This window comes from Pan troglodytes, chromosome 10 (assembly GCF_028858775.2).
Source record: "Pan troglodytes isolate AG18354 chromosome 10, NHGRI_mPanTro3-v2.0_pri, whole genome shotgun sequence".
NCBI classification, from domain to species: Eukaryota; Metazoa; Chordata; class Mammalia; order Primates; family Hominidae; genus Pan; species Pan troglodytes.
In genome coordinates, this window is record NC_072408.2 from 12,692,570 (window position 1) to 13,121,855 (window position 429,286).

A 429,286-nucleotide genomic window follows, 5' to 3' on the forward strand; every position below is an offset into this window, starting at 1 on the left:
AGACTGTGTTCTCACTTCTTATAACAGAGGGAAGCGCCCCTCTGCCCAGCCGGGCCCCATCCCCTGGAAGGGCAGGGTGGGACTTGCTTCCGCCTGTTCTGTGGACAGTCTCTGTGCATGTGGGATTACTAGAAGAACTTTCAGTCTCCAGGAGCTCCAAGGCCTGCACTTCCCAGAGCCTTCTCGTCAGGCACAAATAAACAGTTGTTAATGTCTTCCTGGGCTTATGTGCTTGAGGCCGTCACAACCAGGAGCTCTGAAACTGGCACAGGCCGGGGTGCAGACACCCAAGGCCTCCAGGCTGACAGCTGCATGGAGTCATTTTCAATTAGAGAATGACTTGGAAAAGAAAAAAAATCCAGCATCAAAGCCTATCCTGAAGCCTGCCTGCCCAAGGCCTGAGGACTCCCAGGTGGAGCCAGGACCCTGTCACTCTTCTGCTTGCAAGGAAAGCAGCCCACACTATGCCCAGCCGGGAAGGGGGCGGGGGTGGCTTGTAGAATCCTGCCCCTGGTGCAGGCTCTGTCTGCTTCTAGACAGGAGAAGAAAGCAAAGGTGCCTTTGTAGGCCAGCTGTCTTGGGGAGAGAGGCTCACTTTCTGCAAGCCCTGGTGCTCCCCAGAGAGGCCACAGCCCAGAGGAGTGAGCTAGAAATTTAGAATTATACAGAATTGAATGTGAGCACTGGCCTTGCTACATGCTGGCAGTATGACCTTAAGGCACAGACATAGGGATGGTGCAGTGCCTTAGGGCCAGAAACAACAGGCACCATTAACCAGGGCCGGGACTAGGATGGGACAAAGGAGGCGCTTGCTTCGGGTGTACAATTTAAGGAAACTTCAAAAAACTCAGCAATCAGATAAATTATATTTTAAGGCAATATTTTTTTAAGTTAAAATTTATGTTAAAAAAATCCATGATGAAGAAAATATCAAAATTTTAAATAAAAACAGGCTCCAACAATACCGTGCCAAGCCATACTGGAGTCTGAGGCAAAAGGAAAAACTGTGCTTCCCTATATATGTGTATTTGTGCATTTTTAATGGTTACTATTTTCCCAGAACATTAAATGAGTTTTAAAAATATTGAGAAGTGTCTAAAACTCGCAACATTATTTTAAATTTAAATATTTTATGCATATCAAATCCAGAATGTATTATAATTTTACTTTCCTGGCTTAAAATGGAAGCAAACTCATCGATACTATTTTCAAAACCTGCTTACTTACTTACGCCATTTTCAGTTGAAAGAATTGCCATGTTCAACAATTTCTGCTGACCAAGTGACTACCTTAAATAATTGTTAATTAACTTTAGCTCGCTAAAACTTCAGCTCGCTAAAACTTCTTTCCCTGGACAGCACTGTAACTAGTATTGTTTAAAAAAAGAATTCTCAAGGCCATGTCCAAGTTTAGATAAGACTACACTAAGCAAAATTCCTGAATCTGTTTTAGAGATTCAAATCTAATGCTGATTTTGTATTGTAATTTATTGATATTACATGTTAAAACTATTTCAGATGAAATTTCAATAGGACTTAAATTGTCAGAATATTTAAGAGTCCAATCAATGACTGATTTTTGTAAATAAGATCTATTCATGAAAACTTTTCTGCAGTTTTCTAATTTTTCTACACTTAAAAATTCAAAATCTGAAGATATTTAAATTTTGCATGTGTATTTCAAATGTGAACTTGAGACATTTAAAATTTTGATTTCTATTTGATCTAAGCTGGTTTCATTGTAATTGATACTCTTAGCCATGAATCATATATTTCCAGTTTCCTTACTTTTTTAAAATTTATTTCCAAATTTAGGAAGCATGTTTATATCTCATGCTAAAGTTTTACTTTCATCCAGCATGTCAAGTTATTTATTCTCATTTGTTATAACTCACAACTTTCACTTGAAAAAAGTTGATCAAAGTAGATTTTGAAAGTATTGTTGACGAATTTGCTTCCATTAAAGTGAGGAAAATAAAATTATAACACATTCGGTTTGAGATAAAATGAAATATCTAAGCTTAAAATAATGTTGTGAGTTTTGAGACATCTACTTCCCAGATTTTCAATATTTGTTCAACTAGTTCTGGGGGAAAAAACAACCATTATACAAACATGTATGCAGGGGCACTGAGTTTTCCGGTGACCTCAGGCTCCAATATGGGCCTGCAGCACACTGTGGTTCCCAGCGGGAGGAGAGAGGTGTTTACTGGAATTGCAGACACAGCAGGGAGTGTGGAGGGGGCTCACTGGCTGAGACCGCTGCAGGGAGAGAAAGAGCTGGGGGAGCATCCTGACCTCGCTTTCCTCCCTCCCTCACATCTCCTGCTGGCATTCTGCATGGGCTGGACCAATTGCATGCCAGCGGGCACTGGGGCCTGTTTGTGTGGTCCAAATGGGTCAGCCGGCAGCACCGAGCAGATGGAGAAGGGTGGAGAGTAGATCTGGGGCAGCAAACGGAAATTCTATGGGACACTCTTGGTCTTTGTGGATCGACTCAAAAACAGAAGGTGATAATAACTACCTTGCAAAGTTTTCCTAAGAGGGAAATAGGGCAATATATGTAAATTGCCTCAAATCTCCTAAACCAGGGCTTGTATTACAGCTGAACAAGAGTAAGCAACAGCTGCTGGTGGTAGAGGGAGAGTGAGGGGGAAGGTGGGATGGGACACCTGATGTGGTATCCCTTGCTCCTCAATCAGCCTGAGGCCACAGGGCACCACCTGGGCAAGACTGACCCCAGCAGGACCAGCTCTGCCTTCAGTGAAACAGAGTGGTGGGATGGAAGGCACTTTCATTTCCTGAGCAAGCCTCAGTTTCCTAAGAGTCTGATAGTGATAGAATGATGCCTATCTTGCAGGATTTTGAGGACTAAGAGAGATAATGTACGTTAAAGTACTTTGTAAACTATGAAACATGTGAATGTTGTACTTGGGGTGGGAGGGCTCGTGCTCATTTCATCTTCAAAACAGAAAACCACACTAAAGCTGTGGGGACATACTGTCTTCTTTACTATGAAATCAGAGGCAGAAAATATTTTCCTTACTTTAGGAGGCCATGTGTATTGTCCTTGTTTGACAGACTACTGAGTGTGCAGAAGTAAGGAATTAAGAGATTCTAATATCAACTCTGCCCCTGTTTCGCTGAGATACTTTAAATCTGGGTGCTCCTTTTGTCTCTCAACTTCTCCGGATTAAAAACATGGACTGTGATATTCAGTAGAGTGCTTTGTGCCTTGCAGAAGATAAAGAGAGTCGTCTTGACAGCTTAAGACTTTGTCGGCCTGTGTGACCTGGTACAGAAGGAACGTGCATTCCACGGCAGAGTTCAAAACTATGGAAGAATGCAGACACATCTAGAAAGTTTCAAAAGTTGGAATGGAACATGGAATTATTTTCCATGGCCTCTTCTCCTGGGGCAAAATTAGCTGGAAAGATCGCATACTTAGACCCCAGTGGCAGAGCCCAGCACCAAGCCCCCTGGGCGGAATCAGAGGAAAGATGAAACTGCATGGCCACCCACCGTTTACAGAGGAAAGATGGGACTTACAATTGCTACATGATCTCAGAGCCCAGCCCTGATGGCCACAAGCACACCTGTGCACAGGAGTAATCTGACCAGCTGAGGGCAGATGCTTTGCAGGACAACAGAAGTGGGATCATGGGGACCTCTCTGTGGGTTTACCTGGTCCTGTTGTGCTTGACCCCGGCCCTGAGTCAGTCACCACTCCCCATGGCCTTCATGCCTTACCTGGACAGTGAGAGGATCAGATGAGCAAAGAGGTTCCACAGTCTGAGTGCTCGGGAGAATGACCTGGGAGTCTTTTAAAAATTCAGTTTCCTTGGCTTCTTATCCTGAAAATTCAGTCAGTAGACAAGGAGCACAACCCAGGAATCTGTATTTGTCACAATCAGCTGTAGTGATTTTGATGAGCCCAGGTGTTCTCTAGGGTCCTACCAGCCTGGCACTCGGGCACCCTCTTGCTCCATGGGTGAAAGCTCGAGAGATAATAGAGAGATAATCGGCTGGAACAGAATTTCAGTGGAAGGGTGGGGAGGGAGGCAGAGCTTCTCAGGCACAGGGATGTGCAGCTGGGAGAGGTGCAATGACCGAAACTTTTTTACCTATTCTCTGAGTCCTTGTTGGTTTTTATTACTAACGTCATATGAGATTGTTACATTGTCTTGGCTGTGCCTGTGTGTCACATATTATGCTTTCTCACCTAACCCCAGTAAAATCCCACCTTCATTGATCAAAACAGGTTGCTATCATATGGACGCTCAAATATTTTTATGCACCTTCTCAGTCTGCAGAGAATTCCACTGCAAACAGCTTATAAGGTCCATGTGTTTGGCTGTAGGTTCTTCCTCAAACTGGCTGCTTCGTAGACAAGCAGGTGCCTCGGGGACTGTGTCTTCACATAAGTCATGGTCTGTTTTCCATGGGGAGGCTGCAAGAGCTAGGGGGACAGAGGTGACAATGCAGAAGATGGAACAAAGTAACAGCACAATGGGAGCGTGCAGAGGCCCGGGGATAGGTCTGGGTGTTAGGAGGACAACCTGGCCCTACTGGGTAAGTCAGGAGGCTGCGGTCTTAAGGGGATGGGACTGAGACTGCAGAGACTGGCCCTGCAGAGGTATCAGGAGGCCTGAGGCACACATTAGTTGGGCTCCATCCTGAAGACAGATTGGGGGACAGGGCTTCCAGGCAGCAGGCAGTGATAAGTGGCATTGCCCCAGCCCATGACTGGACACCAAGATCTAGTCCCGCACATAAGGGCTGCTGTACCCCAGGCTCTATGTCTGGGCTTTCTGGAGAGGGAGGCCAGTGAGAGGAGCTCCCCTTAGCCAGTCCTACCTCATGAGATGACTGTGCTGCGCTGTTTTATCTTTTACAGCACTCTGAAGGACTGCGTTCCCCATTGCATGAGGGAAGAAACTGAGGGTGGAGAGGCTCCAGGACAGAGCAGGATGGTGCTGGTGTTGAACTCTGAGACGACGTGACTACAATGCCTGTGCCCTTTGCTGGGAGGCTAATCAGAACCCAGGAATGGGAGGCTGGGTGGAAACCCGGCCAGGGTGCGTCCCCCACGGCAGGCTGGAGTTGCTGATGGGAGGAGAGGACTCCATGGCAGGTGTGGGTCTCCTCAGCCTTCCAGGCCTTGGGTGGTGTTGGTTACACTAAGACTGGGGGATTGGGGTAAGGGGCCACAGCCAATGCTGATTCTCGATCTCTCTCCAGTGGGATGTGTGCTGCATCCCCAGGCTTGGTGGGGAGACCTGGGTGCAGGAAGTCCAGACAGTGGTGAAGCCAGCAGGGCAACACATGTGTCCAACCTCCTCCAACTACAGGTGAGAAAATACCACCCAGGACCTGACTGAGACCCCATCCGGCATCAGTCCACGTGAACCCAGTGTCTGCAGGGAAATTTTACAGTCAAAACCTGTGCAGTCTGCTATGAACCAAGGAATAAGGAGGCTGCTGGAAAAGCCATCATTTTGCTGGACTATTGATGTTGGTGAGAGTTGATCACAGTTTGAAAGGTGCAGAAGGCCATGCCTGGCAAAGAGACAGATGGGAGACCTCTCTGGTTGGGGCGAGAATGCTGTGCTGTGTGGGATGGCTCAGGGGTGGAGGTAGCGAGCCTGTGCTTGAGCGGGGCCAACCGCGAGTCAAATCCTGGGCTGCCGCGTGTCGAGTGCGGCGGCCATGGGTCCATCCATGACTTCTCTGAGTCCCTAGTCCCCTACCCGTAAAAATGGAAGCAATAACGCAGACTTCTTAGGTCGTTTTTTTGAGACGTGAGATAGACCACATGTGTAAGGCATTCAGCGCAGTGCTTGACTTGTGTAGGGCTCCCAAAGCTGAGCTATAATTGGGTAATTGCTGATGCTGCTCAGATTCCAAGGTGAAAGGAGAAGAGACACAGGGATGCTGAGGGGGAGTTGAGGAGAGGTTGCTGCACAGTCCAAGAGGACCATAAACAACATCACAGAGGAGGCACACGAGGGCTGCCTCACACTCAGCAGAAAGGCCAGAGTGAGGGCGTGCAGCTGGCTCGCAGAGGTGGGCTTTCAAATCCCAGAGGAATGGGCTGACTGCACTGCCCGGGCTGTGGTTGCTCCACACTGAGGACTTGGGATACCCACCTGCCTCAGCTTCTTGGATGATCTCCAGAATGCCAGGCAGCCAGACGTGAGGTCATGTATTTACTGTAGGGAGCTGTGCAGCTGGGTGAGGGGAGGGGGCTACCAGGCAGAGGCTCTGCCTGCCTCAAAGTGCTCCAGAGGGGCTGGGTGGGCCCCAAAGTGTTCAGAGGGACTTGATCAGAGGCCCTCAAGCAAAGCATGCCTTAGGTGTAGGGTCAGGGGAAAGGGCCCAGCCTCTCTGCCCTCCCATCTCCAGCCCTGCTTCCATCTCATGGGCCTGGGCCACGTGGCCCCTCCCAAATCAAGCTCCTGAGCGAGGTGGATGTTGGTGCAGACACAACCGACCGGTCTGCCATGCATGTGTGAGAACACAGGCTGCTCCAGCGGCCTTGCAGTCACCCACCCAGCACCTCAGGCAATGGAAACCCCCCAGGAAATGGCCTCGTGTGGGAAGGAGGGCACGCCCCCAACCCTGGACACAACCTCCAGGGTTGAGAGGAGAGGCGGGACCAGGGAAAGGCTGCCCCAGCAGATTAGGCTTTGAGACAAGGTAAATGAAGTCAGGGTCACAGAAGGGCTTCTAACCCAACCCTCTCACTTCACACGTGGGGAAACTGGCCCAGAGAGGGCAAGTAAACAAACAGCGTAAGGAGTTTGTGGTTGTGGAAGGTTGTGAAATGGCCCCTCAAAAGATATTCCCGTTCTAATACCTGGAACTTGTCAGTGTTACCTTACATGAGGGGAAAACAGGAGTCTTTGGCAATGTGAGCAGATGAAGAATCTCCTGATGGGAAGATTATCCTGGGGTATCTAGGTGGGCTGTAAATACAGTCACATGCATCATTATAATCAGACGGCAGAGAGATCTGAAAACACACAGAGGAGGCCCCAGTGTGGAGACCAGTAGAGAGAGGCTTGAGAACACGGGCCTTGAACATCAGAGTTGGTGTGGCCATAAGCCACCGGACCCTGGAAGAGGTGCATAACAGATTCTCCCCGCCAGCCCCTGAGTGAGTGCAGCTCTGCCAACTCTTGATGTTGGCCCAGGGAAACTGTTTTCAGACTTCTGGCCCCCACAACTGCGAGAGAATAAATTACGTTGTTTTAAGCTACTAAGGTTCCAGTAATTTATTACGGCAGCCACAGGAAACTAATACAGTGTTTTCCCTGGGCCCGGCCTGGCCTTGGAGCTGTGTCGTCCTATAGGTACCCTGGACCCATAAGAGGGAGGGATGGCAGGGGCAGAGAAGGCAGGGACTCCATTTTCCATCACAAGCTGTCTCCACCAGCCTCGCTGAGGGATGGTGATGGAGATGTACCATGTCCTCACTTCCATTGCCTGAGGTGCTGGGTGTGATGTGGAGAAGACATAAGAAACTAACGGCAAACGTGCTCATTCTGTCCTGCGTGTGCAGCGAGACAGCCGGCAAGCCCAGGATGCAGGCCGGGCCCTAAACCCCAGCTTCCGGCTGTTAACTGGGCCTTTCGTGTTGTCGAAACACAGTTGAGGGTATTTACAGTGGATGTGGCTACTGTGTGGCACATAGTATTGAGAGCATCACATTCAGCATCTCGCTGTGGCCCGAAGGGGAGCTCCTGGGATTGATTAGGAAAGAGCCATTTGGAGAAGACGTTGTTAAAACTGTTTGGTTTTTCCTGCCCGCCGGCTGAGAAGGTCCTGGAGGAGTCCTGCTTCTGCTGACAGGGTAGGGTCCTGGGCCAGAGAACTGGCTAGAACTCAAGACAATAAGGCAGGAGTCAGTCAGCCTCAGGATATCTGAAAGCATGGTGATGTCAGTTCAGAAGACAGGAAATCAAACCTGCCTCAGTGGCCTGCCAGCTGTGTGGCCGTGGGCAAGGTGCTCCGCCTCCTGGAGGTGGGCACAGTGAGATGGAAAAGTGGACGTGAAAGGGCTTTTGTCAGCTGTGCAGGTCCAGACCGCCATGTGAGCGTGCGGGTTTTCCTCCCCAGCTTCTACTCCACCCTGGTCAGGTCTGCCCATGGAGGGTGAGAGAGCTAGGACAGGAAGGTACTCACGGCTGTCCCTCTCATGACTGTCAAACGGTGCCAATGTTATCCTAGGGCGCACACACACATTTTCAAGGAATTGGGGTGGGGGGGATGGCCTTGTCCCTTGAGAACTATCAGTCTAGCAGGGGACACTAAACACATATGCAGGAAATGACCTTATTAGAAAGCAACACACTGAAAAGTGCCAAGTGACACAGCTCGGACTGAACATGGAAATGCTCGAAGCCCACACAACTGGAGCGCAGGAGCAGGCTAGACCGAGTCAGAGGACACTCGACACTCTCCTGAAGTCTGACCCCGTGAACGTCAAGGCCCAGGCCCAGGCCTGTGTGTGAGCCAGGGCAGGAGAGTCGGATGTGGTGTCTGGGAGAAGACTCTCTTAACCAGCTTAGGGTGAAAAGCGGGAAGGGCATCTCTCTTCTAGTTACTAGGGTGGAAAGGAAAAGGGAAGTTCTGGGTTGGTGACACTGTGGTCCTCTGAGCAGGCGAGAGCCCAGCACTAAAATACGACAGTCATTCGGCTGGGAGGACCCGGCTGAACTTAGCACTGGGTAGGTGGGGTAGAGTAGGCCAGGGCCTTGGCAAGGAGGAGCCATGCTGCCCTGGAGCACATCTCTGGTGGGGCAGAGCCCAGCATCAGCTCTGGCCACTGTGGACAGAGGCCCATCCCCAGATGTGAGTCCTTGATCAACCCCGGGGTTCCGCCTTCTAGGGCTCACATAGCCAAGGGGAGCCCCAGCCTCACAGAAGCCACAGCAACTAGGCAGAAACCACAGGACTGGCCCACGTGGCCAGGCGGCCTCAGAGCCGTGGCCTGCTGTTGTTGGGGACAAGGGCGTGAACATTAAAGATAGAAGCCACAGTAACTCATACTCCTCAGATTGCGGTAAACTGTGTTTGTGCATAAGGCTGTTACGGTTTTATTCTTTTCCTCTTTGTCTCCTTCATTCTTGGTCACCAGTTCTCTTACCCAGCCCTGATGTGTTTGGTATAAAGCTTTGAATGGGAACATACTTTAAAAATACATTTTAAATGGTGTGTGTGTGTGTGTGTGTGTGTGTGTGTGTGTGTGTGTGTGACAGAGAGAGATCTACATAAATGACATTGTGCTATGGACTTTCTGGGTTTTTTTCCTTTTTCAAAAAACTTACCTTATGTTTTAAAGACTTGCTTGTGATGCTGTATGACCCTCTAAGTCTCAGTTTTGACTGCAGCTGCCTGGTGTTCTGTGGTCCACATGCCTCCTTTTGTCTTACCATACCCGTGGGGATATGTGCCTCGTCTGCACCCAATTTCTTGTTCGCATCCCCTGGTGACCAGGGCTTCGGTCCTCAGGTCAAAGCATCCTTAGTTGAGCTCAACTTTCCCAGGCTTATCTCCAGGACACCTGCACCAGCCTATATTCTGCCAGCAGGGCATGAAGCTTTCTGTTTCCCTGGTCCTTACCAACTGCCAACAATCTGACAGATGCAAAGTTTGGGTTGTTGTGATAGTTACCAGTGTGGGTTCAAGTCTTCACTCCATCACTCAGCAGCTATGTGACCACATAAAAGCAGATAAGCCACATCTATATGCCTCAGTGTTTGCATCTATAAAATGGAGATACTAATATAATTACCATAGGGGGTGGTCGTGAGGATCTAACAAATTAATGAAAAGTATTCAGTAATTACTACTACTAGTAGTAGTACAGGTAGTACTTCCTATTGCTACTACTAACATTATCAGTTTTAATGAGGTTTACCACCCCTTCATACACCTGTTAGCCATTGGGTTTTCTCTATGGTGAATTGCCTAGTCATACCCTTTTCTCATTATTCCATTGGGTTGCCATGTTTTTGCTGCTGATTTGCAGGTGTTTGTTGAACATTCTAGACACTAATCCCTTGCTTATTTTTGGTTCTTGCAAACATCTCTCAATCCGTTCCTGGTTTGTTAACTTTGACAGTGCTAACTTTTGTTGAACAAAAATTCTGATAATGTTAAATCTGTCTTTTTTTATTTTCTTGTGCTTTGTATTTTTGGAGTATTGTTTAATAAATCTCTTTCCATGACAAAGTTACAAATATATTGTCTATTTCTGTTGTTAATATTATGATTCTACTTTTCATAAATAAAGCATTAGTCTATCAAAAGTTAACATTTAGTTTTGGTCAGGCAGGTATATAATTTAATTTTTCTCAATATATTTCTTTTTATCTTCATGATTTTGTAGTGATTGATACATGTGAATTAATGTAAGGAATATATAATACAAATATAATTAGTTTTTTTGTCACTCAATTCTATTGCACTGGTCTCATTACCTATCACACTGATTTTGTTACTACACTACTATGGATTTGTAGAACTTTCATATTTTCCTATTGAGTAAGATGACCTGTCCTAATTGGTTTTGCTTTTACAAAATTTAACTAGCTGTTTTGGGATCTTTATTATTTGATACACATTTTGGAATAAATGTGTCATGTTCCTTAAAAAATCCATATGAAATTTAAATTGAAATTGCAATGAATTTATAGATTATGTTTGGGAGAGCTGGCATCTTTACAATGTTAGGTTGTACATTCATGAGCAAAATACATTTCTTCGTTTACTTTTCTTTTTTACTTAATTGAATTTTAACATATCTACCTGAGGATCTTATACATCTTTTTAAAAAAGGCTTATCCTAGTTCTTATTGTTATTTTGGTTGTGTCTCACTAATTTCTATATGTTTCTAATTGGATTTTTGCGGAAATAATATAATCTACTGCTTTTTATTAATTGAGCTTCTATCTGTAAGAGTTGGTGAACCCTCTTGTTAGTGCCAACAGTGTGACTGATGATTCTATTGGTTTCTCTATGTGGTTGATTCTACCACCTGCCAGTAGTGTAGTTTTTGTCTCTTCTCTTTCTATTGTTGTTTCTCATACTTTTTTGTTGTTGTTTTATTGCATGGGCCAGTAATTTCAGTACATGTTAAAGAGTAGCAATGACAAGCATTCCTTATGCTGAGCCTCGGCTTAAACAAAATGTGTCTAAAGTTTCTCTCTTGGGAATGTTTATTGTAGAATTTTGGTATTACTCTTAAAGTAAAGAGATTTCTATTACTAGTTTTTTGTGAGAACTATTACTATTTTTACTATTACTCTAAAAAGTTGTTGAAATTTATTTAATTATTTTTCTGCATCTATCAAAGATAATCATATTATTTTATTCTCCTTTAGTCCATTAATTTTGTGAATTACTTTGAAAAAATTTTTATATTGTTAATCTTTCCTGGAAATAACCACTTTAATCATGATTTTAAAAAAATAGAGAGTTGGATTCAGCTAACAAATATGTTTTGTGATAGGGAGTAATCATATATGTGTTCAAAAGTGAAATAAGTCGTTTGAACTATCATTTGCTGACTTTGGAATCAGGGTTATAGTAACCTCATAAAAAGTTGGGCAGCTTTCTCTCCTCTTTTTCCTGGAACAACTTGCATAAGATAGATATTTATATATTGTTTGAAGTTTAATAGCTCTCTCTTCTATAAAACTTTCTGAGTTTTGGGCTTTGTTGAAATGTGTGAATTTGGGGGAGCATTTAATATTTCAATTTTTAAAATAAATGGCTGGGCAAAAGCAGGTGGATTGCTTGAGTCTAGGAGTTCCAGACCAACCTGGCTACATTGCAAAACCCCATCTCTACGAAAAATACAAAAAGTTAGACAGGCGTGGTGGCATGCATCTGCAGTCCCAACTACTCGGGAGACTGAGGTTGGACCTGAGCCTAGGAGGTTCAAGCTGCAGTGAACTGTGATAGTGCCACCACACTGCAGCCTGTGCAACAGAGTGAGACCCTGTCTCAATAATTTTTTTTAAAATTATGACTTATTTATTTAACTTTTCTTCTGCCAGTTTTGCTTTATTTATCAGGATTTTATTAATCATACCTAAGTTTTGAAATGTTTTTCTATAATAATCTATGATAGTCTTATTTAAAAAAAAAAAAAAACCCTGTTGGGTCTTTGTTTTTTTATTTTTCATTCATTTTATATTTTTTCATTTGTGTATTTTCTTCTTTTCTTAAAATCTGAATGCCTTGCCAGAGACTTATCAGAAATATAAACTTTTTCACAAAACCAACTTTGGGTTTTGTTTGTTTTCCACTTTTCTTAGTTCTTCATTTTGATGATTTCTAAACTCATTTTTATTTTCTCATTCCTTCTAAGTTATTTGGGTTCACTCAACCTCTCTTCTTCTAACTTCTTAAGCTAAAAGTTTAGATCATTTGTTTTTGTTCTTTCTTACTTAGTGATAAATATACTTAAAGCTATAAATTTCTCTCAGAGAAATGATTTCGTTGTGTCCCACAAGTTTTGACATGCGGTGCTTTTATTTTGTTCAAGTCCAAGTATTTCATATTTTTCCCTGTGATTTCCGCTTTAACCAAAGGATTATTCATTTGTATGCTTTTTAGTTTCCAGGCATATGGGATTTTCCTAAAGCTATCCTTTTGTTATCGACGTCTAATTTTATAGCATTATGGCCAGAGAGTATAGTCTACGAGGTGATGTTGACTCTTTGGAATTTATTGAGCCTCCTTTGTCACCCAAGTTCAATGTTGACTTTTGTGAATGTTCCATGTTTTCTTTAAAAAAATATGCATTCTGTATTTATTAGGTGTGAAATATATTTGTATTAGTTCAAGCTTACTAATTGTGTAATTCAAACCTACCATTTGTTTTCTTTTTGTTGGTTTAATTGATTAGTTTCACAGAGAAATATGTTAAAATTACCAACTATAATAAATGATGTATCTGCTTATTCCTATAGTTATGGAATTAGTCCATTTTCATACTGCTATGAAGGAATGCCTGAGACTGGGTAATTTATAATGAAAAAGAGGTTTAATGGACTCACAGTTCCACATGGCTGGGGAGGCCTCACAATCATCGTGGAAGGTGAAGGAGGAGCAAAGGCACACCTTACATGATGGCAGACAAGAGAATGTATGCAGGGGAACAACCCTTTATAAAACTATCAGATCTTATGAGACTTATTCACTATCATGGGGGCAGTATGGGACAAACCCACCCCCATGATTCAATGACCTCCCACCAGGTCCCTCCCACAACACATGGGGATTATGGGAGCTATAATTCAAGATGAGATTTGGGTGGGGACACAAGGAAACCATATCAGTTATGTCTCAGTTTTTAAATTTATATACTTCAAGGCTTTATTATTAGGTGCATATATATTAGGGGCCATTGTGTTATCTGTAGTACCAGATACTATTTTACTGATATATAGTACCTTTCTTTGTTTCTTTTGATAATGTTTACCTCAAAATCCATTTTGTCTGATAAAACTGACACCCTTGCTATGTTTTTGGTACATATTTGTTTGACATATATTTTTCATACATTTTTATATATTGAGTACATAAAAAGGTATTTCTAACATAACGAGGGTATAAAAATAAAAAAAATACTCACAAAGCCACTACTAAGCTCAAGTAGTAGAACATTAGCTCCCTGTGTGCTTCTCCCTGATCCCATCACTCTCCCTCAGCTTTCAAAGATAACCTCAATTTTTATCTATCATTTCTTCACTTTTCTTTATGGCTTTCATATATTCATATATTCCTACACAGTAAATCATTCTATTTTTTTATGCTTTTGAACTTTGTATAAATAAAAAAAAACTATCTTTCTGTGACTTCCTTGTTTTGTTAATATTATTTCAATGACTTGCTTATGTTTATGTGTACAATAGTAGTTCATTAATTTTCACTTCTAGATACTATTTCATAATCACAATATGATTTATATATAATATATACATATAAAGTAACTATCACAATTTATTTATCTGCTTTTCTGTTGGTTTTTAGTTTTGGTATTTTGGTGTTGTTGTCTTTGCTATTTCAGCATTGATGCCATGAATATTTTTGTCTGTCTCTCCTAATGTACATGTGCAAGAGTTCTTCTACCATGGTTGGGATTTGTTGGACGGACTAAGGTTTGGACTGTAATTGCTGGGTATGCAATTCCTCAAAGGTAAGAACAACCTCAAAATACCATTTGAGTATCCCTTATCCTAAATTCCTGGGACCAAAAGCATTTTGGATTTTGGAATTTTCTTTTTTATTTTCAGAACATTTACATTATTACAATTTTAGAATTGAGCATCCCAATCCTAAAATCTGAAATCCAAAATGCTCCAATGAACATTTCCTTTGAGTGTCATGTCAGCACTCAGAAAGTTTCAGATTTTGGAACATTTTGAATTTTGAATTCTCAAATTAGAATTAGGGATGCTCAACATATAGTATAAGCATTACAATTTCTTACTCCATGTATTTTGACCTACCTTTCCTAAATTGTTTTTGTCTCTCTATGCTTCATTTTGGAAAACTTTTTGAACCTGCTTTGAGTCACTAATTCTCTCTTCAGCTGTCTAATTTACTGTTTTATCCATCTCCTGAGTTTTAATTTTAATTGTTATATTTTTCTGTTTCTAAAAGTTATATTTGATTCACTTTTGAAATCTAGTTGGCCTCCTTTATAATCTTTGGTCTTGATAATTTTTTAAAGTCAGATTTTCATTTATTTAAGCCCAGCAAATTTTTCTTTATAGGCTTCACATGATGATTCCAATATCTAAAGCATTTTCAGGTGTGATTTTGATTTTTTTCCCTGAGGCTGGAGATTAATAAAGAGAGAAACAGTAGTTTGCTGTGTGAGATTATTCCAAAGAAAAGAGCCCATTTCTTGAATGGAATTCCAGCCAGAGGGTGGAGGGGCTAATCCTAGGAACTAGGTTTGAGAAGAAGGTAAAAGGCCCCGACCTAGCCCTTTCTGTCCCTTTCTCTTTCTTTATGGTATCTACATTGAAAAACACAAAATGGGAAAGCCATTTATCTCTCAGGCCACTGAGCCATGGCTCTCTGATCCTCTGAGAAATAGCCCTTGGAGCCTGAGAATGCTCCCTGATTGACTCTTTACTGAAAAACTCAAAAATAAATGAAACTCCTAGAGCCTGGGATTAATCTTATTTTTTGTTTGCAGAGTCACATGTGGAAGAAGTATGTCATTTTCATGCTGGCTGTATCTTGCCAGTACTCTTAGAGTTCTGCTAGAGAAATATCACATTCCCCACCTCTGCTAGCCACGTAGCAAAAAGAACCAGGGGTGGGAGAAATGGAAGATGTCTTAGGAAGAGCCAATTCTAAATGAGAATTGTGAGCAAAGTTTATTTAATGCGTATCCAACAGCCATTTCTCCTTTGACCCTCCTAAAAGAACCTGACATTGTTCAGCTATCCACTTTCAGAGGGCTTATTCTTCAGGGGAGACCACGGTTGTTTCTTCATTCTTGACAAGAGATGCAAGATTCTTCCTTTGGACATTGTCATTTCTGGATGGGATGCCTGGAAAGACTGCAGCCAACTTCTGACCACAAGAGGAATCAGCCTGAAGAAACAGCCAGCCCATGGAAGAAATCAGAGTCAGGAGAATCACAAGGAGAGGGACCAGGGTCCCCACAAACCAAGCTGGCTCTGCCTGCAGCTTCCCATGTCAGAAAATAAACCCCCTTATTGTTTAAAACTCTTGAGTCAGGGTTTTCTGTGACTTGTAACCAAAACATCCTGATTCAGAGGTAGGAAAGAACACTTTAAAATCAGCCATAGAATGGAAGAGAACTAAGAGACAGGTTAACCCGCAGACTTTCCACATCAGGAAACTGAGACTGGCTCCATTGCTAATTCCTGTCACCACAGTTAATACTGGATTTGACCTTATGACTGGTTTGGCCAATGGAAACCGATGTAAACATTTGGCCATTGTCAGCTGAAGTGATACATGCTGCCACTGAGCAGGAACTGGAAGAATGAGTGTGTGCTTTCAGAACTGCCTTTTACCCTCTTCTACTAGAAAGAGGTGATTCCATCAACCTGGTTCAGAAATGTAAACTGATATAGAGGAGAACTGCAGGCTTCCTACTCTGTGAATGGCATGTATTGTGGGTAAGAAATAAACCTTTATACATGTAAGATACTGAGATTTTGGGGACAGAGTGTTGTTACTGAAGCAAAATCCAGCGAAAGCTGATCTATACATTAAAGTTAATTAATAGGTCAATGAATTATTTTTTTTTGAACTAGTCTGAATTGAATTCTGTCATTTGCAGCTACAAGGTTGTCATTAACATACTCTCTTATGTTGTTCTCTTTTCATTTGTTTACATTTTGCATTCCCCTCCAGAGTTTGAGCAGAGACATCATCTTGCTCATCATTGCATCTCCAGGGCCAAGGATGGTGTGAGCTCCTTACATGTCTGTGTTTTTATCACTTGTTCCCTGCCTGTATAGTGAAGCCATTCGAGATGGAAGTAGGTGAGGGATCTTTCTGGCCTTCCATAACTCCACATTACAGGTATTCATGATCAACTCTGAACATTCCACTCTGCCATTTTTGTCTCTTATCTCCACTGACCCAATCTATCTGATCGAAATGAAAAAAAAAAAAAAAAAAAAAAAAAACAGGAATGATGGCTTCTCAAGTGGCTTCAGGTTGAGCAGTTCTGTCAATGTGGCCAGAGAAGTAGGGGTGAAGAGGGACGAGACAGATATTAGCAAAGCTTTCTGGGCTCTTCTGAAGCACCCATCTCTTTATATAGGGACCTAACAATTGACCAGTTTTCTACTGAGGGTGCCATATTTTGTTTTTCTAAGTGGAGTGAAGTTCTTGGATCTAAAAAGAAGCTCAGCCCTTCTGTGAGTAACAGATGGGGAAAGATGAGCAAGTTCACGGGGATAATCGGTGCCAGTGTGGTCCTGGTGAATGGATGATGATAGCACTGGAGAGATAGGCCCAGGGAGAAGGAGTCCACTGGCCCAGCCAGGCACTTGGGGAAGGAGCCAGTGACGTCACTGCAGTCTGGGGACACTAGGGCACAATGGGCAGCAGAGTTATCCTCCAGGTCTGCTGACACCAGGCAACCTAGTCTGTGGCAGGAAGAAAGGATCAAAGTTTGACATGGAGGAGAGTGTTCCTGAAATTAGATTCATGGTTTGTTTCTGGGTCTAAACACAAGCATATCCACGTGTGTGTAGAGCATAAACGTGTACACACACACACACACACACACACTCAGCACAGCAAACATCTACCTGTCTTCTCTGAGATGGTTTAGAAAACGGTTTTGAGCCATCGATCACTCTGGCAGTCTGTTGAAGTCCGTAGACCCTTCTCAGTATGTTTTTAAAATATGTGGAATATATTCACACACACAGGACTAAAAATGAAACCAATGACATTAAAATACTGTTGTCAATATGACAGCAAAGTATGATTTTAAAAAACCTATTCAGTAATGCATTAGATAACAAGATACTGCAATGCTTCTCTACAATTTCATTATTTCAAAGTAATGATGAGTATGGATGATACTTTGAAATATCAGCAACAATTAGAATATGATATAGAACTATCTCCAAATTCTACTGCTAACAAAGACACCAGTGCCACAAATCATAATGTGATTTGTTGCCTATATTCAAATTAGAAGCATATACTATAAGTTAAAGATCAGTAAAAATAAGGTTTTTTTTTTATATTCGAATTTTTGGGCCCTCTGAATTCTATTCTAAGGTGCCCAGGGATCACCAATTTTGGATAAGAAATCTGGGTTTAGAGATAATCCACCTGAATTTTTTTTCATATATTCTTGGGGACACATCCTGCCCTATTAGTTCATACCTGAAAGACCCAGTTTCTCCGAGTTCTACTCAAGGAGGCAAGCTGTTACCTGATTTGTTGCTCTGGCCCGTTGTGCCAGGGAACCAGACCAGGCTTTGAATATGCATGATTTGGGTTAACGCTTGTCACTACTCCCAGTGCATCACAGAAGGCCTGGTGGCACAGATGGGGTCTGCTCTGTGCCCTCCAACTCGGCAGGCCTGGGATCCATCCCAGCAGGAGCAATGGCACCAATCCCTACCACTACCCCCATCTCCAGCCCTTGCCTAACTCTATGTCCCCCACCTACTCTTGAGTCCTTGAAGCCATATGTCCATCTGAGGGCCACCAAACGCCTGCAGGGATGAGAGAAGATGTGGGCGAGGAATCAGTACTTATTTTGCACCTAATATGTACTGGGCATTGTGACAAGCACTTTGTGTACATGGTTGCCACAACCCTGTGGCATGAGTGATAGTACCCCATCTTGCAGATGAGAACACACAGGCCATGGTGAAGTATGTTGCATATGGTGAATCCCAGGCCATGGTGAAATATGTTGCATATGGTGAGTCCCAGGCCATGTATGGGATTGCAACATACCATGTATGTTGCATACGGTTAATGGAGCCCAGATTTCCCAACATAATGCACAAATTCCCAAAAGTGAGAGCACACCGGCGCTGTGAAACAGCTCATTCCACCTTTGGGTAGCTCTGGCTCTCCAAATACCCTTATTTATTCTGAGCTGTAGCTTTAGGAGAGGGATGGCTGGTACTAATGATTAGCTTTAATTAATGACAGAGTGCTCATTAATGTATAATTCATCCAATAATGTGTGTGAGTATTTATTAGGTGTAGGCACAGGAGATGCAGAAGAGAAAAGCAAAGCCCTTTTCCCCTTGAAATTCACATGCCAATGGGGAAAGACAGGGAACAAAAAATAAGCAAGTAAATAAATAGTATGCCAGATTGTTGGTAGACCTCTGGAGAACAATGCCCATAAGGAAGATAACAGTGTTGGGGTTGGTCTAGTGGCCACTATGGGCTTTTCTGAGGGAGGTGAAACTTGAGCAGAGATCTGCAGAGGTGAGGGATAAGCCTAATGGGAGAGGAGCCTCCCACACAGAGGGACACCTGTCAAATGACAGTATGGAAGCCACCGGGGCAGGAGTGAGCACACAAGGAGGAAGCTGGTAGCAAGGCTGGTGTCCAGCCACGGTGCACCTATGGGGGAATACTGACCATTGCACAACTGACAAACTTCCACACTGGCTGGAAAATAGCCACTCTTCTGAGCTCTCACATGCCACACCAGCCCTTCCTCCAAAAAGCTTAGACTCCTCATATCCCGCAGCTATAGGATGTGATGTTGTGAAATATATATTTGGTCTTCATCCCATTTCCTGACATACCACTCCTAACATCCTTGGAATCTCCAAAGTGATTTCTTTTTTAATACTAATGAGTTGACTGAGGGCTGGCAGCTCCTGGGTAGCTTCAGGTTGAGGCTGATCACAGGAAAGACCAAGGTAGGACTAGAAGTTTGAGACTTTCAGCCCCACTCTTCAACCTTCAGGAAGGGGAGAGGGGCTGAAGGTTAAGTTGACCACCAATGGCCAGTGGTTTAGTCAACCATGTCTACATATTGAAACCTCCATAAAAAAATAAATAAATAAGGAATGGCTTCCGGGAACTTCCAGATGGTTGACTTCTGTGGAAGGTGGAGTCCTGGAAGGTGGTGTCCAGGAAGGGCATGGAAGCTCTGTGCCACTTCCCCATCCTCATCCTATGCATCTTTTCATCTGCATCCTTTATAATATCCTTTTTCTTCTTCTTCTTCTTTTTTTTTTTTTTTTTTTTTTTTTTTGAGATAGAGTTTTGCTCTTGGCGTCCAGGCTGGAGTGCAGTGGCACGATCTTAGCTCACTGGAACCTCTGCCTCTTGGATTCAAGTGATTCTCCTGCCTCAGCCTCCCAGGTAGCTGGGCTTACAGGTGCCCGCCACCATACCCTGCTAATTTTTGTATTTTTAATACAGATGGGGTTTCACCACGTTGGCCAGGCTGGTCTTGAACTCCTGACCTCAGGTAATCCGCCCGCCTTGGCCTCCCAAAGTGCTGGGATTACAGGTGTGAACCATAGCTCCTGGCCTGTAACATACTTTATAATAAACTGGTAAATGCGTTTCCCTGAGTTCTGTTAGCCGTCCTAGAAAATTAATCCAACCCAAAGAGGGGGCAGGAATCCCAACTTGAAACTGTAGGTCAGAAGTTCAGGACAGAGGTCTGGGACTTGTGACGTGTCTGAAAAGGAGACAGCCATGGGGACTAAGCCCTCACACTTGAAAAACCCATACATATTTGGTCACAGAAGTCTTTTGTGTTGATTGTTGTGATGTGAGAACAGAGGGAAAATGGTTTGTGTTGTTTCCAGGCTCCCCTATGGTAATGCCTGGCAGAGTTAGAGTGCTTCAGAACCCTCCTCAAGACCTGTAGTGGCTACCGGTTTTGAACTGGTCAGTGCCCCGGCCATACCATTTTGTGCTGTTTAGCATTTTGAATATCACCCAAAGTCAGAGAGGGAGCTTGGATCCAGATCGGTTGGTAAGGTGTGGGGAAAAGAAAGAGAGATCAGACTGTTAATACGTCTATGTAGAAAGAAGTAGACACAAGAGACTCCATTTTGTTCTGTACTAAGAAAAATTCCTCTGCCTTGAGATGCTGTTAATATGTAACCTTACCCCCAACCCTGTGCTCGTGGAAACACGTGCTGTGTCGACTCAAGGTTTAATGGATTTAGGGCTATGCAGGGTGTGCTTTGTTAAACAAATGCTTGAAGGCAGCATGCTCCTTAAAAGTCATCACCACTCCCTAATCTCAAGTACCCAGGGATACAAAACACTGCTGAAGGCCGCAAGGACCTCTGCCTAGGAAAGCCAGGTATTGTCCAAGGTTTCTCCCCATGTGATAGTCTGAAATATGGCCTTGTGGAAAGGGAAAGACCTGACCATTCCCCAGCCTGACACCCGTAAAGGGTCTGTGCTGAGGAGGACTGGTAAAAGAGGAAGGAACGGCTCTTTGCAGTTGAGACAAGAGGAAGGCATCCATCTCCTGCTCGTCCCTGGGCAATGGAATGTCTCGGTATAAAACCCGATTGTATATTCCATCTACTGAGATAGGAGAAAACCACCTTAGGGCTGGAAGTGAGACATGCTGGCGGCAATACTGCTCTTTAATGCACCGAGATGTTTATGTATGTGCACATCAAAGCACGGCACCTTTTTCTTAACCTTGTTTATGACACAGAGACATTTGTTCACATGTTTTCCTGCTGACCCTCTCCCCACTATTACCCTATTGTCCTGCCACATCCCCCTCTCTGAGATGGTAGAGATAATGATCAATAAATACTGAAGGAACTCAGAAACCGGTGGGTCCTCCATATGCTGAGCGCCGGTCCCCTGGGCCCACTTTTCTTTCTCTATACTTTGTCTCTGTGTCTTTTTCTTTTCTCAGTCTCTGGTCTCACCCGATGAGAAATGCCCACAGGGCAGACCTCCACACAGGCTGTGGAGGGGCAGAGGCTCCACACAGCCTCCAGCTTGGGGGCTTCCATGTCACATGGCCACCCTGGCTGCCAGGAGGAGAATGCAGAGAATGGTCTGTAAGGGAGCAAGGACTGAAGCAGGGAGGCCAGGCAGTGGCCGTAACAGTCCCGCAGAGATAGCGAGGGCTTAGGCGGGGTACCACTGGTAAAAAATAAATTAATTAATTAAATAAAATAAAAAATAAAAAGTCAAATTCTAGATATTTTTTGAAAATAGAGCTGACAGTATTTGCTGAACACAAAAATGCAGAGTATAACGAAAGAGAGGAGGTAAGGATGATGCAAAAGGTTTTGATGTGAGCAGCTGAAAGGGTGGAGTTTCCATCAACAAGCATGGGGAAAACAGTGGGTGGCCTTTCTAGCTTTGTCTGGCATTTGGGCGAAAGACTGGCCCTTGGACTGAGAAAGGCATTACAGGGTTGAGACAATTAAAGGTTTTTGAACTAAGTAATTGGAAATCAGAGTGGCCATTAACTGTGATAGGAATCCTGGGGGAGAAGTTTGGTTTGGGACATATTAAATTTGAGATCAAAAGTAGATATTCATAGAATGTCCAGTAGACAGGTTTCAAATCTGGAGTTTGTGTTTAAAACCCTGAAACTGGATGAGAAATAATGGAGTAAAGGTAGGGAGAGAAAAGATCCAAGGAATAAGCTGTGGGGCAAATTAGGAAAACCTGGGAAAGGAGATAGAGCAGGAACAATCAGTGAGGAAGAAGAACCAAGAGAGAGAGATGCTGTGGTGGCCAGATGAAGAAAGTGTATCAGGAAGGCAGAAAGGGCAACCAGCTGTCCCACATGCCATGTCGCTGGTTATCCACTCAGACAGTGGCCTGCAACCTCGACAAGAGCTGTTTAGGGGAAGTAGTGGGGATACATGTCTGATGGGTAAGAGTTCAAGAGAACATAGGAGAAAAATTCTTCGCAGTGCAGACAATTACAATTTAAAACTCTGTGGGTGAATTTTACTGTAAAGAGGAGCAGGTAAATGGGGTAATAATTAGAGGAAGAAGGTTTTCTACATTTTTTCTTTTAATATGGGAGATATTAGAGCTTCTTTGTATGCTGATGGTGAAAGGAGCCGGGCACATTCCTCAGCCCCGAGCTCAAAACAAACAAGCCCAGTACAAACACATCCCATCCTCCCATCCCACCACATATCGCCATATATCTCTCAAACTTCCTGAGCCCAGTACAAACACCACCAGGAAAGTCTCCGGTAAGGGGACAGCCGTTCAAAGTTTTACTGAAAGAGCGGGAACCAAAAGAATTCCTTTGTTCCCCTGTAACTTTCAGGCTATAAAAAGCAAACACTCGCATTGTTCAGGGCCCTCTTGTATGCTGTGGAATGGAGGGACCAGGTTCGAACTTGTAGTAAAGATCCTTGCCGCTTGGCTTTGACTCTGGACTCTGGTGGTCTTCTTTGGGGAACTAACGGTCTGGACATAACAATGGGAATGATCCAAGAGCCAGAGGAACCTAGTGATGCAAGAGAAGCGAGGTGGCTGCCTCCCAGAGAAGAGGGATGTGCAATCTGGTGTTGGGGAGGGTCCCAGATGGGACCATGGAGAGGACAGAAGGGCAGGCTGTGCAAGCTCAGGGGCAGAGAGGCTGGAGGATTGGGGGCCAGAGAGGGGAGAGGTTGTTCACTAATGGCTCCCACTCCTTCAGTGAAAGAGAATTGGGGTGAAGGAGGAGGTGCTAAGGGTTTGAAGGGAGAAGAAAGATAATGAAACTTTTACTCAGTAGAGTGAATAGGCTAGGGAAACACACTGGGCCTAGGAAAGAGACACTTCCAACCCGAATTTCCAGGATCCATGGAGCATGGGAAAGGAAAAAAGCTGCCAAAGAACGGAATGGGATGGAGGTGGTGGAAAAGGGAAAAAAACAGAAAGAGGACTGAAGGTTTTAGGGACTGTAGATTTCATCCATTGCACAGTTGGCCAGAGGCTGTTGCATGGGCAACATGAAAGTGTAGGCTTCGGAATCAGGTACAGACAGGAAAAAGGACAGGCTACACTACTTACTACCTTCAGCAAGACACTGAACAACCTCGATTTCTTCATCTGTAAAATGAAAACCATAAAGCTTACTTCATGGCATTGTTATTAGGATTAAATGAAATCATGAACAGTTGACCCTTGAACAACATTGAATTGCGCAGATCCACTTATTTTGTTCTGCATCTGTCACCCCTGAGACAGCAAGACTAACTCCTCCTCTTTCTCCTCCTTCTCAGCCTACTCAACTTGAAGATGACAAGGATGAGGGACTTTATGCTGACCCGCTTCCACTTAATGAATAGTAAATATATTTTCCTTGTGATTTTCTTAATAGCATTTTCTTTTTCTCCAGTTTATTTCATGGTAAAATACAGTATACAATACATATACAAAATATATGTTAACTTTTTTATCACTATTGACTTTTTAAAGTTTTAATTTTTTTATTTCAATAGTTTTTGGGGAACAAGTGGTGTTCGGTTGCATGGAAAATTTCTTTAGGTGTGATTTCTGAGATTTCGGTGTACCTGTCACCTGAGCAATGTACACTGTATCCAATGTGTAGTTTATCCCTCAGCTGGCTCCCACCTTTTTCCATGAGTCCCCAAAATCCATTATATCATTATGACTTTGCATCCTCATAGTTTAGCTCCCACTCATAAATGAGACCATATGATGTTTGGTTTTCCATTCCTGAGTTACTTCACTTAGAATCATGGTCTCCAACTCCATCCAGGTTGCTGCAAATGACATTATTTCATTCCTTTTTATGGCTGAGTAGTATTCCACGGTATACATAATATATACCACATTTTCTTTATCCACTTGTTGGTTGATGGGCATTTAAGCTGGTTGCATAGTTTTTCAGTTGTGAATTGAGCTGCTATAAACATGCATGTGCATGTGTCTTTTTCATATAATGACTTCTTTTCCTCTGGGTGGATGCCCAGGAGTGGGATTGTTGGGTCATTCTACTTTTGGTTATTTAAGGAATTTCCATACTGTTTTCCATACTTATTGTACTAGTTTACATTTCCACCAGCAGTGAAAAGTGTTCTGTTTCCTTTTCACCGCATCTGCACCAACATCTGTTATTTTTTTATTTTTTAATGATAGCCATTATTGCTGAAGTAAGGTGATATCTCATTGTGGTTTTAATTTGCATTTTCCTGATAATTAGGGATGTTGAACAATATGCTTGTTGGCCATTTGCATATCTTCTTTTGAGAAATATCCATTCATGTCCTTTGCCCACTTTTTGATGGGATTATTCATTTTTTCTTGCTGATTTGTTTGAGTTCCTTGTAGATTCTGGATATTAGTCTTGTGTCAGATGCATAGTTTGTGAATATTTTCTCCCACTCTCTGGGGTGTCTGTTTACTCTGCTGATTATTTCTTTTGCTGTGCAGAAGCTTTTTAGTTTAATTAGGTCCCATCTGTTTGTCTTTGTTTTTATTGCATTTGCTTTTGGGTTCTTGGCCATGAACTCTTTGCCTAAATCGATGTCTAGAAGAGTATTTCCAATGTTATCTTCTAGAATTTTTATGACTTCAGGTCTTAGATTTAAGTCTTTGATGTATCTTGAGTTGATTTTTGTGTAAGGTAAGAGATGAGGATCCAGCTTCATACTTCTACATGTGGCTTGCCAATTATCCCAACACCATTTGTTGAATAGGGTTGTCCTTTCCCCACTTTATGTTTTTGTTTACTTTGTTGAAGATCAGTTGGCTGTACAGATTTGGCTTTATTTCTGGGTTCTCTATTCTGTTTCATTGGTCCACATGCCTATTTTTCTACCAGTACCATGCTGTTTTGGTAACTATGGCCTTGTAGTATAGTTTGAAGTTGGGTAATGTGATGCCTCTAGATTTGTTATTTTTGCTTAGTCTCACTTTGGTTATGTTGGCTCTTTTTTGGTTCCATTTTAGGATTGTTTTTTCTAATTTTGTGAAGAATGATGATAATAGTATTTTGATGGAAATTGCATTGATTTTAGCGATCACTTTTGACAGTACGGTCATTTTCACAATACTGATTTTACCCGTTCCTGAGCATGAGATGTGTTTCCATTTGTTTGTGTCATCTATGATTTCTTTCAGCAGTGTTTCATAGTTTTCCTTGTAGAGATATTTCACCTCCTTTGTTAAGTATATTCTTAAGTATTAAGTATTTTATTTTATTTTATTTGCAACTTTTGGAAATGGGTTGAGTTCTTAATTTGATTCTCAGCTTAGTTGCTGTTGGTGTATGGCAGTACTACTGATTTGTATATATTGATTTTGTATCCTGAAACTACCGAATTTATTTATCAGATCTAGAAGCTTTTTGGATGTCTTTAGGGTTTTCTAGGTTTATGATCATATCACCGGCAAATAACAACAGTTTGATTTCCTTTTAACCTATTTGTATGCCCATTATTTCTTTCTCTTGTCTGATTGCTCTGTCTAGGACTTCCAGTACAATGTTGAATAGAGGTGGTGAAAGTGGGCATTGTTGTCTTGTTCCAGTTCTCTGGGGGAATTCTTTCAACTTTTTCACTTTCAGTATAATGTTGGCTGTGGGTTTGTTATAAATGGCTTTTATTACCTTGAGGTATGTCCCTTCTATGCCGATTGTGCTGAGAATTTTAATCATAAAAGGATGCTGGATTTTGCCAAGTGCTTTTTCTGCATCTGTTGAGATAATCATACGATTTTTGTTTTTAATTCTATTTATGTAATGTATCATATTTTTTGACTCACATATGTTAAACCATCCCTGCATCCCTTGTATGAAACCCACTTGATCATGGGGTATTATCTTTTTGATTTGCTGTTGGATTCAGTTAGCTAGTATTTTGTTAAGGATTTTTGCATCTATGTTAATCACGAATATTGGTCTGTAGTTTTCTTTTTTTGTTATGTCCTTTCCTGGTTTTTGTATTAGGGTGATACTGGCTTCATAGACTGATTTAGGGAGGATTCCCTCTTTCTCTATCTTTTGAAATAGTTTCAGTAAGATTGGTACCAGTTCTTCTTTGAATGTGTCAATAGAATTTAGCTGTGAATCCACCTGGTCCTGAACTTTTTTTTCTTTTGGTGATTTTTAAATTACTGTTTTAATCTCGTTGCTTGTTATTGGTCTGTTCAGAGTTTCTATTTCTTCTTATTTAATCTAGGCAGGCTGTATATGTCCAGGAATTTCTCCATCTCCTCTCAATTTTCTAGTTTGTGTGCATAAAGGTGTTCATATTAGCCTGAATGATCTTTGTATTTTTGTGGTATTGAGTGTAATATCTCCTGCTTCATTTCTAATTGAGCTTATTTTGATCTCGCTTCCTTTCTTGGTTAATCTTGCTAATGGTCTATGAATTTTGTTTAACTTTTCAAGGAACCAGCTTTTTCTTTCATTTATCTTTTGTATTTTGTTTGTTTGTTTGTTTCTATTTCATTTAGTTCTTTTCTGATCTTTGTTATTTCTTTTCTTCTGCTGGGTTTGTGTTTGGTTTGTTCTTGTTTCTATAGTTCCTTTGAGGTGTGACCTTGATTGTCTGTTTTTGCTCTTTCAGACTTTTTTATGTAGGGATTAAATGCTGTGAACTTTCATCTTAGTACCACTTTTGTTGTTTCCCAGAGGTTTTGGTAAGTTGTGTCACTGTTGTTACTCAGTTCAAAGAATTTTTTAATTTCCATCTTGATTTTATCTTTGACCCAAAGATCATTCAGGAGCAGATTATTTAATTTCCATGTATTTGTATAGTTTTGAAAGCTCCTTTTGGAGTTAACTTCTAGTTTTATTCCATTGTGGTCTGACAGGGCACTTGATATAATTTTGAAGGAATCAGAAAAGTAATTCTGGTAATATGACAAAACAAGCTTCTGTAACACTCCCAGAAGAACACATTAGCTCCCCATCAATGGACCCAAATCAAGAAGAAATCTCTGAATTGCCAGATAAAGAATTCAGAAGGTTAATTATTAAGCTACTCAAGTAGATACCAGAGAAAGGTGAAAAACAACTTAAAGAAATTTAAAAAACAATACAGGATATTGTTTAAAAAATTCTCCAGAGAAATAGGTAACACAAAGAAAAAACAATCACAACTTCTGGAAATGAAAGACACACTTAGAAAAATACAAAATGCACTGGAAAGTGTCAACAATAGACTAGAACAAATAGAAGAAAGAACTGCAGAGCTCAAAGACAGGGCTTTTGAATTAACCCAATCAGACAAAGACGAAGAAAAAAGATTTTAAAAAATGAACCAAGTTTCCAAGAAATTTGAGATTATATTAAACAGCCAAACCTAAGAATAATTGGTGTTCCTGAGGAAGAAGAGAAGTCTAAAAGTTTGGAAAACTTATTTGGGGGAATAATTGAGGAAAACATCCCTGGCATCACTAGAGATCTAGACATCTGAATACAAGAAGCTCAAAGAACATCTGGGAAATTTATTGCAAAAATAATCATATCCTAGGCCCACAGTCATCAGATTATCAAAAGCCAAGGTGAAGGAAAGAATCTCAAGAGCTGTGAGGCAAGAGCATTACCTATTACTTGATAGGTAGCAAAACTATTTCAAGTAATATTACCAGAATTACTATACAGGAAAGAGCTGTGAGGCAAGAGCATCAGGTAACCTATATAGGAAAACCTATCAGATTAATAGCAGATTTCTCATCAGAAATTCTACAAGCCAGAAGGGATTGGGGTTCTATCTTTAGCCCCCTCAAACAAAATAATTGCCAGCCAAGAATTTTGTATTCAGCAAAACTAAGCTTCATAAATGAAGGAGAGATAAAGTCTTTTTCAGACAAACAAATGCTGAGAGAATTCACCACAACCAAGCCAGCACTAAGAGAAATGATAAGAATTTGAAATCTTGAAACAAAACTTTGAAATACACCAAAACACAACCTTATTAAAACATCTCACAGGGCTATAAAGCAATAACACAATGAAAAAAACCTAAGATATTCAGGCAACAAGTAGCATGATGAATAAAACAGTACTTCGCATCTCAATAACAACACTGAATATAAATGGCCTAAATGCTCACTTAAGAGATACAGAATGGCAGAATGGATAAATATCCCAACCAAGTATTTGCTGTCTTCAAGAGACTCACCTAACACATAAAGACTCACATAGACTTAAGGTAAAAGGGTAGAAAGAGATATTCCATGCAAATGGAAACCAAAAGTGAGCAGGAGTAGCTATTTTGGTAACAGAAAAAACAGACTTTAAAGCAACAACAGTTAAAAAAAGACAAAGAGTGGCATCATACAATGATAAAAGGATCAGTCCAACAGGAAAATATCACAATCATAAGTATATATGCACCTAATAACAGAGCTCTCAAATTTATAAAACAATTATTACTAGACCTAAGAAATGAGATAGATGGCAACACAATAATATTGGGGGACTTAAATACTCTACTGACAGCACTAGACAGAAAGTAAGCAAAGAAAAAACAATGGACTTAATCTGTACCCTAAAAAAAATGGCTTAACAGATATTTACAGAACATTCTACCCAACAACCTCAGAATATACATTCTTTTCATCAGCACATGGAACATTACCCAAGATAGACTATATGATTGGCCACATAACAGGTCTCAGTAAATTTAAGAAAACTGAAATTATATCAAGTACCCTGTTAATCAACTTTTTATGTTATGGGTAAGGCTTCTGGTCAACAGTAGGCTGTTAGTTAAGTTTCAGGGAAGTCCAAAGTGATACACAGATTTTCAGGTCTGCAGGGGGTTGACACCCCTAACTCCCATGTCATTCAAGGGTCAGCTATATATAAAAGTCCTTGACATAGTGAGCTCACAGCACAAGAGCCGTGCATCTACCTGAAGCCTCACAAGCCAAGCCTGGAGTGCCTCTGAGACTCTGAGCATGGCATCAGCACTTGGTGTGACCTGCCTCTTCCTGGATTAGCAGGCTCACCTCCCACTAGCATTTCTGTCTCACTTACCCTCAAGTTCAAGCTCGGCCTCTTCCTCCTGTATTTAAAGGCCCAGGAGAAGTAGAAGGAAGGGGGCAGAGACTATTGCTTGCCTCTGCAAAATCTATCTTCCTCTTTCCTTCACCAATAGACCCCTCCTTTTTAAGGTGATGGGGCAATGTGTCCAGCAAAGAAAACTACTGTTCCCAGACTTCCTTTTAGAGAGGAGTGGCTGTGTCACTAAGTCCTGGACAATAATATGTAGATAGAAGTTATCAGTGGGGCTTCCAGAAAATTCCTTTAGAAAGGAGTCTAACTCAGCAGGCAGTCTCCTGTTTTACTCTCCACTTCCTCCTTACTTTTCCCTGGAATGAAGGGATGACTGGAGCAGAGGCTACCAGGCAGCCCTGATGTGGCCTTGAGGAGAGGAGCCAGCACCAGTACTACTGCTTGATCCCTGCCACAGGAGCTGTGTTTGTTTCAGCTGCCTTCCAGCCATGCCCCTACCCACACAGTGAGAAGTACCCCCTTCTAAACCACTTTGCATATACCCAGGACCCCAGGATTTCCTGACTGTATGTCTCCAAGCCCATTTGCAAGGCTGTGTCGTCTTCCCTGGGTCTGTCTCCCCAGTATGGACCATGTCTTCAGTGTGTGCACTCCTAAGTCCTAAGAGATACCCTGGGAAGATAGCCAGGGAAGACTTCTCTAAGAAAGCAATATTTGAGCAGAGAACCAAATAAAGCACAGGAACAAGCAATGTGAGGATCTCAGCAAAAGAGCCTTGAGCACAGAGGCCTTACGTGCAGGAGACTGGCATGGCTGAGGAAGCCATGGGGCCTGCCCATCTGGGGTGCTGGCACTGCAGGGCTCATCTCAGATCCCACCCCTCCTTCTTCCCACCCAAGCCAGCCCACACCCCTAGAGCTACTTCACAGTGGTCATGGAATTCCACTTCCTAAAAACAATTTTGAATCAAATAAATTCCGAATGTAAGTTCTAAATATTAGTCTTTTGCCCTCCTGAAATATTTCAAGTATTTTGAACACTGTTCCCACCCCTGCCAAGGTTATCATGATACTGACTGGAGGCTGGGGCAAGTTCGTGTCGAAAGGCTGGTCTGTTTTATCTGTTCCAGTTGCCATTCTCTCTTACTCAGAACATGGTTTCCTTTCATCTCAGACTAATTTCTTCCAGGCCCTGAGCTCATTTGCCCATTTAGTCTCTGTCATACCAGTCTTGGATGAGTTTGATATGGTTCCTGGCCTGGAGGCAGGAAGATGAGTGAGGTAACCTCCAGAGAAATCCACAAGCCACTGGAATCATCGGTGTCTCTGAGTCATGCCACCACCAACCGGGCCAGAGTTTGGCATATTTCAGCATCTTGGGGTCCTTTCTTGGCGGGAGGGAGAGAAGGGGTGGAAATGAATTAAGTGTAGTCAGGGGAAATGCTGTAAGTGCTGTCCTCCCACTCCTGGAAACAATTTATTGCATGGAAAAGATAGCAGGTGTTCATTAAAGTGGGCTTCTCAGCATGTAAATCCATGATGTAGTGTTGAGAAAACATAAGTTGCCATCAGTGCAGATGTATCTTAGCCACTTGGTAGCCCTTGGAAAAGACCCCAATTGTCTCCCAGTAAATTCACTGGAACATAATAAAGGCAGAGGATCTCTAGGGCTCTGAGGCTGTAATTAATACATTTCCACAGGATTACATTACAAATGATAATTACTAGCATTTGCGGAGGTGGGATGGGGAAGTGGGGGGACATGATCAACTGGAGACACACAAAGTTTTGTCTTCACTCTAGTCTTATCAGGAAATCTGGAAGGTCCAAAATTTTTTGATAAGATTTCCACCGAGAAGCCAAGTTGACAGACGCCAAAGATTTTCCCATCTTGGATCTAATTTATGTTCTGGAATCAAAGCACAGGTAGGCAGCTACCCCACTTGTTTCCTTTGGAATGAACTCAGGCACATTTCTCCTGGGTGTGTTTATGTTGACCACCTGCAGTGACTTAAAAGCCTTAAGCCAAGACGGGGCAACTCTTCAGGGTGGGGTGGGCAGGGCAGAGCGCAAGTGGGAATTGATGGGACTTCCAGGATTAGGTATCCAAGAATTGGTAGCTTTGTGTGTGGAGATATTTTAACATTTTGCACTTGGTGCACCTAAACTCCTAGCAATTAAAGGATCCAGAGCCCACCTGCTGTGATAAGCATCACTCCTTTATCTACTTCCAGGATCACAGGGAGGATGAGTGGGCCTCCAGGGAGGAGCTGGGATGGTCTAGGGGCACACTTGGAGAACTTGTGGGGTAACAGCCATTTATAATCTAATACCAAAGTATTTCCATATTCTTAGTCCCTGGTGTGGTCCTGCTGTTATGTGTCAACCAAATGTCAACTTTCAATCTCTCTGATGTAGCAAGGAAGAGAGATGCATTGAGCCTGGGAAGAGGAGAGCACTGTTGCTTTCTGACAAAAGCCTCATCATGGACCCACCTCCTAAATACTCCACGGCAACTCCAGCCCTACGTTTCCTCTTCCCTCCCTCCCTCCTTTCCTGCCTTCCTTTCTTGCAGCAACCAATCTTTACTGAACATAAACCATGTGACTGTGTTCCAGGCACGGTATCAGGCTTCAGATTCTAATGATAATGAATGTATGCCCACTTCCCTTAAGGGAAGTCATGCAGATGAGTGGGCTGTGTGTACCTTTCCATTGAGTGGGAGCTCTGCTCTGAAGCTGCCAGTGCCCAGGCAAAGCAGCAGGGGGTTGGTGGAAGAAGCTTGAAGAGCAGGGAATGTGTGAGAAGGCTGTGTCCGAGTCTGTGAAATATGGTATAAAGGAAAGAGCCAGCTATTCACTGTGTGGCCGGGAAGTGAGCAGCCTTGAGTGGGGAACCACAGGTCAGTGTAAAACCATGGGTTGCGACCTGGCAGCAAACCAGAGACAAGCACTCCAGATGCAGTGAAGGCACAGGGAGGGAAGAGGAGGTGACAGCAAAGGGTTTATGCAATTAAATAGTGGAAAATAGGGCAGGAAGAAAATTGGTAGCAGACTGGCATTGAGGAAATGGCATGGCCTGTGAGACAGACCGAGGTTTCACTTCTGACTCTTGAATGTATTAGCTACCTGCCTGTGGGTGAGTTAGAGAATGTCTTAGAGCACCACCTTTTCCATCCATAAAATTGAGTTAATGTTTAATGTATGGGTGTTGCAGGGATTAGAAATAATGAATATGATGTGCCTGCTATAAAACTGGTCCCAGTGAATTGGTCCCTATCTACCTTCCTCACTCTCACTCCACAGCCCTTCCAACCCCAGACCCACACTTGCTACGGAGTTCCCCCTCACAGAATGAAGGAGGTGATGGGGGAGAAGTTTATTGAGGGAGTTGGTGGAGCCCCAAGCCTGTGCCACATGGGCATGACCACAGCAGATCTGAAGTCTCCCTCCAGTCCTAAGGAGCACCAGGGAATGGCATGCCCAGGGATAGGAGATGAGGCTGGCATAAGATTGTGGATGGAGCCCCGGGCATGAAGCTGAGGGAAGGGCACAGAGCTCAGCCGAGTGGGGATGGTACAGATGCAGAGGGAGGCCAAGCCAGGGGTGGGAACCCCATGAAAGCTGGGCACTGGGGAAGGCTCAGCGGCAGGACCCACAGCCGGTTTGGAGTGGCACTGCTCCTGCTGGAACAACAGGGATTGTGTACTCAAAGGGCCTAGCTAGATATTCAGCAAAGTAGTGTAACCTCTGTTGTTTTAGTGAACTTAGTGAATTGATAACCCTGTTGTCAGTTACCTGACACACTCAGTATAGTCTCTGATCTCTCTCCCTAGTTTAACTGTCCTGTTTTTGTTTATTTTTAGTTTAGAGATGGGGTCTCGCTACACTGCCCAGGCTGGAGTACATGGCAATTCACAGGTGTGACCATTGTGCTTTACAGCCTTGAACTCCTGGGCTCAAGTGATCCCCCACCTCAGCCTCCCATGTAGCTGTATTTTGCTTATTTTAATAGCAACTTCAAAATTTATTATAATAGCAACTTCAAATCTCTTTTGAAAGTGGGTAATCTATAAAAAACCAGTATCTTCTGTTCTTAAAAATCTCTTTAACAACAAGATATGCTTTTATCTGATCCTTTGCTTTCAGAACCACATCCCAGCCCCTTCCTATCCCACTAAACAGGGGCAGAGAAATGCCTACATAATATCTACCCAAATATAAATTCTTATTTGAGTTGGTGCTTTTTAAGGTGCATCTGATTCTTCATTTCCACCTTTACTAGGAATGGATTTGACACTACAGACCCTCACTGATCAGTGGAAGACACTTGTAGGGAAGTAAAGACACCCTTCCTCACTCACCAAGTCTCTACAGGTGCTTGGGCATTTTCTGACTAAGTGATCCTGGAATATAACTGCACCTGTGTGGCATCTGATATTATGGGTTAGATGTGTGCCCCTTCCAAATCTCATGTTGAAATGTGACCTCCAATGTTGGAGGTGGGGCCAGGTGGGATGTGTCTGGATTATCACGGCAGATCCCTCATGAATGGCTTGGTGCCATCCTCACAATAATGAGTGAGTTCTCGCTCTGACTTTACACAAGATCTGATTGTTTAAAAGATGTGGCACATCCTCCCTCTCTCTCTCTTGCACTCTCCCTTGCCATGTGATACCTACTCCCCCTTCACCTTCCTCCACGATTGGAAGCTTCCTGAGGACCTCACCCGAAGCAGATGCCAGCACCACATTTCCTGTACAGCTTGCAGAACCATGAGCCAAAATTCACCTCTTTTCTCTATAAATTACTCAGTCTCGGGTATTTCTTTATAGCAATGCAAAAGCAGACTAATATATTATCTCTAACAAGTGGTGTGTCTAGAGTCACCCTCTTGGTTTCTAGATGTGTCATGAAGCTATAGAGGGATCATCCAAAAATCAGTGGAAAAGCCAATTTTCTTCTGAGGGATTTCAGTCTTGATGATGAAGCATTTCAATACAGAAGTTACCCTCTCCCACAATAAACTCTCTTTTCTTTGGTCGATATTTATAAGGAGCCACTTAAGGAAACCACAAAAACCGTGAAAAATTAGTTTAAATTAATTTTCTGAAAATCATGGTCTAGTGGCTGAAATTTATACTTAAGCACCACTCGATATGTTTTTAATGAAGTCAGTGCAATGTTTTTAAGAAACCACTACATATTTATTCGACGTCAAAGCAGGACATTTGTTTTAAAAGCCAAGGCATGTTAACAGAAGTTAGGGGGAAAAGACAATAATTATTTAGTGAATCCTGGGCAGTGGCATTGCGTTTGAGGTCTTCCTCAATAGTTGACTCATCTGGAAACCCAGTCCTGAAATAGAGTTTAGCAAACATAGTGATGGCAAGAATACTAACCAGGCAGTGTTGTGTCCTAAGCAGAGATGGTTCCCGCACACAAATATTCCACTTCCTGGCACATACGCCCACCTCTTGGTCTGGCGTCACCTGGATTTTGAGTTCATCATTGGCTACAGTAGTCTCTACCAATGGATCTTATACTAGACATAAACTTATTTTGGTCATTGATGATAATGTTTGTCTTCTTCTATTTGCATGTGTTCATTACAGTACCTCCCTGATATTGATATAGTGCTCTATGGCTTACCAAAGACAACCGTGAGAAGGAGGCAGGGAAGGGATTTCCATCCTCCAGATGGGGAAAGCAGCTCAGAGAAGTTATGGCATTTACCTCAATGGAGAGCAGGGACTAGGACCCAAGTTTGGCTCTGAAACAGAGAGCATTTTCCACTAGAATATGCTCCTTCATCACCATATGAAAACCTGTTGCCATACTTCACCCAAACAGGGACAGCTTTAGAAATATGCCTTTCCCTTTTCTCCAGTGAGGGTCAGGAGCAGACTCTGGGCTGCAGCAGGGTGCAGTTTGACTTCTGGCTCTGGTGTTCACTGGCTTTGGGTTCTTGAGCAGAGGCAGAGTTTCTCTGAGCCTCCGTTTCCCCTCTCCTCCCACCCCATACACCATCTCTGCCCAGTCAGATGAGAGACTCTAGGTTCAGTGAGGGCTGATATTTACATAAATGTGGGATAATACATCACTCAGAGGGGAGAGAGAGTGGGATCTTCTGTAGCTTAAGATGGGCAATTTCTTAGATTCATCTTGGTTTGGAGAGCTGCTTGCTGGGAAGGAACTAGAGTGATTCTCCTGGACACTGTGAGATACCCTACTCCTAATCCAAAATCAGTCTTTATCAGAGTGGATCCACCATAGAGGGGATGTCTCCACATGGAAGAGGAGTTTAGGCTAGTGAACTTGGCTTAATACAAAGAACTGGGAGTTCCTGGGGAAGAGCTGAATTTGGCATGGTATGTGGTGAGGCCAAGACCCTCCAGGATCTCATCTTTGTGGCACGATAGGGACAACCTTGGAGCCCGAGTGTGGCTCATGACTTCATTGTGATTAGAAATCTATTCATCAAGATGGGACCTAATTAAACTAAAAAGCTTCTGCACAGCCAAAGAAATAATCAGCAGAGTAAACAGACAACCCACAAAGTGGGAGATAATATTCACAATCTATGCATCTGACAAAAGGTGAATATCCAGAATCTACAAGGACTCAAACAAAGCAGCAAGAAAAAAATAATAATCCCATCAAAAAGTGGGCAAAGTACATGAACAGACAATTCTCAAAGGCATACAAATGTCAAGAAACATATGAAAAAAATGTTCAACATCATTAATTACCAGGAAAATACAAATTAAAACCACAATGAGATACCACCTTACTCCTGCAAGAATGGCCATAATTGAAAAATCAAAAAATAATAGATGTTGGCATTGATGTGGTGGAAAGGGAATGCTTTTACACCACTGGTGGGAATGTAAACTAGTACAACCACTATGGAAAACAGTATGAAGATTCCTTAAAGAACTAAAAGTAGATCTAACATATGATCCAGCACTCCCACTCCTGGGTATCCACACAGAGGAAAAGAAGTCATTATATGAAAAAGATACTTGTACACACATGTTTACAGCACAATTCACAATTGCAAAAATACGGAACCAGCCTAAATGCCCATCAACTAACAAGTGGAAAAAGAAAATGTGGTATATATACACCATGGAATACTACTCAGCCATAAAAAGGAATGAAATAATGGCATTCATAGCAACTTGGATGGAACTGGAGATCATTATTCTAAGTGAAGTAACTCAGGAATGGAAAACCAAACATTGTGTGTTCTCACTCTTAAGTAGGAGCTAAGCTATGAGCACGCAAAGGCATCAGAATGATACGATGGACTTTGGGGACTCAGGGGGAAGGGTGGCAGGGTAAGGGATAAAAGACTACACACTGGGTGCAGTGTACACTGCTTGGGTGACAGGTGCACCAGAATCTCAGAAATCACCACTAAAGAACTTATCCATGTAACCAAAAAAAAAAGAAAGAGAGAGAGAGGGAGGGAGGGAGGGAGAGAGAGAGAGAAAGAAGAAAGAAAGAAAGAAAGAAAGAAAGAAAGAAAGAAAGAAAGAAAAAGAAGGAAGAAAGAAAGAAAAGAAAGAAGGAAGAAAGAAAAGAAAGAAAGAAAGAAAGAAAGAAAGGGAAAGGAAAGGGAAGGAAAGGAAAGGAAAGGAAAGGAGAGAAAGAAAGAAAGAAAGAAAGAAAGAAAGAAAGAAAGAAAGAAAGAAAGAAAGAAAGAAAGAAAGAAAATAAACCTGTTCATCAAGAGCAGCAATGTGGAGAGGGCAAGTGTCCCCACATGTGCCACATGGAGCATTTGCCAAAGAGGACTGAAGACTCTTCTGCTATTTCTTTAGGGGAGTCTGTGAAAACCTGCTCTGAATGAAGTACGCTCTGGGGAATTTGGATGAATCTAGGGCAGGAGACCTCAAGAGGGAAATGTGCATGACCTCTTGACCTAGCTTTGTTAAAAACCATGTGGGCATGCATGTGATTAATGGGGGAAAGAGGGACTTTAATCCAAGTTGGTGGTGTGGATCACACTAGGTAAGTGTAAAATGAGCAATACAAACTGTTCACAGGAGCTTATGAAGGCTGAACATGGAGATGAGTGGGGAGTTCTTAGCACAGAAAGTGGCTCCTAGTAGGTGGCATGGTGGTGGTATTACTTTTATCACACCCTGTCCACTGGCATTTCTCCTTAGGCCTCCAGCAGAGAGCGCAGGGGTGGCATGTGCAGTCCAAGGTGGGCAGCATCATATTCATAAGCCCAGGCTGGAGTCTAAACCCCAGAGTGGAAGTCCTTGTAGCTGTGTGACTTGGGTAAGTTGCTTAACCCCTCCAGGCTTCAGTTCAGTGACTATTAAAACAGAGTTAATGATGACGGGTAAATTTACAGTGAAGCTAGTATAGTTTTGACTTCAAGGTGCCTTTCAAGGGTGCCCAGTACTCTAAGGATATATGGATAGTGGAGGGGAAACAACTTTCTTAGAGCTTATATAGGGAAAAAAAGAAAACTTGATAGACATTTTCCCAAATTTGACAGTAAGATTCACATGAAATTACCAATAATCAGGTGTGGAACTGAAAGAAAATTTTCTAAGTTGGTATTTTCTATCAGAAATACAAAGCAAATGTTGATCAAACTTGCTGGAAGAAAAATTGAATTATCTTTTCTTCTCCTTATTGAAAATATTCTTATGAAAAAGCAATCAAAGAGCATGCAGCCAAGGATGTGGAGGGGAAAGCATTGAAATATTATAAACATATGTGTCAGTTCATAAAAAGTGAAGTTATTTGTGTTTTCTGATGACATGTGTGATATTAGCCTGAAATTTATATTTTGTTGTGATTTCGATTTTCATGCTAAATAAATACAATTGCACCTAATTCTATTTTATAATCGTGGGTGCTTTTTTTTAACAGTCTCTAAAATTATAGGATCTTCTATCCCCACAAAACCAGGATCTGCCCACTTTAATGATGCCACCTGCTTTTGACATAATGTACATGGAAAAGTGCTGTACTTCTGCTGTCCACATACGTGGAGAAGAACTTTACAGGGGTATCTGGAAGGAGACTGGGGACACTGAGAAGAAAGATAAAATCAAGGAAGGAAAAAAGAATCAAAAGAGACAAGTGGATCTAGAGAAGCCTGGAGTTGGCAAATGAGAAAGCCACGTCTGAAGGTGACAGGACAGGGAACGAGAAGAGTTTCCTAGAGAAGAAGGAATGAGGCCCGTTGAAAAGGGATAGGGAGGCCTATGTTAGGGTCTCATCTGTTTCTCAACTAGCAGCCTCACCCAGACCAAGCAAATGTGGTTCTTGATAGAAGCTGACACATACTCTGAAGAATTTGATGCAGGCCAACCAGAGTCCATCATGCTGGGAGAAAACTAGGAGCAGGTTATGATGTGGGATCCATGTCAAAACATTGCCTCTTTCCTTTAGGGCCTGTGGCTTCATTCCCCTAATTAGAGAGGACATCCTGGCTTGGAAGCCTCAGTCCTCCACTCCTCTCTCTGTTAGGCCGACAGGAAGTGAGAGAAAAGAGGGGCAATAAAACACGAAGGTTCCTGAACTCATGTGCAGAGCTGTCTTTTTGAATTCCCATCTGGCTTTTGCCTTGTACTTCCTTTCTGGAGATAAAGCTGTATAAGCCTTGGGAAGGTGGAAGAGTTAAGTGGGTTCCACCGGGTCAGGATGCAATTCCTGAGAATGACTTCCAGCCTGGTTCGGAAGGGATCTGTCCCTGGGAACACTACCATTTGCTGCTGTGGAGGAGAACAGGAAAGAAGAGGTTGGGGGCAGCAGGCTCACCAGATGTGCAAATAGGGCTGCCTTCTTTTTATTATGATGAGGATTACTATAGTTTCTGGGGAACAATAGGTGCTGTTTGGTTCCATGGATGATTTTTAGGTGTGATTTCTGAGGTTTTGGTGCACCAGTCACCTGGGCAGTATACACGGCACCTAATGGGTAGTCTTTTAACCCTCCCTCACCCTTTCCACCAAGGCCCTAGAGTTCATTATCTCATTCTTATGCCTTTGCATCCTCATAGCTTAGCTCCCGCTTATAAGTGAGAACATACGATGTTTGGTTTTCCATTCCTGAGTTACTTCACTTAGAATCATGGTCTCCAACTCCATCCAGGTTGCTGAAAATGCCATTATTTCATTCCTTTTTATGGCTGAGTAGTATTCCATAGTACAAATATACCACATTTTCTTTATCCACTTGTTGGTTGATGGGCGTTTGGGTTCCAGATTTTTCCAATTGCGAATTGTGCTGCTATAAACATGTGTGTACAAGTGCCTTTTTAATATAATGACTTCTTTACCTCTGGGTCGATACCCAGTAGTGGGATTGCTGGATTGAATGGTAGATATTTTAGTTCTTTTTATTTAAGGCGGAGTCCTGCTCTGTCGCCCACGCTGGAGAGCAATGGCACGATCTCAGCTCACTGCAACTACCACCTCCTGGGCTCAAGCTCCTCAAGTAGCCTCAGCCTCCCAAGTAGATGGGATTACAGGCGTGGTGACGCCCAGCTAATTTTTATTTTTTAATTTTTATTTATTTATTTATTTGAGACAGAGTCTCGCTCTGTCGCCCAGGCTGGAGTGCAGTGGCGCGATCTCGGCTCACTGCAAGCTCCGCCTCCTTGGTTCATGCCATTCTCCTGCCTCGGCCTCCCTAGTAGCTGGGACTACAGGCGCCCGCCACCAAGCCCGGCTAATTTTGCTTTTGTATTTTTACTAGAGACGGGGTTTCACCGTGTTAGCCAGGATGGTCTCAGTCTCCCGACCTGGTGATCAACCCACCTGGCCTCCCAAAGTGCTGGGATTACAGGCGTGAGCCACCACGCCCAGCCTACTTCTAGCTCTTTAAGGAATCCCTGTAACTGTTTTCCACAGTGGTTGCACTAGTTTACATTTCCACCAGCAGTGTAAAAGTATTCCCTTTTCACCACATCCACGGCAACATCTTTTTTTTTAAATTTTTTAATTGTGACTGCCTTCTGAGGAAACGTCGGCGGCGCTTTCCAGACCTTCCTGGCTGAGCCGGAAGTGGCGGGTTCTGCTCTCTGGCGCCCTCTGCTGTAGCAGAGCGGATCAGATACTGCCATAGGCAGGGCAAGGCTGAAAATCACGGTCAATGATTACCCCCACTTATTTGGATTGGGATACCTGAGACACAATTGCCCAGGGCCTGAGTTGCAGAAGACGGTGGCAGTGTGGAAGGTAAGACTGAGTCATCGACAGTGATCCACACTCTTCACTTCGGCCATACTGTAGAGAACCTGTTGGATTGTACTTGACAGAACAGGAATGAATGTTAGAGCTTATCCAGCCTAGCCTCCTGATTCACTAGCCAAGGAATGTGTGTTGGAAAATAGACACTGCAGGTAAAGATAAGGGCATCATCGGCAAAGGAAGTGCAGGTGAGGAGGGCTATGGGTGGCTAGCCCTACTCTCTTCCAGAGGAACCGTGAGAGTTTCGTATGAGTAAGAGCTCAGATGCTGCTTGAAAAACATAGTGGGGAGGATAGATTGATTCAGGGGAAGGGGACAGAGAAAAGAGTAACACTGGGAGGAGTGTGCTTCTGAAGTATAGGGGAATGGGACAAGGACATCACATGTTGAGAAAGAAGATGATGGGCTGAAGATTAAAAACTGGAGAACGAAGCTAAAACTGGAGTGTTTTCCCAAAGCAACCAAAACAGTCAGAATAGATATGCTGAGATCCGTTCCTGTACTGGAAGAATACTTTTCAGAGATGAAAAGTAAGTAACTGTGCAGACCAAATATGATCATTACATTTTAGGCACATTAAATAAAAGAAACTCACATGGAGACACATCCCAGTGAAATTTTTGAGTTACAAGAATAAATTTCAAAACCCTGCTAGCACCAAAGCAATAGGGGAAAAAGGCTTACAAAGGCATATCAATCAGGCTTCTTCTAGAGGCTGTTCCTATGAAACCCTAGAAGAGTGTGGATTAATCGCCATAGCCACAATATTTTGAAAGGAAGAATGGTGATCTGAGAATGGTAAATCCAGCCAAGTCATTGTTCCAACATAAAAGCAATTTCAGAGATGTATATGCTCAGAGAATATACCACCCAAATACCCCGTGTCTTAGGTCAGTTTCTCTGGAAAGCAGAGTCTAAGACCTGCAGACCTTGCGTGCTAGAGATTCCTGGGGCATCTGCTTAGTGAGGGAAGCAGAATTAGGCAGAGGGAGAAGTCGAACTGCAATATGTTGCAACAGAGGCCTCAGCCAATCCCACAGAAAGCTCTGGAGCTGGAGTAGCATTTAGAGTTAGAATCAAGGCAAGGTGGGCCTTACCCCCCTGCAGTGATGAGTCACTGGATGTGGGCTGCCCCAGAGTGGGACAGTGACCATGGCCTGGGCAGTTCCCTTACAGCTGAGGCAATTCCAGAGTGACCCACCTGTGACCATCACCAGCTGAGGAATGAACACCTAAGTCCTGAGGGACTTTGGTGGCAACTTTGACACGACCTTGTTAATTTTTTTTCAACCTGAAGGTGTACTCAGGTGAACTAAGGGACGGATATGACAATATAAAAAGAGCAAAGAGTTTTCCTAATTCATTTTTAACCACAAACCCTGCATGGCTATATATTTCAAATAAGCTATGGGGCAAAGATTCATCCCTTGGTTTCCCATCTCATTCTTTTCCTTGCTCCAGGAAATGCTTTCCACAGCCTGCTGGAATTGTTGTAGAAAAAAAAAACGGGTTCTTGTCACATGCCCGGGATAATTTAGGCACATGGACACATTGTAGGGTGAGTAGGGCAGGGTTTATTGGGTGAAAAGGAAAGAATCTCTCAGCAAAGTGAGAGGAGTTCCTGTTAACAGACCCCCATCTCACAGACTGAATCCCAGGTCACCACCCAGGCACTGGAGAGGCTAGGCTCCTCCCCTCTGCAAACTGCTCAAACTTCCGGAGTCTCTACCCCCTCCTCCCAGTGCAGGCTAGTGGAAGATTCTCCGGGGACCGTCCCCCTTATCTTCCTCCTGCATCTATCAGAATGTCCTACCACAATTTATGACCACTCAGAAGAGCAACTGGCACATTCCCTTTCTATTTTTCTTAACAATGACTAATCTACCTGCAAGGTTAGAATATTGTGCTGGGAGGATTAGCAAAACAAAAGAATCCTACTTCTCTTACTGAAAAGCAAAATTAGGCCATTTCATTGAGCAGAGATGTAGTGGCAATTTTCTCCATCTTTAAAAGCTTTCTTGAGGATAGAATAATTCCATCATCACAAGTGGGATGTAGTAGACCCTTTGGATCTGGAAGGGCTGTGAAGGAGAGCACGTGAAGGAACGTCTCATCTCTTACTTTATACTATTCTTTTGCACAAAGAGCACATAAAGAAAATAGCCTTAAGATTATTTATCTGAATCAACCATCAAGTTGATTTCATTTATTTTTGTTTTTCATAAGAAAAGAATGGCGAAACCACTCAGTGACAGACAACCCTTCATAACAGCGTCTACCTGGGGCTGGTAGATGTCTCTGTTAACAAAGTCTAGAAGTTAGTGTGTGTGGAGTGATTGCAATTGTACATGAAAATAAGTGAATGGGAAAAAAGACTGATTGCAAATTAGTTCTTGGAGGTAAAAATTCAGGTAATTTAAACTTTTTACTTGACATTTTATTTCTTGCATTTTCTAAGTCTTCTTCAATGAGCATGGATCACTTTTATAATTAAACCAAATAAATGCTATTACAAATCAATGAATGTTATTGTACATATACCATAGGATCACAATTAAACTGAATTATTAACTACTATTATTTCTAGAAAGGAGGAATTGGATAATGAGCAATTTCTTTTTCTTTCTTCAGTGTTTCAGATTTTTGCTCACAATTTTTTTTTTTTTTGCATGTCACAATGGAATAAAAAATTTTCATTATTTCCTTAAAGAGCTCAGGGAAGGAGTCTTCATTGTTTGCTTTATTTTTAAATTGAAAGTGCACCTACCATGTCTTCATCCAGGTTAGCAAGTCTGTTGGAAAGTTCTCTTTACTTAGCCTAAACCCCTACCGCTGCTGGGGTAAAAGCAAGCATATCTGGTGGTCTGGCTAGTAACATGAGTGCTACTGAGACTTTGGGCCTGGGGATGGGGGCAAATTATAAAATTCCTATATTCCTTCTAGTGGAAAAGGGGAAGAAAGTTGAATCCCTCCCGAGCATAAATCTGTCTATGGTCTGTGATACAGTGAAGTACACATTTGGACTTCATCCTTGTTTCTTGACATATAACTCCTAAAATCAGTGGAATCCCAAAGTGAAGTGTCATTTCGTATGCTAATGAGTTGATGGCTGGCAGACCCTGGGTAGCTTCAGGATGGGGCTGGTCACCAGAAAGACTGAGGCAGCATTAGAGGGTTGAGACTTTCAGTCCCACCCCCAACATGTGGAGAGGGGAGAGGGGCTGTAGGTTAAGTTGTTCAAGGACGGCCAGTGATTTAACCAATCCTGCCTACTGATGAAGCTTCCATAAAAACCAGAAATGACTGGGTTCCACAGCTGCCAGATAGCTGAACACTTGGAGGTTCCTGGAGGTGGCAGCCAGAGAGCCTGTACCCTCACTCCCAGCACGCTTACCTTGCTCTTCTTTTTCCTTTTGCACAGCAGCGATCACCTTCTGACCCACTGTGTACTAATAGTTTGCTCTCACTGTTGCTCTGCCTCTCTGACCCACACACAGAGCATAAGCTCCTGAGGGTAGGCGGGAATCTATGTTCTGTGGGGTGATGTATCCAAAGCGCCTCACGGAGGCTGACAGATAGTAGAAGCTCAGTACATACTTTTTTTTTTTTTTTTTTTTTTTGAGACAGTCTCACTCTGTCCCCTAGGCTGGAGTGCAGTGGAGCGATCTCGGCTCACTGCAAGCTCCACCTCCTGGGCTCACGCCATTCTCCTGCCTCAGCCTCCCCAGTAGCTGCGACTACAGGCACCCGCCACCACGCCTGGCTAATTTTTTGTATTTTTAGTAGAGACGGGGTTTCACTGTGTTAGCCAGGATGGTCTCGATCTCTTGACCTCGTGATCCACCCGCCTCGGCCTCCCAAAGTGCTGGGATTACAGGCGCCCGGCCTGAGGGATTACTGCGCCCGGCCTCAGTACACACTTTTGAATGAATCTATGTTTATTGGAATAAAAGGACTGATGAGACACATGTAGTGAAAAAAGTTGAAAAGACAGCACATATAGCATGAAAGGAAAATAAAAACTCAGGACCCCAAAGTAATCTGCCAAAAGGAAAAAATGAAGCTGAAAGCTGAGTCATGCAAGAAACTGCCTTTCCTTTTGCTCCTAAGCAGACAGCTACACAGAAAAGTCTAGATAGCTCCACAGGAAGCTACTCTATGTTCACCTTATCTTACGTAAAATGCCGATTTACTGAGCACCAGAAAAACACAAAATCGGCTGTTCTCCTACCTGCTCTTTTTCTCTTGTAACATGTGGATTCAGTAACGAGATCACACCCTCCCTCTTACCCACCCCCAGCCCACTTTTTACCTTTAAATATTGAAGCCCTCAACATCATCTTCAGAAAAAGGCACAGACCACAGACCTTCTGTGATTCTGTATTCTTTCCTTCTGGGGATGTCCTTCACCTTGGCAAAATAAACTTCCAAATTGATTGAGACTTGTCTCAGATACTTTTCTGCTTTAAAATAGCATAACTGTGGTTAAAAGAAATTAGATGTGTGTGAGGGGGGAATGAGAGTCTCCAAGACCCAGCAAGTGCCAATGCCAATTATAGATTTGGAGATTGTGGGTGATTTTATTTGCTTCATTGTTTGTTGGACTATCTGAACATTTCTTGGTACGCAAGCTTAACCTTTATGATGATACAAAAATGTTTCTTTTAATTTAAAAAAGAGGAAGAAAAACAAGTGGGTCCTGAACCAGCCATGAGCAGCCAGTGGGCCTGGAGATAGCACGGTTGGAGCCAAGTGGGTGTCTTGGCGGTGGAGGCAGCCCTCAACCTTGACCATGGACTGTCACTGCTTCCTGCAAATGTCAACACCACCCACACTGGCCGTCATCCCTGGGGATTGCTTCCTTTGATAGGCCTGGAATCTCCGTGTCATCAATGCTGCTTGCAATAACAACTTCCTCCCACTGGTCACCGCACTCTCCCCAAATCAGGTAAAGCCTATTGTCAAATGATGCAGTGTTCCATACTGCTGTAGTTTGAACCTCAGCTCAAGTGGTAAGTTTGCATATTAAGATGTGAGAGGCCGGATACGGTGGCTCACACCTGTAATCCCAGCACTTTGGGAGGCCAAGGCGGTCAGATCACCCGAGGTCAGGAGTTCGAGACCAGCCTGACTAACATGGAGAAACCCCGTCTCTACTAAAAATACAAAATTAACCAGGCATGGTGGCGCATGCCTGTAATCCCAGCTACTCAGGAGGCTGAGGCAGGAGAATCGCTTGAACCTGGGAGGCGGAGGTTGTGGTGAGCCGAGATTGCACCGTTGTGCTCCAGCCTGGGCAAGAAGAGTGAAACTCCGTCTTAAAAAAAAAAAATCTGAGGAAATTAAAACTGGTTGTAAGATTTCCTGTACAGGAGTGGCCTGGTACACATTAGCCTACTGCTCTCACTAAGAGCTGTATCTATGTCCTATTAGTCCCACAAAAGAAGAAGCCGCTTTCCTGAGCGAGGGTTGGCAGTCAGTGCAATTCTGCATGTTCCTAGGAGGAAATCAGAAACGTGGTGGGCAGCACTGGTGACCAGCCAGCACCTACAGGCCCGCACATTGCCAGGTGTGCTCAGACAGCAGAACCATAGCTGTCATTTTTCCTCTGGAGTACCATCCCCCCTGCAGCTTCCACTCAGGCATTTCGTTGGACTCTAGTCCCGCTGACCTGCAAGGAACCAGGATGAAGTGATTGTGCAACAGATTTCTGGGCAGCAGGTGGGCCTGAGGTGTATGAACGGCAATGATGAGTGATGTTTGGCCCGTGCTTCCAACTTTACATCATGATCTCAGCACAGCACTCTGGGAAGCTGCTACCAATTGATTATGTTAGTATTGCAAGATGTAACCTCTTCACCATCGGGGTTTGTCATTAATTTGTATTTAGAATGGTAAACCCCTTACCTCCTGTGCCTTCACACTTCCTGTCTACTTGTCTTACCTAATATTTCTCCACGGCACTTATTACTATCCAAAACACTGTACATTTAGCTTATCGTCTGTCTTTCCCCAGGATGTAAGCTTCATGAGGCAGGGATTTTGTCTCCTTTATCTTCTGCTCTATCTCCAGTCTGAGAACAATGCCTGGCACATAGTAGAAGCTCAATAAATAGGAAAGGAAAGGAGAGGAGAGGAGAGGAGAGGAGAGGAGAGGAGACGAGAGGAGGTGAGAGGAGAGGAGAGGAAAAGAAAGGAAAGGAGAGAGAGACAAGGCACCAAAGACAACAGATGCATCTTTATAAAGAATGTGTCCATTTAATTTATTATTTTAAATCTGAACTTTCATAAAATGATGGTTATCTGCATTTAGCTCCAAACGTTTTTGTGACGTGAAGTGGAGACAAGCCCAGGTTTGGACCTTTGCACCTTACTATCAGGTCCAGCGGCTGCACCATTCAGCCCTGTAACTTAATTTGCATCTGCTGAGACTGTGGCAGCCCCACTGCAAGTGACTCAGTTTTCTTGTAGTGATAGTAGGTAGGGGATGCTGTGCTCCTGACTGCATTTCTCTTACAGCTGGCCAAAGTCAGAAATGATGGTGAAGTACAAGAGGGTGCCCCAGGGTACATGGGAATGCTCGCGGTGCCTGAGACTCTGGGGTGCAGAGACCCCAGTGGGGTTCCAATCCCTCAAAAGGATGCAGCTTAAAAGGGGACCTAAAAGAAACTTAAGCTTGAAGTTTCTGAGATGTAGCATCATTTCTCTTCCTTCCTACACTCATTCTGTCAGGCTCTTTCTTTTTACACACTACCCCCTCTTCAAGACCCCATCAAGCCAGGCCCCTGCAGACAGACAGCACGCCATGTGGGTGTAGGAACATGCTTACGTGCATGTGCGTGTCTCTGCTGCCGTGCCCTCCTCTGCTGCAGGCTGAACTGCTCACACATTGGTGTGCTGAGAGCCTGACGATATCATGCTGCCCAGCTGGCTTTGGCCTGAAGGTGCTGAGCCAGCTGCCCGGCTCCTGCTTCGATCCCCGCCTCCTGGGCTCCTCAGGGCCGGCTCATCCATCAGCTTGAGCTTCTCATGCTCCTCTTTCAGGAAGAAATCCACTAATAAGCTCTTCTCTTTCTTGATCTGGTCGCTGATGTCCGTGGGGATGTCTGGAATCATCCAGTCCACGAGGACGCTCAGGAACATCACGAGGTTCTGCAAAAAGCCAAGGAGAGAGGGGCTGAGTTGGAGAGGCCCGGCCTGGGGAGGTGGCAGCCCTGGAGCAGAATGCCTCCGTGTCAATCCTGGCTTTGCAACTTACCAGCCCAGTGATCGCAACCAGTGAGCATAACTCTACCTTGGTGTCCTCACCCATAAAATGGAGCGGAAATACTGCCTACCCTGGAGTGGTTGTCAGGATGAAACGGGTTCATACATGTGGAGCATCTGCCGCAGTGCCCGGCACAGAGCAGGACTCCGTCAGTAGTAGTTACTGCTTCTCCCCTTCCCCAGGACTTGTGCCCCCACACCATCCTCAGAGCGTTCCCATGTGTCCAGTTCTTGCTTCTTGGCCTCTAAGCCTCCAGGCCCTCCCTGCTTTAGAAAATGGAAAGTGGCTTTCTAGCAAGTGGCCACAAAGCCCAGTGGCTTCTCCTGGGCTGTCACTGTGCCACTTGTTCCTCTCCTCCCTCCATCTGGCTCTCTCTATCCTCTACACTAGAGACGGACTTGAGGTTTTTGCCTTGACTTCGGGCCTTCACTGACCCAACCCACTGCTGACATTCACCTTATACCGGTCTCAGTCACGGCAGCCACCTCGGCTAACCCTGCCTGTCTGGGAACCCCTGCATCCAGCTTGCCCCGATTGGGTCTAGGCTTTGGCACACACTTGCAGTGGTCTTCCTCCTGGCTGCTAAGCCACATCCCTTTGCTGGTGCACACAGTAGCTAGGACTACCTTTTCCCCAGAGCACTTACTGTCTCAATGAATGAATATAGGACAACAATGCCTGGCATGGCTCAGTGAATGCATCTGATTCCCATCCATTTCCCCAGGCCACACTTCACCCAGCTTTACCCAACACACTCCTCCCATTGTGATACTCTTCCCTGGCTGCCAGTTGCACGCTCACATGCCTTTTCCCCTCTGAGACTGGGACTGAGCCCTTGAACCCTACATGTTCCTAGGGGTTCAGGGGAAGACACTGGGGACCAACTGCTGCTTCCAGAGGCTCCTAGGCATCTTGGGTGCTTGGGAGCTGCTTCACCAAGTCACACACTCTTCCTCTGAATCCACTCCTTCCTGTGTGAGTGAAATGTGACATGTGACATATGGGAAAGTGAGGAGACTCCTGGGGGTGGGGCAGCAGGGGATGTCTGAGCGATCATTCAAACATATCGCCTCCATCTCTCCAGAGGAAGAATGGCTGTCTTCTTTAGGTGAAAGACTAGCCGATGGGCTTCTCCACTTTCTGGGCTGGGGTCTGGGGGCAGGATACTTTAGAGCCCCCCAGAGATCTGCCTTCGGGGAATACAAAAGCCTGAGGGAGCCAAAGAGAAAAGGGTCTGGGCTCGTTCTCCAGCCCTGCTTGAAGACCGGGGGCACCCAGAGTGGGAATTGGGGGCCCTCGAGCTCAGAGAATCTCAGCGATGCAATTGGAGCTGTGGCTATTGTCCCAGATAGGAATCACTGGGCTCGAGTTTACTATTCATTCAGGGATGGCTCGATGGCTCTGGGGGCCCTTCTCACCAGATGTCTCAGTGGCTAAAACAACACTAACAAAGGAGGGAGCCCAGAGTGCAAGAAGAAAGGTTCCAAACCTGAGCTCTTTCATGGCTGCAGAGATGAGATGGGGCTGTTTGTCTGCCCCAGGCTGGGACTCTGGTTTCAATGGCCCTTTTCCTTTCTTTGCCTTAGGTTTAAACAGGAATCTGTCTCCACCCTGCAACTTATTCCACATCTGTCTTGTAACCTTACACTGTGTTTCATCCTCTGTCTGCAAAGTCCACCCATTAAAGAAAGCCCTCTCAAGAGTCCTCCTGCTTCAACCAGGAAAGGAGCCCTCACTTCTGCCTGCCACACATGAAGCTTTCTTATGTCACAGAGTACCACAGGAACCTGGAGGTAGGTGCAAGCAACGAGTGCAGTGTCCTTACTCCTGCAGCCCGGATTCGAATGGGCTATTCCCTGTCCCAGCAACTCACCTGGAAGATTATGACAAAAGCCAGACGGGCAGACAGAATAAACCAGTACTGTTTCGAAAACTCATAAGGGTTCGGGGCCCATGGCGGCTCTCGGTAATCCTTAAACCTGCCCAAAGAGAAATGTGGTGTTAAGATCGGGAGCGCATGGAGAAAAGGGTGGTCATTCTCTGGGTGAAACCTCGAGGGCTGGCTGGAGCATCAGGCATGCATGCCCTTGGCATTGACTTGAGAAGCAGGGGGAAGTGGGGGGAATCTATGGCCTAACCAACAAATTTCCAAAAAGGACTAAAGTCCAAGAAAGCCAATGTCAGCCTACAAATGTCCTAAAAAGACGTTTCTACTACCCTCTCCAATAGCTCCCAAAGCTTACTTTGGTGTCAGGCATCAACTCCCAAAGGAGCCCAGGGCATCTGAGGGTAGTCCAGGCCAGTGGGTCCACCTGGGCCTCCCACTAGCCTGTGGCTTCTGTGTGGGTAGGGGAGACCCAGACACCCTGAATGGTGCTCTGCAGTCGGGGGGGTTGGGGAAGATGCAGACACCAGCAGGCAGTCTTGGGCTTCTTCCCCTTCCAGATGCTTCAGGACTACGGCCACTAGAGGGTCTGGCCTTGCTTCATGGCTGCATTCTTGAACCAAAAAGAAGGCCGATCCAGACCAAGCTGGAGGCTGAGTGAATTTGGGATGGGAGGGTCATTAAGCATCACAGTTGATCAGTATTCTGTTTTGCTAATCATCTTCCTGATCTGTCTGCATGGTTTAAACTACAAAATGTTAACGCCTGACGTGAGCTCATGCCTCTTTCTCAGACCCATAGAGAAGCCTTGGGTTTTCCCTCACCCTTGCCTTTTCACCCCCATCCCAGAATGATTCATCTGAAAACTAGCTCATTTTCTCAGACTCACATTTTTCTAAGTCTGGAAAAATGACAAGGGGCTGGTACCAGAACTATGACCCTTCCTGGAACAGTTTTCTCCATGGAATTCAACAAGTCTTTGCTCATCCTGGGCCAGAGAAAGAGGTGGGTGGTGTCAGGCCACCAAGCAATGATAGTGGCTGCCAAGGAAGGCAGGTAGGGACTCTGCCCTGGTCAATCCCTGAGCAAAGGGTTTTTCTGGAAGGTTTCACATTTCATCTTCACGACAACATCCTCAGGCAGGCATTGTTACCCCAGCATAACACAGGAGGAAACTGAGGCTTGGAGAAGTTGAAGTGTGTGGCCAGAGTCTCGTGACCAGTAAAGGTGGAGTCAGGGTAGGAATGCGAGTCTGGCTGAATCTGGGCTTTCTTCCCATTATCACAGGGCATCTTACCAGTGGCCGCAGTTTAGGGGACATTCACAAGTAGGTGCTCTTTGGTCCCTTCTCCTGCCATAAATGAATTAGCTGCCCTAAAAGGTCCATGCAAAAGCTAGTTTGTTTTCCATTGTCCAAAGAGAGATGAGAGAAGAAGAGAAGAGAAAAAGAGGAAGAGAAAAAGAGACGCACACACAAAGATAGAAAAGGGCGCAGTGATAGAATCAGCAACAGAAAGACACAACTGAGAGGTGGACACTGGGGACTCGACTAGGGCTTGGCAGGAGGCCAGGAGCTACCCTCTCCCTGCCCGACTCCCCCTCTCCCAACAGCTGATCACAGCTGCCGCAAGCTTGGTTTGACATCCGGATGAAAAGCAAAGCTAACTGCAGCCCAGCAGAGCACCACGGGATTCATCATAACCGTCCTCAGCTGAGGACAGAAACATGGCCAGCTCCAGATTATCCTTGCTGATGGCAGAGAGGGAGAGCGTGGCTAAATGAATAAGAACATCTTGGGGTGGGAAAAACCTCAGACTCACCTATCCTCCCGTCGCCCCCAGACAGGACGCCATGGCAACAGCAATTTATCTCACTCTTCTAGAGACCTCCAGAGAAGGGTGCCACACACACATACACACACGCACATGTGTGCACACACGCACACTCCTTACCATGGGGAAATCCTTCCCCGGGTTCAGCCCAATCCCTACTGCTACAATGAAAGTCCATTTCTCTTGTTCTCTAGCTGCATCTCTGCAGGAACAGCTGCTCACTGACCTCGGTATGCGAGCCACTGCTCACCCCTCTTTTTTCCAGTCTGAAAAGAATCCATAAATAATCTAATTCTGGTTCCACCTCTGCTATTAACTCACCCCAGCTTTTGGAAATGTCACTTTGTCCTCCCTCAGTGTCTAAAACATGTTTTAAGTTTAACAAGCATATCCATCTAATTGAGGATCTGCAGAAAGACTAACACAGAGATCTGTTCAGAAAACTCTACTTGAAAATAGCTCGATGCAGATAGGCTAAGTGTGGCTCTGTTAGGAACTGATGGTAGGCCATGCCACAGAAAAGAACAGTGAGCAATTTAATATTCATCTGTTCACATTTCTTTCCAAAGCTAACTTTATAAAAACTATGACCTGCAGTGAGAAATACATTTTACATTCATGCACATACACAGACTGCAATAAAAATTACACAAAACATACTTTGCTGTGTGCAATGCACTAGAATGACTAGTATTTTCCTATTCTACTCTATCTGATCCTAACCCACCCTATGCTTTTTTTTTTTTTTGAGATGGAGTCTCGCTCTGTCGCCCAGGCTGGAGTGCAGGAACGTGATCTCGGCTCACTGCAAGCTCCGCCTCCCAGGTTCACGCCATTCTCCTGCCTCAGCCTCAGTCCCTCAGCTGGGACTACAGGCGCCCGCCTCCACACCCGGCTAATTTTTTGTATTTTTAGTAGAGACGTGGTTTCACTGTGTTAGCCAAGATGGTCTCGATCTCCTGACCTCCTGATCCGCCCGTGCTGGCCAACCCACCCTATTCTTTAAAATGCCGATCATGACCCACTAAAGTGATTTCATAATTCACTAATGAACCATGACTCATAGTTTGAAAAACCTTGATTCTCCTAAGCCCCTACCACCAGGTAAATGACTCGTTGTTTACATTCCAATGTAAGTTCAGATTTCACAATTGTTTTTAAATTTTACCCTAAGAAGTTGGGCTTATCAAATGTTTCACTGAGTAACTTAGAAGACACTAATTAAACAAAGAGATAATCAGCTTTAAGAATAGAAGTGTTCACCAAAGAGAGTGGCTAATCAACCGAATTATTTCCACCACTGTGATGCTGCGTGTTTTGTTTCTAAACCCAGTGCTTAGCACTGGCGACAGTTCGTGCTTTGGAGGTAGCAGGTGAGGGGTTGAAAGCCCTGTCCAGCACTGTCGTTCTCTGTCCTCTTGCAAGTTACCTAACCTTCTGATGCCCAGCTTTCTCATCTATAAAGTGGGCCTGAACTTTCCATCAAAGAGTTGTTCTGAAGACGGAGGATCAACGCCGAGTGCTCCGCACACTATCTGGCCCATCAGAGGAACCCAATAAATAGCAACTATTCTTTCTCTTTTTACTGGAGGTTACTTATGGAATACACCTTTTCTGTTAAAAGAGGACAGAGCATGTAGACCACGGCTTCCAGTTCCTCCTAGCTTTCCAGAAGGATTTTTGAACATGCAAGCACTAAATGCTGCAAGTTTTAGTGCAAATCAGGAGTCAGCCAAGGGCACAGCCACACAGGGCTTCTCTCAGGACCTCTGTCCAGGTAAATAGCATGAAATGGGCAAGTGCTGGCTGGTGGGTGGAGGCCGCCAGACAGCTCCACAACAGACCCGTTCCCATGGCTTGGGGAGTTCGGGCCTCCTAAAGTCCCACTGAGTTCCCCAGCACTGGGTGAGCCCCCACAACTGGTCAGCCTCCTGCAGCTGCCAGCCGTGGCCCCCAAAGAGAAGCAGAGTTTCATCCCCAGCATATTATTTTAGGGATGTTCCTGGATCTCACCCTCACCCCTCCAGTCCTCCTTCATTTTCCTTGAGGCTTAAATAACATAAATTTTGAGAGTTCCCCTGAATTTTCTAATAAGGAGAGACTTCCAATAATGAGACAACTAGCCTGTCTAAAAAGCTAGTCTGCACCTGGAGCGGCTACGCCAGTTACTACCTGTAAGAGACCGAGGAAGTCATTCCCCATTTCCGAACCTAGGTCCCTGATCTACAGAGTGGAACTCCCAAAATGTGTATCCCAGCGCTGAGCATAGAGGAGCTGTCTCAATCCCAGCCAGGAGTGAATAATAGATGTGTGTGCATGTGTGTCTGCTTGTGTGTATACCTTGCATTTTAAAGGAAGACACTGTGAGAATTAAATAAGACAATCTAGGTGAATATGATTTCCGGAGCTTTTGCAGAAAATGAACACAACAGTTTCTTCTGGGATAGAACAGCTGGGGTGGGGGCTGAGAAGTGACCCTTTTCTTCTTATATACATACACTATATGTGTCTATGAAGTTAATTACTTTTATAATTAAAAAGTTCAAAATGGTAAAAGATGAATGTAATTAATGGCAATACACAGTTGATTCAAGTACATTTTTATAGTAAGCTTTCCTGAGCAAAATTATAGTGTTAATTTGAACAGACTCATATAATAAATGAAACTGATACAGAAATCAACATTATGTTTTAGCTTTAAAATTATGTTAATATTTTATCTAGATTGTTCTAACTGTGAAAAATCACATTGATTGAATTGAGTTTGTACATGACTTAAAAAGATTTCCATTAACTCAAAATATATTTCATTATAAAACAAACCCATGAAACAATACCTTAAAAGTCCTACAAGTTAATACTATGTTAATGCATAGAAAAATGCCTAGAAAACATTCACCCGTAAGTATCACCCTATTACTGTTGGAAGGATGCCTGGGGTTGGGCAGGGGTTAGGGTGGAGGCAAAACAGAGGTGGAGTGGTTACCTGTAATGTTTAGAATTTTTGTAGAACTAGATTAATAAATGACATGTCATTAAACCTGAAGTTTAAAAAAAAGAAAAGAAAAGAATCTTTGAAGATTTTTTATTCCAAAGTCCCCATTTTTACAGATGAAAAAACTGAGGTACAGAGAGGAGAGAGACTCAGGGCTCAGATGTCCTCATCCTGTCCTCACTTGCAGGGTGACTAGTGACAGTGACATCTGCCACAATTCATCACAACACAAAATCACTGTGGGCAGGGACAGTGCTGAAGTCAACGATCAGTAACAGCTTTTTAATGAGCTTTTGTTATGTAATGAATCAGCTAGTAAATGCATTTCTCAACTCCAAATAGTGGCATGTAAAAAACATTTTAGTAGCCCCAGTGGAAATTAATGTCATGTTAATGCTGAACACAACTACATACAATATTTTCATACCATCTGAGCTACTTAAAACTGCCTCCTGGAATTGGCCCTTAACAAAGGAAAACAGTACAGGCAATTAGGAACTAATGAGTAGCATGTCAATCCAGTGGTTGATAAGAATCAGGAAAGGTGGCACCCAGAAAAGCTAACAGCCTCTGGTTTCGGTGGGAAGCAGATGGGAGGCAGCCACGGGCTGGAAGGGAGCACCCCTCTTCAAAGACTTTTCTCAGGATACGGGGTGTGCAAGCCCTTAGGACCTGCAGGAAAACCTGGCAGAAGCCATCACAGAAGCTGCTGCTGGATGCTCAACAAACACCTCCAAGCAGACCCGCTGGGTTGACAATGCCCAGGTAGGCTCTTCGAGCTCTGAGACGAGATATCTCTGCTCCCTTCCAGCTGAGCTGGGAAGTCAAGCCCACATCCGTCCTCCAGGACGTGGCGGCCCTTCGACCCTGTCAAATGCTGCTAATCATGCCTGCAGATTGATGTCACGGGACTGTTTACGGAGCAGCCCTGCCAGAGCAGTCAGATGACAGAGGCAAGCATCGCTCCAAAATGCTGGGAATGCATCTCAAACGGGCAGCCGGAGACTTGTCCTAACTTTTATTGCTATTTTTAAGATACCTCTATCCCTGGCGAGGCTGGGTTGGAGCCGGAGACCTCAGTTTTATTTGACCACATTTATCTCCAGAGGTCACTGAAAGCTAAGAATAAGAAGGGTCAACAAGTTCCCAACGCTATTTGCCAGAAAATCATGGCAAACCTTGTTTCCCACCACGGAAGCAGTTTTAACTGGCTCTAGGACTAGCTGAAGAGTTATCTCTGTTTCTCAAAATACTTCTCTATCATAGTCCCTTCTCCTCCTCCTCCCCTCTCTCTTTCTTCTCTCTCTCTCTCTTCCATGTACACATATATGTATACGGAATTATCTCAAGAATCTCAATTCCTGACTTAGAAAGACATCCATAGAGGTTATGCCTCTGCTTTCTAAATCTCCAGAGAATTGAGTGACCCAGACAAGTTCACACAGCAGGCAGTGGATAGGACTCACATGAGGCAGAGATTTCCATCAACAACCCTTATCAATCTAGGAAACGCAGCCCCCAGAGCACACCTATTTGACATATTATGTCTAGATCACATGCTGACCCTATTTTCTGAACATCTACCTACATTTCACAGTAGGGCATCTCTTTGTGTTAAACATAACCCTCAGTGTAACCCAATGGTCTTCACACTGTAGGCAGAGACGTAACACCAATAAAAAGCTTGATCTCATCACTGCCCTCTGAAACCCCTACAGTGGTACCCTGTGGCCCTAAGAGAGACTCCACGCACCTCAACAGGACCAGCATCCTCTCCTTAATACGGAGTTTGCTTTTTTCTTTCAGCCTCCTCTCTAATAGCTTACCCCTCTCACCTGAGCCTGTCTCCCTGGAATACAGTGTTCTCTCGGAACCTCCATCACCACCTGACACAGCCCTTGCTGCCCCATGACCTACCACCCTCCCCACCCCACTTACCAGCCAGGCTGACGTGGCCACATGAGTGAGGAGTTTCAATGTGATCGTCTCCATGGCCATTCTTATACTGTTCATTCTTCAGGTTTCATCTCCCTTGAAACATCCCCTAAACACTTAAGTCTGTGTTAGGTGCAGGGCCTCCCTCCTTAGGGATCCCTTAGCTCTCTGCTGTTGCCCTATTGTCAATCATTAAAGCTGTATTTTAATTTTAATTCCTTGTTTACTTATTGTCTGCTCCATCTAGAGCTCTTGAGGGATGCACTATGTCTCGCTCCCTATTATACAACCAATGCCAAGCCTTTAGTAGGGTCTCAAAAATATTTGCCTAATGAATCTAATCCTCACTGGTACTGAGAGAGGAAGGAAAAATGATGGATGCTTCAAAGTCACTTCAGCTTGATCTTGGGATGATTTATTTTCTGCAAATAAATTTTCTTGGCAGAAATATAGAATGAAAGTGCACTTTCTATGCATGTGCCCACTGATAATTCTGCCACTCAGTGTCAGATTTTTTTCTAAAACGGGCCACAAACAAGCCATGATCTTATATACTTGCATGGGAATAATGGGGAGACGACTATCAGAGCCTTATAGCTGGCCGGAAAATCCAGTGACTCTGAAGGCAGATACAAGAAAGCTCAATCTGATCCACACATATTCACAATACCTGGTGTCCTGGGCACTGGTTGTTTTGGCTGAGTAGCACCCATTTGCCTTATTTCTCACCACAGTTCCTGGCAATCATACGGAACTTAAAAACACAGTCAACATTGACTGCAGTGGAGCTGGGAGGTGGGCAGAGACTGGATTTGGGCAGACTGGATTGAATGAAAACTTGCCTAAGATTAGATCTACCTTCAACTTCCCATAGGGACCATTAAAATTCCTATTGATTTAAGCCTGTTTCACCAGTGATATACCTGAAAAGCATATTCATAGGTGTTAGTGGAAAATCCGATGGTCAAGGGCAAGATCAGAGACCCTTGTGCTCTATGAGGACAAGTGCTTCTAGAGCAACTAAAGAAACAGACGATGTGAGCCTGGCTTTCCCACACGACAAGTCACACTGGTGCTGCCTCCCATTGGACATGGAGGTGGAGACCTGCGCTCTTAGAGAGATGTGAGCTTTAGACCCTGCTTTGAGAAGACCTAGATACTACTGGAAAGGCCTCGAGCTGGTCCAGACCCTCTGCACTGTGGAACTATGTCGTTGGGGTCTGCAGACCCAAGTCCAGCACCATGGACAGACAGTCTAGCATGCCAGCCATGCAGAAGGGCCCCCAGGCAGTGCATGGCCTGGCAGCAAATCTGCCTGCAATGTGATTTTAGTATGAGAGTCAGACTCTTCATAGGCCCAGATGTGAAAAATCCTGAAACATTCAGGCTAATATAAATTGACACTTATGAGTAAATTTATTCATCCATTCTCGGGTCTGGTTCCTCATTTTTTATCTTTTCTTGGTTGACGACAGTGGAACCCTGATGTTGTTGTTCCTGGAACTGGAATACCCTTCTATTTAAACCGTAGATTGGTACAGTTGTTTAACTCAGCCACCCAGGTTGGGAAAACCAATTGGTGTTCTCTCGTTCATGGTCTCAGACCACAAATCTGAACCTACGTGGCTGTCTTACGAAAGGCTGGCCTTGGGCACCAAGCATGACAGACATGCCCAGGGTCATCACTGCTGCCAACACAACTGAAAACACAGCTTTTACATAAAATATTATTGGGGATGGTCTAAGAAAGCCCTATGTTGGTCCCACAATACCTTCTCTTAGGTTTTTGTTATTGGTGTAATTAACTATTCTGATTTATATATATGAGGTAGGATCTTTGGTCAAGTGCTTTATTGGGACTATCTTTTAACCAGGGTACAAATGGGTTGAATAAATTATTCCCCTCTGCTCTTATTCTCTTCATTTGCCCTTCTTGGGTAAATAGTGGAGAGTTTTCCATTTCTTGGCTTCAGTGACCCCAGTGCTGATGGCCTTCAATCAGGACTCTAAGTTGGACGTCTCCAGAAGTCCAGCTTAGTGTGTCAAGGAGTTGGGTGAAAATGGCCCCTTGGATTTCTTAACATCGTTTTAAATGTAACATGATTGAAATCAAATTCATCATATGTAGCATAAAATTAGACTCTCTCAGCGTATTCCCTCTCCCTATCAATGTAACCACATCCCAGTCCTCTGACTTCAGTCCAAGCTTTGGAGATAATCCTAGCTCAGCCACTCTCCTATGTCTACTGTCACCAATTCTGCAATATTTCATGTGAAATAGCTCATCTTCTCCTCTCCTCTTAATTCCTCCCGCCACCCTGGTTTATGCCCAGCACAGTTCATGTCTAAATGATGCAGCAGCCCAGCTGCGCTCCCTGGGTCCTACCAACTCTAGCCCATTGTCCTCACTGAGAACAGATCAATTTCTCTAAACCTTCCCTTTATCCTATCATTCTCTGACACTAAAAAAGTCCAGTGTCTTCCTATTGCATCACATTCTAATTCCCGTCAGATTTCAGGACTTTCCGTTATGTACTTTATCCCATCTCTTCAAATTCAACAACCTTTTGGCTTATGCTGTTGTAGGAGTTTCTACATTTACTGTATTTCCTTTATTAATCCCTTTACTGTGTCTCCTTGCTAACCATATCACCTAGCCCCAAGTCTTTATCCAACAGCCCACATTTGTCCCCACCCCATGACTTTGCCCATGACGACTCCCCACCTAGAATGCTTTTCTTTTCTCTCTTACAACACCTAGCTGCCCCTCCAGGAGGCCCACCCTTTCCATTCTAGTCCCTCAAGTAATCTCCCTCTCCTCTGAGCACCCACAATGCTCATGGTCCATACATAAGCTCACCAAATAACCTGCTATTTCCTATCTGTTCTGCTTATTTTCTTCTCAACCAGACCACAGCCCCCTTGATGGTGAGGACAAGGCTCTTTGTCTGCTCCATAGTGTCTAGAAAAAGGCAGTCCATAAATATTTTTTGAGTCATTGAAACTGATTTATAACAATTGATTTATAACAACTGCAGAGAGAGCAGGAGACAGAGGGAAAGGAGAATGATGTACAGCCGTGTGTTGCTTAATGATGGGGATATGTTCTGAGACATGCATCATTAGGTGACTTTGCAAACATCACAGAACGTGCTTATACAAATCTAGATGCTATATAGCCTACATCACACCTAGGCTATAAGGTATAGTCTATTGCTCCCAGGCTACAAACTTGTACGGCATATTACTGTACTGAATGCTGTAGGCAGTAATATAGTGGTAAGTATTTGTGTACCTAAATATATCTAAATACAGAAGATGTATGGTAAAAATATGGTATTATAATCTTACGGGACAATCGCCATATATGTGGTCTGCTGTTGTCCAAAATATCATCATGTTGTGCAGGGTTGTAATTCTAGGTCATCCCCATAATTATTTGGATCTATTGCCTCTGGTCCTCTGCTGCCCTCCTCCTGAAGATTACTTTACCTGCAGAACTGAACCTCCTGGTCAAACTGTGAGTTTTCTGGCTGCGTCCCCTCCTTCAGCTGGCTGACGTTGAAAAAGGAGAGGGTGTGGTTGACAAAGCCGTGCAGAGTCCCATTGTGACTGTAGGAGTACTGGTACACCAGGCGGGGGATAAAGTCGGAGGTGATCGCAATGACAAAAGCCTGAGGGACAGAACCATAAGCACTGAGTAGCCAGGATTGATGCTAAAAAGGACTGTCCACTCTTAGGCTCCCCATCAGAAGGAGCTGCTCTGACTGATACAGAAGCTCATGCAGCATGATCAGGTCCCTGAGCTCATGCAGCTGAGTCACATGCCTTTTCCATCTTTGATGTGTATAAGTATAATAAGTCCACCAGGCAGTGGCTGTCAAAAGAGCACACGTCAACCACTGCAGCAAAGGATGCTAAGTCAATTTGGACCATTTGGTGCTGGAAGGATTAAACCACTTCTGAGATATCTAACATTGCTGTTGAGCAAGCCAAAACAGGGTGCACGCTTTCCTGAAAAAAATTACCTATAGTGATGAGGGTACTACGTAAGTGTAATGGGCAAGGAAATGGAATGCCCATGTACATCTGCCCCTGAGTAGTACCAGAAAGCCAGAAATACCAAGAATATGATTCCACAGTTTGCTTAATTTGACCATTATCTCTCAACACTTTTTAGCATGTCATGTAATAGAAGTTATTCTTGTATCCATTTTACTTAAGAAAATGGAGACACAGTGGAGAAAGAAACAGGTCCTGCTAGGTGGAGCCACACACACCCAACACAGCATCTGGCATGTCTAAGTGCTCTATAAATGTCCATGGAGCAAACCAAATGACAAATGAATGATTGCGTATTTGAACACGGGGGTACTTTCTGCAAAGAAAGTCTTAAATCTTTTTGGCAGGTGTTTATACTGCATCCTGCACCAACAATTAAAGCCCTTTACCAAAATGTAGTTCAGATATTGTTCTCTAAATGTGTATGTGAATGTGAATGGCCAGAACCATATTTGAGAGTGAATAACATCATAATCATAGCTACAACTTACTGGGCACTTGTTATATGTACTTTCATCATGCCATTTAATTTCCCAAATGATCTTATTTGGTGGGTACTATTATTATCTCCCATTTGATAGATAAGTAAACAAGTCTTAAAGAGGCCAGGGAAGTAAGACTGCACGTCATTTCGTACTGTAGATGGAAAGTGATTAATACTCAGGGCCTCTGTTCTAACAGACACAACTTCAAAGTAGCGGACTGATCTGTTTTCCAAATTGCACCTTATTTCTAAGCCTCGAGATGTGCACTTCCTACATCACAACATTCAAAATGCAGTGGGCTGATTTGCTCTGCCTCACCTCACACCTTCCAGCCATTTTATGTGATCTGGGTAGGAAATCAGGTCAGAGTCAAATCACTGTTTGCCTCCCAAGGGAAAAGGGCTGTGGCTTTCTTTGTGTGCACTGAGCTGGCTGATATGTTCCTGGGAGGTGGGACAGGAGGCCCTTCCTGGCCACTGTCCATATAGAATACAGCAGAAAAGGAGCTGGCTGGGGCCCAGCAGGATTTCCTCTGCAGTGTAGACATGTCTGGCAAGGGAGTTAAGGAGGTCACCACAGGTGGGACCCTTCTTCTATGTCCTATCTTAACCTACGCAGTGCCAGAGTCCACGGGGCTAATTAAGATTTTGCACTGACAACCTGGAGGAACGGTAATTAGGGATTGTAGCCTGGGCAATGCTCCAGGTATTGTTTAACTCAGGAGGAGAATAAGAAAGGAAAGAGATGAATAGATATGTGGAATTCTTTCCGCATTATTCTTGGCTCCGAGGAAAGATCTGATTTTGACCGTCAGGGCCAAGGTATGCATTCTGATGGATAATTACCTTTCTTTCTCTTTGTGAAATTAAAAATAAACCTACACAGCCTCAGCTACAGCATGATGAGTTACAAGGCATTTGTGAGCTGTTAACCAGAGCACTGTCACCAATAAAGCTACAAATGGAAAAGGCTGGGAGGTGCAAGGGCTGGCTTCCCACTTTGAAGACCTCAGCTTCTCTGGAAGTCCTTCCCAGAGAGCGAGTGTGTCATGAATGTAAGTACTTACGTTGCTGATAACAGAGAACTTGCCAATTCCAGAGAGGATGTCAAACCAGATTCCTACGAGACAGAAAAGACAGCGTCTGGCTCACTCCCACCCTCGGCCCAGTGATGACAACGCTGAAGCTCCAGGTGATGTTTTGCAGGTGAACTATGGAGCAGCTTTGCTGGGCCCCCCAGAATGGGCTTGTCTGGAAAGGCTTAGGTAGCCCCCCCATCTGGAAGCTCAGATCACAAGTGGGGGGTGGATAATGCGGTCTCAGAAGGCGTCCCTGCACTTCAGGATATGAGGATGAGGGACCCAAAGGGAAGAGGGGCTTTCCCAGCCCTCTTGATTCCTGGTGTGGTGTGACTGTGGCCAGAGGGGACAGAATGGCAGAAGGATGGGCCTGGTGGGACCTCTAAGTGGGGCACATACCGATATCTTTGGTTCTTACAGCATCCGGCCGTCTCAGCTCTGTAACAAACTTCTTTGCATCGAGCCGCACTTCAATGACATTGTTGAGGAGGGCAAACACAGGTGCCAGGGGAAAGGAGGCCACGAAGAGGGTGACGAAACCAAATTGGATGACTGCGAGAGAGAACAGCATGAGGGCTTCAGCAGGAACAAGCAGGACTCAGGTCCCTTCTGGCTTGCAGCTACGGCCCCTTGTCCTTTCTTCCTTGGGTATCTTTCCCATATGGGATAATTTTTAGTCTCCCTTTTCCTCCTGTGTCACATACACGGTATTTCTTTCTAAGCACCTGCAGGCCTGTTGGTCAATGCCATCACTTGGGAGCAAAGCTCTGGATTAGGCATGGTGGGGAGATACAAGAAAAAAAAGTCTTAATTCCTTCCTTCACCCTTTACCACCAGTCACTAATCCTACTGATCTAACTCAGGGTTTGGTAAACTTTTTTAGTAAAAGGCCAGATCATAATAAACATTTTTGGATTTGCAGGCCATATGGTTTTGTCACAACGACTCAACTCTGCCATTATACAGTAAAAACAGCTATAGACAGCACATCAACAAGTGAGCTTGGCTGAGTTCCAATAAAACTTTATTTACAAAAGCAATATATAAAGTGACTAGGTTTGGCCCACGGGCCACAGTTTGCCTTCCCTTGAAATAGCTTTAAAAACCACCTCCCAAATTTGGACTCTTCTTTCCATGTCTACAGTCACTGCCTTTGTTTAGAAAGTTTATTCATCCATCACGCATTTATGGAGAGCATTTATAAATGTCAGGCCCTGTACCAAGTATTTAAGAAGGCAAAGGTCTGTTCTCGCCTGCAAGAAGCTGGGTTTGAAAGGGGAGAGTTAAATGTAGGCAAACATGCGCAACAAGGTTTTATGTGTGCCAAGAGAGAATACAGAATGTACTAGCGATAGAGAAGGCCCAAATGGAGAGGAACGTACATTGTTCAGGGCAGGGACTGAATGGGTCTCCATGCGGAGTCCCTGAGCACAGTCTGGAAAGATGGGCATGCAGTTTTCTTGAGGATTAAGTCAAAGAGACCTTCTAAGCTATGGAAGCAGTGTGAGCAAAAGCATGGTGGCACAGCCCATGCCCATGAGACAGCTGGAAAGAGTCCAGCCCTACCTGGACCATTGCAACAGCCTCCTGACGGGGTTTCTTGTCACCATTCTCCCAGGATGCTAGAGTCTATCCAGCACACAGCCCCTCTCACCTGATTCTGTTATCTACCTGCTTATAAAAATTCCTGTTGGCTCCACTCTGTTCACTGAATATAATCCAAATTCCCTACCGCTGCATACAGGTGCTTTATAATCTGCCTCCAATCTGCCTCCCTAGCTTCATCTCCCAGCATCTCCCCAGCAACGACCATGGTCCTGCCTTCTCACCCTCCTAATTGTCCCCTGCCACATTAGTTCCTTCCACTCATTTGTGCACAAGCATACACTCTGGCTGGCAAGGTTCTATGCATCCCTGAGATCACTCAAATGCCACCTCCTTGGTGAAGCCCCATCCCTCCTCCTCTGGACCCCACCACCCTGTGTTCAGGCTTCTGTTGCAGCCATCACTGTGGCTTCTGTGATTGAGTTGCTCACACATCTTTATTTCCCACTGAGAAGGCAAGGCCTCCGTCCCTTCTAGGGGTTCAGTACATATTTGCTGATGGAAACACAACCCAGAGTCCAGGAAAGTTACAATGTAGTAGGACTCCCCTACATACTAAGGGCAAATTATTAAACTTTTCTGTGCTTCAGGTACTTCGACTGTAAATTGAAGATAATAGTAATACCCACCTAATAGGGTTCCCAGAAGGGTAAATGATATTACATACAAAATATGTACAATGTACATACAATGTACAATATGTACAATGTTGGATACATAATATCTGTTTAATAAATGGTATCTATTATGTGTAATTTTATTCTTATTGGAATAAATATCAACATGTACAGATGACTGCAATGTGTACTGTATACTTATATGCTAAACAGACACAAACTTAAGGTTTAAGCACTGAATGAGAGAGACCCGACTTCTAGACCTGGATATGCTTCTAACTAGAGGTATGATTTTGGCCAAGCCTGTTTGTTTCAATGGGCATCAGCAACCTCATTGATAAATTGAAGGGACCGGTTTAAATTGCCTCCAACTCTGATTTGCTGTGATGCTATGGTTCGCATTGTCTTAGACAAGCTTCGTGAGTCTAGAATATTCAAATGAAGAATGAAAAAACTGACACAAATGGGAAAAAAAATCTGTTTCTACAGAGGGATAAGAGCAACCACAATAGAAGTTTCAGGAAAGGGAACAGGCATGGAACTTTCCCCAGCCCAACTGCTTTTGATTTGGCAGTTTGCTCAGCCCACAGTTGTGGGTCACTGCTCTTGCTGATTCAACCCTGTCCACTGCCATTGTCCTTGGTGCCCATTAGGTTCCCGCAGGCCCTAGGAGGCCGGCAGGTGCTGGTCGGTAGCAAGACACCTGCACCGAAATACACAGATTTGTCAAGGTTGGGACCTTAGAGTGATACCTGACTAGCTGGCTGGCCAACAAGGATTGGAGGGTGGTGGAGAAATCCCCAAAAACAAGCTCTGGAAGCCAGTTCAAAATGCAGGATCTCTCTCATCTTTTAAATAAAGCTTTGCTGAGGAATTCACTTTGGAGTCAGGAATGGGGATAAGGCCAGGGGGGTGTGGGGATGAATGGAATTAACAAGGAAATGAAAACAGATGTTAGACTAGCATTCTAAAACCTATAAAATGCATGTCTGTGTTTAAGTATATGGATGGATGTATATTTATGGAGTTATAAGCTGGTCTTCTTGATTCTAATGAGCTCAGTTCAGCAGGGCAAATGTTCTTATCATGAGTGACTTCCTCCAGCAGAAATGTGCAAACTCCCCAGAGCCTCCGCAAGGGTTTGGCAAGGAGACTGATGGGGAGGGAGAAGGGCGGTTTACTTCTGAGGGATTGCAAATGTACACAGCATGCCCTCACCACATTCGTGCACATGGTACTCTGAAATCTAACTTCCTTCCAGGGTTATAGGGAAAATGGGACTCTCCACTTCCTCTTCTCTCTTCATATGAACTCCAGAGGCAGACATGAATGCTGTCTTCTAGGGCTTCCCTGCTGGTTTGCTTCTTTACCTTCACAAACTCTCCAGACATGGACTCTCTGGTGTCCCTCTTCTGTCAACACAAACATCTTCCAGTGCTGGCTTGATGCTCTCTAATAGCTCCTGTTAATTACCCCAGTCCCATAACAAAATGTCCCTTCTCCTTCCCCTCGCCATGTAAGTCTCTATGTTCAGCACTGGGTGGCCTCAAGAGACTGGGCTCAGCAATGCTGGACCTGAAGTGACAAGATCCTCCTGTCCCCTCCTCTGGTGTTACTCCACGGTATCCTGGGCCAAGAACAGGCCCTCTCTGCAGACGTCCCATTGCTGCAGATGTCACCTGCTCAGACTGGGTAACCTGAGCATTGCCAGGATTCAACCCAAAGAGGCAGAAACAAATAGGAAGTTTTGTTTTATTTGGGGGAGAATAAAACATAAAACCATAACTCTCTAGCATGTAAATTCCACATCCAAGACTCGCTCTTTTCAGTCAAAGGTCTAAAATGCTGGGAGTCCTTCTGGGCTCACTTCAGAGGATACAATGATACCGGCTTTTGCCAACACCAAGATTTGTTTCTAAAAGCAGCAAGCCTCCATCAGAATAAGAGCAACACCGGAAATCCTCCATGCGCTGCATAATAGAAGCCAGCTCGGCCTGACCAATAACAGATTAAGCCTGGCCAAGCCAATTAGGGAGGAAACTTTGAGTTGATTTTCAACCAAATCTTTATAAAGCCTGCTGTAAAACGCTCCAGTAATGCAGAGCTCAAAGGCTGGAAACTCCTCCCTGCAAACCCCATTGGTTTTCTCTTCTCACCCTTCAGCAGCCAAGGATCTTCTAGAATAACCATCAGCCCTACACTGCCTGAAGCTGGAGACGTTTCTGCATCAGTGATTTCCTGAGTTTAGGTTAAAATAACAAGGAAGAGTGGGTTAAACTAACCAAGACAACATTCAACAAGGACGTTTCAAGACAATCTGTTTAGAGAACACAAACAGTATAGTAGATAAAATAGAATGGACTTGCCAGGATTGGTGGAGAGGATTTTGATGGAATACAATTCTGATTTTTTACTCATTTATTTAAAATTTTTCAGTGAACATATCCAGACCCATTTCCTCCCCACCCATGTTCTGTGCTAAGGGCAAATATTTAGCAAATATGTTGGAGATCAATTCCACCTGCCTTCCAACCATTCCAAGACCATTTGTACTTCCCCAAACTCACCATGATTTCTACATTTCTGAGCCTTGGTACATGCCACTACTGTCTGTAATTTTCCTTCTCTTCTGGTCGGCTGAGTAGGATGCTATTCATCTCTCAGGCTCAACTCAAACTTCGCCTTCTGTATGAAGACTCCCCTCCACCTCCATTTCCCACCAGCACTGCAGGTGGAACTGGGTGCCTTGGGCATCTCTCATCCTCACTCCCATAATGCCTTGACATGCCTCTCTCTTTATTTGACCTGCTCCGTAGATGGAAAGCCCCTTGAGACCAGGGGCCTTATTTGATTCTTTTCCAAGTCTTCACTCACCATCTTTTGTGGTGCCTATCACATAGCAGATGCTCAAAGATCATCTGTTTCATAAATCTGACCTTATTTTCACCAGTTGTGAAACACACACACACATACAAGGTCAAAAATGAAAATGTGTGACCTGAGAGCACTGCACTTGCTGATGGTGAAAAGAGAGGTAAACATGAAGTACGAACACCTCTACATCGCAATTCTCATTGCTGCAATCGGCACAGAAGACTTTGAAGAAAGTTGTAGTAAAAACAGTTGGTTAGGAGAGTCCAATTCTAATGAAAATGATTATAGCTTTAAAAAAAAATGCTTTCTATTGTTTAATAAAAGCAACACAGTCTGCTTAAAGAAGTTGAATATTGGGGCCTTAAGAATTCTCCTTTTTGAGTGTTGGCAAAGCAGGACTACCAGATCGGTTGTAAATATCAGAGGTGGAGGAGACACTGAAGTGACTTCAGAGCCAGAGGGGAGTGCAGAATATCATCATGGTGAACAAAGATGGCATTCCCATCAAGAGCACCATGGTCAACCTCACCACCACAGAGTGCGCCAGCTTCATGCACAGCTTCATCCTGAAGGCATGGAGCACCATGCATGAAAATGACCCCCAGAATGATCTCACCTTCCTTCGAATTTGCTCCAAGTAAAATGGAATTATGGTTGCACCAGATAAAGACTATTTCCTGATTGTGATTCAGAATCCAAACGAATAAGCCATTCTCTTGGCTCCCTGTGTCATTCCTTAATTTAATGAACACCCCCCTGCCGCAAGAATATTAATCTCGATCATGTCAACAGACTGGCACATGGCAGTTGCCTTAGAGCCCACTCGAACCAATCCAGTGACCATGTGAGGGCTGGCGGCTCTGCCTACCCCGCCAAACGGACTCCTGTGTGCACCAACCTTCCCCAGAGCTCCGGGAGGGCCCTTTCTCCTCACTAACAGGTTTTGGAGCAAGAGCTTGTGAGAAACCCACACCCAGCTTCCTTCTGACATTCAGTTCACTTTGTGGCCCTTGGAGAAGGCTGTTTTTCTTTAATTAAAAATAACTGAAAGGCTTAAAAAAAGAATCCTCCTTCTTGTGAGCCATTAATGAGCAGTGCAAGGGAATCATGGAAGGACACACTGGTATGAGCTTGTTTTCTCACTCAGGAGGCAGTAAGTGAAAGATTCCGCTAGAAACAGCCCATTAATACATACTTATGTAAGAGCACAGCAGGGGAAGGTCATCACTGTTTATTTCATCAGCCCATATTTTAAGGCTGTGCCCAGGGATCCCCTTTTCCCAAGAGCAAGGGAAGCCAACTATGCTTTGGGCTGACAACGTCTGGCATAAAAAGAATTGCAAGTGTTGATTGTACACATAAATAGGAAAAGACAGTGAGAAGAAAAGGCACGAGCTATTTTAGAGCCTCAGCATGGGCCTCCATTGCTTAGAAAAATGGTGAAGCCTTGACAGAAACATAAGAGAGTTCTCAACGTCCATCACTCACCATCCACTCACTCATGCATTCATTCAGCAAGCATTTACTGAGCACATTCTATATACTGGAGACCATGTGCATTGCTAAATACGAAGATGAGCAGATTACTGTGGCATCCTTCCAAGGCCTCAGAATATGCTGTGGGGAAGATGGACATGGAAACAATCCTTGACAGCCTCACGTGGTGAGAACAAAATGCCAGCATTAACAGTGCTGTAGAGTGCTGGGCAGAGGTAACTGACTGTCACCAGCAGACCCATGGAGGCTTTGCACCATTCATCACTGGGCTCCACGTGAAGAACAAGTAGAAGACGCATAAGAAAATTTGCTATATGGTTGGTAGTTAAGGTCGTTCCTGCAAATTCACTGATCCAAATTCACAAAAAACTACTTAGGAAATAAGGACAATATGTGGAATTCCTTTTCAGTCTGCATGGAGTCACCTGGGGGTTTACACAATGGATCGGGCCTGATTCAAAAAGCCTGGGAAGTCATAACAGGAAGGGACAGGCTTGAAGTCACAGCTTAGGTATTAAGAGTTTACTGCATGCAAAGCAATGCAATGCTGGGACAGATCAGCAAGGCACATTTGGCTCTGAGTTTTCTTCATTTCTGTGTTTAAAGGAGACTCAGTCCCTGGTTTTTCTCCAGTCCCACATCAAAGCTAGGGAGACTTGAGTTGGCAAGATCTACTGATTCACTTCCTGGAGGACAGACTGGTGAACTTCCAGTAAATATTTACTGAAAGAACAAATGAATGGTCTGGCTTTCTCCCTCTTGTTTACATTATCCACCTGCAAGATGGGAGTGTGAAGGACAATTATTCATTCATCCTTCCTCCCATCCCTCCATCCTCTCATTTGGACTGTGGTAATGTAGTGCGTGAGTTTGAAGGGCAATGAAACCAGTCATGATTGGAATGAAGTTCCCAAGCAACAAATGATTACTGAGGACCTTTCTTTGCTTTATTCTTTCTCCTCTACCTCTTCCCAAAAGGTTTGTGCAAAAGTGAACAAAATGAAAATAAAATTAGGTTTATAGGATTTTAGAAAAAGGAAATAAGGAGCACAGAAAAGAGGACAAAACAAGTAAGAAAACTCGGGGAACCACAATGCAGCTATGTTTGAGCAGTAACGTTTACTCTGAGCTTCCCGGTTGTTAGAGCAAGAAGAGAAATGGGGCAGCAGTACAGTTCTTCATCAGTTTTAAACTAAAAGACTGCCTTCCCTCCATTCCTTCCTTCCCTCCTCAAGCACTGACTAGGCATCTTCTGCATCCCAGAAGCCTTTTGTGGTACGCTGAGGGCTGTGGTATCCAGATACACTTTTGCCTTTTTTCTTAAAGGCATGGGGATGCAGTCTAGGGCAGATAACACCAAGCAATCTACGCCTCAGCAGCAAAAGGACAGAAATGACCTGGGACTCAACCTACTTCTCAGAAATGCTGAAGCCAGCCCCTCGATGCTGCCTCAATTGTATTTAAACACCATTTGGAGAAGATGGCAGGAGCCTCATTATCCAGTGGAATGACTCAGCGTGTGTAAACAGGATGGCCCAGGGAAAGGAATTTCCTGGTTCTTTGAGCCATTGGCTTGTAGCACACACACACTTGCAGTTCTTTGTGACAGAATATGTGGGCCTCAGTGCTGATGGTTTCTCAGGTATTCTAGAAAATCTGATCACTTACATCCAGCCTTTGTTGGAAATTTGGAAATTACCCATTGCAGTCTTTACCATCCATGACCAAAGAATATCAGAGTTGAAAAGAATGTGGTGTCACCTAAGTTATCCCTCCATCTGAAGCTCAGGCCATTCTGCTCCTTTAATAAGTGGCCACTTTCACCTGATCATTGCCAGGCAGGGAACTCAGTACCAGAGCCCGTCATTTTCATTGTTTTTGATTCTCTGTCTCCGTTTTAAGTCACCAGGACTCTGGAGTATTTGCTATAAAGCATTATCATAGCAGTAGTTGTCTAATATATGGGGTAGTTTTCCTGAACTATCCAGATAATTGTATAAGTTCATCAATTTATGCTGCTATAGGAGACCAGCTCTATGGATGACAGCATTCCCTAATTACTAGCACTTCAAAATAAGGAGACTTTGCACTGCAAGGGGTGGTGTAGGTTGTCCCAACTAAATCAATACCACAAGGATGTCTGGAGAGTTTTCATGAAAGGTAACGTCTGCAGAGTCCAACTGACAGCCCGTCCCCACACCCACCCGGCCCAAAAGGTCCTCACTACAGGATCATTTCTTTCATTCTTCCTTCTTAAGAAAACATTTATAGAGCACTTACTGTATGCCAGGCCTTGTGGTGAAGTGCTGTGAATCAATAAGACACAAATCTCACCCTCAAGAAGCTTCCATCACAATTTAGTGAGTATCATGACCCTGGGCCATTGGTCTTCAGGTGAGAAGAACTGACAATCACATCATTTATTTATCTGAATGAAACGGTGATAAAACTTTACCAAGAGATTCTTTCGGGACTTGTCACTAAACTCTTCCGGGATTAAACTTGGGCCTACATCTTTCTGCTCAGGAGGAAAAGTCAAATGGCTGCAAGTGTCCAGAGAACTTAAGCTTGCAGCTCTTAAAGCAAATGAAGAATTTCCTCTCATCAGGCCCTGAGGAAAACCCCACGACAGGGCTGTGAGGGGCCTGTGGCAATGGAGCTTTGAAGCCCCATTTTGGGGTAGGGGACAGTGATGATTAATGTCATGGCCAACTCTTGGGCCAGTTTTCTTTCATCCCCTCCGAGATGGGGGAGTGGGAGACGATTCCTAAAGTCCTTCTTAGTAAGCCCTTCAGGAAAAGGTTTGATATTGGAGATTCCCTCGAAAGCCGGCTGCTACCCTCCCAGGCTTCTCCAGCTTAATCCCTCCCTCTCAGGTTTCCCTTTGTCTGGAGCCAGCCCATCCCCACACCCACCGGCCTGAGGAGGCTCCCCACCCCCACGCACCTCCTCAGGCTGATCCCAGCCTCCCTTCACCTCGCGGCCCCTCCCCCAAGCCTGCTGGGCCCCAGCCCAGGTTCCAGTTCAATTTAGAAAAATGTAAATATAATACATCTCCCCCTGCTGCCTCCCTCCGTTGATGACCTGCCCCACCATTCCTACTGACAGGCCCAGAGTGGGCTCAGCGCACTTCCTGTCTGCATGGGTGGTCCTGGGGATCTCAGGGAAAGAGGCTGACAGCTGAGAGCTGGGCCGGGGATCACCATGTCAAGCACACCAGAGGCGGGGGGCAGCTTTGGTTTCATTGCTCTCATTTTTGTTCAAAGTCCAAGACATGGGCCCTTCTGGAATTGGGGAGGTCTAGCCAGTTGGGAAGGAAGGAAGAAACCTCACTTCATTCCATCCTTCCACAGAAGCCCAAGTTCCTATAGGTCTTGAAGAAAGTCTCCCATGGAATGGTCTGGAAAGGGGCTCTAGCCTCAATTCCACTAGTGAGTCATCTGGGTGACCTTAGGCAACTCACATTACCCTGGGCCTCTTGGTTTTGAGGTGCATTGTTCAACTAGGACGTATGAACTATCATGTCATCACTGGAAGGCACCCTGAAGGTCAGCTGGTCTCGTGGTCTGAAACTTATTATTCCTGTCAAGACACTCAATGAAAAATGATGACCTGCACTTCCATTTGTGTATGCTGAAATGTCCCTTCCTCAAAAAACATCTAGAAATCTAAGACAGTGAGGGTGGCACTGACTCTGTTTTACCTTGTATTTCTAAAACATTGGCAGTAGTGCATTACTTGTGATACATTGCACAACTGGTTTTGACCACAGACCAGTGGGTTGCATCACTGCAGGGAAAAACTCATTCTCTGGTCTAATTCCCTATAATTTCCAGGAAAAAAGGGAAGCCAGGGAAATTATACGACGCCATGCCCTAGGCCACACTGCTAGATAGAAGCAGAGCTGCATTTTCACCCGAGTCTCACCTGACACCCTGGGAACATGGGAAGGAGAGACGCTCACTCTGCCTACAATGATCATCTAAAGATAAAAGAGGCAGCAGATGTGAAGGGGCTTTTACTTCAAAGACAAGGGTGCAGAGAAATCAGAAGTAATGATAAGGTGACTACCACCAAGTCTTAGTTATCCATGGAGATGGCAGAAACTATTGCCCCCAACGAAGTTTTGATATCTGCTGTGGACTTCAGTCTTCTCTCCCACCAAGCTAGTTCCCAGAGCTGCTGCTATCTTTGAACTGCATGGGTGGGTTCACATTACACCTTCTCTTATTTCCCTGGCTTACTCGCTAGAAAGGAGTGCCTAATAGGCCTGGGATGGGGGAGGGGAGGAGGCAGAGGAAGAAAAGGGGTGGCAGGAGAGGGAGACAGGGAAGGAGGAAGAGGAGAAAGAGAAATAAGGATATCCACCTCTCTTGATAATCCACTCACTGGATTATCAGCCCATAAATAAATGAGAATTGACCACGGCTCAGCATCACTAGAAAGTGAGATTCCGTTAGCCTAGGTAAGAGAAAGCTGAAGACATAAATGATACACTCATTTATTCAGTTACCCCCCTTTACAGGCTTACCCAATATGTTTTTAGTGACTATGCCCTGGGGGGGGTGCTGGGCAAGGCCCTGCAATTTGAAGAATCGGCCCTTGGGAAATTAATTACCAAAGGCATCTCTATTTTAGGAGACAGCTTGTCTGAAATCCTGTGGGGCAGGGGGAAGGGGGAGGTGGTAAGGAGCAGGTGGCGCGAGAGCTGGCTTTGGATGCACGCATGAGAAGGCGCAGGCAAGCCCAGGGCCGGGAGAGCACTCAGGACAGGCAGGGCAGGAGGGAGCTGTAGGGTGCGGAGGATTCACTTTCCTGGACCACAGGACATGGAGAAGGACCTAGGATTAAATAAAGGAGAAGGACGCTCTGGGAGGGCCTCGCTAGGAGCACGGGAACCCTGATGGTTTTTGGACACCGGAGGGATACGACCAACACTACACCTCGGAAGGAATAAATGAGGCAGTGGCGAGACGGTGGTGGCTGCAAGTGGCTGTGTTGAGGATGTAGTTAAAAAAAAAGAAAAAGAAAAAGCACCAGGGAGGAGGCAGAGCAGACACAGCAGATTCCTAAGATACCCTATAGCAAGCTTGTCCAACCCCTGGCCCATGGGCCACATACGGCCCAGGACAGCTTTGAATGTGGCTCAACACAGATTCGTAAACTTTCTTAAAACATTATGAGATTTTTTTTTGCTCATCAGCTATCATTAGTGTTACTATATTTTATGTGTGGCCCAAGACACTTCTTCTTCCAATGTGGCCCAGGGAAGCCAGAAGATTGGACACCCCAGCTCTAGAGGAAAGATTGTCGACACAGCAAGCCCACTGGATGGGAGGCACATGGAGACGGAACAGAGAATGAGCAGTGATGTTAGATTTCTCAGCCAGGGGCCTGGAGGATGGTGGGGCCATTAACGTGGCACAGAACTCAGAAAACAGTCAAGGGTATGAAGCCTGCAAGCAGAAAGGCTTAGAAATGTTTCCCCGAAATGGATTCTGGTCTGGGCCCTTCCCTGCCTTGTTTGAAGTCTCGAGACAAGCCTGGGGCAGTAAGCGGGAGAAGAGCCTCCTGCATCCAGTTCAGAGTTTGCTTGGCCTCAGTAGGTGGTTTCTAAAACCCAAAGACAAGGCCAAAAGAATGAGGAGAGCAGGCGATCTTCGAGCACACCTCTCTGCTGGTCAACCGGAAGCAGCAAAGACCTAGCCTCTGCAGCAAGCATCACTAGGCAAACTATTTTCTAGAACAGTAGGTTCTTTCTTACAACTGTGTGCCCATATGGGGGCCAATGGAATTTCCCCTTTGTCCTGGGAAGGTCTGCTGAAAAATCAACTCACAATAAGGCAGATTAACAAGAGAAAAAACTAGCGGCCGGGCGTGGTGGCTCACACCTGTAATCCCAGCACTTTGGGAGGCCAAGTCGGGCAGATCACCTGAGGTCAGGAGTTCGAGACCTGGTCATGGTGAAACCCCGTCTCTACTAAAAATACAAAAAATTAGCAGGGCGTGATGGGAATGCCTATAATCACAACTACTCGGAAGGCTGAGGCAGGAGAATCGCTTGAACCTGGGAGGCAGAGGTTGCAGTGAGCCAAGATTGCGCCACTGCACTCCAGCCTGGGCAACAAGAGCGAAACTGTCTCAAAACAAAACAAAAACTACCAATTTGTTACTGCTATGCACATGGGGAAAATCACAGAGTGATTGCCCAGTATCACAATGTAGTACAGGTGCTTACATACCCTGCTTCTTAGGGGAAAGGGTGTGGGAAGTGCGGATGATTTTAGGGGAATAGTAAGTGATTTCAGAGGAATTTCATGGGCTTAAAGAACATGCAATGGTTTGGGGCAAAGTCTATTGAATCTGCAGAGCAGACAATGATTTGTAACAAAAGTCTGTCCAGGTTTGTTGACCGACTTTAGTCTTCTTTCCTGCAATGTGGGTTCAGTTCATGAAAACTCAGGGAAGGGATTGGAAGTAATTGTTCTTTTCTTTAGTAGGTCCAGACTTTTAGGCAGCTAAGGGAAATTCAGCCTGCATGTTGAGAGAGGTAGAGGATTGAGAGAAGGGTGGGAGAGATTGTTCTCCTTGGTAGGTCTGAATGGTCCTTACATACATAGGGGAAAAATCTCCTTTAGCACTGTTCATCTCTAGGATCTTTAAATCAAAATACTTACTATGCCAGGGAGTCATACTTTGGGGTGAAGTTCCCTGAGCTCCTTCACACATCTCTCTCTCACACCAGACCCTGAAACTCTGGAGGGAACAGGCATGTCTGTTGTCTCTGCGTCCCCAGTGCCTGGCAGCAGTGCAGACACCACAGCGCTGCCCCGGGGGAGGGTAGGAGGGGAGTCACTGCAGAGGCAGGGATGTGGCCTTGGAGTTGAGGTCAGAGCCAAGTCTGAAAGAGATCATCTCACCCTGTCCACTAACACTAATGACTTGACCCCTTAGGGAAAGGGATAAATTAAAATCAGAGGTGACTTTTCTTTGAGGGAAACTCTGATAATAAACATGGTTCACTTTGGTCTTAGGAGACTAAAATTATTGCACATTAAAAATTACACAAATAGGTCCATAGTAAAGAAGGTGGCCCACAGCTCATGGGATCAAGAGAAGCGGGACTTCTATTTCTCTACCAATGAAGGAAAAGGACTTATGAGGCCATTCATTTAATAATTATTTCATTGAGTTATCAGGTTCTAGTACCCATGCTGAGTGTTGTGACTAGAGAGGAATAAGACATTGTCCCTGTCCCCAAAGCACTCACATGTTTGAAAGGGTGCAGGTACAGGAGAAGAGGGGAAGAGAAAAACTGAGGATGGGAGAATGAGAAAATGGTGCCAAGGGCAAATGTGTCTGAGCCTGCAACACTCAGCAAGCAGTCACGGGTAGGCGACATGGCATAGGCAAATTGGACGTGAGAGTGTGAGATAACCAGATACACACACGCAGGCCCGCAAGAAGATGCAAAACAAGAGCCAGCTTGGGATGACCTCATCTGCTACACTGGGCGTGTGAACTTTATCTGAAAAGAAGTCTGTAGCGTTGAAGGATTTTAAGTAGAAAAATGAATATAATCTGGCTTGCATCTTTTAAAAGCCGTTCTAAAAAGCAAGAAGGAAAGGTAGAAGGAGTGAAAAAGAAGCAGGGAGTCAACTTAGGATGCATTTCCAGTAATTCCAAGGAGAAATGGTGAGGGTTCAAATAAGAATCCAAAATTCTCAGTAGAGGCAAAGTCAGCGAGGTAAGTATCCACAAATAGAAACTCTCCCCAGTTAGGGTTCATGCAAAGTCAGAAAGTAGTCATGGAGGTTAAGAGTCCACAGGCGTTCCTCCTGAACCCAGAAGCTCAGACTTGCCATTTCAGGAGACAACTTGAAAGCGGCCACAAGAGCTTTAACATCTGGTCTCCGAGAGGAACCTGCCCTATGCATTTCCTTGACATGGTGATTTCTACAGGCCTTGGTGCACACTTCCAGAGAGGAGGAGAGGCTGGGGGTCTCTGCCTTTCAAAATAATTATCTGGCTTTTACTCCAAATGAATGAATAAGTAAACATGCAATCATGGATGCACTTCCCTTTCTGTGAGGGTTTGACAGGATATAAGCTCATGACCAAGAAAAATAAGATCTGCTCTCATGACTGTGTGAATGAATGACAGAAGAAATTCATCTCATCACCCACAGTAATAGCCCAAGGGCCTCAAAACTGTGGTTGCATTTAAGAAGCTGGGGGAAGGCTGTAAGGGAGATAATTGAATTCCTGAGGCAGGATTATAATAGCGATTATTTTTTGGATGACTAGAGGAACAAAAGCTTGTGGGTTTTAGATAAACAGATGACAAAAAGAGCCCATCTGAGAGTCCAGACTTGTCAATAGAGCCCTGAGGGCTTAGAGTTTACTGAAAGGACAAACATCTTGGAGTGTTTAGAGCTCAGGCTTCTGATTCTTAGGTATGCCTTGGGGTCTGGTACCCTCATTCTTTAATAATTAGGGCACAGCCTACACTCACAGTACAGGAAGAACCTCCAGAGATCACCGTATTCAGGAGCTTCAAACTGTTTTCAGTCAAAAACTTTCTAGATTTGAGAGAAACTGAACTCTGGACAATAACAACGGTGGCCAATGTTCATTGACAGTCTACATGTGGAAGCACTCTACTTGCATCAACTGATTCCCAGAATAGTCCTATGAGGTAGGTGCTATTATCATCAAACCTACTTTTCAGATGGGAGAATTGGACCTGGCTGACTTTAAGCCTCAAAACCAGAGTCATGTAGCTAGCATGCAGCAGGGTTAGGTTTGAAAGCCCAGTGGTTCAACGGCAGTACCACCCCTAACCACACTTAGCTGCTCGATGAACTTTAATGAGGGTTATTCTGCAGCTCAGTCTTTGTACTTGAGAAAAAGTATGTCCTTAAAGGATTAAGAGGATAGTCCAGAGATAAAAGAGATGAACGAAACCTAATCCAGAAAACATTGTCCTCACACTTAATAAAATATGAAATAAAATAGCCATGTCTCTAAAACACATCTCTTAAGATTGAAAGTCATAGCAAAATAGACTAAAGAATTATATGAGCCAATCCAGCTTGAAAAACCCCTGTATGATTCCTCTTCCAGATAAGATTGCATCAATATCAACTGAATTGTTGACTCAATCAATATCAGGAACAACCTGAATTGCTCAAGAGACTGTCCTGGTCTCCAGACTTGCTCCTCCCTCCAGGTGCTTAATAAATGTTTGACGAATGAATTGATAAATGAATTCTTGCACCTGTGTTTTCTCTTTTCCTCCTGAGCCTTACTATCCCTCCTCTGCACTTGCTGCCCAATTTCCCAAGCAAAGAGTATACAGTCACCACATTGGCCAAGATTTTACAACTACTTCATATGGTCTGATGTGAAATGCAAACCTGTCTGGTCTTCAGGGTTTTCCACTAATCCCAGGTCTGTATCTGAACCTTCCATACCTCAAAACTACCATTTGCTTTTCCTTGTCAACAGGTACTCGTGGCCGGGTGTGGTGGCTCATGCCTGTAATCCTAGCAATTTCAGAGGCCAAGGCGGGAGGATTGCTTGAGTTCTGGAGTTAGAGACCAGCCTGGGCAACACAGTGAAACCTCACAGCTACAAAAAAATCAAACAAATTAGCTGGGTTTGGCGGTGCATGCCTGTAGTGCCAGTTACTAGGGAGGCTGAGGTGAGAGGGTCACTTGAGCCTGGGAGGTCCAGGCTGCAGTGACCCATGATGGTGCCACTGCACTCCAGCCTGGGTGATGTAGCAAGACCCTGTGTCAAAACAAAACAACAACAACAACAACAACAACAGTTACTCATGGCCAGGAGACTCGCTGCACTTGCCAGTCCTGTTCCTTGGAATGCTCTTCTCTGTTCTTATCATCCATATGTAGATCTCCAGAATCAGAAGAGATCTTGGGATTACTAAATCAACCTCCCACCTACAGCTGGAAACCTCTTCAGAACATCCGTAGTTCACCATCAATTAAGCCCTGCTTTGAAAATGTAAATCCTTTACTTGTCTTGTAAAGTTATTATTATAGAGTTAACTCTGTCAAGAAACCTTTTCTCATTAATTAGTGCATGCATGCATTCATTCATTCCCTCATCTTTGTGTATCAGACATACCGAGTGTTTGAGTTTTGTTTTTGTTTTTTTTAGAGATGGGGTGTCACTCTGTCACTTAGGCTGGAGTGTGCAGTGGCACAATCATAGCTCACTGCAGCCTCAGACTCCTGGGCTCAAGCAATCCTCCCACCTCAGCCTCCCAAGTAGCTAGGACTATAGGTGTACAACACTACACTCTACTTTTTTTTTTCTTTTCTTTTCTTTTTCCTTTTTGTAGAGACAGGGTCTCATTATGTTGCTCAGGCTCATCTTGAGCTCCTGGCCTCAAGCAATCCTCCTGTCTCAGCCTCCCAAAGTGCTGGGTTTATAAGCATGAGCCACTGCACCTGGCCTGGAGTGTCTGTTATATGCCAGGAAATGTGCTAGACTCTGGAGGCTGTGAAGATGAATAAGCCATGGTCCCTACCTACTGCTCTTTAGAGTCATCCCTTGACTGGGTCTGTTGAAGAACATATATGTAAGCAATACTACCATAATTCAGTAAGATGCCATCAGCGTGTGTACCAAACACAATACTAGGACAGAAACAAGTGATGATTTCTCTCAAGAGGAACTGGGGCTTGACCTGGGAAGACTTCCTAGAGGAAGCACCGTGTAAAACTAAGCTAAGGATGAGTCTAGAATATTCAGGTCAACAACGTGGAATGGAGTGGCGTAGGGGGCTGGGAATCCCAAGCTTCCTATACACTGATAATTCTTTCATATCACATGACTTCAGGACTCAGGATATTAAGTGATTTATACTCACTGAAAGGGTATTATCATATATTGCCCATGCCTGGGTGAATTGTTCTTATTCTTTCAGAAAGCAATTTGGTAAAATGAATCAAGAACCATAGAATGACCATACCTAATCACACCTATGTGAATCTATCTGGGTGAAATAATAATATAAACAAAAGATTATATGCACAAAGATAGTGCTTATAAACCCAGCACTTTGGGAGGCCGAGGCAGGAGGATTGCTTGAGGCCAGGAGCTCAAGATCAGCCTGAGCAACAAAGATAGAGGATTAAAATAGGGAGAATTGTTAAATAAGCCTTCACTGGAAGATAGGCAAGTGAACTATGGCATGCTTATTAAAGGGATTATTACACAGCTATTCATTTTGAATGTTATGTGATAACTTAAAATATTTATCCATATAATGGGAAATAAAAAATAAATGTGAGTATGATCAAAATTTTATTTTTAAATTCATGTACATACAAAAAGGGTCTAAGAAACAGCACCAAAATGGTTTAAAAAAATTAAAAGGTTGGATTTGGGAGACATGTTCTCTTCTGTTTTCAAGATTCCAGGTATAAGATTGTTTTATTCATTTTAAGGTGTGGGGTTTGGGGTTTGTTTTTCTTTCTGGTTTTTCAGTCTATGGTCTGAATCTCACTCTCTACAATCTTGGTGTGAATTCCTACCCAAAGTCACCAAGTAAATCTTCTAGTTCTTTACTTTTTTTTTCATTCTTCTCATTTCTTGGTAAGCACCCAAGTTGAAACACATAATAACATGGTAGATGTGTATTCAGTGGCATAGCCCTGACAAAGTAGAGTATGTTTCCCTAACTCTGCCTTCCTCAGGCTTCAAGACCATTAAGAGGAATAACACTGGACACTTAATACACAGCTTTTGTATGTGTTAGGCCCTCTTCTAAGCACTGTATTAGCACTAAGCACTAAGACCCTCTTCTATTCACAGATACTAATTCATTCACTACTCCTGACAATCCTATGATATTATTATCTTTTTTTAATAGGCAAGCAAATCGAGACACATAGGAGTCTTGATAAGGGCAAGTGGATAACTTACACAGGGTTACCCAGCTAGTTGGTCAAAAGCTGGGATTTGAGCCCAGGAAGTATGGTTCAAGGGTCTCTGCTCCTCTTTGTTGTATTTTAATGTTTTATTTCTCTTTTTTTAACTTTTAAGTTTAGGGGTGCAAGTGCATGTTTGTCACACAGGTAAACTTGTGTCATGGGGGTTTGTTGTACAGATTATTTCATCACCCAGGTATTAAGCCTAGTACCCATTAGTTCTTTTTCCTGATCCTCTCCCTCTTCTCATCCCCACCCTCTGATGGGCCCCAGTGTGTGTTGTTCCTCTCTGTGTGTCCATGTGTTCTCATGGTTTAGCTCCCACTTATAAGTGAAAACATCCAGTATTTGGTTTTCTGTTCCTGCATTAGTATGCTAAAGATAATGGCCTCCATCTCCATCCATGTTCCTTCAAAGAACATGAACTCATTCTTTTTCATGGCTGCATGGTAGTCCACAGTGTACTATGTTTTCTTTACCCAGCCTATCATTGATGAGCATTAAGGTGGAATGTATTCTTTGCTATTATGAACACGTCTATATACATAAACTAGAAAACTTTGGGGTCTCTGCTCTAATCACTCAAAAGAGGAAGCTTTGAAATAGCTGAACAGACAAGGTTGACAAGCATGTGAAACCCACACAGCTAATTGGTGGCGGCGGAAGTGGGACCACTGGCGTCAGAGGGTGGAGGCAGACAAACAGATCTCAGGGGTTCCTAATGTAGGCCCTTCCCCAAATGGAAGTCCCAATCTCTGGCAGCACTTTCTTTCATTCTGGGTGAGAGAATGGCAGATGCAGAATGGCGTCTGAAATATGAGCAATATCCTTTGTGTAAATACAGCATCAGAGAGGGATTAGAGGTAGCTCTTAGCCAAACATGAAAGGCATAAAGGGGCTACACGTTTCCTTAAACCAGGTTTTGATATTTTCTTTACATGTTGTTTCTGAAGCAGACTTAATGATTGTTTGTTCTCTGGTGAGTTGTTTCAGATTACAAAGTTGAGGCTTTCCCTAGAATTGTAGACATCCCAGGGCTAGGACAATATTTCCATGGCCGTCTGATCTAGACCCTGCCCATTACTCCACTGCTAACAAACACATGCAATTTCCTATAACAGAATAGGAGGAATGCCCATTAGAAATGATGAGTGAGGTATCCTGTGCACAAAAAGGTACTGATGGCCCTCTGCTACAAGTGACTAGGTGAAGGGAGCAGGAGTCATATGCAAACACAGTGATAGGTGCAATGATACTAAGCACTGAATTAAACATTGAGTGATTTTTTTGATGGATCTTATTGATGGTTCCCCATTGAGTAAATGTTTAGAATGTTTAGACATTATAGCTAAGATCTTTATTTATTTATTTTTGAGACAGACTCTCACTCTGTTGGCCAGGCTGGAGTAGAGTGACACAATCTCAGCTCAGTGCAAGCTGCGTCTCCCAGGCTCAAGCAATTCTCGTGCCTCAGCCTCCCAAGTAGCTGGGATTACAGGTGCCTGCCACCATTCCTGGCTAATTTTTGTATTTTTAGTAGAGATGGAGTTTCACCATGTTGGCCAGACTGATCTCAAACTCCTGACCTCAGGTGATCCACCTGCCTCTGCTTCCCAAAGTGCTGGGATGACAGGCATGAGCCACTGCACTCGTCTTATACCTAAGCTCTTGATCTTTGGTATCCTATGCTTTTAATTCATTAGCCCCAAGTCTTGGAAAGAGACTTCTCAAACATCCATCCCAATAGAAGATCAGGATTATAGTCAAGTAGCCAACAGTGCAAAGGCAGCTGGCCTAAGTTGGGACCCTTCTCATAATAAAGAACTCATGGCTTCCAAGCCACATCTAAAATGATTGTGTTCCATCAGCCTGTACTACGTGTGCTCCTGCCTTCAAGCCTTATCGAAAACAACTAGAGGCTCTGCAACTAGAAATACACCTCTCACTCCCTACCGAAATAGACCCAACTTTTTGTTAAAAAGCTTTCATCTTATCCAGCCTTATCTGATCAAAGTAGGGGATGCTCTTATATATTCTCCAAGTCAAAATGTAGATATCCTTGACCCAAGTGTCATCGGATACTTTCCATGAAGGAAGACTTTCATGGAAACTATATTCTTAAATTTCAGATTGTACTATTTCCCTTTCAGCTTTATCAATAATAGAAACCATGGAAAGGGGCCTGAGAGATCAAACTTTAGTTTATAGATGAGGAGAGGAATCACAAGGAAAAGAGAACATCATCCTAGAATTTTCCACCAAACTGTTGACTAAGCTGCTCCAGGTTCTCCTCCCAGGTCTCTTTCTGCCCCATTCTTCTCAACTTTCATGTGGCACTGAAGGGAACACTGAATAGCCATGAAGCTCATGAAGAAGCAGAGGCTGTCCCAGTCATTTTCCCCAATCCCCTACCTTCCCCCTTCAACCCCACAGACCCCTTGTCTGAACCTGCCCCCAGTGGAAGGCAGGACCATGGGTTCTCACTCATTTCCATGTACTCCGGAGTCAGTCCTGTGTATGGTTCCAAGCTGTAGTCTAGGTCCCACTGCTCTGGATGTTTCGAATGGGCAGAATCAGTTTCTCCAGCTTCGGTCTCATCTTTCAGCTTTCGAAATAGTTTCTTTAGCTTCCTGGAAAAGAAATGGATTAAGTTACAAAAAGCCTCTGGAGAACAGGGTTGGTTTTGCAGACAGAAAAAAGAAAAAGAACACAAAAGTTTTGACACTAAAGCCATCTCTGATCCAAAAACAAGTAGAGATAGAGAGACACTAAAGAGACTACTTTTCTCCTAAAGGCAACCTGAGGAAGTCCTTTATCAAGATCGTGCAGACTCCCTCCACAAAGGATGAGGTTTCTTCAAACCCCAAAAAACTTTTGAATTCTTCCTGCTGTCTGACAAGCAACAAGAGAGTTGGCCCTTCCTGCCAATGCTGAGACGGCACCAGTCCTATTGTCCAACAGGTGATCTATCCACCCTCTTCATGGGGGAACACAGGGCTGTTCTCCTCCTAGGTGAAACATTTTTCAGGTCTCAATAACATTAATAGCATCATCTTTCCATTAAAACCAAGCTAAACATTGCCCACCACTACTATGGACTGAATGATGTCTGCTGAAATTCATTTGTTGAAGCTCTAATCCCCAATGTGACTGTATTGGGAGATATGACTTTTAGGAGGTAATTTAGATTAAATGAGGTCAAAAAGGTGGAGTCCTAATTCAATAGGATTGGTGGCTTTATGAGTAGAGGAAGAGAGAAAGGGATATCTCAAGACCATCTGAGGACACAGAGAAAAGGCAGCTACCTGTAAGAAGAGCCCTCATCAGAAATTCAACCCTTTTCGACTTTGATCTTGAACCTTTCAGCCTCTAGAACTATGAGAAAATAAATTTCTGTCAGTTAAGCCTATGGCATTTTGTTACAGCAGCCTGAGCAGACTAAGACAACTACATTCAGGACTTTTTTGGTCTAGAATGATAATAATGGCCCAATTTCTCAGGGTTGAAATAAGAATTAAGTGAAACAATGTTTATACAGTCCTTAGCACAATATCTGGACACAGTAAGCATTGAATAGATGATACCTATTATTATTTTTAATACCGAATGCTAAAATACACCTTAGGGTGGAGTTATTTCATACTTCCCATTGATGCACAATGTACAGGGAATGGAATTGCAGTTTTTGCAATTACTTTTTAATGGCAAAAACTGCAATTACTTTAAGCAGCAACCTAATAGTTGGGAGACAGTAAAATGGTAAGAATCAAAGACTTGAAGTGTTTAAACGGGATTTTGAAGTCCATGCTTCATCTGGATGTAGGAACCTCCCCATGTCCCCCAACATTCTTCACCCAAGACCACCCAACCCCTGTGTAGATATTTCCAGAGGAGCACTTCTGGTATGATTAGGCATCCCATCCTTGTTTGAAAGTGCCTCTAACAGCTAATGAAAATCTAATAGTTCAAAATAATGTTTTGATCAGTTTCTGGTCTAATATTCCTATTTCCTATCAAGAGGATGTAGTATAGTGGATAAAAGTCTCATCTTTGGTGTCAGAAATTGTATAAAACCAGATTTCACAAATCACCAACTATATGTCCATGGGCAAGTTATTACAACTCTATAAGCTTTAGTTTTCTTATCTTTAAAATGGAGAAATAAATATTAACTTACCCATAGGGTGAGTTAAAAGACATAATCTATACAGCATGCTTCATTTAGGGCTTGATACATGTTAAGAGCATGTACCAAGATACATGCTGTGATAGACATTTATCAAGATAAATAAAGATAGACAAATATATCATTGTTCCTATTATCATCTTTATCACAGAAGGACTTAAAGAGTGAGCTGAAATTCTTTAGAATTTCATAAGAAAAATTTCATAGTAAAAAGTTTCTAAGAAAAAAGTAAGCAATAATTCTGTGATAATAAAAAATTGAAAAAAAAACTAGATGGAGCCTACAGATTCTGAAGCTAAATATGTGAGCTGGTTGTGATCCTGCCTGTGAGTCAGAACAGAAGGAGAGGATGCAGGAAAAATCAAAGAGAGAGAGAAGAAAAGAAGAAAGGAAAGTGAGGGAAGTCTAGAACCAGAACTCAAAGTGAGACTTCTCCTCCATGAACAGTAATCAGATGACGTGTTCAAATCTTTAGTAAAAAATTAGTGGTTTTGATTATACATAGAAAATTGAATATAAACATATATTTATCCACTTCTGAAATGCCACTAAAATACCAATGAATGAATTTTAAAAAGTATAAAACCACAAATTAATGAAAATAGTCATGAATATAGTAGTGTGTGAGGAATGTTGATGAATATCTTGGAAGATGGACAGTGTACGAGGGAGTCAGCAAAGCTGTGTGACTGGTATCAACTGTTCACAGTGGAAGATGGTAGAGAGAAACAAGCCAACTCATGCTGTAAATCTCAGAAAGGCTCAGGAGTTGGAGGCACCAGGTATCCCCAAGGCAGGGGGTGGTGACTGGTCAAAGCTCTGCTTAAGGAACAGTAGACGCCAATGTCTCTGTACGCATGTTGCCTAGGTGACTAGCACTTCCTAATACCAACAGGAGCAAGAAGTTTATTCTGAAGAGAAAAATGAGCCAGGAAAAATCTAGATCCGAAATGAATTCAATAAAATGACAGAAAGATTAAAATCAATACTATCTCTCGGAAAAAAAGTAGAACAGACATAGAAATGGGCAATAGGAAAGAAAACATTAAAAAATTAATTGATCTAGGAACTCTTTTTTTTTTTTGAGACAAGAGTCTTGCTGCATAGCCCAGGATGGGGTGCAGTGGTGTGATTTCGGCTCACTTCAACCTCTGTCTCCCAGGCTCAAGCTATCATCCCACCTCAGCCTCCCAAGTAGCTAGGTCTACAGGCATGCACCACCAGGCCCAGCTAATATTTTTTGTATTTTTAGTAAAGACAGGGTTTCACCATATTGCCCATGCTGGTCTTAAACTCCTGGGCTCAGGTGATCCACCCACTTAGGCCTCCCAAAGTACAAGGATTACAAGCATGAACCACCACACCCGGCCTGAAACTCCAACACTTAATCAGAAAGAGAAGACAGAGACAATGGTGGGGAAGAAAGTGCAAAAGAAATAAAAGAAAATGTCCCAGAGGTGAAGGACATGCATTTTCTGATTGGAAGGACCCACTCAGCATAATGGTGAAAAAAAAGCCTCCAGCAAAACATATCGTCATGAGATTTCAGAACTTTAGGAATGATGGAAAGGATTCTAAAAGCTTCCAGATCCAGAGAAACAAACATAGATCCTCTACAAATAATTGGGAATCAAAAATAGGTTACAATTCTCCAGATCAGCCCTTGACACTAGAAGACTCTGCAGAAATGTATTTACATTCAGAAGGCAAATAATTTTCAGCATAGACTCCTATACCCAGCCAAAGTATAGACGAAAGTCAAAGACAGACTAAAGACACTTTTAAGTATGCAAGGTTTCAAAAAAATGAACTTTCTATGCATGCATCCATTCTCATGAAGCTCCTGGAGGATGAATTTCACCAACCAAGGATATAAAGCAAGGAAGAAAACATACAGAATCCAGCAAACAGAAACCCCACAAAAGAAAGAAGGTATTGAAGCAACTCAGCTTGATAGCTCTATAGAAGGTTTAGCAAATGAGCAGTTCTGGTTTGCCCGGGAGAACAGAGGATTCCTAAAAATCATCTCCAGGAAAAAAAAATGTGACTAATAAGACATGTGATGTGTTTGATGAAATAATCTCACTGGCAATGGGGACATTTAAACAAAAGTGACCAATAACGACCAATAAAACAAGACTGACCAATATAAGAGTGTTATAAAGGGAGAAGTTTAGTGATTATGAGAACATAAAATAGAGTCCTAACCTGGCCTAAGGCAGCGAAGTTCTCTTTGAGGAAGAGATGTGTAAACTAACTTAATTTATTAAATAAATAATTTACTCTTATTATTTAAGACTAAATAATGAAAGATGGTAGAAGAAGAAAGAGAAAGGTGGAGAGAGTGTGAGGGGCAAAGAGGTTATTCTAGGCAGGGAGAGTTATTTATGCAACAGCCTAAGGCAAATGTGAAAATGGCTCATAGAAAGGACTGAAGGGAATTCAAAATGCTTGCAGCATAGAGTACAATCAAGAAAATCATGAGGCCGGGCGCAGTGGCTCATGCCTGTAATTCCAGCACTTTGGGAAGCCGAGGCGGGCAGATCACGAGGTCAGGAGATCAAGACCATCCTGGCTAACACGGTGAAACCCCGCCTCTACTAAAAATACAAAAAATTAGCAGGGCACGGTGGTGGGCGCCTGTAGTCCTAGCTACTCGGGAGGCTGAGGCAGGAGAATGGCGTGAACCTGGGAGGCAGAGGTTGCAGTGAGCTGAGATAGCGCCACTGCAGTCCGTCCTGGGTGCAAGAGCGAGATTCCATCTCAAAAAAAAAAAAAAAAGAAAATGATGAAAGGTAAGTCTTGAAAGGTAGTGTAGGCTCATGGCATCAAAGACCTTGTACACCATATTATGCAGTGGTTCAGGCGAGAGATTATGGTAGCAGAGTCTGGGGTGATAGCAACGGACATGAAGGGAAGTAGATATATTTGAGACATGCATAAGAGGTAGAATTAAAAAGTGGATGGTGGATCGTACACAGAACGGAAGGACAATGAGGAATCAGCGATGATTCTCATGGTCTTAGGGCATGTGTGTGGTTGGTGGTGCCGATGGCTACGATAGAGAATACAACGTAAGAGGCAGTTTTGATGAGGATAAGGAGGAGGAGGAGGAGGAGGAGGAGGAGGAGGAGGAGTTGTTCTTGCCATGTCTAAGTGGGGAAACCCACAAGACAACTAAGTAGAGATGTCCAGTAGGCAACTGCATATCTGTGCCTAGAGCCCTGGAACAATCTGGGACTGATGGAGACCTGAGAATCATCGTGGAAAGAGCGGCGGAAGCCCTAGGAATGAGCAATGCCAACTATGGATAGAGCGTGTGTCAGAAAAGTTATGGGATGGGATAGAGGGAAAGGAGCCTTCAAAGGACAAAGAAGGAGAGTCATGGGAACAGAAGGCAACTGTAAGACTGTGTGGCAAAGGCAAGGGAAGACACAGGGGCTATGGGAGGGGCTTTGTGGTCAAAGTCCCATCCAGTGTGGGTAGGTCAAAACAAATGCAGGGGAAAATATCCACAAATAGTCCTGTGAATTTATCATTCCCAGATTTCCTCCTGGATATCCCAGTGACCATTAAAAAAATAATAATAAAGAAAGTCCCTCCAGAGCAGAATTTAACAGGAATCCTGGAAGTTGTATAACATACAGATGGGCTTTTGGAAACCTTCAGATTACGATTCCGACCGTATGATGCACTCACTCATTAAAATAACTCCTTTGATGTTACCCCCCTTGCTTTTCTTTTTTTTTTTTTTTATTTGCTATTTTTCCGTCCCTTTTTAATGACAAGTCTCAGAAACTCTTTCCGGAAGGCTCAGAGCATTCCCTCTGCCTGTGCCCCACAGGGTCACCCCAGGACCATGGTGAGTGTCCATCACACCTTGGGCCTCCCTGCAGCAGGAATCTGGGCCCTAGACAGGTCCCTACAGACGTGGCTCCACAGATCTTTAGCCTCATTAAATAAAGAAGGCAGAACCTAGCCCTAAATGACCAAAGATGAGGAACACATCCATTTCTAAGCTATGTATTCCTATTCCTTTTCCTGATACCTGACAAGGTTCAAATTTGTTCCTTAAACTTCTGATTTATGGCCAGATTCCACTGTATTTGAGGAGAACACAGACCTCCCTCCCGTGTTGGCTTTAAAGAGAGCCTGTTTTATGTCTGGAAATATAACATTTATCACATTTACAAAAAGAAAGCAGAAAGTTTATGAAATCTTACTAGCTGTGTCCAGGGGTACATTTAACAGCTATTTTTGGATATGATCTGGAGCTTTTAGTCAGAATAGAGATGGCGAGACATTTTGACCGTGGCAGTATTGATCTGTCTATCTGCTCTGTCTGTCTCAAAGCATGCCCAGGAAACAATGTGGCACATGAAAAAGGTGGCATTTACCCTTTCACCAAAAACCCACCTCTCCGAATGAGAAGAGCCCATTTCCAATTTTGCTTCGATGTGGACCGGAGCTAAATTTGAGATGGAATTATAGCAAAGAGTTGGGCTGTGGTGTGGCATGTGTTTCGGGGGCACTATGCAGTCTGGATCCAAAGTCTATTTTGCATGAACATATATGGGAAAGGCAAGGTGCAGGGAGGGGAGGAGGGAAATTCCCATCCATGGATTCAGATAATAAATACCACAAGATCAGATTCAGCCACGCTGCTCGCCATGTATGAAGTAATCTCAGAAGGAGATGCGTATGAACATCATCCTGGGGCCCAAAATGTTTAAAACCATCCGATCCTCTCTGGGAAGCATCGGCCACAACTGTGTCAGGCCCCAAGAGCCTGGGGTTGTGTGAGTGGGGACCATTCAAAGCCAGATCACGCAACCAAGTTTTATCTATTATCATGGCATTAGTCACAGAGCTGCCTTTCAAGTGCTCGGTGACCCCATTTTACTGCCTCCCTTTGAAGCATTTTGTTTCCCATCTCCAGGGTCTCTAAGCCAGGCCTAGCAATGATGGGGGCGGCTGCTGCCTGATGGAAGATGCCTGGACAGAGAGTGGGGCTTCCACAGTGGTCCTGTCTGGGGCACCTGCCAGAAGTAGAGGTGGCAGTTCATGTGATCCTTTGGAAGATCCTGCACTTGGCCTTGCATCTCATTAGAGGCCCTTGGGAAGGAGTTATTTAGTTATTTCCTTTGCTGCTCTTGTTCAGTCTCTCTCATTACCATCAGGAAAAAAAATCTTTGGCTTGCTACTGGTATGCCTTTGACAACTGCCAGGGCTTGCACTCTCATTTTTTACAAAGAGAAGGCAGATCTTAGTCAGAAAGCCTTGGAGAGGAAATAATGTCATTGATTGTTTAATAATAATGGTTTGTTTTTGTTGTATTTCTTGTCACATCATTTCCTATTTATGGAAACTGATGGTGTTAGTTTTCCAATTTCAGAAATGTGAGGATTTTAATTAAAAAGCAAGTTGGTTTGGAGGAAACTAATATGCAAATAGTTGTTTGCATAGGTAATGGGGGGAAATTTAAAAGTTGATTAAAAAATGACTGAAGAGTGGGAAGCAATGTTCTAATTCAAGAAGCCTGCTAGATTGTAAGATTCTCAAGGCCATCAAAATTATGTTATTTTTTTCAATACACATACATGCACACACACACATGCATGTTTGTGCACACGCACATACAGAATCTAATGAGAATGTTGCACCCTCAGAGAAAGAGATAAATTATAGCTGACTACCTGGCCTACTAATAAGGGTCAATTAGATACTCTTAAACATTTAAAAATTTTCTTTGGAAGAATCTTAGAAAATTGCTTTTAGAAGTAAAGGATCAACTAAAGATGATAAATCTTTTAATTGTAAATTCTTATTACATTTTTATTCCCATTCTTATCCAGCACAATCACCCATCTAACCCCCCAGACTTGCCTCTATTTAAAAAAAAAAAAACAAATCTGGCCTTTAAAATGAATATGTACCTCCCTTGGGGAAAGAATTCCATGTAGGCTCTGAAGGTACATAAGAGCTGTACTGCCCACTAAAAGCCACTGAGCCAGGAACAGAAGAGAAAACGACTGTCCCTGAGTTGTTCTCTCCGGTTTCACTCCCTGGAGTCCCAACACTTTCAAAGCATCACCGTTAAACACAAAAGCTTATGCCACACAGTAAAATGTTGGCCACCTGGAAACCCCAAGAATGGTTCTTTTTTCCTCCGATGTCCACATTTTATGTTTTCTGGATAGCTAAGCATTTATCCAAGCTGGTTTTTAGTTTAGTTTTGTTTTAACGTAAAAACCTTTTTTTTAAAAAGTTAGATGGAAATATTTCTAGAATAACTTTGCCAAGGTCACACAGTGAGTATATTGTAAAGCCTGGATTTAAACCCAGATCTGGTAGGCCAGGGATCCCCAATCCCTGGGCCACAGACCAGTACCCGTCCTTGGTCTGTTAAGAACCGGGCCACACAGCAGCAGGTGAGCAGCAGGTGAGTGAGTGAAGCTTCATCTGTATCTATAGCCACTCTCCATCCTCATTAACACCTGAGCTCTGCCTCTTGTCAGACCGGTGGCGGCATCAGATTCTCACAGGAGCGTGAACCCTACGTGAACTGTGCATGCGAGGGATCTAGGTTGTGTGCTCCTTATGAGAACCTAATGCCTGATGATCTGTTACTGTCTCCCGTCACCCCCAGATGGGACTGTCTAGTTGCAGAAAAATAAGCTCAGGTCTCCCACTGATTCTACATTATGGTAAGTTGTAAAATTATTTCATTATATATTGCAATTTAATAATAATAGAAATAAAGTGTACAATAAATGTAATGCAGTTGAATCATCCCAAAATCACACCCCACTCCCCCGGTCCACGGAAAAACTGTCTTCCAGGAAACCTGTCCCCTGTGCCAAAAAGACTGGGGACCACTGTGTTAGGCCACCAAATCTTTGCCCTACAGATGTGTTGAAAACTACTGGGTCTAATTTTTATAATTTACATGACTCCTTCCTCACTGGCAGGCTCAATCATCATTTCTCTTCTGACTATGAAAGACTTTCTTTTTCTTGTTTATGTTTCATCTGTGTCATCCATGCCAGGTACTTCAACTCTGAGTTGAAGGGGTCTGATTTATTGAGAGTGGAAGATCCAGTAATCATAATCATAGTGATCTCGTATGACCAAACTCAAAATACAACCTTTATAATTGTACAAATTATAAAGAACTTTGGGGATAAAAGATCCTAGGATTTGGCAAAAGAATTTTTGTTCTACATCCTTGAATTTAACTACATAATTATGTTGTACACATTCTCTGGCAGAGTAGAAATTGAAAGGAAACATCTTTTGAAAGAGGGGTGGCTTGTATTTGGAATCAGCAGTGACCAGCTTTGCTCATTCGAGAGAAATTCATAGGGTGTTAGAGCTTGAAGACACCTTACATATGATTTTAATGCCACCATATTCATCAAGAGATGAGGACAGTTAGACTCTGAGAAGCAGCTTGCCCATGGCTTTATAAGTTACTGTGCAATTGCCATTGTTTAAAGGGTGGCATATTCTAAAACATACAAAGTATTAAGCACACACCAGTCATAAACAAGAAAATTTAGCCTTCAAGGCATACGCCATGTGCTATTTTCACCTGTTATGGGGTGGATGGAGTTGAGGGGTGGAGACATGCCAACGTGTTGTCCAAACACATGCCCGAGTTCTTGCCTCTCTTGTATTCTACAAAAGCCTTCTGGGTCCAGAGAGAATGGGCTAAGCTGTAGATCAGATGACCAGGGATGAAAAAATGGGCATTCCATGCCCACAAGCTGTAAATAATTCTACTCACAGCAAAATAACAATGTACTGGGAAGGCTGGTGTTTTTCCCAGATGTTTAATTAGGATGAAGACTTTTCTTTATAGCAGTTGTGGAGGAGCTGGCCTCATGGTTTCAAAGGGGCCAGATGTGGCTTTGGTACCATCTGTATATTCTCTGGTTGTTTTTCCATAACAAATGATGTCTCTCTAAGATGGTAAGCTCCTAGAGAACAAGTGTCATCTGCCTGGAACAAGAACAAGCATCATCTAGCTTTGCTTGACTTTATCACTGACTGACTTTCTGTCAGAAAGCAGGGAACGGGGGGCGCAGCTTCAAAGGCTGAATTTCTCAAGGTTGCTGACTTCCTGACTGATGACTAGAGGCTGGCTTAGGCAGGGAGGTGGAGTGAGGCAACCAGACACCAATGATCCCGCCAATCCTCCCCAAAGAAAATACATGCCCAAGTGCCCTCTGAGGTTGTCCCAGTACAAGGTCAGAAAAGCACCCTGCATGCTTAGATGACCCAGTGTTAGAAGGGAATGTTGTGGATTCTCATTCCTTGAAGCAGGGCTCTCATTAAAAATGATATTCTTTCCAGGTAAATTAAACTGTCTCCTTTATAACTTTAGCTCTACAAATATATTTTTGAGGAAGACCAAAAGGGAGCCTTCTCTGAGGACCAAGGGAGCAGGTGGCTGCAGTATAATTTTACATGGAATGGGGGATTGGGATATACATCCTTTAGTGGTTCCATTCAGCCCAAGCAACCTAGGACTCCACAATCTTTCGATAGATTTAGGGAGATTCTGGGCTTTTGCCCTTACCAGGTCCCTGACACACCCCAAGACCCTGGTCAAAGAACTGCCAGCTCATTGGGCCTTACCTTCTCTACCTGTAGCACCAACTGGGTCATAGGTGTTTGTGATAAACCAGAATTAGTCTATTGCTTGTTTAGAAAATGTATATATATATGTTTTATACATATAAACATTTGTATATAAATTTATATCCATATGAAATATAGATATATTTTATAAAATGTATACATACATTTATGTATAAATATATGCATTTATATATTTTTATAAGTATATTTATTTATAATATACTTATATTATAAATAAATATAAATATATTATATATAAATATTTATGTTATATATAATATAAATATACATATTTATATTATATTTTATTTTTTAAGTATATATTACACATACTTATATAAATATATTTATATATATAAATTTATATTACTTATATAAATACTTATATAAATATATACTTATATATTTATATATAAATATATATACATTTTATAAAATATATCTATATTTCATATAGATATAAATTTATATACAAATTTTTATATGTATAAAACATATTTTATATGTTTTATAAAATATATATAAAACAAATTATATTTATATTTATAAATATATTTATATTTATATATGTTTATATTTATATTTATAAATATATTTATATTTATATATGTATATATTTATATTTATAAATATATTTATATTTATATATGTATATATTTATATATAAATCTCTGACCAGGGTCTTGGGGCATGTCAGGAACCTGGCAAGGGCAAATACATGTATGTGTACACATATATACATATATATATATATGAAAATAAATAACATGGAAAAGGCCCAGCCTATCATGTTCATGGCCCAGCTGGCCCAGCCCATCAGAGTTGTCCATACACACACACACACACATACACACACACACACACACACACACCCCTAAGGGAAATTATTTCTATAAAGAAAATGATGGCAGTCCATCTTGTAACATATGATGGTGGCAGTCTTCTTTCAAGACACAGACACATCCTGGAACAAACTTCTCTGCTTTTTTTTTTTTTTTTTGAGACAGAGTCTTGCTCTGTTGCCAGGCTGGAGTGCAGTGGCATGGTCTCTGCTCATTGCACCCTCCACCTCCAGGGTTCAAGCAATTCTCCTGCCTCAGCCTCCCGAGTAGCTGGGACTACAGGCGCACACAACCACACCCGGCGAATTTTGTATTTTTTAAGAGAGATGGGGTGTCACCATATTGGCCAGGCTGGTCTCAAATTCCCGACCTCGTGATCCACCCACCTCGGCCTCCCAAAGTGCTGGGATTACAGGGGTGAGCCACCGCACCTGGCCAGAAACCTCTCTGCTTTTGAAGACTTCTTTGACTGCTCCCAAACTCCTGACCTTTACTTATTCTGAATTCTGAATTCATACATAGAATATGCGGTCATATGCAGTCTATTTTGTCTCCCAGACTAAAAAGTTAAGCTCTGAGAAGACAAGGGCCGTTTCATCTACATTTTTCTTTTACTGTCTTAGCCATATGAGCCATGAGATAGAGGCAGTGGTGTCCCCTGCAAGTCCCCCTGCAGTGTAAACAGTGTTATTCCTGGTTATGTAGCTCAGGGCCTACTCTCTGGCCTTTAAAGAATACAGTATTCTCTGTCAGCCACTTTATTCTGAAACAAATGCCTTTGTTGCTTAAAGTAGCCACCCTGAATTCCAACTGCTGCAGCTAAGAACCCTGGGCAAACATGAGGAAACATATTTGGAAAGAAAGTGATTTTAAAAGGTTCATTATTGGAGGACTTCTCGAAACAATTAATGTATCTCTAAGAGGATGAAAAGTGTGTCACAGAATCTTATGGGTCCTGTCTGACGATTACACCCATCCCAGAATGGTCATCTTTAAAGTGATTTTCGAAGAACCCTGGGCCTGGAACAAGCTGTCCATCCTATCCTCCTAAGCAGAACTGGCCCAGCCTCTCAGTTACCCCTGGGCATCTCTGTCATTCCCTAGCTCTCTGATGCTGGGCTGCCTAAAAGCATCCCCTGAAACAGATTCTTCTTCAAAACCACAAGGCAATAGGAAGGAAAAGCAGAGGGGGTTACATTTTTCTTTGACCTGTAAGCATATTTTAACTTGCTCCATCCTTCTTTCTTTTAGGTCCAGTATAAAGTGAGTCCGTGTTTATTTTCATGACTATCTAAACGCAAAACCTGATTGAAAGAAGTCCTATGACATTTTCATAAAACCCTGGGAAGCATAGGGGGGAATCCAGATGATAATAACTCATTCACCAACTATTCCACCCTCCCCTCCTAAGATTATGTATTCCACATTTTCTTCTTAGAGATTGTCCTAAATGATTCCATTACATTTCAATAATTCACATTCATCTATCCACCATACTGAACATCTCTTTTACTCACTCACTGAGAGGACAAATAGCATTAAGATATTATGCACTCCGGGGGCCAAGACATCTGACTCCTGGCTCTGCTACTTACTAGTTATGTGTACTTAAGCAAAGGGTAAATCCTTCTGAGCCTCCAACATCTCAAATCAGATTGGCAAGCAAAGTTTGCCCCATGGGGAAAGTTATTGGCAAACTGACAGAGAATTAAATCACCAAGCTGTCTAAGAAGAGGAAAGGCCATAGAAAACCTGCTGAAAGGCTGGCACTTCTGGGCTAACCCCTGGCAGCAAGGAGAGAGGTTAGAGGAGTTCATTACATACGGGACTCCAATCTCAAAGATGTTGTTCTGGATCAACTGCTTCCCCAACATGATGATGCTGAGCTGAATGCAGAGCTCCATGAGACAGCCCCCTGGAGCACACTGCAGGGAGAAGATAAGGAAAGGACCGGTTAGAACAAAGGGGAGCTCTGAGAAGCAGGGGCAGGAATGAAGCCATGCTGTGCTGGAGATAAGAATGGGGCTGGGTTGGGGTGCCAGGCATGAAACACCAGTGGCTGTACTTGCCTCTTCCATGCGGTAACCGTCGAATACATAGACGTAGCTTCCAGGCCTGCCCACAAACCTGAAATCAAACAGTGTGGGAAGAGTTAGGGGAAGAGAAAGCATGCAGGGTGGCTCGAGGACATGTCTTCTGAGGGGAATACCACCACCACTGTCCTCTTCGAAAGCACTGGTCAGGGCGAGTGCTAGATCACTCAGGGATAGGAGTGCACACCGTTATCAACAAGTAATCCCCTATAACACCTGGGGTTCACTTCTTAACCAAGTCAAATGTCAGAGGATAGGAATAAGCTGGGCAGAGGATGAAGCTGGGCCTGGTGTGTGTGCGTGTATGTGTGTGTATGTGAGCCTAAACACCATGCAGTTTGGATCATCTCTAAGTGCACTGTCGTCACACCTTCTTCCCTAGCTGGTGTCAAGAACACAGCTCTGGTTGCAACTCCTTAGTAAGAGTTTCTGATTCCCAGGAAAGCGAGGGTGAGATGGACTAAAGTTGAGAATAGAGATTCCTGGGGTCAGAAAAGAAAAATCTTGACTTCTTGCTGAACATATTCAAAGGAATAAAAGAAGCTTGTCTCATTCCTCTTCTAAGTAGAGTCTATTTTATTGGGGGATAATAAGACTGTGCAGGTCAGGGAAGCAAAATGGTAAAAGCCCACCATGGAACCAGACGGACAATCAGAATAATCCTACTTACTTGCAGGGTCATCCCTGTGTTCACCTGTTGAAATCCTACTCATCCATTTAAGGCTCAGTGTAAGGCTCAGTGTAAGCCTTTCCTCTGCTGAAGTCTTCTTGTTGTCTCCGTTTATAACTGTTCCCCCAACACTTTCTTTATACCTCTTATTAGATCACTTACTGGATATAATCACTTACTGGAGATGATAGTGTGCTCTTGCTAAGGCTATCTCTTCTAGTATAGCACAGTTCATCTAAGGGTCAGGATCCTTTTTTCTTGCCTAAAACGTCATATGCATGTAATTTGCTACTGCCACTAAATTGACATTGAAAGCACCAATGAAGTGCATACTTCTTAATATGGACAGTCTCTCTGCTTCCATAATTTCATGACAGCCAAGGGGAGAGGTCCTGAGAAGGGGGCTGTGGTTTGGATGACAAACACCTCTGTAAGAAATTATCAAGTGTGGATGATGACAGCTCATGCTATTGGTGCCTGCTTAATGAGCTTTTAGTTCTAGGGAAGCTTTCCTGATGTTGTTGGTTGACGCCTATTGGGAAATTTCCTTGTAAGTAGCCAACTAGCTTCATCATAAAAAATATTTATCAAAGTGATTTTACATCCAGACTGACTGTAAAATAAAGAATTTCACTGGCCTTTGTCCCCGGTTCCTGCATGAACATCTAGATCCTTGGAATTTCCCTCCATAGGAGTGTCTTTGTTATTCCTAGCAGACCCCTAGGACTATACCTAAATTTAGGCTAATGAGATTACTCAGGATGGGGGCAGGCCATGCCAGAAAGATCAACCATGTTGGTTGAGGCTCTGAGTCATGTGATACTAGCCCAATCTCAGGGCAAGGGAAGGGCATTGGAGATCGAGTTCACTCACATGGCAAATAATTCCATCAATCACAAATGACTGATAGAATCACAATCCAGTGTGCCAGGAGGGTGACACATCCTGAGGACATGGAAGCTTCATGATTAAGAACCTCCTAAACCTGGCTCTATATGTCTCTTCCATTTGCTGATTTGGATTTACATCCCTCTACTACTATAAAACTTCAGTTGTAAGTATAGCACATTTCTGAGTTCTGTGAGTCATTCTAGTGAATTATTGAATCTGATGGAGTAATGAGAGCTCTGGAATTACAGCCAGTGGGTCATAACTGCCGGTGGCCTGAGAATCCCAGAGCTTGCCACTGGTGTCTGAAATGAGGGAAGTCTTGTGAGGGGCTGTGCCCTTAACCTATGAAATCTGTATTAACTACAGGTAGTTGGCATCAGAATTGCATTACAAGATCCAGGAGCCACTGGCTAGACATGAAATTCCCTCCTGCCTCATCCTCAAAGTTGAGAGACACAAATTCTTTCAAAACTCTCTCTTCAGGGACCACAGCCAAATCCCTGTAAAGTGCCAGGGTCATCAGAGTCTGAAGATGCTAATTCAAAATGATTGCCTGCTAACATTCCTTCTCCATGGGAAGGCAGGTGAAAGTGGGGCGGAGAAGGGGCTGACGCTGAGTGGACAATGGGGACAGGCTGACCCTATTGTCCTGACAGTAGAGAATCCAGTCTTAGTGGCAAATTGCCTTTCTACACATGACACCATTATACTCACCTCCCCTTGAAAAAGGCCACATAGAAGATGGGGGAGTAGGCATTGACAAACTTGAGCAAGAAAGCTTTGAGGATCAGGCGCTCTTCAAAAGTCTGTTCTGTTTTCGGAACCTCTGTAAGAGAAGAGCGAGGCTGATGAGATTGGGGTGAGATTTCTCACCTCTCCAGAGTTTTGACGTAGACATGAGCTACTATCTCTCAGCTGACTCCTTCACAGCAAAAATCACGAGACCCATCTCTCCGGCACATTAGAACTGAAGTCATCTGGGAGGCCCCAGGTGGTCTGTCAGGTAATACGAAGTTACAGAAGGATAAAAAATATAGGATCACTGTCTTTCTCCGTCCACCTTCCTCCTCTTGTCTACTCAAGCAGTGGTTTCACACCGCCCTCCTCAAAGAGGGCCATGAGCATGCAGAGTTTGCAACCACCCCCTTTTCTGCACCAAGGGGAATTCAGTTTTCACCTGTGTCATTTCCACTTCCATGAGATTTTACTTGAACCAAGGTCCCTGGTCAAAAAGCTTATTAGCCACTGAACTAGAGTTACAAGGGTACCATGACTTGATTCCTCTTTCTCTCCTTCATTTTTAGCAGAAACAATGCTGAATGAATTTGAGCATTAATTTGGACGAATGCAGGAAAGCATTCATCTGCGTGTCCTGTGGGGAACCTAAGACATTTCCCAGTCATACACTCAAATGATGAAGGCTTGTTATAGACAAGATGAGGGAAACAAACAGCTTGAGCCTAAGGTTTGACTCGTAGGTCACGGGCCCAGAGTGTTCTATCAGGTCCAAGCAGAGGAGTCAGCTGGCATTCCCAGAAGGACTCAGAGACACTGAGCAGAAACCTCAGAGGTGCCTTCAGAAGACTAGAGACACAGGAACCAGTGGACAATGGTTCAGGACACTTCCGAGGGACTCCACAGACCATGACAAATGGCATGGCAAGGACAAGAGGTGACAGGGTGATCTTAGTCCATTTGGGATGCTATAACAAGCTACCATAAACTGAGTGTTCAAGAAAACCTGGCATTTACTTCTCACATTCTGGAGGTTTGCAAGTCTGAGATCAAGGTAGATTTGGTGTCTGGTGAGGGCCTGTCTTTTGGCTCATAGACAGCACCTTCTCACTGTCCTCTCACGGTCAAGGGGAAAGGCATCTCTCTCAGGCCTCTTACATAGGACTCTTTCCCATGTATGTATGCTCTGCCCTCATGACCTCATCACCTCCCATACACCACACCTCCTAATACCATCACCTTGGCAGTTAGAATTTCAACATAGGAATTTTGGGGAACACAAATATTAGGCTTATAGCACAGGGCCACAGTCTTCAGAGGTAGAAGAAAAGCACTCATACTACATCATATGGACCAAGAAGCACAGCCTGAAAGTGGGCTGAGCACAGATACATGACGACAAGGCCATGCCAGCTGAGGAGTTCTGCGTCCAGATGAGACTAGTGTATGGGCCCCCTAACTTGCCTGCTCCACAAATTCATATATAGCTTTTGTAGGAATCGCTGAAGAAATGGACACAAAACCTTGTTTCTTCCGTGGAATACCCTTCCCTCACCCATCTCCTTATGCAGAAATCCTTTACATCCTTTAATATCCAGGTGAGTTACTACCACACTCTCTAGATCAGACTGTACAACACTCTCCAGATCACACAGTACCGCATCCTCCAGACCACACAGTACCACAATCTCCAATTCACACCATACCAAACTCTCCAGATCACACAGTGCCACACTCTCCAGATCACACCATAACACACTCTCCAGATCACACAGTACCACATCCTCCAGGCCACACAGTACCACACTCTCCAATTCACATCATACCAAACTCCCCAAATCACACAGTGCCACACTCTCCAGATCACACCATAGCACACTCTCCAGATCACAGTATACCACCTTCTCCAGATTACACCGTACCGCACTCTCCAGATCACACTGTACCACATTCTCAAGACCACACTGTACCACACTATCCAGACCACAGTGTACCAACCTCTCCAGATTACACCATACTGCACTCTCCAGATCACACTGTACCACACCCTCAAGATCACACTGTACCATACTCTCCAATTCACACCATACCAAACTCTCCAGATCACAGTGTACCACCCTCTCCAGATTACATTGTACCACACTCTCCAGATTACACTGTATCACAACCTCAAGATCACACCATACCACACCTTCTGGATCACAGTGTGCCACACTCTCCAGATCACACTGTACCACACCCTCAAGATCACAATGTACCACACTCTCCAATTCACACCATACCAAACTCTCCAGATCACAGTGTACCACCCTCTCCAGATTACGTCATACTGCACTCTCCAGATAACACTGTATCACAATCTCAAGATCACACTGTACCACACTCTCCGGATCACAGTGTGCCACACTCTCCAGATCACACAGTGCCACGCTTTCTTTCCAGAAGCATTACTACATGCCTTCAGCAGGTAGTTATTTTTTTGTTTTCTTCCGTTATGCTTTATATGTCCCTGTGTTAACTACCCACACCCACGCCCTTTGAAAATTGACAATAGTCATTATCACTGATTCCTCAGTCCATGTGTTTGGATTCTCCCTAAGGCAAGGATTTAGGAGGAAGTGGTTTATTTGAGAGGGGCTCCCAGAAAGCTTTGTGAAGGAGTAGGATGGTGAGAATGAGGAAAGTGGAAACCTAAGATAAATGTGCTCATGAACAGGTTAATGCTGCATCAACTGGGGTTCAGTCCCACTGGAGACCTCCTAAGAAACTGTGTGAAGCACACCTCCAAATTTGCACACTGAAAGGGGAGACCAAACAGGAGCCCCTCCTTGCCTGAAGGTCACCTTTGGGGCTAACTCCCTGGCTCTTCCAGCCTGTCCTATGCACAGGTGAACCTGCTCCCACAATCAGAGGACGCCCATAGACAGAGAGTGGCAGGAAGCCATTGGTGCAAAGAGGAACCATCTGAAGGTCACCTCCAGGGTGGGCCAATGGGAGGTGGGTGCTGCACAAAAGCGTCTGCTCCCATCCTCTGTGTATGACAGAAGGCATCATACGTAGGTGTGCACTGTCATTATCTCACTTAATCCTCACCTCCCTGGGTGAGCGAGGTATTACATTTCACTTCTGTAGATGAAGGGAATTGAGGCCCAGAGAGGTTACAGCCTTGCTGGAGATCACACAGCAGATAAGTGACAGATGTAAGATGTGAACCCAGATCTGCCTGCCTCAAAAAAACTAGTTTTTAACAACACCACTTTTTGCAATCAGAATGTCTGACCCATTATTGTTTTCATCAAACACTCTCTTTCACCTCCCCACCTTCCACTCCCAGTGTAACCTGATGCGCCTAAGAAATATTTGTACTTGGCAGGTCACATTCATCAAGCACCAGCTGTGTGTCAGGTGCCAGGCCAAAATGAATGAAGTTTTCCCCTTCCTTCAAGGAGCTTCACTGAGCAAGGTCTCTGTGGAGAGGCTTTTGCTCACTGCCAAGTCTCTCCCAGATTGACCTGTCAGCAGCAGAGTATCATCTCCCGTCTCATGGCAGAAAGAGTCTTAGGGAAAGGCTGCATTGCCATGTTCCAGTTTCCCACACAGCACAGTGAGCCCTTAATTCACTGCCAATCCTACAACACTGTCTTGAATATTAGGAGATGATGCCACTGGCAGTGATGACTGCTCTTACTGGTGCATTACCAACAACCCTCTCACACTGCACAACTGCATGTGTAAAGATGGCCCTTTAGAGGAAGATCAAAGCATGTAGGCCTCCCCTGAGTCTTGGAGAGCCTCTAATGTGTCCAAGGCTTGAAGACCACCAATGTAGGGGTCTCTGTGTGGGGACTAAGCTGCCAGAGAAACCTCAATGGGATTGAGAACTGTAGTGAATAGGATTACTTTGCCGAGCATCTTCAACTGCATAATGCATTGTTTAGGAAATACCGTATTTGGTAAAAATGTTGTAAAAGATTTAATAGAAATATAGGTAGACACGTACAGATTTTAATATTAAAAATTCATCTATAGCAAGGGTTACTGCAGGAAGAATAACGCCGGAGGACAAGAGCACACCCCCAAGAGTCCTACTTGTGTGAGACCTCCCCAGGCTCCTGGGTGAGATAGGGAGGCAGAGATTGGCCAGGGGCTCATCACACACATTCCCTCCTCCTGGATACACAGCTAGATGGGGGCAATATGAAGGAGCTGTGGCCAGACAGACATGTGTGGAGGTGGCGTATGCTGCTTCCAAGCCTGGGCCTCAATTTTTCCTGTGAGGTCCTCTGCTCTCTCTATCTTTCTTCCCTCATCTCCTGTGGAAAATGTCAATAGTACCACTGGAAAGAGGAAGCCCAGATTCCTGAATTGCCATGTGGAAGGCTGTCCTCCAAACGTCTGGCTTAACTACAATAGGAGCAAGAACTAAATGTTGGAGGTTTACAACATTTCTCCTGAATGTGCTCCAACATTTAGACGTGCTGAAACTGAACTACTGCAGCTGGCGAGGGAAACTGGGACAGGCAGGTCCTGAGGTACCACTTGTAACTTTCCTAAATGAAGAGAAAGACTTGCCCCAACTCAAGGCCTCGTAAAGTATGGACAGTGTTTCTGAGCAGGCCCAGAGGTCACTGAGGGTGGCTAGGGCCAAAGTCCAAGGCCTATATGCCTGTTGAACCAGTGGTCAGTTGTAGGTGAGGAGAAATGTGTTTGAGAGAAACAGTGTTTGAGTGTGACACTCTAATACCGTCTAGTATAAATCACTGGGAATTGATGCCAACATTATCCAAACAGCACATCCTCCAAAACTGAGCAAGTTAAACAACATTTTGGAGTTCTAAGAAAGACCTGCAGTAATTCAGAGAGGAAATTTCTAAGCTGTAGATACAGTAGTAAAACAGTATTAGTGGAGAATGGCAGCAGAGCCAGGGGACCAACAGCATCTGTCATAGTCCAAGCTTGATCAGAGACCTATTAAAGAGACAGGCAGGGGTAAGACCCTAGGACCCACAGCCCTGGGAAGGCACTTGAGAGTGGGAAAGCTAAGCGATTCTTTGGCGCTACTTTGCAAAGAGCATTGCCCACTAGGGAATCTGGAGACAGCAGCGTAATTCTACAGGGGTTGAGTTGGAATTCTACAGGGGTTGAACTGGAATTCTACGGGAGTTGAATTGGAATTCTATAGCAGGAGTTGAATTGGAATTCTATAGCAGGAGTTGAATTGGAATTCTATAGCAGGAGTTGAATTGGAATTCTACAGGAGTTGAACTAGAATTCTATAGGAGTAGGAAAAGCCTTCCGTGATATTCCTCTGCTGGTGGAAAGCTTTGTGGTTTTCTCCTTCCGGTCCTGCCTGGGTGGGTATGGCCCCCCGAGATAAAAGACCTGGGTGATCCTGCACTGCTTCACCAAATAATCATCTGGATAATGATCTGTGCTCAGCATTTACAGCTAGCACTGCCGCTTCTGTCATTTCTTCTACAGTTACGTATGTTAGCAAATGCCCCATAAGATCTTTAGCTTCTTAGGCCTTTCCCCTCTCTGCCACCAAGAGGCCAGGTCCTCCCTGCCTGATTTGTGCGTATCAGGTCCTCACCTGCCTGAACGTGCCACATCCCCATCTTCGGCCTGATTCTCATTCCCCTTAACTACAGGAGACAATTCTGAGGCCCAGTGGAAGTGTCTGCCATTGAAAGGTCACTTTCGGTTTCGAGATCTCATCACTCTGCACCCTCATGTGACTCTGAACCCTCGCGCTCGCCACACTCCCACTCTTGCCCCACCCCCACTCTTGCCCCACCCCCGCATACAGTTTGGAGGGCTTTTCTCCATAAGCAAAGTCCCAGAGAGACATCTTCCAGGCAGACCCCAGCTATTGCCAGATGTGCTCTACTATGAACATGCATTGAATAAATGAATGAGTGAATGAATGACAGGAAAAATGTGTTTGGAAGAATGAAAAAAAATTTTGTCCCATATTAAAAATTCCCCGTCGTATTCCAAGGAGGACAAATTCTAAGGAGGGACTCTTTTTCTGAGCAGATGACAGGTGTAACCATATGACAGGAGCAGCCAGAAGACTCAAACTCACCGACCTAACATAAGAGGCGGGGGTGCTGGAGTTGGAGGCAGGACCCGGAAGGGTGAGGGCCAGTGCGATGGGAGGGGAAGGGCAGAGAGGAAATGGACTGACAGGTGCGGGGAGGGCCCGCTGGGAATTTTCATTAAGTGCTGCTGTGAGGTTTGCAGTGTGACCTCTTCGTGTGCCTCTCCGCAGAATCTTCAATCATGATTCCTTGAAATTGTTCTGGATTCACTCTTGGGGGACTGCTGAAGGACTGGGTTCTACTTCAAGATGAGCATGGGGAAGGAGCAGAGACTGATCTGGGTAACCAACGAGAGAGATTAGGGAAACAGGCAGACACCGTGGAAGGCAGAGGAGGAGAAGAGGAAGAAGAAAGAGAAGGGAAGGGGGAAAAAGAAGGAGGGAGAGGGAGGAGGGATGAAAGGAAAGGGAAGGAAGAAAGGGAGAACTTTTCAATACGATGTTTTTTCTTTTTCTTTTTCTTTTTCTTTTTTTCAATAGGAATTTGAGCCTCTGTCCAGTGTGCCTGAGGCATCCAATTTAACAATAACACAATCACATCTCATCTCTTTTAAATATTTTGGGGGCAAGAAAATTTAAGCCCATGTCACCTAAAAAAATAAGTAATCAGATCTGAGGGTCCGAAAATTTGGAAAACATATCTTGAAAACATATCTAGAAGGTGATCGGGATGAGATGTGGAGTGGCATATGTCTTTAATTTTATTTTATCATCCCCTTTGAACTGTGTGTCCTCAGATCTCCCAGTCCCTACAGCAATTCCCTCCAAGTTCCCTGCAAAGAGGATCTAGTCATTTCAGAGGCCTTTCCTCCAACTGGAAATGAGTGATTCCCTTCCTCCATACTGATAAATCATAGGCCTGGCTATTATTTATGAGTTTTATTTCTAAAAAACAGCCTGTGCCTGTGCTTTAGGGCCATAAGCCACCATAAATAAGGAGCATTTCCAATAAACGATCCAAATCCATGTGACAGGCCACAAAATCAGCTCGGCGCCCCAGCTTGGAGCAGCTCTGAGTCACAGTGTGTGCTTGGCCGAGACTTCTGGGAAAGGGGCCTCAGGGAAGCACCTCCCAGTGAGGGAACAAATGAAGGTCTGAGGCAAGGAGGGATGCCACAGCCTGGAGTGCCACTTTGACTTTTGGATCTCTCTCACAAGCCAACACAGAGGGCCTCACCTGCCTAGGACAGAGACTACATGGCTGAAGAAATGGAGCAAGTGGGCAGGTGCAGTGGCTCATCCCAGCACTTTGGGAGGCTGAGAAGGGCAGATCACTTGAGGCCAAGAGTTTGAGACCAGCCTGGCAAACATGGCAAAACTCTGTCTCTACTACAAATACAAAAATTAGCTGGGCGTGGTGGTGTGCAGCTATAATCCCAGCTACTCGGGAGGCTGAGGCATGAAAATCGCTTGAACTCAGGAGGCAGAGGTTGCAGTGAGCTGAGATCGTGCCACTGCACTCCAGCCTGGACAACGATGCTAGGCTCTGTCTCAAAAAAAAAAAAAAAGAAAAGAAAAGAAAAGAAAAGAAAGGAAGGAAAGAAATGAAGAAATGGAATGGAGCAAGTGTTTCCAGAGGCCAGGTGGGGTGGGGTGACATCTGAAGTTCAGGAAGGGCTGTCTGCATCTCAGGCCACTAGGCAGGATTCCTCATAAGACAGACTTCTGGAGGGGTCTGAATCTCAACCCCATGAAAAAATGGTCCAGCCTTGTGCTTTGAACAACTCCAAATACAGTACCTTTAGATTGCATGGCTATGGGGATACGATGGAGGGGAATCTAATGGAGAGAGGGTGAGGAGACAGGCAACTCTCTATTATTCACGTGCCCCCAACATAGCACCTCCGCCGGGAAGCACCCCAGGTTGATTAGAGGCCATCTGAAAGTTTCACCTGCTTCCAAACTGTGGAGCAGGATCCCAACAAAGAGGGCAGACTCCACTTCCCGCCAGAAAGGACAATCGGGAATTTCTGTGCAGAGCCATTCCCACCATCAGCCCTTTTCTTTTACGTGCTAATCCTCTGCTGCATCGTGTCATGAAAAAATATGAGTGCAAATGACCCAGCTGTAAACTGCCTTGGAAAACAATTAGTATGAAAGCCCAGCTTCATCCCAGGGGGCCAGCTCAGGACTGAAAGTCCCCAGAGCTCCATCCTAATCCTATGGAAACAGCACGGCCAGGAGAGGACGCCAGCTGTAGGCTCTGAATCTTGGAAAAGCAGCTCCTCCTGACTGGTGTCTTCGACAGCCCAGCCGGTAAATGCATAACGATGGCAGCAAAAAAGAACAAGAAGATGCCCAAGCAAAAGTGCCTGCTCTTCCCCTTACCTCTCCCTAAGGCAGGCCACGCCTTTGCAAACAGCAATGTTTGCTGACAGCACAACCGTCTGGGCTACCCTGCATTTGGGAATGGGGGGCGGGTGGAGGGACTGTCTGGGTACCTGGTGTCATGCTGTTGCCTTGGTAGTGCCATGGGTAGGGTGGAAATCACCCTAGGAGAAGCCAGCCAGCTGGGTAACGAGGCAGCCAGCGCATGACCTGAGGGAGCTGAAAGCCCCTGAACTGGGGATCTAGAGGTTGTGCCTGAGATACTCCTGCGGCCCAGAGAGCTTCCTAGCACAGGGGACCTATCCCTCAGAGTCAGGAAGGTAACTCTTGCCCCTATGCAAAGGAGCATGAGACCTACTGTGCTGGCTAGCAGCCTAGGCCAGGGTGACAGCACCCCCAGCACATCTCCTTTTAAGAAAAAAGGGACCTAAACAGGAAGGGAGCACTGGAGAGAGAGAGAGAGAGAGAAACAGACAGACAGACAGACAGACAGACAGACAGACAGACAGACAGAGGCGTATTCTGTTACGGGCCAATCATGATAATCCTCCTATATCCAGCACCTACTATGTGCCAAGCACCATACAAGCACTTGACAACTTCCCTAAGATTTTTCTCCCTGTGGCAAGGACAGGAGTGAGGAGAGAGCAGGAAGGTGTGTCCTGTCCCTGATCACAGACACCCCCAACACCCCTGGGTCATCTGGCAAATGCACACACTGGTCTAGAACCTGAGGGAGGAGGCATACGGTCAGTCCATTCTCAGCCCACCCCTCATGTCTTCCCAGAGGAAAACAACCCACAGGAAATTCTCCTGCCTTTCCCACCATTATCTTTTCTCATTCGACAAATATCTATGGAGGATGATCATGTGCCTGGCGCTGGGCCCCAGCTGTGCAGTGGTGGACAATCCAATCAGCTCCCGCCGTGTGGAGCTTCCAGTCTAGAAGGGTGAGGGCGACAACTGCAACCGTTTTAGAGAGCGGTGAGTGTTGAAGGAATATGTAGTGAAATGAGAAGCAGAAGGAAAGGGCGATGGGAAGGCTGTTTTGGTCACAGTGGTCAGGAAAGGCCTCTGAGGAGGTGACCTCTAAGCTGAGACCTGCAGGGTAAGGAGGAACCAGCCCCAGGGGCTGGGGAGAGCTCCAGGGGGACGCATCAGCCTGGGCAAAGTCTTGATGCAGAGCCCCAAGGCTGTGCAAGGAACTGGCCAGTCCACACAACCGGAGCATCCTGAGCCTGGTGGAAGTACTGGGAGGGGGAATTGGAGAGGAAGGCCAGAGAGTAAATGTGTGGCTCTGTGAGCCACAGGAAGTACAATGGGAAGCTGTTGTAGATTTCTGAACAGGGGAAGGATGTGACGAAATTAAATTTTTAAAAAATCACAAAAAGTGAATGGTGTTGGGAGGAGTGCGGCAGGGAGACAGAAGTGGAAGCAGACAGACAAATTGTGAGTGTGTTGTTGTCCAGGCACAAACCAGTCAATATGAGGATGAAACTTGTGAAAAGTGGTCAGATCTGGGATACGTTTGAAGGTAGAAAGAACAATACTTACCAGCAGACTGGATCCTAGGGGTGAGAGAGAGAGAGAGCTCCAGGGAATGAGAGTGCCAGGGAGAGAGAGAAAGAGAGAGCCAGGATAGCACTTGGACTTTGAAGTGAGCATTTGGGTGGCTGCTGGTGCCATCTCCTGAGATGGGAAGAATCGGTGAAAGGCACCAGGTTTGGAGGAAAAATTAAGTGCTCAAAGTTGGACACATTAAATTCTTGGCCCCTGTGCTTCTCCTTGGCCCCTGTGATTCTGTTCCCCAAAATCCAAAACCCCCAAACCCCAGCTCATAACCCAAGGCCATTAGAATATTGTATGAACCGAGAATCATCCTTCGAAGTACCCAGCCAGCCTGGAGGAGTCAGCACCTCAAGCAAATCCAAGCCTCAACGTCAAGGTTGGATTGGGTGATTTCCCAGGTCCTTCCTGCTTCTGGTCTTCTGTGTTCTACAATATGATTCACGAGGCTTTGACGGAAGACTAGAGGGGGACTCTGGGCTGGAAGTCAGAAGACCTTTCTGTCTAAGAGTCCCCAGATAAGGGAATTTATCTTTCTGAGCCTCAGTGTCCTAATTCATAAAATGGTACCTTCCTTCAACATTTATTGGGAAATACAGCATGGAAAGCACCAAGCATGGTGTAAGGGCTCAAAGATTTGCTCTTATTATGATGGCACAGCAAGGCACTGCAGAGATTTGCACATTTGTTTCCACTTCCTTAGTAAAAGAAGTGTTAGCAAGTTAGCTAAAAATCCCCTACAGAGCCCTCTTAGAAGGTTGGGGAGTGCATTTTGGCATCACTTGGGGTGGTGAGGTCCCTAGGAATCTCGCTGAGGGCCAGGGAGGTGAAATAGGCAATCACAGGATCTGTTGCGTTTTGAAGATTGAAGGTGGCAAGCTGTGTGCTCCCAGGGTGAGTTCCCAGGGAGAGCAGGGGCCCTTGCTATGGGTCAGGGTGTCGGATGGCATCCTGGAGATGCGGGTGGAGGTAACATATGTGTCCTAGAAACAGGAAACCCTGACAGCTGCAGCCCCTAGACTGAGGCCAGCCTAAAGGAGAAGACTGTCCTCCCTGGAAGAGCCCATGCTGTCCAGGCCTGGAGTACGGAGGGGCCACCTCAGCCACAGTCCAGCCTCTCCCATCAGAGGGGTGGGGCCAGTGTCCAGCAGCAATGTTCCGTAGGAGTGAGACCCAAGGAGCGAAGGGCAGGTTCTACCCAGGCATCTCCATGTTTAACTTCGGATGTTGGCCTGACCCCTCTACCACTGAGGATTGCAGCAGGAAACAATTCCCCTTGGATGGTTCAAAGGAAGCAACTCTAATGAAGCCCTTACTCACAGCAGTGAAGAGACGAGGAGAGGAAATGGCATGGCTGATGCCCAGGAAGAACCAAGAGGGAGAATTCATCCTGCAAGAGCTGCAGTTATGAAGAGATGAATTTTCTCCAGAGATGTGGGAGCATCAGGGAGAAGCAGAGGAAAACACCCCAATTCCCTAGTGAGGTAGAGAGGGGATGTGGGGAGAAAAGGTGCAAACAAAGGAGGAGCACCACAGCCCTTCCTTCTCTTCTGGATGCTTTAGTCCTGGGCTCCTAGAAAATCCAAAGAGAAAGACAGGAAGATATTGGACTTCTTGCTAACAGGAGAGATGAGTGCTGCAAGGACTTCGTAGGGAAATGAGAGATGTGTTCATGGTCACAGCTCATGACTGGGAAGGAATTCTTACCAGTTATACTGTGTTCTAAACAGTAGAATTACTGACCATAGGCTTATATAACTGGTAGGGGTGCTCCACATACTTGGGCTATAACCGTACTCACATTGTTTTATTAGTAGTCACAGCCTCCTGCCATCCTCTCTGTTTCCCAGACAACATTTAGAATAATTTAAGCCAACATCATGGAGGGGGCCCCCCAACAAGCATAGAATCCCCCCTGGCCACACCCTGGGAGGTTCTTTCTCCCCTACTGCCTGAGGCCACCCAGAGAGCCGGGAGCCCCAGAGAGCCAGAATCCTGGTGCAAAGCAGGAACAGAATACAAGCCAGCAGACCCAACTTTCAGGCCAGATTGCAAATGACCAGCACTGTGGTGTCCCCGCAGAGAGGCATAGGCCCCATTCCCCTCTGCAGCCCACGCCGGCCAGGCCCACCCATGTCCTGTGCTGGACTCTGCCCCTGATCAGGCTCCGCTGCAGAGAGCAGACCCCCCATCCCAGAGCACTGCATCCAATAAAGCCAACACTTTCACCCCGTGCTCCAAAAACAAACACTGTTCACATTTAGAAGACTAGATTCATATATGCTCAAAATATTCTTCTTTAAAGAATGTTTGGTGCCCTGGCAGCCATTTGTATCTGTGACACTGATTTTTCCGCCGTCCTTTTCCTTTCCTCCTGCTCTTCTCTCCTCAGTAATAATATATTGCCTTTTGCTAGAGTAGCTTAGAATTGGAGGAAAAGTTTAGACTCAAGACTTCCTGGTAGGGGCCAGGCACACTGGCTCACACCAGTAGTCCCAGCATTTTGGGAGGCTGAGGCAGGAGAATCACTTGAGCTCAGGAGTTCAAGACCAGCCTGGGAAACAAAATGAGATCCCCTTCTCCACAAAAAGTTAAAAAAAAAAATTAGCCAGGTGCCGTGGCACACACCAGTAGTCCCAGCTACTCAGGAGGCTGAGGTGGGAGGATCCCTTGAGCTCAGGAGTTCAAGGCTGTTGTGAGTTATGATCATGCCGCTGCACCCCAGTCAGGGCAACAGAGTGAGACCCTGTCTATTTTTAAAAAAAGAGAGAGAGATTCCTGGTGGCCTTTCAAATTTAAAAAAAAATTCTTTCTTTGTTAAAACTTATAAAGCTCGCAGGACCCCAAAGCCTGTGGAGCTCCTCTCTCTCTGTGCATGTGGGACAGGCGGCTGCACTCACAGCTTGCCTCCCTGCTGTCCTCCCTGCCTGGGGCATCTGACCCACACGGTTGTCCCCATCCCCAGAAATACTCGACCTCTTGTCATTCACATATGTGAGTGCACTGCATTCTAAATCTTCTGGAACCTTTGTGGTGTTTCCTGTTGCTCTCCCAATAAATTTAAACTTTTCTGGGGAACAAGGACAGCTACATATTAAAAGGCACTAGAGTGTCATGGTTTTAGCAAGGACAATGAGGCCAGACTCACCACTTATCAGTTCCATGACCTTGGGCCTCTGATTTTCTTCTCTGTGTCTTCAGTCTTCCTGTCTCTAAATGGGAGTATTAAGATTACCTACCCTCCTGGGGCTGTTTTAAGGATTAAACATACTGATATATGTAAAGTGCTTAGAACAGTGTTTGGTACAGGGTAAGCAGTGTGTGTGTGTGCGCGCGCGCGCACGCACGCGTGCGTGCACATGTGCATGCATGCATGTGTACAAGTGTGTGCGTGTGTGAGATATAGGGTAAGCAGGGTGTGCATCAATGCACACTCATGCACACTACCAACTGTATGCTTCGGTCAAGTTTCTAAACCTCTTCAGCCTTTTCATAAGTAAAATGAAAGAAATGACCCATTCCCAGTGTTACTGTCATAATGTGGGGCAAAGTATGCAAACCAGTGTTGGTATGAGGTGGGCCCTCAATGGAACTCATGGCCTTTCCCCATCCCTCCTTTCACTCCCATCCCTGGCCCCGCTTCAGGAGCATCTGGGGCAGTGACACTCAGGAGTGGGGTGTCAGTAATGTCTAAGCACCTCCCAAGCACAGCCATTTTCATAAAAACCTTGACTTGACTAATACTCTTTTTTCAAGCAACTACAATGAGCCCAACTCTGTGACTTGGAGAGGTTGGACGGCGAGGGAGGGATGAAGTGCACCGCCCCGTACACCAGCCAGCATTCTGCAAAGAGTTTTGAAAGAAAAGACAAGAAGGAAAAGGAGGCAGCAAGCCAACAGCATTTTGAGTATTCAGCCTAGAAGCCTGCCATCAGCCGTGCCTCCTCCATACTGCCTCCTATTTGAAGAATTCTCCAAAGCTAGAGTAGAGACAGGCCGCCTTTCCAGGCCAAGCCTGACCATTGCCTATGTTGGTTATGCTAAGATCCTATAGTTTTCCTGCTCCCAGATGTATGGCTCAAAGGCACAATACCCCACTGGGTCCTGACCTGAGGAGGAAGCACACCTTGCACCAGTCAGCTCCATTGCTCTTTCTTCTTGCCTCCTGCCTTATCCTCCTACCATGCTGCAGCCCTGTCCTGTTTGCTGTATGTCCAGAGGCCCAGTGACCTCCCCAGATTTTGCCTGCTTCCTCCCCTAGGACCCGGACCCTTTCTCTACAGCCACCACCTGTATCCCCTCCTGGAGTGAATGGATCACTGGGGACTAAGAGACTTTGTCCCACCCATCCACTGGAATCCTACCCCCGCAGCACTCAAACTCCAATACTGATGCTTGCTGACACTGGCAACACACTCTGTATACTGTGTCTTGGCCAGCCAGGCTCCCTCTAGGACACAGCTCCAAATGCATTCCCTAGAAAGCCCCCTTCCCACCACCCCAGGGTTCAGCTCAGTCCTGCCTCACCAGTGCTGCGTTGCCTCCAGATTCCAGCATGCCTTGCATCTACGCTCCTGAGTATTGTTATGGCAGCCAGGGGGACAATCACTGTTTTTATCCGCCGCTGCTGCTAGCGGTAGATATCATTCTCAAGAAAATTAACAAATCTTGCCTTCTGTGATATATATTTGCAGCAAGAATGGACCTCAGATAGGCCTGACACCTCAGCCTCTTGAGGGATGCTCCCAGGAAACTGGTCTTCCATTACTCAGCCCTGTGGGAAACACTTGGGGACTTATTGGGGTTATTGACACCAGCTGTTTGCACCTGTTGAGCAAAGCGTATACTCACAGCCTCCTCAACTATCAAGAGATCTGGGGCAGGAAGCCAAGCGGGTGTTAAACCCAGCGTGAGAATGGCAAAGGAAGTCTTAAGCCTGGCAGACTTCTCATTCCATTAGGTGGCATTATCCATAGCTTTATGTCCCCATGGAGCCTGGGGGAACCCTGTAACCGTATCTCTGCCTGTGGGGATACTGCTGGGACCTACTTTGTGGGACCATCTCTGTTAGTGTGGGTATTCTTTGCCATTAAGGAAACTTCAAGTCTCCTGATACTCTTGGTGCCTCTTTCAGTCACTATCCCATTGTGTCAGCTTTGCACTGGCTTTATTCATCTCAATAAGATCACATCCTTCTGTAGGCAGACAGAGTTGAAATAAGGAATACATAAATGCTCACTGTAGCCTCTACTGTGACTTAAAAGATACCTAGCCTATGGGCATTCCTTGAAAAATGTCTTTTTACATGCATGAATGAAGAGAGAGACGTATTTCACCAATAACTGCATTGACAAAAATGTGCTAAGATCTGCCATGGGCCAGGCACTGCGCAGGAAATAAAAATAAATGAAAGACAGGGTCACTGTTCTCAAGAGCCTTGCAGCCTGGTTGGGAGCAAGTGACAGAGACTTTTCCTGCTTACAGAATGACCATGTACTTTAACATATTTTCCAAGTTCTTCATAATTAGGCCGATTCTAGCCAGTGATCTGTGAGCAGATGGGATGAATGACGACTTGGAGGCTGAAGCATTTAACAGCCCCAGTCAACTCTCCAACTGTCTTCCCCTGACATAGTGTCCACGGCAGCCCCCATCAGTCTGGGTCCCTGAGCAATTGTGTGCAGCAGAGACCCCCGCCTGATCGCACTAGATATGTGGGCTGAGCAAGAACACAGATGACTTTATGTGATGCAACCAAGATATTGAGATGAATTTATTACCCCAGCAGAGCCTAGTCTATTCTAACACTGGGAACACACATATATGTGTGATGCGGTAAGATCAGACAGTACCTGATCGGCATCCAATGAATAGTGTGGATAAGAGTCTCCAAGCTTAGCCTTGGTCTGCAGGCTTTGCCTTTACTGTTCCATCTTCCTAAGAGTTCTCCTTCTAGATCTTTTTGTGGGTTGCTCCCTCCTGCCATCCGGGTCTCAGCTATAAAGCTACCACCTTGAAACACCTTTCCTGACCAACTCCCCCAGAGTGCACAGCCCCAGACCACTGTCTGTCTCATCACACCTTCCTCAGATTCTGTGGAATGGCCCTGCTTGCTGTCCATCTTTCTCTGGTCACAGTGAAAGCAAAATGAGAGCAGGGACCTTGTCGCTTGTCTTTGCTGTGTTTCCAGAACTGTGCCTGGCACGGAGCAAGCACTCCATCAACAGCTGATGGATGAACCCAGAAACAGAGGGTGTGTGCCAGGGGAGTCTGGAAGTGGGAGGATGACCACTGACAGCCGAGAGGCCAGAAGAGGATTTACAAAGGAGAAGCCCTTTGAAGGAGGGTCACCGAGGTCGTTTTGGCAGTCACAGCAGCATGAGCAAGGCCGGGGTGGGACAACACAGGGAGGCTAGGGTGACCATGAGCTGAGTGGGTCAGTTGGGGTGGAGGAGCACACTGGGAAGAAAGTAGCTGAGAGCTTGAAATGCTAACTATAGGTACTCTAGGACCAAGGGAAGCTGTCTGAGGGTGCTGACTGGGAGCAATGTCCCCAAACCCACTGTTCGGGAAAGGTTGGCTGGATGGGGATTTCCAAGCTAGAGGCCCATTGAAAGAGGCTGAGGACAATGGCACAGGCATTAGGCTGTGAAAACCATCCAGACAGAGGGGAGGACCAGAGGACAGGAGGAATATGAAGAAGGAAGGATCAGGAAATCTTTGTCCAAAAAACTTCCCCGATACCCACTGCCACACAGCTCAGGGAACAGAAGGAGCCAAGTCTAGAGCTCAAAGCTTCTTTCCACTGGATTCTCAAATTCAGCAGTCCCTCTCTGAGCTCTCTGGGGTACCCAGTATAAGGTAGACAAGAGCAATGCCCCAGAACAATGCTCACTGGGGTTCCTGATGGAGACCCAACACACCACTTCAGTACAGATGGTGAGAAACTGACATCAAAGTCACACAAAAGAGATTCACATTTTAGAGGTAGAATCTGAGTCTGAACCTTAGTAAAGTTAGCATGTAACACTTCCCTTGCTGGCCATGCAGTTTTTGTGAAGATGAAATGGAGTTACAAATTTTATTTTAAGTTTAAAAATACTTTATGAGTATCACTCTCAGAGAGAACAAAATGTACTTGTTAGGATTTTATCTCCTTTCCAGGGCACAGACTTTCTTATGGAGTCCTGGACATTGATCTAACAGCCCAGGGTAGCCGCTTTGGTCTGGGCAAGGAGGGTGTGCCAGTAGAAACAGTGAACATAGCTTCATGATGTGAAAGCTCTGTTACAGCCCATTTTATTTATGGCTTCAAACAGAAGAGTTAAGTCCCCGCCTTGCATATGGGAAGTATTCACTAAATACTTATTAATGAGTTTTCTATTGTTGCCAACTCTATTTGTCTTTCATCTTTATCACTATCTACAGCAATGCAAGAAAAGTGAGACAATGTGACACAAATGAACAGGAAGAAGAAAGGTCTACATCACCATTGACTTTCTGTCCCTCTTTTCCCTACTTCCTGCCCACACACTCAGCAATACCCTTTACATTGGATCTCCTACCTCTCCCTATTCTGTCACATCCTATTTCCCTGCTAAGTAATTTTGCAGACAGCTCCCGTCATGCCACGCTCTTAAGAAAAATCTTCAGTGGTGCTAGATCAGGACCACATGGAGCGGGTAGGGGACATTTATTTCTACTCCTGGTGTTTCCTCCATGCGGTGGGAGTGTAATTAGTTGTAATGGCTCAGCTTGTCTTCCCCCAGCTCAACCATTTCTCCTCTTGGGTGAGAGAAGGAGGAGTAGCTTATCTTATTGTTAAGTCTAGAAGAGGACGCTGGCATTCCTTGCCTAGCCTCTTTTTCTGCCCTTCCTTGGAGGGGAGCAAAGGGCCTGCAGGAAGCAGGTGTTCTTCTATGCCTCTCCAAGTTCTAAGTTCACAGGGCTGGCCCATCCGCCGCTGCCTGCCATGGAGAGAGAATGTCTATTTGGCTCTCTTCCTAAGCTACTACCTCCCATGTAGCCGTTCTCAGTTTTACAGCTGATATTTTGGCTTTGTCTACTCTTGCCTTGATCTAATTTCTCAGCTGGTTCAGTAATCAGGCCAGGAAGATGGTACTGTTTATGGCTGAATGCCCCTGGGAACTCCAGCAAACACTTTTCCATTGTCTATGAAAAAAATCGGAGTCCTCAGCCTGGCATTTTAGATTTTCCATCAAAAAGCAAAACAAAACAAAAAAAAACACGTTCTGGTCAACTCCGTCGGCCCAGTTTCCCACTCCATCTTGCCCTGGATGTGCCCTGGACGTAGAGCCCTGGCACCGGGCTCCCCTGGCATCCTGCTCACACTTCATGCTTTCTTTCTCCCGTACGCTGAGCTCAGCTCCTGTTCCACTGGTGTTTAGCTTGACCAAGACTCTCCCAACCACCCAAGTGGCTCATTTGCCACTTTCCTGCATGCCTTTCCTGACCCCAGGGATCTGATCACTCCCTTCAGTGCTGTGTTTCCCGCTTGGTTTCCTTTGCCAGGAATCTTCCTCTCCTCCTGCCCATCCCCTCCTCCCTATATGCATGCCTGTCTGACTCTCACTTATCTCTGGGCTCTCCAGTCAAATGCCTCTCCCTCCAAAGCCTCCTGAGTCCCCAGGAGTGTTGGATGTTCTTCCAAAGTGCTTCCATAGAATCCTGTCTATCATTAAATATGCTGAATTAAAATTCTCTGCTTATTTTTCTCAAGATGCTTATGAAGAAACACAGATAACATTCACAAATATGCACATGCCTGGAAAGAGCAGAGCTGCCCCTGAGGATGGTAAGCTGCCGATAGCAACACAGAAGTCAAAGCAAAGTGCTCACCATGGGTAGTGTTACAGTAGAGGCCAAGCAAGGGAAAGGCACAGACAGAGCAACTTTCCGGAATTCTCCAGTCATTAGGAGAAGGCTCTTGATGAGGTGGTTATCCTATCAAGGGTCCGTGAATTAAAGGCATCATATGTACTATGAATGCAATCTCCGTATGAGGTTAACAAGAAGCTGGGGCTCCTCGTTACTAGGGTCAGAGAGGGAAATCCCTACATTCAGAGAGGGAAGGGATGAATCCAGGCCACCCAGAATAAATACAATGGGACAGGGTCTTGACTGTCAGCTTCCCCCATCCAATAAGCATGAATGCCAAATGCCAAGATGTGGTGCTCGGGCAACAGCGGCTTGCAGCTCAAATGACACATCTGAATATTGAGGCCATTGCATTTTTCTCACTGGCTTGAAGCTTGGGAAGTCTGATATGCCTCTTTGAAGTCTACTCAGTGCCTGGGGAATGTGTGGATTTTCTGGGGCCTCTGACAATATGGGGATAGATAAGACCAATAAGACCCTCTTGGGCTCAAGTGTCAAAAGGCTTTCCTCAACTTTATAGATGCTGCTGGGAAAATGAGAGCTAAAGCTCTGTAATTTTTAACAGGAAGTCTTGAGTCTGCCTTGCTTCCCAGGTTAGGCTAAAAAGAACAGACACCACGGTTTACCCTTAGGGGATAGTGAGTGCCCTGTCACATGAGGCAATCAACACAGGCCAGAGGATTTGATCAAGAACATTACAGGAAGGATTCCTGCCTTTAGAGAAAGCCCTTTGACAGCCCTACAAATACACATACGTTGCACTTCCCCATTCCTCTAATTAAAATGCACTGTACAAAGCATCCTGTCCCTGTCCCATTTTTTTTATTTTATCACCAAAAGCCTTGCACGCATTGACTTAAAAAGGGCCTAGGACAGCCAGAAGTCTCGGTGACACAGTACCAATTTTGGTGAGCCACTTGGCCACAGCGCCGTAGATCTCGTCCAGGATGAGGATGACCACGAGGTTGATGATGACTGCTGTTGCTGTCACTGTCACGCGGACACTGGAGCGTGTAGCCTTATTGAGAGACAGAGCGGCTGCAGTTGTTATTCGATACACTATCACCCCAAAGACGATTGAGAATGTCAGGGCAATCTGTTTGGGAAAACAGAGAGAAGTACACATCAGCAGGCAATTACCGAGCACCTACTATTTGCTCTGCCAACAGTACCATTTGCTGTTATCAGATATTATTAATCTGGAATCTTTTGTTGGGTAACAAGGGATTCCAGATATTATTAGTCTGGAATATTTGGGTGGGTAACAAATTTTTAGGCAGAGTTCTGAGTGGAGGTGCATTTTCCAGGGGAGAATGTCTTAATTTTTGTCAGATTCCAAATGATTTATCACACACACACACACACACAATAAGGATGAACATGCTGGACCCTGTGGAGTGTTCAACACACATGACGCAATTTCTTTCATTAGGGAGCTTTTGATCTTCTAAAGAGATAACATGAACTCCTTTTAAATAAACCATAGTAAATAATGCCCAAGAATGTATTAAGTGCTAAATGAAGAGTATAATTGCTGAAGGAACTCCAAGTACACGGGAGAAAGTAAATTTGAGTGGTCAGGGAATAGTTTGTGGAGACAGTGGGATTTAAAATGGAGTTTTCATGAGAAGAAATAGAAAGCCATTGAAGGTACCTGAGCTGAGAAGGGATGAGTTACAGCTTGATAAGTAGAGGCAAGAAGGTTGCTCAAAGGAGAAAAGAGGGAATACATCAGGAGTGAGATTTTAGGAATCTCAGTCCTCAAGATGAACAAAATATCACTGTAAGATTTCTCTACTAGGTGACTTGAAATGGAGGACTCAGATTCCTCATTTGATAGAGAAATGTCTAGCTGCTGTGCTCCAAAAGGAGGGTTATAGCCACGTGACCTCTAAGGGTTCCCCCCATTTCCTCTCTCTAGAACCTAAGAATAAGAAGGGACTCTCTTAGACCTAGATCTGCCCAACAGCCCTTCTTCCTTCTTCTGTCCCCACATCCCCTCCTGTCCCCATCGCAACCAAGGAAGGATCATTTCCAGGAAGCACAAGGATGCTATGAGAAGCAAGTACCCTGAGTAAGCCTCTTAGAGGGGATAGAAGAAGGAGAGACAACTGCCAGGTGCATGCCCCACTCAGAGCAAATTCTAATTTGCTTCAGTCAAGTCAAGACTTCTTCAAGAAAGAAGACTTCCTTCTTAGGACTCTTTCTGTAAAGGAAGCTGTTCAGGTCCTATTTCCTCTGCAGGACAGAGAATGGGCACTGGCTATGAAGGACTAAATAGAAAACGTGGGGAGAGAAAACGGCAGGTGGAAGGCTCCCTGAAAAAATAAGCTGTGCTGGACTACACACACACACACACACACACACACACACACACACGCACGGGGAGGGAGGCAGGAAGGAGGGGGTAAGAGGAGGGGAGGAGAGGCACAGGAGGAAAGGGGAGGGGAAGTGGGGGCCTCTGGCTTGGGCAGTGCTTTGCAAGCAGTGTGAATGACACTCCAGTGGCTTGCTAATGGGTGGCAGATGTGTCCAGGTATGGATGTTTTCAGACCTCTGGGGGGTACCTGGGGTGTGCTGGTGGCAGACTCAGCTCTTTATCCTGGTGGGCTTCAAAAAATACCAGTAATTGCCCTATGGGCCGTGTTGTGAAAAAGAAGCCCTTGGTAAGGAAGGGAGAAAGGTGGCATTCTCTGGGTAGAGGAAGGCTGTGTGTGTTTGGGTGTGTGTGGGTGTGGGGAGAGGAGAGGTTAGATGGGAAAAACACTCTGTGTGAGGCCCCTCTTCTGCTGCAGGGTGGGGGTGGGGAGCGGCAGAAACACCAGCCTCCAGGACTAAGTAGGGACTACTACCGTGTAACTGGGAAAACCTGGACATGACATCACCCCTCTCCGACAATGTAGACATTTTCATTTCCCATTCCTCTGGGATTGTCACTGCCAGATAGTAAGGGCCTAGAAAATGTGGTGTGAGATTCTTTTCCCCAAAAATCACTTTTGCAGTGAAGACCAGTGATGAAAGTATTGATGAGGCTGGGGAGGTGAGGGTATTGAGGAGTGAGTGAATGTGTGTGTGTGTGTGTACGTGTGTGTGTATTTGGGGTTGGGATTGGGAGACGGACTAGGGGAAAAAAAACAATGGCAAAAACATCCTTTGTTTAGGGTCTTGTGGGAGGGACATGAAGGAAGACGTGGGGAGATCAGCTTCTGTTCTTCTCTAAGAGGCCCAGCTGCTAAACTAGAGAAGGAAGAACACTCTTTGCTACTCAAAATGTGGTCCAAGGACCAGCTGCATCAGCTGGAAGCTTGATTGAAATGCGGAATCTCAAGCACAACTCCAGACCTACTGACCTGGAACCTGCATTTTAACAGAATTCTTTTTCAAATTCAAGGAGCACTGTTCTACTTGTCTAGAAAAGCCCTCTTTCCCACCCTCCCTTCCTCCCTAGCCCCACCCCTGGCACACCTCATTTCAGCTCTCTGGTTCTTTGCAGGTTTACCTTCTCTGGTCTTAATTTCCTATCCCACTATAGAAATCAAGCTCTGAACCTCTCGTTTGGTGTTTCCCAGAGCATCTCAAGATTCACAGAGCTTTCGAGCTGCAGGAACTTGCAGAGCACCAACCCAGTCACGTGACCATTTTGGAGCTGAAGAAACGGGCATGGAAAAGTGATGCGATTTGCTGAAGTCCACAAGGTGTGGACTACAATGCTACTCTTCTGGATCATGGTAGAAATTTTAAAATCTTAGCATTTAGGAATCACCTATGTACAGTCTTTAGTCTCATACATAAGGAAACTGAAGCCCAAGAGGCAACAATGTGATTGATCCAAGGTCTGGAGGGTATATGGTAGAGCTGAGATGTTAATGGTGATAACATCATCAATACCAGCTGAACCATTTGTGCCTTCTAGATGTCTTTATTCAATGCATATCTTCACTAGCACTGTTTCTTTTTCTTTTTTTTTTTTTTTTTTGAGACGGAGTCTCACTCCGTCACCCAGGTTGGAGTGCAGTGGTGCGATCTGGGCTCACTGCAAGCTCCACCTCCTGGGTTCACGCCATTCTCCTGCCTCAGCCTCCCAAGTAGCTGGGGCTACAGGCACCCGCCACCACTCCTGGCTAATTTTTTGTATTTTTAGTAGAGACGGGGTTTCATCATGTTAGCCAGGATGGTCTCGATCTCCTGACCTCAAGATCTGCCCGCCTTGGCCTCCCAGCACTGATTCTTATAACTACCATGCAAGATATGCCTTTAATAGGTGAGATTTAATGATGATTTAGGATTTGAACCCTGCTCCATGGTTCCAAAGTCTACAATCCCATCCTGACATTAGAACCCAGGTTTTCCAGCACTACATCTAGTACTATTTCCACCACTTGTGGTTACATTATTGATTTTCTTTTTCTTTTTCTTTTTTTGTTTGAGATAGAGTTTCACTCTTGTTGCCCAGGCTGGAGTGCAATGGTGCGATCTCAGCTCACCGCAACCTCTGCCTCCCTGGTTCAAGCAATTCTCCTGCTTCAGCCTCCCAAGTAGCTGGAATTACAGGCATGCGCCACCACGCCTGGCTACTTTTGTATTTTTAGTAGAGATGGGGTTTCTCCATGTTGGTCAGGCTGGTCTCCAACTCTCGACCTCAGGTGATCCGCCCGCCTCAGCCTCCCAAAGTGCTGGGATTACAGGCGTGAGCCACCATGGCCGGCCCACATTATTGATTTTCTTTATTAAGTTCAATACGTATTTTCTGGCCGCTTATTGTGCGACCCACTGCACTGGGTATATTCCATGTTTGTGGTCAATCTCTTCCAACTAGGTCAAAAGGAGGTTTGTCTTTTACCACATTCTGTGCCTTAAGCCACTTCACAGCAGCGCCTCCCGTAGAACTGGTTTGGTAAAGATTCGCTGGTCAGCAGCTCTAGGGGATCTGGCTGCCCGGCACATGGTCATTTTATTATGGTTCCTGTTGTTTTTGGTGTTTTAATATCATAAGTTTACTTCTGGGACATAAACAAAATGCAACATAAGCCAGGCTACAGAGTCCAGAGTCCTACTTGATGCCAAGAGAGAGACAGGTAAGAGAGGGGACCTCTTCGCCACTCTCCAGAACTTGCATTCTGAAGCAAAGTTGAGAAAATCATTGCACACATAGAACAAAGATGATCCTAGTAGCAGCTGGATGGAGTCACAGGCCTCCGTTCACGAGCTTCTGGTATGCTGTTAGCAGAGAGCAGGGGGATTAGTCAGAGAAAACTCCACAGAAAAAAGTTTTGGGACAGTTTCCTATGGGAAAGACTTAGAGGAAAGAATAAGAAGGAAGAACTTTCCAGAAAAGGGAAGAGGGGCAAGTAGCAATGCACAAGGCACAAGTAACCTCTGCTGATCCCCAGCATGGCACACGATAGTAGCTCAAGTATAAATATACAGGCACGCGCACACACTAGCAACTTCATCATCGACATAGTACGCTGCCTATGACATCCACCTAGTTTATTTACCCATTCAGTCATTCATAAAATGTGTCTTAAGCTCCTCCTTGTGCCAGTCTCAGTTCTAGGTTCCAGTGGAAAAAGGAAACAGAAATCACTACCCTCACAGAGTGGATCTTCTAGTGGGAAAACATAGACAATAAACTAATAAATAGGTAAAATAAGTAGTACCTTCAGCACGAGAAATACCGTGGAGACAAAGAAGGCAAACAGGGTAAAGGGATCGGTTGCAATTTAAAATAGGGTGGTTGGGGAAGAGATAGGTGAGAAAGTGACCTTTTACCAAATACCTAAAGGAAGGATTTAAGGGAAGGGTGTTTCAGGCAGGCAGTGGCTGACACTGAGTGAGCAATGGGACAGGAGGAGTGGGAGATGGGCAGGCAGCCAACAGGGGACCCTGTAGTGTGAGGATGTGGGCTTCCACACCTCAGGAGATGGGAAGCCATCAGAGAGTTCTGAGCAGAGGAGTGATGTGAGTTGGTTTAGGTTTTAAAAGTTAGCATGCTGATGATCTGTCAGGGGCAGTGTGCAAATACGGAGATCAGTGAAGGGGCTATGACGAGAATCCAGGCTGTGGAGGAGGATTTCTGATGGTGGACTCCCAATATCCAAGTGTAAGAAAATGAGTATCTGAGGCACAGGAGGAAAGCTCAGGCACCTAGCTCTAGAGGAGGGACATCGCCTCTGACAATCCCCCCCTTACAAGAAGAAAACAGGAGGGCCCATTCAAAAAGGAAACTTTAGCTGAACACACAGGATTGGCGGAGAGGAAATTCGTCATTGTCCATGCTGGTTTCTAACACAAGGAGGCAGATGAAATAGCACTGGGGCATTTCTTTGCTCTCATCACCCCATGAAAAGCATTCCCAACTGACTCGGTAGATTGGCATGCCTGAAACCTTCCTAATGCCCATGGTCCTGGCATCTTCTGCCTAGGTTCAAGCACAGGGGTGAAGACAGGAATGAGATGAGAGATACAGTAGGTGTCTTTGGCTTACCCTAACTTTATCACAGAAAATTACTTACTTCTAAGCACCACCCTGACCCCTTCATCTCATGCTCCACACCTTGTTCTAGGGTAACGCTAAGTCCTTTTTCTTTAGAAAACATCAGAGTGAACAGGCAACCTACAGAATGGGAGGAAATTTTTGCAATCTACCCATCTGACAAAGGGCTAATATCCTGAATCTACAAAGAACTTAAACAAATTTACAAGAAAAAAACAACCCCATCGAAAAGGGCGCAAAGGATATGAACAGACACTTCTCAAAAGAAGACATTTATGCAGCCAACAGACACATGAAAAAATGCTCATCATCACTGGTCATCAGAGAAATGCAAATCAAAACCACAATGAGATACCATCCCACACCAGTTAGAATGGCGATCATTAAAAGTCAGGAAACAACAGATGCTGGAGAGGATGTGGAGAAATAGGAACACTTTTACACTGTTGGTGGGAGCGTAAACTAGTTCAACCATTGTGAAGACAGTGTGGCGATTCCTCAAGGATCTAGAACTAGAAATACCATTTGACCTAGTGATCCCACTACGGGGTACATACCCAAAGGATTATAAATCAATCTACTATAAAGACACATGCACACATATGTTTATTGCAGCACTATTCACAACAGCAAAGACTTGGAACCAACCCAAATGTCCATCAGTGATAGACTGGATTAAGAAAATGTGGCACATATACACCATAGAATACTATGCAGCCATAAAAAAGGATGAGTTCATGTTCTTTGCAGGGACATGGATGCAGCTGGAAACCATCATTCTGAGCAAACTATCACAAGGGCAGAAAACCAAACACCACATGTTCTCACTCATAGGTGGGAATTGAACAATGAGAACACTTGGACACAGGGTGAGGAACATCACACATTGGGGCCTGTTGGGGGGTGGGGGGCAGGGGGAGGGATAGCATTAGGAGAAATACCTAATGTAAATGACAAGTTAATGGGTGCAGCAAAGCAACATGGCGCATGTATACCTAGGTAGCAAACCTGCACGTTGTGCACATGTACCCTAGAACTTAATGCATAACAAAATATTAAAAATTAAAAAATAAAGAAAACTGGGCTTTTTTTTTAAGTGGGAAAAAGAAATGGGGACAAGTTAGTGCCAAATAAGGATTTTAAAAAATCAAATAGGCAGGAAACAATATAATGTATTGTCCAATCTGGAATACTTTTGAGAGTAAAGAAGAAGTGCTATTAATAATTCCCCCTGGTCTGGAAGCTTAAGCCTGGACGAGCTTGAGCACCTGACTGTGAAGGGTGATGTGTAAAGGGGGCTCCCCCCATTCCCACCACTCTGCTCCCAGCTCCTGCCCACATGGTTCAGTTCCTGGAACTTGCTGGTGGCAGTTGTGGTACCCCAGGCATAGTGAGATTCTCAATTAGTTATTGGTTCTGATACAGAATCTTACATTTATATCAAGATTTGGAGTTGGGTGGGGTTGGGAAAGGGAAGATTTTACAAAGGAGAGATAATTATGTATTGTTTGTGAACAATCAAAATATTCCCACTTTCCAGTCTAGCTTCAGGAGGTATCAATGGAATTTTAAAAAAAGAAAAAACTTAGAACTTTGGCAAGATGACCCACCATTGACCCAGTTTTTAGTATTTGTTGAATGGTGGTCCAGTGATCTATTTGTTGTTGATGATGATGATGATGACAATGATGATGATACAGATTTTTCTCTCAGGCAGCAGACAAGCTCCTAGTTTCAGTCCTCTCCTTGCCTGACTTATCAGTGGCATCTGATACAATTGATTGTCCTGCCCCTTTGAAATACTTTCTTGACTTCTGGGACTCTCTATTCTCCCCTATCCCTTTTCAATTCTCTTTTCTGTCTCCTCCTCATGCTCCCAAACTTCAGCATAGCAGTGTCCTGGGACTTGGTCCTTGGACATTTTCTCTATCTACTCTCATTCCCTTGGTGATCTCATGCAATCTTATAGCTTTAAATGCCTTCTATAATGATTAGGTCTCCAGCCTGGACGTCTTCCCTGAACTCTAGACTCATATGCATCAGGAGGGCAACTGAGTTAAGGAATAACTGGCAGATTTTGGGCTGCTCAGGATAAAAGCCTTAGAGTCATTCTTGACTTCTTTTCAGTTTTGTACCACATGATCAAATTCTTTCAGTCCACCTTCAAAATAGAACTAGCATCTGAACGCTCTTCAATCTCACCCTGCCCAGGCCACCGCACTTCTTGCATTATCACAACAGATTCCTACTTGATGTCCCTCTTCCCACCCTTGCCTTTCTACCAGCATTTTCTCACCCCAGCAGCCAGAATGATCCTTTTGAAATGTATGTCAGGTCATGTCACTCCTTGCAAGACCTCCTATTAGGTGTTCTCATCTCACATAGAATTAGCCCATGTCCTTACTGTGGTCTCCAGGGCCCTACCTACAGGGCTCCTCATTACTTCTCTCACTGTGTCCCCCTGTGCACTCCCCGCTGCAGAGTGCTCAGCTCCAGCCACACTGTGGCTCTTTCCTGCTGTCCCTCCTGATGCCAGGCATTGCTCCCCTTGGGCTTCTTTTCTTGCTGTTTCTTCTGCCCAGAATGTTCCCCCTAGAATATCCATGTGGCTGGCTCCTTCACCTCCTAGAGATCCTTGATAAAATGTCATCTTAATGAGAACTTACCTGACCAACCTATTTAATATATGTATTTTGTGTCTTTTTAAATTTTATTGTGAACATGCAGAAAAATCCATTTTACACACACACACACACACACACAATGAATAAAACAAACACCAATATAGCCCAGACCAGCACTGCCAGCAGCTCTGAATTCCCTTCTCCCCCGTACACATACATGATCTCCCATCCCTGCTGCTCCTTTGGATCCAACCACTGTGCAGAATTTTATGATAATCATTCTCTTGCTCATTTGATAGTTTTAACACAGAGGTATGCATCCTTAAACAATATAGTTGAGTATTGTCTCTGAACTCTCTATGAGTAGAATCAAACTGTATATATTCTTTCGTCTTGTTTTTTTCACCCTTGATGTTATACATAGCTATTAGTTTGCTCATTTTCATGACTGTGTAGTATTTAATTGTATGAATATGCCTCAATTTATGTATCCATTCTGGTGATGACAGGCATTTGGACTGTTTCCAGGTTGAGTTATTATAAGCAGGGCTTCCATGGAAGTTGTTGTACATGTATTTTGCTGCTCATGTACACAAGTTTTTCTAAGACAGATATCCAGGAGTAGAATTTCTGGGCCCCAGGATATATGTACTTTCAGTTTCACTAGATAATGCCAAACTATATCCAAAGTGTTTTTGTTTTTTCAACTTATACTCCCTATAGTAGAGTTTAAGATGCTCTTTTGATCTATATCTTTTCCAACACTTGTTACTGACAGACTTTTGGGCATATATGGTATCTCATTGTGGTTTAAATTAGAATTTCCAGGATTACTAATGAGATTGGGTACCATTTTATAGGCTCATTGGCCATTTGGATTGCCTCTTTTGTGAAGTACATATTCATCTTTTTCCTATTTTGTACTGAATTACTGTTTTCCATGTTTTTTAATTCTTTATATATGTTAAGAAAAATTCTTTGAGAGTTATAGTTGTTGCAAATATATTATCCCATTCTGATAATTTGTCTTCTCACAGAGTTTATTAGGTATTTTATGAACTTAAATTCTTAATTCTAATATAGTCAAATTTACCAGCATTTTATTATGGTTGTGCTTTTTGTATCTTGCTCAAGAAATTCTTCCCTACCCCAAGGTCATGAAAATATTTTTTTCTTATATATTTAAAAACTCGATTGTTTTGCCTTTCACAGTCCCTCTTTAAAATACACCTAAAATTGATGTTTTTGAGTGGTGTGAATAAGGCCCAGTTTTATTTTCTTCTGTATGGACACCCAGCTGTCCCAGAAGCACTTACTGAGAAGTTCATTCTTTTCCCCACTTATATGCAGTGCCACTTGCATTAATCTGGTTCTTGGTTTTCTATTTTGTTCCATTGGTCTCATCATCTCTTCTCACAAGAATGTAACATTATCTTACTTATTGTAGTTTTATAATTAGAGTAACATATCCATCCTTCAAGAGTTTCTTGACTATTCTTAGCCTTTGTGCTTCCACATAAATCTTAAAATCAGTTTATCGACTGGACAATCTAAAGACCTTAGAACATTATTGTTCTATTTATTGTCCACCCAACTTACATAGTATTGTTGCATATATTTTAGTTCTATCTTTTCTAACCTCATGAGAATTGGCATTATTATTTTCACAGTCAAGGTTCATATAGGTTTTCTCACATATTTACCACTTTAAAAGTTCTTCATTCCTTTCTAAAACCATGGTCTTCCATATGGGATCACATCCAAGGTACATTCTTAGAATTTCTTTTAATGAGAGATTCGGTTGATAGCAAACTCTCAGTTTCTATTTGTCTGTAAATATCTTTATTTTATCCTTATCACTACATGATATTTTTCTTGGGCATAGAATTCTTAGTTAGAAATTGTTTTGTTTTCAGCACGTGAAGAGGGCATTTCATTGTATTCTGACTTCCAATGTGCTATAAAATATCAGTTGTAAGTCCAGGTGTCTTTCCATTGAAGGTAATTTGCCTTTGGATTTAAGGCTGCTTTTGAGACTTTTCTTGTGCCTTATATACTCTATAATTTCACTATGATGCATCTAGATGCAGATTTATTTTTACTTTTTCTGCCTGGGTTTCACTAGGATTCTTCAATCTATGGATTGGTGTACTGCATCAAATTAGGAAACCACCAGTCCTTATATCTCCCTCATTACCTGTTCTCTTTCAACCTGTTTTCCATATTGCCAATCTTTTTTATCGCTATGCTGTATTACGGATAATTTATTCCAGCCTGTATTGCAGTTTACAAATTCTCTCTTCAGCTTTGTCTAATTTGTTGTTAAGTCTATCCATGGTTGAGGCAGGAGAATCGCTTGAACCCGGGGGGCGGAGGTTGCAGTGAGCCAAGATTGTACCACTGCACTCCAGCCTGGGTGACAGAATCAGACTCCGTCTCAAGAAAAAAAAAATCTATCCATGGTCGTGTGTGTGTGAATATGTGTGTGTGTGTGTGTGTACACATATATATACACATATATACATGGCATATAAAAATCATATATATAACAATAATATTTTTGTTAATTTCTATATATATTTATTTCTAGCAGATAGAGGTTTATTGGTTAGTTTTCATTATCTGCTAGATAATTTTCAAAATAGTTTCTTATTCTTTGTGTATATTTTTAAGGTTGCTGTTTTAACCTGTGACTGATATTTTCAATATCTCTGGTCTTTGCTGTCTGTTCCCACTGGTTCTTTCATATGGTGCTTCAACTTCTTGAGTAATTAGTTGTTTTTGACTGTGTTCTCTTTATTGCCCTTGAAAAATTCTTTTGGGTGATTTTTTGAGGCCTGGCATAAATATGCTTCCCTACAGAGAGAGGTTGTATTTGCTTCTGCTGAGCACCTGGGAGCCCTACTAGTGTTAGGTTAAGTTCACAACCTGAGGTTCCCTGATCCTCTTATGTGGTGACCCAGGATAGAAAGCCACAGTAGGGATTGCCCCTGGCCACTTCTTAAGCACAGGATTTTGTTTCCCCTTTTCTCCCTTTTCTGCTTAGATCCATAACAAGTTTTTTCTGTAGTCTCATAAGTGGGAAAGGGTGTGTATAGTTCAGTTTCATCTTTACTCTGAACATAGCCCTTTGGAGTTCTGATTTAATTTGGTGAGGACATCCTGTTACAATCCCCATTTGGGGCCATCCATCAACCCTAATTTCTATCCTCCTTGCTCCCATAAAACCACCAAAACCAAAGCCTAGGTTTGCTGAGATGGGAAAATGTTCTCAAGGTAAAAGCAGCTCTAGTGCCCAGGTATTTGTTTCTTTGGTTCCCATTTTCCTTTAGATTTTACCCTGGTATTACTTCCTATCCTGTCAGCCCTTCGAGGCTTTGAGAAGATTGAAAAATACATTTATCCAATTTTTTAAAATAAATTTTAGCAAAATGGGATGTTACAAATATCCTAACCTACTACTACTGGAGATAGAAGTCTATTTTACCTATTTTTTATTATTTATTTACTCATTTATTGTCTGCAAATTTTTTAAGAGAGGGATTATTTTGTTTTGTTTTCTGCTGTATCCCCAGTGTCTAAGCATGGTGTCAAGCACATCGTTTGACTCATTAAATATTGAATGAATGAATAAACTCTTTAACAATAATATGCATATTGGGGGGGCTTTGAAGTGCTAAATTAAACTTCATATCATTGCAGCTTAACACACGGCAACTCACCACATCCTCTTGAATAAATTCCACATGCCTTGCACTTGTTAAGCAATGAGAAGAAAACAAATTTAGACTTCTAAACTTTGGCAAGGCACCCATCAACTCTGTACTTCATCTGAAAAATGAGGAGTTGAATTGATGATATCTAAGTTTCCTTCACCTTTTAAATTTCTGAGACGAAAACACAATTCCTGTAGTTAACGGTCATGATGGCAAAAATAACGGTAGTGGTAACCTCAGGCCAGAGTCAGAGTTACAACAGTTTCCAGACCAATTTTTGGAATAAGTGATCCCTCTTCCACCCTGCAACTAATGTGTAGGCCTACTTAGAAATGCTCTGAGCTGTGAGTACACACACTCCTTTGTAAAGCAGAACCTCCAATCTTGAATACTGTAAGGAAGATTTCCATAAAGAGATATGGGGTATTAGTAACCCTAACTTAGTCCTCTGATTTTTGCCTTCCCCAAGGTCCTCTAGCTTCAGATACTGTGGTCTTGCCCATGCTGGCAACGAAGAATGAACTGCTACCACTTTATTGATCTAACTCAAATACGAATCACAGGGTTTTCCCTGAGCTTTCCCTGACACAGCTGAGACCGTCTGGGTCTTGCAAAAGGGCTGTACCAAACTCTAAGGCAAAGCGCAAGGAAATAAACCCAGCAACTATAGGAAAGCTGAAGAATCACACTTACCGAGCCCAAGCTGGCTATCTCCTGTGGCTTCCAGACTCTGGTCTATCCACAAACGTCAGAGAGAGCCACCCCACAGCCCAAACAGGCTGCTGCAATTGCAGCCATCTTACCTGATTCCTTCTCCAAGTTTTTGGTCTGTCTCCAAGCAGAAGCACCATCTCGCAACCCACTCCCTGGAAGTTCCAACTTCTAGCATGGGTGGTCAATGGCCTCACTATCAGACAAGATCCTGCCCCTCTACACAGGACTGTGGCTTCCCCTTTACCAGCCTCTCATTATTTCCACAGTAGAATATAATATCCACAGTAGTCACATAACAGCATCTACATGCATGCAGTCACAGGCAAGTGGTCCCTCAAGGAAATTACCATGAATAAGATGGAGGCAAAGTTCATCAGGTAACCTGGGAAACGATCCTTCCAGGTCAGTTTATCTTCATCATCCTGGGGAGAAACAGGAGAGTAGAGACAATCAGGAGGCACAAATAACAGATATTAATTTGCTCTCATTTGCATATATTTGCATGTGATTGATCATTATCACTCTATATAGATATATTTCTAGTCACTGATGCCTTACTCTCCATATCAACAACAGCCCTCCTAATTTTGTAATTTCTAGATAAGTTGGCATAGCCTGGAAAAACTACAGTGAAAAAACAAGATTTGATTTCAGCCTCACACTGGGCTGAATTTCTAGTTCAACCACTTATCAGCTGTGTGATCCTAGATATGTCTCTTATTAACATTTCTGACATTTATTTTTTCATCTGTAAATTGGGCACGGTAGTGATATCTGCCCTGCCTACTACACAGGACAGTTTTCTTTGTTTTGTTTGAGTGAGAACCATGTGAATATAGTAAAGCAGTGGACAAATGACAGATACGACCCAACCACAGGGCAGCATCCTATAAATAGATTATCTGCTAAATAAAATACCAACCACTGATCTCAGAGCCTAATCGTTGTGCAAATTACCCACAATTTTGTTCCTCAAAGAGGCTACATGTAGTATTATGTGCTCCCCCTCGTCACAAATCCAAACATTTTGAGGCACAGGTTAAGCTGATCCATTCAATCAACTTGGCTGAGAATCCTACCCTTTTCCCCTTGGACTGGGTCCAGTTCACCCAGGCCATTATCCTGCGACAATCGTTATCAGTAACCAGAGTCCTCCTTCAGCGTGCTCTGAGGACCGTCATTTGGTGGGGGACAGGGGAGGGGCTGCCAACAGCTATGAATGGTAAACAGCTCTGCTAATTAAACCGCTCTGCTGTATAAATTTAGTTCAGGCACTTGATTTCTCTGAGCTGCAGTTCTATAAAATTAGAATTGATACAGCTGTCCTGCCTACTACACAAGGTAGCTGGGAAGACCATCTGAAGCCGTGTTTGGGAAGGTGCCGAGAATATGGCAGAGCACTCCCTGCCAGTAAGGCAAGAATCCAGGAGTACTTCTGCAAGGTGTCTGAATGGGGCTCAGCGGTGAGCGCTCCAGGGCCCCTGCTCTCTCTCCTCTCCCCTCCTCACCACTGATACTCAGAACACACCTGATTTGGTGCTAGCAACAGTGCCATCTAGCCTTTGAAAGCTTGTACTGTAAGTGAAGGACGTTCTTATACTAAAAGATTTCTTTCTAAAAATCCCTCTGGGGCCCACTGTGCATTGATCTTGGTGCCAGGCACAGTGGGAGACAGAAGAAAATTGACATGATCACTACTCCTGGGGAGCTCACAGGCTAAGGAAACAGAGATGACACCCACACACCGAAAGGTTTAAGAATCCCTGGTCAGTTTGGGAGTGAGGGTTATCTTGGGAGCGAGCCTGAAGGGAGCTGAGAAGAGGAAAATTCTCAGTGCATGCCTGGAACTGAGCGATGGGTCGAGTTGGCTTACTAAATTGTGGTAGAAATGAGTGTTACAGCCGAATTCACTTAGTAATTAGCACTTGCATTTACAGATTATGTAAACAAGCAATAGATTCAGGTTTGCACAGACTTAGTGATAGAATCCGGTTGCTAGACTCTTAGCCCAACAGGCTTTCCATCACACAGTGAGAACAAGGTAACTACATCTTGTGGCCATCCTGAAGAAATAGGAACATATGAACCTATTTCTGATGGGATTGGAACAAGACTCATTCATATTCTTCCAAATAAGGCCAAACATCAAGAGGGAGTAGAGCTTCTTTCATTTTCCTTCAGTATTAATTCTTAGTTTCACTCACACACTAACGTTTTCCTTAAGGGTATTTTTTTGGGGGGTGGGGATGGAGTTTCACTCTGTTGCCCAGGCTAGAGTGCAGTGGTATGATCTTGGCTCACTGCAACCTCCGCCTCCCAGGTTCGAGTGATTCTCCTGTCTCAGCCTCCCAACTAGCTGGGACTACAGGCACATGCCACGATGCCCCCAGCTAAGTTTGTGCATGTGTGCGTGTGTGTGTGTGTGTGTGTGTGTGTGTGTATTTTTTTAGTAAAGACGGGGTTTCACCATATTAGCCAGGATGGTCTCGATCTCCTGACCTCGTGATCTGATCCGCCTGCCTTGGCCTCCCAAAATGATGGGATTACAGGTGTGAGCCACTGCACCCAGCCACCTAAGGGTATTTTTAAATGATTTTTCTTTAAGCTGTTGACAAGGAAAACTGAGGATGGGCTGACGAATGATAACACTCAATAGGGATTCTGAAATTTGAGGGGCCAGGGAGGGACTTTTCCTGAGCCCCCCTAGAGTCTTGGTTCAGTCCTACTCAACAGACACAGTCTGAACAGTGCCAATGGGCCAGGCTCTGTGCTAGATACTGAGGACACGCTGAGGAGAAGGTTCAGCTCTGCCCAGGAGGAGCTCAGAGACCACCAAGGAAACAAGGAAAAACACTTCTAAGCTAAACCTGATTAGGAAGGTGGCATTACTATTTTGCATAAAAACGAGACATAACTAAAAAGCAACCAAATTAAATGTCCTCTCAAAGCAACTTAAAGAAAAAATGCTCATTTTGATATAACATTCTAGTGGATGTTGAAAAATCACCCCTTCTCATGTTTACATTGGTGATCTCTTTTTTCTGGAAGTCACAGCTCCCAGCACACACACAGTGCTCATGCATTCAGACACTCCCAACATAAGAAGCCAAGAGAAACACAAAGATTGCACCACTGTCTTCCAAGCTCCCAAAGTCACTAGTAAAGATGACAGTGAGTAAAGTAGTCTTTACTTATAACAATCTGGCTCTAATAATAGAAGCCAATTAAAACTCTCCGTTCACGGATACATTAACAATACGAAGACTTGCAGCAAAATATCCTTAACTTAAATATACTCTGCTTAAAAATCCTATAGCCAGCATATAAGACAGTACAAAGAGAAGTAGGCTTGGAACCAGGACATCCAAGTTCTGAACTCTTGGCTCTGGTACTTCTTAGGTGAGTGACCTTGGGAAATTCCCAGATCATCAGCTTCCTTATCTGTAAAATAATTTATGTGCCCTATCTGTAAAATATAGTTAGATCTATCACACCAAATTGCCATGCATTTAAAATTACCCAACCTATGAAGCAGGTCAAGAGAGTGCAGGCACACAGAGGTATGAGAACTCTTAGCACCTCTCTCTCCTTTTAAAATGGAAATAACACTTGTCCCACCTAAGTGGCCCAGGTATTGTGGGATCACATGAGTGCATGCATATGAGAGAGCTTTGTAAACTGGAAGCCTCATAAAAGTAAGGTCTAACCAGCTTCATGAATATATCAAAAGCAGGTGACTATAAAGCACTTAGCTAATGCAATCATTGTTAAGACAGGAGCCTAGCTGTCCTCTGTGCTAGCTTCTTTGTCTCAGCTCTTTGTGTCTATGTCCCTTGATGATGGCTCCCATTCTGAGCCTCCAGACAGCAAGTAGCACAGTAATAAAACCACATAAGTGCCCTTTTGGCAAGCTAAACATTTGGAAATGAAATCACTGAAAAGGCAATAGGTGAGAGTGCTATTTAAACAAATCCCTTGAAGAATAATTTTGTAAAGTGGCAGTCATCCTTGAGTTGTTTTCTTCTTTTCTTTTTTTTTTTTCTCTTTTTCTTTTTTTAGAGACAAAGTCTCACTCTGCCACCCAGGCTGGAGTGCAGTTGCACAATCATAGCTCACTGCAACCTCGAACTCCTGGGCTCAAGTGATCCTCCTGCCTCAGCCTCCAGATTAGCTGAAATTACAGGCATAGGACACCACAGCTGGCTTCATTTTTAATTAAGATATAATTTACACACAGTAAATTTCACCTTCATTAGTGTTTACTTCTGTAAGTTTTGATAAATATATAGTCATATAACCACGACCACAATCAAGACATAGAACAATACCATCACTTCCCATTATTCTCCCATGTCCCTTTGTAGTCTATCACCTCCCCCAATCCCCAGAACCTGACAAGATCTGTTTTATGCCCCTCTCGTTTTATCTTTTCCAAAATGTCATATAAGTGGATTCATAGAGTATGCAGGCTGTTGAGTCTGGCTTCTCTGACTTAGCATAGTGCATTTGAAATTCATGTTGTCCATGTGGTTGCATGTCTTGGTAGTTTGTTTGTTTTTATTGCTGAATAATATTCCACTCTGTGGATGTACCACAGTTCATTTATCCTTTCACTATCTGAGGGATGTTTGAATTGTTTCCAGTTTTTGGCAATTATGAATAAAGCCATTGTAAAAGTGGCTGTGCACTGTTTTTGGTGTGAACATAGGTTTTCATTTCCCTTGGATAATTACCAAGAAATGGAATTACCAAGTCATAGGGTAAGTATACGTTTGACTTTATAAGAAACTGCCAGACAATTTCCCAAAGTGGGTGTACCATTTTGAATTTCCATTAATAAGATATGGTATTTCCTTCCTCTATTTTCTTTCTTTTATTAAATAAATTTTTAATTTAGAATAGTTTTAGACTTACAGAAAAGCTTCAAAGGAGTTCCCATATACCCTGCACCCAGTTTCCCCTATTACATTAGTTAAGTACATTTTTCACAACCAATGAACCGATATTGTACAGTATTATTAAAGTTCATACTTTATCCATATTTTCTTATAAATATAACATAAAATCTAATATTACTTAAATTTAATAATGTACCATTTATATTAGTTTTTACCTAATATCCATTTCCTGTTCCAAGGTCCCCTCCAAGAAAACACCTTATATTTAGTCGTCATGCCCCCTTAGACTCCTCGAAGCTGTGATAGTTTCTCAGACTTTTCTTGGTGGTGGTGACTTTGTTAGTTTTGAGGTGTACTGGTCAAGTATTTTGTAGAATGTCCCTCAACACAGGCTTGTCTGAAGTTTTTCCCATGATTAGACTGAAGTTATGCATTTGGGGGAGGAAGACCACAGAGGGAAGGGGCCATTTTCATCACATCATATCAAGGGTACAGGCTAGAATATGACTGATCACTGATGATGTCAACCTTGATCTCCTGGTGGAGATCATATCTGTCAGATTTTTCTATTGCAAAGTTTCTTTTTTTCTCCTTTCCATACTTTACTCTTCAGAAGAAAGTCACAAAGTGCCCACATTTAAGGTGTGGGAATTACACTCCACCTCTCTGAAGGGGCAGTATCTACAGATTCTCCTAGGTTTTTAATCCAGATTTTTATATTTTGAATTTGCTTAAAGCAGGACTGTAAAGAAGAGATACTCAGTCATACCAATGTGAAACCGGTGCAGTTTACTCCCAACCCTAAAAAGAGAATGAAGACGATAAATGCCAAGTGGCCAGGACTGAAGTGGAACTGGGTTTGGGCTTCAAAAGAAGCAGGCTGTGGTCCTCATTCTTTGGGAAGCCCACAACGGACAGGAAGCCAAACCTTGCCATCGTCACTGGCCACTTCATTATCATCATCTGCCTCAACCCTCCAGATAATAACAAGAGGGCCAGGAATAGGTCAGACTGGCTTCTATCAAAATGTTCATACATTGACCCTATGTTCTGGCAAATATTTTGGGGGCAGTGGCAAAGAGAAGAGAAATACAATGGATTTGGAAATACAGGATGTGGGCTTCATTCCGTCTCCACCTCTTTATAAGCTGAGCAACCTAGGGCATATTGTTCAAATTATCTGTGTCCTCAAATCAGCATCTCTAATGGGGTCTAATGGGACAACTGGTAACTTTCCTTACTGAGCACTCAATGAGTATACCACATATGTGACAGTACTTGGAAAATTATAAGTTCTGTATAATTGTGAGTTGTATTACTCTTGTTTCTATACAGGAGGCATACATTGAACATCAAATATGTACCAAGCATCATGCTAGCACCAGGCACTAGGCATACATAGAAGAACAGCTCAAATTCTTGGCCCTAGGTAGTAGCAGAAACCGAGAAAGATGAACGCAAATTATGACATGATGTGACATACAAAGTGTCATGGAAACATAGAGGAGGGAGTGACTTCCAGCCCAGAGGATTAAGGAGAGACTTCAATGACTAGGAGACATTTCAACTGTGATTAAAGAATGATTAGAGTTTCCCGGGATGAAAAGGGGGATGAGGGTATTCCAGAGAAAGCACCATATGCAAAAGCATGGAGATACCATAACACAGAGTACGATCAAATGGCTCCGTGTAATGAGAAGTTAGTATTATATACAGCAGCAGGGTTTTAGGTAGATAAGGTTAACTCAGATTCCTGACTATCTGGTAATCTACAGTGCATCTTTCATTATGACATGAAGGATCAAAAATCAGAACAGAATGAGACTTCTAACTAGCAGATAGCAAGTCATCTGATGGTAGGCTGGCAGGGGTCATAGAGGACAAATAATCCAGTCCCTTACTGATCAGATCAGTCCTGAAGTACAGGAGGAGAGGTGACACACCCATGGCTAGTGAGTGACTTCATTCCAGGCAACACCAGAACAGGGCCTCTGATATTTCTGTTCAGTTGTTTAGAAGGCTGTTGCTAACTGGTTCCTTTATAAGGAATGGTTGCTTCTAGATTTTTAATTCTAAATAATATTCAGGGGCCTTTAAAACATGAATTATGTTTTAATGCCATAGTAGTTGATTTATTCTGATGGTGGAAAATATTGAAGCAATTGCTTACTTGCATCAGTTCTGTGTACTGTCTGAGGAGCGGAGCTGAGGTGCTGTCTGCCTATCATTTCCAAGCCTTTACTCTTCTGTCTATGAGAGCCTCTCCTTTGGGGGGCACACCATTCAGCCATAAGGACTTGTACTTTGTGATTATCATCTGCATCACTATCTTCCCCAATCCTGCCATCATCACAAGCAACTGAGATCCAGAAACTGACTTGCTCTTCAATGTCCTAATGTCAACCCTACTTCACTTTGGCCAGCAGCTCCTCACCACAGTCCAAGTAATGTTGATATTTGGAACTCTTCACTTCCTATTCTTCCACTACTCTTAGTCTCTTATTTACAGTCTGGCCCATCACTCCAGTCACACTAAACATCACACACATGCTTCTGTGCCTGAGTTCTTCCAACAGAGCCACATAACAGTGCCTCATATTGAATCACAGCAGCCATCCCACTTCTCAATAAGATAAGGGATCCTGAGTGCCACTTAAAAAATTACACAACTGCATGGATTGATGTCACTATGCAGTCACAACTGGCAACATCAGGTGGGCCCCGTTGCTGCCCGGCCATACTTTTCTCATTCTCCTATACACCCATCGGTTGTGTCCAAATTGCCCCTCTCTCTATGCAAGTCCCCTATTCTTCTATCCCTTTTCTCCCACTCATTACATAACCTCACTTTTTTATTGGGAAAAAAAAACTCAAGATCATCATGTGAGAATCTCAACGTCTCCTTTTGCCACCTACAATTTTATCTTCGTTTTTTCACATCTGGCCTTGCTGTCTCATTTGGAGAGATGTCCCTCCCTCTTGTTGACTGCCAGTCTTTCCGCCTTTCCTTTGAATCTCAGCCTCTCCTCTAGGACTTTGTTCTCCTTTACCTTAAAACTGTTTTCAGACTTTTGCAGGTACCTTAAAAATCACCCGCAGGACTTGTTAAAACAGATTTCTGGGCTCCATTCCCAAAGATTCTAATTCAGTGGCTCTGGAATGGGGCCTGAGAATTTGCATTTTTAATAAGTTTTCAGGTACAGTGAGTGCTGCTGCTGCTGTATTGCTGCTAGTCAGGGAACTGTATTAACTCTCTTAAACCATTTCCTTCTGCTGGGTATGGCCACCCAGCCTGCAGACGCACCAAAGAATAAGAGCCACCATTTTAAAATTGTTTGCAATGTGACTGACAATTGGCTATGTGCCTTTGACATATCCCATTTAATTACTGCAATAACTCGTGAGGTGTGATTATTATTCCCATTCTATAGCCGTAGGACCTGAAGGTTCCAGAAGGTTATGGAACTCGTTCACAAGTGAATAAGTGGCAGCTCTGGAATCCAATGTGTGTGAGTCCAGTGCCTTCCTTGTACTCCACAGACTCTCATGTCGTGCAATGCTCTGTCATCTAAAAAATACATGGACCATGAAGTAGCCAAAATATTGGAAGGAGTAAGAAGAGAATAGTGTGACCAAAACTCAGGAAGGGACATAGAGGCACAGCTCTTCTTGACAGAGAGATCAAGTAAGTTAAGAGCAGCAAGGCGTCCATTAGAATTTGCCATTAAGATCATCTGCAACCTTTGTGAGGAAATTTCAAGGGAATAGTGGGAGTAAAACCAACACTGCAGATGATGAGGAAGTGGATGGAAGGTGAGGGGAGAGCAGCTATAGTTTGCTTTCTTAAGAAGTTAGAGGGAACACAGGGTTGCAGTGAGTTTAATACCAGCACTTCCCCATACTCTTTTCCTAGCTAAAAGTGACCACCCACCTGTTGAGGACCCTCAAATTCTTATCACCAGCCCAGATCTCTCTGTTAAGCTCCAAACTCATTTGTCCAACTGTCTAGTGAGCATCTTCAGTGGAATGTCCTAAGCTCAAATGTCACAAAAAGAATGGATCATCTTGTTCCTTAAACCTTCTTTTTTATCCTAACTCAACCACGTGAACTGAACCATGACCCTTTGAGCGGGCAACACCTGAAACAGAGGCATTCCCTTGGGTTATTTCCTCCCACACACTCACATTTGATCAGCCCCAGGTGTCATGGGGTCTACTTCTTAAACCTTCTCCTGATCTTCCTCTCCTGTCCATTCGTACTTCTGATGGCTTAGTTCAGGCCCTGCACAGCTGACTCATTCCCCACCCACTGTACCTATTGATTTTCTTGTCTTTCCTCTTCATGAACTGTCAGTTCCAGGAGAGCAGAGGCCATATAGCTGGTGTCTAAGCATAGTGTCAGATACATAGTGCAAGCTCTTTAATTGTTTGTTCAACCAGTGTGTCTCCTATCAGGTGCTATCAGGACCTCAGTTCTGAAAACAATCTTGGTAGCATTTAACCAGCCTCACTTAGATCCCTCTCTATGTAAGGAGGCATGCAGGGCATGGCCTAGACACTATTAGAATTCACTGAGGCCAGTGGCAGGTAGAAATAAAATGGACAGTTTCTCATCCCTGTCTTCTTGGACACTTTGTCTGCCTTGATTTCCCAGGACAGGGGACCCAGACATTGCAGCAGGCCGAGGTCATCTACGGATTGGGAGGTGACTGAAGCCAAACGCCTGTGGTCAAAGACACCACAGGGAACTGTGGATGGAGAGGGTTGGCAGGGCCAGGACACGGTTTCTGAGGGAAGTCACTTGGGGGAGCCTCTTTCCATGAATGACTTCAGTAAACCAGGGCAGCTTAAATTGCATGACAGATAGGAGCTGGTCCCAGACAAAAGGACTCATGGCAGAGTGGGATTTAGAGATTGACTTGATGGGGGGTGGAGGTGGCAGTGGAAGGCTAAAGCCCAGGTTCAACTATGTCTGAGAAAGAGTCAAATAGCAGTAGTTTGTTCCAAAGTCCTCATCAAGAACACAAGCTCCTAAAGTTGATCAAGCACAACTTATGAGATTCCCGTGCTGGGTGCCTCCATGACACACTGTGATTTGATATGGCTGGCTTGAGGAGACATGAATATGTGGAGCGCTTAGGGGAGGGAAGGCTGAGAAACAGCGAAACTCCAGAAAGAGAGGAAAAATGTGAAGAAGTGCAATATACTTTTCCATTTTTTTTTTGTTATGCTTTTTTGAAATAGGATCTTGCTCTGTCACCCAGGTTGGAGTGCAGTATGCTTTTCCATTTGAGGGCCCTTGGGACATTGTCAGAGATGAGAATCAAGGAAAACCCAGGTGCTCCTGGGCTCAGGGAGGAGGTACAAGTGGCCATCTGGTCTCACATGGCTGAAGGTCTCTGGTTAATGAGCTTTATGCATTTTTATGAGCCAGCCCACTGTGTGCATCAGTTGCCCTGAGTGTGGGGGATTCCCCAGTGCAATTTCAGGTGGAGATTAATAATTCTGGCAGCCAATGCTATAAATTTAGCCTCTCACAGAATGGCACATGTTCAAGGGCAGAGAGGGGACTCTGACTGCTTTCACAAAATAAATGCAAGCCATACACTGAGAGGAGTTATGCTGTGATCTCCTGGCTTGTGACTTCAGGCCACCTTAGCCCTCCACATATATGTGGACTGAAACAAAGGAGAAAGAGATAGTGAGGTTCAGGGCCAGCAATCTGTGAAATGGGACCATAAAGTTACATTTGAGAAAAAATATTATTTGCTCATTTGTCTTTCTCTCCCTCTCCTCATCCCCCTTTTCTTCTTCCTTGCTGGAGCTGGGCATCTCACCATGTCCTGGGAATACTGCAGTATGGTCTAGCCTGGAGGTGGCTGCCTGGGTTCAATTCCCAGCTTGCACGCTAATTGAACGTGTGACTTCAGGCATGTTACCAAATTCTCTATACCTCCACTTCCTCACCCATAACAAAGAGATTGAAAATAGTGCCAACAGTATGAGATTGCTGCTATGGAGATGAAATGAAGTAATGCATGGAATATACATAGAACTGTCCCTGGCACATAGTTAAAACCCAATACTTGTTGCCTATCATCATCATCATCAACAACATCATCATCGTCATTGTTATCATCATCATAATCATACCATCAAAATTAACATAATCATCATCATCATTATCATATCATCACTATCATCATCACCATCAATATCATCGTATCAAAATCAATATATCATCATCAACATCAATATCATCGTATCAAAATCAATATAATCATCAACATCAATATTATCATTGTCATCAATATCATCATCATCATCATTATCATCATTAAATCATCATCAACATCAATATTATCATTGTCATCAATATCATCATCATCATCATCAACATCATTATCATCATTAAATCATCATCAGCATCAATATTATCATTGTCATCAATATCATCATCAACATCATCATTAAATCATCATCAGCATCAATATTATCCTTGTCATCAATATCATCATCATCATCAACATCATTATCATCATTAAAATCATCATCAGCATCAGCATCATCATCATCATCATTGCTTTATCCACCAGGGACCCTGTGGCCCCAACTGATAAGGAAACCCAGTTAATTATGGGCAATGTTTTCTACAGCACAAACCCAGGGGCTGCTCTTCTTATCCCAAAATCTCACAACTGCCTTGTGTGAACTCATTCCACCACCTGGTCCCACTGTCCCCTCAGACCCAAGCTGCTCGATGCTCTCTCTCTCTGCTGGGTGAGCTTTCAAGGCCTCTCACAAACAGCACCTACTATAGCAGCAGAGGTTCCCCCACCAACTTCATCATCTTCTTTCTCTCTTTAGGTCTCCCTCTTAAAATACTTCCTCCTCCAGGAAGCCTTCATGGCCTGACCAGAGGAGTAAGGCCAGTATTTGAATGCATATCTTTCCTTTCACTGAGCATTAGCCTCCCATAGCTCCTGTCACCATAATGTCAGCCTGCAAAATGGTCTTGCTCCCCACAGCCCAAGCACACCCAGCCTCTCTGGAGCTGAGCCTCCAGGTCCCACCCCTCAGCCCCGTGGACTCACCTATGACTGACCCTCGAAGCCTTCCAGCAGTAGAGAAAGACTTCAGGGACAGGGCCTCAGTCTAGGAGGGAATCTTGGCAAAAGGGCATAAGGCAGTCATGTGGCACAGCACCTAAGTCTGCAGGCATGCCTAAAGCCCAGGACAGAACGCAGTGTAATTTGTGGCTAAAATGGAAAACATTCTTTCTTCCTCCCACTGCTTGGTTTTCCTAGCAGACACAGAAAAACACTCTGGCTCCCCCTCTCCCCTCCTGGGGTCCAGCTCACTTGCTCTGCTCTTTCTGGCTCCCCAGAGAGCTTGCAGCTCCACTTTCTTTTTCTCAGCTCGCTGCCTCGTCCTCCCTGGGTTCCAGTACTGGGCTGAGCTTCTCTGTGGTCATTCCCTAAATCCCAGCTGTTCTGCTGTGTGCCCTGCCTGGATTGGGATTGGAGACGCCTCTCCCCAGTCACTCTCAAGGGAGGCCCTTTTATTTTGTGATAGTGGTACAATGAGTCTTTGATGGGTTGCTCCTAATGAGGTGGGAAGGCCTGGGGCAAGCAAGTCGTCATCCCTCTCTGAGCCTTCTTGTCTGCAAAATAGAGAGGCCAGCCTAAAGCTATCAGCAACCTCCATTAGTACTGCAGAAGGTCCCTGACTTAATGATGGTTCGACTTACAATTTTTCGACTTTACAACAGGTTTATCAGGCCATTAAATGCATTTTCTACTTTTAATATTTCTGACTTATGACAGGTTTATCCACCATAACCCCACTGTAAGTCAAGGAGCATCCTGACATATGAATCCTTGATATACAGCTTTTTCTATACCATCATACGAACATCTTAAGCCAAATGACTATGAACTTTGAATACATCTAAACCCTGTGCTGTGGCCTCCAATGCTTACCATGATCCGGGCTTTGACTCCTCTCCAACTTCATCTCTTGCCATGCAATCTTTTGTGTACTCCATCTCAGCCACACTGGCTTCCTTCCTGTTCTTAGAACACGCCAAGCCGGCTTCCGTAGCAAAACCTTAGCATGACTCCTCTCCTCGCTCTCCACCCAGCTCCTCCCTCAGCTCAGCCTTCAATTCTCAATTCCAGCATCACTCCCACAATGAGAACTTTCCCACGCCCCTTGTCCATCCCTGGTCCATGTTATTCTCTACCACAGCACTTATTGCTATCCAAAGTGATCTTGTTTATTTATTCATCTCCTAACTGACTTTTTAAGGAAAACATCAGCTCCATAAAAGCAAGGAACTCCAAATCTCATTCAACATGGATCCAGCACTTGGGTCACGCTGATCACAGAATTCATTTGCATGGATGACTCAGAGAGTGGATATCAGTTTGGAAACAATAGCCGGGCTCATTTTGGTGGTGCTCCATGCTCATAATATTGGGAATGAGTATTCAGTCGCTGTGTTGGTCAAATCTAGTTTTGCATAGGAAGAACCCCACAAAGCAATTTTGTGCCACTGCTTCAGGTGACACACCAGTGCCAATCTCTCATGGATCTGAGGAAAACCGAAGGAAAAATGCAAAAGGTTCATAGCAACCTCTCAACAGTTTGAGAAAAATAGTCAATTGCGTGGCCCACAGACTTGAAGAGCAGCTTTTCTCATATGCATTGCAGCAAGGAGTGTTAAGTGACACCCAGCTATGATCTGATCTACCCTCCTGCCTCTAGCGAGCAGGCCATGAGCCTCCTGTGCTCATCACAAAGACGTCTACAACGGCCATCCTGCAGCCACACTCAGCTCCTCTGCCTAGTGCTTCCTGTCCCTTTGGGTCACATAGAATTTCTTAGTCTGAACTCCAGGCCTGCAGCTTAATTTGGGTCCTTTTCTTTATGTTCTAGCCCACAGACTGGAGAACGGAACCTTAGAGCATTTGTTTAAAGTTCTTGATGAAATCTCTTATTCTTATTTTCTTCAGGCTCAATACTCCTAGTTCCTACCATTAGTTTTCCTACTACATAAACATGGAAGGGAATCAGAATCCTTTGTTCCTGTCTGTATCAACTCCCTTCTGTGCCTTGATGGAGCTCTAAGGGGTGCCTACAGCTTACTGTGCTGGGGGTGGGTGGGGACTTGAAACACAGGCCTTCAGCCCAGGAGGATGGGAAGAGGAGAGCTGGGGCTTGGCACACAGTGACGCTCAGGCCATGGGGAAGACAGGCCACCACTGTGACAGGCAGAGGCTGGGATGGGACATGAGGGCGATGCCACTGGGTCCCACTTTAGCTAATCCATGGAATCACATGGGGGGCTTTTAAAAATACCCCGATTCCTGGCCCTTCCCTAGATCTGCCAACTCAGAACCTGGGGGAGGGCCAGGAATCTGTTTTTGAAAATGCTTCACGGGCAATGCTGGGAAATGCTGTTTTTTAACTACCTCTCCCTCGCTGTTTTTGCTCCAGGGCCTGTACTCCTGTGGCTTGTTCCTCTGTGAACAGATTCTCTGAGAGGAGCTCACAGGGTGGAAACAAGCTTGGAGACAATTCCCTCATGCATGGTGTCAACACAGGATCCGCCATGTCAGCTGTCAGGCAGCCCCGCCAACTCGCCAACTGGCTCCCATGGCGCCCCTCCCTTCTCCCCCACCCTCAAGCTGATTACAGGGCTGGGGCAGATACTGATGACACTCAGTCCAGGGATGAACTTCAGACCCACCGCACTCTCGCAGTTGTTCAGGGAGTAAGAAGGGCAAGAACTGAAGGTGGGCGTGCCACCAGGCCTGCAGCCAAAGCTTGTTTTGATTTTCAAAGCATCTGCTTGACACACCAGAGAAGACCTAGACCTATGCAGCTACCTTGCATTTTGTGAATTTATTGGGTTTTAAAATTCCTCACTACACACAAAGCACTTTAACAAGTACCTTAGATCCTACAACTTAAGAGATGGTTGGTGTCCTCCATTCAAAGCAGAGGTGCCAGGCTTCTTAATGTGGAAAAAAAAATGACATTTTGAAATGTGTTGGTAATTTTTATTTAAAGATTGTGCCCTTTGAAATCAATTTCACATGCACAATAATGAGTCTTGCCAACAGCCATGTGCTCTGGTCAGAAAAGTAAAGAAACATTGTTCATTGTTTTGTTAGCAACATCAATCAGTTCTAGCCTCCACCTATGGACAGTCATCGCTCTTATGCCAGGATGCAGACAACATACATCTAAAATAGTGTTTGTTTTTTAACTAGGATGGCAGAAGAAACCATTTTCAGGAACTTGCAACAATAATAAACTGGCCAAAAAAAGACGCTGCAATTGGCCCTCATCATGGTATTTGATAACACTGAACTCCCCTAGCACGCAATGTTTGTTGGTTTGGTTTCAAATTTTGTTAACTAACAGAGAATGGTGGTTAGTTCTTCTTCTTTATTAAAATCAAGGGGCCAGAATAAATGGGATAGGACCCCAAAAAAGGCAAGTTGGGTAGGACATGGGGAAGCACTTCCTAGACCTTCTCCAAACCTGGGAACACCCTGAGAGACAAGTTGTCCATTATGTTTCAGGGGAACAGAATCATTTCCAAAGCTGGGCCCTGACACTTCCTGCAGACACACTCAGAGCCACTATAACACATACTGCTCAGTAACCAGTTCTGAAATGAGTAAGTGAAATGACCCGTTAAGAAGGATTCCTCCTTCCTGCGTGTCCTGCAGGCGAGGAGAGACCATGCCCCACACATGCCTGCCTCTTCTCTGGGCCCAGTGCTCTCCGTGTCCAGGAGTCTGCCCTGTCTTGCTAGGCTGAAGGCATCCTGGACAGAGTCACAGCTCAGTGGCAGAAGCAAGTCTGTGTCCTTGGCACGAGGGGCTTCAGCTGGGCATGGGCCTCAACTTAACAAGCCTTGGTGCAGAGAGGAAAAGCGGAGCCAAACAGAGGAAGAAAATTCCATTAAGCGGAGGAAATGAAGCAGGGAATGGTTACACTGTGGGTGAATGAGCAGGTAGAGTCTCTTTCCTCCTTTCTCACTCTCACCCACAGGGCCCAGGACTAGGCCCTGTGTGCAGGGGACTGCTGAATACAGCAGTATGTGCAGGTCTTAGCATTGGAGAGCAGACTGAATGAACTCCACACATCCAACTAAGACTCAGCTCCTGCACATGATCACCCACTCACCATCCCATGTGGCAAGGAAGGGAATACCTGAGACCCAGGCCCAGGTCCCTGAAATGCTGAAATGCTCAGCCCATACCCTGAAATGCTGATGGCAGGAACCTCTGCACTGCTATGGCTCCCAGAACTCATCTCATCCCACTCTAGACACCAGCCCCGTCATCAGCCCCCTCCAACTCCCTAGTGAGTGCTGAGTTCAGAGGAATTTGTTCTGACCCTCAAGAGGGGTTAAGATACACTGATAGGCTGGTTGGGTCAGGCCTCTCAGATGTCACTGGTGCAGTGGCCCTACCTGCCTAGACAATTGAGAAGAATCATTTTACAATGATTTTATAAGCATTCATGGTGTTGTGGGGACTGGGCTATGACCTTTGTGGTCCAGGATGCTTAGTGTTCTAACAGAGATAGACGGGCTATGAAACAGTTACAGTGCAGTGGAGTAGTTGTGATATAGCCATGGCCAGGATATTATGGAAGCATGGTGGAAGAGCTTCTAACTTTTCTGTCTTTGGAAAAGATTCAGGAAAATTCATACATGAGTGCTTACATATACTTATGCACATATGTGCGCACGCATGCATGTGCATACACACAAACTCATGCTTGGTGGTCTGGGTATGTGTTAGAACAATGACCCTATCTAGCTAAGGTAGTGGGCCAAGATTAATCATTCCATCCATCTATCTACCCATCCTTCCATCCATCCACCCACCCATCTACCTATCCATCCAGGCATCCATCATTCTATCCATCTATCCACCCACCCATCTAACTATCCATCCAGGCATCCATCCATCCATCCATCCATTCATATACCCATCTATCCATCCATCCATACATGCATCCATCCATTTCTTATATGCTTACTATGTTACAGGCTCTTTTAAGGATTCTTTACTTATCTGATTTCATTTATTCCTCTCAAAAACTTTATGAGATATGAATTATTAGTCTCATCTTATACATAAGAAAATTAAGACCCAAGAAGTTTGGTTGCTTGACCAGGGTTACACTAGTACACTAGTAAACAGCTGACCCAGGCTTCTCATCCAGATCTGAATAATTCCAATCGTATGTTCTTTTAATCTCTTCTGAATTCCCCATACTGTGTTCAGAGGAATTTGTTTCAATCCTCAAGCGGGGTTCTGTTCTCCCCCATACTGAAAAACAGAAAACTGGATTTTCCAGGTACTAACAGATATTCAATACGCATAGCCTCTCTCTCTCTTTTAGGGAATTTAATGGGCAAATTCATAGTAAAGGCTTGGAGAAGTCCTGTACTATTTTCAGTTTAATCCAGCTTTCACTGATTATGATCATCATTATTTGATCATGAAACTTTTTGGTGGCAAAATACCCAATTCCTTGACATTGGAAGAGTTCCTTTACCCCCTCATCTGACCTAAGACCAGAACAAGGACTTCTGTCCCTAAGCAAGGTCTTTTTTTTTTCAGGCAGCAAATAATGATTTGACCTTAAGCCAACCAATAACCCAACCCCTTGCATCTCCGTGACATTCTTCTTCCACATGCCCTTCAGCTCCGTTTCTTCCCTGAACTGCGGGATGTCTCTGCAAAGCACAGAGGGTGCAGGGGCTACTGGACCTCCAAGAAGTGATGGATTTGGTCTCCAAGTTGACCCCTTAAGAGATGGCTGCTGCCCTCTGTGGGTCTCATCACTGCAGTCTTCTCATCCTATCTCCTGGCTCTGAGTCTCAAATGTTTACTGGCCCATGGCAAGGACCCATTCCCATGGTATTCATGCCATCTATCTCCGACTCCACTGCTGGGTGGCAGGACAATGGCTTTGCGTCTGTGCTTCATCCCGCAGACCCCAGCTTCTGCCTCAGGGAGGAATCCATCTGTACTTATTTCTCTAGATTCTTTTCCTCCCTCTTGTAGTTCTTTCTAAAAATAGAGACAGACTGGCATAACCAACCAGCAATGAGCACTCCTGTGCCCGGAGGGATGTTATTTGTTGCCCCAGAAAGAGAAACTGCTTCTCTCCACCTGGAGCCAGGACCCAGGAGCCAATGGTGACACAGTAGTGCCTTCATCTGAGCGAGCCTCTCCACTCTGCAGCCTGCCCCACATTCCAGTCCCTGGTCCCACTCTGGTCCCACCCCACCCCCACCCCCACCCCCACCCAGGGAGTCAACACATCATCTCTTTGCACTCCAGGCCCTGACTCACTGCATGGTTGGGGAGTGACGGCCAGGGAATCCACAGCCTCAGCTGATCCAGCCAGGCTTCCTACTCTGCACCACAGGGTACAGAGCCACCCCCCTGTGCCACTGGCTGGGGGATTTTTTTCCAATGAGCTCAAATCATAACAAATGATTAACGCACAGAAGTGGCTGGAGTTGGCCTCCAGAACACGCACAAGGCAACTCTTTCCTTAGTGAACAAAATGCACAGCTTAATGTAAGAGCTTGCCCTCTCCTTGGTCTCATCATCATCACCCAACTGCAGGCCCTGGACAAAGGGTAACCAGGGCTCTCTGGAATCCTGGACATGCCAGGTCAGAATTTGTGGATGATGTGTTAGGTTTTGATTGTCTTCTGATACAGAAACAGAGTAGTGAAGGTTGAGGCTGAGAAAGAGAAGAGAAACCTACCTCACTGAAAAGAGTGGGCAACCTGGAAAAAGCTACCAGGACAATGAATACATAACAGAAATGAAGAGAGTCTTTCTCTCTTTCCCACCCATCTTTGTTCATCATGCAGTAGAGAAACATTGATGGTAGGGAAGGAGTGAAGACAGAAGGGAAGGAACGAGAGCCTCAACTTCTGCTCTTCCCAAAGGGGCCACCCTTGTGTCCTCTTCTTTCACCCCTTATTCATTTGGGCAGGTATCCCAGGACTGCCCGAGTCAGGGTTCACCATCACCACTGGTTGACAAGCACTCATGAAATGCACAGCCACCTGAGCTCTGCCATTATTTATCTGCTGTGTGACGTTTCATGACCCAGAAGGAAAAAAAAATTGTTTAAGCTCCTCGTTACCAAATTTTACCTTGAAAAAATAAAACAGTTTTCAGAACTATGCTCATTACTTAGTCCACCCCTTTTTTCCCCTGGTCTCCAAAAGTTGGCCATTTAGATGTTCTCAGATGAAGACTCTTTGGTGGCTGTGGGGCAAAGAATTAACCTCAACCAAAGAGCGCCTTTGCAGCAGCTGGCCCCCCCACCCACCCCAGCTTCTGGGAAGTGATCTCCATATAATGCCCTGCCTGATGGGAGTGTCTTTGTTTGCCTTGGGGCTTTGGCCATTGGACAATCTTCTAACGAGATCTATGAAGGGGGTTTTGAGCCACATTGTATCAGGTCTACCCCCAGAAGGGCTAGTGACTGAAGGTCAACCATGCAGGTGGAATGTGCTCAAGCCTCAGTAAAAACTCTGGACACAAGGCTTGCATGAGTGTCCCTGGCTGGCAATACTCTGAACTTACTGTCACATGCCGATGCTGAGAAAGAAACACTGTCCTGGCTTGATGGAAGGAGGACACCCGGAAGCTCTGCTGTTTGCTGCTTTCTGGGACCCCACCCTATGCATTTCTTCCCTTGGTTGAAGAAGGGACCTGCATCCCTTCCCTGTAATAAACCATAACCTTAAGTACAACAGACTTTAGTGAGTTCTATGAGTCCTTCTAACAAATTATCGGGACCCTTGAATTTGCAATTGCTGTCAGAAGTGTAGATCAAGTTCCCACACTTCACAGTTGGTTAGCTCTTTACAGTTGGCCTAAAATTTCAGTGTTAATATTGATTAATAGATAAGCAGATGGCACCTCTCCTGGTGTGGTCATTTTTAATCTGGTACATTGACCTAATGAAGACTCCTAGTTCATGAAAAGATTAAACCTAGTAGTCAGCTTCTAGGATTGTATAAGCGTGAGTACAAATTGCCATGGTTCCAGGGTCACAACTTTTGGAAGTATTGATAGCTCTTTTTAAAAAATGTTTATTTTTATTTCAAGTTCCAGGGTACATGTGGAGGACGTGCAGGTTTGTTACATAGGTAAACGTGTGCCATGGTATTTTGCTGCACCTATCAACCCATCACCTAGGTATTAAGCCCAGCATCCATTAGATATTTTGCCTAATGCTCTCCCTACCCCCTTCCAACTCCCAACAGGCCCCAGTGTGTGTTGCTCCCCTCCCTGTGTCCATGTGTTCTCATTTGTTCAGCTCCCACTTATAAGTGAGAACATGCGGTGTTTGGGTTTTCCATTCCTGGATTAGTTTGCTGAGGACAATGACTTCCAGCTCCATCCATGTCCCTGCAAAGAACATGAATCCATTCCTTTCTATGGCTGCATAGTATTCCATGGTATATATGTACCACATTATCTTTATCCACTCTATCATTGATGGACATTTGGGTTGATTCCATGTGTTTGCTATTGTGAATAGTGCTACAATGAACATACATGTGCATGTATCTTTGTAATAGAATGATTTATATTCCTTCGGGTATATACTCAGTAATGTGATTGCTGGGTCAAATGGTATTTCTGGTTCTAGATCTTTAAGGAATTTCTACACTATCTTCCACAATAGTTTAACTAATTGACATTCCCACCAATAGTGTAAAGCGTTCCTGTTTCTCTGCAACCTCACCAGCATCTGTTGTTTTTTGACTTTTTAATGGTAGTTATTCTGACTGGTGTAAGATAGCATCTCATTGTGGTTTTTGATTTGCATTTCTCTAATGATCAGTGATGTTGAGCTTTTATTCATATGTTTGTTGGCTGCACGAATGTCTTCTTTTGAGAAGTGTCCATTCCTGTCCTTTCCCCACTTTTTAATGTTTTTTTTTTTCTTATAAACTTGCTTAAGCTCCTTGCAGATTCTGGATATTAAACCTTTATTAGATGGATAAATTGCAAAAATTTTCTCCCACTCTGTAGGCTGCCTGCTCACTCTGCAATAGTTTCTTATCATGTGCAGAAGCTCTTTGGTTTAATTAGATCATGTTTGTCAATTTTCGCTTTTGTTGAAATTGCTGTTAGCAATTTTGTCATGAAATCTTTGCCCGTGCCTATGTCCTGAACGGTATTGCCTAGATTTTCTTCTACGGTTTTATAGTTTTGGGTTTTACATTTAACTATTTGATCCATCTTGAATTACTTTTGGTATAAGGTGTAAGAAAGGGGCCCAGTTTCAATTTTCTGCATACGGCTAGCCAGATCTCCCAGCACCATTTATTAAATAGGGAATCCTTTCCCCATTGCTTGTTTTTGCCAGATTTCTCGAAGATCAGATGGTTGTAGACGTATGGTCTTATTTCTGAGTTCTCTATCCTGTTCCATTGGTCTGTGTGCCTTTTTTTGTACCAGCACCATGGTGTTTTGGTTACTGTAGCCTTGTAGTACAGTTTGAAGTTGGGTAGCGTGATGCCTCCAGCTTTGCTCTTTTTGCTTAGGATTGTCTTGGTTATACAAGCTCTTTTTTTAGTACCATATGAATTTTAAAATAGTTTCTTCTAATTCTGTGAAGAATTTCAATGGTAGCTTAATGAGAATAGCATTGAGTCTACAAATTACTGTGGGCCATTTTCACAATATTTATTCTTCCTATCCATGAGAATGGAATGTTTTTCCATTTGTTTGTGTCCTCTCTTATTCCCTTGAGCAATGGTTTGTGGTTCTCCTTGAAGAGGTCCTTCACTTCCCTTTGTTAGCTGTATTCCTAGGTATTTTATTCTCTTTGTAGCAATCGTGAATGGGAGTTCATTCATGATTTGGCTTTCTGCTTGTCTGTTGTTGGTGTATAGGAATGTTTGTGACTTTTGCACATTGATTGTGTATCCTGAGACTTTGCTGAAGTTGCTTATCAGCTTAAGAAGTTTTGGGGCTGAGATGATGGGGTTTTCTAGATATAGAAGCATGTCATCTGCAAAGACAATTCAATTTCCTCTCTTCCTATTTGAATATCTTTGTTTATTTCTCTTACCTGACTGTCCTAGCCAGAACTTCCAATACTATGTTGAATAGGAGTGGTGAGAGAGGGCATCCTTGCCTTGTGTTGGTTTTCAAGGGGAATGCTTCCAGCTTTTGCCCATTCAGGATGATATTGGCTGTGGGTTTGTCATAAATGGCTGGAAGTATTGGTAATTCTTAATGAAGACAGAAGCTAAGAGTTAAACAACCTTCCTCCATGCACCCTCAGTACTTGGTTCATGCTGTTGCCATTACGCTCATCACTCTCCACTCTATGTCATGTGACTCAGTGCATATGACTGTGAGCTCCCTGAGAGAAGTGATCTTACTCACCTTTCACTCTGACAATCAGAGAAGAAAGTAACTCACTAAGTGTCTGATGAATTGCTGATCCTTCGCAGACATAAGCAGTTGTGTCCATGAATACATGGTTATTACAACCCCATAAACAGGTTCTCTTTAAACTGTGAGCCCACATAAAACTTTACAAGTCTCCTGTTCCTCTCTAAGAAGATATTCAAAAGGAAAAATCAACACAGAGGCAGCAGAGCATACTGCCAAGAGCACACGTGTGGGATTTGGAAACCATGGTTCTAGGATAGCACCATATTCCTATGTGGCTGCATGATCTTAGGCAAGTCACTTGACCTGAGACTAGGTCATCTCATCCATAAGGCAGTGAGAAATATTGTACCCTCTGGCCATGTTACAGTAGGTAATAATTATAAAGCATGTACTATTAAATAGTTCAGATTCCACAAACATTTTCTAAGCATCTGCTATGTGTTAGATACTCTGGAGGGCACTTCCATGCCACTGTTCCATGCCATGAAGTCCTCATATTCTGGCATTGAGGGGTAATAATGGGAAGGGGCTGGGAGTGGGAATAGAGATGACACAAAACTGGGAGCTGACAATTACTGAAGTTGGATGAAAGAAAGTGAAGTTTCACTACATTGTTTTCCCTATTATTTCATGTTTTTGAAATGTTCCACATGTATTAATTTTTTAAATTTATTTATTTTAGAGATGGGGTCTCACTCTATTGCCCAGGCTGGAGTACAGTGGCACAATCATAGCTCACTGCAGCCTTGAACTTTTGGAGCCAGTTAATCCTCCCACCACAGCCTCCCAAGTAGTTGGGACTAGAGGCTTGTACCACCATTCCTGGCTAATTTTTTAAAAAAAATTTTATAGAGATGAGGTCTCTTTATGTTGCCCACGTTGATCTCGAACTCCTGGTCTCAAGTGATCCTCCTGCTTCAGCCTCCCAGAGCGCTGGGATTACAGGTGTGAGCCACCACACCTGGCCAAAATATGTATTTTAAACAATCCTCTCAACAATTACGTGAGGTGGGTCTCCATGGTCTCACTTTACCCATGGAAAACCAAGGCTCAAAGCGACAGAAGCCTGAGGTTTCCACAGAATGTTAGAGGCAGAGTCGTGTCTAGAGCCCAGGTTCCCTGCCTCCGTGCAACTTCACACTTCCCACCTCCCTAGATTGTGATGCATGGCTGGCATCTTCCCTCTCAGAAGCACACTTGCCCTCAGAAAGGGGCTCCTCAAGGTAGAGGTTTGTGTCTACAAGAGGTAGACCACTGTAAGCAATGAGGGGAACAGCTCCCCACCTTCCTTTCCAGTGCTGGGACCTCTTTCTACACTCAGTATGAAAAATTCAAGAAATATAGGGGTTCCTCAAAGTCACTATCATCATCTGTGGACATCTGCTGAGTCCCCAAAGCACTGGGCAGGCATTGCTGAAGCATGCAAAGGTATACATAACACACAGGGCTTCCCACAGCAACCTCCTCCAACCCATTCACAATAAATATTTTAAAGTGTATTAGCAAACTCTGCCGAGACAAAAAGCTCATTGCAACAGTCTTTGTCCTCCAAAGGAATTGCTCTACAGTAGAAAGAAAGAGAGGTTTTCTCATCTCTTCTGCAAAGGAAGGAACTGTGTGTGGGGGGGGGGGGCAGGGGGGAGTGGCGTGTGTGTGTGTGTGTGTGTGTGTGTGTGTGTGTGTGTGTGTGCGCGCGCGCGCATCTCAGGGCAGAGGGGGCAGGTTGAGCTGAGCACAGAGAGAACTACATTTTTCTAAAGCCACCCTAGGGACATGCCCATCTGCAGCTCTGGGGCTGGCTGCAGCTTGCATTTGTTTGGAAGTTCAACCCTGGGATGTATACAATTTTCCCCAAATAACCCCTTGGAGGGAAAAATAACACAGTGCAAATGACAATACTCGAAAGCCTAGAGATATACTCAGCCATTTTCTTTATGATGACCATATTTTGCCAAAGTCTGTGTCCTGGAAGTCTCTCCCCATCCATTAATGCAGTCACCCAATGGATTGCTTTCCCTTCCCATGTGTTAACCTTTCCTTGAGCTCTTGCAGCAACACATTGCTTGGCCAAACCAGAATACACCAGGGAGCTTGGAAGATATTGCCCAGTCACCTCTGCAACCTCAGAAACTCCCTCTGGTGCCTGTGGTGTCACATGCCACATCCACATAGCATTGCACATGGTGATCCCTAGGTTCTCGCTGAGGACTGGAAGGGACAGCCTAAAGGTTTCATCCAAGTTTCCACCTTAAGCTCTATCTCGGTCTGCAGGTCAACTGACTCTTCAAGCCTCCATTCCCCACCACACCAATTCCCCACAGCACTGCCAAGGTTTTTCACAGAGCCAAGAGATAATCAGCAGAGCAAAAGCTAAACCCAAAGCCATGCTCCCTACCCTCCAATCCAGGAAATGTAAAAATATATCAACTTTAAGGCCCTGGAAAAAAAGTCAAAACCAAGCTCTATAATTGTGGTCTGTTTACAAGGCATGCTGAGTTGTCGGTGCATTCTCAGAGAGGCTGTTCATGTCTCATGGAGCCGGGGAACTATGTTAATGGTAACAGAAGTCTTCATGTTCTGCAGTCTGTGCCCTTCTGAACACTCTTGGTTTGAAAAGCAAAGTCCTTAGGTTGGAGAATCAAATTCACAAATGTCTCCTTCAGTTCACTTTCCTTCAGTTGAGTTTGGACCCAGAGTGTGGACCCATGGAGGTCAGCTACCTGGTTTAAGGGAGTCAGCTCGTGTGTGTGTGTGTGCACATGCGTGTGTGTGCACATGCATGTGTGTGTGCACATGTGTGTATGTCTCTGTGTGTATGCACACATATTTTCACAAATAAGAAAGTAGACAAAGCAGAAGAGATCCAATACAGTGAAAAATCTCTGCCCAGTGACCTGGCACTGAGGAATATCATACACCCCAGGCAAGAGTCTAGAAATGAACAATTTAAGGATAGTTTGGGAGCACTTAGTAAAAAAATTAATGATTAGGAAGAGCCAACATCAGTATAATAGAACAGGTAATGCCAACATGACTTTCTTTTTGTTTGGAAGTTCTACATAGTCTTATGTCTGGATTTTAGGAGGCCCTTCCCACGAATTACATTTTTAAATAGGTAATGTATTCCTACAGTTCAACAAAACCCAATATATCCATGGGGAGGAATCTTCCTCCCATCTACGTCTCCATCTGCCCAGGTCTCACTCCTACCTCTCCACTCCCCATAGGTAACCATGATTATTAATTTCTTGAATAAGCTTATGGATGTCATTGTGAACATGGAAGCAAATACAAATGTGTGTGCATGTTTATTCTTATTTTCTCCCTTTTTTATGCAAAAGGGGCACACTGAACCCCTTGCTCAGCAAGGCTTTTGTGGAGGGCTCATGCTAGTTTTGTGGACAAGAAATGGGGACTAGATGACACCATGCAGTAGCAGGCATGTGGCTAGCTCAGTGCAGAACCAGAAGTGGAATCTAGCCTGCTGACTTTTTGTCCTATGTCCTTCCCACTTGTCTCCTGGGTCTGTGTTTGCCCACACAAGGGAGTACTTAAGAAGCATTGGCAGGCTTCTGGGAAGCAGTTTGTCCTTGTAAGTGGTTTAAAATCTCCCCTTGGCAATCTTGCATATAGCACTCATTTGCTTGGTAAACCTTTATTCTCATAGATCATGGAAAGGTAAACTTTGAGCCCTTTGCTCTTTAAGTGAATAAAATGGCCTAACTGTACTAAAGCTTTATCCCAGTGCTTGGTTCATAGTAGCCACTTCATAAAATAAACATTAGTTGAATCTGAATGATCACCACATTCCAATTTAATGGTACTTGGATTAAAGAGATTCATCCTAAAGAGACAGGGAATTGGATCATTTCAGAACCAGTCCCGTGATGGTTTACTTTGGTAGCACAGCCCTTCTCAAGCCAGTGGTCACTTCCTATTCTCCTGCCAGAGAAGCAGAAACAACAGCTTCCTTTGTATTCAGTATTGATTTGGGGGATCGCATGGGTCCTTATGACTACCTGCTGGCAATATTCAGTCCAGCCCATGGACAAAGCTGAGATGGAAGAGCAGGGAGTCAAGGGAGGTCAAGAGACAGGGCAAGGCTTGGGGAAGGAGTGAGAAGTCCTCTTCCAGGACCAACTTTCCCACTCCTCTTCTGGTTCTCTGAGACCACCCTCCTCCCCTTTTCATCTCTGAGGCATCCTTACCAACCAGCAGTTCCTCTGCTCTAACATCAGCTTGATCTTTAAGGCTTGCCTCAGTCACATGCAAAAGAGGGTGATCCCATAGAGAAAAAAATATTTAGCTAAGATTCCAAAAGTGAGGGCAAATCCCTGGGAATTTGCTGTTTTTGAAGTAGACTATTACCACTCTCCACTATAGGTAATTTTAAGTTTGCAGTAGCTAATGGGCAAAGGAAAGAAGAGTAAAATAAAATTGTCATGGGATGGTAACTTCCTACATTAACCTGCAAGGTATCCACCTTTTCCAGGCCACCAGAGAATCTAAGTTCAAGTCCCCAAACAGGGAACTGGGCTCTCATCCTAATTCTTCCTTAAGGAGCCAACACAGTCATTACCTCCACATAAACATGTCAACTCTCCCCACGCACAACCATGAGAAATCTCTCCAGCCATCCAGAATGGAAGGAACTAACAGCTTTTGGCAAGCAGCACGGTCTCACATACAGAAAGTGGCTGGCACGTGGCTTGCACTCAGGTCACAGCCTTCTATCGGCTGTCGTGGCCACCTCTTCCTAGAAGCTCTCCCCAGGAAAAGCACAGAATTCTGCTGGGTCACAGAGCCCCTCAGGTGTCAGTTCCAGCCACTCCCAACACACTTCAGGTGGGCCACCTTGACTGCAGTGGTTATGATTGCTGGGTTTGAATCCTGTCTCTGTCACTTGATTCTGGATCATTATTTCAATTCTCTAAGCCTCAGTTTCCACATCTGTAAAACGCTGTCCCCTGGGGAAGTTGTGAAGAGTAGAGGAAATTATCCTTGCAAAATGCTTAGCAGAGTATTGGTAGGTTGTTAGTGCTGAGTAAATAGTACTTATTTTATCATCATCATTACGGCTCTTAGGAACCCAGAGCCTGTGAGGTGGGAGGCAGTACTGCAGCTTGAAAGCTAAGGGATGGGCAGTCGAGTTGCCCAAGGTCACTCTGCAGCCTTACTGGAATGAAAGCTCCATAGAATAGGGGGGTTGTCTGTTGTGTTCCCCAAACCTACAACAGTTCCTGACCCTCCATCAATACAAGCTGAATGAATGAATAGATGGATGGATGAATGAATGTAACTGAGAAGATGGAACTTGAGCCTAGGTCAGTGTGACTCCATGGTCAGATGCTACACTCTTCCTGCTCCGTTTCCACAGACACACACACATATACACACATATCCTATTTGTCCTTGTAAAACCAGCATCTTCCAAGAGTTTTCTGCCAGCTGCAGCTCATCATACCCATCTCTTCCCATCGTGCTTCCATGATACACACAGTCTCTGCCACACAATATAACAATTTATTAGACCTCAAACTCTCTGGGGGCAGAGACCACTTCTCAGCCACTGGACTTCTTAGTCTCAGTCTCAGCTTAAATCAGGCTCTTAAGAAGCACTTTCTGGTTGGCTGGCTTCTTTTGGGGGAAAGGTAGCCAATTGTCACCTCCTCCAGCCCCTCGTATTTCCAAACCCTAGCCTTTCTTATAGGAAAGAGGAAGGGAACTCAACTTTACGCTTGACATTTTTCGCTGAGGAGCCACACTTGTCCTTAGCCTCGTAACCCATTCCCTCGCCTTGCTGTCGTCAGTTCTCAGATCTGCCCTAAGGTTGGGATATAGGATAACTCTGTCCTGACAGACAGGAGATGTGCTTCCAAGACCCAGCTCTGTCATTATTTGCTATAGGAATGTTCTCCTTCTGGGATTCAGTTTTTTCATCTGTAAAATAAAGATCTCAATGATCTGTGCATTCTCATCTGCTGTGGCCATGTGTGCAACTCATGTGCTTGCCCCAGTCTCAGGGCCACGGAGAGTGGGACACATGTACTTCCAGTTGTACGGCCCTTCTGAGACTGGGAGGCCTGTCTTGGTCCCACCCTAGCCTCCTCCTTCCATGAGTTTCCACACTTATTTCTCTCCAGGCCTCTCCTGGACACAGGGCTCTGGACTCGGAGCCACATCACATCTTCCAGGCTGACAATTCTGGGCACCACTTTGTTCCCCTTCCTCATCTGGGTTTCTGCTCCTCACCAGGGATGAGATATGCTGACCTTCCCAGTCACAGGATCAAGAGCAGACAAAGTTGCAGCAAAAGTCACTGATGGCCTCTCCTGGAGGGGAAGATGTTCTCTGGGCACTCAGATACCAAAGCAAGAAATATGCGTTTAGAAAGGCGTCAAGCCACAGAAACAAGATCTCATGGACATATGGAGAGAAATGAAAAGAACACTCAGCCATGGCTTAGATAAAAGGCAAACATGCTGGGCAGTCACTTGAACAGGCAGGGGATGAACAACAAAAAGATGCCCCTCTGTTTGGTTTTAGAAGCATCGTGCCAAAACGCCAGGCTAAGTATGGCTCCCTGTTCACAATAATTATTGAGTAGAAAACTCAGGTCACAAAATGTACAGTACATCTCGTTTTATTTACACCCACAAGCACACACATGCATGCAAGGATTAGGAGAAACTACACCAAAATGTTAACGGTGGTCAAATTCAGAATAATTGTTCTTTGCTTTTTTTCTAAAGAACTTATGTGAGTTTCCATTTTTTTTTCCTGCAGTAAACAAAGATTATTTTGTAAAGAGAAAAAATATAGTAACTTGTTTTTAAATGCCCCTCATCCTAAGTTTTTGAAAGTAGAATACTAAAAATAAAAGGTTTGTCTCTTTACAACTGTACTGTAAAGATGACATACAATCAAAAAGAAGGAAACAGGCTGGGCCCGGTGGCTCATTCCTATAATCCCAGCACTTTGGGAGGCTGAGCCAGGCAGATCACCTGAGGTCAGGATTTCAAGACCAGCCTGGCCAACATGGTGAAACCCTGTCTCTACTAAAAGTACAAAAATTAACCAGGCGTGGTGGTGCACACCTGTAATCCCAGCTACTTGGGAGGCTGAGACAGGAGAATCACTTGAACCTGGCAGGTGGAGGTTGCAGTAAGCCAAGATCACATCACTGCACTCCAGCCTGGGTGACAGAGTAAGACTCTGTCTTAAAAAATAAAAAAAATAAAGAAGAAGGAAACATAGGAGCTTCAGGCATAAGAGAAGAGATGGGGGTCTCAGGATTGGGGGGGAGAATGATGCAGAAAAAGGAAGAGGCTCCATGATTCACATCTGGAACAGTGGGGTGGTGCTGGGGAGGCCTTTGGCACCCATGGGGAAGGAGAAGGTAGCATGAAGGATAAATTGCTGCCACAAACAGGAAACGCAAACCATTATGTCCCCAAAGGCAACAGTGTCAAGCCACTTACTATTTCAGAATATAAGCAAGAAATTATTCTGTCCCTAAAATCTAGAGACCCAAAAAGGTAAAGTGGTGTTACCATCCATGTGGAGCTGATGTCCTCCTTCAAGGAAAAAGAAAGTTCACAGCACCCAAATCCCCTCTCTATCCCTATTCTTCTCCCATCTTAGGAAGAAACAAACTTGCAGAAAGGGGAGCAACAGATGTTCTGATTCCGCTGAGACCCCTGGGTAAGTGCCTCTGATGAGTTGGGAAACTTCTCTATGCTGTTCTCCACTCTGAGGAGCAGAGGTCATGAGAATCCCACCCACCTCCATCCCTGACCATACCACTGCACCACCCATGCCTACTGGAGGTCAAGCATTGGGAGAGAGGAAGGCTCAGCTACCATACCCAAAGGAAATGACTACCAGTGAGGATTTACACCTTTCAAAAGGTGCTTCATTCCTGGGAAAGAGAAAAGAAGCATTTGTCCCAGCTTTTCTTCAATGGAAAATAGGGCCCTCTTCCCTGCCATTCCCACTTCCAGCATGGGGGCAATTTCCCTAGATGGCTTCCCTTCTCCCATAGGCCACATCCTCTTAGCATCTTTGAAAGGGACGAGCAGCAGAGTGGCATTTCAATGAATGGAAGGTTGTGAAAACAAACCTGCAGTTTGGACAAGATAAGCAGGAGGGAAGATCAGAGAGGTAGGGAAGAAATGTACCCAGGGAAGAGTGAGAATGAGGGCACCCAGCTTCCCACCCTTAAGCCATCAAACCCCTCAGGTCTGATGTGGACCAAGCTCGCTTCTTTGTGAGAAGCACTACTTTTCAGTCCTGATTCAGAGGTAGTGGTCGCTAGATAATTGATGCTGGCAGATTTTTACATGTAGGTTCCTGGGGTGGCCTTAAAGATGTCCTGACGCTGATTGAGAAAGACTTAGTTTGGAACATGGGCTGCATACGCTTGATGGCTATATCTCTACCCTCCACCAGATGTGACAGCATCATTTACATTAGGAATTCTGAAGGGCTGTCCAACCAGAGATCTGGACAAGTGCCTGGACACTGGCTCCAAGCCTGCCCACACTTGAGCCGAGATCCTCAGGACGCCAACTGGGTGGCAGGGGTATCTCCAGGCTCTGGGTTAGGAAGCCAAATTCTCGGCCTTCTCTTTGCCAGAGGAAAGATGGACACATTTGGGGCCACAGTTTTTATGTAAAAAGATATATAAAGGCAAAGATTGGGGACTGAGTTCAAAATTTTCCAAGGGATTTACTGGAACGCATTTCTGAGGGGGGACTGAATGCCATCTTCTGTGCTACGTGGAATTAGAAGGACTTGCAATTGGTGAAGTAAACATATCTAAAGAGTATTGATTAATGAAATGATGAAAGAAAATCCTTGACTTTCTTTCTCCTTCTCCTGCCACTCTCTTTCACCTTCTCCTGATCAACATTTTTTATCAGTGATTTGGATAAAGAAAAATCCAGCTTAAAATTTGCAGATATCACTAGGTTGGAAAGCAGATAAAAACACTGCTTGGTAGTAGGTATATCCGTGAAGATCTCAGGTGCCTAGCAAGGTTGGCTGAACTTAACAAGGGACATTTGAACTGGTCAACTGTAAGGATCTACATTTAGGTTCAGAAAAGCATGCAAGTGGGTATCGCTCACGTCAATGGCAGCTCAGGTGGACAAGCATTCAGGGAGCCAGTTGAATCTGAACTCGGCATAAGCCAAAAGTGTGATACGACCTCTAAAACTCAGACAGCATTGACATATGTGTAACATTTGGAGCAAATTAAGTAAGAGTCCTTCCTTACACTTTGTACAAAAATTAACTCAAGATGGATTAAATACTTAAATGTAAAATCCCAAACTATAAAAACCCTAAAAGAAAATCTAGGCAATACAATTCAGAGCACAGACACAAACAAAGATTTCATGATGAAAATGTCAAGAGCAATCGCAACAAAGGCAAAAATTGACAAATAAGATCTAATTAAGCTAAAGAGCTTCTGCACAGCAAAAGAAACTATCATCAGAGTGAATAGATGACCCGCAGAATGGGAGAAAATTTTTGCAACCTATCCATCTGACAAAGGTCTAATATCCAGAATCTACAAGGAACTTCAGCAAATTTACAAGAAGAAAACAAACAACCCCATTAAAAAGTGGGCAGAGGACATAAACAGACACTTCTCAAAAGAAGACATACATGCAGCCAACAAATATACAAAAAAAGCTCAGTATCACTGATCATTATAAAAATGCAAATCAAAAACCACAATGAGATACCATCACATGCCCGTCAGAATGGCTATCATTAAACAGTCAAAAAACAACAGATGTTGGTGAGGTTAGGAAGAAATAGGAATGCTTTACACTTTTGATGGGAATGTAAATTAGTTCAACCGTTGTGGAAGACAGCGTGGCGATTCCTCAAAGACCTAGAACCAGAAATACCATTTGACCCAGCAATCCCATTATGGGATGTATAACGCAAGGAATATAAATCATTCTATTATAAAGACACATGCACACATATATTCATTGCAGCACTATTCACAACAGCAAAGACATGGAATTAACCTAAATGCCCATCAATGATAGACTAGATAAAGAAAATGTGGTACAGATATGCCATAGAACACTATGCAGCCATAAAAAGGAATGAGATCATGTCCTTTGCATGGACATGGATGGAGTTGGAAGCCATTATTCTCGGCAAACTAACACAGAAACAGAAACCAAACACCGCATGTTCTCACTTATAAGTGGAAGCTGAATGATGAGAACACATGGACACATTGGGGGAACAACACACACTGGGGCCTGTTGGTGGTGGTTATGGTGGGAGGAAGAGCATCAGGAAGAATAGCTAATGGATGCTGGGCTTCATTCCTAGCTGATGGGATGATCTGTGCAGCAAACCACCATGACACACTTTTACCTGTGTAACAAACCTGTATATTCTGCACATGTGCCCCAGAACTTAAAATAAAAGTTAATGAAAAGAAAAAGAATCCACCTGCACCCACTTTTGGAGTTTCTATCTGGGACCTACAATTAAGAGGGATATTGAAAAAAAGGAAAGAGGGGCCAGACTAGGAGAGGGTCTGGAAACATTGTTAAGTAAGGAACGGCTAAAATAAATGCAAGTGCTTTGGTAGGAATGGAAGATACTCAAGCAAGGCAGAACGGCTGCCTTCAAACATCTGAAGAACGGCCCTGTGGAGCTGGCTCTGCCTCCTCTGTGTGGGCTCAGAGAGCTGCCTTAGGAGTCGTGGAAATTGTGGGCTCCCTGATCAAAAGGGGGAACAAGCTGCATTATAAAGTAGTGAATTCGACATCCCTAGAAGTATTCAAACAGACACTAAATGAGCACCTGCCAGAAATATGTAGAAACATTACTGAAAGCCCCTAAATTGTCCCTTCCAACTGGGACTCTATAAATTCAGGGTCATGCAATGATGAAAGAAACGATCCCAGGGAACAATAAGAATCAGATAGGGGATAAGTGGCAGCTAGGCACCTGCTGGAATTCTGGTCAGAGGTGGATTAATGGGAGGTGACTCATAGGTGGTCTTAGGCTATAGGAGGGAGACAAGGTTAATCTTTTATAAGAACCAGCCTCTGCATGACAGACCTGCTCTACAGGGAAGAGCAGAAGAGTTCCTCTGCCCCAAGCTCAAGGCGAGACAAAAGCAGAATAAAGGGGAACATGGGTACTAGTTCCAGGCCCTGGTAATAGCAGTGTCCTCTCTCCTCCCGACATTGGTTCCTGCCACACAACCTGCACACAGGGATTTGCACAGAGCACTGCCTTCTGCTCCTTGTGGGGAGGTGATTGCTAAGCAGGAAAGAGACTCCAGGTAAACCCAGAGCAACAGGCAGCATTTCAGGTGAAAGTCTGGGCTGAAAACAGCTTGCCAGCCATCTGATTTCAAGGAAGTCACTTCCGCTATGTGGTCTCAGTGTTATCTTCTGTAAAGTGAAGGCAGGATTGGTGAAATGTAAGGTTGGTCCCTCTACCACTCACATTTTTTATGAGTCATGAATTTCACTTTTGTCTCAGTGACATCAAGGTCACTGGACAGAAGATTTGGGGAAGGGCAGAGTGCCCAAGGTGCAGTCAGTATCCCACCAGGATGAGGCCAAAGCAGAGTGTCCCAGGAGACAAGGTCCTTAAGGAGTTTTTGGAGTTGGGGCCAGGCGTGGAGGAGACTTGACGGCTGAGAAATCCTGACCCCATTCATTTTCCCACTCACATCCCTGGGAATAATGCTAAAAGTGCAAGTCGCATTAAAAGTTAATGAACAAATGCCCTACTGTTCTCTGGGTCACTTCCACCCTGGAGGAAATGTACTCTCTTCCTCTAACCTTTTCCTTCCTTATTCAGTTTCATATCCTCTTCTTATTCCCTGGAGTCCATCACTACTTATAGACCCCTGTGGTTGTTTTTTGAGTCAACAAGCTATTAAGCTCTTACATCTTTTCCTTGAAGGCCCTACTTTTCTCTCATTACCCTATTTGACCCACAAATCTATATTTCCCTTTCACTAGGCTCCCAAGAAAGCAGACGGTCTCTTGGAAGTTCCTTTCATGGGTCCAGAGGATAAGAACAGATTCTGCTGGAAAACAGAGGGGTGGAAGGGATAATTGGGGAAAATTATGGAAAAAAGAGGTCCATTTCTTTCCCTTTCAACTTACTTTAAAAATGGTACCAGTTTCTTCTCTTTAATCAAGTTTCCCTTTAGCCAAGGAAGAAGGAAAAAAATGAATGCATAGAGATCCATGTAGATCAGTGGCTCTTGAATTCTTTATTCTAAGATCTGTTTCTCTCATTCTATGCTTCCTATCCCACAGTTTGGCATTCCTAAATTTTCCCAACTCCTATATTTATCAAAAACAAAAAGTAGGCCAAGAATTCTGGTCTTTTGAGATTTTAAGAGATAAATGAGCATTTCTACTAGATTGAATTATAGACTCTTGATGAGTTATAAACTATATTCTCTGATCTATCTATCTCTCTCTTTCTCTTTCTCTCTCTCTCTCTCTCTGTCTGTCTCTCTCTCCTACTCCTCCACCCCAGCTCTCTCAGGCTGGAGGGCTAGGCAAAGGGTGGGGAATATGGGAGGTCAGTGGTGACACTGGGGCTGGAGGCCTGGGTAGTAATGGGTCTGAGATAAAAAGAACTGTGCTTATGGCAGTCAAGGGTTCGGGCTGGAGGCAAGGCTAAGAGCTCCTGCAGTTCATGCTGTTCAGTTTCAATGTCCTGGGAACTTTCTGCCCCCCAGCTCAGGTCATGTCCTGCAAGCCAAGAAATACCACGTTAGGCATTGGAAGAGCCCTGTATGTGAAGACAGTTAAGCTCAGAAACAAGTGACAGAGAAGAACTCAGCCATCTCTTTCCCTATGTGTTAAGGATTTTTTGAGCTGCTGCTACATGTCTACCGCCATGCCAACTAAAGTGAGAAATGAAGGGATAAACTGTGGATCTGAACCTTTAAGGAGCTAACCATCTAGCAGATATCTTTGAGCATTCAAAACAGACGCTCATCTGGGTGGAATGGGTAAAGTTTGATCGTATTTGGAAGCAGACGGAAGGACAAGATGATGCTGAGTTGTTCTTTTCCACACTCAAGAGAAAGCACAGAGGAGTGGTGGTGACCATGAGTACTGAGGACCGTGGACCCCTTGAGTACTGGGGACTGTGATGATGTCACCAAAACCCCCAAGCCTGCCTCTTCTCTGCCACACCCTTGACCCAGTAGAGACTGTATACTGTGCACTCTGTGTACCCTGTGCACTCTGAAGTAGATGCCAATCCTGGATTGTAAGACATCCTACCTCCAGCTCTGCCCCCTATTATCATCATAAGTCTTCCATCTCCTTCTCTCTATTTAACTCCACAATTAAAGGTAGAAAATAAGAGCTCAGGTAAGAGCCTAAATTATCTTATTTTAGGGAAAAAGAAAAATCAAGAAAGAGGAAAAAGATTGACGTGTCTCTCTCCCACCATCAAAAGCAGGGATGAAGTGGCAGAGGTCTTTAGGAGATTCAAAAATATCAAGGAAATGCAATGTACACCCTTTGATACACAAAAAGCCCCCAAGGAACTTTAATCCAAATGAAGAGACAAGGCTTAGACAAGTGAGTTAAAAAACAGACAAGCAAACAACAGATTTAAATAGGCAAATCAGACCTTGGAGGAGGGCCATGGAGTCATCTCTGTGTTGGCCACATACACCGTATTTTTCTGAACAGCATCAACTTTCACATCCAGTCTCATGCCACATCACATGTCCATGTCCTAATTTTCAGTTCAGAAAACAGAGTCGCCATACCGTTTACTTATTTTAATTTTTTTAAGAAATCTTAGAGGAAACCTGGTGCTGAAACCATGGTAGACTACAGAGTCACCAAAAAGTCAAACAGATGATCGGTGTAAGAGAACTTTAGAGGAGGGAGGAGAGAGAACTCAGTGAGGACAGGGCAGGGTAGGGAGGGCTTCCTGGAGGAGGCAGGGCAGGGCTTGAAGGATGGAGCAGTGAGCACACTGGGCTGACCAGGTAGCCTGGCTCTTCCAAGGCTCAGCCTCCAAGCTGTCTTGTCTCCCCTCCTACTTTCATCTCTCTCTTGAGTCTACTCCATTTGGGTCCTTCCTGGGTAGCACAGTGTCCCAACATCTATAATTCACCATGGCAGATGTGTGCAGGGACAGGAGGGAGTGCAGGGGTGACTGTAATCCACTTCCCTCCCTACCACCACTGCAGTCACAGGCAAGGCATAGGCAGGCCAAGTATATGCCCTGGGACCCTTCATGCCAGGTGTCCCTCCCACACCTCCACCAAGCCCTGGGGCTCCTCTGCTCGCCATGTGGCACCAAGATCTGTCAGCAAGCAGCCCCACCAGAAATGCCAGCTGCTCTCTGGTTTTTCACAGCCTGGGTCACAGTTAACACCAGGACTGCTGCTCCTCAGAGGGATAGGGATCAGGGCTCCAGTTAAAAAATATTCATTGAGTCCCTGCCATGGGCTTGACACAGGCAATCTACTAATGAGCAGGAGAAGGTCTCTGCCATGGAGAAGTTGATCATGCAGTGGGGGAAACAGATGAGTACAAGAAGTCAGTGCATGGACCTTGGACACTCTGCGGGGAGCTGCCCTTCTCTGGGGGCAGTGGGAGGACAAGTGGTCTTGGCTGAAAGTGAGCGGCTGTCCATCTAGAAATGTCAGTCCTCCACAGAGTACAACTTCTTCTCAGCAACTCTACTTGTCTTTGAGCAAGGCTTCAAAGTCTTGCTCAAAAACATCACTTCACCTAGGAAACCCACCCCAACTAGCCATATTCCACTCTAAACCTCTGAGCATATGGGACACGGCATGCCACACCCCTCTGCAGATGTTGCTGGTGCCTCTTTCCTATGTGCTATATTGACTCCCATTCTGATCATGACTCCCTTGAGAATGCAGCCCATATTGTTTACTTGTTTTCATGTTTCCTATAGAGATCCCAGAGAGAAGGTGGTGCTAAAACAGTGGTTCACAGCACAGGTGTTGGAGTCACGGGTCCTGGGTGCAAATTCTGGCTCTACTGCTTATTAGCCTGGGAGACTCAAGCACATGACCTGTTTTGGTGAGCTGCTGTTTTTCCTCTATGCAATGTATGTCATTAACCTACTGTAATGACCTAATGTAGGTAAATGGTCTAGTTCCTAGGCACATAGTAGGTTCTCAAGAAGTCAGAGTTCTTTTTGTTCCAGACACAGCAGAGACTCATGTGACCCAGCAACATCCTATGCCCACCTTGGCTCAGGTATGAGGCACGAGTCCTGTCCACTCCTGGGCTGGTGAGTGGCAGGAAAGGCCAAGAAAGCTCCAAGTATTTGCTCAGCCACTTGGAGAAGGGCCTGGTCCTCAGGTCATCAGGCTCAATGGGCTGTCTCTGAACCTGGCCATTCTCAGAGGACTGGGGAAGAGTGCTAGGGAAGTGGGGGCTTACAGGGTAGCAATAAGACTCTTGGCATGGCCCCAGGGGTCTCCACGAGTCTCCATGGTGGGGAAGGATGGGAGGGGCAAGGTCCCAAGACAGCTTGGCCCTCCCAGTCAGATCAAGTCCTTTCCTTCACTCCCAGCACTGCCCTCACCATGCCACCTCTGCCCAACTGGAACAGAGAAGAGAAGCCACAGGAAGAGCCTGGGGCTGGGCACAGTGGCTCAGGCCTGTAATCCCAACATTTGGGAGGCAGAGGCTGGTAGATCAGTTGAGCCCAGGAGTTTAAGACCAGCCTGGGCAACATGGCGAAATGCTGCCTCTACAAAAAATACAAAAAGTAGCTGGGCATGGTGGTGCATGCCACCCACAGTCCAGCTATGTGGGGAGCTGAGTCACTTGAGTCTAGGAGGTTGAGGCTGCAATGAGCTGTGATCATGCCACTGCACTCCAGTCTGGGCAACAAAGTGAGACCCTGTCTCAACAACAACAACAAAACAAAACAAAAAACACAAAACCGGGACGACTGCCTGTCGACTGCCTGGCTCGTCCAACAGAATGGTGACATAGGCTTCTCCTGCCTGCCTGGCTTCTGGAAATAGCTGCTCTGCCCACAGAGGGCTGGCCATTTCCCCAGTCCTACAGCTGGAGCAGCACTCCCCTCAAGGGCAGAAGAGAGCATTCTCTTAAAACCAGCTGGCTGCTTCCCATCCTGAAAAGGATCAGCTTTGGTATCAGGCAGCAGAGACAAGCCAGCCCCCAGGCAAGGGGGATAACCTCCACCTAGCAAGCAGGTGGGAAACTCCCCCAGGAGCAAGTCCCGGGTAGCTCTCGAGAACAGTAAAGTCCCCTTCCCCTCCCCACTCTCTCCACTTCCCTCTGCACCCCCACGACATGAAAAGCATACTTGTGCTCTTACAGGCTGTCAGCCAAACCTGTCAACCCTGCAGGACCACTACCCACATCATCAGCATCTTTCTTAAAACCCTATTTTCTGTGGTGCTAACTAGATACCATGGACAGGAATTTCCAGAGCTCCCCTTAGATGAACCTCAGTGTATAAAATTCCTATATTCCTCTTTCCCTCCCAAATATTTATTAAGCACATACTATGTGCTGGGTTAATAGGGAGACAAAGATAAAGCAGACTCAATTCCTTCCCTCAATGAGGGGAAACAGACTCCTACTGTTAAGGAGTGCCACAAACCATAGTTGGCTGTCACTCATCATAAAATAGAGGTACATTTAAGGACCACAGAAGCACACAGGGGAGCGATTAATCCCACTGAAAGTGTGGGGACATGTTAAGAGAAGGCTGGGGGGGCCTTTACTCTAGAGGCCACCATCCCCTCCATGGGCCCCTCTGGGAAGCGGGCATGTGGCACCAAAGCAGGCAGCAAGCGCCCACCCAAGGACACCATCTGCGCTGACGTTCACAGGCTGGATCACAGCAGTGGTGGGAGCCGTGCTGTCCTGAGGACTCGCAACACCAGTTCCATCAATGCCCTTAGTTCCTTCCTCACACAGACAATGGAAACGCTATGAGCCCACCTTGTCACTTAAGCCTCAAGTGCATCCACCAAGTCCCACTTGGTGCTTCTGGAAACCTGGGTGGGTTTTGCAAAACAGACTTGACAGCAAAGGTGAAAGATCCCAGCCCTAGCAGAGGACATATGGGTGTGCATGCACACACCCTAATCTGGATGGGGGGAAAGGGTGACAGACACCCCCTGGATGAAAGAGAAAGAGGGATGCCATCTAGGAAATACAGAAAATCATTTTAACCAACTGAGTTAAGCACTTGGCACATCTTGGACTGAGAATAGTTGAGGAACAGTGTTTTAACCAACTGAGTTAAGCTAGGTTACCAAATGATCAGACAAGGCGCTGCCTCCACTTATTAGAATTACACACATTTCCTGTTCTACTCTCTTGAGTTATTTTCCACCAGCCCCACAACTCCATAAGGATTGCACTGTTCACCACCTCGTCCTGTGCCTGGTGAGAAAAGTAAGTAAATACAAATGAACGCCCTGCAGTTCTTTCACCCCATTGCATACAGGACAAAACGAAGTGAAAGTGAGTGCAACTCCACACTGAGAAGACCTCCCTAAAGGGAGGATTCTTGAAACCCTGGATATACTTCCAATGAAGCATGTGCAATTTCCTTGCTTAAGAAACTCTATGGATAGAGTTGGCATCCATCAGTCTGGGCTGGTCAGGTGGGGTCCTGATGGAGGCTTGGGGACACCCAGTCCCTCTTGCACGTTATGGATGCTTTGGCTCTAGGCCAGATGCTAGCAGCGTGCAAGGTGTCCTCTGCATGAGGCCCTGTTTCCAAGAACTTGGAGTGCTGCACAAATACCCAACATCTGTGCATTTCCACAACACCTTTCTCCAAGGAATTCAACATGCTTACAGACATGATCTCATTCACCCTCTCATTCCCTCTGAGGCAGGGAGGGGACCAGCATGATTACTTCTGTTCCGTATGTGGGGGAACAAGGCCCAGAGATGGAAAGAAAGTTTCTCAAGGTTACACAGCAAATACAGGACTGCCAAAACAACAACAACAACAACACCAGGAGGTCAGGTCCAATGTCCCACACTGGTTCCCTCTCCTGACTTTGCCTTGACCTTGTGTTGAGATTTAAAAGCATTAAAGAGAGGTATATATTATAAGGACTGCTGAATTAGCATCATGAACATCCTGTAAAATCTGACAAGACCATTGAAAAATTGTATTAATCATCACCCCACACTCTCTTCTTCTTACAGGTTCCTAGTTCAGTCTTTAGGACCTTGTGGGGGGAACAGAAACAAAGAATAAAATGAAACCTACAAACAACAACTGTGATGGAAAATATGCCAAAACTATACTCCAAATCGGGACCTGAGCAGTGGGGCTGAGCTCACCCATTCTCTTGGGGAATGGGGATGGCTTTGGAATGTGCAGTGCTTTGGGAAATTAGCAAAGGGAAGGAAGCCTGGCCTGAACTGGAGACCGGGAGGCAAAGGCTGGCTGAGTGCTACAAGAGGCCGAAGCAAGGACAACCCATCACCAGCAGGACTGGTCACCCCTCTCTACTCTAATCAGAGGGCTTTCTTAATTAATCCAAAGCCCCAGCTATAACCCTCACAAAGGATTTTCTTCCAGTCAATCCTTAAAGCCCCAGCTGTCTCCAAACAAAGGTTTGACTCTTGTACTCCCTTATGAGGGAGGCTTAAAATATTGACTAATCCTATCTGCATCTACTCAAATCCTTGGGAACCTAGACATAATGAGCTGAGACCCAAAAGGTGAAAATCTCAATTAGACATGCTGCTTTATCTAAACCTAGAAACAATGGTACACAGTTTAATCCAAATTTGCCTATTACTCTGCAAACAGGTCAAAATGTAATAGGGCCTGGGCAGCATCCAGTTCATCCAAGTCTAGGGTGCCTCTAACTCAGGCCTTCCTGTTCCTTCACTTTGTTAAAGACAAAACTCTGACCCATGGGAGTATCCTTTTTTTTTTTTTTTTTGGTCGGAGCTTCTCAAGTGCCAAGGAAGACTCTATGTCTCCTACCTAACACAGGAGGGTCAGCACACCTGCCTCCTATGTCCTTTTCCTGCTGTCGTGCACAAGAAGTGCAAGTCTTATGATCTCACTAGGTGTGAAATGGAGAGGCGTGGAGGAATGAGGGAAGAGAAGGTGAAAGCCACAGGATGTATTGATTAGGAAGATAACTAATTATTAATTAAGAAGGTAACTAGTGATCACTAGAGAGACCATTTTCAGGAGATTTGGGGAAAAAAACAAATTGTGAGGTTACTAAAGAAGCCAAAGGAATGTAAGGAAACCAAAGTGGGAATTTCAAGAAGAATGGTCTTGAGAAAAGGGAGAGGTTGGTACCAAAGGCAAGGGAACTTGAGGCAGGTACATATCTGAGGGAGAGTTTAATCAGAAGGGCAGAATCTTTGACCTAATTTTGGTTAGAGAACAGGAGATACGAGGAGTTAGAGATCATCAATGCAAAAGAAAAGAGATCATTTTAGAGTAAAAGCCCAGGAGTAGACAAGGAGAGATGAGGTTGTTAGCACAGAGACAGGCTTTTTATGGGAGGCATAAATTGGCTTCATTTCAGTGCCTTCTTGGTGAAATCTAGGATCTGCTGTTCTAAATGTGGGCCTGGCCTCTCAGCTCCTCCTAGATGTGCCATCCAGGCCAGGTTTCCTGGTTCATTGATGGTAACTTGGTGAACGAGATCCTGCTTCCAAGCTCTCACTGATACTGGCTCACCGCTGTGACGGGCTCTATCTTTCCTTCCAAACTCACCTAGGATCTCTGCATTTGGTGTGCTTTTCTTCCATCCCAGCATAACACACAAGTAGGTGGACACAGACTCCTGTAGGGGAAGCCTACAGCACTGGATAGGCTTAAGAAGTGACATCTGCCCTGCCACAGTCTTTGATCTTCCTTGTGGCTCAGCTTAAGATGTGGCCTTACTGAGTCCCCAGCCAAGTGTCTGGCACATAGTAAGCACTCAAGAAATAGTTGTATTTGACTTCCCTTCTTTGAGTCTTCTAATGGGAAAGGATGTTTCCCAAAGCAAGGCGGATAAAATGTTTCTTATGCAAGATGCTGACATAGGACAAACTCCTATAGTGACTGCCCCATGTGGGCAGTGTGAGAGCAGCAGTGACATGTGTAAGTCTCAGACCACTTGCAGAAACTGGCTCTCCACAGACCCTGTACAAGCAGGCACAGCAGGGCAAAGTCAATTCTACAGTGATTCAAGCAGATTTTGGTGCTGAGAAACAGTTGACTGGCTTGAGTTAATGATGAAGTCACTCCCTAATACAGGCATTCTCAACCAAGCTTATGGGATTGAAGGCGGACACCAACACACTACAGGGAAAGTGGCAAAGGTCTCAAAAAAAACCTCAGAATCCAGTCCCAAAGTCAGCACCAAAACATCTGGCTTTGAAATTTCCCTCCTCTGAGCCTCAATATTTTCTCACTCTGGATTCCCCTGAAGAAACATACTCTTAAGAAAACAAAGCCAAATAAGATTGGGTGCCCTGACAGCTGCTACTGACTTTGGATCTTCAGGAGGAAATGAGGCAACCAAAGCTCTTGGCCAGCTTCACGTTAACACAACTTGGCCAGCTATGGATTCCTGAAAGTCAGCATCCTCAGCACAGCAAATGCCTCCTTTGCTCTGGGCCTGGGCTCTTCTGATTCCAGCTAAGGCATCAGCCAAGTCACCCTGGGGCAAGAGTTCCAAAGAGTGATTGTCCAAGGCTTCCCAGGGGCACCTTAAGCATCCCAAGTATCACCTCGTAATGCGGCATGGGTTGGCAAGAACACATAGGCTGGGAGTGGAGGGTGGGTGCAGCTTATGACTCTTCCCTTGAGAAAGACAGTCTCTCGCTCTAGGTCTCAGCTAACTCCTAAGCTCAGGAAGAATCACCTCCTTTCATCACATTTAGAATGTCACCCCCATCCTGAGCATAAAAATGAACACCAACAAAAACAGAAATCTAATAAAAATCAAAAATTACACCTAAAATAATTTTTCAATTTCAGATTGTCAGTCATCAGGCATTTATTGAACACCTACTAAGTGCTATGCACTGACACATACAGGGAGCATATGACAATGACAAGTCCAACAGAGCCCCCATCTCACAGGAGCTTACATATTAAAATGGAGAGATGGCTGGCAAAGAAATAAGCAAATAAGGCCAGGTGCGGTGGCTCACGCCTGTAATCCCAGCACTTTGGGAGGCTGAGGCAGGCGGATCACGAGGTCAGGAGCTCGAGACCAGCCTGACCAACGTGGTGAAACCTCGTCTCTACTAAAAATACAAAAATTAGCCAGGCGTGGTGGCACATGCCCGTAATCCCAGCTACTCAGGAGGCTGAGGCATGAGAATCACTTGAACTTGGGAGACGGAGGTTGCAGTGAGCCGAGATCGCACCATTGCACTCCAGCCTGGGCAACAGAGCAAGACTGCATCCCAAAAAAAAAAAAAAAAAAAAGAAGAAGAAGAAAAAGAAAAAAAGAAATAAGCAAATGAAAAAGACCATTGCAGGTCCTGGTAGGTGGAATAAAGCAAATTCCACAGATGAAGGCAGGAAGACAGATCACTGCATCCAGGGCTGAGATGGTGATGAGGAGAGGGCAGAGTGAGGAGCAGGTAGCCAAAGCCATCATTGAGTAAGAGCCTTCCAGAAGAAGGAAGAGCCAGTCAAAGACCCTGGGGTGGATATGCACTGGTGTGTGTGAGGAACAGAAAGAAGAGTGAATGCAGGCCAGGCACAGTGGCTCACACCTATAATTCTGGCATTTTGGGAGGCCGTGACAGGCAGATCCCTTGAGCCCAGGAGTTCAAGACCAGCCTGGGCAACATGGCAAAACCCTGTCTCTACTAAAAATACAAAATTAGCCAGGCATGGTGGTGCATGCCTGTAATTTCAGCTACTTGGGAGGCTGAGGCAGGAGAATCCCTTGAACCCAGGAGCAGAGCCTGCGGTGGGCTGAGATCATGTGCCACTGCACTCCAGCCTGGGTGACAGAGCGAGACTATCTTAAAAAAGAAAAGTGAATGTAGTTCAAGAGTGGTGAATAAGGCGAAGCATGGAAGGAAAGAAAGATAGAAGCCAGATCCTGTGAGGCCTGGTGGGCTATAACGGGGAAAGTCTCCGGTGGGTTTTATGTGGGCGAGTGATGTGATCTGATTTACAGTTCAGAAAGCTCACTTCAGCTAACGTATGGAGACTAGACTCTAAGGGAATGAGGCTCCAGATACAGCAGGCAGGCGGATGATGCAATACCCCTGGCAAGAACTGCTGGGGATCTGGACTAGGTTTGCAGTATGAACAGAGTGAAAGATGTTCAGAGCAAGGATAGATTTTAGTAGTAGAGTCAAAGGCACTTACCAGTGGATTAACTATGGGGTTTGAGGGAACATAGAGAATCTAGGATGACTCCTACGTTTTTGTCCTCCTCATTTTCTTTATGTAAGATATTCAAGGAAGATCTATGTTTAAGCTGGAGATTTGGATGAACTTAAGTAAGATACTTAAGTTCTTTAAGCCACTGACTTCTTCGTTGGTTGATGTCAGGATGTTAGTGAATGTTAAATTCAAGAATATGTATATACTCCTGAATTTGTTGCCACAAATTCTTGGCTTCACCTAAGCCCTTCCCCTATGGCCAAGGGCTTAAAGATCCTACATCCAGGTCTTGTCTTAGGCCATATTCAGGCTCGGAAAATGGCAAGAATCTAAGTTCAGGTCCTGGCGGCAGTTCACAGTGCTCAAGTGTGGGCTGCCATGTACCTGCCATGCAGTTTTCCTGTGAAACCCCTGCATCAAGAAACAGCCTGATTTTGTAGTGAGATGTCAGTAGCCTAGGTGGTCTGGAGGTGTGATGGCACGAAGCTGTCCCCTGCGCCCCGTAGTAGGGCCTGAAGTTCATGAGGCAGACAGTGTGAGGGAATGCTTCCGCCAGGCAAAGGAAAAGAGAGACTGAGAACAAAGAAGATTGAAAACTATTGTTTCCGAGGGCCAATCACCTTGTTGTAAAAATCCTTGTTTATTAACAATAATGGGAGACGTTAATAACTCCCTTCATCCTGAGACATGTTCCTCGCATGACCCCCTGGGACTCCACTTTTTGTTGGTTTTCTTCTTATCTCACTGGCCACTTCTGCTCAGTTACTTCGGTGCATCCATCATCATCCCATCTCTAAACTTCAAACAGACATAGGGTTCATTTAGGGACATCTCCCTTCTTTATCTGCATCTACCCACTGGGTGAGCTGACAAGGTCTCATGGCTGAAAAATCATCTAAATGTCAGTGACTCTCCAGATAAGAGATTCCCTTGAATGTTGCACGTTTCTACGTGGATATGCAGCAGCTGTCACAAATGTCACATGTTCACAAGTAAATACCTGATGTCTTCCCTCACTGATATTCTTCAAGTTCATATCAAAATCTTGGCATCATCCTTGACCTCTTTCTTTCATGCCTCACACTCACTCCATGAACAAATATTGAATGATTTGCCTTTGAAACATAGTCAGCACCTGAACCTGTCTCACCATCTCCGTGGCTCCTACCCTAGTTTGCGCCACTGTCACCTCCCCTTGGACCACTGCAACTGCCTCCACTGGCTCCCCACTCTGTCCCCGCCCCCACAGTCTAGTCTCCACTAAGCAGCCAGAGTGAGCATTCAGAAATGTTAGACTCATCCTGCGGTCTTCTGCTCAGAGCCCTGGTGACTTCCCATCTCATTCGGAGTCAATCCAAAGTCCTCAAAATATCCAGAGACCCCCTTCAATACCCTGGCCCAGACCCTCTCCTTCCTTCTTCTCCAGCCACTGCCTCTCTCAAGGCTGGTCCAGCCACACTGACCTCTTTGCTGTTCCTTGCACGAGTTTGCTCTACATCAGGACCTTTGCATTTGCTGCTTCCTCTGCCCGGATTCCTTTCCCCTCACTGCCACATGACCAGCTCCTCCACTTGCATCTGGGTTTGCTCAGCTGCCATGTGCCAGAGAGACCATTCCCGGAGCAGCCCTACCAGCCTCTTCACTTTCTACTGCTTCACTCTGCTTTGTTTTCCTTCATGGTACATATTGCTAGTGAACATATTATCTGGTATTTATCTATTCATTTGTGGTCTGTATCTTCTTACTAGACTGCAAACCCCTTGAGGGCAGGGATTTGTTTTCAATGCTGCAGCCCCAGAGTTTGTGCCTGCAACAGAGTGAGGCCTCCATCAACATAGCAAAACTAGAAGGTGGCCAATCTGGGACTTGAACCAGCTCTGTTTGATTCCCAAACTCTCCACCATAAAAAAATGTGCACCACCAACCTGCGCCAGTCCCCAAAGCTTCGAGGATCTCTGCTTCAGTTCCTTAGCAGAAGGGTTTACCGGAGACAGAGAGAGAGAGAGAGAGAGAGAGAGAATAAAACAGACACAAATAGGGACAGAAGGAGAAAGCTAGAGGAGAGAGAAGGAGAAAGCCACAGGAGAGAGAGAGTGTCAGATACAGGCAGCCAACATGGGTCCTCTTTGGGGAAGGATGAGCAGTTCAGACCCACTAGCGAGTGGTGAGCCAGGCCTCCTAAGACCCACGCTAGGATCACCAGCTCCCGAGTGTCCCCACAAAGAGTTTACAGAGAAGCAAGTTTCAAGGAACCAGATTTTTCCTTCATATGCCACTAACTAGTGAACAAATCCCTTCCCCCTCTCGGCCTCAGTTTCCCCATGTATAAAATGAAGAGGGTAGCCTGAGTATAGTTCTAAAATCTGGCTATTCATCAGAATATCGATTTCAAAATTTTGCCCCTGGAAAGAATTTAATTCTGGAAGTTTGCAGTGGAGCAAAGGAATAGGTTTCTGGTTTTCTTTGTTTTGTTTGTTTGTTTGTTTGTTTGTTTTTTAACTAGCATTAATTTTCATGTGGGAGGCAGCATCGGTGGCAGGGCTGAGAGCATGGCCCTGGGTCAGAGATGGCCTGAATTCAGTGCTGATGATGCCACTTACCGTTTGTGAGCCCTTAGTCCCTAACCTCTCTGTGGTCCAGTTTCCTCATTAGAGAAACAGGGATAGTAACTAACTCTGTCAAGACCTGGTATGAAGATGAAGTGAGTTGGCACTTGTAAAACCACTCAGAACCGTGTCTGGTGCATACTTAAGTGCTACATAAGTGTCTGCTGAATAGTTCCTCAAGCCACTAGTTTGCTGCTGGCTGTGGACAACTTTCAACAGATTTTTCTGATATTCCATGATTCTCTGCCCTACTGCTCCCTAGAAGAAAAAGGAAATGGTCCTCATTAAATTTTTGTGTTAGAGTAGAGAGCACTCCAAGCACCACTCCTGACTCAATACCGAATTGGCCTCAGCAGGAATTAGGCCCTTTTAACTACGACTTTGAACAACATGCCAGATCAGGCAGGGTTATTTGACATTGATATGGAATCACTGACTCGCCAAGTTGAAAAGAATCTTAAGATCATTGGTCAGCATTCTTTTCAAGTACACATGGAACTTAAAAAAAAAAAAAAAAAAAAAAAAAAAAAAAAAAAAGCACATTCCAGGTCACAAAGCAAATCTCAAAAGTACCAAAAAAATCAACATCATACATGCCACATTCTCCAGACAAAATGCAAGTAAATTAGAAATAGCCAAGATACAAACCTATCCACCCCTACATCAATAGAAATGCAAAACACACTTCTAAATAACTCATAGAGGGCTGGGCCCAGTGGCTCACGCCTGCAATCCCAGCACTTTGGGAGGCTGAGGCAGGCAGATCACCTGAGGTCAGGAGTTCAAAACCAGGCTGGCCTACATGGCAAAACCCCGTCTCTACTAAAAATACAAAAATTAGTTGGGCCTGGTGGCGCGTGCCTGTAACCCCAGCTACTTGGGAGGCTGAGGTAGGAGAATCGCTTGAACCTGGGAGGCGGAGGTTTTGTTGAGCCGAGATCTCACCATTGCACTTCAGCCTGGGTGACAGAGCAAGACTCCATCTCTAATAAATAAATTAATTAATTAATAAAATAACCCATAGAATAAAGAATTCATAATTGAATTTTTAAGATATGAGGGCAGGCTTTTTGACTATTTTGCTCACTGATGAATCCACAGAACCTAAAACAGTGCCTGGCACATAAATATGTGTTGAGTTACAGGGGGAAAAAATAGTAAATGAAAAAACTAAATGATAAAAAGTTTACATGCTTTTTTTTTAGTGTCTGCAAATTAATGAGTTAAACATCCAACAACAAAGAACAACAGAGTTCAGTCCAAAGAAAGAAAAAGGAAGGACATAATAAATAGAAGACCCTGAATGAAGGAAATAGAAGACAAACAATAGGAAGAATGAACAAAACCAAACACTGGCTTCTTGAAAAGACTGACAAAAGAGAGAAAATAGATAAATGTCTAACGCATTGATCAGACCTTTAAAAAGAAACACAAACAACATTTAAAATCACAAAGGCAACATAACTGCAGATGCAGCAAAGATGTAGCAATTCTTCGAAAGACAATTCTATGAAAAATTTCATACCAATAACTTGAAAATACATAAATAGGAAAATATAACAATATGGAATCAAGAAGAAAATGAAAACATGAATATAACAAAACCACTAAAAAAAAGCCTGAAATTAAAAATCTGCTCACAAAACCCAGAAGTTGGCACACGTTTTTTTAAATGAGTTTTATCAAACTCTCAAGAAACACATAATCCTGCCTTTCTATAATGTATTCCAGAGAACAGAAAAAGAAGGAGCACTCCAAACTCATACTGTGTGGCTTGTACAATCTTGGCCCTGAAACCAGACACAAAATGCAAGAAAGAAAAACTCTAGCTCAACATCACTAATAAAGAGAGATGCAAAAATCCTAAATGAAATATAAGCATACCAAACATAGCAATATATTAAAATAAGTACATAATGACCAAGTTGGCTTCTGTCAGGAGTACATGGAAAGTTTAAGATTTGCATTAGTGAAGTTCAGTACCTTTGCAGGTTAAAGGAGAAAAGCTACATGATTATTTAAATTGATGCAGAAAAAGCATTTCATAGTTTAGTTTAATTTAAATTATGCTAGCAAAATAGGAACAGATGGAAACTTTCTGTAATCTGATAAATGGTATCAACAGAAAAACTATAGGAAATATCCTATGTACCAGTAAAATACTAAAAGCAGTCCATTTAAAAACAGGAATAAAATAAAGATACCTAGCACCTACATTTTTATTCAACACTGTACTAAAGCCACTGGTCATACAGTAGAACTAGAAAAGGAAACAAAATGTAAGAACTGAAAAGGAGCTGGGCATGGTGGCTCACGCCTGTAATCCCAGCACTCTGGGAGGCCGAGGCGGGCAGATCACAAGGTCAGGAGATCAAGACCATCCTGGCCAACATGGTGAAACCCTGTCTCTACTGAAAATACAAAAAATTAGCCGGGCGTGGTGGTGGGAGTCTGTAGTCCCAGCTACTCAGGAGGCTGAAGCAGGAGAATGGCATGAACCCAGGAGGCGGAACTTGCAGTGAGCCGAGATCGCACCACTGCACTCCAGCCTGGGCGACAGAGCGAGACTCAGTCTCAAAAAAAAATAAATAAATAAAATTAAAAAATTAAAAAAAATAGAGGTTCCAAGATGGCTGAATAGGAACAGCTCCAGTCTACAGCTCCCAGCATGAGCGATGCAGAAGATGGATGATTTCTGCATTTCCAACTGAGGTACTGGGTTCATCTCACTGGGGCTTGTCAGAGAGTGGGTGCAGGACAGTGGGTGCAGCCCACCAAGCATGAGCCGAAGCAGGGCGAGGCATCCCATCACCCAGGAAACGCAAGGGGTCAGGGAATTCCCTTTCCTAGCCAAGGGAAGCTGTGACAGACAGCACCTGGAAAATCGGGTCACTCTCACCCTAATACTGAGCTTTATCCAACGGTCCTAGCAAACGGCACACCAGATTATATCCTGCACCTGGCTCGGAGGGTCCCACGCCCATGGAGCCTCGCTCATTGCTAGCACAGCAGTCTGAGATTGAACTGCAAGGTGGCAGCAAGGCTGGGGGAGGGGCCCCCGCCATTGCTGAGGCTTAAGTAGGTAAACAAAGCAGCCAGGAAGCTCAAACTGGGTGGAGCTCACCACAGCTCAAGGAGGCCTGCCTGCCTCTGTAGACTCCACCTCTGGGGGCAGGGCATAGAGGCAGCAGAAACTTCTGCAGACTTAAATGTCCCTGTCTGACAGCTTTGAAGAGAGTAGTGGTTCTCCCAACACAGAGTTTGAGATCTGAGAACAGACAGACTGCCTCCTCAAGTGGGTCCCGGACTCCCGACTAGCCTAACTGGGAGGCACCTCCCAGTAGGGGCCGACTGACACCTCACATGGCTGGGTGCCCCTCTAAGATGAAGCTTCCAGAGGAACGATCAGGCAGCAACATTTGCTATTCTGCAATATTCGCTGTTCTGCAGGCTCCGCTGGTGATACCCAGGCAAACAGGGTCTGGAGTGGACTTCCAGCAAAGTCTAACAGACCTGCAGCTGAGGGTTCTGACTGTTAGAAGGAAAACTAACAAACAGAAAGGACATCCACACCAAAACCCCATCTGTACGTCACCATCATCAAAGAACAAAGGTAGATAAAACCACAAAGATGAGGAGAAATCAGACCAGAAAAGCTGAAAATTCTAAAAATCAGAGTGCCTCTTCTCCTCCAAAGGAACACAGCTCCTTGCCAGCAATGGAAAAAAGCTGGATGGAGAATGACTTTGACGAGTTGAGAGAAGAAGGCTTCAGACAATCAAATTTCTCCGAGCTAAAGGAGGATGTTCGAACCCATCGCAAAGAAGCTAAAAACCTTGAAAAAAGACTAGACGAATGGCTAACTAGAATAACCAGTGTAGAGAAGTCTTTAAATGACCTGATGGAGCGGAAAACCATGGCACGAGAACTATGTGACACATGCATAAGCTTCAGTAGCTGATTCGATCAACTGGAAGACAGGGTATCAGTGATTGAAGATCAAATGAATGAAATGAAGCGAGAAGAGAAGTTTAGAGAAAAAAGAGTAAAAAGAAACAAAGCTTCCAAGAAATATGGGACTATGTGAAAAGACCAAATCTACAACTGATTGATGTACCTGAAAGTGACAGGGAGAATGGAACCAAGTTGGAAAACGCTCTTCAGGATATTATCCAGGAGAACTTCCCCAACCTAGCAAGGCAAGCCAACACTCAAATTCAGGAAATACAGAGAATGCCACAAAGATACTCCTCGAGAAGAGCAACTCCAAGACACATAATTGTCAGATTCACCAAAGTTGAAGTGAAGGAAAAAATGTTAAGGACAACCAGAGAGAAAGGTCAGGTTACCCACAAAGGGAAGCCCATCAGACTAACAGCAGATCTCTCAGCAGAAACTCTACAAGCCAGGAGAGAGTGGGGGCCAATATTCAACATTCTTAAAGCAAAGAATTTTCAACCCAGAATTTCATATCCAGCCAAACTAAGCTTCATAAGGGAAGGAGACATAAAATCCTTTACAAACAAGCAAATGCTGAGAGATTTTGTCACCACCAGGCCTGCCTTACAAGAGCTCCTGAAGGAAGCACTAAACATGGAAAGGAACAACCGGTACCAGCCACTGCAAAGACATGCCAAATTGTAAAGACCATAGATGCTAGGAAGAAACTGCATCAACTAACGAGCAAAATAACCAGCTAACATCATAATGACAGGATCAAATTCACACATAACATATTAACCTTAAATGTAAATGGGCTAAATGCTCCAGTTAAAAGACACAGACTGGCAAATTGGATAAAGAATCAAGACCCATCAGTGTGCTGTATTCAGGAGACCCATCTCACATGCAGAGACACACCTAGGCTCAAAATAAAGGGATGGAGGAAGATCTACCAAGCAAATGGAAAACAAAAAAAAAGCAGGGGTTGCAATCCTAGTCTCTGATAAAACAGACTTTAAACCAACAAAGATCAAAGAAGGCCATTATATAATGGTAAAGGGATCAATTCAACAAGAAGAGTTAACTATCCTAAATATATATGCACCCAATACAGGAGCACTCAGATTCATAAAGCAAGTCCTTAAAGACCTACAAAAAGACTTAGACTCCCACACAGTCATAATGGGAGACTTTAACACCTCACTGTCAACATTAGACAGATCAATGAGACAAAAGTTAACAAGGATATCCAGGAATTGAACTCAGCTCTGCACCAAGCGGACCTAATAGACATCTACAGAACTCTCCACCCCAAATCAACAGAATATACATTCTTCTCAGCACCACATTGTACTTATTCCAAAACTGACCACATAGTTGGAAGTAAAGCACTCCTCAACAAATGTAAAAGAACAGAAATTATAACAAACTGTCTCTCAGACCACAGTGCAATCAAACTAGAACTCAGGATTAAGAAATTCACTCAAAACTGCTCAACTACATGGAAACTGAACAACCTGCTCCTGAATGACTACTGGGTACAAAACGAAATGAAGGCAGAAATAAAGATGTTCTTTGAAACCAATGAGAACAAAGACACAACATACCAGAATCTCTGGGACACATTTAAAGCAGTATGTAAAGGGAAATTTATAGCACTAAATGCCCACAAGAGAAAGCAGGAAAGATCTAAAATCAATACCCTAACATCACAATTAAAAGAACTAGAGAAGCAAGAGCAAACAAATTCAAAAGCTAGCAGAAGGCCAGAAATAACTAAGATCAGAGCAGAACTGAAGGAGAGAGAGACACAAAGAAACCTTCAAAAAGCAATGAATCCAGGAGCTGGTTTTTGAAAAGATCAACAAAATTGATAGACCACTAGCAAGACTAATAAAGAAGAAAGGAGAGAAGAACCAAATAGAAGCAATAAAAAATGATAAAGGGGTTATCAGACTGCTGGCCTCAAGTGATCCACCCACTCAACCCCACAAAGTGCCTGTAACCACTGCACGAGGACTCCTCACGTCTGTTTGATCCTTACCTGACTTACTTGGGAACCATCTTCCTTCTAGTTTGAATCCCTAATTATAGATATTTCCTGTGACTTTATCTTTGCTCCTCTTTTTTCTTCCCTATATAATCTCTCACTGGAAGAGCACAGCCACTCCCATGGCTCCAATTGCCTTTCAGATGCTCCCAAATCCATCCGTCCAACACTGATGTAGCATTAAACCAACTGCTTACAGGGTAAATCCTCTAGGATTCTAGTCATTTTCTTTTTTTTTTTTGAGACAGAGTCTCACTCTGTCGCCCGGGCAGGGTGACCAGGAACTAGTCACTCAAGCTCTCTGTTAATTTCCTCATCTCTGAAAAGCGGGGTCTATAGATATCATTTCCAAGCTGTTTCTAAATTTCTATGAATTCATGAATTATTGACTCTTCCTGACATTAGCTATTTGTCCAGGATATCACTATTATTCTAGGTTTATCTTTGACTTATTTCTATTTTTGTGTGCTGATTCCTAATCTGATGCCAAATTTTGCCATTTTTCTTATTGAAATGTCTCTCAAATTTACCCCGTTTTATCCATTTCCTTGGTTTTCCCTTAGTCCTGGACCTAATAAGTTTAGACTTAGATTACTTGAAAGGTGTCCAGACAGGTTTTCCTGCTTCCTGTCCCCTCCTTCATTCAAGTCCTCTGACACACCACTTCTAGATTATTCATGAAAATATAATAAAAATTGTCACATCCACTTAAGAGCATTCTTATTTAATTCTATGTTATCTACTAAAGCAATTCCAGTATTTCTGGCTAGTTTAAGACCCTCCATGACTCCATGTGACTGATCTCTCCAGCTTTCTCACCACTCCTTAGCACTTAAACTGCATTGAAACGGGTGTCATTGAAGTCACATGTACCTAAACTCCAGCTTCTAAGCCTTTATTCATGCTAATTCCTCAAACTAAAATGGTCTCTTCCACTTTTTTCCCAAAGATGCACATTTTTCAAGGACCAACTAAAATTCCACCTATTTAGAGCTTTCTCTAGCATCTCAAGTCTCTGTTAAACTTTCTTCTCACCCAAATACAACAGCAGCTAAAACTCGATTATGGATAATTGATTATTGCTTCTTAATTTTTCAAAGCATTGTTTGCTTTAATTTCCAACCGAATTAAAATATTCCTAAAGACAGAAAAAAATAAAAAATAAAACAATAATAGAATTGGAGGTTAAAGAATGTGATTTTTATAATGTAAATTCTGTGAAACATGTTCAGAACTTCTGGCTTGTTGTATGGTCAACTTTCATAAATGTTCCCTCATAGGGGAGATTTCAGCACAACACATTCAGTAATTGATAATGTAAGAAGACAAAAAATCAGCAGGTATACAGAAGATGTGAAACCACAATTAGCAAACTTGATCTAAAAAACCAATAACACTACACTGACTGCTGCAGAATGCATATCAAGCTCATGTTTTACAAGTAAATTCCATTAAAAAAAGTCAAAAGAATATCAATTTGATTCAACATATGATACCACAGCCATAGTAAAAACAAGCCACAGACTGGGAGAAAATATTTGCCATTCATACGATTAACAATGGATAATATCCATAATATATAAAGAGCTCCTATAAACCAATAAGCAAATGATGCAACAGCAAAATGAGCAAAAGAGAACAACAACTCACATGGCCAACAAACATGGAGAAAATGCTCATTCTTACTGGCAACCCAAAAAATGCAAAAAAAAAAAAGACCATCATACTGAAAACAATGAAATTGATCTCTTCTGCACTCTATACACAAAAATAAATTCCAAGTAGTTCCAAGATTCATGTGGAAAAGCAATCTTCCAATATTTTAGGAAAATAATAGAATAGCTTTATGATCTTGCTGGATAGAGAGACATTTCTTAAGACACAAAAACATACAAATCGAAGAGAAAAGATCAGTACATTTGACTGCATTTAAGTTAAAATGAAATATCACTTCATAATCATCAATTGACAAAAAATTAAAATCTACTATCAGCAAGAACTGGTAGGGATATAGAATAAGAAGAATTTTCAGACAGTGCTGATGGGGGTATAAATTTGCTCAACTATTTTAGAGAATAATTTGATTATATCCTGTAAATGTGTGTGTACTCCATGAGTAATTCCATTCCTAGAGAAATTCTAACATAGACGCCTCCAAAACACATATGTAAGAGGATTCATAACTGCATCCCTGGTAATAGAAAATAAGGAATCAACCTCAATGCCCTTAAACAGGAAACTGGGTAAATAAATGATGGCATATTAATCCATGGAATATGGTAATTCAGTTGAGATGAATGCAGGAGGCCTACATATATCAAAGTGGATACATCTAAGAAACAACGTTAAGAAAAACAGCAAAATACTAAATAATATGTATAGTATAATACAATTTAGATGAAGTTTACAAACACGCAAAAATATCATACAGTATTTAGTGTATGTATGCATAATATAAGTACAAAAATATGAAAATGGTAAACACAAAGTTAAGAGCAGTGGTAACGTCAAGGAAGGGAAGGAACAGGGTGAGAAAGTAAGGGGCGCCCACATGCTTCAATTATATTTGTAACGGCATTTTTCTTTATAAATGATCTGAAGCTAATAGGATAAAATGTATTTTATGGGCAAAGCTGTGTCATGGTTCCATGAGTATTCATTAGCATTTTTATTTTTTTTTTTTTTTGAGACAGGGTCTCACTCTACTGTCACCCAGGCTGGAGTGCAGTGGCACAATCATGGCTCACTGCAGCCTCTAACTCCTAGGCCCTGGGCTCAAGTGATCCTCCCAACTCAGCCTCCCGAGTAGCTGGGACTACAGGTGTGCACCACAACACCTGGCTAGTTTTTTAAATTTTTTTGTAGAGACAGGGTCTCCTTATGTTGCCCAGGCTGGTCTCAAAATCCCAGGCTCAGGCCATCAGCCCCTCAACCTCCCAAAATGCTGGGATTACAGGTGTGAGCCACCGTGCCTGGCAGCTTATTCTTTAGACTTTTCTGTGTATACAAAATATTTCCCAACTTAAAAAAAAATAGTATCAGTTTCCTCTAACCATCCAATGCAGAAATTCCTCACTTAATGTTTCTGACAATATCCATTCACCTGTGTGACAAATAGTGGTCTATTTGATCATTTCCAGAATTGGGGAGCTCACTACAATAGAAGATTACTTATTCAGAATGTCCAGGATCTGATCTGAAAAGGATGAGTGCTATTTTTGAGGTTTTTCACGCTTAGATCAAAAGAACAGAAAGATTGGGTGTGGGGGTGGGGAAGAGGGACTCTTCAGCATGTAATACATTTGTAGAATTGCAATTAAATATTTCAAAGCCTTAGCTACTTGACAAAATGGAGAAATGTATGGGACCCCTCATGACTCCTGCATTATGAAGGCTGCCATAATATCTATTAGAATCTGCATCCACCTCGCCCATGTGGCTTCTGCAGCATCACCAACCAGTCATTCACAGCTCAACAGGTCACATACCCACCATGCGCCCTGGTGAGAGCAACTCGTTCTTTACTTTTTATAATAGCATAGCTTTTAAATGGGTGGGCATAAAAGAATGCTGTTTTGGCCGGGCGCGGTGGCTCACGCCTGTAATCCCAGCACTTTGGGAGGCCGAGGCGGGCGGATCACGAGGTCAGGAGATCGAGACCATCCTGGCTAACACGGTGCAAACCCCGTCTCTACTAAAAATACAAAAAATTAGCCAGGCGTGATGGCGGGCGCCTGTAGTCCCAGCTACTCGGGAGGCTGAGGCAGGAGAATGGCGTGAACCCGGGAGGCGGAGCTTGCAGTGAGCCGAGATCGCGCCACTGCACTCCAGCCTGGGCGACAGAGCGAGACTCCGTCTCAAAAAAAAAAAAAAAAAAAAAAAAAAAGAATGCTGTTTTTATAACAATCCTGTCGTTGGAAGCTTCTGGTATTCTCAAAATCCTGGGGAGATGGCGGGGGGAGGGGGAAAACAGCCTTTTACTGAACTTTGTAATGCAGCAATTCTGTTGGTGGGCAGATTTGACAGTTAAAACAGTTCTTCCCCAAAGAATCTGAAATCTGTCTTCCCTGAAGGCATTTGGACCTGATTCTGCCCTTGGAAGTACCCACCGTGAGCTTCTTTAGCAAGAGTAAGTGCCTGGTGTGTGTGTGTGTGTGTGTGTGTGTGTGTGTGTGTGTGTGTGTGTATCCAAAACACAGACATCCTATACATATTTCCAATTGTGCCCCATATTTTCTAAGCTTTCTGATGAAATGTTTTAATTTCTGAGTCTGCCAAGATTCAGATATGAAGGAACTGCATGCAAAGAAATCACAGATTATAACAAGAATTATTTGAAAAATACATAGACCTTAAGGTGGTTATATTTTTAAAAACATAACCTACTTTAAGTAATTAAAACTGATATATCAATTGTCTGTCTCTTCTGGGAAAATTGTACCTTAGGGTCAGAAACATAATTTCACTAACAGATTGTACATTATTACGGTTTATCTATATAGTTGGAATCCAACAAGGTTTCACTGAAAAAAATTATGACACTTTATTTTCTTAAGAGCTGGTAATTTATGAAGACCGCTTAGTCAGCATATAGGATATGTTTTATGGGGAATGGAGATTCCATGATAACATTGTCTTTTAGGGGGTTTATGCTGGGTGTTAGCTATGTGGGTAGTTAACTTATAAACAATTATAGATCTAATAGAGAGCAAATCAAACATTGCTCATCTGCTCACGGCAAGAGAGGAGAAAAAAGAAGAAAAAATTGAAAGAGAAAGAAGAAAAAAGGAGAGCAGAAAGAAAAGGGGGGAAGAGCATGAATGCTATCCACTTTAAACAAACAGCAAAGATACAAGGGCAGCAGACTTCTGTCCATGGGCTCCCAGGCCAAGAATCACAGGTACACTTCCCCTCGTCACCCACCAGGATCACGTGAATCTATCCACACACAGGGAAGGCCAGGCTGCACCCTCTGCCAGATGTACTCATCCATAGGAGCTGGTCCTCCATAGGGAATGCAATACAAGGTCACCTCTGGGTACCTCAATGCATGCACTATTACATCTCCTTAATCCACGTCTAATACTATACAAACAACTATGAATTCTTACAAACCCCAACACTATTGCTTTTGGCCACTCTGTGGCTTCCTAACTAGATATTAATGGAGTTCTCCAAAACCTATCATAACTGTTGGTTTTGCCTCTTAAATCCTGATGTTTTTGCTTCTCTAGTCCAGCCTTCAGCAGACAAGGTCTGTATTTAATTTATGACAATCTCCTCTGCCCAGCTTCAAACCTGCCTCAGACTGTTCCAACTCCCTTCTTTCTACCCATTTAAGATCACAAGCTCCTGTGGTTCTTTCCAAAAGCCAAATGCTGCCAGGTCGACAAGGTTCACAAAGCCCTGTGGCTTGGGAATGAGGAAGAGTCTTTGACCTTGCTTAAGGGTTCAAGCTCTTTCTAGGTTGACATGGTGCCCTTCTGGGGGAGATTCGGGATGCCATGGAAAGACGGGTGGCCGAGGGTCAGAGAAAGTGCATTGTACACTGCCTTTGCAACTGCCTGGCCTGTTATATGACCCTGGCAATATTCTTTAACCTAACTTCCCGCTTCACAAAGCAATTTCATGCACATTACCTTATTTTCTCCTCGCAAAACCTCCACCAACAGAACAAATACAATCACTTCTGTTTCTGTATAAAACTCTGAAGTAGCTGTCCATCTCGCTCAGACTAAAATCCAAAGTTCTGACGGAGGCTGATGAGGCCCTACATGACCCTGTCTCCAGCTGCCTCTCAGATCTCATCCCCTCCCCACTCCCTTTTGCTCTTTCCCATCCTGTCACACTGGACTCCTGACTGCTCCTCTAACACATCAGGAATATACCTGCCCCGGGGCCTTTGCACTTGCTATCTCTCTGTCTGTGCACTCTTTCCTTAGATATGCATACTTTGTGATGCTGTCTGCTCAAACATGCCCTTATCAGAGAGCTCTTCCCTGTCCACCTTACTAAAAAGTATTGCCTTTCCCTCCAGCCACTGCCCCATTTCTCTGTCCCCTTACTTTGCTTCATCTTTCCTCAGAGTACTTATCACATCCTGATACATTATGTATTCATTTCTTTATCTCTGTCACTGTCTGTCCTCCTGCCACTGGAATATAAGCTCCTTGAGAATAGGCACTTGGCTTTGCTCACTGCTATAACCCCATGGTCTAGAGCAGCATCTGGTACATCGTAAATACTCAACAAATAGTTGTGACATTTGAGTTAGTGGTATTACCTCCTAAGTTATATGTGAGTAAATTGGGAGTCATGGAGGTTAAATAACTTTCCCAAGGACATAGAGCTACTAATTCACAGCCAATGTTCATGCTTCTCACTGAAACTTGTAAGACCGGGATTCTACTCCCAACTTCTGCACTTGCCAGCCAGGTGACCTTGGGACAATGACATCACTCTGAATCTTGAATTGTATTTAACAATATATGACATGGTTTGTCTCTGTGTCCCCACCCAAATCTCATTCGAATTGTAATCCCCACATGTCGAGGGAGGGACCTGGTGGAAGGTGATTGAATCATGGGGACGGTTTCCCCCATGTTGTTCTCATGACAGTGAGGAGTTCTCATGAGATTTGATAATTGAAAATTGACAGTCTCCCCTGCGCTCTCTCTCTTTCTCTCCTGCCGCCATATAAGATGTGCTTTGCCTCCCTTTCACCTTCTGCCATGATTGTAAGTTTCCTGAGGCCTCCCCAGCCATGTGGAACTGAGCCAACTAAATCTCTTTCCTTTATAAACTACTCAGTTTCGGGCAGTTCTTTATAGCAGTGTGAAAACAAACTAATACAATATAGCTTTTCAAATGTGCACAGCTTTACAATTTACATAATTCCTTTAGGTCTATATCATGTCTGTTCTTTATAGTCATTACCACTCGGTGAGTTAGGTAGGATGGGTCCATAGTATCCTTTATAGAGAGGAGAAGTTCAGAGGACTCAAGGTGGTGCATTTAGAAAGCATCAGAAGCAAGTTTTCTGACCCAATTCAGGACTCTGAAGTCCTCTCCAGATCTAATGTGTTCCCAGCTTTCCCCACCCCCAGAGGATACCCAATCAACTTTCTAGAACATCAATCCAATTCTCCAAATTAAACATACCTTCCGAGTTTATCTTTGAAACATTTCCAACATTTGAAGCCGGCTCAGCTTTCCCCTGGTCTCTCCTTCCTCTGAACAGATGGTGTATGTGGAATTTGCACCAGTCTATCTGACGCTGGTAAACTGTCTTGTGTTCATTTTTTCTAAATGATATGTTCTAAACAATATTTGTTGACAGACAAGACATCCCAATATTGTCCACTCCCATGTGTCCAGTGCCATCTGAATGCCAAATTTCTATTTCTGGCCCAGACTTCTCTTCTGAGCTCTGGACCCAACTGCCTAAATGACTTCTCCACATGGATATTTTATAAACACCTGGATTCAACACATCCAAAATTGAACTCATTATCTTTCCCCCAGGCTGCTTCTTTTCCAGTCTTCCCACGCCTTAGTAAATAAAATCACTACCTACCAGTTGTTCCAACTAGACACCTACACGTGGTTCTTTTCCCTTCACCAAACCCAGTGAATGCTCTCCTGAGTAATCTTCAGTCGTATCTACAGCTCCTTCTTATCCTAGAAGACACTGTCATCATCTGCTGATGGACTCCCCACTAATGTCTCTGAATATGGTGTTATATCCCCCAACACTCTCCACAGAACATTTTACAATGCAAATCTGATTATGTAGTGCCCCTGTTGCTAAAATCCTCCAGTAACTTCCCACTGGCCTTAAGAAAAAGGTCAAATTCTTAGTCAGGGCTACCAAGCTCTGCATCTCTGCATGATCTAGCTCCTCTTTGACCTTCAACCTCATCTGGAGGAACTCTCCCAACACTTCCTTCTACCATGAAGGCATTCTCTCACCTCCTCCACCTGCTAAATGCACTCTCTGTTAAGAGTGACACAGCAAAGTGGTTCAGGGAATGTGCCTCAAAGTGGAGCTGCCTTGGTGCCAAGCCAGGCTCTACCACCTAACGCCCTGTGACCTTAGAGCCATTGTTTAATCGATTTCCTTATCTGCAAGATAGGGATAATAAAGGCACCTACTCATAAGCCCCATGTTATAAAGATTAAAACTGCTTCAAACAGGGCCCAGCACTTGGTAAGACATGCAGCATATGCTAGGTCCTCTCAAATCCTCTCTTCTGCCTTGCCAGCTCCTACTAAGTCTTAGTTAAATGTCAGTTCATCAGCACAGCCTTCCTCAACCCTTTAGACTAGCCTAGCTTCTCCTGTTACACAGGCCCACACCATTTGTGTCACTGAATAAAATGATGATACAAATAATTACTTCCTTGTTTAATGCCAGTCTTTCCCATGGACTGTAAGCTTCATGAAGGTGAAAACATATCTGTCTTATTCACTTTCGCATCCACGGCTGCTAGCACAGTGGCTGGCACATAGTAGGTGCTCAATAAGCACTTTTAAAATACATTATTCAATAAAACATCACCTGAGACCATTTGCAAATTCCCTTCAGGTTCACTTTTCTAAAAGCCGCCCCTTATGTACTATACCGAGTACATGATCAACTAAATGTGCTGTCCCACAGAGCTCGATAGTTGTTCCCCTCTATCCAGTTTCCTCCCTCATGGTGTTAGAGCTCCTGGTTTTAACAGGGTCCATAGCTTTCCAGAAGAAAAACTATACTCTCCACTATACTCTCCAACCTTTCTTCCTGTTAGGAGTGGCCATTGCCTAAGTTCTGGGCTATGGAACACGAGATGTGCAAATTCCAGATCATGCCTTTGAGAGGAAGGAGTGTGCCCTCCCCTTCAATGATCTCCCTTCTCCTCAGTGTATTTTTTCCCAAAATATTTCTAGCTCAACTCCTTCTAAGTACTTAAACCTCATCTCTACTACAATCAGAAAGAAATCAAATCCTGGACTGGACTCAGGTTCCATTTGCCCCTGGGCTTGGTGCCAACCAGAGGCCTTCCAGGTAAGCCATGGGGAGCAGGAATCTTCCTCCTTGGCATCCTCGCCCCTTAGGCTTCCCCAGCTCTTTATGTTACCATACCCAGCTCTGTGTTCATTCTCAGTCTGGTCAATCCCTTTGAGAGTCTATTCATATTTTCTACAAGCGACACTTTTAGGACAAATGAGTGTGTCCATTAGCCTCACTCCTGCTCTCCTCTCCTTACCTTCTCCTCATCAGCTGTTCTGTAAGGACAGAGCATCTTAGGCCAGAAGGTCTTGGGGTCATAGATGAAACTGCAAGAGGAAATGGATAGGCGCTGGGAGATGGCCCAGGGATCCAGGACAGTGGTGGGAAATAGAAAAAATACAAAATGAAAGTGAAAATGAAGTGAGAGGGCAGGGCCTTGAACACGCTTTGGGTGAGTGAGCTGAGTTAGGTAGTTGGAGTTGAGGATTCAACAGGAGAGGAGAAATGCTAGCCAGGAGGCTGGTGAGTGAAGAAAAGTGTTAAGAAGCGATGAGATTAGTGTAATTACAAGTTATTCCTGCAGATGGGAAGACCCCTGTGAAAGCCCAAGAATGTAGAGACTTTGCTTCCAGAAAGCTGGGCCAATTGGTAAGAGGTGATTGCTGTGGAGAGAGGGGACAGGTCCTGGCTGCTGCAAGAGCAGCTCAGAGACACTAATGGTGTATTCAGATCTACAAAGAGAAAGAGGCCTGAGGCCTGACACTCAGGTCTCCCTCTTGTCAGTGATGCAGGGCAGAGATGACCAAGAACACTTAAGCCTCTTGTAAATAGTTTACCAAGCACTGAGAATTAGTTTGCATCCCCCACCCCCACATTTCCAAAAGAATATTTGATTTAATAGATTGTTTCATATAAACAGGCTTGTTAATGTCAGTTGGGATGGGGAGACCTCAAAGAATGGAGGCAGTGGTTAAACAGGAGCTGGAAGTCTCTTGCCAAATGCTTTTCACATTTGCCTTCTGTAAACAAAGATGAAAACCCTCTGAGTAATGTAAACTTCATGTTCCAAAGTACGATGAGATCTTCAAAGGACGGCTTTATTTATCCAGGCCTATGGATAAGGAAATAGCACACAGTAAGGCCACATGAATCATTTGGAGACTGACTGGTACATGGGAGTTCTGACTTCTAGGGAAAATGCTAACCGCAAGTAGAGAGAGAGAATCAAGAAGTTGGGAGTCATGTTCTTATCAATTCTGTTTAAAGAAAAAAAATAAACGGAGGCTGATAGAGTATGAATGATTGTCTCATCCAAATCTCATTTTGAAATTGATCCCTAGGCCAGGCGCAGTGGCTCACGCCTGTAATCCCAGCACTTTGGGAGGCCGAGGCAGGCGGATCACGAGGTCAGGAGATTGAGACCATCCTGGCTAACACGGTGAAACCCCGTCTCTACTAAAAATACAAAAAATTAGCCGGGCATGGTGGCACGTGCCTGTAGTCCCAGCTACTCAGGAGGCTGAGGCAGGAGAATGGCATGAACCTGGGAGGCAGAGCTTGCAGTGAGTGGAGATCGCGCCACTGTACTCCAGCCTGGGCGACAGAGCGAGACTCTGTCTCAAAAAAAAAAAAAAAAAATTGATCCCTAATGTTGGAGGTAGAGCCTGGTGGGAGGTGTATAAGTCATAGGGGCGGATCCCTCAGGAATGTCTTGGTGCCATTCTCATGGTGATCAGCGAGTTCTCACTCTATTAGTTCATGTGAGAGCTGGTTAAAGAGACTGGGACCTCCCTCTGCCCTCTCTTGCTTCCTCTCTTGCCATGTAACATGCCCGCTCCCCCTTCACCTTCCACCATGAAAGCTTCCTGAGGCCTCCCCAGCGGCCAAGCAGACGCTGGTGCCATGCTTGTACAGCCTGCAGAACCATAAGCCACATGAATCTCTTTTCTTTATAAATTACCCGGTCTCAGATATTCCTGTATGGCAATGCAAAACTAATTCATACAGAGGCCCAGAGAATAAAAATTGCAGGTCTCATATATGTAAGACGCTTTAATTTACTGACCAGTTCCCCAAGACCTGCTCCTCTTTTTGAAATCCAAGCTCTCATTTGAAATATGGGGAATCTAGACAGTGCCTGTACATGCTCAAAAATGTGAAACTGCTTCCTTTCAGCCACTTGGGAACTTTAAAAATAATGTGCACGCAATCATCACACATTAGACAATACAGACTAGAATGTAGATTAACGAGTCTGGGTTCCTCCCCATGATTTGTAATATTTGTAATATTTGTAATATTCCAAGGCCCTCCTTTGGATATTCCTTGAAATCAATTAGCCTAAAAATGTACTTCTGAAGCAAACTGCAGAAACAGACTTCTTGACTGAACAGGCTTTTCAGAGGTCATGGTGTCCAAATCCTACCTCCAAGCACACGTATATCAGCCCAAGTTAATGATAAGGACCTACTAACGGCCCTTAGGTAGTTATTTCTTACATTTAACCAAAATGTTGTGCCGAGCTGCAGTGAGGCCCTGTGCTAGAAGCCAAAGAAACAAGGTCAAACAGAAGCTCTCAAAGATAGTTCATCTTGAAGGAAAGATAGGAGTATCAATTAATGCTTTAAAACATCTATAGTAAAATTTCTCCTAAAAGGAATATACAGGTTGCTACAGGGTAGTAAGCAGTTGAATTGTGCTCCACCCCCTAAATGATAGGCCCGGGTTCTAACCCCAGGAACCTGTGAATACGACCTGACTTGGAAAAAAAAAAAAGTCTTTGCAAATGTAACCAAGTTAAGGATCTCAAGATGAGATCATCATGGATTTAGGGTAGGCCCTGAATCTACTTCCCAGTGTCCTTGTAAGTGACAGAGGGGAGAAGAGACAGATACAGGAGAGAGCCATGTAAAGATGGAAGCAGCGATTGGAGTGGTTTAGCCACAATTTAAGAAATGCCTGGAGCCACCAAGGGCTGGAAGAGGCAAAGATGGATTCTCTCCTAGAGACTTCAGAGGGAACGTGGGCCTGATGACACCTTGACCTTGGATTTCTGGCCTCCAGAACTATGAGAGAATGAACTTGTGTTGTTTTAAGCCCTCCCGTTGGCAGTCACTTGTTGCAGCAGCCATGGGAGATGAATACAAGACCCAAGAGCTAAGCCTGCCCAGAGAGTGAGAGATGACCTCCCAGAGCAGATGTCATTAGCCCTAAGTTTTCTAGGACAAGAAGGAGTGTGCTGGATAGAGAGAGGGAAAGCAGATTCCAAGCAAAGAGGCTTCTGCATGTGCACAGCCACCAACGCATGACACACCAAGAGACGCTCAGAGAGCTGCCAGGAGCTGGGAAATGTTCGGCAGAAGAGGCTCATGTCAGGGAGTGGGAGGTGAAGTTGGAGAGGTGGGCCACATAGGGCCTTGTGGGTAAAGCCAAGAAATTTGAAAATAATCCCCTAAACTCTGGAGAGCATGAGAGGATTTTAATCAAGGGAGTCACATAATCAGATCTGCATTCTGGATGGATACCTCTGACACAGTGTGGAGAATGGACTGGAAGGGAGCCTGACAAAGGTGAAGAGACCAGTTAGGGGGTCACTGAAGTAGGCCAGGCAAGTGGTGATGAGGCCCTGAACTCAGGAGATGAGCAGGAAGGGGTAAATACCAGAGATGGTGAGTGGTTCAACCCTGCCATGGGACTCGTCGGGTATGGCAAGTAAGAGGAAAGGAGCAATTCAAAACAGCTCCAAAGTTTCTGGTGTAGACAACTGGGTTGTTCAAAAGTGGTGTCATTTAACAAGAATGAACCACATGCATTTATTCTTGTTTTACTTCTTTAACATTATTTTTACTTCACATATACAGATATGAGGTAAACTTTAGTGTTTAAAGTTCTCTGTGGGTCTCAAAGTTCTTTAAACATTCCCTTCCAGAAAGTAGAGGGCTAAGTGATGGTTCCTGTTTGGAGGAACTTTGGCAGGTGGCTAAGGGCAATGCTAAATACCCCCTACCCTGGGTGCCAACATTGTCATCGGCATTGTGACAACACAGGAATTAAATAGCCAAGAGGGGTCAGTGTAAAAAGAGAAAGTTTATAGACCTTCCTGGAAGAAACCTGGACGATGACACACGGTGGGCTCTGGGGAACTGGGAACTCCTGGCTTGTTTATAGAACTGTTGTTACCAAGACTCAAACTGGCAGTCCAACCACCTTCCAGATTTCAAGTTGCCAGACCTTTCTGCTGAATCCAAAACAAGGGAAACTCAGTTAATCTTGAATCCTCTGTCTACCCAATAGGCTGAAAGGACTGAGGGGAACGAGTGTTCCCATCTCCACCCTTCCCCTCAGGACTCAGATGGCCCAAAGATGTAACCTCATTTTTCTGGTGATCCACCTCAGGCCCTCCCTCTATCTGCCAGGTCTCCACTTCTGCCAGAGAAAGGAGACAGAAGGAGAGATGTTAAAACTGGAAGAAACAAAATCAAGTATCGGGATCTGGCCCAAAGCCTGTGACTCTGAGTAACTTCCCCGCTTCTCCTAGGCCTGCCTATATTCTCTTACACTGCCAATTGTCTAAAGTTCTGGCCCATTCTTTTCACTTTCCTACAAGTAGATTATGTGCCACTCTACCGGATCACTCCAGAGTTAACTTTGTCTGGCAAAGGCTTGAAGGACACAGAATCATTTTAGCCAAATTCACATTAGACCCCAATCGCTGCTTATGTGTCCGAGTCTCTGAGCCTAAAGGAAGGTCAAGGAGGAAACTCAGATGGAATGCGTTCCCCTTCCTATCCTCCAAACATGGATTAAATTAGAACAGAGAAAGCAGGGAGACTGGTCCCAGCATCTCTAGCTGGAACTAAGGCCATGGCAGGTTATACACCAAGCACAAGAAACACCAGCCAAGCACCACGACTGACAAGCTGGGTGCCACTGCCACCTTTGTTTCCTGCCTGTGTCTCCAGAGAGCTAGAAATAGCATGGAACACTCCAGTTATGGGATAAAGGCTAAAAAATACACACAACTGGGTTTCAATATGGTGCTGGCTGTGGTCCATAGTTATTGCTATTGTTGTAATAGTAGTTATTGCTGTTCCTTCTGCTCCTCTTTCTCCTCCTATTCTTTCTCTTTATTCTTCTCCTCCTCCTTCTTCTTCCTCCTCTTCTTCCCTTTTAATAAGATCTACTTATTTTAGACATGATTAAGAATTTACATTTTCAGAATTTCAAAGGTGCCCAGTTTGGATTCACAACATGCAATAGTTAAGAATGTGAAGAGCCACTATCCTCAACTACATACAACTGGGAAAGCAGGTAAGGAAAAGCATAAAACACATTCCAAATTCAAAGAGCCCTATCAGATTTGTTTGGGGGTTTATGCTGCATTTTCATGATTCAACAAAAGGGTGTGAAGGCACACCCTAGGTTCTGTGGGGAGATAAAGTGACTATCGATGGGAGTTCACTGTCAAATGAAGAATGGTACTAAAGTAAAGAACACCATATTAAAGCATTTATTAAGTGCTCTTCTGTGGATTAATAATATTTTCCATAGGTCAACACTGTTTGTGTGTACATGTTGTAAAGTTGAAAAAAAAAATCGGCATCCAAACAATAAGAAAAATGTTCCCCTTCTCGGAATTCAGACTGACCCTACTTGTCCTCTAAATTGTTTCCAGAAGTTAAAGTCACTGAAGGGAGTTTCATACATTTTTTGGTCAATCATTTACCAACCAGGACACATTTCTTCTTGGAGCTAAAGCCATAAAGCCACAGCTCATCATTTGTCCCATTGACTCCCCTGCCAAAACCTGGCCTTAGTCCAACTGATAAAATACCTTCATTGAAGAGCTCTTGATCCATCCATTGCCCCAGAATTCTCTTTCTCCATTAGTGATGGGGTCAGAAGATGTGGACAGTTCCAGGATTTGATACAAGTGACCCACCCATTCCCAGGATGAGATAAATTTCTCCCTGGCCAGAATTGGACCCCAACATCTAAGATGATGACCCATCTATGCTCCAGGACATCTGTTCTCTCAGTGACACATGCAAGAAGAGCAACAGCCTCCTGCTCTCCAGGAAAGGCAACTGTCAATGGGAGAGCTCTTGGACATGGATTAAGTGACCTGACCCAACGTCACTCGTGATTAAGCGGTGACAAAAAGGCAATTCTATGAAAGCTGCCCCTCTATGCTGGTGATGTGTTGAGGGTCATATCTGTGTAATTCCTGCAGACAGCACAAAAGCATGGGCAAAGAGGAACCCAGAAACCGAATAAAGATCTTGAGCTTCTGGTAATCTATCCTCCTGATATAATGCTCCTGAAATAGCCCAGAATTCAGGAGAAAAACATAAGCACAAGTGTGTTCGTGACATGTTTAACCATTGGGTAAGGACTAATAAATCCACATGATAAAATATTGGGCAACTATTGAAATAATATTAATAAACCATATTTAATAAGATTGACAACTTCCTATGTTCTGAGACTAATTTTTAAAATCATGACACAAAATTAAGTATTCAACAATATTACAATTTACATTAAAAAAGGGTTATAGTGGTCTGCCTAGGAGATGAAATAATAGCTGATTTACTTTTCTTCTTTATTCTTTACTTCCCTTCTTAGGTTTTCCACACTTAGCACATATTATTTTTATACTCCAAAAAATAAAAGCTATTTAATTTGACTAAGCCATGGTCTAGGGGGCAGGTGATAAACTCCTTGAAGGAGGATGTGCTGAGCCAGAAGGTGGCCAGATCCCAGAGTTATTGTGTTAATCATTGACCCCTTCCTCACACTCAAGCACTGGAGGTGGGAGGCTGCAGTGTGGCCCCTGGCTCTTTCCATCCTGCAGTCCAGTCTCTCTGGTTGTCAGCACGCTGTTTCATGACTCACTACAGGCTGCTGGGTCGGTCACTTCCCTTAAAATAACCCAGCTGGCAAAGAGCACACAGTGGTGCTAGGAGGATTAATTCATTCATGTTTATAGACAAGCATGCTGAGATTCTTGGATGGGAGTCTTTCCATGCTAAGAAGTGCAAGTATTCAGCTGAGTACATTTCCAGGGCAAATTTCCTGCCACAAATTCTCTAAACTCAGTGCAGATGCCCAAATTCAGGAGAAAATTTATGTAAGCTGGCTGATAGACCATGCACCATTATAATAAAAATGAATTGGATGTCAAATGTCTACAGGCAACTGAACACTACCATGTCTAGCCTTCCTGGAGAATCATGAAGCTGTATCCAACAGGCCCAGAGGTGGACAAACTCTGGGCCATTGATGGGCAGAAGAATTTCTTGGCCCTGGTTGGGCAGTAACTCTTCCAAGCTTATGTAAAATATCTCCCACCACAGTTGCATAAATGGCCCAAAGGTGCTGTGGAAATCAATACAGGCCCACGGCCCTAGACCAAGCATAAATGAAACCATGATGCAGAAAAGCATGAATGTGGCATCAGAATGCTGGAAAAACCTGAGAAGTATTTTTTAGGAAAAGCATCAGCATCAGCTCCCAGATGCGGAATTGACTTTGGACAATCTGTGGATAAAGAATGACTGGTAAAGCAAACCATCCCACTGCAAAGGCCAGCATTCAGCTCAGGCTGTGCTGCAGCCAGCTTCTGACAGGGAGAAACAACAGGCATGAAGAGTATGTGGGAACTGTGCAGAGGCCCAGCACAGAGCAAGCCCTTGGATCGCTCTTCCTTCCCACACCTCCTACCAGTTGGAGGACAAGCTGGGGACAAGCTGGTGCACGTTTGTCAGAGAAAATGGAATGCCCAAATTGACCCAGAGGGTATGGAATTGCATAGCAGAGGTTCTCTTCTAATCGTACCTCAGGGATTTCCCCTGAAAGCCAAGGTAACAGAAATAAGGAAGACCCCAAGGGAGTTGGTTTTGGACATCTTGTCTCAGAGGTTTGATCTAAAGAGATTAGAGATGTAGAAGCCTAGTTAAATTACAGATCACCTCCCTCCCTGCAACACCCTGATCCGGTTCCCCAAACTTGAAGGCTCTGTAAGATACGTAAGTAACTTAACATCCTGAGCTTACCCTTCCCATGAAAGCACCCACTCCTCTTGCCTCCAGAGTTAGCACCTCCACTGACCCCATTTTCAGTGTGTATTTCACCTTGTACTCCAGATCTGGCCTGGATGGAATGACAGCGCATCATTCTCATTGTAGGCAGGAGCCTAGGAATATTAAATACATCCATTGATCTGATCTTGGATGTTCAAAAAAACAAAAGTGGAAATACAGATCCTGTGTTCTTGGGGAATATTATGGATTAAGTTGGCTCCCAAATGGAGCCAACTCTAAAGAAGTAACCCAGGGAACTGTTGACTTACATCAGCTTTCCTCTGGACTTTGTTCCCAATTATTCATGACAATCTCACTTGGGCTGCCCCATCTGAAAGAAGAGGGGACCACATGGGCAGGCTTCTTTCTTTCCGGTAAGGTTGGGAGAATCAGTAAGGAAACCACTAAACACATGGAAGTCCGGGATGGGGGAGCTGAATGTTAGCACAGATTCAGATTGCTATTTCTTGTCATCTTGGCATTTGGGTTTATGGAATAAATAAAAAGCCAACATGTCTAAATGGCAATAGCTTGAGAGGGAAAGAACACAAATGTGCTCCAGGTTCTGAAACATATTCTTCAGAATGTAAGGACATGTCCCTCACTGAAACAGAGCAAAAACATCAAACGTTAGCAAGCCTAAGTAAGGGGGAAACCGCCAAAGGGCATCTTTTAGATGTGGTGCCTCCTCAAAGACCCCATATGATCAAGGCAGGAAGTTTATGGTCCTTCTGCTGCTGAACAGAAGTGCCCAAGGCACAGGAACAGCCCCTGGGATACTTCAGAACAGGGGTGAACAAGGGTTTGGAGCATGTTCCCCATTCTATCATCTGTCACTTCCCAAAAACGTAGTTCACCCAATGTCCATAGAAATTCCTGGAGTCTGCTTTGGAGATGACAAAGCCAACAGTCGTGTAGTAGAAAGAACAAAGGAGGTGGGGGGAGGAAAGCACATGTTTATGCGAGGTAAAGGATTAAAATTAGTGCCAATCATTTTCCTGTTTACCCCCACATCTGCCATTTCCTGGTCTAATACATAATGTAAGCAGAGTGGATCTCTGAAGGGACACTTCTCAGAATCCCTTGCCAACTGGCTTCCGGCTAGATTCAGTCAATGGAAGGTACTGGTGCCAGATTGGCAGGTAGATAGATGGAAGGGGAACCCAGAGCTTCCCTCTCCTCTCTCTATCTGCTTCATGCAGTGGCTGTAACTCTTCATACTTCCATTACTTGCTGGACTGCCCTTCCCTTGGCGGCCCCAATTTCCACCGTGCAGTTTCCTGCATGGTTCCAGTTCCCACTAGAGGACCTGGCACTGGGCCACCTCCTACTGATGGGAGGTACCCCAGCTTCCTGCTGATGCTGTCTCTGGGTTGCTTGCCCACCCTTATTTAGCTTGTCAGCCCTTCTGACACCTTCCTAGCTAGCTCCGTATATTAAATTCCCTCCACTGAACTCCAGGATTGCTGATTGTCTGACTAGATCTTAACTCATGCACTTTAGGACTTAGAAGACCCTGATACCGTTAGTGTCTGCTCCAAATTCCCTCAAGGCTTACCAGGATAATTTTGAGTCCAACTTCCAACTGCCAGCGCCTTCACTTCTTTGCCTAAAGGTTTCTTTTTGGTGGCCTAAGCCTTCTCTTCCCATGTGCACGTTCAAGGCAGACTAGAAGTGCAGGAGAATTAAGACACACACACTCACACACTCACAGTTGGAGCTGCCCATAACAGTGACTGACAGGACCTCACATAAACTCAGCTCTCTCACTGTTCTGGCTTGAATATGTGAGTCCCTGAAGAATTCATATGTTGGAACTTAAACCCCAAGGTGATGGTGTTAAGAGACAGGGTCTTTAAGAAGTGCTTAAGTCCTGAGGAGCTCTGCCCTCATGAATGGATTCATTATCTGAAAAAAGAAGGAAGCACTCTAGTGTCCTTTTGCTGTTCGGTCTTCTGCCATGTGAGAACGCAGCAACAAGGCACCATCTTGGAAGCAGACAGCAGCCCTTACCAAATATTGAATCTGCCAGTGTCTTGATCTTAGCCTTCCCAGCCTCCAGAGCTGCGAGAAATAAGTTTCTGTTGTCTAGAAATTACCCAGTCTAAGGTATTTCACTGTAGCAGCAGAAACCAACTGAGACACTCACCCCTCATGCAATACCACTCTAAAGTGCACGTTCTAAATCAGCTCCCAGAATTCCCAGGAGAACTAAGCTCCGGTTGAGTTGTCCACGGTGGTAACCTGATTGACCAAGCACCCCTTCTGGGCTGCCTTCCCTTGTCTCTCTCACTTGCTCACTCCACTACTGGAGAGTCTACCTCCCCCAGAATTTTGCACTTGAATCACTGGCTCAGGGTCTGCATCTGGGAGAATCCAAAGTAAGGACATTTTTTTTTTCATGCTAGTTCTTTATTCTTTATGAAAGTTAAAGTAATGCTTGGAAATAATGTGGGGTCCGCTCAGTGACAGGACTGCAACGATTTGGACAGTAAGCCCCTTCTCACCAGCTAGAGCATGGCTGAGCAGGCTGTGGTGGTGGATGGAGAAGGAGGTTTTTGCAACCTCTAGCTGGGCAATGATTGTCAGAAGCGCACAGTCTCAAAGCCTCTGTGTCTCCATCCACAAAAGGGCAATCCCGTCAGTTTTCTTTGAAAGCTCCTTTTGACCATCATATCAAAAGAATGGCAGGGAGCCAGAACACATTTTGACCCTGGAGGAATTTTTTACACCAGCACTTTTGAGTTTCTGGCACATTAAGGGAGAAAGAGCAAGGGAACCTGGAGGGCATGTGTGTGTTTCCAGTGAATTCTAAGGAAGTGAAATAACGACCTTGGCCCAGACAGCAAAAGACAAATTTAATTTACGTGCTTCTGGCCATATATGGAAAAATCATTTAAACTAAAAAAAGAAAAGTCCAAACTACAAGTCAATTGTGCCTAACATCACACATCCCAGTGGTATGTGCTGCCCTCTCCTAGCAACTACGCTATTCCAGCATTCCCAATCATTGCACATATTTGGGTCTTGTGTTTTCCAAGAAGCCATGAGGGTCTGGTCTGAAATACCATCCTGAATCTGCCCAGCCTTAGCTCCGAGGCTGGATCCACAGCTTCTCCTCCCCCACTGCACTCTCATTTCACAGGCTGCCCTGTCTCTCTCTAGCTCTGCTTCCATAACCCAGGCCTCAGGGCTCTCCTTATTTGTAACTTCTTAATTGAGACCCTGGCCAGTAGAAATGTATACAGTGAGCAGAGGAGAAGGTCTTATTTTAGCCAGAACTCCTGATGCTAAGAATCAACTCTCAGTTGAAGTGGGCCAGGCCCCCCATCTGATGGCCTGGGCCACCCGAGGAGTCTACTTGGGATGCGTAATTCACAGGCTCCGTGCAGGGAGATGTTTATGGACGCACTCTACACATCTCTGGCATCCTTCTCCCTGAAGCCCGAACCACGCTGGAGATTGTAAGTAAAGCAACGTCCCCTGGATTAGAAGTTGTCGGGTTTATTTTTAAATACCAAGGATTTACAAGGGCGCCCATGATGAGAAACCCTCAGTGCCCTCCTACCATGCACACTCACGTGAATACACACGTGTGCACAAACATGCAGAGACGGCAATAAGAGAGAGAGAATATACACACTGGGGCAGATGCACTGTAAGGCCCAAGAGAGAAGTCCGTGGGAGGCCCAAAGAGCAAGTGTGGAGGAAGCCAGCCCACCTGGCACTTTCCTAGCCCACAGTTTCCACAGGCTGTTGCCATCCCCAAATAAATTCCTGCAACTTTAAAACTCACTATTTATCTTTTTAAGCTTTCTGCTCTTGGCTGTCTGCTTTACTCTTAAATCTGTGTTGAACATAAAAGTTTTTTTGGTTTTTGGTTTTGGGTTTTGTTTTTTGTTTTTTTTTTTTTTGTTTTTTTTTAAGAGGCAGAGACTTGCTTTGTCACCCAGGTTTCAGTGCAGTGGCACAATCACAGCTAACTGCTGCCTCTAACTCCTGGGCTCAAGCCATCCTCCTGCCTCAGGCTCCCGAGTAGCTGGAACTACAGGCCCATGCCACCATGCATAGCTATATTTTTAAATTATTTTGTAGAGGCATGGTCTTACTACATTGCCCACGCTGGTCTCAAACTCCTGAGCTCAAGCAGTCTGCCCGCCTCAGCCTCCCAAAGTGCTGGGATTACAGGCGTGAGCCACTGCGCCCAACTTAGGAAGTTCGTTATGCAGCTGTTCCCAAACTTTCTTGGTTCACAGTACCCTTAAGGTCCCAGCAACTTTTATGCAATGCTCTTAGGCTAAAAGAAATACTTAACAGTTCCATGTGTTAAGTAGTTAAGTCCAAATAACTTAATAAATATTTATGTCCTAACAAATTAATAGCCATTGGGGAAAATATGCATAAATTGAAATAAACAATAATAATTTATTTCATTCTCAAACCTAATTACTAGCTAACAGGATGTGTGCACCTGTTAGACAACTTCCAACTTTTCTAATCTTGGTATCAGATTGAACAGCAACACTCATGCTTCCTGTTCCACAATGATTTTGTGCAGTTCTCACTGGCAGCAACCACAGAAAAGTCAGCTTCACTAAAACATGATGACATTAAAAAACAAAGTACTGGCCGGGCACGGGGGCTCACGCCTGTAATCCCAGCACTTTGGGAGGCTGAGACGGGTGGATCACGAGGTCAGGAGATTGAGACCATCCTGGCTAACACAGTGAAACCCCGTCTCTATTAAAAATACAAAAAAATTAGCCGGGCGCAGTGGCGGGCGCCTGTAGTCCCAGCTACTCAGGAGGCTGAGGCAGGAGAATGGCGTGAACCTGGGAGGCAGAACTTGCAGTGAGCTGAGATCGCGCCACTACACTCCAGCCTGGGCAACAGAGCGAGACTCTGTCTCAAAAAAAATAAATAAATAAAAAATAAAAACAGTACTATAGAACATTGACACTGCTGAGGTAATACTGTGCGGCGGCGTATGGATGTCAAGCATTGCTGGGCTTCCCTAAGAAATGTTTAGTAATTCCATGTCACTTCTGTGAGTTTCCTATGGCACCCTGGGGTGTCTCGGGTTATTGGGAACCATGATCTGATGAAATCATTTGTCCATGACTTTCGTATGTGTGTGTGTGTGCACGCGTAAATAAACCCACAACCAGAGCCCAGAACAAATATGAATTTATACGTGAATAAAAATGCATGAGAAAAGACCTGGAAGGGCACAAACCAAACTGCTAGCTCCGGCTACTTTTAAGGAGACAACATTGGGAGGAAAAGAGGTAGGTCCAGGGAGGCGTTTGTCAGAATTTTTCTGAAGATGCTTTCATGTATAACTTGTGTAATTATGAACAACAACAACGACAACAACAAACAACCTTGCCATGTAAGAGAGTGCTAACTTCTGTTTAGAAAGGGTCAGTCCCAAACTCCAGCACACTGTGGGTACACTGTGGATGAGCGCTTCTGGCTCACTCACTGAAATTCCTTACGGCATTTTTTTCAAGAGCCTTTCTTCCTTTCTCATTTCCCAAGGCAGCAATTCTCTGGAGGTGGTAGTCAATCAGAATCACCAGTAGCCATTCCCTAACTGCCTCCGCTACCACCTCCCCAGAGTCCAGCTGCTCACAGTCCACTCACATCGCGGTGTGATGTGGTGGCCGTGAAGGCTGGCTCTCCCTTTGGTGGTTTGGAGCTGCTGCTTGGAGGCTGCTAGGCAAGGACTGTATTTCCCTGCCTTCGGCTCATCCAGGTGGAGCCTTGTGGCTGGTTTCCGCCAATGAGGGGAAGGGAGGCAGGATCCAGTTCTAAATTGAAGTCCTAAAGTACCCCTAAGGAGATCCACATCCTAGACTGCCCACATCTCTACCCATACATTTCCTTGCTACATGCATTTCTCTTCTCCTACTCACCCATTTCTCTTGGCTGGGGTGCCCCAGGGAGTGACTGGGGATGTGACTGGGACGAGAGGTGAAAAAGGAGGCCACTCCATGAGAAATTACAGAGAAGGGGCAGGGCGGGTTGGGGGGGGGCAGGTAGAGAAAGAAAGAGAGAGAGAGGAGCCAGAGACAGAAACCATGCACTGTCAAAAATAAAAAATTAAAGCAAAAGTTTAAAAAATAGTACATAAAATTGTCAGGGGGCAGCCTTCAGCAACAATTCCACTTTTGTGACACAGGATCCAGGGAGCTACATGTCCCCTGAAATGAAGTGACTTGTTTCATTGTCCTTATTACCAAATATGAGAAGGCCAAGGGCAGTGTGCACAGATCCTCTGAAGCACAGGACTGCAGAGCTGAACCAACCCGCAGCTTCTCAGCCCTTATCAGACCGGCTCAGGGACTGGTCTGAGAGCACAGGGGCTTGACTCCCCAACCGCCCTTCAGCTTGGGACAGAACCCAGGCCATTTTCTGCCAATTCTTCCTCAGCTCATGCAGGCGTACAGGAGAGAACAAAGGTCCCAGGTGTCCTAATTCAGCCCTTAATAGCCAGAGTCCATGAAATGCCCATATAATAAGGATGCTTAGAGCCCTTAACCACCAGGCCATAAACAGATTTCAGAAACATAACCAGGCTCACATCTCATCTCAGCTTCTCTTTTACTACAAGAATCTCTGGCAAAATAAGGCTCTTTCTGTGCCTCAGTGTTTCCCTTTGCCAACGAGAAACCCTAAGAAGAGGCTGCGATAATTATTTTGATTCTTTATGTTTTTGACCCTCAAGTGGTTATTCGGTCATTTAGTGCCTCAAAAGAGGGCACGAGGGAACTTCATCTACTCAAAGAACTGATAAACCACCCGAAGCCTGCGTGGAAAGCCTGGACCATGTCTCCCTGGGCCCAGAGTAAGAGGCAAGAGGGACCCTCATCCCCTGCTCACTGGGACTCCCTTCTCCACCCACGCGCATGCTCCAACAATGTCCCAGCTTCCTGTTGCTGTTGTCCCAGCCTCCGCAAAGGCCCAACAATTATGCATAATTTATTCCACGTGTTTGTTTATTGTGCGTGCCAGAGGCGTCTGTCGTAAATGTTTCAGTGCTTTAACTTTAGATGAGTTTTCTTTTGAAATAATTGTCCCCAGGGTGATGAACTGAGCAGTAAATTAACACCCCTCTATCCACGGCCTCCTCTAGGCTCCTGTCCCCTTCTAGCTGCAGTGCTCAACATAAAACATTCATTAAATGAGCATTGCAGGTGGCTCAGGTAGGGATGGGGGCCCCGGGGCCTGCGCACTGGCTAAATCAATATGTAGGTGACAAGTTCCATGAAGAATCTCCCAGGACTAGTTAAATAGGATTCTGTTTTAAAGTCCTTTCAGTGATATGTTTCATAGAAGTATGAAACCTACATTTGCCATTAGCCCCCCATCTCTACTTGTTCATGTTCTTTGCATCTTGACACAAAAATATATCTTTGCTCCTCTTTGAAGCTTTCTGTTATCTGAGCCCATCTGTGTCACTCCAATGACACCATCACTCAGACATGGTCCCTCTCCTTGTCTCCCTCACACACACACACACACACACACAGTAACACAATCTCACACCACTGGCACACTCACCCATCCACACACATACATACTAACACAATCTCACACATGCTCATGCCACTGACTCACTCTCACACACCCGCTCAAACACTCTCAACAGTTCAGGGATGGTCTGAAAAACTGACCATTGGTGTATTTATTCATTATGTCAGGGGTGAGCATTCCTGTGCTTCTTGTCAAATTTTTATTTCTCTTCCCCGATAGCCTCTCCAACCTCCAACCAAGGACCCCACTTGTAAATGATTTGTGGCTATGTGTTCTAAAGTTACATCAACTTATTGCCTGGACTTTCGTGCCAGCGCTTTGCCAGTTGCTTTCAGATAGATTCTGCTGTTCCTTTCCTCTGCTCTGTGCTGACCCCAAAAACTATATTTCCTTGAATAACTCATCAACTGACTTTTGGTTAGGTCTGGCCAATGGGAAGTAATGATGGGAGCCTGGGGGGCAGAAAAGGGAAATCCAGGGTATTTTTCCTTTACTTCTTCTATCTGCTTCAGATGGCATCTCCTCTGGGATTCCAGCTCCCACTGGGTGGTCCTGGCTCCTGGGCTCTGGTAAGGCCAGCTCTGCTCCTGTCCTTGCAGCCCTAAGGTGGTGCCCACTTCCTGCCATGCTAATCTCTCTACTGCCTCACTGTCCTGCTTGCCTCAACATCCCTTCTTCTAACACCTTTAGAATTAGCTCTTCGTATTGTCTCTGCTGACCCACGTAGAATGAGTTTTGTCTTCTTACTGTACTCTAATAGAAAGTTTATTGGAAGCAAAGGAGGCATGAGCTGAGAAAGTGCTGAGTGAAAGGTTACAGGGATGAGAGGCAAAGAATAGCACTGCTCCTCAACCTGCCAGCTCCAGCACCTTGCCATCTGCACTCAACTTAGAGCTTTACCATCTTGTAGGAACAGAGAGAATTGGTGACCTGCAGGGAAACTTAAGAAAACCTCCAAACGTGTCCAGGATACAGCAGTCTAGAAAAGATTCAAACTGATTTAGGAAAAAAAAAAAAAAATCCACACTATTCTTTTATTAAAAGTTCCAGACTCAGTATTCTTTCTTGAAAACACAATCTATACCTATATTTATATTCCTGAATTTTCCCTACTGTCTGTTGAACCTCTAGCAGTAAACTGAGCTAATTCTCCCCACTGTTGTCCTCAGTGGAAATAGAGCATCACCCCACTAAAATTTACACAAAACCACTAATGTGGGGTAGCGAATTTGTCTCTCACCCATCTTTCCAGTGAATACCACAGTCCTTTCTGCCTTTAGTTTAGGAAAGAAGAATCAAACATGACTTTTTAGGAGTGTTTGAGGATCTATTGAAGGAAAACTTTCAGCAGACACAGGAGCAAGAGGTTAAAAGCATTGCTTTTGAGTCAGACTGCCTGGCCTCGACTCTGGCTCTGCCATGTATTATCATTGATCAACTTATGTTCCCCTATAGACCTCAGTCTTCTCATCTGTGAGTTGGGGATCATAATGGAAATAATAAAGGAAATAATACCTGTAAAGCTTTGCACATTACATACAATAAGCACTCCATAAATGTTACTTCTAATTTTATCATTATTAACATCCTCCTATGCCCACATCCTTGAAAATCAATAAGAGAAGGTATAAGAGCTAAGTTACTACCATATAAATAAATAAGAGACAGTCCAATCCCCCAAACCAATGGGTTGATGACCAACATCATCTCTGCACATCAGCAAAGACTGACTCTCAGAACTGGAGAGGCTGTGTAATCTAATCTACCTGCATGACAGCTAAGGTGGAAGAGACCCAGAAGGCTCAGCTGCCTGGTAATGGTACCATAACTCCTACCCCGGGGTCCTTATATATGGTTATCACTTCATTACAGTACAGAGCATTTCATTACAGATCAGTGTCATGTACATGAGATGTGAATTGTTTTCAGGGAAGCTGATACAGTTTGGATATTTGTTCCCACCCAAATCTCATGTTGAATTGTAATCCTCGGTGCTGGAGGTGGAGACTGGCGGGAGGTGTTTGGATCATGGGGGTGGATCCCTCATGGCTTGGTGCTGTCTTTGCAAAAGTGAGTGAGTTCCCGTGAGATCTGGTCATTTAAAAGTGTGTGGCACCACCTCCCCTATAACTCACTCCTTTTTCTCTCTCCTGCTTTCAGTATGTGACGTGCCTGCTCCCCCTTCGCCTTCCACAATGATTATAAACTTCCTGAGGCCTCCTTAGAAGTCAAGAAGATACCAGCACCATGCCTTTTCTAAACCCTACAGAACCTTGAGCCAATTAAACCTCTCTTTTTTAATAAATTACTCAGTCTCGGGTATTTATAGCAATGCAAGAATGGCCTTAGAGGGAAACCTTATAGAGAGAGTTTTAAACAAACCAAAAAAAAAAAAAAAAAAGCAATGGCCTACAGCTAACATGAGACTTACAGTGACTTAATGGTGAAAAACTAAATTTTTTTCTCCTATGGTCAAAAACAAAGCAAGGAAGTCCATTCTCACCACTTCCTTTTTTTTTTTGAGACGGAGTCTCACTCTGTCACCCAGGCTGGAGTGCAGTGGCGCAGTCTCGGCTCACTGCCAGCTCTGCCTCCCAGGTTCATGTCATTCTCCTGCCTCAGCCTCCCCAGTAGCTGGGACTACAGGTGCTTGCCACCACGCCCGGCTACTTTTTTCTTTTTTTTTTTTCGAGACAGAGTCTTGCTCTGTCCCTCAGGCTGGAGTGCAGTCCCACAATCTCGGCTCACTGCAAGCTCTGCCTCCCAGGTTCACGCCATTCTCCTGCCTCAGCCTCCCAAACAGCTGGGACTACAGGCGCCCGCCACCATGCCCAGCTAATTTTTTGTATTTTTAGTAGAGATGGGGTTTCACCATGTTAGCCAGGATGGTCTCCATCTCTTGACCTCATGATCCGCCCACCTCAGCCTCTCAAAGTGCTGGGATTACAGGTTTGAGCCACCGCACCCGGCCTCACCACTTCTATTCAGCATTGTACAGGAGATTCCAATCAGGGCAATTAGGAAATGGGTGGAGCGAGCAGGGATAAAATATATCCAGATTGGAAAAAAGAAGTAAAACTATCACTATTCACAGATAACATGATCTCACAAATAGAAAATCCTAAGGAATCCATTAAAAATTATTAGAACTAATAAATGAGTTCAGAAAAGTTATGGGATACCAGATCAATATAGAAAAATCAATTATATTTCTATATACTGGCAGTGAACAGTCCAAAAATAAAATCAAGAAAACTATATTTTCAATAGCATCAAAAAAATAAAATAATTATCAATAAATTTAACAAAATATGTACAAGACTTGTACACTGAAAACTATAAAACATTGTTGAAAAAATAAAAGGTCTACATAAATAGAAAGATATACCACATTCATAGAAGACTTACTATTGCTAAGATGGCAATTCTTCCAAAATTAGTCTATAGATTCAACTCAATCCCTAGCAAAATCCCAGCTTGCTTTCTTATAGACATTGACAAGCTAGTCATGAAGTTCATATGGAAATGCAAAACACCCAGAATGGTCAAAACAATTTTGAAAAAAAAGTACAAAGTCAGAGGACTCATACCCCCAAATTCAAAACTTACTATATAGGCACAGCAATCAAGATAGGGTGGTACTACATAAGAATAGATGTATAGATCAATGGAATCTAATTGATGTCCAGAAATAAACTCTTACATTTATGGTCAATTGACTTTTGATAAGGGTGTCAAGATAATTCAGTGAGGAAACAGTCTGTTCAACAAATGTTGCTGGGACAACTGAATATCTACATGCAGAAAAATACATTTGAATACCCTCCTTAAATCATACACAAAAATTAACTCAAAATGGATCATAGGCCTAACTGCAAGTGTTAAAACTATAAAATTCTTAGAAGAAAAATTAGAAATATCTTAATGACATTGGATTAGGCAATGGTTTCTTAGATATAACACAAAAGCATAAGTAACAAAATTAGATAAATTGAACTATTTCAAAATTCAAAATTTCAATAAAGTGAAAAGACAATCTACAGAATTAAAGAAACTATTTCTACATCATATTATTTGATAAGACTGGTAATCCAAATATATAAAGAATTTCTTATATCCCAAATATATAAAGAACTTCATATATTCCAAATATAAAAATAACTCTTACAACCTGATAACCAAAAGCCAATTAACCCAATATTTTTAAGAGGCAAAGGATTTGAATAGATATTTTTCCAAAGAAGACATGCAAATGACCATTAATGATCACTAATGAAGTTCACATCATTAATCATTAGGGAAATGCAAGTTAAAACTACAATGAAATATCACTTCACACCACTGGGATGGATAAAATGTAAAAAACAGATACTAAGTGTTGGTGAGGATGTGGAGATACTGGAAACCTCATAAATAGCTGGTTGGAATGTAAAACAATATAGCCACTTTGGAAAAATAGCATGGCAGTTCTTTAAAATGTTAAACATAGAGTTACCATATGACCCAGCAATTCTACTCCTACGTATATACCCAAGAAAAATGAAAGCATACGGCAAAAAAAAAAAAAAACTTGTACCCAAATGTCCATTGCAGCATTATTCCTAATAGCCCAAAAGTAGGGACCACCCAAATGTCCATCAACTGCATCGATAAATAAAATGAAGCAGATCCACAATATAGAATATTATTTGGCAATATAAAAGAACGAAGTACTGATATATGCTACAATATGAATGAATCCTAAAAAAATGTTGCGAAGTGAAAGAAGCTAAGGACCGCATATTCTATAATACCATTTACGTGAAAGTCCAGAATAGGCAAATCTATAGAGACAGAAAGTAGATTAGTTGTTACCCATGGCTTGGCAACTATTGGGTACAGGGTTTCTTTTTCGGATAATTAAAATGTTTTAAATATAAATTGTGTAGATAATTGCACAAATCTGTGAATATGCTAAAAACCATTGAATTGTGCACTTTAAATGGGTGAATTTTAGTGTATAAAATTAAATCTCAATAAACATGTTTAAAAAGTAAACGGACTTGGTATCTTTAAAATTAAAAAGAAAAAAGAAAAGCAAACAGGCCTTGGGGATCAGGCAGAGCTGGGTTTGATTACCAGCTTCTCCACAGCTAGCTACGTGGTCTTAAGCAAATTCGTGCACCACTCTGGGCCTCAGTAAATGGTAGCTTTTTACCATTCAACAGGAAGGAAAGTAAGGAGAGGTGAGGATATGCAGCATCAGGATTACAGTGAAGGCAGAACCAAGGTGATCTTCTGGGCTGAGACAAGCACATCCAAGACCACCAGCTAGAATTTGATTCTTTAGTCCCTGTCTATTCCTCAGAAGCAGGTGCCTTTCCTAAACATTCCACATGCAATGGTGCCCCTGCAGCAATGCTATGCGGTGGGTATTGACTACAACTCTTCCTGCAGACAAGAGCAGCATCCATCTTTATCTCCCACCTATGGCTGGATTTGGCAAGAACAGAAGCATTAACAATGTTAAAGAAACTGAGGAAACACAAGAAGGATCCTGACAATCAAATTCTAGACCATTTTTATCTTACACTACTCATTTGAGAAGGTCATTTCCCCCCAGTGCCCATAAGGCATTAGATGCTTTGAGCTTTGCATTCTCAACAGTGTAATGAAAATAGATGTTGAATGCTAAAACATAAACATATGTATCATTCATAATGCATTCAGATGTTTTTTAATTATTCATGGTTCCTGAAAGTTATTTGGCCAATCATGCATATATACCCAAGCAATGCTTATATTAGAACCACAGCCTCAGTGTACACAATTCCAGTTCCTTGGCATTCCCGTCTATGGAATTAAAATTCAATGAGTCAGTGGTCAATAAAAGTTACATGTGATTTCCATAAAATTATCCATTGTATATTGCTATGGGGTGGAGAAAGAAGTTTGCACGGCGTTGCCGAAGCTGACAGAACACAGAGTGCTTGCTTTCTGCTGAGGGTGGCGGTGATGATTAGTCTTTCCTAAGAATGAATTCATTATTTCCCTGAATAATTGGTGGTCTTGGACTTGGTCTTCGTCTAGGAAAAAAAATAACTCTGAGGGCCACCCCCTCTGTTCTGTTTAAGTTCTGTTTTCTTAAAAAAAAAAAAAAAAATGCCAGCACTTTGGGCTCGAAAACACCACATTCTTCTGTTTTGATGCTTGCATAAATTTGCATGTTAACATGAATGGTTCCAACTTAAAGAATGTGAAATGAAATGAAATTTGAATTCAAATCCAAGATGGAGAAAAGACATATCTAAAAGCAACAGATTTTCAATCTAGTGGATTTTTTTTTTTCAAGAACCAGATTAAGAAAGACATAAACTCTCCTCTCTCTCTCTCTCTCCCCACCCCTCCTCGCTTTCAAAGACGGGTGGCACACAGAGACAGGTATCCCAAAGAGCATCCCCATGTCCCCCCAACATACATACTCTGAGTTTTTTTACGAACCACAGCACAAATTCTGAAGCTCTGTTTTAATGACTGCATGCCACCATGAAACTGAGAGACATGACTCAGAGGACATGGTCACCATCATGTTTCCACGTTTGGAGGTCCACCAAGATAAAATGAAATGTAAGGAACATTGCACGAGTAGCTTGAGCAAATATAGGCATGTATTTGCCACTGCAGGCCCTAAGAGCCATTTCTTGTTCTATCCTTTGATTTTCCCATTGCAGTTGAAGGCTGTATGGCATAGCGGTTAGAGGCACAGACTAATAGACCTGCAGTGGAATCCCAGATCCACCTACCATTTACTGGCTGTGTGACGTCTGGCAAATGACTTCATCTGTGGACATAACTTTTTTCATGAGCCTTCATTTACATAGCAATAGTACCAGCCTCACAGACTTATTGTGAGATAACGTAATACACTTAGAACAGTGTCTAACATAGAGCAAGCGTTCAATAAGGATTAGCCGTGGTGGTGGTTGGTCTGGTGGGGTATTGAATGTTATTATTATTCAATATTTAGATGATGGTAGGAATCAGGCCTGAAACTGTTTCTCCTCTAACCTGCCCTCCCATTTTGACCAGACAGCACCGCTATCTGGAAAGAGAGGTCAAGTCATAGCGAAAGCCCATTGCCCATAATCTCTGGCTGCAGGACAATGCGAGATGTCATGCTCTCATCTCATCCCGCCCCACATCAACCCCTTCTCAAGCCCAGTCTCCCTTCACTAAGGCGTGCCAAACAAAATGACAACAGGATCTCAACAAGTAAAGAGGACCGTGAGCAGCAAGCCCAGCTTCATACCTCATCGCCACACTCCGTCGTGTTTGTTTCCAATTTCTGGACAGCAGACTTGTTGCTCTCCTTTAGCATTTTCTCTCGAACTTTGGTTTCATACTCAGGCCTGGAATGTTCCTAAACCAAAGAGCAGTGAGTGGTTAGTAAACAAAAGGAAGAATGACCTTGGCCTTAGGGTTATAACCAGACACATGTACATTAACGTCAGCGTTTAGGATTGGATGCTATTGGATATGAACTGCCCCACCACACACAATCACAAGGCATCTAGACATCACATCCTAACATAAGAACACAACGTGAGGAAGAGACAAGGGACACACAACACTCGTCATCACACTGAAAACCAAACCTGGGCACGTTCCTGGGGATAGCGCCGGTGTTGAGAAAAGAGAGAGGAAATGTTAACTGGATGGTTGATACGAAGAGGGGCCCAGTGCTTTGCAGAGCAGTTTCACCAGAGGCAGAGGGATATCCCCGGTCATCCCACCAACTATCGTCAGACCTCAAACTTTAACTTTCAACAAGCCAACTCCCAGCTGGAGAAACAGATGTGCCCCACAGCTGGGAGTGAGGGCAACAACAAAACTCCTTCCCTGCTCCATTATTCTCTGAGCTAAAATGGCGACCAATAAACATCAAAGTCAAGGGTGGCCATAGGGAATCTTAAAACTCACTTGCCTGGACCTGTTTCCTGTGCAGCCTCGGCGAGTAACTCATTGGCAAGTACAGCAATGCTCAAGAGACCTCACTGGGCCATTCAGCAACACAAACCTGAGTTGTGAGTCACCAGGCATGGGAAAGAGCACCTAACTAATCCAGAGGACCACGGTCAAATCAGTGCAGATGCCGGGGTAGGAAAATGCATAACTCACTTCAAAGAAAATTTAACTGTGTACACCTGGCCTCATTGGCGGGTCTTCCTTACGGTTTCCAGCTCAAGAACAAACATCTACAGGTGTGAGGACTTCATGTTCCTGCATCGTTTATCGATAACTACTGGGCAGGGATTCAGGTACTGGCTCACGATGGGCTCTGCCATTCAGGGAACACACATGTCCTTATCCCTGTCCATATGTCAGAGATTCCAAAGGTCAATGGGCCAGGCTCTTGACCTGTCTCTGGCTTTCCCAAGACACGCCATGATGCAGGAGAGGACAGACCATGTAAGTGACTAACAAGCATAACTAAAACAACTGCAGGCGGTGCCATTCTATCCTCACCCATTCTCCGAGGGGACGTCAGTCCCACCCCTTCCAGGAGGACTTCTCCAACTGTTGCAACATACCTACCAGGTGGGGTCTCCTCCCTCTCTGAATTCCGAAACTTTTATAGCTTATACCACACACTGTAGATCTTCATTACGTATTTTTCTTTTATTTTTTCCTCGCTGTTTTGCATGTGAGAGTCTTCTTATTGTAACATAAAGATCAGCTACCTGCTCTGTATTATTCTATGTTTTGCACAGTACTTGGCACCATGCAGAACACACAGAAATCTCTGAATGCTTGTAAAGTGCACTTGATTTTGTCTCTCGCCTTCATCCGTTCTCCAACACAGCATTTCCTAATGTGTGTGCCAAGAGAATTTCAGCTAAAAAAGGATTCCAAGGTCTAAAAGACTGGAAAACACTAGAACGTATCGACTTTCTGAGAGTCACAATGAGCACATTAAAAACTCTGAAAAGTACTACTGTCAAGAAGCTTGCTTAATTTTCCTAAGCACATCATTTCCCGCAGAGCAACTTTTGCCTGTAACAATTAATAACCTGCAGGAATACTTGGAGAAGTATGGTTTGAGGTTCTCCCCCATGGCCTCTGAAATTTGGTTGCTTTTCTTCTACGTTATTCCAATGGGAGATTTTAATTAAAAACTTAGCAGTATCTTTCAGTGAGTTCCAGAACATGGGTTCTACATCTCTTCAAGCCAGAGGAGCCTCTCCCCTTTCAGACCCTGCACAGGGGCTAAGGGAGGCACCCCTAGCTGACCAACAGGATGTTTCTGATTATCTCTGGCTTTCCAGGACATGATGTGGCAGCACACAGAGGAGTTTGCTTGAATCCCTCTAGGTGTGGCTGTGGCTCACCTCCCCCCACGCTGGGCCCCAGCTCAAAGCTCCCTCATCTTTTTTTTCTTTTTCTTTTTTTTTTTTTTTTGAGACAGAGTCTCACTCTGTCGCCCAGGCTGGAGTGCTGTGGCATGATCTCGGCTCACTGCAACCTCTGCCTTCCAGGCTCAAGCAATTCTCCTGCCTCAGCCTCCGGAGTAGCTGGGACTGCAGGCACATGCCACCAGGCCCAGCTGATTTTTTTGTACTTTTAGTAGAGATGGGGTTTCACCATGTTGACCAAGCTGGTCTTGAACTCCTAACCTCAGGTGATCCACCCGCCTCGGCCTCCCAAAGTGCTGGGATTACAGGCGTGAACCACTGCACCCGGCCATAACCCTTAACTTTTTAAAGCAAGCCTAGCTTCCTGAGCACTCAGACAGGAATCCGAAACTCAAAGAAGAGACAGGCTGCGCTGCACTCAGCTGAAGCAGGCCTGACAAGGACCTCCCTGTTTGCAGCCAAGCAAGTGGGGTGAGGTTATGGAATCCCTCAAATTGGACAACTGAGCTCCTGGCCAGAGCAGAATCCAGCCCCTGGGAGGGCTGCTTTGACACACCCAGCCACGGGCAGATCAGCCTGATACTCCTGATGTTCCCCAAATACAACAGCACTGGATGGGTTATCTGATGCTGAGTCATCACAGATCATCACCCCTCCCATCGAGACTCTGGGAACTGTTTCCACGTGGTCAGTCTCCCCAGGAGCCAGCTGGGAGGAAGAACCCAAGCCTGCTCAGGACCACATTTGTCTGATGTAAAGAGGTAAGTCCAGAGATACATCCAACAAATGTCTTCAACCAGGAGTCATCAAGCACCTGCTATACTCTGAGCTCTTTCCAGGCACTGAGGCTATACTGCCAGTCCTAGACACAAGATCCCTCCTTCCCTGCAACTTATCTCCAAGTAGAGAAAAGGTACAGTGAGTAAACCAGCACACGAATGAGAAACTAGCAGATGAGGATAACAATAGCAGAAGAAATAAAGCAGAATGGCTGCTTCAGATTGGGGAGTTGGGGGAGGCCAATCTGAAGACGGCAATGTTTTCACTGAGACACAAAAGCCGAGAAGACAGGCCTTGCAGAGTCTGGGGGAAAAGCAGTCTGTGCAACAGGAATAACCAGGGCAAAGGCTGGAATGAGCTCGAGACAGAATGAAGGCCTGGGTAGCTGGAAGGTCTAAGCAAGGAGGAGAATGACACAAGCTGAGGTTAGAAAGGTAGGCAGAGGATTTGGTTTCCTGTGAAACCAGAAAGAAGTCACTGAGGATATCTAAGCTTTGATGTGATACACGAGGGGTGGGAGAGAGATGGGTGGGCAGGATATCTGTGTTCAGATAAGGCCACACTCTCTAAGAGGCCCAGGGTATTCCTGATGTGACAGAAGGTAATGGGCAAGAGTGACCCAGTGAGCTGAAGATTATCCCATTTTAGAGTATAAAACTCTGGAGGTCTGACAGATCTCCCTGCAAAAAGGACAAACAGGATCAGAGGAGTCCTTCAATAAGTCCCGTGATGATGTCCACAGGGACCCCCACAGGCAGACCTGCACTGGCCCAGGGGGGTGGGCCGTTGGGCTTGGTTGCTTCTTTCCTTCCCCACCCTCATAAGAAAGCAGTCTCCAGTCTTCTTCTGGCTTCTCTCTGGTTTCCAAGCCGGACTTAAGCCCTACTGCTTGTTCTACCCCTCCTGGGGTGACCCACCTGCTGGAGGCACCCAGGTGGGAGGACTAGAGGGTGCACAAGCTTTGGTGTATGTCAGTTGGCACCCTCCTTTCCCCTGGGAAGCAAGTGTTTCCTAGTGGATACCATGGGGAAGAAAGAAGTCTTAAGGTTATAGAAAGCTAGACTCGCAAGCATTCCTGATACTGGGAGGTGTCTGGTTAAAATAGAAAAAACTTCTAACCATGGCTTTCAAGGACCCCTGCCTCCCTCCCTCCAATGCCCAAGTAACATCTGCCTTCCACTCACTCCTCGTTTTGAATGTGGGTTAAATGCTTCATATAAGTCCTAGGACCCTTGTTCAAGTCATTCGTACCTTGTTATCCTGATCTTCATGCTTTCCCATGGCCTGGGAGATACAGATTAGCAATCAGGACCCTCCCTGACCCGGTCACCAGACTATACTTTGTCCTTGTCACCACTGCATACTGAGCCCTGTCCCCTGAAGCCAACTTGGCTTTCAAGATATCTTGTTGTTGCCTCGCTTTCCCAGGTCAAGGCTGCTGCTGTTTCTTTCTCGTGGGCGCCCCTTCTTCCCTTTGCTGCCCATTAAAAGCCAACCAGTCTTCAAAACCCTGATTTTTTAAGAATTTCCTCTCTACATTAGCCAGAGCAATTTCTCTCACACACTCTCCACTCTATTCTAAATATTTATAGACCAAAGAGCACCCTGCTGGATGCAGCCCTTTGGAGATCAGACACTACGCCTGAGATAATTCCATATTCCATACAAAAACCTAGTATGTAATAGATGCTTAATGGCCATGTTCAGAATTGAACTGAAATTGATGTGTGCTAATCCAAACTAGAAATGCATTAAAGGAAAAGTTGAGGCTGGCCTGTGCACATGTGCGGCACGCCAGTCACGTTACAGAACCAACCAGCCTTGCAGCAACCTCACACAGAGATCCCATCCGGAATGTCTCCTTAGGCCCTGGGTAAACCCAGTCTTGGCCAGGCCCGTCTCAGCCAGCACATGAGCTCCTCAAATCATGTACCTCCCAGGAAGTTACCATGGCTCATTGGGTTAAACAGATAAACAGGAAACCTGGCTACAGAAAGAAAAATGGATTATAATCTCACTCCTGCCAGGGACTTGTTACAGAGATTTCAAGGGTATTGAGTTATAACTGAGGCTTTTCTGATGGAGAGACTATGTTTACACTTGCTCTCTAACAGCAAGACGTGAGGGCTTCCTCAACTCTACTTAGCAGGCACACTTAACTTGTCTCTGGCCCCACACAGGCTTGGAGGCCAAAATGCATCTTCTTCTCTTTTTTGGAAACATTCTACAGCATTAGTGGAGTAGGCACTCTACCCTACCCACCTCCCCCAGCCTCCCTCTCTCTCTGTCTCTCTCATATATATGAGACATATTTCAGCTAAATCAAATGGGACCAATAATACAAACATTTCCCCACTAGATCACCCGCATTCAAACTTCTAGTGTTCTTTCTATTGGAAGGACCAGTTTGGGAACTTTCCTGCAAGAAATGAAACTGTCTTTATTATTCTCTGTTGCTTATCTTCCTAAATAATTTGAATCCTCTCTGAAGGCAGAATGCATATGTATATTCTCTCTTTCACCACAGAGTTCATGATAGTATTAGCCTCAGGGTATATGCGAAATACCTAGGACTAGAGTAGAGTGGGTACCCAATATATGGTAATGCAATGGGGTGGAGTGGGATGGGGATGCAATTAAGTGAGAACCCATGGGAGGTGGAGAAAGGCTGTATCATTACATCTCTCCTTCCAGCACTTTCAGGCAGCACACCCTGCACTGGTAGATTCCATTCCATGCTGCTGCCCTGCGGGTCCTGCCACTCTTCTGCCCACCTGCTCAAAGGCAAGTAGACTACTTAGAGCATTAAGGAGAAGAAATGGTGACATGCCACAGATGTGGGGACATACAGGCTTAGGAAGAGACTAAATTAGGGATTCCACTTCTTTCTCATAAAATGTCAGGGCCACAAGGCCCCAGGTCCCTAGTCCAAGGCAATCACTGTAGGAGAGTAATGAGCAGGCTTGTGTTCCATGCAGCCACCTTACTGCTGTGGCCAGTCCTTGCAAGTGGGTACTCAGGCAACTGAAAGTGCCTCCTGGCCCTTCTAGACGGCCCTCAGCCCCTCACCCACGATATCCACACTATTGAGAGTCCCTGCTTGACATCCCATCCATGGTGGCACCCGGTGTCAGGAGGCCTTGAAGGTTTTAATGGTCAGAACAGAGGGGCTTGCTGAGCTTGGAAGTGAAAGAAGAGGGGAGGAGGGCTGAGTGGCAGTGGGGTTGCTTTTGGAGGAGCAGGAATTATGGTGGGAATAGATCATGGGAGCAAGCACGACACACTGCCCATCATCGGCTCACCAGCATCGAGAATGGGGGGCTAGTCCTCAGAAGAGCTATAAGGGAAGGCTGATTTATTTGCATTATTTAAAGATCATCTGTCCAGAACACTGCTCTAGAAGAACCTATCCTTTCCCTTAGCTCACGCCTCCCCAACTCCCCAGTTTCACACACAGTGCACTGGCTTATACCACAGAGGTTTAGCATTTCTTTCTTCATTCACAGACATCAAAGACAACCAGCACCTGACACCCTGCCTCTCCTTTGGCCCTCAGGAGGCCCCCAGGGCATTCTGACATATCCCTGATTCTCTGGCTTTATGATCTCAAGATTACCTCTTGCCTCTTGTTCTTGCATCTTCTGCCACCTCTTTCCCCAGAGGAGGGCACTGGGACATCTGCCCAAACATCAGGCTCAATGCCCTCCAGCTCAAGGGAAGAGGGGGTACTTGAACTCTTGGCCTCAGAGTAGGTCAACCATGGCCCAAGTCCATGGAGCCAAGCTACCCAGGCAGCCACTGTGAGACCCAGCCAGTGACAGCAAACATACATGGTTATCTCACTCAAGAGAGTCCATTTCCAGGGTCAAAACAAAGCAAAAGCCCACAGAAGTATGTGAGAAATACGTGAGAGAACTCACTTCTTCCTCTTCTATGCCAGTCAGGTCCCAAAAGTAGCCCAGTCGCATCTGTAGCCTCTTCCAGTTTTCCAGGAACATGGTAGCTTAAAAAGAACAACAACAACAAAAACCTTGATTGTTTTTGAAGAGTGGATTCTGTACCCTTTGGGCTCACCAGTGGAGGTGGGGGATAAGCTATTTTAAATTTAGGAGCTCTCTTTAATGCATTTAGCCTCTTTTTCCCACTTCTAGGTGAAACTGCTAGAAATACTCCACATCCTTGAGAGCCAATAGATATGTTACACACACACACACACACACACACACACACACACACGCTCCTTTCTCCACTTCTAAGTTATGAGAGAAGGGTAAACACTGATCTGGAGAAGTAAAGTAAGGATGGCGGGATGAAGAAAATAAAAAGGGAGGGGTCTGCAGGATTTTTTGACAAGCCTCATCTTGCCTACGCATACATTCTTTCTTCCTTCACCTTCATCAGCACTGTCACTTTTTCCCTACATTTCTTTCTTTCTGTCCCCAGCACCACTTGCCTCATTTGGGCCCTAATCATCTCATTCTGAGGTTACATAACAGTCTCCTAACAGTTCTACCTGACTCCAGACTTTCAGCCTTCCAACCCATCCTGCATGTAGCTGATAGAATAATCTCTGTAAAGTAGTATGCATTCATTCTTCCATTTGCTTAGCAAATAGTTGTAGAATGCCTGCCACACCTACACATCCATCAGTTTGCCTGCCCCACCCACGGCCCTTTGAAGGACCAGCACGCCTTTCTCAGCATGCTCTAGGAAGAACCTGATACCCCCGCGAGCACAACCCTACAGCCATGGTTTGTTATACCAGGGCTGAACATCTGATCCAGGGCCTGCTGATAGAGCACTCAGATTCCCTCCTTTGAAAATTGAAACCAAAAGACACAAAGAGGAGCAGGGATGGGAGAGACCACGCAGCACCTGAAAGGAGGGAAGGCCTTCGTTTCCCACAGCATCTCTAGCTCCAGTTCCCAAGAGGCCTGGTTATATTTCATTTCCTACACCCAGGAGCTTGTCTCTTGCTTTCTTAAAATAAATCTCTTGTTATTTGAGTAAGTTTGAGTGAATTTCTAATCCTGCAAAAGCACCAGTCCCAACTAAGGTATCTGCAATGTACAAAACACCATTCTAGGCATTGTCAGGGAGATTGGGTGAACTTCATGTGGATTTTTCTTCTCAAGTTGTTTACAATCTGTGAGAAGGGATTGTGAACAACTACAATACAAGACATAAAGTGATCAGGGCCTTAAGAATGACACAGATGAAAAAGCTGTGGGCCTGCAAAGAGAAGTGCTACCTGCCAGAGGAGGCATCCGAGCTGATTTTTGAAGGACAATGGCATTTGGGCACTGAAGGAGTGGGCAGAGGAAGGGTGCCAACACTACCTGCCTACATGTTCAATGGCTCCTTACAGTCTAAGTTCTTCTCTCTGGATTCCAGGACTATGTATGTCAAGCCTGAACTATCTATCTGAATCGCTCATCCTGCCATTTGACAACATACATCCCATGCCCGCATTACAGCTGGGTCATCCCCTCACCGTCATCTCCATACTCGACTTGCGCACGTTGTCCCTCTCTCCTGTGCTATCCTCCAGCTTCTACCCTCATCCTATCCTGAGCCAGCTCAAGTCCCCCTCTTCCATAACATCAGTCCCCATGGCACCCTGTCCTCCTCACTCCTACTGCCCTATGTTCATGGCACCCTGGAAAGGGAGGGACATGACATTCCCTGAGGCCATCCCTACAGATCCACCCCACCTCTAGCAGGAGCCTGAGCACACTTCACTACATGCCATGCCTGACTATTGGCCGACACTTCATGTTTGTGATGTAATAACAGGACTGTAAACTTTTCCTGGCTCTTAGCTGCCTATGTCTACCTCGGTCACAACACAGAACTAAGAATATCAAACACCTATGCACTGGTTGAATACACAGTTACTTAAAGCTGCATTTGTTTTACTTGCAGCTACATTATGGTGCACTGATTTGCATGTTTTCATCTGACATGACATTTTGCATACACTGATTTGCATGTTTTTCTCCCTTGGATTTGAGGCCTTTCTCGAGTGTGTGTATTCCCTCCTAACACTGGCTTTGGCCTGGGGATACTAAGAATGGTAGTAAGTCCCTCCTCTTCCTACTGCTCCTTCCTTGGTTCCCGAGGAGGGCTGTGCACACAACAGTGCCCAGAGTGCTGACCGACTGGTGTCTCCATGAAGGGAGGAAGTCAGACTGCAGGAATGATGAGAGGGGCAAAAGAGTCATGGATAGATGAGTCGTGAGGGCAAGGGAGGACCACCATACTGATGGAGAGCAGCTCCCAGTTCTGGGTGCACATCTATGCCAGGCACTATGCTACATGCTCTGCATGCACACTCAATCACATGTCACAAGAGCACTGTGGGGTAGGTATTATTTCGCTCAATTTACAGATGAGGACAACGATGCCCAAAGATTAAGTAATCTGCCCAAGGTAACAGGGCACCTTGGTCAAGAGTGTTGACTTTAGTGACACAGAGCTAGGTTCACATTTACCTGCTACGGGATCCCTAGCTGGTAAGGAGCAGAACTGAGACACACATTAGGTCTGCCTAGGTCAGTGTCCTTAACCTCTATTCGGAAAAGAGTTCTGAAACCCTGTCTCTTTCCTTCCCTTTTCAGTAGGACTTCACTCTCTTTCCCAACATACCCTGGAGTTTGAAGTCAGACCCACAGGGGAGCCAACAGACTTGGGTCCTGCTGACTAGTATCCCCCAAGACCTCCTGACTCCACACCGCCCCTTCCACTGCCACCAGCAGCCCAAGTCTCTCTCTATGTACAGCCATTTCTTCCCAGCCTTATTCCCAACAGACCTGGGCCCTGACCCAGGCCCACCCAGCACAGCACCACTAATCATAATAATCATGGTAATGAGAGGCATTACTATTATTTTTAATTGTAATTTGTAGACAATCTTGCCTAAAGGTTCTTGGCTGCTGTAACTGAATACACAATCACATAAAGCACAGCAAGACTGTCAAAAAACAAAACCAAATCCTACCCTATGCCAGGAAGTTCTGGCGCAATCTCACCCCTGGGTACTTTCCCTGCACTGTGATGTGAAAGGAAGACAGTGGGTCCAGGGGTGGGGTAGGAAATGACTGAGGATCTCGTAAGGGGTGGGAGGTAGCTGTTCATTACAGCTATCGAGGGAAGAGAAGAGGCAGTTGTTGAAACTTGAAACTAGGAAGTACAATTGAAAACCAAGTTTCTCTACAACAGGGGATTATGTGTCCCAAGAAAGTTCTTGAAAGATTATAGACCTGGAGTTATTAGGTTTCAGCAACTCAATGGTGGTAATATCTGCAAGACAAATTATGGGCATTAGAGTTGTAATATAGCAAAAAATGAATATGTATTCTGGGTTCCAAATCAGCTCAGGTGGATCTTGGGGTAATTCCACGATGCTCCTGTTTGATAAGGAGACACAGAGCTGCCAGTGACTTCCCAGGCAACAAGCCCCAACTTCAGTGTGTTCTACCGACCCTGCCTGTGAATAGTCCCAGGAGTCTATGGTCACAATTCCATTTCCTCCTGCTCCCTGCTCCAGCTCTCAATGGGCTGAACACTGCCCGTGTGCTCCCGGGACGCAGCTGCTCTCCCTGATAATAGAGAATAGAGTGTGCCCTGGAAATTTTTATTGGTGGCCTAGCAATATGGGAATCTTTCCAGTCAAGTTCTGCCTCCACCCAATTGAAGGTCCCCACAGGGAATGGAGGAAGGTTGTGTTCTAGTTCTCCTAAGAACCACCGAGAACAGGCCTCTCCCTCTCCTCCTTCTCCTCATACGCTCAGGGACGTGTGACTCAGGGCCCATCCTGGCATATCCTCCGGGCCCCATGGAGTCAGTGATAAATCAAACAGCCTCTGCAGCAGGACTGTGGTCCTGCCGGTCTGTGATCCAATGTGCAAACCAAGGGCCTGCACATTCGGTGATGAGTAAAGGAGCAGGCGGCTACTCAGATGGCCTGACACAGGTTGACTTGGTCCCTTTTCTAATACTCATGGGTGTGTCTTCTTAGAAATGCTCAGTTACCATGGGGTGGTTATCCCACGTTATTCCAGTTTGTGAGAATAGGAATATGTGTGTGTGTGTGTGTGTGTGTGTGTGTGTATCTGTGTGTATCTGTGTGTGTTTACAGTCAGATACCTATAGCTCAGAACAAGTTTATTACTCCATACTCTGGGAGGAAGGGAGGAGGAGAAAAATGAAGGAATTATTTTTTCCTCCACAAATCCCTTTGGTGGGAATACTGAAAGCATTACTCTGGCATTAAATATTAAATTAAACAGTGCAGGGACAGTACAGTCTACACTCATGATGCCCTAACAATCGCACTGAACAGGAGTCAGGAGACCAAATCTCAGCCCACCTTTCCCATGAGCTAACTCTGTGACCACGGCAGTCACTCCACCATTCTAAGTATTGTGCTGCACGATATCTACAATCTCACCTAAGTCAGTGCACCTGCAGGAGTCTTACGGGTGTGCTAGGAGTTTTCAAAACAGGCATTGGTTCAAATTCTGAATAAATCACACATGGGGCTAGTACATGGTTAGCATGATTACATCTGAGAGAAAACAGATAAAGACATGAAGGATATTCCTGTTTCCATTCACACATATGAGTAAAGAAAAGAAAGGTGTCATCCTTAAAATACTTCTTGTGATGGGAAGAAAAAATGTGAAAGTAAGTAACCTGAAGGGGATGAGCTTTACAGCTTGGTCACTGTGCCCATGTAAAGGAATCACCCATATAAGCAAGCCTGGTGATGGCCACATACCCCACAGAGCCATGAAGATAGAGAAGAAGACGGTGGCAGGGTTGTCAAACAGGTGGCTGGCCTGCGCGGTCCCACAGGCTGAGCTGAGGTTCCAGTAATCACAGGACTTGTCACACAGGGGACACATGGTGAAGGCATTCTGCTGGTCACACATCTCTCTGCTGCAATAGATGGAGGTTGTTGGGTCAGGTGGAGCTCAAGCATGGTCCACTCCAAGAAAAATACATCCCCCAAATAGCTCCCATTTCCAAATCTATGGTTGAGTTTTTCAACTCCATAAGTAAGGAATGTTAAAGAAGTTAGCATTGGATTCTTCACCTGGAGAGTCTTACTTATACTTTGTTCAAAAACAACAATGAAAAGATGGGGTATGGAGCTCCCTGTCACTACAAGTGTCCTGGAAAGTTAGTGAGATCTGTCAGAGACATTGAGCATTAAATGATGCCTCATAAAGTCCCTTCAGAACATCTGGGGTCCATGAGGTTGGTGGAATGGGATGCATCCACAGTTGTGAATAAATCACAGCCTGAAGCTGGATTTCATCATCCATTCTTCAGTCTAGGCTGTTTTTGTAAAGCCTACTGGCTGTCTCACAAACAGGTGATACTGGTCCCAAGTAGAAACAAACACGAGTGTGTGGCTAGACCTGTGCATGCTCTCACCTCTAGAAGGAGAAGTTCTACATGGGGAAGAACGGAGTAGATCTGGGTGGAAAGCCCTTTTCTAAGGGCATGAGCTGGAGAGCCACTTGTAGAATGGAGATTAATAACCTCAACCTACTAAGAATTATTATAACCATGAAATAAGATTAGGGAGAATGAAAGAGCAAGGCAAATTCTTCCAAGATCTAGATTCTTTGATACTTGGAGCATGAACCAAATAATCTCTAATGGCCTGTATTCCAACCTATTCTTAGTGTATTTCCATTTAACGGACTGAGGAATATATTTGAAATTCCATTCATTCGTTAGCTGACTAGCTGTATCCAACAGATTTAGGCTCATATGAATGCTTGGAAATAAGAACCAAAGAATCAGCCCTGACTGACTTTCCCAATAACCCTCTATACCATACACTGATAGGAAAAATGAATGAACTCATCCCTCTGTTGTGTAATATTCTCCCAGGGAGATGGGAGGATGGTTAAGCTCATGGTTCAGGGGGAAAGGGTGGAGAACTTAAGATTTCACGAAAGCAAAGCACTGGCTGTTCTTACAGGGCAGCTGGAGACAATGATGGGGAGGCAGGGGATCCAGCACTGAGAACCACAGCTGTTTCCAACAGAAAGAAGCAGCAGAGGGCGCTAGAGAGCATGGCTCACAAGTGGGAGCCACTGCTAGGGAGAGCAAGCTGGTGCCCTGTGTGCTAAAGCCAGTGCTCAGAGGAAACCTCCAAAGCCAAAGGATGCCTGGGTCTCTTTCCCCCTTCATTAAGAAGTTGAAGGGTGGCAGATTTATTGAGGGCTGCCACTTGCTGTCAAGCCCCAGTTTCTAGGCTTCTGTTTTTAATGAGCTACTAAGTCCACAGGAGGGAAAGGCCTCCTGTGTGAGAGAATGGAAATTGTCGGTCCCTGAGGATAAACCCCAGTTCCTCCACTGACTCGCTGGCAAAGGTCAATAAAAATGACTCATCCACGTCGAAACTATTAAATAGTCATATCTAAATAATACATTCAGCTGTGCTAGTTTCACCTGGGCATGTTCTGCTGGGTGACTAGAGAACCCAGTTTATGTCTTCTGGGTCAGACCTGTGTTTGCTATGTATATAGAGAAGGAATTGCTATTTTCAGAGAGGAAAGTACCCCCTTAAAAAACAGATTTACACAGAAAATCACTTGTCTGTATAAATTCTAGTAAAAGACTTTCGCTTTTAAGTCACGTCCAAGAACATATGAGTTCCTCAATGCTGCTCTTCAAGTATATGTCTTAGGGACTTCATTTAACTCAGCGGTTTTTTCTTTTAAGCATGCACTGAGGAGAGACAGAAACCTAGTCAACTGAATCCTAGTTGGAACTAGTCAATGCTAAAAGGTCAGGAATGAAAAACGTATTAGCAGCCAAGCAGGTGCAAAGCACTTTGAAACCTAAGTGCTGTGTAAATTGCTGGTCTTTAAATTAGAGTGCAGGCAACTATCCATCATTTGTACAAGATGGCAGCCACCATGGTATGGATTCTCCTCAAATCATTTAAATGTGAAGTCAGAATGCTTTATATATGTATTGGGGGGTTTTTGATGTAATCAATTTTAACAGAATTCTACAGGAATTCTGGCTAAGAATGACATCGAAATGACTTTGTATTTTGTGAGAGAGGCTGCCTCTAGACAAGCTGAAAGATGAGGGAAGCCTGCCCAGAATGGAAATCAGGTCTAGGGTATTCACTAAGCTGCACAATACACAGGTTTCTAGTGAGAAGTAACTGTGGCTATAAATCCAATGCTGTATTCCTTTGATTTATTATTTTCTCCAGAAAGCCTAAGAAGCTTGATAAACGGCTTGACAGTCCATTGAACCAAGACCCTAAAGTGAGCAATGTTCTTCGGGGTAAATCACTGCTCATGGATTAGGTGATTCAGAGCCCTGTTAGCACAACGGGAGAAGGTACAAAGAGGCAATCATTCAGGAAATTCAGACTAAACAGCTGCTATTAAGGTCTCAGACCTAAAGTAACCAATCTTTTTTCAATATGGTTTAGATTAATCAGCTTTTTAAAAAATGTCCTAGTGTTCTCTGTTCATGTAAGTGCTTAACAAATGAAATCAATCCCTTGGTGAGTAGAGACAGGGAAGTTCTATAGAGGTATCATGCACGCATGGAAGTATTACTTACAGGCTTATGCTTATATCTCACATATCAAAGTTAAATTACTGGGAATAAAAGGTATCATTTAAAGCTCCACCTCATCAATGTCAGTTTTCTGGTTTTGATGTTGTGCCGTAGTTACCTAAGACGAAACCACAGGAGGAAACTAGAAGAAGTGCACGCTGGGCCCCTCTGTACTATCTTTGCAAGTTCCTGTGCTGTAAATCTAAAATTTTTCCAAATAAAAAGGTTTTAAAAAGTGAGAGAGAGTAAATTTCAGGCTTGATGACAAAATTAGCAACCTCTAAAATAATCCCAGGAATACTGTAAGTTTTTAATCACAGTTATGAGTGGCTGATAGACACAAACCCTTAGAGTATGCATTTCTTTAGATTCAATATTGGTTTTTAGAGAATATCCCTTTGTTTATAAGGAGTGGCATTTTCTGAGTTTCCATCAGACCCACAGAAGTTGGACTTCTGATGAATTTACAATTATGTTTAAAAAACAGTTCCTCTGTTTTTAAAGAAATCTATTAAAATGTTTACTTTTTTCTAGTATTTACACCTTCCTGACTTGCCAGGCCCCACCCTGAGTCTGAAAAAACAACATCCAAAACTTCAATTTTGTAGTAATTTTAAACGTTTTTGACTGTGACCTACAGTTAAAACAATCTGTTACATCAGATTTCAGTATGCAAATACATACCTTCACTCTCACAAACACACTTATAAAACTGAAACAAAATCTAATGAAGCAACACTTACCCATCCGTCTTATAATGAATACTAATATTTATTGCATTCTAGCTTATCTTACCCCATCTTGTTTTAGTCCACTTGAAAGCCCATTAAATTGATTCCACAACCCACCAGTGGTTGTTGTCATATCCACAGTTGTAGAACACCATCCACTCTGACAGGCAATGTGACACATCCGCGGTAACGACTGCACTTTACACTTGAATATCCCTGCACATGCAAGAATGTGTGTGAATGTGGCTGTGTGCGTCTGTGTGCAGACATCTATCTGCACGTGCATGAGTGTGTGTGAATGTGGCTGTGTGCATGTGTGTGCAGACATCTATCTGCACGTGCATGAGAGTGTGTAAATGTGGGCTGTGTGCGTCTGTGTGTAGACATCTATCTGCAAGTGCCTGAGTGTGTGTGAATGTGGCTGCGTGCATCTGTGTGCAGACATCTATCTGCACGTGCATGAGTATGTGTGAATGTGGGCTGTGTGTGTCTGTGTGTAGACATCTATCTGCAAGTGCATGAGTGTGTGTGAATGTGGGTGTGTGCGTCTGTGTGTAGACATCTGTGTGCGCGTGCATGAGTGTGTGTGAACGTGGGGTGTGTGCATCTGTGCGTAGACGTCTATCATTGCAGCATGTGCAGACCACGTCCTTTCCAGCTGTAGTGGTTGCTGCCACGTGTATTACCATGTGGGGACCCGGGGCACAAGTTCTAAATCCTGATATAAACCAGCCCACTGGTGCCCCACCCACTGCACTGGCAAGGTATGGGGTTTTCCACCCTTGGTCAACCTGAGGCCAGATGTCTAGGGATCACAACTGGCAAGGGAAACCCAAAAGCCATGTTTTCTTAGAACACACCCAGGTAAGCCCACGTGAAGCTACTGAGTTGTGAAGGAGGATATGAGCCCTCCGGAAAACTTCTCTGCTTATTAGAAAAAGCAAAGACTTTGGAACAGGAGGCAACAGAGTTCAACTCCCAGCACTGACAACTATTAGTTGTTGATATTGGACAATTTATGTGACCTCATGTAGCATCAGTTTCTCAATCTCTGTTCAGTGGAAATAATAATGCCTGTTTATGGCGTGTATAACATTGATCTCTTACAGGATCAAATAAACTAGTTTATAACAATCGCCTAGCATTATGCCCCCCAGAAGGTAGATAGTTTATAAGTATTAGCTCTTCCCTCATGCCTCATGCTAGATGCACTGGGGAAAACACAGCCCTAATAACCCATCTCCTGTGATAAAGGTCCCAGAACTCCCAATCAAGAGCACTTGCCCTCGGCCTCCCTCCCTCTCCCCCTTCCTTTTTCCCTTCACCCTCCAAAAAAAAAAAAAAAAAAACTTGACAATTGATACTAGAGTTTTATACCAAAAAATCCAAACTCTTGTCTCTTACACCAAGTGATTTAGCTTTATTCTAGATATTGACAATATAATCTTCAGTTGATTTGATTTGCAAACCATTTGCATAGATTGACATTGATTTAGTTTTATTCTAGATATTGACAACATCATCTCCAGGTGATCTGATTTGTGAGACCATTTCTATAGAGTATGCACCAGTAGGCAGGAAGCAGGTGAACCAGGAAGCAGGTTTCTGCCCACTGATGCACGCATACCCTTCCTAAAATGCAGTTTTTGGTTTTTTCTTCAGAATGGCCACTACTTTCCCCATTACCACCCCCAACTCAAATGATCCGCCCAGTGTCCTCATCCACCTGCCTATGGAGGGAACATCAAGTTGGTACAAAGCTATCCTGCCCCTAGCCACAATGAATTGGTCCGGGGCCTCCACCTAAGTCAAACGGAGTCATAGTACTTTTTCACTTGAGACCAATCGAGTATAAAGCTCTAAGGTGTAACACCCATGAGCTACTAGCAGCAATGTTTAATCCAAATGGAGAAAATATGTAGTGTAACCAACAAATGCTAGAAAGAGTCAGAGGCAGGAGATAAATGGAGTCCCTATTCCAGTGCTCCTTGAATGCTTATAATAAATTTTCTTTTTCACTTAATCTAGTTCAAGCTGCATTTCTATCACTTGCATCCAAAAGAATATTAAAACACACTAACCATGCTTCAGTTTGCAAAGACAATTCTGAAGATGGCAAGAGTGTTTAAATTCTAAATATTAGCTAAGTGTCTCTTTTGTTCCTTGTACTTTATTTCCACATATTTTGATTTATTCAACAATTATTTATTAATCTTCTGCTATGTTCCAGACACAGTCTCCTTTAATCCTTACAACACTATGACTTAGGCGTCGCGATTACCATTTTACAGCCAAGAATACTAAGCTTCAGGGAGTAAACTGTCCAGTCACACGGCTAATATATAACATTGTCAGTCTAAGTGCTTCTTTCCTTTTCCTTTTTTTTTTTTTTTCAGAGGGGTCTTGCTCTTTCGCCCAGGCTAGAGTGCAGTGGCACAATCAATCACAGCTCACTGCAAGCTCAAGCTCCTGGGCTCAAGCAGTTCTCCTGCCTCAGCCTCCCAATTAGCTGGGACTACAGGTACATGCCACCAAACCAAGCCCAGCTAAATTTTTTTTTTTTAGAGATGAGGTCTCACTGTGTTGCCCAGGCTGGTCTCAAATTCCTGGGCTCCAACAATACTCCCTCCTTGGCCTCCCAAAGCACTGGGATTACAGGTGTGAGCCACCATACTCATCCCATATTTCCTTTGTGGGTTCTCTCTTCCTCATAAAAACTAGCTTTGATTCTATCTCTTGGCACTCCAAGAGTCCCGCCTTGGGGCTATTCCTCCCTGCAGTTTCTGACTTCCTGAAACAGAGGCTGTGCCTTCCTCAGCATTAGAGCTGCTTGCTTTCTCAGCTTGCTTTATTCTAGCATCATCTGACCACAGAGATGTGATTTCTACTCAGTGTCACTCCCCACACCTTGCCTTGGGTCTTATGGGAAACCAGAGGAAAAAGAAGTGATGAAGTGGAGAGAGAGAGGAAAAAAGTATTTCTCTGGCATGATTTTTCTTACCAGGAATTATCTGCCTGCCCACATCAGACACATCCCCCTGCCCTGGAGAAGAGCTTGACTAGAAGAGGAAGTAGGCCTCGCCTAGCATGGCTCTGAAGCCATTCCCAGAATCTGTAGCTCCTAGATCTGTCTCTGGAGGAAAGCTACATGTGTCATAGCGAAGGAGAATGATAGGTGAGGGCTTTGGAAAGAGGCATGTGAAATGTACTTGTACTGGGATGAAACTCCAAATTATTAACATATGGCAACTGAGCCCTTTTCTTTAAAACTGATTTACCTGGGAATATCTTCTTCAATTGTTGCACATCCATAAAGAAACACAATCACTCCAATTACAGAAGATGGGATGAGGAATGATGTATATAATCCCAGCCAGGCAAAATACAGTCCAATTTTTTCTCCAAAATACTTTCTGGAAAAGAAAGAAAAGAAAATGAAACACATATTAAGAACATCATATACTTTCCTTATTTCTGTTTGTTCTATGCCTAAGTGTGGGTCAACATAGATATTCATTCCTCTTGTGACGAAAACAAAGGGATGGAGGTTGCACGGGGAAGGGGAGGCTTCAGTACAAAGAATCAACAACTGAGCTTTTCTGGAATGACGTGCATTCCATTGGAATCACATTCACACACCTGTCTTGGCTGTTCATGTGAAATAGATAGCCAAGAGAAAGAATCCAGCCCCAACAGCAAACTAAAAATATGCCACACATTTTGGCACCTTTACCAAACATGAATAACACATCATCATTTCATAAGTGCCATAGCACTCAACCCATAAGAAAACACACCTTTTTGGAACTAGCTTATTTAAACAAAACACACAGATCATATATTTGGGCATGTATACTTGGGTATGCAAACCAACATACACACACTTATTGAAAAACGACTAGAAGAAATCCAATAAAATATTAGTAATGGTTTCTTTGGATGATGGGCTTATGGGTGGTTTTTATTTCTTTATTTTTAAGCCACTTTACTGAGGTATGTTGGCATACAAAGAGCTGTACGTGTTGAACATATACAACTTCATGAGTTTGCAGATAAGTATACACCCATGAGAACATCACCAATCACTCCATAAAGTTATCCAGTACCTGCAAGTTTCCTTTTGCTCTCACCCTTGTTTTGTTTAATTAAAAAATTCTTTTCTCTTGTGTTAAGAGCAATTAATGTGAGATCTACCCTGTTAGCAGATTTTTAAGTATACAATACAGTATCGTTAACTATAGGCTCTATATTAGACAGTAGATCTCCGGGCATATATGCATTGTGTAACTGAAATTTTGTACCTTTTGACCAATATCTCCTCATTTTCCCCTCTCTGCAGCCCCTGTTAACCACGATTCTATTCTTTGGATCTATGAGTTTGACGGTTTTAGATTCCTCATAGAGGTGGGATCATGCTGTATTTGTGCTTCTGTGCCTGGCTTATTTCACTTAGCATAACGTCCTCCAGGTCCATCCATGTTGCAGCAAATGGCAGGATTTCCTTATTTTTAAGGCTGAATAATATCCATTGTGTGTCCACATTTTCTTTATCCATCCATCTGTCAATGGACGCTTGGGTGGCTTATACCTTCTGGCAATTGTGAATAATGCTGCTATGAATATAGGAGTGCAGATATCTCCTCAGGATGTTGACTTTAATTCCTTAAGATATACATCCAAAAGGGAGACTGTTGAATCAAATGGTAATTATATTTTAATTTTTTGAGGAACCTCTCATACTGTTTTCCACAGTGGCTGCATTGCCACCAACAGTGAACAAGGGTTCCCTTTTCTCCACATCTGCACCAACACTTTTTATCTTTTGTTGTTGGACAATAGCATTCTAATAAGTGTGAAGTGATATCTCATTGTGGTTTTGATTTGCATTTCCTTGATGAATTGTGACATTAAACACTTTCTCCTATACCTGTTGGTCATTTGTATGTCTTCTTTGGTGAAATGTCTATTTAGGTCCTTTACTTAATTTTTTTATCAGGCTATTTGGTTTTTTGTGTGTTTCTTTGTTTTGCCACTGAATTGTAGAAGTTCCTTATACATGTTGGATATTAATCCCTTACCAGATATATGGTTTGCAAATATTTTCTCCCATTCTGCATATTGACTTTCACTCTGTTGATTGTTTCCTTTGCTGTGTAGAAGCATTTTAGTTTGATATATTCCCATTTGTCTATTTTTGCTTTTGTTGCTTGTGCTTTCTGTGCCATATCTAAGAAATAATTGCCAAGTCCAATGTGTAGAAGCTTTTTTTCCCTGTTTTCTTTTAAGAGTTCTATTGTTTCAGGTTTTACATTTAAGTCTTTAATCCATTTTAAGTTGGGTTTTTGTATGGTATAAAATAAGGGCCCAACTTCATTCTTATGCATGTGGATATCCAGTTTTCCCAATATCATTTATTGAAGAGTAAGTAGTATGAACAGTTTAACAATATTGATTCTTCAGCTCCATGAACACAAGGTATACTTTGTAAACCAAAACTTATTCTGAGACAGGTCTCAATCAATTTAGAAGTTTATTTTGCTAAGGTTAAGGACATGCCTGGAAGAAAAAAACACAGAGTCGCAGAAACAGTCTGTGGTCTGTGCCTTCCTCCAAAGATGAATTTAAGGGTTTCAATATTCATCGGTGCCTTTCTCCAAAGATGAATTTAAGGGCTTCAATATTTAAAGGGGAAATATTGGGCTACTGGGTTGGAGGGGAAAGAGGGAGGGTATGGTATGGTCATCCACATGTTGCAGGAGAAAATGAGCAGGTAGCAGAATAGTCAATTAAGTATTCATCTTGTGCTCAGCAAATCGGCACTTAATATAAGGTGAACATAGAGCAGCTGCCTGTGGAGATATTTAGCCTTTTATCTGTAGCTATCTGCTTAGGAACAAAAGGGAGGGCAGCTTCTTGCATCACTCAGCTTTCAGCTTAATTTTTTCATTTTGGCAGAGTGAATTGGGGTCCCAAGTTTTTATTTTCCTTTCACACCTTCCTTTTATTTATATCCTCTTTAATTTCTTTTATCAACGTTTTATAGTTTTCAATGTGCAAATCTTTCACCCTCTTGGTTTAACTTATTCCTACGTATTTTATTCTTTTTGGTGCTATTGTGAATGGTACTTTTTTTCTTAGTTTTCTTTTTAGATAGGTTGTTAGTGTACAGAAATGAAAATGATTTTTGCATGTTGATTTAGTATCCTGCAACTATACTGAATTTATTATTTCTAAAAGTTTTTTTGGTAGAGTCTTTAGGGTTTTCTGCATATAAGATCATGTCATCTGGAAACTAAGGCAATTTTACTTCTTCCTTTCCAATTTGATAGCTTTTATTTCTTTTTCTTGACTAATTGCTCTTGCTAGAAATACTACGTTGAATGTGAGAGGTAAGAATGGGCATTTTTGCCTTATTCCAGATCTTAGAAAAAAAACTTTTTTTACTACTGAATATGATGTTAGCTGTGAGATTTTTGTGAATGACTTCTATTGTGTTGATGTTAGTTCCTTCTATTCCTAATTCATTGACAGTCATGTTCCTTCCATTCCTAACTTGTTGAGATGTAAGTTCTTTCTATTTTTAATTTGTTGAGAATTTTAAATCGTGAAACAGTGCTGACTTTTGTCCATTTTTTTCTCCATCTATTGAGATGTTCATGTGATTTTTATCTTCATTTATTGATTTGCATATGTTGAACCATTCTTGTATCCCAAGAAAAAAAAACCCTTCTTGATCATGGTGTCTGATCCTTTTAAAGTGCTGCTGAGTTTGATTTACTATTTTGTTGAATAGTTTTGCATCTACGTTCATCAGGGATGTTGACCTATAGTTCTCTTCTTGTAGTGTCTCTGTCTGGATTTGGTATCAGGGTGGTGCTTGCCTCAGGAAGAATTTGTAAGTCTCTCTTCTTTTCCTGTTTTTTGGAAGACTTTAAGAAGTATTGGTATTAATTTTTCTTTGAATGTTTGGAAGGATTCATCCATGAAACTATCTGTTCCTGGGCTTTTCTTTGCTGGGAGTTTTGTTTTGTTTCATTTTGTTTGTTTGTTTTCAATTATTGCTTGAATCTACTTATTTGTCATTGGTCTGTACAGGCTTCCTATTTATCCTTGATTCAATCTTGTTGATTATATGTTTCTAAGCATTTATCCATTTATTCTAGATTGTCCAATTTGTTGGTGTATAATTGTTCATAATTCCTTTTTATTTCTGTAACATCAGGTGCAAAGTCTCATCCTTCATTTCTAATTTTATTTATTTGCAACTTCTTTCCTTTTCATTAGTCTAACTAAGGATTCGTCAACAAACTCTTAGCTTCATCAATTTTTTGTTTTTCTGTTTTCATATCCTGTCTTATATTTATTTATCCCCTAATCTATATTATTTCTTCCCTCCTGCTAATTTTGGGCTTAGTTTTTTCTTCTTTTGTAGTTACTTGAGATGTAAAATTAATTATTTGAGATCTTTCTTCTTCTTAAATGTAGCCATTTACCACTATAAACTTCCTTTTAGTATTGCTTTTGCTGCCTCTCATAAGTTTTAATATGTTGTGCTTTCATTTTCATTTGTCTTGAGATATTTTCTAATTTCCTTTTTTGATTTATTCTTTGACCTAGATATAGTACTCTTGGTTGGCAGGTTTTTAAAATTTCAGTACTTTGAATATATCATCCTACTCTCTCCTCACCTGCAAGGTTTCTGCTGAGAAGTCCACTAGTAGCCTTATAATGGTTCCCTTGTTTGTGATAAGTCACTTTTTTCTTGTTGCTTTCAAAATTCTCTACTTGACTTTTGAGAATTCAATTTTTTTCTTTTTTATATTTATTTATTTATTTTTATTTATTTATTTAATTTATTTATTTATATTTTTATTATACTTTAAGTTCTAGGGTACATGTGCACAACGTGCAGGTTTGTTACATATGTATACATGTGCCATGTTGGTGTGCTGCACCCATTAACTCGTTATTTACATTAGGTATATGTCTTAATGCTATCCCTCCCCCCTCTCCCCACCCCACAACAGGCCCTGGTGTGTGATGTTCCCCTTCCTGTGTTCATGTGTTCTCATTGTTCAATTCCCACCTATGAGTGAGAATATGCGGTGTTTGGTTTTTTGTCCTTGTGATAGGTTGCTGAGAATGATGGTTTCCAGCTTCATCCATGTTACAAAGGACATGAACTCATCATTTTGTATGGCTGCATAGTATTCCATGGCGTATATGTGCCACATTTTCTTAATCCAGTCCATCAAATTCAATTTTAAGGTGACTCAGTGTTAACCTCTTTGGGTTCAATGTACTTGGGTACATTGAGACTTCATGAATTTGGATTTTCATTTCTCTTCCTAGATTTGGAAAGCTTTTAGCAATTATTCCCTTAGTAAGCTTTCTTCCTCTTTTTCTTTCTTTAGTCTCCTTCTGAGTCTCCAAGAATGCATATATTGGTTCACTCTATGGTGTCCCATAAGATCTTAGGCTTTCTTCACTTTTCAACCTTTCTGTTTTTTCTGTTCTTCCAACTGGATAATTTCAAATGACTTGTCTTTAAGTACAATGATTCTTTCTTCTGCTTGACCAAGTATGCTACTGAAGTTCTGTATTAAGTTTTTTAGTTCAGTCATTGTATTCTTCAGTTCTAGGATTTCACTTTGGCTCTTTTTTATTATTTCTATATGTTTATTGAACTTCTGATTTTGTTGACATGTTATACTCCTAATTGTGTTTAGTTGTCTGTTCTCTTGCAGCTCATTTAAGACAATTATTTTGAGTTCTTTGTCAAGCAGATTATGGATATCAATTTATTTAGGGTAAGTTACTGGAGTCTTTTTCAGCTCCTAATAAGGTAGTATCGAGAATTCCTGATTCTTTGTGATCCTTGTAGCCTTAGAGTGGTGTCTGTGTATTTGAGAAGTAGTCACCTCTTCCAGTTCTTACTGACTGCTTTCATCAGGCAAAGACCTTCATCAGTCATGCTGGTCAGAGATTATGGGTGGATCAGCTGCCAGAGTAAGCAGGCAGTGCCTGTGGGCAGACTTAAGCTGGGTGGGGTCCAAGGGTGGATCTGCTGCCATGGTCCATGGGTGGGCCTGTTGCCAGAGTCTGTGGGTGGGCTGGCCTGCTGCTGGGTATGTGGGCAGGTGGGCCTGCTTCCAAGGTCCACTAGAGGACTGGGCTGCTGCGCCACAGACAGAGATTCTGTTGGGATCTGCATGAGAGTAGGGCTGCATTTGGTTTCCATGAGCAGTCAAGTTTGCTGATGGGTCCACGGGCAGATGAGCAGGGCTGCCCCTGGGTCTGTGGGAAAGTGGGTGGATCAGTCACCAAGTCCCCTGCTCTGTGGAAGTGGTCATGCCATTGGGGACATGGGAAGCCAGCTTCCTGTAGGGTCTGTATATGGGCAGAGTTCCTTATGAGCAGCGAACAGGCAGAGCTGTCACTAGGTGTTCAAGTGAGCAAGGCTGCTTCCAGGCCCATGGCTGGTGGTTCTGCTGCCAGAAAGCATGAGCCTGCATTCTCAGTGAAGTTTTTCTAGGTCTTGAGCTCCACCAGGGTTCTGCAACCTCTTACCTAAAAACCAGAGCTCTCATAAAGGTCTATTTTGTATATAGATGGTTGCTAAACAGGTGTTTCAGTAGAAGGGTGAGGCCTGGGGACTTTCTATTTTGCCATCTTGCTGATGTCACTGTATTTCTTTATTTCTATCTTTCTGCACTTAAAATTTTTCTACTTTGTTAATAAATTACTTTTAGAATGAAAAGTGATTTCTTGTAAAAAGAAAATTTACCAACTCATATATTTTTATTACAAGTTTATAAAGTTTGTAAATTACCAGTTAAGCCTCTAAAATACAATTTCCCCTTAGATAAATATTGACTATGGATGCCTGATGAGAAAAATACAATCTACCAAGGAGCAATATATTTAATTTCCCAAAAGCCTGTGACGTAAAACACAAGAGGGAAATGAGAGCTCTGTCCACACATTGATAGAAGAACTAAAGGGTAAGAAGAACAGTGAATAGAATCTATTTACCCACCACCACAGGTTCTGCTTCCACTTATGATGCAGACAATTGCAAGAGAATATAGTTCCCAGCCTAACAACAAGAGAAATCTGGATAATCCGTGAAATTATAACTTTGCTTGAGCTCATCAGAGAGCTGAAGTTGTAAGGTAACCAGGAGAACTGAATTTTTTTTAAATGCCAAGTCCGTCCAAGGAAAACTGGGATATGTGAATAGTTTTACATTTGACAGAGAATGGGAGGATGCGATAGTCCCCGTAAAAGTAAGAAGAAATAGCTAAAATTTTAAAAATTCAGAAAGATGAGTATAAGTTAGCATGACAGAGTGTAATAACTGGGAGCTTCAAACACAAGAGCAGTTTGCCCTCATGCACAAGGTCATTTCCATAGACCTCATAAGGAAGATAATGGGTAAGGTAAGAGACCAAAGAGAGTCAGTCCCCTTAAGTTGCACACAGGTATGAAAAACCATGCACTTCCTGGAATCTTCTCTTATTCAAATCGAAAGCCTTAAACGGAAGAAGGGACCTGACCCAAGGACCTAGGCAAAGACCCACTGCTTCTGAAGCCTGAGATGGGTTGCACATACAGCCGATGGTACTTGGTGGAAAGGGTGGAAACTCTCCTAGGCCCGAGATTCTGCAAAATTACAAATTAGAAGTCTGTTACTGCTGAGGAAGGGCAGGAAACTGTCTCCCACCCAAGAATCTGTACCAGTAAAGGACAGAGTTTAATTGTGAGGGGCAGAGGGAGGACATGAATTCTAAGAAACCGTCATTTCTGAGGCTTGAGTGCACAGAACCTGCCTAAGACTGAGACAGGCATGAGAACAAAACTGCCCTATTTCCCTCCACAGCCCCACTTATAGTAAATAAGTGATAAGCTCCATTTATCACTGAGCAACAAATATCAACAGCCTGATTCTAGGGGAGCGGGAGGGGCATGGAGAAATACCCCATTGTGGCACAGGCATGCAGGGACTGCTGAAATCTGAGAGTGGAAAAGAAACAATGAGGACAATTCAGCACTCCAGGGCTCACACAAAGCATAAGGTAATAGCGTACTATCACTGAAGGAATGTGAAGTTTGTAGTGCAGTGCACTGAAGGTGACTCTTGCAACAACAAAACCTCACTCAACCAGATTGACTCAACTCTCCTCACTACTGACCTGATGGAATGGAAGAGGCATGTAGGCATAATACTACTTACCTCAGTTTCCACTGTCATTTTATACACAATGTATGGCATTCAATAAACAAATAAAATAAAATAAAATCCCGTTGTCAGGAAATAAGGCAATCAATGAAGCTAAGCTTGATTCAGATGTCAGAATGATGCAATAGGGATTTTTAAATAACTCTAATTAATAGATTAAAGCAGAATCTACTACAAAAGATGTATCAAAAGAAAATACAAAGGGAAAAAAGAGTGAGGAAAAACAAATCTAGCATTCGAGAGCTGCAGGACAATATCAAAGGATCTATCACACATGTAATTAGAGTTCCAAAAGGATAAAAGAAAGAACAGAGAAGAATATTTAAATATGTTATGGCTAAGAATTTTCCAAAAGTTACAAAAAAAAAAACAAAACAACAAAACACAAATCAACAATGTTCAGAGAACCCATGAAGAATAAATACAAAAACGAAAATGAAACCCCACATACTTAGATACATCATAGTCAAATTTCCGAAAACCAAAGATTGAAAGAGAAAAATTTTAATTAAGCTTGTGGGGGAAGGAAATCAGATACAACAGAAGATCAAAGTCATTATATAGGACTTATAACCAATTTCTTGGCAGAAACTATGCAAGCCAAAAGTTAATAAAGTGACACCTTAGAGCAGGGGTCCCCAACCCCCAGACCGCAGACTGCTACCTGTCCGTGTCCAGTTAGGAAGCAGGCCACACAGCAGGAGGTGAGCAGCAGGGTGAACCATCATTACCGCCTGAGCTCTGCCTCCTATCAGATCAGCAGCAGCATTAGATTCTCAAAGGAGCATGAACCCCATCGTGAACTGCGCATGGGAGGGATCTAGGATGCACACTCCTTATGAGAATCTAATGCCTGATGATCTGAGGTAGAACAATTTCATCCCAAAACCATTCTCCCACTGTCCCCAGCCTGTGGAAAAATTATCTTCCACGAAACTGATCCCTGGTGCCAAAAAGGTTGCGGACTGCTGCCTTAAAGTATGGAAAGAAAAAAAACTATTAACTTAGAGTACTATATATAAATTAAATATCTTTCAAAAATGAAGGCAAAACAATGTCTATTTTAGGGAGTAAAAGCCAAGAGAATTTATTACCAGCAAATGTGAACTGTAAGAAATGTTAAAGAAAGATCTTGGGCAAAAGGAATATAATCTCAGTAGAAATCTGGATCTACACAATGAAATAGAGAGTACCGGAAATGGTGAAAACAATGACAAGTAAGACATTTTTGCTATTAATTCCTTTAAAAGGCAATTCACTACCTAAAGTAGGCTTTCTCAATCACCATTTCTGAAACACCATCACCATTATTTCTGCATTTCTTTCTGCATTTTAAATTTTTCTACTTTGTTAATAAATCACTTTTAAAATTAAAATCGATTTCTTTTGAAAACAAAATTTACCAATTCATTATATTTTTTATTCCAAGTTTATAAAGTTTGTAAATTACCAGTTAAGCCTCTAAAAAGCAATTTCCCCTTAGATAATATTAATTATGGATGTCTGAGGAGAAAAATGCAATCTACCAAGGAGCAATATATTTCATTACTCAAAAGCCTGTGACATAAAACACAAGAGGGAAATGAGAGCTCTGTCCACACCTTAATGGAAGGACTAAAGAGTAAGAACAGCGAATAGAATCTTATTTCAACTTTTATATTTTAAAAAGAAATTTTTTTAGAGAGCTCTCATCCTAAACAGCTGTCCTAATGGTACCTATGGTAAGATCGAATTGAAAAGAGGACACAGAAGAGTGTAACTGTTAGCTTTTAGGGGTTTCCTTAAAAAAGATGTAAAGAATAGAAATTAGAACAAAAGCCAAATTACACATCCACTATAATTCCTCCTTCTCCACCTACTTCTAACCTCCCTTTATCTCCAATTCCCTGTCCCTGGCCCTCCAGAAGGTCTTCTGGATATCTGGGCCCCTAGCTTAAACCCCTCTCCTCAAAATCTGGTCCCATCCCCTCAACAGATGCCTTTAACACCTAAAACTCCTCCAACTTTCCCAGAAAATCCTTTAAACGTTCAACTGCTCGCTTTAACTTCCCTGCAAGATTTACAAAAAGCACTCTTGCCTGATCTCCAGGCATACAGGTTACTTGTGTAAAAGTTGACAGCCAGGAAATAAGTCGAACACGGATTCAGGGGACTTGCAGCCTGGCAGGCTCTGCTCTACCTTATAACTCCTCTTACTTCCGCGGGGCTCTGTAGTAAAACTTCATCAGCTCCAGGACGTCCCAAATTTTGGACCCCCACAGAAAAAAAAAAAAAAAAAAAAATTCCGTAGACTGTCCTACACTTAAAGAGAAAAAAAGCTTTAAAAGTTACCCCAGATCTCTAATAAGCAAATACTCATCCAAAACTCCTTCTTAGAGAAAACCTACATTTTCTTCCAGTCCCTTGGAATTGTAAATCTTACTACATCTCTGAAATGTAAATATCTAAGGAGTTAACTAAAACAATGTCTACACCCACCTGAGACTAAAAAAAAAGAAGAAAGGGGGAAGAGGCTCTTTATTTTAAAAATCAACTGCTATAAAAAGTCCTATACCCCAAATTTAGTCCACATCCCCCATAAGATTACTTAGCAAGGGCAAATGGCAATTTTTAATGTATTCTCCACAGATATCGGTAAAAAAAATTTGGCCATCTAAGCAGGTAACCTTAACTTATCCCATGTGCAAAAACATAATTTGGATCCAACTGCCCTTTTATAAACTAGTGAGCTTTATATTATTGTACCTGTCTTATCGTTAAAATTTTTAAATGAAAGCTATAAGATTTATTTGTGTCTGTCTATATGTTCACATATGTTTATCCATGTGTACATCTATGTTTACATGGTATAAAACTCCTTTTAAAAAGTTATTTTAAAGTTAGGCATAGCGATACATCAGTACTCATATAAACCAAATACTCCTAAAATTGCTAGAACTATAGAAACTAACCCAAATGTTTTTCAAGTTTACATGACTTGTGTGCTCTTTGGTAAATAAGATTACTTTAACATTGTTAGATTAATGAAAACAGCTCTGTCTTCTGAGTTAGCAGCAAACAAAACAAAACAAAAATATGTATTTAACTTCAGAGTTCTTGCTTTGGCAATAATTGTCTCACATGTATGTGCTGCAAAAATAGTTAACAGGAAAATAATTTGAGATAATGACTAGCTTTGATGTTTTATGAAATTTTCATGAGTAATCCAAGCATAATTGTTAAGAACAAGTAAATTAAATAGATGTAAGTAGAATAAAATTGTATAACTGTATTTTTAAATAAGAATTTTGTTTTATGATATGTTTACTTTAGATGTTTCTCAAATCTCTTTGGTAACTACATTCTTAGGGTGTTGCTAAGTTAAATTAAATGATGGATATTCATTGCATATCTAGATCATTTCCAAGTGAAGTAAAATACTGAAACATTAATCGCTGAACATAAGGTTTAACTTTACCTACTTTTGGCTTCTTATTACAAAGGAACTAAAATACCTCGGTCTGTTAGTAAATATTTCCTGTTTGACATTGAAAAATTGTTCTAAGAGGAAGCATATATTTCTAGAAATTATGAAAAGTGTATTTATAAAATGTTACATAACAATTTGAAACTGTTTACCTCTTAGGTTTTCACTAGAAAATAAGGTTACTAAGAGTTAAAATTTCTAACTAAGTATATAAAATGATAAGAGAAACAACACTATATGCAAATATAAAAGGAAAGTAAGATGTTAAATGGTATGAGCATGTGGAGTTTTTTGTTAAAGAAGAGTAATTTTGTCTAGTTTAGAGATTACTTAAAGGTTGTTTCAGAATGAAGGAAGAAAGGATATAGATAAAACTTAATGATGATAGAAAGGTGGGAAGAGATAGAAAGTGAAAGAAAATCTTATGCTCAAACTGACTATAATTGAATGAATTTATTATAAAGGTATTAAAATGAGCCTTAATATCAAAAGTATACTGAAACAAAACTAGAATTTGATCTTCTCCTTTAAACTGTCAAGACTTTCTTGGAGTATTGATAAGAGATAGCGAAAATTTTTTCTTCGCCTTTTAAGTTAAACAAAAACTTGTGTCTTACCAAAATAATTTATTGTGCTTCATATTGTCTTTTATTAGGTCTTTAATTAATTAAGAAAACTGAGTCTTTTCAATATGAAAAGAGCTAAGGTTTTTCATACAACTATGTCAATTTCTGCATTTGCCTTGAAGTCTTTTAATTGTCACTCTGGTTAAATGAATGATATAGTAACTTTTGATACTATTTACTCAAGTGTTTTAAACTTTTGTTATATTGACAAACATTTTCTAAAATCAAATTCAAAATTAAATATTTTTGACCTTGAACCAACTTTGGGACATCCCACAGGGACCAAGAACTCTCAAAAGATCTATAAAAAATAACTATTAAAATAGGCTTATTTAATACGTTAAATTACATGGAAAGTACTGTCAAATAAGAAATGATGTTTAACCTTCTTTGAATTATGTGAGCATATTAACATGTGTTCCAGAAATTGTATGAAATTCCTAAAAATATTATATGTCTTCGCATAATGCTATTAGTCATAATTTTGGTTATTATATTAAAATGGTATATACTATAGAAATAAGCAAATTTTCTTATCAATCATGCCTTGCTTTTCTCTTCTTAATTTGTCTCCTGTTACCTGATCTGTCTCAACTACAAATGTATGAGGGTTGAGGAAAAATTGTATTTCCCCCCAACACTAATAATTAGTACCAGAAAGAGTCTGGAAACAATCCCTAAATATTTGGAAATTAAACAACATCCTTCTAAATAACCTATGGATCAAAGAAGAAATCACAAAGAAAATCAGAAAATATTTTCAATTCAGCGAAAATAACAAAACAGCATATCAAGATTTGTAGGATACTGTTAAAGCTATGCGTAGAGAGATATTTGTAGTATTAAAAAACAAGAAAGTTTTGAAACAGTAATCAAAGTTTGTACTTTAGGGAAGAGGTGAAAATTCAACCCAAAGCAAGCAGAAAGAAAGAAATAATAAAGATTAGAGCATAAATCAATGAAATTAATAGAAAAAAGTCAATGAAACTAAAAACTGGTTGTTTGAAAGGATCAGTAAAACTAATCAAGAAAATAAAAGATAAGATAGAAATTTCCAGTACTGGGAATGAAAGAAGGGACATCAGTACAGTTCTTGTTTATTCATTATGATGTGCTAATGCTAGTTATCTTTTCATGGGCTCATCTTATGTTCTCCACTATTCCACATTATCTAACTCTGGAAGAGGAAAAATGATGCGAAAAGGTAGGAGAGACATAAGAGGTAACAAACACAAACTTCCCTAATGCTTTCATCTTGATCATCTTGCTTAACCTCACTTCTAATTCTCACAACATCTTTTCGAGATGAGAAAACTGAAGATCCCTGGTCAAATCGACTTGTCCAAAGTCACACAGCTAGTACGTGGCAGAGCAACAATTTTATCTTTTCATCTGACCCTTCCATGTCAATACAGTAATAGCAGCAATAGTAACTGAGGTGTATTGAGGACTAATTGCCAAGCTGTGTTCTAAGGAAATTGCAAATATTCTCTTACTTCTTAGTTCTCACAGCCCTACAAGGTAGTATGCTATTATCCTTAAATTACAGATGAGGAAACTGATGTACAAAAACATTCACTAACCCAAGGTTGCACAGCTGGTAAGATGCAGAGAGGAGATTCAAATCCAACAAGTCTCATGAGATTCCAGCTTTCAACCTCCACATTATAATGAATTCCAGGAAGGATTTAGAGAAGAAAAGAAAATGGTTGGGCATGAGACATGCCCATGGCAAATTTGTTAATTGGACAGGACTACACATGGCTACCCATCCATTACCAACACCACCACTGCCATCACCATTCACCCCCAGTCCCGCCCTCCCCTGTTCTCCTGCTTTTTTCCAACTCTGAAGCTGTACCACCACAGCATCTCATCTGAGGCATTCAATCGTTCAGAGACAGATTTCCCTAATGGCACTCTCTCCACTCACACAATTTACAAAATTCTCCCTTTGCCTCTTAGGCCTGTGCTTAAGGAGCCCATATGATAAATTAAAGCTTACTGGAGTACTTAGTCACTTCTTTCAGGAAAACATTTACATTTACAGAGATACAATGCCTCATCCCTTAAAGGAAGGAGTAGGATATTGTGAGAGACTCTTCTAACTATCCATATAAACAGTTGACTATTCTGTCTACCCATAAAAATGCTATCAGCCAGAGAGGCAGTCCAGGAACCTGAGCACAGAGTCTAGAGACCTGGAAAAGGAAGGAAGAAAGGGCAGAATGCATTAAAGTAAGAATGCAAGAAACAAAGAAAGAAAAAGAATTATACTATTTAAGAGAAACAGCAGCAAGGTTAAAAATTCCGATGCCCACAGGAACCAGGCAGATAACAAAATGATTGAAGCCGACCAGGCATAACCAACTGTACATAGCATCTCTCGATTGGAAAGCTAAAACCCAGGTACCCGGGAACAGTAACTACTCAGCTCCAGCAGTCCGGGGTGACTTGTGGGAAAATGAGACCAGCGTTGCCACATCCTACAATTTGCTAAGAAAAGTTAGAAATCTTTACTTCTAATTTTTAAACATTAGCAACTAATTCAATTGAAAAAAAAAATTGTATAACTGGATATTGTCTATGAGATATTAACCGGTATTGGTATCTTTTGTGGTATAACAGAGATCACAGAACACAAGCTCTGGTGTGGGAAAACCTGGGCATGAATCTTGCCTCTGCTGTTTCCTAACTTTGGAAAGTCTCTCCTCAAGTTCTCTCAGCTTTATTTTTCCCATTTAAAACCACGTTAATGTGAAAATTGAATGAGCAAGGTATACAAGGACACAATAAGCAATAATAAGTGTTCACTTCTGGTTATCTCATTCTGAAAATCCATGAAAATGGAACTTTTGTTTATCAAACACCACTGTTGTGAGTGACAAAAACAGGCCACATAATGGGAACAGATATTTGCATACATATATCCAATAAGGGATTTGTACCCAGAATACATAAAGAACTTCTACATGTTGCTAAGAAATAGATAATCCAGTAGAAAAATGAACAGAAGACTAGAATACTTCAAGAAAAACAACATCCAAGTAATAAATAAATAGCCAAAGTGCTCAACTCCCTTAATCATCAGGGAAATACAAATTAAACCATAATGCAGTATCTCTACACACCCATCAAAGTGGCAAAAATGAAAAAAGATGGAAAATGCCAAGCATTGGCCAAAATGTGGAGAAACCAGAACTCCCACATAGTTCTGGCAAGCTATAAACAGGCACAGGTATTTTGGAAAAACTGCTTGTGGCATCTGCTAGAGCTGAGCATAGGTATCCGGTATGACCCAGCAAGTCTACTCCCAAGTCTATGCCCAACAGAAACACACGTATGTGCACCAAAAGACACATACAGGGAGGTTCAGAGCAACACTACTTATAACAGCCCCAACTGGAAGCTGCCCAAGTGATTATAAGCAATAAAATGGATAAATGCATTTTGGTATAGTCACCCAATGGAATATTATATAGCAATGAGAATGAACAAACTACAACTACACATGACCACACAAGTGAATCCCACAAATATAATGTTGAAAATGGAAGCCAGATACCAGAGTATATATGTATTGTATTCTTCTATTTATATTAAGTTCAAAAATAAAATAATTCTTGCGTTAGAAGTTGGATCATGGCCAACCCTAGGGAGGCATTAATGGAGAGCATGGGGACTGGAGTTTCCTGGGGTGCTGATAATGTTTTTCCTTCATCTGAGTATTGGTTGCATGGAAGATGCAGGAAGCTGTATATTTATGGCACGCACACCTTTCTATCTGTATATTATACTTTGGTTTTAAAAGTTTTAAAAGAGGCAGCATAGTCACATAATATGCACACCAGCAGATTCCCTGCAGGTCATCTTGTTTGTCCCTCTGCTCTCAGGCCAGACTACATTCAGTTCAGGTCAAGCATATGTAACACTCTGGCTCAGTCGGAGACTAACCTGCGAGGTGAGTTCTCATCTGAAGGAAGCACAGGAGGCCAAGCTAACAAAAGACAAGGCTTCCAAAAAACAAGGCAGTAAGCCTTGAAAAGCAAGGCTGGCATTCGGCAGCACAGCCCAAGGCAGGATGGAGGCCTAACAATGGCTGCACAATTCTCAGGAGATCAGAGGAGCAGAGTTGAGCAGGAGATGATTACCATGGAGCAGGCTGCCAACAAGGCGTGTACCTGGAGAGTCAGCCCTGTCAGCTGGAGGGCTAATTTCTGCTCTCAACTCTGCCAAGCTGACTACTGGCCCTGCTCCTTCCTCCCTGGACTTAGAGAAAGATGTCAGGCTTTCCTGGTCCCTCAGGAGACAGATGAAAGGCAAAAAAATGTGGGTGTTCTTAGTAGTGTCATGGGCAGGTGCAGGGATGCCAGAGAGAAAGTTCTGAGGCTTTAATTAAAGCTCACAGTGCTTGCTTCTCTGGAAGACAGCCTGGAAAATCCCAATGACAGAAGAAGCCAGGCAAGACAGCAAAAGTCTCTCCTTGGTGAACCTAAGAGACAGGGCCAACATGGTTTCTGCATGCAAAATCACAAATGTTCCTGTCCTCCACCCTCAACCTCCAAGATACTATAAATGGACTATGGTGAATAAGGAGTGAGTATTGGAGAGAAAGAGAGGAAATGAAACATTTATTCAGCACCTATATGTGCCAAGTGTTAAGCGAAATGCTTTATACACAGTATCTCATCTAATGCTTCCCAAACTTTCTAAGGCACGTTAAAAGTTAGAATTAGGATTGGATTCAGATGGTGAAACAGTTGATGGTATCTCAGTCTTTAAAAACAAACTCTTTGGGATAAATATTCCATGAATTCAAGACTTGAGCTATTTGTCAGCATGGGCCCTTCCCCCCCCCATCTGCTTTATAAGGTAGCAGCTAGGTGCAGGTGGAACTGAAATTTTATCCTTCTGATGGAAAAGTGGAGGGCCTCTCTGGCCCACAGGCTGTGGCTGGGAATTTTCTTGTCTAGACCCTGGAGGCTAAGCTTGTCTCTGCTGCTCTGAAGCTGAGCTGGGGTGTCCCTTCCTTGTTCCACCCCAGCCCCTTCCAGTCCACTTGTTCATGAGAACCTCAGGATCCTCCAGACGCCATATATGGACTGTAGGGGGTGCAGCTACTATGTCATGTCTATGTACCGAGATGTGTCCCTCACCCTTCCTGATCTACTATCTGGGCAGTGCCAAGGCACCCTAACATCGTGCCAGACACTAGGCTTTTCTAAAGGACCTGTAATTTTCTAAGGGTGTTCTCTTGCAAACACTGTGCCCTAGGATTCACCCCAAAATATCTTTGTTCCTACCTCCCCTTGCTTCCAAACCCATTCTCACAGCCGCATGGTTTCACCCCAAGGGCAAGAATAATCAGTCCTCAACCCTCCCCTTCTCTTCCTCTCCTTCTAAGGATCCTCCCTCATTGGAAAGGCTTGTTCTCCCTTCCTGGCTGGTGGGAATTTCCCCAGGTCATGTTCCCGCCACCCCACTCCCAGGGAGTGTTTGTCTTCTCTTCCTTTCCCTAGGGGCAAAAGGAAAAAAAAGCAGAAGGGCTGTTGGAAAAGAAGAGAGTCTATATCAAAAGGGATTTCAAAATTTTTGTGAGCAGAGATATTTCATATTCATTAAACAATGCCACTAGTCAGTCTCCTTTCTCAAGACCCACAATTCAGGAATCATGGCCCTTCTCTCCAGTGAGCACAGACGTGCACGGAAGACTCACAGCCACAGCCCCTCAGACCTGGGCCCCTCTCCTCAGCCCTCTACTACCAGCTCTTGCCTTCTCATCACCAGCCTGGCCACCGAGGGACTGACCCAAGCCTGTACGGTAGGTCTCCTGACTGGCTGTGGAACAACAGCAGCTGGATTGTCACCACTCTGCCAAAACCAACAGCAGGACCCTGGCTGTCTGCCCCTGAGCTGGGTACGGGCCAGCAGACACAGTAGCCACTCCTCAGATCAACAGTGGGCTGAGGAGTTCTTAAGAACTGGAGAATTCTTGAGAACTCACAAGGGCTCTGAGTTCATGATCCTCCCAGGAAGGCCAAGAAAAGGCCTCTTGCTAAAAAGCACATTTTGCTGCTATGGAGCTAGTTCAGAAAGTACAGTAACAAGAGGGCTGGGCTCGGGATGGCAGCGCTGTGGAAGCTGAGCTTAGCTTATGTCCTGACAGCTGGAAACAACACAGCAAATGGGATGAGAACTGCTCAGAAATTCCAGAAAGGCAGAGGAAGAAAACACACCATTTGCAAGGAGAGGACCCTAGATTTACGACACTCTCCTGTGCTGTGCCACTTTTAAGAAGAGGTTCCCTCTCTCCAACCAATGCTCTCTTTAAGAAGGTTTCCAAATAAAGAGCCATCGTATGGAGCAAGGGAAGCTGCAGAGCCAGGCTGATGGGGTACAGGTGGGACCAGGAACCAGGACTGGCTGGCCTGGCGTGGCCTGTCACTGGCTCTGCAAGCAGCAGATGCATTCAGAGGAGCAAACAGGCCCAAAGACCAAGAAAGAGAGCCAGGGGCCAGACGAGCAAACACTGAGTTCAGGATGAACCAGAGAAATGAGGTGCAAGTGACACTTAGGTAAGTAAGTAAGGCATACAAGAGATGAGAGCTAGGAAAGTAAATTACAGCAAGAAAAACAAAGCAGGCAGAAACCGAGTCACAGCATTGGCAGAATCCTCATCTGAATCCAAGAGAAACGGTAAAGGCAAGTCCTGATTCCAGGTCTCCCTACCTACCTGTACATTCCTATCAGTGGGTGGTGGATGGACCTCCATTAACAGCCACACCTCCCCATCCAGAAGGAGAGGAAGATCTCAGAGTAAAATAAAATCGCTCCATTTCTGCGTGCACCCTTCATTCTAGGTACTCTGCTGAATGTTTTGCACGCATGATCCCTTAGGATCCTCACAAGAATCTAAGTGGATACAGGTGTTTGCAAACAAATGGCTTGTGAAGGGTCCTTTCCCTGGGTATTATACACAGCCCCACCTAAGGGCAGAAAGCGTGGAGAGCAGTGTGGTCTATGTTTCAGCCTCCACTAACCCCTCGGCTGGGCACCTATGGGCAATGTACAAAATTCACAAGCCTGTGTGGCAGCCCGAGAAGGAGAGATACTGTCTACATTTAATAGATGAGAGAATGGAAGCTTAAAGGTGAAACACATCTTGCCCAAGTTGACAAAGCCCTTAGGTTGCAGACCCAATATTCAAACTCTAATCTGTTGAGGGAGAAAAGCCCCTGCTCTTAACTACTAGGCCACATGACAGAAGCAGAGAGAAATGCCTTACAGGAGTTCATAGCACTGGAAATAGATTCCCAACGACCCTAAAATAGCCAAGAAACCCCATTTGCCAGTTATATGATTTGCCCCAGTTCATGGGATGGAACCACAGAAAAGCAAAGTGAATCATATTCTTCCAGCTCATTGGTTTCCAATCTCATGAACCCACCAGTCTACTTGACGTTTCCCCATGAGTGGCTAACAAGGGTCCCAAGGTTAACAAGATCAAAGTGGAACTCTTGGTTTCCTTGTTGCACTGGAACAATTCCTCTTCTCCCCAGTCTTTCATATTTCAGCATACAGAACCACATCTAGTTGCTCAGGACAAAAACATGGAAGTAATCATCTTTGGCTTTTTTAAAAAATCAAATTCCACTTCCAATTCATCAGTAAATCCTATAGACGCTACTTTCAAAAATACACCAAATCCAACCATGTGTCACCATCTCCACCACCAATACCCTGGCCAAACACGGTCCCTGCAAAGACCTCCCTGCTTCTACCCTTGCCCCATGCAATCTTTTCACTACACTTCTGTCAGATTCTTTCTTCCTCTGCTCAGGATGATTTTCTGACTTTATATCACATGTAGAAGAAAACTCAAAATACTTTTCAGGATCTACAAGGTCCTGTTGCATCTGGCCCCTCTTTGGCTCTGCTCCAGCTACATGAGGCACCTTACCATTCCTCAGACACACCACACCTGCTCCCACTTCCATGCCTCTGCCATGGTTGTGCCCTCTTCTCATGCTCACTCCCCTACCTCCTCCATCTGCTCCAATGTCACCTCCTCAGAGAGGCCTTCTGTGATCACCCCATCCCAAATGGCCCCAACCTCTCTTCCTGCTTCGTCTTTCCTCATGACAATGATCACTACCTAACACTGCTTTCTAAATTTGTGTTTTTGTCCCTCTCCACTGCTAGAATGTAAGCTCCATGAGAGCAGAGACTTGTTCTGCCCTGTTCACTGTTGTATTCTTAGTGCCTAGAATGTGCTTGGTGCATAGCAGTGGCTTAATAAGCATTTGTTCAATGGATGACTAAATCCTCATCAAAACCCCATAAGGTGGGTTATAAAGCCTATCCCTGTTCTGTGCATGAGGCAAGCGCAGCTCAGAGAGATTGAGTAAATTATGTAAGGTCACACAGCTAATGAGAAGAATTCAGACTCAAAGCTACCTAATTTCAACCTATGCTTACCCATGACATGTGTCTTTTAAGTAATAGTGTAGATGATAATGTAGATTTAAGCCTCCCAGCTTAAAAAGTGTTATCATTTATTTTCTATTTTATAAAAAAATGGAAGATAACCCTAAGGTTCATCTAAAACAGAATTCTCGGCTGGGCGCCGTGGCTTATGCCTGTAATCCCAGCACTTTGGGAGGCCAAGGCAGGTGCATCACTTGAGGTCAAGATTTCAAGACCAGCCTGGCCATCAAGATGAAACCTCCTCTCTACTAAAAATACAAAAATTAGCTGGGCATGGTGGTGGGTGCCTGTAATCCCAGCTACTCGGGAGGCTGAGGCAGGAGAATGGCTTGAACCTGGGAGGCAGAGGTTGCAGTGAGCTGAGATTGCACCACGGCACTCCAGAGCAAGATTCTGTCTCAAAATAAAAAATAAAAATAAAACAGAATTCTTCATTGAATGGTTTATAAAACCTTGTGACCTCCAAAAGGGGATTCACAACAGAAAAGACAGCGATGGTATCTGTTCCAGTTTTTATTTGTTAAAAAGCAATAAAAGAAATTATTTAAACATCATCTGTTCATTAATAAACAGCATGAGAGCTTCCAAGTACATGTCAAACAGTGATTAGAGACACATGTTCATGCCCCAGCTAGCCCTGCAATCGTCTGTAGCCTGGTGGTTTGGGTTTCATTGTTTTTATTCTCATTATTGAATATTGCTTTACTTTTTACCCACAATAGATTTTTTAATAAAGAGGAAAACATAAAGAACACTGATGGTGAAAAATATCATATTAATGCAGAGCAAAAAAAAAAATGACATGAAAGAAATCAATAAATTTTTCCTCTAGATGATGTTCACACAGATCCATAAACTGCATACAACTGATCAAAAGTATCATATGACAGAGAAAGAATTCCATTATGAAAACCCAATGTTAAAAGGGAAGGGAGTTATTACATCAATTACATCCGACTGGCTTTTCATTATTGGTAAAGATTGTCTCCACCTACCAAGTGTAATCTACACAGAAGTCCTTGCCGTAGTCGCCTAAATCTTCTCTTTCAGCTTATCTTTTGGGAATAAAAGATAATTATTAGATTAAAAACCAGTTAAATGTTTAACTCAAGGGGCAAACATATCAAATTTCATGTGAAAATAGTAGATTTTGTCTAATTTGACGCTGTAATATGATGATAAATTTTAATCTAAGTTTTTATATACATCATTACCCAAACCAAAGATGATATACTCTGCTATTTAAAAATGTATTTGTTGGAACATCTTGTTTTTTTCTTACATAATTTAATGTGATAGCATAAACAGCATGTGCCACACTTGTCAAAAAAGAAAAGGATAGACTCGCCTTTATGTATAGTGAATATTATAAAAGACTGTATGCAAGTGAACTTTACAGTACAATATCCCCTAATATATAGATCTAAATTAAAATATTTTTGCTGAAAATCATTTCTTCATCATATACCACATAATATGGATGTTAATAGCCACTCCCAAGGGAGTCCAGGGGATTAAACACGTGCTGTCAAGAAAGGGGTTTGTGTGGAGCTGCTGACCCATTCTCTGCCTTGCTCCACCTGGCCTGTGCCCCAGGAGGCTGATGTCTGTGGACTGCAACAACCAGGCTCCCTGGCTAATAGCAGGCATGAGCAGGAGTCAGCGGATGGGAGAGTAAAGAGAGTGGGGTGTTGATTTCCCCAGTTCCCTGGCTATGAAGTCCTGCCTTGGCAGTGGGTGCCACAGCTTCTATCAGAGCTTTTCTCCCATGCACCAGCTCCGGCTACAGCCCTCTCTGGGTTCTGTAGTCACTCCTTCTCTTGTCCCTTCCTGCCAGAGGTGTCAACAGCCCTCCCATTGTTGCTTCCCCATTTTTTGTTGATTTCCTGTAGTCCTCAATTACCCATTTGAGCATGTCACCTCTTCCTTGCCAAGTCTCTAAATAATCCAAGATTCTAAAGTCTAAAAAGGGGTCAGGGGAGTTAGAAACTACTTGTCTGTTATAATTGTTTCATTTTATGGATTGGGGAACTCAGCCTAAGGGAGATTACAAGACTTGTCCAAAATCACCACCAACAGCAAGGCAGAGCCGCAATTAGAAACTGGATCTTAGATCAGAAGATTTATATGAGTTAATTAAGTGCTTGAAACAGCACTTGCCACATGGAAATACTCAGAAATGTTAGCTACCATCATCATCATCTTTATCATCGTGCTAATTCCTAACTCAGTTATGGATTAGAAAAGGGGAAATGGATCAAAAATTCACAATCTTTCTAGCTTAAGAATTCAAAAAGTAATCCTATTTGGTAGATGGAGAGAAACCAAAGCCCAGAAAGGTTCTCTCCAAGGCTGAGCCACCGCCCCCTACAGCAGGAATGAGAAAGAGGCACCAAGGCTCACAACTTGGTGAGTGAGCATGGGATGCCTTCTAACCCCTCACATTCCCTTGGTCAGGTGCCTTGTTCAGTGAACAACCTGCACAACTGTCATACAATGGCCCTGTTTCAGGTCCCCCAGCAAGTTAGTGTCACTGTTAAATGAAAATGACCTTATCTCATTGAGTTGCTGTGAATATTCACGAAGACAGCATATGCAAAGTGCTTTAAAAACTCCAAAGCAGAGGATTCCAAGATGAATTACTGTGGCCTTCTTGCTCCACATCCTTCCAAACTGAAAAGCAGCCAGAGACTAGAATGAGAAGAGCTTGAAGAATTCTTTGACTTTGCTATTCCATAATGTGTGGGCATGGCAGAAAAAATAATAATAATAAACCTTTTCCACCTTATGACAAAAAGTTGTTCTTGGGCAGGATGCAGTGGCTCACACCTATAATCCCAGCACTTTGGGAGGGCAAGGTGGGCGGATTGCTTGAGCCCAGGAGTTTGAAACCAGCCTAGGGAAAATTGCAAAACCCCATGTCTACAAAAAAAAAAAAATCCATAAAAATTAGCCAGGTGTGGTGGCACGCACCTGTAGTCCCAGCTACTCAGAGGCTGAGGTGGGAGGATGCCTTGAGCCTGAGATGGGGAGGTTGCAGTGAGTCGAGATCACACCACCACACTCCAGCCTGGGAAACAGTGTGAGACCATCTCAAAAATAAAAAAGTTTTTCTTCAGTGTTTTCAAGGGGAAAGAAAGAAGAGCACTAGGATGTGTAACAATTGTGCTAAGGAAAGAGTTATATTTTATGTGAAAAGTTTGATGAAGAAATGCCTTGGTACAAAGCACATCCTTTGCTAAAAGCTCACGGGCAATGTTGGTGTTAATGTTTCCGAAGGATACCTGATGCCTTGTTGGAACCTCTAGGAGAGCTGCGTCAGGACCCAGCCCTCCCAGGGACAGGGCTGCTCTTCACGGAGACAGGCTGTGCCCATCCTGAACTTCCAAAGCCCAGGTCCTGCCCCCAGGTTCATCCATGTGAAATTTCAACTGAGCCCTCATTCGTACTTCTTTCAAATTCAAGGTGCATTTCTCACCTTAGAAATAACCCTGTCAGTTCTGCACCTAGGCATTGCATCTCTTCTTGATGACTTTCTTTTAACCAAAATTTGTCGCCCTTTCCTCCACCAAGCAAGGAAAAAGAACATTTATTGAGCACCTACACTGTTTTTTACATACGTAGATGGTTTAATCCCTACTCTATGAGTCAGAAATTATTCCCCCAATTTGCAGATCAGGAAAACCATTTTCAAAGAAGCTAAATCCCTTGCCCAAGGTCACACATGCAGTCAGCTACACATCTGGGTTTCCAACTCGAGTCTATTTTGAGAGCCTCTGATCTATTCCATTGCCCTACTTTTTGCCAATTCCAAACTTTTTCTTTCCACTGCTAATTTCACCTCCCTTTTCTACCACTAGAATATTATTAATGGATAAGAGAATAGAAATAATTACATGCACACACAGAGAGAGAGAGAGAGAGAGAGAGAAATTCTACAAAACAGGAACAATCTCCATTGTCTCATCTTGACCCAAAAGGTCACATATGCCCGTATGAGTCATGTTAAAAATTATACAAGAATAAAGATGAAACACTTCCCAATGATTTTTCTGAATATCAAGATGCATCCTCCTGAACACCATCAATCCTTCTTTTTTTTTTTTTTTTTTTTTTTTTTTTGAGATGGAGTCTCGCTCTGTCGCCCAGGCTGGAGTGCAGTGGCGCAATCTTGGCTCACTGCAAGCTCCGCCTCCCAGGTTCACGTCATTCTCCTGCCTCAGCCTCCTGAGTAGCTGGGACTACAGGCGTCTGCCACCATGCCCAGCTAATTTTTTGTATTTTTAATAGAGACAGGGTTTCACCATGTTAGCCAGGATGGTCTCGATCTTCTGACCTCGTGATCTGCCCGCCTCGGCCTCCCAAAGTGCATCAATCTTTTATTTAGATGTGTGTCAGAACAATTTTCTCCTTCTAATCTCTCCATGATAGACCTCTTTTGCCTCTGAGACTGTGTACTGGTACAGAAACCCTTCTTACCTGAAGTCTTGCCCAGAACCAACTACAGTTTTTGCTGTGCTGACAGTAAAGGGCAGTAGTAAACAGAGGAGTGTGGGTTGAACACTGACACAAAAGCAGCTCTAAAAGCTGTCAATACCAACACCAGCTAAAACCCATCCTCACGTATCATGATTGAGGGTGAAGATCTAGGCCTGCCAAGGCTATTTACATGAGAGTTAATGAAAAAAGTCCACTCTCTATCTCCAAACCAATCAGTCCTTCCTCAGACCACACATCAATAATGAGCACTGTTGGCAAACATATGTCCCCATACCTCACCTGTCTCATTCTAGGACTTACTTCTGATGCATGGTACCACTCTTTTATCACTGCTATCCACAGTACTGACTTTGTGCACACCCTATCACATGCAATCTTCCCAAACACTCTTTGTAAAAGAAAGTGAAGGTCACAGGTGTTCGACGACTGACTCAGAGCCAAGCAGCTGTGGTAGGTGAATATGGAGACTTACACCAGGTCTTTGGCTACCATTGCCTGCTCTCTTGTTATGTAACTGGTTGTGTCTTGTCTACTTGGCTTCATTGAAAGTACCTCAAGGACTTATACATCTTTTTATTCCCACACAGGCATTGTACAAGGCCCTGTCCTTTCCAAGCACTTGACAAATCCCTATTGAATGTATGAACAAATGAATGTGTGACATGAGCATCTTCCACGTGTCAAGTAATGGCAAGTGGAAGAATGCATCAGCTGATGTGCATGAGAGACATTTAGGAAGAAAGCCATTCAGGGACGGTACCAGTTTCTGTCACCAGAATCCTGGTTACCCGGAAGAATCTAAATGTGAGTAACCTTTGCCTGGACTCGGCCATGAGCTTTCTCTTAGCATATTTTAACGTAAGGACTAGAGAATGAGAAGCTCCTTTGATCTTAGATACAGTCTGGGTCTCACTGACTTCTTCTCATTGGAATCTACATGTAGAATTTCAGCAGAACTTGAGGGTTAAGTCCGTGGTCACACACTTTCTCAACCTTGGCCTGACTCTGGAGGTGTCTGGGGGCAGAACAATGCCATAACCTGGAGGACAACTCCAAAGTTCGAGGAGAGGAGCCTCTACATTTGACAGACTCCAAAGAACTCAGCTTCTAGATCTTAGGGAAGGGTCACGAACCCTCCACTTAAACCTACCTGAAGTTCTTTCAGAACCTGGGACATATGACAGTGTATGTGCAAATACACAAAGAATAAATATTGAGGGGCAAGAAAATCAATGAGCTTAAAAATAATTAAATGTGGAAACTGATATGAGCCTGAGCTTGGAGGAAATTTAAAAGCCACTTTTTAACAGACAAGAAGTTTACAGGGTCCAGTTAGCTGTAGGTGAGGCACCAGCTTTAACCAAGAGTTGTCAGCATTACAGATGACAAGAAGAAATGATATTTAGCTCAGATAGTGAGGTCATAGGGCGGCAAAAAGCAGTATGCCTCATTGAGCTCTGCAGAGAAGTAAAGATTCAAGCATTTGTCCTTCACCTCATGTTGATGATACAGAGAAAGAGACAAGGTCATTGGGAGCAAAGGCTGCAAAAAATCAGGAGAAGAAAGAAGAGTAGTGTCCTCATGTGAACTTGGTCCTTTCAAAGCCTGGCAAGTGGCAGCATGAACTGAGGGGACCAAAAGGCCAATGTGGGGCTTGTAAACATGGTTCCTGAGACATCCAAAGGCTCTTTCCCAGCAATGCTTTCTTATTATTTCAGGGCAACTGCATCACAAACATATGGATTTGATTCCACCTCCCCACCCCCATCTTCCTCTCCTTATGCCAGAAAAACACATACAGATTTTTAAATGAAAAGGAAAAAAACAAAAGAACGGCCAGGGACCAAAATGCATAGTATGGTTTTCAGAGAGCTTGGAACATGCTAGGAAAATCACTGTAGCTGGTCAACAAATCCAAATGGCAGCAGCACCCAGCCCTGTCATGAACGTTCACAGCCAGAAAAGTGACTGCAAGGAGGTGGGAGCAGACATTTGGTCTGCCCAAGGGGACAAAAAAGAAATAGCCCCCAAATGTCAAACACTGGGATGGGTAAGGTGACTCATGTGAGGGTGACTCCACCTCTGTCCTCAGACTTTATCAAAGGGATGGTGTCCAGCTGTTCCCCATCTCCTCTGGAAATGGAACAGAACAGCTTCTATTAGACAGAAGGGAATGCAATTTAGACATCAAAAGGAATGCCCAGTTGTAATCCACTGTTATAACAAAACAGATTAATTGCATGCCTACAAGCCAATCTATTTATTAATATTTATTGAGTGTCTACTCTAATAAGACTAGCGTTATGTGTCAGACACTAATCTAAGTAGTTTTCAAATATTATTTCCAATCTTCACAATAGCACTACAAGATGGGTATTCTTAACCCTATTTTATAGATGAGGACTGAGAAAACAGAGAAGTTAAATGAGTATTATAAAGCTAGGAAATAATGGAAAACTAGGATTCAAACTCAAGTGTATCTAATTCCATTTTTTTCTTTATTCACTGTAATTTGGCTCAGTGCTAAAGGGGTTCTTTGTACCATCCTGCAGAAAGTGTCACATTATTTTACATCTGAATGAATAAATAAATGAAAGAATAAATGAACAAGTACAAATGATGGGTCTTGCTGCTGATGTTTATACCATATTTCCTCAATGCAAATATGCACTTCCCCACATCTAACATATCTGAAATCAAAATGCAATTCCAATAGATGGCATAGCATAATGTAACTGGCAGTGCTCTTTAGTGTTAGTATTACATGAAATAAATGTATATCTTACAATCAGCAGATTCTTAGAAGCAATGAAATATGGTCATCTCAAACCAAGACCAGTTCCACATGAAAGTGTAATGAACAATATGGGGCAATGGATGTTAAGTGCCAAATAAGGTATGTGTCATAGGAGATCAAGTGAGAAGAAAAAAATTTTGAGTCCAGAGCAGTCCAAAAACAGTAGGATCAATTGTAAATTTAAAGGCTTATAGAATTTTGATGGAGGTGTGGAATGATTATGTGAGGCATCCCTCTCAGAAGAGTGTAAGTTTCTTAAAGGTATGGATCTTGTCTGATTTATTTTTTGGTTCCCAAGTTCCCAGTTCTGCATTATTCAAGAAACAATGGGAGTCACTCCTTCCTGGAAGTATTGAAAAGGAAGGAAAGCCCAACCCAGCCAACATTTCTGATTATTACTGCCCAAGGGCAAAAAGAGTTGAATCAAATGGCCTCTGGAGAACCCTTCTAGATCCATCCAGGATTCTATACCTAAAATGTGAAACCTGATTGGTTGCTAATCTGATTAATTGTGAAAATTTAGTGTGCAATCACAGTGTCCAATCAAGAGTACACTCAGTAAGACCTTTTTCACTCCCTTTTCTTTGGTCAAACTCAAGCTTCTTTCTCCCATTTCTACACTTTTAAATCACTTCTCTCCCAACCTCCACAACACATACTAATACTGTCATTTAAACATAAATCAATCTCCCTTCTCCATTCTCAATTTAAATAATCTAAAATGCCTATTTTCTTCAGGAATACTCCACGGTTTTAGAAACAGGGACAAAAAGCCTTTAATAAGGACTTCCTCCAAACGCTCTTCTTTCTAAACCCTATCACAATAGATGTAACATCCAAAAAGAATTCCTCCATGCGAAAAGTCATGGGTGAAAATCTGCGGAGGAACAGGAAATTCACGTAGTCCCAAGGGCCCTCCTCATAAATTACTTAATAATTACAAAGGAAGACCAGTAGCCTCACAGTGGGGGAATCTGGCAGAGACTGTCATAATCCAGACCAGAGCTAACATCACCAAAAAAGAGACATAGCAATGGCATGCACCTCCTCTCAGGATGTTTTGGAAAGGAACAAAGTGACTTATGTAGGTGTCTTGCTAAAAGTGCATCATCTGAATGCAGTCACGAGGAAACATCAGACAAAGCCAAATTGACAGACCTTCTATAAAATGATCCTTTAGTCCTCAAAAATTTCAATGTCATGAAAGACAAAGAAAGGATTCCAGATTGAAGGAGGCTATATAGAGACATAACAACTAAATGTGACATGTGAGCCTAGGTTGATTCTCGGACTAAAAAAAAGTAAATGCTAAAACAGGAAATAATTGGGACAACTGATTTCAAAATGGATTGTAGAATAGGTAATGGTATTGTATCAATGTTAAACTTCCTGATTTTGAAAATCAGATGTAAGAAAAAGTCTTTGTTTTTAGAAAATACACACATATATTAGATTACTTCAAGAGTAAAGTGGCATGATGTCTGCCACATACTCTTAATTGGTTCGATAATAACATGTCCATATTATTATTAATATACCTCTATGCATATACTCCTATAGATTCATATATATTCATATGCATCAGAAGAGTAAATGTGGCAGATGTGAACAACTGATGAATCTGAGTGCTGATAATAGGGAGTTCTTTGCATTATTTTTGAAATATCATTAATTTTTAATGGCGAAATTTTGCACCAACCTAACACATCTTATAAATCTGAAATTGTTTCAAAATAAAAAGTAAAAAAACAAACAAATAAAAACAGTATCTCTTTATTTTTTACAGTAGTCATTTGATCTGCGCCCTGGCCTCCAAACAGCAACATCTGATTTCTTAGGCTCCAAAAGCCATCACAGAAGAAAACAGAGAAACTTCCGTTAGCACATCCTAGCTCTTAACACATTCAGTCATTCCTTTGATTTCAGTAGAGACTACAAGCAAACAAAGTGATAGTTGGAAATAATTATCTGAGCATGAAACAATTAGTGCAACAACCACAGAGAGAGAATCACTGGCTGTGTACGTGGCCGCAGGAGGATCCTTCGCTTGTAAACACACCAACTGGGAAACTCAGCCAAACCCCCTCTGCCCTCAGGAACTGCGAGTCTTAAATCAAAGTTACAAGGAAGGGCAGGCCGTGGGGCTGTGTATATTTTGAAGGAGGCCCTGAATACAAGAATAAATCTGTTCCTGGAAACAGCTTTTGGAAGGGAAAAAAGGAAACCTTGATGACTTTGTGAGATATTGGGATGGCTTACAAGGAGAAGCCAACGGGCGTCCTTCCCTAGACATCTTTAAAAGATAAGAAAGCCATCTAGGAAAATGTTACAATGTGTAAAATTTTCTTTCAAGTACTTCATCATAGAAAGTGTGAGAGTTTTGTCTTACTGAACTGAAGATATGGCTCAGGTAGCAATCGAGAAGGCTCAAGGCCAGGTGTTCAGACAGCCCAAGCTCAGAGGTGGCTGCTATGAGCATTGCTGCCCTCATATCACTATCAATGACCAGAACTTGGTTAATTAGCATGCAAAGTGTCAAAAATTGATTTTTATGGGTGAAGACAATGGCCTGTTGACTAGCATCATGAATGTTAGAAAAGGGCTCTCATTTGGAGAAATCAGACGCATTCAAATAATATGAACTGGCCAGACATATTCCATACATACTCCTCACTCTTGCTAATTAATATCTATGAGGCCTGTACCCTTTGAACTCAGGGGTGGTGCCCCAGGCTAAGCCACTAAATGGCCCTGTGCCTAGCTGAGTCTCTGGATTCTGTTTCTCTGATGTTGGTTACAAGATTGACAAAGTTCTATCTCTAGGATTGAGATGTTTGCCTGGAGTAAATCTTTTAGGCAAAGAGATGATCAGAGAATATAAAAGAACAGTAAATTTGGGCACCCTTAAAAAGGTCATATGAACTACTTCTTTTTCATACTTGCTAATAAATGTTTAGTCAATAAATATCACTTATTTTAATACTTCTTCAAGGACCACTATTGTCTGTCAAAAAAGAATTGTACATAAATGCAATGGTTTAGGTCAGCTTGCAACAGATGAAAGAGGTACGGTCTGCATAAATGCAAGGCAGCAGGCAAGATGACCTGTTGGTTGGCCTTTTTGTTAATGATCTGTAATTTAATTCCACTGTGGTCTGAGGATATATGCTGTATGATCTCAATTCTTTAAAATCATTGGAACTTGTTTTATAGGCTAGAATATGGTCTTGGTAAATGGTCCATGTGCATGTGAAAATAATGTTTCTGCTGCAGTTTGGGTATAGTATTCTATAAATATCAATTAGGACAAGTTCATTCATAATATTGTTCAAGTCTACTATATCCTTACTGATCATCTACTTGGTCTATCAAGTACTGAAAAAGATGGTATCACCAATATGTAACTGATTTGTCTATTTCTCCTTTCCGTTTTGTCAACTATTGCTCCATCTATTTTGAAGCTCTGTTATTAGGTACACACATATTTAGGATTTTTATGTCTTCTTAATGAATTAACCCCTTTGTCAATATAAATATTATCCATATGTCTGATAATATTCTTTTCCCAGACCCTACTGTCTGATATTAATATAGCCACTTCAGTTTTCTTTTAATTAGTGTTTATATGGTAGAGCTTTTTTCAACCTTTTTAACATATCTGTGCCTGTATATTTAAAGTGTGTTTCTGGTAAACAGCATATAATTGGGTATTGCATTTTTATTAAATCTGGCAATTTCTACCCCTTAATTTTGATGTTTAGACCATTTATACTTAATGTAATTATCATTATGGATTTAAGTTTCCTACCTATCTCGCTATTTTATTTTGCACTTGTTCAGAGCCACTGTAGGACTAACCTTGTTTTTTTCAGGGATTACCTGCCTATTGTCTAACATCTGAAAATAATTATTATAATTTTTAGCCATGTTTCCAGTTGGTTATGGCAGAAAAGCTAGTCCTGCACCAGTTACTCCATCATGGCCAGATGTAGACATAGGAAATCTGCATTTTATAGGTTTTTCAGGTGATTCTGGTGTGCTGCTGGAGCTGGGAGCCATTGCTTTAACCCAAAGGTCACAAGTTTAAATGGAATTGTGGAAATGTAAGCCACTGGATTGGCTATAAGGCAACAGGGGATGTTGGGAGTTGAAGAGAGCTAGAGAGCATGGGCTCCAGTGGAAAATATCCACATTTAATGTTTTTAAAACATCTTTTGAGCCAAATCTTAAAAATGTCTACTAGCAGAAATCTTCCTTGAGATCACAGAATGCCACACCTGTGTATCTTCCCTAGTACCAATCTACCACTTTAAATGGGGTGCCCGGAACAGAGCACAATCCTCCATGGTAGACTGACAGCTCAAAGGTGATGACCCACAGTTACCTATAATCTACATTCAACAAGTTCTTTACTTCAGTGTGAGACAAGTTCATGTTTTGGCAACACACTGAGAGCTCATGCTCAGGGGTGCTTAACTCACCTACACTCCCCATCTCTCACACAAATGCCTGCCAAATCAGACCTTTCTGTCCCGCATGCTGCTAACTGACTTTACATTTACCATGATTACATTTTATCTTGTTGGTTTTGGCTCAGGGTTTCATCTTGTCAAGCACACTTCAAATCTTGATTCTCTTATCTCTCAAAGTAACCTTTACCCAGATGGGCATCAGTTGAAAATCTGGTAGGTATGCCTCCTATTCTCAAGGACCCAGAGCAAGTGACTAGAGCCCATGACACAGCCCTCTTGACTGATGAATCAGTCCCACCTTTGTTCTTCATAATCTCTACCCCTAGGGGAACGGGGAACAGAAAGAGATGAAACACAAACAAGCCAACCCAGCTCTTAGGAAGTATCATGGCAAATTGCCAGGGTGATGGTGAATGTATAGTCTGCATGAGCACTTTGTATAAACATTCCCATGAATACTCCTGCCGCTCATTTCACCAGGTAACAGGTAATGTTAAAAATGGAGAAGATGGGGCCACCCTTGAGCAAGGCTGTGAAGTCATCATTTCTGTTTGGCTGTCACTCAGAAGGCCCAGCTCTGGTGCTAATTAGCTATGTGGTCCTGGGCTACAGAGTTTCCTTTCCTGAGCCTTGCCTTCCTCATCTGAGGTTTCCTTCTCAAGAAGCTATCATTCTTGTCCCACTCTGGAACCCCTTCTCCCACTAGGGGTCCAGCCTGTGCCCCACTTCCGCAAGGCCCTGCTTTGCACTGGCTACGACCTAATTCTGGGAAAAGTAACTAGGGGCAACTTTTCCTATCCCTCAAACAACATCCTTAAAGTTTTATCTTACCAGTTTTCTACTTAAAATTCTTCTACATCACTTTAGCTGAGTAGCCACAATCTCACAATCTGACCTTGCCTGCCTTTCCTGCCTTACATCCCACCCTAAATTCATGCACACTCTTCATTCCAGCTACAGTCAGCTACTTGTAACCCCTCAACAATTGTGCTTTTTCAACCTTTCATGCCTTAATTCATGCTATTCCCCCCTATCTGGAATGTCCATCCCCCTCTCTATACCCAACTCATAGCAATTCATTATTCAAAACTCAGCTTAGCCACTGAACCTTCCAGGAGGCCTCCTCTGATGGATTCAGAAGCCCTTCTTGTGTCTGTCCAAGAGCCACTCTACATATTGTGTCTCAGCATTCATCATGCTGTTGGCTGACTTATCAATCACCTTTTCCAACTTGACTATAAGCTCCTTGAGGGCCGGGATTTTTTGTTAGCACCGTCTGAGCTGGTTCCTGCCACAGTGTAAGTATTCGTTGAATCGTTGACTAGACTGAATGATGAGTGAGTTAATGACTGAGCCAGTTATACCACATGGGTGGCTGCTTACTTCCTGCACTGGAGGGGCCAAGCCAGGCAAACTTAAGTCCCCATCAGAGCATCCTGAGCTCAGGCTTGGCCTCTTGGACTCTGCCTCAAAGCAAAAATCTACATGTCAGAGACTTCCCTGATGTGACTCCCTGGGCCTTTCACTGAGTTCTCCACCCTCTTCCTAAACCTCCTCCCTGAGCAGGACAAATTAAATGAAAGAAGGGCTGGGAAGTCTCCACCAATGCCTTACAACCAAGGAGGAGCCACACTCCCCAGATGTGCTGTTCAAGAGAAGTGCTCTGGTCCCTGGAATCCAAGAAGTCAGAGAAGCCTCCTGGAAAAACATCAACTGGAAAAATCCATTGCCAACCAGCCCTTCACCAGGCCTCTCCCCTGCCGAGTTTGCTCATTGCTTGAAGTCTGCAACTCACCAGTTGTTTATGTTCCTAACCCCGAGTTCAGGGGCATCTGCAATTTAATTTGAGCCATGGATAGACAGGGCTGCTCTTTGTTGGAGTTGCAAGAGCATAAACAACCTTCCAGGCTGAACTCTGCATGGCATTCCCCAGCTCCACCCCTACCCTGGACCTATAAATACCATCTATCACTTTCTAAGATCACCTCCAGCAGGCCCAGACAGTGGTAACTTGTCCCCAAGGCTGGAAGATGTCACTTGAAGTGAATGGAAAGAGAGTAGCTGGGATGGATTGGTAAAGACAGGGGATGAGAGGGAAAAGGGGTGAAGACTTAGGATTATTGGAGGAGGGAGAAGGAAAAAGTTCAAGAGGACCAGCGAGAGGTTTAGAGGGAGAAACATGCAGCTATAAAGCCTGAGGATAAATCTTCAGGGGGATACTGGGGGACAGCAAAGAGGGGTCACAGGGTTGGGCATGTTCCCAGCTCATTCACCACAGGAAGCCCACTTTGTGTCTCATCCTTCTTCACTGCTCACTGGTCCTGCAAGCCCATGCTGGAGGTTACTATCACTTCTCATAGACAGAGCACCCCATATTAAATTCATCACTCACTGTCCACCTGTAGGTGACACATCATTGGTTTATGTCACTGGTTGTGCAGATAAGAGCCCCAGTTACCATGAAGAGCAAATCTTGAAGGCAGTATCCAATGGCAACAGGACAAGGGAGCCCTTCCAGTCCTCTTGTACACACACACACACACACACACATAAACACACATACAAGCACACAGACACAGTTCCCATGCACCACCCCTACGTGACAACTCAAAGCCATTTGGAGCAGCAGTCCCCATGCTGGTCCCCCGGGCCTTCCCAGAGAGTATCCTGGCCTTCATGCCAGGTCCCCTTGCCATGCAGCTGCCATCTACCCTCCAGGCCAGCAGCCCCTGAGATGCCACGCAGACTTTTCCATTCATCGTCCAGAGCTCCTTAAGTGCCTCTGATATACACCATGTGTCCCAACAGGAAAACACATACTCATCAACTCTACAAAATGCTCCAGATGTGATCAAAGCCAGAGAGGCAAAAGAAAACAGAGATGGGGGTGTTCAGGAAGGGGGAGAGGCTGGGGGAGAGGAAGAGAGAAATCCAGGGACTTGGTTGAGGGGACAGGGGGCGGTGCCCCTGGGGTGGTGCTTCCAATGGATGAAGTCTACAACTAGGTCCAGACTCTTTGATTCCAATCCCTGGTTCAACTTGACCCCCCTGTGAGATCCTAGGCCCTGCCCCCAGACCAGCTTCAGGATTGAGATTCTATCTCTGAAGAACCATAGGAAGTTAGTCCTGGAAGGAATGCTCTAGAGCACCTGGCCTACCCTTCATTTTTAGGTGAGGAAGGTGATGTGTAAGTAGACCCACCTAGAGTGTCATGCACCACCTCTGACCCCACACATCCTTCTAACTCCCGGGTCAGTACTGTCTGTATTAAACTTCAGTGGGTTACAGTGGCACACATTAAAGGCCCTTCATTTGAAAGAGGCCTCAGACATGATATCCCTGTCCCCTTGCCTCCTTAGCTCTATTGGAGGATTTTAGTCCCTTACAGAGTGAGAGGATGAGCCTGGATGGCTTTTAAGACCCCTCCCAGACCTAAAATTCCTAAGCCTTCAAGATCTATGGCAAGCCCCCCTCACTTAAGGAAACAGGGCTGTTTTGCTCCAAAACCTCCTAGAGTCCCTTTGCCATCACCGCTGCACATCCGATCATATTCTCCGCCTCCCCACCACCTCCCCGGGAGTTGTCTGCATGTCTCATCAACACAGTGCTCTTCCCTTAAAGTGGAGCAAAGCAGTTAAGATAACAGGCTCTGGTGTCAAACTGCCTGGGATTTGGGGCAAGTGACTTGTCTACTCTGTGTCTCATCTTGAAAATGATGGGGACCAGGATTGTGCCAAGTTCATAGAGTCACCATGACAATTCAATTAGATCATGCACACAAAGGGCATGGTAAACTGGTCCTTGATGAGCGCAGGCTGAGTGATATGTTCGCAGCAGTCATTCACATTCCCACTAACACAGCCACCATAGGTGAGCAGGGAGAGATGCTTCATGTCCACTGGAGCACAACCTGGTGAGACCATAGGTTAGTTATGATGTCAGGGGGATGAGGAGAGGAAGACAAAAGAGGCTCTGGGCTCAGAGTCATGATGGCCAGGCTGCCCACAAGTCCTTCAGAAGGACAAAGGGCACATAGGAGGAAACCATCCTGTTAGACACAAAAAGCACAATCCCAGTTCCTTTCCAGTGCCCCAGCCAGAAGAACCCCTGATCCTTCAACTGATGACAATGGGCCATGCCAGCACCACCCACACACAGGCACTCACATAAGCCAAACCTTTCAATGATGTACCCTTTCCTTAGGGTACGGTCCAAAATCCCTAACCAGCCCAAAAGCTCCTCCGTGACCTGGCTCCCCACAAGCATCTCCGCTACAGAGCTGAAGCTCCAGCATCCCAGTGCCTTCCCCCAGCAGTGGGGCATACACATGGTGGAGAAGCCAGACTCAGGAGTTCAGATCCTACCTCTCTCACCAACCATGTGACTTTGGGCCACTTAATAATGTCTTTGTGCTTCAATTTCCTCTTCTGTATAATGAGGATGATAGTATCGATCTCGACGGGGTGTTGTGAGTTAGCAAATGCCAAGGGGTAGAACAGTGCCTGCCACACAGCAAACATCTAACTGTTAGCTGTTGTCATTATTTTCCTCATCTTTGCCTGGATCATTTTTGTTTTGACCCATCCAGCAAATCATACTAGTTTAAATGTCGCTTCCTCAGGGAGATCTCCAATTAGGTTGGATGGCCTTATATCTCCATTCCCATTACACTTCTGTCCTCCTCTCTAGTCATCTCTGTCACACTTCCGGTTAACTATGCACTGTCTCCCCTGCTAGGTCATAAGCTCTGTGAGGCCAGACCCAGCTGGACCATAGGTCCAGACTTGCCCGAAACAGTCCCGCCTTTTACCTGTCGTTGCACTGTGGCAGCCTGGATTTGTGTCAGTAAATACTAACTCCTATGCTAGCCTTCCCAGCTCCATGGATTTGTGCTTGGCCACATGACTTGCTTTGGCCAATGGAATGCTAGCAAATGTGATGTCAGCAGGTGCCGCAAGAAGTACTTCATGTTTTCCTTCTTTCCTGTGCTCTGCTGAGTCTTTGTGAGCAGAATGTGTCCCAGAAGCTGTTGAATCTAAGCAAAATGTGCACACCTGGGGCAAACTAAACACAATCCACAGCCCAGAGCCAGGACCAACTAACTCTCAGCCTGAAACAGAGCTTTCCCATTCAACCCAAAGACACATGAACACAATACAGAAATGACCTTTGTTATAAGCTGCTGACCTTGGGATGGTTTGTTATGCAACATTAATGTAATAACAGTTAACTAGTACACACAACATCATTATTAATAGCTCTCACTTTCACTAGAAAAAGTGTCCCCAGTAGGATGATAAATTATCTAACTGCCCACCATCAGTCCATATCTATCTCGTTCATCACTTTAACTCCAGCACCTAATACAGTACCTGGCACAGAGAAGGTGCTCGATGAATAGACTGGATTAAGTTGAACTGAATTATATGTTTGTCTTTTGTTTTTGTTTTTGTTTTTGGAGACGGAGTCTAACTCTGTCACCCAGGCTGGAGTGCAGTGGCGCGATCTTGGCTCACTGCAACCTCTGTCTCCAGGGTTCAAGCAACTCTCTTGCCTCAGCTTCCTGAGTAGCTGGGATTACAGGCACCCGCCACCACACCCAGCTAATTTTTGTAGTTTTAGTAGAGACAGGGTTTCACCATGTTGGCCAGGCTGGTCTCAAACTCCTGACCTCAGGTGATCCGCCCACCTCGGCCTCTCAAAGTGCTGGGATTACAGGCGTGAGCCACCATGCCCAGCCTGAATTATATATTTCTTAAATCTCTTTCCTAAAACATCAAGTCTTTGTCCCACCTGGATGCTGAGAGGTCTGAGTCTGGGGGCTCTGCCTTCTTTTTCTTTCACATCATCCCCATAGAGATGCTCCTGATGCTGCTAGCCGGCTGTCAGAGCATCGGAGACCTAACCTTCTTAATCCACAGAAGTCAAAAGAGCTAGTTTTTCTAAAAGGGATGTGATCTCACGGGACTGGACAGAGAAGAGATCATCGCAGGATGAACAAAAGGAGAGGGATAGAAGCACAGTAAGAGAGATCTACGCGAGGCACCAGCTTGGGCTTTCAGGAGATGCAGTGCCTCTGAGTAGGGCAGGGACACCCTTAGTACATGGCTGATTCGCTTCTCTCTGCCATGCAGCTTACCTTCCTGCCCCAGGGCTGAGGACTGGGCAGAATGTCAGCCTAAGGAATTGCTGCCATTTTGTTAGAGTTGATGACAGCTGGAAATCATACCATTGCCCTCATCCAGACTAAAATGCTCAAATGAAAAGTTAAAAATCCCAGTCCTCCAATCCCCTCTCTGTCTCTCTTGACTAGGTTCAGTTGAATGTGGACTCTATGAAAGAAACCAGTAAGGATGAGCCTACATCTCTGAGGGTTTCCCGAGTCCCTGCCGCAGGCTGAGTGACTAAGGCTGAGCTCCCCAGTCTCTTCACGGCTGAGCCAACCAATTTGCCAGAGGCAGGCAGTAATTCCTGGCAGCCACCCAACTGTCAACATCTTTGAATACCTTGAGATAATCCCAAGTAGGTACTAGAAGACAGCAGTCTCCCAGGCAGGGATCTTGAAGGTTTGTGTATTTTTTTTCCTTTCTTATGTGTGTGACTTCCAGACCCACAGAATGCTGTGGTTTTCCATTTCTAAAACAGAGGCATGTGCCTGTACAAAAAGCCTGGGCATGCCGGGCTAATTAAATTTAGCTATCTTGCGGTTGTTGTTGTAACGTGTGTTCTGCTGATGTTATTCAGTGTGTTAAGACGTTTTCTGTTTATGTTGGTTACATAGCCATGTGGTGTGGGTGGAGAACATCACTCCAGGGAATATTATCAGGAGGACTGAGGTGCTCAGGGGTTCCAGGGACACGCGGTCAAACAGTGGCTCCCGGGATCAAACAGTTGAGCCGTGTCCCTGGTAACTCACAGGACGCCAGTCCCCTTGCTCCTTCTAAGGCAAGATCAGTCCCTCAGGTCTACCTGAGGTCTTGATTCCCACAGACAGAACTGCACCTGCCATCATGCAGCCTAGAGATTTTGTAGAAGAGATGCAACTATAGGGAGAGAAACTTCAACAGATCTGCAGGGGCTGAATGACTTTCCCAGAGACTCCCCAGGAGAGATGAGAGAAGAACTGAAACTCCTTGTGCCCACTCTTACCTGCCCAGCTGGGAATACGAGACCTGAAACCCTTCCTTTAGCCCTCTGTTTTTCCACCTGCCTAAATTCCAGAGAAACCACCTGAGATCCTCTCCTGAATTTCCCCCACCATCATGTCCCTTGTCTAGCTCAGCCCCGGTGCTTTCTTCTCAAGCCATTCATCTGCCTTAGCCCCTTTTCAAGTCTCTTCTCTCAACATTTCCTGACCAAGAATGCTTAAATCCCAATCTTGTAAATCCCCCAACTATATTTCTTCTCTTCTTCAAATCTCTGCTTCCTGCTTAAAACTCACCTATGTCGTAAGTCTCATTTTTGTGTAATCTGCTACCCTGACGCCAGTTACTAAGCCCTTCGAAGCCTCTCCCTACCTTGCCCAGCACTGCCACACAAAGCTTTGTGCATTAGTTACCTGCTGGAAGCTACTTGATAGCTCTGTGACCTACCCAAGAAGTTTTCTTTCGTGAGGACCTTGTGTCCCATCAGTACCCTTCAAGCTCCCATTTTCCCCCTTCTTTGAGGCTTCAACACCACACCCAGTACAAAGCTCTGCATTCAGCAGATCCTGATGCAGGGACTGACTCTTGCGCTGTTAACAGACTCAGAGCTCTATTTTTAAGAAAAATATCTGATAGGGTGGATTTTTCATGACGTCCCCAAACAAGCAAGGGGGGCCAAAATACAGCTCTTCATAGTGAGGGCCCCCTGCTGTAGCATCCTCACTCTAGTCCCATTGCTGAGGCCCCTTGAACTTCAGTAACATCATTTCACTCTCACTGGGAAGCAAAAACAGTCATTTCCAGCACAAAAGCAGGCCCTCTACAAGCTCCCCCACCCAACAGAAACCAGACTCCAGGATGAACTGTGGAAGCGTCTTACTTTGCACACAGTGCTAACTTGCTTGGGTGTCTGGTTGCCGAAGCTGCAACTGAGACAAAGCAGTAAATTAGAATTGGGAACAGAAGCTACTCAGTTGACAAAAGCAAGAAGTGACAGCTGACAATCTGACAACATGGAAGGAGTCAGAAAAAAAAAAGATCATAAAAAATAGAAATGAAAAATCAAAAACATGGCATTCTGGGGTTGCTGAACAGAGGCCCTGAGAGTGATATTTTACTCCTGCTAGGCACAAAGAGGGATGTTCATAAAGATGGCCCCATGATAAGCCAAGGTCGACTATGGTCAGCATGCAGCCCGTACCAGAAGACCACACCATGGTTTTCCCTGGGAGATGGGTAATTGAAGGGATTAACACTAGAGGGCTGGAACCCCAGCTAGCCTGACATCCACTGAATGGAACTCTGTGGCACCTTCAGCTACAGAGTACTGTGAAAAAAATAAAAGTTTCTAGAGTTAGACAGGCCTGGGTTTGAATTCCAGATGAACTTGCTCTGTGGCTCTGGGAAGCCTTTACTTCACTGAACTCAGTCTCCTTGCCTGTGAAATGAAGATAAGAATACCCACTTCACAGGGTCGCCGTGAGGCACAGAGGTCACAGACAGAAAATGCATACAGTGGATTGATTTACAGTAATACAATATGATTATACTATATTTGTCAAAGCTCTTAAGCTAAGGAACCATATGAAATTCCACCACTTTAATGAATATTATAATTTCCCCCACAGGGAGTCGATAAATTCGTATTTAACTACAGCCATTTATTTTATTTGTATTATATTGTAATAGAAATAATTATTGTAATATAAATAAATGTATAAATACATTTATTTGTATTCATTTAGACCTACAGCCATCATCACAGTATTTGCACAGCTCTTCATCTGAATCCTCCCAGTAATACTGTGGGCAGGTAGCACAGGTGCTATCACCCCTATTTCATAGCTGAGAAAACTGAGGCTCAAGAGAGAATGACTTGCCCAAATATTACATCCACTGGAAACAAATCTGGAGGTAAAACTGAGTTCTTCTCACTCTTAACTCACTGCTCCTGGTCTAAAGGAATGTCCCCGGGCAGGTGCGTCAGGGTCTGACGAACACATACACAGGCACATTACCCATCTTTGGACTGTCAGCCTCACTCCTTCTCCATTTTGTTCTGAGAATAGGGAACTCTTCCTTGCTGAAGTCCGACTTTATAAAGACGCCTCTCCAAATCCTTGATCACATTACTTTTCCTTCTGTGAAACAGTTCCAGCCTGGTTATGTTTTCTTTAGGTGTGATGACCTAAGTCAGACACATGTGAGGTTTTACCATGATTCGGTAAATCACTGAGTGATGCAATCCTAGCTTGGTTTTAAAATGTATTCTGAGAATTCGAGGGGTCTGTGGTGCTGCATCACATCACACTGATGTTTCTAGAAAGAGTTACAATCATCCCCAAAGATCTCTGCCTGATGCATAGCTGATACCTCTGAGCCCATCACAAATGGCTAGTCGAAGGCCAATTTTCCCTCGTGATCTTTTCCATATGTTGTTTTCCTACAGCCTCACAGCTACTTTCTATAAATTTTCTCCATCAGCCTGTCCCTTTATTTCCCAGAAAACCCAGTGGTCATCTGCAAGCATGGAGATTTCACTTTGAACTCAAGCTCCTTGAGAGTGGGGTCATGCTTACATCATCTCCGTATCCCCAGGACCAGTGTCTGGATAATGCAAAATATGTGGTGGCTTAACTGCTTCAGCGAGGTGTATGTAAGGCTCCTCCTCTTCCAAGTTACCCCACCAGTGAGTCCCAAGAAGGACGATCACGATGATAAGGCTGTGTGGGGAACACACGTTGATATGGAAACGCAGAAAGGCCTAGGAGTATTTGGGGTGTGGGAAAGAAAGCTTAGGTATATGAGCACTGTTGTGGACACAATTGTTATTTTCAAATATTTAAAGGGTTGACCTATACAACAGGGTATACTTGTTCTGTGCAGCTCCAGGAAGCAGAACTAAGACCAAAATAAGGGAAATCAGCAGTTTTCCTTCTAGTTTCACGACTTCCTATGGGCTAGATATGCCCAAGACAGAAACAAACTGTCCCAGAGATAAGGTGCTCCCTATTCCAAGAAAAATCAAGCAGAGGCTGGGCATTTGCTAGATGAATATGCCACAAGAAAAATTCTTCATTCCTTCCTTCCAGGGCCAGCTATCCAACTGTCTGACCTCTAAGCTTCATTTGCCTCTGTGAGGCTATGGTTTGTTCCTAGAGGTTCTGGATAATTGAAAGCTTATTGTACAACAGGGCCAAGACAGCACAAACATATAGCTTGTCATATTTTTCAGACTAATATCAGCTTTTCCTCCCTGGGGCATGACATAAGCTGATCAAGGAGGCAATGAGCTGATGCCAGACAGCTCCTTCCTTCCCCAGCTCTGCCCTGGAATTCCAGGTGGCCATGGGGAACTTGTGGAGCCTCTTGGTGCCTTGGGATCCACCATCCATACCATGTGGCTGATAAGACAGGAAGGAGGATGAAAAGTTTAAAACAGGAGCCACCATCTCTGGAAGGCTGTTGTGAGGCTAGGAGGCCACCCTCAGAAGACCAACACAGTCATTAGCTGCCACCTTGAACTGGAGCTGGTAGCATTTTGAACTGGAGCTGGTAGCATTGTACTCCAACTCCTGTTTCCATTGGTCAACCACAAGACCAACAGCCTTCCCTCCGAAAGGGTACAATTGGAGGAGAGTGGCACTCCATGGAGGAAATGAGAGAAAGGAGACTGGGGCAGAGCCTTTCCACAGCTTGATGGGATTAACAGCATGACTTATATCCTGATCTATAAAATGGACCAGAATGTAACGGCATGGAACATAATCATCCTTGTTTCTGCCTCACCTCAACCAGCTGTTGCTGCTTTTCTCTGTCTACCCTTCTCTCACACCCTCAGAGGTAAAGGAAGAATAGACTTCAGGCCTATGAGGTATTATTTCCTTCCAGGCTGCAAAATGTTTTCCAGCTAAACCCAACCATCAAATGATAAGACCCGTGCAAATGCCATGGTGCTGATCCCACGTGTCATCTCTCCTTAGCTTCCCTTCATGCATCCAGCCTCATTTCCTTCCAACCCTGGATTGCCTGCTAATTCGTGGGGCAGAGCAAGGGACTTGGGCCAGGTTGGCAGGGAATCCTTACAGACAAGGTCTGCAAGCCAAGTTCTTGATCTCACCACTCCCAATCAACGGTGAGGAAAGATCTGGCTTTGAGTCAATGTGATTTTCAGTCATTAGTATCAGGCTAAACTATAAATCCTTACACAGGGCAGTCCAGGCTGGTTACAAAGACACACTCTTTCACCTCAGTCGTCCTTCAGAAAGCAACATTTCTGATTCAAGGGCCACCTCTTCCAGGAAGTCTTGTCTTATTCCTCTAGCAGCAATTACTCTTCAAATGTGATCCCATACTGCTAGGTTTGAACATTATTATAGTCCTGAGAGCCCTCGCTATATCCTGTCTTGCACACATTTGTCTCCTTACATAACTCCTAGATCTTAAAGGCCATAAGCTCTCCCTTCATCGTTGTTGTGCCTCCCCATACTGCCAAGCAAAGAGACTTGCTCACTGTAAGTATCAGTGAATGTGTATTGTGTCGAGCTGAATTGCCTTTCTCAATCCCAAAGAAAAATCAAGGAGAAAGCAGCAGGGCTAAGGAAATAAGTAATCACAGATTGATCAACGTTTTTCTCTCTCCAGTTCCTCCTCTAACCCAGCTGTGGCCTGGCCAGTCCTTCCCCAGCCTGGCCTGCTGAGAAGCCTCCTAAGAACATGGCTTCCTCGGTCTCCCTCCGGGGGTGCTCAGATGGCTCACAGTTCAGGAGGGTGGAAGCAGAGCCCAGAGACAAGGAGGGATGGATCAAACCACACAGTCTCTGGTGGCAGTGCTGGGGAACCCTGGCAAGGACGGTGACCTGTGCCTTGCAGTAGGAGGGAGATCCCATTCGTGGCATGTCAGGCTAGAGAGGGCTGGTAGAGATGTGTAGCAACGTTGGGGCACAGTGCCACCCAAGGGCTCCTGAAATGGTAACCCCATAGAGATCACTCTCAGATCCTCGTGGAAGCTGTTCCATATCTCAAGGCTCTAAGCTGGCACATTTCTAAGAGAACTCCAGAGCTTCCACATGGGTGGGCTTCATGCCCAGGGCCTGACTTTAAGTGCAGGAAGCCTCACTCATGAAGTGAGCACCCCAGGAACAGGTGGGAGTGAGTAGGGACCATTACCCCTCTTCAGACTGCAGGCCTGGTTTGGTACAGTGAAGCTCCCCATCCATTATCCCCTTGGTGAACTCCCACAAGTCAACAGGCTGCAATCCCTCTGAGCTGAGTACAGTTCTAGAACCCTCTCTTTCCCATGCTGTCACAGGCAGGCAGTGGCAGCTACTTTAGAATAAACTTTTTGTACATTAGTTTCAGCAGAGTATAGTCAGAAGAGAAATCAAACTCAGAAGATGCTTAAGACCTATTGTTTTGTCTCATTCATATCAAAACGTCCAAGCTAAGAAAATCAGCCTGGGAGCAGATACTAACTTTAGTAAAAAGACAGATTACGGCCCTGACTAGTATTGGGTCAGACCTGTACAAATCGAAAAGGCCTCCAGTCCCCAAGTTTTCCCAGAAAATAAGGGCTATTTTCCTCCTGGGTTTTAGAGCATTGAACCAGAGAAGTGCAGGCAGAAATGTCCTTCTCCAGCTGTGAGGACCCTCTTCCAGCTCCCTAAAGGACTAGAAGAGCCATTTCACTCTAGCTCAGGAGTCATTCCTCATATTATCAGCCACAAGCCATGTTTCTGACAGGGCACAAGTGCTGCTGGCTGAAAGTGCCCAGGAGGTCTTCTGGATTGGGGTGCACTCACTCACCGAGGTTCCTGCTGGATACCTCTCTAGGGAACTTTCCAGAGAGCTCTCACACACACACTCACACACACAGTCACACAATCGCTCATTCATACACACTCATGCACACACTCTCACATACACTCACACTCTCACACTGACACACATGAACACACTCATACCCACTCACACACATACACTCACACCGACACACACATGCACACACACACTCATTCACACGCTCATACACATACACTCCCCGCTCACACTCACACACTCATGCATGCTCACACTCTCACACACACCCTCACATATACACTCTCCCAGACACACGTATTCTCTGGCACACACACACTCTCATACTCTTACACTCACACACATGCACTCACACACACAGCCACTCTTGCACATACACACACACAAACTCACAACACACAGAGACACACTCTCACATGAACACATTCTCACACTCTCACACACTAACACACACAAACACTCTCATACAGGCTCACACACACACTCAGGCCTGCAGGCCCCAGGTCTCCAGAGCAGAGGCAGGATCGGGAGGAGAGCCCTGCGGGGCTGGAGGCCATCAGCAGTCTCACAGTGCAGCCTGCTGGGCACGAACGACACTGCAGCCGGGTGGAGGCAGGGGCCAGGGGTGCAGGGAAGGGTGTCTTGCCTCCCCTCTGTCGACTTTCAACATCCAGGAACGGTGTCTCAAACCCCAAGACTCAAAATGAGGCCTGAAGGCCTGCGGAAGGGGAAGGAGAGCTAGTTCCAGGGCCTTCCACATACAAACAGGTCTCCTGCCCCATGAGCTCTCAATGGCTCACACAGAGGTTTTAGAATCTTCCAAACAATTGGCACAGAGGAGGAGCACTAGGGCTCCAGAGGAGGAACAGAAGCTTGGCGCTAAAAATGAGGAGCTGAATACCCAAAGAAACGGGTGGGAAAGACCTTGGCCAGGCCTGTGCATGAATTATCATGTTCCGCCTGTGCCAGATTCCCCTGCTCCGTCACTCTTCCAACACAGACCATATGAGGGCAACTTCTCCGCGAGGCACACGGAGGGTGCCATGCATGGTAGTAAGTAGTCATGGAGCAAAACTGTCATGGTGTGGGGCCTGTGATGGCTCAGGAAGGGAGCCACAGGCTGGACTCTGCAGGCAGGTGGGCCCCGACAGGAGGTGGGAGGAATGATGGAGAGGAAGTGGCAAAAGAGAGAAATGGTGCTGAAGAAGAATCCCCAAGACTCAGAGTTAGACTGGGGAGTGGGAAGTGAAAGTGACGCCAGTCAGGGATTACTGAGGTCTCGGGTTGTGTCATGATGAAGAAGAGGAAGGAGAGGACTTGGACAGAATCAGGGAAAGCAAGTTGGGACCATTTGGTAAAAGAGTGTAAAATGAGGAGTTTGCTGTGCTCACTGAGTCTAAGTAGCTGCTCCCTGCACGCTCCAGCCCACATTTCTCTCTACAAGTTCTCCAGGTACTCGCCCACTTCTGCCCCTAGTGCTCCCCACCACCGGCCCTTCCATCACTTCTCTTTCCAGCAGTTTCTTGAGGTCAGAGAGTTCCTTATGCCACTGGGATGACAACCACCATCACCATCTGCCTTGGCTCCCCACACACATGCTGCCCAGCGTCCCATTCTCCTGAGGCTCCTTCCTCCTCTCCCTCCTGACCAAGACTTGGCTTTGCCCAGGGGCCGTGGGAGTGTTCCAGGCCATCTGATCTGTGAGGAGCTGTACACAGCCTCCGGCCCTGCTCCAGTACACCGTGCCCTGTCTAGACAGATTTGAGCTCTCCATCCTCAGGAACCGCCAGGCCCCAGAGCAGGGCTCCGCTCCAAAGGCAATACTTCCCCTGCAGGTGAGGCTGCTTTGGTGGCCAAAACCGAGTGCATATTGGAGCCATTTGCCACTTAGCTGGCAGCGAGTCACCTGAAGTCTCTGCGGGAAAAGATAGGGCCCTCTGGTAGGGAGAATTTTTATTTTTTAATCGTACTTAAAAAAAAAAAAAAGAGTAGTTGGAGAAAACAGGCGACAGAGTGGGTGGCCACTTGAGATTCAGAGAGAAAGATCAAAGCCCACCAAGAATGGAATGATCAGCCTTGGTGTGGCCCAGAGAACAGTCTAGGTGGCCCATGCCACATGAAAGGCAGCCAGGGGACGGGAGACAGGGTGAAGGCGCCTGGTCACAGGCCCCGCATGTCCCTGCTCCCCCACCCAAGACCTTGGTTCACGGTCCTCAGCTGGAACAAACACCTGCTTCCAAGAGACATCCAACCAAGCTCTGTCCGCTGGGAGGGCCGCTGCATCTCTGTGTAGGAGGTGAGCTGCCCAAACTCTGGCCTCCACGTGGCTTTCTCTTTCAAAGAAGAAGCTGGAATTCCTCCCTCTAGACTCGATTCTCCTGGCCGCTGCCCCTCTCACAATCCCAGCCCAGGGCAACCAGCCAGGAACACGCTGTATTCTCAGGCTGATGAATTAGCTCATTAGGTGACTTCAGGGCAGTGAGTCCACCATGTCCACCATGGAGCAGCCTCCTCCTGCAGGCTCCAGCGGCCCATCTTTTCCAAATGAGCACATTCTACCATGTGAACTCACAGATCCCTCAGCTCAGCCTCCCAAGTTAGGACAACCAGGACCCTGAAGATCAAAGAGGAATTGGGGCTTGCCCAAAGAAATGGTAGCACTTAGTGGCCAGGCCCGGACCAGAACTCACGTCTCCAGACTCTCAGCCCAGTGCTGTCACACAGTACTGCTGCCCAACATTCCAGCCAGAAGATTGAGTTTCTAGAGCCCTGAAGCCATTTTAAACTAGTCAGACCTACGACATTCCAGTAAGTTATTTCCAAGGACTTTTCACTAATGTTCAACAGAAGCTGGGGAAATGTCCAAGGAGCCAGAAAACAGGACATCATTCTGTGACAACACAGAAGGGAGGAAACCCAGGGCCTAGTCTCTCCTCCTTTCTAATTTGGAAAAGCCATAAAAAGTCCACATTCTGTCAGGCCAGCCAGCATATTCCTCATGTGATTTGCTAAATCCACCCTTTCCTGGATCAACACTGGCACTTGGGCATAACCCAAGAATCAGCTTCATCCAGGTTCTTCTCTAGGACAAGACTAAGGAAAAGAAATGAGACAGCTCCATGCACCCCTCCCAGAGAACAGGCAGGGAAAGAGACCAATGTTGAAGACCTCAAGGTGCAGGTCATGGTCTATCAATCTACAGTATCTTTTGCCCCACACAGCCTCCATGTCCCTCCCATGTCCCCAGCTGCTTCCCCACCCATGAGACACAGAGGAGGGGATCATAGAAGCTAGAAAAGAAGATCCCTCCACTTGAGCAAAGGACTGTCAGAGTCAAAAGGTTTATGATACATCAGGACTTGCATCTCCAGGATACTTCCAAAAGTTCCCTACCACCTCTTACCTGATGAGGTCAATAGGTTGGAACTTATAGAACACTCCATAGCGCGCCCATTCTTGATATAGCAGCTAAACAAAGAAAATAAGGAAACAGGTTAGAGGTAGAGATGGGAAACTTCACCTGATTTTGTCCATCCTAACAAGTCAGATTTTTATCCCCAAAGTCCAGCTTCTAAGAAATTCTCATGAGACATCCAGGGGGAGATGTTCAGAATCGGGAGGCTATGGAAACTGGCTTCTCCTTCCTCAAACAATAGAGATGAACTTTATCACACTCTGAGGCAGTCCTGCACCTGATTAGCAGAACCCCGTCTTCTTTATTCCCACGTCTTGCCTAGTCCAGCAAAATGAGCCCTAATGTTCATGATTCACTGATTTAACAAGTATTTATTGACATCTCCTTATGTGCCAGGCACTGTCCCCACACTGGATACAGCAGTAAGCCACAGTCTGCTTATACCCTGGTGTGGAGAGATAAACATAAACATATAAACAGATAAGATTTTGAAATCTTAATGAAGAAAAATTAATCAAGGTCAGGGAGTAGAATGTGAAGGAAGGGAGAGGAGTAGGGTGCTGTTGTAGACAGGATGGCCAGGGAAGGCCTCTCTGAGGAGGTGACATTGAGCTGAGACACAAAGGAAAGGGGGAGGGTGTCCCAGGCAGGACAGTCTTCTTGTGCAAATGCCCCAAGGCAAGTGCATATGGCACATCCTAGGAAGAACAGGGAACCAGTGTGGCTGGGGCAGAGTGAGCACGGGGAGAACTTGGAAGACAAAGTCAGAAAGAACCAGGATGGCCAGATCTCTTGGGGATTTGCAGGTCATGCTAAAATCTTTGTATCAACACTGGATGAAATTTGGGTTTTGAAGGAAGCCACTGGGAGATTTGCAGTAGAGGGAGAAACAATCTGACTGAGATTGCAGAAGGCTCACTCTGGCTGCTGTGTGGAGAACAGACTGAGAGTGATCAGAGGCATAGGGAAGTTACTGGAATGGTCCAGGGAAGAGATGATGATGGCTTGCACCATGGGGGCAGCAGCAGATACAGTAAGAACTAGTTGATTCTGCTTAGATTTTAAAGGTAAAGCCTGTAAGATTTACTGCTGGATTGGATGTGGGATGAGAGTAAATAAGAACTTGGCCTGAGCCACTGAGTCATGGTGATGCCTTTTACTGAAATGTGGGAAGGACAGGTTAGTGGGGGTGGAATTAAGAGCTCACTTGGGGATGCATTTTTTGAGATGCTCTTTGGGTATCCAGGGGCATGGTGAGCAGCTAGATATGAAAATCTGAAGTTCAAAGAAGAGTCCAGTACATTCGAGAGTTATTGAAGAGGAGGCAATTTGTAAAGTCATTAAATGATGGATGTTATTGCCAAAGAAGAGATAGTAAGTATAGAAGAAGCCTGAGGTCTGGGCCCTGGGCACGCCACCATTTAGAGGTCAAGAGGGTGATGAAGAATGAGTAAAGGAGAGAGAAGGAGAGGCCCAGTGATGTGGAGGAGAACCAGAAGTGTGTGGCATCCAGGAAGCTAAGGGGAGAAAGGATTTCAAACAAAAGAAGATGACAAGCTGTGTCAAATGTTGCTAATGGGTCAGGTCAGATGAGCAGTGGCCACTGGACTCAGTGGCTTTGAGGTCACTGATCACCTTGACAAGAGTGGCTCCAGGAGAGGGGTAGGGGCAAAACCAAACACATCAGGCCAGGCCATCTTGGAATATTTCTGCAGCAACTTTAGCAGGACTAACATGTGTCTCACTAAACCTGTGTATCAATCCCAGTAAATAAAATCATTCAGTAAAGGGTCATCATTAGACCTCATCTAGGTATCCATGCTGAATCAATATCGGCATTTTATTAGATTATATGTCTAGAATTGACAGATTTATAATACAGCTGCTATTTTGTTACATTATTTATTCTCCTACCACATCACACACATTTCACGAGGAAATCTGTCAAGGAGAACCTACTTTAATCCGGTACTTCGGAAGCCCATCTGAACATCAGCCCTACAGAGAGCCATCCTGTTTACCTAAGAATCTTTAAAGACATGATATTAAAATGGAAATGAGAACCAGCGTTCTTGCTTAAAGGTGATAGACTTTTATTGTCACAATGTCTTCCAGCAACTGCAAAACAGGACCAGAAACTACACAGGCCCTGAAAGGGCAAACTGCACCAGCATTTACCACCACTCGCAATGGAGGAGACCCAGATACAAAAGGGGTCACTCAGTGCATGAAGGCAGAGGAACATCTGAATTCATGAGCACTGCTCCTGCTCACTCCAGGGCAGTGGCTAACCTAATCTTATTCTTATTAGTACATCTCCTCCTCCCACAACTTGGGTGCTTCTACTGCCTGAGTTTTTACTCCCTGCCCTGAGTGCAAACCCTGGGCTCTCCAACACCTGGTTGTCATAGTGACATCATTTGTTGCCCAAAGGGAGATATGCTTGCGTCAGGAGATGCAGGCAGGGCACCCCCTCGAGAGCTATGGGACGTCACTGTCTGCCTCATAGGCTCTGACCTCCAGAGCAAATTCCTCCCCAAGTCATATGTCCAGGCAAAACCTGAGCTTGAGAACACCTATCTGCCACTGCCCTGAAGGCAAAAACGAAAAATGTCCCAGGAACCCTGTATGGCCTCAACGGAGAGCTGACCTCAGAAGCCTTTTCCCTGGTTGAATCCCAGATCTGCTGAAAGAGACTTCCAGAAAGTCCCTCTCTCACCACGGTCTCTTCTAAGCACAAAGATGTATCCACAGCTTGTGGATATAGATGAGGAGGAGCCAAGAGAACTATCTGGGCTTGATACAGAAAAGCTAGAAGCATACAGAGGAGGCCGTGATCAGGCAGCCCCTGAAACAGACAGCTGGAGCTACAGAGCACCAAAGCTGGGAGGCGGTGCAGCAATTACGCCTGGATGCCCAGGCCAGCTCACATGCCTTCTGTCACCTGCAGGGGAGGCAGGGAGGGAGGTGGAGAGTGCTGTAGACCCTTCCCAATCTTTAAGAAGGTTTAGTAACACATAGTTAAGAGCAAGTGGATCATGCTGAACTCCAGCTTGCAGGGTCCCAGAAGGGACCAGCAGTCAGGGTGAAGGGAGGCACACTCTGGAGTCCTACCCCATATGGACCAGCATGGTGTGAGTAAAGCACAGACACGTAACAATCCCTTTAAACTTGCAGAGTCTAGAGCCTTCTAATGCAGCTCTTAGTGAATCCACTTTCTCCCTTACAGGTTCACCATGTCCTCTCTTCACCAAATGGCAAAGCTAGCAAATAAACCAGGGAGGGACTACTGCTCCTTCTTAATGGACAGTGCCTGATTCCAGAGCCCTGGATGTAATCCCAGATGTGTCTGTCTGCCACAAGCCTTTACAGCAGGAACCATCCCACCTGATGGATCAGAGATAGAAGCAGCAAGTTTGGCTCCCCAGGGATCACATTTGACAGAGGTCATCAATTTAAGAATTTCACGAGACTATAAAGGAACTCAAGTGTTAAAAACCCTTTGCAACAACCCTTTGCAATGCCAGATAACATCAAGGTGTGTGGGACTCATGACCCTCTCTGAGGCCACAAGCTCCTCAGAGAGCAGCTAGACCTGAGACAGGCAGAAAGATGCTATAGCCACCTTGGAGGCATTCAAGGGACGGGGCAGCCTGAATGGAAGAGACTTAGATTCTACTCCCAGATGCCACACTAACCTATTCGAACATTTTAGCAAGTAACCCCACCTCTCTAGGTCTCAGCTTCTCCATACAGTAACATTAAAGTCGTGCAGCATGGCAAAATGAATCCTCAGTTGAAACCAAGAAGAAAAGTGCCTTTCTTGTGAGGAAGGCAAGTCTTAAAATGCAGGAGTGACTCTCTCCACAGTTTTCAGTGGGTCACTTACTAACTATCCACTAGGGAAGACATCCACCTGCAAAGGCTGGAAAATCCAGGACTAAGGGTTTCCAGAATGCTAAAGGAAGTCACATCCAAAGTTCTACTTTGCGTTCTCCCCTGTAAGTGGGTGAAGAAGCCACAGAGGGCCAGTGGGAGCCGGGCAGAGCTGAGCAGATGGTGACAGCCACTTCTCTGGGAATTTCCAGGACACTAGGCAGCTTTGGCAAATGGGGAACTAGGCAGCTGCTGGAAGCCAGGAGGGACCCATCTACCCCCACGCTGCACCCTCTTCCGGTTGTCCTGGCTTCTAGGAAGGCAGGAATTCCTTGTTCTCAAGATGGAGGAAGCCTCTTCTTAATGACCCTCCAGGAGGGGAAAGAAAGAGACTTCCAGCCCCTACCTGGGGCTGAGTCACGGAAGCTGCACAATAGCACCAGGTGAGCTTCAGGAGAGGGAGACTGACATTCTCTAGCGCCTCTTGGCTTGCCTAGAATCTGCCTGCAATGAGCCTGGGCCTTGGGGAGAACATGGGAACAGCCACAGATGGTAAGGAAGAGTGAAGGAGAACATCCAGGTGCTGGCAGGATGGGCAGGTTGGGACACCATGGCAAATAATCCCTACAGGCCCCAGAGAAGCCACCCTACACTGCAGCTCCCAAGACTTCTCCATGTCCTTCAGCTCCAAATGCAGGGGGTCCTTCCTTGCACCTAAGCAAAATGCTTCCTGCAACCACCTCGAAGAACACTTGACAGTTATAATATAATGAAAACAAATAAATATGCAGCACACACTTGGGCGTTTTTGCTCTTTCTCCTTCAGGATATGTTGTAGGCACCACCCACATACCACTAAAACTACAGAAACAAATCTAGCCCTGCCGTGAGAATCTCTCTTGCTTAACAGAAGAAGCTGTGTCAACATGACCACACAGCACTAGCTGGGATTTGGACACTAAGGTTTTAGTCCTGACTTCACGAACATTCAGGGACATTAAAACCAGTCTTCTCTCCTGGCTAGGTATCACCAAGACTGGCCAGCAAGCCCAAGGAAAGGCCACAAGAAAGGGTCATCTTGTCCTTCAAAGACTTGTTCACCTTCACGAAGCATCTTTCTGACATCAACTTTGGGAGTTATCCATGGAGATGCAATTCCATCCTGGCTGGGCTCTCCCTGCCTCCTAGTTCCCACCTATTCTACCAGGTGGAGTGGACCCTGACTTCATTATATCAGCCAAAGAGAAATATTTTCTGATGGGAAAATTTTTTGTTAAAAGGCATTGCTGTGGTTAACAGTAATTTCATATCTTTCCAGAGACAAATACATATTTTTATATCTACAACATATATATTGTAAATAGTCCACAATTTACTTCTTCCATTAGTGCAGGTAACAGAAGGCTGACTGATCTCTCCTATGACTTGCTGTGTGTTCCTGGTCTCCGTAATGATCCTAGACAGGCTGGGGTCACCACCTGTTTTCTTACGCAGGCAATGGATGGTGATCACCATTTAAAGGGAAGGAAGGAAAAATTAGAGAGTGGGAGGACAGAAAATGGTTGGGCGAGAGAGGTGAGATGTGGTGAGACATGCTTCCTCCTTTTCCTTTAAATCTGATGCGGGACTTTTCAGGAAATTAAACACCGAGACTATTAGCATCGGATAGAAAACAGATGAGGTTAAGACATCGCAATACTATAGCAGATTCCCTGGTCAGGCAGAGAGGGGACATGTGTAAGCAATCACCACAGTATTTCTGGAAAAGACCTTTTATGTTTTTAATACTTAACACTTCATAACAGGGACTAATAGGCAGGATAAAAAGAAGCCTGCTCAAAAGGCAACTTGGGGCATGAATGATTTTCCAGACAACAGAGTGGGGGAGGGAAGTTGCTTGAGCTTCAGCTCCTCAACCCTCCCACCATCGCCCACCCTCCTCTGCTCACTAGAGTTGTTGAAGGTGGGGAGAAGCCAGCAGGAGGATGGCATAAGGGGATCATCGGTGCATCCCCACTGAAGAGGTTGGGCCATTTTCCTTCCCCTAACTGTAACCTCCAATTCCTAGTTTCTTGAACTACAAAGCACAACTGAGCCTCCCTCACACTCAGATTGCTCATCTATAATTTGGGAGTGGCTATACTCCACCTGCCTGCCTAAAAGGAAAGAAGAATCACCTAAAGTTGACCCTCCAAAAGCTATAACGGCATGGATCATCGCATGTTTTAAGCAAGAGCCCTGGATTTGAGGGCTAGAGGTGTTCCGAGCACCATCTCTGTTTCCTGTGGCTGTGTGATCTAGGCCAAGGTGCTCAAGTTTCTGTGTCTCCGTTTCTGCATATATCAGTTAAGGAATTTGGACAGCCAATGTTTCTCAACTGGTGCTCTCTTGCCATGGGAGGGTGGGGTGAGGGCTGTGTGTGGAGGGCCATTGGATATATTTCACAACAGTTGGCATTGTGGCTCTCCAGGCACTAAATGCAGTAGCAACCACCCTCACATTTCCAAATACCTGGGTGGGGGAAAGGGGGGAGCTGGTAAAATTGTTGGAAAGTAGATAAGCAGGTAAAGAGAACATCTAAGACACTTCTAGCCACTTCCACACCCACCCGTAGTCTCGCATGCCCAAAGTCCAGGATGCTGCACGAGGCAGGCTTACCTTCCTGTCATTCATATTGTCCTCTGGACTATCGTATTCACCCTGTGGAGAAAAAGTGATGCTGGATAAAGCCAATGAAATTACCAGAAGCAGGTGCCAAAGGAGAAAGGATTTTCTTTTTTATTTTCTAATATCATTGCTTTTTTTTCATTCCCATTTAAGGAAGGTCAAAAGCATGGCATGGTAAGGGGCTGATATTCCATTTTCTGAGCCATCAACACTTGCCACATTTCCTGGGATAACTTCTCACATGAAGATGTGCCCCCTCATCCACTTCAGAGATCAGCCTGTGCCCCCTCGTAGCAATGCAATGGCAGAGCTCCAGACTTTAAATGGTTTAGCCCATCACATGAAAAGCACCTGTGCCATGACATGCTCACTCTGTCCGTAACTGCAGAACTTAGCAGTGCATATGCCACTGCAAATATGTCAGGAATTAGAAGACTGCCATCTGAAAAATTCCTGCTGGCAGTCAGGGAGCCCCACCTCAGCAGTCTCAAATGGCACTACCACATGGCAGGTGCCCAAGACCTGACCAGTCTGATGAATAGTGAAGCCACGGAGCATTTAGCTCAAGGACCAGTTACATTCTCGTAAACTGTCTTGAAGAATACCATTGCATTGTATCATGGTATGTTCGTAACATTATCTCCAGTCAAGGAGAGCTTTCATTACAGTCATTCTGTTTTCTTTACTTAACCAAAGCATTGTACAAGGAATTCTGAGAGATTTTCTTCAAAAAAAAATTTTTTTAAATAATGATCTTTCGTTAATATGTACCTGCATGTTAAGGAGGAATTTCACATCTGCACAAAACTCTCCCATACAAAATATCACTTTCAGGCAGCTAAGGAGACGTCTGACAGTCCAAGTTAGGGATTACTCAGGCCTTTCAGTCTCCTTCCACCACCATCCACCACCCTCATCAATATCTCCTCCCTTTAATCACCTCATGCCACATCTGTATAGTTACACTTTTGCTAAAAATAAAGCTAGGGAGTACAAGAAAAGCTCAAACAAAGCCCAGTTTATTGTGTCATCTGGGGAAATCATTGGCGAGACAGTTTGAGATGATTGGCAAAAATCAAACTGGGGATTATTGTCAGCAATGAGTGGTCCAGGGTCAGCCAAGGTATTTTAATGTCATGATTCACTCCTGCCTCACCCTGCAGGTATTCACCCATTTCACTGCCACTGAAAAGTTGTGGTTTTCAATGTTTTGAAGACTACAGAGAGCACGCTGATGAAAATAGTACTTACGTCATGAAGAGGGTAGGCAGCCTCATAGATATTGTTTGCGATCAGAGAGTTAATACCTACAGAAGAAAGGGAGATGAAAATAGTAACTCTGGAGCAAGCGTTTCTCAACTTAACCCCTGTTTTTTGATAAATAAGCTTTCACATGCCCCCCCAGTTGAGAATCACTGCATCCTCCTCTATATCATCCAGGCTAGAACTTTTTGTCAAGCTCTGGTTCTTAGTATAAGAACAATATTTTTTCATTCTCTAAATACAAAATTATGTTTTAATATCAAATATGCTGTCTCAAAGTTCACATTCCTCCTGTCTTCAAAGATTCCAGTCATTCCATTCCAATAACCTTCCACCACCATCAGGTGAGAATCTCTGTGCTCCATGACCGCATAGGAATGGTTATATGGATCATTTTAATCATGATCTATAAAATTGTATGAGAGCATCCGACTGCACTTTGAGCTCCTTCCTGCTGTTTCACAAGGCAGTGTTCGCTGTGACTGATCTGCCGCCTGGACCATAATATCCCTGAGGTGGGCAGGAAGCAACAGGGCAGTGGTTCTCAAAATGTGGTCTGGGGAGCCCTGGGAGTCCTCATGAGGCTTTCGGGGGTCCCTGGAGGAAAACTATTTTTCTAACAGCACTAACGGTTTCTAACTGCTTTCTCACTCTTCTTTCACAAGTACATAGTGGGGTGTTGTGGCACATGCTGACATCATCCCCTATGGCTAATGGCATGTGTGTTTGTGTATTCTTGCACTTTCACAATTTCTCAGCCTTAACTTCTCATGCAGTAAACATTGGTCGACATAGTCATGCAAACACCCTTTGGGTGTTCCCAATAATTTTTAAAAGTGTGAAGTTACCCTGAGACCAAAAAGTTTGAAAACTATACAAGGGATTTATGTTTTAATTCCAATAGTGTCTCACACCACTTGCACATAGCAGACCCTACTAAACAAATGTGAAATGAACAAATGGCTCTGTCCCTCCAACTCCATTATACTCACAACAGAGAACCTTCTGCGCAGCATAAAGTCGTCGTTATTTACTTGTTTCATTCTTGGTTTTTTTCAGAGACTATAAAGTGGTCTGTGTGTTCTGTCTGAGTCGGGATGGTCTGTCCTAGGTCGCTGGCTTCCAGATGGGAGGGATTATGTCTCACCAACTCGTAGTACCAAGGATCCCGCCATACGAGGATCCACATTTAATCATGGAGGGGGAGGAGAGGGGGAATTTCTGGTACACAATGATTTCCCTTGTCTCGCACTTACTTTCTGCCCTGAACCATTCTTTCCAAAGAGACTGTAGACTGTAGTGAGATGAGGAGATAATTGGTTTTGGAGGGAAAGATGTATGATGTCCAAATGCTAAGAAATCTGCATTTGCATGGCTCTGAATAAACGCCGAGGTTGGATAACAAATCTAGACAACATTTACTCATTAAAATTCATGGCTTCCCACCTCCCGCTCTTACCCAATGCCCCACCCACATGCTCAGAGACCCGCAGAGGATCTCAGACAATCCTCTCCCCTCCATCAGCCTCCTCTTCCTCAAACCTCGCCCCCATTTGCCACAGTTCCAGGACATTGGATGGCACAAAGACACTTCTCCAGGCCCCACGTGGGAGCAGAGGCCCGCGGCAGGCTGCCAGGTGTGCCCAGTAGAAGTGGCTGCTCTTCCAATGAGTTGAAAGCTAAGTGTTTTGGTACTGCTGCGTCACCAAAGGGCCAGTCCTTTCCTGATTTTAAGTTTCTTCCTTGGCATGCACATAAAACATGAGAAATAACTTTGTGGGGTGAGAGGAGCAGAGGGTGGGGAGAGGGAGTGCAGATGGGGGAAGGGTGCCTGGAGGTTCGCTAAGCTGCAGTTTTGTCTGACTCACAAGACTACAATTTCACTCTGAGCATCATTACTCAGTTCAAGAGCCATAACCACAGCAATGGGAAGCCACCCTACCATAATCAAAGGGAGGAGTCCCAAGCCGGGAGGGGAGTTTGTGGGAGTTTGTAGTTAAAAGCTACAAAGTGCTGTAGGCATGGATAGAGGTTGAAGCATCACAGGCGGGTAGGGCCCCAGCTAGACCGCACCCCAGAACCTACCCAACCCAATCCATACAGTCACACCCCACAGTTGCCGTGGCAGCTGTATATACCCTTAAGACAGTCCCAAAACTCTGTGGAAAAGTCCAGCAGTTGTTTTCACCAACTTAGCTCATCTGCTAATTCTCAGCTTGACTTTGCACGGTAGCCGAGTGTCTGGAAGCATCCGACCATTAGATCGACAACCTGAACTCCTGGTCCCAGCTGCCAGATCCTCAGAAATGTCTCAAATTATTGGGACACTAAAGCCATGCGCCCTATCCCCCATCTCAAATAAAGCTTCCTGTGCACGGTGCAGCTGGAAGTGAGCAGCTTGCTTCACTTCCAGGACAAGGTTTGCTCATTGTTTTGTGTTCCCCAGAGGCCTGACCTGCGTCAGAGAGCACTCCTCTCACCTGTGTGTCTCACCGCACTTAGCTCACAGCTGGAAACACAGAAGAGATGGCAGCCCTAACAGTCACCAGCCCTACGGCTGCAGTTATCTCAGTACTCCTCTTGTTCATCGCCTTCCTCACTGCTTCGTTGAGCATTCTATGCTCATGAAGAAACTTTTACACTCCAGCTGATTGTTCTGCCTCCTAAGACAGAAAGTCAAGGTAAAAGGTCCTTTGCTTTGGAGCAAAGATTCAAGTTATAAAACCAGAGTTGTCCTGACTCAGATAACCAGAGCCCCCAAAATGCCGCAACTGGATGTTTCTCTGTTCCCTCTAGCTGTGTACTCCCTACTTTTCAGGTGGTATCCTGTGGGCGATCCCAATCAGTGGCCGATAAGGGAAGGGAGGAGAAAGTGCATTAGCGGAGGAGGAATGGGGCGGGAGAGGCATGTTGAAAAGCAAGCATCCATCCACAACTCTACCCAACAACAGGGATTTGCTTTGGCCTCCCCGTTCACCCAGACTTCAGAAACCAAGATTCTACCCCCAAACAAGCATGGAAATCAGTTTAAAACAAGAAGAAAATAATCAAACGTTTTTAAAAAAGAGTCCCTGCTTTGAAAATTGAAATTCTGATTTTTTTCTTTCTTTTCAGCAAAAAATGGGCTAATTGGTTCCATCATGCGCCATCCATCTGGCCATAATGGCAAAGCTTTCTTCTTCAGGATTGCATCTATATTCTTTCCTCTCAGCTCTCGACCCAGGGAGAGACAGAGAGACCCAACCTTTTGTCCTGTTACTTTCAGGATGGGAGACAGTGAGAAGAAGAAAGTGCTGAGGACATTTTCCTTTCCCTGTCTCCCTTAACAGGAACAACGTCTCCGCTCAAAGTATAGCCCCTGAGGAGCCCCTTACTGATCCTCGAAGTCAACGTGCCCATGTCTCCTTCAAATCACCAGGTACTTCATGCCTAGTGCTTAGAACTAAAAACCTCCAAAGGAAAAGACTCATGTTTCCTCCCTGCCCAGCATGGACCACACATCTGTGCAGCCTGACACAACCAGGCCCAGCAACACTGTCCCACATCCACAGGGGCAGGGCCAAGAAACATGACCAGGGCAGGCTTAGGCCCCGGCATTGGTACCTGAAAACACATACTTGTCATACAAGTATCTAGCATTGAGCTTCATAGACATATCTGGTTTCCTGGACACAAAGGAACAACCAAAGCACAGAAGTTTATGGTCTACCTCCCAAAGAGTCTCATTAAATCTACAAGTGCTGCTGGGTGACAGGAACTGCAGTGCCATTCCCTCCAGGCCAAACTCAAAGGAAACTTTTATCCATTGGGACAGGTACTTAGAGGAATGGTGCCATACTCCTGAAAATCCATTTGGTTTTGATTCTCCCCAGAACAGGGCCCAGTCCACCCGGCATTGTGCTTTCATCCCTGCACTCCAGCCGGACGTAAATCTAAACCAGAACTCCCAGACGGTGCATTTAACAGAGACTATATTTACCCATCACCAAATTGTCTTGACATGTGCTTAATTACTTAAATGCCTTTAATCCCAAGCCTTTTCTTCTAAGAAAATGTAAACCAGTTCAGCTGGATGAATGATAAACCAGATGTTTACAACACACAACACGGTCTGGCTTTGGTCAAAATAATTAAGACATCATCTCCTGATTGGGGAGGGGAGGTTCCCAAAGCATACATTTTGTTTAAAGACTCTGACACCAAAATGTCCACGAAAATATAGTTCCATCAACCTGTAATTTTCTGTCCATAAAAAAGCAACAATAACTTTCATATGAAGGAGCAAGAAAGGTGTTTACCCTCCTCTGATATGGTCAATGAGGCTTGAGTTTCTTTCCATGGCAAAGTGCACTAAAAAGTTATTCAATAGTAAAGTCAACTCCCAGGGCCCTGACAATTGACCTTAGGAAAGATGATATTGATTAAGGAGGCATCATGATCACTCCCACACTTCCACCACAATGCAGTACCCAAACTCACAAATATTTTCAGTCTCTGAATGTGATGGGCATTAATCCATAATCTCCCACTTCCAGGGGTAAATAAGAGAGAAAATAAGAGGGAAAGGTTGAGTTGTTTCTCTTGAGGTTATGAAAGAATTCTAAAAAGTTTGATCATTAGTCCAACCATACTTTTTCAAGGTCAACTCCTCCTGCTTTGCCATTTTATACTAATTTTAAACACCACCCCCCAAAAGAGAGAAAGGGAAGGGAAGGGTAAGGGAGGGGAGGGGAGAAGAGGGGAGAGGAAGGGATGGGAGGGGAGGGGAGGCGAGGCCAGGGAAGGGCAGGGAAAATAGTGCAGGGCAGGGCAGGGGAGTGGAGGGGAGGCAGGGCAGAGCAGGAAAGAGAAGGGGAAGGGAGGGAAGAAAAGGGAAGGAAAGGGAAGGGAAGAGGGAAGGGGAAGGGGAAGAGAGGGGAAAGGAGGGAAGGAGAAGGGAGGGAAACACAGGGCAGGGGAAAGAAAGAAGAAGAGGAAGGAAGGAAGGGAGGGAGGGAGGGAAGGAGGGAGGAAGGAAGGAGGAAGGAGAGAGAAAGAAAAAGAAAGAAAGAAGGGAAGGAAGGAAGGAGGGAGGGAGGGCAGGCAGGCAAGCAAAAGAAAGAGAGAAAGGAAGAAAGGAAGAAAGGAAGGAAGGGGGAGGAAGGGAGGAAGAGAGGGAGGGAGGGAAGGAGGAAGGGAGGGAGGGAGGGCAGGCAGGCAAGCGAAGAAAGAAAGAAAAAGAAAGAAAGAGAAAGAAAGAAAGCAAGGAAGGAAGAAGAAAAAGGAAGGAAGGTGGAAGGAAAGAGGAAGGAAGGAAGGGAAGGAGGAAGGGAGGAAGAGAGGGAGGGAAGGCAGACAAGAGAAAGAAAGAAAGGAAGAAGAAAAAGGAAGGAAGGAAGGTGGAAGGAAAGAGGAAGGAAGGAAGGGAAGGAGGAAGGGAGGAAGAGAGGGAGGGAAGGCAGGCAAGTGAAAGAAAGAAAGGAAAAAAGGAAGGAAGGAAGGGAGGAAGGAAAGAAGGAAGGAAGGAGAAGGACAGAAGGAAGGAAGGAGAAGGAAAGAAGGAAGGAAGGAGAAGCAAACAAGCAAGCAAGAAAAAGAAAGAGAGAGAAAGAGAGGAAGGAAGGAAGGAAGGAAGAGAGGGAGGGAGGGAGGAAGGAAGGGCAAGCAAACAAGCAAGAAAGAAAGAGAGAGAAAGAAAAAAAGAAAGAGAAGAAACAAAGAAAGAAAGAGGAAGGAAGGAAGGAAGGAAAAAAGGAAGAGAGGAAGGAAGGAAAGGAAAAGAAGTTCCACAGACCTAGCTGGTGGCTAGGGCATTAAAAGGGACTGAATGCCAAATGTTCATACAATATTAGAAAACTAAAAACTAGGCCCTTCACAGATAGACTTGGTTATCTTTGGGGGGTCAGAACCCCAGTGGTCAAATCCCCAGGAGGCAGGAGGCAGAGTACTTTGCAATACACTTCATATTCCCAAGTGTAAGTAGGTCATGAAGACTATGACAGTGCACCCTATCTTTATTTTTATCTTTTTCTTTTGTTCACTCTAGAGTTCCTAAAAATCACTGGGTAGATTATTAAATATGCAGATCTTCGGACCTTGCCCCTGCAGATTCTGATTCAGCAAATGTGGCATGGGACCTGGACAGCCAGGGTTTTAGCAAGCACGCCAGGTGATTCTGATGCCAATTGCATGCAACCACACCTGACCACCATCGCCCATAATCACATGCAAAGAATTGCTATAGGAGTACAAACTTCTTCCAACCATCCTCACCAACTGCTCTGGATGCTCCTTATTCTCCATCTTCCCTTTCACTACAATTGTCTCCTCTCAACCTCTCTGAGGCCTGCGGACATCACGCAACCCCAAGTCCTGGCCACACCCCTGGTACCTGCTCTCTGTGAACTTTCAGGAAAGCCAGTCCCCTCCCTGGGCCTCGTTGGCTCATATGTACAGATCATGTGGCTCCTTTGAATCACAGAGTCTGGGACATGTTAGAGTCAGAAAGAAGCTTAGAGAGCACTGAGAGGCCCCATTTGTTTTATGAGGGGAGAAACTGGCCCAGACAGGGAACATGGCTTGACCGAAGTTTTACAACTTGTTCATCCCAGAGCTGGAACTGGCACCCACTTCTCCAGCCTTGCCAGCTGTGTGCCTATCTTCCATCTTCCCCTTCCAGATATACTCTGTACGGTCCTCTATCTGACATGAACAGGCTGCTGTGCTCTCTGGCTTCCTACTGCTATCAGCAGTATTGAGACCCCTGGCCTTCTGCCTAAATAGTCACCTGCTCAAGGTCACCTCCTCTACCCAATTCCACGTTGCAGTGACCTCTCTATCTTTCTGCAGGTCTAGGGATGATAAGAGCTCTGCTATTGTTAATTCCAGGTTACAACGCCGTCCCTGGCATTCCCCAACTCCCTGCCTATCCCTTTGTAAATGGTTTCTCTATACATATGCCCACCTTGAATTATCCTAATTGGGGTGTGCTATTTGTTCCTATTGGGACCCTAACTGGTTATCTGGAATTGCCACCACCACGTCTTCTGTGTTATTTGCTTTCCTTGCATGTATCTGTCTTCTCACAGCCATGTGGCTTGCTCCCTGTTTTCCTCAAATATTACATCAGGAAGACCTTCTCTGACTACTCTATTTTAAATACCTTCCCACTCCCACTTCATTTTCATCTCCTTTATTTGCTTTATTCTTTCTCCTGACCCTTATCCCTACACGACATCCTATCCATTGTATTTACTTCTTGGTTTATTTTCTGTCTTCCATAACTAGAAAGTAAGCCCCTTAAGGGCAGGAATTTGTGTCTGTTGGATTCACTACTCCATTCCCCAGGTCCACAACATGAATGTCACATAGTAAGTGCTCAGTAAATACGTGTTGAATGAGTGAATGGATGTTATACTGGGAAGGGCTCAGCTTCCACCTCTTCTGGGAAACTTTTTCCAATAACTTTATCCATTTCCTAATTAAATGAGTTAAAAAGCAATGACAAAGAGCCAAGAAACCTAAGTTCTAAACCCAATTCCAAAGTTCTAGCTGTGTGTATGCCAGTTAATCTCTCTGTTGTGAAGTTAATTAACATCTGCTGAAGCTACTTTGCTGGCAGTTTAAAGGATCAAATGAGATAATGAGTGTTAAGATGTTTTGAAAAACATACAACTGCAAGCATGCAAGGAGTCCTTATTACTTTGGTGACAGTAACACCTCATTTATCAGAGGCCTCTTATCTGGTTATCTCAGCTCTCACAACAGAAAACCCAGAAACAAGAAAAAAATAAACGAGCAGCTAAAATAGATCTCACAAAACCTACTTTCTAATGCAATGTCCCTTTTCCACAGCAGAATCCTTCAGACCTCCTGCCATGCATTTTACACTCTCTTTACCCAAAATTCTAATGAGCTTGTTTTTCCATCTCCCACACTGCAAAGCGAAACTGAGATAGCAAAACTCGGTGGGGGAGGTTACCAGAGTCAAGAATTCAAGAAATCAGAGCAGTGTGGGGCAAACAATCCTAATAATGCTTTGATAATTCTTAAGAGAACATGAAAATCATTATGTTCTTAATGATGATCTTGAATAATCCAGATAATTTGTCATACGCCTTTATGTGGAGAATATATGTAGACATGTTCTACATAAGACGCCTTTATGTGGAGAATATATGTAGACATGTTCTACATAAGCAAGCAGGAAATTGTGTGATAGACTTTAGAAAGATTTCTGTATAGAAAGATATTGCTGTAGGCAGCAAGAGCTACACCCCTGACCATATTCCCCCTTTCACTTTGGTTCAAGGTTAAATTTGCAGTTCAACTGTAGAAACTAGAAGACATTATGGTTTGAATATGTGTTCTATTTTCTTCCTCCTAGTTTTGACATTCTATTTTAATTTATTTTCTCTGGTTCTTATTTTTCAATTTATTTTTATACTATGCTGTCTTATTGTTTTTCTTGTAAGCCACCCCAGAGATTTTGTGGAACAAGGCAGGAATATAAATATATCACTACATACTACTTGTATATAGGTTAAGGCTTTGTAAAAGTAGGCATTCAATAAAAACGTATTGTCTACAAAGAAAAAAGAGACATTACTAGATAAACAGGAGTGTTTCCAAGTTATTACTATCTTTAGTATCTTTTCTATTTTCTAATATTTAAATTGGGTACAATGGGAAAGAGAATTAGCTTTGTAAGTTGGTTGCAAAAGAAATGACCATACAAAAGATAATCTGAGGGTGAAGGATCAATGAAAACACCTACGATTCCAAATCCAGTCCTGTTCTCCCTTTCTCTCTCTCTCTTTTTTTTTTTTTTAATGAGGAAACAATCTTCTGGAGGAATATTAGCCGATTCTAGTCACTCATGCTTCTCTTCCACCCCTTATAAGCCAGAAAGAAAGGCAATAAAATCTAAATTTACCCTGTGGCTCAGGCCTCCATATTATCTTGGGGCCTCATGGAGTTATCACATTCCTCATTTTTTTTTTATCCTCTAAATAAGATTGGTAAGTTCACCAAAGAGCTTAGAGGGCACTTGGTCTTCATGGGCAGAAGTCAACCCACTGGAAATCTGGCCTTTGGGTTCTCCTCTGCTGAGAAGTAGAGTTCAGTCACATGTCTCTTGTTACAAAGCTAGTAAGTCCTCAGTGGCTACTGTGAAGTTAACAGACTCTAAAGACTCAGCCTAATTCCACTCCTACTCTGTAGCATCCCAAAGGCATTGGAAATACGATTAGAGCAAGAGTACCCAAGTTCTAGACTCATTTCTGACTCAAGATGTAACCCTGGGCAAGTCACGTATCCTCTTTGTGCCCATCTGTAATTGGAGATGATCACTCCTGACATACATAAGTTTCCTGGGAGCAATGATTTACATTGATACTTAGACATATAGAGACATACACATGGACATTAATTGCCTCCTCCCCTGTGTCCCAACTGCACTCTGTATGTATCTCTATTATAGCACCTACCACACTGCCTCATCACAATCTGTTTCCACGTCTGTCTGCATGGCTAAACTAAGAGCCCCTCAAGGGTAGAAATTATGCTAAACTCAGCTTGGCATCCCTCCGTTTCTCTAACATCATTTGACACATAGCAGGTGCTCATTAAATGTTTTTTGAATGTCAAAAAGGAAAGACAAAATTATAAATACAACTCAAAAACAACAACAAAATCCTGACATTTGACTTTGAGACATCACCAAAAAACCCTCAGATTCTCACACACACAATAAAAAACATCAATGTTAAAGCAGAGGGCCTCTAGTCTCTAGTGGCCTTCCAACAACCTGGGGATTGTCCCCCAAAATAAACTTTTGTTTTTAGGACTTTCCAGTTTACAAAACAAGCTAACAGCCGCTTATTTCATCTTTACAAAAACTCTGCAAGATAGATATTATTATCCCCATTTTACATAAAAGTAAGCTGAGATGCAGAGAGGTTATTTGTCCATGAACACACATAGTCAGACACTGACCAGAAACTGCTGTGGGACTAGCAGGCTGGGCATTTTTAAATTAATCCATTCAATCAAATCAACTGAGTAGAATGTGTGAGACAGGCAGTGAGGTGCACTGGGGCATAGAAGATGACTCAGAAATATCTCAAGGACTCACTGCCTTAGGAGTCTAAGCCATGGGTGTAGAAAACAAGCAAGAAAGAGATTCGGTTTGATAAGAGCTCCAAGGAAAGGGCTTTAAGGAAAAATCTGGAGGACAGCAATGTTTGATCTGGGGATAGGCATCACTGAGATTGGGGAAAAACACAGGCAGGACATTCAGGAAAAGGAAACAGCATGAGCAAAGATAGAGAAAAAAGTGGTCACATTAACAGGAAGAGGAGCAGGAGAGAGAGAGGAGAGAAGTGGACATGCTATTTTGAGGTTCTGGTGAACATCTAAGTGGTGGTATCCATCCAGCAACTGGAAATGCAGGGCTGCAATTGGTGAGAGAAACAGGAGCAAAAATAGATGGCTGCAAGTCATCTATATAGAGAAAATAGAGAGTGCAAAAGCCAAAGGAACTTGGAAGCTGACAACATCTAAAATGTGGAAGAAGGAAGAGAAATCAAGGAAAATGTGGCCCATGAGGCAGAAACAGAAGGAGAGCAGTTGAGTAGGTCAACAGCACCTTCCAACAACTATCAGAAGATGGAGGTGCAGTAAAGAAGGCTTGGAAGGATGCAGGAAGTTGTGGAAGATGAAGACTGAGAAGAAAAAAACATGAACTATGGGAGGTGTGATGGTTAATACTGAGTGTCAACTTGATTGGATCGCAGGATGCAAAGTATTAATCCTGGGTGTGTCTGTGAGGGTGTTGCCAAAGGAGATTAACATTTGAGTCAGTGGGCTGGGAAAGGCAGACCCACCGTTAATCTGGGTGGGCACCATCTAATCAGCTGCCAGTGCAGCTACAATATAAAGCAGACAGAAAAACATGAAAAGACTATACTGGCCTACATCTTTCTCCTGCGCTGGACCCTTCCTGCCCTCAAACATCGGACTACAAGTTCTTCAGTTTTGGGACTCAGACTGGGTTTCCTTGCTCCTCAGCTCATGGGAGCTTGTGATCATGTGAGTTAATACTTAATAAACTCATATTATATATATATATATATATGGATATATAATAGGATATATATATATCCTATTAGTTCTGTCCCTCTAGAGAACACTAATACAGATTTTCTACCAGGAGTGGTTCTAGAGGAACAGAATATTAAGGATGGAGTTCTTTCATTGGTTTTGGGGTTTCTGGAGTTGGCTGCTTAATATGATTAGACCCCGAAATGCTAAGGACTCTACTTCTAATAGTATGGAGAACACTGATAGTCCTTGGCATGAACTGTTTAGAGAGTTATGCAAAATAAATGCATTTGACACTCCTGATTCACTGCTCATGACAGGCAAGGAGATTAGTGACTCTGTACATAATACCTTTGACCACATGCGGGGAACCAAGGAATATAATGAAGCGGTTGGTTGCTCCTAAGTTCAGTGGACAAAGTGATGAAAGAAAATGATGAACTCAGGGATTCTAACTCCCAACTTCAAAAGCAGATTCTGAGCATCAAATCTGCTAAGATGGCCCTGAGTGACAGTCTTATCTCCTGTAGACAAAGAGCTGAAATTGTGGAAAAACAGACACAAGCTCTTATCATGCGAGTGGCTGACCTGCAGTGAAAGGTGCATTCACAGCCTCTCCAGGTATCTACTGTTAAAGTCAGGGCATTGATTGCAAAAGAATGAGATGCAACAGTGATGGCCTCCCCTGAGGCAGTTGCCAGGCAAAATAATGTTGATTCTCCTCAGGAGCCACCCCCAACACCCCTGTTTGCTTCTAGACCTATAAATAGACTGAAGCCCCAGTGGGCCCTTAGATGTGAGGTTGACAGTATGACCCACGAGAAGGTGCACTACACTAGAAAAGAACTGCTCGAGTTTTCTAATTTATATAAACAGAAATCTGGATAACAGGCATGGGAATGGATATTAAGGATATGGGATAATGGTGGAAGGAACATAGAGTTGGATCAGGCTAAATTTATTGATTTGGGCTCATTAAGTAGGGACTCTGCATTTAATGTTGCAGCCTGGGGAGTTAAAAGGGGTTCTAATAGTTTATTTGCTTGGTTAGCTGAAATATGGATTAAAACATGGCCCACTGTGGCGAGCTGAAAATGCCTGATCTCCCTTGGTTTAACATAGAGGAAGAGATCCAAAGGGTTAGGGAGATTGGGATGGTGGAGTGGATTAGTCACTTTAGACCTACTCATCCTAGTTGGGAAGTCCAGAAGATATACCCTTGACCAATGCCTTGTAAAACAGATTTGTGAGGGCAGCACCTGCATCTTTGAAGGGCCCTGTAATCACTCTTCTCTGTATGTCAGATCTAACAGTGGGAACCACAGTCACTCAACTATAAAATTTAAATACAATGGGAATAATTGGATCCTGAAGTGGCAGGGGCCAAGTGGCAGCACTCAACCGTCAAAGGCAAGGTGGGTGTACCTACTGTAATGGACAGCAGAGGCAAAGCAGCAATCAGAATAATCTGACTTATGTAGAGCTCTGGCATTGGCTTATTAATCACAGTGTTCCTAGAAGTGAAATTTATAGGAAGCCTACTGCATTCCTACTTAATTTATATAAGCAGAAAACTTCTAGGTCAAATGGACAAAAGACTAATTTGAATTTAAAAACAGAGAATCATGGCCCATCAATCAATTTCCGGACTTGAGCCAGTTTACAGACCCAGAACCCCTTGACTGAAGGGGAGGTTGGGTCCCCTTGAGGAAGGACCCCACTATACTACTGACAATTTATGCTGTTAATCTTTCTCCCATCCTTCCCCAAGGAGACCTCCAGCCTTTTATCAGGGTAACTGTGCATTGGGGTAACTGTGCATTGGGGAAAGGGATATGATCAGATTTTGGGGGACTACTGGTCATTGGCTCTGAGATGACGTTGATTCCAGGGGACCCAAAACGTCATTGTGATCCTCAAGTTAAAGTAAGGACTTATGGAGGTCAGATAATTAATGGAGTTTCAGGTCAGGTCTGACTTACAGTGGGTCCAGAGGGTCCCCAGACTAATCCTGTGGTCATTTCCCCAGTGCCAGAATGCATAATTAGCATAGACATACTTAGCAGCTGGCAGAACCCCCACATCGGCTCCCTGACTGGTAGGGTGAGAGCTACTACGGTGGGAAAGGTCAAATGGAAGCCATTAGAGCTGGCTCTACCTAGAAAAATAGTAAATCAGAAACAATATCGCATCCCTGGAGGGTGTGCACAGATTAGTGCCACCATCAAGGACTGAAAGACACAGGGGTGGTGATTCCCACCACATCCCTCTTCAACTCTCCCATTTGGCCTGTGCAGAAGACAGATGGATCTTGGAGAATAACAGGGGATTACTGTAAGCTTAACCAAGTGGTAACTTCAATTGCAGCTTCTGTACCAGATGTGGTTTCATTGCTTGAGCAAATTAACACAGCTCCTGGTACCTGGTATGCAGCCACTGACTTGGCAAATGCCTTTTCCTCCATTCCTGTCCATTAGGCCCACCAGAAGCAATTTCCCTTCAGCTGGCAAGGCCATTAATATACTTTTACTGTCCTCCCTCAGGGGTATATCAACTCTCCAGCTTTGTGTCATAATCTAATTTGGAGAGACCTTGATCGTTTTTCGCTTCCACAAGATATCACACTGGTCCATTACATTGATGACATTATGCTGACTGGATCCAGTGAGCAAGAAGTAGCAAACACACCAGACTTATGGGTGAGACATTTGCATGCCAGGGGATGGGAAAAAAATCTGACTAAAATTCAGGGAACTTCTACCTCAGTAAAATTTCTAGGGGTCCAGTGGTGTGGGGCCTGTCAAGATATTCCTTCTAAGGTGAAGGATCAGCTGCTGCATTTAGCCCCTTTTACAACCAAGAAAGAGGCACAACACATAGTGGGCCTATTTGGATTTTGGAGGCAACACATTCCTCATTTGGATGTGTTACTCCGGCCCGTTTATCAAGTGATATGAAAGGCTGCCAGTTTTGAGTGGGATCCAGAATAGGAGAAGGCTCTGCAACAGGTCCAGGCTGCTGTGCAAGCTGTTCTGTCACTTGGGTCACATGACCCAGCAGATCCAATGGTGCTTGAGGTGTCAGTCACAGATAGGGATGCTGTTTGGAGCCTCTGGCAAGTGAATCACAGCGCGGGCCTCTAGGATATTGGAGCAAGGCCCTGCCATCTTCTGCAGATAACTGCTCTCCTTTTGAGAGACAGCTCTTGGCCTGTTACAGGACTTTGATGGAAACTGAACGTTTGACTATGGGTCATAAAGTCACCATGGCACCTGAACTGCCTATAATGAACTGGGTGCCTTCTGACCCATCTAACCATAAAGTGGGTCATGAACAGCAGCATTCCATCATCAAACGTAAGTGGTATATATGCGATTGGGCTCAAGCAGGTCCTGAAAGCACAAGTAAGTTACATGAGAAAGTGGCTCAAATGCTCATGGTCTTCACTCCTGCCACCCTGCCTTCTCTTCCCCAGTCTACACCAATGGTCTCGTGGGGAGCTCCCTATGATCAGTTGACAGAGGAAGAGAAGACTCAGGCCTGGTTCACAGATGAGTCTGCACAATACGCAGGCACCACCCAAAAGTGGACAGCTGCAGCAGCACTACAGCCCCTTTCTAGGACATCCCTAAGGACAGCAGTGAAGGGAAATCTTCCCAGTGGGCACTTCGAGTAGTGCACCTGGTTGTGCACTTTGCAAGCAAGGAGAAATGGCCAGATGTGCAATTATATACTGATTCACGGGCTGTAGCCAATGGTTTGGTTGGATGGTCAGGGACTTGCAAGAAGCATGATTGGAAAATTGGTGACAAAGAAATCTGGGGAAGAGGTATGTAGATGGACCTCTCTGAGTGGTCAAAAACTGTGAAGATATTTGTATCCCATGTGAGTGTTCACCAGCGGGTGACCTCAGCAGTGGAGTGGACAGGATGACCTATTCTGTGGACACTACTCAACCTCTTTCCCCAGCCACCCCGTCATTGCTCAATGGGCCCATGAACAAAGTGGCCATGGTGGCAGGGATGGAGGTTACACATGGGCTTAGCAACATGGACTTCCACTCACCAAGGCTGACCTGGCTACAGCCACTGCTGACTTCCCAATTTGCCAGCAGCAGAGACCAACACTGAGCCCTAAATATGGCACCATTCCTGGGGGTGATCAACCAGCTACATGATGGCAGGTTGATTATTTTGGACCTCTTCCATCATGGAAAGGGCAGAGGTTTGTCCTCACTAGAACAGACACTTACTCAGGGTATGGGTTTTCCTATCCTGTACGCAATGCTTCTGCCAAGACTACTGTATTAGTCCATTTTCACACTGCTGATAAAGATATACCTCAGACTGGGAAGAAAAAGAGGTTTAATTAGACTTACAGTTCCACATGGTTGGGGAGGCCCAAGAATCATGGAGGGAGGCACTTCTTACATGGCAGTGGCAAGAGGGCAAGAGAGAAAGAGGAAGAAGCAAAAGCAGAAACCCCTGATAAACCCATCAGATCTCATGAGACTTATTCACTATCATGAGAATAGCATGGGAAAGAACAGCCCCCATGATTCAATTACCCACCCTATGTCCCTCCCACAACACATGGGAATTCTGGGAGATACAATTCAAGTTGAGATTTGCAGGGGGACACAGCCAAACCATATCATTCCACCTCTGGCTCTTCCAAATCTCATGTCCTCACATTTCAAAACCAATCATGCCTTCCCAACAGAGTCTTAACTCATTTCAGAATTAACCCAAAAGTCCACAATCATGCCTTCCCTCCAAAGTCTTAACTCATTTCAGAATTAACCCAAAAGTCCACAGTCCAAAGTCTCATCTGAGATAAGGCAAGTCCCTTCTGCCTATGAGCCTGTAAAATCAAAAGCATGCTAGTTACTTCCGAGATAAAATGGGGGTACAGGTATTTGGTAAATACAGCCATTCCACATGGGAGAAATTGACCAAAACAAAGGGGTTACAGGGCTAATGCACATCTGAAATCAAGCAGGGCAGTAAAATTTTAAAGCTCCAAAATGATCTCCTTTGACTCTGGGTCACGCTGATGCAAGATGTTGGTTCCCATGGTCTTAGGCAGCTGCAACCCTGTGGCTTTGCAGGGTACAGCCTCCCTCCTGGCTGCTTTCATGGACTGGCATTGAGTGTCTGCAGCTTTTCCAGGCACACAGCACAAGCTGTCAGTGGATCTACTGTTCTGGGTTCTGGAGGAGGGTGGCCCTCTTCTCATAGCTCCACTAGGCAGTGCCCCAGTAGGGACTCTGTGTGGAAGCTTCAACCCCACATTTCCCCTGCACACTGCCCTAGCAGAGGTTCTCCATGAGGGCCCCACCCCTGCAGCAAACTTTCGCCTGCACATCCAGGCGTTTCCATACATCTTCTGAAATCTAGGCAGAGGTTCCCAAACCTCAATTCTTGACTTCTGTGCACCTGCAGGCTCAACACTACATGGAAGCTGCCAAGGCTTGGGGCTTCCATCCTCTGAAGCCACAGCCTGAGCTGTATGTTGGCCCCTTTCAGCCACAGCTGGAGCGGCTGGAACACAGGGCAGCAAGTCCCTAGGCTGCACACAACACAGGGACCCTGGGCCCAGCCCATGAAACCATTTTTTCCTCCTGGGCCTCTGGGTCTGTGATGGGAGAAGCTGCTGTGAAGGTCCCTGACATGGCCTGGAGACATTTTCCCCATGGTCTTGGGGATTAACATTAGGCTCCTTGCTACTTATGCAAATTTCTGCAGCCAGCTTGAATTTCTCCCCAGAAAAATGGGTTTTTCTTTTCTATCATATAGTCAGGCTGCAAATTTTCCAAACTTTTATGTTCTGCTTCCCTTATAAAACTGAATGCTTTTAACAGCACCCAAGTCGCCTCTTGAATGCTTTGCTGCTTAGAAATTTCTTCTGCCAGATACCCTAAACCATCTTTGTCAAGTTCATAGTTCTACTAATATCTAGGGCAGGGGCAAAATGCTACCAGTCTCTTTGCTAAAATGTAACAAGAGTCACCTTCACACCAGTTCCCAACAAGTTCCTCACCTCCATCTGAGACCACCTCAGCCTGGACCTTATTGTCCATATTGCTATCAGCATTTTGAGCAAAGCCATTCAACAAGTCTCTAGGAAGTTCCAAACTTTCCCACATTTTCCTATCTTCTTCTGAGCCCTCCAAACTGTTCCAACCTTCACCTGTTACCCAGTTCCAATGTTGCTTCCACATTTTTGGGGTATCTTTTCAGCAATGCCCCACTCTATTGGTACCAATTTACTGTAATAGTCCATTTTCAAGCTGCTGATAGAGACATACCCGAGACTGGGAAGAAAAAGGACTTACAGTTACACATGGCTGGGAGGCCTCAGAATCATGGTGGGAGGGGAAAGGCACTTCTTACATGGTGGCAGCAAGAGAGAATGAGGAAGAACCAAAAGTGGAAACCCCTGATAAACCCATCAGATCTCGTGAGACTTATTCACTATCACAAGAATAGCATGGGAAAGAACAGCCCCCATGATTGAATTACCTCCCCCTGGGTACCTGCCACAACATGTGGAAATTCTGGGAGATACAATTCAAGTTGAGTTTTGGCAGGGGGACACAGCCAAACCATATCAACTACCATCCGTGGACTCATAGAATGTCTTATCCACTATCATGGTATTCCATACAGCATTGCCTCTGACCAAGGCACTCACTTTACAGCTAAAGAAGTGTGGCAGTGGACTCATGCTCATGGAATTCACTGGTCTTACCATGTTCCCCATCATCCTGAAGCAGCTGGATTGACAGAACGGTGGAATGGCCTTTTGAAGTCACAATTGCAACACCAACTAGGTGACAATACTTTGCTGGGCTGGGACAAAGTTCCCCAGAAGGCCATGTATGCTCTGAATCAGCATCCAATATATGGTACTGTTTCTCCCATAGCCAGGATTCACGGGTCCAAGAATCAAGGCACTGAAGTGGAAGTGGCACCACTCACCATCGCCCCTAGTGATCCACTAGCAAAATTTTTGCTTCCTGTTCCCACAGCATTACGTTCTGCTGGCCTAGAGATCTTAGTTTCAGAGGGAGGAATGCTGCCTCCAGGAGACACAACAACAATTCCATTAAACTGGAAGTTAAGATTGCCACCTGGACACTTTGGGCTCCTCCTACCTTTAAGTCAACAGGCTAAGGAGGGAATTACAGTGTTGGCTGGGGTGATTGACCCAGACCATCAAGATGAAATCAGTCTACTACTCCACAACAGAGGTAAGGAAGAGTGTACATGCAATACAGGAGATTCGTTAGGGCGTCTCTTAGTATTATCATGCCCTGTGATTAAGGTCAATGGGAAACCACAACAGCCCAATCCAGGCAGGAATACAAATGGCCCAGACCCCTCAGGAATGGTTTGGGTCACTCCACCAGGAAGAAAACCACGACCTGCTGAGGTGGTTGCTGAAGGCAAAGGGAATACAGAATGTTTAGTGAAGAAGGTACTCATCAACACCAGCTACGACCACATGACCAGCTGCAGAAACGAGGACTGCAATTGTCATGAGTATTTCCTCCTTCTTTTGTTAAAAACATGTTTGTGCATGTATACACTTGCATTAAGAAATATCTTCATTTTATTTCCTTTTTCCTTTATCAAGTGACATAAGATTTATTGACCTCATATCAGCATTTAGGTATTGTTAACTTTATGTAATAGTATTTGGATTGGGGATGAGTGCATTTCCGGTTGTACGAAGGATAGTTGTATTACGTTAGGTGTAATTATGACCCTATTATTGCTTTTATTTGAAGATTATGTATGATCTCAGGAGATGTGTATGGGTTCAAGTTGACGATGGGTGGATTCGTGATGGTTAATACTGAGTGTCGACTTGATTGGACTGAAAGATGCAAACTATTGATCCTGGGTGTGTCTGAGAGGGTGTTGCCAAAGGAGATTAACATTTGAGTCGGTGGGCTAATGCTTAATAAACTCATATATATATATATATATATATATCCTTGATATATATATATAAAATTTCTCTGTTTTTTAAGCTAATTCTCTCACCCACTTACTCAGCCTCGCCTCATCAGCACCGTGTTCCAGACAAATAACATAACATGGAAGGTCTGATTTTTAAAAAGTGCATTGTTATTTGGAATCTTGTAGCAAGATGAATATAGCAAAGCAAATTCAAGCAAACATAATTGCCCTGTTGAGAGGTTAAGCACTATTCTAAAAAGACTATCATGGCATAAAACCCATTCTGATTCCTTCTCCAGCACTGTGCCCTGGGTACCCAGGCAGCTTACAAGCCCCACGACACACTCTCAAATATTAGCTAGCTAACATCATCATTATCATTGTTATTCCTGAGCCTGATCACCTCCTCTATTCAGTAGACAGGACTCCAAATGACTTTGAACTCTTTTCAACCTAAAGCTGCCTCAAAAGCCAAAGATTTGCCATCCCAGAGCGCATTCTGAAGGCAGCTCTCCCAAAGCTGTCAGAAGCCGCTTGGAGATGGCAGCACCTTGGGAACAAGGGTTCAACATGCAAAAATGACTCCCGCGCAAAAGGTGTTTGTGCGTGACTTTTTGGCACATTTTTCGAAAAAGCAGTCTCATGGGGTTATGGGCACAGCTCACATTGCACCTGGGCCATCACAGATGTCTTCCACACGATCCATCAGGATCTGGACTGCCTGCCTTATACTGCCTGCCTTATACTTGGTCCCAAATGCTTCCAAGACAATTACCCTAATATTTAAGAAACGAACCACAGGGCAAACAGATTCAGCTGGATATGGTGAGAAGAATGCTGAAGTTAGAAGAGGCTCACTCAGACTCAGCCATCACGTGCTGTGTGGGCTTAGGACGGTCATGCCCCCTCTCTGGAGGTTCATCTCTTCTTACATAATATGAGGAGGTTGGACTAAAGGACCTCTAAGATGCTTTTCTTGGGTTATTAGAAACTACTGGAAATGGTGAAAAACAGAGGAGCCGCAGAATTATCCGGATAAAGTAGCAGGTGTGGGCGGTACAGGGAAAAGAGAAAGAGAAAGCCCGGAGACCTGGGAGGAGGGCCTGGGAGAAGTTACAACAGCCTGGGGGCAGCCCCACTGAGAAATGGGACCCCCGCTGCTCCTGGGGCCAAGGCAGGCTTCTCAGCCCAAGCTAAGCAGCCTCTCCGTGGGGGGCATTTGCCTGTTTTGTTCTTTGCTGCCGACCAAGGGAGCTGTTGAAAGCACGGGGCGGGAGCCGCCTCAGCGCCCGTCAGCACCCTGCCCGCGGGCTGGGGTCCTTACCCATCGTGTTGTTGGCTCGGGAGCAGGCTGTGCGCTTCAGGATCTCGTGCACCTAAAAGGGGACGACAGCAGAGCTGTGAGCTCCTAGCTCCCCCCCACTCTCCACCGTGTGTCACCCTCACCACTGCCTGGCAGGGGCGGGAGGCGCCCGGGCCCATTTGGAGCCAGGACGAAGCCAAGCATGTGCCTGGCTCATGGCCCGCACATCAACCCCACTCAGACTTGAGGACTTTGAGGAAACAAGGAATGTAAGCCCCACGCACACATCCCCCGCCCCTTCGCCCCACCCTGAGAAAAACAAATGAATAAAAGGCTAGAAATGGACGGCAGTCACAGGAAGTAAGGAAAACAGAGGAGCCCACCCCAGACCACATAGCCTCGGGAGGGCTGGGAGGAAGCCCTGGGTCTGTGGAGTAGGGGACAGTGTCTGCCGCCCACGTCGGGGAACCTCAGGGAAGGCGGGGTTCTGTCTGGCGGGTCCCGGGGAGGGGCGGGCCCTCTCCCCCAGCCTGGAGCCCGGCTGACAGGGAGAGCCAGTGTGGTAGCAGAAAGCTCCGAACGTGGAGGTAGGTGCAGAGGGTCCTGAGCAAACACCAGGAGGGGCAGCTTGCATCTGTAATGGGGCCATCTCGCTGAGCTGCTCGGGGACGCCAGCCAGACCGTGCACAGGAAAGTGCTCTGCAACAGCAAAGGAGCTACCTCTATGTTGGTCATTGATGTCTTTATTTCTCTGGTTTTTTCCTGGGTCCTCATCTTGCCTCCCTGATCAGAGCATATCATACACTTCCTTGAAGATCCATGTCTTAGAGCACAGTCCTAGGCACACAGCAGCTGCCGACTCAGTGGCTTTGCCTGCCTAAAGCCCTACATGCCCAAAACAGCCTACAGAATCCCCTGGCCTATGGGGCCTGCAGGGGACTGTGTTTCTTACATGGGAGGAAAGGGGTGCTTCCCACAAAATAATCAGGGAGGGACAAAGGTGGGTCAGTGTAAACCTGCTGGCCAACTAGTGACCTCCTGAGTCCCCAGCCTATGCCAGTCTATAAAGAGATGCCCAGCAATGAAGTCTGTTTGCAACAAACAGCTGAGGTGCTCAGACACCCACAAAGAAGCAGGCACAGAGGAGACATCCGCAGATGTGGGTGAGGTCCTCCAACCAAAGTCCAGGGCAGAATAGACCCCAGGAAAAAACTCAAGGCTCTTTTCCCCTGTTCTCAATGTGGGGTGGACTGAGGAAAGGAAGATGCTTCCAGAAGGAGAGATGAATGCTAGAAGAAGTGTTATTCCATCATTATTTACATTCCCATATTCCAGTCACAGCCTAAAGGGAGTGGTAAATAAATAACTACGGGGCCCAAGAGTGTTTAATTCTGCTCCTAATATAGTGCAGTAATTCAACAGCAATAATAATTAGGAACAGCACTTATATGGCATTGTATTATTTTACGAGTACTTTGCAATTATCGAGTAATCTCCACAACACCTTATTACTCCCCCACAGTCGTGGGACCCAAGCCACAGTGAGATTTAATTGGTTTGTAATAGCATCAACCAAGAAAATGGGACGTTAATGCCTTTTTCCATTGGAAAAAAAAGAGATCTATGCCCATTTTAACTCTGCCTAAAACACTAGGCTAAGGGATCTGAGATTTCCTTGCCCATCCTGCAAGTAAGAGTTAATGTCATGTTTGCAGTGTGCCTGGGAAATAGCCTAGCCTCCTCTAATCACCTGTCCCTTCTTATTCATATATTTTCTTACCACCCTATTAGCTGGGAGGTCCTTCTAGGTATCTAATCCTCATTCCTCCTGTGGAAACTTCAGTTCTTTGGTAAGGATCAATGGAAACGCACTTCCATACGTCCCATGTGGGCATGTGTAAGTTTCTGGCATTCCTTGGGCCCCTCTTTCTCTCTTCTGCCCATAGGCTATGTGACCTCTAGGGTGACAGAGAATAATCGGTGAATGAAGATGTTCTACAGCTCATGCAGGGGCCACAGAAACACAGGCCATATGCAGATTTTTATTAGAACCAATCATCCTACAAAATTCAAACACTTGACATGAAGGCAAAACGACTGTAGAAGAAGAGCTATGGTCACGAGCGTTGGCTTTCTATTGAATGGGCTGGTGATATTATTCTTGCGCAAATTGGCTAACTAGCATTCCTTGTTATAGAAATTCACATGACTCTGTCTTGGGAGTTGAAAGAAGGGAAAATGCATAAACAAACACAGCGGCCCAACAATCAGAAGGACTAGTTCTAATGCTAACGATCCTTGTTCTGACGCTAACGATCTATATAATTTTTTTCAATGCATTGCTTCTCAGAGCCTCAGTTTCCTCAATTGTAAATCAAGGGGTTCACCTAACTAACACCCGCACCAACTATGACCACCTCTGTTTTTCTTTTTTTTCTAAGAAGAAGTTTAATGGAGAACCCATAAAGAGAAGATGCTCCTCTTAAACCACGAGGGAGGGCAGTTATTTGCTGTTTCTTTTGGGGAATGGGGAAGCTCTTGCATACTCTTCTCTGTTGCTAGGCAACTCCAAGCAAATAACGGTGTGAGGTGGCAGGGCGGGTAAGATGCCCTGCCAACTAGGAACTCAGCCCTTTCCCCATCCTCTTTCCTAACACAGTACATCCATTTACTTACAATGCGGCTGCGGGTGGCATTATCAAAGAAGGTGTCCTTTTCCTGGATGTTGTACCTGGAGACACCAAGAGAGCAGATGGCAAATTCATTTCATTACCCTTGCCCTGAGACCACTGCCACCCCAGGCCCACAACAAATCTTTAGAAAGCAACATAGCAAGACTTATGAGGTGCACACACACATGATGTTTATGCCCTTCTTGACTCAGTAATTCTAAAAACACATTCTAGAAATTTATCTTAGGGAAGAAACTCAACACAAGGAAAGAAAAATAACATGAATAAAAATGCTTATTGAAAAGGTATTTATAACAAAGATTATAGCAATAAGATGCAATGCCCAAATCTATAGGATAGGGTATCATGCAGTCATTGAAATTTATAATTATGAAAACTTTGTGTAAAGAAAAAGATTACACCATGTTAGAAAAATATTATATGATGATAAGGTTCCAAATGGAAAGTATGTAGAAAAGATACTGGTGCATGAACAAAGACAGTGAAAAATACAAAACAAAAAGGGTATCATTTCAGGGTGTTGGATTATCACTCTGATTCTTCAAAATTTGATTTAATGTCACTGTCATCTCATCCATTAGAAAAATCTTAATTATGCAAGGGCTGGGTCTGTTTTTAACTTCATATACTGAGCTTTCACTCAGAAAATAGCACATGGGGCATGTTTGTCATGCTGAGGAAGCTGTGCTAGAGGATGCACTGATGAAGGAAGGAAATACGCTCCCAGCACCCCAGGAGCCCCAGTCACTGGAATGTACATTTCTCCAAGTAACTGACACAGAGTAGAACATAGTAACATGCAGACCATTGCTATGAAAGTTCAGAGGGTGAAGCACGTGCTTCTGGTTGGGAAGAGCAGAATATCCTTCAAAAGGAAGGTGTTGATGAACCAGTCTTGAAGGACAACAGAAGTAAAATGAACGGAGGTGCATGTGAAGTGACCATTCAGATGCCAGCACCAGCATAAATGAAGGCCCAGGGAAGGGGATGCAGGGAAGCACCACAGGACACAGAAAGAGCAGCAAGCCACCAGTCACCATGCAAGGCCCAGCTCAGCCACTTAGGGCGGTATGACCCTGGATGGACCTAGACTTTGGTATCTATAATAGAAGATAGTTAGACCTGGCCCGCCACCTCGCAAGGGGACATGAGGACTCAATGAGAGGGTAAATATATGCAAATGAAACAGCATATTCATGTGTGTAGGATAATATCAAACACAGCAGAGATGGATAGGAGATGGTCTCTTATGGACAGCAGAAACACTGCTCCACAACTTCCACCTCCTAAAATGAGAAGGTCCTTCTTTCTGTCCTCTCTGCCCTTCCATGCCCCGGCCTTTCCCTCTCTTGCTCCATTTTCTCATCACCCTCGATGGTTGTTTATTTTCTCCTTAGCTCCTAGAGCAAAGTTGATGCTTGGCGGCTGCATCTCCCACTTCCCAGCTGTGGCTCCCCCTTCCAGACGTTTCCAAGTGGCTATCTCTGTGAAGAGCTTTTATTCACTCTTCCTAGGCAGGGTGCAGGGACAGGGAAAGACCCCTGAGAGTCAATGAGTGTACAAGTAGGCAGCTGGAATCCAGAAACCCAGAAGCTTCATCCACCTTCTCTCTGGTTTATCATATCCTGTTGAAACCCTATTAGACTGGCAATTGGGCAGAAGGTTTTCCTACAGAAGATACACAGGTGTCTGACCACTTTCTCACAGAGTTCCAAAGTTTATTGTTGGCTGCTCCCTGGTTTGCCCTCCATCCTGCAAAATGGTCAAATGGTGGATTTCCTGCTGGACAAGCACCCTTGGCTGTTTGGGACAATCTCACATGGGGAGGGGGTTCCCAAAGCAGGCACAGGGACAATGTCACCATGAGAGCATGCTTCCTACTCTCTCTCCCAGGCACTGGGGCACCCACTTTGGGAGCCCCAGGGCTGAGTCATAGAACAGTATTCAATTTTCCTTCCCATCCCTTCCCACATCTCTGCTCCAGCAGCTTCAATACTCACAGGTACATCTTCTCCCTGGAGAATGGGTAGGAGAGGTTTTTCATCTTGTTGTTGCTGTGTTCTGGAACTCGGGGCTGCAGGGGCGAGCTCAGCTTCTGCAGAGCCGCGCTGAACTTCTTTGCAATGCTGCCTCCTGCTTTGATCTCGTACATCTATGAAAGGAAGAGCCACAGGTCTGAAAAGGGGGCCGCTTCCAGCAGAGAGGAATGGCTTCACAAAAAAAAGCTGCATGGACACAGATTCCCAGAGGTGAACATTGGAGAGAGGAAGAGACTGGGAGAAACAAGAAGGAGGGCCTTTCCCTTTTCCCCAGTGCTCTCACAAGGACCTGGACTCCGGACTCCTCTCAATCCTTTGAGCTCATGGAGGTGAGCAGTGTAGAGAAATAAGTGAGGAGTACAAACTTTCTATATGACTCGATATCATCTTAGAAAAACTGCACACCTACTATGTGACCCTAGTAGGTGCTTGACACAAATTAACTCCAATGCTTACAGCAACCCTGCTGGGTAGGTAATACTATTTCCATATGATTAGGCAATTAAGGCTCAGAGAGGTGAGGCAAATTAACAAAGGCCACATAGATAGGAACTGGGTGACAGAGCTTGGATTTAACTCATGTCAACCTAATCCAAAGTCTATACTCTAAAACTGCGCCACGCTTCTATGTGATCATCCAGCATTCCGTTCTTTATGTTTTTCTTAGGAAATATCTGTGTTTAAATGAGTTTGCTTTCAAAGTATTAAACATTTAATGAGTACCTGCCTTGAGTAAGGCATAGATTTAGTACCAAGGTAATTGTTAATATTTATAGTGCATACTGTTTTTTTTATAATGCATAGCATGCTTTGCACACATTATAGCTTTGGATCTTTATAACCTGCAAATGGAGTCATTGAGACACAGAAGTTGTATTTCTCATAGCAAAGCTGTGATAAATTGATGATGGCCACAGATTTTTCACACATATTCTTTTAAGAGGTAGCATCTCTGTTCCCACCCCCCTTGAATCTGCATTGGATCTGTGGATGTTTAACCAGTGGAGTATAGCAGGAGTGATACTATGCCAGTTCCATCCTTTAGAACAGGGGTCCCCAATCCCCGGGGCCACAAACTGACCGGTACTGGTCCATGGCCTGTTAGGAACCAGACCACACAACAGGAGATGCGTGGTGGGTGAGCAAGCATTACCGCCTGAGCTCTGCCTCTTGTCAGATCAGTGATGGCATTAGATTCTCATAGGAGCGTGAACCCTATTGTGAACTGCACATGTGAGGGATCTAGGTTGCGTGTTCTTTATGAGAATCTAATGCCTGATGATCTGAAGTGGAACAGTTTCATCCTGAAACCATCCCTGCCACCACCACCCCTACCCTTGGTCCATGGAAATATTGTATTCCATGAAACCAGTCCCTGGTGCCAAAAAGGTTGGGGACCACTGCTTTAGAAGACAGGCAGCCTCAGCCTTGGTCCGCCTTATCCCTTGAAGCCCTGAATCACACCATAAGAAGTCTATGGAGGCGTCCTGAGAGTACCCAGTAAGGGAAAGGCACTCAGCTGAGCCCAGTCTTCCAGCTGCCCTGCCAAGCAGCAGGCATACAACTAAAGCCTTCCTGAACCCTCCCGTCCATCCCACCTCCAAGCTGGCTACCACCAAGTGACCCCAGTCAACACCACATGAAGCAGAATAATCACCCAGCCCAGCTCTGCCCAAGTTCCTGAACAAAAAATCATGAGATAAAATGAAATGACTGTTGCTTTAGGCTACTAAGTGTGGGCTATTCTGTCAGGCTGCAATAGACATCCAGAATAAGAGGCAACATCCAGACGCTCTGACTCAAAATCCTATTTCCTTCTCTACCATGATAGCGTCACGTTACTTCAATGCAGAGGGGCAGTAAGACTGGTATGAAATACTTGTCTTCATACTTGGGCACCTGAAATGCTCACTAAGATAGAATGAGAAAATGCCACAAAAGATATATAAAGTACTTTGAGGGTTCAAAGAAAGGAGGCAGCACATTCAGTTGAGGAATTAGAAACATACTTCGTTGAGGGAGTAGCACTTCAGTTGGATTTGGCAGAAGGGTAATCTTCTTCCATTACCATTTTGTTCTTTAATAAAATAATGATAAGTAAGGACAGGGCAAGAGCCTCCCCAGTCTAACAACTGAAACATAACCACAGTTTATTTAGTTCTTCTAAACCTTTTTCTATGCATTTTGATTTAATTTCAATTACAAAATTAACACAGTTCAGGTAAATGAACAAGCTTAAAACATTAAAGTATATTAACTAAATGTTAGGAGTTTCCTTTGACTTCCAACTCAATTCCCACCCTCCTCTCCAAAAGGAACCTCACTTAACCTTTTGGAATATATTTAATCCCTACTCTTTCCGTATAGATAGAACTAGGTTCCTTCCTAAGCAACTGTGACCCTACTTCACATATTCCTCTATAATTTGTTTTTTCATTTAGCATCGTATCATAGATATCTTTCCAGGACAGTTTGCATATAGCTACTGTAATAGATGCGTAGTATTACACAGTAGACATGAATACTAATTTGTTTGGCTATTTCCCCAGTGACAGGCATTTATCTCATTTTATATATAAGTTTTATATCTTGTTTTGGTTCATATTTCTGTTAACATTAACTTATAAATACTTTTGATTAATAAGGCTTGAACAGATACAGGCAAAGACATTCTAGGCAAACAAAAAAGTGGAAAGTTCAAGCTATGTTTAAGGAGGGTTACACGGGCTGGTTTGCTTGGACAAAGGGGTTCTGATGGGCAATAGTGACAATCTTCATGTGCAACAATCTTCTGTTGCCTTGTGCAGCAGATCTCCATGAAACTTAGTTGGGGCAAACTGAGATGAGTGCATGGAGATATGCTACACAAGGCAGTGGAAGACACTGAACAGTGTGAACCGTGACAAAACCAGAGCTGTGAATTAAGAAGATAATCAAGTGAGTTGTGTAAGAAGACGAAGAGTAAGCCTGCCTTCTGAAACAAGGAGACTGTTGATTCTAGTAGCATATACAATTTACTAAGCATCTCCTGTGGGCCTGGCTTTCAATGTACTTTAGTGCTAATCTTAAAATATGTTGCAAAGCCAAGAGAGTTAAGTATCTCAGCCAAGATCACACAGATAGTGTAGACAAGCTAATAACCGATGGGGTTTAAAACCCCTGGCAAAGCCCATGTTCTTGACTGCTTTACTCCACTGTTTGATTTGTAAAATGTGAGTTGTCATGGGGAAAAACAGTGTACAACTTACAATATTGCCTCTATTGTCGTAAGGTCTTGACCTTTCTACCAAACCTCTCCTTCACACACATTAGTCACTGCAATGCACAGAACTCACCTCTCAGGTGTCTCTGGCCTGGAGGGATGGAGACAGAAAGAAGACCACCTCACACTGTCACAGCACACCTCTTATAGGCCATTCAGTGCAGGTTCTGACCAGGCACCTGATCTGCACTGAGACTATGGAGTTCACCATACCATACCCACGTGCCTTTAAATGGCACGTGTGTGGTAATTAGTTTCAGAGTGGGAGGGAAGCTGATGGACTCTGTCCTCCAGATGCCTTTGAATCGCAGATTTGGACCAACCAGGACTATTCCTTTTCTGTCCACTCCTCTCCATCTCCACCTCTGCTACCCTAACCTAAACATCTTTTAGTAGTTTACAACAATAACTGGTCTATAACCAGTCTCTCCACATTTTCTCTTGCTAAGGGTTGCCAGATCGAACAAATAAAAATACAGGATGTCAAATTAAATGTGAATTTCAGATAAACGATGAATAATCTTTAGCATAATTAGGTCCCATGCAATATTTGCAACCTACTTAAAACTTTTTAAAAATACAGTTAAAACAATAAATTTTAAATGTAATTATATCCCATGTGGTATTTGGGACATATACTAAAAAAGTATGCATTGTTTATCTGAAATTGAAATTTAAATAGGCATCCTGTGTTCTATCTGACAATTCTACTCTTGCCCACCTCCAATTCAGTCTCTACACTGGAGCCCAAGTGAGGTTTCTGAAGCAAAAATCTAATCTTCTTGCCTCCTCATTAAAAAGCCTTCAACAGTCACCCATTGCTCTTAGGAAAAAGACCAAAACTCTTAACACATCCCATGGAACCTGTAGAAGTCTCCATATTGACCTTTCCGTGTAGTTCCTGCTGACTGCACCCAGACACTGGCTGAGCTGGGCACATCTCACCCCTATGGCTCCCACCTCACCACCCCCTACCCGCTGGCTCACCAAGCTCTGTTCACACTGAGGTCTCATGCTATTGTCACTTCCTGGGAAAGAGCCTTTTTTGGCTTCCAAACAATGGCAAGTCCCACCTTCACTGTATTTCATAAGCCCTAATTCCTTTTTGTATAACACTTATCACAGTTGTAATTTTATACTTATTTGAGTGATTGATGAATGTCCAGCCATCCCTACCAAACCATAATCCCATGAGGACAGGATACTGTCCAAAATGTTCCCTATTGTTTTATGAATGAATGAATGAGAAATCTCTGGAGAACCAGCATTGATGACAGCAGTTGCTGTCACTGGAGGAGCCCAGACTGGGATCCAAACAGTCATAAGACAACTGGTCTGGTTTTTGTAGAAATAAACCAGGCTAGAGGTGAGCCAAAAGCCTAAGGCCTCTGATAGGCCAAAAGCCTCCCCCTCCTGCCCCTACCAAGTGCAAAGGCACCCAGGAGTGCAGCACCCATGGGGCCAGGAGTGCAGCACCCACGGGGCCAGGAGTGCAGCACCCACGGGGCCAGGAATGCCTGCATTTAGTTGATGCAGATTTTTTTTTTTTTAATGATTCCTGCCTTTTTTTTTTTTTAATTATACTTTAAGTTTTAGGGTACATGTGCACATTGTGCAGGTTAGTTACATATGTATACATGTGCCATGCTGGTGCGCTGCACCCACTAACTCGTCATCTAGCATTAGGTATATCTCCCGATGCTATCCCTCCCCCCTCCCCCCACCCCACAACAGTCCCCAGAGTGTGATGTTCCCTTTCCTGTGTCCATGTGATCTCATTGTTCAATTCCCACCTATGAGTGAGAATATGCGGTGTTTGCTTTTTTGTTCTTGCGATAGTTTACTGAGAATGATGGTACATAACGAAATGAAGGCAGAAATAAAGATGTTCTTTGAAACCAACAAGAACAAAGACACAACATACCAGAATCTCTGGGATGCATTCAAAGCAGTGTGTAGAGGGAAATTTATAGCACTAAATGCCCACAAGAGAAAGCAGGAAAGATCCAAAATTGACACCCTAACATCACAATTAAAAGAACTAGAAAAGCAAGAGCAAACACATTCAAAAGCTAGCAGAAGGCAAGAAATAACTAAAATCAGAGCAGAACTGAAGGAAATAGAGACACAAAAAACCCTTCAAAAAATTAATGAATCCAGGAGCTGGTTTTTTGAAAGGATCAACAAAATTGATAGACCGCTAGCAAGACTAATAAAGAAAAAAAGAGAGAAGAATCAAATAGACGCAATAAAAAATGATAAAGGGGATATCACCACCGATCCCACAGAAGTTGATGCAGATTTCTAACCCATCAATTGTTTCAGGGTCTGGCTCTGGCAGACGTTCAGCTGAGAACCTCCAGGCAGTTCCTGAGCCTCACCTTGGCAATAGATCTGGTAGGGCTCACCTAGAGAAACGGGCTAAAGGGAGTGGGCTCCCACGCTGTTTTTACTGGGACCAGGAGTGGGACTGGGGTAAGTTTCAACTGTTTCTTGATGGAGGATGCTCCATATCACTGAAAGGAATATTGTTGGCTGCCTTCAAGAGTGTGGAAGGCCAGAGTCCCACCAGAAACCCCATGGTAACATCAATTGCATAGCCCTGAACAAGACCCTACACAAACATCCCCAGGCTGAAACACCACAGCAGACTTGTGTTGGAAGAAATTTCCAGACTTCAGGGACTCTGTCGGGGGATGGAGCAGGTTCATATCCACAATAAAACACACATAGGTCTCCCCCGTAGTACACACCATACACACTGGTCTTGAGGCGAGGGACATGCTTCCTGTCTCCGAGCTGTTGTGTGTGTTACCTGTTCCTGAGACTTCCTCCCTCCTCTCCCGCCTGGATGACTCCTGCCTCTCCTTCACCGCAAGGCTCATGTGCCAAGCCTCCCAGGAGCCCTTCCTTGCCCTCTCACTTCCTTCCATGCTTCCTTGGTACCCTGTGGATGAATACCCACCTCATAAAATACATTGTGGTTTGCTTTCCTTGACTTAAGCATCTGTCTCAAATTCTCAGTTGATTTGTCTGTCTGCCCAACAAACCATGGACTTACAGAGAGCAGGGACCCTGCCTGTGTGCTGGCACACAGTGGGGACAGGAGGCTGCCTCTTTGCTGACGCCAATGAGATGTGCAGCTTTGAGCAAGTCATACCCTTCTCCCAGCTTCTTCATCTCCGAAGGGAAAACAAGGGAAACTCTACTTCCTACCATGATGGAGTAACAGGGACCCATTTACTCTCCTGCCTAAAACAACCAAAACACCCAAACAAAATACATGAAATAATGATTTTCAAGATACTGGACATCAGGCAATGAAAGGCAGTGATCCCTGAGAGATGGGAGACAGACAAGGGGAGCCCTGTGAGTCCAGCTCGCTGCCTTGGGAGATGAGGGGAGACAGGTGGAGCCCAAGAAACTCCCTGAGTTGAGAAGACTGAGCTCTAAGTCTGGGGAGAGCAAGACAACTAGAGTTCACAGGACAGAGCACCCCAGAGAGCTACAGAAGGTCCCTTGTGAGTATTTAGCCCATGAGTGTGAGGAAAGTACCCAAGACTGGAGAGAGAACTGTCTGAAAGGGAACAGCACTTATGCCCACTAGCTGTACGGGAAAATTCCCTAATTCACAGGGCACTGGGTAGCATGCTCAGATGACTCGGCAATGGAGGATAATCTGCCTTAGACTGAGCGCTACTCCAGACCCACCTAACAAATTATAAAAGAGAGAACTGGACTAAATACTTTAAAAAGTATTGTCCAAGGCTACCACTCCATGGCTCTGAACATTTAATGAAAAAGAAACATTCATTCATGGCACAAGCATCTCTGGGTACCTCCTAGATGTCCAATCCCGAGCTTGGTGGTTGATTGTGGTAAGCCCTGGAGAAACACAAGGATGATAACAAACCTTTCCATGTATGGAATGTTTTGCAGTGTACCCAGCACTTCCCTAAGCATCATTTCATCCACGGTCCATACAAACTCTGTCAGGTGTGCCTGCCAGGTAGGATTAGCATCTCTACCTTATAGATGAGAACACTGAGACTCAGAGGGGCTGGGAATGGCCACAGTCAGTGGTAAAATCATGCCAGGAGCCCAGGCTTCCTGCCTTCCCCTTCTGGAGCCCTTTACTTCAACCTAACATCCTTTGATCCTTGGCTGGGCTCCATGGACTGCCCCTGAGAAGAAAGTAGTCTGTAGTGCCCCTTTCCACCCTGGCCAAACCCAGCAGCCCAGGCTCTCCTCTTTACTTCGGCAGGATTCAGGAAAGACACCCCAATCCTCTTTATTATTAATACAATCAGCAGTGGCATCATTATTACTGTTATTCTTGGATATCAGAGAATTATGAACAACCTCAGAAATGGCGAGACACATGTTAGCCAGCTGTTCCCCATTATGCCCTCCCTGGGTACATGATACGCTTTTCATGTGCTTAAAATCATAAATAATTTTTAAAATATGTTGCTGTTATTTTTTATTCCAGGGCTCAAATGTGGTTCTCATAAAAGCTCACTTTGGCCTCACTGTTACAGTCTAAGGGGTTTACTGTCTTGTCTTACTTCTTTCTTCCTCCTTGTCTCCCTCAGCCTCTCCTCTGCAGAGGGGCACAGCAGTGTGGTCTGAGGGCTGATTTGTTTCCTTTTTATATTAAAATCATGTGCTTTCCTGGGGTGCGGGGAATGAAGCTGCATATATTGGACAGTATACAAGGCACTGTCCCCATTTTACAGATTAAAAAACACTGAGGCACAGAAAGTTTTACTAACATGCCCAAGGTGCACGAACATTGGGAGATCCAATGACCCCGAAGATCAAGGAAAAGGTCTAACAGTATGAGATAAAAACAACATAATCTTAATGACCCATGAGTCACTAATATCTGCAGAGGCCTAAGAGTGTCTCTCCCAGCAACAGGCAGGAAAGGTCACCCAGGAGGAATGCAGACCAGACCTAAGAACAGAACGTGTGCTGCAGCTGGGAGCACACGTGTCGACAGAAATTAACGCCCATCGTCCACCTCTTTTTATTTATTGATGCTTTCCTCTGCTCCTCCTCCAGTCGCTGGATCATCGAAGTTCCATGGTTATTACTTATGGTATCTCACTCATCTTGAGAGGTAGGGCTGGGCTGAAGACGATCATTATACCTTTCTACTCACCCTAAAGGCTCAGACACACAGAGAAGCCGAACAATAGGAAAGGGGTGCAAGTCACCAGCTGGGCAAGGATGGAAGATTCTGGAGCTGAAGAAGGGAGGAGCAAGAGAAGCCAAAAATGCCATGGAGTTCACCCACTGCTCTCCCCGCCAGGTGGTGCCTGCGAGAGGCACACAGGCACACGCTGAGCCAGGACCTGAGGGGTTCCATGCTGCTGAAATCTGTCCCTGCTCGCTTGCTGCACATTCACGCATGCAAGAGAGCATTAAGCCTTTCAGAGATCAAAAGGGAAACAGCGCCAGGAGCAGCCAAGGTCAGCTACAACCTGGAGCCAAAGGAAGACTTTCTCTGTGCACACCAAGAACAGCGAGAACAGGGGCTGCCCATTCCCCTCCACCCCACCTGTGTCCACAGGTAAGTTTCCCCTCAACAACAACACTGAGTGTAGACAGACAGTGATACACTTACACAATGCACATTCTCTAGTGTCTAATTCTGTATTTGCTTATGGTTTTTGATTCTGTTGTCAGTAGGTCCTCTACACATGAATGAATGTTTGCTGACTTATAAAAGTTGGGATTAAAACCAAACTTTTAAAATTACATGGCTGACAAGGCCTCTTAGGCGCCATGCCTGCTGCCTCCCTCGGCAGCCTCAGCCCCTGCCCCTCTCTCTGAGCTGCTCCCACCCTGGCTCCCCTTGGTTCCACACGCAGTCCAGGGTTTTCTTACCTTGGGGCCTGTGGGCATGTCCTTCCCTCTTCTGGAAGGTTCTCACCTGATCTTCCCACCCACAGACTCCTACCCAGTGCTCACATTTCAGCTTAAATGGCGTCTTCTCTTCCTCTCCCCCACTTTCATCTAAATGATTCTCCTCTGGTTGGCTCTCTTGTCATACCCCAGTCTTTTTCTTCTGTTGGTGCCTCCTAATTTATTTTACTTTTTATTTTTTATTTTTTTGAGACAAGATCTCACTCTGTCACCCAGGCTGGAGTGCAGTGGTACGATTATAGCTCGCTGCAGCCTCAACCTCCTGGGCTCAAGTGATTTTCCCACCTCGGCCTCCTGAGTTGCTGGGACCACAGGTGCATGCCACCATATCCAGCTAACTTTTTAAAATTTTTTTTAGTTTTAGTAGAGATGAGGTCTTGCTTTGTTGGCCAGGTTGGTCTTGAACTCCTGGCCTCAAGTGATCCTCCTGCCTTTGCCTCCCAAAGTGCTGGGATTACAGGTGTAAGCTGCCATGGCCAGCCTTGCCTCCCAATTTATAACTAGCCATACAACATCTGAATCCTCCCCACACCGGTGGGGCCAGGGAACAGTTATTAGCACCACTATATCACCAGCCCTCAGCAAAGTGCCTGGTGTATGGTAATACTCAATAAATATTCATTGGATGGTCGGAGGGGTGGATGGAAAACGTAACTTTCCACAGGATCTCTTACACACAATCTGTTCCCATTAACTGAAGGAGTCCTTTAGCAAAGAACCCAGATCAGGGCAGCTATAATGCTACATGTGCCACCATGATGCCCTGCCCTTTTCTCGCAGGCAGCCCTCAGGGAGCACAGGATTCCTGCCTATTGCCCTTGGATGGAGCCTCTGAATCCATCTCAGCATCACCCTCCAGCACGCCACCACCACTGGGTGAGATCTGGTGTGCATGACTCACTCTTTCGTTCGCTACCAGCATTTATTTAGTGCCTGCTGTACACCAGGCACTGTTATGGGTGCTGCTGATAAAACAGTTTAGAATAACTTGCTATTGTAACACATTTTCATATTTTTAACGTCACTGTTTCTGGGCCCTGAGTCACACTTGTCCACTGAAAGGCCTCCACGTAGTCAACCGGGCCTAGGGTCTTCCCAGGCTCATACGCACATCCGCCACACGGCCGTGACCATCTCAGGTTCCTCACAGGAACTGCAGCACTTAGGTACCACCAATTATTTTTTCTTATTTTTGACAGTGAGAAGCATTACAGAAAACAAAATGAATAAAAAGCATTCTGCACTCTTTCCAGTCTATTTAAAAAGCAATCAAAGAGCATGCACCGAAAAGCCCATAAAGGTATTAAATATAAACCCTACCCTCCCAGCTGTCCCTCTATTGAAAACAAATGTTAGAGAACAGGCAATGACAGCAAGAGGAAGACCCCACCTATAGCCAACCAACCCTATGTAAACGGCATCAGTTCTAGCTCATTTAAAAAGTTACTGACAATAATAATAACAAGAATCTGTCCAGAAAGTCATGTTGAAGACTGAGTTGGCAGCGAAACTCCTTCCCACGACCGAGGATCTGCAAGTTCTCCATCCTTAATAAAACTCAGGTCAGGCGCTGTGGCTCACACCTGTAATCCCAGAACTTTGGGAGGCCAAGGTGGGTGGATCACTTGTGGTCAGGAGTTTGAGACCAGCCTGGCCAACATGGTGAAACCCTGTCTCTAGTAAAAATACAAAAATGAGCCAGGCATAGTGGCGCACACCTATAATCCCAGCTACTTGGGAGGCTGCGGTATGAGAATTGCTTGAACCTGAGCGACAGAGTTTGCAGTGAGCCGAGATTGCGCCACTGCACTCCAGCCTGGGTGACAGAGCGAGACTCCATCTCAAAAATAAAATAAAATAAAATAAAATAAAATAAAATAAAATAAAATAAATAAACAACAACAAACTCAGAGAATTTCTCCTGATTTTTCTTTCTGGATGTACTGAACTATCAAAAACAGTTCTGATAAAGGAAGGAGTTGGTCAGGGTGAGGAGGGAACGCGGGGCAATTCCTGTTGCCGAATTTCATAGGGCCAGTGTACAGCTGTGAGCTGAAACATCTCTTATCATCCTGAGCGACTCTGCTAGGGATCACAACCCAAACAAGATGCTGGGCAGAGGAAGCATCAATGGGTTAATCAACCTGGTGTTTATTGAGCAAATATTGTTTGAGGAACACCACACTAGAGTTTGCAGGGAACACGTAAGAGATATAAACCATAGTACTTGCTCTCAGGGGGCTTATGATATATTTGGAAACACAAGAGTTAGGACCTGAAGCAGCTGAAGAAAAACTAACAGGTAAGATAAATACTGACTGTTGACTAAGAGTCCGGAAAAGGTAATATCAGCTCGGGCTGAAGGAATAAAGAAAGGTCTATGAAGGAGGTGAAATTTAGGCTGGGCAGCAAAGGATGAGTAGTATTTGTTTATTCAGACAGGAATGGGCAGAATATTCTAGGACCAAGGACAAATACTTAAAGCATTTGGAAAGGCTCCAGCCCATGGAGGAAAGAGTAAAGCACTCTGCTTGGACGAGAGTCTAAATCAGGGAGCTCCATCTAGGCTACACAGAGAGGTGTGGTTTGGAGAAGAGCAGTCCAGCATGGGTAAACCCAGAGAAAGCCCGGTGACATTACCAGGCTTGGGGACACAGGGCAGTTTCAGAATAGGCACCACAGGCAAAGTGTACTACTGTATTTAGAGCAAAGCTTGAAGAGGTGACAGACGTACAACACTTTTACTCTTAGATATCTGTGAACAATCAGAATGTAACTGACCCCAAAAGGTAACTGACCTAAGGCCCCTCAGCCAACATCAATAACAGAGGAAAAAATACATTCACAAATTGTCATTTGCTTTACATGTAGACCACAGCATTTTAAAGCTATGGTAGATAATTCAGGAGCTAATCTTCTTACTGTACGGGTGAGAAAGCTGTCATCCAGGAATGTGGAATAACTCACTGAACAAGACAATATCATTTTTAAAAATGACCATTGAAATCTGTTGCCTCTCCCAGACCAGGATTCTTTAATCTAGGATGGAATTCCCCAGAGTATGTTCTGCAGAACATTGGTTCCTCAGGATATTCATAGGTGTTCAAGTGTTCAGCAGGAAAAGGCCTGAAAAAAATTGAACCAGTTTTTGTGTGTTTGTTTGTTTGTTTGTTTTTTACTACAAGGCTTCTCAAAACTTTGACTGTCCTGGTAAATTGTAATCATTAGTGTTTTCTGAATTTGTTCAACCATGAATTTTTTTTTTTTTTTTTGTAAAACCAAAGACTAGGCTGGGCATGGCACCTCACACCTGTAATCCCAGCACTTTGGGAGGCAGAGGTGGGTGGATAACTTGAGCCCAGGAGTTCGAGACCAGCCTGGGCAACATGGGGGAAACCCCGTCTCTACCAAAAATTAGCCAGGCATGGAGGTGTGTGCCTGTAGTCACAGCTACTCAGGAGGCTGAGGTGGGACAAACACCCGAGCCCAGGAAGTCAAGGTTGCAATAAACTGTGACTGTACCACTGCACTCCAGCCTGGGCAAGATTTTTTGAAACTTTGTCTCAAAATAAAAAAAAAAAAAATGGCCTGGCACGGTGGCTTACGCCTGTAATCCCAGCACTTTGGGAGGCCGAGGCGGTTGGATCACAAGGTCAGGAGACCAAGACCATCCTGTCTAACACGGTGAAACTCCATCTCTACTAAAAATACAAAAAATTAGCTGGGCGTGGTGGCAGGCACCTGTAGTCCCAGCTACTCAGGAGGCTGAGGCCGGAGAATGGCATCAACTCAGGAGTCAGAGCTTGCAGTGAGCCGAGATCGCTCCACTGCACTCCAGCCTGGGCGACAGAGTAAGACTACATCTCAAAAAAAAAAAAAATCCAAAAGAAGAACAAAGACTTTCATTCTAAAAAATATACTTTGAGAAATGCCATTCTAGACCACACTATCCACTACCTCAAGTCCAGTTATGGATTTTTCAGTAAAGTGAGAGAGCAGGAGCGTGGCTTTGGAGTCAGACAGACATGATTTTGAGTCCCTGACTATATCCTTCAAGCTGTGTGCCCTTGGATAAGTTTATTAACCTCTCTAAGTTTCAATTTTCTCATCTATAAAATGAAGCTAACGGTCATATCTACCTCATGTCGTTGTTGTGAAGGTAAAAACAAATCACGTACATAAGGCTCTTACAAAATGGTCTAGCACATGGGATGCAGTATTAACTATATTTAAAACTCAATTTATTTATCAACTTATAAGACTTTTGATCTCAAGATAATTTGTTTTGACTGGCATAATTCAAAGCGGTTTTATGAATCTTTTTCCTCAAAGTCAAATGTAAGAATTATGAAATATGGACAAGCTTTAAAACATGCTAATATCCTTCTTTGCAGACACCTCTTACCGAGGCAGAAGCTGTTACTTAAGCCAATTACTGTATTTGGATATAGAAGTATAAATAGGAAAATAATTCTTGAGTGGAATAAGCTCTTCTTGACATGAGCCACACTGGGTCTCCTTCCACCATTCATAACAAGGTGAGCCTCTACTTCTATTTCATCAAACAGGAATGGAACATGAAAAAGTCATCATAGACATGCCAAGGTCACGTAGGAAGATCCATGCACCAAGTCTCTTCCATAAAACTCCCAAACCCAATGACAACAAATAAACAAGACTACTCCAAGTTATCTTAGAATCTGCAAAGTGGATTCTTGGAATACAGAGAAAGCCAACAAGCCTACCAGAGACCTAGGTCTTCATTTGTCTGCTTACTGCTTCCTGCCCAGAAGAAGAGTGTATTAGTTTCATAGTGCTGCCATAACAAATTATCACAACAAAAATTTATTCTGTCATAGTTGTGAAGGTCACAAGCCTGAAATCAAGGTATCAGTGGGGCTGCACTCCCTCTGAAGGCTGTAAGGGAAAAATTATTTCTTGACTCTTCCAGCTTTGGATGGCCCCAGGCGTTCTTCACTTTGAGCCTGCATAACTCCAGTCTCTGCCTTCTTCACATAACCTTCTCCCCTCTCAAATCTCCTTCTGCCTTTCTCTTATGGGGATACCTGTCATTGGATTTAAGTTCTATTCTAAATCCAGGATGATCTCATCCTGAGATCCTTAACTAATTATATCTGCAAAGATCTTTTTTCCAAATAAGATTACATTTACAGGTTCCAGGGCTAGGACTTGGACGTATCTTTTTGAATGCCACTATTCATTCCCTCACAAAGAGGATTATTGACTTTGAAAGTACAAGCCTTGTGATGGTTCATTGTATGTGTCAACTTGACTGGACCACTGGGTGCCCAGATATTTGGTCAAACATTCTGGGTGTATCTATGAGAGTGTTTTGGGATGAAATGAGCATTTGAGTCAGTAGGCTGAGTAGAGCAGATTACCCTCCCTAATGTGGTGGGCCTCATCCAATCAGTTGAAGGCCTGAATAGAACAAAAAGGCTGACCTTCCCACAGGTAAGGGGAAACTCTTCCTGCCTGACTGCATGAGCTGGGACATCAGTCTTTTCCTGCCTTCAAACTTGAACTGAAACATCAGTTCTTGGGTCTTGAGGCTGCTGGAGCTTCTTCATTGGCTTTCCTAGTTCTCAGGTCTTTGGACATAGACTGGAACTACACCATCAGCTCTCCTGGGTCTCCATCACATGAACTTCAGATCTTGAGACTTCCCAGCCACCATAATTGTATTAATCAATTCCTCATAACACCTCTGTGTGTGTGTGTGTGTGTGTGTGTGTGTGTGTGTGTGTGTGTGTCCTGTTGATTCTGTTTCTCTGGAGAACCCTAATACAAGCCTCAAATCTGGATAACTGAGAAATAAGAGGTGCTGCAGTCCTGGCTGAGTAGAGTCCCTGAGGCCGGGCGAGCACCATGAACCAGGAAGAGGTCCTCCTGTGAAGCTTTTGCAAAAGCCAGGGCTACCAAATCAGTCTCTACAGAGACAATAACAAGTACCTGAGAACAATTTCCAATCATTTCCAAAGCTAAATGGAATTACCTTTCCCTCCTAAAGGGCCACTGAAGCTAACTAAAATGCCAAGTTTCTTTGCTTTTTAACTGGAATTCTATCAGCTCAGTGTGGAAATATCAATTTTCTTCACACTGATAAATAATGCTTAATAGCAATTACATATGTTTTCTCTTCAGGAAAAGAAGATAACTTATTCTTTAATAAATGCAGTTTAGTAGACATAAACATTTCAAAACATGGGTTCAACCGAAAAGAATTAAAGTGTCAGTGGCATTTCTGCTCGAACCTTTATCTTTGAACCCAGTTAGCCCCTCAGAAATTTTCACACATTACTCTGTATTCAACCCTCCCTCAACTACACTTTAACATTACATCCTCAGTTTTATCCAGAATCAGTGCAAGCAATGATCACATGAAGAACATTGCAGAAGCTTGTGTGAACTTATTATTGAAAACATAGTCCCTTGTATTGTTCATGTCATTTACAACAGGAAAAATTTGCCTCCTTTGGCAAAACAGATGCTGATTCCTATAGACGACTGTGAGCCACAGTCCTTTCTGTCTTGGCTACCAGAAAGCCCAGAATGCAACTCTGTCTCTCCTGCATCCATCACCCTTAGTTTTAGTTTCCACTATCATCATTTCCCTTGCACTTCCCTACTTCCCCCCCTCCCCAGTTACATGATTCTTTTTATCTGTCCTTTTACAACCAAAATTCTTTTGGTTGTCATCCATCTCAAGTCCATTTTAGCAAACAGACTAAGACATGAATCAAGTAACCCCAGGTTAATGGGGGCAGAGCCAATAGTGGAACTCAAGGTGGACCACTTGTCACGTTTGCTGTCTCTCCCTTAAAATGGGTGCCTTCAAGCTCTGCCTCCTGCACCACGGGGCCCCAGCCGTCTTCTCACTGGCTTTCCCAGCAACTGCACCGCAGACCTCACAGGTGGAGCCGTCGTGTTTACAGACGCCCCAAGGACCCGCGCTCTAGGAAGTGGAAGTCCCCAGCACATAGTCCAAAGGCCATCTGTTCCTGCACCTCCACAGATTTCATGTCTGGATTTCTGGCTGCCTTGGCAGAGTTGAGGGACTGGGCCTGCTTCCCCCAACATTGCAGAGAAGAGAGAAGAGAGTCAAAGAGCAGAAACATCCCTAGTCTTGTACCAATTGCGCTGCCTGCACACCTTGCTATGAATAACAATACCAACAGCAGTAACAACGGCAATTCTCATGTGTTGTGTGTGCCTCTCTGCCAGGCATTCAGAGAACATCATCACCTCTTCCCTCCACAATGTGTATTACTCCCGTTTTGGAGACGCATGGAGCTCTGAGCCTGCTTTCCTAAAAAGGCATGACTTGCTGGAAGTTAACAGCATCTACTTGCGTGCAAAGGACACATAAGCTAAAGTTCTGGCATGCTCTGAGGGACAGCAAATGAGACCCCTGCAATATCAGTCACTCTATTAACAATAGCTACAAAAGCTCTGACGATTGGACAAAAGGGATTTTTCACCCATCCCAGGCATGTCACTTCTTCCAAATTTAGTGGACTCTGGCTGGATTAATATGATTTCACTGACATGAAAGTCGTCCCTAATAGCCTGCATCGACCTTGTCTCTGCTAGAGGCTTGAGGAATAAGAGAATGTAAAGGATGAGAAACGGAGTGTTCATTCATATATACAAAAAAAGCAAATGAGAAATCAACAGAAATGTTGACCACAATCTCTAGAAGAGCCATCTTGGTAATGAGCAGACGTAAGAAAGCACCTGCTTCCATACCGCCATTTCAAACCTTCTCAGGCTGCTCGGGGCCAAAGGCCAGGCCTTCCCACACCCTTCTGTGCATGGATCTTGAGTGTCCCTCACAAAATGCTGGCTCTTCTGTTGTTGTTTTTGGAAAACAAATGCTTCCTTCCAAGATTCCCCCTCCCAGTTAATATCTGTGCTCAGGACTTGGAGTCCCTGGACACATTACAATGGATTTGTCCAGGTTTGAGATCTCGATTTTGTGATTTCCTCCCCATCTTCCCAGTCTCTCTGGACCCCACTGAGTTATGATCCAAACCTCCACTGCCTGGAGGATGCTTAACTGATCCCGCGCCATGCCTCATTCTTCCTCCACGCTCCCCTCGCCGCCAGGATGTGGCTCTCAGCAAATGTGGTTTTTTTCTCATTTTAAAAAGAGAGCATGCCACCAGCCTCAACACTAGCCCTCCACAGACAGCGAGTCTCGTCTTCCATTTTCCATGCTCCTCTCTCAACTCAGGAACTGGGTTTAACCCAGACCCCCACCCCTGGGATCAGAGCCTCAGATTAATTTTTACAAACATAGCATCCTACCCAGCATACCAAGTTATATCCCCCCTCATCTGTGTATAACACCCTCCATGAGCTCCACTACAAGCCATTGCCTTCTATGATAAAAAGAAGATCTGGGGCCGGGTGCAGTGGCTCACGCCTGTAATCCCAACACTTTGGGAGGCTGAGGCAGATGGATCACTTGAGGTCAGGAGTTCGAGACCAGCCTGGCCAACATGTTGAAACCCTGTCTCTACTAAAAATACAAAAAATAGCCGGGCGTGGTGGCGCGTACTTATAGTCCCAGCTACTTCGGAGGCTGAGGCAAGAGAATCGCTTCAGCCCAGGAGGCAGAGGTTGCAGTGAGCCTAGATTGCACCACTGCACTCCAGCCTGGGTGACAGAGGGACAATCCATCTCAAAAAAAAAAAAAAGAAAAGAAAAAGAAAAGGAAGATCTGGGGCCATGTGGTAAAAGGAAGCCAAAACAGTCCCCCTGAGTCGAGTCTGGGACCAAGAAACTTTGGGGAAAAGTTCTTTCTGTTTTATCTGCAGCCTTGGGGGGCAATCACATGACTTTGCCTCTCCCTACTCCCTAACCCACCACATTGACAAACAGAATTGGTGCTGGGCTAATGAGTTACTACTTGACACAGTATCCCATCACTGCATTGATGTCTGGGCACCTGTACTCCCCCTATGCTGCCCTGTGATTGTCGGCACCCTGAGGGCATGGGTTGTTTCTGCTCCCTCAGTGCCTCTCCAAGGACTTTCTTACAGAGGGAGCACTATCAGTGCTGGCTGCTTCTTTGGTCAGAAAGGAAGTTGACTGGGGGACTAAGAATTGAGAACACACATTAAAATATCTCAGAAAGCAGACACAACAAAATCCTGCATTTACACAACACTGGTTAAGAATCAGATCCTTACAAAAACCTTCTACGAAAAATAGGACAGGTATGAGTATGCCCATATCATAGATGAGGCAACTGAGGCTCTGAGAGATGGGATGACGTCCCCAAACCACACAACGAATAACTGCAGAACCAAGGTTAGAAAGTCTCTTCTTCTGAGGACTCAACTAGTGCTGTGTCTACCAAAATGCAAAGTGGGGAGAGAAACCCAGAGATGGCTGCTTTATACTATGTTCTCACCCTCGCCAACTCATCTACAAGTTCAAATGCAGGTACCACCTAAAAACTACAGATGTAAGTTCCAAACAGTTAATGTATAGGGGCACTGAAACTCTGAAAGCCAATATGTCATTTATGCAAAACTATGCTCTAAAAAGCATAAGCGTGTGAAAAGATAAAGAAGATACCAGAGGGACCAAAGGCAAGCACTACCGGGGAAGCCAAGTCTGGGAGTGAGGAGGAGAAGGTGGCAGAAAGACAAGAGATGTAGAGGTGTCTGGCTGGGTGTGGTGGCTCACGCTTGTAATCCCAACACTTTGGGAAGCCGAGGCAGGCAGATCATGAGGTCAGAAATTCGAGACCAGCTGGCCAACATGGAGAAACCCTGTCTCTACTAAAAATACAAAAATTAGCTGGGTGTGGTAATGAGCACCTGTAATCCCAGCTAATCGGGAAGTTGAGGCAGGAGAATTGCTTGAACCTGGGGGACGGAGATTGCAGTGAGCCGAGATCACACCACTGCACTCCAGTCTGGGCGACAGAGCAAGACTCCATCTCAAAAAAAAAAAAAAAGAGAGATGTGAAGGTGTCATAGGGTGTGCAAAGAACAGAGAGAGAGGCTAAGAGGAGGCATCAGAGGTGGGGGGTGGAAGGAAGAGAGAAGAGAAGGAAAAGAATGAGAGTAGAAAGATGGGAAGGAAAGCAAAGAAGGAAAATAAGCAAGCGGAGGTTGAAAAAGGACACACTTTTCCTATGTCTCTAGGTTTCCCCTAAAAGGATTACCCTGGGGGATGGAAATCATAACATGGGCATTACAGTTTTGCTCACCTCCTTTCCAAGGATCAGCAGCAGAGATTAAAACATAGGAAACAAGACACAAACAGAATGAGGTTAAGAGAACATTACACATTCAGATAAACCAGAGAGAAAGGAGAATAATATATTGGAGTTAGAAGGAAGACAGAAGTAAGAGGAGATAGGGTTGGCCAAAACAGGACCCCACCAGGAGGAAGCAGAAGCCTCCACCCGAAGCAGAAGCCTCCACCCAAAGCTGAAACTAGTATCATGTTGCCAGAAACTCCAGAGAACATTAGCTAAAGAGAAGCAGAGATCCAAAACAAAGATGGTGCCCGCATTTGAGGGCTGCGGTATTAGGAGTGAGAGGACTGAAACTAGGAGACAAAAAACGCAGCAGTGCAATTGAAGGGGAAAGACACAGCGTATTCCTTATGAAACTAAGACACTTCAGGCATGTGACCCCCCTCCCCGACACCAAAAATCACCTTTTGTTGGCAAAATGTTTGTAGCTAATATTCATGTTTGTGTTTGTTCATGGTTTAATAAGCATTTGTCCACCTGCCGTGGAGTTATTGTCCATTGTAATAAATCTATAAGAACAGAACCCATAGACTTTATTCTTCTCAAGTAGAGGATTCATGATGGTATCAGTCACGTGCTGGTATTTGATGAGTGATTTTTGATGGAGATAGCAGATCTGTTGGTAATGAAAATGGTGTTAGGCAACAATGTAAATCAGAATGGTGTTGCTGACTATAATGATAGCACTGAGAGTCGGCATGGTGACGAGGGGGCAGGTGATCACAGTGGTGGTACAGAAGGCAACAAATATGGAATTCTGTTCACAGTGGGCAGCATGAAAACTATGATGATGGTAGTTACAAACAGCAAGATGATCTTTGCCATGGTAAGTCAGCACGTATACAACTACACTATGGAAAGGGATGTGTGTGTGTGTGTGTGTGTGTGTGTGTGTGTGTGTGTGGTGTATATAAGAGAGAGAGAGAGAGAAGGGGGGTGGAGGGAAAGAAAGAGAGACCACCCACAGTTCACCCATGGTTAAACTAGAGTGCCATCTGCCACAGGACCCTCCCTAAGAGACATGGCAGATGGTCAAAGACAATAGCCGCCCCTTTCCCCTAAAATACCTAATGAATAAAGAATGGAGTATCTGTGAGCGCATGCTTCCTTTCTCTTTGGAGCTATTTGCTACATTTTGTTACGCAAGGAGACATGTCACCTAGAAATTCCCTGGGTAGATTTTTTTTTTTTGGTAGAGGTGGGGTTTTGCTGTGTTGCCCAGGCTGGTCTCAAACTTCTGACTTCAAGAGATCCTTCCACTTCTCCCCCACAAAGTGCTGGGATTACAGGCGTGAGCCACCGTGCCTGGCCTCTGGGTAGATTTTTAAATTATGTATAGACTATCCTGGATTGAAAAAAAAAAACTACCTCAAACATCATCTAAACTGTGTGGCTGTCAACCCAGATGTGCATCATCCTGGGGATTTTTTGCCTAACACTGATGAGAACGTCATTCCATACCAACCAAGTAGGTCAAATTCCCAGAGATGGGACACTGGCATGAACAGTTTGAAAACACTTACCAGGTGATCTTAATCAATTCACCTGATTAAGAACCTTCTGATTTACAGAAGAGATAAGTGAAACCCACCACAACACAATATTTAGTGGCAGAATCATAACCAGAATAGGTTTCTCCACAGCAAATTGGTGTTGTTTCCCCTGCCCACTGCTGACGCAGTCAGCGTGGCTTGCAGCCTTCTCTCATTACTCTATTCACTAAAGAAGTGTCTGGCTGTACTAGGACCCCGAGAAGAGAGAAAGGAGGTGAAACAGAAAAATGAAGAACACGGACAGGGACAATGTGTTGCTTCTCATGGAGCAAACCCAGCCAGTGCTCTGAGGTAGGAGGATCTCCCTCCCCACCCCAACTCTTCCCCGTCCCCGTCCCCGTCCCCACCCCCCGCCCCCCACCCCGGCATCATGGGTCCCTGGGGAAGCAAATGTGATTTCAATTCCACAAAACCCACATCCCACCTGGCCCTATTCCCAAATTATTTGCATCCATCCAGCCCTCAGGAGGCCCAGAACCCAGGAGAAACATGCTCATACTTTCTTGGTAGGAACTTTGATCTTCAAGAATTCTGCCTCTCTGGCCAGCACCTGCCACGGGGCGTGTATCCGGACAAAGATGGATCCCTGGCTTTTATTCTGCAAGGTACAAAGAAAGAACAAATGGAAACACTTGTAAGGACATAGCTTAAATTCCTGGTTCTTCAACTGTTCCACACAAGAAGCCCAACCCGTTGTTCTTCAGTTTCTCGTTTTCGTTCTCTTTAAAATTCACCAGGGACCAGTCCCTTCCCACCTGTACCCAGTTCATCAGTCTATTCCAAACATGTTCTCATCGAAAACAGTAGGATAGTGTTCCCAAAGTGTGGCCCCTGGAAGTTTGGTAGCTTCAGAGCAAAAAAACAAAAAACAAAAAAAAACAAAAAAAAAACAAAAAAACAAGTTAAAACAATTTTGGTCACAGATTTGAAATATAAGCAATCATGATTTTCACGGAAATCTCATTACACTCTTAATAACAAGTGGTTGGTTTTCCACTGCTCACACTCAGTGAATAGCCTGCAACTTGTCTCCATTCACACGTTTTCATTGTTTATTGTTCAAGTTTGTATTTTTGTTCTACTGTCATGCTGTTATAGCCCCAAACCACAAAAGTGATCTACTAGAGCCTAGAAGTAATACTATAAATCATAATGACAATGGTACAATGCAGAATAATATAAACAGGGCTCCTATATGAATACAGAACATGAATCTATGTCTCAGGATAAGTGACTGTGTTGCGTGTTGATTTCTCTCAAAACATGAAAAATAAGGACAGAAAATGCAGTGATAAGTATTTGAAAGTCAGGTTTCATTGACCCAGCAATTCATCTGGCCCTTGTCACCATGACTGTTACAAATAGGTGTCAGATTATGAGAGGAAGGCACCTCATCTTCAAATAAACATTCACTTTTTTTTTTTTTTTCAAAACAAGCACGCACAGGGGAAAAAATACTTTCCGTTATGAATTTAATTAATTTTGTCACTAAAGAACTAAAGAGGACCAAAACCAAGTAGGAAAAACTGGCAGAAGTCTCATTATTGGTGAGAAGTTTCTAAAACTACCTGCAAAATTAAGCACAAGCATTGTGTTTAAACTCCTTCACTGTGTTCAGAGAGAAGGAACGAGCTGATAGCACAATCCTTCATTCCGCCCTCTGATCTTGGTTTAGTGTTGAAGACTATATAGAAAATCTTCAACTCACAGGCTCTGACTGTCTGCATTTTCAGTGTGCCTGGCAGAGAGATAGATGGTAAATAGAAGACTACGTCCCCCCACTGAAGAACACTGTCTATGGAGGAGGTGCTCACATGTGCTTTTGAAATGATGAACAAAATAAAAAGATATTTTATGGCACTTATTAATGCAAGTGAAAACTATTTCTATTATTCTTCAATGGCAGCTCCAAAATATGTTCAGTAATTCAAACATCCAGAACCAAACCTCACTTTGAGGAAGAAAGCTCATGACTTACAAGGCAGAAAAATGAAGAATAAACCAAGATTTCAAAAGGAGATTGGACTATGGTGTGAAAGCCTTGGGTAGTCTAGAGTTTGACAATATCTGAAAATAACAATTACCACAATGCATATTTATTGACTGTGTATTATGCGCCAGAACTGAGTTAGGTGGTCACGTGCATTGGCTCACACAATATTTGCAACTATGCTGTAAGGCCAGTACTACCACAATCTCTATTCCACAGCTGAGGAAACCAAGGCAGGGAAAATGTAAATGATTTGCCCAAAGTTACACAGATAGTGCAGTAAAGATAGTGTTGAGACATGACATGGTCACTCAGGATAATTAAGAAACACACCCAAGGACTGTAACACGACACAAAGACATGTTTTTAGGCTAAAATCAAATCCAAGGGTTGATAAGGAACCTATGTGGCAGCCCTAAAATGAAACCTTCCCAATCCCAAGTGTGACATCATTCTGACAAAATACTGAAAGTGGCCTTCAGCAAGAAATCTCCCCAATTTTATCTTTGGTTATGCAGGACTGCTAGATAGAATCATCAATCACTTGCTGCTACTTCTAACTGTAATTTAAGCTTTTCCAATTAAGTGAAAATAAAGGGCAAGAAAAGAAACCATCTGTGGAGCTGACCTGCAAGCCCAGCTCTCCATCACGGCCCCAGAAATTATGTTTTTGGTGAAAGATGGCAAACAGCATCATCCCTCTCGCTAAGAGGAGATCACAAGGATTATGAATGTTAACACATTACCCTTTGTCTTTATTTTCAAACTGTGATGAATGCTGTTTTAACTTTCTTTAGGGTCGGTGGCTCAAGTGTGTAACAGATGTCCATTAAGTGGGTGCAGATGTTCTAAGTTTGAGGTAGGGTTGGGAGGGCAAGGGTCAAATTCCAAGATCTTGGTGGCAGACTGCTAGCTGTCCCCTGACAGCTGTTCTCATGTTCTTCATTTTTAACAAAGCACGTGGCCATCCAGCATTAAGACCACATCTCCCTTGCAATGAGGTGTTTCCATAAACAGTATTTCTGGCCAATGTCGCAAGGTGGAAGTATCTGGTAACCTTCTTCAAATACAGCAAGTAGGTGCTTTTTGCCCCGTCATTTTCTTCCGTCCCCTTAACCCGCTGCCTGGAAGATGGACACAGACATTTTAGACCTTAAGGTTAAAGTCCGGGCCAGAAACAGCAAAGTGTCAAGAGAGAAGCTGGCTCTGGCTCTAGAGAGTGTCATAGCAGCCCTGGGCTGCCTTTAGATTTTTATGTGAAAGATAGAATTCTACCTTGTTTATCCATGGTGATTTTAGAGGCTCTATCCATTGCAGCCTAATCTTACACTAACCAATGCAAAATCGTTTCCCAGTATGGGGTTAACTTCCTCCAGCAAAGCATGCATCTCCACTCTCCTCAAAAGGAACTTGTTTAAAATGAAAACAAAAGCAGGAATGCAGTTTTGTGGATCTAGTCATGTTCCTTTCATGCTGTGCAATATTGTTACCTTCTCATAAAAAGGAAAACATACCCACCATTGTGAAATATTAGCTGATGTGACTGGTTGTGTCTCCAAAGAAAAAAGTAACTCCTTGAAAGCTCCGGAGCACAACCATCACCAAATGAATCCCCCAGGAATCTAAACATGAAGATTAACATGTATTGACTTTAAAATAATTTTTTCCTTGTCCCCCAGGCCACTCTGACATCCATTCTGCCCTGCCTGTGGGTGTGGGTTCCTTTAGGCATAGTAGGGGAGTGGAAGAGCTTGGAGCTTCCAAGTTAGACAGAACAAGATCTGAATCCTTAGTTATTGTGAATAGTCCTGCAATAAACATGGGGGTGCAGGTATCCCCTTGATATACTGATTTCTTTTCCTTTGGGTACATACCCAAGAATGGGATTGCTAGGTCATATGCCAGTCCCATTTTTCGTTTTTGAGGGACCTCCATTCTGCTTTCCATAATGGCTATACCAATTTACATTCCTACCAGCAGTATGTGAGAGTTCCCTTTTCACTGCGTCCTTGCCAGCCTTTATTTTTTTGGTCTTTTTTATAATAGCCATTCTAACTGGGGTGAGATGATATCTCACTGTGATTTTGATTTGCATTCCTCGATGATCAGTGATGTTAAGCATTTTTTCATATACCTGTTGTCCATTTCTATGTCTTCTTTTATGAAGTGTTTATTTAGATCCTTTGCCCAGTTTTTAATTAGATTATTTGTTGAATCAACCTAAATGTCCATCAAGAGAGGAATGGATAAAAGAAATGTGATAGATAGATAGATAGATAGATAGATAGATAGATGCCCACTGGAATAGTACTCAGCCATAAAAAGAATGATATCCTGCTATTCACAGCAATATGGATGAGCCTGGAGGACATCATGTTAAGTGAAATAGGCCAGACACAGAAAGACAAATACCACATGTTCTCACTCATATGCGGAAACTAAAGAATATTTGAGCTTATGGAAGTAGAGCATAGAATTGTGGTTATTAGAGGCTGGGCAAAATGTGGAGAGGGGAGGATGGGGAGAGGTTGGTTAATGGATCCAAAGTTAAGCTAGATAGGAGGAATACCTTCCAGTGTTCTGCAGCACTGCAGGGTGAATAGGATTAATATAATTTATTGTATGTTTCCAAAAAGTTAGAAGAGAGGATTGTGAATATTTACAACACAAAGAAATGATATATTAGGGGTGACAGATATGCTAACTACCCTGATTTAATCATTACACATTGCATATATGTATCAAAATATCACTCTGTATCCCATAAGTATGTACAGTTACATCAACTAAAAGTAAAAGGAAAAAATATATTTGTGACAGCATTATTTCTAATAGCAAAATACTGAAAACAACCAAAATTAATTATGGAACAAGATTAGAAAGGGAAAAAAACTATCTAGGTGTATAGCTTCCCTCATAGTTTAGAGATTCAAATAGAATCAGTAATTCCCACTAATTCTGGAATCTTCACCACCTGAAAATAAACGGAGACCTATGCCTCAATTATTTTTAAAAAAATTATTTGCCTCCAGAATTTTGCAGCTGTGGGAGCTTAGGCAAGTCACTTAACCAAATGAGCCTCACCTTCTTTATCTGAATAAGGAGGATGAGAAATGTTGCATGGCTGTTGTGAGAACTGCAGATGAAGTAGGTGAAGTCCCTGCTAGTGTGCCTGAAATGTGGAGTGTTCAATAAACGTCAGGCATTACTATAGCGATTAGCTCTACCCAGGTAAAACGACTGCTTCTTGACTGCGGGACAGTATCTGAAACTTCTTCTGTATTCTTCAAGCACCTAGCACGAGACTGCACACACAGCAGGTCCTCACTGGGGAAAACCAGTTCCCGTTAGATTAAAATTGTGAGTGAGTAATCCTGGTTCCTTTATTGCCTTTCACTTTTAAAATTATCTACAAGATTTTCAAAATGTCCCACATGTCCTAAAGGAAATCACAGGTTCAAAATACAGTGCATCTCCAGAATTTGGGGACAAGGTCGGAAAATATAACTTGCTGAAATCGACAGGAAATTTAACACAACATTAAGAGATTAGCCATCAGAGGATATAATCCATCCCTAAAGAAGATGTTATCAATAAGTAATCAATATGACTGGAGGGGCTCCCAAATCTCAACAGGCAACTAAAACTTCAGTTCGTGTAAAATGAGCTGTAACACATAATTTGGTCCTTGTCATCACAGAAGGGAGAACCAGGGCACAGATATTTCTGTAGGAAGGCCCAGGCCTGTCAGTCTAAGGTAGGTAATTTTTCCAGGGACATGCAATGTGAAATATATAACAGAGCAGGAAATGTCTCTAGCTTAGTTGAAATGTCTCAAAAAACTATGCAATCCTTTCACTGTGACTCCATTTTCATAAAGCCCTACAAACCCTGCTTCTCTAGTTCTTGTTATCAGGGAGAGTTACCCAAGAAGATGGTGTGAGTACTGTGGCCAAAGGAAATGAATACTCCTCAGTCAGAGCGTGACTTCTGAGTTCACCGGTCTCTCTCTTTTTTTTTTTCCAAGATGGGGTCTTGGTTTGTCTCCCAGGCTGGAGTGCAGTGGCACGATCTTGGCTCACTGCAACCACCTCCCAGGTTCAAGCAATCCTCCCACCTCAGCCTCCCGAGAAGCTCGGACTACAGGTGTGTGCCACCATACCCAGCTATTTTTTAAATACTTTTTAAAGATGGAGTTTTGCCATTTTCCCCAGCCTGGTCTCAAACTCTTGAACTCAAGCGATCCACCTGCCTTGGCCTCCTAAAGTGCTAGAATTACAGACGTGAGTCACCACATCTGACCTGTCCATTTCTTTTAACTCATGATGTTCACTGGTTTCCCAGACCTGTCCTCCACTAAGTAAACTGGTAGAGAACTGAGTTCACAAAGAGGCTAAGTCACGTCTCATCTTGAACCTGTGCCCTGCCCAGTCTGCTGACGTCTCACTCCCTCCCTACCCCACTTCCTCTCTAAAGTTAACTCAACAGCAAGCCTGATAATTTGCACATGGTCTAAGGTACCAGCCCCTCTCACCCTCCTCCCCAGGCTCCAGCACCCAGCCCTTCTCACTGTCATCTGGCTGTTCCACCAGCTTCCTACCCTCGAGCCTCCTCACATTCTATCCCTCCATTGCAAAGCTCTCATCATCCCCCATCCCAACCAACTCCTATTTGGGTCTCAGCTTAAACATTCCTTCCTCAGGAAGCCTCTTCCTGAGCCGTGGATTATGCCTGGTCCCTTCCTCTTGCTTGTACCATTCCTTGTCTTTCTCCTTCACAGCACGGACCCACTATCACAATCATTGTGTCACTAGGTATCTCATACCCTTCTTCTCTGCTAGACCTGTAGCTCCATGAGGACAAAGAATGAGTCTGTCTTGTTGTTTGCTTTGTCCTCAGCAGCCACCACAGTACCTGACGTATAGTAAGTGCTCAGTAAGTATTTCTGGCAACTTCAGTACACATATACTGTATTCCTAGTGGATTCCATTTGGATCCTGTGACCAATCTCTAAAAATTAGCTACCATGGCCCACAAAGTAATTGGTGACCTTTGGCCAACAGAATTTAAATCTAATTCAGTTTTGAGAAAATAATTCAATTACCCTTAAGTGTCATTCTTGAATGTGTCTCTCATATTGACAGCTAAAGTTACTAAAGTTTCCACCTGACCAGGAACTATCTAAAGATCGTGGAGGGCCTCTCCATCCTGTTGGTAGCCCCAGATGCTCACCGCATTTGCAGACTGCCGTTCCCTTTCCTAGAGGCCAAAGGAATTGACACAGCCTCACTCGTGCTCACAAAACACAACCTGAACTGGATATATCAGAAACTTTTCTGCCTCATAGGCTTCTGGGGGTGTTATAGCATTAAGGAGAAGAATCAGGAATACTCTGGAAAATAGACAAGGCTTCAAATGGCAGTCTTTGATGTCTTCACTCAGCAAGCATTAGACTGCCATGATGCTAGTCAACACCCCATGCTGATAGTTCAAGGCAGGGCCAGCTTAGGGACACACAGGAATTTCAGAATGATGAACTGATTTGGCCACAGGACTCTAGAGTTGGAAACACCTCCAAGCACACCTAACATATCTTTCTCCAGTAACAAAGGAAGACCTGCAGCCCGAGAGTCTGTGCTGCATAAGCATAGACACACAGCTAATTACAAGCAGATCCAGGTCTCCTGGCACCAGCATTCATCCCACCCTTCCATCCTAAGGGCTGCCAACCATCCACGGCAATCCTGCAGCCCCTCCCTTCACAAGAAATTAGGGAGGTAGGGGAAGGAGGAATGGGCTAGGGAGTGAGGGAAGAAGGGGTTCGTACCCCCAGCCACCTCTCTCCCACACTCCAGGCTCCTAGCAGGGACTGCAGGCCGTGCTCCTGGTGAAGTTATCCTCATTGTTTTTGTCTTGTTGTTGTTATCCAAAGCTTGCATGTGGATAAACAAGACAACGACCTCTCTCTAGAGAGACAATAGTGAGCGGGAGGCAGCCCCAGCCAAACACTGGAAACTGATACTCCTCAGGCCTCCTTCCCCACAGCCCTGCCAAGCCACCTCCATGCTGACCCAAGGGGCCTGAGTGTACTCTGGTCCCGGGCCCTGCTGTGAGGCAAGAACGTCAGCTGCAGCACATCGGCGCCTGGGAATGGCGCTGTAAGGAAGGGTGGGGGGATGAGCCTGTCGACGATGGAGGAGCAGAGAGGAGACAGACTCCCTTGGACTCCCCTAAGACATCACCAGTGCCCCCACTGCACCTGCTGGGAGCCCCACACTCTCAGATCATCACGATTGAAGCTCATGCAGCTGGAGGACAGGGGTGCTGAGACGGTGGCCAGGGCAGCCATCGTCACAGGTGAAGGAGGAGGGTGAGGTGTAGCCTTGAGATAGAGGGCTTTTGAAATAAGGGCAGGAATTCATCTGAGACAGGCCTCCCATCTGCTCCATTTGAGGAACACCATAGTCTACCTGTGTCATTGTGAAGATCAAAGCCTTAACTTCCTTTTGGCTCTCAAGAATGTACAGCCTCTGATTGGGAGCAGGCTCTGCCTGGTCCTCCTGAGACACAGGGATTTGGGATTAAGCAAAGGGAAGAACTTCCTGCCTAGGGAAGGAAAGGTGGAAATTTGCTCTGCTGGGAGCTCCTGGATGAGAGTACTGGAATCTCCTCTCCAACCCTGTCCTGCATAGGCCAAGGTGAAGGTGGCCAATAATCAGCAGAGGCAGAAGACAGAGCCAAATGCCCACCAAGCCCCATCCCAGAGACCCACTAAGACCAGCAGCAAGACCCTTCCTTCTTACGGAAAAGACTTCACCTGGTTCCCAACCAACGACCAGGGACAACCCAGGGTCCTATGGACATGAAAACTCAGCCACTTTTGTCGTATTTCTGGGTGCCAACCTGGACAGACACGCAGAACGGGTGATCTCCGGACCTATCACCACAGTCTCCACTCTGTGTATCACACGTCATTGCACTCCAGCCAGAGGCAGCCCAGGAACAACTCCTCAAAGCCCAAGTGAAGAGGAAGCAGTGAGGGGAGCCCAGGGAGACTGAGGAGTCCAACCCTCTGATAGGGTCTGACTCTGTCCCTGCCCAAATCTCATCTTGAATTGTAGCTCCCATAATTCCCATGTGTTGCGGGAGGGACCTGGTGGGAGGTAACTGAATCACAGGGGCGGTTTCCCACATACTGTTCTCGTGATAGTGAATAAGCTCACAAGATCTGATGGTTTTATAAGGGAAAACCTCTTTCTTTCTTTCTTTCTTTTTTTTTTTTTTTTTTTTTTTTGAGACAAAATTTCACTCTTGTTACCCAGGCTGGAGTGCAATGGCGCAATCTTGGCTCACTGCAACCTCCACCTCCCAGGTTCAAGCGATCCTCCAGCCTCAGCCTCCTGAGTAGCTGGGATTACAGGCACCCACCACCACACCCAGCTAATTTTTTGTATTTTTTTCTTTTTTTTAGTAGAGACGGTGAGGGGAAACCCCTTTCATTTGGTTCTCAATTCTCACTTGTCCGCCACCATGTAAACACATGCCTTTCACCTTCCACCGTGATCGGGAGGCCTTCCCACCCACGTGGAACTGTGAGTCCATTAAACCTCTTTTTCTTTATAAATTACCCAGTCTCTGGTATGTCTTTTTTAGCAGCATGAGAACAGACTAATACACCCTCCAACATATCAAGGGTGAGAGAACCTCCTCCCCACTCAACCCCTGAGCTGCAGAGGACCCCAAAGGCAGCATGGCACCTTGAAAGACCTAACCTATGGGGAGTCAGCAACAGAGTGTGACTAAGGCTTCTCTGGGCATTATTCTACTTCAGAAATCCTACAGGTGGAAGAAATAGGGAATAATCCTCACCATGTAAGATAGGCCCCGGGAAGGCCATGGGTTCTGGAGCCTGAGGACCAGGCCTTGGGTCCCAGCTCTGTCACTTACCAGCTGCACCATTTCCAACAAGCCACCAAAGCTCTCTCGGATTGACAGGCAATGTTAAATAATTGTAATAATTAATAATAATACCACTTGGAGGAGAGAAGGATAGACTTTACAAAAGGACCTGTGGAAATGTTTGGGGGTGGTAGATATGTTCATTATCTTGATTACAAGACAGTGATGGTTTCACAGTGATGGTTTTGAACATATGTCAAAACTCAACAGATTGGATACTTTAAATATGTGCAGTTTATTATACATCAGTTATACCTCAAAAAGGCTAGAGGGAAAAGATATGCAAAAATGTAAAACAATGCAACACTTCTTGTAACTTTGTTTTAAAAAATCATTATTTTTAATTATAATGTTTTATGTTAAATAAACATTATTTACTTAACAATATGTTATATATTTGTTAGCTTTTAATTAATAATAAATATTCAAAAGTGAATAATGATTTCATGGTATCTCAGAATCAAATAAGGTTGTACATATGAAGGTATTTTGTAAACTATGAAGTGTCTACAAAAGGATTTTTTAAAGAGCAAGTGCAGGGATAGGCACTGTGAAATCTCTGCCTTGGTACTCAAAGCACAGGGCATACCCATGTTCCTAGGGCCAAAAAAACACATGTCCTTGACCCCTGTGGGAATCCCACCATGTTTCTTGGATCCCACATAAAAAAAAATCATAGCTGAGCCCACCGAGGCAGTAGCCCCTGGCATGTAACTGAACACCACCAAGTGAGGATGAAGATAAAAGTGAACATTTCTCTTGGGAGTTTACGATGCTCAAAGATAACAGGCTGAAAGTAGCCAGATGCAACATTTCTACAAAAAATGAGAGAATGACAATCCATAAGCCCCAAAGATGTTGGCAGAAAGAACAGGGCCTCTCCCAAAACTCAGGGAGGCCAGTAGGCTGGCGCCTGGGCTTCCAGCACACAGAACCAGCCCAAACAGGGGATCCTGGATGAACTGTGAGGAAAGACCCAAGGAAAATGCTGCTGTTTCCTATTCATCACAGTGAAATTGTTCTGGACAGTCGCCATCCTGCAAGTGGAATCAGATGCTGTGGATCCTAACTCTCAGCAATGGGTGTGCCTCTCCCTCACCCCCACCAGGACACGGAGAGCACTTCAGTGCCTGAGGAATGGAAGGCAAGAGAGCAATGGGCAAAGGGGTGCCCTAGCTCGTCATTAGTAGATACTCAGACCACAGATGATCAGTAGGTCCTGGCTGGCCTGGAACAGTCTGTGTTTATTCCTCTTGCCTCATCATCCCATCAAGTTTAGGATTTTAGCATTCTCAAAAATGTCCCAGGCTAGACAAGCAAATCACAGGATCAACCTGTGAGCACCACTACACTTAATAGCCATCAAACCTTTGAGCAAGAATGCCCAGTATCCCCTTCCTGTCTTTCATTTATTTGGCCCATGTGAAAAATATCCCACTCAGAGAGAAGCATTCCCAGGCATTTAAAAGCTGGTCATATTAACTCTGAAAGTATCCCTATCTCTTCATTATCTCTAATGTCTCTCCTGACTTAAAATTTGCATGATTCCTTGATTTTGCTACTTTTCTTCCAACCTCAAGACACCTCCCTAAACCCTTTATGTTATCAGTAATTAACTCCCCTCCCCCACAAGGATATGCCCCTGCCTTCTCTTAGCAGTGACTCATCTCTCCCTTAAAGAATCTTTACACTATTTTCCTATGATTCAATCATCCCAACAAAGTTCAATTCAACAAGTATTTATTGGGCAACGACTGTGTGCTTGGCAATGTGCTAAGAGTTAGGGCATATGAAAGAAATATAAGCCATCATGCCATCACACCATCATGCCATCACATCACCATGCATTCACACCATCATGCCACCACACCATCATGCCATCACACCATCATGCATTCATACCATCATGCATTCAAACCATCATGCCATCACATCACCATGCATTCACACCATCATGAATTCATACCATCAAGAATTCACACCATCATGCCACCACACTACCATTTCATCACACCATCATGCATTCACACCATCATACATTTACACCAGCATGCCATCACACCATCATACATTCACACCATCATGCATTCATACCATCAAGAATTCACACCATCATGCATTCATACCATCATGCCACCACACCATCATGCCATCACATCATCATGCATTCACGCTATCATGCATTCACACTATCATGCCACCACAGCATTATGCCACCATATCATATCATCAGGCCATCACACCATTATGCATTCACATCATCATGCAATCACACCATAATGCATTCACACCATCATGCATTCACACAATCATTCATTCACACCATCATGCCACCATACCATCATGCAGTCACACCATTTTCATTCTCTTTGGAAACCAGATAAATGATATCTAATACCTGGGACAGATCACGACCAGGGCAATTAACGTCCAAAGGGACAGGACGACAATGAATGATCATTTGCTTGTCATCTCCCCTTTCACTCACCAATAGTTGCCAAGTTTTGCTCTGAGAGAAACACCCCTACTGGAGCTCAGCCATATGTTTTTAGCAGAATTGATCCCATCCCAAATCCAAGGCTATGCCCAATTAGTTTGAGCCAATCAGCATATCCAACCCTCTGCCACAACGACTGCTTCTGGAATATGCTTGTAATGTGGTCAAAATCAATAAGATGTGAGGAAATAATGGCCAGGATTTCTAGGGAAAGCAGCTTTCTCCTTCCGTCAGACTCTGGGGGATAACAGTGGCCATCGATTCACTCCATAAAGGGAAGTCCTGGGTCAGCAAGGGGGATCAGTGAGAAAATAAAAGATGAAGTGGACCCTGCAGATGGTTGAGCAAAAAGATAGAGAAATTGGTTGTCTTTAGGGACACCATGGGAGCTGAGGGATCAAGCCTCACCAGATCTGCTTATGGGCTTCCTGATCACACGAGCTTATAAATTCCCTTTGTTGTTTGAGCTGGTTTGAGTTGGATGTTCTGCCAATATGAACAAGCATTCTCACTGATATAAAAAACTACTGGAAAGAGCTGACTCTGGGCTAGAGCCAGAGGGCATGTTGTGGAGGAGAGGGACCTTGAGTTGTACTTTGACCACTACATGATGAGATTTGCACATGCCGTTGTGAGCGGCATGGAAGAGAAGAAGTGGATGAACACAGGTGCAGAGAGGAATGTGCAGCATGTAGAGACCAGCCGGCCTGAAACCGAATGGAGCCTGGGGATCCAGGGGGCTGAGACTGGCCTGTGCTGGCTGTACTGCCTACTACAATGCTGCTGCCAGTGCATTTCGCAACAGTGACCTTGACGGATCAACCCCATACTTTCACCCAGGTTCGTTATATTTTCAATAAGATAAAAGATGAGAGAGTCCGCCTAGTCAAGGAACCCTTAAGAAAATGCCTTCCTCTTTTCCCAGTGGAGCTCAAATTAGAAACTTCTTCCCACTCTCCAGTGAGACCAACAAATACAAGTGATAGCAGGGAGTTGGTCTAGGGGTTGGTTTGGGGTTGGTCTAGGCTGTGATCAAACAGAATGACGGAACAAGCCTCCCGTGTGGCACAGATCCAGGCTGTGACCTTCGGAGGAGGCAGTTTTCTGAAGACAGGCTCTGGCCTTCCTTCTAGGAGCCATTACTCCTTCATAGCAGAGATCTTACACAAAGAGGCAGTGTAGACTTTGAACATGTACAAAGAAGCTATAAAACCTTCTACAACATTGATCACAAGCTTTCTTCAGCTAAAGAACTCTTTCTCCAAATATTTCAAGGGGCTACCTGGTTGTGTTCCAGAGAACTACAGCCCCACCTGCTCAGCCCCAACTTGGGCTCCGAGTGGTTTCTGTGGCACTTGTATGCAAACCCCAAGAACTGTAGTCCTTAGAAATGGATGAGGTTTTTGACTGTCACAATGACAGGGAAACACCACTCATATTTAATGGATGAAGTGAGAGACACCAAACATGCTTCGATGTACTAGAAAGTCCTAGGAAAAATTAACCTTCCTGGAATATACAGTGCTCCACTGAGACTTCCCTAGGGCTCAGGTAAGTGAAGTTGAAAATTACTGTGCTGCCCCGCACATCTGTCCGACCTGACATAGAAGGCAGGATTAGCAATTATCACACAAGTCCCATGGCTCTGACTCCAGCAGACTCAGCCTTGAGAGATATTAAGGTAGAGCTTAAAGAACTTGGATTATGAATAAAGGCTATCGAATTAGCTAAAATCTAGATCTTGGATCTGATGTTGATAAACTAATCAGGGACACAGAAAAAGACCTAGCACTATAATGAAAAAAAAAAAAAAAAACCAATGGATTTGATTACTTCGTGAGCTTCCAAAAATATCCAGATCAACCCAGCTGTCAAGAGCACTATGAAAATAATCCATTAAGAGTAAAAGGATGGTTACCAGAGCCTGGGAAGGACAGTAGGGGAGTGGGCAGGAAGTGGGAATGGTTAATGAGTACAAAATAAAAATAGAAAAAATAAGACATAGTATTCAATAGCACAATGGATAACTACAGTCAATAATAATTTAATTGTATATTTTAAAATAACTAAAAGAGTACAATTGGATTGTTTGTTACACAAAGGATAAATGTTTGAAGGGACAGATACCCCATTGTCCACAATGTGATTATTACGAATTACATGCCTGTATCAGGGTATCTAGTGTACACCATTAATATATACATGTACTAGGTACCCACAAAAGTTAAAAATGTTTTTAAAATAAAAAATAATAATAATCCATTAGCTTAGAGTGTTCTGGAGGCCAGGGGATGAAGGTCATGTGGTCTCTAGAAGCAGGGCACATTAAAGAAGAACTCAGAGAGACCCTGCTGAAAATCCCAGCTCTGCCACTTACTCCCTGTGTGACGTTGATATGTAACATGATCTCTCTGAGTCTCAGTCTCCTTTCTGATCAAGCAGAAAAATAAGAATCTGGAAGCAATAGTGACTTCATAGAGTGCTTGTGACTATCAGCAATAATGTAAGAAAGACACCTAGCACAATGTCTAGCACATAGTAGGTGCTCAATGCTAATAATAATTAGATTCTGCAGATGGTGTCTTCTGGCCAGAATAATTTGAATTAAGGGGGTTTGTGCAATCGAGTTTCCAGCATCCTCCCTTTTTTCCTAGAAAAAGCTGGCTCCTGGGGCATTTTCTCCCCCTCTATGAGGCGAAAGCCCAGTCTGGATCGTGTCCTCTCTATGCAGCCCAAACATGCTTTTCCACAGCCATGACCCTGCATGCACACCACATGGAACCAGTCCTGCCTGAGACCGCAGGTCTGGAAGAGAAGGGGTCATCAGCCCTGCTAATTAAATCTGCAGATGATAACAAACTGGGCGGCTCTGCAAACAGCACCAGAGAGGACAGGGATATAAATGAGAAGGGACCTAGGGAGTTTACAAAATATGGGACAGGAAATCACAAAATGAGATTCAATGCAGAAGAATGCAAGGAACTCCAACTGGGGGGAATAATCAGAAACATAGACCCTGGAGGGGAAGGGGAAGCTGGAAAAAGGCAGAGGTGATGAGGGCTTGGAGCGGATGGAAGACAGGTGGCAAATGAGAGAATGGGCGCAGGAGGTGAACAGGAAGTAGGGGTCGAGAAGCCTGCAGGAAGTCCAAATGGAAACTGTGGGTCCCATCCAGCAGGGCCATTCGCACTCTCCAAGGCTCGCTTCCAAAGTCCATCCTCCACTCCAGCACCAGTCTAAGTAGCACCTCCTCCAAGAAGCCTTTCTGGACTTCCACAGCGAGCTCTACCAGTCTCCCTGCTCATTACTCTTCTGTGCTCGGCAGGGTCATGTTTGACCATGGGCATCATTCCACATCTGACTCTTTTAGCTTCGACCAGACTCTGAGCTCCATGGGGACAAGGATCCAGCCCTGTGACTCACTGTGCTCCTTCCTGCATCCAACTCAAAGCAAAGCCCAGGGTAAATCTTCAATAAAAATGAGGGTGGGCATCATCTCCAATAACATGACAAAGAGAATTTTCCTCTCCAACCCCTGCTGGGTCAAAATTCTGTCTGAGATCTCTCTGTCCTTATCTCTAGGCCTCGGCCCTATCCCGATGCCTCATGCATGGCACCCCTCAGTCAACTGCTTGTTTAACCGTTACTCAGGCCAGGACACAAACCAGAGATCACTGAGGGGCCGGGGGAAAGAAGACAAATCACAAGTAGAGGGGAAATGATGAGGCGGATGTGTCCCTCATGTGACGGGGACTGTCCTCACATAGCCATGGTGCTGAGAGTGTTTTCTGCAAGACGAGAGTGGCTTCCCTGAGACACCTGCCCCCTTTCAGCTGATAACTTCAAAACCAATAATCATGATAAAAATAATCAGGACAATAAGGTATAGCTCGTTCTCAGGAAACTTGAGTAAGGCTTACCTGGCCCTAGGAAGAAACATAACTACTGCCTTGAACCACTGTGAAATCAAGCTCCTCTGAAGAAAGGCAGGAGCCCTCCCCACACCATCAGCCCAAGAATACTGTCACTCTCACTAAACGTGTGTGTCTCAGGAGATGAAGAGAGTAAGTACCAAAGACTTGTTTTGACACTCAGCCCACCATGGCACCAGGGACAACAGAGGGGAAAGTAAAAAGGCAAATGTGCAGAGCAATCCATCTGCAGAGAAGCCTGGGGAGGAAGGTGTCTTTAGGGTACCTGCTGTGCATGGCAGGTTCATTACACCCCAAGCCAACAGGACTCTGACCATTCTGAGAGGCCTCTAGAGAAAGGAAGTCCACAGTGTTTCCTGCTCATCTGGATCCCTGCCCTTCCAGAGGTGCTTTCCCCCAGCCCAGGGCAGTGGGGGAAACACGGAGACCAGGTCCTGGTGCCAGCTCTGCCACTTCTCATCTTTGGCACCTTGGCAACGTCACACCTGAGTCACCCCAGGGCTCTGCCTTCTGCTTCCCTATACAATGACAGCATTGAACTATGAAGGTTCCCTCCCGCTGAAAGATCCTGTGACTTCACAAAGGGCAGGAATTCTCTCAGCACCTTAGCATGAAGAACTAGCCTTAATCATTCTACTGCAAATGTACTTTGATGGGCTGCAAAGCTCCAGCCTCCTGGGAGAACCCAGAAATGAGCTAGAACACAGAGTCACAGAGATTTCCACCACCTAAATAGAACTGCATCTTTTCTTGTCTTCCTTCCTTAAAGGTCCCTCCCTTCTTCTCATATTCTAAAACTTGAAGGGATCAAAGGTCCTACTCAGGATGAGGTACCTCCCTGCTGAAAGAGAAATGCAGCACATCCCAGCTGCTGAATGCCAGTATTTATTGAAGTTTGGTACTTGCTATCCTAACCAAGGTGGCCACATGCAGTGGCGCAGGTCATGCACTGCACAAAGGTGCTATTTCAAGGGGGTGCTACCATGGAGAAGATAGTTTATGTTCAATAGCATATTTACTATGATCGTTTTCTGGACGAGGGCAAAGTGTTTTGATCTAACAGAATCAGTATATTAATTTCAAAAAAACTGATTTTTTTATTAAAAAAGCAACTTGAGGAAGGGAGGCCTTTTTCTAATTGGCATAAAGGCACCACATGGGCTCGCCACGGCCCCAGTCGTTAGCCTGGATGCCGACTCACACGAAAACGGCCATAGAGAGATGGGAGCACTTAATGGTCTCTCTACTGCCCCAAAGCAAAACCTACAGTCAAAAATGGAATCTACAAAAGTCATCTACATAGGTTGTAAATGACACATAGGCCCAAGCAGAATCCCTCCTGGGGATATTTATATTTTTTGAAGCTCAAATAAAAGAATAATTTCTTAAAAACTGGGTCCTTATTTTGCTCATCACTAAGTCCCAAGCACTTCGACACCTCACACAGTGTCCAAATGTCCACATGACATTCTATACCTAGAGCAGAGTATGCACTCTAAACCAGGGGTTCCCAAACTGGTACCAGTCTGAGGCCTGTCAGGAACCGGGCTGCATAGCAGGAGGTAAATGGCAGGGAAGCAAGCATCACCACGTGAGTGCCACCTCCTGCCAGATAAGCAGCAGTATTATAACTCACAGGAGCACAGACCCTATTGTGATCTGTGCACGCAAGGGATCTAGGTTGCATGCTCCTTATGAGAATTTAATGTCTGATGAACTGAGGTAGAAGTTTCATCTCAAAACCATCCCCCTACCCACCAGTCCATGGAAAAATTGTCTTCCATGAAACCAGTCCCTGGTGCCAAAAAGGTTGGGGACCACTACTCTAAACGGTTTGATGGGATAAGCAAAACCAATGGATACAAACTCTGTTGTTTTTGCTTATGTCAGAAACCTACTGGTGGGGACTGCAACTATCCATGTCTCCTAAACTCATAGCCCAGAAAGAGACCCTCTGTGGTTGGGCTGGAAAGTCCAGCTTGTCCTACTCAGAATCTTTCACAGGCCTTCCCACAGCACATGCTCAGGAAAGCTGCATGAATGTTTCTGAGACCAGAGAAAACTGGAAATGTACAATCTTCTAACTTCTTTTTACTCATCCTGCAACCCACAGAGTCAGAGAAGCAGTCCAGAAACTAGCTCTAGGATGTCAGCCAGCTCTTAATGGGGACAGGTAAACAAGACAGGAGCAAAATGTATTTTCCATTGTCCTTTTTCCCTCTCGTGACCCCCAGCTTTTCCCCAGAGCTCTCCATAGGATCGCGCACCTGCTCTGGTCTCACTCTGACCAGTCTATGTCCTGGGCATCCAGACAGCAAGTACCAAAAACTCATCCTCATCCTGGCTTACCTGTCATTCAACCCACATCCTTTCCAGGTAAAGAAGTCCTTGGGATGGCCCCAAGGAGCTCATAGTCTAACCCAGGGTCCCTCACTCAGGGAATACCACATGGCTGTTTTTCAATCTATGATGAGCAACCCTTTTAAGGTATTGGAGGCTGATGAATATCTGACCCCACCCAGCTCTACTGTGACAGGGGCTTCGAAGGCTTCACCTCAAATCAGTGACTAACAGCAGATATCAGGCCCACTAGGAGGTCTAGGGGCCTTTCTGAAGAGCCTCAAATCATGCTACCTACATGCTGTTTGCACAAACCACTCAGTTCTACGTTTTAGAAGAGGGCACTTAATAGTATTGAAAATTACATCTTAATTTTTTTAAAATATGCTACCTGGACCTCCATTTCAGCCCACTAAGAGAGCCAGCCCTACTAGAGGTCTAGAAAATCTTTCTAAATAGTCCTTTTTCTAGGAAAAAGATATGCCCACGGTTCTGGGAGGAGACATGGTGTAATGCAAAGGAATGGGCTCTGGAACCTGTTAGCCCTCCAAGTTCCTATCTTTGTGACCTACGTAGGTACTTAACCAGGCTGAGCCCTGGTCCACAGAAAGGAAAAATAACACCTTTCATGGGACCATTGTGAAGATCCAGCGTGCAGAGATGTGGGAAACACTGCTCCCTGGTGTACATGTGGCAGGTGCACATATATGTTAGTTTCCTTCCGCAATAGGGGACTGTTTGCACTGGGGGCTCTCTTTGTTTCAACATTTGGTAACCTGGGCTAGATAGCACTCCATCCTTATTTGCGAGGCTACTGTAAATCACTAATTTCCATATTGTTGTAAATAAAACCAGATAAAGATGGAGTGAGGGCTGAGCAGTTTATAAGCCCTACCAGAATTATAACTTTGTTACTTTTGCCTAAGGCAGCTCTCTCTCTCTCTCTCTGTCTCTCTCCCTTTCTCTCTTTCTCTGCACCTGGTGTCCCCAGGCTCTTGAACTCTGGCCTCATGTTGCTCTCTGGCACTGTCACTAGGCCGGCGAAGCCACTGACTCAGGACAACCCATGGGTTGCTGTGCAGATGACAAATGAATCTGGGACTCTGTGGGCAAATAGCATCCAACTCACTTCACACTCTATGCCCCACTACACTCCAGGACCCGTCCACATCCCCAACCCGTCCCTGCCTCGCTGGAGGAATTTGGGCTGGGGCCCATCCAGCAGGCTAGAGGAAGCCAAGGAGAGCCTGCTTAAAGCCTGAAAGAGGCTGGGAGGAGCATGTCCTGGCGATTAAGGATGGGCTGAACTGGAGAGTCCTCTCTGGCTGCTCTTGCAGTCTTTCCGTCAACACGTCAGGACAAATGAGGTGTTTCTGTCAATCACTGAAGATGCATGGCACCCCGACTGAATCCTCCCTGAGCTAATGGGGCTGCTTGGGAGACATTCAGCATTGAAAGAAGCTCTTTGTGCAGGGGCGGTGAAGTGTTTTGCAGGAAAGCCTCAGCAGGTGGCCACAAAGTATGTGACAACTGCACCTGGGAGCTGCAAAGCCCCTCCAGGGCTAGTGGCAGCCTCGCAGTCCTTTAGAGGAGCCTCTCAGCTCTAGGGACACCAGCCAGAGCTGATGTACCCCAACCCAACCAAGAGACGCGCAGAGAAGCCCAGACCTCCCATCTGCATACTTGGGCAGACCAGGATAGAGGCCTCAATGCTCAGTGCTTTTACACACATCTGTGGAGTCCTCAGTATGAACAAGGAGGAACTCAAAGAGCTGGACCAGACACAGACTTTGCCCTCAAACAGCTTTTAGACTGGGGAATCATAAAAGAGGCTAGGAAAAAAGACCAGGAGGCTGACAGCTACAGAAAATTTACAAAAGAGAGGCTGTGAGGGATGGAACTTGAGCTTCCCAGCTCTTTCTCCTAAAGAGCTAGGCCACAAGGTAAGAGTCCCAGGGCTCAGTTCACAACCAGGGAAGAGCACCCTGGCTTAGGTCAGGACAGGACTGAGACCTAATCTGCCCAATTCACTAGCTGAGTGAGCTTGGGGAAGTCACGTCCCTTCCTCTCCCTTCTCTTGCCCTATGCAGGCAAGAGCTTGGATTAGAGGAACCCTGAGGGCCTTCCCAACTCCAGAGCTGCAGGCTTCTTTGGTGCTTCATATTCAATCACTTTTATCACCTCAACAGGGCCTCAAATCCATACAAGCCTCTCTGTTGTCACAGCCTCCTGCTCCTTGCTTGACTCTGTCCCCACTCTGCCTTTCTGTGCAGCTGCGAGCGTGCACCTCTGGGCTCTCGGCTCTCTCCAAGCGCCTCGTGCCTCATGCGACTTGCTGTGCCTTCTGGCATCCGCTTCCCAATCAGAAACCTCACACATGTCTGCAAAGCTCCCCCCAGCCAGATCCTCCAGCTCATCTTCCTCTGAATTGTGTTAGTTGTACATATGGAAATCCAGAGAGCCTCCAAGGATTAGAGTCCACGTCTTTTTTTATTTGGAACTCTTACCTGCCGACCCATCATCAAGGACAGGACTCAGCACACTTTTTCTGTAAAGTGCAGCCCACGTGGTTTCTGTCACAGCTACTCAACTCTGATGTTGAGTCACAAAAGAAGTCATAAACAATATATAAGTGAATAAGTGTAGGTGAATTCTGGTAAAATTTTATTTACAAAAGTAGGTGGGAAGCTGGATTTGGCTTGCAGGCCACAGTTTGCTAACTCCTGCTTTAGGACAGGCTTTACTGATAGACATATCTGCACCTGGCCCCTCTCTCATCACTGAAATTGTTTACATGTCTCTCTGCTATACTGGACTTCCTGAAGGCCAGCTCTGTGTCTTTTACCTGTTGAACCCCAGTGTCTGATACTGTGCCTTATATATAATAGGTGTCCAATAAATGCTTGTCCTCTTAATGCCCTGATCTGATAGTACCTGTTTCACGTCTCACAACCTAAGGAGATCATCACTAGGACAGACCATGAGATACTAAGAAGCACAGCAAGAAGATCCACCCACACAAGTTTGGATGATACCTGCCAGAGATTGCAGGGGAACGCAAGCTGGCCTGCTGGCCTCAGCACTGCTCTTAAAGGGTACTCCTTCCTGCTACATCAAAAGGCACATGAACTGATCAAAAGTTTGGACCAGACACTCCAGCTCCTGGATCCATTCCTCCATCTCCTCCCACACTAACCATCCCCGACTGATGGCCCTCCAAGGACTGGGATCAACCAAAGAAGGCAGCCATCTGTGGGAGCTTCCAGGCTCTTTAATCTTGAACCTGTAGCAGATGCCTAATAACTACCACTAACGCATTCATCATGCTGCACCGGTGACGGTCACCATCAAACACATCAGGCCGCTTGGCTCTCTCAGTATTCTTGTGATTAAGTGCAATGATCTCCAGTATACACAAGAGCAGACTGAGCTCAGAGAGGCTGTGAATTGTTCAAAATCACTGCAGTGAGCAGCACAACGTGGCCACTAGAAAAAGATGATAAGTCCTAGGCTACATCTAGAATGACGGAGAGGAACAGCCCCTCTATGACTGGTTCATTTCAAGAGGTCAGGAAAATCAGAGCTCATTCAGAGAAGAGAGATGAGAAAGCTAAAGAACTCAAGCCCATAGCCAATGAAAAATGAATGAAGGAACTTGAGGTATTTTACCGGGTAGAGAGAAGGCCAGGGCAAAGATGTGAGAGAAGAAGGATGGTATCTGGCTTCAAACTGCCTCTGCAGACTTAGTCGCTGTGGTGCCAAGGGGCAGGGCCAGCCCAGCTGAGGAGGAAGGAAGCATCCCCCTCAGTCTGCTATTCTGGCCATGGCCCAAATACCCATTGAAATTAAGTCCTAGAATATGATGGGGTTCTAAGAGCATTATTTTAATTACTTCACCTGCCTTTTTGGAATAAGACAGTATTTCTCCACATCTTCTTATAAGACCGTATTTCTCCACATCTGTCTTATTCCAAAAAGGCAGGTGAAGTAATCAAAATAGTGCTCTTAGAACCGCATCATATTCTAGGACATAATTCCAACAGACGTGGAGAAATATGAATGCTTTTACACTGTTGGTGGGAGTGTAAATTAGTTCAACCATTGTGGAAGACAGTGTGGCAATTCCTCAAGGATCTAGAACCAGAAACATCATTTGACGCAGCAATCCTATTACTGGGTATAAACGCAAAGGATTACAAATCATTCTACTATAAAGACACATGTACTTTTATGTTTATTGCAGCACTATTCACAATAGCAAAGATTTGGATCCAACCCAAATGCCCATCAATGATAGACTGGATAAAGAAATTGTGGCACATATACACCATGGAACACTATGCAGCCATAAAAAAGATGAGTTAATATCGTTTGCAGGGACATGGATGAAGCTGGAAACATCATTCTTAGCCAACTAACACAGGAACAGAAAACTAAACACTGCATGTTCTCACTCATAAGTGGGAGCTGAACAACGAGAACACATAGACACAGGGAGGGGAACATCACACTCTGGGACCTGTCAGGGGTAGGGGGTTAGGGGAGGGATAGCATTAGGAGAAATACCTAATGTAGATGACGGGTTGATAGGTGCAGCAAACCACCATGGCACATGTATACTATGTAACGAATCTGCAGATTCTGCACATGTATCCCAGAACTTAAAGTATAATTTTTAAAAAAGACAGTAAATAAACATTCTTTCATCAATTCCCACTTTAAAGTAAAGAGCAAATGGTTATTGAAGTGGGTTGAGTAGCGCCCTTACCCTGAAAAATTCATGTCCATGCAGAACCTCATAATGTGACCTTATTTATGGAAGAGGTTTTGCAGATAGAATTCGTTTAGATGAGGTCACAGTGGGTTCAGGTGGCCCTAAACCTAATGACTGAGGTCCTTATAAGTAGAGGAAAGGATACACAGAGACACGCAGAGAGAAGAAGACAATGTAAAGATGGAGGCAGAGACTGGAGTGAAGGACTGCCAGCAGCCATAGGAAGCGAGGAGACGGCCATGTGACGATTCTCCCTCAGAGCCTCCAGGAGGAACCCACCCTGCTGGCACTTTCATTTTGGACTTCTGGATTTTGATTGTTTTAAGCCAAGAAATTTGAGGTAGTTGTTCTGGGAGTCTTAAGAGAGTTAGCAACTTAGAAATATGATTGGGTTGAGCATTTCATGAAGAGGCAGTGTGATATGGTGGCTAGAAGAACATAACATGAGGGGCCCAGGCTGGGCTCACATCCCCAGCCAACCATTACCAATTATGTGATCTTGGGCAAGCTATTTAACTTTCCTCTGCCTCAGTATCCCCTGCTACAAAATAATAAAAGTATCTAGCTCATAAGATGGTTGTTTAAAGCAGTGGTCCCCAACCTTTTTGGCACCAGGGACTAGTTTCTTGGAAGACCATTTTTGCATGGACCTGGGGTGGGGGGATCAGGATGAAACTGTTCCGCCTCAGATCTTCAGGCATTAGTTAAATTCTCATAAGGAACGCACAACCTAGATTCCTAGCATTGCATTTCACAATAAGGTTCACCCTCCTATGAGAATCGAATGCCGCCGCTGATCTGACAGGAGGTGGAGCTCAGGCAGTAATGTGAGTGATGGGGAGTGGCCGTAAATACAGATGAAGCTTCACTTGTTCACATGCAGCTCACCTCCAGTACCGGCCCACGGCCTGGGGGTTGGAGACCCCTGGTTTAAAGCATTAATACCTATGCAGCACTAAGAGTCATGTCTGTTATCAGGGAATGTACCACTATAAATTTCAGCTATTGCAATAAGCCAAGGCACACAAAGTTCTGGTTTTCCATTTTACTATAATCACTACTATGAATGGGAATAATAATTATGACTCTCTGTCTATTAAATGTGAGGCACTGTACAAACCAGATTGTGTGTGATGTATTTTATCTCCAATTCTTACGATAATGCTGTAAGGGAAGTAGAATAATCTTCATTTTATAGATGAAGAAATTGAGGCTCAGAGAGGTTGACTCATCTGGTGAGGATCACACATTAAGGAGTGGTGGAATCCAGATTCATGCTCAGGTCTACAGGACTTAAGTGCTTTTCCATAATACCATGCTGCCCCCTTGGGCGGGCACCAGTTCTGTCCCCCACTGTGTTACCAGCCCTGGCACAATGCCTGGGTCATAACAAGTATGTCCAAAACACTTGATAAATTAATTGATTCACTAATTATAAGATAGATGCATGCCCCTGACATTGGCATTATTGATTTTTCTCTTAAGCTGGATTCAAATAACATAGACAAACATAGACAACATAGACAAACACAGACAAATAACATAGACAAACAAATAACATAGTACCCAATACCAATAAAGCTAGAGATCATCGATCCCTCAATGAGCCAACAGATTACTGGGAACATCGCATTCCCACATTGATTTACACAGCATTTTATGTGGCCATACAAACTTGCTGGAAACAGGATCTGTTGTGACTTAGAGATGCCAGGAAAGGCAGCACCGAAATGTGAGACTCCCTGAAGAAACACACCGTCCAGTAGTACCTTCACTGAGGGTGTGGTTTTCCACAGGAGATGGAGCAGGGAACAAACGCATACCTTATAACATTTTATCCTCAAGCAGATTGCTAATCATGTCCTGCTCAGGCTTAACATTTGGTTTGAAGAAAGAAAGAGAAATTGAGCATCAGGAACACTAAAAGTGGGACAGTTGGTGCGTCTACAAGTGTGGAAGGCCTGCGAGAACATGACACTGTTCTTCATCCGTCTCCACTTAAAACATGGCTTGACACTGAAGCTGTTTGCATTTCCTGCTCCCCAGGCATAAGAATGGGGAAAAGGGAAAGGAAGCAGAAGCAGGGTCAGAGCTAAGGAGCCAACTGAAGCTGATTCCACATAAACAATTTTTTCTTCAAATCATCAATAATCAGCAGATGAAGCAGCAGGCAGGTAAATAAGAAGGGACTGTACTCAAGCCCAAGAAACAAAGCCAATTTCAGAAGCCCTTCAGTTTCTTAGTGAACTTCTGACATGATAAGACAAAAGGAAAAGTCTAAATAAACAAGTTATTATAGCTCAGATACAGATCCGAAGAGGAAAAATAATCTTAGGGAATGGTATAGTCATAAGCACATGCTAAGTAAGCTCTCTCTCTCTCGATACAAGACCTGCATGAAGCACTAGGGTTACCAGCACAAAAGACACTATTCTCATCGTCAAGAAGCTCAATATCTAGGAGGGAAACAGACATGAAAACAAATTATTACAATATTTGCAGGGTGCAATACAAGTGGGGAAGAGGAAACCTACGGGGTCAAAGAAGACTTCATAGAAGAGACAATGCTTGAGCTAAGACCAACATATTAAGAGAAGAAAGAGCATTTCAGATGGAGAGAGGAGCAGGGGCAGGGGCTGGAGGCAAGAAGCAGCATGACAAGTGGTTTGGTTTGACTCCAGCCTAGGGTGTGCATTTGGGGTCAAGTAAAAGCAAAGAGGTAGCCAAGAGACTAATTGTGAAAGCCTGGGACAAAATGCTTAAGAAGTGTGAACTTGCTCTGAGGTGCTTAGAAGCCATTGAAAGATTTTAATGAGGAAATGGCTTAATCAGATTTGCATTTGGAAAGATCACTCTGATACAGCATGAAGATGGTTTGGAGGGGCAAATCTAGAAACAAGTTCAATCACACAAGGGGAGATAGTGAGTGCTGGAATTAGATTGTGGCAATGGGGAAGGTAAGGTAGAAACAGATACGGGAAATGGAATTGACATGACCTGGTGTCCACCAGAACACGAGAGGAGAGAGAATCTAAGGAGGCTTCCAGATTCTGTTGTAGTTGACAGGGAGAATGGTTAAGACAACCAGCAAGACAAAGAATAAAGAAGTCGCAGGTTTTACAGAGAAGATACTGAGTTTTTTTATGAAGACCTTAAACTTGAGATGTTTCCAAAACATAAATCCAGGCATTTATGTTCAGGAGACAGACATAAGAGCCTGGGGAACGCAGGATAAGTGCGGGTTAAAGAAGAGCATTTGAGAGTCATCGTAGGTAGTTAGATAGTAACTTAGGCCACATAAATGTATGAAATTGCCCAGAAAAGTGTGTGTAAGAAGAGCAAAGGAAAGGAAAAAGGAGAGAAAAACATCTGAAGACAGAACTCTGAGAACACTGATACTTCAGTGACAGATAAGGAAGAAAGAACACATGAAAGAGAATAAGAGGAAGCCCATAGAGGCAGAGGAGATTCAGGAAAGAATCATGGGCTCCTGGACACCCAAGGGAGGGAAAATGTCAAGCAGGAGGAAGGAGTCAACTGTTTCAAATGCAATAGAAAAATCAAGTCAAGCAAGGATTGAATGGATCTTCTCAATTAATAGAAATACCAAAATAAATTAAATAATAAGGAGCAGATTAGGAGTGTTCCTAGAATTGAGTAGATTTGATAAATGATGGGTGAATGGATGAAAGGACAGATGGATGAAGAGATGGATAGGTGGATGGATGAATAGATGGGTGGGTGGGTGGATGGATGGATAGATGGGTGGGTAGGTGGGTGGATGGATGGATAGATGGATGAGTGGATGAGTGGATGAGTGGATGGGTGGATGAGTGGATGGGTAGGTGGGGGATGGATGGATGGATGGATGGATGGATGAGTGGATTGAGGGGTGGAATGGGTGGGTGGATGGATGGAAGCGCAACTATATTGGCTACCCCAAAATGAATCTACTATCCTCATCATGGACTGGATTTATGATGATTCTTTCCAGAACCAGAGCAATGGACAAAGATGACCTCAGAGCATCCCTTCCAGAATAAGTTGTCTAGTATTCTATGTATGTCTACAGAAAAAAAGAAATGTGCAGTCTACAGAAAAGCAAGAAAACACTTTATAACTATTCTATTGAGAGGGGCCTTCCAAAGGTCACTCCATCTATCCCCCTTTCTGTGGCAGAATGTCAAGAGCAATTTTTAACACACACCATCTAATCTAAAGAAACCCAAATATGCATGCATCCAAATCAGACTTTCCAGAAGAAAGGGAGGAGTACATGTGCATCTACCCTACCACCTCTTGCCTTCTGGCTGGGGGAATGGAAAAACTCATCATCAGCATAGCTGCTGCCCCTGGAGCCAACGGCACAGCCACAGAGCCAAGTCTCTGTGAAATGCATCAGATCAAACTCAATGATCAATAATAAAATCAACAGCCTTCTCAAAGCCAAAGGGGTTGAAATTCAGAAGGGGCAATATTGTAATTTCTCCTGGGGCTATACAGCATGCTCATTTTTGAGATTTACAGCCTTTAACCAATCCTCTGGATGCAAGGCATCATGCTAAGAAGTCAAGGTTTTTGACTAGGTGAGAGACCAGGTTCAGGTGAGTCACAAATCAACAATTAAAGGGGTTTATGGACCCCCAGCCCCCCATCACTCCCTCCAGCTCCAACAGGAGAAATATAAACCCCTTATGAGGGCTAACCAATCAAACCATAAAATCCAATAGCCATACAGTTCAGCTGGAAGAATGTTCCTTTGTTAAACAAACAATGTGTCTGGAACACTTTTTGGTCCATTGTTCCATTCCAGGACAGAGACTGAAGCTATAGAAATAAATTAGTGATTTCAATCATGCTCATCCTGGACTGATCCTACTGGCACATGGAAACTTCCTGGCTGGGGCTGAAGAAGAGAATTAACTCTTTCAGGCAAAGGTTAGAGATGAGTGGGTGGGTGGCTAGAGAAGGCAAAGAAAGAGAATTCAAATGTAAATAACTATGGCAAGATAAAGGCAGGGCTGAATGACACTGAAAACAGACAAGTATTTTTTTTCTTCAAGAGTCATTAAGAACAGCAAGGAAAGGAACAGTCAAAAGCATTTCTAGGTTCACACTGAGATTTTATCTGACCTTCATCAACTCAGTCACTGAAGTCCATTACCTATCCTACAGTCTAAAGAAATAATGCCTCCCTCTAACTCAAGCTCCCATCAGGGCCCCAGGTACACTAGAAGGAGGTGGATATAAAAAACACTGGGTTTGTGGTCTTCATGCTGCAAATGAGAAACTGTTTGGAGTTATTTTCCAGAATGAGACTTCCTTCCTCTTGAGAAGCTTCTATGCTGCTCTATCTTCTCTACTTGAGGAAGAGAATTTTGAGAGGCATGGACCTTAATGGTACCTTCAAACAGAAAGGCTGGGACCTGCTCTTCCCCTCCCACGGGCAGAGAGTAGGGACAGAGCCAGCTTCAGGTCCTGGCCTGCTGGCTAGACAGAGGACATTCATAGCTTGGTCAGACATCAGAGGGACAACTGGCCAAAGGACTGGGGTCATGTGATGGGTCTTCTTTTCCAAGCTTTGGAGGAAACGTCAAAGGTGGGAGAGGCATCAGCTGGGTGGTCTGAAAGAGCAATTAGGAGGGAGCAAAAGGAATGGAGAACAGGACACAGCCAAGTCGCCCACATCCCCAAACAGAGCTGCCTTTGTTTTCCTGATGCAAAGGACACAGCAGCAGACTAAAGCCCCAGGAAAAAAGGCAGAGATCTTGATCAAACTGGGGCCAGAGGGCATTGCATAGACCACTTGGGGGTCCTCAGAGCCACAAAGGGGAGATATGCTGGACAGGAGGGCAGAGGAAGAAACAGAGGGGAAATTATGAGGATGAGGTTAAGAACTAAATGGGGAGACATGAGAGCAAAGACGGCTGCTGCGTGAGCAGAGATGCTTCCTGTGGCTTCCCTGCCAGGGTTCCAAGTGAGCCTGAGCTCCTTATCAGTAGGGAGCATTCACCACCCACCGCGTGCCCCATTGGAAACCCCCATCCCCAGCCCCACTAACACACACAGCCCGTGTCAGCCTAAAATCTCATGAGTGGCTCCATTTTCCCTTTCCGGGCTTCCCGTCACTCCCTGCCTAGCATGCTGAAAACTGAGCAATTAAATATCTGAGGCCCAAGTGCAGAGCATACACCCCCTCCATTAGAACTGAGGTTCACCTGAGGTAGAGGACACATGTCCCCCAGGGTTTGGACCACCTACTCTACTGCTGAGCCAGACCTAGAGATGCCTTCTCATAAATACACAACCACTCTGTAGAAACACTCATGGAAATGTCATTTAGCTGTTTAATATGCATCCTGAGTAAACTTCTCTTGCTCAGTCATTTATGCCACTGATTGGAAATAGCACAAATCCTAGGGTGGTCTGTGCATGTGTGCGTGTTTGACATTAGGGTGGTGTGTGTGTGTGTGTGTGTGTGTGTGTGTGTGTGTGTGTGGTGTCTGCCCAGCTGCCAGGGTCTCTGGACGTTCTGCATGACTTTCTTCAAGCTTTGAGAGGTGGCCCCCATGGAGAAGCAGGGTGTGGAGGGGCTCTAGGCTGGGAGCCCAGGTCTTCACTTCAAGTCCCTGCTCCTCTACCACCAGGAACTGGGGCTTGGCAAGACACTTTGCCTTCTTAGACCTCGATTTCCCCATCTATGAAATGAGGACTTTGCTGAGATGACTGATCTCATAGGTCATTTCTAGCTCTGACATTTTCTGGATTTCTTAAATCCACTTTAAATAGCACCATGTAATTAGAATTAATTGTTATAATTGCTAACATTGATTGATTGAGCCATGTGTGGCAGGAATTTCTCTAAGCCTTTTCTGTGCATTATCTAACTTAAACCTAATCCCAGCGTTGTCAGGTATATATTAAAATTCCTGTTTTACAGATTGAAAAAACCAAGTCACAGAAAAGTTAAAAATGTGGCCCAAGGTCACACAGGTAATGAATAACAGAGTTGGGAAACCTATAGAGAGACAGTCTTCCTCCAGACCCTGCACACTTAACTATGACATTATATGGCCCCATTATAAAGGGAAGAACATTTGGAATCTGGGCCTCTCACCAGTCAAGGTGCAAGGCAATACCAGATAACAGCCACTGTGGGCAGTGATTCTAGCTGCCACCACCAGGACATTGCAAAATTCATGAGAAGAAGATGAAATTACTAGCCTCCATTCAAAGCACAAGGGCAGCTTCAGTTTCAGAGGTGTCATCCTTCTTCCTCTGTCCACCTGACCAGCCTCAGATGTGGGCTGATATGAATGCCAAGCACATAATTTAAAGTCTGTCCTTTCGGCCCCTTCCCCCATGGCCCTATCACTGCTATACCTGCAAATCACTCCTGAGGAAAAGCAATCACTGCATCATGGCAAGGTGGCCTGAAGGCAGGATTTGATAGGGCCCCATGGCCATCTTTGTACTGACCCAGGACAGCCGGCACTTTCTGCACCATTCCAGAGGTGGTGAGCAGGCAACAGTAACTGAAACACCAGGAAGCCCTTCCTGGTGCCCAGGCAAAGGTGCCAGCCTGCCTTGGGAAGATGGTTCCACCTTGCCTGAGAGTGTGCATTGGAAGGAAACAACAACCATTGAGATCCTTTTGTTCAACTCATGACCTAGGACAATATGCTGGACCTGCAGATTGCTCTAGACCATCTGAACAGAAAATGGACCAAACAAAAGTAAAAGGAAGCCAGCAGACAAACCCACTCTCCTCCCACAGCATGATGAAGAAGGGCAAACACAGCCCCCAGCCAGGACTTCTAATGGAGAGCAGAGGGGACCCTAAAGCAAGAACACCCCCTGCCCACCCACCACCATCAGAACCATGTACAGAAATCTGGTTCTGATTTGCTGCAGCCATCCACTGCCTGATTCTACCAGAAAGCACTACAACATTCTTACTCCACTATTTCATCTCCCTGTGGTCCAGCCTTCCCTGGCCTCATGTCAGATTAATATTCCTATTCCGTGGAAGCCGAACAAAATTTCCTTTGGTGGAGCTGACCTCTCCAATTGGCCCTGGCTGCCTGGAAGCTATGAAGCCAGTGGCAGCCACCACCCCGTCCCCACTCCTGGGGTCTGGAAGTATAAACACACTGGGTGGCCCCTGACTCATATAGAAAGTTATTAGGAAGGAGTGAGGCTTTACAAGGTGTCAGAGCTTTCACCAAGCTTTCAGGTTGGGTGAGCTGATCTCAAAGTTTTGCAGAGAAAAGAGCAACTGAATCAAAATTGCACAAAAGATTCAGCCCAGGCTATGTCTGAGGTTCATGCTTACTGTCCAGTGACCAAAGCTGGCCAAAGAAAGGTGGCTGCAAGAATAAAACCAGATGATAACAATAATAACTCACTTTAAATGCACAGATTACCATATATTAGGCACTGTACTAAAGGCTTCTAATGCGCTATATCACAAATCATCTCAATAAACTCAACAAGTAGACACTATTCTTTTTCCCACTTTAAAGATGAAAAAAGAGTGAACCTAAGAAAGGTTTTCCCAGAGTGGCAGAGTCAAGATTTGAATCCAGGCAGTCTAAATCCAGAGTTCAAGCCCTTAACCACTGTGCAACGTTACTAGCTAGCCCTGAGTTCTTTGAAATGCCCCTCAACACCTTGCAATCCTTAATGAGCCATGATGGGGATATTGAGGACTGTCCATGGCTAATTAAGATTCCTGAGCTAGTATATTTCTGCCTCCTTCTGGAAGACAGACCCTGACCATGAATCAACACCTACTCAAGAAAGGGGTCCTTAGTCCATTAAGGCTGACTCCACTCAAAGCCAACGCAAACTTTATCTCATCTGTCTTCCTGGAGATCTGCACCACTGCTCTTCTCCATGGGCATGGGAAACCAGTGCTAACTGCACACCCTACTGCCAATGATGCCCAGGAGGTGTCCAGAGTAGGCCAAAAGGAATCCGAATAGAGTCCTGGCCTGGGACTCAGGAACTGTGTTTTAGGAGGAAAGACCCTGAACAGGCCCTTCCCAGCCCATAAATCTAAGCTTCCCAGACCATCCTAAGCAAGTTTAAAAGCAGAGAGGAAAAGTAGAGATTTGAACAGGTATGTGTACACCCATGTTTAAAGCAGCATGGTTCACAATAGCCAAGGCAAATGGAAGCAAGCAAGTGTCTGTAAATGAACGAATGGATAAACAAAATGTGGTATATACACACAATGGAATATTATTCAGCCTTAAAAAGGAAGGAAATCCTGCCATTTGTGACATCGATGAGCCTGGAGGACATTATGCTATGTGAAATAAGTAGTCAGACTCATAGAAGCAGAAAATATAACAGTGGTTGCCTGGGGCTGAGGGGAAATGGAGAGTTGTTGAATGGGCATAAAGTTTAGGTTATGTTAGATGAGTAAGTTCTAGAGTTCTGTTGTACAACATAGTGGCTACAGTCAACAAAATAGTATCATGCACTTCAAAATGTAAGAGGCTAGATCTCATGTTAAATGTTCTTACCACAAATACAAAATGAAATTTAAAGAATTAAAAAATAGAGGGACACAAAGAAACTTTGGTAGATGTTGGATATGTCTATTACCTTGATTATGGTGATGGTATCAAGGGTGTTTGCATGTGTTCAAACTCAACAAATTGTACATATTAATGTATTTCTTTGCATATTAATTACACCTTAATATAGCTTTTTTTTAAGGAAATTCTGATATATGCTACAACATGGATACACTTTGAAGACATTATGTTAAGTGAAATAAAAGGACATGAAAGGACAAACATTGCATGATTCCACTTATATGAGGTTCTCAGTCAAATTCACAGAGACAGAAAGTATAATGGTGGTTTCCAAGGCTGGGTTGAGGGTGGCCGGGGCATTAGTGTGTGACGGGTACAGAGTTTCAGTTGAGGAAGACAAAAATGCTGTGGAGATGGATGGTAGTGGTGGTTGCTCTACAATGTGAATGTACTTAATGCCACAGAACTATACATTTTGAAACGGCTAAAATGGTAAATTTATGTAATGTATATTTAACCACAATAAAAGGAAACATTTATAGTAAATATTATGTCTCTTGAAAGTGATCATAATTAAAACTTAGGCTAGGATTTTTTTTAAAGCAGAGAGGAATAAGAAATTCATAAAATCCACACATAAAGAGGAGATACATTCACTGGCCCCAAACCCCAATGAAATGTAATGATGGGTTCACTGAAATATAGGAAAGTGAAAGTTAAATCTTTTGATATTAAATTATTTAAGTAAGTAACCTTACCTAATACAGCAGCACCCTCAGTAAAAATGTGTGTGTGATTAGAGATCACTCACGAAGGGCCCCTGAGCCCAGCTCTGGGGATAAACCACTTCCACTGTGGGGGATGTTGCTCCTCAGGGTTGCCCATGTTTCCCTGCTCCTCAGCAGAGCCTGCCAACAGCGTCCAAGCAAATGAGGACTGGCTAGCCCCGGGAGGCTCAACTAGCCATATCACTGGGTCACAACTTGTTTTCTCACTTCCATCATTTTCTCAGTCATCCAACTAATGTTTTCAGACATCAGTTGTTTCTGAGCACTGTATGCGGCTTTAGAAATAAAGGAAGGAGAGAGAGAAGGATGGAAACCCTTGGGAAGGAAGCAGAGAAGCTAACTCTTTTTTTGAGCACTTGCAATGCGCCAAGCACAGCTCTGAGCTTTTTACAAGCGTTATCCTCTGTGCCCCTCACGTAAGCTCTATGGGGTAGATACTAACATGCCCCCCGGCTTTTTTTTTTTTTTTTTTTTTTAGTGGAAACATGAAGTTTTATGAGAGAGAGAAGAAACCTTTGGTGGTGCACAGGGATTTGAATTCAGGTTTGTCTGCCCACAAAGCATGAGTGCTTAACCACTAAGTTACATTGTTCCGGGACAGACATACAGAGGTTGATTCTGTGTTCGCAATTGGTGGGTTCTTGGTCTCACCGACTTCAAGAATGAAGCCGCGGACCCTCGCGGTGAGTGTTACAGTTCTTAAAGGCCGGGTGTCCGGAGTCTGTTCCTTCTGACGTTCGGATGTGTTCGGAGTTTCTTCCTCCTGGTGGGTTCGTGGTCTCGCTGGATCAGGAATGAAGCTACAGACCTTCGCGGTGAGTGTTACAGCTCTTAAGGCGGCGCGTCTGGAGTTGTTCGTTCCTCCTGGTGGGTTTGTGGTCTCACTGGCTTCAGGAGTGAAGCTGCAGACCTTCGCGGTGAGCGTTACAGCTCATAAAAACAGTGTGGACCCAAAGAGTGAGCAGCAGCAAGATTTATTGCAAAAAGCAAAAGAACAAACCTTCCACAGTGTGGAAGGGGACCCCAGCGGGTTGCCACCGCTGGCTCCAGCAACCTGCTTTTATTCTTTTATCTGGCCCCACCCACATCCTGCTGATTGGTCCATTTTACAGAGAGCCGATTGGTCTGTTTTACAGAGAGCTGAATGGTCCATTTTGACAGGGTGCTGACTGGTGTGTTTACAATCCCTGAGCTAGACAGAGAAGTTCTCCACCTCCCCACTAGATTAGCCAGACACAGAGTGTGGACACAAAAGTTCTCCACGTGCCCACTAGATTAGCTAGATACAGAGTGCCGACTGGTGCATTCACAAACCCTGAGCTAGACACAGGGTGCTGATTGGTGTGTTTACAAACCTTGAGCTAGATACAGAGTGCCGATTGGTGTATTTACAATCCCTTAGCTAGACATAAAGGTTCTCCAAGTCCCCACCAGAGTAGCTAGATACAGAGTGTCGACTGGTGCATTCACAAACCGTGAGCTAGACACAGGGTGCTGATTGGTGTGTTTACAAACCTTGAGCTAGATACAGAGTGCTGATTGGTGTATTTACAATCCCTTAGCGAGACATAAAGGTTCTCCAAGTCCCCACCAGACTCAGGAACCCAGCTGGCTTCACCCAGTGGATCCCACACTGGGGCCGCAGGTGGAGCTGCCTGCCAGTCCCGTGCCGTGCACCCACACTCCTCAGCCCTTGGGTGGTCGAAGGGACTGGGTGCCTTGGAGCAGGGAGCTGCGCTCGTTGGGGAGGCTGGGGCCGCGCAGGAGCCCACAGCCAGGGAGGCTCAGGCATGGCAGGCTGCAGGTCCCAAACCCCGCCCCGCGGGGAGGCAGCTAAGGCCCCACGAGAAGTCGAGCACAGCAGCTGCTGGCCCAGGTGCTAAGCCTCTCACTGCCCACAGCCGGCGGGCCGGCTGGTTGCTCCGAGTGCGGGGCCTGCCGAGCCCACGCCCACCCAGAACTCGCGCTGGCCCCCAAGCGCCACGTGCAGCCCCGGTTCCCGCCCATGCCTCTCCCTCCACACCTCCCTGCAAGCTGAGGGAGCCGACTCCGGCCTCGGCCAGCCCAGGTAGGGGCTCCCACAGTGCAGCAGCAGGCTGAAGGGCTCTTCAAGTGCCACCAAAGTGGGAGCCCACGCAGAGGAGGCGCCGAGAGCGAGCGAGGGCTGCAAGGACTGCCAGCACGCTGTCACCTCTCAATTCCACATGGCCCCTGCCCTCAGAGAGTTTACATGCTGCTGAGGGACAGTTGGACAAAAAGCAATTACATTACATTACAAAAAGACACTTGCTAAAACATGGGTCAGCATAATAAGTGTCCAGGAGCGCAGGTGAGGGAATCAGGACAACTCCACAAAGGTGGGACTCTTAAACGACCCCTGTCTTACACGTGTCCCATCTCCTTCCCCAGACTGCCAGTCTCTTGGAGCCAGGACTGGGTTTCCTCTTTACACAGCCCCTGTACTGGTAACAGCTGTGATATGCTGGCCACCAGACAGGCCATTAACCCAGGAATGCCAAAGTAGGGCTCTCAGGTAGAGGGGAAATGAAAGCTTTTAGGTCAGTGCCTGACTGAGAAGTTAACTCTTTTTTAAAGGAGGTATTAACTTCCTACTGATCATAGAGCTTCGCTCAATGAAGCACCCCGTCCAAGACCCTTTACCACCTCCTGGTGGCCTGGAGGACTCATGCGAGTTGCACAAATAAGGCAGGCCCTTAAGGCTAAAAGTCCAGAAAGGAAAGACAATCAGAGGCAATGTGTCTGTAGACAAGCAAAAGCAGGTTCACAGATGGGAAATAGGACTCACCAGGTCCCCTCCAGTCTGTGGCCCTGGGGCTTAAAATTCCTTTTTTTTTTTTTTTTTCTGTCCAGACCTGCATCTTGGGAAAACCAGCACTGCCCAGAAGTGATTAATTCCCACGAGTATTGAGCCCTTGGCTGCATGGAAAATTCTTCCAGGGGCCTGGGGAAGATGACAAGGCCTCCCATGGCCAGAGTTCATTTCTCTACTATGGCAGCTGCTTGGAGGTGCTTGCAGCCTCATTGCCAACCCACTGGCACATTCAGGTCAATGCAGAATGTGCCTCCAACTTGTCACACTGGAGCACATTAGACAATGGAACAGACCCCTGTCTTAAGCCCTTTGGGACCCTGTCAGAAGAGGTCCTTCTACCCGCAGCTCAGAGCAGAGGTTCACATGTCAGAATATGTCAAGAGACTGCTTTGTCTTTATAAATACCTTAATCTGAAGTTAAATATTCTTAGGCAACTCTGTCTTCTAGGATTTTCCTAAAGGCACACATTAAATTGTGAGATAGAAAGAATTCAGCCTAATAATTTCTTACCAAGCCCTGTGTTAGGAACTTAGAGATTGAAAAAGATGCAGTCCCCATCCTCAAGGTAGAGATGAACATGCAGTTTACAGCGCAAGTCAGTGAGGCCCATCATAAAGGCATGCATAGGAAACAGGGGCATCCCTGAGGAGGCAGCAGGGGAAGAATTCACAAAGGTACAATATCTGAGTTGGTACACAATCAGTTCATGGTTACTGATGGATAAATATCTTGCATGGCCTTCTGCAAAAACCTGGGCTGACATCTTTTCCTCCAGTGACTGCCTTCCTCCCCAGCACAGTGGAATATCTGCCATTCACTTACAGGATTGGTCACCTGCTGTCTTCTTTCCCTTGCAGTGACACAGAAAACATTGTTTGCCTTTCCCATATTTTACAAGTCACAGCTCATATAGAACTTGAATCTCCCAAACTCACTTCATTGAGTTTGCCTTTTTACTTGCATTCAGACCTCATCACGTTCCATTCTCTCCACCTTTGGGGTATGTCCATTTACAATCCTGATAGACTGTGTAGAGCTCACACATTTCTCTTCAGACACGTTCTCCTTCTATGCCACCTCAAAATTACTTTCTTTTTGAGTCAGCTTAGACTCAAGCAGTCCAAAACCCAGAAGGGGTCATTAGCATGGACAGAGAGAGCCAAGGAGAAGCCCTCTATTTCTGGCTTTAGAAAAAGAAAGTCATCTCTTAACACTCAGAAAGAGTGGAAGGAAGCCCCCATTGTTTTCTTTTCTCCATTCTTTCACATGCTAGACCACAGGCCCCTAGAAGGAGAGTGAGAGGAACATTCCTCTTTGCTCCCAAGAGGTTGGAGCAAACCCCTGTTGCTTTTTTCTCTGTGTGCGTCCTTTCACCACTTGGCCCCAGACACAGGTGCAGTTTTGGGAAGTATGTGGCAGAGGAGGGTAAGTAGATTCCAAGATTTCTGGCTGAAGGATGGCAAAGAGGGTCTCAGGGGACAGGAAGGTTCTGCAAAGATCACGGAGAGGCAAGAGCTCAGCAAAATGCCCCCATAAGCTGTTCATGAACGCTTTGGCTTACCCTAAAGCTGCATGTGCATGGATCTGATCCTAAATAGCACACTATATACCCTAAGACAGTAAAGACTGAGCTACATAATACATCACTAACCAGGTCTCAACCTGGCCACTTGATAGCATCCATAGGATAGACTCAAATAGCATAAGGCTGTGAAAATGAAACTGATTTTGAAACTACCTACAGAATTCTGGTCAGAACTTGCAACTTCAACCCAACCAGATCAATTGCCTGATAAAACACAAATAGGATTTAAATAAAACCCAGATTTCCATAACATAATATTGAAAGTGTCCAGGATACAATTTTAAATTACTGAACATACAAAGAACAAGGAAATCTTTTGTGAGAAATGACAATAGACAAATGCCGATGACAAAGATATTGGACTTATCTGACCAATGCTTTAAAGTAGTCATTACAAAAAAGGCCCAAGAAAGAGCAAACACTCTTGAAATGAATAGAAAGAGACATTTTCAGAAAAAAAAAATAGAAGACACAAAAATGAACCAAATGGGAATTTTATAATTAAAAAATAAAATAACTGAATTAAAAAACTCACTGAATGAACTCAATAACAGAATTGAAGTGACAGAAGAGTCAGTATACTTGAAGAAATCAATAGAAATTATCCAACCTGAACAACAGAGACAAAAAAACATGTTGAAAACAATGAACGAAATATTGGAGACCTATAAGGCAAACCAAAAGCATCTAACATTAATGCCACTGAAGCTCCAGAAGGTCAGAAGAATGAGTACAGCATAGAAAAAAATTTGAAAATATAATAGCTACAGACTTTCCAAATTTGGTGAGAGGTATAAACCAGAAACAGATTTATGAAGTTCAGCAAACCCCAAATAAGATAAACTCAAAGAAATCCACACCTAGACACATCATAATCAAAGTATTGAAAACGACAAAGGAAAAAGTTTTGAAAGCAGCCAGAGATAAACAATGCATTACTTACAGGAAAATAGTGATTTGAATGACCACAGATTTCTCATGAGGAGCCATGAAGGTCAGAAGGTAGTGAAGCAACATTTTGAAAATGCTTAAAGAAAAGAACTGTCAACCAAGAATTCTATAACCTGTGAAAATACCATTCAGGAATGAAAGGAAAGACTCCTCAGTGAGGAAAACTAAGGTAATTTATTGCCAACAGACTTGGTTCAAAGAATTGCTAAAGGAAATTCTTCAGAAAAAAGGAAAATGTACCAAAAGGAAACTTAGAACATCAGGAATAAAGAACCAGAAAAATGTTAACTGTCTGTGCAAACAGACTATTCTCACTTCTTAAATTCTTTGAAATGTTTGACAACTGAAAACAAAAATTGAAACACTTTCTCATAGAGTTTTCAATTTGTGTAACTATAATACATAAGACAAATACAAAGGAGGAAAGGCAAAGGAACTCCTAAGATGGTAAGGCTTCTTTACTGCATTTGAAGTGGTAAAATATTTATTCTAAGTAGACTGAAAAAAAACAAGTATATCCAAAAATCAACTCAAGATGGATCAAAGACTTAAATCTAAGAAACCACAACATTTCTAGAATATAATATCAGAAAACTCTTCTGGACATTGGCTTAGGCAAAGAATTCATACTAAGACCCCAAAAGCAAATGCAACAATAACAAAAATAAATAAATGGGACCTAATTAAGTTAAAAAGCTTCCTCACAGCAAAACAAATCATCAGCAGAGTAAATAGACAACATATAGAGTGGGAGAAAATATTCACAAATGATGCATCCAACAAAGGACTAGTATCCAGAATCTAGAAGGAACTCAAACAAATCAAAAAGAAAGAAAACACATAATTCCATCAAAAAGTGGGCAAAGAATCTGAAGAGACATTTCTTTTCTTTATTTGTATGTAGTTTTTTTTTCCTTTTTTCCTTTTTCTTTTTTTAATTATACTTTAAGTTCTGGGATACATGTGCAGAACGTGGAGGTTTGTTACATAGGTATACACAAGCCATGGTGGTTTGCTGTACCCATCAACTCATCATCTACATTAGGTATTTCGCCTAATGCTATCCCTCCCCTAGCCCCCCACCCCACAACAGGCCCCAGTGTGTGATGTTCCCCTCCCTGTGCCCATGTATTCTCATTGTTCAACTCCCACTTGTGAGTGAGAACACGCGGTGTTTGGTTTTCTGTTCCTGTGTTAGTTTGCTGAGAATGATGGTTTCAAACTTCATCTGTGTCTGTGCAAAGGACATGAACTCATCCTTTTTTATGGCTGCATAGTATTCCACGGTGTATATGTGCCACATTTGCTTTATCCAGTCTACCTTTATGGGCATTTGGGTTGGTTCCAAGTCTTTGCTATTGTCAATAGTGCTGCAATAAACATACGTGTGCATGTGTCTTTATAGTAGAACAATTTATAATCCTCTGGGTATATACCCAGTAATAGGATTGCTGGGTCAAATGATATTTCTGGCTCTAGATCCTTGAGGAATCACACACTGTCTTCCATAATGATTGAAGTAATTTACACTCCCACCAACAGTGTAAAAGTGTTCCTATTCCTCCACTTCCTCTCCAGCATCTGTTGTTTCCTGACTTTTTAATAATCACCATTCTAACTGGTGTGAGATGGTATCTCATTGTGGTTTTCATTTGCATTTCTCTAATGACCAGTGGTGATGAGTTTTTTTTCATCTGTTTGTTGGCCACATAAATGTCTTCTTTTGAGAAGTGTCTGTTCATATCCTTCACCCACTTTTTGATGAGGTTGTTTGTTTTTTTCTTGCAAATTTGTTTAAGTTCTTGGTAGATTCTGGATATTAGCCCTTTGTCAGATGGATAGGTTGCAAAAATTTTCTCCCATTCTGTAGGTTGCCTGTTCACTCTGATGATAGTTTATTTTGCTGTGCAGAAGCTCTTTAGTTTAATTAGATCCCCTTTGTCAATTCTGGCTTTTGTGGCCAAAAGCTTTTGGTGTTTTAGTCATGAAGTCTTTGCCCATGCCTATGTCCTGAATGGTATTGCCTAGGTTTTCTTCTAGGGTTTTTATAGTTTTAGGTCTTACGTTTAAGTCTTTAGTCCATCTTGAGTTAATTTTTGTATAAGGTGTAAGGAAGGGATCCAGTTTCAGTTTTCTGCATATGGCTAGCCAGTTTTCCCAACACCATTTATTAAATAGGGAATCCTTTCCCCATTGCTTGTTTTTGTCAGGTTTGTCAAAGACCAGATGGTTGTAGATGGGTGGCGTTATTTCTGAGGGCTCTGTTCTGTTCCATTGGTCTATATATCTGTTTTGGTACCAGTACCATGCTGTTTTGGTTCCTGTAGGCTTGTAGTATAGTTTGAAGTCAGGTAATGTGATGCCTCCAGCTTTGTTCTTTTTGTCTAGGATTGTCTTGGATATATGGGCTCTCTTTTGGTTCCATATGAAATTTAAAGTAGTTTTTTCTAATTCTGTGAGGGAGGTCAATGGTAGCTTAATGGGGATAGCACTGAATCTATAAATTACTTTGGGCAGTATTGCCATTTTCATGATATTGATTCTACCTATCCATGAGCATGGAATGTTTTTCCATTTGTTTGTGTCCTCTCTTATTTCCTTGAGCAGTGGTTTGTAGTTGTCCATGAAGAGGTCCTTCACATCCCTTGTAAGTTGTATTCCTTAGGTATTTTATTTTCTGAAGCAATTGTGAATGGGAGTTCACTCATGATTTGGCTCTCTATTTGTCTATTATTGGTGTATAGAAATGCTTGTGATTTTTGCACATTGATTTTATATTCTGAGATTTTGCTGAAGTTGCATATCAGCTTAAGGAGATTTGGGGCTGAAACGATGGGGTTTTCTAAATATACAATCATGTCATTTGCAAACAGAGACATACTCCATCACATAAACAGAACCAGTGAAGAAATGAAGAGACATTTCTTAAGAGAAGATACACAAATAGCCAACAAACATATGAAAAAATGTTCAACATCACTAATCATCAGGGAAATGCAAATTAAAACCACAATGAGATACCACCTCACTCCTGCAAGAATGGCCATAATTAAAAAGTCATAAAACAATAGATGTCAGCATGGATGTGGTGAAAAGGAACACTTTTACACTGCTGGTGGGAATGTAAATTAGTACAATCACTATGAAAAACAGTATGGAGATTCCTTAAAGAACTAAAAGTAGAACTACCATTTGATCCAGCAATCCCACTTCTGGGTAGCTACCCAAAGGAAAAAAAAAAGTCATTATATGAAAAACACACACGCATGCATATGTTTACAGCAGCACAATTCACAACTGCAAAGATGGAGCCAGCCTAAGTGCCCATCAACCAATGAGTGAATAAAGAAAATGTGGCATATATACCATGGGATACTACTCAGCCATAAAAAGGAATGAAATAATTTATTTTGCAGCAAATTGGATGGAGCTGGAGGCCATTATTCTAAGTGAAGTAACTCAGGAATGGAAAACCAAATATTCTATCCTCTCACTTATAAGTGGGAGCTAAGCTATGAGGACACAAAGACATACGAATCATATAATGGACTTTGGGGACTGGAAGGGGGATGAGGTATAAAAGACTACATATTGGGTACAATGTACACTGCTCAGTGACAGGTCCACTAAAATCTCAGAAATAACCACTAAAGAACTTATCCATGTAGCCAAAAACCACCTGTACCACCAAAACTATTGAAATAAAAATATTAATCAAAACAAAAACAAAAAAAGTATATCTGTTGTAATCCCTAGATCAACAACTAATAAAATCACACATAAAGATGTATTCATAAACAAGTTCTCCAGATAATTCTGATAATGCTCAAATTGAGAACCAGTAGACTACACAAAAGAACTTTAAATCTTATTAAAATCCTGATTAGTATTCACTTATAACATTGAAACTCCAGCTTTAATACACACAGTGCCTTCAATTTTCCCCTCCTTTTAAGCCCCACCTTCTAGATGGTCAGAATGAAGATGAAAACAGTACCATTGAAGATAATGGGTGCTTCATAGGAACCTAAATGGGATGGTAACTAACACTGTGTAGAGATATTATCTGTCTCTAAAGATAGGAAATAAATTTACAGAAATAATTTTGATAATTCTCTAAATTTCCTCATGAAGGAGAGAAATAATTCCCCCTATTAATGATTTTTGGCAACTGAATCTCAAAGAAATTAAATATTTTATTTGAAGCCCCAACTGGTTGGGATCTGAGTGCACAGAGAATAGGTAGAAAGGTTTTTTAAAAAAGGATTTAAAACTGGATTAAAAGGGTAATTCGGGAAGAGTTTTGGAAGAAAAAAATTCCAGTTGAGATAATCCATAGTTTAAACTTTTGAAGACAATTCTAATTGGAAATATAAATTTTGGAGTTCTCTTACGATAGAGATGGCAACAGAAATGTTGAACATAAAATAAATCATCTTAAGAGTGACTGTAAAGTCACTCCTTAAGATTTTTAGGGTCTTAAATCTCCCTTTTTTGAAGAGAACCTAGGGACGAGCTTTGAAAAGTTTCAATATTTAATCATCAGATAGATGCAGAGACATGAGAGGTGTAAAAAAAGAAAAAAATAAATAAAAAAGAATTCATTACAGCAGAAAGACCCAGCCAAGAAGACTTAGAGGAAGCAGCCAGAGAAGCAGGAAGGAAGTCAGAAAAGTATGGATAGCATCAGGGAAAATGGTGTTTCCAACAGGAAGGAATGTCCTACTGTGCTGAATATTGCTCAAGGGTTAAGGAAGCTAAGAACTAAAAAAAGAAAAAAAAACTGCTCAGGTTAGCACCTACTAGAAACCCTGGCCACCCATACAAGAGCATCTGGGGCACAGCAGTGGAAGCAGAGGCAGATTGGAGTAGGCTGAGTGACAGGTAAAGAAATGGGCATAGTAAGTAGAAATAACTTCCAAAAAAAGTCTGTGAGAGATGCAGTGATTAAGATAATGAGATATTGGCACAAGGATAGTCAAACAGACTAAGAGAATAAAATAAAGTCCAGAAGCAGATCCCATACAAAGACAAAGTCTTGATTCCTGGCTTCAATAATCCAGCAGAGCAATGAGGAAGAATGGTCCGTTCAATAAATGACGTTGGGTTAATGGGATATCAAAGTGAGGAAAAATTAATTTTGACTCACACCTCATGCCACACACAGACCAAAAAAAAAAAAAATCAATTCTATGTGGACTGTGGACTTAAATGTGAAAAGTTAACAAATAAATGTTATGGAAGATAACAAAGAATATATTCTTAGCTTGGATAGGTGATAATTTCTTAAACAGAATACAAAAAGCACTGACATAAAGGAAAAGATCAATAAAATGAAGTAAAATAAAATGAGAACATTTATCCACCAAAAGAGTGAAAAGAAAAACCACTGAGTGAGAAGAAGATATTTGCAAAATATATACTCAACAAAAGATGTACCAAGTATAGATGAAGAATCCCTTCATGTCAATATGAAAAAGGGAGACAACCCATTTTTTTAATGGCTATAAGACTCAAACAGGCACTTTAAAAAAGAGGATATCCAAATGGCTGGAAAAAAATATATATGAAAAGGTTTTTATCTCATTAGCAGTCACCAGATATTGCAAATTAAAACCACCCTGACATACCACTACACATGTATCAGAATGGCTAAAATTAAGATGACTGACAATATTAAGTGTTGGTAGGATGTAGGGAAACTGGAACTCTCCTACACTACTAATGGGGAATATAAATTGATGCAAACACTTTGGAAACTTTCCAATAGTGTCTACTAAAGCTGGTCATCACCTGCCATATGACCCAGCAATTCCACTCCCAGGTGTGTACCCTTTAGAAATGCATTTACCAAAAGACCTGTAAAAGAATAGTCATAGCAATACTATTCATAATATCCTAAAACAGAAAACAACCCTAACGTCCATCAACAGTACAACAGACAAGGAAAATGTGGTACATTCAAACGATGAAATACTATCCAGTAACGCATAAACCACTACTACACACAACCATATAGATTAATCGCACACACTTAATGTTGGGCAAAAACAAAAGCTAGACACAAAATACATATTATATGATTCCATTTATACAAAGTTCAAAAACAGGCAAAACTCATCTGTGATGCTAGAAGTCAGAATAGTCATGACCTTTGGGTGGTGGGGGTGGGGTCATGACTAGAAGGAGGCCCAAGGGGGACTTCCAGAAAGCTGGAAATGTTCTATTTCTTCATCTGGATGGCAGTTCCTCTAGTTTGTCCACTCAGTGATAATTCACCAAGTTGTACACTAAAAATTTGTGTACTATTCTGATATATGCTATACTTCCAAAAGAGGCTTTTTTAAAAGCCTAGCTATAAAGGAGAGGAGAATGAGAAGGCCATAGCTAGAGGGGTTAATGGGGTTTAGAAAGAGGAGTTTCTCAAGGAAAAAAGTTGAGCCTGTAAAACCAAGCTGCAGCCCAAGAAGCAGCTCATCTCTCATTAAGATGGAAGAGACTCCCCCTGCTGTTCACCTGAGCCAGGACTCCGGAGTCCGCCAACACCTTGGCCATGCATAGTAAGTGCATAGTAAACTCATTGATTGAGACAGTCGCCTCTGGGTGATGCTTCCAGCTTAGAGGACTGGCAAATATCTCTTTCATTGTCATTCCTAATCACACCTCAGAGGACTAGAGACTTCATCTTATTAAGAATTCTAGCAACTCAGCCAAATAGCCAAAGTGCATGATTCCCATCTTCAGAGAGGAAACAGACACACTTAGTGGGTTAGCAGCTGTCCCCTAAAATCACACGGTCCCTCAGAGACTTTGGATTCTGAGATGCTCAGTCAGGCAACTCCGCAGAGCCAGGGGAATAAGAAAGCAGTCCTGTGTCATGCAAAGTCACAGATCTCAACTGGAGCCCCAGCTTCACCTCCGCAAGCCTCTGTTTCTGTAAAATGGGAATAATAATCTAACAACAATTGCTACTTCACAACAATTTTGTTAATATATACATTTGGCATGGACTCAGGTGACCAACAAATGTTTGTTCCCTTTCTCCTCTCCTTTCCCTAGGGAAATTGAAGATTCTTAGAAGAGAGAAACAGCTCCATTTTGCAAAGAGCTCTGCAAACCAGGGATGCAAAGGTCCCTCGGATTCCAGATAACTGTTCTTAGAACCATGTCATCTGCTGGTCTAGCACAGAGTCTGCCAGTCTCTAGGACAGCTCATCCCTTTTCCTTTGCACAGTGGTTGTTCAGTTTATGCACATGGGTTTCTGCATTTCTACATGGTTTGGGTGTGTGCGCTTTTCCCAGATCAGGAAGGAGGGATGGTGGGAGGGGGAACACACAGCAGCACAAGTGTCTGTGTTTGTGTTTCAAGCTGCAGCTGTTTATTTCCCCAGATGAATTTAAAAATCATTCCAAATTCATCAGCATCTTCTGAGGAGCCCTCCTAACTAGCAACATGTTCAATACTCCAAAGCTGCGGTGGATAGGAAGCAAGAGAATTGGGAAGGGGGACAGGATGCATGAGTTCCGTTTTTCAGCAGTTCCCCTGTCACCCAAGTTCTGATGGTCTCTCATAAGCAGTATCCAACTCAACCCACATCACAGCCCTGGATTTCAATGTAATCACGGACAACCAAGAGCCCTGAGAGGATGGAGAGGCACCACTATGCCCAGCTTCATCTTCTAGCTCTGGCTCAAGGTAAAGAGTGAGGAAAAATGCAGGCAGGCTGAGACTTACTCCCTGGAACACATGGTTGTTTGGATCAGGCATCCGTTTCTGAGCCCCTCCTAGTCACGAGAGATTTCACTTTCCATGCCCAGTGTTTAGCACCCATCTAGAGGGCAGAGGACAATTTAAAAATGCGTTTGTGAATTTGAGTATGTTACTGAACTTCCATGGGCCTCCATCTGTAAAATGAGACGCTGATTAAAGACTCTCAAAGGTCCCTTCCAACTCTTTCTGAGTCATCGAGGGCTTACCATAAAATAAAATGGAAAACAACAACAACAACAAAAAAAAAACTAAAGTGAACTCTCCCTTTTAAAAAAAAAAAAAACATGGGGGAGCATTTGCTCTACCTCCGCATTTAACGTGTGGCCCCTGCCATCCTGGCACAGCCTGACCACAATCCCCTTCCCCATAGGTGGGGCCGGGACAGGAAATGGCCAAGCACACAGCATCTTCCCAACCTCCCCTCTGGTGCTCAGTCACTTCATCTGCTGAGTATTTAATTAGAACTGGTGATGGCTGTTTGGAAAGAGTCAAGGCCAAGAGGGCAGGAAGGCGTCTCCTTGTTCTCGGCTCAGGAGACTCAGAGAAAGCCCAACAGCTGGGACAGGTCTCAGTCTAGGTCATTCCCCTGCCGGCAGCACTTTGATGGCTTTTTGTATTCATCAATTCAGACGTTCTCCTGGGGAGGGCCTTGACTTCAGATGAGGTGGGGCCACTCTCAGCAGGGTCACTGATTCTCCTCATCCCATTCCCGACACGCTTTGCTTTCTGAAGCCTGGAAATACACATTTCCATACCGAGCAAGGCTGTAGCGGTGGCTGCAAGAGGGACCTGGAGATGTTAGCAAACCCAGGCAGGAAGTAACAATGAGCAGATTCAACCTGGAAAAATGCGGCCTTTGCATCTGGGGACAAATAATCAGAAACACAAATACTCAGGTGGGAGGGAGATGCTTGGAACAGGAAGCAGCCAGACAGCATTTGGACAGGAGCTTGCAATGTGATCTGGTGACAAAGAAATTGCTGGGGGATTCATGAGCTGGATGCATGGAGGTGATACCCCAACAAGAACAAGGAAGGAACAAGGGGGAGGCCAAGCAGCTGTTCTTTGCCTCCCTGGAGGCCACCACTATGTGGACCAAGGGTTTGAGATGGCAGCAAGAAAGGTTCAGGTCAGACTCTAGAAACATAGGGAGATATTACGTAAGGGCATGGGCAAGCCCCCTGGGAAGAAGTCTGAAGGACCCTGACATGCACAGCCTGTCCAGAGCTGGGGGCATGGATGAGGTGACCTTCAAGCATCTGATGCACACGACTGCATGATTCTGCAGAATACGGTGAGTGGACCTGCTCGGTAGGTGTTGCAGGAGACGAGAGATGGAGGAACTCAAACCAGCCAAAAATGGAATGGAAATTCAAGAGCTGGGAAAAACCACATGACCTGTTCTGAGTTGGAGACAAAGCTGGGAAAGGAACTCCTATTTGCAGATACACAGAATCCCTCCTCCTCAGGCCCACAAGGAAGATATTTTCCAATCCTGTTGCTCCATTGCCTAGGACATAAGAGCGTCAAAATGAGGCTCCAGAGACAATTCCCCATGTAAATTAGACTCCGAGGGGCCAATCACACAGATGCTATTTGACTTATTCCTTTGCCAACATACAGTTGCTCTGGAGGGATTTCGGTTAGATCTTAGGAAGAACTTCCTCCTGAGATTTGAGATACTGCATGAGCGAGCAAAAGAGGCAGTTTATATTCTCTCTTCCTACAGTCAGTTTATAGGCTAGATTACACTCAGAGATGTATAGAGAGGAAATATCCCCTTCCACTACAGCATAGTGAGAAAGCTACAGTGCACCTCACTTCGAACAAACTTGATATCTGAAAGTCCAGGATTAAAAAGCAGATCAATTAGGTTGCTTATTCACTTTTTTTAAAAACTCACGATAACAAGCTATATTAATACACTTAAATTTGGATGTGAGATTTAAGAATGGCATTCAAAATAGCTAGGCTGGACAAGATGGTTCATGCCTTTAATCCCAGCACTTTGGGTGGCTGAGGCAGGAGGATGGCTTGGAGCCAGGAGTTTGCAATCAGCCTTGGCAATATAGTGAGACCCCCATCTCTACAAAAGAAAAATTTAAAAATTAGCTAGGCATGGTGACATGTGCCTATAGTTCCAGCTACCCAGGAGGCCAAGGCGGAGGAAGACTTGAGCCCAGGAGTTAGAGGTTTCAGTGAGCCATGATCGCACCACTGCACTCCAGCCTGGCCAACAGAACAAGACTCAATCACAAAAGAAGGGAAGGGAAGGGAATGGGAGGAGAGGGGAGGGTAGGGGAGGGAAGAGGAAGGGGAGGAGGGGAGGAGGGGGGAGGGGAGGGGAGGAGGGGGGAGGGGAGGAGGGGGGAGGGGAGGGGAGGAGGGGGAGGGGAGGGGGGAAGGAGGAGGGGGGAAGGAGGAGGGGGGAGGGGAGGAGGGGGAGGGGAGGAGGGGGGAGGGGAGGGGGGAGGGGAGGGGAGGAGGGGGAGGGGAGGGGGGAAGGAGGAGGGGGGAGGGGAGGAGGGGGGAGGGGAAGGAGGAGGGGGGAGGGGAAGGGAGGGGAAGGGAGGGGAGGGGAAGGGAGGGGAGGGGAGGGGAGGAGAGGAGAGGAGAGGAGAGGAGAGGGGAGGGGAGGAGAGGGGAGGGGAGGGGAGGGGAGGGGAGGGGAGTTCTAGCTCAAACCAGGGCACAAAGGTGGATGACTTATTGATGGACCCAGGAATGCAAAGGTCTCTATGATTTTAGCTGAGTCTTCCTAGGGACCACCCAGCTTCCTGGTGAGGTATATGACATGGGGGTCTTAGCTCTTGGAAGAGCTTTAGAGACTCTAGAAAGAAGGAAGGACAAAGGCTGCTGTCTTTCTGAATGCAGACTCTCCACAGCACCGGACAATTGGGCAGTGTTGAAGTCTCATGCTGGTCTGTAAAGCCAGGCCAGAAGAGGAACTGGGAATAATTAGGATGGGAGATTACATCCAACTTACAGGTAGGTCATCCCAGAGGCCAGAAAAAGACAAAAGAGTTTGAGGGATCTTTGGACCTGATATTAAGAAACTCTAAGAACAGCTAATCCTGAGCTTCTGATATATGCCAGGCACTGCACTGGGCTCTTTAACATACATTATATCATTTAATTATTTGTTTCCTGGACAAATATTAAGCACGCACTATGTGCCATCCTTCTTCAAAACAATTCAGCCAGATTACTTATACAGAGAAGAAAACTGAAGTGATGTGAAGTATCATATAATTTCCCCACGGTTATATGTCCTCTAGTGGCTCAGCTGAAATTCAGATTCTGGCTGGCATTCTCACTGTGCTTTACACCAGAACCTTCTTCTTCAAGAAACCTTCCCAGCTCTGCCACTCTTGGTTCCAAGCATTACAGTAAGACAGCTAGGATGTGCAAAGATGTGTGTGTGTGTGTGTGTGTATGTGTGTGTAGACAGCAAGGTCTGTGCAGACAATTCACAATTATCCAAACTGGCAGAGATGATGAGTGGTAGCACAGATAAACCGCAGCCCTTTGGTCCTTTGGTCCTGGAGGGATTTGTACTCTGCATTTGAGAGTGGAAGATCCCAGCATATCTGTGTAATTCAGCCTGGTTTAGGCTAAGATTAATGACTGAATTAGCTCCCACTTCTGAGCATCCTAGCAGCAGGAAGGGGTGACCCAGAATGCAAGAGGTGGTGAGCAGATTAAGCACTCACCCTCCATGAGTAGCCCCCACATGGAGGAAACCCACACATGTACATGGGTCATCCTGCATGACCCTGGGCAATTTCCTGCCTTCTGCTTTCTTCATTAAACACTGACCTCCCCAAATGTGCCCACCACATGATCATCCCCTCTTTCTTCATCCCAGAGCAATGCAGGCCTGTGTGCTTGAAGAGTGTTCCAGCCCAAATGTTGCCTGGCTGCTGCAGCATTAGTCTCCAATGTAAGCAGCTTATGGAAGCTGGAGTAAAGAAGGGGGGACTCCCATCTGGGACCATGGTCCTTGAAAAAGGAAAGAGCCAATATGATGTGATTTCCAGAACCTGCTCCACCTGCTGGTGCCCAATACACCACCATTCACCTAAGGCTTTGATCCCTGAGAAAAATGCAGCTGCCGCAAAGCAGGGTTACACTGAAGGGTCTGAATGAGTGGGATTGGAAGGAGGGAGAGTGATGGGAAAACCACACGGAAGGGAAGCCACAGAAGAGGAAGGCTGAGTGTGCCCAGGGCAGACGCCTCGCAGGCCCACCATCACCTCTCCTGATGCCTGTAGCACGAATGAGCCGCGCACACACCTGTGGGTTTATCCCAGTACTGCTTCCGGGGGCAGCTGACGTTCCACATCGTCCTGTCCTCCCTGCCAGAGCCCCAGGTGGCTCCTGGCACCACACGGCCCCGACACGCCACAGCGCCCGATGCTCCTTCTCAATCTTCAAATTTTGCAGCGTCATCCTCTAGCCTTGCTCCCCCTGGGAAGCCTTGCTACCTCTCACCCCTGCCTGCTGGCTCCAGACCCATACACCTGTCTCAGGGGCAGTCCTGAGCAGACTGATTCTCACCACAAACACAGCCCAAGGGTAATTAAAAGGGATCTGCAGGGATCCAGCTCTTTCCCAACCCACAACCTCCCACCTAGGCTGACAGGAGGGAAGACAGGATCAGCAGAACGAAGGGAACAGGGAACAAAATGATAAGAAGAGGATACTCTCAAGTTCAGAGGTGTTCTTCTCCTCCCCTGAACTTTCTTAAGTGGCTGACAATCCAAACAGTGGACTCTAGGACTCCCCTTTCCCCATGCCAAGCTCAGACAGCAGGAACCTCATCCCTGGAGAGGGACGACATGGCAGTGACTGAGAGCTCAGGCTCAGGGTTTGAATCCCTCACTGGCAGCAAGGGTTCCCAGCGGGGTGAGGCTGGGGGATAACGCTGAAAGAATTGAAGGGAGCACCAGGTGCTGTTGCGTGTTAGGGCCACGTGGCACCTGGAGCCACCTGGGGCTCTGGCAGGGAGGACGGTGTGGAATGTCAGCTCCCCCATCACCCTGGGGGCAGTGCTGGGATGACCCTGATCAAGTTATGTAACTTTGGTTTTCTTATCTGCAAAATAGGGGCAGTGGTAGTATAAGCTTCATGGAGTGGTTTTAAAGATTAAATGAGTTACTTTATGTTCCTAGCACAGTAGAAGCATCTCTTATTACTAATAACTTCAAAAGCAGAAGTACAGTGATCAGAGAGGGAGGGGCCCAAGATTCATGAGGCCCCAGTGGCAGGAAAGAGAGAGCAGGTATTCCTGGCAACACTGAATAGGAAATTCCTGATGACTGGAAAAGTAAGATCCCACCACCAGAGAAGCCTTCGGGATAAGGAGGCAGTTCCTGACATACTGTCCCTAGGAAATCATGTCTGCGTCTTTTTTCTGAAGAGGCCATGACAAATCCGAGGCCATGACAAATCCAAGTCCATGACAAAGTAATCATTATGACCTTGGAATTTGCCCAATGGCACAGAGCCAGAGAAGGTTGAAAGAAAGAAGGCCAGAACTAGAAAAGAAGGAAGGGTGGAAAGATAGAGAAAAATCTGCTAACACCCCAGGGCTCAACCTCTTTCCCCAACAGGTCACCAAATCTCCAAAACACTGGACCAGAGGACAGCCTGTTCAGGGACTCAGGTTTACCCCACAGGTATCCTCTCTCTCACCTTCTTTCCCCCATCCCTTCATCCCACCCCAACTTCTAGCTTTGCTCTCTTCAGGCGTCTCCTCAGGGTGGGTGGCTCTGAGCGGGCTGCAGATTGCTGTGGTGTTTTCTTCCCAGACTGAGGAAGGAGATGGGAGAACCAAAGGCAATACTGCTATTGAATGAGAGGCAGGAATTGCAGAAGGTTTCAGCGCCGGAAAAGGATAAGAGCTGACGCGCAGAGATCCCAGGCTGCTATAAGTGGGGGCAGGGCTAGGAGAAGGCACCAAGGGCTTCCTCTCCAGTTGGCCTTCCCTGTCAACTCAAGCTCCTGGGCATCTCTGCCTCCCTGGAGCAACTCCACAATGTATTATCTTTGCTAGGCGTTATGCTTTGAATCATTCAACAAACAGCACTAAAGGCTATTATATTATCAATGTGTCACACATTGTTAAAAAAAAAAAAAAAAGAGGCCATCCATGGTGACTCACACCTGTAATCCCAGTACTTTGGGAGATGGTAGGATCACCTGAGGCCAGGAGTTCAACAGCAGCCTGGTCAACAGCATAGCAAGACCGCATCTCTATTTTTCAAAAATAAAATAAAGGCCAGGCGCAGTGGCTCACGCCTGTAATCCCAACACTTTGGGAGGCCAAGGGGGGCAGATCACGAGGTCAAGAGATCGAGACCATCCTGGCCAACATGGTGAAACCCAGTCTCTACTAAAAATACAAAAATTAGCTGGGCATGGTGGTGCGTGCCTGTAGTCCCAGCTACTCAGGAGGCTGAGGCAGGAGAATCACTTGAACCTGGGAGGCGGAGGTTGCAGTGAGCCAAGATTGCACCACTGCACTCCAGCCTGGTGACAGAGTGAGACTCTGTCTCAAAATAAATAAATAAATAAATAAATAAATAAATAAATAAATAAAAAATAAATAGAAATAAAAATAAATTAGAAAGACACAGTCTCTGTTCTAAAAGTCTTCAATCCATTCAGCGGTAAGCATAGCTCTAGAAGGTGTACTAGGTGCTTTGGTAATGTTGCCCAAGTACAGAATGAGGGGCATTAGATGATGGATGGATGCAACATAGCATCAAATAACATTTTTAAATAACAAGAAAGTCCGTTTTCAATTATCCTGCAAAAATAAAGTCTCTGTTTGTTTCCAATATGTCTTTAACCTCTCTGATGCTAGCTAAGCTTCCTTCTCAACAAAGAGTAAGCAGGCCCCGGTCTCGGATCTCCTGCAGCCAACAGTATCCAGCTAGAAATGAATGATGTTGTTTTGTTTCGGTTGTGCCTATTTTTATAATTATTGTCTATCTGTTGGCCAGTGATATTGGTTCTCCATTTCTGATAATGATAGAATGTTTCCCTTTAAAATAAATTTAAGTTTCAAAAGTGAGCCAATTTAACAAAAATATTCAGCAAATAATAGTCCAGATAGTAAATGGCTACGCCTAAATTTAGGAATCTAGTAAGTAGTGGTATTCAAACTCATAACCATGGTATTCAAATAACCAGTATTTGTGAAACCTTTTACTCTGGGAGCCCAGAAAAGAGGCAATTGGCATATATGCCTTGAACTGTTAACTCTCTGTTCATGAATTTTCTAATTTCCTAACAAGACAGTAAACTCCCTGCACCTTCTCCCTTTGGGGATGCCTAATCCACTCATCAGGCAGTTTCATTCATTCAGAAAATAGGAAGGAAATTCAACTCAGCCCATAAAGAGGGGGAAAAAAAAAAAGGAAAATTGAAGCACAAAGCTAGACAGGGTGGGAGAGCCAACTTTGGCTTATTTTATGACACATTACAATTCATGAAGTATTTCGCCCATGAACGGTGTGGGCTACAGATCCCAGATAAGAAAATAGACCCGGCATGGCTAAGAACCTTGCACAAAGACACACATCAGTGAACCTGGCCCTTCACTCTCCATACCCTAAGTTCTTCTTGCTACATTGTGCTCCTGGGGAGCCCAGTGGGGAAGGCAGCTCCCACGCATACCACTGATGCTCTCAGCCTTCAGCAGGCAGAGCTGGGTTGCCAGACCCTGCTCACAGGCGTGGCCTGAGTTGGTCTGAATGCAACCTCCCCAACTCCACAATGCACCGTGAGAGCAGTACATAACAACACACACAAACTCATAACCACACACGGGCAGCGTGTGCAGGGAGCCAGCAGCAAACCCACACCAGCTCCAAGGACCCTGGGGCTTCCACTCTGAAGCCTTTGGGGGTTCCCGTGTCTGCAGAGAACAACAGAACAGCACACCCATTAAATTCCACTCCTTCTGTTTCCTGTTCCTGAAAAGGTGCTAAGACTCACAAGTCCTCTCTGAGGCCTGAGAAGCCTTCACCCTCCAATGGCCTGTGGATGAGCTAAGTGTAAGTTCCCTGGGCTGGAAGAGCCCAGAAAGAACAGATAAACAGCATTGGCTAAAATATCCACAGTCAAATAGAGCCCAGCCCTTACCACCTGAGAATAATCAATTCCTGAGTGGAAACTCAACAAGGCAGTAATACAAATACCAGCAGTCACCCTATCCAAGCCGAGAGTCCGACTGCCCAGGGTGCTGGGCTGGACAGAAAGTCCAGCTGCTGGCCACAGTGGAGTGGTTTGCAGTAGCCGAGACTCCCAACCCAGTGATGCTCAAGGAATGGTAAACACATTCTGGGAGACATCAGAATGGACCCAGGGTTCCTTAGGAGGCATTAGGCCATAAATGGCAATTTCCATGAATCATCATGGAACCCTCTGACTTTAGCTAAGCTCCTGGGCAAGCCAAGAGAGGTAAGAGAAGATGAGGCCTCCTAAGTGCATCTGTCCCGCTCAGCAGACAGTGACACAGCTAACATCCCCAACAGCTGCTCTTCCTTTTGCTTCCATTGTAACTGTCGCTTTGTTTTCCCTTACAATTGTGTGCACAGAATAGGGAAGGCAGGGAATAAGTGGGGTGCACCATTGCTTGTATTGGTGCCTGAATGTAAACAGGAGCATTATCTCCTCTGGAGAATGGCCTTCACTCCACACAGAATCATGAGTCCACTCAGAACAAGAGTCATCCGCCTTTTGAGCAGAATGCATCATTACATGCTGTAGGTCCACAAAATAGCAGAGCAGGAAGGGGCCTTGGAGACTGGTGGGAGCTAGGAGAACATGCACAGATCATGATGCTGTTTGCAAGATCCTTTACAAAGGTTCTTAACGTACCAGCATGCTTAATTCCACCATTAAAACTAGGAATAATTCTGTAGAAAAACCCACAACCCAAACTAAGCCTAGAAATTAAACATGATTGGCCAATTCCACATGCTCCCATTAATATTCTCTCACTTCTCGCCCCCTCCTTTTGCCCTCAACAAGTACTTACTGGCAGGCAAGGGGTAACAGCTTCCAAAGGTTTAACAAAAAGATATGTTAGAACAACTGTAAATTGAGAAAACTATCTTTACTCATGTTACTTTTTAGTAAATTGCAAAAACATTATCAATTTTTTTATTTTGGTATAGACTACCTTACTCCAAGTCATGGGAACACAGTACTGTCAGATACATAGCTGGAGAATCCCTGATTTCACACCCAACCTTCTCTTTTTCCAGAATAGAAGTCGAGATCCAGAGAGAAGCCAGTTGGCAGCAGACAAGGTCCTAGAACCCAGGTCTTCCAGTGCTCAGCTCCCTTCTTGGGTTCAGGCACACCATGGACTAAACAACATGCTTCCAAAGTGCAGTTAGCTGTGCACACAGAGAGGCAGCTGCACAGCAGCACACAGGAGCCCAGCATCATCCCGTGCCCCACAAGTGCACCTGCAGCAGGACTCTTCAGGAGCCCTCTCTGGGCAGTGCGTGCCCAGAGAGCAGGCGGTGGGCGTTCCTATTTGATCTCCCTTCATACAGCAGCCAGGCAGGACTGCCATGCTCTACCTAAGGCTTCTCCTAGGCTTTGGGGAATATGTTCAAGGGCATGTAGGCATTTTGGGGCCATGGAATGGAACCTCAGGACAGTCAGATGAAATCTATGGACCCTACTCAGAATGTTTTTAAATGTATAAAATAATTATCCGAGGCAACAAGGAGACTAAATGTATAGAAACAGAGTTATCCAAATAGTTAAACATAAATTTGTGATATAGTAATAGACTTCCTTCTCTATTAACACATGAAATAATGAGACCTAGAGACACATCTAAAAATTGGCATAATTTCTAAGTAGAAATGAGTATAATTTGTTTTCAAGATTTGTGCAACAAATTTGATATGATACAAACCTATGTGTTTGTTGTTGTTGTTTTGTTTTTTGAGACAGTCTCACTCTGTCACCCAGGCTGGAGTGCAGTGGCACAATCTCGGCTGACTGCAATCTCTGCCTCCTGGGTTCCAGCGATTCTCGTGCCTCAGCCTCTGGAGTAGCTGGATTACAGGCACGTGCCACCAAGCCTGGCTAATTTTTGTATTTTTAGTAGAGACAGGGTTTCACCATGTTGGCCAGGCTGGTCTTGAACTCCTGACCTCAGTGGATCCACCCATTTAGGCCTCCCAAAGTATTGGGATTACAGGTATGAGCCACAGAACCTGGCCTCTATGTGTTACTTCTATTAGTGACAGTCACAGGAACTCATCTTAATGTAGGTTTTTGCCTATATTATTAATTGAAGTAAATACTAAATGTCAGTTAAATGTTGATGAAAATAAAGATGTAATTTTCTATCATTCAAGTTTGTGTATTCCATCCCTGAATTCTATCCACAAAACCCTCAAGATTCAAGAACCCTTGATGCTGTCATATGGCCCCAGGAGTCATCAGATATAAGCACACTAAGAAGCTGTCCAGGGGTAGCAGGGAGACTCTGTCTGCAGTGAAGGAGGACACTTAAGGCTGAAGTGGCCCCAAGAACCACCCTCATCATCTGTCAAGCCCAGATATAACCATTCTGTATCCTCAGACCTCAAAGCCTTAAAGACTCTGTCTACCACATACACCACCCACTTCAGCTAAACCTTTCAAACTTGCACGGTCCACGCCAGCATCTCAGCATCCTGAGGGTGAATTCTTCCTGGAGATCTGACAAGGGTAGGAAACACAGCTCACCCACTCCTGCTGGACCCCAGCATCTGCGGGCAGGGAGAGGGAAGTTGATTTCACCCAGACCTTCACAACAGAGTTAAGCCTTCCCAGTCCATCAGACCATCGGTCACTCTCCCAGGACTCTTTTCTCACCTCTGTTACTGCACTTTTAGACCCTATTTGATTCTCCCAGGTCAGGTCTGCTTCCCTGGAAAGCAGGGGCCATGTCTTATTCACCTCAGCATCCTCAGCTCCCAGCCCACCCAGGACCCAGCACCTAGTAGGTGCTCAGTAAATGTCTGCTACATGAAAGCAGGAGAGAGGGGCCAGAGACTGAGCCTGGCAGGTCCCTCCTGGCAGTTGCTTTACAGCTGCTGTGACTGCCCAACCAGCCCCAGACCGATAAAGACCCTGAACGTATCAAGTGACAAATGCAGAAGGGCTTTCCTTCTCAATGTGTGTCTCAGTCAATGTGTGTCTCAGAGCCCAAAACATCTAGCAGTGCCATGAAGAGGGACAATTAGCAAGATAGAAACCAACTGTCCCCCGAGTCTCTCTTCACCAAATGCAGACATTGATGTGAATGACAGTAGGAAGCACGGGTGATACTCAAGATATTTAACAACCAGCATAACACATTGCGAATCAGGGCAGGCACCAGCCACGAACACCAGGTACAGTCATACCAGGAATACCAGTCGGATAGGGAGATAATAACTTTGCTAGGAGGAAGACAGACTAACGCAAGGAAGCCAGACTCCCTTAGCTTATTTGTCTGCATAGACTCTATAATGTCAGTATTTAATCTGATTAAGGCATTAACCAGCAGTCTGACCTTGTGCCAGTCACATGTTCTCTCTGGGCTTCAGTTCCCGCTCTAAGATGAAATTGAAAGAAATTATCTCAAGCTGTTACAACTATAATGTCCTATGATCCCATCTTCTCACACATCACAGGTGGCACCCAGTAACAAAGAAAATCAGCAAAGCACACAGCTGGCTAAGGTGATACACAGACCAGAAACCCTTGACGAGGACAACCGTGACATTCGCTGAGCCGTAGCATCTGGTACTGCAGTTTGGGATATGGCAGATCAAAGCCCAGAAACCTCCTTCCAACCCCTTCTGAGGAATCCTAGAGATCTCCAGAAGCACCCTGTCAGTTGGTAAAAGACTCCAGACATAAAGGACTTGGAAAAGAGCCACACCCAGCTCCCTTCCTCCTCCGTGTAAACCCTCCGCCTGCTTTTCACTAGACCCACTGCCCAGCTTTGTGCAAAACCTGGACACTGCTCATCTCTGTGGGTGGGTGAGTGCCGCCTCCTGGGGAGCATAAGAGAATAAAGAACAAGAGGAGCAGAAGCAAGGAGACCTTGTTTCAAGGCCCAGCCCTGCTACTCACCCACTTGACAAGGTGCTTTACGTTCCCTAGTCGGTGAGAAAGGACATTAGCTGCTCTAACCTCCTCAGGGTTGGGGAGGTTGGGGTAGGGGGAGGCTAAAACGAGCATCAGAGGAGAATGCTGAAGGTTAATGTTTTCATTATAGAGTCTTTGGAGATGGAAATAGACATGTACCTGGATTTGGGGGCTTGGAGGCTTGCCTTGCCCCTCCCTGCTTTCCCTGTGCATCCCCACCCCAGGCTTCCCGGAGGCGTCCCCTCTGAGATCAAATCCAGCCAGCCCTACTGCGCCTCCCTGTCTCAGCTGTGCAGTCCCAGGGGCAGGGGCTGCACAGTTCTTTGTTGTGTTCCCCAAAGATCCCTCGGGGTAGGAAAGAGGCAAGGGAGAAGCCCAAGGTCCCAGCCTGCTGCCTCAGGGTGGGACAAGCGGGACAGGAACACAGCCAAGGCCAGAGGGAAATCATCGCATCTTCCCCAGTCATTAGTGTGAGCAGCAGCGGCACGACTGTTCCTACACTCAGGAGAGCATGGCAGCGTCACGAATAAACAGTAGAGACGAGGCCATCATTAAAACCCATATTTGCATTTTCCCCGCGTTTGCTATATCCTTTCCTAGGAACACAAGCCCCTGTTCCACTCCAGAGGAGAAAATAGCCTCATTTTATAATGGAGTCAATGGGGGCCTGGAGATCCCCATCCCATAGAAATACACCACGCCCCGATCCAGCACCAGCAGCCTGCCCTCTATGGATGTCCAAGACGGAGCAACGGGCAGGAAGGCCTCCAGGGGACGCTGTCACCCTAGAAAACCAAACAGCAAGGTTTTCCTAATGATTCTAAGCCCTAGTTTCCCCAGCAAAGCAAAACCAAGCCAGACTTGAGAATTATAAGAGGAGAACTGCTTCAAGACAAGTTTTATATAGGTAAGAGTGAGGAAGACAGCGGCAAGTCTGAGTGTTCGCCCTGTGAGGTGATGGACTGATCTGGGTCCCTAAAAATGGTCACCCAGGGCCAACCTGTGCTTCAGAGGCCACAGAGCAGCCTCCAGGGAGGGCAAAAAGCCCAGAGTCCAGTGGGCTCACAGCCCTGGCGCCACACGCTCCTTCTGGAAAGGAAGAATAGGTACTCCGTAAATCAGTCCCGCTTTGAATACGTAACTGCTGGCCTCTGCAGAGAATCTCCATGAATTCTGGGGAGGGAGGAAGAGAAAACTACTATAAAGTGCTTGGTTGGTTCTCCTCGGGATGACAAGGATCCCAGAAGCTCCAAAGCTCAGACGGGGTTCAAATCCCAGCAGGACCCCTTAGTGGCAGCGTGACCTTGGCCAAGCCACTTGGCCTCTCTCCTCCAAGATGGGAATAACACCCCCTTGCAGGGTATTCATGAAGACTAAATGAGCACAAGTGAAAGCAAAACCACACGTGATGAGGCTCACAAAAGGCACGCAGAAAAGTCCGTTTTCTTCCTTAAAACTATAGATTAAATCTCACTCTAAAGACAGAATTTCTGAAAGTCACCCCGACCTCTTCCTGAAAAGGAGGTGGAAAGTGGGATGGCGACAGAGCCTGAGAAACAGTGGCAGCTGGTTTTAAGAAAGTGAAGCCTTTGGGACGCCGAGACAGGCGGATCACACAGTCAGGAGTTGGAGACCAGCCTCAGCAACATGGTGAAACCCTGTCTCTACTAAAAATACAAAAATTAGCCGGGCATGGTGTTGTGCACCTGTAATCCCAGCTACTCAGGAGGCTGAGGCAGGAGAATCACTTGAACCCGGGAGGCGGAGGTTGCAGTGAGCCAAGATTGCGCTACTGCACTCCAGCCTAGGCGACAGAGTGAGACTCCATCTCAAAAAAAAAAAAAAAGAAAAAGAAAGTGAGGTGACATTCTGATTTTCTCAGTCCTCTCTGCTAAATGGGCCTCGCTGGGAGGGCACGATGTCACACACCCAAGATATCCCCCTTTGACTCAGTGCTGCAATTCAGGTTGACATGCCGGACATCCAGGCTCTGCCAGACCTACAGGGTGAGGAGTCAGGGGTCAGAGACATCTCATGGCCTAGGAGGAGGGAGTCTCCTCTCTGCAGAGAAAGGATTTGGGCGATTCCTGGATTCGCACCTGATACCGAGACAGAGTAGGGCTCCACCTCCCGAAAGCAGCTGTGGGCCCCCAGGCTTCCCTGATGGTACGCTGTCCCTTCCAAGAACAGCCCGTAGACCTGCTGGCGATGCCAGGCCACGCTGAATTTTAAAGCCAACTTCTGCTATCAGTTCCCTGGTGGTCCCCCAATCTCAAGAAAGCCAGCCCCTAGTAAGGGGGCACCTGGCCTCCCTGTCATGCCGTTCTCCATTTCCAATTTCAGCTATCTAGCTGCCCACAAGGATGAAGCTTGGGGCCATGTCTGCTAGGATTTCAGGGCCTGCAAGGTGAGAGGTCTTTAGCTAAAAGTCTACAAACATGCCCTCCTGGCTTCCACAGGATTGTACTGTGCCTGGTTCTCAGACCCCTCCCTCAGGTGCCCCTGGTGACACCCATGAATGTGAGTCTCTGCCTCTGCCCTGCTCGCTCTCTGGGTCAAAGCAGGAAGTTTCTTTAAGAGACAGTGGCAGGAGGTGGGCCAACCAGACCTCCCCAGAGCTGTGTCAGAGCCTGTTCAGCTCACCCACTCGCAGTCCCGCCAGGACTACAGGAAACTCTCTGGACACTCAAGGCTGGGGCAGTCTCCTGAACTGCTTAAATTAGCTCCCCACTCTGACGCAATGCACAGCACCAACAGGTGGCCCTCATTTATATGAATTGGTAGTGAGGGTGCAGACGTCTCTGTCACCCGTAAGCATCTCCAACGGTGTCTTTAAATGAAATTCTAATCAAACGGTCAAACTAAGAAAGCAAATGTTCATACTTGAAAGAAAATTTAGTATTTTATCAAATGACATATAAAGACATTTGATAAAATGCTGAATTGTCTTTAAAATATGAACATGGACAATATCAATACATGGAAATATGCACAAAAAATGAAAAAGTGAAATGCCAAATGGAAGGTATGCACCAATTATCATCCTGTCAAAAGCATGCCCAGGTATCAAGGAGGGTGCGAAGTGAATTCTCTGCTATTCAGAGTTCAGTGGACGCGAAGTTCTTTTGATCTGTAAGGCTAAGTGAATCATTTTTAATGGGTCTCTGATAGGAACCCATTTGCTCTCCATTTGCCTTAAAGTCAATGAACCCAGAGCCTAAAAGATAGCCCAGCTCAGAAGGGTGGGACAGCTGAGCAGGGGGGGCCACCGCACCTACTCTTCAAACTGCCACCAGGTGCAGTCAAGCAAGTCTCCCTCTCCTGTGAAGCCCCCATTCCAGGCTGCTGCTCACAGCCAAGGCCAAGCATCTTAACGTGGTGAAAAGTTTTTCAGAACCTCACAGCCTCCAGCTGATGAATCTCCAACCACAGTTTAACACCAACATGGCATGAAGGGAGCAGGGGATATCACAGAATGCTGCCCCAAAGGAGGCGACGATTCATTCTCGATCCTTTTTTGCAGTGGCACACAACTGGAAGCAACCTAAGTGTTCATTATTACTAGAGGAGTGACTAGGTACACAATGGTGGCTGCAAACTGCTCATTCGTTAAAATAATGGAGTCTGGCCAGGCACTGTGGATCACCCCTCTAATCCCAGCACTTTGGGAGGCTGAGGTGGGTGGATCTCTTGAGGTCAGGAGTTCAAGAACAGCCTGGGCAACATGGTGAAGCCCCGTCTCTACAAAAAATACAAAAATTAGCTGGGCATGGTGGCACACACCGCTGGTCCCAGCTACTCAGGAGGCTGAGGCAGGAGGATCACTGGCACCTGGGGAGTTGAGGCTGCAGTGAGCTGAAATCACACTGCTGCAATCCAGCCTGGGTGACAGAGTGAGGCCTGGTCTCAAAAATAAATAAAAATAAAATAATGGAATCAATGTACATGCAGAATGTGAATGGATCTGAAAAATAAAGTGCTAGAGAAAAAAGTAAAAAACAGAATGGGCTATAAAACAGTACCTTCTATGTAAATTAAGAATGCATACAGTTCTGAGAAACTGTCACCACCAAGAGAAGTCTTAGGAGACCTGACAACTCTGAACAGAAAAATTGCAGCAGGTTAAAAAAAAAAAAAAAAAGGCAGCAGTAAGGAAATCTGAATAAAATGCGAATTTTAGTTAAAGATAATGTGTCAATATTAGTTCATTAACTGTAACAAATGTATCCTATTAATGTAAGGTGTTAACAATACAGGAAACTGGGAATGGGGTAGATGGAAACTCTCTGTACAATCTTCCAATTTTTCTGTAAGTCTAAAACTGTTCTACACAATAAAGTCTTCTTTTTAATTAAAAAAAAAAAAAAAAAAACACTGTATCTTTTCCAGAATGACAATGCCTTGGAATGACTGCCTGCGAGGTAGCAGGCAGTGCAGAGTCAGGGGGAGATTTAAATAAATAACTCAAGTTATTGTGCAGATCAGTGATAGCAATGTGCCATGGCTGAAAAGTAGAGTAAACTCAACGCTTTACATGCGAGGTCCCAGCACTGATCATAATAACTACCTTTTGGAAGACAGAGACAACGCTGCAAGACAGTAGGCCACAATGAGAGGTGGAGGCCTGATGACGCTGGGGGAGGCTGTGTCACCTGGAGTAGCCTCATGAAGAAGTGCTGAGTGGCCTTGAAGCCATGGGTGGGGGCTGAGAGGGAGGAGTCTGGGTGGTTATACGACAGGAACAACAACCCAGGACCCCAGTCTAACACTGGTCAGTCGCAAGAGCCATCTCTTTGCCCTCCAAATTCCCAGCCAAAGCGGGGAACATCTGACAGAAACCAGAATGAAGCATGGTGGGGAGACGGGGGCAGCCAAGATGGGCAGTGGTGTTGATAGTAGCATTAAGGGTGGCCAGGACCGTTACATTTTAATTTCGGATCCATAGTGAATAATTTTTAGTGTATGTCCGCAATGTTTCATTGTACATGCTAAGAAAAAAAAAAGTATTCACTGTTGAACTGAAACTCAAATTTAACTAGGCATGCTGCATTTTTGTTTGCTAAACCTGGCAACAGTAAATAATAATAATAGCAGTAATATTCTTTGTTAGTGTTCTAGGTACTTTATTTAGTTACCTTGTTTCATCTTCATAATAACCCAGTGAAGAAAGTACTGTTATTATTATTCTCTTTTTTCTTTTCTTTTTTTTTTTTTTTGGAGACAGGGTCTTGCTCTGTCACCCAGGCTGGAGTGCAGTGGTGCCATCTCAGCTCACTGCAACTTCCACCTCCAGAGTTCAGGCAATCCTCCTGCCTCAGCCTCCAGAGTAGCTGCGACTACAGATGCGCACCACCACACCCAGCTAATTTTTTGCATTTTTAGTAGAGACAGGTTTTCACCGTGTTGGCCAGGCTGGTCTCAAACTCCTGACCTCAAGCAATCCATCCGCCTCACCGTCCCAAAGTGCTGAGATTACAGATGTGAGCCACTGCACCCAGCCCTGTTATTTCCTTTTTATAGACCAGGAAGCTTTACCAAAAGGATGAGGTAACCTAAGCAAGGTCTGAGCTAGTAAGTCAGGCCTGGAATGTGAACATATGTAATTGGCCTTAAGAGCTCACCCTCTTGAGCACAGACATACTGCTTCCCAACCAGGCAGCTGAGTGAAGCCCTGGCCTCTGCTCCCTAAGACCCAACAACAGAGGTACGCACTGCAGCTCCCACATTGGTAAGTTCCTGGAGCTCAGAATGCATCTTTACCTTGGAGAGACCATCTCAGCAGACCCCAGCTGGAGCCACCAAGTGAGCTTTGGGTTTCAAAAAGTGAAAATCAGCACTCCCACAGCAAGGAAGCCTAACGCATCCCTAAGACAGCTCCCTCTTCCTACATGGGTGGAAAGACTAACCCAAGAAGAGTGTCTTCTGCCTTAAGGGTCTGGCAAAGCAGCACAGGCCAGCACCATGAGGCATGAGCCAGGCCACATGCCATTCTGCCTAGGGACAGGGGAAAGGAAAGGATGAATGACCTCTGGGGATCCCTTCCAGTTTGAGGAAAGCATTAACTTGAATCTTTTTTTTTTTTTTTTTTTTTTGAGACAGAGTCTCCCTCTGTCGCCCAGGCTGGACTGCAGTGGCACAATCTCACCTCACTGCAACCTCCACCTCCCAGGTTCAAGCGATTCTTCTGCCTCAGCCTCCCAAGTAGCTGGGACTACAGGCAAGCACCATCACGCCTGGCTAACTTTTTGTATTTTTAGTAGAGACAGTGTTTCACCATAGTGGCCAGGCTGGTCTTGATCTCTTGACCTCATAATCCTCCAGCCTCAGCCTCCCAAAGTGCTTGGATTACAGGCATGAGCCACCGCACCCAGCCAACTTAAATCTTATCAGGCAAACTTCTGATGAAAATGGCACCTCAAGCCTCAGCATGACACCTTTTAAAATCATCATGATGAGCATTTATTGAGCACCTATTATGTACCAGACATTGTGCTGAAATTTTCATTGCTCCATCTAATGATGAGGCATGTTTAAGTATAATCCAGCAAGGCATCTATTACTTTGCAGATAAGGGACCTGAGGTTCAGGGAGGTCATTCATATACTCAGTTGACACTTATTAAGCACCTATATGTGCCAGAGTCTGTCCTGGGTGCTGGGGATGTGCAGCGAGCCAAACAAGATCTCTGCCTTCATGGAGCTAGTGGGAGCACAGATAAAAAACAAACAAAAAAAGTCTATCATTGTTATTCCAGGTGGCAATGCTAAGTGTGATGAAGAAAAGTAAGGCAGGATTGAGGGACAGAGAGGGACGGGGTGGGGGTATTTTGGCTAGGATGGTCAGGGAAGATGTCGGGAAGGAGGTGACATTTGAGCACAGACCTGAAGAGAAGGAATGTGATGCACAGGTCTGAGGAAGAGTGCCCAAAGCAGAGAGGGCAACAGCACAAAGACCTGAGGTCAAGGTGCCCAAAGCAGAGAGGGCAATAGCACAAAGACCTGAGGTCAAGGTGATCAGCCCACACTCAAGATGAGGCCCGTGACCTGCAGGAAGGTAGGGAGGGTGGGAAGGGTAGGAATGAGTTTGGGGGAGATGGCAAGGGAAGGTCATTTTTTTTTCTTTTTTGAGACGGAGTCTCGCTCTGTCGCCCAGGCTGGAGTGCAGTGGCGTGATCTCGGCTCACTGCAAGCTCCGCCTCCCGGGTTCATGCCATTCTCCTGCCTCAGCCTCCCGAGTAGCTGGGACTACAGGCGCCCAACACCACGCCCAGCTAATTTTTTGTGTATTTAGTAGAGACAGGGTTTCAAGATGTTAGCCAGAATGATCTCGATCTCCTGACCTTGTGATCCGCCCGCCTCAGCCTCCCAAAGTGCTGGGATTACAGGCGTGAGTCACCGTGCCTGGCAAGGGAAGGTCATTTTTAAAGGATCACTGTGGTGTGGATAAATGGATGGATGGATGGATGGATGGATGGATGGATGGATGGATGGATGGATGGATGCATGCATGCATGCATGCATGGGTGGGTGGACAGATGGGTGGATGAATGGGTGGATGAATGGATGGATGAATGGATGGATAGGTGGATATGTGTATGAATGGATTTCCATGGATTCCCTTGCATTGACCAGAGGTGAGAGTATCTATAGCTTATAGGTTGATAAAATACGTCCTATGTATGTCCCAACTCAGTTTCCAAATACATCTCAAATCAGCTCCCTCAGGGGACCCCAGACAAGCGCATTCCTTAGTGAATGAGATTGATATAGAGGAATTTTATTTCAAAATTCAACAAGGAAACTAGGTCTTCCTCCCAAGGAAACCATATGGAGAAGGCCACTAGATGTGGCCTGAGAATGTCAAGAAGAAATTTCTTGCCTTTAATGTCTAACTAGGCTAACTCCCAACTCCCAAAGAACAGATTGGCACACCACCGCCCCACCACTACTACCTGGAATCCCCTAATCAGGACCACTAGCAACACAAGACTCTTTCTCAAGTCCTTGGGCAAGAAAATCTGGTTTCTCCAGGCCAGGCACGGTGGCTCACGCCTGTAATCCAGCACTTTGGGAGGCCCAGGATGCCAGATCAGAAGGTCAGGAGATCGAGACCATCCTGGCTAACACGGTGAAACCCCGTCTCTACTAAAAAAATACAAAAAATTAGCTGGGTGTGGTGGCAGGCACCTATAGTCCCAGCTACTCGGGAGACTGAGGTAGGAGAATGGCAGGAACCCAGGAGGCAGGGCTTGAAGTGAGCCAAGATCGCGCCACTGCACTCCAGCCTTGGTGACAGAGCAAGACTCCGTCTCAAAAAAAATTTAAAAAAAAAAAAAAAAAAGGAAGAAACAAAATCTGGTTTCTCCAGCAGAAAAAAAAGTCCACCTGCCAGAATAAAGCCTAGGCTCTCTGTCAGGTGGCACTGCTCACTAGGAGCCCAGTTCTGTGGTACCATTCCATCTCCAAGTCCCTGGCCACCCGCCTGACTCACCTCCAAGTCCTTCTCAAGCTCCAGTCCAGCCTCCATCAGATTGTGCTCAAATTCCTCCCGCTGCTCCTTCCTCTCCTCCTCCAGGGCATCGAGCGGCCCCAGCTCAATGTCACCTGGGTCCCCAGCATGAGGCTCCTTGCCTGTCTCCCCATTGGAGACGATAGCCAGCGAGTGGCCAGGGAAGCCTTGGGCCAGGTGCGCCCCGCGTTTCCGGTAGTGGTAGGCGAGCACATAGTCGACCTTCCTCTGACTGTCATGGAAGTGCATGCGGCTAAGACGGGCCTCCAAGGACACAGGCTCATTGGCATCCAGATAGTTGTTGATGACCTGGCCAGAGAGAGAGGAGAGGCAGGGCAAGGTCTGGTGAGTAAGGGGTGAGAAACAGAGGAGGCTGATCTATGCTCTGGGCTCAGGGAAACGGACTCAGAAGCAAGCCCCTCAGGCCCAAAGGCCCCCAGTGCCCCCAGTAAAAGGACCGAATGGCCTAAGTTAATCTGTCATGCCAGCTTGCGAGGCCCTCCACCCACCTGTTGACAGTCTGGGCATCGGTGCCTTCACACATGCTCCAGCATCCATGCACACACATACTCACACACAGACTGTACCTGCAGCAGCAAACCCCTCACAACCGCACTCCTGCCTCCACACACAGAACCACACGCCCACGCCTGCACACACACATGCAAGCACCTGCAGATGCACATGCAGCCACCTCTACCCTTGTCTCCCTGCACCAGCACTCCTGCACCATACAGGTGAAGGGGCCTGTGTACACACGTATCTACCCGAGTGCGCTCTAACACACACACCCCCTTCCACAGGCACCATGGCCCACACACGCTCACCTCCTTGCAGATCTGCACCTCTGCCTGCAAATACACTACATATTTAAACACAGAATACTCACAGGCAGGTTCTCTGGATCCATTGGAACAAAGACCAATTTCTAGTCACCAGACCCGACCCCTACCTTCCCACCCACGGGAATTCACCAGGCACTATTCACAGCCCCACATCCTCCTCTCCAGCCACTGGTGAGGACCCTGTCAAAGACAGCAGCAGGGAACTGACTTCTGCTGTCTTCCACTCCAGAGGTGGGGAGGTGGAAAGAAGAGGAGGAGAGAGAACACGATGAAGCAGGGGAGGGACCGGCCTCTCCCCGTGGGTGTTTCCCTGTTTATTACTGGTTTGAAACCCAGCTGCCTCTGCAGCCACCTGAGAGGTCACCTGGGCAACCAGATGAAGCTCCAGGCACAAGGGAGAGACTCAGAGCCACCACAGCAGAGAAGACAGTTGCTCAGGCTTGCAGGAGGGGAACCAGGGGGCCTGCAGACCAACTGGCAGCATCGACTGGCCTCCCACGCCTCTTCCTTTCCTGACCCTCCTCTGACCAGAACAGGGCACTGGGAAAGTGTGCCTGACTTGGAGACAGAGAAGAGAAAAGGCCCTACCCAAACCTAGGTCTCTCTCTTTCACGCACACATGTGCTCCCAACTGGAGGATCCCCCAGACCAGAGGCTCCTTGGTGGCCTGCAACAGGGCTGGCCTATCCCCCCACCCCACCCCCGCCCAGTACTCACAGAGCTGCTGCGGGTGCTCTCTCCACCGCAGGGCTGGCCAGGATCTCTGTTGGAACCGCCCTGCAGACCTGGGGCCCCGGGACCTGGCATCTTGAGACACTGCTGTGCATGTTTGGGGCCCTGGCCCCCTCTGGACCCTGCCTGAGGGCTCAGCCGGCGTGGGGAGCCAGGGAGCAGGGGTATATCTGTGAGAGGGAAAGACAAGGGAGGCAAAACAGCCTCAGGTGAAGGAAATCCAAGACACTGAGGTACTGAGTGTACTCAGACACTAGCCCTGAGAAAATGGCCCATTTTGCTTCACAGCTGCCTCCTTGGTTAGTCCCTAAAGCCCAGGTTCACACTGGCCACAAGGGAGGGAGCATGGAAAAGGAAGTGCGGCCCCCTGACTGCATACACACACGCATACACACATACACACACACGTACACACACCCACATACACACACACATGCACACATACACACACGCACACACATACACACACAGACACACACAGACACCCACATACACACACATGCACACATACACACATGCACACACACACATACACACAGACACACACATACACACATACGCACACACACACACACGCGCGTGCACACACACCCACATACACACATGCACACATACACACACGCACACACACACATGCACACACACGCACACACATACACACACGCACACGTACACACGCACACACACATACACACACAGACACCCACATACACACACACACACACACACATACGCACACACACAGCGTGGAGCCACCAGCAGGAGCTCCTTCGGATCATGGCTGTCATAATCTCTCATAATTCCCAGATAAGAAAGGGGTGGCACTGATCAAGCCAGGGTGGTGGGGGGGCACTGCCTGGAGAGACACCTTGAATTAATACCAAAGGCTTAGGCTTTGGGCCTCTCCCGTGGCAGCAGCACCAGCCGGCACCCTGGCCAGCCCCCACCTCCCTCGGGGACAGAGCAAGGACAGACCAAGGGGGCCCTCTGAACAACTGAACAAAGGACTGTCCTCCAGTGTCCTTTCAGGGTCCTCACGCACCTGCTGCCTCTACCCAGGCCCCAGAGGTCTGCAGCCCCTTCTCGGCAGGAATGCAGGACCACTTCAGAAAAATTCCAGTGTCTCCCCTGAAGGGAAAGGTCCCCAGTAGGTGATGGAATGACCGCATGTTAGAATTGGAGGGAACAGAGAGTAGATAGTCCAGCTGCACTTTGCACAGACCCCACTGGAACCACGAGTTGCCAAGGTCTCAGGGCAGGTCAGACTCAATCTATTCTCTCCTCTGAGAAACACTTCCTTGCAAAGCAACACAGCCAGGGCCCAGGCTTAAACCTCAGCTCTGCCACTTGCCAGCTCTAAGACTTCTTTGTGCTTGTTCTCTAGCTGTAAAATGAGAATCTCAAACTTGCAGGATTGCAGTGAGAATGAGAATAAGAGATAATGCCTGCAAAGCACCCAGAGCAGTGATTAGCCTGACGGCATGTGATCAAAGGCTGTGATTAGAATCGTTAGTGTTTGCATTTTAACCTCCAAGTGAGCAGAAGTAACACCTTATGTCTCCAACTCAGCCCTAAGCACCTGCTCAGTGAATGAATGAATAAAAGGCAACTCTTCCGGTCTGTTGAAACAGAACTCCTGGCCCTTTGCCAACTTGTGGAGCAGCCCCTTAGGTGCTCAGCCCTCCAGCGCAGTTTCAGGGGTCCTAGAACATTCGGTCCCTGCACTTGAGAAACATAATCTCTTTATGAAGACAGAGCTGACATGCAGGAAACACAACTGTGACCAGCAGAGGAAAGCTTTCATCATTCCTTTCTATACTGTGGGCTCTAGTCCACACTGTGGGAGACCAGAAAGACTAAGTCAAAGTTGGCTTCTGGGGTAACTGAGCCACAGCTGGGTCCTGGAGGGTGGGTAGCTTCTGAAAGGCCGGGAGGCACGGGAGGCACTCCCTAGGGAGACAGCACAGAAGGGCAGGCGTGGGCACGCCTTGTGGGAGGAAAATGAAAACTCAGGACCCCATATCACTCTGCCGAAAGGAAAATATTAAGCCGAAAGCTGAGTCAGGCAAGACACTGCCTTTCCTTTTGTTCCTAAGCAGACAGCTACAGATAAAAGGCTAGATAGCTCCACAGGCAGCTACTCTATATTCACCTTGTCCAAAGCGCAAGATGAATACATCATTGATAATTCCCTAACTGCTCCTTTTCTCTTGCAACATGCAGATTCCCACAGCCTCCCTCTTTCCCCCGCAGCCTGCTTTTCCCCGTTAAATATTGAAGCCCTCAAAATGATCTTTGGAGAAAGACACAGACCTCTCTTCCAACCACATTCTTAACGTTGGCAAAATAAACTAAATTGATTGAGGCCTGTCTCAGATATTTTCTGGTTTACATGTGATGGGGCTCAGGCTCAGGGCTCTAAAAAAGGGGCTTCCTCCCTTGTGCCCAATCTCGCCTCCTCCCACTTCCCTTGTGCCTTCCTGCATGCCTGCCCCACAAGTGCCTGAGAACAGAACTTGGAACAGAAGGACCCTACCCCAGAGAAGACCTGGAAACCTCTAGATGCATGTCTAAAAAGCCCAAAACCACTGGATACATCACTGGGGAACATGATAAAGATGATGTTCACTCAAGGGCCACCCTACCCTGGCAGCTACATTCAGATTTGCACCTGTGGCTCAGAGTAGCTCAGATTCAAGGGCAATGCAAAGCTTTGGTCCAGCTGCTGTCCAGGAACCACCATCCCCTAAAGGTGCCACCTGGAGTTTGAGGCTGACATTCAGGGCCCTCACTAGCCATCGCAGTTGCTCCCCCGGCTCGCTCTCTGACACACGGATCCGGCTGCCTGGGAACTCTGCTTCCCTTCTCTCCCTCTCCCCACAAGTGATTAGAGCACAGCACACGGTTCAGCCATCCCAGCCGTCCCAGCTCTGGAGAGGCACTCCAGGCAATAAAGACACAAGGGAGCCACCTTCAGACGTGAGAGGAAGGCCAAGGGGAACACGAGTGACGCCTGCCCTCAGGAAGGGGAAGGGTGGGGCAGGTGAGCACACACCTTGAGAACTCCCTAAGAAGCTTAGAAGAGGTGAATGAGGTCAATTAGAAGGAAAGGCCATCGTACACAGCCTGTGGAACGTGTCACCCATTTGGAAAGAATCTCCTTCCTTCACCGTTGCCTTGGCTCTCCTTCCACGCTGCCTTGAACAACAGATCCTTGGGTGTTCATAACTGCAATGCCGTGAGGGTGGGGGCATGGCTTACCCACGTCTGGGTTGAGGAGATGGATGTCATAAGGCTGGGGCCTGGCCCTTTCTCCACGTTCCAGCTCTCTCCCTGGGCACTCTCATCCACTCCAGAGACCTTCATTGTCACCTATTGCTGACGACACTCAAGTTTCACTCTAACTCTTGCTCTCCTGCAGGCACCAGGTCCACACATTCCCCTGCCTGCTCAGCATCTACACTTGGATGTTTCCCAGCCCCTCAAAGTCAACATGCCCAAATCCAAACATACGATCTTCTCCAAAACAGGATTCTTTCTCAGCATTTCCTGCTCCTGCAAATGCTCCACCAAACAGTCAACGACCTGGAAATCTAGAAGCAGCCTTGATAGCTGTTTTTCCTCATGCCCCATGTCCAATTTGGTACCGATCCTATAAACTTTACCCCTGAAATATCTGCCAAACCCCTCTGTTCTTCACCTTTCCATGAGTCCCACCCTAGTGCCAGCTCTCAGCCTCCTTCACCTGGAGGACGGCGATGCCCTCCTAACAGGTCTCCCTGCTCCCTGTCCCTGTTCCCCACGAGGCAGCCAGGGGTCCTTACAAAACATCCATCTGGCCATGACACCCTCAAGAGCACAAACTTATGGGGCTCCCATGGCTCTCGGGCTGGGACCCTGCATTCTGCTCCGCCAGTCTCCACCCCCTCTCTCCTGCTGGCTCCCTGGGGTCCCGCCATACACCTCTGCTCTAGCACACCACGCTCCCCAGCCCAGCATCCTACATGCATTCTTCCCTCTGCCTGGACCATGCTTCCCTACACACTCTTCATCTAGTTGTGGGCCACCTACTATTTTGGTCCTTAGGGACCCAGAAAATCCAAAGCAATCCATTCTTGCTTCAAAAAGCTGCTAATCAAGGTGTAAGACCAGAATATTCAGATACTACTAAGAAAGCTAATTTCCTTCCAACCTAGACATGAGTAAGGTTCCACAAGTTGGGTTGTGCAGGATTGGGAGGAGGTGCAGGCCACAAGGACCCATGTGATGTTGTCGGAGGAAGGCCTCGCCACCAGCACCCTGCCCCAAGACAAGCCCTTTCTCTGAGCTTAGTTTTTACTTCCGTGATTTGGGGGAAGGTGTCATTATTGTATCTTTTCCTCATAAAGTGAGTGTGATGATACAGTAAGAGAAAAGATTAACATTCCTTGGAAGTACATGAGCTATGAAAAATGCACAGGATAATTATCAAACCCTACTTCAGGACGTCCATGCTGCCTCCTTCATCCGTCTCTTCTCCACTTCATTCCAGCTGCTCTGCTTCAAGTCCCTGGAATTCCCTTTCTCTCCCAGCCCACTGCCTGCTCACCTGCCACTTCCTCCTGGAAGCTTCCCCAGACTAAGCAGGAGAAGCACTGGCTGTCTGTCCCCACCATTATTAGTACAAGTGGGTTTACTCATCAGGGATGACCACACATTTTTTAATCCTTTAGGTACAGTCTTGGCTGTTTCATATCAGTGGCCTCAGGCGAGACCTCTGTCCCTTCTCATTGGAGCCAACCTCACCACTCGCAGGACTGCAGGTACCTTAGGTCACTCTACAGAGGCAGATGAAGAAGGGGTAGGATCAGAGACGTTGAGAGAAAAGAACAGAGACTGAAGGATGGAGAGGCCCAAATCTCAATGGAAAAACAGGTGAAGGCTGTTTTCAGAGTCTCCCCAAACCAGTCCTTCCAAAATCTCCTTTCTGGGCCTGCCCAAAGCCCCTCTCCAGCTTCTGTGCCCTGTATTCCACCCTCCACTGTCCATCTACCATCAGGGCTTCCAACGACCATTTCCTCATTTAACCTCTGGCTCTTTTGCTAATCAGCTAATTTACACCAAAGTACAAACAGCCCCATGCTATGTCCTGATATTGGTAAAAAGCATTTTGAAAACATTAAAAGGTTCTGCAGAAGGCATAAGCCCACATGCTGATGGGGCAGAGGTCATAGCCTGAAGGCATCATCTCTAATGGGGTGAGAGGAAGATGGCTGAGAGGCAGGAGTTCTGGCTGGGACCTCCAAATAATGCTATATCCCCAGACAGTCTGGCAGGAACCTTCAAGGTCACTGCATAGGCCGAGAGCTAGAAAGGCCCTTCTGAACAGGGGGGAGGGGCAGGCACAGAATGTGGAGAGCTGGTAAGAGTGAGAGAAGCTTGGGCATGTAGCTGACAGGGGAAACACCAAAGCCAAGGAGACCAGGAGACACAGTCAGGAGCAAGACAGGGCCAGGTTGTGCAGAGAAAGGGCAGAAAGTGAGTTCACTAAGCATGGAATAGGGGGCAAGGTGAGTCAGCAGGGAGCTAGGCAACTTCCAGAGCCTCCAAGAGAGACCAGCAGCAGGAGGAGGAGGTGTCCTGAGGGAACTGGACTTCTGGGCAGTTGGGCTTTTCCTCTGAGTTTCCCTCTTGGCATCATTACTGTCTCATTCCTAACTCCTGGTGGCTGAAGTATGAAGGGCCCTGAAATGAGGGGCCACCTCCATCCCCAACCTCCCAAAGCCACTGCTTCCAGCAAAACCAGACAGGCCCAGGGCTGCCCTGTGGGAGACAGAGCATCTGCACTCTCCCAGGCTTCTGCACTAGTCTACTTTCCTTCCTCACTAGTCTACTTTCCTTCCTCCCTAGTCTACTTTCCTTCCTCACTAATCTACTTTCCTTCCTCTCTAGTCTACCTTCCTTCCTTACTAGTCTACCTTCTTTCCTTATTAGTCACTTTCTTACCAGTCTTCCTTCCTTACTAGTCTATCTTCTTTCCTTACTCGTCTACCTTCTTTCCTTATAGGCCTGCCTTCCTTGTGATTACCTAGGGCTTGATGGAAGGAGCCACATTCTATCTAGCTTTAATTCCCAATGTTTTATACAATACCTGGGAAGTTAAATGGGTCTGCAATGAATGAACAGAGATGTGAAATACTGCACGTATATCATCCCCACCCCAACCTCCCAAAGAATGGTCATTTGCTGTGCTTGGAGCCTGGCATGATGGTGTGGGTAATGGGAGTATAGGGGGAAGGCAGCAGTGGATGAGTGTTGGGAGATGAAGTGGTCCAGACAGGTAGGTGCGGACTCGATCAGGAAAGACCCTGTATGTCATATATGACAATTTGGTCTTCATCCTAAGAAGAGTAGGCAACCATGGTCCTGCTGAAGGCATGCCCTGGTAGAAGCCTCAGAGAGACCCGGGTGCTTTCAGATTGAAGACCCTCCCCCTGGACCCCTCCTCAAGTGCCCTGGGCACTTCATTTCAGTTAGAATCAACATTTACACCCAGGTCTCATCCTGCTTCTTGCATGAATTGGACCCACGACAACAGCCAAAATTTGAAGCTCCAGGCTTAAAATTTGGGCCCAATGGCCCTCCTGATTACCCCACCCCTTGCCCCAGAGGTCCTGCAGAACAGCACTTCCCTCAGTCTCTATATGCAGCCACAGTAACAGGACTGCTCTCCAGTTCCCTCCATACTCACACACACATAAAATCCATTTGCAAATCCACCTCCTGGGCTCTGCTTGTCTTATAGCCTTGGCTCAGAATTAGCCCTCTCTCTCCAATGCACATGCCCCTCTTTCCTGATGATGCCACCACCACAGTTTGCATCCTTGCCTTGTTCCCCTCTGATAGAAGTAAGCTGGCCTCCCTACTGCTAATCTTGCTTCTCTCCCATCCTGGGCTCACACCACAGCTACTATTACCATTTTGAAACAATCTCACCAAGTTAGTCCCACTCTGTGGTTTCCTACTCTTCTTAGGATGAAGACCAAATTGTCATATATGACATACAGGGTCTTTCATGATCGAGTCCGCACCTACCCGTCTGGACCATTTCATCTCCCAACACTCATCCACTGCTGGCCTTCCCCCTATACCCCCATTGCACACACCATCATGCCAGGCTCCAAGCACAGCAAATGACCATTCTTTGGGAGGTTGGGGTAGGGATGATATATATGCAGTATTTCACATCTCTGTTCATTCATTGCAGACCCATTTAACTTCCCAGGTATTGTATAAAACATTGGGAATTAAAGCTAAACAGAATGTGATTCCTTCCATCAAGCCCTAGGTAATCACAAGGAAGGAAGACCTATAAGGAAAGAAGGTAGACTAGTAAGGAAAGAAGACAGACTAGTAAGGAAGGAAGACTGGTAAGAAAGTGACTAATAAGGAAAGAAGGTAGACTAGAGAGGAAGGAAAGTAGACCAGTGAGGAAGGAAAGTAGACTAGTGAGGAAGGAAGACTAACAAGGAGATAATCTCCAGAATGGGAGGAGAATCAACATGAAAGTATGAAGAAGGATCCACGGAAGCAGAAGCCCTCAGCTCTCCCTAGAGCTGTCAGGGAGGCTCCCAGAGGACACGGCTTTTGCATGCATCTAGAAGAATTAACTAGGCATCTACCAATGGGCAAAGGAGGAAAGGAGACTCCAGGAAGAAAGGCAGTGATTTGTATGATCCATTGCAATGGGCCTCGGGCCTGGCTGGTTGAGATTATGGCCCTCCTGAGAGCAAGGACTGCTAGCCTCCTCACCCTCATTTTCTGCCTGCGGAGTCCCCACAAGGGGCCAGCTACATGGTGAGATTTGAGGGGCACAGAAAGGGCCCTATCTGGTGTATAGTGCACACTTCTTAACATGGCCTACAAGGCCCTTTACCATCTTTCTTGTCAACCTTCCCACTGTCATCTCCTGCTAGTGACTCTCCCCTTGTGCACACACAGCCACACATGCACAGAAACTCCAGAGAGAATGAACTGCCTGCAGCTCCCAGAAGGTGATCTGCTTTTTTATTTGCCCTTCTGTCTCTAAACTTCTCTCCCCAACCATACAACCACCCCAAATTCCACTCTGTTAACGAGGTTGACAATTTATTATAATGTTAAAAGATTTTAAGCAAGAGAACAACATAATTAGATTACATTAGAAAGATGGCCCTGGCTGTAGTGAGGATAAATGAGGTGCCAGGAGAAGGATGGATAAATGGATGGGTGGGTGGGTGGATGGACAGGTGGGTAGGTGAATAAATGGATGGACAGATTCCTAACTGCTTTTCTGATACAGGTACCCTTTATAAAATTCACAAAATTTTATTTCACTGGTCACACTGCTACTCAAAACTTCCACTGTCTTGAGGCTTACAAACAACTTGGCATTCAAAGACTTACACAGCTGACTGTTACATGTCTCTGCTGCCAAATCCCTCCATCAGACAAGAACATTCCTCTTTAGTCAAACCTGTCCCCAGACTGATGCTCACTCTGCGCCTCTGCCTAGGCTGTTACTTCTGTTTGGCATGTCCTCTCCACTAAGCTAAGTCATACCCAGGTAAAGTCCTACTCCTATACCACGCCTTCCCTAACCACTGAAGGAAGTCCTCTAGAAGTTCAGATTTGCCTTTTATATCTCTGTATTCCTAGCACAGGACTCTGGATGCAATAAGAGCTCTAAAAGCTTTTGGAGGTAACGATGTAGAGAACTGAGGAATCCTTTCTTGTGAGTGAATTTTCAAACAGGATGGATTCCCCTGTGCTGAACTGAACATAGAACTGCCCTACTAATAACAACTACAACATTAATCGCTAACACTTTACATGTGTCAGACACTGTTTCAAACACTTTACATGTATCAATTTATGTAATCTTCACGATAACCCTGAGGTAGGTACCATTGTTGTCACCATTTTACTGATGAGGAAACTGAAGCACAGAGAGGCCAGGTAAGTTGTCCAAGATCACCAGCACACTCAGTCCACACTTTTCTCCACTAAGCAATGCTGTGCAAAAGGAAGATAAATGGCCAACATTACTTGGTAAATCCCTTCCTGGCTGGACATTCTTAACATCCCTCACCCTTTAAAAAGGTCTTTTTACAAATAGCATTTATAATCAATGATCAGACCCAAGATCCTAACAGTTAAGACCAAGAGAATAAGAATAAGAGAGAATTATCTTATTGAGAATGTAATCGAATGAGAAATTCATTTCAGGAAGTGCTTCTCTCAATGACAAAATTTACAAATTGGGACTTGGATGAGTTGCCTAAATGAAACCTACTCATTGGCAGCCCATCCTACACTTTGGTTTGGAGTACGGCTGATGAGATTAAGGTATAAATGCCCCTCCTTACATGTCATGAGGAAGTAGCCAGTGTACAACATAAAATGGGTCAAAACTGGTCTGTTGGCTCATTAAGTATAACCTGTTTTGCAACAGATTTGCTCTGTTTGCTCTTCCATTGACATCCTGGGTATATTCAATGGGCTCCCTCCGTGTCCCTCATCATTCTCCACCACCCATAAACATCTCCCATCTCTTCCTCCTGGGTGTAACCAAGATTAATGATATCATTCTTATTCTCATCTCTCCAAAGTAGGAATAGGTTTCTCCTACCCAAAATGGACTGGGACTGAGGTTAAAGCCTAAAACAGCTCTTCCAATCATAGCTCCCACTCTCAGGCTACTGAGGACTTTGGAACTGGGTGAGATGCTGGGGGTTATGGAAGGATGCAGCAGACATGAGGGATAGGAACAATCCTGAGAATTTTATAAAATATCCCAAATATATTTATTTATAATCTCTAGGAAAGTGCTCAGAAAATGCCTCTGTTACAGCTTTTTTAACTGGTATGAGTGAATTCATATTGTATAGACAGTGAGCTTAATGGGCTAGTTGCACACTGCTTGAGGATAGGCATAGTACCTATCTTGTTCACCACTGTATCCTAAGCCCTGAGCATATGACCTGGTACATAATAATCTTTGAGGGCAGAGTGTGAGAAAAGGAGGTTCAATAGCAAACATCCACCACAATGGTAACACCATGTGAAAGTCGAGAGGATTGTTCATGAAGGCGCTGGAGACACACCTAGGGACTCCCATCATTACTGGGTCAGACTTTAAGGGTGACTGGAGATAGCATAATAACTAGTGGGGGAAAATTTTGATAAATACATTTTTTATTTTCTCATAACTTCTCCTCCACCAGGCTACTGTGGTCTAGCCAAATGCAGATCGCTCTTATTCAAAACCAGGATATGTCCTCATTTGAGCATCTGTGAAATTATGGCCACCATATCCCAAAGGACAAAACTGGGAGAAAAAAAGTTCTGGAGAAGGGGCACAGAAGCATACAAGACCTATTCTGTGTGGAGAAGGAGCCTGTCATGGGAAGCCAGACTTAAAATATTAGGATTCCGCAACTGGAAAAAGACAAATGGGAACACAGAGGGGTTCTCAACCTTGGATATTCATTCGAATCACCCAAGAAGTTTAAAATATTGATGTCTGGGTTTCACCTCCACAGATTTGGACTTAATTTATCTGGGGTGATTCTATGGTACAACCAGGGTTGAGACCATTAGTCTAGAGAATCACTAACAGAGTCAAAACAGGGAGCACAGATCTAGTCACAGATCTTGAAATATTAGAAGAAAGAAGCACCACTATTTGGGTGGATTTACATTTCCCTAATGACCAATAATGTTGAACATCTTTTTACGTGCTTACTAGCAATTTGCATATCTTCTTTGGAGAAATGTCTATTCAGAGCTTTTGCTCATTTTAAAATCAGGTTCATCTTTTTATTGTTGAGTTATAAGAGTTATTTCTATATTCCAGATATAAGTCCTTTGTCTGATATATGACTCACAAATATTTTCTCCCATTCTGTAGGTTGTCTGTTCAATTCTCTTGATGGAGTCAAGAGAAGCACCTGCAACCAAAAATGCTCTTTTGGAGCATTTTTAATTTTTATGAAGTCCATTTTGTCTATTTTTATCTGATGTGTCACGGTTTGACTATCTGTGTCTCTTCCAAAATTCATATTGAAACTTAACCCTCAATGCAGCAGAATTAAGAAGTGGGTCCCTCTGGGAAGGATTAAGTCATAAGGGCTCTGCCTTTACAAATGGGTTAGTACCCTTATAAAAGGGCTCAAAGGAACAGGCTAGACCCTCTTTTTGCCCTTCTCCCCCGAAGTAAGGACACAAAAACAAAGTGCCATCTTGGAAGCAGAGAGCAGCTGTCACCAGATACTGAATGCTGACACCTTGATCCTGGACTTCCCAGCCTGGAGAACTGTAAGAAATAAATTTCTGTGCTTTATAAACAAGCCAGTCTCTGGCATTTTGTTAGAGTGAGCAAACTGAGACAGAATGCTTATGGTTTTGGTGTAACATTAAGAAAACATCACCTAAACCAAGGTTGCGAAGATTTACTTCTATGTTGTCTTCTAGTTTTATCGATTTAACTACTACATTTACATCTACGATTCACTTTGAGTTAATTTTTATGTATGAGTGAGGAAAGGGTCCAACTTCAGTCTTTGTACATGACTCTCTAGTTGAATTCAGCATAATCAAAGCTCCAGAATTTTTATAGAATTTTATTTTTATAGAATATTTACTTGGATGCAACATCATCAAAGCTCCAGAATTCTATACTATAAAGTGACAGGCACTTAGGTTGTTTCCATATCTTGACCACTGTGAATAATGTTTCAATGAACATGGCAGTGCAGATATCTTTACCAGGTAGTGATTTTACTTCTTTCAGTATATACCCAGAAGAGGAATTTCTGGGTCATATGGTGGTTCCATTTTTTTATTTCTTTAGCAACTTCAAACTGTTTTCCACAATGACTGCATGAAACTGCATTCCACCAACAGTGTATAAGGGCTCCTTTTTCTCCACATTCCTTCCAAAAGAGTTATCTCCTGACTTTTTTATAATAGCTATCCTAACAGGTATGCGATGATATCTCACTGTAGTTTTGATTTGCATTTCCCTAATGACTGGTGACGTCGAGGACCTTTTCATATACCTGTTGGCCACTTTTATGTCTTCTTTGGAGAAATGTCTATCCAGGTCATTTGCCTATTTTTTAATTAGGTTATTTGTATTTTTGCTATTGGATTGTGTGAGTTCCTTATATATTGTGAATATTAACTTCTTATCTGATATACAGTTGCCAAATATTTCCTTCCACTTCATTGGCTGCCTTTTCATTTTGTTTCCTTTGTCTCTTTTTCATGGATCACTTATTTCTATTTACTTGCATGTCTAGTAAGTTTTATGGTATACTGGACATTGTGAATGATAAAACATTATCTTCCTATCGAGGGGGTTGGAATTTTTTTTTTTAACTTTCTAGCAGGAAGTTCAACTATGGGCTGATCACTTTGAGCTTATGTAGGAGTTTGCTGTTGTTGTCAGGGTATGCTGTGGAAAATCCAAGGTGTTTCTCAAGAGGCTCTAACCTGGAAGGGTTCAGCCTCTAAACTCTTGTCTTCCCTATTGATCTTTCTAGGCTTGGCCTTAGTGTTCTTCAGGGACCATCCAGAGTAAATTTTTCTCTACCGTGTGCTTCTTACTCCTAAAACAAAGCCCCTGGGGGTCTCAGCTACATGTCTGGAATGTTAGGACATGTGTGTTAGGACATGCTCATGAGGTCTTGCCACTCTGGCTGGGATGGACTTTCAACATCTCCCAGTACCGTTCGACTTCTACCATTTCTGTTCTGATCTCAATGCTGCAGCAGCTTCTCTCTGGCAAACTTCATATGCCTCACCCTGTGCATGTGAAGCCTCACTCTTAGCCAAGGACTCACGAAGGGTCCCCAAAGAGCCCTCTGGGCACCTCCTTTCACACACATTCCTCCTCTCTGTGTTCTTCCCCATAATTTCCAGGCATTTAATAAGCATTTCCAGGCATTTTGCTGCTCCAAATTTTTATCTCTGTCTTCTCAGTTCAGTGGGATCCTTTCCTCCATGTGGACTCCAGATCCCTGACCCCTGGTAAACAGCCTGCACTCAGACGGCTAAATTTCTCTTCTTTCAGGGATTGTACTTCTACGCTGGTGCTTGTTCAGTACCTGAAAATAATTGATCTACATATTTTTTTCCAGTATTATAATTTATGACAGAATGTCTATCCCAGGACCAGTTATTCCATTATGGCCTCAGCCTCCCAAAGTGCTGTGATTATAGGCATGAGCCACTGCACCCAGCCTATTTTATTTACTTATTAAGATAAGCTAAGGGGCAGGCATGGTGGCTTACGCCTATAATCCCAGCACTTTGGGAGATCGAAGCAAATGGATCACCTGAGGTCAGGAGTTCAAGACCAGCCTGGCCAACATGGTGAAACTCCATCTCTACTGAAAAAAATACAAAAATTAGCTGGGTGTAGTGGCAGGCACCTGTAATCCCAGCTACTCAGGAGGCTGAGGCAGGAGAATTGCTTGAACCCGGGAGGCAGAGGTTGCAGTGAGCCAAGATTGCACCATTGCACTTCAGCCTGGGCGACAAGAGCAAAACTCTGTCTCAAAAAGAAAAAAACAAGATAAGCTAAGATCCCAACCTTTTTTCTTGTCCTGAGGTAGGCCACAGGAGCACCTGTAACCAAGGCCAATATTTTTTTTAAAAAATAATTTTGTGGCCAGGCAAGGTGGCTCAGGCCTGTAATCCTAGCACTTTGAGAGGCCGAGGCAGGCGGATGATGAGGTCAAGAGATCAAGACCATCCTGGCCAACAGAGTAAAACCCCGTCTCTACTAAAAATACAAAAACTAGCTGGGCGTAGTGGTGCACGCCTGTAGTCCCAGCTACTCGGGAGGCTGAGACAGGAGAATCGTTTGAACCCGGGAGGCAGAGGTTGCAGTGAGCTGAGATGGCACCACTGCACTCCAGCCTGGTGACAGAGCAAGACTCCAACAACAAAAAAAAAAAAAACAAAAAACTTTGTGTTTCCTCAAGAACACTTGATTCAACATAATCAAAAGCTCCAGAATTCTAAACCACAAAGCACAGAAGAGATGACTTTGCCTAGAAGTTTCTCTCTGCTCTTCTTTTCAGCATTTCAATTTGAGCACCTACTCCATGAAACACCCACTCATTGAGCACCTACCATGTGTCAGGCTGCAGTAAGGATCAAAGATGAGTTAGATCCATCCTCCATCCCTGCCTTTGAGTATCTTTCCCCACCTGTGGTATGCAGAAGTATGAGGTGGGTTAAATCTGTTAGGTTGGTGGAAATTTGGGAAAGGCTCTGTTGGGCAAGGCTTAGAAATATGGAGATTTGACATGAACAGTCACTCAGTGGACTGGGTTAACGCTCTTATAAGTAATTTATTATTATCCACACCGATGGTGAAGGATACTATATGAGTCACAGTAATGCCATTCCTGTTTTCTGAAAGGTAGAAAGCGCATGGAAGAACAGGCATGGAAGGCTTCCAGGGGCCAGGGCCAGAAGTAGCACATGTCACTGTTCAGATTCCTTTGGCTAAAATTCAGTGTCATAACTAATTGTAAGGGAGGCTAGGAAATAAGGTCGAGCTGTGTGTTCAGGAAGAAGAGGAGAACATGGATTTTGGTAAGCAGCTAGTAGTCTCTGTCACAGAGGTCTACCAAAAATGAAAAGCTTGGTGTAGCATATTCACACCTTATATTGTGTTAAAGTTATACATTTCCACATTTATCTCCCCAAGTAGGCTCTGAGATCCAGTTCAGCACCCAGGATAAGGCACGGATATGGTAAATGCTTATTAAATGGTTTTTAAATCAATGGATGGATGGATGGATGGATGGATGGATGGATGGATGGATGGTGAGCTTGTGTGACAGTAGTTGGCCAACAGATTCTATTGCTTCTTGAGGCTCCTCCTGGAATGCCACATATCGATGTTGTCAATTTAGAGAAAGATGCTTGCCTTCCCATTTGATATGGAAGATGGGCATGCCTCCAGTACACCTATAAACTGGATCAAATCATTTAGGCACAAGTTAACTACATTTAGCAAAATTTAGCATTTGAATTTAGATAGATTGTATAGAACCCATTCCTGCACCCTCTGATTCTTAAACTGGTATTATCATCAGTTCTCTAACGTATGTTTTAGAAGTCGAAGAGCCACACAGAAGCCGTCCAAGTGGAGGGTCCTCCCCATCATTAAGGCACACACTTCTAAGACCAGGAAGCCTAAGCATGCTTGGGGATTTGCAGGCAGAGGAGCTTTTCCTTCTCCAGTGACAGGCTTGTCTTGCTCCTGGGTTCATGCAAAACCACAATAACACACTACTTCACGTCCATGAGGATGGCTATAATAAAAAGATGAATAATAACAACTGCTGGTGAGTTTGTGGAGAAATCAGAACCCTCATAAATTGCTGGTGGGAATGTAAAATGGTACAGCCACTTTGGAAAATGGTCTGACAATCAAAGTTAAACATATGACCCAGCAATTCTTCTCCTAGGTATATGCCCAAGAGAACTAAAAAACATGTACACACAAAGACTTGTACTTGAAAGTTCATAGCAGTATCATTTATAGTAACCAAAACTAGGACACACAAATGCCCATGAACTGGCAAATGGATAAACAAAATGTAGCCTATCCACCCAAGGAAATAGATTTCAGCTATAAAAAAGAATGAAGTACCGATATGTGTAACAATACACATTAACCTTGAAAGCATTATGCTAAGTGAAAGAACACAGACACAAAATGCCACACATTGTATGGTTCCATTTACATAAAATGTGTAGAATAGGCATATCCATGGAGACAGAAAGTGGATTCGCGGTTGCCAAGGGCTAGGGGGAGGGAGGAAAAATGAGTGACTGCCATTGAGTGTGAAGTTTCTCTTTAGGATGATGCAAATGCTTTAAACTAGATTGTGGTGATGGTTGAACAACTCTGTGAATATACCAACAGCCACTGAACTGGACACCTTTAAAGGGTACATTTTATGGTATGTGAATTGTATCTCAATAAAGCTGTTTTTCAATGGAATTCCTAGAATTAAAAATTACAATTACGGAAAAGAAAAATCCATTGGGTGGGATTAACAGCAAACTGGAGACGGCAGAGAAAGGATCAGTGAAGTTAAAGATGGATCCAACAAAAGTAATCAAATCTAGAGAGCAGAGGATAAAGATTGGAAAAATTTAACAGCACCTCAGAAACTAGTGGGGCGATACCAAACAAGTTAACATTCATGTGACTGGAGTTCCACAAAAAGAAGAAAAGAAAAGCAGATCAAAAATAGTTGAAGAAGAAAAAAAATAAAATAAAAATAGTTGAATAAATAGTGGCTGAAGTTGTCTCAAAATTTGATAAAATACAATAACTTGTAATAACAGATTTAAGAAGTCCAGCAAACTCAAGTTAAAAAAAAAAAAAGAAAACCACACCTAGATACATCAGAGTCAAAATACTGAAAACCAAAACTGAATATCAAATCTTGAACACTACCAAATTCAAAAGACATTATACATTAATAAGATAATGAAGAATATTTAAATATGAATTTAGGCTAGCTTCTCGTTAAAACAATGGAGACCAAAAGAGTGATACCCAGAGGGCTGGGGCTGGGGGTGGAAAAAAAGCTATCAAACCATTCATCTATATCCAATGAAGTATCCTTCAAAAATAAGGATGAAATAAAGACATTTTTCATAAAAACACAAGTTGAGAGAATGTCACCAGCAGAACTGCACCTCCAACAATGCTACAGGATGTTCTGCAGGCTGAAGGGAAAGGATAACAAATCGAAATGCGATTAAGAACTCTTCCTAAGAACTCTTCCTGATGGAGTGCAGCCTATCCCTTTCTTACACAGAGAAGGAAAAAGAGACTCAGTGTCATTGCTCCAAATAGACTACTAGCCATTGAGTGTTCCCTATGACTAAGTCACTACTTTTAGGATAACAGGTTTAACCTATTAATTAGTTATGATATAAATTTCATGGTTTTCAAATAGCATTTTTTAAAGTGTAATGGGGTAGAATGGACCAGAAAAGAATAAGGCAAAAACGTTTCTCTTTTAAAATTAAAAATAATATGATAAATGCCCATGTGATAAATAATACTCATTTTAAAAACCTACTAATGAAAATACAGCTCGTTATGTTGGGCAATGTCTTACATCAATATCAGCATGAACTCGTGATATTTTAGTGTAGATAAACCAGTCTCCTTTCATTACATAATGACAGCCATGTTACTTACTGTCTTCCCTTTCCCTTTGAATGCCAGGAACACGTGGCCTGAGACACAAGACCGCACACAACCTGGCTGGCTCTTACCTCTCTCCCTCTTGATCCCTCTGCTGCAGCCCTTAGCTTCCCCACAGGGGAAGCTCCACAGCCCAAGCATCTCCTTGCCATGGGTTCTTTTGCCTTTACTTCCTTTGCTAGACAATTCTCCAGATATCTGCATGGCTTGTTCCTTCATTTAATGCAATCTCTGTTCAAATTCATCTCCTAAGAGAGGCCTTCGCTAACCACTTAGTTACGAATAGTGATGGAGAATAGACATTTCTCAAAAGAAGATATATAAACAGCCAACAAACATATGAAAAAATGTTCAGCATCACTAATCATCAGGGAAATGCAAATTAAAACCACAATGAGATAACCCACCTTACTGCTGCAAGAATGGCTATAACTAAAAAGTCAAAAATTTTAGTAGATGTCGGCATGGATGTGATGAAAAGGGAACACTTTAACACTGCTGGTGAGAATGTAAACTAGTACAACCACTATGGAAAAACAGTATGGAGAGTCTTTAAAGAACTAAAAGTAGAACACCATTAGATCCAGCAATCCCACTACTGGGCATCTACCTAAAGAAAATGAAGTCATTATATAAAAAAGACACATGCACATGTATGTTTATAGCAGCTCAATTCACAATTGCAAAGATAGGGAACCAACTCAAGTACCCATTAACTAACAAGTGAATAAAGAAAATGTGGGATGTCTGTGTTTGAGTGTGTGTTTGTGTGTGTGTGTGTAATACTACTCAGCCATGAAAAGAAACAAAATAAGTCTTTTGCAGCAAATTGGATGGAGCTAGAGGCCATTATTGTAAGTGAAGTAACTCAGGAATGGGTAACTAAATATCATATGTTCTCATTCATAAGTGGGAGTTATGCTATGAGGATGCAAAGACATAAGAATGATATTATGGACTTTGGGGACTCAGCGGGTAAGGTTGGGAGGAGGGGTAAGGGATAAAAGATTACATATTGGGTACAATGTACACTGCTCGGGTGAGGAGGCACTAAAATCTCAGAATTTACCACCAAAGAACTTACCCATGTAACCAAAAACAAAACCCTGTACCCTAAAAACTACTGAAATTTTTAAAACAATTTTTAAACAATACAGATGGATTATACCGTGTACTAGAGACAATAACACCGTCCCTAGCAGCCAAATACCTGCTATGCATGTGCTCTAGCAACGTCATACATAGGGTGGGATGGGCTTCTCTCAGCCCACAGAATGGGCCCACAGAATGGGTAGCTTTTCAGAAAATTAGGTCTTTGTTACAGAAAATTATAGACACACTCCCCAGTAGGCCCAAATGCCTCTCACCCTGCAGCCTTGCCCCACAATGGAAGATGAAGAGATGGCACACCTGGAAACTGGACTAGAACTTGAGGTGTGTGTTTGGATCCCACCCTTACCCCTCACACAGCCTCTACAATCAACCAGCAGAGTGGCTCTGGTACCCACATAGAGGCAACTCAGACAGCAGAAGCAGTTGCTGGAAAGGATCGAATCAGGTGCTTGGCTCCGGAAATGACGGGTGCACGTTAAGACACACTGAGAGGAGCAAATGAGCCCTGGATGCCCAGCAGCTGAGCCAGGGTGACAGAGAGACTGGGCAGGGGCTCTGATGCCAGGTTCCAAGGACAAAGGCTCGGCAGGTGGAGGGCCAAGAGGACCACAGTCCTCTGGAAGCACCTTCACCTTGTCTAAGATCCTCCCTCCACCTGCCACCTGCCTTTGGGCTGAGACCCGACCTTGCTCAGTGGGACCTTCTGTCCCAGACGAGGTTCCACATGGTCCCGGGGTGGTATTTCTCCACATCTGCTCACAAAGTATCAGGACTGTGACTGACACCACCTCCCAGTGCACTCAGCTCATTGTTCATGCCAAAGGAGCGGGCACCTCCCTCTTCATGCCTGTCTCAAGAATTACCAGAAACACAACAGCCGACAAAGTCCCTGTCCCAGGCAAAGTCAGTCCTGCCCAAAAGCGATAAAATAACGTCTTTCTTCTCCATACTCCACCTCAATTTGCTTTTCTTCTAAGAAAAGTCCCTAGGGAAGGTATAGCTGTGTTTCCCTGCAGCCTGGGGTGTAAATGCCTGATCTTGGAACCCTTCCTGAATGCGGTTTTGGGTAAGACACTGGAAAAAACTTCTGAAACTGAGAGGCCACTCCAGGGATGCCAAAGTCAAATTTGCTCTGTCCTCAGCGGACCGTTGCTGAGTTAAACCCAGTCCGGCTGGTTGTTTACTTATTGTTTACTTACCTTCAGATGCTGTAGGCTAAATGTCCCCAGGACTTGTAACAAGGAGAGGCAACATCACAGAGGTGGGGATTGGTAACCAATCACAGAGAAGCGGCCGCCCCAAACCTCTGTGGTCCTACCTTCCCTCTCGAGTTAAAAAAAAAAAGTCTCGGAAATTACACAGACGTCCCTCAGAGTCCCTACCCTGGAAAAACGGGGTCAACTTCCCGCACCACCCTGCCCAGGCTCCCTTGGGGGTCCCCAATCCCGAAGGGTGGGAGTTCGGATGCCGCCTCCTTCACTCCCTCCCTCCTACCACCTGTAGGAGGCCAGGACCAGGTCCAGCCGGAAAACTCACCGCGCGGCCCGGGAGTCGCCATGATGTGGACGCAGACCCCGCCGGCCCGCGGCCGCGCGCTTCTGGGCAGGCTTATGCCGCCGCGGGGTTAATTCCATCGCGGCTCAGCTCCGTCCCGGCGCGCCCGCCCCTCGCCGGCTGCCGCCTCCTCCTCCCCCATCCCTTCCGGCCGCCGGCGCCGCGCAGCCACAGCCCAGCTCTCCCCGCTGCGCCCTGGGCGCCCGGGCGCTGGGAGCGGGGCGTCGAGAATGGAGCGCGGTCCCGCGGCCGGGTTGAGTCCAGGACACACTCGGGTCCGTGGGGCTGAGGGGCGAGGCAGTAAACGCTCCCTGCTCCCCCAGAGCCGGGGCAACGCCCCACAACCTGCTTCACGTGTAAAAATTCAGCCGGATTATCTCATGAACTGTCTGGCTGATTAGTTTCCAATCCTGCCAGCAAAACCTTCTTCCCGCTGCCGCAAAGGGTCATCCACTGTCCAGGAGTTAGCCCTGCGGCGGGAGTGGGGGCGAGCCCCTGGACGGCGGATCTCCCACACCTGTCTCCATACTAGGTGGAGACCAGCTGTCCTCGGTTAAGCAGGACAAAAGGGAGAAGAGGCAGGTAGTAGGTGCACAAGGGACCGCAAAACAGGAGGGGCTGCCAGAGGCAGGAGGAGGGGTCCATTTTATAAGAGCTCTCCCATGAGACGCTAGGAGGGTTAAGGAAGGTTGAGGGAGTAGATGATGGAAGCTCCATCCCCAGAGGGGAAGAGGAGTGCCATCTCCCCGGGACAGTTCACGGACCTGGGCAGGGGGATGGGAGGGAAAACCTCCAAAGGGCCCTTCTGCACGATGGAATCTGCAACTCCAAGAAGCACAGAAGTAAAACAAGTTCATTAATACCATGGACCCCCAAAATGAAGAAGTACCATGTTAAGGTCAAGTATGCCATTTGTGATCACTGACCTTCAGGCATGAAGATTTTCTCTCCTATATTGATAAGGTAGGCTGGTCATGATAGATCCCACTTTATAGAGAAGGAGCCTGGGGAAGCAAAGGGGAGTAAGTGACACCACAGTCGAGGGCAGAGCAGAAGGAAAACCACAAGATGTGATGTCCCAACCCAGGCCTTTATTCCATCCACTGCAAGTACTACCGGCTAATGCTTCTACAGGACTTCCTCTCCACCCAACACCCTTCTCAGTGCTTTCCCTATGGTAGTTATTTTAATCCTAACAACAAGTATACGAGGCAATCACTGCAGTGTGCCCATTTTACAGATGAGAGAACTGCAGTGTTAAATGGCAAGTAACTTGCCTCTAAGAGGATCCTAGGATTCCAAAGCAGGCAGCCTGCCCTGGAGTCTGTGGCATAACACTCTGCTATTCTGCTCCTTTCTGTCCCTAACAACCCCTTTCTCCCTGTCTACTTCCAGGGACCGTTATCATGTCTTTTCAATCCCCAAACGATTGAAAAATGGTCACCATTGCTCTTTCATTCATTCCCTTTCTTCTTTCCCTCCAGCAGTTTCTTAGTGTCTGTATACTCCTTCCTTAAGACTCCCCTTAAAACATCCACTTTGGGGCACTCTGTCTTGCCTGGTCTGAGGGTGAGTAAAAAAGAGGGTCCCTGAAACCAGGTACAGATAGTGCCTTTGGAATACCTGTAAATAAAAGAAGACTGCCGAGACACCGCTCCGCACACACTAGCCCCACAAGTTTCTCCTCTTGCATCCTTTTTACCCAGCTCTCTTCCATCGTTTTGGGTTTTTTTAAATAATCAAAACATGCAGTTTTCCGATTCAGCTTTTTTCTTGATGGTAAAATGATATATCAGTAAACATGAGAAGTTCAAGCTAGCAAGACACAGGCAGTTGGAAAATCAATGACCTATGCTGCAGTGGTAGCCTTCCTGCTGAATTTCTCCAGAGCTGATGCCTCCAATAACACCTTGTCCCCAGCTAGAGTGTTAGGTGATCAGTCAGAAGAGTGACAGTTAATTCCCTGTCCCTGGATCTGGTTTCCTACCAAGAGAGACCTTAGAGGCTACCCAAAGTTGGGAGTGGGGTGATGGATGGAGAGACAGTAACCTTTGAATTACTGAGTAGTTATATAAAACTTCTATCCATTCTTCCTCCCTTCTGCCCCACTAAACTCCCCACCAAGCCTACTCAGCATAACCTATGCCATTTTCCTGTAATGTGGCTTCTCTTAAGGTTAAGCTCAGGCAGTAACAGAAGTGGTGGGAACTTAAGGATGCAGCAGTCACTGGTCCCCATGTCAGCACGGGAGGAGTGTAAGCGACAGGGATGGTGTGGCTCTGATGGGGTGGCCTGGGAGTTCTTATCCAGGTGTCAAGGCACCTGGGTTCTGAACCTGGCCCTGCCACCCAGCAGTTATGACCTTTGGCAAGTCACTTGAATTCTCTGAGCTGCTTTCATCACTTGTAAAGGAGTGGAGGA

The 429,286-nt window shown here is 44.4% G+C and overlaps 1 protein-coding gene, 1 long non-coding RNA gene and 1 pseudogene across 3 annotated transcripts; 2 read left to right on the forward strand and 1 right to left on the reverse strand.

The window, feature by feature from the left end:
- Positions 1 to 46,912: 46,912 nt before the first annotated feature.
- ANO2 (anoctamin 2) lies at positions 46,913 to 427,882 on the reverse strand. 2 transcript variants are annotated; one of them, XM_024347643.3, is made up of 25 exons: positions 427,792 to 427,882; positions 406,909 to 407,093; positions 405,329 to 405,655; positions 338,207 to 338,305; positions 316,620 to 316,771; positions 314,603 to 314,657; positions 311,948 to 311,999; positions 291,560 to 291,615; positions 290,300 to 290,341; positions 283,754 to 283,818; positions 235,077 to 235,211; positions 228,243 to 228,403; positions 223,381 to 223,463; positions 216,577 to 216,687; positions 131,629 to 131,703; positions 118,632 to 118,827; positions 98,816 to 98,927; positions 96,517 to 96,574; positions 96,272 to 96,372; positions 83,258 to 83,403; positions 62,617 to 62,769; positions 62,206 to 62,258; positions 60,085 to 60,266; positions 49,819 to 49,924; positions 46,913 to 47,830 (listed from the first exon to the last, which is right to left on the reverse strand). In XM_024347643.3, exons 1-25 carry the CDS (start codon positions 427,799 to 427,801, stop codon positions 47,561 to 47,563), a joined length of 2,985 nt encoding a protein of 994 aa, XP_024203411.3. In that variant the 5' UTR covers positions 427,802 to 427,882; the 3' UTR covers positions 46,913 to 47,560. The 2 variants fall into 2 exon arrangements, with proteins under 2 accessions (XP_024203411.3, XP_024203410.3); XM_024347642.3 differs by lacking the exon at positions 427,792 to 427,882 and adding an exon at positions 426,848 to 427,008 and having other exon boundaries at positions 46,917 to 47,830.
- On the forward strand, positions 67,480 to 68,060 carry LOC107967415 (dynein light chain roadblock-type 1-like; annotated as a pseudogene).
- On the forward strand, positions 336,858 to 341,545 carry LOC107967416 (uncharacterized). Its single transcript, XR_001707788.4, has 3 exons — positions 336,858 to 336,980; positions 337,899 to 337,998; positions 338,218 to 341,545. It is a non-coding gene; the product is annotated as an uncharacterized LOC107967416 (long non-coding RNA).
- Positions 427,883 to 429,286: the final 1,404 nt, after the last annotated feature.

What these genes read in the sequence shown, in the direction of transcription:
- ANO2 (XM_024347642.3), bottom strand. Translation starts at nt 426,869, where the DNA reads ATGGCGACTCCCGGGCCGCGCG. An exon ending in TCAAAGTTCCTACCAAGAAA is followed by an intron (nt 316,772 to 338,206) that starts GTATGAGCATGT and finishes TTCCTTTCATAG; the next exon opens with ATGTACGAGATCAAAGCAGG. An exon ending in TGTAAGAACCAAAGATATCG is followed by an intron (nt 62,259 to 62,616) that starts GTATGTGCCCCA and finishes TCTGTCTCGTAG; the next exon opens with GAATCTGGTTTGACATCCTC.